Source organism: Leucoraja erinacea, chromosome 10 (genome assembly GCF_028641065.1).
Source record: "Leucoraja erinacea ecotype New England chromosome 10, Leri_hhj_1, whole genome shotgun sequence".
Taxonomy (NCBI): Eukaryota; Metazoa; Chordata; class Chondrichthyes; order Rajiformes; family Rajidae; genus Leucoraja; species Leucoraja erinaceus.
Genome location: NC_073386.1, coordinates 28,852,537 through 29,429,252, shown reverse-complemented (window position 1 = coordinate 29,429,252; position 576,716 = coordinate 28,852,537). Strand labels below are relative to the sequence as shown.

Sequence of the window (576,716 nt, the reverse complement as noted above, 5' to 3'; positions counted from 1 at the left end):
TCGAGCAGAATGCGTTACCCAAGGTGATAGAAAAAATAATGTGATTGTAAAAATAACTAGCGTCATGTATGGAGGGAACCAGGCACGGCTCATCTCCAGGCCAATACCATACCTACTGTGAAGCATGGTGGTGGCAGCATCATGCTGTGGGGATGTTTTTTTAGTGGCAGGAACTGGGAAACTAGTCAGGATCGAGGGAAAGATGAATGGAGCAAAGTACAGAGAGATCCTTGATGAAAATCTGCTCCAGAGCATTCTGGACCTCAGACTTGGGCGGAGGTTCATCTTCCACAGGGCAACGACCCTAAGCACACAGCCAAGACAACGCAGGAGTGGCTTCGTGACAAGTCTGTGAATGGCCTTGAGTGGCCCAACCAGAGCCCGGACTTGAACCCAATTGAACATCTCTGGAGGGACCTGAAAATAGCTATGCATCGACGCCCCCCCACCCAACCTGTCAGAGCTTGAGAGGATCTGCAGAGAAGAATGGGAGACCCAAAAAGATGAGGCTGTAATCGCTGCCAAAGGTGCCACAATAAAGTACTGTAAAGGGTCTGAATACCTATGTAAATGTGATATTTCAGTTATTTATTTTTATTTACATTGCAAAAATTTCTAAACACCTGTTTTTGCTTTGTTATTATTGGGTATTGTGTGTAGATTGATGATAAAATAAATGAATTTAATCCAATTAGAATAAGGCTGTAACATAAGAAAATGTGGAAAAAGTGAAGGGGTCTGAATACTTTGTGAATGCACTGTACATACTAGGACTTTGCCTTGGTGCTTTGCTCACAAGGATAGCAACACGACATACAGTGAACAATTAAAAATAAAAACATAATTTAAACATGTAAAGAATAAAATAAAATACTAGCATAAAAGGAAGCTACTTGGCTGTTTAATAGAGCTACTGCTTGTTGAAAAAAAATCTGTTTTTATGTCTGGCTGTGGTGGCTTTGACAGTCCGGAGTAGTCTTCTAGAGGGAAGTGCTTCAAAGAGTTTGTGGTCAGGATGAGAGGGGTCAGAGATGATCTTACCCACTTGCTTCCTGGCCCTTGCAGTGTACAGCTCATTGATGGGGGAAGGTTGCAGCTAACAGCCTTCTCAGCTGATCGAACGATGCGCTGCAGCCTCCGGATGTCATGCTTGATGGCTGAGCCAAACTAGACCATAATGGAGAAGGTGAGGCCAGACTCTATGATATCAGTATAAAACTGGACCATCATTGCCTGTGGCAGATTGTGTTTTCTCAGCTGCCACAGGAAGTACATCCTCTGTTGGTCCTTTTGACTGTGGAGTCGATGGTGGCCTCCCAGTTAAGGTCCCTGGAGATGATGGTTCCAAGGAACTTAAATGACTCCCCAGATGTGACTGTGGTGTTATTGATGTTCAGTGGAGGGGGAGCTCACCTAAAGTCTACAATCAATTCCACTGAACAACTGAATCCAACAGAACAACTAGTAGAAACCGTCAATGCTGTTCTGGCATGCTCCATAATGTAAGGATTATTTTTCAGAAGCCAGCCTATTCTTTGTGCTATTAGAAGACTGAATCTTGTCTAGAGTCAGGATATTGGCCTCAATAATCTGTAGTCTAGAACTGCATATGAACTAGACAGTAGGTATCTTTTGTCTTGTAATTTATTTTTGTGACTTAGGCATTTCTGTAGAAATCATGTTCGCTGAGGCACAACCTTTGCACAACTTTGTGAGGTAGATGTTTTTTTTCTAATTATAATTATTTGTTTTTAAATAAATTGATTATCAGGTGAGCTAACTTGTCCTCTCGAGTTTCGGAAGGGATAGTCGAGCTTCACCAATTAAGTTAAAGTCTTTTGGCAAAGTAGTCTGAGGTGTGGACAAGCATAACATGATTGTAATATATTTGGATTATCAGAATAATAATATAATTTCTGGCAAAGATTAGAATATGTGGAATCGGGGGGTTGGATGCGGAATAGAGCCAGAATAAAAGCAAACTATCTACAAAGCAGGGGATAAAGTTGAGGTTGGATCTGCAGATTGGCAGTGATGTTGTTCACCATTTTTATTAGCAATTTGTACGAGAATGAGAAGTACAATTTCAAAATTTACAGTTGGTATCAAATTAGGGATAAAACCATTACTAAGTAATGATCCCAAAAATATTAATAGAAATGCCAAAAGGATGTGTAAACTAGTAAATTAACGTGAAGATATACATGAGGGTGAGCCGTGAAGCTGCGTGCTCCCTGACAAATAGTCTTAATGGAATAAAGTGATCACAAAACATAACAATGCAAGCAATAAAATTACTTGAAAGCTTTGAATTTATTTTCTAAAGAATTGAAAATGAGCAGCAGAAAAGCTATTTAAACTCTTGAGGAATCTTGGTTAATCCACACATAGAACTGCACTATTCTCTGTATTGCAGAATAGATATAGATTCCTAATGGATTTCCTACGGATAATGTCATATGCGCAGAGCTCTCTCAGAGGACTCAACATTCAGGAGCTCTTTTCTCCAACAATAGAAGGCTGAGGAGAGTTCTAGTAGATATTGTAAAAGGAATTTGATGAAATAGATGTTTTGACTGGTAATATTTCCCAAACTAGAAGTCGTGAGTAGTGGAAACCAAGAGAAACCTCCACCATAATAATTGCTCACAATAAGAGCAGCTGCCAGCAGACGTGGTTGACTCAAAAAACATAGATATATTTATGAGAAAATTAAATAAGTGCAAGCAGGAGAGACTAAATCAATTCGCTGATGAGGTTAGATGAAGTGGGTTGGAAGGAAGAACACATGGAATAGATATATGGGCATAGACTTCCTGATCTAAATGCCTTGTTACTCTCCAACATACAATTGTGTTAGAAATTAATGTAACTCGTTACATATCAGTCATAAATATGACAGTTAGTTATCTCATATAGGCCATCAGGTCACACACCTACCACAACCAAACAAGGGTTGCTGAGCGAGCATTGTGATGAGCACACAGATCTATTCAGGTTTCCTAATCAAGCTCTTTGACTAATTGTATTGTGTTGTTCACGGTGAAGGCTCATTATGGGCAGCAGAGAATATGTGGTACAATTTCTTTTATTTTACAAAGTACTGCCAATCATCGATGGGAAAAAAAACCCCACTAAGAATTCAGCTGGGTGAATGACAGGTTGAGGACAAGTTGATTTGTCTGTTGAGTTAGAAGACTTAGTAGAAGAAAAAAAAATCCACTGCTGTACAGTAATAAGGTCTGGAGAGAAAATGCTGACACAGCTGCAATTTGATTTCAGCCGACAAAACCATTGCAGGAGTTCATCATTCAGGTTTGCAGCTCAGCTCATTCTGGAAGGTTGGAGTATTAATGATATTACTTTTTGTTCTAGGTATTAGGCAGCTTTCCACCGAAATGAAAATTGTCCCCTTTTTAAATATAAGCAGCAGACCTAATGAATGTGCACAAAACTGCTAAGACTTAATTTTAGATCCATGCAAAATATCAGAGTTTTCCCCTGCATGTGCACCAAACATTATTGTAAATAAAATAATTCCTGGAGACAATAATTCTGTCAAATAATTTACCACTACATTAAAATGCTTTTATTCAGTAAGTTGATATTCAGATAAATCTTTTTTTGTTTTTGTTTATGGAACTATTTTGATGAATGTTCCTGTCACCTACTTCTTTCTGTAGGCGTACGGGCTGGGATTACACAGGTTAACTGTGCAATCATTCAAAATTCATTCTTTGCCTAGTTAACTCATTTAATCTTCTGATGGAGAACACTTGGGACTTAGTTGCCATCCACTGAAATGCTTAATAGGGTTCATTATTGATTGGCTAGTTATCAGTATGTAACTGAAGCACCCAAGCTAACTTTGTTTTTGTTTAACTATGATACATTCTATGGACAAGAACGAGATTGTCTGAACATTTATCTGAATGGATATCTTGGCTCACAACTGTTATCTTCAGCCTACCACAATATTGGACCGTTTATGTATGTCAAAAACTAATCTCCATTCATTGTTTCTGTTTTCGACATTGATCGAAGAGCTACATTCCAGAGTGAAGTAAGAATTATTATCCTTGATATTAAGGTGTATGTTGACCCAGTGACCTTTTAAAGAGTTTTTGTAAAACCTGATAAGTCATAGGACAGACCTCTTACTGGATGGAGTTAAAGCTTGCACACAGGAAGATATTGGTGCATTATGAAGGTTAACCATCCCAGTACTAGGATATCATTACAAGGTTTCAAGGCAAGGACCTAAACTCATTCAGCTTCAGCATCTTCAATTAATAAGCATCATAAAATTCAGAATGGGATTGCTCACTGATGATTGTGCAACATTCAAGTCAATTGACATCATCACAGCAAATAAAATAATCCATACTTCAGCATACATTTAAACAACTATCATTTATAGGCCGATAGGTGCCAAATAACATTCACACTGCATAAGTCCATGAATGTTTTCAATACGAGAAAGTTTAATCATTAACCTCTGACATGGCATTACCATGAAGAGGATCCCACGTCTAGGGCATTAGTATTAAGTCATACAAAAAACTAGCCTAACTATTTAATCTGTTTGAGTTAGGGGCCTCAAAGCATAGCACAGTAGCACGTCGGTGGAGGTGCTGCCTTACAGCGCTAGAGACCAGGGTTCGATCCTGACTATGTACTGTCTGTACCGAGTTTGTACATTTCTCCCTGTGACCATGTATGTTTTCACTGGGTGCTCTGGTTTCCTCCCAAATGCCAAAGATAAGCAAGTTTTAGCTTAATTGACTTTTGTAAATTGTCCCTAGTGCGTAGGATAGAACGAGTGTAGAAATGATTGTTGGTCAGCATGGACTCACCGTTTCCATGCAATTTCTTTAAACTAAACTGAACAATTGAACTGGGGGGAAAAAATTCACAGTGATCCCCTTATCTTGCCAGTGAATTTGAAGGATTTTACACAAATGACATAGGTGATGAGATGTGCTCCATTGCACTACTTCCATCAGTTCCTTATTTCAAATTAAATCAGCTATGCAACTGTAGATTAGTGTGGCTCTACTATATATATATATCACCACACAGATTATGCATGCTGCACATTCCTTATGTAGTTCAGTCCGGATCTTCATCCCTACCCTCCCATAAGCCAGCGTAAGCCTGCGTGTCTCTCTCTCTCTCTTTTAGATTAGATGTATGCCATGGAGACGAAAGCACAAGGTGCTTCCTCTGGGGAATTACAAATAAAAGACTACAAGTTCTAAACTCTATGTGTGAGTCTGATCATTTCAACATGGTGTCAGAAGTGGGATAGTGTGGTCATTTAATGGCAGTGTTTAAATCTTTAGGATTGATGCAAATCTGTATCTCTTCCTTATTCAGTTTTGTTGCTACTTACATGGTTGAGACTCAATCCGATGGGTCAACGGCAGGGGCAATCACACCCATAGTCACCATTCTGTCGAGTTCACTTTGTACGCGATCCCGCATAGCATGGGGAATCCGGTGTGCCGTACGGTCAACTGGGAGGACCTCCGGGTCAGTCGTAATTGTGTACCTGATGGGTAACTTGCCCAGCTTGTCATCAAAAAGACTTCCATATTCCGTAAGACTTCCGTATCAGTGGAAGATGTTGCAGTGCAGCTGAGCAAGGCAACTGTATTCACAGTTCTAGATGCCAAGAATTTATCCTGGTAGATTCCCTTGGATCACAACTCCTCCAATTTAACCACTTTCAGCACACCCTTTGGACGTTACAAATTCCTCCGTATGCCATTCGGCATAAGCTCAGCAAGTGAGTATTTCAGCACACTATAGAACAATTATTTGCAGGATACCCACGCTCCATCATAGTTGATGAAATTCTTGTTGCTGGAGAAACTGTCCAAGAAAACTACGCAAACTTAAAGAAAGTTCTGGACCGTGCTAAAGAAATCAACCTCAAGTTGAACCCCCTACAGTGCAAATTCAGAGTGAACAAGGTGAACTACGTAGGACATGTGTTCCCTAAAGACCAAAGATCCTAGAGGAGCAAGATAGACCACTCCTTCGAAATTCAATGGGCTGGCGTGTAGTACGTGACGGAACGTCACGGCCGCCATTTTTCAATGCGACACGCGACTTCCGGTATGCCGCCCGCTGTGATCCTAAGCAAAGATCCTCGAGTATCTTGTAGCGGGAACAGCCCCCTCCTTTGCGTAGTTTCCCTTGCATTGTATTGCTTTAACACACACTGCACAAAATTAAATTTAACGTATACATATTATATATATTTATATGAATGTGTGTCTGTGTGTGAGAGGCAAGTTAGAGATAGTTAAGTTTATTCTCATGGATCAAAAGCAACTTTGATTTAAATAATCACTATTAATTTATTTGTCTTGTAAGATGATATACATAAACCATAAAGGCAATTATATATATAATTATATAGTAATAATATATATATGCATATATATATTTATACACACATATATATACACATACATATATACACACATACATATATACACATACATACGTATACACATACATATGCACACATACAAATACACACATACATATGGATACATTTATATGCATACATACACACATATAAACATATATATACATACGTATATACACACATACATATACAGGCATATACACACATACATGCATATATATACACATACATATATATTTATACATATGATTAACATGTAGAGGAACCAACGAGAGAGCAGGCTATTTTAGACTGGGTATTGAGTAATGAGGAAGGGTTAGTTAGCAATCTTGTTGCCCCTTGGGCAAGAGTGACCATAATATGGTTGAGTTCTTCATTAGGCAGGCAGTGACTAGTGGGGTACCGCAAGGCTCAGTGCTGGGACCCCAGCTATTTACAATATATATTAATGATCTGGATGAGGGAATTGAAGGCAATATCTCCAAGTTTGCGGAGGACACTAAGCTGGGAGGCAGTGTTAGCTGTGAGGAGGATGCTAGGAGACTGCAAGGTGACTTGGATAGGCTGGGTGAGTGGGCAAATGTTTGGCAGATGCAGTATAATGTGGATAAATGTGAGGTTATCCATTTTGGTGGTGGAAAGCAGACTATTATCTAAATGGCGGCCGACTAGGAAAAGGGGAGATGCAGCGAGACCTGGGTGTCATGGTACACCAGTCATTGAAAGTAGGCATGCAGGTGCAGAAGGCAGTGAAGAAAGCGAATGGTATGTTAGCTTTCATAGCGAAAGGATTTGAGTATAGGAGCAGGGAGGTTCTACTGCAGTTGTACAGGGTCTTGGTGAGACCACACCTGGAGTATTGCGTACAGTTTTGGTCTCCAAATCTGAGGAAGGACTTTATTGCCATAGAGGGAGTGCAGAGAAGGTTCACCAGACTGATTCCTGGGATGTCAGGACTGTCTTATGAAGAAAGACTGGATACACTTGGTTTATACTCTCTAGAATTTAGGAGATTGAGAGGGGATCTTATAGAAACTTACAAAATTCTTAAGGGGTTGGACAGGCTAGATGCAGGAAGATTGTTCCCGATGTTAGGGAAGTCCAGGACAAGGGGTCACAGCTTAAGGATAAAGGGGAAATCCTTTAAAACCGAGATGAGAAGAACTTTTTTCACACAGAGAGTGGTGAATCTCTGGAACTCTCTGCCACAGAGGGTAGTTGAGGCCAGTTCATTGGCTATATTTAAGAGGGAGTTAGATGTGGCCCTTGTGGTGGCTAAGGGGATCAGAGGGTATGGAGAGAAGGCAGATACGGGATACTGAGTTGGATGATCAGCCATGATCATATTGAATGGCGTTGCAGGCTCGAAGGGCCGAATGGCCTACTCCTGCACCTAATTTCTATGTTTCTATGTTTCTATTATTTTCCAACGATCAATAGATTTACGATCAGTTCCTGTGGATTGGAGGATAGCTAATGCTATCCCACTTTTCAAGAAAGGAGCGAGAGAGAAAACGGAGAATTACAGACCAGTTAGCCTGACTTTGGTGGTGTGAAAGATGCTGGAGTCAATTATTAAAGATGTAATAATGGGGCATTTGGATAGCAGTAAAAGGATTAGTCCAAGTCAACATGGATTTATGATTTTACAATGCATTTAAGCCTCTCCCATTTTTATGAGATGAATTCCTGGAATATGTAGGAAGTTTATTGTAACCTAGTGCTACTTGCCTGAACAATGGATGATATATCACTTAAATGCAATTGTTTTCAGTTGTGTGGAGAGACCTGTATATTGAAAATGCGTTTTGCCTCTAATATGTCAATTTACCTTAAATGTAGAAGAGCTTATTAAAATCTTCTTACAAAGACCATTAAGTATTTTCTATCTATCCTCTTTTGGACCCAAGGCATAGCAGAGCTGCCAACTCTCACGAAGAGGTAAGGGAGGGAGAGATGGAAGGGAGGGAGAGAGGGAAGGGAGGGAGATCGCGAAGAGAGGGGGAGAGAGAGAGAGAGAGAGAGAGAGAGAGATCGAGAGATCGAGAGAGAGAGGGGAGCGAGAGATCGAGAGGAGGGGAGAGAGAGATCGAGAGAAGAGAGGGAGAAGGGGGGAGAGGGAGAAGGGGGGAGAGGGAGAAGGGGGGGAGAGGGAGAAGGGGGGAGAGGGAGAAGGGGGGAGGGAGAAGGGGGGGGAGGGAGAAGGGAGGGACAAGGGGGAGAGGGAGAGTGGAACGATAGCACATTATAACGCGCAGCCGTCCCATTCCGACCAAAGATTATAGAGCAGAGCTCCACTAGTATCTTTGATTGCGGCCGCCGCCACCGAACCCCCCGACCCACCATTGCACCCAAAGATGATAGAGCAGAGTTATATAATATTTGATTGCACCCTTCTTCACGGCGGGCTTGTGATCTTTGCTTGTGATGTCTTGTATGTATGTGAGTGTTGTTTGCTATGTCCCTATGTTCGAGGAATATAATGGGTAACAGCCGCCCATTCTCGGACTTGAATCTGAGCTCGAAAAATCTCCTGGTCACTGGACCTAATGTGTCCGCGGGCCATATTGTGAAGACTAATCCCTTACAAAACAAAACCAAAAACGTACAGAAGTGTTAAAATTGTCTTTATTATTATGGTAAGTAAAGAACTATTAAAAATAAGTCTAATAACTTTCTAATGTACCGACAAACCCAGTTTCCCAATGGCCGTTGATGGGAGAACAGAAAATAACATTTTCACGACAGAATATCGACTGAAAATAATAAAAATATTTTCTCACCTTTCTTTTTTATTGGGGAACCTAAATAATGACAGGTTGGGTCGTTTAGATTTACAATTAGAATACTTGATAGCAGAGCAGTGAGATGAAATTTAGATAAGGACGCCATGACAGTGTGGGGGAAGCCCAATAAATGCCTCGAAAAATGGCGTCGACGATCACACACGTCATACTACGCGTTTTTCGAGGAGTGGTCTATCTTGCTCCTCTAGGATCTTTGCTAAAGACGGCCTTAAACCCAATCCATCAAAGACCATTGCAATCAACGGGTTATCAACGAGACGTGGTCAGCCTGCAGAGATTCCTTGGGATGGTAAACTACTTGGAGAAATTAATTCCAAATCAGTGAACTATTGGCCCCACTGCACCAGCTAACCCACAAAGGCATTGTTTGGTCCTGGCTTGAACAGCAGCAAAGGGCGTTCAACACTATCAAACAACAAATGTCTTGTGCACCCACCCTCACCTACTTTGATGTTAGACTACCTGTCACATTGACTTGTGATGCCTCGCAGTACGGTTTAGCAGCAGCTTGCCTCCAAGATAACGGAGACGGCAACAGGCCTGTTTCCTATGCTTCTCGCAGCATGACCGACACGGAACAACGCTACGCTCAGATTGAAAAGGAGCTCCGAGCGGTTGTTTTTGCTTGCAAGAAGTTTAATGACTTTATCTTCGGGAATAAGGTCACGATTGAGACTGACCATCAACCCCTAATCAGCATTCTGAGCAAACCGATACATGCTTCTCCAGGACACCTCCAACGTATGTTGCTACAGCTACAGAAGTATGACATAGTTCTAACCTACAAACATGGCAAGGACATGCACCTGGCCGACACCCTGTCACGTGCTCCACGGAAGACCTGCGAGGGTTCATCCACAACAGATGACAGCTTCCTTGTCATGACTGTCTCCTACGTTCCTTCATCCTGTTTGGAGGACCTGGTTGCCTACACTGCTGCTGACGATACTTTACGATTGCTCTCCTCCGTCATTAAGCGCGGTTGGCCAGACAAGCAGTACAAAACTACCACTCCCAATCCGGCCCTTTGCCGCTCGTGATGAACTAGTACTACAAGAGGACATTATCGTAAAGGGCCACAAAGCTGTAATTCCTGCCTCCTTACACAGCAAGTACTTTGATGCCGTGCATGCGGGGCACCCAGGTACTCAGGCAACTATCCTGCATGCGAAAAGCACGTTTTTCTGGCCTGGCATGGCCGATTACATTCATGAGAAGGTGAAATCTTGTGCAGTGTGCAACAGGTTGACACCACACCAACAAAAGCAGCCACTTCCCTCACACCCGGTTCCCACCTCCCATGTCCACAGTGGCAACTGACATTTTTGAGTGTGATGGCTAACAATACCTGGTTCTCGTCAACATATTCCGGATGGTTTGACATTGATCTAATCAGTAGCCCCACCTCTGCAGGGGTAGTCCAGAAGCTGGCACGCCATTTCTCTGATCACGGGTTTCCGTATCAGTTACTGTCAGACAATGGCAGTCAATTTACCAGCCAGGAATTTCAAAGACTTTGCTACATGCTGGGGTTTTCGTCACATCACCAGCAGCCCCGAATACCCACAGTCAAAAGGGCTAGCTGAACGTGTCGTCAGGAGTGCCAAACAAGTGATGGAACGATCCCTCAGGGCAAAATCAGACTTGTACCTGGACCTGCTTAACCTGCACAACATGTCCCGCGACCCAATATTGGGTTCACCCGCTCAGCATTTAATGTCAAGGCATTCTCCATTTACGTTATTCCTCATCCCCAGTGTGAAAATCCCTGAATGCCAGCTATAATTCTTACTGCAAGGATCAAGTAGTGCAGTGACAGAGTGTAAATTTTCATGAAACTGACAATTTGGAGGCAAAGCAATTGCAGCTATCAAATTTATAAATTTGTTTATTTTGTTAGAGTTGAATGGAGTAGGAACTTTCCATTGCTTAGTCACCCAGGTACTTTAAGGGAGCAACCAGCACTGACTATGAAGGTAGACAAAAATGCTGGAGAAACTCAGCGGATGAGGGAGCATCTATGGAGCGAAGGAATGGGTGACGTTTCAGGTCGAGACCCTTCTTCAGACGCTGCCTCACCCACTGAGTTTCTCCAGCATTTGTGTCTACCTTGGATTGTTCCAGCATCGGCAGTGCCTTCTTAAACATCACTGACTATGAGTTTGTTTTATCCATTTGGATGTTGGCCCAGATATTGCTGGTAAGTGCAAATATCAGCGGGGTTTCACCAAACATCTCCTGTCCTGTGCTAAGTCCCATTGGGTCCAATGGAAGAGCCTTCCGTTCAGATATTCCTTAGCATTTAGACTGGGGAATCTGCTCTCATATCCAGCACCAAGTTGAACCTGCCACAAACTGAACAGAAAACAGGTGGCAGGTCTCTCCGCATCAGTATAGGGAGAATACAGCCAGACCTACAGGGCATTTTCACTTCTGTTTTCCAGTAACTGCCATATTTTGTCTTTGCCTTATTAAGATTTGAATAGGAAAATCAGCAGAGCTGGATCCCGGTGAACTAACCCAGACCGTGTAGTACCTGACAATATGTGTAGGAAGGAACTGCAGATGCTGTCTGACCCGTTGAGTTATTCCAGCATTTTGTGTCTACCTGATTATATGTGTTGGGTCAGGTGCAAAAAAAATTGCAGTTTATCCTGGCTCAATATAGGTCAGATAACAGCAGGCCAACTCTTTATAATTAAGTACTTTAATTAGTGCCTGGCTACCTGTCCTAAACCTGCAAGGACCCAGTAATGATGTGTTGGGTTTGAATTCAGTTTAGGTATCAAAACAGTTACAAGTACCTGGACTTGCTTTGGAATCTGGTCGACAAGGCTAGTTTCAAGTTGGATTTTAATGTTATGCCCCAGCAAAGTGATGATTGGGTTTTAGGTCCCACAAATTTACATCTCTGCCCATTTGGTATTTTTTAAAAGAATGAAATGAGAAACTTGCATCACATCTGAGTAGGTTAAACCATGTTGCTGAGGTGGGTCAGTTCCTGTATTAAAGCTGTCCTTTAAAAATGTTGGTAAGGTTAGTTATGTCTTTAAAAAAAAATAATACAAGTTTTGCTGGATACAGAGAAAGCAGAAACTCTTACTATCACTAGTTTTTCTATAAAAGGCCTGTCAGTATTATTTTGTTCAATTTTATCTTGTTCAGATGTAGCAATGAGGTTGGCATTGCATTTCATGACTACAGTCTCAAGCTGTTTAACCAACAGAATAGCTGCACTTTTTTTCCTTTTTGTTGCTTGACATTCAACAATACTATGATAATCGGTGTCTGTGTGCAGATGTTAAATAATCTGAAGAACACCAGCTTCAGTGTTTATATAGCATCCCCTCTGTGCATGTTGTCAACCATTCACGTTCTGTTTCCTATATAGAACAGTCTGGGTCAGGAGCCAATCTCTGCAAAAGACTTTTCAATAGTTTTACTAATCATTCCATAATTTATTGTATCTCTGCAAAGAATATTTCTAATTCCTTACACAGCACTGCAATTTATATTTGACTTCATTTCATCTCCCGTACATCCTCAGTATGGAATTTTCATTTCACCATATTCTTTCCTCGGAGCTCAGAAATATGGACCTTTTCCCTTTATCTACAAATTACTGAAACACACTCATGCAGTTCACATGACTGTTTCTAGTTCTGCATTGTGTGTCGTGCTCCCAGTTGCATGTTCTTTTCTGAATTTAAATTCCCCATTATTAATGGCCATGCCTCAGCTGCCACACCTCTCGCCCCAGAATTCCTTCACTAAAACATTTCAAAACGTCTGTCTCTGTTTCTCCCTTTAAGGCAATTATTCAAACCTTTTTCTTTTACCAAACATTTGGTCATCTTATCAATATCTCCTTTTTTGGCTAATTGTGAAGATTTGATTGTCAACGCCCTTGTAAATGCACTTGTGTATTTTATTGAGATTCATAATGTTTGCGTTGGAACTGCGGGTTGACAAACCTCCAGGCCTTGATAATCTTCATCCCACAATCTTAAATTAAGTGACAAGTAAGATAATTAATGCATTGATTTAATTTTCCCAAATTGCCTAGATTTGAGGAAGATTCCATTAGATTAGAAAGTAGAAAATGTTTTAATCAAAAATGGAGGAAAACAAAAAGCAGAAAACATTAAGCGGCATAATATGGTATAATATCTATCTCAGGGAAAATATTAGAACTTATTATGAAATATGTTATAATGTGGCACTTAGACAATGTTATCATGGTTTTGTAGTATTTAGTGAATAGTGTTTGTCCAATTCATTGCAGCGTTTAAAATAGTAACTTGTGATGTGGATGAAGAAGAATTGGAAGGTACGCTACCTTCAATCTCCAGTAGATATTTGATAAGGTGCCACATGAAAAGCTATTGTGGAGAATAAAATGCATGGTTAGGAGATGAATGGCTGTGAGTAAAGTTTGCCTTGTGAACAAGAAACAGAAGGTAGAGATAAATGGGTCTTTTTCTGGTTGGCAAGATGGAAGAATTGGTGTGCCAAGGGGATCAATCTTCAACTTGTTACTGTTTATATAAATGACTTGGATAAAGGAATCAAATATATATTCAAGAGAGTTAAATTTAGCTCTTATGGTTAAAGAAATCGAGGGATAGGGGGAAATAGCAGGAATGGGGTACTGGTTTTAGATAATTAGCCATTATCATATTGAATGGCGGTGCTGGCTCAAAGGGTCAAATGGCCTACTCCTGCACCTATTTTTCTATGTTTCTATATCACTACATTTTCTGATGATGGATAGATAGGAAAGTTAATTGTGAAGAGACTAAGAGGGAGCTACAATGGAATTCAGATAGAAGAGTTGGCAGATTTCTGAAAAAAGGAGTATTAATTAGGAGAATATGAAATTGTAATAAAAGAAGCATAGTATCTGAATGGTGAGAAATTGCAGAGCATGGAAATGCAGAGACATGAACATCTTGATAAATGTTTAATTTAGTTTAGAGATACAGCATGGAAACAGGCCCTTTGGCCCACCAAGTCCATACTAACCATCAATCATCCTTTCACACTAGTTCTATGTTATCCCATTCCCTACAATCAGGGGCCACTTACAGAGACTGAGGGAGGAAACCAGAGCACCCGGAGGAAAACCACATTGTCACAGGGAGAATGTGCAAACTTCACACAGACAGCACCCAAGGTCAGGATCGAACACCGGTCACTGACGCTGTCAGGCAGCAGCTTTACCAGGTGTGCCTTTGTGCCGCCAATGATTTGCAAAAGATTAATATGCAAGTTTAGCAAATAATTAGGAAAGCTAACGTTATTGTTGATTGCGAGAGGAATTGAATACAAAAGTAGGGAGGTTCTCTTTTCAGTTCCAATTGGGCATTGGTTGGTCCTCATCTTGAATACAGTGCAGGATGACTTAAGGAAAGATGTTAATACATTGAAAGTAGTTTGGAGAGGGATTGCTATTGTATGTGAGATGGTTAGGTTGGCTAATGTGGAAAGCTGGGTCATTTAACCACATATCAACTGAGGCTTACAAGGGTGATGGGGAACATTATTGAAATACATGTGATCCCGATGGTCTCAGCAGGGTGGATGTAAGGAAGCCTTTGGACATTCTTCAACTAGAGGTCACAGTTATTAAAATAGAGGATCCCCCATTTGACAGAAATTAGATGATTTTAGTTTCACTCAGAGGACCATAATTCTTTGGAACTCTTTTCTTCACATGGTGGCAGAAGCAGAACCTTTCAATCATTTTAAGGTAAACTAGATATGTCAGAAGGCAACCCACTGATTCCAGTATCTTGTCCAGTAAACTATCTCCTTCATCATAGACTCAAGAGCTTTTTTTTTCTTGATTCACTTGTAGCAGTGCTGACGAGCAGGGTGATCTGTTGTCCACTGAAGCAGGGCAGATTAAGCTCCTTTGCATTTCTTCACCAACATCTGAAATAAATGGTTGCCAAAAACATCAACTGATAGTAACTTAGCAGAAAAGTTAAGTCAATAACATTTGCAGCAAACATGTAGGCAGTAATCCAGATGTATTACTACTGGATTACTACTCTATATAAACTTCCAGTGTCCTAAGCAAATATATATTGTTAATCTGTGGGGTAATAGTTAGTATTTCTTTTGCCTCCTTTCCCAAGGTTAATTTACGCAACTTTCATTTTCCTGCACTGTCGTCATGGTAAGAATGTTGCCCAAAGGAAGCATGCATGATAATATTGTGATTTCCAAAGTAAAATTTAGCACTTTTCTTCTTAGCATAATATTCTTATCTGTTGTTCAACTGTGACTGACAGACCACAATTCAAACCCCAGGCCATGCTGAGTTATGTGACATAAGTGAGAAATTGATTCATTAGCCTGAAAGCTCTTTGTTAAAGAGAGATAAATTAACAAGGTTCTTCCCTATGATTTAGATGTTTTTTTTTTACTGCTAATGCATGACATTGGAGAAGGCAGAGGATTGAACTTGGATATTAAATACATATGATGGAAAAAGCAAGCCGTTGAGTTCTCCATGATACTTCTGCACATCACCAAATTTACCCCTGGCAGCTGGGATTTCAGCTGCTTTGGCCGTAATTTGGGTGCTTCTTAAAGCCTACTCTCCTTTAACCAAGCGTTTTATTGTCTCTCCTGATAACTCTATGGCTGAGCTCAAAATCAAAATTTTGATTTAAAGCTCTTTTGAATGGCCTTGGCTGGATTTAATATGACTAAGACATTATATCAATTCAAGTTATTACAATGTGCCGGGTGTTTGAATAATTACGCTTGAACTTTTATTCGCAAATTATGAGCTGTTGCAATTTCAGATATGCCAATAGATAGATAGATCTGCCTATAGATTGGTTGAATGTAATCAGTTGTTGTCCGTAATGTACATAGTTGTGCAGTTATCCAAGGGCTTCAGGCTTATTTTAATTACTAAGGCCTTAAAATGATTTTTTTTTTTTCACTGTGAGGAAGTAGAGTTTTGGCAAATATCTGCAGACAATATTGGATGGAACAACTATTAGAATAAAGGATAAAGTGAACAATCTCAAAAGGCTACAGATGCTTAGTCCCTGTGGAAGAAGAGTATAATTTCCTTTTATCTTTTTATGCTTATCTGTTTTTGGGAAATGGCTTTCTCAGAATATAGCAGCAGAAATTTATAATACTTAATGTCAATTATCTGTTGAATGTAATAATCTTGAAATTGAGTAATAATCACAACACAAATTGATTCTAACCCTTGCTATTTCCTTTTTGCACATTTATTTATGGAAATAAACTTTCCCTCAAATTCTGGTTCACATCCTACAATAAATTGCAAAACTTGCATTTTATTTATGCATAAATGTTTTGCGTTCAGGATTTCCAGAAGTTAAGATAGTGCTCATTTTTGGAGGCAAATGTCTTGTCTTCATTATTTAATAACTTAAGTCACTTTGGAAAATTATTAATACCTTATCATTTGCATAATTACGGGTGTAATGGAATTCTGCAATCTTCAGTGATAAAGGATTGAATCATAAATTAGGTAAACCAAGCTGCATTTTACTGTCTGCAAAGGATTGTAATTTGCTGCAGTGTTAAACTTCAGATGAGTCGGTATGACCATAGGTAAATACTTTCCACCGTTTTATGTTTTATTGTGGGACTGATCTGGTAACATCACTTTCAGGAAGTGGTGTGATACTATTCTGACTGATAGAGAGCCCTACCTTTGCTACCTTCAGACCGTTAGGTCTGTGCCTAAAGTATTTTTAATGCCAGAATTTGAGGTATTCAATTATACAAAAAAAAATCCTTAATTCTGCCACCTTCTCACTGCTGTGTGAATATTGGCGAACAATTGAAAGCTTAACACATTGAATAGGGCAGTCAGCAATGGGTGCGTTGCATGACTTGTCTTTTAATTAGATGCAAAGTTAATAAGTATACAAGATGCCACAGTGTCAAACTCCTCTTAAATATGTTATTTAAAGCACATTTATCAGCATTTGAATTACTTAAACAATAGATTTATATATATCTATGTAGATACAAATTTGCTCCATTCCTCTGTGCTGCTTGTTTCTTTCAGATCCGGAATCATATTTCTTTAGTGACCTCACAAACTCAAAGGTCACACAACAGAAGTCTACAGATGTGCAATCAAGTAATTTTTTTTTTACAAATATTGAATTGTTTATGAAGCAAAGAGAGATTTGAAAGTGAACTGCAACATATCTGTATGCAACGTATGTGAGAGGATGAAAGCTGGATTATTATTGAAAACAGCAAAGATGAGTTTAATGTAGTTTCATTATGTACCTATTGATGTATCAGTGTTTCTGTGCCACAAGGGTATCCAAGTGAACCAGTTAAATAATGTCTAATGAAAATGCAGGAGCAAATAACTGGAGCTTTGCCACAGCTTCAGCGAGTGTCTGATGAGGGATCATTGGGCTTCTTGTGTTTGGACACAGCAGTACAATGTGTTTGGCTTGATATTATGTGGATCCTAGCAACATGTCACATCAACAGTGTAGTGTCTCACGTGGGGCTACTTGGAGCCTAGTAACACATCACAACAACAGATTGCGTCTGGCTGGTGATATGTAGTGCATAACAACACTCCATAGAAATGGTGTGACTCAGGGACCCTGGCATCTTAGCAACCTATCAAACCAGCAGAGTATGTCTGTCTTGAGGATATTGGAAGCTTAACAGTGCACCATAACATTGCTGTGTATGTGATTACATTGCCCAGCACAGTTGGGTCTGGGTAATACTTCACTTCCTCAAAAGTAAGTGCCCACAAACCAAAAACCTTTTTAAGAGAAAAAAAATCAAGCAAATTCAGAGTAACAGTACATTCTGATACTTATCTGGGCTAATTAATATCTTGCATTATCCACAGGGCACAAAAACTGTTTCACTCCTGACTTGACTTCTTTTACCAAATTGTAGGCTGCCAATTATGGTTTATGAGGCCAACTCCCCGGTAGACTATTTTGGATGTTTCCCAAATGGCTGTTCAGTTTTCTTGAATATGGTGTGAAGTAAATGTTCTCGGAATCCTTTGAAGCAAGTGAAAGTGTGACACTTCTGGCATTTTCGGTCTCAAAATCCAATGGAATTATTTTGCAGGTTTAGTTTAGATACCGGAGCATGGTTTATGAATGTAGCTCATCCTTGAAAACATTTTCTTGCATGCATACTCTTTTCTCTATTATTAACCTGACAAGGAATGTTGTTTGAAGTTGCTAAGTAAACATGCTGAGGCACCATAGAACGTGAATGATGCAGAATGCTTTTTGCGCTGCCTAACTCTTTCTGTCTGCAATCTCTTTCCCTTTTCCCTCCTCTTCTCTCTTCCCCCACTCATGCTGCTTTTGCACCCCTTTCCCTCCCCCTCCACATTGCACAGGCTGTCGTTTCATGACCGAGCATTATTAAAATTGCACTTATCAATCATTCTTGCCAGGAATGCCATCGCCTACTACATTAAAGAAGTCAGAGAAGTCTGGTTTCAGCAGTCCCACGCCTTCGCAGACCACCTCCCCTCGAACAGCATTTACACATCATCATCGGCCTGTGATTACAGCACCCAGAGGTGAGGCACGGCCGCTGAGAGCCCTTCCCTGTAGCTCCTACTAAAGAGTCTAGGGTCTTGGCCGAATAGCTTGTAGTTTGGTGCCTAAAGTTACTAGACAAGAAAATGATATATCTAGGAAATAAAATCCTTGTGTGTATCATGGGCTGTAAAACTGTGAGGTGGTGGATCTTTTTTTCCAGTTTGATTATAGAATTAGAGGGAAAAGATTCATAGTGATGATTTTTAAAGATTTTAAATTAAAAATTCAATGGTTTTGTTAACAGTTGGTTGCTTCCCATGTTTTCTGTCAATTCAGTGATTTTTTTTTTCATCAACTATTTTTATCCACGCTATATTTGAAAACCTCTTTCAATGACTTCATTACATGTGCCTATTATAATTTGCTGTGCCTGGTTGCTGTAATAATTAATGACACGTCTCAGCTAGATCATTTTCCATCTACATTTCCTTTCATCTTGTTACTAAAATTAAGGAATTACAAAAAATTGTTCAGGATAAGTGACTGTCTGCTAGATACAACCGAGGTCTTGACATTTTAGTGCGTTCAATTATCGTACATGTACAACTTTACCAATTAAAGATGAATTAATCCACCTTTTCCAGAATTTGGAATACGATTAGTCTTGATCTCTGGAATTTAAAATGTTAAACCACTAAAGAATTTTAAAAAATTCAATACAGGTGAACTTCATTTTTTTGAAAATGCTTGAAAATATTCCTCAGAGGTGAGAGATACAGTGCCCTCCATAATGTTTGGGGAAAAGACCAATAATTTATTTATTCGGCTCTGTACGCCACAATTTGAGATTTGTAATAATTACCCGTGGTTAAAGTGCACATTGTCAGAATTTAATAAAGACCATTTTTATACATTTTGGTTTCACCATGTAGAAATTACAACAGTCTCTATACATAGTCCCCCCATTTCAGGGCACCATAATGTTTGGGACACAGCAATGTCATGTAAATGAAAGTAGTCATGTTTAGTATTTTGTTGCATATCCTTTGCATGCAATGACTGCTTGAAGTCTGCGATTCATGTACATTACCAGTTGCTGGGTGTCTTCTCTCGTGATGCTCTGCCAGGCCTGTATTGCAGCCATCTTTAACTTATGCTTGTTTTGGGGGCTATAAAAGGCATGCTCAATAGGGTTCAGATCAGGTGATTGACTTGGCCACTCAAAAATTGACAGTTTTTAAAGCTTTGAAAAACTCCTTTGTTACTTTAGCAGTATGTTTGGGATCATTGTCTTGCTGTAGAATAAACCGCCGGCCAATGAGTTTTGAGGCATTTGTTTGAACTTGAGCAGATAGGATGTGTCTATACATTCAGAATTCATTATGCTACTACCATCAGCAGTTGTAAATTCAATGAAGATAAGTGAGCCAGTACCTTCAGCAGACATACATGCCCAGGCCATAACACCCCCACCACCGTGTTTCATAGATGAGGTGGTATGCTTTGGATCTTGGGAAGTTGCTTCTCTTCTGCTTACTTTGTCCTTGCCATCACTCCGATATAAGTTAATATTCATCTCATCTGTGCACAAGACCTTTTTCCAGAACTGTGGTTGCTCTTTTAAGTACTTCTTGGCAAACTGTAACCTGGCCATCCTATTTTTGCAGCTAACCAGTGGTTTGCATCTTGCAGTGTAGCCTCTGTATTTCTGTTCATGAAGTCTTCTGCGGACAGTGGTCATTGACAAATCCACACCCGACTGCTGAAGAGTGTTTCTGATCTGTCGGACAGGTGTTGGGGATTTTTCTTTATTATACAGATAATTCTTCTGTCATCAGCTGTGGAGGCCTTCCTTGGCCTGCAAGTCCCTTTGCAATTAGTATATTCACCAGTGTTCTCTTTCTTCTTAATGATGTTCCAAACAGTTGATTTTGGTAAGTCTAAGGTTTGGCTGATGTTTTATTCTAGTTTCTGTCTCATAACACCTTATTGGACTTTCATTGCCACAACTGGTCCCCATGTTGATAAGCATCAATAAAAGTTTCCAAATGTGATGGAAAGACTAATTGCTGAGAGCTCTCTTATATCTGCATTAAGGAGGCATTTATACACACCAGAGCAATTACCAACACCTGTTAAGTCGTGTGTCCCAAACATTATGGTGCCCTGAGAGACGATGTATGAACACCGTTGTACATTCTACATGGTGAAACCAAAATGTGTAAAAATACGCTTTAATAAAATCTGACAATGTGCACTTTAACCACATGTGATTTTCTCTAATAACAAATCTCAAATTGTGGAGTACAGAAGCAAATAAATAAACGATGGGTCTTTGTCCCAAACATTATAGAGGGCACTGTATGTCCAACTTACCATAACCCATGCTGTTTGCTTTATTTAGGTATAATCTTCAAACCTAATTTATATTTTCATATGCATGATGTATATAGATATTTCTGTCAGCAGAAGGATAGAGACAAATCCTGCCAATTGGTTTCAATGGATGTGTAAAAAGAATTGTAGTTCTTACAATTGAATGGAATGTGCTTAGCTTTGAAAATTGGTGCCGAGTAAACACCAGTATTTGCCCTTAAAATGTAATGGAGTGAAACACCTCTCCAAAATGGAATGATTAGATAAGTGTGCTACTGAACTCTATCATCCAGCAATGACATTCAAGGCCCAGTGGTGATGTCAATAGGTATCCCCGTAGGCACATGGTGCCCTGCTGATTCATTGTTTCAATATAGTCGTTATCATGAATTTGTTTATGATAAATGTATTAATGTAGCTGTGCCATGGAAGTATTAAGAAGCATGCTTTTAAAATACTGTTATTCACATGGTTGGACCTGGTTCTTGGTAATTCCATTAAGAGGTTTAGTTTAGAAATAGGGTAGAAATAGACCCTTCGGCCCACCGAGTCCGCACCGACCAGCGATCCCTGCACATTAACAATTTACATTTATACCAAGCAAATTAACCTACAAACCTGTACATCTTTGGAGTGTGGGAGGAAACCGAAGATCTTGGAGAAAACTCACGTGGCAACAGGGAGAACGTACAAACTCCATACAGACAGCATCTGTAGTCAGGATCAAACCTGGGTCTCCAGCGCTGCAAGCGCTGTAAGGCAGCAACTCTACCACTGCGCCACCGTGCCACACCTTTGTGTTGATTGGTGTCTATTGGATGGTAGTCCTACCCATAAAGAGACAAGTGGGTAAAATATTTATGTTCTCTTTGCTACATTAGTTTAAAGATGAAAAGGATCTTCAAAATAGTTGGAAAAGTGAATAATGGAGTCACAAGTGGAAGAAAGCCATTTCCCCCTGCAAGGACAAGGTCAAGCTCATTTAAGCAAGGTTCAGTTATCATTGGCAAAGACTTTATCCTTGACTTAAAAAAAAAATAACTTTAAGTTAAAGCAAATCTGGGGGTGGAGGAGAGCCTTGGGAGTGTAAACAGAAAGGTGGTATTCTCCATTGAAAATTCAACATCTGTTAAAACAGTGATGTTCGCTACATCGGACTTGAAGATATACTCATTCATTAATCAACGCAATTCCCTGCTGCACATTTCTGATTTTCCCACACTATGATGATATGGAGGAGGGGAGAGAGAGGGGAAGGCGTTTGCATGTGTGAGGTCTCTTCCCAAGTGTCACTTTATATTGTTCGTACTCCAATAATAGATAAATCTCCCCCTGACTTGTCATGTCCCCTTGCAAACTTATGTTTAGTACCTCCATTTAGTGAGATGACTGAAATTGACCACATCGCAAAATTGAAAATTGGTGTATGGCATTGTTCAAATGCTGTCTAGAGTTTTGAAAGCTAATCATAAATTATCAGTGTCATTTAAATATCATGCTATTACAAAACCAGTATATAAGATTTAAAACTGCAAATTCTAATGTTCTGCAGCAGAGAACCTATGCTGATGCCCTGATTAATTTTACTGCTTGTCTGCCTCATTGCCACCTTCCCCTCATCCAACAATGAACCATTGTACATTTCCTCGAGCATCATCTGCTATGATCTGTGCTTTTCACACCTTACATGTTCTTTGTACCTTTCCATATCTCGTTTCCCTCTCCTCAGAAAAAATCGTTACCTGACCCGCTGAGTTACTCCAGTATTTTGTGTCTTATCTTCTGACACATGAGCTGGTTGGCTTCTGCCTTTTTTGGATTTACTCTAAAGAAAGGATTGAAAAAAATCCAGCTGTTTTGTAAAAAATCGTTACCTGAAAATGTAGGTACCGGTTTTTACTTTTCAAAAGCATTTTTTTTTTTTTTTTTTAAAGCACAGAGTCAATAACTCATGTTCACTTTTTGATAACAATGCCACACTTCCAAACACTGAATGTTGTAAAAATGGGGTCATATCTTACAGCAGAGCAAATAAACCTGAAATATACTGGATAAGTTAGACTCCGGTTTATGTAATTTTTTTTGTAATGTTGAAGAAAAGAAATATGAAGTTGATTAGCATCTTATGTGACCATTACTTAGCATTTTTGTCTCTAAACCAGAAGGTTGTGGGCTCGTCTTACTCCAGGGCACAACCACATGATATGACACATCACTGCAGTCACATGAGGGAACTCCATTCCTTTAGTTGCTTGATGGCTTTCAGAGGAGATGCTAAACTGAAGCTCCAGTTCTTTTCCGGTTGTAAGTAAAACATACTGTTGCAATAGTGGACTCGTAGGAGCATACTTGTAGTATTTTAACCAACACGTATCCTGAAGCCCGATAACCAAAATGCAATAATCTGATCACTGTTACCTGTGGGGTCTGTTGCATTTAGGTTTGCTGTTGTATTGCTGTATGAGACTGCCAATAATAAACTTCAAAAGTACTATGATAGCTTGAAGTGTTTTATAACGCTTTCTATCATATGAGAAACAATAGTAGGTATATACTAATATACACATAAATTTATATTTATGATGCTGTGGAAACATTTGTTTTATTTTTATGTTTGGAGGTAAGAGGAATCTAATGTGTCCATATATCATTTTTATGGTGATTGTTTGGAATTTTTTATGAATGATCTTGAAGTTAGAACATTCCAATCTAGTTTGCTGCAGTTCACAATGTGCATAATGTGAATTAATTTACTACATTTATGTCTCAAAATGATGTTTAAATCAAATATCAAATTCATTTAGGGTTTAGCCACTCTGCCAACAACTAAAGTTATTTGTTCAAGAAGGAACTGCAGACGCTGGAAAATCGAAGGTAGACAAAATTTACTGGAGAAACTCAATGGGTGCGGCAGCATCTATGGAGTGAAGGAAATAGGCAACATTTCGGGCCGAAACCCTTCTTCAGACTGATGCAGGGTGGGGAGGGGGGGCGGGAAGAAGAAAGGAAGAGGAGGAGCCAGAGGGCTGAGGGAGAGCTGAGAAGGGGAGGAGACAGCAAGGGCAACCGGAAATTGGAGAAGTTAATGTTTAGACCACCGGGATGCAGACTGCCCCAATATGAGGTGCTGCTCCTCCAGTTTCCGGTGGTGCTCACTCTGGCAATGGAGGAGGCCCAGGACAGAAAGGTCGGATTCGGAATGGGAGGGGGAGTTGAAGTGCTGAGCCACAGGGAGATCAGGTTGGTTAATGCGGACCGAGCGGAGGTGTTCGGCGAAACGATCGCCAAGCCTACGCTTAGTCTCACCGATGTAGATCAGCTGACATCTAGAGCAGCGGATGCAATAGATGAGGTTGGAGGAGGTGCAGGTAAACCTCTGTTGCACCTGGAACGACTGCTTGGGTCCTTGAATGGAGTTGAGGGGGCAAGTAAAGCAAAACGTGTAGCATCTCTTGCGGTTACAAAGGAAAGTGCCCGGGGAGGGGTTGGGGTGGGAAGGATAGAATTGACCAGGGAGTTACAGAGGGAGCGGTCTTTGGGGAAAGCAGACAGGGGGGGGGAGATGGGAAGATGGGAAGAGCCTCTTCCTGGGCCTCCTCCATTGCCAGAGTGAGCACCACCGGAAACTGAAGGAGCAGCACCTCATATTCCGTTTGGGCAGTCTGCATCCCGGTAGCCTGAACATTGACTGCTACAATTTCCGGTAGCCCTTGCTGTCTCTTCCTCTTCTCAGCTCTCCCTCAGCACTCTGGCTCCTCCTCTTCCTTTCTTCTTCCCGTCCCCCCCACCCTGCATCAGTCTGAAGAAGGGTTTCGGCCCGAAACGTTGCCCATTTCCTTTGCTCCTTAGATGCTGCCGCACCCGCTGAGTTTCTCCAGTGATTTTGTCTAACTAAAGTTATTTCACGGCTAATGTACAACCCGATATAGGATGTGATATTTGAAATAAATCTAATATAAACAACTTATAAAACAAATTCCTGCCTGAAAAAGTATTGACAGGATTTTGCATATGTTTAAATGTCAGGGTACATAAACGTAGTTATTCATCTGGACCTGAAAGCAAATCTTTGGATCATTAGTCATACCCTCCTAATCAATTAGTTCTGTAACAGTCGTAATAAATGACAGGTCCTAAGTACTCGCTGTGCATTTCAATCACAGAATAGGTTATAACCAGCCCTTGCCAATTTTCTGGATTCTGCTGCATTCTAGAGTTGTAAAATATTTATATTTCATTTGATTTACAGTTAAAAATCTGCTTGTTAGCTTGGCCTTGTTTTTAATACCAACATTCCAACTCAATGTTGCTCCAAATCCAATGCTGTTGGTGACTGTTTTATTGGCTCTTGACTTTGGAGGCTGATGCTTTATTTTTTTGTTGTTTTTTTTGCTACAGTGCTTTGAAAGTTCCAGCTGACTGAAGTTTGCTTGGTTCAGGACACAGTACAGCACAAAAATTATTTAATTTTGCTCTCAGACGTGTGATTGCAAAAAAAATAAATCCCAGCAACAGAGTAGCTACAAATCTAGACACCATACCATATGATGGTATGATTGCGATGATGGGACACTGGGGAAGGGGTGCGGAGAATACGGATCGCTCATCTGTGGGTGGTGATGTGCGATGGGACAATCTTTGCCACTGGGATGAGACAAGCTGCATTTGACAGGAAAGAAATGGTCTTGACTGTATTAAAGTAGCCTCCTAGAATCCTGAAACAATGATACTGATATGTTTTGGATCGCAAATTCAAATGACACAGACCTGGTCCCAAGGGAGGAAAATGTTGACCCATTAACCTAACTGATGAAGTATTATTAATTTTGTCCACTATTACATTTCTTTCCCTTACCACAAAACAACCAAACCAATCTTACTGGATTTTTACCATCTTTGTAGCAATGTTACAAAATTTTGAGATTTAAAAAATCAAGTCTAAAATTTATCCCATCAGATAAAGCATAAAAAGAAGTTGAATTTGTCACCTAATTCACTTTCATATCTTCAGTATTTAAAAAGTTATGGCCATTTTCATACTCGGAAATTAGCATCTTGTTCTCTATTGCTTTTCCATTGACTTAACTCAAAAGCTGTGATCGAGGACAGTCAAATGGCCATAACTTTCTTAAAAATTAAGAGAACTAAAATACATTTTCAGTTATAATAGATTGAAGCATTCTGAAACAAATATGAAACAATCTTACTTAGATGACTTGAAATTAAAGCATATAATTAGTTAGTTACCCAATTGTAGCTAGTTACAAAATTCAATTACTAGATCTAAACATCTATCAATTTCTTAAGAATAGATTAACATTTTTAAATAGCCTAAGTGTCCAAATAACATTCACACAAGAATTCACAATATAACATAATTTTTAAATCTCATTGTCATGGATTTATAGGCCAAATGGAAGGAATTTAATGTTTAATACCTGTAAATCAATGGCCATTTAAATCAACTTGCCTGTGGGTTTTTCTGGAACGCGACCATTTGGAACGTTGCGGTTCGCAGTGATTTAGAACCCCATATCTGCATGAAAAACACTGCCCGTTGGTATGGGGACTAAATCACCATTTCGCAACTTGAAATATGAACTAAAGGTATCTTAAGGACCACCTTTATACGTAAAAGTAAACCGCTTTCTTTTACCTGTCACCTACATAAAATCCGTCCCCGTTGTCAGCGTTGACGGCTTCAGAAGCTGATTTTAAAGTCACTCCAGCGTTGAAAGAGTCGGGCGATTTAAAAAAAAAAAAAATAGACAGAACGCCCGGCGGAATGTTTCTTCAACAAAATCTTGCACTCCAACCAAATATAATCCAGGACAAGGTAAGAACAAAAAAACAATGTTTTAACCCCGCCCCCCCCCCCCAAACGCGCCAATATCGCGCACACGGCCAGTGGCAGAATTGCAGCGCCGCTGAAGGTAAGTATTGTAACATACCTAATCTTTGCACCCTGTGGTCAAGTTATATCCTTTACTGGAACACATCCTTAATAGCACAGAGACACTCAAAATAATAAGATTGGTTACACATATATTTATATTTAAAAGCATTCTGCTTGACACAAAGGATTAAAGTAACCACGTTTTAATTTATGTAATGTTAGAGCAAATGCTGGCTGTAAGATTATTTCTCAAAGCAATTGGTGATCTCAATTAAGATATTGAGTGCAGGTCTTAGATTATCATTGGTTTGGCTGCTTTATGTAAGAAATGAAGAAGTACAACAAAAAAATGTTTCTTTATGCAGTACTATTAATGTGGTACAACACTTAGAGTGTTTTCATACAAAGTTTGACACCGAGTCACAAAGACACCACAGGACAGATAACCAGGCTTAATTAAAGACTGCTAATTAATTACTGGTGCAGAACAATGTAAAGGTGGGAAAAGGAAATTAAAAATTACTGCCATAAAGAATCCTTTCGGGTGTTAAGATTAACCAATGTGGCAACGTAATAGCCAGTTTACCGTGCATCGATCATTCTGCAGGAGATAGTGGCACAAATACAAAAATACCTCGTATCCCAGTGCTGACATTTCACCGAGTGTAAAAGCCCTGTGATACAAATATAATGAAACCAATTACCACCAAATGGGGGCCTTGTGATCTCCCAATGTGCGCAGTGTACTTGTCAAGTAATTCATTCTGTTTTACTGCACCTGGAAGAATCAGAGAGAATTTAAAGTTTTAGGGAAGAGGATAAACTTATTTTATACTGTGGTTATTTAGCTTAAAATCCATCTCTCCATCTGTATTTGCTCAGTTCAGAAAGGAATGGGAAAGAGTAGTAAGCAGTGTAGATTTTAATATTGGTGAGTGTCTGAAAGCAGATCAGCATTGCAGCATTTCACAAACTTGGAACAATTCAGCGATGAAACCCCCAAATTTCCTGATTTATCAGATTCAGATTCAGATTCAGATTCAATTTTAATTGTCATTGTCAGTGTACAGTACAGAGACAACGAAATGCATTTAGCAGGTCTCCCTGGAAGAGTGACATAGCAAATGATTTGAATAAATAATAATAAGTGTCCGGGGGGGGTGGTGATTGGCAGTCACCGAGGTACGTTGTTGAGTAGAGTGACAGCCGCCGGGAAGAAGCTGTTCCTGGACCTGCTGGTTCGGCAATGGAGAGACCTGTAGCGCCTCCCGGATGGTAGCAGGGTAAACAGTCCATGGTTGGGGTGAGAGCAGTCCTTGGCGATGCTGAGCGCCCTCCGCAGACAACGCTTGCTTTGGACAGACTCAATGGAGGGGAGCGAGGAACCGGTGATGCGTTGTGCAATTTTCACCACCCTCTGCAATGCCTTCCGGTCGGAGACGGAGCAGTTGCCATACCATACTGTGATGCAGTTGGTAAGGATGCTCTCGATGGTGCAGCGGTAGAAGTTCACCAGGATCTGAGGAGACAGATGGACCTTCTTCAGTCTCCTCAGGAAGAAGAGACGCCGGTGAGCCTTCTTGATCAGAGTTGAGGTATTGTGGGTCCAAGAGAGGTCATCGGAGATGTTGACTCCCAAGAACCTGAAGCTAGAAACACGTTCCACCTCCGTCCCGTTAATGTGGATGGGGGTGTGCGTGCCGCCTCTGGACTTCCTGAAGTCTACAAAGAGCTCCTTGGTCTTCTTGGAGTTAAGGGCCAGGTTGTTGTCAGCGCACCATGCTGCTAAGTGCTGGACCTCCTCCCTGTAGGCCAACTCATCGTTGTTGCTGATGAGGCCAATCACCGTTGTATCATCTGCGTACTTGATGATGGTGTTAGTACCACGTACAGGTGTGCAGTCATAGGTGAAGAGGGAGTAGAGGAGGGGGCTCAGCACACAGCCCTGTGGAACGCCGGTGTTCAGGGTGAGGGTTGAAGAGGTGTGCTTGTCTAACCTAACAGACTGGGGTCTGTTGGTTAGAAAGTCCAGTATCCAGTTGCAGAGGGAGGGGTCAATGCCCAGGTTACCGAGTTTGGTGATCAGTTTTGATGGTATAATGGTGTTGAATGCTGAGCTGTAATCGATGAACAGCATTCTTACGTAAGTGTCTCTGTTGTTGAGCTGGGAGAGAGCAGAGTGAAGTGCCGTTGAGATGGCATCCTCCGTACTCCTGTTCTTGTGGTAGGCAAACTGATAGGGATCCAGTGTGGGGGTAGGCAGCTTTTGAGGTGTGCCAGGACCAGCCTCTCGAAGCACTTGGTGATGATGGGGGTAAGTGCAATTGGGCGGAAGTCGTTGAGGCTTGCCGCAGTGGAGTGTTTTGGCACTGGCATGATGGAGATGGTTTTAAGGCACGTGGGGACAACTGACAGGTTGAAGATGTCAGTCCAGACGTCTGTCAGCTGCGCAGCACAAGCCCTGAGCACGCGCCCAGGGATGCCGTCAGGGCCAGCAGCTTTACGTGCATTAGTCCTACTCAGTGCCACGTAAGCTGAGTGCTTGGAGAAACGTATTTTTTAAATTCTTACATTTATTTCCATGGCTGTTTCAATAAAGTCAAATTATTTAGTAGAGATAGGGGGGAAATGTTATTTCTCATTTAATCCATCAATATTCACATAAACAGTTGAATCTAAATTGATATTGAATACAACTATTGGAGTTGAGTTCACCATTCTAACAGAAACAATGTATGTGCAGTGGGAAAGTTATTTTCTTTGAAAGTAAAGCAATATGGAGCATACGGTTGCATTTTTCCTCCTGATTCACCATTGTGGATCACTGACCCTATAGAGACACAGCCCAGTAACTCATTGCATTCAGCCCTTCAAGACTGAAGGGTGTGTAGAGAGAGCAATGCCATTTACACTAACGGCGTCATTGTGCTGGCAGCAAAGGAAAGTGTAGGCAACTAGTTCACTTCTTTTAAACTTGCTTAATTTATATTCGACATTTCATAAGGTCATAAGGAATAGGAGTAGAATTAGGCCATTCGGCCCATCAAGTCTATCCCACCATTCAATCATGGCTGATCTATCTCTCCCTCCTAACATTCTCCTGCCTTCTCCCCATAGCCTCCGACACGCGCACTAATAATGAATCTATCTCTCTTTGCCTTAAAAATATCCACTGACTTGGCCCTCACAGCCCTCTGTAGCAAATAATTCCACAGATTCACCACCCTCTGACTACAGATTTTTTTCCTCATCTCATTCCTAAAAGAACATCCTTTAATTCTGAGGCTATGACCGCTAGCCCCAGACTCTCCCACTAGTGGAAACATCCTCTCCACATCCACTATATCCAAGCCTTTCACTATTCTGTACGTTTCAATAAGGTCCCCCCTCATTCTTCGAAACTCCAGCGAGTACAGGCCCAGTGCCGGCAAATGCTCATCATAGGTTAAGCTACTCATTCCTGGATACGGACTGCACTTTTAATCTAAAACAAATTGATCTATTTGAATTGTATTTAAAAGTATCCATCAAAATATTTAAAAGTGTATGGTCTTATGATCACGCTGAGGCCTACTGGCCTCTTGGAGCTTGCCCAGCTCCTTTTAGGTGCAGAAAGTCAGGTTGTTAGGCCCTTCACAACAGGAAAATACAAATATAAAGGGGGTGCACCATGGCCAGTATGCACCCGATAGGAATCCCTTAAAGTTGGGCAAGGTCCAAGTGTCCAGCCTGCAAGACACATCCAGCATGATCTGGCCTTTGTATATTTTTACATAGTAACCGGCTTGTTTAAAAATTCAACGCTAGGTAACGAAAAAATAGCAGCAATTACCGTTTCTAGATGAAGGTGCTTAGGAGTTGTACATTTCAGAAAGGGAAACTCATTTTTTCCACGGACTGATATTGAACAGGTTTCTCTAATCGCAATAACATTTTACACATTTCACTGGAACTGGTTACAATTACTCGAAAAAATGTGGACTTGTTTTCAACTCTTAAATCATCCAGATTTTAAATAGTTTCAAGAAAATATGGGAATAACAACATTTCAACATCTTACTGCAGAAAAAATACTGATGTTTTAACTTTGGTAGCAATTTTGCCAATGATCACGCTCTTCTTTTTAGTCTCATCTTCCTGATGATGAAAATCAAGCAGTTTGACTTGGCTGAGCACCACACTTTTTACTGTCAATAAAACCAATAAAAAAAAAAATCCTATTATGCGGTTTGGCTAAGGCTACTGCATTACATGAGAATTCATCTCGCTCTCATTCATTAGCAAAGGTGAGTATGAGCTGTGAGAGCAGTAGAAGGGACCTGACCCAATACGTCACCTATCCATGTCCACCAGAGATGCTTCCTGACCCACTGAGTTGCTCCAACACCATGCAGTGAGACCCCATTTTGTGAATAGTGTAGCCCATCTTTTGGAATTTTTTTGTCACATTGCATAATTTTATACCCCTTGGCTTAGAATATCACTCGAGTAGCTCGGCTTATTTTATTATATTTCGACAAAAATTGTACTCATGATGGAAGCTGGAACAAGGCAAATGTAATCTCTTTCTCGGCTTTATTGCTAAAAGCATCAATCCATTACACAGGGGCAGATCTGGGACAAACTATGCTGCAATCTGAAATCAATACCCCTGCTGCCCACCCAGACAAGCCAGACCCGGACATAGAGGACCACAACGTGGTGGCCCATGCTCCTTGTTCAAGCAGATTTTGGGTACAGATCCTCAGGACTTGCTTCTGAAATACTTTGGCATTTTGAAGCAGCTTTTAGATGTCTTTTATTAAAGATATTTAGAGCTCATCAAATAATTTCAAATAATTAAAAATTACGCTATTTTGCTTATGGTCCTAATGTATATTGGATTGACTGTGTGACTACAAGATACAATTTATTTGTCATTTGGACCCCTTGAGGTCCAAACGAAATGACGTTTCTGCAGCCATACATTACAAACAAATAGACCCAAGACGCAACATAATTTACATAAACATCCATGGAAGGCCAAAAAAAGATCTCTCCACTGCACTCCCCCCCACTGCCCCCCCCCCGGATGTCAGAGTCAAAGTCAAAGCCCCCGGCTGGCAATGGCGATTGTCCCGCGGCCATTAAAGCCACGGCGGGTGATGCAAGGTCGCACACCGGGTTCATGATGTTAGAGCCCCCGGCGTGCGCTCACAGAGTCCCGCAGCCATTCCAAGCCGCGCAGGGCGGTGCTGTAAGGCCCCGATCCAGGAGCTCTTCGACCCCGCATCTCGGGCGGGAGAAGTCGCCGTTGCGGGAGCCCTGAAAAGCGGTCTCCCTCCAGGGATCCGCGGGCTCCCGATGCCGCCGTCCGCCAGACCCGCAGTTGCAGCCTCCGAATCTCCGGAGGTCGGGCCGCAGCAGCGCTCCACCACCGCTCCACCCGCTCTGGACTCGGCCAGCTCCGCGATGGTGAGGTGAGTAGTCGGCACCAGAGCCCCCGGTCTTCCTGTTGGGGGCCGCTCCTCGTTGCAGCCCTAACGACAACGGAGACCCGACAAAGAAAAGGTCGGGTCTCACGTGCAGGGAGAGATTAAAAGTTACCCCCTCCCTCCCACCCCCACCCCCACCCTCCACTTCCCCACACATATACCCCAACAAAAAATAACAAAAACTACATAAAAACATAGACAAAAAATAATAAAAACGCAGACGGGCTGTAGAGGCCGCTGCTGACGAGAGTCGCGCCGCCTACCCTCCAGACTACACATATATCTGACAGATTCTAATGTTCATTACTCCTTAGCTCTCCTCCGTTCACTCTGCACTGTGGTCTATGAAGTATGCAGACTAACCGACCAGATAATGTTCACTTCGAAACATAGAAACATTTTTTTTTATTTTTAAAGTGCGGGAGTAGGCAATTCAGCCCTTCGAGCCAGCACCGCCATTCAATATGATCATGGCAAAATCAGTACCTCGTTCATGCTTTCTCCCATTAACCCTTGATTCCGTTAGCCTTAAGAGCTATATCTAACTCTCTCTTGAAAATATCCAGTGAATTGGCCTCCACTACCTTCTGTGGCAGAGAATTCCACAAATTCACAGCTCTCTGGGTGAAAAGGTTTTTCCTCATCTCAGTCCTAAATGGCCTGACCCTTATTCTGGACTTCCCCCAACACGAGGAACATTTTTCCTGCATCTAGCCTGTGAAATCCCTTAAGAATTTTATATGTTTCTATAAGATATCCATTCATCCTTCTAAATTCCAGTGAATTTAAGCACAGTCAATCCATTCTTTCATCATATGTCAGTCCCGCCATCCTGGGAATTAACCTGGTGAACCCACGCTGCACTCCCTCAACAGCAATAATATCATTCCTCAAATTAGGAGACCAGAATTGCCCACAATACTCCAGGTGTGGTATCACCAGGGTCTTGTACAGGGTCTTGTAGGACCACCTTGCTCCTGTAGTACATTCAGAAAGAATTCAGAATCCCTTAACTTTTTCCACATTTTTTATATTACAGCCTGATTCTCAAGTGGATTAAAAAAAATGTTTTATCATCAATCTACACGCAATACCCATAATAAAAAAACGAAAACAGGTGTTTAGAAATTTTTGCAAAGTAATTAAAAAGAAATAACTGAAATATCACATATACATAAATATTCAGACCCTTTATTCAGTGTTTATTTGTTGAGGCACCTTTGGCAGTGATTACAGCCTCAAGTCTTCTTGGGTATGATGCTACAAGCTTAGCACACCTGTATTTGGGTAATTTCTACCATTCTTCTCTGCAGATCCTCTTAAGCTCTGTCAGGTTGGATGGGGAGCATCGATGCACAGCTATTTTCAGGTCCCTCCAGAGATGTTCGATCAGATTCAAGTCCGGGCTCTGGTTGGGCCACTCAAGGACATTGACAGACATGTCAGGAAGCCACTCCTACATTGCCTTGGCTGTGTGCTTGGGGTCGTTGTCCTGTTGGAAGGTGAACCTCTGCCCCAGTCTGAGGACAAGAACACTCTGGAGCAGGTTTTCATCGAGGATCTCTCTGTACTTTGCTCCATTCATCTTTCCCTCTATCTTGACTAGTCTCCCAATTCCTGCCGCTGAAAAACATCCCCACAGCATGATGCTGCCACCACCATGATTCATCGTAGGTATGGTATTGGCCAAGTGATAAGCGGTATCTGGTTTCCTCTGGACGTGACGCTTGGAATTCAGCCCAAAGAGTTCAATCTTGGTTTCATCAGACCAGAGAATCTTGTTTCTCTTGGCTTGTGTGGACTTTAAATGCCTTTTGACAAATTCCAAGCAGGCTGTCATGTGACTTTTACTGAGGAGTGGCTTTTGTCAGGCCATTCTACCATAAAGGCCTGATTGGTGGAATGGTGCAGATATATTTGGCCTGGAAGACTCTCCCCTCTCCACAGAGGAACTCTGGAGCTCTGTCAGAGTGACCATCGGGTACTTGGTCACCTCCCTGACCAAGGCCCTTCTCCCCCAATTGCTCAGTTTGGCCGGGCGGCCAGCTCTATGAAGAGTCCTGATGGTTCCAAAGTTCTTCCATTTAAGAATGACGGAGGCCACTGTGCTCTTCGGGACCTGCAAAGCTGCAGAAATTGTTTATACCCTTCCCTAGATCTGTGTCTTGACACAATCCTGTATCGGAGGTCTATGGACAATTCTTTCGTCTTCATGATTTGGGTTTTGCTCTGACATGCACTGTCAACTGTGGGACCTTATATAGACAGGTGTGTGCCTTTCCAAATCATGTACAATCAATTTAATTTACTACTGGTGGACGCCAATCAAGTTGTAGAAAATCTCAAGGATAATCAATGGAAACGAGATGAACCTAATCTCAATTTTGAGTGTTATAGCAAAGGGTCTGAATACTTCTGTAAATGTGAAAGAAGAATATAAAGCAGGATGGAAGAATATAAAGCAGGATAGTAAAAGCTTCTTTAGGTATGTGAAGAGGAAAAAAATAGTTAAGACCAAAGTTGTACCCTTGAAGACCGATAAAGGTGAATTTATTATGGGGAACAAAACAAGGAAATGGCAGATGAGTTGAACAGGTACTTTGGTTCTGTCTTCACTAAGGAGGACACAAACAATCTTCCTGATATAGTAGTGGCCAGAGGATCTGGGGTGACAGAGGAACTGAAGGAAATCCACATTAGGCAGGAAATTTGTGTTGGATAGACTGATGGGACTGAAGGCTGATAAATCCCCAGGGCCTGATGGTCTGCATCCCAGGGTACTTAAGGAAGTGGCTCTAGAAATCGTGGATGCATTGGTGATAATTTTCCAATGTTCCATACACTCAGGATCAGTTCCTGTGGATTGGAGGGTAGCTAATATCCCACTTTTTAAGAAATCTCTCCCACTTTTTTAAGAAAAGTGGGAGAGAGAAAACGGGGAATTATAGACCAGTTAGCCTGACGTCGGTGGTGGGGAAGATGCTGCAGTCAATTGTCTATCGTCTACTGTCTATTGATATTTCAGTGATTTCTTTTTAATTACTTGGAAAAAATTCCAAACACCTGTTTTCGCTTCTTCATTCTGGGATATTGTGTGTAGATTGATGATTTAAAAAAGGAATTTAATCCATTTTAAAATAAGGCTGTAACGTAACAAAATGTGGAAAAAGTGAAGGGGCCTGAATACTTTCTGAATGCACTGTATACTCAAATCCTCTTGCTATGAATGCGAACGTACCATTTGTTTTCTTCACTGCCTGCTGTACCTGCATTCTTACCTTCAGTGACAGGTGTGCAATGATATCCAGGTCTCGTTGCACATCCCCTTTTCCTAATCTGACTCCATTCAGATAATAATCTGCCTTGTTCTTGCCATGACAGTGGATAACCTCACATTTATCCACATTATACTGCATCTGCCATGCATCTGCCCACTCACCCAACCTATCCATGTCTCCCTGCAGCCTCATAGCATCATCCTCGCAGGTCACACTGCCACCCAGCTTTATGTTTTCCACAAATTATTATTTTTATCCAGCGGATCGATTAGGGAAATGACATTCGCTGCTTAGCAGCTACCGATAAAATCAAACATGAATTATTTAATATGCACTTTTTTGATTAAAAAGGGGCCAGCAAGACCATTTCAAAGAATGGGGGCATGTTTCTTATGGCATACGATTTTGGCTTTAAGGGGCTGGATGCTAAATACATCTGGACCACCTTTGCAGCATGACATGGCTGTTCTGCTGGTGTCATCAACTGTGGAGCAGGAGGTCAGTTGCAATGTCCAATTAGTTTACAGTTGAGTGATCTATATTTTTTTGACCCCAGTTAATAGAGAGGAGCTAAAAGCATTGGGATTAATCCAATTATATGTTCAGTTACTCAGCCAAAATATATTTTCAGTTCAAAGGTCACAAAGGTATTTTTAATTTGCACTCACTTATTGGCATGTTAATACTGAGGATGCGTTGATTTAAAAAAAAACAACAAATTCAGCCAGATTTTTAGTATTTCTATAAAGAAATATCCCACTTGATCCATCTGTTTGCTGATGAGAGGCCGAATGGCATTTTCATCTTCAAATGTCTACTTTGGCACAACTCCACTCGGTTAGATGGAGATGTCATCTCTGTTTCTGTTTCAGTGTTACCTCAATCAGTGCAGTTAATAAGCAGCAGAACAAATGTCAAACTTCTTTCCCTCCCACGCTGTACTGCAGCAGAAGGTTAGCACTGTATCATATCACCAGCAGCCTTGGAATCACATCAGTCTTAGTCTGTTTATTGAAACTTCATTTCTAATGCATTAAACGATATTAAAAATTGTGTTAGCGGAATAGAGGCAGATAGTTTGACATTTTATAAAATTGTCAAATATTATAGGTCAGAAGTAGGTCATTTGTTCCATCAAGCACAAGGCAAATGTCTAGAAATTAATCATCCATTACAGGTGAGTGAATGGACTACTGTTTGTAGTGTTAGTACCCAACCAGGTGGCATCCAGAAATAATACTTAGTAAATTGATGCAAATCCATTTTTTTACACTGAATCATGTAATAGCTTATCCTTATAGTTCCCAATGGCAGCTGTCTTCAGAGAGGGCATGTGCCATACCGCTGCAACACTGACAGCCTGTAACTGAGATATCTTAAAGAACACTCTCTGTGGCAGCCATAGTAAAACAGCATAAAAAGGCTGACACAGAGACGAGGGGAGAGAAGCAGCCATGCCTCTCTATATCTGGTATTCTTCATGCAGTGGTCTGCCCAACCAGTTCCTTGCCCTGAGTGACCTGAGCCACAGTGAAATACAGGCTCATCCAGTGGCCAGTGGTTGTCATATCGTGCATTGAGGGTACTTGCAAATAATGAAGTTACTGCGGGCGCTGTCAGTAAAGTTAGGGATAAATGAGCACACAGATGAATGAGCCTGATAGAAGCTGTGGGCAGAGCAGTATCCCAGTGGGGATCTTTCAATTTACCTCTCTTTGCCAACTTGCTGTGGAATTTGCTCCTTATTTTACAATGAGCTATAAATGCAGATCGTAGGTCACCTTTCACAGTCAATATCTTTCAGTAAATAGATAAACTGCTGCTGCCCACTGTATGACATCATTAGATGTGCAATTTATGCAAGGCATTCCTCAAGCTTGTAGAACGGAAATGTGCCAGATTCACAACTAGGAAGTTGGGTCCATTTTCTAACCATTGTTAATTGACTCAGAAAATTAATAATACATGCACCAAACAACTGGATTTATTTGTAAAATGTAAATATAATGGTGTGCATAGGTCAAGTTTCCCACACGTGACGCCCTAATTTAAACTCAATGCGAATCAAAATGTTATAGTGATTTGATTTGGATTCCTTAATTCCTAACGTCGAAGGACAGTATAGATTAAGTTAATTGTTTCAGTGGCTTGTGACTTTGAGGTATAGATGTACGCATATCCTGACTTGTAAAAAAGCAAGTAGATTTAATATGCTAATACCAATTGTGCTGTACCTATTCATAGAACATTTCTTGGTTGGTTGGGCAAGACTTGTTATCCAAGTATCCTTGCAGATGTCAGGGAATGGTTAATCACTTCATTCAATTAAGGAAAGTGTAATGGCTTGCAAAGGGACTTGTACAAATAGGCTTTAAAGCAAATGGGATGACATTTCTGGGTAAATTCACCTCTGAATCTTTCTTCTGACACTAACAGAGGGATTATGCTGCTCTACTAGTCTGCATGGTCTGCATCCCAGGGTCCTCAGGGAGGTGACTCTAGAAATAGTGGACGCATTGGTGATCATTTTCCAATGTTCAATAGATTCAGGATCAGTTCCTGTGGATTGGAGGATAGCTAATGTTATCCCACTTTTCAAGAAAGCAGCGAGAGAGAAAACGGGGAATTACAGACCAGTTAGCCTGACTTCAGTGGTGGGAAAGATGCTGGAGTCAATTATTAAAGAGGTAATAATGGGGCATTTGGATAGCAGTAAAAGGATTAGTCCACGTCAACATGGATTTATGAAAGGGAAATCATGCTTGACTAATCTTCTGGAATTTTTTGAAAATGTTACAAGTAAAATGGATGAAGGGGAGGCAGAGGATGTAGTGTATCTAGACTTTCAGAAAGCCTAAGGTCCCGCACGGGAGACTGGTGACTAAAATTAGAGCACATGGTATTGGGGGTAGAGTGTTGACATGGATAGAAAATTGGTTGGCAGACAGGAAGCAAAGCGTAGGAGTGAACGGGTCCTTTTCAGAATGGCAGGCAGCGGCGAATGGAGCGCCGCAAGTCTCGGTGTTGGGGCCGCAACAGTTTACCAAATATATTAATGATTTGGAAGAGGGAATTAGGAGCAACACTAGCAAGTTTGCGGATGACGCAAAGCTGGGTGGCAGTGTGAACTATGAAGAGGATGTTAGGAGGTTGCAGGGTGATCTGAACAGGTTGAGTGAGTGGGCAGATGCGTGGCAGATGCAGTATAATATAGATAATTGTGAGGTTATCCACTTTGACGGCAAAAACAGGGGGTCAGATTATTATCTCAATGGGGTTAGGTTAGGTAAGGGTGAGGTGCAGCGAGACCTGGGTGTCCTTTTAAACCAGTCACTGAAAGTTGGCGTGCAGGTTCAGCAGGCAGTGAAGAAAGCTAATGGAATGTTGTCCTTCATAATAAGAGGATTTCAGTAAAGGAGTAAAGAGGTTCTTCTGCAGCTGTATTGGGCTCTGGTAAGACCACATCTGGAGTATTGTGTACAGTTTTGGTCTCCTAATTTGAGGAAAAACATCCTTGTGATTGAGGCAGTGCAGCGTAGGTTCACGAGATTGATCCCTGGGATGGCGGGACTGTCATATGAGGAAAGATTGAAAAGACTAGGCTTGCATTCACTGGAGTTTCGAAAGATGAGGGGGGATCTTATAGAAACATATAAAATTATAAAAGAACTGGACAAGCTAGATGCAGGAAAAATGTTCCCAATGTTGGACGAGTCCAGATAGGGGCCACAGTCTTAGAATAAAAGGGAGGCCATTTTAGACTGAGGTGAGAAAAAACGTTTTCACCCAGAGAGTTGTGAATTTGTGGAATTCCCTGCCACAGAGGGTGGTGGAGGCCAAATCATTGGATGGATTTAAGAGAGAGTTAGATAGAGCTCTAGGGTCTAGTGGAGTCAAGGGATATGGGGAGAAGGCAGGCACAGGTTATTGATTTGGGACAATCAGCCATGATCACAATGAATGGCGGTGCTGGCTCGAAGGGGCGAAAGTCCTCCTCCTGCACCTATTTTCTATGTTTACTGGCTCATAGCATAAAGACCAAATTGCGTTCATGGTTCCAATGGCATAGAAACCCTTATTTAACCCTTACTTTGATTTTTTAAACAGTAGATTATTGAGCATCATTGGTAAGATTAGAGTTTCTACCATTCTTTTAAGTGTTGAATTTAACAGATGATTACTAGGTCATGTAATACCATGTTGTGACCTTTCTTATTATTTGGCTAGATATTGGCCAAGTCAAGGCATATTCAACATTGCTGGAGACTTGACATACATGTAGTTGGCAATGGTAAACAACAAGATGAGAAAATGAAGCAGTAGCAAGTCATTGTACTTACACCTGTTCTACAATTCAATAGGATTGTGGTGAATATTTTACCTGAGCGACACTTTGTTGTGCCATCCCTATATCCTGTGATTTCTTTAATATTCCAAAATCTAACAATCATGTTCTTAAATATACTTTGTGACTGAACCTCCACAGCCACCCATAATGAAAGATTCTGAATATTTTCTATGTTTTGACTGAAATAATTACTCAATCTGGATGGCGACCTCCTATATTTGAGACTGTGGCCCCTGGGTTTCGTCTGTGCAGAGAGGGGAAGCATCATCCTTGCTGTAATCATCTCTGTTATTTTTATTAAGCTACCCCTGAAGTTTCTCCCCTGCTGTGCATAAATAATGCAACAATGTATATTGATGGCATGAAAGGCTGTATGTCCAGAATTGACCTACACATTATTGATAACATTGTAACTGAAACATTTAAAGATGGGCCCTATAGCTTATTTCCACAAAACATAGCTCCATCACCAACCTGACAGACTGAATGACATCACATATTGATAATAAATATCCCTGGCAACCAGCTCGACTTCCCATATCTCAGGAGCCAATTCTCAATGAAGGCAGACATCAATGATGAAATTCACCATTCAGTGCAGCAATGCAGCCCTTGGCCATCTGACAAAAAGAATGTTTGGAGTTCAAGATCTTAAACCCAGCACAAAGCTCATGTTCTGCTGGGCAACAATGATCCTTACCTTCTGAAACAATGTCTAATCATATCAGGCACATCATGCACTGGAGAGATACCACAAAAGTAGTCTCTGCAAAATCCTCCAAATCAACACATCCAGTACTGAGATTCCAACTATATTCAGCCAGTTCTAATTTGTAAGGCTACATCATTCGCGTGCCCAGCACCAGAACCGTGAAACTGATACTGGGTGGACGGTAGAAGCAATTCAATGAAAACTGTCAGAATTTCCTCATCAGGTCATGGGAATCTTTGCCCCTGGATTGCTTAAAATGGAGTAGGAGCATTGAAACACCATTGGGAATTTTGGGTCCATTCATCAGGAGCCCACAGAAGCCCAGCAAAAAATTGAAGAAATGTACTATGTCTACTGGGGGTTGTCCATATTACAAATACATTTATATATTGTCCATAATTACAAAACCAAATATTCACTTGTTTTTCCTTTCATAGATGGTGTATTTCACAGGCAAGTATTTGAATGTCACTACTCATCTGCCCCTTTAATAAATGATGTGGATTTGTTTTCCTTCTTGCCCCATCCCATAATTATTTATTTGCAATATTCTACATTGAATTGCATTTGATGCCTAACTGTCTATCCTGACCACCTCAGTACTTCTGAAATCTTTGATAAGTTTTTTCCCAAAATACAAATAAGACAAACCGTCTCCTCTTACTTTCCTTCATTTACAATAAATGGTAACTATCAAATTTGTTCTTTCATTTCCTAAATTCATGTTTACAATCAAATAAAGATGGTTGTAAAGTAGCTGCTGCTGAAAATCATCGCATTCCAGTCCCAGTAACTTCCTCTCGCTTCTATCATTTCATTTCTGCCTTCCAACCATATCTCCATCTCTGTTGTGCCCAAATCCATCTTAATTCCATGACCACTTTGCAAAAATCACTAATGTAATACATTATTGAATTGTATTTCTGTTTTTAATCAATACGAACAATATCCATTGTTCATATGTTCTGAATCTCCTCAAAGCAGGATTCATCTAATCAGTTCAGCAAATAGGTAGTAACTTCATCCCTTGATGTTTACCCTTTGCGATCTGCTTTTTCACCAGTAAATCTGACAGATTATTTTACTTTTGAAAAATAATATTAAAAAAGAAAACAAAACATTGAGAAAAATGAAGCAAAAAGCTTTTAAAGCCACGGATGCTGTAAATTCAGGACAAAGCAGTCCACTTGACTGGAAAACAAACTGATGGTTCAAGAAGGTGGTTTACACCAGTATTTCTTTAAGGCCAATAAGAGATGCTAACCTTGTCAGAGATACTCATATTCTATAAATTAATTTAAAAAAACCTTGGTCTTTTCTGTGTACAGTTGATAGATAATATATTTAAGAGATAGTCATTACTAACCTGACCAATCTATTCAATACACTTATGTTTTCATATTTGTTTCCACTGCACTTCTTGAAGGAGCAAAATCATAGATTAACAGGAGGTTCTCCTGCTGATAAATTATTTTGGGAACCCAGGCTAACATAGTTTTATACTATAGGTCAAAATTACAAGGTAAAACATAATTAAAAACCTTTATTACACTAATCTTGTCGAATGATAAATAAGGCTGGGTAAATTTGTTTGCCCACAACAAACTTCTGAAGAGGGGTGGTTGTGATTGTTATTTGCAATTACATGTGTTGGTGTCTTGTAAGATGCTGAAGAGACAGGGGCCTGTCTTCATACCGAATGCAAAGCAGACAGATTAAATAAATACACTATATATACAACGCTTTTACTAAGCACAACATTGTCACAATAGTTTATTTCACAAGAAAACAAATCAGATTTCACGTTTTCATTCAGACAATCCAATATTTTCTTAGTCTTTTCATTTTTCCAGTTTTGCTGTTTCACCTCAAAATTAATAAATATATCTGCATTGCCCTTCAGAGAATACTAAAGACTTTGTCACCACCATCATTCTCAATATATGTTCCATGGAAAAACTGATTTGCATTGGGCTGACTGTGTAACTCCTGAACTAAATTTTTCTGAAATATAGTCTCATAAATGAGCAGTATATCCTCAAATGACGATTGCAGTATATCCTCAAATGACGAGGTTAAACGCTGCTGCTGTGAACTGCAGCATCAACATCTGTAAAGGATTCAGATTCTTCCATATCACCATACCTGACATAGGAGAGGCGATTGTCGAATTGTTGTATCACGATGTTAAAAATCACATGCAACAATTGTTGTGAAACTTAAAATCATGACCATTCAATCTCCAACACCTAGATTTTTGTTTAACCTTCATACCCTTGGCAACTAAAACCTGTCATGTTTAGTAAGTGTTCAATTAACCCAGCTTTGCACCTTTTTTTGGTGAAGAGTCCCAAACTTCACCAACCTTTTGTGTAATGAAATGCTTGCTGCCAACAAACCTAAATAGTTCAGCTCTAATTTTACAGTGCCCGCCATAATGTTTGGGACAGACCCATCATTTATTTATTTGCCTCTGTACTCCACAATTTGAGATTTGTAATAGAAAAAAATCACATGTGGTAAATGTGCACATTGTCAGATTTTAATAAAGGCCAATTTTATACATTTTGGTTTCACCTTGTAGAAATTACAGCAATGTTTATACATAGCCTCCCCTCCCCCGCCATTTCAGGCACCATAATGTTTGGGATACTTGGCTTCACAGGTGTTTGTAATTGCCTCCTTAATGCAGATATAAGAGAGTGCTCAGCACCTAGTCTTTCCTCCAGTCTTTGCATCACCTTTGGAAACCTTTATTGCTATTTATCAACATGATGACCAAAGTTGTGCCAATGACAATAGGTGCAAGAATAGGCCATTCAGCACTTCGAGCCAGCACCACCATTCACTGTGATCATGGTTGAGCAACCACACTCAGTACCCCATTCCTGCCTTTTCCCCATATCTCCAGAGTCTGTTATCTTTAAGAGCTCTATCCAACTCTCTCTTGAAAGCATACAGAGAATTGGCCTCCACTGCCTTCTGAGGCAGAGAATTCCACAGATTCACAACCCAATGTGTGAAAAAGTTTTTTCTCATCTCCGTTGGCTTACCCCTCATTCTTAAACTGTGGCCCCTGGTTCTGGACTTCCCAACATCGGGAACATATTTCCTGCCTCTAGCGTGTCCAAACTCTTAATAATCATATATGTTTCAATAAGGTCCCTTCTCATCCGTCTAAATTCCAGAGTATACAAGCCCAGCCGTTCCATTCTCTCAACATATGACAGTCCTGCCATCCCGGGAATTAACCTTGTAAACCTACGCTGTACTCCCTCAATAGCAAGAATGTCCTTCCTCAAATTAGGGGACCAAAACTGCACACAATACTCCAGGTGTGGTCTCACTAGGGCCCTGTACAACTGCAGAAGGATCTCTTCGCTCCTATCGCTCCAATAAGGGATTTTATTGAAACATATAAGATTATTAAGGGTTTGGACATGCTAGAGTCAGGAAACATGTTCCCAGTGTTGGGGGAGTCCAGAACCAGGGGCCACAGTTTAAGAATAACGGGTAAGCCATTTAGAACGGAGATGAGGAAACACTTTTTCTCACAGAGAGTTGTGAGTCTGTGAAATTCTCTGACTCAGAGGGTGGTGGAGGCCGGTTCTCTGGAAACTTTCAAGAGAGAGCTAGATAGGGCTCTTAAAGAGAGCGGAGTCAGGGGATATGGGGACAAGGCAGGAATGGGGTACTGATTGTGGATGATCAGCCATGATCACATTGAATGGCGGTGCAGGCTTGAAGGTCTGAATGGCCTACTCCTGCACCTATTGTCTATTGTATATTGATCCCAAACATCCTGCTAAAGCAATAAAGGAGTTTTTCAAAGCAAAAAAATGGTCAATTCTGGAGTGGTCAAGTCAATCACCTGCTGAACCCAATTGTGCATGCCTTTTATATGCTGAAGAGAAAACTGAAAGGGACTAGGCCCCAAAACAAGCATAAGCTGAAGATGGCTGCAAGACAGGCCTGGCCGAGCATCACCAGAGAAGACACCCAGCAACTGGTGACGTCCATGAATCGCAGACTTCAAGTAGTCATTGCATGCAAAGGATATGCAACAAAATACTAAACATGATTACTTTCATTTACAACACATTGCTGTGTCCCAAACATGATGGTGCCCTGAAATGGGGGGGGGGGGGGGGGGGGGGGGGGGGGGACTATGTATAAACACTGATGTAATTTCTACATGGTGAAACCAAAATGCATAATAATGGCCTTTATTAAAATCTGACAATGTGTACTTAAACCACATGTGATTTTTTTTCTATTACAAATCTCAAATTGTGGAGTACAGAGGCAAATGAATAAATGATGGGTCTTTGTCCCAAACATTATGGAGGGCACAGGAAGGTTACGCCCTCTTGCTCTCACATTCTCTCACGAGAGGAAATGGTTTTTCCCTGACTACCTAATATAATTCTGTAATCCTTTTAATCGCCTCAATTATATCACCTATTAATCTTCTGTAATCAAATGCATACAGGATGAATCTTTTTAAACTGCTGTCATAACTTAACCTTTCAGACAAGTTTTCATTTTGATGAAAAAAAGCCACAAAGTGCTGAGTAACTCAGTGGGTTCGGCAGCATCTCTGGTGAACATGGATAGGTGATGTGTTGGATCGGGGCCCTTCTTAAGAGATACTCCAGCACTTGGTGTCTTTTTTGGTAAACCAGCATCTGAAGTTCTTATCATTTTGATGAAACTGTTAAGTTCCATTTCCCTGGATTTGAAGAAAATGTGTGTGGGTAGTGTGTTCCCATCCCATCTATCTGACCTTTTCTGAAATCAGCACCACTGTTGTTCTGATTTCAACTGTACAAAACAGGCTGTGGGTGGATCTATGTTTGTAGGTGTACAACATGTCAATTTAGTGCTAACCTTTTGAGAAAAAAAATTGTTTAATGTAATGGCATTTGGCATAGTTAAGCTTGAGTATTGATTGTTTTAAAATGATGTGTGACCTTATGATAAAATTCAGGTGTGGCCTGACCTGATGAGTTCTACCAGCAATTTCTGTTTACATTTTTGATTATTTCTCCACAACCTGTTGCACGTGCTAATATCATTCCATGGTAACATAATTATGAATGGGCATTTCTGTCTGAGAATCCTGTAGCAAAACACAGAATAATGACATCTCAGACAAAATGCTTTTATTATTTACATGGCTGGCCCAGTAACTCTCAGAAATTCAATCAAAGGGGCAATTTGTTCAATGTATCACAGCATGAATACATAATTTACATTCGTAATGTTCACATTTATATGAAACTGACAAAACGAAAAAAAAAAACACTTTCCTATGGTAGACATCCCTCTCCTGTAGTTTATTTTCCCTACAGCTCAAATTGCTTAAAAATGTGAAAATCGAAATGTTTGGCTGAAGTTTAATTACACAAGAAATACACAAGAAATAGTTCACTTTCCCGTCTATTCCCCTTTTCTTTGTTTCTTTTGTCATCCAGGCATATGTCTTTCTCAGGCTCCACAGTTGTCCGGGATAAGGTATTCAAAAGATTCCCAGCTCTCTAAGGAAATAAATATCTCTTCATCTCCAAATATTCACAAATATTGCCCCCAGCTCTAGATTCTCCACAAGAGGAAATTTCCTCTCAGCCTGTTCAGTTGCTCAGTTTAGTTTAGTTTCAATAAGATGGCGTACTCATACTCATCATGTTCGGCACTCCCAATGTTTAGCATATGCGATCTTATTGAATCCAGTTGTCCAGTTTGCTCAATCTCTCAATCAATTCTTTAATCCCATGAATTCACCTAGTGAACCTTCTTTGAACTGCCTCAGTGCATGTGTATCCCTTCAGAAATGAAGAGACTACAGCAACTATAACATAACTTTCCTACTTTAATATTCCGTCTCCCTTGCAAAAAAGGCGTATAAAAAATGTTCAAATGTGGAAGGCGGGTATTTTGTTGCTGATACATATTCTGTTCAGTAGGTTTTCTGGCATTCATCAACTCGTCCCACTTTCTCTTTCCCCAAGTAATATGAAAACATCACTCCAACAGCCAATAACAACTGACTGAATGAAACATCTACTCTGTAACCTTTTGAGTTACAGACTTCAAGACACTGCAGTGACAGCCCCATAAATCATCCAAATGTTAAGTGAATTACTGTAGCCCCAACTTCTAGCTTTTATGTTGTTTATGTAGTGTCATCTTACTGCTTTAAACATGAAAAAGAGGGGGCGATGTGCTGCATCAGCAATTCTCTGTCCTCTCTGCTACTGCCATCTGGCACGACAGCTCACAGATGCAGCAAATGTGGCTGCCACAATGCATTTGGTACAATGAAAAGAAAGTGTAGCTTAAGTTATTTATTTGGGACTTCAGCCCTGTCTTTTAACTCTTGCCTGCGGTTTGAAGACAAATCTAAATTATTGTTTCTCCTTTTGCTTGAACTCTGTAAATCATATTTAATTACAATTATGCGAAAAGTGTGTCCAAGGTAGAACACCTTTAAAAGGAAATTATTGTCTGAGTTACATGAGGAGGAACAGGTTTAAACAGATAGATTGTGTTGTAACATAAAGATAGATGTCTTTTGGTTTAGATGGACATGTTTCTTCAGCCCAACATTAAATCTAATTGAGGTTTGAACATCCATTGCAAAAGTCAGCAGTTTTATTTGGCATTGATTCTCATTTTAATGTGGGATTACCAAGTGTTGTGGACATGGAGTGTTTAAGACAGAGTCAAAGGAACCCATCTATAATGAAGGTATCTGGATTTTCTTAGTCTGGAAAATTCTAGTTTGACCTTCCCAGCTCTGCCATCAGTTGTAGGATTGACTATCATTTCACTACAGCTGGTGGAATAGAAGCAATTGAAGGATCCTTGGGATTCTGGATGGCAGCCTTGAATTCACTGAGCACATTCCTAAGTGCTTACTGTACTGAGATTTGCTAGTTCCGCTGGAACATTTTCTGGCACCATTGACGTTATTTTAATGAACTTAGAATGTGCCATGAAAAGTAACATGTGCACAGGCTCACAGTGTTCTTGAGGTCGGCACATAGAGAGATTGTGGAGTCGAGTTCAAGACAGAGTTTCTCATCAGTGTGTGTAGGAAAGGAACTGCAGATGCTTTACCGAAGCATGCAAGCTGCTGGAGTAATATTCAGGCCGCATCTCTGGAGAAAAGGAATAGATGACGTTTCGAGTCGAGACCCTTCTTCGGATCGAGAGTCAAGGGAGAGGAAAACTAGATGTATGAAAAAAGGTACAAAAAACAAATGAATAAAAGGTTTTTAAAAAACAAATCAAAGATGATTTGGACTATTGAGGGCTCCCACCTTTCCTTGATCATCGGCGCCAGCTTTGATTTGTTCTTTTCATACCTTTATTCATTTGTTCTTGGTACCTTTTCATACCTCTAGTTTCCCTCTCCCCTGACTCTCCTAATGAATAAGGGTGTCGACGCAAAACATCACCTATTCCTTTTCTCTAGAGATGCTGCCTGACCCGCTGAGTTACTCCAGCATTTTGTGTCTATTCTCAGTCAGTGTGCTTGTCAAAATGAGACTGGGTGACGGGAGATAGCTCTGGAGGTGAAGGTCATGCTATATATTATTTCAATACATCTTCTGAGAGATATGCAGGAAAAGGGGTGGAGGTTGCCTTGTCCCTTTCTGACAAAAAAAACAAATCAAATCTTGCGTCATTGATTATGACTACAAAGTTGACGTGTAATGGAGCCGTCTACATGATCCCGGTTTTAGGGGAATTCCCCAACTATGGTATTCTATTCATGGCCAAAGTGCATAAAAATCCAAAAATATACACCTGTGGCGGGACTCCACCATGCTGAGACTGCTGTGATGCAACTCTCCCCCAAGATTGGACTCGTGTTGCTAACCTTTCCACAAGCTGCTCCTACTATCCCAATATTCTGTGTTGAAATGAGGCATCAGAGCGAAGGTAGACATCTGACCAAACTGCTGATGAAATAGGACCACCAAAAAGGGGGAGGTGGGAGAAGGATTCAGCAGAGCTCTTTTTATGCTGTCATCATCAGGTTTTCTGCTAGTGTTGCCAGAGTTAAATTATGAAATAATATGGAAAATAATTTAGAAAGATTTGGGATTGATAAGTATTAATTTGAAGCCATACTTCCTACTATATCTCATTTCTGCTTCTCCAAATTTTGGCTAGAGTGAACTGAGTTCCTTGATAATGGTTCACCATGTTGTTGAATCTTCCACAGTTGCCTCCAGTTATGCGTTGCCTTTCAAACCAAACTGACAATGTTTATTGGTGGGATGGCTTCTCCCTAATCCCCATGTAAAAGGGGCAAACATAGGGATTATGAGTGGAAGGAAGTGTAATGCTTAGTTGATGGTGTGTGTTTCATGGATGTGTGTTTTATGAGGTTTTGAATGTAGTAATTCTATGCTTGGCAAGTTCTAAAGTGTCCCCGCTACAGATGTAAAAAACCTTGTCTCTGGTGGGTTGAAAAGGCACCAGTACCCTAAAGAGATGGAGAAGTGGCATCTCAGACCACATTTTTGTCCCTTCGCATCCAAACATTCGACACACATTGAATGTTAAAAGTATAGTAATTAATAACTCCAAAATAAACTGGTAAAATAAAGTACAAATTTTGTCTCAATTTCGATGATAAAAATACTTTATTTGTTTTTTGTAATAGTCAGGTCTTGTTTGGAAGCGTTCCATTAGTTTATATTCTGGAAGATTTTTGTTGATTTGGAAATATGCACACAATATCATTTGGCTATCATGTAGCCATTTGCCTCTTGGTCTAGGCCAGCTAGTCTCTGGAAAGAAGATGCACATCAGGTTCATTTCCTTTACAAATCTAAATCTGAATGTAAATTTCTGGTTTCCATGATTTCTATTAGATTTGGAACCAAGACACATAATAGGATCAGCTTTGTTCAGGCATGTTAACCTTAATACATCTTTATGTAGGAAGGAAATTCAGATGCTGGTTTACACCAAATATACACATAACATGCTGGAGTACCTCAGCGGGACAGTAGGAATGGGTGACGTTTCGGGTTGAGACCCTTCTTCAGACTGTCAAGGGGAAGGGAAACTGGAGTTATGGAAGGGCACAAAGATAATGTAAGGTGTGAAAATTACACATCAAAGCAGATGATGATCAAGGAAATGTCGAATGGTTCATTGTTGGCTAAAAGGAAAGTGAACAACGAGGCATACAAACAATAAAATTATTCAGAAAGACAGAGAAACTAATTGGAGAACTAGTGTGGGGGAGAGATGGAGAGAGAGGGAAAGCAAAGATTACTTAAAGTTAGAGAAATCAATTGGTTGTAACCTTATCTGTGGAATAGTTTCATTTAGAACGGAAGATATTTAGCTTGTCCATTTAAATTTTTTATTTTATTTTAAATTGGAAAATGTGTATTTGTCATGTTTGTATTTTTACTGGAGTTCCATCGATGCCATTTGCACTCCCATGCTTTGCAAAGAGACCATTTATTATTCCACCCACATAGAAGGTATTCACTTACCATAGACCTGGTATGTTTTCCCTTTAATCATATGGTTGAGGTGATTTAATTGTCCTCTTAAAATGGAAAGGTTTTAAGAGATTAGAATTAGAAAATTATTTTGTATAGTTCAGAATGCAGACCAAGGAGGAAAAATGAGATTAGAATCAAGACAGCGCCATGAATTTGCAATGTATAAAACTGGATGTACAAATGTACAAAACAAGAGAAATAAAGATTAAACCATAGCTCCGTGCCAAATAGAATGGTGAGATTATAAATAGTGTGGTTCAAATTGAGACATTGGATAGAAAGATAAATTGTGATGTCTTGGAATGTTTTACTACATTAAAAGCACTATTTATTTATGTACAAATTGGTGTTGTCAAAGTGAGTGCAAAAACAATTGGTTTCATCTTCAGTGTGGCTCATTACAGGCTGGATGATGGAAAAGCAGCAATAATAGTAAGCCAAAAGACATGAATTGCTGGAGTAATGGCCCTGTCCCACGATACGAGTTAATTCCAAGAGCTCTCCCGAGTTAAAAAAAAAAATCAAACTCGTGGTAAGCACGGAGAATGAATGTAGCAGGTACGTCGGAGCTCGGGGACGTCTCTTAGCGGCTCGTAACGCAAACGGCAGGTACTGGGGAAGACTCGCTAACGGCAGGTAAGCTCTGGAAGACTCGTGAAGATTTTTCAACATGTTGAAAAATGTCCACGAGAGCCCCGAGTACCGACGAGCGGCCATTACCGTAAATCTCCGAGTTCGAATCAGGGCAAACTCGGGAGAGCTCTTGGAATGAACTCGTACCGTGGGACAGGGCCATAAGTTAGAAGATCTCAAGAAGGATCCCGACCCGAAATATCACCTATCTATGTTCTCCAGAGATGCCGCTTGACCTACTGAGTTACTTTGCATCTTTTTTGTAAAACAGCACCTGTCGTTGCTTTGCTTTATCTCCATTTGCTTTTTTGTTACCTTCACCCAGCTGACAATGATCAATTCTACATTTTCCTTGATCTCGATTCCCTTTGTCCTGATTTCACACCGTACACTTCCTTATCTATGTATCTCCCTCTTCCCTGACATCAGTCTGAAGAAGGGTCTCGACCCAAAACATCACCCATTCCTTCTCTCCAGAGATGCTGCCCATCCCGCTGAGTAACTCCACCATTTTGTGTCTATCATGTATCTTCAATTTTGAGCTGGGCTCAGTGGTGAGTGTGGCTGTAGATTCCATTGTCTTTAGATGACGTTACAAAGAGGCAGCATGGTGATTTAAGAAGAGAAGACTAGGCAAGATACTAGCAAGGCTTTTTTAACATCTAAAGTGGAAATACCAGCCTGTGTTAGAAATGTTATGGCTATGATTAGAATAAGAAGAGTGGAATGAAGAGAAGATGGTCCTATTTAGATGTAGAGTATAAGAGGAGTTTTGAGAAGGGAGATGAGGAGGTGTGCATCACAAAGCAAACCATACCATTTGTGACTTTGGGGTATTTCAATACTGTGGGAGAAGTGAAACCAGATGGATGGATTTAAATTTGAAATTGTCAGAAAGATAGGAAATTAAACTCAAGGCTCCACTGGTTTACAGCAGCCGTTCCTAACCTGGGGTCGTGACCCCCATGGGGTCGTTTGGGGTTTTTCCGGGGTGGGGGTGTGTGCGAGTGGGTGTGTGTTAGTGGTTGTGTGTGGGTGGGTGGGTGTGTGAGTGAGGGTGGGTGTGGGTGGGTGTATGTGAGTGGGTGAGTGAGTGTGTGTCTGAGTGTGAATGTTAGTGGGAGGGTGATTTTTGTAAATACACTGTTAAAACATTAGATCTGTTGAACTTGTTAACAGAGTACAGACTTGGTGACCTGATTCCAAATGTTTGTGTTAGCTTAAGAATACTCTTAACTAATCCAGCAAGACTAGCTTCTGCGAGAGGTCATTTAGCAAACTCAAGCTGATTAAGAATTATTTAACGTCTACAATGTCTCAGGAATGTTGTGTGGATTTGGCCAGGCTAAGTATTGAATCAAACATTGCCAGAAAAATAATTTTTCATGCTGTGATTTGAAAATGTTCACAAAAAAGGCCAGGAACGCTCTTTATTTAAAGTAAATACTAAGCCTATATACCTTTTTTTACTTTTTACTAACAGTGATGTCTTCTGATGATCTGATCTGCATTGAAATATAAAAGGATGTTTCAATGTGAATTATTTCTCCTTATCTGTATTGTAGCATAGACAACCATGTTCAAAACAAATGTGCTTTCTGATCCTTTTATTTTATTTATATTTATTTATATTTATCATGGAGGGAGTATAGGAGCATAAAGCCTCAAATGCAGAAAATCAACAGAGCGCTCCATTCCACCCCTCTCTCATCTTCCATACCCCTCTTTGCCTGACAGGTCATGGCATAAAACCGTAGTGGATAAAAACAGGATGACTAATGGAGAAGGGAAGGGGGCCTGAAAGAAACGTTGTACCCACTGATAAAATTCCTCTGAGGCCCTCCGTATACACACACGAACTGTGTGTATTGTGAACCATGTCTTCCAAGACGCGCCCGTGTAGTGAAACATTTCTCAAGTTCGGCTTCACAAGCATTGTTCAAAAATCAGTGGTCAAGCCACAATGTGTTATCTGTGCCAAGGTTTTGAGCCATGAGAGCATGAAGCCCAGCAAACTGAAGATCCATTTGGAGTCTTGTCACAGCAACCTGGCAGGGAAAGGCGTGGACTATTTCGCACGAAAAGAAGCCACACTCAATGGTTCCCGCATCGATTTGACGGGTCACTGCGCTCATCAAAATGAAGCAGTGTTGGAGGCTTTATCCCGGATTGCTTATTGAATCGCACAGACTAAGAAACCTCACAGCATCGATGAAGAGCTGATCAAGCCATGCCTTCTCGAAGCAGCAAAGTTGGTGCTGGGGGAACAGCAGTCAAACAAGTTCAGGCAGATTTCCCTTTCGAATGACAGTCAAAAGTCAAATCTCAGATATGAGTAATGATATTCTGCTGCAAGTAGTTAGCGCAGTGAAGAGCAGTCCAGTGTATTCACTGCAACTGGACGAGACAACAGATGTTCCCAACTGCTAGTCTAGGTTCGTTACCTAGATGGAGAAGCCATGAAGGAGGAGCACCTGTTCTCGGAGCCATTGGCCACTACCAATCGGGGAAAAGATGTGTTCAGAATGCTGGAAACCTTCCCCATCAAACATGAGCTTGGCTGGGAACGCCTTGTTGGGGTGTGTACAGATGGGGCACCTTCCATGGTCAGTTGCAGATCCGGCTTGAAAGTCTTCGTGAAGGATGTCGCTCCCCGTGTCTCCTTCACCCACTGCATGATACATCGTCATGCTTTAGCGATGAAGACTCTCCCTCCTGGACTTCGAGAAGTGCTTTCAGATGTGGTAAGGATCATCCGACCCTTTTCCATTGAAGATGGTGCCATCAGCAATACTGACGTGACTGCGAAGGTTGAATTTTACCGAATTCGTGAAGATGCGCAGCTCAAGAGTGACTTCATGGAACAAGAGCTCGCCACGTTTTGGCTGAAGGTGAAGGAGTGTCCTGTTCTTTCAAAGAGGGCCCTGACCCTATTGGTCCAGTCCCCCTCAATCTATCGCTGTGAGGCTGGATTCACAACCATGGTAACTGTGAAAATGAAGGTACGCAATAGGCTTGTGATCGACGCTGACATGATATGCTGGCTGTCGAGCATTCGTCCTCGTTTTGATCGCCTGATGGCTGCAAAGCAATTTCAGCCATCTCATTGACTGAGCATTGGCAGACATGTTTTAATAAATCAGGCTGTTTTTTTCCATTTTTGTTTCAGGGGTCACGGTACTGACCAAGAATGTCTGATGGGGTCATGGGGCCAAAAAGGTTAAGAACCACTGGTTTACAGGGATAGAGTTTACAACATTTCAGCAATTTGCACGTATGACAACTAACACAGGCCTAAAAGCTCCCTGAATTTTGAAGTCAATTGAATCCAAAGTTGTGTACATATTGTATTCTAATCTGTGTGGAATTTCTCTTGTGCAATTGAAATGAGATTTGTTTTTTGTTAAGTTTCTGCAAAACGGATAAATGAATCACAAAATTATGAAGACAAACCAATGAGGAAGTTTATGTGCAAGTTGGATTGCTGTCAGAGGTCTGAGGGCCAGAAATAAAGAGTTCAGGAATCACAGGAAGCAACTGAGCATTCATATAACCATATAACCATATAACAATTACAGCACGGAAACAAGCCATCTCGGCCCTTCTAGTCCGTACCGAACACTTACTCTCACCTAGTCCCATCTACCTGCACTCAGACCTTAACCCTCCATTCCTTTCCCGTCCATATATTCGGTGGGCGGCGCGACTCACGTCGCAGCGGCCTCTGCAGTCCGTCTGTCTTTTTGTTATTTTTTGTCCCGTTTTAATGTAGTTTTTATTTTTTTTTGATGGGGTATGCGTGTGTTGGGGGGTGGGGGGGAAACTTTTAAAATCTTTCCCCTGCACGGAGAACCCGACCTTTTCCATATCGGGTCTCCGTTGTCGTTGGGGCTGCAACGTGGAGCGGCCTCTAGCAGGAACGACCTGGGGCTCCAGTCGCGGAGCTGCGGAGCTACTCACCATCATGGAGCTGGCCGAGTTCGGAGCGGGTGGAGCTGTGGTGGCGAGCTGCTGTGACCCGACCCCCGGAGATTCGGAGGCTTACCGCAGGTCTGGCAGACAGTAATATCGGGAGCCCGCGGGTCCCTGCTGGGAGACCGCTTTTCGGGGCTTCCGCAACGGTGACTTCTCTTGCCCGAGTCGCGGGGTCGAGGAGTACCTGGAGTGGGGCCTTACATCATCGCCCGGCGTGGCTTCAACGGCTGCGGGACTTTGCTAGCGCCCGCCGGAGGCTCCAACAACAAGACCCGGAGCGCGGCCTTGCATCACCCGGCGCGGCGTTAATGGCCGCGGGACAATTGCCATCGCCCGCCGGGGGCTTTGACTCTGACATCGGGAGGGGAATGGGGAGTGCAGGGGAGAGATAAGTTTTTTTGCCTTCCATCACAGCGAGGAGGAGATGTGCTGTGATGGATGTCTGTGTAAATTGTGTTGTGTCTTGGGTCTTTTTTTCTTGTGTGTATGACTGTAGAAACAACATTTCATTTGAGCCTCTATGAGGTTCAAGTGACAAATAAATTGTATTGTATTGTATTGTATCCAATTTATTTTTAAATGATAAAATCAAACCTGCCTCCACCACTTCCACTGGAAGCTCATTCCACACAGCTACCACTCTCGGAGTAAAGAAGTTCCCCCTCATGTTACCCCTAAACTTTTGTCCCTTATTTCTCAGATCATGTCCTCTTGTTTGAATCTTCCCTACTCTCAATGGAAAAAGCTTATCCACGTCAACTCTGCCTATTCCTCTCATAATTTTAAAGACCTCTATCGTCCCCCCTTAATCTTCTGCGCTCCAAAGAATAAAGACCTATCTTGTTCAACCTTTCTCTGTAACTTAGGTGCTGAAACCCAGGCAACATTCTAGTAAATCTCCTCTGTACTCTCTATTTTGTTGACATCTTTCCTATAATTTGGCGACCAAAATTGTACACAATATTCCAGAATTGGCCTCACCAATGCCTTGTACAATTTTAACATTACATCCCAACTTCTATACTCAATGCTCTGATTTATAAAGGCCAGCACACCAAAAGCTTTCGTTACCACCCTATCTACATGGGATTCCACCTTCAGGGAACTATGCACAGTTATTCCTAGATCCTTCAGTTCTACTGCATTCCTCAATTCGCTACCATTTACCATGTACGTCCTATTTTGATTTGTCCCATCAAGATGTAGCACCTCACACTTATCATTCAGTCGGTGATATCTTTGATGACAAAGCTAAAGGAGTAGGAGGCTTCAGTTTTGCTATTTAACTATTCTGCTGGCCTTTGATTCATCCATCAATCCCCTTTGCCTTTTGAAGATAATTTGTAATAGTGTTAAACAGCCAGTGGGCACTCTCTGATTCCACATCGAAAAACCATTTATCCAGTTTCGAGTATTAGGGGGCCACACAAGGTGGACATCAGAGTCAGAGCCAGAATTGTTTAATGTTCGTTATATAAAGATTAGGCTGGAAATCCTAGTTGTTATTCACTCTCATTTTGAGGTCCTCACCCCAATTATAACTTCTGCTGCCATCAGTGAACTTGGCACCATCTCTGGAGTAAACTTGAGAGATGTGTGATAGAACATAGAACAGTACAGCACAGGAACATACCCTTCTGCCCATATTGTTCATGCCCTATTCTCACTGACACTGCGTCCAAGGCACTCACCACTCTGTAAAAAAAAACCTTGCCCCACACATCTCCTTTACATTTTGCCCCTTTCAACTTAAAGCTATGCACTCTAATCTTTGACATTTCCACCCTGGGGAAGAAAGTCCTGTCTACCGTATCTTTGCCTCTTATAATTGTATATGCTTTTGTCCTGGTTAACCCCTTCTGCACCTTCTCCAAAGCCTCCATGAGTGATGGAGCATGTCTCAACTTCCATGAGGGTCAGGCAAAGACCAGCCACAATCAATGTGAATCGATGTTTTTGGCTGCGCTGCTTTATGTTTTAGAACACAACCGCAGCAGTGAGATATTTTTAATAGAAACACCTAAAAGTTGCTAATCGCAATGTTTTGTTTTGAGGAACTGTGAGACTACAAATCATTGTTTTTAGATGGAATTTATGCATTTGAATGCCGCATAATTCATATGATTTGATCCAGCAATTTCAGTCATAATGCTTGGCATAACATAACAGGCAAGAGTTTAGATTTGCAGGATATGTGCAGAGTGACATTAGAAGCCATACAGCATTCATTTTCAGCATCGTCTGGTGAAATTGGTCCACATTGCTTTGTTTCATAGCTGCTGGCTATTTGCAGGATAAAACAGATTTTCCAAGTGTTGAAAATGAACCAAAAAAGGTGTTAACTTTCCATGTCGCTAACTCTACATTGAGAGTAATTAGACCATTTTGTGATTCCTCTTGGGAAAGTCTTCAAGCTCACTGTGCTGCCTGTCTGCTGTCATGTTCATAAATCTCTACCGCTTTCTGTGTCACCTTTCGTGTGTGCACTATGGATAGCTTTGACATGATTATCTGGCGAATACAGTGTCAGAATAAGGCGGTGTGTGATACAGATGTGTACATTGTCCTTAATCTACTGGTGGACTATCCTGACACCATGTCATGTTGTATATTGCAGTGAAGCTGCTCTGGGACTGGACCCATATAATTGCCATAACCAGATCATGCATATGTCAACAGATCCATTCCAATACAGACAATAAACACCTGTAAGGCAGTTCTTTGTGCTTGCTCTCGGTTCACTTTTTTTGCAGAACTGCAGCCTGCCGCCAGACTACGAAGAGGAGGCACTTAGACTCTGGGTGCTTTAGCCCAACACTCACAAAAGTTGAAACTTGCTCCATCGCTCATTGTCCTGTGGAGTGTATGTACCACTTCCAGTCTGGAAGGTCCTGCAAGACTCCCCCATGTTTCTTGTCATCTCCTACTTTCATGCCAGCCAAACGGTACAGCAAGAATTTCCACATTATCTATATCAGCTTCCCCATGCATGCTCCCCTATCCTCTATCAAATTGTTTTCTAATGGCTTTCCTGACAGGTGACCTGACATGCTTCACTATCTCTCTAGTCCGGCTGCAAATCAGGACTGTCCAATATCTCTCCAGATGAAACATGAGGCTCTTATCCAGCTTACTCAATCCTTACGATGCCACTTGCCTGTGACAGACATAAGCTATCTCTCCTCTCTTGAGTGGTTCTCTTGGGGTAGGGCTGATTGGGATAAGGGGGAGTGGGAAAAGTTGAGGGTCCCTAGGCTTAGGAATGATAATAACAAAAAGCAGTGCATTGCAAGAGTGAGGACGTGTTGGTGTTAGGCAGAGTGGTCAGTACATTTAGAGATAATTAATTGATTTGAGGGAAGGATGTGTTGTAAAGATACAGACATACCTACAGATCTAAGTTACTAATCCGACCATCAACTGCATCATGATCCATGGCCTAAGTCAATGAAAAGCTTATGTTTGTGTGCCATCCCGTCAAAGAAAAGACTATGCAAGAGCAAGAAAAGACTATACAGAGAGACACAGAGAGAGAGAGAGAGAGAGAGGGAGAGCTGCAAAGAAAGGAGAAGGCAGTGCAACTGTAATAATGGTTGCCATTATTTATCTGTGAGGGGATGTCTAGGATGGAGGAAGATGATGGTGGGCAGTGGAAGGGAAGTGGTGAAGCCAATTCAGAATGTAAGCAGAATAAAACGAGAGCATTTACTTTGACTTATCCTGAAGAAGCATGTGATACCTCAAGCCATTGTTCCAGTTTGGCAGTGGGACATAGAGGGTGAACTGAATCATCCCAAGCACTGCTGCTGCCTCGTATGCAACTGCAAACCGCACCTTTTAGTTCCTTCTGGCACACCTGAAGTAGCGGACATGTTGCTTGATTTCTGCCATAACCATGTCTGTAGATCAAACAGTATTGCACAATGTCCATGTCCATATTGAAATCCTCTTCCCCTGCAGTGCTCCATCAGTTATTCCCACTAACACAGCAGTGCTGTGGCTCTGCAGAGAATGCTGGAGCCCTGGCATCAATTAGCACAGGAATGTACCCACAGATGTGGCAAATTGTGGTGGTAATGATGGGGATCTTCACCACAACACACAACTCGAATGTGCCTGCACATTTGTAGGAGGATCATGATTGAATCTGCAAATATGAGTGGGTTAATTGTGCTGCCCAGGTTTAATACACTTTAATCCAATTTCTAGACATCTATGTCTCACTGTTAAATACTTTGCTATTGGATTAGAATGCAGAATTATTTTTAATTGCTAGATTCCCAGAAGTTTTAATTCATAAATAGTGTTTCCTACTTAAACGTGTGACCTAACCGGCTCTATAATATACCGTACAGCCATTATCGACAAATGGATGCAGCATTGATATAATTTTTTTTCATATCTAATAGCACTTTTAAAATGATTTATGCCTTGCTTGGTCAAGAAACTAGATGGGAAATATTACTGCAGTATAAATAATTTACAGCAGTACATTTAAATTCAGTTTAGGACTGCAATGTGAAGACATTATTTCCTTGATGCTACACATTTCCCATTTCCACATGTGCTGCTGGCTATTATAATTTCCCTTAGGGGAGAGAGCAACAGCAATTTGAAACCTGCTCAGCTCAAGCAGCAACTGACAGTCCAAAAGAGTGTTGGGGTAAAGTCTAACTGCATCACCATTGAAGCTGGAGTCACTGCATGATATCGATAGGCATGAATAATTCCAAGTTCCCGATATGTCTCAAGAAGTGACTCAAGGTGCTTAATTTCCACGGGCCTTATTCCTCCTCATGGCTTTGCAGTTTGGAAGTAAGTGAACTATGGTGCTGACCGCCGTTTGTAGTCCCTGCTTCTTTGAATGGAAAGAAAAAGCATAGACTAGCGATTCAATTCATTTGCTTCAGTGTACATCCCTATGGACTGTAGCCTATCAACGTACAGTATGGAATCCTGTTTGTTTCCAGTTTGTATTGGGGCACATCCTAGCCAGGGAGTGGAGCAGGCCAAGAGCAGACAGGTTGGAGTGGGAATGGAAAGGAGAGCTGAGGTGCTTTGTCCACATGGGCCCATGTGGACAAAGCACAGGTGATCTGCAAAATGGTTGCCTCGTCCTTCAAAGCCACATCACAAGCACTGAATGTTGGACGAGGTGTGTGTGAATTACTGCCTCACTTGGAAGAGCTGTTTTGGTCCCTGGATGGTGGTGAGAGAGTAAGCGTAGGGACAGGTTTTGCACCTCCTACGGTTGCTGGGGAAAATATCAGGAGACAGAGATAGGTGGGTGTGGAGGAACCAGGGAATCACAGAGACAGTGGTCCTTGCTGAAAGTAAAAAGGGTGAGAAAAGTGAAGATGGGACTGGTTGTGGGATCCTGTTGGAACAGGCAAAGAATAGTATGCTGGATATGGAGCTTAGTGGGGTGAAAGTTGAGGACCAGTGGAATACTATCTCTGTTCTGTCTGGGAAAGGGGTGTGAGGGCTCCATCAACTACAACATTTCAGATGTCCTCGAGTGGCAAGCCTCAACTGGGAAAGCAGATGTGGCGGAAGAGAAACTGAGAAGATGATATTCTTACAGGAGATAAGATGGGAGGTGAGAAGGTTTGGCATGTTTTTGTTAGTGGAGTCGTAGTCCACAGGAAGGTATGAGATGGTGCCTTTGGGCTGCTGTCAGAGCATCTATAAGAAAGAGGTCAGTCCAAAAGACCACAACGGCACCACAACTAACGTGCATTTGATAACAAAGTTGAATTGAGGAGTAGTGAGTGAGTGGAGAGATGCGTCTTCTTCGATTCACACCAATCTGAGATGGTTTTGTAGAGTAACTAAAGGATTTTATTTTGCCTTGTTTGGCTAACTTATAATGTAACCCAAGAAGGGGAAGCACCTGAAAAATTCTGACCAAGGATACTGCAATGCGTCTGGATAAAAGCAGTGAGTGGAGGGCAGCAGTATAATACAAATGATGTGAATACAATCAATTCTTGTCTCTTCAGTCATGCAACTTCTAATTTTTGGTAGGAGAATGACCAAATAATGTCTTTCCAACTGGATCTTGTAGACTTGTTTAAACTATTTATAATGCTGAATAGCATGCTGTGCATCAAATTCAGACAACATCTGATGGAAACCAAACCATGAGGGGAAAAAAAAAACATTAAAAGGAATATTTTACAATATGATTGGAAGAGCACTGATTGTAACATTCTGAAATCCCTTCAGGGTCCCTGTAGCACATTAACTAATCTCCAGTTTACTCCATGAAAATATTTAAGTGTAAACTAATATCATAAATGTTGAATTGTAAAACTTCTAAAATATTTGGCAGTGTTCAAAATTTATTCCATTAGAAATAATTGTTTTCAGATGTTCAGAATTATTGATTTCTGAATCATATTACAGCATTTTATCATAAGTATAACCGGTAAACTTTTTTTCATTTATATGGTACGTGACGCAATAACATTATTCTCAGTATATAATATTTTTGGGCAGCAATATGTACTTGAAGAATTCTAAAATACTAAAGAAAGCGTTTTCTTATTATATAAATTCTCTTGCGCTACAAGTCTGATCTGGAATTCAGAGATCGGTTATACATCTCGATGGCAGAAGATAGACACAAAATGCTGTAGTAGCTCAACGGGACAGGCAGCATCTCTGGATAGAAAGAATGGGTGACCTTTCAGATCGAGACCCTTCTTCAAACTCTGAAGGCAGAAGTCAGTTCTGCTTTTACAAGAGTAAACTCTCGGAAAGCAGCCAGCCCAGATGGAGTTCCCGGATGAATTCTGGAACCTGCATCAACCAACTGACCACAGTCTTCACCGACACCTTCAACTTCACACTACAACAGTCTATTGTCCCCATCTGCTTCAAGGAAACCTCCATCAGTCTAATCCCTAAGAAAAATAAAGTGACCTGTCTCAATGACTACCACCCAGTAGTTTTAACATCGACCATAATGAAGTGGTTTGAAATAATGAATTTGTTATCGGTCTCCATCTCCAACTGGCTGCTGGACTTCTTCACCGGCCGACCTCAATCAGTTAGAATTGGTCATAACGTTTCCTCCACCCTGACGCATAGTGTACAGGGCATCGAGCAAGTAATCTTTACGTTCTCTGATGATACCACTGTCGTTGGCCAGATAAGCAATGTTGAGACAAGGTACAGGGAAGAGATTAAGAACATTTGTGTCATAGTGTAAGGGTAAAAACCGAGCCCTTAATGTCAACAGGATGAAAAAAAAATGGTTGTTGACTTAATGAAACGAGGGGGTGAATACAATCCCCTCCTCATCAATGCAGCTTCTGCTGAGAAAACGCATCAGTGTATTCACTTTCTTATGCGTTTGAAAAGATTTGGCATTTGACAAAGATTTTCTTAAGCTTCCATAAATGTGCTATAGAAAATATGCTTCTCAGCATGGTATGACAACTGGTGAACACAGTCCTGACCATCACAATCTCATCATTTCCTTCCATCCAGTTGTGCATCAGAAAGGCTAGAAATATCATCATAGATGTTTTCCACCCTGACCATTTCTTTTTTTATCTTCTACCTTTTGGGAGAAGATACAGGAGCTTGAAAGCCTGGATGTCCAGACTTAAGAACAGCGTCTTCCCCATTACTATCAGACTCCTGAACCAATCATCTCCATTATAACCCTGCGCAAGGATGACACGCAAATTGTGCTCGCTTCGGCAGCACATATACTAAAATTGGAACGATACAGAGAAGATCAGCATGTCCCCTGCGCAAGGATGATACGCAAATTCGTGAAGCATTCCATATTTTTTGTCAACAAAATAGAGAGAGTACAGAGGAGATTTACTAGAATGTGGCCTGGGTTTCAGCAACTAAGTTACAGAGAAAGGTTGAACAAGTTAGGGCTTTATTCTTTGGAGCGCAGAAGGTTAAGGGGGGACTTGATAGAGGTTTTTAAAATGATGAGAGGGATAGACAGAGTTGATGTGGAAAAGCTTTTCCCACTGAGAGTAGGGAAGATTCAAACAAGGGGACATGACTTGAGAATTAAGGGACTGAAGTTTAGGGGTAACATGAGAGGGAACTTCTTTACTCAGAGAGTGGTGGCTGTGTGGAATGAGCTTCCAGTGAAGGTGGTGGAGGCAGGTTCGTTTTTATCATTTAAAAATAAATTGGATAGTTATATGGACGGGAAGGGAATGGAAGGTTATGGTCTGAGCGCAGGTATATGGGACTAGGGGAGAATATGTGTTCGGCACGGACTAGAAGGGTCGAGATGGCCTGTTTCCGTGCTGTAATTGTTATATGGTTATAACCCCGTTCCCAGATATGCTGCCACATACTGTTACCCTTATCTCTACTTCATTTGATTATTCTGTTATTGTACTGTGATGTATTTTGCACAAATTTGGATTACGCTTCAACCTTGCACCATTCTGCTGTTTTGCACTCGTCATTGCATTTATTGTGTTTATCATTACTGCTGTTTACTCTGTAAGATTCATGTGAATTTCATTGCATTCTAGTATATATGACAAACTAATCTTCATCTGTATTTTCTTTCTCTGCCCCACATCTTGCACAGTTCAGCAGGAGCTTCTCATTAGCCTTGGCAAAGCTTTGGCAACCCTAAACAAATATTTTGTTCATTTTCCTTTAAAATTCAGAAATCGTTTTACTAAACCTTAGATCCTTGAATACATGCTCAACAAACAAAATACAGGTTGTTGAAAATCTGAAAGATGCCCTGAAAATATTGGAAATATACCGGAAGCTGGGCAGCATTTGTGGGGAGAGAAACAGAGTTTAATATTTTCTGTCCATGACTGATGATCATAACATGTGCTCTGCAGTTCCTTCACTCAAACCGTACAACTGTATTTCAATATTCTTTCACGATTTCTATATATTTACATTGCCACATGTGTGTTGTTACGTTTCATTTTATATTGGGTGGCATTATAACAATAGCAAAATCAAACTAGTGTGTTCTAGCTCCCCCCAACAGATATTGCAGATGCTATTTAGCCAATCAAATGTTATTTTTGAAATTGGGTGTGATTGGATTTATAGTCTCTTGTTATGAAATATTGTCTCCTATCTGTCATGTGAAATAATGTTCAATATCACTAATTGAAGGTCATGTCACTTCAGAAATGACATTTGCAGCCTCTTTATTCCCTGAATTCCTCATTGGGCTTTAACTGTCTATTTGTTGAGCTTTTTTCATCTTCAGTTGTACAACAAGATGCAAAAACAAAGTGACCTATTACATGTCCAGAAAGACAAGGAATTATTCCAAATGACTTGAATTTTCTATTTTCTTCAGGAGGTGGTGATTGTCAGAATAAGGATTCTTTGAAAAAAATTATAATTAGAAACAAACTTCCGAGCAACGATGACTATTATTACAGCAAAACCTCAACATATATTGTGGTTTTGGATGCACATTGGGAATTATTGTATTCCCCAAGATGAAAATTAGATAAGTGATAGTTTCACATACAATATGATTAGCTTGTAACGTAGGTGTCAAATATATCCCCAACACCCACATTATACTGAGGTTGAAGTATAATTAGTTTCAAACTTACAGTAAAATAATAAATAGTTGTGTGCACACGTGTCTCTGTCCATTTGAAGAACCAGTATTCTATGTTAAAACATTCTGTGTTGTTCCTGTCCATATTCTCTCAATAAGTTAATGTAGGATAAAGAAACTTCCAAAATGAGAGACTTTCGCAAAACATTTAACCTAGAATGATGTTTAAAATCAAGCAATTAAAATTGACATTTATCTGTATAGTTTATATGTTGAAAACAATGTTTTGATATTGTAACAATATAAGCTGATTTTGTTTACCATGTCTCTTTTTTTTTTACAGCAAGTCCTCATGCAACAGCTTCAACTCTACATTTTCCAACGTCTCCCATCATCCAGCAGCCAGGTCCTTATTTCTCACACACGGCCATCCGTTATCATCCACACCCTAGTCAGGAAAGCCTGAAGGAGTTTGTCCAGCTTGTCTGCCCTGACACCAGCCAGCAGTCAGGACAGGTGGGGTTCCTAAATGTAAGGCCACATTTTATTTTTCATGTTGCTAGACAGACAGTTTGTTACATCATTCTAGCTTGATGCGCTTCTAGATATCACTGGAAACTTGCACATTAATGTCATGTTGCCTTTAATAAAGGTTATTGAAGCTGTAATTTACAAATCTGTAAACTATGAAACAACAGCAAATGTAAGTTTAAACCTTCCCCGAAGATTTATTTTAGGCTTCCCAAGATACTGAGGTTTAATGATTTTGTTACTTTGTGTGAATTTGTATTTGTTTAACATGCTTGTAAGTGGTGGGTGTTTTTCCACTCAGCATCGCTGGTAATGGCCTGTCTTCATGCATTTAAAATTCCAAAATAACATGGATTATACAGATGCGGCAGTGGGAATGTCTCAAACTTTGTACTGTTACATAGTGATTCATCAATGACAAGGAGAAAGCATTCATTCTATCAGATCATGTAGGTGAAGAATGAGATCACAAATAGCCATGTACAGGCTATCCTAGGGTAATGAATGGGTTCCATTTTTATGGACATCCTTAAGTCGATTTTGTCCGTAAGTTGGAAATTATACAAACATCACCCAAAATGACCGAACTCATTTCAACATACCTTGATTCCATCCTATCCCACCTGGTTAAATCCCTCCCTACCTATGTTCAAGACACCTTAGACACGCTCCGTCGTCTCCGGTCATTCCATTCTCTAGGTCCCCATCCCCTCATCTTCACCATGGATGTCCAGTCACTCTACACCTCCATCCCCCACCAGGAGGGTCTCAAAGCCCTCCGGCTCTTCCTCAACCGGAGAACCAACCAATACCCGTCCACTGAAACTCTCCTCCGCCTAGCAGAGTTGGTCCTTATCCTCAATAACTTCTCGTTTGTCTCCTCCCATTTCCTCCAAATACAAGGCGTAGCTATGGGCCCCAGCTATGCCTGCCTCTTTGTAGGGTACATCGAACAATCCTTGTTCGAGGCGTACCAGGGCCCCATCCCCGACCTCTACCTCCGCTACATCAACGATTGCTTTGGTGCCACCTCCTGAACCCACCACAACTGACTGACTTCATCCGCTTCACCACTAACTTCCATCCGGCACTCAAATACACCTGGACCATTTCTGACACTTCCCTACCATTTCTTGACCTCACTATCTCCATCGCAGGTGATAGACTTCTGATCGACATCCACTATAAACCCACTGACTCCCATGGCTAACTAGACTACACTTCTTCCCACCCTGCTTCCTGTAAGGACTCCATCCCCTACTCCCAATTCCTCTGTCTACGCCGGATCTGCTCCCGGGATGTGTTCCACACCAGGGCATCGGAAATGTCCTAATTCTTCAGGGAACGGGGGTTCCCCTCCCCTACTATAGATGAGACTCTCACTATGGTCTCTTCATACCCCATAACACTGCTCTCTCTCCCCATCCCCCCACTGGTAACAAGGGCAGAGTCCCCCTAGTCCTCACCTTTCACCCCACTAGCCGTCACATATAACAAATAATCCTCTGTCATTTTCGACACCTCCAACGTGACCCCACCACTCGCCACATCTTCCCATTTCTCCCTCTATCTGCTATCCGCAAAGACTGCTTCCTCCGTAACTCCCTGGTCAATTCTTCCCTTCCCTCCCGCACCACCCCCTCCCCGGGCACTTTCCCTTGCCACCACAAGAGATGCTACACTTGTCGCTTTACCTCTGCCCTCGACTCCATTCAAGGACCCAAGCAGTCGTTCCAGGTGTGACAGAGGTTCACCTGCACCTCCTCCAACCTCATCTATTGCATCCGCTGCTCTAGATGTCAGCTGCTTTACATCGGTGAGACCAAGCGTCGGCTTGGCGATCGTTCCGCCGAACACCTCCGCTCGGTCCGCATTAACCAACCTGATCTCCAGCTGGCTCAGCACTTCAACTGCCCCTCCCATTCTGAATCCATATAACCATATAACCATATAACAATTACAGCACGGAAACAGGCCATCTCGACCCTTCTAGTCCGTGCCGAACACATAATCTCCCCTAGTCCCATATACCTGCGCTCAGACCATAACCCTCCATTCCCTTCCCATCCATATAACTATCCAATTTATTTTTAAATGATAAAAACGAACCTGCCTCCACCACCTTCACTGGAAGCTCATTCCACACAGCTACCACTCTCTGAGTAAAGAAGTCCCCCCCTCATGTTACCCCTAAACTTCAGTCCCTTAATTCTCAAGTCAAGTCCCCTTGTTTGAATCTTCCCTACTCTCAGTGGGAAAAGCTTTTCCACGTCAACTCTGTCTATCCTTCTCATCATTTTAAAAACCTCTATCAAGTCCCCCCTTAACCTTCTGCGCTCCAAAGAATAAAGCCCTAACTTGTTCAACCTTTCTCTGTAATCCGACCTTTCTATCCTGGGCTTCCTCCATGGCCAGAGTGAGCATCACTGGATATGGGAGGAGCAGCACCTCATATTCTGCTTGGGCAGTTTGCACCCTAGCAGCATAAACATTGACTTCTCCAATTTCCGGTAGCCCTTGCTGTCTCCTCCCGTTCTCAGCTCACCCTCAACCCTTGGACTCCTACTCTTCCTTTCTCCTTTCTTCCCCCCCCCCACATCTGCCTGAAGAAGGGTTTTGGCCCGAAACGTTGCCTATTTCCTTCGCCCCATAGATGCTGCTGCACCCGCTGAGTTTCTCCAACACTTCATTTGTCTTCATTTGATTTTCCAGCATCTGCAGTTCCTTCTTAAACCAAATATGGTTTTCCTTTCTCCACAATATTGCAATGAATGGCTTAAAAAGCAAATAAAGCTGTTAGGAAAGAACAATTATGAAAGGTGGAGACTGGAAACAAATTCTGCCATTTGTAAGAATGAAAATATGTCAGACTTTTGAATTTAATAATATTATGTGAGCTGCATATAATAATATGGAGAGCAGTTCATCAGTCGGGTATTTATAACCCAGACACAGCCTGTGGCTTTTAAAATTGAAGAGCATAATAGACACTTCTGACCCCAGTGAGAAATACTGAAGTAGGTATATACCATATCTGATCTCTTAAAATCGTAGTTTTGAGCTGTGTAATTCTTTTCTCACTGTGCCAGTGTTGGCAAACCATGCGAGAACTCTGACCAAATGAGGGGCCATTCACTTTTCACGCTGTATTTCTGAGGTATCTAACAGTGGAAAGCGAATGTCTCTGTAAATCTCCCATCCAAGGCTGGCACCTTCTCACCCCAGTGTAGCTGAGAACCGGAGATAAATACCTTCAGGCGTAGGTTTGAAGTGGCATTAGCTGAACATCAGCCCCTGAGCCAGAAAACTCTCAAGAAACGTAACAATGTTAATATATCAGAACTGTGCAATGCTAATACTTCATTGAGCTCGGCTCTCAAAGGAATAAAATGCCACAAGTGTGTCATGGAGAAAAAACATTTGCATTGTAACTGGTCGCTTGTCCTTCCACGCAAATATTCTGTTTGCCAGTTATTTTTTAAGTGCATCTCTTTCCCATCTTCAGAAAGAGGTAAAAGCTAGATGTGGTTAATGCATTGTTCGACTATGCCACGCAGATCATTTATTGAGCCCAGACATGCACAGCCAGCTGGAATATCAGATGTCAGATTCAATAACATTTGCAGCAACTTAAAGCAATAGATTTCAGCTGGATTGTGTAAGCTTGAATATTCAGATAGCAGGAGGGAGCTGTGACATGGGAGAGTGTTTAAATTAACAGGACTGTGTGACTGTGTCACATTTCCAGTCATTTGGGGGGGGAGGGGTTATGGTTATATGGGTAATTTGGTCATTAAGAACCATTGTAACAAAGAAAATGAAGTGAGGCTTTGGCTCGCAGTGAGGAGGAAGTAGCTCCAATAGAGGCGCAATGGCGAGGGAGGGGCAAGAAGAGTGGAACTGGCAACTCTTGGTGGGTTAAAACAAGAAATACAGCTGATAGGAAATGCTATTTGAGCTTATGGCAGTAATGATGGAGTTGAACAGGTGAGTGTTTTTTACTGACTTGTCACTCTTAATTGTAATATTGTAATTGCTCCACTGTGATTTGCTGTTTCCTATCCTTTATTTACCATCATTTCTTTATGGTACTACTGCCTCACGTTTTACAATTGATGAGAGGGTGGAACAGTGTGACTGGAATGGAAACTAGTGCCTCATTCAAAGGAGCAGTGAGACAAATCAGTTGATCCGCTGAGCTTTTACAAACACAAAGATAAAATTCACTACCAGTAGAGAGTAAAGATACTAGGAGTAATGGAGTCCAACTAAAACTTTCAGAATATGGTAAATTCGGAAATTTGTTCCTTTGAGGGAATGGATTTTTTTTTTTGTCCATTCATAGGATGTCGATGTTGTTGGTGACGCTGGTATTTTTTGTCCATTCCTAATTTCCACCTGTACTGTGAAGGTAGTCAAGAAAGAATATGGATTCACAAATTGGACTGATCATTGTAAGGATAGCATATGTCTTTCAATGAAGAAATCCTCAAGGACATTTTTGTACCAGATTTATTTTGTACGACAATCCGGTGGCTTCTTCGTTTCCAATGCTGAGATGAATTTTTTAAACAAACTAGGTGTATAGGATGAAGGTAGACAAAAATGCTGGAGAAACTCAGCGGGTGAGGCAACATCTATGGAAAGAAGGAATAGGTGACGTTTCGGGTCAAGGCCTGAAGAAGGGTTTCGACCCAAAACGTCATCTATTCCTTCGTTCCTATGCTCCTCATCCGCTGAATTTCTCCAGAATAGATTTTTCCAGCATCTGCAGTTCTCTTAAACACGGATTTAAACGAAACATAGAAATTAGTTTCTAGGCCATTCGGCCTTTTTGCCTACCTTTGATTTTTCCAATTCAGCATCCCGTACCTGCCTTCTCTCCATACCCCCTGATCCCCTTAGCCACAAGGGCCACATCTATCTCCCTCTTAAATATAGCCAATGAACTGGCCTCAACTACCCTCTGTGGCAGATTTAGTCAGATAAGTTTGTATTTCCCAACTGATATGATATGGGTATTAACCTTATGTCTTTGGATTAATGGTCCAGATCTTTGATTGCCCTCCATTGAACCCTAAAAGTGTGGTAAATGTATTAAGCAAATACAGGTTGCCAAAAATCCATTCTGTCAGATGGAAGGGAGGTAAATCAAGAAAATGTTACATCATGCAATAGCTGGAATTTAAATCATCGAGTTCATGGAATCGAAACAGGCCACTCTTTCCATTTTATTTCTGTGGTTTAGATTACTCCTGCATCACAGCTCTCAGTTTTTGGCCTTATAAAGCACTCATGAAACTATACGCATCTACATGGGATGAAGTTGCATCCAATTCTTCACTTTAGCAGTGAAACACACTGGCCCAAAGATATTGGCGGTCTCTGAATACCATGGTTGTTATTTTACAGTTTTGGTTACATGGTAGATCAGATTTGTGTACGAAACCTTACTCAAAAATAGTTCGATTGAAAATGCTAATGGATCCACGTTTACTAAGCTATCACTTTGATATTGAATACAAATTGGAGGAGAGTAATTCGATGTAAAAGTTGGGAAATGTATACATTGTCAATCCATACATTTAGAATTAAAACTGCTGTTATGTCTTATGAGCTGGGTTAAGTATCATACTGAAAGTATTGCTTACAGCCTTAATATCTGCATATAATTTAATACATAATTATGGATTTTGGTGGTCATAGATAATGAAAAATGGCCAAACATTTGGAAAAGAAAACTGAGCAAATTCATACAGCTAATTTTGAGATTTCATTTTTCACAAGTTTGAGAAAAGATATGTAATTGAAGCCAGCCATTTTAAGTGTTCTTGAAATCATCCACAAGAAATAGAGGGAATGAATCTTCATCTTATCTTACTAAACTTGTTGAATCGTTGAGCAGCCTTGAACAACCTGGGGAAGTGTTCCTAATGTCATTTCAAAAAGATTTGGCACAAGGGTTTACTAGCAAAGAGCAAGAGTAAATCAATTGATTGTAATCCTTTAACATGGTTCAAAAATAAAGGATGTTTACAAGGGGAAGGGATTACACATTCATAATGTGTTAGCTAACTACTCAGTAAGCGGTGGAGCAATGAGACCTGAAGTTAATCTACTGAGGTTTTACAAACATGGAATGAAGACATCATGATGATGGAAGATATGACATTTTAGTACATGTCATAAAATGATGGAAAATAGAATCCTCCCCCCTTTAAATGTGGCCCAGACCAGAGCTGCAAATCGCTGACCGAGGCCAACTTTGCAGGTCGATATCTTAGCCCCTGGGTAACCTAGGCTGACCATTCTGGTACCAATGGAGTTCTCTCAGAAGCCATGAACTCTGTTGGTCCAGCAGAACAGGTAATCCAGAACGGCTCTGGCACTAAGGGTACCGGGAAAATCGGTGATGGGACTGTATCGCAAATGACAAATTAAACAACACAAAGAGGTTGTCCATGCCATCAACAGAAAGGCTGGGTTAAATAGAGTGATGTGTATCTATTGATAGAGCTATTGTGCATTCATTTTTGATTATGCTTTTTCAGCAAGATGCAATAATCCATCACAATATCGTACAGAGGATTTTCGCTAATCTATTAGTTTTGTCCTTGTGAACCTATCTGCCAAGATAGTCTACAAATAGGGATGCCTCCTAGAGTTTGGACTAACCTGGATAAAAATAGAACAGTTTCCTGGTGCCAATTGGTCTTGCACTGTAACTGAGTGACTGATGACTTACTTAATATTCAAATAGGAAGAACCGAGCAGCTTTCTGCTCACTTTCCCATTTAAAAACTAAGTAGACATTGTGACTGTTGTGGGTAACCTTCCTAAATCTGTTTAAATTAATTTTCACTATTCCCTCTGCGTAATGTATATTTTTCTATGTTAGAGACCAAAAAAAAGATGGCAATGCCCCTGGTCTCTGGTCACAGTGTTGTTTCTCATTCAGTGCTCTCAGGACAAATCTCAATTGGGATATTTTATCTTGTGAGGTTTTTCAAGTCATTGAATAAGATTTATTTTGACAATGATACTAGTTCCTGCAGTAAATCTGCAACCAATACTGCTGAAGCAACTTGTAGAGGGATGTACAAAATAATATATGTTCATACGTAAGTATAACATTCAAATGATCGATCAATTATTTACCATTAAAACACCTAACATAACAAAACATCTTATGTGGCGGCAGGATACTAACAGACAACTTGAGATCCGATTTATAATTGGCATACAAAAGACATTATATATTGAGACATTATTTTATGTAACCATGCTTTCAGACATTCCAGACACCACATAGTGGATATTGTCTGCAATGTTAGAAGATACCTACTTGTCCAGACATCAAAAATCAATATACCAGCATTCATATTTGAGGATTCATTTGCTTAGATCATCTGAAAACTCGTGAATTATTTAACAGTACAAGTGCAGATTCAATATTGTAAAAATCAGTAGGTTAGCCTAAGCTTCCAAATAATGTGCAAAAAAATCCTCATGACGGTTTTCTTGATGTAGATTTGCAGACCAGTTGAGATTTAAGTAATATGAGGTGGTCCATACCAGGACATCCGAGATGTCCTAATTCTTTAGCGAACAGGGGTTCTCCCCTCTCCCAATGAGGTGTTCCATCCCCGGACATCCGAGATGTCATCATTCTTTAAGGAATGGGGATTCCACTCTCCCATCATAGATGAGGCTCTCACTCGTGTCTCCTCAGTACCCTGCAGCTTTGCCCTTGCTCCCACTCCCCCTCCCTCTCCCCATTGCCCTCCCCCTCCCCCTAGTCACAACAGAGACAAAGTCCCCCTAGTACTTACCTTTCCACCCATCAGCCATCGCATACAACACATTATCCTCCCAAATGTTTGCCTCCTCCAACAGGATCCCAACACTAGTCACATCATCCCATCTCCACTCCTTTCCGTCTTCCACGGAGAACGTTCACTCCGCAACTCCCTAGTTAATTCATCCCTTCTCACCCAAACTACCCCCTACCCAGGTACCTTCCCCTGCAACCGCAGAAGATGCAACACCTGTCCCTATACCACCTCCCTCAACTCTGTCCAGGGACCCTGACAGTCCTTTCAGGTTAGGCAAAGGTTCACTTGCATCTCCTCCAACCTCATCTACTGTATCTGTTGTTCAAGATGTGGACTGTTACACATCGGCAAGACCAAACGTAGACTCGGCATGCATTACGCTGAACACCTTCGCTCAGTCCGCCTGAACATACCTGATCTCCCGGTTGCTAAACACTTTAATTCTCCTTCCCATTCCCACACTGACCTTTCTGTCCTAGGCCTCCTCCATTGTCAGAGTGAGGCTAAATGCAAATTGGAGGAACAGCATCTCATGTTTCGCTTGAGCAGCTTACAGCCCAGCGAATATTGATTTCTCTAACTTCAAGTAACCCCGGCTTTCCCTCTCTCTCTATCCCTCCCCACTTGTCGCACTAGCTTCTTGTTTTCACCCAACAATAAGCTAGCAATGGCCTGTTTCCTTTATCATCATAACTTTTCTGCATATCTTTCATTCATTGTTCTTTATCTCTCTACATCATCATCTATATCTCTAGTTTCCCTTATCCCTGGCCTGTCTGAAGAACCGAAATGCCACCCATTCCTTCTCTCCAGAGATGCTGCCTGATCCGCTGAGTTACTCCAGCTTTTTGTGCCTATCTGTGAGTAAAGTAATATAAATTAGGGTAGAACCCCTTCTATGGAGCGTCCTGTTTACTCCAAGGTGACGTGAAAAGGCCAATAGAAATACTGAGATTTATTACTTATGCTATTAAACATTCAATTCCCAGGCACAATAAAGAGAAATGATGCTCACAGCACTACCCAGAATTTCTGGGGCTTTACCCACTTGGTGTTCTAAGCCTCGCCTTGCAGTTTGCAAAGAGGTTGCATCATGGGATTTTTCTTTGGATCCTGGAAATCAAGGATTTCAATTTGAGCAATTTGAAGATACATCAGTGGATAACTAAAGGAAATATGAGAATATGAGGATTTTGTCCCCTCCAGTAATACCTATGGGTGCTCCCCCAACACGGAGTCCTCGCAGGATCTTGCAGGCATACATTGCTGATCAAGTGTCAAGCGGAAGTGCAGGAGAGGACAATTAGCCCCTTAGCTTTGATCTTGACCAAGTAGATGCAGTCAGAGACTTGAATTTCTCTCTTTAGCTTTCGTTGACTCGCCATTTGTTCCATCACCCAACCCAAGCCATTGCTTTTAGCGCAATATGCCCAGCACATATCCAGCCATAGTTTCCAGGTCATTGGAGTATTAGTAGTCATTCTGTGACTGCATTGCTCACCGTGTGATCTTCAGAGGCAGCAGACATTTTCATTTAAAATAGCAAATCTTAGGCCTGCACAAAAGAGCTCATTGCTGAACGGAGAAATTGCAATGCATTTACAAAGCCAGATTCCATTATTTATGTGTCATAAGAATGTTTGATGGAACAGTTTGACACATAAAGGATACTTTACCTTACTTTACTTTAAATGGACTAAATGTGATGATAGGAATGTAGTTTTGTACTTTAACAAAATGTGGGAATTTCTTGGTTCACATTGCAGAGTGTGAGGCCAATTGCAGCCATATTTATTTGGGGAGAATAAAGCAACTGTTGATTGTGAAGCAACTTTCAGGGTGAATAAAATATTCAGAGAGAGCAACTGTATAGAGAGCACAGCCATATTTACTGTGGAGACTACAGAAGGAAGGAATGAAGAACGGAAGCAACATCACCGACATGGAGAGCTGCTAACCGCCAGTTAGCAATGGCAATGAGGCCATCACTTCTTCCATTGCTAACTCCACCACAGCCAAATAGAACAATGTTGACCAAAGTTAAATGACTTTAACTAAGTTAAAGCAGTTCAGGGTTAAAAACACACCTTCCTTTAATGTATTATGCAAAGTTGCCTGTCAGTTGCTTTTATCTGATTCTAATATTGCCCAGCAAAGCAGCAGGATGTCCATCCCACATCTGATGTTATTCCTGCTCTTGTATTTTTACATTTATCCAGGGCATAAGACCCCTTCTATGCATTGGAATTACTTGTTATCCGTGGCAACTGCTGAGCATGTTCTCAATAGGTTATATTATAAAAGTTGGATTTTATAGATTCATTTTAATGATAATTATATAGTTAAATTGAGCTTTTAATGTGGATAAAAATAACAATGTGTACTCAATAATTGCAACAGAAGATGAACAATCGCAACGTAACTTTTACGCAACTTTTGGAATCACAGTTATTGTGAGAAGCAGTTTAGGTAGCAAGCAACTTGTGAACTCAAATCAAAACAAACTGCATGGCTAGTTATTTTATTTGTTGGTGCTGCCACATGGCAGATAACAAGAATCCAAGACATTATCACCAGGCTATCATCAGGAACAGTTACAGGCTCCTCCGAATGTGCTCATTACGTTGTGAAGAAGTGTCCTTACCCGAAATGTTATCTGTACATTTCCCTCCATGGAGACTACCTAACCCACTGACTTGCTCTAGTTTGGCTTTTGCTTAAGAATGTCAGTGTTGTGCATTATAACTATGGCCATGCCCTGTATCTCATATTCATGTTCAGTTTGTGTAATGATAAATCCAAGCAGTCATAGCCCACCGCTGCAGAAGATTGGTTTGAGCCTCCAGGATTTACACTAAATCTTGTTCTCAAAGTAAAGATTTCCAGAGACCACCAGTTGATAGCATTAACGGCATTGCAAATATTCTTGTGAAAATATGCGTCTTCTTTGCCATCGGTTACAGACGCATTGAGGGGAGAAGTGAATATCTTTGTGATTTGTATAAATAGTAGCAAACCGTGATAGAATATTTGGGTCATGTGATTCAATAATCACGAGCACTTTCAGGAATCCTGCCACCCTGTAGTTGCAGATCTCTGTTAAAGTGCTGTTGATTGCCCATAGAAAGAGAATTACATTTGATGCTCAAGCAAACCGTGCCATAGACCAGCTTCACATATCAGTTACACTCTTGATTGGTTAATATTTTCAATGTTTCCAGTGGCTGTTTGAAGTGATCTTGATACATCTAAATCGATGCAGTTATCACGGTGTTAGTGCCTGGTTGCAAGCTCCTTTCTGCTGTGTAATGTTGCTTTTCATAATTGCTACTCTGATGGATTGGACCTCATTCTTGTACAGGTATATAGACATCTACCTGAACATTCTGATTTTGAAGTACAAGCAGATGTGTGCCAGTTACCTGAGCTACATCATGACCTACTCTGACTTGTTTCTTGTCCTTTTAAGAAAAGCAAAGTTTCAATTGATTTCCCGGACAGCACCAGATCAAACGTTGCGAAGGCTCTTGAACACCTCGGTTAAAAAAGCTAGGATGAATTAAAATGCTAAGAAGCCTCAGCAATGGGTTCTTCTTCACAATGTTGTCATTGTCTTGTTAAACATTTGATTTAAACCTGTAGATAAATGAGAAGGCCGTTCAGCCCCAATGAGTCTACGCCAACTTTTTTGAAAAGTAATTCAATTAGTCCCTTGCAAAAGTGAAATATTGTGAATGCTGAAATCAGGTAAAAGGTCATTGACCTGAAACTTTAATTGTTTCTCCTGCTCCATAGCCCGTTAAGTATTTCCAGTCTTTTTTGTTTCAATTATATTAGTCTATGCCTTTGTTCTTTTGTATTCCTGTAATTTTTCTCCTTCAAGCATTTATCCTTTTTTGTTTTGAAGTACGCTGTTGAACCTGCCTCTCCCAATCAGTCAGGCAGTGCATTCCAAATCCCAGCCACATGTTGCAGAGACAAGTTGAGCTCATCATTCTGGTGGGACTTATTTTCCTAATCATCTTGAATCTTTGTCCTACGATCCTTTAGAAACACTTTTTCTTTACCTACTTGAACTGAATAATTTATGGGTTTTTAAAACATAATTAAAGTAAACCTACCCTTCTTATACTCCCTTGCTGTAAGAAAAATAATCCTTACTTCTCCATTGTATCCACGTGGCTATAATCTCTTGTTCGTGGAAACATTCTTGTTCAAACTCGAGATCATCTTCAAGTGAGGTGCCCAGAATGTAATATTATGGAAAGCAAAAATCCATTAAAAGAGCATTTTTGTATAAATGAACAATGTCTGCAGGCCATGGAAGTGACAGTCAATGGTCAGTTTGATAGTGCTTCTGCCTCACAGCTTGAGTGACCTGGGTTCTGTACTGACCTATAATACTGTGTGGGGAATTTGCATGTTCTCCTAACTGTTTGTTTAATACCGGGTGCTCCAGTTTCCTTACATTTTTTACATAAATACTAAACCTGATGGATGAAATGGATAATGCAGACTGGAATTTAGGCTGCAGTGTAACAGTATCATAATGCCAAGTGTGGAACAACTGCAAAAACTATTGAATATCTGAACTAAATTTTAAAAAGCTAGAAATATTCAGCATATCAGGCAGCACATGTACAGGAAGAGAAATGGAGTCAATATATATTTCAGGGTGATATTTTATTGTCATCTTATTTCTGGGTAAAGGTGATGGATTTAACAGTAGTCAAAAAACAAAAGAAGCAGTCCATATGAAAATCTTCAACCTGAACCATTAGTTCTGCTTCCTTCTCCATAGTTGCTGCCTGAACTGCTAAGTATTTCCTGTGATTTACACTTTCTTTTCACATCATTATATATTGCTTTATTCATCTGCTTTCTCAATGTGGAAGGTATTATCCTCAACTAATTGAAATCCAAAAGAGAAAAAGTAGCAAAATGGGTTAAAATCCTTCAATAAAAAACTCCAAACAACTTTCTGCTCAAAAGTGCAGACTTGGATGCTCGCAGCAGATTTATTTCTAAATAAAGTAAAAGTTATATATTTTTGTTTAATATGGAATAACACAAGGATTGTGTTTAATGTGCTTAATTCATTGCAGATACATTGATGAATTGAAATGAAAGGCCAACATTTCATTGGAATTCTGGTAGATAAACTGTGTTATGTAGCTATCACCAATAACAATGAGGTAACCATTGCCAGTTAGCCTTGACAAATGTGGAGTAGGAGAACATAGTAGATTAAGAATTTCGGACCTGTATACATACAACAGCACAAGCTTTTCCTTCAGAAATATAAATACTTGAAACCCACAAGGAACAGTATGCAATAAGGTTGACATTCAAGAGAGAAGTTCTTATTTTTAGGGTACTTATTGTATCATAGTTGCTGCTACTATGAATGTTATACTTCAGATAGCATCACAGAATAGCATCCCTCTTTATTGCAGCAAAGAAACATAGAAACATAGAAAATTAGGTGCAGGAGTAGGCCATTCGGCCCTTCGAGCCTGCACCGCCATTCAATATGATCATGGCTGATCATCCAACTCAGTATCCCGTACCTGCCTTCTCTCCATACCCCCTGATCCCCTTAGCCACAAGGGCCACATCTAACTCCCTCTTAAATATAGCCAATGAACTGGCCTCAACTACCCTCTGTGGCAGAGAGTTCCAGAGATTCACCACTCTCTGCGTGAAGAAGGTTTTACTGATGTGTAAAAAGGAACTGCAGATGTTGGTTTACATCGAAGAATGCTGGAGTAACTCGGTGGGTGAGGCAGCATCTCTGGAGAAAAGGAATAGGTGATGTTTCGGGTCGAGAACCTTCATTAGACTGAAAGTTTGAGTGAGACTGAGGGGAGAGGGAAGGCTGACTCCTTCCTTCTCTCCAAAGATGCTGCCTGTCCCACTGAGTTACTCCAGCATTTTGTGTATCCCTCTCCCCTGACTGGTTTAACAGATGCTCTGCTTTGTATAGATCTACCAACAGCATTATCAGCAGGAACTGCCATTTAGAGCATGAGAGGGTGCAATCTTCCCAATGACTCATTCTCCCAAGTTGCAGAGCATTAGTGATTGTATCTTTTCATGTTTGCCAACAATATTTGACATCCTTTGCAGAATTATTACCCCAGGAACATGTAAATGGAGGATTAGCATTATCAGTACAATCCCAGTTACTCATAGAGAAAATATTTGAGAAGCATAAATTACCTGATGCTTCCCCCTTCTGACACACATTTGTCAAACAATGACAGTCAACACCTTCTCCTCCGATTACCATTTTGACACAATGTCATATAATGATGCCATTGTTAAGGACCTGAATAAAAAGCATGTAGAAAAAGATCAATAAAATAAAAGCATTCATCGCAGAAAGGGAGAGAGTTGCGTGAGTCTCACTGTTACATTCATTCCAAGATCTCTGCATTAAACAGGCACTTTTATATATTCTTTTTGCCAGATTTATGATCGTTGAATTCTTGCTGTTTTTATTTCAATGTTATCACTGCATATGTTTAGTGCATTTTTCATTTGGTTGATGGACACTGCTTTTGAACAGTGATTAGCTAATGACAGGAAGACCTATTTGCATGTAAACTAACCTAATAGAATTGGGTTATGATTTTTATGGCTTGTCATTGTGTGTTATTTCTCTGTTGTCTTTTTGTGTTATATTATTTTACTTGATTTTGAAAGATATTGTAAATCACTTTGTCGTAGAATCAGAGAGTTACACAGCATAGAATCAGTCCCTTCAGCTATCATGTCCATGCTGACCTTTTTACTCATCTATACTAATGTCTTGTGTTCTGTATCCTTCTGGGCCTTGTCCATTTAAGTACTTCTTTAAATGTCTCTTGATGGTGCAATTATATATGACCATTCAGCCCACGAGTCCGTGCTGACCTACCATCGCCTACACACTAGTTCTATGTTTTCCCAATTTTGCGTTCTACACACCAGGGGCAAATTACAAAAAACATTCCACTCAAATCTGCTTTAAAATTACTTCCCTTAAACGTATTCCCTCTTGTTTCTGACAGCCTTACCAAGGAAAAATTATTCTGACTATATCCTCTCTGCACTTCTCAAAACTTAATATACCTCTATGTTACCCCTCAGGCTTTTCCACTCCCAGGGAAATCAACTCCAGCATATCAAATTGCTCCCATAATAAAGTCTTGTAATCCAGGCAACATCATATGGAATTTTCTTTACTCCCCAACATAACCACATTCTTCCCATAGTGCAGCAACTAGAACTGCACACAGTCGTACAAATGCAGTCTAATCAACATGTGTAGGAAATAACGGCAGATGCTGGTTTAAATTGAAGATAGACACAAAATACTGAGTTACTGCAGCATTTTGTGTCTAACTGCAGTCTAACCGATGTTTTGTAAAATTGCAACAGAACTTCCCAACTTTTACATTCTGTGTCCAAACTTATGAGGGCAAGCATGTCATATGCTTTAGTTTACTTTACAACACAGCACAGCAGATACAGCACAAAAACAAGCTCTTCCACCCACTGAGTCCACACAGACCAGCGATCACTCCATACACTAACACTATCCTGCGCAGTAAGGCCAATTTACAATTTTACCGAAGCCAATTAACCTACAAGCCTGCATGGCTTTGGAGCAAGGGAGGAAACCGGAGCACCCGGAGAAAACCCATGTGGAAACAGAGAGAACCTACAAACTCCGCAAAGACATCACCCGTAGACAGGATCAAACCTGGGTTTCTGATGCTGTAAAGCAGCCAGCAATTCTGCTGCTGCCCCACTGCCGCCCTTCTGCACCTTCTTCCCCATCCTATTTATTTGTGCTGCCACATTCAGGGAACTATCAACTTTGAACCACTAGATCCCTCGTTTGTCAACATTCCTTAGCGCCTTATCCATTTACTTCATATATCCAATCCCTTCCTGCATGTCTTCCCTGAATGATCAATTGCAGCAACCCCGTAGAGTTGCTGTTTGAGGACTGTTTGAGTCACTGTTATCATCAGAGCCACATGTTTGAGGATAAATAGTCCACACCTGTGACTGCCACTGGTGGAGGGCTTGCTTTATTGATGTAGCCATGGATAAAAACACCATTGACAAGAATAGTTATTGAACATATTTCATTGTCCTTGAGAAGATGGCATGAGGAGTGCCTTAAAAAACTACGGTCCATGCAATGTCACAGGTTCCTGTGGAAGATGGGAAATTCTGGGATTTTAACGGTGATGAATATAGAATAACAACCACATTTTCAGGTCCCTATTACATGTAGAATATGAGGGTGCTTGAAAGTGCTGGAATATTTTATTCCATTCAATAAACTAAATCCAAGATAGTGTCATATTAGTGGTGATTTCATGCTGTCACTACTCTTCTGGGTGGTTAATGTTGCAGGTTTAGGAGATGCTACTGAAGAAATGTCAATGGGTTTGAGCTTCGCACCTGGTGGATAGTATATGCTGTACACTTAACACACCCATGATGAATGTTTCATGGTCATTTGTCGGTCAAACAGTCTGCTTTTCTAGATAGTAGAACAGGACATGAAGGATACAAAGTGTTGGAGTTATTCAGCAGTTCAGGTAGCATCTCTGGAGAATATTGATAGTGAACATTTTGGTTGCGACCTTTATTCAGACTGATTGTGGGGGGGGGGGGGGGGGGGGGGGGGGGAGGAGCCAGAATAGGGGGAGAGGGGGGACAAAGAGTGGCAGCTGGACACAGGCAAGGGGGATGTTTGATAAGCAGATGATTGGAACAAAGGCTAGAGATAAAGGCAGAAGGTATTAGGCAGGATTGAAGTTGTGAACTGTGAAGCTTGTGGGTGGAAAGTCGCAGGAGGGGAGAAATATGTGGGAGTCTAGCTGGGGCACAGGGGGATGAAAAAGGGTGGTGTGGGGGAGAAGGGGAAGTGGGTTAGTACAATACCTAATATTGAAGAATTCAATGTTCATAGCATTGGGTTGTAAGCTACCCAAGCGGAATATGAGGTGCTGTTCCTCATGTTCACAGAGACAGGGAGAATTGGGGGAAACTATTGGAAAGACTGTAATAGGTTCCAACTAAAGTTGTCTAAGTAACAATCACTTTTTTTTTTAAAGGCCGTCAGATACAAAAAACAAACAAATTGAAAATGAAAAGTTCAACTATATCTGTGAAAGGAAATGAAAGCATGGTTCCTTGGAGTTGTTATTAACTTAACTGTTGGGATTGGCTGTTGACTTATGAATAAGTTTTTTGTGGCTTTTCCCATTGACATTTGGTCCAGAATATGACATCATATATGTCTAGTGAAAATAGAGATATTATAACAATTGTAGTTCCTAAATCTATAAAGTTTGTTATTAATTTTAATCTATCAAATAGTGTGTGTCCTCAGTTTATCCAGACAGAGATGCCACATTATTGTCAGTTCTGCTGTGTGGAAGAAATTGATATTTTTTTCAAAAGTCACTATTTAATTTTATAAATGCCATAAAAATGTGCCTGCTTTGGGAAAGAAATGTTGTAGTTTAGCTTACTGCAATATCACATTTCATTCACATCGATGCTGCCTCCATTAACTATAATCGTTGCTTACAAATCCTTTTCTTTAGCTGTGGTTTTGACTTGTTCATTATTATTTTTACTCTGTCCCACAGCCAAATGGAAGCAGCCAAGGCAAAGTCCATAATCCATTCCTTCCCACCCCAATGTTGCCACCCCCACCTCCTCCACCTATGGCTAGGCCTGTGCCTTTGCCAGTGCCAGACACAAAACCAACTACCACTTCTACAGATGGAGGAGCAGCATCACCTACTTCACCCAGTAAGTGTACTTCAGCAAACCCCATGTATATTATATGAACATAGATAGTGCTGGCCTTCTAAGGTGGTCCAAGCAATAGGTCACATATCTAAATGCACAGAGATGTTAATGCGGAAAGCTAGATAGTTCATCCTTTTTCTATATAAAGTTACTTTGCATCATTTTCATTATTATCAATGGAAAACATCAAACTTTACTAAAATCATTTTCCACTGAGCATAAAGATTTTCCTCCTGCAATTATCTGTTTGCTGGCTGCCAGATAAATGGTGCCTGTATTTAAGTTGTTAAGTGACTTTTCTTCAACATTGTTTTCTCCCTTAAACAATAAACATTATGACATGTGAAAACTGTTCAGGGTTTTCTTTGCATCTGTTTTCAGAAATAGTCCTGTGGTAGAGAATTAATTAGCAATGTAACTTTTGTCCATGATTTGGAATGATATATCTGCTTATGGCTTGTTAAATGGGAAACCAGCACAGGAGAACATAGTGGCCAACCTTGGACTCCCATCTGTGCTTTTGATGCAATTTTCAGGCCTGTCTCTAAATAGTAATCGGCTTCACTGCTGAAAATGCACAATCTGATGTATGACCCCAGAGAATGCCCAATGAATTTTTCCCAGGGATACTTGGTGACCTTTAAGAGAGAGGTAAGTTTTCGAGCGATTTTAAGGACTAGCAAGCACATTAATGCTCCTTCCTGACCTGGAAAATAAAGTATGTCCACGTCCAGACTATTATTATTCATTTCTCCATCCCAAAGGCCAACAAAGGATCCTGGTAGAGATGCAATTCCATGCAGGACTCAGCAGCGATTTGCCATCTGAAACCTGCAACTCTAATATTCAAATGAGGCTCAATTCCTGAGGTAGATAAAAATGCTGGAGAAACTCAGCGGGTGAGGCAGCATCTATGGAGCGAAGGAATAGGTGATGTTTTAGGTCGAGACCCGTATTCAGATTCTTCTCAATTCCTGACAATGGCTTGCCTGATTGTCAATTATAGTGATGCACTGCTAACACACACATTGGGTCCAAGCTAACAATCACACACCGCCCATGCAGGGGTCAAGCTTCTTTTACTCCTGCCTGTCATTCAGTCAACAATTTAGTTTACAAATTGATCAAATATTGATCTGTTAACTCCCCACAAACATTATCCCACAGTGTGTCAGAAGCTTGGAGTCACACGCATCGCTGACACTCAGTCACTTGTGTTTTCTTACTGAGATGCATGCTTTTGGGCTCTTCAGCTAATACAGTCATTAGAATGATAGATTAGAAGGCATAAGCATAGATTAGATTTTTTTAGGCTTATTCTTGGGATGGTGCAAGACCATTTCACTATTCCAAGCTGCCATGTTAGTGATAGAAAATAAAAATAAGTAAATATTGCATGCATGATGGCAGATTGGGAGTTGTTATTTGCTTGTGAATGACAGTAGATTTACTATATAAGGTTGTACATACATGTTCTGAAGTAAGTTGAGGTTAAGTATGATCATATATCTCATGATTGTTTACTGAAGAATTCTACCAATGCTGCTGGTAGCATAATTGAAATTATACTTAAAAGATGTTTCTCTGCCAGTGAAAATTAGGCAATAAATGTGGTCGCATATTTCTTGCAAATTATTTGACTACATTTCAGCTTCTTCATTAGCATGGATCAAAACGGAAGGTCAACTGCAATTGGGCGTAAATCAACTTTTTAAAAGATATTATTACCTGTCCATATTTTACATCCTGTTAAGTTTAAAATATATAAATATTTTCAATTTGAAGCCTGATGTCCTTGCACTAGACGTTTCACCTTCGTATTTGTTGGTGAGCTTGCATAACAGAAATAATAGGATGCATCTTGTCAGTGTACCTTTAGCTGCAGGTGGGTGGCAAAGTGGTGTTGCAGCCAGCTCAGCTCACTGCATGCAGCAATTGAGATGAGAATTCTTCTGGCTGTTGTGTGCAGCAACATGATGGAAATTGGGAATTATTCCTCACACTTTTCACACGTGCATTTCTAATAACACAGGAAATACCCAAGAAGAACATTCTGGCCTATTTACAACTAGATCAAATTTTACGCAAACATTTGTAATATGTTCTTCAGCAATTTTCAGTAGTGCATCATTAAATATCAAGGAGATTTTATCCGATAATAAATTGAATGAAGATTCAATTGTAAAATCCTGTAAAATCACAATTTTATCCCTTTCTTGCTGTTATTTAGCTCCCAGGAAGCAATGGATATAGCCCAAGCAGTTTTCAACATTCTAAAATCCTAGTCATTGTTTATTGCAATAAATGATTGTTAATAGTAACATTAGCTAATGTCTGCCTATGCTCTGTAGTGATATGTTGCCTTTATTGTATACTTTGAGTGATGATTCCACTTGACATATATTGTTTTTGTTGTTTTAACTCATTTGTTTATATTGCTTCATCATTCCTCAGATCCTTGCATTCCAGATAATAACAGATATTAACTAGCGGCATTTACTGTGACCCTTGATAGATTTGTTTCCCCAATGATACATCTTGTAAGAAATAAAATTAATTTACTGTTTTACAATGGAAAATTGTAACGCTGCAATTATCACCCTACAAAAAGAAAAGGTTGTGCCTTTCTATGTCTGTTTTTAAAAATAAATGGAAGCCAAAGTTCTTCAAGCTTTGTTCTTAATCAGGGGGTTTAAAAGGTGCACCATGCATAAATGTGGGTGAGTGCTTCTACAGACCCTGCTGTCTTTCAATCAGGCTTAAGATGTGTGTTGTTTGTGTGCGACCCACTGCTTCTTCTTGAACGCATGTATCCCTTCCCTTCACAGCCTACTCGACACCCAGCACCTCCCCTGCAAACCGATTCGTGAGTGTTGGACCACGGGATCCCAGCTTTGTAAATATCCCTCAACAGCCACAGGTGGGCAGCTTTGAACCTTTTTGTATCCAGTGTAGCTTTTTGTGGTCTTGTCATTTAGTGCAGTGAGCTGCAATCATTTGCTACAATTGTACTGCACGTTGGAATTCTTGAACTATATGTTCGAGCTACGAAGCCATCTGGACGTAAAATCCACGCATCCTCTAATGTTGCCGAGCAAAAAAATGTGGTGTTGTAAGTCATTATAAAGTAGTAAAATGTTGCCAAGTTTGTTTTTACTTTCATAATTCATAGGAAGTACATCAGTTGGCTAGTTTTTAATTTGTATTTCTTTCTTCTTTAACCTTTCATGTCCCAATGAAGGAAAAACAGCAAAGTGGTGTGCAGATTCTAGTTTACAAAGTGATGGCTGCAATTTCTGTCTAAGTAGTCTCAAGACCAACAGAAATTCAATCTGTCTAATTTAGAAGAGCTGTTTTAGTTTAGTCAGTTATTTTAATGTGTACTTTTATAAAATACCTCTAAGCTGATGATGTAGCTTCAAATGTATGAGCCTGAGAATAGAATCAATAATTTAACATTAAGAATATTCATGTTCAGATCACATAATTCACGTGAACCTAAGGACGTGAATCGGGAGAAGGCCTCTCATTTCTTCACCAATCTCCACCAATCAATAAACTTATGGCTGATCCTTTACCTCGGCACAGTTTCCTAATTAAACCCCATGCCTCCTGATTCCCTTAAATTACGAAATTGTATCTATCCTTTTCCTAGCCATACTCAATCATCAAATGCTCTTAAGCAGAAAATTCCAAAGATTCACTATGCTTTGGTTGAGGAATTTTCTTCTAATTTCAGTACTGAATGGCTGATCCATAGTTTCGAGTGTAACCGCTGATTCCAGATACCTCAGCCAGGACAAACATGATCCATGCATCTACCCTGTCAGGCCCTGTAAGAATTTTGTATGTTTCAATGAGATCACCTCAAATTTGTTTAAACTCATGAGAGTGTGTGGTGTAATCTCTCCTCAAAGGACAACATTTCCAAGCCAGGAATCAATCTGGTGAAGGTAGACACAAAAAGCTGGAGTAACTCAGCGGGACAGGCAGCATCTCTGGAGAGAAGGAAAGGGTGACATTTTGGGTCGAGAACCTTCTTCAGACCCGAAATGTCACCCATTCCTTCTCTCCAGAGATGCTGCCTGTCACATTGAGTTACTCCAGCTTTGTGTGTCTATCTTTGGTTTAAACCAGCATCTGCAGTTCCTTCTACACATCAATCTGGTGAACCCTGATTAAACTTCATCTATCATAGGTAGACTGTTCCTTAGGTAGGGTGGCATGACCTGCCCACAATATTCCAGGTGCATTCTCACCAACCCGCTGTATAATTTCACTGAGGTGTCTTATTCTTGTATTCAAATGATCTTGCAACATTCTGTTTATCTTCCTATTTATCTGTTGTATCAGTAGGTTAACTTTAATTTATGTACAAAGATACTCAAGTCTTTCCAAGCACCAATCATTTATACTCTGTTACTATTTACATTTTGTCAAGTTATTTTCTGCTGTTTATTCATTATTCATTCTATCGAAATTCCTCTGAATTTTCTCTGCATTCAACTCTAACTATATTAATTAATGAGGTGCTTATCAGTTTATTTAGCAATTTCTTTTCATTTATAGTGGGCAGGGAAGTGTCTTAAAAATACAGCAAATGTTGGCATATGAATCCAGTACAAAATACAAAGAGCAGATCAGGCAGAATGTTTGGGGAGACGAGGGAATGGACAGACAAAGTTTTGGGTTGAGACCCTTCTTATGACCCATCATCTAAATCTGAAGAAATGTCCCGACCCAAAGCATTGTCTGTCTATTCCCTCCACAGATGCTGCCTGACCCACTGTATTCCTTCAGCACTTTGCATTTTGCTTAAGATTCCAGCATCTGCAGTTTCTTGTATCACCATATGCATCTAATCTCGCTACTTTCATAGGAACCACTAATGTTTCTCTTTCCCATTCAGATAGTATAATCTCTCAAAATAGGGGCTGTAAAAAAAAAGGCAAGTGTTGCAGAAAATCTCAGTGAAGTATTATGAATGTAGTTAGTGCTGAAATGTAATTTCTTAATCTGAAAAATGTATGTGTCTGAGGCAACTGAGTGAGAGCGTCAAACTACTTACTAATAGAAAGTCAAGATGATTCTCCTTTCATCTTGTGTTCAACCTGAGCTGATTCTACAGATAACCAGTGATTGATGACCAGATAGTTCATGGAGTTTTAATACCATCAATTGCAGACTAGAGTGCCCTAGAAAGTGGAAGTGCTGTGGCTTACAAATTACATTATAAATGGGTAATTGAACCTTCTTGTAATCTTTAAAGTGATGGTTCATCCTGGTAGTCTCGATTGTTCCTGTCTTTAAAGATTGTTTTTTTTCTTTTTTGTCTGCACTCCAATCTTTTAATAAAATATATATTCAAGCATTTCTTAATCATTGAAGTGGTATTGGATCAGTGCAGGGATTCTTTAATTTATAAAAGGGCAGCTTTCCTAAAAAGTGTTTTGTGTCATGAAATTGTGTAAGTCAAAAGGGTCAGCAGTTGTCATTATGGAAACTTGAGTCCATTTGTTTGTTTGCAGAGAGTGATGTGCTTGCTATTCGTTAGTGCAAAAATTGCTTTCTACAGTACATCAAGAACATTTATTCTTAAGGGTCATTGGTGTTATAGTGAAAACTTGTTTATAAATCAAGGAATCCCTTTAGTAGGGTATGTTTGGTGAGGTTGAAGCTCACTAAAACTGTGGATCCCCTCAGTTCGATGCAACAGAGTGGTGGGAGGAGACAGATTAAGTCATGATAAAATTGTGAACTCGGGTGTCTGCAGGAGGGAGGAGAAGATGCAAATCTCTGGCATTCTTGAAAGAATAAGAAATGAAAACCATTAACTGTTTCCTAGATCACTTCAAACCTTATAAAAATGACTCGAGTTTAGTCTTGTAAACTTATTTGGCTATGAAATGTGAGACGGTGATGAGAATATGTAAAAAAAAAATCGAGTTTAAGGAAAAAGAAATGAAGCTGAATCGCCAAAATAAATTTCATTTTTTTACAGAATTATTAATTTATAATTGCACTGCCCTATTCCATATGTAAATTAAAGTCAAAGCGTTGTACAACCTAGAAATGAGCCTACCGCCCGTGATGTCTATGCCAACCATTGTGCCTACTACACTAATCCCAACTTCCTGCACTAATTCTAATTCTCCCGTTGCATTGCTCATTCAAGCACCTGTCTAGATGCCACTTTATTATTGTTATTGTCCCTCCTTCTACCATCTTCTCTGAAGGCTCTTTCCTGATACTCTTTATGTGGGAAAGGAAATGCCCCTCAAACTCCCTTTTAACTTGCTTGTGCTCTCTCTTTGCCTATGCACTACATTTTTCAAAACCCCAACATGACATTGTCAATCTACCCTTTTTTTGTCACATAATTGTATATTCTGCAATCATATCACCTCTCAGCTTCCTTCCCTTCAGGGAAAACAACCCTATCCTGTACAAATTCTCCTGATAAATTAAGCCCTCTAATCCAGGCAACAGTTTATGAAACTTTTAGGCATCCTCTCTGGCTTAATCATGTCCTTCCTTACAGTGTGGTGATTAAAACTGCACACAATATTTCATGTGTGGCCCAACCAACATTTTGTACCATGGGAATATGGCTCTCCAATTCTTAATGCCTTGACCAATGAAGGCAAGCATACTATACACCATTCTCACCTCTGTCTACCTGTGTTGGAAACTGTCCTTTACTCCAAGGTGTCTCTGTTCAACAATACTCCCCATTCACTGCCATTCATGGTGAAGTGTATTTAATTAAAAATCTGACCATGAACAAGTTTATGTGCTGTTGATGGGGATACTTTGATACTTTCTCATAAATCATAAATTATGAAATTAGATCAATGATTCAATTCAATTCAAACAACAAATTTCTTGAAAATTAGAACAAATCATAATATTGCAAAATGATAGCTAGTACAATCAAATATGAAAAATACATTGGTTACACAATGTGAAAAATATGAAATATGAAAAATACATTGCTATACTGGACTGAATTTACAGTTTTGTTGTGACTTATCTGTGACGCAGCACATTTTCTTGCTATCTTTGTACTTGATAACTCGATTCTAGGTTACAGCGTTACAATAGGTCAGTTAGTAGACATTAAGCAACGTTTAAACCCTTTGGAGTGGGAATGGAAGAGTCACAGAAAGAATAATGTTGGCTGAAGGATAAAACACCTAAAGCTGCAGGATTCTTTTCAGGGACTTTTATGTTAAATCAAAACCTTCAACATGTGTTGAGCAATATATCTTCTCACTAAAACTTCATTTAGAGTTTATTACATGTATTTTTTTTTAATGTAATAAATTCTAGCTTAACCAGAGAATGGATCTGTCTGTTTAGCTGTTAACCTGCCACATAAATAAGTAAAATACCAGCAGCATTCCACTGCAGGGGCAGGTTTTATCGGCCAGTTACAGCATTTAAAAGAAAAATTCCCAATCCTCATCTTGACCTTTATTGACTTAATGTTTCCATGCTCTGATTAAATATTTAAAAGTCAACTCTATCTACTTTCTCAATTTTAAGTTTATTTCAAATAATGTCAACTATTTATAGGAAAATCCGGTACGGTTGCAAAGAGACCAGTGGGTAACTATCCTTGACAATGACAGGAGACCTGAATTAACAGATTGTAGAGATGCTGAAACTTTAAGGCAACTGAGCACAAGTAACATGTGTTTGCAACTAATCAGGCAAGGAGGAAGCTGGTTCTGCTATTTTATTAACAGTTCCACTTTATATGTAAATGCCAGAGACACTTGTGGTTCTTTATGACCAGCTGATGCTGCATTTCAGGTCAGATTGGACCCACAATCTGACCTCTAGAATGCAGTATATTAATGCTGATTTATGTGCTGGAATTACTTCATAAACAAGGCCTACCTCAGAGGCTGAATTCACACCAGATCTGATCAGAAACTGATAACAATCCTACCAGTTGGAAGAGCATAACATTGCCCACTCTCTGCCTTTTCAAACTGTCTACCTTTTATCTAGTCTGTTGTGCTTGGTGGTAGCATTTATATTTTGTTGAATTGGCAATGAGGGTGTATGTCATGGAGATGCCCAGCATTATGGAGTGGTTTCTTTTATTTGGTGCGGGGTTAAAACTTCCAAATGTGGATTGCGTAACAAAAGCCAACTTTTCAACTTGCCCATTTGGCAAAAACCAAGTGTGTGCTTGTGCGTGTGTCTGTGTGGAAGAGGTGGGAATGGTTGGCTGCGAGTAGTTACAGTTAATATTGCAGTTAAGCCGTGCCTGTCTCCCACGCTACTATCTTTGTGAAAAGTCTTTGGACACAATCGATAGCTCGGTGGGTGGAATGTAGTTGAGCTCCATAGTAAAAATGTAATTCCAGTGTCAATGTTGTTGGCAGGGCTGGACATAATATGTTTCCTGAAGCTGCCCTCTTAGACCAAGCTAGCCGGAACTGTAGGAGGCTCAAAAAAAGCATGTTTGAAAATGTGATTCCCCTTATGGGATAAGAAGAGCAGAAGTGAAACCTTTTATTTTCTCTTGACTTTCACCCTCCTTCCCAACTTCCACCTTAAAAAAATTCTTACAATCCACCTTTTCTCTCGATGGCTAGTAAAGCCCAATCTTTAAAGGCTTCAGAGTGATGTCTTATGGCAGCTTGGGCTTTCTTTGGATATTAAATGGGTATTCATCAAATAATTGTGCTTCACATGATGTAGGCCCCAGGCTGCAGTGGTGGTCAATTTTCTGCCCAACTCTAAGCGTAGAAGTCTAACTCAGCACTGATGTTTAGCCAACAAAAACACTGCTTAAATAAGATGTTCTTAAGTTATCTGTTCAGAGAAATTATGAGAAGTATGTAAAGAAGGCCACATTGGGAACACCAAATGCAGTAGACGAGGTTAGAGGAGGTGCATGTGAACCTCTGTCTCATCTACAAGGATTGTTGAAGTCCCTGGATGGATGTGAGGAAGGATGTAGAGAGACGGTATTGCATCTCTTGGGTTGTTCGCAGATGGTTTGGATGGGAAGGGATGAGTGCACCTTGAAGTAGCAGAGGGAGTGGTCTCTGTGGAAGGTGGCGTTGGGAAGATGTGAATGGTGGTGGGATCATAATTGAAGGTGGAGGATATTTTGGCAAATGATATGTTGGATGTGGAGGCTGGTGGGATGAAATGCGAGGACCAGGAGATCTCTATTCTTGTTCCTTCTGGGGGAAGGTGGAACAAAAGCAGAACTAGGTGTCACAACAGAGCCATGGGTGCAGGATTCATCTGTGACAGCAGTGGGAGGAGGTGTTGACCAGATAATTGAGAGTCAGTGGGTTTGTCGAAAACATCAGTTGTTAGTCTGTCTCCTGTGATGGAGACCGAGAGATCAAGAAAGGGGAGAGAGGTGTCAGGGATAATCCATGTTAATTTGGGTGCAGGGTGGAAGTTGGTGGTTAAGTTAATACAATTAATGAGTTCTGCATGAGTTGCTATCTATGGTTTCCAAATTCCACACCTGAGAATTTCACATCTGGTTGTAAGCTGAAAAAATACATCTAATTGTCATGAATAATCAAGAACCTAAGGATCGTTTATGGTGAACCGAGGGCCATTTTTGTTTAGAGTCCCTTGCCCATAGTAGGGAATCTAGGACCAGAGGACATTGGTTCAAGGTGATGGTGAAAAGATTTAATAGGAATCTGAGGGGTAGCTTTTTCACACAATGGTTGGTGGGTGTATGGAACACGCTGCCAGAGGAGATAGTTGAGGCTGGGACTATCCCAATGTGAGTTAGACAGGTACATGGATAGGACAGGTTTGGAGGGATATGGGCCAAGCGCACGCAGGTGGGACTAGTGTAGTTGGGACATAGTTGGCCAGCGTGGGCAAGTTGGGTCGAAGGGCATGTTTCCACACTGTATCACTCTATGACTCTATATGCTTCCATGTTATCAGCAGCAGCTTTGTTCTGCACAGCGGTCCTTGTATTGCCAGTCTTTAAATCACAACTAGGCCAGCATTAAAATGTAACCATAGTTCTCGGCGCACAGTTCATTTCTGACCATCAATATATTGTAGCTGCAATTGGTTTTGCATTGTCAGGACAATGAAATCTGCATCACTGGACAATTTTTTTCCTGTTATTTTGGAAGCAAATCCAATATTAATTAGTTATGAATTAGCCATAAGATCTGTTGGTAATACTGCATTATGACATTCTTATAGTGCAACTCTGGTTAGATGGCCATTTTTGAGGAATTTGATATAATTTTAAGATTTGACTCTGTAGATTGGTGTCAGAAGAGATAAGAGATGTGCATATATTACGTGTCTCTCCCATCCATCTTCTCTGATTATTTTTTACTGCAGATAACACAGTATTGGATTAGCTTGCTGTACAGCACATCAGGAGGAAGATCAATTTATTGACTTTGTCATCATAGTAAGTAATAGTTGAAGGAAAGGAATAGAAGGCAAGACTGCACTGCATCAAAAATAAAATGTGCCATCTACTTTTTCTATAACTTATGCATCCTTAACTGTTTACACAGGAAAGAGCACTTCAGTAATTCAGTGGTTGTACATTATTAATTAACTCCACCTCAGTGCTCGGCAGAATTGCATGGTTTTGCAAAACTGCACTGTTTGATTTCTTGTAGGTGATGGAGACATTGACCAACTTTCAGCATTTCCTTTCCCTCTGCTGCTTTCCTCAGACTGCAATCAGATCACATTTTTGCACAAGTGACATTATAGCCTATCAATAAAATAGATTAATGGCGGCATGGCTGGAACAAAACTGGCACATTTTCTTTCCCAGGTGTTTTGAATTGAAATTCATCCCTAATGACATCTGATGACCTACAGGCGAGTCTAGATGGGCTGCTTCTATTTCATATTAAATTATAATACAAGAGATTTCAAGGCGAATATTCAATGATTTTCAATATTATTAATTCTGTATATAATCCAGGTTTAATTATTAAAAAAATAATTCCAGGTTTAATTTTTTCACCATTTTTAATTTCATCAAATTATAGGTGATTGGTTTATAAGGCTAAGCTTTATATCTTAAAATGGCCTGTTGTGGGTCACGCAATTTGGAAAATTAGAATCTACTGAAAATTATTGCTCTCATTCCCAATACGTATTCGACAAAATCATTGCGGAATCTTTGATCTGCAGACTCTGGTAATGCCACCTGCCAAGCATTTTGAGTCATGTTAGCTTCCAGGTAAAGAGAGGTGCAAAACTCTGAGAACTAGTTTCATATTTATATTTTCATATTCCTTTACAATATTGAAGAATGCCATTAAGCCACTGAGCCTATCTATGCCAACTCTCATGAATTCCATTCCAGATTTATTTCCCCATAACCTATTATTTTGAACGTGTCTAGTAACTCCCACCTGAATCTCCCCTACCACCGACATACATGAGAGATAATTTCCATTAGCCAATTAACCCACCAACCAGTATATCTTCAGGATAATGGAATAAACTGGAGCACTGAGGTGAAACCCATGCAGTCACAGGGAGAATATATGTACTCCGTATATATAGCATCGAGGTGAGAATTGAACTGGGCTAGTGGAGATTGGCACAGCAGCACATCTGTGCCACCCAGTTATGTGGAGACATAAAGCTACTGGAGTCTGTGGTAGAAATTGTCAGCAGCGGCTAGAAATGTGGATCACCGCCCATCTGCCACCTTCATGGCATCATTTATCCTGACTGGAGGTTCTGCCACCTGCACACTGACACATACCTGTGTTCTTCTCCCTTCCTTTCATGGCTTCTTCATGTTTAACAGAGAATACTGATTGTAATGCATTTTAATGTTCTCAATGGCTTTCTGCATGAAGGTCATTCGAAAAGTCAATGCCCTTAATTGTTTGCAACCAGTTCAATTTCACTCGCTTGCAGTCTACTATTCCTGCCACCGGTTTATTCTTCACACACATCCAAATCTAACCCTGAAGTTTTGATAATGAGCTGACCATGGCAAATTGTGTTTTGATAATGAGATGACCATGGCAAACAACTTCCTACAATATAAAAATAATTTCTTTATGTGCTATCTGTTTATGACCATAGAAACATAGAAACATAGAAATTAGGTGCAGGAGTAGGCCATTCGGCCCTTCGAGCCTGCACCGCCATTTAATATGATCATGGCTGATCATCCAACTCAGTATCCCGTACCTGCCTTCTCTCCATACCCTCTGATCCCCTTGGCCACAAGGGCCACATCTAACTCCCTCTTAAATATAGCCAATGAACTGGCCTCAACTACCCTCTGTGGCAGAGAGTTCCAGAGATTCGCCACTCTCTGTGTGAAAAAAGTTCTCCTCATCTCGGTTTTAAAGGATTTCCCCCTTATCCTTAAGCTGTGACCCCTTGTCCTGGACTTCCCCAACATCAGGAACAATCTTCCTGCATCTAGCCTGTCCAACCCCTTAAGAATTTTGTAAGTTGCTATAAGATCCCCTCTCAATCTCCTAAATTCTAGAGAGTAATAAACCAGTCTATAGTCTTTCTTCATAAAAGTCCTGACATCCCCAGTCTGGTGTCTGCACTCCCTCTTGACCAAATGGTCATTTGTCAGTCTCTCCTTTCATGGATGAATTGCACCACTCATTCTCATCTTTTCACAAAGCTCAGTCCCTTCAAAGCAGTGATTCATCTTTCAATTTCTGTTGCGATGCCCTCAAATCTTTGCATTAGGCCAAATGATATCCCACAGTGTTGCTTCAGGTCTGCACCTGGTTGCCTCTACTGCTTCATTTTACTTCATGGGCATTCTGTTGGGATCAAAGACACATGGCTTGCACTACAGTCTATGGGTTCTGAGGGGATTGAGGTCAATAGTGTAACCTATAGGCCCTTCCACAGCATGGGGGTGGGTGGTCTTTTATGTGGTGGGTGGAAGAATGGGGTTTTAGATGTCAAACATTTTGCTTATATTTTCGGGCTTCCACTTGCTTTTGTCATTGAAAAGTCAAGCTGCTTAGTGCTTTCCAGATGCTCTTGTTGATTTTAGACACTGATGAGCTGAGGATTCCCATGTGTCAGTATGGGCTTACACTTTTTGCAGGAGGGTTTGAGAATGTTCTTGAGCCAGTTTCTCTGTCCTCCTGGACATTTCAGAACTCATATGCATGCTGTTCCAAGAGTGTGCATCAAGCATGCTGATGTTGTGGCCCATTCACCATAACTAATTGAGCTTGATCCATGCAGCAGACATTTCTTGGTGAGTGGTTGCTGGATATCAATTTTCCTGGCCAGCAAATGGATTTGGGGGATTTTACAATCATCTGTTGGTGTTATAATTTGAGTGCGATGAAGTGCCTACTGCGTTAGTCTGCGAAAACAGGGATGAACTATTTTGATTCCAACTCCTAGCCTCTTTTCCACAATCAGTTAGAAACTGTGCTGGCACATTGGAGCTGATGGTAGACTTTGTCATTAATGTATGTCTTTGATAAGGAGTGTCTCCCGAAACATAGTTATTGATCTACGTTTTCCTTGATCCCAATTCTGAGTTGATATTCATGGGAGGAGCTGGGGTGTGTTCTGCTGTTATGCTTAGAATGGCCAAGGAACTTCCATTAGCCATTGGTAAAATGATCAAATCCACTTACAATTCCCTGACAATTGAAACAATACACACTAACTGGCAAGAAGACTTGGATAATTGGCTGACATGTGACGAGTAACATAAGTAGCAAGTAATAACCACTTACACACAAAAACACGAGAGAATCTAACCATCTCCCCCTTGTCTTCGAAACTTCTCCTGGAGAGATCACCATTGACTAGAGATTCAACTGGACCTGCCACTTAAATACGCTGGGTGCAAGAGCAGTCAGAAGCTGGGTATTGTGCAGTGAATGACTCCCCTCCCGGTAGCCTAAAGTATTTTCATAATCCACATGACACAAGTAAGGGACATGATCAAATGCTCATGACTTGCCCAATGTGTGCAACTCCAATAACATGCAACACAATCCAGGTCAAAGCAGCCCACTTGATTGCTACCCTGTTCATCATCCATACCCTTCATTCCCTCTTCCTACAGACCCACCGCGTCTGCAGTGTGAACCATCTACAAAATAAACTGCATAAACTTTCTTTGGCTATTTCCAACAACTCCTATAAAGTGCTTCAAAACTCTAGCCTAGAAATTCCAGAGCATCCAAGAAGATGTGCTTGACTGGAATTGAAGATGGACCCCAGTGGTGTTTTCTCCAATGTAAATGTGTTATCCAGAGGTCAGGACTAGTGTGTAGGAAGGAACTGCAGATGCTGGTTTAAACCAAAGATAGACACAAAAAGCTGGCGTAACTCAGCTGGGCAGGCAGCATCTCTGGAGAGAAGGAATGGGTGACGTTTCGAGTTGAGACCCTTCTTCAGGCTGTCAGGACTAGCTATTGATGAGGGGACTAGTGAGATTTCAAGATTAGGGATTGGGAATGACCCATAAGGAACTCGTGATGGGTGGAGACGTGGTTCATGTCATATTTTCAATTGGTAATTAGATATCTGGCCAGAAAGAGACTAGATTCTAATTCTTCCATTGTATTAGTAAGATCCAGTCGTTGTAGAAATGACAGACAATGGTCACTCAGAGGACACCTTTGTCCAGGTTCCCTCTCAGCGCTCCAGAAGTTCGTTGAATGAGAAATAATGCTAACATTTGAAATCATTTCTGAGGCCCATGGGTGATTCAGTCCAGGAGATGCCCAGTCAAATTTCAGGAGAAACCCAGAAATTGCCATTATTGTGTTTCACTGCAGGTAAAAAAATCGATTTTCATTGCATAATGCTGAAAGAGCAGCACTTTATGATTGAATTTCCAGTTCACAATGTTTCTCATTGCAGTTCACATCCAAAATTCCCAATATAAAATATCTAATGTTATGAATAGTAACAAAATATTCTCTCACCTATGCCCCTAACATTTTAGTGATTCGGGCAACAGTATTATCTTTAGAGGTTTCCCAGTGGTGCTTTCATAATCAATAATAGCTTTCACAGACTTTGTGCAGCGATGGAGGATTCTGCTTTCCTGCCAGGTTTAATTTTCTAGAAGGTCTTTCTGATCATCCAAAGTGGACTGATTAGAAATAATTGAATAAGCCATCATTTAAATTTGGGAACCACAAATAGCATTGCTTTTTTTTTAGCCACTGGACTGAATCATGAAGCACGTGTCTTTTTTTCAGGGATCAGGCACTCTTTAACCATTTTGGTGTTTGATAAGTTTTTGAACAAGGTTTTGAACAGTTTCATGCACAGTTTAACTCCTTACTTTCTTCCTATGAATAGTAGGTGGAATTTATAGCACTCGGAATGCTAGGTTCTCTGGACTTCATTAAAACACCAACAAAAACATCAGAACATTTTAGAAAGGCAGAAATGGTTTACTTCTCCCTGTGAATCAAACGTCCATGAAATGGCTGCCTTGCTTTGAATATGAAAATATCTCTTTAAGAGCTGAAGACCTTGCAATTGTCCATCATGTCACTCAATTGGCAATCTCCTCATACCAGCCGAATATAGGAAAGTTTATCATGTATTAATAACAAGGGCAACTTTGAAAAATCCCAAAGGTCAGTCCAACGCATCCTCAGTGATCACTAAATGTCTCTGCACTCCAGCCTTGTCAACTGACATGACAGTGTAAACGCTACAGTTAGATGCAAAAGGTGGGATGTGTGCACAAATGTTAATACTGCTAGCTTTCAAATTATATTTAATTGTAGTAAGTAAATACTGTCACAGTACAAGTCAATTTAAATGTCTTGGGGGAATTAAATATCTAAATGTTTTCCACAGTAGATAACTATGGCATATTTAAAGTAATAACTCCAGAACTAAGTGTCTTTAAATTCAGTACTTACAAAGGAAAACACAGACATACAACCTGTGATAACCAGAGTTAATATCTCACTCCTGAGGCCATGGTACTTAGTTTTGTGCTGGTAAATCTTTTATAAAAAAAAAACACAAGAAAATTCCTTTCAACGGCCCTGGAAACAACTTTGCTGTGGCACAGCAGAGGTTCAGAGGGATCACATGCAAATGAGTTCTCTTGGCAAGCAGCTCAATAGTGTCTTCCTGCGGCATGAACTTGAACTTGTTGCAAAGTTGCATGCCTCAGCAAAAGAGGTTGTGGGATGCAGGAAGAAAGAAGCGACAGTGTTTAGCATAAGAATGAATTTTGGACCAAAGTGCAATCAGGTTCTCTCAGACTAACTCCCAGAGACATGGCATCGCTGTGGGCCAATGTTAGAAACAGGACAAAAGAAGTAGTTGTACAACAGACGCATTCAGAAGTTTCATACCTTGGGTTCAGGCAGTACAAATATCTATTAGCAATTAAATAAATAAATTGGGGGCTAAACCTGGAACTAAAAATGCCAATGCTTTGGGTTTAACCAAGATCAAATCACATTTTAATTTACGCTATGGCCTATATTTTTACTTGATAATTACATGATAATTGAGTGATCTATCTGTGCTGGTGCTGATGTTGCTTATTATTTGTGACTAAGAATAAGCAATTAACAAGAGTTAGCTGCCCTTCCTGTATCTAATTGCTCACCTAATGCTGACCATATTTTCTAAAAACTAAAACTCATGATTTGCTGCGCCTGTTAATCACAGTTACATGTTTCCTGCTCTTTGTGATTAACCGGAACCGGGCATTTTCCCTGTAATCCTAACGCTGTGAATGCAGTTGTTGTAATCATTTTCCAACGAGAGCGTAATCTTTTATTTTTTTTTAAAAAGAGAAAGGCGGGGGAAAAGCAGGAAATGAGCTGTCTTTTGTCAAGAGATTTCCGAAATGTAATGACTGTTGAAATATTTGTGTTGAACTGGCCTGTCGGCAGGGGTCTGTCCTGTCTGCTGCTGACACTTGGGTTCTTTAGAATTCACACCACAATATCCTCAAAAACCCTTCTGGTAGATCAGGTAGGCCAGCGGTGCTCTTTGATGGTTTTTTCATGAGCAAAGGAACAGCATAATGAGAGGAAGCTATTGCTCAAGCATAAAATACTCTTTGAGGTAGCGAAATGGCAGAGTTAACACTGTCTAAGAAGCTTTTTCTTTCCTTTATTTCTCATTAATTTTTTTGTCCCTGTGCATGTTCCATGATGGGAGATGTTTTGTCTGCAAAGCAGTTTTGCAACTTCCCGCACCTGCCTCTGAAAGAAGAGGTTCATGTGACTGTGCTTGAATCAACAATAAAACAATAATAAGGGAATTGGTGAATGCACCCCTGTGTGTTTGCTGCAGGAAAACGATAAAACAGACTGGTTGATTTGTGTGTAATGTAGTCTTTAAACTTCATTATTCAATGGACAATTGGAATAATCAACGGTGTTTGTAAAATAAGTAAAATGTCTAGTGCAAAATAGTAGGGATGTGAGTGCTGGCCACCATAAAGCAACTGTGAGCCAAGTTAAATTGCCGAATGGATACATTTGTTAGCATTGTAAACTTACCTGCAAAACTCTAAATCACCCAGAATATGGTATTTTCTGGGAAAGGATGTCCTTTGATATAAATCTAGAGGGACTCTGGTGTGAACGTATGTTTCTAGTGCAACACCCAAACTTTAACTGCTGGGTATTTAGTCGCCAAAAATCTTAGCTTTAGTTTTTGTTGTGGTTTTTATTGGGAGACATTAGTCATGTTACCAATCTTTGCAGTGCAATCACAAAGAAAATATGACAATGCTTACTGTTAGACCAAGAAGCAAAGCAACTTGGTTGAGCAGCTAAATCCTTGAACATTACTACATGCGTTTCATTTTCTGAAATTGTATTACCTAATTTAAGGCAATTTTGAGATTGACTGGAGTACAATTGACATAAGTGCAAACAAATGTTGTCAATGGATTGCCAATGAAAATATTCTTGCAAGGCAGCTGTCAGTAACATCGGCTCAAATTCTGGCAAGTATTAAAATGCAAAACCAATAACGGACTGGCATTAAAAATGACCATACACATGTAGAAGTCCAGAAGAGTATTCGGTGACATGCTGAATCTCCTGAATCTTTTATGGAAGTACAGTGTAGATGAGCATTTGCTGCGATTACATCAATATGCTGGGTTGAGGTTAGATATTCAGAAATGTGCTGACCCAAGAGCTTGAAGCTGTTGGCTCTCTTCATCACCATCCCTTTGCTGTGCCCACAATTTGTTGCAATTTCTTGCGGTTTTGATGGAGCTGTTCCCAAACCAAGCTGTGGTGCATCCTAATAAAATGCTTTCTATTGCACAGCTGTAGAGTTGTTGGGGACATGCCAAACTTCCTAAGTATTCTAAGGTGTGCTTTCTTGTTCGTTGCTTCAATATGGGTGGTCCAGGAGAAGTTGTTGGTGATATTGACTCTTAGTAATTTGAAGTTTTCAGCCTTCTCTACTTCGACGTGGTCAATGCAAACTGGGGTATGTTCGCTTCCTCAAGTTGATCACTATCTCACTATCTCCTTTGTCTTGCTGACATTGAGAGAAAGGTTGTCGTCTCGACACCAGGACAGGAGGTACTTGATCTCCTTCCTGTACTCCGTCTCACCATTATTTGGTGCGATCTGCGATTTTGAAAATTGAATTAGATTTGTACATGGCTGCACAGTCGTGGGTGTACAAGGAGTAAAAAGGGGGAATGATTTAAACAAAGAATTTATGTATCGTAAATAAGTTATGAAAATGTCATATTGGAATGTTTTCATTTTCTGAGACATACCCAGATGCTATCTTATCTGAAGCTTTATTTTTTCCAAAGCTAATTGCAGCTGTTTCTTTTCAGATAATGATGATGTTTCTTGGCATGAATGAATTACCTGGCTTTATTTCAACATTATTGTCCTTGTATTTCTATGAATTCCAGAATGGATTTTTAAAAGACCCAAACAGTCTTCTATCTAGGTTTTAATTTTTGCGATAAGTGATTTAACTCATGAGTTTCTGTTGATTGTAAAACAACTGCAACAATTGAAAGACACTATGTTTTTTCATTGACATTTAACTAAGCCACATACAAGGTATTTAAGTACACATATGTGAGCTGCGTAAATGTTGAGAGGGGGGGGGGAGGGGGTGCACCACTCGGTGAAAGTAAGCATGGAGCTGCAGCAGAAGATTAAAAAAAGCAAATGGTGTATTTGCCTTCTTGATGAGAGAATTGAATCAAGGAGTGCAATTGTAATTAATGCAACTGTTATTATATCAAAAAAAGTAACATCCCGAGAAGACTGAACAGACTAATGCAGGAATGTTGTTCCCAATAGTGGGGAAGACCAGAATCATGGCTCACAACTTAAGGATATGAGACAGCTATTTAAGATTGAGATGAGAAGTGATTTCACCATCCAAAGAGTGAAATACCTGTGAAATCCTCAACCAGGGATGGTGGTTAAGGCCAATTCAAAAATATTTTCTTGAAGGAGTTAGATATGGTTCTAATGACATGTAAACAAAAAATGCTGGAGAAACTCAGCGGGTGAGGCAGCATCTATGGAGATAAGGAATTGGGTTGAGACGTTTCGGGTCAAGACGTTTCGGGTCAGTCTGAAGAAGGGTCTTGACCCGAAACGTCACTAATTCCTTCGCTCCATAGATGCTGCCTCACCCGCTGAGTTTCTCCAGCATTTTTTGTCTACCTTTGATTTAACCAGCATCTGCAGTTCTTTCTTAAACAAATGATTCTAATGGCTATGAAGATAAAGGGATATAGGAAGATAGCAGTACCCCAGAATTCTGGATGTATAGCCATGATCACATTACATGATGGGGCAGGCTCAAAGGGTGGAATGGCCTACTCCTATTCCTATTTTGTATGTCATGGTAAATGTGTTCATTAGTAGGCTTTATTACATTTCATTTAAAAATGAACTCATCAAAATTGGACCCACAGTTTGACTGACAGCTATTGCATTTGAATTGTCCCTGTTTAGGGGCTTGCTTGTGTTCTCTAACAATGACAGCTTTTTGGTTAAATTTTGCTTTTGTTTATGTCTAAACAGGCACTCTGTTACTGTGCATTGATTAGGGTGTCAGCCTTATTGATGTGGCCAAAATCCAAGCAAAAATGTTTCAGAAAGATCAGTCACTCAAGGGAAATAGATTTTAAATAATAATGTAATAAAAAATACACCTATGGATGGGTAAAAAATACTTGCCTTGCCGACAATCCCTACATTCCATTGATAAGTACAAAGAAGCTCCGGTACTCAGGCAGTTATCACAAAGCAGCAACTGCAAACACTCAGTCCAGTGGTAAGATAGTATTGTCAAAAGTCATAATTTTGTGTGATTTAATGATTGCAGTGCACTGAGATTTTGATTCCTAGTACAACAAGTTATACATTTTGACTGGATTTTGAAAAAAGCGTTTACATTTTTAGTAATAGCAGATAAATACTTCATTCATTTGCATAGCTGTGAAGTCTAGGACAACCAAAATTCTCAGACCTGGGGTTCATTTTTATTCTGCAAGTGTATTAGACCACTGAGCAAGGTAGGCAGAAGGTGAAATATTGATCAGCCATGATCGAGCTGATTGGCAGAGCCACATCAGGGGCCTGAATACATACTTTTATTACTAATTAGGGCTAATTAGACATCAGACTGACTTCTTGACTAAACCCCAAAATATGCCTGTGGGTGCAGATACAAAATATTGAAGACTTGGCTGGATGCAGCAAAAGTAATTCCTTGCAAATAAAGGACATTTACTTAAAACATTCAATGGTACTTACCTGTGGGCTTTCCAAACACCTAATAAAGATACTTAGTATCAATAGACACAAAATGCTGGAGTAACTCAGTGGGACAGGCAGCCTCTCTGGAGAGAAGGAATGGGTGACATTTCGGGTCGAGACTCCTTCTTCAGAAGGTCTGAAAAACAGGTCTCTACCCGAAATGTCACCCATTCCTTCTCTCCAGAGATGCTGCTTGTCCTGCTGAGTTACTCCAGTATTTTGTGTCTTATCTTTGGGTTAAACCAGCATCTGCAGTTCCTTCTTACCTACTTTGTATCAATGTCCATTTAACCACTTACACGTCATCATTATATGTTTTCACTTTTGCACCTTGATGTGTCAGACATCGCAAATATGTATAACACTATAGGAAAAGTGCATAAACAAAGTATTTTCAACCAGGGCATCGGAGATGTCCCCATTCTTTAGGGAACGACTATAGACTACAGATGAGGCTCTCACCAGGGTCTCCTGTATATCCCGTAGCTCCACTCTCACTCCCCATCCCCCCCCCCCATATGTAACAAGGACAGAGTCTCCCTTGTCCTCACCTTCCACCCTACCAGCCGTCACATACAACAGATAATCCTCCGGCACTTTCGCCACCTCCAACCAGATCCCACCGCTGGCCACATCTTCCCATATACTCCCCTTTCGGCTTTCCACAGAGACTGTTCCCTCCGTAACTCCCTGGTCAATTCGACCCTTCCCACCCAAACCACCACCTCCCCTGGTATTTTCTCTTGCAACCGCAGGAAATGCTACACTTGTCGCTTTACCTCCCCCCTCGACTCCATCCAAGAACTCAAGCAGTCTTTCCAGATGATGTCGAGGTTCACCTGTACCTCCTCCAACCTCATCTATTGCATCTGCTGTACCAGGTGTCAACTGCTCTACATCGGTGAGGCCAAGCGCAGGTTTGGCCATCGCATCGCCGAACATCTCCACTCAGTTCGCAATAACCAACCTGACATCCGGTGGCTCAACTCTTCAACTCCCCCTCTCATACCGAATCCGACCTTTCTGTCCTGGGCCTCCTTCATGGCCAAAGTGAGTCCCACCGCAAATTGGAGGAGCAGCACCTCATATTTTGCTTGGGTACTTTACACCCCAGCGGTATGAACATTGACTTCTCTAATATTCAGGGAGTCCTTGCTTTCTCCCTCCTTCCCCTCCCTTTCCCAGCTCTCCCTCAGCCTACTATCTCCCCGCCCTCCCCCCGCCCCCCATCTCCCCCCCCCCCCCCCCCCTCCCCCACCTCGGTCTGAAGAAAGGTCTTAGAGCCTGATTCTTAGAGCCTGGCAACCTGAGAAGGGCGACTTTCCCTACTCATTGCTTTCTTTCTGTGGACCAACTCTCAATCCACACTAGTATATTACCATCAATTCCACGTTCGAACAGACTTGATTAAACTTGCAAAGACTACTGAAAATCACTATACAGGCATGTCACATCCACTGGTTCCCCTCATCTACTCTACAAAATGTATTCTCAAGATTAATCAAACATGATTTGCCTTTCATAAATCATATTATTATCTTTTAAGCCTATTGATTTTATATATTTTTTTATGAATATCAGCATTTTCCCTGATGTCAGTCTCATTCTTTCTTTCAGTTTTTTCCGCCTCGCTCTTATGCCCAGGTAATATTCTGTACCCGAGTTTTCCTGGAAACATTCCGCCCACCGTGTTGGGAAGTGGACAATCCTTGAGACTTGAACTGATTGTGAGTGTGATCTAAGCACACGGCCACATCAGCCACTCGTAATGACTTTTGCAGTGGTTCGACATTTCTATCATAATTGTAATTGAGTGGCAGAACTTTTGGAAACCATTAATATTCAGTCCTTTCAATTTTAATTGTTTCAATTTAAACCCATTAGAAATTACACAGATCTCTGGAACATTGACTGATGAACAATATAAACTGTTGTTTTACTCAGCATAGCAATGCAAGATCAGGATTCAAGATTAAAACAGTGTTTTATCATCGTATTCAATGGATGATTGTTTTGCATTACATGAGCTGAATACCTTTGAAATGACACACACATGCAGGCCGTTATTAAATGCTTAGTCAGCACTTTTGGTGAGGATGAGATTACATTGCTTTTTGAATAGCAGTAGAAGAACTAAATCTGCATCTTAAACTGCAAAATTTCCACTCACGTTTCACCTTGAATACTGAGGAAGGACAGCCAGAAGATTTTTAAGATGGGTTTCTTGAAAGATCCTTTGCAGTAATGTGATGGTGTAATATTGTACAGTTTGAAAAGGAAGCTAAGATTGTTAAGGGAGTATTCCTGATTTGTAAGATGCTATTAGTAAATTGCTTCCAAACGCACAATTTTCTGAAGTGCATACATAATTGTTTTACATGGAGACAATTTGGAACCAAGATAAATGCAGCCCCAATTTCATTCATTTTTTTAGTCAAAACCACAAAGATGCTTTAACCATGCCCTTACCATTATATATTAATCATATAATATTCACATATATATTCTTACTCTAATTACCACATACCATTCTTCAATAGGCCCCACAAATGTCTTGCATTGTTGACTTTATACCAACCATATACTTATTTGTATTATTTTTTTAAATAGCCAAGTAATCATTTAAATATTTTATGAATGTTAGATATCCCTTGTTTCAATTCAATGCGATCTGAATTTTACAGGTAGCTGTTGCATCTGTATAATCCACAAAAAGTTCATCAACTTTATATGTGGTACATTTCGTCCTCTTTGGTCACCTGCTATGGCTATGCACTTTGTTAATGCCAACTTGTTATTTTTTTTTCCTTTTCCAGTCTTATCCTGTGTGATATTGCCCAAGTATTTTCAACTAATGTTAGGAATTTAAACCAGGTTAGAAGATGTTGGCCTTTAAAGAAGTACTTTAAAAACAATCAATTTAATGTACTTCCATAAAAATGGGTCATAAGGGTCTCGATTTATTCCCTAATTTGAAGGTCATTACCCCTCACCACTGCACTTTGAATGTATGCAGAAAAAGTTGCAAGGATGGGGAAAACAAATGGAATATCCGTGATAGAGTGAGACCAAATTAGTTTAGTTTAGGAATACAGCCCCTCAGTCCACTGAGTCCACATTGACCGCTAATCACCCATACATTAGTTCTACGTTATCCCACTTTTGTATCCTACACTAGTGGAAATTTACAGAAGCCAATTAACCTATAAACCTGCACATTGTGTGGGTGGAAACTGGACAACCCAGAGAAAACCCACGCTTTCACAGGGTGAATGTAAAAACTTTGCACAGACAGAAACGATCAAAACTAGATCTTTGGTGCTGTGAGGCAGCAACTCTACTGCTGTGCCACTGTGCTGTTAATGTAAGTTAGAATCTCATTATCCATATTTGTCTATGTGATGTGTTGTTTATAGCAATGCAGTAGGACATGCTCAACCAGCCAGATTATACTAATATAAAAAGGAAAAACTGTGCCAAGATGATTACAGGTACAGTTGGATCATTTCATTCCTGTCACTTTATCAATCATATACAAATTCAGGCAAATTAATTATCTGAATTGTTGTTTCTTCTCTGACGTTATTTAATTGCCCTTTTATAGAACAGTACATGATCAGAACCTTCCAACCACAATGTCTGTGCCATTGTTGGATTTATTCCTTTATTTCCATATATAATATATACAGTGCCCTCCATAATATTTGGGACAAAGACCCATCATTTACTTATTTGCCTCTGTAATCCACAATTTGAGACGTATTGGAAAAAATCACGGGTTAAAGTGCACATTGTCAGATTTTAATAAAGGCTGTATTGATATATTTTGGTTTCACTATGTAGAAATTACAGCAGTGTTTATACACAGTCCCCCATTTTAGGGCACCATAATGTTTGGGACACAACAATGTAATGTAAATGAAAGTAGTCATGATTAGTATTTTGTTTCATATACTTTGCATGCAATGACTGCTTGAAGTCTGCGATTCATGTACATCATCAGTTGCTGGGTGTCTTCTCTGGTTATGCTTTGCCAGGCCTGTATTACAGCCATCTTTAGCTTATGCTTGTTTCTGGAGCCTAGTCTTCTTCAGTTTTCTCTTTGGGTGATTGACTTGGAATTGGGTGATTGACTTGGAATGGAATTAACCATTTTTTAGCTTTGAAAAACCCATTTGTTACTTTAGCAGTATGTTTGGGATCATTGTCTTGCTGTAAAATGAACCGCCAGCCAATGAGTTTTGAGGCATTTGTTTGAACTTGAGCAAATAGAATGTGTCTATACACTTCAGAATTCATTATGCTACTAACACCACCTGTTATATCATCAATGAAGACAAGTAAGCAAGTAACTTCAGCAACCATACATGCCCAGGCCATAACACCCCCACCACCGTGTTTCACAGATGAGGTGGTATGCTTTGGATCTTGGGCAGTTCCTTCTCTCCTCCATACTTTGCTCTTGCCATCACTCTGATATAAGTTAATCTTCATCTCATCTGTCCACAAGACATTTTTCCAGAACTGTGGTTGCTCTTTGAAGTACTTCTTGGCAAACTATAACCGGGCCATCCTTTGTTTGTGGCTAACCAGTGGTTTGCATCTTGCAGTGTAGCCTCTGTATTTCATGAAGTCTTCTGCGGACAGTGGCCATTGACAAATCCATAACTGATTCCTGAAGAATGTTTCTGATCCGTCGGACAGGTGTTTGGGGATTTTTCTTCATTATAGAGAGAATTCTTCTGTCATTGGCTGTGGACGTCTTCCTTCACGATTAGTAAGCTCACCAGTGCTCTCTTTTTTCTTAATGATGTTCCAAACAGTTGCTTTTGGTATGCCTAAGGTTTGGCAGATGTCTCTAACAGTTTTATTCTTGTTTCTCAGTCTCATAATGGCTTCTTTGACATTGGAACAACTTTGGTCCTCATGTTGATAAACAGCAATAAAAGTTTTCAGAGGTGATGGAAAGACTGGAGGAAAGATTAGGTGCTGAGAGCTCTCTTATACCTACATTAAGGAGGCAATTAAACACGCCAGAGCAATTACAAACACTTGTGAAGCCATGTGTCCCAAACATTATGGTGCCCTGAAATGGGGGGATTATGTATAAACACAGCTGTAATTTTTACATGGTTTAGTTTAATTTAGAGACGCATCGTGGAAACAAGCCATTTGGCCCACCAGGTCCACACCGACCAGCGATCCCCGCACATCAACACTATCCTACACTCACTAGGGACAATTTTTTTTAACATTTACCAAGCCAATTAACCTACAAACCTGTATGTCTTTGGAGTGTGGGAGGAAATCGAAGATCTCGGAGAAAACCCACGCAGGTCACGGGGAGAATGTACAACTCCATACAGACAGCATCCTTAGACGGCATCGAACCCAGGTCTCCAGCGCTGCCTTCGCTGTAAGACAGCAACTCTTCTGCTGCCATCCAAATGAAACCAACGTATAAAAATGGCCTTTATTAAAATCTGACAATGTGCAATTTAACCACATGTGATTTTTTCTATTACAAATCTCAAATTGTGGAGTACAGAGGCAAATAAATAAATGATGGGTCTTTGTCCCAAAGATTATGGAGGGCAATGTATATGCATCCTTCCAGTCCCCTGTCACCACTCACACCCATGCTCCTTCTCCTTCTCAATGATTTGGACCATGTATCTTTGAGTATTGCCAAATAGCTTCAGCATCAACTTTTATCCATTCAATATTGTTATAAATTAATCTCGTCCTTTACAGCCACATTGGTATCACCCTCTTCTCTAACAAAGATAGGTCGGTGCAAAGTATTCATTTCGTATCACAACCATACAGTCTGTCTCCAGAACGTTTCCTTTTTATTGTCTCATTCTTTGTATATATTTATAAATGTTTTTTTTTGTTTCTCTTTGACGTTAGCTACTAATATATTTACATATTCATATTTTTAAGTATTTACCCATTCTTTATGTAAGATCTTCGTTCTAGTATTTGTATTCATTTTGATTTTTGCCACGATTTTCCTTGTTTTATTTTAATCTCTTAAGTATTTAGCCATCCAGAGAATTTGAGCTTTAAATCCATTTGCTTTTCCCCTTGAATTTCCTCCATCTCTATTTTGCCATTTTGAAGGGTTCTTGTTGATCAATCGCTGTATTGCTTTTCTGTTTTGGTTTCAATATTTCTTGGGAAGTTCCCCTTTTAACTCATTGATATAAGTCTACCTACTGTGTTATTGGAGCCGACCTTGGGATAGACCACAGTTGACCTGCATGTGCACAGTTTAGCCTAATCTCACATATCACTGACTTGACTGTGCTCAGCATGACAGCATGCTCAGATAGAGTTACCTCGTGGTGTCTCGTGGGGATTGCTGCACTCCTTCAAGAGGAAATCAACTTCAGAAGAAAAAGATTACCACCATAGCTCTTGAGTCTTTTTGTATCTCTTGCACTATTTTATCCTGTATTTGTATTGATCAACCCACAACACTAGTATTTGGTTATGCTGCAAGCAGTCTTTGCTAAACACATTTTTTTTTGTTTCCTTAAAAGGGTCTCACCTCCACTTTTAGATATTTCACAAAGTGCCAAAATAAATAGATGTGGCCCGTTAGTCTCTGCTTATTGTATCTTTAATGCAAAATCACACTATTTGAACAGTAAATATGCTGCAGTGGATACATATTTTGGTCATGCTGTCTCCGTGCACTGTAATTAGTGTGTGATGATCCTGTCATTGCTCCGTTACTTAATATAATGAATGCAATTTCATCAAGTGAGAACCTCTAGTTGTTAGGAGGTAACACAGTCAGTTTATATTTTGCTAGTGTGTTGGAGAGAATTGTACATCGTCAATGGGAGGTATTGTACACAGGCAGGCAAGCAGATATTTTCTCATGTGACTCCTGTGATTCCAGCTGAACTGTGCAAAGGAAGTCTATACTCAGAAAATTATGTTTCATATTACTTTGGCAATTGTGATTTGGACTAATTTGTAATTTAGTTTAGAAGGCAATTCCAATCACATTTCTCACTCTTATGAATTGTGGTTTTAGCAGTAATTTTACCTGAACGTAGTACAAGAGGTATGGCTTTAGAATTCCGAGGGGTTGGAGCCATTTCTTGGTCTAATGGGACCTGCCACTGAGCAGGCTTCACCCCAACAGACCGTGACACTATCGCTGCATGGAGGAGGGGTGGGGGGCTGCTGAAGCTGTAGGGAGAGTTTCATCTTGTTGAGGAGGAGAATAGGAATTGAAATGAGAATTTAGGAAAAAGAGAAACAAAATGTAAAGCAAATTAGAACAGTAGTAGTAAACATAGAAACACAGAAAATAGGTGCAGGAGGAGGCCATTTGACCCTTCGAGCAAGCACCACCATTCATTGTGATCATGGCTCATCGTCCCCAATCAACAACCCGTGCCTGCCTTCTCCCCAAAACCCTACCTTCCAAGCAATCAGAAAAAGGTTAGGATGTCAAAACTAAGAGTGCTCTATCTGAATGCTCATGTTATTCACAACAAGGTAAATTAAAGGCGCACATAGTTGATCTAATTACCATTGCATAAATAAAACGTGCAATTGTTAGATACATTTTACAAGTCAAGCAGCATCTGTAGAAAAATAAACAAAGTTAACATTTCATGTTAAATATCCCTTGCCTACCCTGGGAAAGAGATATAAAAGAGATTGCTAAAACACATAAAAATTGAAAAGACAGCAATGGTTAATGTGGGCCCCATACAGACAGAGTCAGGAACATTTGTTGAATGGAAATAGCAAAGGATTTAAACCATTACTGCCAGCTACCGTTGTAGAAGAGATCACCTAAAATATGCTGTATATATTACAGAATCAAGGATCTAATGAAAAGAAACTGAAGGAACCAAGTATTAGTCATAAAGTTGTACTAGTGAAGTTTGTGAATTTAAAAGCTGACAAATCCAAAGAAACTGATGATTTCCATTCCAGAAAAGGGTGGCTTTAGAACTAGTGAATGGTCTTATTATCTTCCAAAGTTCCATCGACTCTGGAATTGTTCCTGTGAGATGGAGTAGCTAATGTATCCCCATCATTTAACAAAAGAGGCAGAGACTGCAGGGAACACCGGCATGTTAGCATAATGTCAATAGCAGGGAAAGTGTTAAAATCACTAACGAAGAATATAAGGTAGGCAAAAATGCTAGAGAAACTCAGCGGGTGAGGCAGCATCTATGGAGCGAAGGAAATAGTCAACGTTTCGGGTCGAGACCCTTCTTCAGTCTGAGTTTCTCCAGCATTTTTGTCTACCTTCAATTTTCCAGCATCTGCAGTTCCTTCTTAAATGAAGAATGTAATAAAGGAACACTTCGAAAAGAAAAAAATGGTTTGAGCAGAGCCAACAAAGATTTAAGAAAGATAGACACAAAAAGCTGGAGTAACTCAGCGGATCAGACAGCATCTCTGGAGAAAAACAATAGGTGACGTTTTGGGTCGACACTCCTCCTCAGACTACACCTCCTTCCACACTTCCTTACTCCCCCTTACTATCACATTCTCTATCTCCTCCGCATCTGCTCCCAAGATGAGGCTTTCCGCTTGGGAACATATGAAATGTCTTCTTTCATCAGTAAACGTGGTTTTCCCCTTGCTGTCATAGATAGATCCCTCGCCTGTGTCTCCTCTGTGAACGGTAGTTCTGCTTTCGTTCCCTCTCCCTTCTGACATAACAAGAATAGAGTTCCCCTGGTCCGCACCTTCCCTAACCTCACCTGCTGAATTTGGTGCCTCCGATGTGGCCTCCATTATATCAACGAGTCCAAACGTAGATTAGGCGACCGTTTCACCGAACACTTGCACTCAGTCCACCGAGGCCTGCTGCATCTCCTCGGTGCTAATCATGCAACTCCTCTTCCCATACTGATCTTTCTGTCCTGGGCCATCCCCAGTGCGTGTGGAGCCACATGCAAACTGGAAGAACAGAACCTCATTTTCTGCTTGGGTAGGTTACACACCAGCAGAATGGACATTAAATTCTCCAATTTTAAGATAACCCTACCCTTCTTCCCTCTCATTTCTGTGCACCCCCACCCTGATGAGCACCCATTTCTCCCATTATCCTGGCACAGTTTTCCTCCCAACTTCACCCTCTTCACTCCTCTGCCCCTTCCACCTAAATCCCTCCCTCTGGCTTGACATTTCACCCCTCTTCTCTCCTTATCTGACACACTATTGTATCTTTTTCATCTCTCTGGCATTTGCCTGTCCATCTGCCAATCAAACCCCACTCGCCTGTATCCACCTATCACTTGCCAGGCTTGGCTCCACCCCTACCTATTTTCCAGCTTTCTACTCCTTACAACAACCAGTCTGAAAAAGTGTTCTGTCCCAAAACATTGCCTATCCATTCACCCCACAGATGCTGCTTGACCGCTGTTACTCCAGTTCTAATCAAGATTCCAGCATCTGCAATTCCTTTTGTCTGCACGAATAAGTTGTTTATTCTGTCTGTAGCACGTTACAGCAGGGATCAGTATTTTGCCCTCAGCTTTTCACAATGTATATCAACAATTTGGCAGAGGGAATGAAATATCACATTCCCAAGCTCACTGACGATACTAAACCAGGCAGGACTGTAAGAATGGAAGGGGGAATAAGGGGCCTCTGTCACACAGAGAAACTGAGTGAGAACATGGCAGATTGAATATAATGCAGAAAATGTGGGGTCATTCACTTTGGTGCACGTTATGAAAAAGCAGAGTGTTTGTTAAATGGTGAGAGATTGGAGTCTATGACTGTTCACTGGAACCTGGATGTGCTTGTACACAAGTCACTGAAGGCGAATAAGCAGGCGTAGAATAGGAATGCAAATAGTATTACTTATTGTGAGAGGATTTGAATACGGAAGTAAGGAAGTCTCATTGAATTTATGGAGTCACAAGAAACTACAAATGCTGGAGTTGTGAACAAAAAAACAGTGCTGGAAGAACTCGCTGGGTTAAGTGGCATCTGTGGATGGAATGGACAGATGATGTTTCGGGTGAGGACTGGAGGAGGTTGGGGGGGGGATTCTAGAATAGAGAGATGGAGGTGGGAAAAGCCTGACAAGAAATGGTTGGATACAGGTGAAGGAGGGTGGAGAAGGAGGTCCAAACCCAAATGATCACCTGCCATTCCTTGACCAGCTGAGTTCCTCTTGCACGTAATTTCTTGATCGTAATTTTTTAAGACCTTGGTGAAATTGCACCGGAGCAATGTGTTTTGAGCTCTTTACCTAAGGAAGGATGTATTTGATGCAGAGAGAGCGTAGCAAAGGTTCGTAGACTGGTTCCAGGGAAGGTAGATCTGCATATGAATAGTGATTGAATAAATTGGGAATGTTTTTTTTCATGTTTCAATGAGGAGATCTCATTGAAACATACAGTACTTTTAAAGCTCTTGACAGGCTCGATGTAGGGAGGATGTCTCCCTGGCTAAGGAGTCTAACACTAGGGAAAACAGTATCAGAATAAGGGTTATTGCTAAGGACTGAGAGGAGGAAAAATGTCTTCACTCGAAGGTTGGTGACCCTTAAAGAATTATCTTCCATCCTGTGATTATGTTCAGTGAAAACAGGGGGTGGCAGATTTCTGGACATGGAAAGAATCAACGATATGGGAATAGAGCTGGAAAATGGTGCTGAGATAGAAATCAGTCATGATCTTGATGAATGGTGCAGTAGCTTAGAGGGGCTGGTTGGCATGTTCTAGTTGCTATTTCTTATCTCTTTATGCAAACGTGATTATTTAAAATAGCCCAATATGCTAACAGAAAACGTGTTCTACATTCTTAACCAAAGTGCGAGGAAAACAGATCAATCTAATTTTTATTGCACACTTTTCTGGAAGAAGCCTTTCTTAGTGAACGGGCTTCTAGTTGTCCCAATTAAGCGCACTAAAGGGTGTTAATTACAATAAGACATTCAAACCATAATGCTGAATTGTATTAACTGAAATGGAAGTGTGTGGTAGGAAAGAGGGGCCATGCAGGAGGGAGCAACACTGGAAAGTTGAGCAATACCGTGGAGAGTGGTGTCCGTCTGTATTAGAAAGAAAAAAGTTCTTGTTATTTGCATGGTAAAATTTACTCCACAGTGCCATGTACCTCAGCAGTTCTTCAAATGGCATCTTGTTATTGATGCTGTAAGACGTTTCCTAAAGTAACAGTGAGGCGAGCACAAAGAAGCTGTACTGCGTGGCAGAAAGCAGAGTCAGCAAGTTCTATTGATTAAAAACCTAACTTTAAAGTGGCTTTGAGCATGTAACGTGGTTGTTAATGAAAGAAAAAGTCACAAGTTGATTTGCTAAATGAATCAACCTTCACTTTGATTTAAAAAATAATAAAATGCAAACGCAGCTTAAGTATTTCATCAAATGTCAACATATTAAAATCTGAGAAAACCAGCCTCGAGTTTGTAGGTTCTCTCCCTGTGTACTAAGTACTTTTTTTTGGGGGGAGGGGGTTGGGGGGGGGGGCTAGCAGTGGACTTGTGTGTGTGTTTGGAGAAAAATGCAGTAATTGAGTCATTGTCTAATTTACCCATATGTTTGAAAAGGGCTGATTAATTAAATATACAACAGTGTTGCTCTTTGGACTGTATTCTCATTTACAGCATGGGCCATAAATTAGACAGAATAAATACTTCAATGTGTTGACCAAAGTGCTGCTACGTCAGAACCGCTTGAAGGCTGGTGGGTGGAGAGCAGAGTGTTTCTTGATAATGATAGTCACGTCTGGGTCTGTCTGGTAACCAATAGAAACCAGACATGATGTAACACCAGGATGAACTTGAACTTGGGGGACTTAAAAAGGGAACAATAGACCAGAGTAATCAATAAAGTAGATTTCTGTGAAGGATTACAGGACTGCTCTCGGGTAACCTTGCCTGCCAGGCAGTGAATAGCAAGGAGTGGGAAAAAACCTTGTATTAATTTAAAAAGGAGGGCAGAAACACTGCAGGCTTGCGTGTGCAGTGGGGAAAGGTGCTGTGTACAATTACACCCTCTATTGACAAAAGCTGGTATTATTTGGCAAGGATCCTCACTCTTTTAATTAATTCAGAGACTGGAAGTAATAAAAAGTTTACACTTTATTTTGAGTTCTTGTCCATTTAAATCGTAAATGCAATTTTAAAAGAAAGCCCTCAGCGAATATTGTATTCTCTGTTTCTCTTTTAGTTTTTGAGAGTTCACTACTGCAGACGCATTTTTAAAGATCTGTGGCTGGCCACATTTGTTAGGGAAATATATGTTGTGTCAAATATAGATATTTTTTTTAAGCTGCACTAAAATAAGTACTTGTACCTCCAAAGATTTGAAGTATGTTAACCATGAGACAATAAATGTTCAAGTACTTCATTGTTTATTGGCTGTAATCACATTATTGAAAAAAATATAGATTACTTTTCATACAATGAAATATGAAATTTCGGACAATCCAGAACTAATCTTTTTCACTATAACAGTACTTTTATATCAATTAACAAAGCAGCTTAAACAGCAGGTTTGAATACCAATTTTCCAAGCATACATACTAAATACCAGCCATCTGTGGTTGTGCTGAAGCTGCAGTATTCCCTTCACATTGATCAGCTAATTGATGTTGAGTTGCATTAAGGTCTGTGGACTCGTGCTGGTTTTGAATAAAGAACCTTATACTTTCAAGCTTAACCCTTTCCAGCACATGGTGATGTAGTGGCAATGTTACTAGAGTTGAGACGAGACCTACAAAGTACCTGCTGTAGAATTTCGCTTTTTTTTAAAAGGAAAAACTGATATTAAGTCGGCCAAGTCTGGACAGTCATCCACAGCCTGTATTTAAGATAGCCAGTCATCCTTATACAGCTTGGCCTTTGGGTGAATCCAGCCCCACACCTAATTGGTTGAATTTGAACCGTTCTCTGAAGTAACCAGTAAACTCCACCAGTAAATTCCCTGGGTTAGTGCAGATGGGTGAGAAATGGGAGCCTTGAATAGGCGGGTTGAGGGGGGAGGCAGCTCAATTACTTTTGTTCTACAAATTTTTGCAGGCTAAATCATTGTTTGTATTTATTTCTGAATCAAAGATTAAAGGTAAGGATGTTAATGAACAGTTGGTGGGTAGGTATACCCCGGAGTAATTGCCAGATGCAGTCACTGGTGACATGATTGGGAAGGCTGGAGCTTTTTCCTCAGGAAAAGCAAAGGCAAGAAAGAGATGTGATGAAGGGTGTTAATTTTGAAGAGGTTCACATGTCGGATGTGCAAAGACTGAGTCTGCTTACTGATACAGCTGTAGCAAGGAGAAATAAACATAAGATAACCAAAAGCAGATCCAAGTAAGAAAACCGTGAAGGAAGTTGTTTGGACTTTGTTGGGGATGTGGGACTTACTGCTATGCGGTAGTTCGAAAGGGAGAGCATTGATGCATTAGAGAGAGGCTCAGTACATGAGCCAATGTGTGAGAAATGGAGGGAAGCGAGAGCAGAGACACAGGGAATTGTAGATGCTGAAATCTTGAGACAAAGACAAAGTGCTGGCGGGTCAGGGAGTATCTGTGGAGGGAAGGCATAAACACTGTCCCAGTCTGGTTCCTTCTTCAACTCAGTTTGGGAGAAGTAATTAATTGGAGGGGGGAGGGGGCTTGATTGGGGCATTAACACTGGTATAGATCAGTTGGGCTCTATTTAAATAAATATTGCTCTCTCATTCTTCCCTTTAAAATGGACAGTCTCGGGTTTTCCCACTACCTACATCTTACCCATTTGCTAAACGTATTTATATCCCCCTGCAGATTCTTCATATCCTCCACACATCCTGCTAACACAACAATCTTTCTATTATCATGTCATTCAGCTAAAATTTCCGTGTCCCTTTTATCTAAATTATGAATACAACTTGTAAATAGTTTAGACTTGTGTGGTACCTCATTGGTATTATTGCCAAACTTTTATCCTGACTGTTAGCTACTTGCCTCACACCATTGCTCTGTGCAGTAGCCTTTTATGACCCTTTAATGAATGACTTCCTGAAAATCAAAAAACCTTTATCTACTTGTTCCCCTTTATCTACACTGTTACCTCCTCAAAGAACTCAACCATAATTTTCCATTTATAAAACCAGGTTAACTTGTATAATTTTCAAACTGTTCTAATCTCACAAACAATGGGTTCTCGAATTTTCCCAATGCCAATGTTAGCCCAACTGCCCTATAGTATTCTGCTTTGTGTCTCCCTCCTTTCTTGAATAGTGGCATTATTTTCGTGGTTTTCCAATACTCTAGGACCTCTCCTGAATCTAAGAAATTCAGCTCATACACCATCTATGCAAAGATTTCTTAGAAGAGACTGGAATGCAGACCAGTTCTGGGTTTTTTTTTATTCTTTAGGTCCATACATTTAGCTAGGACATTTCATTTCAGTGAAAGGAATTGTTTCCAGGTTCTTCCTCCCTTTAGCTTCGTGATTATCTTTTATTCATTTTTTTTTACTGTCTTGTGTCATGGAGGTTGATGCAAAATAAAAGTTTAGAATCTCTATAATTTCACTATTTCCCATTATTGATCCTCTGTCTTAGGCTCGATATGACCAACATTCACATTATCTTCCCTCTTTTTATATCACCGTAGAAACTCTTATGCCTCTCCATCAAATTTTGGACTTGGTTCGGCAAATCTTGATTCCCTGCAGTAGACTGAGTACTGGGCATCTAAAACTTACATTCAAGGACCTCGTCCAGAATTTAATACAATTTAGATTTCAGGTGATTTGTCCATTAAAAAAATGCATGTACTTTAATTGAAATTCAGATTATTCTTCTTGCTATTTACAAATCTTCACCTTGATTAGAAGAAGCCCTGGTGTCACAATGATAGTGAGACATCAGCATCATAGCAAAATGATGTTTTGTAGTGTACTTTTGAATTCAATAAAAGTTACTTCTAGGTCATTTCCATTTAGAATCAATGCCTGTTTGCCACAAAAATAAAAGCCACAATAAGAATTTTATGAGCAACAAACATATCATGCACGACAAGAAATACCTTAATTTCTTTCAGGAACTAAACTGACTCCATTCTAATGACCCATGTTCAACTATTAGTCCTTCATGGAATACAATTAAAAATAATTTAATATGCACTCAAAAACTGTGCTTGACAGCCTCTTAGGATAGAAAATGTATAAAAAGATGAAATGAAGAATTCATGCATCGTAATGGCAGAATCCATTGATGGAGGTGCACAAATATACGGTCATACAATATAAATATATGTATGGTCCTTTAAGCCTTTTCATCTGTTCAATAATATCATGGCTGATCTGATTGTAATCTTAACACATTACTACAGTAACCTTGCACCTCCTTCATGATCAATTATCCAGTTAAATCAGCCTCAGAAATATTCAGAGTCTGCCTCCACTGACCTTTGAGGGAGTGTTCCAAAGAACCATGACCTTTTAGGAGAAAATAACAAGCCTCCTCTTTTTTAAATATGTGTCACCCTATTTTAAACAGTAGCCTCTATTTATAAGATGAGATCTCCTTTTCACATCCACATCATTGAATCTTTGCATGTTATGTGTTTCAATCAAGTCCCCTCGTACTCTTTTAAAAACTCCAGTAGATACAAGCCTAGCCCATTCAATCTTGCCTCATAAAGCAACTTGCACATTACAGTCTAGGAAACCCTCTATGAACTTACTTATATATTTCCATAACTAAGGAGACCAGTACTGTACAGAGTACCAGAGTTTTAATGCCCTATATAACTGATTTTATATTTATTTCCATAGCAATGAACAACAATAATATTCTGTTAGCTTTCCAAATTATCAGTTTTTATGGGGAGAAGGTAGGAGAATGGGATTAAGAGATTTCAAGATTTCAAGGTCAGTTTATTGTCACATGTACCAATTAATGTACAGTGAAATTCGAATTACCATTCAGCCATACAAAAAAAAGCAACAAGTCACACAACTACATACAAATTAACATAAACATCCACCACAGCGGAGTCCCCACATTCCTCACTGCGATGGAAGGCAATAAACCTTCTTCCTCTTTTACTTACCCGCGTTCGGGGCAGTTGAACCATCTGCAGTCGGGGAGATCAAGCTCCTTGATGTTAAGTCCGCAGGCTCCTGCGGTTGGAGCTCCAAGGTTGACGCCTGGCAAAGGGATCGCGAGCTCCACGATGGTAAGTTTTCAGGCTCCTGCGGTGGATCTCCCGAAGTTGGTCTCCAGCAAAGGCCACCGACTCCTCGATGTTAGGCCACAGTGTGGACGGAGATATGAGATGGAAAAAAATCGCATCTCCGTCGAGGTATGAGATTAGAAAAAAATTCCCTTCACCCCCACATAAAATAAGCTAAAGAACACTAAAACATACATTTAACACATACAAACAAACAACAAAAGAAGGAAGGGAATGACAGACTGTTGGCGGTAAAGATAGATCAGCCATGTTTGAATGCCGGAGTATATTTGATGTTCCGAATGGCCGAATTTTGCTACTATCACCTATGAACACTTATTTGTTACGTCTGCTTAATATCCTTTTGCAAATCATGCACTGGCCACCCAATTCTCTCTGTACCTTTGAAATAAATGGAAACATTCAGTTAGTCGGGCTGCGGCTGTGGAAAGAGAAATGGATTTCATATTTCAGGTTGACCTGAAATTATTCACCCTGAAACATTATCTCCATTTCTCTTTCCACTGATGCCCGACCAGCTGAGCATTTGTATCATTTACTTTTAATTAATGATATCTAGCATTTACATTTAAAATAAATCCTTCTGTGCCTCTAAAATCTGTAATCTCTCACCATTTAGATGGTAGACTTTACTTTTTCCCCAAAATGGAGAGCTCACATTTTCCCATTTGTCAGAGCTGTGTCGTATCATAATCTGTCTTTAATACTTTTATGGCTTCTTAGGCACCCTTTACAACTGACCTTCCTACCTATAGTATCTTTGTGTCGTTAGAAAATTTAGCAATCATACCATAGTCATTTGTATAAATTGCCTATTCCTATTCTAGTGCTACCTTGATGAATTATTCTTTGCATTATATATGATTAACGTTGTAAAACTGTAACATAAATGGAAACACTTAAAGCTGAATCTTGATTGTTGCTCTTTCTGGAATGGTACTTTTGTGAAAGAAAATAGTTTTGAAGGAAATTTAAAGCTTAAATAATATAGCTATTATGTATCCATTTAGCTAGCATCTAAAAGAGAAAGCTAAGTTAATAATTGAAGTTTGAACCATCAGGAATATATTTGCTGTTAGGCACTGACCTGCTACAAGAACTGGAAAGGGCACATGATTATAGATATTCTTCTCCGCTTACAGCCTTTCTTTTAGGATCTTGGATAAAGGACAACTAAAGTACAATGTCAAAGCTTTTGCTTCTGCAGAGTGAAGAGAGATGTCATTGTGAACAAAATCAATATTCTATTCATATTTCATCCTCTCCGATTCAGCTGCTGAAGAAATTGACTGTGATATTAAGAAAAACTAAGAAATAAGAAGCTACCTTTGTTGCATTGCATTTGATTGATTCCCATTTAGTCTAACTTTGTGTCTTTGTGTCTTCTCTTCCAGTCCTGGTACCTGGGATAAAGGCTATAGCTTCCCGCCACCCAGCAGACAGACCACCTGACCCCTTCCCAACTCTGTAACATGGGAGCAAGACAACTTCACTTCAAGCTGTGGGGGGAGGGGAGATCAATAGAATTTCAACAGAAAAAAATGACATGAAACAGCACGCCTAAAAGCTGAATGATGAAGACCATAGCAATGGATTTACTTAATAAGAACTGGTCATTCTCGTCATTTTCGTTACCGTGCTATTGATATTTAAGGGTCTGTTACTGAGGTACTGAAATACTTAGGCTCTTAGAAAATTCTGAAGTGGTTTAATGTAGATAGGCATAGCAAGGTAGTCTCTCATACCGGATAGAAATAGTCCGCTATCACTTACCAACTGTGTGATTATCACACAGTTACGTAGAGTCTAACTATTTCAGGCAATCTCCAGCTAGCAGGAGACCCTCAACAGATAAAATATTAGTGAAAGATAATGAAACACGTATTTTGAGGTTCCATAGCTAAATCCTGCAAGATATAAAATACTACAACACCATGGAAATAGCTATAGGGCAGCTTTCTCTGCAACATATCATAAAATACAGCTCTTCTTTTTTTCCAGAAAATTTATTAAACACAAACCAAGCTATATACCGATGCACATTAATTATCATAGCTCCGATAGGCATCCTGAAAGGTATATAAAATTAAAACATCTCACACCAACAAGGTTGAAATGCTGCATTCACACCATTTTTGTTTTTTTGTTTTTCTCCGACAACAATAAGATAAATAGCTAAAAATGAGAAATCCATGCAAACTGGGGAGGATGGTCTGCTTTGATTGAAACTGACAGGAATCAATCAAAAAGGTTTAATTTTTTTGATTAATTGAGTAAAGTGCAATTTCATTGGATAGTTAAATATCTTTGTATGATAGAGATTGTTGAAAATTCTATTTTTGTTTTCCAAGTCCTCCCACCCCAGGACTCTAAACTATCGGGGTAAAATCATAGCCTTGCAAGAAAAAAAGGGGAGCTATTTTTTGCTTTTTTTATTTTTTTTAAAATAAACTTGCATCCCTCAAGTAAACTGAAGGAAGATTTAAAAAAAAATTAAAAAAAAGCTAATGGTGCTTTTACCAGATCATGTAAACTACATTCAAAATTATAGCTACACATTGTTTTAACTAAGCACATAATAGAAAATCGCCACATCGTACTATAAGTAAAGTTCTTTCTAAGTTCAAAGACACAGTACGCAGATTCAAATCTTGATGAGTTTTTCATTGTTCCACCTTGGAACATTCGAATTCAGATCCACATGTTGTATCTAGGAATCTATCCGTATCGATTTAAGTAACTTGTACATGTAAGAAACAAAAAAAACACTGCATTGAAATAGATTTTTGACCAAACAGCAAAGCAAACCCTCAACCATGCTATGAGGCATGCTTTGCCAATATTTAACAAACCATTTTCCCATGGTATACCAACCGTATATATTCTCTGCTTGGCTTGCCGGCCACCCAGACATTTAAAATGCATGATCTAGTGTTAGTGACTAATTTTTATATAGACAATGTAGGAGAAATGTATAGTGCATTAAGACACAAGAAATATAATCCCTATTCCGGGCACTTGCCTTTTGAACTGTACTTGTTGGGCCTAAGAAAAGGGCCTCTACTACTGTCCTATACAATCAGTAAACAGAAAGTCTTGGGAAGACACTTTTGCTCCTCACTTTTTCCCTAATGGAATAAGTTTCTTGATTTGCACGAATTTAATATAAAAAATTCCGCATCAATGTGCCTTGCCCTGGATAGCAATTATACGTGGAATCATTGCACATGTTCCTATAATGTAACAATCCTCTTGGGTCTTTTCCTGGTGTAGCAATCAGAGACACTTTTTAAATGCGACATTGATGTCAGCCATTGTAAAGTTTCGACATGTAGAAAACAAATCAGTTTTTGCCGCAGATAGGATTAGATTTCATTGTCCTTTATGGTCAGTACTTTTGAAATTTGTAGATGCTAGTGTATCAGTATTTTTTGGATGTTGCTACATTTTAATATTATTTGGCGTCTTCCTTTGTTTTCCCAGATATATGAAAAAAATATGCAATACCTGATTTATCATGTAGAAATGCTTAGCAAGTTTTACTTTTAATTTTTTTTAATTTGACCAAAGTTGGTGCTGCTGTTAATGCAGTCTGTTAGATGTTTGTCTTGTAAATTGTAAACGCTGAATGCACAGACAGGAAGGGCTCTCCTTAGAGTTGCAGTAGAACTGTGAAGCACTAAGCTGAACCCTGCTCTAACAAATTTCAGAACAGTTTGTTCACATTTGAGCCTTAAACTTTCATTCAAATCCCAGACCCATATTTTTCTCAGCATAGCAGACTGCAAGGAATTTGCATTCAAGAAAAACAAAAAAATGCCCATTTTATATGCACATTTGAAACTTCCAAGTTTTCAAATTGTTTACTGATTATGTATATTAAAATGATTAAAACAAGTTTCTGGATTTTGATAGGTGTCTTCTAAGTGGTGAGTAAGTGTTCCACAATACCGTATTGTGTGATTGTAATTGTTTGATGTAATTTCTTGTAATCCACATCCTTAGCCTTCCTTTAGCACGTAGCTGGGCATTACATTGACATATGTGCACTATAAAGAGCAGCTTGCAGTGCTTCACAGTGAAGGGAATAGCACGGACAAACTTTTTTTGTAGGGACCTTGTTAAATGCCAAGGTTTATGAGTAGAATTGGTTGTACATACAAAATAATAAGTAAAAAAAATGCACCCTGTTTTTAAAACAGTTTTTAAAAAAAAGCAATAGTTCGGGCAGTTAATTTTTTTAAAATTTATTTTGTTGGTGAGTGTGATTAGTCATGGCTGCAAAGCGAGGAAAGAAAAAAAAAGTTGAGCTGCCCATTCAGCAGAATTGTAATTTGTATGTTGTATAGTTGTATTAATTACACTGATTTAATCTGCCCTATTTTGTAATGCAGGAATTTTTGTAACATTGTTAAAATGAGAAAAAAAATCTGTCAATTTAGCTTAGTGGATCTTCTGATTGTTGGTTATAAGGCAGCATTCGTAGTATTGCTATTCCTCTGGGAACTGGATTTGAGTTATAAACTTTCCTGTTTCCTTTTTTGTATGTATTTAAGTACTTTATTTTTCTTCTTTGATTGGTATGGCATATTCCTATACTTATAAAGTATAGGCTACTGAGAAACCATTATAAATGGACATTACATGCTGTATTTTTGAAGGTATTTGTTGTTTCAAGTCTGAAAGATGCTAAGGGAACCTGAACAAATTTAAAGTTTTAAAAAAAGGAAAAGTTTTTTTAAAAGGTATGGAAAAAAGATAGTATGTAGGTAAAAGGGTAATGGATGAAACAGACTGGGGTCGTAAGTATTATTAAGCTAACTCACTTTCACAGTATCAAGAACACAACAAAATGAGAATTCAGTTTCATTTAGGTATGAACAGCATATCATTCTTTTAATAGAAAGGAGATGTGATTATGTTTTCTTTACTCCCCCACCCAACCATCAGGCTGGGTACAACAAACGTAACCCTTTGATTATTGAATTATCTTTGCACCCTCTTTAGAATGTAACCCTAAGAATGTTGCTGAGGTACAACAAGCAAGCTTAGAGTCTACAGTATCAGGTTAGAAATGTATGTTTCTGTTTTTAGTTACTTTGCAAAACAATAATCATGGGTTTTTGTCTGCCAATAAGTTAGTAGTTCTGATTGACTGACTTCAGAGTCAAAGTTGAACTTAGTCAAATAACAGTACAGAAAGACTAGAAATTGCCTGAAGCTCTAGATCAACTATTCTTCATAAGAAAGGATGGGAGAAGGGATAAAGACCACACACGAATGAAAATTCCTCTGGAAAGCATAGTTTGCAGAATTCAGTCAGCCCACAGTAATATGCAAGTTCCATGACAGGTTCTCTCACCTATTTTCTTCATGCATATTGCAGCTTTGTAGTGGCAGTGTTGATAAAATATATACAAAAAAAAACAGACACACAGCTTGAGACAGTTTTTTTTTCCTTGTAGTGATTTTTTTGAATGTCAAACAATATTACACTTTGAATTGTGTCTCTGGAAATATCTTTGATAGAAGGCCTCCATGGAACAAAATACCATAAGAACATGACTTTGAGATTGGCTTGATAAGGAGAGCTTTAATGGCACCTGGCAGGATTCAGATGCACTAAATTAAAAAGTCTTGTCTTGAGAGTAATGCATGCATCAGCGTTTGACAGTAAAACCCAGCTTTGCAATTGCAAACCAAGGCTGTCCAACAGTTCAGAACTAAGAAAGCCTTTTTAATTAAAAAAAGTTCAAAAAAAGTCTGCAAACAGTACTGAAAATTGCTTTGATGTGTAGCAGGTAACATCGAAGCTATTCCATAGCACTTAATCGTAATGAATACTGTGTCACCAAGTTTATAATTAAATTTACTGTTAAATGCAAATCCATTACATGGTGCTATTACAGGCTGGCAATGAAATGTGACAACTTGGGCTCATTTCACTTGCTTTATTACAGTGTAAATGCATAGCAGTGTTTTCTGCATGAGAACTATGCACAAAATCTATGGTTAACCTTGGTATCTATTGAGTTTACGTCAATCCTTGCCTTTTGTCATTATTATAAATGCCAGCTTTAGATAAAATAAAGAAATAAGAATACCAGCATATTACCTGAAACATTACAAAAAAGTGGTGCCTGTGAAATCTGTATTATATGAATCTTCTGAACTACAATTTTCTACAACTGTCGCCTTCGCTGTCTGTCAGAACCTTCTCCTGATGATTAAGCAAATGTAAAATAACCATACAATATTACTGCATGCTATTCCATAATGCTTATTGAGCTGTATAAATATTACTCAAGTTTATGTTAGTCATTTTTTTTCCTGACTTGGTTCTTGTCAGATAGTTTTAAAGATATTTCACTGAGAACCCATCTGTCTATTTTTTGGGGTGTTTTCAGTTTTTTTTTTTGAGGTAATACATTTACTTTTTTAAAACATTTTCAGTATTACTTTTTTGTTGTTGTTTATTTTGCTTCACCCTAGGGGGTGGGCACAGTTCCAAACTTAGAAACTGTGTACCCAATAAAACTTACCTGACAGTTACCTATAAGTGGCATCGCACGCGATTCAGTTTAATTTTTTTTAATGACGTCTGTGCATTTACCGTCCCATTACTGTGCAGCAGTGCTGTTATGTCCGGGTCAGAAGCTCCTTCCCCAAGAGAAGGACTAAAAAGAACTTCACATTTTTGGGAGCAGGTAGCACTTTAACAGATGGGAGAATGGGTACCTGTGCCCACCCCTACCTTCACACCAGAGCACGTATTTTTAAAACGAGAATTAAAGAAATGGCTGTTTAGTTTCATGCACGGTTGAACATTTACTTTAGATGAATTCAGTAAAAATGTTGTGCCTCTAGTACTGGCAATGATTCTGTTCTCGTGGTCATTTAAAAAAAACGTGTATGTGAAAGTATGTTATTGGTTGAGAAACACTGTGGGCATCAATTCTTACTCAACTAAATCTCTGCAAGTTTTGAGCTGGTGTGGATTAGTTTAACTCTTGTATTCAACCATTAGTGCTACCACCTTCTCACATTACAATACGATTACTGGAAGCAAGTGCTGCATTTCCTATGCAACAAAAAAAGGAAAATAAAATGCTAATGCTACTGTACCCTGTATTCATGACTTATTATTATGGTGTATTTTAGTTACAGTGGAATGCAACATCATACAAAAAAAAGTGGTGAGATGGTGATGGAAATTCCTCTCCAAATATGCAAGGCAGGTAGATAGTAGAGAAGGCCATTGATCAGCCAACAGCCCAAAATAAAATTTCACTCATCTACCTCTGCTTTATACAAACATACTTTTTTTTTTACAAGATTACAGTATTGATGAAATAGTCCCAGCATTGTTTTTGGAGAGCACTTTACTGATTTTTTTTTTAGAATGGTCATTTATTTTCATCATCTCTACTATAATATCAAAACAGCGCCAAATATTTATTTAATGAGAAGTGGTTAAAGATGAGTAGAAAAGACATGATAAGGGACCAAGTCAACATGACACTCCATCTCCCCCATAACCATACCCATTCATTATTACTGAAGTCCCAGTTATACTTTTGACCACGCCTCTCCCACACTATGCTACCTCCACTCCAAATCCAAAGTCCACAGTGCGGTCCTTCACCTCCGCCCATGAATTGACGGTCATCCATTGTCTTTTAGTGCTGATTTTGATTGCAGTCTCCTCTGGCCAGATGTGACATTTTGCTTATAAACAAACACCCGCTACCTCCATCATACAGAGATGTAATGCTGAGGCTCTATAAGGCACTGGTCAGGCTGCATTAGGAGTACTGTGAGCAAATGTGGCCCCCATATCTGAGGAAGGATGTGCTGGCTTTGGAGAGAGTCATAATTACGAGAATTATTCCAGGAATGAGTTGGTTAGCATATGATGAGGGTTTAACAGCACTGGGCCTCTACTCACTGAAGTTTAGAAGATTGAGGGGGGACCTCATTGAAACTAACAGAATAATGAAAGGCATAGATAGAGTAGATGTAGAAAGGATGTTTCCACTGGTGGGAGAGTCAAGGACCACAGGTCATAGCTCAGAATTAAAGGGTGCTCTTTTAGAAAGGAGGTGATGAGGAACTTCTTTAGTCAGAGGGTAGTTAATCTGTGGAACTCATAGCCACAGAGGTCTGTGGAGGCCAAGTCAGAGGATATTTTTAAGGCAGATAGACAAATTCTTGATTAGAACAGGTGTCAAGAGTTATGGGGAGAAGGCAGGAAAATGGGATTAGGAGGCGGAGATCAGCCATGATTGAATGGCGGAGTGGATTCGATGGGCCGAACGGCCTAATTTTACTCTTATAACGTGAACTTGTGTACCTCCAAAGCCTCTGACGTGACCTCAGGCAACAATAAATCACAGGCATTGGCTGCTCTCCCTCCCCTCCCCACCCTTCCCCACCTCACCTCACCTGACCAAACTCAGCTTCGGTTCCAGGTAAGTGGGCCATTTTCAACTGTCAAATACCTTTCAGTAAAGTCCCAGACATTGAGTTTAGTGAACATTGGATGCGCTACAACTTGTTTCAAGAGTTCCTTTAATATCCACCTTTTCATCTTATGCTAGTTAGAAACAATTGAAAATCCACATCATATGGTATTTATCTGGGAACATTCCATATTTCAGTTTCTCAATTGAACATATATCTTCTGTTTCTGCTTCTGCTTGCTCCTGCACATCTGCCAACAGCTGGGCTATCTCGTGCAGGTTCCACTGTTTAATATTATTCTGAATATGAGTTTGGGCTTGTAACTGTGCTGAAGTTTGGATGTCCCATACAGACTGAAAAGTCCTCAATGTTTTTACACTGGATCACTGGTGATTCTCTGATTTTACGCTGACATTGGATGTCTCATGGAGTCTGTGCTGGTGTCCAGTACTTACACTGGGAAATCTGTCTGCTATTCATTTGCTGGTTTCATCCAAGACTATTTACTGTAATTTTTTTCCAGAAGAAAGACTTTGAGAAAAAAAAAGGTTAGTCAATTCAATTAGACGTAAAAGTAAATAATGTAAATGTAATTGTTTCATGCATTTCAGTTTTTCTTATTTTTAAAGCTTTTAACTATTTGCATAAATGTTAATCTAATACTTATTTTTTTAATAGTTTTTGAATGATTTTATCAGAGACCTTCACAAAGATTCAATCTTTGACATCCTTGACACAATAAACCAAGGCTCGGCCTCAACTGGCTGTCAAAGCACTTTTCTGGGCAGGGCTTCCTAGGTAAAGTGGATAAGGGACTTGGCATGAGAGAATTTAGCCCATGTATAAAAGATCATTAAATGCAGCCTTTGGTTGACATCATTTTTCTTTCAATTAATAACACCACAATCTACATTTCTCCCTGATTCAATGTATGTTTCAAATTCAGAAGTATGTGGGTGTGTAATCAGTTTGATATGAGGCAACTTGTCTTCAAAGTGTTGTAAGTAGCACTTTATATCTGTGTTGAGACCAGAAAAATGCTGTGTTTGATCATTAAAATTATTTTTTAAATATATAAATTCCACACAGAAGTACATGGAGCAAGAAGCAGGAAAGAGGAAGGAATTTGTAGAAGGATAATGGCAATTGTGACTCGTTACAAAAGGGGGTTTATATTACTGAAACAGTCAGACTATTTGAGAACTGGCAACCGTGAAATGAATTTATTTTATGCTATTATTGCTGCTGCACTAATGGATGGTAAATTAGTCACAATGCGTACAAATGGATTATACATTGAATGGTGAAATGCAGATTTTCTTTTCACTTAATTAGCCACTTGTGAACCTTTGGGTCCATTAAACAAAATAATATTACCTGAGATAGCCTATGAAGTGCAGATAACTTGAAAAGTTGTTTTGTAAACACTACCAATAGATGTCCCCAGCATCTCAGAAATGCTGCATTTTAAGAAATGTATTTGTTGCATTTATTGCAAAGACATGATTACAATGCATAGGTAAGTTCATGGAGACTTATGGACTTAGCTTTGCGACCATAATTTAGTGCATTTAGCAGCCCACTAGTGTTTCCTAACAATGTGTGCTGAATATGCAACTTTTAAGATTTATTACAAATCCCTCGGCACTGTCCAATACAGCTCGAAATTAGCTGGAGCAAGGCCTCTGTAAAGATGTGGCATTTTACTGGCTGGTGCTCAACACATCACAGTAATGTATCACCCAGTAATCCTAATGCAGGCCTTGGTAAAAGTGTTTTTTTTTTAAGTTTGTTATAATGTGTGGCTTATTTCAACATGAATGTAAAATCCCTTGCCTTTCTTCAAGCGATTATACTGAGCAAAACTATCAGATCAAAATAGAAACTGCTTTGAATGTCGATAATTTGCTGCTGGGCTGAAGAATCTACAGATTGGATAAAGTTGAACACTGAATCTTAACTCAGAATCTTGGGAATGCATAAAACTGTTGATTCTCAATGAAGTAACGTCTATCAACACATGAGCTTTATGACTTCATTTTAGCATGTTTCAGGTAAAATAGGATGAAGTTTCCTAATTGTCCAACGTGAGATAATCTAGCTTCAAATTCAACCTTCATATGGATAATATTTAGTCAAACAGCATTAATTAATATACAGTGCCCTCCATAATGTTTCGGACAAAGACCCATCATTTGTTTATTTGATTGTGTACTCAAAAATTTGAGATTTGTACCAGAAAAAAAATCACATGCACATTGTCAGATTTTAATAAAGGCAATTTTCATACATTTTGGTTTCACCATGTAGAAATTATAGCTGTTTTTATACATAGTCCCCCCCCCCCCCCCCCCATTTCAGGGCACCATATTGTTTGGGACACAGCAATGTCATGGAAATGAAAGTAGTCATGTTTAGTATTTTGTTGCATATCCTTTGCATGCAATAACTGCTTGAAGTCTGCGATTCATCGACATCACATCATCGGCTGGGTGTCTTCTCTGGTGATGCTCTGTCAGGCTTGTCTTGCAGCCGTCTTCAGCTTATGCTTGTTTCTAGCTAGTCCCCTTCAGTTTTCTCTTCAGCATATAAACGCCATGCTCAATTAGCTTCAGATCGGGAGATTGACTTGGCCACTCAAGAATTGACCATTTTTTAGCTTTGAAAAACTCATTTTTTACTTTAGCAGTATGTTTAGGATCATTGTCTTGCTGTAGAATGAACCACCGGCCAAGGAGTTTTGAGGCATTTGATTGAACTTGAACAGAAAGGATGTATCTATACACTTCAGGATTCATTATGTTACTAACAACAGCAGTTGTATCATCAATTAAGATAAGTGAGCCAGTACCTTCAGCAGTCATACATGGCCAGGCCACAACACCCCCACCATTGTGTTTCACAGTTGAGGTGGTATGCTTTGGATCTTGGGCAGTTCCTTCTCTCCTCCATACTCTGCTCTTGCCATCACCCTGATACAAGTTAATCTTCATCTCATCTAATCTTCATTCTCATCAAAGGTTCACAATACCTTTTTCCAGAACTGTGGTTGCTCTTTGAAGTACTTCTTGGCAAACAGTAACCTGGCCATCCTATTTTTGCAGCTAACCAGTGGTTTGCATCTTGCAGTGTAGCCTCTGTATATCTGTTCATGAAGTCTTCTGTGGACAGTTGTCATTGACAAATCCATACCTGACTCCTGAAGAGTGTTTCTGATCTGTCGGACAGGTGTTTGGGGATTTTGCTTTATTATAGAGAGAATTCTTCTGTCATCAATCCCTTTGCGATTAGTAAGCTCCCACGATGACAGATGTTCAAGATACCATTAAGAGCCTTAAGAACAACACGGCCACAGGTCCAGATGGAATCCCAGCTGAGATCTTAAAGGAAGGTGGACCTGAGCACCTGTATCACATTCATGCTCTACTCCTCACAGTCTGGGAAAAAGAAGAACTTCCCTCAGAACTCAGGGATGCTCTAATAGTGACCATTTTCAAGAAGGGGGACAAGGCTGAATGTGGAAACTACAGGGGCATCTCGCTCCTGTCAACAACAGGCAAAGTCCTAGCCCATGTCCTTGCAAACCGACTTCTACCACTGTCTGCGGAGGTACTCCTAGAATCGCAGTGTGGCTTCCGCCCATCCAGAGGTCCAGCAGACATGATATTCACAGCACCTCAACTCCAGGAAAAATGCCGTGAACTAAAGCAGCCTTTGCACATGGCCTTCATAGACGTGACAAAGGCTTTTGACTCAGTAGACCGCCAAGTTCTTTGGAGCATACTATCAAGATACGGTTGTCACGACAAGTACATCAGAATATTGGGGCTTCTACATGATGGCATGTCGGTCACAGTGCTCAGCAACTGCGGCTCTGAGTCCGAACCCTTCACTGTGGAAACGGGGGTCAAACAGAGATGCATCATCGCACCCACCCTGTTTGTCGTCTTCATTGCTGCCATACTTCACCTCATTGGTGAAGAGCTGCCACAGGGGATCCCAATCCTCTACAGAACTGATGGTGGGCTCTTCAACCTTAATAGATTGAAAACCAAGAGCAAAGTCAGTAACACCGTCATCATGGAACTTCAGTACACGGACGACTGCGCCATTGCAGCACACTATACAGAAGACCTCCATGGCATCCTGAATGCCTTTTCCAAGGGATACAAAGCCATGGGGCTAGCCTTAAATATCAAGAAGACCCAAGTCCTACATCGACCTCCACCCAACCAGCTGTCTACCCAGCCCACTATATAAGTGGACGACATTACTCTTGAAAACGTTGACAATTTCCCCTACCTTGGCAACATTCTTTCCTCAATAGCTGACATCGACTCTGAGGTCAACCATCGCCTGAGTTGTGCCAGCAGAGCCTACGCCAGACTCAGGAAAAGAGTCTTTGAAGACCAAGACCTAAAGGCTCAAACAAAACTGCTGGTCTACAGAGCCATTGTCCTCTCCACCCTGTTGTATGGAGCCGAGTCATGGACCACCTACAGCAGGCACTTGAGAGCCCTGGGACAATACCATCAAAGATCCTTACAAAAGATTATGAGAATGAGCTGGGAGGACAAACGCACCAACTTGAGCGTTTTGGAGGAAGCCAACATGACCAGCAGCACCACCACAATAATGCAGCACCAACTTCGATGGACTGGCCATGTCATCCGCATGTCCAACACACGTCTCCCTTAATAAATCCTGTACTCGCAATTGAAGGAAGGTCGGCGAGCCCCCGGCGTGCCAAAGAAACACTTCAAGGACAACATCAAGAACAGTCTGGAGAAATTCCACCACATCAAGCAACTGAACAGGCGCTCCTGGAGGAAACACGTGCAGGAAGGTGCTGCACTAAACAAAATGGAATTACGCCGTGTTGCAGAGACAAAGCGTACGGAGAGAGAAGGTGGCTCGACGACTACCAACCATCACCAGTCTCCACTGCCCACGTTGCATCAAGGTGTGTGGATCGCGGATCGGCCTCTACAGACCCACAAGTAGACAACCCTATGGAGAGGACAGTCATACTCTTTTCGAGTGACCGCCGATGATGAGCAAGCTCACCAGGTGATGAACAGCAATAAAAGTTTCCAAAGGTGATGGAAAGACTAGGTGCTGAGAGCTCTCTTATACCTGCATTAAAAAGAGGCATTTAAACACACCTGAGCAATTACAAACACCTGTGAAGCCATGTGTCCCAAACATTATGGTGCCCTGAAATTGGGGGACTATGTATAAACAGCTTTAATTTCTACATGGTGAAACCAAAATCTATAAAATAAATCTTTAATAAAATCTGTCAATGTGCACTTTAACCACATGTGATTTTTTGATGTTACGAATCTCAAATTGTGGAGTACAGAGGCAAATAAATAAATGATGGGCCTTTGTCCCAAACATTATGGAGGGCTCTATAGGCAGTAATTCCCATTCACACTGAAATAATCACAAAATAAAACAAATTAAGCTTGAAACAAATCACCAGAATCCTGATGATAAACTGTCTTCAAAATAAAATATCATTGAGTCTCAGAATTATTACGAGGAGACCATTTCCCCAGTTTGAGGGTGTTGCTAAGCCCTCTCCCACTAGGGCTAACAAATCGGATCCTTTACATTGTTGTTTGGTGATTTTCTGATTCAACTAAATGCTAATACTTTACGTGCTTCAGTAGGCAAGTGTGCTAAAGCAGTCTACATTTTAATGAAAGCTGAAATACTACATCTATGAAATAATAGCAGAAAAATATCGCTCAGAGCGAATTGCTGGAGAAAAGCCATGAATATTATAACCTTCCACATAAGGGACAGAGATAGATATTTGAAATGTCATAACCATTGTCCATTTCACCAATGTTTCATGTTTACATATTTTAATAAGCACAGGGGAACCAAATAAAAAATACTTTCTACAAGAATGTAAGTAATGCTGGATGTTCTTCTAGGTATCCAGTTCTAAATTGCCTCAAGAATTTCTGGCCGTTTAGTAATTGAAATAAAATTCCAAAATCATGGCCTCTAAAATCTATCAAATTCACAAACCTGCAAAATGATCTTCAGAAGGCCAATCCAAATCACTTCCCACAATTCCATCCAAAATCTGAACCATTTAATTAGGCTTAGACTTTTAGGTTTCACCAATTATAACTGAAGAAACACATCCTAAAGCCTCCTTCCAAACATTGTTTTTTATTACACTGATCAAATTATAAGCAGGTTAATCATGCACGTTGCTTTCTGAAAGTAGCTTTTAAAATGCAGGTATAATCTACTGGGGGGGAAAAACCACATTGAAATAAAAGCAAAAAAAAAGTCAGAATCAGTAAAGAATAAAGCCAGGTTGGCATTTTATGCATATTAATTCTCCAGCATAATGGATCAAGTGATGCTGTCCATAAACATTTCTTCATGGGCACGTGAAGAGGGCAAGAGGGGCATGGGAAGGGAATATGTGTTTAGTGAAAACTGAGGCAATAAAAGGACAACTTTGAATGGATTGTATTGTTTATTGTCATTACTGATAGAACACATTCTTTCAATAACTAAAATACCGAATTTTGCAATCCAATGATAATAAAAACGGAAACATTTGGGACTTTAATTATCACCATTACATGGATGTCCGTAAAACCTGTAGAAAGGTTGCTTGTCTCTTTTAATTACTTGCAGATAGATGCAGGGGATTGTTTTAAAATACTGCTCTGCATGGAGACCATATATTTAAAGATACCAAAAGACGAGTTAACCATAGAAGTGGCTAACTTGGATGCTCTATGACAGTGTTCACAAATGTGCCAATGCCCACTCACCAAGTTATTCAGAAAAGGAAGGATTTATCTTGTCAACTTTTTCGAAAACTATTTGTCTTCCTCACAATTAGTTGGAAATACCTTAAACATCTGGCTGAACACCTGCAGCCTACTTCCATAAGAAAAAGTCAATCAAGATAATTTTTAATTTTGTTTCCATTGGATTCTGGTATGCAGTATCACATGGTCTATCTAGAGTTGTTAGCTGTCCTAAAATCTGAGGATTATTGCTGTTGCTGATACCAAAATGGCTGCCACTGATTCACTGTAGAGTTTAATTGCTGCTCTGTAACTGACAGCATCCTTTTAAAGGTTATATGGAAAGTTCTCACCCTCCAGTGGTATTATGTCTATAAAGTTACTGTGAGTATCCAAATGGAATTGGAGAACATGGAGGTAGATCCATTGCCAGTATTCACATTCTACCACTAACTTGTTGGAAAATTAAAATGCATCCTGAAGATTTAAAGAAAAAGAGAAGTGTTTAGACGAAGCTCAAAATGAAATGATAAATTAATTCAACGTACTTTGGAGTTAATATAATTAAGACATTTCCTACCATTAATTGTAACAAACATTGCATTTTCAAATTTAAGAATAAAATTGTTTGTAAAATTCACTATTACAAGATGGTTCAAATAATCACTGTTCATATGAAAACATCATTAAATTGCAATTATTCATTGAATTGGTTTACATTCTTGTGCAATTACTTGATGATTAAATTATTAAATCCATTAGAAACAGTTTCATGTCTGTATTGAAATTAATATGTTTTTCTAAATGTGAATAAATATAATTTAATTGTACTGGCAATTATTCAGTATGGGCTGATAAAACATTCTCTCATTGTACAGCAATTTCTCAGAAAATTCCTGCTGGAGTTCATTAGTAATTTTGGACCAACATTGTTATAGCTACGTTGTAGGTGGCTTAATGTTCCCTTAAATTTACTTAATCTATGATTCTATGATGCTATAATCATTTCACTATCAGTCTTGGTAATGTTGTGCACTGTGGCTTCTCACCTCAGTTTCTTAATTAAGACAAAGTGAGGTTTGTTTCTTTATTCGCATTTCCATTTACCATTAATTTAGGAAATACAGAATTACAGAATTAGATTCAGAAAATATGGTCACTAACATTTCAAGTGTATTATAGGATAAACACAGAGAACAGAAAACATATCACTGAACATCATCTGAAATATAACAAGAAATTGTAGAAATACTCATCAGGTTTGACAGGCTTTATATTACAAACAATTATTATTCAACAAGCCTGGAAGATGCTGAAGCTCAATCCAAATTTCAAACAAGAGGAGACTAAGGGTGGGAAGGGACTGGTGGGAAAGGATTGTTAGAGAGATGTTTGCTTCGTGACTAAGGAATGGGGGGTTCATTAAATAAAATGGATACAACAACGACAAAATAAACTGATAATGAGACAAATGTTGAAACAATACCTGGGTTCATTGGGGAAATAAATGTTTACAGTAGCATAGCAGAGAGGACTGCATATAATGTCTATCAAAGAGAACAATGTTCTTTTGACCTGAAAGACAAAAGAACCTCTGGGGTGTGGTACACACACTCACAACACAACAAAAAGTTAATATTTTTAGAAAGGCGACTCCGGATTGTCAAAGCTGCCACAGCCACACATAAAAAACAGTTTTAATCCACGAGTAGTTGCTCTACTCAACAGCCAAAAGTCTGTAGCCTCCTTTTGATCTGGTATTGATCTGGTATTTTGTTGGTTCACATGCTTGATCAATGGTGTTTTATTATTATTAATGTTTAGTGTTTTCTGAGTCATTTGTAATTGTCACTGTATGTCATGTTGTTACTTGTGGGCGGAGCACCAAGGCAAATTCCTTGTATGTGAATACATGGTCAATAAACTTACTTACCTACTTATCTCTACATCAGCATTAACTTCATTGCTCTCCGCTCCCACGGAGGACGTGTCTGCTGGTTCTTGGACAACAAATCCATAATTAGTATCAGCACATAGACACAAAAAGTTGGAGTAACTCAGCTGGACAGGCAGCATATCTGCAGAGAAGGTCTGAAGAAGGGACTTGAACCGAAAAGTCATCCATTCCTTCTCTCCAGAGATGCTGCCTGTCCCGATGAGTTACTCCAGCTTGGTGCGTCTATCTTCGGTTTAAACTCCATCTGCAGTTCCTTCCTACACATTAGTACCAGTATCACCTGTTTGAGGGCAAAAGGGGGATGGGTACAAGAGCAGAGAGGCAGGGGGGTGTAAAATGAGGGTAGAAGCAATAGGTAGCAAGGTGAAATGTAAAAGTGGCAGGCAGACAAAACCAGGGCAAAAATCAAAAAGGGCCACTTTTCAACATAATTGTATGAGGGGTAAGAGTGTTGTAAAAACAAGCCTGAAGGCTTTGTGTCTCAATGCAAGGAGTATTCGTAATAAGGTGGATGAGTTGAACGTGCAGATAGCCATTAATGATGGCTTTGGTTCCACTTTAATTTCACTGCACATCTGACAAATGTATGTGTATGTGACAAATAAACTTGACTTGACTTGACTTGATTATGATATAGTTGGGATCACGGAGACATGGCTCCAGGGTGACCAAGGCTGGGAGCTGAACATCCAGGGATATTCAATATTCAGGAGGGATAGAGAGAAAGGAAAAGGAGGTGGGGTAGCGTTGCTGGTTAGAGAGGAGATTAACGCAATGGAAAGGAAGGACATTAGTTTGGAGGATGTGGAATCGGTATGGGTAGAGCTGCGAAACACTAAGGGGCAGAAAAAGCTGGTGGTTGTTGTGTACAGGCCACCTAACAGTAGTAGTGAAGTTGGAGATGGTATCAAACAGGAAATTAGAAATGCGTGCGAAAAAGGCAAAACAGTTATAATGGGTGACTTCAATCTACATATAGATTGGGTGAATCAAATTGGCAGGGGTGCTGAGGAAGAGGATTTCTTGGAATGTATGCGGGTTAGTTATCTAAATCAACATGTAGAGGAACCAACGAGAGAGCAGGCTATTTTAGACTGGGTATTGAGTAATGAGGAAGGGTTAGTTAGCAGTCTTGTTGTACGTGCCCCCTTGGGCAAGAGTGACCATAATATGGTTGAATTCTTCATTAGGATGGGGAGTGACATTGTTAATTCAGAAACAATGGTTCTGAACTTAAAGAAAGGTAACTTTGAGGGTATGAGACGTGAATTGGCCAAGATTGACTGGCAATTAATTCTAAAAGGGTTGACGGTGGATATGCAATGGAAGACATTTAAAGACTGCATGGATGAACTACAAAAATTGTTCATCCCAGTTTGGCAAAAGAATAAATCAGGGAAGGTGCATCCGTGGATAACAAGGGTAATCAGGGATAGTATCAAAGCGAAGGATGATGCGTACAAATTAGCCAGAAAAAGCAGCATACCAGAGGACCGGGAGAAATTCAGAGACCAGCAGAGGAGGACAAAGGGCTTAATTAGGAAAGGAAAAATAGATTATGAAAGAAAACTGGCAGGGAACATAAAAACTGAATATCTATAAAAAAGTTTTTATAGATATGTGAAAAGAAAGAGATTAGTTAAAACAAATGTAGGTCCCTTGCAGTCAGAAACAGGTGAGTTGATCATGGGGAGCAAGGATATAGCGGACCAATTGAATAACTACTTTGGTTCCGTCTTCACTAAGGAAGACATAAATAATCTGGCGGAAATAGCAGGGGACTGCGGGTCAAAGGAGTTGGAGGAATTGAGTGAAATCCAGGTCAGTCGGGAAGTGGTGTTGGGTAAATTGAATGGATTAAAGGCCGATAAATCCCCAGGGCCAGATAGGCTGCTTCCCAGAGTACTTAAGGAAGTAGCTCCAGAAATAGTGGATGCATTAGTAATAATCTTTCAAAACTCTTTAGATTCTCGAGTAGTTTCTGAGGATTGGCGGGTAGCAAACGTAACCCTACTTTTTAATAAGGGAGGGAGAGAGAAAACGGGGAATTACAGACCAGTTAGTCTAACATTGGTAGTGGGGAAACTGCTAGAGTCAGTTATTAAAGATGGGATAGCAGCACATTTGGAAAGTGGTGAAATCATTGGACAAAGCCAGCATGGATTTACGAAAGGCAAATCATGTCTGACGAATCTTATAGAATTTTTCGAGGATGTAACTAGTAGCGTGGATAGGGGAGAACCAGTGGATGTGGTGTATCTGGACTTCCAGAAGGCTTTCGACAAGGTCCCACATAAGAGATTAGTATACAAACTTAAAGCACACGGCATTGGGGGTTCAGTATTGATGTGGATAGAGAACTGGCTGGCAAACAGGAAGCAAAGAGTAGGAGAAAACGGGTCCTTTTCACAATGGCGGGCAGTGACTAGTGGGGTACCGCAAGGCTCGGTGCTGGGACCCCAGCTATTTACAATATATATTAATGATCTGGATGAGGGAATTGAAGACAATATCTCCAAGTTTGCGGATAACACTAAGCTGGGGGGCAGGGTTAGCTGTGTGGAGGATGCTAGGAGACTGCAAGGTGACTTGGATAGGCTGGGTGAGTGGGCAAATGTTTGGCAGATGCAGTATGATGTGGATAAATGTGAGGTTATCCATTTTGGTGGCAAAAACAGGAAAGCAGACTATTATCTAAATGGTGGCCAATTAGGAAAAGCAGAGATGCAGCGAGACCTGGGTGTCATGGTACACCCGTCATTGAAAGTAGGCATGCAGGTGCAGGAGGCAGTGAAGAAAGCTAATGGTATGTTTGCTTTTATAGCAAAAGGATTTGAGTATAGGAGCAGGGAGGTTCTACTGCAGTTGTACATGGTCTTGGTGAGACCACACCTGGAGTATTGCGTACAGTTTTGGTCTCCAAATCTGAGGAAGGACATTATTGCCATAGAGGGAGTGCAGAGAAGGTTCACCAGACTGATTCCTGGGATGTCAGGACTGTCTTATGAAGAAAGACTGGATAGACTTGGTTTATACTCTCTAGAATTTAGGAGATTGAGAGGGGACCTTATAGAAACTTACACAATTCTTAAGGGGTTGGACAGGCTAGATGCAGGAAGATTGTTCCCGATGTTGGGGAAGTCCAGGGCAAGGGGTCACAGCTTAAGGATAAGGGGGAAATCCTTTAAAACCGAGGTGAGAAAAACTTTTTTCACTCAGAGAGTGGTGAATCTCTGGGACTCTCTGCCACAGAGGGTAGTTGAGGCCAGTTTATTGGCTATATTTAAAAGGGAGTTAGATGTGGCCCTTGTGGCTAAGGGGATCAGAGGGTATGGCGAGAAGGTAGGTACGGGATACTGAGTTGGATGATCAGCCATGATCATATTGAATGGCGGTGTAGGCTCGAAGTGCCGAATGGCCTACTCCTGCACCTAATTTCTGTTTCTAAAATGTGAGTGGTTTGGATCCAGAGTGCCAAGTCCAGAAAGGTTGTTGTGGAAAGATGATGGGTCATTCTTTCGGCTTGCACAATGGAAAATTAAGTCAGTCATAACAGTGCGGTTGCAACATAGGAGTGCATTCAGTCTGACAGATCCACATCACATCATTGTAAAACCGTCCTACTAATCCCACTTGGCTATTATATACCTATAGTTTGCAAAGTTATTTGTTTTGCAGATACTTATCCAACTGACTTCTGAATATCACCATTGAAAGTGCCTCCAATAGACCCTAACCATTCACTGCATCAAATGTTTTTTCTTTATGCCATTTCCGTCTCTTTTGCCAGTTACCTTCTCTCTGTTATCCCTTCTCTGTCTCCCATATAACCATATAACCATATAACAATTACAGCACGGAAACAGGCCATCTCGGCCCTACAAGTCCGTGCCGAACAAATTTTTTTTCCACTTAGTCCCACCTGCCTGCACTCATACCATAACCCTCCGTTCCCTTCTCATCCATATGCCTATCCAATTTATTTTTAAATGATATCAATGAACCTGCCTCCACCACTTCCATTGGAAGCTCATTCCACACCACTACCACTCTCTGAGTAAAGAAGTTCCCCCTCATATTACCCCTAAACTTCTGTCCCTTAATTCTGAAGTCATGTCCTCTTGTTTGAATCTTCCCTATTCTCAAAGGGAAAAGCTTGTCCACATCAACTCTGTCTATCCCTCTCAATATTTTAAAGACCTCTATCAAGTCCCCCCTTAACCTTCTGCGCTCCAGAGAATAAAGACCTAACTTATTCAACCTATCTCTGTAACTTAGTTGTTGAAACCCAGGCAACATTCTAGTAAATCTCCTCTGTACTCTCTCTCTGTTTTGTTGACATCCTTCCTATAATTGGGCGACCAAAATTGTACACCATATTCTAGATTTGGTCTCACCAATGCCTTGTACAATTTTAACATTAGATCCCAGCTTCTATACTCAATGCTCTGATTTATAAAGGATAGCATACCAAAAGCTTTCTTTACCACCCTATCTATATGAGATTCCACCTTCAAGGAACTATGCACGGTTATACCCAGATCCCTCTGTTCAACTGTATTCTTCAATTCCCTGCCATTTACCATGTACGTCAGTATTTTCATTTGTCCTGCCAAGGTGTAGCACCTCACATTTATCAGCATTAAACTCCATCTGCCATCTTTCAGCCCATTTTTCCAAATGGCCTAAATCACTCTGTAGACTTTGGAAATCCTCTTCATTATCCACAACACCCCCTATCTTGGTATCATCTGCATACTTACTAATCCAATTTACCCCACCTTCATCCAGATCATTGATGTACATTAATCGGAATAATTTCTCTTCATCTATCAATACTCCGTGAGATAGACACAAAAAGCTGGAGTAACTCAGTGGGAAGGCAGCATCTCTAGAGAAAATAAATAGGTGATGTTTCGGGTTGAGACCATTTTTCAAACACTTCATGATTTTAAAAATTTCAATCAGATCAGAAGCTTTGATTGTTCTGCATGGAACAGAGGAGATTTCACGGTTTTCAAAATGCACAAACTGGCTAATTTCCTGTATCCATTAATTGTTATTTAAATAACTTTATTTCATTAAAGTTAATGACTGCAGTCATTCTGACCATCACAAGTATTGATCTGTTAACAGATAGCTGCATTTTCATATCAGAATGGCATAGTACTGGCTTCCAGTTAAACATAAGACACTGAATCACTGTTTGAGATCCACGACCTGCCTCTGTAATGGTAAATGTTTGTTAAAAAAATGTCACCACAGTCTTTACGTCTCCATAGAATCATCCAGCACAGCAGTGGGTTATTTTGGCCCACCTTGTCCATTGCCGACTGTGATACCTACCTATACTAATTTTATTTGCCTGCATTCAGTCCTAAATACCTTTCTTATCCCAGTACCTGTCCAAACATATTTTAAACATCATCATTGTACCTGGCTCCATCACCTCCTGTGTCAGCTCATTGCAGATATTCACCACCCTCCATTGCTGCTTTGCCCAATACGTTGCTGAACAGTGCGAGAAGACAGTTTCAACACTGTCTCAACCAAAATCATGAAACACCACATTCAACGCCTAGGCAGTTACAAAGGCAAAGCTCCTACACCTTTAAAAGCTCAGTTCACTTCAAGTGGACTATGAAGCTTTGCTGGCTCACTTTGCAGATACCCTGATGTCAAATGCAAGCCAAGAAAGAGCAAACGCACAGGAATATGCTATGAGGTAGGCTAATTTACTAATTAACGATGATTTAACGTACTAAATTATAATAAAACATAGAGTCTTTGTTAATATTTCATCTGGTGGAGAGAAACTTTGTATAATCTTACACATTCGTGCAAATGAATGGCTATTGCACGTATCAGAATTTCCTCTCATTTAAACTCCACTTTGAACCAGACATTGCCCAGCTGCAATAATTATGCTTAAACGCTCAAATAAGCTAATAATGAATCACTTGAATCTTATAAGTGGCTGGAAGGCCAGGTTTGTAAGTGCTTAAAATTCCTCATCATGTTAGCCACAGGACACATGGACTAAGTGTTAACACTGAACAATTTTTCATGTTTGATCCAATGTAGCTCTTATGCACCACATGTGTATTGCAGAAAATTGCTCTGGCATTTCCACCTCTTACACACAGTACCAGCAGTTCCTGCTACAATCAGGTTGAGCTCATTAAGTTCTTGTGAAAGATTGCATTGTGCAAGTTTCTACAGTCTCCAACTCTCTCATAGTCAAGCATGATAACAGTTGCTGCAGAAGCTGTATTGAGTCATTTGTGCATGGACAGGCAACAGAGCTGTGAATTTATACAAGGAGGCCTTATGTCGTATCCTTTGCTCAATAGAATGAAACTGCTGTTTTGATAAATGACTGAAAGGGAGTGAAACAAATGGAGGCAGGGAGATGAAGGCCCTTCAGGGAGAGCATCCACAGGACCCCATCAGAAGACCCTGCGGATTTCACAAAGTCAGCTCACGAATGGTATTTAAATACCTTGCAATAATGAATAATGAAGGAAGGTTCGTTGAATTGCAAATATGCAGCCTTTAAAGGACTGCTGATCAAGAATAAAAGAAGTGCAGTTGTTGAAAGCCAAACAAAATACTTGCTTAAAGGCTCAACCATGCTGCAGCCAGGTTTTCACCATTTGCAAAGACTAGTTATGATTTCACAACTGGGACTGTTCCACGGGCTGTTACTAATGAAGATGATGTTAAGAAAAGGCAGACAACATTACTAACAGGGTATTTCAATTATCCAAATATAGAATGTGATAGCATTAAGATATATAGCAAAGATAGGAAGGAGTTTCTGAAGTGTGCTCAGGTGAACTTTTTTACATATATTTCTGGCCCATGCAGGAAGGTGACGTTTCTGAACTTTGTTCTGAGATAGGAGTCAAGCCAAGTGGAGATAATATGAGTGAGAATGTAAATGGGAACCACGTTACCTTCCTGAAACATTTCAGGAAGGATGTAACTCTTTAGAAGTGCAGAAGAGATTTAGCAAAATGATCCATGACTTTATTTAATATGAATAGGCTGTGGAGAAATTATGTTATCTTTCAATGAATAGAAGAGGTTGCAAGAAAATCTGATACATGCAATTAAAGTTAAAAAGGGTAACAAAAAAGAACTGTAAAACAGAAATGTCCCAGTGGATGGATCAAGATCTAGGAAGCCCAGGTGAAGGTGACTGATAAAAAAAAAAAAAAACAGAAGTGACACAGTGAAAATACTTTTGCAGAGCAGGTAGTTAGGGTCGGGTGCCTGATCCAGTTTTGATGATGGGGAATATGCAATGTGGTCTTCGTAGGGCATCATATAGTAACTATTCTAGGCCACTTGATAATAGAGGAGCCGGGCCGCCCACACTCCATCATTAAATTCCACCATTCAGGCAGAGCACTGACTTTGTAGTTGTGCAATTTAGTTGCACACTTACCTGTCAATCTGCTGTGGGTAAAGGAAGTGCTGCTTAAGTATTTTGCACTATCATCAGCTGAGACTGGCACTCAGGATGGAATTGAGGATGTTTCGCTCCAAATAAGCTAATGCACAAAGTTATCACCAACTCAGTGTGAAAGGAAATGTGGAAGTTTTCAGTGTGTAAGATGGCTTGATTCCGTTTAAGCGAGGCATTATCAGAAGAACACATGCTCATTCTTGGCTGTCTCACACTAATTTTACCAAACTAAGGACCAAAGATTGACCCTGCCTGTAACTTAATCCAAAATATTTAATTTCTTCTAACCTGTAACGAGCCAGCCATTAGCTGCACTTTAGCAGTTGTGTCCCAAAATGTAAGATTGAGAATGGTCATCACTGAACTGCAGTAAGATGTGCATCAGTGAGCCTGACTACAGTTCAAAGATCTTCCACCCCACCAACCAAACCATGTGCAGACTAGCAATGATTGGGTGAAATACAGTTATTCATGAATTATAAAAGTACATTGAGAACTAGATCATATTCAAACATGTTAGCAGCTTTGAGTCAGTATGCAGACCCCAATCAACGTTGGGACCAAGAAAAGCCAGTTGTCATAAAGAATCCATTAAAATGGAAACCAAACATCATCATGTAAGCCAATTCCAAGAAGATGGCAACAAACACAAAAATGTGTTATAAGAACACAAAGAAGGAAAATAGTGATGCCCGGACAACGTGGCTTAATCAACAGAACAACATATACTGTCGGGGTGGCCTATTCAAGAAGGACAAAATGAATAATCAGTGTAAAGAAGTATGGCATTAATACAAATTTCAGTCAATTTTAAGAGGTCAAATACCAAATGAAGGATGAGTATGCTAAGCTGTTAGGACAGAATATACAAAATAAAAGGGTGAAACAAAGAGCTTGAGCAATGCACTAAAATTACCAACCACAGATGCAGGAAGAGATTATTCAGTTTAAAAAGACACAAAATGCTGGGGTAACTTTTCTGGCTGCATTTCTGGAGAAAATGGATTAATGTCATTTTGAATCACAATAATACTTTATTAGCCATGTATGTTTTGCAACATACGAGGAATTTCATTTGCCAAATCAGTCATACAAATAAAAAGCAATGGAACACACAAAATACATTTTAACATAAACATCCACCACAGTGACACCTCCAATTTCCTCACTGTGATGGAAGGCGAAAAAAAGTTCAAATTTATTTCCTGTAGTCGGGGGCCTCGAGCCTTCTGTTGATGGGACGATCTTGATTCCCGTAGCCAGCAGTCGGGCCCTTGGCATCGGGGCGATCAGCTCCTGCATCGGGGGGGGATGTCAGCTCCCCTGCACCAGCGATCGGACCCCGCATCAGGACCTGTCAAGCCTCTATGTCATTGGAGCTTCCGACAAGTCTCTCCGTCCGCAGGCCACGGTTGGAGCGATCCCAAGGCAAGGGATCAGCTCCAATGTTAAATCCACCCCCGCGGTGGGGCTCAAAGTCAGTCCGAGGAGGCCGCCAGCTCCATCGATGGTAGGCCGCAGATCGGTCGGAGATGCGACCTGGAAAACAATCGCATCTCCGGCAAGGTAAGAAACTGAAAAAATGTTTCCCCCGCCCCCTCCCCCTTCCCCCACATAAAACAAACTGGAGAACATTTACACAGACTTTTAACACACACTAAAAAGAAATTAAAAAAAGATAAAAATACAGACAGACGGTTGGCGGGGCCTTTTTCAGATATCATGCTGTCTGAAGAAGGTTCGCGACCGGAAATATCACCTAGCCATGCCCGCCAGAGATGCTGCCTGACCTCTGAGTTACTCCAGCACTTTGTATCTTTTTTTGCATATCTGCATCTCAGTTTCTCAAGAGTATTGAGTTGTTCAGATCACTGATTAAAACACGGAATAAATTAAATGATACCAATATAGCTTTTCAAATTTATAGGACCTACAAAGGTGGAGGGAGGGAGACAAGAGAGGCTACAGAAAGCTATAAAGAAAAACAATTTAGAAAACTGTAAATGTAACTATCAAGTATCACCAGAAAAAGAGGTCAAATAAGAAGCAGAGAAGGATCCCTGGATCCCACAAGCAGAGAAAAGGGATATCTGAACTTTTGGTCCCTACCTCTCTCTCTCTAATTCATAGTCTCAAAACTATCACAACACACCAGAGTCTGGTGTAAGTAGTGTATGCTTTCAAGGCAATAACCTTCACCTTTTTCAAATGGGTGATCCAGAACTCCCACTGAAGAGAGATCACCGGTTTCTTCAAATCCACAACAGATAATCGCGTTCACTCTGCTGAGGACAGTAGAAACCCTGGATATTACCTTAATACTGCCAAGGGCAAACACACAAATCGTCCGTTCAATATGTAACCATATCGCATTCAAACATATTTTCAGAAATGGGGCACAGAAGATTAATTGGACGTGAGATCATTGATAAATTAGGATAAACCAATCTGAAATTGTAGTTGAAAATGTGAAATGAAATGCAACATAATATGGTAACAATATAAACCCACTATAAAGGGTCATGTAAAGAAAAATGAATAAAAGGAAATATAACATTTGTGCTAATGTATTGAGGGAAATATGAAGCAGCTGATTCTACGGATACTAGGTCTGGCCATTGTCTCTCCCTCTTTTTAAAATGGAAAAATACATAATAAATTGGATAGTGGTCAAGGAGTCTTCGGAAAATGGCTTTATCTCCAATTAAAATGCGATTGTAAAACAACTGGAAACAATAAAAGCCTAAAGTAGTTTAGATTGAATGATAAATTGGAAGTGAAACATTCCCTTGGAACTCTAAAGATTCCGTACACTGGTGAAATGGAAACTCTCAGAGGGGGGTGAGTACTACCATCTGGCCAAAGATTTGGCAGCAAAGTGTGGAAGAGGTCAAAAAGGAGACAACATTGTGCTGCTACACAGGCAGGAAGGAAATAAGTCGACGTGAAATAGAAAATGATGCTCATCGTTTGAGGAAACACAAAATGAGTGGAGTAGAAGTGAGCAGACCAGACACTTGTGTAATCAAAATCAGAATCAGAATAAGAATCACACTTTATTTGCCAAGTATGTTTTGCAACATACGAGGAATGATGTGCATCTCACAATTGTACCAGTTGTGTTAGTTGTAAATTGATATATCCCTGGGAAAGGAATTATTCACAGATTATAAATAAAATCATAGAAGAATTTATAAAGGTACTATTAATTTTAAGAAAGAATTAGGAATCTAGACTTGAAGAGAACAAATAATCCTCCATCATTTTCGCCACCTCCAACGTGACCCCACCACTCGCCACCTCCTACGTGACCCCACCACTCGCCACCTCTCTATGTAATAAAAACTTTCCCTGCACTTTCATAGAAACATAGAAACATAGAAATTAGGTGCAGGAGTAGGCCATTCGGCCCTTCGAGCCTGCACCGCCATTCAATATGATCATGGCTGATCATCCAACTCAGTATCCCGTACCTGCCTTCTCTCCATACTCTCTGATCCCCTTAGCCACAAGGGCCACATCTAACTCCCTCTTAAATATAGCCAATGAACTGGCCTCGACTACCCTCTGCGGCAGAGAGTTCCAGAGATTCACCACTCTCTGTGTGAAAAAGGTTCTTCTCATCTCATTTTTAAAGGATTTCCCCCTTATCCTTAAGCTGTGACCCCTTGTCCTGGACTTCCCTAACATCGGGAACAATCTTTCTGCATCTAGCCTGTCCAACCCCTTAAGAATTTTGTAAGTTTCTATAAGATCCCCTCTCAATCTCCTAAATTCTAGAGAGTATAAACCAAGTCTATCCAGTCTTTCTTCATAAGACAGTCCTGACATCCCAGGAATCAGTCTGGTGAACCTTCTCTGCACTCCCTCTATGGCAATAATGTCCTTCCTCAGATTTGGAGACCAAAACTGTACGCAATACTCCAGGTGTGGTCTCACCACCAAGACCCTGTACAACTGCAGTAGAACCTCCCTGCTCCTATACTTCAAATCCTTTCGCTATGAAAGCTACCATACCATTCGCTTTCTTCACTGCCTGCTGCACCTGCATGCCTACTTTCAATGACTGGTGTACCATGACACCCAGGTCTCGCTGGATCTCCCCTTTTCCCAGTCGGCCACCATTTAGATAATAACCACCATTTCTTTCTCTGACCTTAAACGACCATCTACTCTTTGCTATTTCCATCATGGGATAAAGTTTCTGGCTCTATCCTGTTGATGCATCACATAATTTCACATACTTCTATCGTCTCCCATCAGCCTCCTACGTTCCAGAGAAAACAATCCAAGTCTCTCCAACCTCTACTTGTAGCTTATACTCTCGAATACATCATTCTAGTGACCTCTTTTGCACCCTCTCTGAAGCCTTCACACCCTTTCTGTAATGGGGTGACTGCACACAATACTCCAAATGCGGCCAAACCATAGTTTTACAATGCTGCATCATGACTTCCCTACTCTTATATCCAATGCCTTGACTGATAAAGGCAAATATACCATAAGCTTTCTTTACCCATCTGTAAGACCATAAAACATAGGTGCAGAATTAGGCCATTCGGCTCATTGAATACTATTCTGCCATTCGATCATGGTTGATCTATTTGTCCCTCTCAACCCCATTCTCCTGCAAATTCCCGTAATCTTTGACGCCCTTACTAATCAAGAACCTGTCAATCTCCACTATTTCCGAAAAATACAAAATGTCTTGGCCTCCACCGTAGCAATGAATTCCACATATTCACCACCCTCTGGCTAAACAAAATCACTCCTCACCTCCATTCTAATGGAACATCCTTTTATTCCGAGGCTGTGGCCTATGGTTTTACACTCTCCCATCACTGAAAACACCCTTTCCAAGCCCACTATCTAGGCCTTTCATTATTCAGTAAGTTTCAATGATATCCCCCCCCCCCCCCCCCCCCCCCCTCCTCATTCTTCTAAAATCCAGTGAGTGGCCAGAGCCATCAAAAACTCCTCATATGTTATCCCAATCATCCCTGGGATAATTCTCATAAACCACCTCTGGACCCTCTCCAATGCCAGCACAACCGCTTTTAGATATGGGGCCCAAAACTGCTCACAATGTTCCAAATGAGGCCTCACCAGTGCCTTATAAAGTCTCAGCATTACATCCGTGCTTTTATATTCTGCAATATCAAATATTGCCCTCAAAATTAAGGCTTATGGTATATTTGCATTTAACGGTCAAGGCATTGACTCTAAGAGTCAGGAAGTCAATGCATTTCCCTTCCTTACACGCAGACTCAACCTGCAAATTAACCTTTTGAGAATCCTGCACCAGCACTCCCAGCAGCACACCAACACCAAAATTAAGTTAAAAACTTGATTCTCAATTTTTTTATGTTACAAAAGGAAAACTAAGATTTTGAAAAAAATTGTAATTAAATAAGGTTATCAGGCCCTTAAATAGATTAAACAATTTACAGGATGGTGATCCACATCATTGACACCAACAGCAAGGAACAATATGAGACTGGCAGCTAATTATCGACAAAACTAAAAGCTCTGTCTATAACTGATCTATATCCATCTTTATCCATTGACAGCCTTCTTTACTGTCCGTAACTCCATCCATTTTTGTGTCATCTACAAACTTACTAGTTTTGATTTTAGTTTAGAGATACAGCCCTGAAACAGGCCCTTTGGCCCACCGATTCCGCACCGACCAGCGATCCCCGCACATTAACACTATCCAACACACACTAAGACCAATTTACATTTATACCAAGCCAATGAACTTACAAACCAGTACGTCTTTGGAGTGTGGGAGGAAACCGAAGATCTCGAAGAAAACCCACGAGGTCATGGGGAGAACGTACAAACTGCGTATAGACAGCACCTGTAGTCAGGATCGAACCCGGGTCTCCAGCTGTTATTAGGCAGCAACTCTACCGCTGCTCCTCCATGCTGCCCAACCTATTTACATTCTTGTTCAAAACATTTATACGCAGTATCACAGAGGTGATATAAATAAAAGAAAATAAAGTATGTTTATTTAACAAAACATTTAACTGGAAAATAAATTAATCAAAAACTATTGTTAAATTAAAAAAAACATTCTTACAACCATGTAACTTTTCAATCAAGATTAGCAACTCTATTCAAAAATATATCGTACCGATTACTAAAACTGTGTCTGTGACCCAGGACTTGGTGCTATGCCCAACCAGACTCCATGAGCTTAGATGTCCCAGATCCAACTCTAGTGCAGTCCTGACATCTGCACTGCAACGTACAAGTGTACAAAGCAGGATCTGCCTGACCCTTGCATGCTGTTAGCCAGCGGTTTCCTACAGAACTGCCAACATCTACTCACAGCTGTCCAGGCCAATATTTCAGCATGAAAGAGCAGTGGGATGTACAAATATAAACATCAGCACTAGCCCCTCACGGTGAAGCACCCCGACACACACTACCTGTAGAGGCTCTGATTATAGTGGCTTTCTGTATCAATGTAACACATGAGGGAAAGCACACAATAGCTTTCAGTACACCTATCATGAAGATACTAATTGCACTCTTTGCCAGAAAAGCAATCTAGAAAGAAAACTGCATCAAGCGTTGATTTACCTGCATATCTGTACTTCCTAGGTGCAATGCTCATTGGAAACATGCATGCTTCTGTACATTAACTTCAACAGAAACCAGTTATGTTTACAATAGGATGGAGACTCCCCACCCTCCCTCTCTCCCTCCCATTGTATACTGAAGTGGTCTTTGATAAAAGGGAGATTTGAAGCAGAAATGCACCCAATAATGAAGATGCCTTTAAGCTGTGTCAATCCACAATGTCACAGCCAAATCAGGTTGGCTCAATCAGTATTCCTTCTGTCTCATGATTCCTCAAGGCCCTGGGCACAGATGGTAAGCACCAATACATTGACTACCAGTGTTCAAATTGAGAAACCCATGGTCATCCCAGAGCAAATTGTGGTGCTGGACCAGTTCATAAATCATACGTAGTAGTTGTGAGCAAGTGTAGATTGGCAGTAGCTTGTTGCATGCTACACTAATGGTATTATGTGGGACCGAAGTACAACCTATGAATAATCACTGGAGATAAGGAAAAAGCTACAGGATGATAAGGAGGAGAAAGATAACGAGGCTCCAGACTGAGTAGTACTCCTGTCCTCCACAGCTGTTGGTGACAAATTATTGAAGAAAGATCCTCCAATACAAATCCTTCCCATCTCCTCTCAAAAATCTAAGCTGCTTTTTTTACTAAAATCCTCCAACGATACAATCTCTTTATTTTGTCTGTTATAGAGCTTTAAATTTTAAATAATTGTATCCATATAAAAACCATTCTGAACTTAAGTTATTGTCCTTTTAAGACTAAATTGCAGTTTCGGTGATTTAGTTCAGAACTCCTACTTAAGCTAAATAGTGTGTTTAATATGGAGGCTGATTCTTACAAAGATGTTTTAGGTGAATGTGGGCAGGAAAGGGTAAACTGCAAAATAATATAAAAAACAAAACCTGTAATAGAAATCGTGCTCGATTTTTTTAGTCTTGTTTGTTGGAGTCCTTGTGTACCTCCAGTGAACTTCAATTCTCTCCAGAGAAAATGAAGAAAAGATCTTGAGTTACAGTAAAAAAGTCAATCTGGCTTGGCAGCGAGCAGAGCTTCAAGTCTTTGTGTAAATAATTTACTGTAACATGGAGATTCTATTTCAAGGATAGAAGCTGCCAATATCTGTGTAAGGGAGTAATGCAAAAGTACCCCATATTGCTTGAACACATATTCAAAACTATATATCAGTTACAAGAAATGTTAAAATGAAATGCAGTTATTAATGACTTTCTTTGCATCTAATTGAAATATATTGGTTCGCCGTCTCGGTGAAGTTTATTAAATGCAGGTTCCTCTTTAAAGGTACAATAATGGAAATAGTGTGTAAAATGTTTGCACGTTGCACAATATTTAACTGAAAAATATATCATATAGCATTAAAAATATTCAATTACGGGTTAATCATGAGTTTTCAAATACCATAGCGAAGAAAATATTAACATATCTTATGACTAGTTTCCAATATATTCTCTGATTTCAATGCCAAGTATAATTTTTCAAACCTTAAATGAGATACGTTGGGTCCCATGTTCACACGGGAGGGCTGGTCCACCAACGCAATATTCCACCTTTCTAGCAATTCCAATAATGGTGGCCAGTGGGGGGGGGGGGATTTCTGGAGGGCTAGAATGGGTGTTGTGGGCTGAAGTAACTGGTTTCCAGAGGGCTAGTATGGACATTGTTTGGTGAATGGATTCTTGGGCTGGCAGCTCAGTCACTCAGGCCCGGTGGATTGGCAGCTCAGTCACTCAGCCCTGGAGGGCTGGCAGCTCAGTCACTCAGGGCTGGCAGCTCAGTCACTAGGCTGGCAGCTCAGTCACTCAGGGCTGCTAGGCTGGCAGCTCAGTCACTCATGGCTGCTAGGCTGGCAGCTCAGTCATTCAAGGATGGTGGGCTGGCAGCTCAGTCACTCAGGGATGGTGGCTGGCAGTTCAGTCACTCAGGGCTGGTGGGCTGGCAGTTCACTCACGAATATTCCTTGAAATAGCATTTCAGGCAGAGTGCAGGATACCAAATTCAATTTCATAGCATTTCAGGCAGAGTGCAGGCAATCAAATTCAATTTCAAAGCATTTTGGGCAAAGCACAGGTCACCAAATTCAAGTTCATAGCATCCGGAAGTGGCTGTGCTGCCCTAGCAGCTGCAGATAGGCAGACATTGGTACTGACCACTACCTTGTTAGAGAAACATTAAAAATGAAACTGAAAAAGATTAAAGTTCAGAAAGTTGTCTAACCATATGCAAAGCTAATAGATGAAGAGAGGTCAAAGAAATTAAAACTTGAAGTGATAAATACTGTAGGTTCCACGTGTTACAGTAAGGAGATGACATTGAACAACAGTAGCAAACTTTCCAGGAGGCAGTTCGGGAAGCTGCAGATACCACCAATGGCCGAAGACGTGGGACCAATAAAGAAACTTGATCAGACACATGGGAGATGAATGACAGAAGAAGAGACTTAAAGCAGAAGAAAGAGAGAGCAGAGACAACTGAAGAAAGAAAAGAAATGGCAGAAAATTATAGACAAATACACAAACTAGTGAAGAGGAGATGCAAAAAAGATTTAAAAAAAACTTGGATAGAAAGCAAATGCACAGAAGCACAAGAAGCCAGGGACAGAAATTACATCTGTACACTCTACCGCATAGCCAGAGATCTGGGAGATTCTGGTAGTGGCTCTGGCGCCCCCATAAAAGACAAGAGCGGAAGAGCAGTTCTGACAGAAGAAGAGCCAAACATGCAGTTCAACACTTCAAAGAGATATTGAATCAACCTGAACATCTGAACTGTTTGTCTGCCCTGTAGAGGAAGATACTCCAGAACTAGAGGTGGAGGTTGAACCTATCACAGAAACAGAAATTGCAAATGCAATTAAGAATAGGTGACATAACATGTTTATAATTTCTCCAATATTTTCTTGAAAATCTTTTTCTTGAAAAACATTTACTTCTCCATGGATTGTCACCATGTCGTGATGGAGAAGCTTGTGTGGACCTGAGATCCTGAGAATGACGCCGTCTGAAGCTATGCTCCTGGTAGGGCCACCCATGGCGGTAAGGTCGAGGGGGAGGTCTCTGACAAAGAGCAATCCAGCCTAGACCTCAACGGTGGAACAGGCGGAGGACACTGGCTGACCTTAGTGGAGCGTCACAATGGCTGGGAAGTCGGATGAAGGCTGTAGCAGAAAAGGGTCTCCGGTCAGCTTGGACTCCATGCCACTGGATCCTGACCCAGATCTGTCAAGGACTGTAGGGTCGCTGGCTGTGCGCCAGTCTCCCCACATTAAATAAAGTCACACACAGGCGTCCTCCATATAGGGACTAGCACCCTGGAGACACCCATGGTCAGCCACGACTGAAGGGGGCCCAAGAATGTACAGTAATATGATCTAATTATTGCCAGTTTGTCTGGAAATCAGTGGTTAACACTTTCAGCATTTCAACAAATAACTACTATATTCTCTAATCTATCCCCCTTTATCTGTAATAGGGTTTGATAACTCTTAGCTACAACAATAATTCAAATTTGTTCTGATCTGATCTAATTCTTAATTATGACCATCATTCTGTAAATAACAACTAAGGTTTTACTACAGAATGAAATAAATATACTACATTCCTACATTCTGACTGTTGAATATAACTTGTAATTATAAGTGTAGCTAATATTTACAATACAATTAATTCTGAAACACAGCCCACTAACATCTTTCATTATTACTCTGAGCTGCTGCACCACTTGGTAATTGCCAAGTTTTATTTATATATACTGTAGGTCGTGTGGAAGGAAAATGTAAATAAACAATGCTTCAAACTACAGCAGTCTCTCGTACCCCCTGATGCCCATTTAGTTATTAGAAGCCCAGTTATTAGAAGCCCAGTAATATAATTATACTTCAAACATACTGCACCTGTTTGCATGTGCAGAGGGTCCATAATGAAAGTTCTACAGATTAAACAGACAGTCATTAATACCCCCATTGACTTACTGCAGTCTCCCGATTCTGGTTAAGTTAAAGAACAGAAGTAAAATCATACCCAGGTGGACTAATTCAGGCTTTACAGAAAATGCTTTAAAATTCCCCTAGGAAAGCTATATTGAGGCCCCATTCTCCATACTACCCACACCTCTCTCCTTCACTTTCCTGCTATCAACAGCAATACAATCCCTCTGCCACCTACTCCTCAAACCCACAGATTGTGTACTTCCTACAAACATAGCTATTGCTACCCTAACTTCCTTCACAAGATATCCAAACATTTCATCATGACAGCCACATCCTCTCAATAATGCCACTAAAATGCTTCCACCTTTCTTGCAGAAGTTCGTGGAAAAGTGGAACAAGTAAACACAGCCAGAGGGGAAACAGATTTCCAACACATTCTCTCCATCTGCTGTTCTGTTCCCGCTTGTAGGCCTTATTCACCACATAACGCAATGTAATGTGGTGGGATGCAATGTAATAGGAAGCAAATAACGCAATGTAATGGGAAGCAAGAGGATTGGGTAATGTTTAAAGAACAGCAGAAGATAATCAAAAAGACAATACGGGGAGAAAAGATGAGGTACGAAGGGAAGCTAGCCAAGAATATAAAGCAGGATAGTAAAAGCTTCCTTAGGTATGTGACGAGGAAAAAATTAGTTAAGACCAAAGTCGGGCCCTTGAAGACCGAAAAAGGTAAATTTATTATGGGGAACAAGGAAATGGCAGATGAGTTGAACAGGTACTTTGGATCTGTCTTCACTAAGGAGGACACAAACAATCTTCCTGATATAGTAGTGGCCAGAGGATCTGGGGTGACAGAGGACCTGAAGGAAATCCGCATTAGGCAGGTAATGGTGTTGCATAGACTGATGGGTCTGAAGGCTGATAAATCCCCAGGGCCTGATGGCCTGCATCCCAGGGTACATGGAAGTGGCTCTAGAAATCATGAATGCATTGGTGATAATTTCCCAATGTTCTATAGACTCAGGATCAGTTCCTGTGGATTGGAGGGTAGCTAATATTATCCCACTTTTTAAAAAAGGCGGGAGAGAGAAAACGGGTAATTATAGACCAGTTAGCCTGACATCGGTGGTGGGGAAGATGCTGGAGTCAATTATAATAGATGAGATAGCCGCACATTTGGATTGCAGTAAAAGGAGCGGTCCGAGTCGGCATGGATTTACGAAGGGGAAATATTCTGGAATTTTTTGATTATGTAACTAGGAAAATGGACAAGGAAGAGCCAGTGGATGTAGTGTACCTGGACTTTCAGTAAGCATTTGATAAGGTCCCACATAGGAGATTAATGGGCAAAATTAGGGCACATGGTATTGGGGGTAGAGTGCTGACATGGATAGAGAAGTGGTTGGCAGACAGGAAACAAAGATTATGGATTAACGGGTCCCTTTCAGAATGGCAGGCAGTGACTAGTGGGTGACTAGGCTTGGTGCTGGGACTGCAGCTTTGTAAACACAAAGCTGGGTGGCAGTGTGAACTGTGAGGAGGATGCTATGAGAATGCAGAGTGACTTGGGCAGGTTGGGGGAGTGGGCAGATGCATGGCAGATGAAGTTGAATGCGGATAAATGTGAGGTTATCCACTTTGGTAGCAAGAACAGGAAGGCAGCTTACTATCTAAATGCCGTCAAGTTGGGAAAAGGGAAAGTACAACGGGATCTGGGGGTCCTTGTACATCAGTCTATGAAAGTAAGCATGCAGGTACAGCAGGCAGTGAAGAAAGCGAATGACATGTTGGCCTTTATAACAAGAGGAATCGAATATAGGAGCAAAGAGGTCCTTCAGCAGTTGTACAGAGCCCTAGTGAGACCACACCTGGAGTATTGTGTGCAGTTAGTTTTGGTCCCTTAATTTGAGGAAGGACATTCTTGCTATTGAGGGAGTGCAGCATAGGTTTACAAGGTTAATTCCCGGGATGGCGGGACTGTCATATGCTGAGAGATTGGAGCAGCTGGGCTTGTACACTCTGGAGTTTAGAAGGATGAGAGGCAATCTCATTGAAACATATAAGATTGTTAAGGGCTTGGACACGCTAGAGGCAGGAAACATGTTCCCGATGTTGGGGGAGTCCAGAACCAGGGGCCACAGTTTAAGAATAAGGATTAAGCCATTTAGAATGGAAACGAGGAAACACTTTTTCTCACAGAGAGTGGTGAGTCTGTGGAATTCTCTGCCTCAGAGGGCGGTGGAGGCAGGTTCTCTGGATGCTTTCAAGAGAGAGCTAGATAGGGCTCTTAAAAATAGTGTAGTCATGGGATATGGGGAGAAGGCAGGAACGGGGTACTGATTGCGGTTGATCAGCCATGATCACATTGAATGCCGGTGCTGGCTCGAAGGGCCAAATGGCCTCCTCCTGCACCTATTGTCTATTGTAACCCTTCTGCAATATCTTTCTAAATAAGACAATAGACAATAGGTGCAGGAGTAGGCCATTCGGCCCTTCGAACCAGCACCACCATTCAATGTGATCATGGAGGATAAGGAGGAGAAACTCAGTTTAAAACATTTGGTTATCCGGATTAAAGAAATGGGTCTGAATACTAGAGAGCAGCAATGTCTCAGGAAAGATTTAACCAAAGTTTTCACAATGCCAAAGAAATTAGATATGAAGACACGAACAAGTGATTCAAACCACATAAGGTAGAGGAAATAAGGGTCATGCTGATAAGTTCTAAAAGAGGAGAACCTATGCTAGATATAATAGCTGATCTCCATTTGAGAAATGTGAGTACTAATTTACTCTATCTCATCAATACAGAAGTGATTTATTTCTGCTTGTTATTTACGTCTCTTGTAAGAGGTAGGTAAGTAGGAACAATATGATATCCTGGACGAGTTTTGATAGTCTTAAGAGAGGTAATTTCCACATTCAACATTCATTTCTGCATTTTAGCGCCTCTAGGAAAATTAAACATCTCCGGGTAGGTTTTAATGCGTACGGATAAGTTGGATGACTAAGACAAAATCCTGATTTTTTGGTCATTTTCATGTTTGTATGCCTTTCTTCAAGTTTTGATCTTATGTTGAGAACTACTTTAAATTATTCAGAGTCATGATAAACGGTAGACAAACAAAAATGACACCATAAAATGGCAAACTGAAACCAAAGCACTGGGTGATTAAACTTTGCTAAGACATTTTGTTATAGATGGACAAGATGTGACTAAGTCACACAGATAACAATTAAACTGTTAAAGCTAAACCACTGCAACAAATGTAGGAATGCCCATTGCAAAACCGAGGAACTGGAAAGAAAGGACCTCTCCCACATCATCAAAAATATCTTTTAACATCATGCATATGAAGACAACAGTGATCTACTGTCACTGGGATGCCAAGGTCCAAGTTATTGCTTTAGCATTTTCAGTATAGATGTGTGATTTAGAAGGCCGTTTCCATTTGAGAAATGAGAAGTATTCTAAATGAAGTTCAAGGAAAGAGATGTGTACAGCCAACATACGGTCTGCTCTCTTATAAATGTTTTTGATAGTTAATCTCAGTTATAAAATTGGCTACCAAGGATGAGTAAAGATTTCAAGAACTAAAAAAACTCAACAGCAGACGCTGTAACAAAAGCCAATGCCAATATAGTAAATGTTTTTAATGTTACATGCTTAAGTTATTTGTGCAAGTATTGCTTAAGTATGTTGTGCAAGATATTTGTGTAAACTCCAGCAAAAATATTAACTTTCAATAGGCTTTGAGCATATAGTTTTCAGTTATCGTAATTTAATTTTTACCAGATGTTTATAGTTCAAATGAGTAAGAGATTTGTAAAAACAGAATTAGGATACAACAACGAGCAGACAAAAAGAGAGACAAATATTTTAAACAATGTGGATAAATCTTTGTATGCTATTAATTTTAGACAGGAACTATAATCTGGAAGATTTTTTGACATTGCTAGAGTGCCTGCATAGAGTGAATGTGGGGAGGATGTTTCCGTTAGTGAGAGAATCTAGGACCAGAGGCCATAGCCTCAGAATTAAATGACGTACCTTTAGAATAGAGATGAGGAGGAATCTCTTAGTCAGAAGATGATAAATCTATGGAATTCATTGCCACAAAAGGGCGTGGAGGTCTATGGATATTTTTACAATGGAGATTGATAGATTCTTGATCAGTACGGGTGTCAGGGGTTACAGGGAGAGGGCAAAAGAATGGGGTTGAAAGGCAAAGATAGATCAGCCATAATTGAATGGCAGAGTAGATTTGATGGGCTGAATAGCCTAATTCTGCTTCACAAACGTATGATTCAATACTACCTCCAGTTCACATATAGCATTTTGGATTTATACAAGATTATATTGTCTAGTTAAAATCCCACATAATTGTATAATTTCTGTGTCAAAAACAGCAAGCTATTGTTTTTCAGTGGTAATCATGTTCAATTTAGGCTAACGTTTAACACTTGGCAAACATTAGAAAATCGCTTACAGTCAAAACTTCTTGTTTTATTTTCTTCATTTCACATTGATGATTATTTGGGAGTATTGTGTGTTCTAGTAATACTTATTACTATAAAGAAGCTTTTGTATTTTCAATCAACCCTGATTTGGTACTTTTCAGGAAACGGTCTCTAGTACCCAAGTACTAAAAGCAGAAGATTGTACCAGAACACCATTAAATGTAAAATCACACCAAATATGGGGAAACCGAGGTAAAATACTACAAGACACACACAAAACACACTTCACTGGAAATTAGTTATTGGGTACAAGGCTACCACTGAACACACTCAAACAATTATATTTGTCAAAACATTTTTAAATGTTAATCAATTTCTAGTATATATTTAAAATAGAATACATTTGATCTTTTATGATAACAACATTAATCAAAATGTCCACATATTTTATAAGCTGTAATTAGGAAGAAGTATATTGCATTGTGAGTCTCCCATTTCATTGTTTAATGGGGCTCAGCAGCAATCAGTTCTTGGAAAGTTTTATTTCTAACTTTTTAAAACAACGGGCCCATCAAATCTACGTCTATAACTTAGTATTAAAAATTAATGAAGTTAAATGAAGAATAATCATATTGGTTCTGCCTGTCACAATCCAAGAAAAGATAGGGCACAGTTTAGAAATATTGCACCATCACTTATTTCCATCAATGAAAAAGATTTCTGATAAACAGTGGAATCTAGCTAATCAGGACCTTGAATAAGGACTATATAGACAGGTTGCACCTCAGCCTGATTGGGAAGCTTGATCGATTCCCTCCTACCATTGGGCAGAAGCTCTTGTTGTCTGAAAATCGTGACCACCAGGTTCAAGAATAGGTTCTCGCCATCAACCATCAGGCTCTGTAATACTACACAACACTACCTCAACTATGGAACGATGGACTGTCTTTGGTTGCACTAAGATCTCGGGTCTTTTTTGCACAGATTTTGGAGCTATTAATACATTGAATTTTTGTTTATTATTTATCATCTATGTGTATCGTGTTTACAGGCCTGTTGCGCTGCTGCAAGTAAGAATTTTATTATTCCGTTGTCAATCTATATATAACTAAAAACTCTTGACTCTAATGACCTAGGTCTAAGAGGCAGTGGCTCAACCAACTGCGCAAGTGAGTTGCCCAAACTTTCATAAACTGCTTTACTTTGATTAACTGGTTCAGTTAAGATGAATAATGTCAAGGAAGGTCTATCTATTACCATTCTAACCCATTAATAGACTAGGATAGAAAATATATGTATTCTTGCCGATGCCATTGAGATAGTTATTTTTAATTAAATAAATTCACTCTTTGACAGTGTTTTCACAGAAGACTTATGTTTTGTCCAACAGTAAATACTACGACAGGCAAAAAAATAACTAACTGTAAAAATTTTTACTGTGATAAATGATAAACTAAATATAATTTTAGGATAATATAAAAATACTATAAAAAATAAATAAAATAAAAGATCGTCATCACACAAAGTCCTGGTGATTTGGAGACCAAATAAAGGCACTGTTGTAGAGGATTTAGTTAATAATTCCTCAGAAATGAAGTTTGTACCTTGAATTGTTAATTATAGAGCATTTTTAATGTTATAGTTTTAAATTTACCCGGTAGGGTATTGCCTCCAATGCCTTCGCTGGAGGCGCCCCCAGGACTCAGAGACGGTCGGGTGAGTAGAGGGACGTTGGTTCATTGGCCAATTTGGTTGAGGGTGACAGAGGAGATCCTGCGGTAATATGAGGCTAACCTGGATCGGAATCCGCTCCAGTATATTGAACGCATGGACTGGACTATGGACTTTTTTGTAAATGGCACCAAAATATGGTGACTTGTGCATGTGCAATCTATACAAAAAGAATCTCACTGTGCAGTGCACACTTGACAGTAAAGTACCATTGAACATTAAATCATTATGCTGCATGGGAGCCAAAAGTCTCTAATGCCAGAATTCATAAAGTAGTCTGGGGAAAAGGCAGGAACGGGGTACTGATTGCGGATGATCAGCCATGAGCACATTGAATGGCGGTGCTAGCTCGAAGGGCCATCTGTAGAGTGTGGGAGGAAACTGAAGATCTCGGAGAAAATACACGCGGTCTCGGGGAGAACGTAAAACTCCGTTCAGATAGCACCCTTAGTTGGGATCAAACTCATATCTCTGGCACTGTAAGCGATGCAAGGCAGCAACTCTACTGCTGTGCCACCGTGCTGGATAGCTTGGGCACAGATATAACATATGTGGTCACAAAAAGCTGGAGTAACAGCGGGACAGGCAGCGTCTCTGGATAGATAGATTCTAGATAAGTACGGGTGTCAGGGGTTATGGGAAGAAGGCAGAAGAATAGGGTTATGACAGAGAGATAGATCAGTCATGATTGGACAGCGGCGTAGACTTGATGGGCTGAATGGCCTAATTCTGCTCCTATTACATGACATTTAAATGGAAGTTGAAAACTAACAACAATTAAATTCGGATATCTACATCATTTTTTAAAAAGTCTGAAAATTCTCTCTTTCATGGGCTGTTCACTTCAATGATATGACTGGAGTGACTGAACATACATGGTCCAACTAGGCTCAGTAAGCATATTTTTTCTGTTGTTTCAACTGACGATGAATTATGAGACTTTTCGGCTGGATTCCAATGTTGGGGTGCTGTTGGGCAAATATTAGCAAGAACCTATCTGTGGTTCCGATATTGTATCCAATCAGTGATCAAGGGAAATGCTGTATTTCTCAAGAGCATCTAGGCTAATACGTTCTTGCTCCGAAAAAGGTATATAATTAATTAAATATCACATGCTTCAGTGCCTAAACACCATCATGATGTAACTAATATATATCAGTATACTAAAATACTCTACATAAATCAATGAAGAAACTGAATATATTCCAATTCGCAGTCCAGCTGTGCCCTGGGAGCCTTTTGGAAACAATTCAGTACTTTTGAAAGCCATGATTGATAATATTTCACTACCCTGTAAATGCTAAACTTTTGCAACACATTTTTAGCAGTCGCTGGAGATGTTTGACAAGTCGATCTGGATTCATGGGAAAATGTATTATAAATTACTCAAGTGTCTTATGAAATATGGCTGAATAAACCAAAAAATATTTTGACTTGCTCTTAACCGTGTAAGGTCAATAGTACTGTATTTTATTTATCCATGCACTTTGTACTTTTGTACAGATTGCTTTTATCTTATTATTTTTGAATTTGGCTGGTTATAATAAAAATCCTAAGATTTATGTTATATTTGAGAATATTAATAATAACTTCCTTAACCACCAACCAAATTTGTTGGTACAACATGGAAATAAACAAGGATGAAGAAACTTAAAAATAAATTATCACCACATTAACAGCCTTAAATAGAACATACCAAACTTAAGGGCCTCTTGCTTGGTTGGAGCCACTTCATGTTGTCCCATACAGGAATATCCATTGACAAACTGAGAACAAATATAGGAGTAGGAAGGAACTGCAGATGCTGGTTTAAACCGAAGATCGACACAAAAAGCTGGAGTAACTCAGTGGGATGGGCAACATCTCTGGAGAGAAGGAATCGGGTCAAGACCCTTCTTCAGACTGAAAATAGTCCGAAGTTTGAAGAAGGGTCTCAACCCGAAACGTCACCCATTCCTTCTCTCCAGAGATGCTGTCTGGCCCGTTGAGTTACTCCAGCTTTTTGTGTCTATATTCTTGAGTGATGTTGACCTGATCATCCAAAGTAAAAACCATTACAAATATTGGAAAATTAGTTGATCTATTACCACCAAGCAACACAACTGTGAGACACTTTGGTAGCACATAAATGATTTTACATCTCAGACGCAACCTCATGGCCCAGCATAACTTTCACTGTATTATTCTCAATAAGCCAAGAGGCACAACCTGGTTCATTAAAGAGCACACAGAGATATGCTCAGAGCAGCACCAATCCACCTAAAATAAGGTATCAGCATGACAAACCTACAATGCTAATCAGTGAAAGCAGCAAGTCACAGGTAGTGCTAAGGGATGTTGCAGCCAATCAATCAGAAGCAAACTACTGATGCAGAAAGAATGACATTAAAACGATGGAACATATTCAACCTAATAAAAAGTATGTGCAACATCTGCGGAGAAGAAATAGAGTTACAATTCCAGGTTTAGACCAATAATCTGCAGGCCTGCCGCTTTCAATCATGAATAGTGGTGGAGAATTAAACAAGCAAAGGGTGAGGGATCCAAGAACATCTTCATCCTCAGTTACAGTAGTTATGGCCAGTGAGTTTATACAATGGGCCAGGTTGAGGTGTTTGCAATCATGCTGGATGAATGATCTGCAAATGGGAATATACAGTAGGTACCACAAAAGTGCTAGGCAATTCCCCCTCTCCAACAAGACAGAGTATAATTAATACCCTTGACATTTAAAGCCATCACCGAGTCACACATCATCAACTGACCGGTGGTCATCATTAACAGGAGTGACCGTAATTTAAAAAAAAAATGTATTAGAAGCAATTGTACAAAGATAAAACATTCGGCATCTAAGATTATACAATTGTTGTACAGCTTCATTTTTAATCTTATAACCTGAAAATGAAAAAAGAAAAGAAAAAGAGAGCAAGAAAGGGAAAAAGTGAGACGTGAAAAAATAGCTTGAAAAAGAACAAAGGGGAGACCCCTAAACTACCAAAGTAGTGTGGCCAAAAAATATAAAGATAAGAAAAGAGAAAAAGAAAGGTGGAGATATACCTGCCCCTCGTCATCCCCCGCCCACCTCACCCAGCCCGGGATTGGATTTAAATTTAAATTTGTGTTACGCCATGCTATTCTTGTAAGAATTCGGTGAAGGGTGTCCATGTCTTGAGAAGTTGATCTGGTTTTTCTGCCAAGACAAGTCTAATGTTTTCCAAATGTAGTGTCTTGGACATGTTTGTAATCCACATCTTCACTATAGGGACTGTTGTCTGTTTCCAAAATTTAAGCATTAGTTTTTTTCGCTGTTATCAGGCTATAGTTAAGGGAACGTCTTTGAAATAGTGTTAGCTCAGAACAGGCTTCTGACATACCTAGTGTGATCAATTTTATGTCGGGATCCAATTTTATTTTAAGTACTTTAGAAAATATATCAAAAATTCTGGGACCGTAATTTAAAAAATGATTACAGCAGGAGGTCAGTGGCAAGTGACTCATCTGTTGACACCCCAAAATCTTTTCATTACCTATGAGGTACAAAATCATGAAGATAATACTATATTTTCCACTTGTCCGGATGAATACAGCTCCAACAACAGCTCAACTCATTTGGTTCGCCATACATCAACCTAAACATTCGCTCCTTCCATCACCAGTGCACCATGGCTGAAATGCACACTAGCTACAAAAGACATGGCAGTTACCTGCTAAAACTACTTTGATAGCATTAACTAAACATTGACCTCCACCAACAGGCAAAACAAGAGCAGCGATTGTTCAGAGGCATCGCCATTAGTGGGTTGCCTTTGAGGTGCACTCCATTTTCACTTGGTAATATTTTACTATCTATAATGGGAAGATCTGGACCTTCATCTTCCTGGATCTAGATAATAGAATTTCTTAACCAACATGCTATACCTTGTCCAGAAGGGCAGCAACAGATCGTGAAGACAGCTCACCTCTGCTTTTTCAAGAGCAATTTGGTATTGACAAGAAATTCTGGCCTTGTCACTGACCACCAATTTAAATAAGTGAGCCTGCCGCAGGCAAGAATTGAGCAACCTCCATATGTGTAAGGATTAAGGTAGACACTTTAAAAGACTGGTTTCGAGTTTCCAATACCTACCTAGAACTACAAACTATGCAACATTAAAAAAACATCACAGGTTCTGAGACATGTGGCATAATTTATTTCTACTCAGCAAATGATCAGTGATTTCATTATTTCCATATTTTTCCATGTGTGTTTCTTGATTAATGATACTGCCTACCTATTACTGCCACGGTTCATTAAACTCTTTCCCAAGGTTGAATCTGAACACATCCCTTCACCAATGATGAAGCAGTCAACAATCATCTGTGCAGTGCATGAATGATGATAGAGGTTACCTTTGGCTGACAAAAACAATCTTATTGAAATGGTACAAGATATACATAGTTTATTTTTCCATATGACAGCCATATGTTGAGTTCTCCACATCCATGAACGTCCGATCCAGTTTCAAGGATTGAAAGCTACGCAGAAGTTGGAAGTGCCCATACACTGTATACATAAAACAGGACCTATTAGTTTTTAAATAGTTATGGAAAACGATAAGATTGGTCTAAAAGTTGAAGTCCTAAATTGGGGCATGACCAAGTTTGGTTGTTTTGGACAGGAACTGTCAGAAGTTGATTGGGGGAGGCTGGTTGCAAGAAAAGGGAAATCTGGTAAATGGAACGCTTCTAAATATGAGGTAGCAAGAGCGAAGGCCCATTATGTTCCTGTTAGGCAAGGCTGGCAGAAGTAAAAAAAACATAGATGACAACGGGTACAGGCTCTGGTCAAGAAAAAGGAGATATGTCAGGTATAGGATGCTGGGTTCAACCAAATCACGATGAGTATACGGGATATAGGAGTACACTTAGGAGGGGAAAAGGGGGGAGGGGGGGAGTGAAATAAAAAGGGACATGTAATTTCCACGTATCATACAGAAAAGTATTCTCCAAACATGTACATTGCTAGGAAATGTATCTAAGTGCAGCAAAACAACCGAAAAGTGAATCTTCTATGCAATTGCGCACATTTTCAGAAGGCCTTTGAGAAGGTGCCACATGCAAAGCTGCTAAACAAGATGGCAGCCCATAGTATTAGAGGGAAGATACAAGCATGGATAAAAGATTGGCTGACTAGAAGTTCAGAAGATACATTTTCCATGCCCGGTATTAAACATTTCACTGGGTTGATATCCTAAGAACTTCTGCATTCTTTTTAATTGGGTCCATTGCATGCACACCAAAATTATTGACAAATGTGCAAATTATATAAAATTTAAACAGATGTAAAATTTTAATGTATTGCATGGGACAAAAAAAAATCAAAGGTAATATATTTGTTAAAAGATTATTCCATTTGTTTCAAATATGATGTGCAACAGAAAATGGCAAATAACCAACAACAGTAGGAAAATTGCACCGGGTGGGTGATGGAGTACAGTAACCTGGCTATGTAACTGGGAAAGTGATTGCTGCACATTGGGTGAGATGAGGCATTTTGTCTGAGCAAGCCACCAAATGGCAACCAGAGCTAAGACTGCGTAATAATTGTCAAAGAATATGGAAAAAAGTGGTACAATATGAGAACGCTGCCAATCAATAACATAAGACACTCAATGTACATTCCAAATATATACACCACAAAGGGTTCCCTCTCAAGCATCCTGCTTTCACAATTCATTCATTGTATATACACGCAACATTACAGTTGTATTTTTGTCTCATCCCAAACTTCAGAAGGACACACACTAGTTAAGATTCAAAAATGATTTTTCTGGCATTATCACAGCTTTAATTATATACACTAAATGAAACAGTCACTTACTGTTACACAGAATTGACAGAATTGCTGTCACCCACTACCTTGCCAAATATATTAATGTAATGACACTGAACATGTACGTCAAGAGTTGTTATTATTTAAAGCTTATGGAAATGAAAATATCCATCATGTTTAGTTACGCATCAGTCAAATATTTAATCTATTTGTGATGAACAATTGATTGATGCTGCAGATTACCTCATTGCTAGCCTAAAGAGGTGGAAGCAAAAAGGATTAAAGGATATGTAAGAAAGAACTGCAGATAGACACAAAATGCTGGAGTAACTCAGCGGGTGAGGCAGCATCTCTGGAGAGATGGAATGGGTGACGTTTCAGGTCGAGACCCTTCTTCACACATATTGAAGGAGTTGTGTTTGACATACAATAATAGTCCTGTGCCATTGTTGTGGGTTAGAACTCTATGTCCTTAGCTCTTATGAAACAAATCTGATTGACATCACACTGATCTGAAATTTGCAAAACTAACTTAACATGATCATTAATTCCCAGGCTTGCCAAGACCTACATAAATGGTCAGTAGCATATTGTCACATGCTCTGTTAAGTCATGAATTCACTCATGTTTTTTATAACTCGTATAATTCCAACAGTGCTGTTATAAAGCCACTGTTAATTTTAACTTCGCTTCTCAATTAATGTGTGAATTAATTCGACTCTTTGCTATTTCCCCTTCCTTTTGTTGTTCAACTCTTCCTATTCTGAAGGATTTCCAAATTTTAAGCAATTACAAGTGTTCTTTGATGGTTTAATATTTGGCAAACAGGAGTTAGGTTGGAAGAACAGAACACTCCAAAACCAAAATCTAATAATACATCAAAACTGCTAACAAAAATTAATAACAGAAGTCAGAACAAAAGCAGTTGGAGAAATCATGTTTGGTGCATATCTAACTTTCCGGAGCAGTATCAGATTTTCCAGGCCCCCGGGACACGTTCCATTTCAATATCACCAGTCTCAATGATTGGAAAAGTTTCCTGGCATTTCATAAAGATGGAGGATTTTTATAAAAAATATACAATGGAGAATATATTAGCACAGTTAAACTTCCTCAGTTTTAAGTGGCATAAATATAAAATTTAAATGATTTTTATGTAGGAATTGCAAATGCAGAAAAATCATTTTTAGTTTGAATATAAATTAAAGCTGGAATTTGCTGCATGACAATATAAATATGGGGGAAAGTGAATCAGAATCTGGGGCTGCATGAGAGACATCTGACCAGTCATCAATGCCCTGCACTACTCTTACACAACATAAGCTTGAGGAGCAGCATCACATTTTCTGACTGTGCATGTTACAGTCATCCAGGATCAAACACAAATTCAACAATTTCAGCAGATCAACGGTTCCAGCTTTTTTACTTCACATTTCAGCATTAGCTCTATCTCCATGTGGTAATTTAATATAATTATTTGGTATTTCTATTTGCTCCCGATTGAAATGTATTACCTTCTTCTGCGATTACAACTTTCATCTATTTTGTCATTTAACCTGTACTGTACCCTACCACAGTTCAGTTCAGTTTATTGTCACGTGCACCGTGGTACAGTGAAAAGCTTTTGACGTGCGCTAACCAGTCAGATGAAAGACAATAAAATGATTACAATTGAGCCATTCACAGTGTACAGATACATGATAAGGAAATAACATTCAGTGTAAGACAAAGCCAGAAAGTCCGATCATAGATAGACTGAGGGTCACCAATGAAGTAGATCATAGTTCAGGATTGCTCTCTATTTGTGGTAGTATGGTTCAATTACTTGACAACAGCTGGGGGAAAACTGTCCCTCTCGGGCCTCCATTTTGTTCTATAGTCCAGCTCCAATTTTCTTTGAAACTTAAAATTTGTTTCAGCTCTAACTTTTCCCAGTTCTCATGGAAGATCATCAACCTGAAACATTAATTGTTTCTCTCTCGACAAACATTATCTAACCGTCTGAGTACTTCAAGCATTTTTGTTTTTATTTGGATTATCACTCAGCTTGTGGAGGTTTAGCCATAACCTTTCCAGCTAACATAGATACTGTGGTGGTGCTGGAGGACTGAAGGCTTACAAATGTTGTATCCAGTCTAAAAAGTTATGTAACAATAAATCCAGCAACTACAGGTAAGTCAATTTAACCTAGGTAGTGGAAAACTGCTAGAAAAAATAATCAGGACAACAGTAACTGTCATTTGGACAAGTATGAATTTATACAGGAAAGTTAGACATGTTTACTAAAAGACACATTATGCTTAACCAGCTTCACTAAAAATTTTAATGAGGCAACAGCTGATATCTTGCACATGAACGTTCAAAAAATGTTTGATAAAATAGGTTATAATGGCTTTGTCAGCAATACTGAACCCAATGGAATAAAATAAAAGCATTAAATATGAGAGTGACAAAGGAACAGAAAACAAGTGAAATGTTGCATTTTGTACTACAGGAAGATATACAGTGGTGTTCCCAAAGGAATTGTATAAGGTCATTGTTTTTTGTAAGATAGTAATTGGATTGGATTTCAATGCAAAATTACCATTTCGAAATTTGCCAGTGGCACAAAACTCAGAACTGTGAAAAACAGCAACGTAGATATTGATAATTTGATTAAAATGTAGATAGGCTGCAGGAATAGGCAGACCATGGCAGATTAAAATTAAAGCAGGCAAAGACTGATACATAGATAGGAAGGATTTAGAGGGTTATGTGCCAAATTGAGGAAAATGGGATGAGTCCAGAATGCCAACTTGTTCAGCATGGATATGGTGAACCAGAGGGCCTGTTTCCACGCTTTATATGAGTCATAGAGTCATGGAATGATACAGTGTGGAAACAGGCCCTTCAGCCCAACTCTCCCACACCAGCCAACAATGTCCCAGCTACACTAGGCCCACTTGCCTGCGCTTGGTCCATATCCCTCCAAATCTGTCTTATCCATGTACCTGTCTAACTGTTCCCTAAACAATGGGATTGTCCCAGCCTCTGGCAGCTTGTTCCATATACCCACCACCCTTTTGTGTGAAAGGTTTACCCCTCGGATTCCTATTAAACATTTTTATGTCCTCTGGTCCCCCTCGACTTTCGATTCCTATTAGAAACTTTTTTCTCCCCTGCACGAACCTCGTCGGGTCCCTCTGGTCCTCGATTCCGCCGTCGCGGAGCTGGCCTGGAGCTGGGGCAAAAGACTCGGAGGTGCATCTGTACCTGAGCCCGCGGGTCTACCGCTTTTCCTCTCATGTGCGAGTTGCTGAAGAAGCGGGGTGATGCTTAAAAACTTTGCAACGCCGGGGGCTCTAACACCAAGAAGGATGAAAAAAGTGCAGGTGGAGAGATAAGATTTGGCCTTCCATCAGCAATGTTTTAAAAAGGTGCGGGATCATGAACATTTTATTATTGAGGTATAGATCTTGTATCTTGTATGATTCCCAACCAGGCACTCTGTTATGTTGAACTCCTGTGCACTAAGGGTGATGCAAAACTTTGTAAATGTCAAGAAATCATGAACGATTGAGGTATAGAGTTCATAGAACCAGGCAGGTTATGTTAAACTCCTGTATGACACTGTAAATGTCATACACGATTACGGGTGCTGTCTGTACGGAGTTTGTACGTTCTCCTCGTGACCTACGTGGGTTTTTTTTACAAGATCTTCGATTTCCTCTCACACTACAAAGATGAACAGGTTTGTAGGTTAATTAGCTCGGTAAATGTAAAAATTGTCCCTAGTGTGTGTGTGTAGGACAGTGTTAATGTGTGGGGGTCGCTGGTCAGTGCGGACCTGGTGGGCCCATGGGCCTGTATCTCTAAACTAAACTAGGCAGGTTATGTTGACCTTCTGTACGACACTTATTTGGTGACAGTTGTATTAAATCCAAGTCTGATCATAAACAGTCGTAAAATATGTTATAGCCTGAGAGAGAGTGCAGCAAGGATTTAGTAGAATGATCCTTAGTTAAGAGATGCTTATGTTAAAGTTAAATATTAAGTTAGAGCTTAAACTTTTAACTAACTCTTTGCTAGACAATAAAGCTGCTTAAAGCAGAGATGATTGAGAGGTGATTTGACAGATCTCCAATATCATGATGAGTCTACAAAAAAAGTGAACTGGCAGAAAGATCAGGAACCAAAAGACACAGATATCTAGTGACAGAGCAACAGAGGGAAAACATGCACAAGGTATTTGTGCAAGAATTTGTTGCCCAGTAGGGAAATTAATAGAGACTTGAGGGAAAACATTGCAGAACTTTGGAGTTTGTAATGGGAAATAGGACTGACTAGATTGTTCTTGCAGAGATTCGACACTTATATGGGGTTAAAATATGGGGTTGGCCATTCAGGAATTAGTTGATGGAAACGGATTGTATGCAGAGGGTAGTAAACATTTGGCATTCTCAACCAAAGGACTGTGTGGTTCTGTTAAGACAGAGACTGACAAACATTTGGATATTGAGAGATTCAAGGACTGTGGTTGAGTGCAGAACAATACCACCAAAGTAAAATATCAGAAATGATCTTACGAAATGACAGAATTGGCACAGGGACAAGCGATCTAATCTTGCTTCTGGCATAAGTTCATCATGTGTTGAATGGTTTGCTGTAACAATTGTATAAATTAATGACATAAATGACAAATTAATTAAAATGTTTCAAAGATGTTAATTGTTGGTCAAATACAACTAATAAAGAGAAAACTAATAAGAGATTGTAATACGATAAATTAAATAATTACATAAAAATACAAATTAATTAAAATGTTTCAAAGATGTTAATTGTTTGTCAAATACAACTAATAAAGAGAAAACTAATAAGAGATTGTAATACGTTAATCGATAAATATTTACATATAATTACTCACAGGGAACATTTGGTATTGTTTGTGTACACATTATGCAGTGGACGCTTTGGTGTTATCGACTACATTCACATTGATCATTGTTTTTTACACCTTGCCTTGTGTGCAGAATATTCTTCACACTACCATCTTCAAGAAGGGTGATCATTCTTGGATCAATCAAATAGGAAACAGAGCATCAGTTGAATTTTTAAATGAAGCTTGAAGAGAGAGCACAGAGCAGATTCACAGGAATTGTTCAAGGGGCGAAGGTTTTCAAATGCAAGGTTAGACAGAAGCTGGGGTTGTTCTACAGTTGGGAGATTTGAATAAGTGTTAAGGACACGGCTTGGAGAGGGTAGATAGAGCTTGTTCCCGTTTATGGATGGTTTAATGATCAACTCAACTGGACAGGTTATGCAAGGGGAGTGTGAGAGTCATGCTCCCTGTCTCACCAGAGGCCCAAACACCTCAAGCAATGGTACACAACTATTAAAGATGCCTATGGCTCCATCCCCTAACTGTAATTTAGAAAACCTGAACACCTGGATGTAATCTACCTTCTGCATACAAGCAGAAAATGAAGTGGGAGGATATGGTACAAAAGCCACACTGTGCTAGTCTGAGAAAACAGATGAGATATTTTGCGACAGCTCTGAGTTGGATTACTGCTCCATACTCAAGGACCCTCAGCCGACCTAAATGAGTGTGCCACTGTTGTCACATACTTCATCAGAAAGTGTGAAGAGGAATGGGTGCCAAAGAGGAGAATACCCCAACCGGAAACCATAGATGAACTGTGAGGTCCATTCCTAGAGAAAGTCCAAGCTTTTAGCATTCAAGTGATGTAATCGCGAGCGGTGCAAAAAATATATTTATGACCTTCGCAAATTAAAATATGGAATTGGACCAAGCCAGAGTTCCAGCAAAACTACATGAACATCTGTCAATTGTAACCAGGTTTGCATGCTATAATGGGCAACAAAGTAAAGCTAGGTAGTTTTGCTGTCTCCAATGTGCGCCTTCCTGATGAGCCCAAAACACTCTACGGCTGCTTTGAACAGATGATCAATGGAACAATATAATTAATCCCGACTGCCTTGGATTTGCCTGTCCCCACGGTCACTGTTGCAGAGGTCCGATCAACCTTCCTGAGAATAACCCACAGAAACCAGCTGGCTTGGATGGACTCGACCAACTGGCAGGAGTAGTCATGGACTCTGGTGCCAAAGAAAAGTAAGGTGGCGTACGTTATTGACCACCATCCAATGGCTCTGACATCCACCATCAAGAAGTGCTTCGGGGGGCTAGCCACAGTGGACGTTAACTCTAGCCTCTCAAACAAATGTGATCCACAGCGTTTCACCTGCTGTCACAACAGGTCTACCGTAAACAACATCTCCCTGCCCCTACACTCATCGCTAGAACATCTGATAACAAGGTTTCCCACATCAGACTCCTATTTATTGACTGTAGCTGCACATTCAACACCATAATTTCAACAAAACTCCTGGACCTAGGCATCAGCACCCCTTCTGCCACTGGATTCCACATTTTCTGAACCCCAGGTCACAATCGGGAAGAATAGGTGACAAATATCAATCATGATCAATTCTCAAAACAGATGCACCACAAGGATGCCTTCGCAACCCTTCACTATACTCCCTCTATACTTACAACTGTAGGGCCAAATTCTGCTCTAACCTAACCACAAATTTGAAGATGACACCTCCATAATGGGCAGATCTTGAACACTGATGAGGTTGAGTTCAGGAATGAGAAATAGACCTTAGCAACATGGTTTCAGGAGAACAACCTCTCTCTCAATGTTAGTGCTTCAAGTTCCTCGGTGTAAATATCACCAACAATCTGACTAGGATCATCATACTGAAGCTACTGCCTAGAAATTATGTCAACACCTCTACTTTTTCTGGAGTCTAAAGAAGTTTGCCGTGTCTTGGTAAGCAAATTGGATTCGTTGGGCCTCAGCACCCTCTTGTTTAACTGGCTACTGGACTTCCTCACTGACAAACCCCAGACAGTGCGGGTTGGAAACAACACCTCCAACATCATCTCTCTGAGCACCGGTTCCCCTCAGGGCTGCGTCCTGTCCACTGTTGTTTACCCTGATGACCCACGACTGTTGTGCCAGGTTTAGTACAAACCACATCATGAAGTGCGCAAATGACACAACAGTGGTGGGCCTTATTCGGGACGACAATGAACTGGGTTACAGGGAGGAGGTGAAACAACTGGTGGACTGGTGCAACACTAACAATCTGATCCTGAATGTTGACAAAACAAAGGAGGTCATCGTCGACTTCAGGAGAAACCGGCACAGTCATACACCACTACACACTAATGACATTGATGTGGAGTTGGTCAGAGGTACTAAGTTCCTGAGGGTGCAGATCACGAACAGTCTGACCTGGTCACAAAACATCACATCACTAGTTAAGAGAGCGCAGCAGCATTTGCATTTTCTGCGCCGGATGAGAAGAGCTCACCTCCCCCATCCCGTCCTCACCACTTTCTACAGGGGTATCATAGAGAGCATTTTGACCAGCTGCATTTCTGTCTGGTGTGGGGACTGCAAAGCCTCCGACTGGAAGTCCGTGCAGAGAGTGGTGAGGACGGCTGAAAAAATCATCGGGACTTCTCTTCCTTCAATCCGGGACATTGTGTGCAAACGTTGCTTGTCCAAGGCCAACAGCATTATAAAAATCCCCACACGTCTCCATCATGGACTGTTCACTCTGCTACCCTCGGGCAAAAGGTATCGTAGTATAAGGAGCAGAACGGCCAGGTTTTGCAACAGCTTCTTCCCTCGAACCATCAGTCTCTTGAATTCCATATAATGTGCCGCCACTATTATCTATTTTATCTTTTTATCTATTCTATCTTTTTATCTATTTTATCCATTTGTTATTTTATGTTGCACGGTGAGCCAGATGCAACAAAATTTGGTTCAGACTTGCATTTGTTGGTGTATTTTTGAATGACAATAAAGTCTTTGATTGATTGATTGATTGATTGTGTCTCTCCAGCAACACTTATGAACTATGGACACAAAATGCTGGAGTAACTCAGTGGAACAGGCAGCATCTCTGGAGAGAAGGAATGGGGGATGTTTCAGGTAGAGGCCCTTCTTCCTAAACACTTATCAACTTCTACCAATGCACTGCAGATGCATTCTATTGAGATGCATCGCAATTTGGTTTAGCAATAGCTCTGTCTAATTTCCGAGAGTTGTAGATGTAGACCATTCCATCACACGAACCAGCATCCTTCCATCTACATCAACTACACTTCACACTCCCATGGGAAAGCAGACAACATAATAAAGGACCATTTATTATGCAATCATCCCCTCTTCCCCCTCTCCATTGGACAGAAGATACAAAAGTGTGAAAGCAGGCAACACTATATTCAGGTATAGCAGATTACAGCTTCTTCCCTGCCCTATCAGACAAGTGTATGGTCTGTTCTGAAACTAAGAGTGTTGTCCTGATCTCTCAACCTATCTCATTATGGTCTTTGTACTTTTTTTATCTGCACTTTTTCTGAGCGGTAACATTACACTGCAAGAACACTATATTCTGCACTCTTGTGTGTATTTCCCTTGAGTCTGATTGTACACATGTGTAGTATGATTTAACTGGTTAATACACAAATAAAGTTTTTCATCGTATCTCAGTGCACGTGACAATAATAAATCGATACAAATAACCTGTGTCATAGACTTTCTCAACATCCAGTTACCACAAATGGTTGGGGGGGTATCGTAGGGAGTTGGTTCCATGGTGGTATTGGGGAAATAATATTTGAAGATGCAATAATTGACCAGCACGCTGTAGTTGAGGTAATTGAAACATTTGCAAATCTTTATCTAGATCCTCAGGCTTGTCACTTTCCATGGATTGCTAAAGTTATCTCCTCCCAGGACCATCAAAGAGTTTCTCTCGCTTGATTTATTCCCTATGCTTCTTTTCAGGGGGTACCCAATTTAGGCCCATTATATTATATCCAGTTGCTTATAACGAGGCTGAAATTTCATTGTGTCACATAGACAGGCACCTCATGATGCAAAATGCAATCTTCTTCTGCTGAAATGCAAATGTGTTCCAGGTCTCCACTACTTTCTGTGTAAAAAACATGCCCTGTACATCTCCATTAAGCTTTCCCCCTCTCAACTTATAGTTATGCCCTCTAGTGTTGGACATTTTCATCCAGAGAAAAAGGTTCTGACTATCTATTGTAACTATGCTTCTTATAATTTTATATACCTTTATCAAATCTCCCTGAACCTCCGACTTTCCAGAGAAAACAAACTAAGTCAATCCGACCTGAAATCATCTAATCCTGGCAGCATTCTGATAAACCTCCTCTGCACCATCTCCAAAGTCTCCACATCTTTCCTATAATGGGGCAACCAAAACTGCATGCAGTACTCCAAATGCAGCCATTCCGCTAGAGCTGCATCATGACTTCCTGACTTTTATATTCAATGCCCCCTAGCAATGAAAGCAAACATAACATACGCCTTCTTTACCAGCCTATCTGCTTGTGCTGCCTGCCACCTTCAGTGACTATGAAGTTGGACTCCAAAATCCCTCTGCATATCAATGCTGTTTAGAGTCATGCCATTAACTGTATACTCTCCTCTTACATTCAACCTCCCAACATACAACACCTCACACTTGCTCATGTTGAACTTCAACCACCATCTCTCTGCTCATTTCTGCAGCTGAACTATATCTTCTGGCAGCCTTCCTCACTGAATGCAACTCCTCCAATTTTGGTGCTGTTAGCAAACTTACTCACCAACCCAACTACATTTATATCAAGGTTATTTATATATATATCACAAACAGCACAGGTCTCAGCACAGATCCCTGCGAAACTCCCCTAGTCGCTGACATCCAGCCAGAATATGTACCTTCCACTGCAACCCTCTGTCTTCTATGAATAAGCCAATTCTGGATCGATATGAGCAAGTCATCGTGAATCTTGTACATCTTAAACTTCTAGATCAGCCTACCTTGAGGGAGCTTATCAAATGCTTTAAAAATCCATGTATACAACATCTACCACCCTACCTTCACTTCACCAGTCTACTTTGTCACCTCTTCCACCTCACTTTCTTCACCTCCCCCCCCTGCCCTGTGCCCCACCTAGCCTTGTACCTATGTCTCCACCTTCTCCTCCCATTCCCCCCCCCTCCCCCCCCCCCCAACTCCCCCCCCCCCCCCCCCCCCCCCCCCACCTATATTCCTTCCACTAGCTTCACAAATTGCGACTTCAATCTGTTTGGCTCATCCTGGCTAATGTCCAACCATCTGCCTATTTAAGCCACTACTCACCTGTATCCACCCATTATTTCAATGGTATTTTATTGTCACATGAACCTAGGTACATTTCTTTTTTGCATACAGTTCTTTAAAAATCTTATTATACATAGGCACAATCATACTTAAGTACAAGAGCTTAAGAATAGTAGATTACAATGAAGCAGTACCAAGAGTTGCCTTGTTTCCGGCATAATGTTGCATCCTTCAAGTTCAGCCAAAATGCTATCTTGACCAGAAAGGCAGTGCTGTTTATCACATTTTGGGTCTTGTCATTACAATGCAGGAGGCCATATGCAAAAAGGTCAGATTGGACATGGATTAGTAAATTTTATTTCAAAGCCTCGTGATGAGACTACATGCATGCGCGTCAATACTTCATCGCGAGATACGGATGAATTCGGAAATGCTCCATCAAGTAAGGAGTTTTTTTTGCAGGAACGGTGCAGCGGGCTCGGAGATGCTGACAGGTGCGTCCTGTACCAGCAACCATCGTTAAAGCTCCGGAAGGGAGCAGGTGGCCCGGCCTGGTCTCAGATTAACTGGCAGGCGCGACCTGCACAGTAATTTCCTCCAAGGCTCTGAAATGGAGCAGCCTGTCGAACCGGGATCGGAGACGCTCACAAATGGAGGATACCGAATCATTCTAGGATTTGGCTAGTCTGACCATGTCCTTGGAATATAACCATTTTAAGATGGATATTTTACATTCAGCAAGATAGCTGATTACAGAGGATTGCTTTATGGCCTCAATCGATCTCGAGGATGCATACTATTCAGTACCAATACACAAGAGCCGCAGGATATATCTGAAGTAATTTTAGGATCTACCTAAGGGGTTGAGTTCAGCCCTAGGCTATTTAAAAAAATTCTAAAGCCAATGTTGCTCTACTCAGATCTAAAGGGCACATTGTCATGGGGTTTATAGATGACATGCTCATTGTAAGGAAAAGATCATGTGTCACAGAGTTAGCTGTTTCAGCAACCAAGGCACTCCTAGAATATCTAGGGTTTATTATTCATCCAGGAAAGTCCATACTGGTGCTGACATAATCTGTTACATATCTAGGTTTTGTCATAAACTCTACAGATATATCTGTGACCCTACCCACAGATAAGAAACAGAATATTGTAGAGGCATGCACAGGGTATAAATATCAGAAGATATTTACCTCCAAAGGTAATTCAAGACGAGGCAACATGAATTATAGTAGTAGTGCCAAATTGGCCTAAACCATGGTTTCCATTGTAAATTGGTCTGCTGAAAGAAGCTCCTATATTTGCTCACAGACACGAGCAATGGTTAGTTCAACCTATCACTCGTGCACCTATCACTGCATGGTTTTATGGAAAGGTTTTGTGAAGAGACACATGTGAGCTACTTTTAAACAGAAGTAGCAGATGTTTGTGGGTTTGTTTCAGTTTGGTTTTATGAGAAGTGATTAAGTTATAGCACAATTAACACTGCTCGTAGTGTTTTGTCATTGTATCTAGTACTAGAAGTGGGACAATAAACGATTGGCTCTCATCCACTGGTGACAAAGGTTATGGAAGGTGTCTTTTATATGATCCCTCTAAAGCCTGGATACAAAGTAGTGTGGAATGTGTAATCAGTATTAATTTTTTTACTCAAATTTACATTAGCTGTATCCCTAATGTTGGAGCAGTTACTCTTAAGTTAGTCATGCTTAAGACACTTATTTCAGCAAGAAGAGCCCAGTCTTAACGCAATTTCCGTCAGGATACTCGGTCATATCTGACAAGAGGGTAGCATTTTATGTGAATGAACTCATAAAGCAGAGTAGGCACAGTTGGGGCATACCCACCAGATCGGAGATTGTCGGTGTTTATTATGGGAAAAGGTACATTGATGCAACCCGACCCACAGAGTTATTCCAGCACTTTGTACTTTTTTTTGTGAAATAGCATCTGCACACTCCCATATCTAACAAACCTATATTGAGGACAGCCACACTATCCTGCCATTTTTGCACAGCTGTTTCTAAATAAATAATTGTAGGATTCAATGTGAATTGTTATTCACTGTTCAGTTAAGATTTGAGAATCAAAAGATAAATATGCAATATAATCAGTTGAAAGACTTTTACAGTGTGTACAGGACTATCAGAGTTAATTAATTGGTTCTGGAAACAATTATCAACTTCTGCAGCCTTGAGAAACAATTGATGATTTGGGTGGACTCCAAGCACTGCTTCAGCTTATTATCTTTGTTTTCTGTGTCACTGTTTAATGCCTTGATGCGTTCCCTACTCACTATATATTTTTTTCTAAAACACCTTGAACTATTTTAGAACATATGATGGAAGTCACTCTTCAGAAAGTTGGCCAGATAATTTGGAATATTCTCTGCAGATGTCATGTGTATTTTTAAATGCTAACCGGTCAGCAGAAAGACAATGCATGAGTTTTTGTCTACCTTCGATTTTCCAGCATCTGCAGTTCTTTCTTAAACATAAAGCATGTTTAAATTGATCCATTTACATTGTATAGATACATGATAAGGGAAAAACGTTTAGTGCAAGGTAAAGATAGCAAAGTTCAATCAAAGATTGTCTGAGGGTCATCAAAGAGGTAGATAGTAGTTCAGCACTGCTCTCTGGTTATGGTAGGATGATCCTGTTGCCTGATAACAGCTGGGAAGAAACTGTCCCTGAATCTGGTGGTGTGTTTTCACACTTGCTGTCAACTGGAGTCTGGCTCCCCAAGCACGTTAAACATGACCATGTTTGTTGGGTTCAAGTTTCACATAGTCTGCCATATAAAAAAAATATATTTGTGATAGGGCTTGGGTTGGCTTGCATTAATTGTGGTCAATTTGGGTTTTCAGCTTATACCCAGCTTACACCAGATCTCTCTCGGTGACCCAACTCTCAATATCAGCTTACATGTTAGTGAACCATGAAAATCATTATAATTATCGACAGAAGTGTCAAGATTGGGAAATAAATAGTAGTCTTGTCGATTCCTGTTCTGTCAATCAGACTCAGCATACGCTCAGATCTGTACAAATGACAGTGATTATCATTTAAGAAACAGTTTTGTCTGGGTGATTACTAACAGCACAAATCCAGCTAATGTCGGAACATTTAACCCCCTCTGCCTTTCAATGAGATTACTGCTGATCTGTGACTTTTCTGTATTCTTTAGTGGCACTGCTTTGAATCTCAGATTTAAATGAAACAATTGATGCATCTTCTGGTGTTTGGAAGGGAGTTCCAAATATTTCTCAACCAGCAGAAAAGTTTTCTTTCGGTCCTCCCCATCAGTTCACATTAATAGAATGAACACTTCAATTACATGAATTCTTGAGTTATAAAAAAAATCACAACATAGAACCCAATCGTTTCTTGTGATGAGAAGGGCAATACTTCTTCTAGGGCAGTAGATTCATCCTCAGGTGGCTGCTCCAAGCAGGCTTTAGGTTTACATTAAATCCTTGTTGGAAAATCCTCCAATTAAAGGCCAATATTAGTTAGTCTGTTTTATTATTTCTTTGCTCCTGCCCATGAAATTTGACATTACTTACACTTGAATCCATAAATCCCATAAGGTTGCCAATATTTGTAGCCATTTCCAAAGTATTCAGAGTTTTCCATTTTGGAATGATATTTCCTACACTGAAGTACATCAGCCAAAGTTTAATCAAACCCATTAATCCATTAATAGGTCTTTGTAAATCAATGCCCATCTATACCACAGAATATCACATAGCATTGGTGTCATTGGCGAAGTTGTACATGTTATATGTTGTCTAAGTCCTTAATAATCATGATCATAATAATCATCAGTGAGGCACCAACACAGATCCCCAATGAACATGGCCATATTCTGTCATTTACAGCTCCAGCTCAGCTTCCCTCGTCGAGCTCACCTGCTGCTTGGTCACTCAGCCAAATTCCTTAATAGCTCATTTTTTAATCATTCTCTACCAAAGGAATGTTATACTAGACATTTTTTACTAGAATGTTGCCTGGGTTTCAACAACTAAGTTACAGAGAAAGGTTGAATAGGTTAGGTCTTTATTCTCTGGAGCACAGAAAGTTAAGGGGGGACTTGATAGAGGTCCTTAAAATGATGAGAGGGATAGACAGAGTTGATGTGGACAAGCTTTTCCCTTTGAGAATAGGGAAGATTCAAACAAGAGGACATGACTTCAGAATTAAGGGACAGAAGTTTAGGGGTAACATGAGGGGGAATTTCTTTACTCAGAGAGTGGTAGCGGTGTGGAATGAGCTTCCAGTGGAAGTGGTGGAGGCAGGTTTGTTGGTATCATTTAAAAATAAATTGGATAGGCATATGGATGAGAAGGGAATGGAGGGTTATGGTATGAGTGCAGGCAGGTGGGACTAAGGGGAAAAAAGTTGTTCGGCACGGACTTGTAGGGCCAAGATGGCCTGTTTCCATGCTGTAATTGTTATATGGTTATACTTGCAACAGAAGGAATGAAATAAAGGAGTATAAAGATGATTTCTGAGAATAGGAAGCAATATTCGCTGAGGAAGACATTTTTAATTAGGCAAACACTCTCTAAAGTTAAGAAAGATATTCTCTAGAAACATAACATTCTTAAGGGGCTACACATGGAACATGGTGCGATGGTGTTTCCCCAGGCTCGGATATCTAGTACCAAGGGCTAAAGTCTCAACACAAGAATTCAGCCTATTCAGGACTGAGACAAAAATAAATTCTTCAGCCATGGCCTTCATGGATTGTGACACCCAAGCTAAGAGGACTGTGGGAGTTCAATCCAGAATATAACCCTGCAAGTTTTAATTTTCATTTGATTTTTCAACTCCTAATAAACAAAACGTTTATTGCAAATGGAAAAATGCTCCGGTAAAAAGTGGTAAAGAATACAATTTGCATTCTGGAATGAGGAACATTGTGGCCATTGTCCCTGCTAGGGAGAAATATACAACAGCGACATTTAAGATACATTTGCATAGGCTCATGAATATGCAGGAAATGGAATGATATGGATTATGTGCAGGCAGATAAGAATTAGTCTTGGCATCATGATTAAGCAGTATAATTAAGGAATTGGACACGCTAGATGCAGGAAACATGTTCCCGATGTTGGGGGAGTCCAGAACCAGGTGCCACAGTTTAAGAATAAGGGGTTATCTCTGGATTGATTCCAGCACTTTGTGCTAGTGAGGACAGGAACAGGGCAACAAGGGATCTGAATGTGTGGCTGAGGGGCTTGTGCAGGGAGCAAGGATTTAGATTTATAGACCACTGGGATCACTTCTGGGGTACAAAAGGGAAGGGTTACACCTTAACTGGAGGGGGACCTGGCAGGCAAATTTGCTAGGGCTACACGTGTGGGTTTAAACTAAATAGTGGGGGGGAGGGATTGACAAATTCGGAGTATAAAGATGGAATTAAAGTGGAAGTGACTACAGGAAAAGACTACAAAAGACTCCCGAATTAATGTGAAGGAAAGTTTGAGAAGGGATAAGAGAGTAAGGTCAGGGCCAATAGGGACCGGAGTGAGAAGGGAGGTGAATACCAAAGTTAAAGTGTTGTATATGAATGTGCAAAGTATAAGAAATAAAGTGGATGAGCTTGAGGGTCAGTTATAAATTGGCAAGTATGATGTTGTGGGAATTACAGAGACATGGCTGCAAGAGGGCCAGGGCTGGCAACAGAATATTCAAGGGTATACATCCTATCAAAACGACAGATGGGTGGACAGAGGGGGTGGGGTAGCTCTGTTGGTAAGGAATGAAATTCAGTACCTTGCAAGGGGTGACATTGAAGCAGGAGATATGGAGTCAGTATGGATAGAACTAAGGAATTGTCAGGGTAAAAAGACCCTAATGGGACTTATCTATAGGCCCCCAAACAGTAGCCTGGGTATAGGGTGCAAATTGAATCAAGAGTTAAAATTGGCATGTCGTAAAGGTAATGCTTCAGTTGTTATGGGAGATTTCAACATGCAGGTAGATTGGGAGTTTGTGGAGTGCCTCCTTGATGGATTCTTAGATTCTTAGAGCTGCTTGTACTGGAGCCTACCAGGGAGAAGGCAATTCTAGATTTAGTGTTGTGTAATGAACCGGATTTGATAAGGAACTTGAGGTTAAGGAGCCATTAGGAGGTAGTGACCACAATATGATAAGTTTTGATCTACAATTTGAGAGGGAGATGGGTAAATCACAGTTGTCAGAATTACAGTTGAACAAAGGGGACTATGGAGACATGAGGGAGGAGCTGGCCAAAGTTGACTGGAAAGATACACTAGCAGGGATGACAGTGGAACAACAATGGCAGGTATTTTTGGGAATAATACAGAAGGTGCAGGATCAGTTCATTCCAAAGAGGAAGAAAGATTCCAAGGGGAGTAAGGGGCGACTGTGGCTGACAAGGGAAATCAGGGACAGTATAAAAATAAAAGAGAAGAAGTACAACATAGCAAAGATGAGCGGGAAGCCAGAGGGTTTGGTAACATTTAAAGAGCAACAGAAGATAACTAAAAAGGCAATACGGGGAGAAAAAATTAGGTACAAACGGAAGCTAGCCAAGAATATAAAGGAAGATAGTAAAAGCTTCTTTCGGTATGTGAAGAGGAAAAAATTAGTTAAGACCAAAGTTGGACCCTTGAAGACTGAAAAGGGTGAATTTATTATGGGGAAGAAGGAAATGGCAGATGAGTTGAACAGGTACTTTGGATCCATCTTCACTAAGGAGGGCACAAACAATTTCCATGATTTATTGGTGGCCAGAGGACCTAGGGTGACGGAGGAACTGAAGGAAATCCACATTAGGCAGGAAATGGTGTTGGGTATACTGATGGGACTGAAGGCTAATAAATCCCCAGAGCCTGATGGTCTGCATCCCAAGGTACTTAAGGAAGTGGCTCTAGAAATTGTGGATGCATTGGTGGTCATTTTCCAATGTTCTATAAATTCAAGATCAGTTCCTGTAGATTGGAGGGTAGCTAATGATATCCCACTTTTTAAGAAAGGTGGGAGAGAAAAAACAGGGAATTATAGCCTGACATCGGTGGTGGGTAAGATGCTGGACTCAAACATAAAAGATGAAATAGCGGCACATTTGGATAGCAGTTACAGGATCGGTCCGAGACAGCATGGATTTACGAAGGGGAAATCATGCTTGACTAATCTTCTGGAATTTTTTGAGGATGTAAATAGGAAATTGGACAAGGGAGAGCCAGTGGATATAGTGTACCTGGACTTTAATAGAACATTTGAAAAGGTCCCACATAGGAGATTAGTGGGCCAAATTAGGGCAAATGTTATTGCTGACATGGATAGAAAATTGGTTGGCAGACAGGAAACAAAGAGTAGAGATTAACGGGTCCCTTTCAGAATGGCAGGCAGTGACTAATGGGGTACTGCAAGGCTCGGTGCTGGGACCGCAGCTATTCACAAGATATATTAATGATTTAGAGGAAGGGATTACAAGTAACATTAGTAAATTTGCAGATGACACAAAGCTGGGTGGCAGGTTGGGTGAGTGGGCAGATGCATGGCAGATGCAGAAAGACTCGGATAGGATGAGAACATACCCCAAACTTTCTCTCAGCGATGGACAGGATAGTTAGCAGATCTCAACAAGATGTTGGAATTTAAAGTGGACTGGTGCATGAAACTAGCAAACTTCGGTCTAATCAGATTTGTACAGCTGCACCACTTTTCTGACGCAAACTAAAGTGGCCATGGTACTGTTTAATATCTAAGACTGGAAGATAAAAACAAAGAAGTATATGTTGCATTCATAATGGGAAAATTCAGACTGGCAACATTAAAACAAATGACAATTCCCAGAATGGAGTTTACAGCTGCAGTCCTAGCTGTTAGAGTGAACATAATGCTGCAAAAGGAATTACAGCTTCAATGGGACAAATCCATCTTCTGGACCGATAGCACAACTGTCACAGTCTGCCCTCTCCTCATCCTCATCCACTTCACCTCCCAGTGCTTTTCCACCGGTTCCTCCTTCTCCTCACCTGCCTGCCTGCCACGCCCGTCTCATCAGCCCAACTCTCCTCATCTGTTGCACTCAGTTGCCTCTGATCACCAATTAACCCGGTATATAGACTCTCCTCACCGTTCACACAGTGCAAGATTGTTGTCAGCATTCATGCAAGACTCTCCAGCGATTTCCCGACTGACTACACGGATTCGAACCTGCCTGCCCCTGACCATTCCGTCCTGTCGTCTTCCCGGATATCACCTCGGCCTTCTGTCCCCGACCACGGCCTTCGTCCCGTACCTCCTGGTTTCTGTCTGCCTCTCTCCTGGGCTGTTTGGTGTATCCCTGCAACGGCTCATCGACTTCCTGCCTGGCTTCGACTCTCCTTTCGTCTGTCCCTTGCTGGTTTGTTTGCATCGTGTGTTGGATCTCCTGGTTACCGGACCTTACGCTCCCCCGACTACGACTCCTGCCTGCCCCTCTTCGGAACCCTCGCTCAATCCTGAGCCTCTGTGTGAGTACGGTGTACCCATTCCTGTGTTACTACTCTGTGTTACAGTATCGTAATAAAGTTCATGACCAATTATACCTGCCTAATTCTGTGCTGCTATTGGGTCCAAGCTATACCCGTTACAACAACAGTGCTTAAGTGCATCAACAACGAAACAAAACGCTTGCAAACATTTTTATCAAACAGGATCTCCTTTGTAAGGGATGCTATTGATGTATCACAATGGAGATATGTTTGCACAAAGGAAAATCGTGCAGATGAAGCCTCTAGAGGACTAACAGCAGACCGCTTCTTAAGCTATGAGAGATGGATCAATGGACCAGAATTTCTCTGTAAGCCAGACAGAGAATAGCCACAGCTTAATTTGGAATCTGCAATCTTTGCTACTGATCCAGAAATCAAGCAAGACATCACAATGAACATCATTGTCAAGGATCCATTGAACCCCACAAACTCTCTGATCACCTATTTCTCATCATGGAGAAATCTGAGGACTGCGGTAGCTTGGCTTCTTAAAGTAAGGACAATACTCTTGCAGTTGACTCGAAAAAGAAAGGAGATTCAGACTGCTATGAGTAGCTTTGAAAAAGATCCTGGCAAACTAAAGGAAAGAGTTGATAAGGAGATGGAAGTCTTTAAAGCAACATTCGGTGGACAGTCGTGTCAAGATCTTCTCCAAGCAGAAAGCGCAGTCATCTCTTTCAGTAAAAGACAAAGATTTAAAGAAGAGCTATCAGTATTGCAAGCTGGTAAACATGGTGTCAAAAGAAGCAGTCATTTGTACAAGCTAGATCCGGTGCTGGAGGATGGACTTCTGAGAGTAGGTGGTCGTCTGAATAGACTAGCGATGCCTGCAGAGGCCAAACATCCTATTATTCTCTCGAAGGACGTTTACATATCAACACTACGGTTTCGGACATATCCATGAACAGCTCGGACATGGAGGAATAAATCATATGCTTTTCACCTTCGTAAAAGATACTGGATTATCAAAGCTAACTCCGCTGCAAGAAAGGTCATAACAGACTGTGTTGTGTGTAAACAACAACGAGGAACAGCTGGAGAACAAAAAATGGCAGACTTGCCGCTGGAGAGGATTCTACCTGACAAGCCTCCATTTACAGATGTTGGAGTAGACTACTTCAGTCCTAAAGAGATCAAGAGAGGACAAAGTCTTGTTAAAAGGTATGGTGTAATCTTCACCTGCATGGCAAGCAGGGCAGCACATCTTGAAGTTGCATCTTCACTTGACACAGACTCCTGCATCCATGCATTACCGGGATTCATCTGTCGACGAGGTCAAGTTTCATCTTTAAGTTCAGACAATGGCACATATTTTTCAGAGCGGAAAGAGAATTGAGAGAAGCGCTCAATGGCTTGAATCAGGATAAGATCCAGTGCTATGCTTCAACGAGAGATAAAGTGGCACTTTAACCCCCCAGCAGGATCCCATCACGGCGGTGTTTGGGAACGATTGATCCACATGTGTACAAAATGTGCTGCTCTCTGTTCTTAAACAAGAAGTTCTGGACGATGAACTTTATTTTGTGAAGTTGAAGCAATTTTAAGTGATCAACCCATTACCAAGAGTTCTGATGATCCAGTCGACCTGGAAGCACTTACACCAAACCATCTTCTTCTGTTGAAAACCAAGCCAATACTACCACCTGGACTCTTTGCGAAGGAAGAGAAGAAGATTGAAGAATCGCTAAAGAAGATTAAATGCCAACACATAGAACATACCTTTGTTTTTGAAAATATGTAAAGCTTTTATCGCTCCTTTTAATGTTTATTGGTAATTGTTTCACTATATACGAAGAACAATTAGGAACCATTTATGTTTAGGCTAGCTACTGTTGGCATATTATATTATTTTGTCTAGATATTTCTAGCAGTACTATTTTGAACACTTGAGGGCAGTCATTTGATGCATAGAGGGGCGTACCATATGGGCTTAGGGGATAGGGAGTGATCAGACCAGGCAATGGAGGTGGAGAGTACACAGGTCTTACCAGATGGGAGAACAGAAAGCTACAACTTGTATGAGAATAAGGAGAACCTGGTATGTTCATCTCTTTGTTTGTACAACTATTTCAATAAATAATAAATTGAACTGGAAATAACGACTGGAAGATCTGTTCTTCTTAATCTGCGTAAGATCACTCCTACCTACCTGTATAGTAATGGCAATGGAAAGTTGCACATTGGAAAATAAAGAATTTGCCATTACAGGTATACAGGTGCACAACCTTTTATCCGAAGATCCAAATAACGAAAACCTCAGAATAGCGGACATTTTTTCAGTCCTTGAAGAAAGGTCCTTGAAAACGTTCACCGAGGGCGGCCCGCAGAGGTGACAGCGGAACCTCCGGTCGGTCCTCGAAGAAAGGGGAACTAAATCCCCATTCATAAAAGAGAGTGAGGGTATATTGCGCGGGAGGGTTAATAATTGACAATATGCTGCTGTCTGCCCACTGAGTTAAAAAGTTCCCACGGTGGACTCATGATACGCAGTGTATCGTTAGTCTTGCGTGGGAACTTTTTAACTCAGCGGGCAGGGAGCAGCAGATTGTCGCTCCCTTCAGTTTCACCCCACCTACACCCATCTACTTCCCGGCCATGTTTGTGACCCCTTCCCTCCCCTCTCCAGCTCCCCGCCCATTGCACCGGCGTGGGGGCTTTGCACTGTCTTCAAGTCGGCGATGCCAGCACACAGTGCCAGCCACCGGACACGTCGGGACCAACGGGACACCGACCCCCAGGCCCACTGCAAGCACGGAGATCCCAGAGACCCACAGCCAGCAGCAGCCTAGCCCCGTTCCAACTCCAGAGGAAAACTGCAAACTAGCGGGAAACATCAGGACCACCAGAAGCCGCTCCCCGATGGGCCGCTACGGCGACAAGTGGCAGTTCGCCCACAGCCCGAGCTGTGCCCCCTCATCGGGACACCGACCCCCAGGCCCACTGCAAGCACGGAGATCCCAGATCAGCAACTCCAGCCCAGCCCCACTCCAACTCCAGAGGAACACCCTCCCCGTAGGGGCAGAAGCTGATGGTGTGCAAGGTACGTCTTGTTCTTGGGGTGGCGCAGCTCGGGCTGTGGGCGAACTGCCACTTGTCGCCGTAGCGGCCCATCGGGGAGCGGATTCCTCTGGAGTTGGAGGGGGGTATTGTGCTGTTTGATCGCCCCCTGCTATCCCAGGGACAGGGAGACAGGACGTTCACCGAGGGCGGCCCGCAGAGGTGACAGCGGAACCTCCGGTCGGTCCTCGACGAAAGGGGAACTAAATCCCCATTCATAAAAGAGAAGGTGAGGGTACATTGCGCGGGAGAGTAGGAATCCCAAGACAAAGTTGAGTGAGCGTTCACCGAGGGTGGCCCGCAGAGGTGACAGCGGAACCTCCGGTCGGTCCTGGAAGAAAGGGGAACTAAATCCCCTTCATAAAAGAGAAGTGGAGGGTATATTGCCCGGGAGGGTATATCGCCTACCTGGAAGAAACCGGACATTTTTTCCAGGATGTCGTCTGCACACCAAAGCTCACGTTTGGGGCCAAACGCACGTCGCCTCTGCTGCATACGGATATAAGAGTGTGAAAATGTCACCTTAGGCCGCCTAAGGGCATGTAGCCCCGCTAGGGTGACATGAGTGCGAGAGGTGATTCAATGCTGCAGTCACATTTACAAATTCAGGAATTCATTCAACACACTGCATTCAACACATTTATTCTGCAAGAAAAAACGACTGAAGACTCAAACTCGCGACCGAGGAACTGCCGGGATCAAGGCGCAAACTCGCGACCTTGCGGATATGAGCCGAGCACTCTACCACTGAGCCTGACATTAAAATCTACGCTAAAAAATTTCCATTCCGAAGGCCGACAAATTCCGAATTACAAAAAGTGTCTGGTCCCAAGGCTGTTGGATAAAAAGGTTGTGCACCTGTATTATGAAAATTCAAACAACCATTCTACAAAAAGTATTTAAGGGCATTTCAGAGAACACTAGAAGAAAGGTTGTTTAATTGAAAGACTATTTCAAGGAAGAAAGGCTGGGATTCTTCTCTCTTATGAGAACTAAAGGGCTGACCAAGCAGAACTCTCCAAACTTATAACTCAGTTTTATATGGTGAATGCCAAGAAGTTCTTTCTACTTGTAAGCAAGACCAGAATCAAATAACATGAAAGTAAAAAATGAAACCAGTGGGGGATTTTGGAGAAATCTATTTCCCAAAGACAATGCATGAAACAAGCCACTTAGATGCTGGGTATTTGTAATGAACTGCAGGATGATGTGAGGACAATTACAATGTTTAAAAGACATTTGAACAAATACATAGATAGGAAAGTTTCAGATGAATATGGGCCAAACACAGGCAAATGCGATAAACCCAGGGACGAATTGGGCTGAAGAGCCGGTTCCAATGCTGCATAACTCCATGCAGTAACAGAATAAAAAAACTGATGTATTGATGTTAAGAGAAGCAAGTGAGAAAGGAATAGAATACAGTAAGCTTAGACAAAATGGTGTAAGTAGAGACGGAGGAACTAAATGGCCTGCTTCTCTAAATGCTTTTTCATAGTAATGAATTAGAAAATCAATTTCTCAAGAATATATGTATTCTTCCAAAAAAATCTGGAACATCAAAGGGGTTAGAGTATTTATGCAGCATTTCATTTTGCTGTCATTGCAAGGTGAAAATGAGGAAACGAGGATATCAATTATGACAGTTTGTTGCATTGGTAATACACTTAAGGAGGACTAGATAATAATCAACAAATACCAATTGATCAAGGCAAATGCAAATATACCTTTGTTTTTGAACTTACTTACATGAAGCACGGAGAATCTCATTTCAGTCATATATTTTAGCTCAAATTATGATACTGTTCAATGCTTTGGGTATATTTGGCAGAAAAATGCAAATATTAACTAGCCAATAATAATTTCTGGAAAAATGTATGACTTAAGATGTATTGGGAACATTGAGGCATAATTATATGCTTAAAACGTTTCTCCAGTTTTGTCTGATGCTGGTCGTTACTTACTGCCAATTTGTATACAGATGAGTGTATGAACATTGGAACAAAAAGAACAGGGAAAACTATTAAAGTAATGAATCTAAAAATATTAAAATGTAATTTATATTTTGGCAATCCAAGATTTTTCTCGAAGATTATTTTGATTTGGTTTGAATTTGTTCATGTAAATAAGTTGCTCTACCTTTTGTAAATTTTGCAATATAAAAACTAATTGACAGCAGGCACAGTAAGATTATAATTTAAAAGTCACTCACTTTGATTGTTGTCTGGTAGTCATCCTTCCTTGTTCAATATTTATTTGTACTTTATGTAATACATTAAGCACATTTGCATATTATCTTCATCAATTAATATTTATTCATCATTATCAATTCTTAAGTGAATGACCAATTCAGCAAACCGTCATCACCGTAATTTTCACTTTCACCTCATTTGCATTGACAAGAAGAATAATCTATCAACGGAACACAGTTTCTAACACATTCGCTCATGTTTATCTTGGTCAATGTTAAAATCTACAAATAGAGCTTTCATGTCTTCATTTACAATCACCTTTCAGATGAGATGGTGAATTGTGAACCCTGGCAGATGCAAAAGATTCCACAGTAGTAGTGAAAACAAGAACAGGGGAGTTATGCTCATTATCATGATCAATGTTTATCCCTCAACTTGCATTACCAGGGTTGATTACCAGTCTTTGCTCCTATATTTGATTCCTCTTGGTATAAAGGTCAACATGCCATTTGCTTTCTTCACTGCCTGCTGTACCTGCATGCTTACTTTCATAGACTGATGTACAAGGACCCCCAGATCCCATTGTACTTCCCGTTTTCCCAACTTGGCGCCATTTAGATAGTAATCTGCCTTCCTGTTTTTGCTACCAAAGTGGATACCCTTACATTTATCTGCATTAAACTTCATCTGCCATGCATCTGCCCACTCCCCCAACCTGTCCAAGTCACCTTGCATTCTCATAGCATCCTCCTCACAGTGCACACTGCCACCAGCTTTGTGTCATCTGCAAATTTGCTAATGTTACTTTGCATCCCTTTATCCAAATCATTGATGTATATTGTAAATAGCTGCCTGCCATTTTGAAAGTGACCCGTTAATCCCTACTCTTTGTTTCCTGTCTGCCAACCACTATATATCCATGTCAGCACTCTACCCCCAATTTTGCCCACTAATCTCCTATGTGGGACCTTATCAAATGCTTTCTGAAAGTCCAGGTACACTACATCCACTGGCTCTCCCTTGTCCATTTTCCTAGTCACATCTTTAGTCAAGCATGACTTCCCCTTCGTAAATCCATGCTGACTCAGACCAATCCTGTTACTGCTATCCAAATGTGCGGCTATCTCATCTTTTATAATTGACTCCAGCATCTTCCCCAGCAACGATGTCAGGCTAGCTGGTCTTTAATTACCCGTTTTCTCTCTCCTGCCTTTCTTAAAAAGTGGGATAACATTAGCTACCCTGCAATCCACGGGAACTGATCCTGAGTCTGTAGAACATTGGAAAATTATCACCAATGCATTCACAATTTCTAGAGCCACTTCCTTAAGTACCCTGGGGTGCAGATCATCAGGCCCTGAGGATTTATCAGCCTTCAGTCCCATCAGCCTATCTAACACCATTTCCTGCCTAATGTGGATTTCAGGCCGCATCTGTGGAGATGATGTTTCCTGTTGGGACCCATCTTCAGACTCGAATACCGTGCTTGTTTAAAATTGTGAATCAAGCCAACACTACATTTTTCTTTCCCCCATACAAAATGCTTTTATTCAGAACAAACAAAAATACAAAGTAGTAACACGATCAGAGAATGCCCATATTGGCATTTTACAAAAAAAGTTATCAAATTAAAATATTAACATTTTTATCAATAATACATTCGACCTCCTGCGGTGACCAGCATTCACGGAAGGCCTCCAGAGTCCTCGTGGACACCACGTGTTCCCTCTCCAGGGACATGCGGGCAAGGACGTAACCCCGGAAAAGGGGCAGGAAGCCAACCACTGTGCGGCCGTAGACTGCCCGCTGCCTGGACCCGCGAATGGACATCTTGGCCAGGCCCAGGAGCAGACCGACAGGGAGACCCTCTCCTCCATTCCGACCCTCCCCCCTCTGTACCGGGTGCCCAAAAATCAATAACATCAGACTAATGTGGAGCCAAAACTTGAAGAGCAGCCCCTTCAGATACTCGAACAGAGGCTGCAACCTCTCGCACTCCATGTAGACGTGGAACACGGTCTCTTCCTCGCCGCAGAAGTGACAGGTGGCGGACGAGTCCGTGAACTGGCTCAAGTACCTGTTGCAGGCCACGGCTTTGTGCATCACTCTCCACCCCAGGTCCCCAATGTAAAGGGGGAGGACTCCCTTGTAGAGAGACCTCCACTGGGGACCGCTCCCCTCGCCTGGTGGTAACACGGACTGCCAGGGTGTGTCTGGACAGAAGACGAGGGCGAGGAAGTGGAGAGTGTTCAAGAGCCGCCTGTACAACACGCGCCTCTCCGCATCACAGAACGGCACGCTGGGCATCTCGGAAAGGCGGCTCATGTTGCGTGGGGCCGGCTCTCGGGGAGGGACCCAGGCCATGGGTCCTAAGAACAATTCCGACAGAGTGGGGGTAAGCTCGTCCGTAATCGCTCCACGCACACGCCCCTCCTCGATACCCACCATCACAGCCACAACACCTCCCTTCCCCTGAGGAGCAGCTCCCTGGCTGAAGGTGACCAAATTCCTGGCTTTCAAGAGGTCACGGTAAAAGCCAGGCAACTCCCACCTAGCGCGTTGACTCATGCCCGCTACCGGGAGCCGCGAGCCCTCCTGAAGGCAGCGCCCCTGGCTGAAAAAGTACGTTGCCATTTAGGAGGGCAGTCCAAGTAGACGTACCTCTGCAGGGACCTGAGTCAGAGAGCCGCCACCTGGGTACGAACACAGACCAGCGCCTGACCGCCCTCCTCCAACGGGAGACTCAGAACCCCAGCAGAGACCCAGTGGTTCCTCTCACCCCAGACGAAGTTGACCAATCTCCTCTGTAACATGGTTATAAATAAAGCGGACGGGACCACAGTGGCCAGCCAGTACCACAGCAGAGAGGCCACCAGCTGGTTTATAACTGCAGCCCTGCCCCGGTAAGAGAGCACACCAAGGAGGCCTGACCAACGTCCCAGCCGGGCGACGACTTTCGCCTCCAGCTCCTGCCAGTTCGCCGGCCACGCCCCCTCAGCGGGGCTCAGGCAGACCCCCAGATAGAGGAGGTGCGTGGTGCTCCACGCAAAACCTGCCATCTCCTCCAGCAGGGAGCCCACCTGCCACTAACCCACCAAGAGACCAGAACACTTCCCCCAATTGACCTTGGCGGAGGACGCAGCTGAGAAAACCTGCTGGCACTCGCACATCCTCGTCTGGTAAACAGGGTCGGTGAACATCAAAATGACATAATCGGCGTAGGCCGAAAGAACCACCTCCATCCCCGGCCCCGGTAAAGCCAGGCCTGTCAACCGCCTCCGGAGAAGGCACAGCAATGGCTCTACATAGATGAAATACAGCTGGCAGGACATGGGACATCCCTGACGAACTTCCCTCCCAAAGTGAATGGGGGCCAACAAAGAGCCATTGACCTTAACAAGGCACTCTGCAGCAGTGTATAAAAGTCGGACCCAGGCCACAAAATGCCGTCCAAATCCGAATGCCTGCAGTCCCAAGAAGGTAGTCGTGCTCCACCCTGTCGAACGCCTTCTCCTGGTCGAGGCAGAGAAAGGCGACTGTCTGACCAGCCCCCTGGGACAGATGGATCAGGTCCTGGACCAGATGGATATTGTCCTGGATGGACCGGCCCGGGACTGTGTAGGACTGGTCAGGGTGGATCACCTGGGACAGCACGGGACCCAGGCGATTCACCAATGCCCGTGCAAAAACTTTATAGTCTGTGCTGAGGAGAGACGCCGGTTCTTCAAAAGGCGGATATCGCCCTTCTTGGGCAGCAGGACAACGACTGCCCTGCGCCACGAGAAAGGCATCTCCCCGGTCGCCAGGCTCTCCCCCAGGACCTTCATATAGTCACCCCCCAGGACATCCCAGAAGGCTCTAAGGTACTCCACAGTCAGCCCATCCAGCCCTGGAGTCTTGCCCTTGCCCCCCCTGAGCTGGTGCAGGTCACCAGTCAACTCCTCCAGAGTTAGGGGATCATCCAGGTGTTCAGCCACATCATTGCACACAGCGGGTAAGCCCTCCCACAGGACCTCTTGTGCCTCCCCACTAGATGTGCCCACCGAGAACAGAGTCTTATAGAAAGACAAAGCTGAGGCACCGATCCTCTCTGGATCCGTGGCAGAGGAGTCATCATCCGCAAGAAACTCAACAAGCTGCCTGTGGGCTCCTCGCCACTTCTCCAGAGAGAAGAAAAAGGGGGAGGCGCGGTCCAGAACGTGCAACATCTGGACATGCGACCTCACATACGCGCCCCGGGACCTCCTGAGCTGCAAGTCCCTCAGTGCTCCCTTCTTCTCCTGGTACTCTCCCCACTGACACGAAGCCCCACCAGTCTGATCCAGACGAGACTCAGAGTCGAGCAACTCTCTGTCAAGCCCTCCGATCTCGGAGTCTCGCCCCTTGGTCGACCCCCTCGCGTAGTCCTGGCAAAACAGACAGACGTAGGCCTTCCACACGTCCCACCACTGCCTTAGGGAAAGGAAACGCCCCTGACTCTCTCTCCACCTCGCACAGAACCGCCTGAAGGAATCCTGGAATTGGTGATCCTCCAGCAGCTTGTTATTAAAATGCCAGTACGTGGACCCAGCCCATGTGCGCGTCGGGATAAAATCCATTCGCACCAGGCAATGGTCCGAGCACGGCGCCGTCCATTGGAGGCCGCCGAAACACAGGAGACATAGGCCTTGGACACGTATAAATGGTTAATACGGGAACCACCGCCCTCAAACCTGTACGAGAAGGTGTTAGAGTCGGGATGGAAATTCCACCAAGCATCTACCAGCTCAAAAGAGTCCACCATCTTTACTGCAGCCGGGTCACGCTGAATGCCAGAGTGATCTCTCACCTCAAGGGTACAATTAAAATCTCCCCCAAGGTAAACACACTCCCCACGGTCAATAGTGTTCAACAACGCGGTCACTTCCCTTGTTAAGCGAGTCTGCATTGCGTCGATCTTGGGGACGTACACATTAATGACGTGTAACGGCACGCCGTCCAAGCGCACGGCCAGATACAGCAAACGGCCTGGTACAATGTCCTGCACTTTGAGGATCTCAGGCTGGAAAGACGGGGCCAACAAGAAGGCCATTCCACTCGAATTGGAGCTGAGATAGCTCATGTGGACCCCCCCCCCATCTCACTCCAGGAGCCAGGTGGGTTTGTTACTAGCCACCGTGTGTGTTTCCTGCAGGAAGCTCACCGCCTACCTCCCATCCCTGAGCACTGAGAGATGGTGAAACCTACGGAGAGACCCCCTGCCCCCATTAATATTAAGGCTGGCTATAGTGAGCTTCATTTTTAATGTACACTAGATCTTTTACCAGCTCCCGGTGAAGGAGTGGAGCTGCCCCTAGCCTTCTGCCCTCACTTTAGCCTTAAAAAGCTCTTGGAATTGGCGCCACTCATTTCTTGTTAGCCCCACCTCATTCCTCTTCTTCTGAAGGATGGCATAGATGGACTGCATGGGTGCCCTCAGGTCCGACCAGCGGCCGACAGCCGAATCCACCTTGTTCCTACTCCCTCTAGTGTCCTTTAAGAACTTCCGAAGTTCCCAAACTTCAACAAGTTGAGACATGGTGCCCCGGGTGGCACAGTCCATCAACTCACTGCCGACGGACTCTGCGTACCCCTCCACCTCGCACTCAATGTCCGAGCCCGAGTCCGGAAGGTTGCAACTCTCAGCCACCTCGCTCACCTCTCCCTATGAGGTGGGCGCTCCAGGCACATAACACAGTCCCTCCTCTGTCACCACCCAACCCCCAGGGTCAGTGACAGGGGCAGATATCGGTGCCTCTGACTGCGGCAAGCTATCTGATAATTGGCCAGTCTCCTGCACGCTCCCACCACCCTCTGTAACCGGATTGGGAACAGTGAAGTCGGAGCAAGTCTACGGGCCTTGCAGTAAGCGGACCTGTCTAGAGTCCGACCGGAGGAGCCAACACTGCCCTGGGAGTCATTTTCTGCAAGATCAATTGTATAGCCACCATCAAGAAGTAGGAAAGTGGTCTGAATGCCAGTCCTGTTGGCAGTTGGTTATAGTGGAAATGCAGGAATGGACTTCTTTTCCAACTTGTGGGTACCATTGGCTTGAAGAGTGATGAAGAGTTCTGTGCTGGTTTGTGACCATAACAAAACTGCATTTGACAGCTGCTCCAGAAACCCTTCTCACTGCTGCAGCATTATCTTGTCGGCGGCACCTAATGTTGTTGGAATTCCCATATGCTGTTGTTTTGTCACTGCTCTGAGACAAATTGTGATGGTGAAGGAAATCAAAATCAGATGGGATATCATCAGAAACATGGAAACTGCAGGATGTAATCAGGTTAAAAATGACAAGTCGCATGCATACTACATGCTGTAATTGGATTTCAGTTGATATGTTATGTATACACTGTAAATTATTTGCCAAGGGAAGCAAGATTTAATAGCGCATCCTCTGACAAGTAAACCCCAAGTCTCAGATGGGTGTCACGCTAGCATATTAATTTGCCTACGTTTTATCCGATCTGTCATTTTAAAACAAAATAGGGTCCACAGCCAAAATGTTTTTTTCCAACTCTGAGATATATAGCTACCTATTGGGATAAAATTGAAGCAAACTGACTTTTATATTTCAGGGTACTATGTCAGGGATTGCATTACAAAACCTGCATAATTATTCAGTCCTGTTAGAAGATTTGCTGACCTACAGTGGATTCGATGTGGACCTGAATTTGAATGCCTTGGCAGATGGCATGAGAGAGATCCCAGAGTCAAAGTGAAATCCCTGGAAGCTTCTGTACCATAATAACCTAGCCACTGCATTAACTAATTATGTCCTGTTTTCTTGACAAATTACATTGAATGGGCATGACTTGCCATCACGATCAGGAAGTGTAAGTAGGGCAGCAGATTCACCTAAAATCTGATTCACCTCAATCGAGCCCCTATTATCTGCCCCAATGCCTATACCAGTGGATCAATCCTCGCACCAACTCGTATTGCATGAGTTTGTCTTGGCACTTCTTTATATCCCCATCTTACTAACTTCAGCACTCTGTTATCTCCTTCCTTCTATGCAGCTGGAGCAGCCTGATCCACTTATTCATACTTGTTCTGATCCTGACAGAACATAAAAAATTCCTGTTGGCCTTATTCTTAATAAACTATTAACATATTGAAAATGACAACATGTATTTTTTGGGGACATTGTACACATGCCATTTAACATGCTCAGGCTAAATGCAAAACATCAGTAGGTTGGAGCTTTCATTTACAGTGCATTTAAACCCTTTCACAAGAGTTATTGTTCAGGCCATTGGATCAGTTAACTTCTAAAGTAGGAGGCGAGATGGGAAGAGGAAAAATGCTGTTTCTTTACTGCATTTGGTCCAGTAGGGAAAGCAATGCTAATATTCCTTGAATGCTATAATATCACCTGATTGAAGGCTGTGAGCCAATATTATAAGTTCGAGAACTTTTAATGCAGGAAGCAACTCATCATAATGAATTTGGTTGATAGTTTCCATACTGATCCAATTAGAATGACCTGTCTCGTCATACATTATAACCTGGAATCATCAGTTTTGAGCATGCACACTGTAATCATTGAAGTTTGATTAAACACATATGGCCTGTAACCTTACATGAATATTTAAAAGCCATGACCTACTATGAAAGATTTCATACCGGCAAAACTTGCCAGAGGAACAGGACGTCCTTGACGTTGGGCATGAAAATCAATGACAGCTGTAAAACATAACCATAAAACTTAAAATTCTTGTAAAGGTAGCTTAACGAATACACAACTTAGATAAAGCATTGTACAAAAAACAAGTTCAGCAGATGACTAGTAATCCAAGATATAAATAACGACTGTACCAAAAACAGTGAAGCTTCAATTAGTAACATTTGTAACTTTTAATTCTGGACAAAACATTCATGGACAAATATGTTTTAAAGGAAATCTGAAGCTATTAGTGGTTTAAGTTCAACAAGGCTTAGTGCATTTTGAAACATGTTGCTATCTATACCATTAATAGTTTGAGGGAAGGATTTGGAGGAGGAGGAAGAGGATTAGGTATGAGGATAACATCATCTTTTGTGGTTTTGGCCCCTCCAGTGCCAATGAGCTCATTGCAGAATTGAATACTTAGGACTGTATGTAGATAACTGAACTCAGTATCAAGATGGAAACATGTGGACCCAACCAGAAAGTAGTATCTGGAAGGCAACATCTTAATTTTCATTGCAATATAGCAAACGCCACATTAAGTCTATTTATAAATGTAGTGGAAGCTCAGACTATTGCACAAGTTCATACTGCTATCAAGCAAACTCAAGCATTTCAAGGGGCTTGCAGGATAACACTGAAGTCCATGAGTGACGGTGTCTGACAGGATCATGATTTTTTTATGGCTCCCAGGATGACAGTACTACAACAATGTATGTAAATCAGTTTGTGATCGATTAAGAATTATCTCATGTGAATCACCTCCATCCAGACTACAACCATTTGTAAACATATTGATCCTCCATGGCATTCTTGGGCAAATAATTCTAAAGATTCACCTTCAGTTGAAGAAATTGCTTCTCATCTCTGAATGGCTGACCACTTCATTTCAGATAGTGCCCATGGGAAATTTTAATTCTACAATACTTCTCTTAAATCTTAAATCCATTCTTAGACAGCATCTGAAGCAACTGTATCATCTGTGTTTTGGAAGCTAATAGTCTACACACAATCGCAGACATTGCCTTTGTTCTCATCCCCCCTCTGCAAATTAAAACATGCTAGCTTCTGCACTTTTTCCAGTTCTGACCAAGGATAAACATTTTCTCTCCCCACCTATACTGTCCGATCTATTGATTATTCCAGCAGTTTCTGTTTTATTTAAGTTTGCAGAACCCATTTCCTTAATCTCCTCTAATACAAAAGGGAAGCTCCCGTGGGGCATCGCGGAGCAGTGCAAGAACGGACCTGGCCGCTGCTATGAACAATGCAGCATTTGCAAAACCCACAAAACCATTTGCTTCTACAACAAAAAGACCAGAACAATGGAAGAACTCAACATCTCCAGAGGCAAAAGGTGTGGGCAAGAGGATCAAGAGAGAAGGGAAACGATTGCCTGTGAATAGCAGGACAGCGGGCCACTGGTCACCATGGTATTATCTCTTTGGCACAAACAATCAGCACAGACATTTTGTGGCGTATGTGTTAGATTCTCCAAAGCAGCAATTTTGTAAATGAAAAGCTGTATGTAGTGTATGGTCAAAAACACTTGTCAAGACTTTGTGGAACTAATTGTAGTTCTCATGTCCAATCAGTTAATTGAACTGTAACCTATAATAATAATAATAATAATAATAATACAAATACATTACAGAATAATCATCAAGAGCTGCCATTGGTTTACCAAAAACCCATTCTGTACTAATTTAGGTGAATCTTTGCATGTTTCAAATCTAAGGCAATTCCCACATAATTAGCAAAATGTATCCTAATATAAGAACGATTCAACATATTTTCCATAGGATCCAAACCGCCATTTGCAGTATGTAGTGCCTTTCAACTTCAAGCAAAAGGCATCCAAGCTGCCATTTGCAGTAAGTAGTGTCTTTTAACTTCGCCAAAGCACCTAAACAACCATTTACAGTAAGTGCCTTTCAACTTCAAGCCAAAGCACCTAAGCCACCATTTGCAGTAAGTAGTGCCTTTTAACTTCGCCAAAGCACCCAAACAAGCATTTGCAGGCAGTGCATTTTTACTTCAAACAAACCATATTTTCATTTTCAAACCACATTAAGGGAACTCGCAGTTGAGTAGGCATGTGTTCAGTGTTATTCAGAGCTCAGAGAGACGTGACCCTTTGGCTTCTTCCATCTTGCAGAGACTGAATGAGGCACACCACTTCCTGGTTTTATAGTCCCTCCCCCTCCCTCCTGCAGGGGCAGCAGAGAGATTGGTGATTAAAAAAAAAAAAGCATTGATATCTCTCTGATTTGTTATCGATGGGAAAAATCCTCCGGACCGGGAAGGCGAAGGGGGGCTCTGAGCGAGGTCGCCAAATATGATGGCTGTAGGTGGCGGCGTTCTCTCGGAAATCGCAGCACAGTGGGCCAAAATTGATCAAGATCAGACTTTTAGTAATATAGATGTTATTTTGCTATTTATAACATTATTTATAATGTTATGTTGTATTTTTATTAATGTGCTGCAATGGCAACTTGAATTTCACTGAATTGGTGTATGTGACAATAAATGAACCTTTGACCCTTTGAACCTTTGAAAAACAATGAACGGCTCACAGTTATCTGGTTAACTTTATAAAGAATGTTAAAGTTGATAAATTGATGTAAATAATCTGAATTGTTATTGGATTGTAGATAATTTTACAAATAGCATTCCATGCAGTTTATATTATTATGGAGTAGTTAATTATTGAGTTATTTAGAAGGGAAACGTTTATATTATTTCACATTTTTACCCATCAATCTCTAGCTCCATGCAGATCGATCATAATTGTATCTGATGTGCCTATGGATGTAAGGAAAGTGCATTAGGAAAACACTAAATACAAACTGTTGTGCAAACAGCAGCAAAATGTACTGGAAACAAGTTGCTACCATGTTTGTGTTTTGAAAGCAGCACAGTCAATTGTAATCATGGAGAGTAATATCAAACATAGAAAATAGCTTTTGCTGTTTTCATTATTGTTGAGCTAATAAATTATGTTTGCATCTTTTTTTTGTGCTGTGCAGCACTTATTTTGGTATTGACAATGAAACAGTGCAACTCAGCAACTTGTAACTGGTTTTAGATATGGGTGCACCCTACTATAATTGAATGTAATATTCTGTCACATGATGACCATATCTCCTGGAGGATCGCATAATTAACACAGTCATTACAAAAAGCAAAATTGAGTTATGGAATGATGAAGTTACACAACACAGAATCCACCCTTTGGCCCACCATGTCCATGTTGTCCATTGTACTTGTCCCACCAATCAGGCCCGGCTCGCTGCGGTGGACTGGGGACTTGCACACCGCACACTGACGATGGGGGGGCCTGCTCACCACGGACCGACGATGGAGGATACGCCTGCTGTAGACCGAGGAATCACTCACCGTGGTCAGCGGACTGAGGATCGCCCGCCATGGACTAACGATGGGGAACCCGCCGGTAGTCCGGCTCACCCACCACGGACTCCGAACTTGACCCTGAGCCTCCAGCGTCGATGGGACCCGTGCCGCTGTGAGCAAGGTGGACCGTCTAGAACGAATGGGACATCATGAGGGAGGTGGACCATCGAGAACAATGGGGGAGACCCGGTGGAGGCCACCAGGAACAATGGGAGGGGGGGGGGGACAGCGGGGGGGGAGGGGGCAAGAACAAAGGGTTAGGGGCAGCAGCCATGTGAGGTGGCAGGCAGCAGATAGGACAGTACGGCAAACTTTTGTAATTTTGTCGGCGTCAGACATGTGGCAACTCTTGTGTACTGCCAAAGTGAGGTCTTCTGTACGATTTTACCAGGTTGGATGCAAAACAAAGTATTTCACTGTTCCTAGGTAAGCACAAGAAGCGACAAGACATACCATTGTATGCAGATGCTGGGAAGTGTGTTCAGTTCTGGCTGAACAACTTCTAAACTTGTGTGTGGACTCGATAAGAAGACTGTACCTACGTAAATGTGACATTAAAGTTTAAGTGAATCATTGAATTGAATCAATAACTATACTTGTCTCCTGTACCCTCATTTGTTGTATAGCATGTTCTCCAGTTGATTGCATGGGTAGTAACAATTAATAATATCCAACATAACTCAAGTTAAAGACCCTCACTCAATGAACAGATTATTTGGGAACTCTTTCATTAAAGAGTATATATTATCGCCTGGGACTTACTTTTTTGCTGTTGCTGTTGGTGAGAGTTGGAAAATGTGTGAACATGTGTGTGGATGATGATGGTGGTAGAAATCACAGGTGCAAATTCTGTTCAGTTACAGACTATGCAACCACATCTATCATATCTATCTATATTTAACTTATGATTTCAGAAATCCACGCCTCTCTAAATTTGGTCAATTATTTCCCCAGATTTTGAATAAAATTGTTCACAAAACTCACATTTAAAAAATAATCACCGCTTGCCAGCTGCTGATGTCACAATGCCCACCAATCGAGGCACACCTGCCTCTTGGCCCCGTCCCCCCGCCGCTGTGGATTAATGCAGCTGCTGTCAACGCGCATGCGCAATTTTCCATGAGGTACGTTACTTCACGCACTCCCCCCCCCCCGTTCTTCAAATGGCGCAGAAAGAACGAAAATGTTCTGCAGCAAAGATCCTATAGCTGCACTCCGCTATAGGATCTTTGTACTGCAGATCCAGAGGTGAGCATCGCTCATGCACTGAAATTGGTTCTCCTCACTGTCGGCGCAGCTCGTGAAGCCCCCTCCCCTCCCCTCCCCTGCCCGCTCATTCCAGCTGTGGGTTTCCAGAGAGAGGCCGCTTCTGTATCCTCATTTCGCAGCCCACTCACTCGGCCGGCTCCCCTCCACTCCCCCCCCACCCTCTCCTCTTCTCACCTCCTCCCCCTCTCCTCCTTCCCTCTCTCCCCTCTTCTCTCTACCCGTCACAGGGGACGACCTCCTCTCCGGGGAGGCCCGATCGTCTGTTCCCCACCCCTGGCCCGACCCGGCCCGGCTCTGTCACGCTGGTGAGTGCGCTTACCTTTGCGGAAGCCTCAATCGACTGGTCCCCCCCGCTGCTTTTTCACCGTCCTCAGATCGCTCTGTGCCTCGCTCGGGCTGCCGCCCTGCCCCCTCCTCTCCCTCCCCCCCCCCCTCTCTCTCCCCCCCTCTCTCTCTCCCCTCTCTCTCTCCTCTCATTTCTTTCCACTCTCTCTCCCCCTCTCTCTCTCTCCCTCCTCTCTCTCCCCTCTCTCTCCCCCTCTCCCCCCTCTCTCTCTCTCCCTCTCTCTCCCCTCCACTCTTCTCTCTCTCTCTCTCTCTCTCTCTCTCCCTCCTCTCTCTCTCCCTCTCTCTCTCTCCCCTCCTCTCTCCCAACCCCCCCCCTCTCCCAACCCCCCACCCTCGCTCCCCTAAACCCCCTTCACCCCTCCACTCCACCCCTCCCCTATCCCCTTCCCTCCACCCCCTCCCCTACCCCCTTCCCTCCCTCCCCCACTCCCACTTCTACCTCTCCCTCCCCATCCCCATCTCCCCCTTTCCCTTCCCCCGTCTCAGTCCCCCTTTCCCCCCTTTCCTCCCCCTCCCTCTCCTCCCATCTCTCGCTCCCCTCCTCCCCCACCCACTCTCCCTCTCCTCCACCCCCCCCCCCCCCCTCACCGTGCCTGCGAGTTGGGGGCTATGCGTGAGTGGATAGGGCGGTTATGGGGTAAAAGGAGCAAATTAATAATATTAATATAATATCAAGGGGGGTAGTTAGTGTGTGTGTGGGGGTGGTTAGTGCCTGTGATGCCGCGTGCTGCCCCGCCTCCCCCCCCCCCCCAGCAAACGCACGTTGGGGGAATAGACCCAACGGGTCTGCACCACTTGGTTTAGTAATTTATAAAAGCATCTTTAAATTATCAGCTACACTTACAAGTACACATTAAAAGACATAAATTATAAAGTTAAATATCTAGGTAATTCAGAATTAGTTACTTCACAAAATATTAGCATGTAATTAATTGCCATCTTAAAACACGAAGCCTGGGTCCCCACAAGTCTTGGCACACCCATCATCATTGGGCAAGAGCAACAATTAAATAATAATGCAACAAGTCAGTAAATGTAAAGCTGGTTAGTTTAATGTGTCATAATTTAAGTCAAGTCTATCATCATATGCACACAGTGTGATACAATGAAAACTTTGCTTGCAATACTATCATATGCATTTAGACTCAGACAACACATAAAAATATAAATTGTACATAAATTATGTATAAAATTCTGCATGACAATAAAAAGAAAATAAGGACTGAAAAATAAAATAAGATGCTAGTTCAAAAACACAATTAGGAGCTGCAGCTAGGTGTGGAACACATAGACAAGGCCTCAGATTTAAAGTAGATTTAGCAGTGCAGAACCCTGAAAACTTAAAATCAGCTGGATAGAAGGGTACTGGGCTGGGAAATGAACTATTTAATTCTTCATGGATGTCTGACTGCTGAGTATTTCCAGTATATTTCAGTTTCATTAATGATTTCTAGCATCTGCAATTTATTTTTGTTTTCCAAATTCTTCAAGTTTGTTCTGATTGGGACAGAGTGAAAGTGAGTATTTAACAAGAAGATCACACAAAAGCTGAAACAGCAACATTAATGCAGAACAATTTAATTTCTCAAGCAAATTGGCAACTCAATTTATTCTCTTCCCAGTTGACCTTGTTTCTAAAAGTGTGGGAAGCATAAAATGTTGATGGGAATGGCCAAATTAGCTTTCTCCATGCATAGGTCAGAACGTCCCAAAGCCATAATGGGAAGAGATTTACTGTTTTATTGATTTATATTTGCAAGAATGCACTAAAATAACAATTTTGGCCACAACTGCACCATTACCAGTTCAAAATTAGTAAGGAAGATGTAAATCCAGTTTAAAAGAATTCCAAAATCAAAAATATATGAATACGTTTTAATGAGTGGCATTCTTGTTACAAGGGATCTCAAATATCTGATCACAATAAAAATAAAACGTAGCCATTGTTATAAATAAAGCAATAACAAAGTATTTTTGACATAGACAAACATCTTAAAGCACTTTCACAGGAATACTACTTCACAAAATTGACAAAGAGACACATAGGGAGATAGTTAAAATGGCAAGTTTTAAAGAGGTTCCCAGGGGAAAGTGAAAGAGAGAGAGATTAAGATGTTTTAACAAGGATCTCCAAAGCATCGAACTTCAGGAGCTGAAGACATGGTACATATACGGCAGTGACCAGAAACTGATATGCACACATGACTGGAAATGGAGTACTGGAATAGCCTTGGAGGGTGTAATAGGGATACAACTGTTTAAAGTGGTGGGTCATGGATAATTTGAAAAAAAACCTAATTTCAGCTGATCCTGTGGTTTTGTTGGGCTAATAATTGAGCAGTTTATTTAACTATATATTTAAAATGTGGTGTTTTAACATTTAAAACTAACAAACCTAGGTAAAATAATTATACTTTAAATTATTTAATTTTTAAGGTTATTTTAACATTGTTTAATTCTCTTCTGATTTTATAGCAATAGTTTTTCCTCATCCATTATATTTGTTCACTTGCAAAATCTGAAAACATATTTTCAACTCTTCCCTACTGTTAGTCTGCTTAATTCAATAAGAACATATTTAGTTCCTTCAATCTTTTGCCATGCCCTGCTGATTTAAAATGTGATAACATGCTATTTAATCTTCTTTGAAATCATTCTAAGTTTTAGTAAGTTATTGACCATAACTACAGTAATTAGTGAACATGCTGCATTCTTGGTGTTAGTCCAGTTTGGGCCTCTACTAATAAAATGGGAAATGTTACAATTATGCTATTAGAGTAATAATTAAACTAAATTCTGAAGAAGAAAGTAAAAAAGGTTTTCCAGTTGGAACTTATTACCTGAATCCCCTCTCCAATTTCTCAGTAAAAGGAATAGACTACCTGACTTGACAGCTTCTCAGTAATTTTATATTTACCTGAAAACATACCTCATGCCAAAAACCAGTCATGTTCTCAAGGAAAGATTGGTTGCTGTAGTTTTAAGAGACAAACCAAACACACTACATTCTTTTCATGAATATGTCATCCCGCTTCCTCCCCCATTACCAATCTGCAAACTTTTTCCATTATAAAATATTTGAATCCACTAGATACTTTAATAGGGCTGTAAAAGAGAGCCATCCAACATGAGAGATATGAATATATGGTACTATTTACATGTAACCATACAATACTGTAACTTTAGAATGATAATCGTTTGACATGAAGGATATCACTTAAACCACAATACAGAACTACAAAAAATATTTTCATTCTTTCTGCTATACAATCTAAATTAAAAAGTTGAATGCTTCCCTAAATGCTAAACACTTTAAATAAGACTTTCAAAATGTAATCATTAAAGAAATGCTGACAGTCATCTGACAAGTTGCCTTGGATAATGGACCCAGAACCACAGCAGCTTGATCCTTTCTCCAATATTTATCCTTAGCGAGGGTAGATAGGAGGGAGAAGGAGAGAAATATAATCTATTATTTGAATGTTTCTATATTTGTGTTTGCGTTGGTAAATACCATTAAATATCTTTCCAAATTAGCCTATTTTGTAGCTGAAGCTATCATGGAATATTTATAGATTTAACAATGCTGTTACTCAGTCCAGACAATAGGTGCTGATGAATTCCATAAATATTAGTTTGGTTTTCTTGTGAATCATTCTTTCCAATGGCACTATGCAGTGACAAAAAAACACTAAACATGATATGCATTGCACAAAAATGATTTTTGTAGCTGAAAGCACAAAAAATGTTAAAGTGATCTATATAATTTCAACAACAATCAATTTCAACTTCGTGCATTGTCAGCTACAAAGTGAGGTAGAATCCAAGAAGAAAATGCCTGGGATTTGAATTTTAGATGAAAACATATATAGAAATCACATCATGGTCTCAATACCATTCCCTTTTTCATGTCCTGTAATTACAAAACAGCACACAAAATACATGCTTGGACGAGGTTATTAACATAATAGAGCATTAGTATTACCAAGTCACATCTGCGGCGCAGGCCCTCTCTGGCAGAAGCCAGAAAGCCTTCAGGGCCAAAATGTTAATGGATCTTGGAGAGTAAATAGTCTGTTACCTTTTCACTTTGCAGACCTACTCCACCCGAAAATGCCTTACTGTAAATGAACTCTGGAGGTGCTCAGACTGCATCTCTGAGCACATTCACCCTCTAAAGTGTCTGAGAGTCATCATTCTTAGGGAGATGGCGGCTGAGACAGAATCACATGAAAATCGAGGAATGAAGAGAGGTCAAAAAACTGAATACAATTTTTTCCAGCACAAAAATGAACTTACTTTCTCCACAGACACAAATAAATACTTTTATCTGGGGACTTAAATTATATCACATATAAGCAAGAGGCTTGAATAATTTGCATTTTTATATCAGCTACCATGCAGAATATGTCATAAAGAATTCCACATGTGCAAAATCAGACAAAAATGAACACTAAAATAATGAATTGAGTGTTTATCAAAAGCTTGGACAAAAGGTTGGGTTTTCATGAAGACCCTGAAAAGGCGAAGAGGATGGAGAATCAAAGTGGTTTATAAGAAATTCTGAAGCCCAAGTGGCTGAAAGTACTGTGATGCGTTAAGATGGATAAGTAACATTCCAGGGATAGATGTAGATGGTAGATGGATAAGGGGGAAATCTTTTAGGACCGAGATGAGAAAAACATTTTTCACATAGGTGAATCTCTGGAATTCTCTGCCACAGAAGGTAGTTGAGGCCAGTTCATTGGCTATATTTAAGAGGGAGTTAGATGTGGCCCTTGTGGCTAAAGGGATCAGGGGGTATGGAGAGAAGGCAGGTACAGGATACTGAGTTGGATGATCAGCCATGATCATATTGAATGGCGGTGCAGGCTCGAAGGGTCGAATGGCCTACTGCACCTATTTTCTATGTTTCTATGTTTTTATGTCTTTGCTGTGAACAATATTTGGGGTTGGAATCTCAGTTTTGGATCAAAAAGGACACTACTCTTGAAATTCCAGTTTACTTTGATACTGAGGCAAGAGGAGGAATTGAACTGGTCATTTGGGAGCAATATATGAGTTAGATTCAATCTTTCCAATCCTGAGGTTTTGACAGGGGCTGAAATCACTATCAAAACATGGGGGGGACACAATTTTTGGGTGCCGTGCGCACATGCACACACGCGCGCGAGGCTTCGGCCATGGGCCCTGTGGACGATAACATCGGGAGCTGACCTGGTTTGTGACTGTAATGTATATAATGTAAATGGTGTAAACTGCCTCCAAGTTAAAGGGGGAGCAGTGTAATGTATATAATGTAATTAGCATATGTTATGTCTTGTGCGAGGGGATGCATGCGCTAGAGGAGACTCATGGTGGCGTCCTGCAATAAAGAAGCTTGTTAGTTTACTCCTGTATCTGAGAGTTCTTTTGAGTCAGTTCCAAGTACCCAAAATACACTACAATTGGCGACGAGGATGGGATAGAGTTTGTGAACTCACCCACAGGACTGTTTTGCAACACGTAGGATTGTAGATACGGAGTTGTGTCGCAGTTGTTTGCGAGCTGGACAAGAGAGGCCTGCAGATCCCTCCATGCCGGGGACTGCATTTAAACATCAGCTGTACAAGTCGGCGAGTTTTGTAAGGCTATCTCTATGTTGTGTCGACGTGGCAAGATGTCGTCCTTCGGATTGTTACTCATTTTAGACTGAGTAGTTTTCTTTTTGTCAAATTCCTCAAGCTGAATAGTCTTTGTATAAGTTTTAGGTGAATTGTTACACCAAAACACACAACAACAGCACGATGAGGATAAAAGAACAGAAAAGGAAAGAATAAGGACTGTCAGAAAAAATAAGGTTGTGTTTGGAAACAAAGTGGAACGGCACCAAGCCAAAAGATTTGGCACCAAATGGTTTTGGATTGGCGCCAAAGAAATGCAAGGTCGGAACGGGAAGCAAGGAAAACAAGTGGGGCAGTAAGTGTCACTGAAGAAAGCAGCCAACAGCTGGGAGCCTAACCAGCAGGACAGCGATGGTGTCAACTTACCTGGAACATTTTCCAGGGCTGTGTAGCCAAGGCAAAAGGGGCAGAAGAGGCCCAGCAGCTGCTACTGACTTCGGATGTTTTCCAGGGCTGTGTAGCTCACAGCCAAGCCGAGGAGCCGCCAACGACGTCGAGTGAGGGCCTAGTACCTGGTAGGTCACGGACAGGTCCAGTGAAGCCACCGACAAAACGGAGTCAGCCCGGCTGGGAGAAGAGTTAGCTCAGTCGAGGGAGAAAGCCGGCCGCATGAGACGTGGACCAGCAGCGAGAAAAAAAAGCCCGGCACGTGTGAGAAGCGGACCGGCAGAGTAAAAGAAAACTGGCCGCGAGAGAAGCGGACCGGTCGTGAAAGAAAGCCCGGTCGGGAGTAGAGTCAGCCCGACCGTGAGCAGAAAAGAGGGTCCGGCCGCGTAAGAGAAGCGGACTGGCTGAGGGGGAAAGCCCAGACGTGAGAGGAAGTCCAGCCCCGAGCAGGATGTCCACGGAGCCAGCGACAAGCCGAGCAGCGGGTCCAGTGGAGAGCAGCATGAGGGCTGTGGAGACAGTGGGCAGGCAAGTCAGCAGAGCAGCAGTAGTCGACTTGGCAGCGAGCCAGCGGCAGCAAAAGTAACGTTGAAGCCCGGAGGAGCCAGCAAAAGCAGCAAAAGTGGAGGACTGGCGAGGCCGGCAGCAAAAGTAACGGTGGGGACAGCTCGAGAGGTCGAGAAGGCACTGGAGTCCATAGGCCGACAAGCTGGACCGGTGAAATTCATCAAAGTAAAAGCAGGACTGTAGAATGTAATGCGTTGTTCACTATTCCTTCACAGTAAAAGCGGGACTGTTTGGATGTAATGCATTGGTCACTAACATAAATATAGGCTCATTGTAGCTTAAAATGAATCTCATCGAGTAAACATCAGAGCATTCGATTCTTGGTCAGGATGTGACATTTACATCAGAAATAAGACAGGTCTCTTACAGGTCTGTCACCCAGCCTGGCACTGCCCCAGTCCCACTATGGCCATTACCCCCACTCTCCCCACTATGGCAGTCAGTGGGGTTCAGTAAATGGGGGAACCCAGAGCATCTGTCCTGACCCTTTAATTAGGCAGGTTCATGAACCCTTAAATAGCCCAGAAACAGGCTGCCCATGGTGTAATATGGGCATTGGCCACTAGATGGTGCTTACTTTCCCGATCTCAATCAATCAATCAATCAATCAATCAATCAATCAATCAATCAATCAACCTTTATTGTCATCTTACAAAGCAACAGTTGTACAGTGCAAAATGAAAAGTCGTTTCCCAGGGAATACCAGAGCACATAAAACTTAAACATTTCGCACATAAATAAAAACAATAAAAAATCCAGCCCTGATAAAAACAATACGAATAGTTAAAAAGTGCAGGTAACAAACAGCAACATTAAAAATACAAGTAAAAACAGTCATAAATTGTCCAGGGCAGCTGATTTAAGTGGCCTGTGCCAGAGTTGGTATTAAATTGTCAATGCATAAAGCATCAGAATCAGGTGGAGTGACTGTTTAGCAGCCTCGCAGCCTGTGGAAGGAAGCTGTTTAGCAGTCTGGTTGATGCTACGGTATATCTTGCCTGATGGCAGGAGATCCAGATGTGTGTGGAGGGGTGCAGTTTGTCCTTTGCTATGCTCAGTGCTTTTTTCAGGCAGCGGCTCTGGAACAGTTCTTGTACCAAGGGTAGGGAGACGGCAATGATCCTCTCTGCTCCCCTCACTACCCTCTGCAGAGCCTTCCTGTCTGAACAGTTGCAGTACGTGAGTACAGACTCCACTGTGCCCCTGTAAAAAGTCCTGAGGTTGTTGGTGGGGAGTGAGGCCTGTTTGAGATTCCTCAGGTAGTGCAGTCATTGATGGGCCCGTTTGACAATCCCAGTGTTGTTCCTGGACCATATAACCATATAACAATTACAGCACGGAAACAGACCATCTCGGCCCTACAAGTCCGTGCCGAACAACTTTTTTTCCCTTAGTCCCACCTGCCTGCACTCATACCATAACCCTCCATTCCCTTCTCATCCATATGCCTATCCAATTTATTTTTAAATGATACCAACGAACCTGCCTCCACCACTTCCACTGGAAGCACATTCCACACCGCTACCACTCTCTGAGTAAAGAAGTTCCCCCTCATGTTACCCCTAAACTGCTGTCCCTTAATTCTGAAGTCATGTCCTCTTGTTTGAATCTTCCCTATTCTCAAAGGGAAAAGCTGGTCCACATCAACTCTGTCTATCCCTCTCATCATTTTAAAGACCTCTATCAAGTACCCCCTTAAACTTCTGCGCTCCAGAGAATAAAGACCTAACTTATTCAACCTTTCTCTGTAACTTAGTTGTTGAAACCCAGGCAACATTCTAGTAAATCTCCTCTGTACTCTCTCTATTTTGTTGACATCCTTCCTATAATTGGGCAACCAAAATTGTACACCATACTCCAGATTTGGTCTCACCAATGCCTTGTACAATTTTAACATTACATCCCAGCTTCTATACTCAATGCTCTGATTTATAAAGGCTAGCATACCAAAAGCTTTCTTTACCACCCTATCTATATGAGATTCCACCTTCAAGGAACTATGCACGGTTATTCCTAGATCCCTCTGTTCAACTGTATTCTTCAATTCCCTACCATTTACCATGTACGTCCTATTTTGATTTGTCCTGCCAAGGTGTAGCACCTCACATTTATCAGCATTAAACTCCATCTGCCATCTTTCAGCCCATTCTTCCAAATGGCCTAAATCACTCTGTAGACTTTGGAAATCCTCTTCATTATCCACAACACCCCCTATCTTGGTATCATCTGCATACTTACTAATCCAATTTACCACACCTTCATCCAGATCATTGATGTACATGACAAACAACAAAGGACCCAACACAGATCCCTGAGGCACCCCACTAGTCACCTGCCTCCAACCCGATAAACAACCATCCACCATTACCCTCTGGCTTCTCCCATTCAGCCACTGTTGAATCTATCTTGCTATTCCTGCATTTATACCCAACAGTTGAACCTTCTTAACCAACCTTCCATGAGGAACCTTGTCAAAGGCCTTACTAAAGTCCATATAGACAACATCCACTGCTTTACCCTCGTCAATTTCCCTAGTAACCTCTTCAAAAAATTCAAGAAGATTAGTCAAACATGACCTTCCAGGCACAAATCCGTGTTGACTGTTCCTAATCAGACCCTGTTTATCTAGATGCTTATATATATTATCTCTAAGTATCTTTTCCATTAATTTGCCCACCACTGAAGTCAAACTAACAGGTCTATAATTGCTAGGTTTACTCTTAGAACCCTTTTTAAACAATGGAACAACATGCGCTGTACGCCAATCCTCGGGGACTACTCCCGTTTCTAATGACATTTGAAATATTTCTGTCATAGCCCCGGCTATTTCTACACTAACTTCCCTCAATGTCCTAGGGAATATCCTGTCAGGACCTGGAGACTTATCCACTTTTATATTTTTCAAAAGTGTCAGTACTTCTTTTACTTTGAAACTCATAGTATCCATAGCTACTCTACTAGTTTCCCTTACCTCACATAATTCAATATCCTTCTCCTTGGTGACTACCAAAGAAAATAAATTGTTCAATATCTCCCCCATCTCTTTTGGCTCTGCAGATAGCTGTCCACTCTGTCTTTCCAATGGACCAATTTTATCCCTCGTTATCCTTTTGCTATTAATATAGCTGTAGAAACCCTTTGGATTTACTTTCACCTTACTTGCTAAAGTAACATGAGGTTGCTTTGGCAAGTAAGGTGAAAGTAAATCCAAAGGGTTTCTACAAAATCTTCTTTTAGCTTTTCTAATTTCTTTCTTAAGATTCTTTTTACATTCCTTATACTCTTCAAGCACCTCATTTACTTCATGCCAGGTGAGACTGTCTGTGATTTGCACTCCGAGGAACTTTATGTTCTCCACTCTCTCCACCATGGTGCCACTGATGTTGACGATGTGTTCTCTAATTTTCTCATTTTCTAATTAGTTCAATTATTTAATGTGTAACTTTTGGCACTGACGAGTTATGACATCCTTCTCAATTATATTTCATCTAAATCTGTGGTTAATTTCATGTAGTTCCGAGATGTGGGTCACAAAAATGGATTTCTAGACACATTTTTGATGGCCCACAGGCTAGATGCTGGAATTTTGCTTAGAACACAAAGTGGTGGAGTGATTCAGCAGGTTAATCAGCATCTTTGGAGGACACGGATAGCGACAATTAAGGTTGGGTCCCTTCTTCAGACTGATTGTAGAAGGATGGAGAAAGTTAGAAAAAAAGGTGTGGGTGAGACAAACCCTGGCTAGTGATAAGTAGATGGGGGTAGGATAGGTGAAGGGGGTTTTAATTGGCAGATGGGTGGTCAAAGGACTGGAGATAAAAAGATGTGAAGGAGACAAAAAAGGAGATGAGACAAAAGAGTGAGAGAAGGAAAGAAGAGGAGTGAAAGAGGAATGAACTGACTACAAATGTATTGTTAAAACCAGATATGCAATATATTAATTAAATTGCTCTGATGATCCTGGTTTTGGGATACCAGGCACCGCCTCTATTCCTATTTTAAAACTGCCAGAGGGTCTTTTAGAGACATGATGGGATCCAGTGAGAGCTAATGGGATCCAGTATAATGCCTCATCTGAAAGTGTGCCTGAGAATGCAACATTCCCTCAGTACTGCATTGAAATGTCAGTCTAGATTACATGACAATGCTCCAGGATGAAGTGCAAGTCCACAACATTTTGATGAAGAGAGTATTACTACAAAAACAAAGCTGATGATAATATAGTATAACTATTGTAATTTTTCGAGTTGCAACTAGTCACCATTGTATGTAATTCGCCTTGCGACAATTAATAATAGCTTTGTTTTTCGCTTTAAAGAATTTTAGAGATACAGTGTGGAAAGAGTTTACAATTAATTTACAAACCCGCACATCTTCTTGATGTGGGAGAACCCAGAGGAAACCCACACGGTCACAGGGAAAACGTGTAAACTCCACCCAGACAGCATATGAGATCAGGGTTGAACCTGGGTCTTTGGCACTGTGAGGCAGCAGCTCCACTGTGCTGCCCCGAACAGTTAAAATTGGATTAATAATGGTGAAAAGTGTATTACTGGTATTATATTACATAAAATGATGTCAAAGTTAAATATAAATTCTTATCAAATTTAACTTTTTTATTATCTTTGCATTCTTTTTTCTGCATGCTTAAAAACACATGCTGTTCCAGCCTCTTGTTGTTGTATGAGCAAAGTTCTCAGTTTATAGTACAAAGTAAAATAGATGAGATTGTTCAGATAAAATAAACTCAATGAATGACATTTCGCTAATCAAGGAGAAGGAAACAATTTTTTTTTTAAAACTATCACTACTTGGGTTACAAGAATCGACTGAAACATCATACAGCGTAATCCTCACCACAAAAACTTTTGTTAGACAATTCATTTTTATTGTTCTCAATTGTTGTCAATATTTGTGTACTATTTAACGTTACATCTCCATGACCTACACAGCCAATAAAATGATTCACAACAGTGAAATTTAAAACCAATAAAATGTTTCCCAGTACCTTATCCTCAACTGCCTTCTCTAAAATTAGAAGTTATTAACTGCAATACTTCAAATTGTTTCCCTCTGGGGAATGGGTGGAACCAGAAACCAAACAGTGATAAATTGTTTAAACGTCAGCTAATAAATCACACTGCAACCAGTGTGAATAACAATCATCATCTTGTAATCATTAATATTTTCTTGATTTCTTGTTTTTTGTTTAAAAGAATTACAAAGCCTGCACAATGAAATACAATTATTCTCTGATTTTTATCTCCTCGCACTCTATAAACATAACAAAAATTGTAATATTTAGAATCATTCTCGTGAACTGAGAATGATTCTGAAAAAAACATAATTCTGATACTATGTGACAAAATATCATTATTTTTAGATTATAATAAACATTCAATTGTGGGTACTATTCTCCATGATTCTTCTTTGGTATTTTAATTATGTACTAAGATTCTGGGACTCAACTGGGAATCAGTGCCTCCAGTAAGGCAGTTAGATCACTGAATTTTGATTAACCATCTATTACTTTTAATTAATTTCAAACCATAAGTGAAACATGAACAGTTATGTAGCCTTCAAGGGAGTTCAATGTCGAAACTGTAACAAAATGGCCAAACTATTTTAACTTCCTTATTCAGCAACACAGTATTGTGAGAATTTCAAAGTTATAAATATCTAGATCTCTCTCTCATTGATCGTTTAAATATTTCAATGCAATCATTTTTTTTTAATCATAGGCAAATTGGCAAATTAAAGCACACAGGACAACTGCAAATATAATGCAACTATTCAAGAGGGAAACAGAAAGCAGGAAATAATAAATACTTAGCGTGATACCTGTCATTAGAACATAGAATACAGAGCAGTACAGCACAAGAAAAGACCCTTCGGCCTGCAATGTCCATGCCAAACATGATTCAAGACCAACTAATTTCTGTCTGCACATAATCCATATCCCCCCATTCCCTTCAATATCCATATGCCTATCCAAAAGTATCTTGAATGCCACTATTGAATTTGCCTTGACCACCACTCCCAGCAGCTCATTCCAGGCATTCTCCATCTTCTGAGTAAAAAAACGTGCCCCGCAAATCTCCCTTAAACTTTGCCCCCCACACTTTAAAGTTATGACCTCTATCATTTGATTTTTCAATCCTGGGAAAAAAGGTTCTGATTGTCTATCCTATCTCTATGCCTAACATAATTTTACATACTTCCATCAGGTCTCTCCACAACCTCTGGCATACAGACAAAACAATCCAAGTCTCCAACAACACTCTGTAACTAATTCCACCTAATCCATTACCCATTCTGGTAAACCTCCTCTGTACTCTTTCCAGAACTTCTGCATCCTTCTAGTTATGGAGCAAATAGAATTTCATGCAATACTCCAAATGAGGCCTAACCAAACTTCTATAGAACTGCAGCTTGACTTCCTGACTTTTATACTCAATAGACACAATGTGCTGGAGTAACTCAACAGGTCAGGCAGAATCTCTGGAGATATGTCCTGATCTATGAAAGCATGCACAGCATATGCCTTCTTTACCACTCGATCTACTTGAGTTGCCATTTTCAGAGAGCTATGAACTTGGACCCCACGATTACTCTGTACATGACTTGAACCGCAAGATCCCTCTGTACATCATTCACTCTGAAAATGCCACAATCTATTGGTGACAAGGCAATTGCAGGATATTAAAAAAAGTCATAATACAAGCAATGTCTTCTTGTTCTTCTTCTTGAGTATGGCGTGCACAGCCTAAAGTCGTAGAACAACTTGTTCTATTTGATCTTATTTGATTGTGCACGCCCGGGTGGATTGCATTCGTCGAAACAGGGGAGACCACGTGAAGGTTGCAATCTCCCACCCAAGCAATAAGTGAATAAGGTTTAATGAAAGGCAAATTATGTTTGAAAAAAAACCTGCTAGAATCCTTCGAGGATGTAATAAATAGGATGGATGAATGAAAGCATTAATATATTTAGATATCCATAGACAGCAACTGCATGGGATAAGTGTGCACTTGATTGGGGGTAATGTATTTGCATGGATAGGAAAGTAATAGGAATAGTGAATCACGATGAATGGGTTATTTCAGATTTTCATTCAGTGACTAGTGGGGTGCCACAGAATCATTGCTCGGGCCACAATTATTTACAACCTATATTAATGATTTTAACTGGGTATGCATTAAAAAAAAATGTTGATGGAACAAGTGCACTTACAAGTTGTAAGGATACTAAAAAGTCTAAAAATAAGTATTGGATTGTAAAGTTAGTGAGCAAGAAGTTGGCAGATGTAGTATATGTGAAATTATCCTCTTTGGAAGGAATATTTAAAAATATTACGATATATGAGACAAAGATTTAACAAGCAGCAAACAATTAGGGAAGGTTAATTGAATGTTGGCTTTTATTGCAAGGACTATGGTGTATAAAATTGACTTTAAAACTTTGTGAAACTACTCCTGATGATGTGACCTCACCTGGAGGACTGCATATAGTTTTGGTCTCTGTATTTAAGGATGAAATACCTACATTGAATGCAGTGTGGATAAGGTTCATTCAGTTGATTTCTGTGATGAAGGGACTATTATGAAAAAGTGAGTGAATTAGGGCTATATTTATTGGAATGTAGAAAAATTAGTGGTTATCATTGAAACATATGGTATTTCAAGGGAAATTGACATGGTAGATACTGTGAGAATATTTCCCCCAGCAGCAAAAGGGAAATAATTTCTTAATAAGTGGTCACCCATTTAAAAAAGAAATGAGGAAGAATTTCTTCTCTTAAAAGGTAGCAAATCTTTGTCAATTCTTTTGAGAAGATTTGAAGTAGAGTCATTGTGGAGATAGACATTCATTTGAACTACAAGGGAGACAAGTAGTGAGTGGAAGTGATGGAGGGGAAGACAGAGGGAAAGTGATGGTTAGGCCAAAACTATCAGCCATGGTCTTACTGAGTAGCAGAGAAGACCAGAGGGCCCAATCGGCTTACTCTAGTTTCACTTTACAATATAAACCATGTTATGGATGAGAAAATGTAATTGAATCCCATGCCAATGCTAACCAAACTCACAAGAGTTTCCAACTATATTTGCCTCTTCCTCAATACAAATGTCCAAAGGGAAAAAGAATGTGGCTTATTCACAATTTCATGTCAGATGCAAACCTACAACACATTGGCTGTTGGATTAAGCCAAATGGTGTAAAAGTGGTTGTAATTAAGGGCCTGTCCCACTAACGCAACTTTTCAGCGACTGTCTTCGACCTTCAAGCTAGAGGACACTCGCCTGAAAAACCTCGAGCTGGATCGACCGTCAGCGATAAAACCGCAAGCTGGATCGAACGTCAACACACACACACACAAACACATTGCAAATGCGGGGGCCAGGGAAAGCGGGGGAGCGTTATCTGAAATTCACACCCGCGATGAACAGGAAGGTAAAAGACGGCTGCCACAGTGGATCCGAGAACGTGGGGGGGGGAGAAAGAGGGGGAAACAGGGGGGAGAAAGAAGGGGGGGCAACTTTTAATGAAACACTTTTAGCGGGCACTTTTAAACAGTTTTCCGGTCATTTAACATTACCCGGTTTTGGTGGTCCTGAAAACTCCAATGAGCCAATTAACGTTGGACTGGAGCCAGCGGCTGCGTCCGTTGGACTGGAGGGCGGCAGCTTCAACCACCCCGGGCCGCGGTGTTTGAGCCGGCCCCTTTGCGGGGTTCGGTGAGCCGCGGGACTGTTTGTACCATCGCCTGGTGGAGTATCGCCTCAGCGCAGAGGGAGAAGAGGAGGGAAGAGACTGCAGCCCTAAGATTTTTGCCTCCACCCCAGTGAGGAGGTGCTTGGAGGACTCACTGTGGTGGATGTTAATTTGTGTTTAGTGTTGTTTATTATTGTATGATTGTATGTATGACTGCAGGCACAAAATTTTCGTTCAGACCGTAAGGTCTGAATGACAATAAAGGTAAATCTAATCTAATCTAATATAATCTAAAATGCCCGGTCAGCAAAGGAGATTGCCTATGGCTACCCTCGACTGCCTATAACTACATAGCGACCCCACTCCCCTGCACTACGAGTTGAAAAGAACCATGCCGACCAATTTTTACTCACGGAAAACTTTTCAGCATGCTGAAAAATTTTCCTCGACCAAACTGAGGCCGCTAATATGCGGGAACTTCCCTCGAGCATGAAGGAGAGTTACAGTGACCTCCTAGGACTACATGTCGAACATGCTGTGAGCTTGAGTTGAGAGCAATCTCTTCTAAACTCGCAAATTAGGTTGCCGCAGTGGGACAGGCCCTTTACTAAACATACTGGTTTAGAATGTATGGTCAATGGTGAAACAAAACTTGGTGCTAACCTTGGCAACATTTCCTGTAGAAGTATGGTAGGCTGTGGCACAAAACCATTTTTTTCTGGTGCTTAACACAATGAGGCACGAGTTCAATGCCCACCATTGGGATGTCTACAAGCTATTTGACCAGCTATTTACAACATTATACTTAACCACATGTGATTTTTTTTTCTATCACAAATCTCAAATTGTGGAGTACAGAGGCAAATAAATAAATAAGTGATGGGTCCTTGTCCCAAACATTATGGAGGGCACTGTAATCAGAATCTTCATCCAGCATCAGGGTTGGAATTGGGGGAAGAGCAGCTGGACCCAAGGTTGTCAGCATTGAGGTTCTCTGGTTTTTTTTTAATCAAAAAATTTATTCAACTATTAAAAAATAATATTTAAACTACAATAAAACAAGCCAGAGCCCACCACAATAATGCAATACAAACATATATCCATAATAAACTATTATACAATTAAGATACAATCCTTATCGAAGATATATTCTACACCCTGCCAAGCCCAGCGGTCCCGGAACTCTCTCAGGGTGCCCGTAGACAGGGCGTATTCCCTTTCTAACCGCACCCGGGCACGGACGTATCCCTGGAAAAGGGACAGGCATCCGGCTCAGGTAGAGCCGTCCACCATCTGGCGCTTTGACTCGCGGATGGCCAGGCTTGGCCTTGAGGTTCTCTGTTGAAAGGGGGAGCAGTAATACCCTGGAGTGTCAATTCACGCGACTCAGTTGGAGCCAGCAACGTGGAGGGCATTGGCCAGGAACTGGGCCCGGACCCCAGTTGTCGAAGGTCTCGGCCTGCTGGTCGCAATGAGAGAGGATCGGTTCGGCAGACTCAGCCCCCCCCCTCCCCCCCCCCCCCCCCCCCCCCCCCCCCGTGAAGCCATGTGTCCCAAACATTATGATGCTCTGAAATGGGGGGACTATGTATAAACACTGCTGTAAATCCTACACGGTGAAACCAAAACATATAAAGGTGGCCTTTATTAAAATCTGACAATGTGCACTTTAACCACATGTGATTTTTTTTCAATTACAAATCTCAAAATGTGGAGTACAGAGGCAAATAAATAAAAGATGGGTCTATGTCCCAAACATTATGGAGGGCACTGTATATGCAGACTACGTATGCCTACTAATTTAGTCAAAAAAAATAGTCCGCCTGATCCAGCTATTTGCATGCAGCTATATTGATGGTTGCCCGATGTTCATCAACAGAAAGGAAGCTATTTAACTCCTACATGAAATTCCGCTGTTTCTATTCTGTACACAGAATATTGTTCTTAAATCTTCATTCGGTAAAAGTTGCGGTTTTTGCCACTGACATGCCTGCAATGCTCATACTGTGTTTTTATTTCCTTGATAGGTTTCCTCAGTGAATTAAAAGGTGAAAACATGTTTCTGTGTCAGATAAAAAGTCAAAGATGTAAAAAGATGATCAAAATTTAAAGAGTTAGCAAAATTGAATTGTGGAACCAGACATGAACTAGGTGAACAAATATACAAAGTCAATACCCACGACAGTTGAACTCAATAGTTGCACTCAGATTTCAAAACAAAACAAGATCGGAGATAGATATGAAAACACCATGAACATCTCATTGTTCATAACAAAATCTTTGAAATTAATATACCTAACACACAGTTAGGGTTGCCAACTTTCACATTCCCAAATAAGGGACAAAAGGTCAAAATAAGGGACAAATTCCCGACAGCATAAAGTACGGAAGGCCTTCGTCGAGTCAACGCTGACAGGCTTTTTGCTTCCCATTGCTTGTTATAGCTGCACACTTTTCTTTTTTGCAGGTTTATCCATATTTCCACATGCCAAAACAACTGATAAAACACCAGACGCTACTGAAACCTTTTGTTTTGGCAGGAATTGGCAAAATATAGCGTATAACTGATGTGTAAAAGAGGGCCTGTGATTGGATGACAGGTGAATCACTCATGCGTGGCATCAACAACACATGCAACACACACACGCAAGCTGTTGTATCAGATCTGGGATCTGTCTGTAAGCGTGCTCTCTGGTAATTACAGAGTACAGATGAATACATATTACAGATTACGATATTTAAACATTACGATGGTGCAAAAGCGATACACATTCAGTAGAAACCGTATTTCACTAGCCTGGGCTCATGGCAGAGGAATACGTTGGTGACAGTGACCTCTCACCCACAGATCCGTCTTGCTCATCCAACAGTTTTCAATCTGTCCACCCTCCTTTCAGTCTGACTGCGTCCTAAATTCTGACAGATTTGCAAGTAAACTTATGTTGTTATTTATACGATGCAGACCAAAACTGATAGTTTTGTTGTATGCTGATTGAATGATAAAGCCCCTTCTCCCCCAATTAACATAGACTGACCTGTATCAACATCCTAGAAATATGTTACTGAATTCTCAATAGTCAAGCACCAATAACATCTTGCCCTCATTAACTGAGTGTCAATTTGTAAACTACATTCTCATTGACTGAGCATCAATAACATATTGTTGGGCAAATGTGAATAAAATGGCTGTGATTGGCAAGCAAGTTGGACAGATTCAGCAAGCTGGTCAAATGTTAAGTTTCCAAGTTATGACAATTTTTTGAGGAGGTTTTGTAATGTGTTTATTTTTGTAAACCATATCTTGGGCCAAGAATCCTATACTGATAGAGCGCTCTGCAGGACAATGCCATGCGGTGTACCAGTGCAATTAACCAAATGATATTTTACTTTGCTTTTCTTGGAAGGGACATATCTGGGTAATTTTCCATGTAGCTAGAGGCACACCTAATTTAGTACAGGTCTTCAGCATTACGCTTGGCAGGTGATCAAGTCCTTAGCTTATTTGCAATTCAATTTTTTATTTATACCATATAGAATTAATGGAATTTGCTATAGATTGGCTTGGGTCTTTCTTACACATAGGCACAGAGCAGAGCAGAGTGAAGAAGATACCAAAAATAACACAATTCTGCTGCTAGTGCCTCCCATTTCAATGGCTAGACCAGTTCTACTCAAAACACTAAGAGTGCTTTCAAAGTGAAGATGTTGGGAGAAAATCAATCAGAAAATAATTACAACAATGCAATAGTTAGCATTGCCCATTATTAATTTGTAAAAATATGAATTTGGAAGTAAAGGAGATAAACCATGTATTTGACTTTACATCAAATTATTGAAAAATATGCACTAATCTATTGTTATGATTACCAAAGCCAATAATTACCTTCTCCCCATTTTGACTTAATTGCAATAATGGAATTGCTAGAATAGTAATGCTATTAGTAATTACTGCTAATAGAAAAATGTAGTGCAGGAACAGGCCCTTTGGCTTACGATGCTGTGAGCTGCACATGGTTCCAAATTGAGCTAATCCTTTCCATCTGCATGTGATTCATTTCCCTCCATTCTGCTGCATATTCATGTGCCTATCCCAAAATCCCCTGAACACCACAATCATAACTGATTCTATCACCACTCTGGTGGTGCAAGCCAGGCACCCATCACTCTCTGTGTAAAACAATTGCCCTGCGCATCTCCTTTTAACTTTCCCCTCTCCTTAAATCTCAAACTCTCTAGTATTTGCCATTTCACAGGGAAAAATTACCAGGGAAAAAGACAATGACTGTATACCCTATATATGCCTCTCCTAATTTTATATATTTCTATCATCACCCCTTATCCGCCAATACGTCACCAAAAATAATCCAAGTTTGAACAACCTCTCTTTATATTTATAACCTCTCTTAATCTCTTACCGGCAACCTTCTAATAAATGTGCTGCACCCTTTCCAAACCCTCGACATCCTACCTGGGGGCAACCAGAGCTGCACACAACACTTGAAATGTACCCTAATCAAAGTCCTATAAAGTTGCAACATTATTTCCTGATTTATACTCAGTCCCGATGAATGTAGATAAAGTAAAGTATAAATTATCCTTTATTGTCATTCAAACTTTTGGTTTGAACAAATTTACGTGCCTTGCAGTCATGACAGAGAATAAAATAACAGAACACACAATGAACACAGTTTAACATCCACCATAGTGAGTCTACCAGACACCTCCTCACTGTGATGGAAGGCAAAAGTCTTAATGTCCTTGCCTCTTCCTTCCTTGTTCTCCCTCTGCGTTGAGACGATCAAGGCTTTCGATGTTGGGCCCCCCGCCGGGTGATGGTAAGTCCCGGGGCCGAATCCGAGCTCCGCGAATGGGCCGGTTCAAACTCCGCAGCCCGGGGCAGTCGAAGCTGCCACCCTCCAGTCCAGCGGACGAAGCTGTCGTTGCGGGAGCTCCGGAGAATCGGTAACCAACCTGGGACCTGCGAGCTCCCGATGTTGTCATCCAGTAGGCCCGCGGCCCAAGCCTCCATGGCTCCAAAGTCGGGCCGCCGCGGCAGCGCTACCACAGCCTCAAAGTCGGCCAGTCTCGCGATGGTGAGTCCAGGCTCTGCCTCCGGAGCCCCGAGGTCGGCCAAGCTAACCATATGGTTTTTTTACTACTCTATCTACCTTTGTTGTTACTTTCAAGGAGCTATGGACTTGCAGTCCAAGATTCCTCTATACATCAACACTGTTAAGGATCCTGCAATTAACTGTATATTTTCCTCTTACATGGCAGAGCTGCTGCCTTACATCACCAGAGACCCCGGTCCAATCCTGACTTCAGGTGGTGTCTGTACAGAGTTTGTACGTGCTCCACGTGACCTGCGTGGGTTTTCTCCGGGTTCTCTGATTTCCTCCTACATTCCAAAGACGCACAGGTTTGTACGATAATTGGCTTTGGTTAAATGTCCTTGGTGTGTAGGAGAGTGCCAGTGTACGGGGTAATTGCTGGTCGGCACGGACTCGGTGGGCCGAAGGGCCTGTTTCCATGCTGTATCTCTAAACTGAACTAAAAGTTACTTCCCAAAGTGTAACACTTCACACTTGCCTAGATTAAACTTCATCTCTCATTTTCCCATCCATATCTGTAGCATATCATTATCCTGCTTTATCCTTTGATAGCCGCCTTCACTGTCCCCAATTTCACCTACTTTGGTGTCATCTACAAACTTAGTAACCAACCCATCTACCCAGCTCATTTATATGTATCACCAACAGATGTTCCAGCACTCATCCCTGCAGAACACTACTGGTCACAAACTCCAGCCAAAGTCACACCCTTCTACCACTGACCCTCTCTTCTATGGGTAAGCTATTTCTGATTACAAACTACCAAGTCATCATGGCTCCCATGCATCGTAACCTGAATTAGTTTACAATGAGGGAGTTGTTAAATTCCTTACAAAAGTCCACGTAGACAACATCAACATCCTCAACCTCATCTCATAAAGCCACATGGACTGTGCACAATTACCTCTTTCTCTTCTAAATGGGATTAAATCCTATCTCTAAGAATCCTTTCCAATAGCTTCCCTACATCAATGTGCGCCTCGACGGTCTATATTAATTTCCTGAATTAACACCATTTCCCTTCATAAACAAAGAAACAACATTGGCTACTCTCCAGTCCTCTGGGTCCTGCATGTGGGAAGAGAAGATACAAAGATCTCCATCAAGACCCCAGCACTCTCCTCTCTTGCTATAATTGATAGAGCCCTTCAGGTCCTGGGGACTTATCCACCTTAATTCTCATCAAGATCCAAAATCATCAAATCTTAATCACAAATGCCCTCGCACATTGATATACTACCCATTGATCTCACTATGATGTATAACAATGCAAAGCTCTTGTTCAGTACCTTGCCTACATCCTCCAACTCCAAGCATAAATTCCCTTCTTTATCCTCGAGTCATCCCTGGTTAACTTCTTGTTTTTAATGCCTGGAAAACCTAGGGATTCCATTTAATCCAACATGGCAATGACATTCCATGTCTGCTTCTTTCCCTCCTAAATCCCTGCTTGAGTTATTTCCTGCGTCCTCCATATTCCTCAAAGGTCCTGTCCAATTTCATCTCTCTAAATTTTATGACCATGTTTTCTTCTGACCATCTCTCACCATCCAAGGTCATCCTTGTTCCTCCTACATTAATTTAACACTCTTCTCGAAGTTCTAGACTATCCTTAATTGTATCTTTCTTAAAATTAAGGAATTGTGATAATTGTTCCTACAAAACGGCAGTCGCCTGACCAGGCTCATCTCCCAGTACAAGGTCCCCCCTCGTGTTAGGTTATCCAGGTTTTGTTTCATGAAACCCTCTTGGTTGCCCTATCTATGCCTTTCACAGGAAGCCCCAGTCAATATTGGAGAAGTTAACGACACCAACTACGACATACCTGTAGTTTTTTCATCTTTCCATAATCTGTCCACATATCTGTTTCTGGAAAGCCTGTAGTATTATCACATCAGGCCGATTGCACCTTTATTTCAGAGCTCTGCCCATATTCAAGTCAAGTCAAGTCAAGTTTATTTGTCACATACACATACGAGATGTGCAGTGAAATGAAAGTGGATGAACCTTCTAATATGTTCTCTCCAAGTGCAGCTCTGACACTCCCAGATTCGTAATGCAATTGTTCCTCCGCTTTCACCTCCATATCCACGAACATCTTATACATCAAAACTCAAGAATAGCTGCCAGTCATGTCCCTCTTGCAACCATGTCTCTGTAATGACACACTTCATTGTTCCATGCACTGATCCAGGCTCCAAGTTCATCTCCCTAACCCATATTACATTGCATTGAAATAAACACACATCAGCTCATGTTTCACTATGTCCATTAAACTGTCCCCGTTTGTCCTTCCTTTGAGTCTTACTTGCCATAGCCTATTTTCCTATTAGTCCCTCCACATGCTAACCTGCTGCTCTTGTTGCCACCCACGTGCCAAGTTAGTTGAAATTCTCTCAAGAAGATAATGTTGAGAGGACTCTAATTATTGCTATGTAAATTACAGCTCTGACAGGGCATTCAATCAAGAAACCAATGAAGCTATGTAGTACCATTCAAATATGTTGGGAATCATTACGAGAGTATTTCTATAGTAACAATTTTCAGTAGTTTTCATTAGTTTTGCAATTTCTGCAACTGTAAATGTTTGAAAGCAAATATTGCAGGGTGCAAAGCTATTTCAACAATAAGTAGAGATTCATTCAAATGCAATTTAGATACATTTGTTGCCAAAATGAACATTTGGAACATGACATGAAGTTAAGTGCTACATGCTTGAGAGAGAAAAAGGGATTTCAAATCAATTGTTCCCAATCGTCCACAATTGGGTCATTTCTTTTTTCAGAGTCTGTTCCAGGCAACCCAATTTAGATGATTGCTATGGTTCATCACCAGTCTCATTATCATTACAGAATGCAGCCACCCTGAATGGTAAAAGGCAAAGCAAATGGACCTTAGAACTAACATTTCCAAAGGTCACATGAAAGCAACGCAATGATCTAACCACTGTTTCTAATCATTGTGGATAGTTCTTTACTCCACAGTTCAAGAACATTAGGATGCCATGGCATTCACTCATTAATTTCCAAGGATCAGTACAGCCATTTCCAAACACAACTGAGTTAGAAAGTCTGAAGAAGAGTCCCAGTCCGAAATGTCATCCATCAAAGAGTTTGAAGAAAGGTGCCGACCCAAAATGCCACCTATCCATTTTCCCAGAGTTGCTGCTTGACCCGCTGAGTTATTCCAGCATTTTGTGTCTATGTTTGAGTTATAATATCATTATTCTCCTTTTCACCACTTCATTTTTTTCTGATTGTCTTTGACTTATTTTCCTTTCTTTGGGTACTATTTTTCCCTTTTGTCTCAAATTTACCATCTTCGTTTTTCAGATCAATGTTCGAGAAAATTCAAAGCAAATACAATGTAATTTTAATGGTCAACAAATGTTCTTCACAGCCTGCAATTGCACTATTTTCTGGCCATGTATTCTGCTGCCTGAGAGCATCATTTTGAAACTTTTATTGTGTTATCTTGTTTACTACATGACTTGGACAAATTGTCCATCTTATGGATAGTTCTCCTTTCCCTCTTCTCTCTGATCATAGTCATCGAAACAGATCTTAGGTTTCAGGACCACTTATGTATCTACTGTGGATTAAAATACAGTGATTTTTAATGCTAAATATGTAGAATATGTTTAAAAGGACTCAGATACGAGAAATGTTACTGACAATTTTTTTATTATTAAATATATGACATCCAAATACAAATTAAAATACATTGTGCCCTTGCATAAAACATTTTAAAAAGGTTTGTCTATGAGTTTTCCTTCAGTGAAAATAAACTTTCTTCAATGATCAGGAAAAGGTGAAGTCAATAAACTTTTATTTGTTGAAAAGATCTTTTCCAAATGTTCCTGTTTTTGAAATCAGATTTCAAAGAGCTTGATGTAATATCTCAAGTAAACTAAGTTCTATTTAAAATGATCAGGTAAACAAAGGCTAATAAATGATACAGCCATCACTTCTGTCAGCCTGGTCAAAGTCAGCCAAGTAGGTAAAAGGGGAGATGCAAAATACTGCTCATTGAACTACAACCTATCTAAAATTAAACGGGGAATGCCAGCTCTCATACATCAATCTGATGACTGTCATACCCAACAGTGATCCAAATTGGTTCTACCCAGCTTTATGTAACCAACATGTTTTCTGGCGAAATGTTGGGTGTAAGAGAACCCCCCTGGTTGCAAATTATACAGATCCAAGAACAATGACAAGCCGCATACAGATTCAACCTTGTCTCTTATACTGGGGAATGGATTTTTATTAATTCACTAGACCAAGTGGGACCCGTTGGGCCCGATTCCCCTAACGCAATATTCCACCACTCCCCCATAGCCCCCAACTGCGCAGGCGCAGCTGACGGGTTCCTGTTGTGACGCCAGAGATCACCGTTGTGACGCGAGTCACGGCAACCCTCCCCAACTGTGCCTCACCATCCCTCTTCCCACCCTTATCCTCCTCCATTCTCCCTCATCCCCCAGCACTACCTCCCCATCCTCTTCACTCTCCCTCTCCTGTCCCCTCTCCTCCTCCCCTCCCCACCTCCCTCTCCTTTTCCATACCCATAGTCACTCCCTCCCTCCCTCCATAACCCCTCTCCCCTCCCTACCTCCTCTCGCTGCTCCCCACTCCTCACCTCCCCCCTATCCTACTCCCCCACTCCCTCCTCCTGCCTCCCTCTATCCCCCCTCCCTACCCCCCTCTCCCTCCCTCCCCTCTTCCCCCAGCACCTACCTCCCCATCCTCTCACTCTCCCTCCCTCCCCTCTCCCCCTCCCATCACTCACCACCTCCCTCCTCACCCTCCATAGTCCTCCCTCCCTCCATAATCTCCCCCTCCCACACCTCCTCCCCCCTCCTCCCCCCCTCCACCCCCCCCTGCCTCCTCTCCCTCTACCCCCCCCCTCCCTCCTCACCTCCCACTTTCCCCTCCTCTCCCTCTACTCCCCCCTGCTCCCCTCCTCCCTCCCACACCCCCAATCTCCCTCCTCACCCCCCCCCCCTCCTCCCTCCCCCCCCCCCTCTGCCCTCTCCCTCTATCCCCCTGCCCCCTCCTCTCCCCCCTCCCTCTATCTCCCCCACTCTGCTGCTCCTCGCCTCCCCCAACTTTCCCTCCCTACCCCCTTCTCTCCTCTATCCCCCTGTTCCCCCACTCGTCACCTCCCCCCTATCCCACCCCCCACAATGAAAAACGCAATTTCATTTGTAATTGAAACCTTCTATCCCACCCTCCCCCCCACAATGAAAATCATTTGTTTTTTTTGTAAATGAAACCTCCCCCCAAAACTTTGATTAAAAATGAGGGTTTTTTTAAACCGCGATTTATTATGTAAATGAGTATCGGGATTCCATTGTGACGCATTGCGAATGAAATCGGAAGAATTTGAATAAAACTATTGAATAAAGCTATTTTTAATGTAAATTAGATTCAGGATCCCATTGTGACGTCACACGCTGCTAACGGGCAGTGCAAGTGGAAGTGGTTTTTGTAAAGTTTAAAATGTGAACAACGTAAGATATATCATCAATATGATCGAAACTTGCCACAGAACACCACAGGACAATGGTGAGTAATCGTGCACCTTGGTGTAGTTTTGGGATCACACCCATACAAACAAACAAGATGAGTTTTAATAATATGCAAGTGGAACCCCTTGGGTCCCTGTCACACGGGAGGCCAGGTCCCCTAATGCAACCCATTCCCCCAACGCAATATTCGACCACTCATCCATAGCCCCCACGGGAGGCCTGGTCCCCCAACACAACCCGTTCCCCAACGTAAGATTCCACCACTCATACGTTTCCCCAACGCAACCCCGTTCCCCCAATACAATATTCCACCACTCAACCATTGCCCCCAACTGTGCAGATCGGCTCGTTTTTTCACCCTCCCTCATTTTAAACTTTAAAAAAATGCAATTGCACTAATATTTTTTATTCTTTAATGTGAAGTAGGTGCCACCGACAAGGTCATCTTTTGTTATCCAAATCTAATCATTAAACTTTCAATTTAGAGAGCAATTAAAAGGCTTTGCAATCACATATGTACTGGGTTAGGCTGGCAGATTCTTCCCCTGAAGGACATTTGCAGCCAAGGATTCAGTGTCCTGGGATAGCAACATTGTAGCTGGTTGGGCTACAATCCCATTGTGACGTCATAGCTGCTAGCTGCCAGTGCAGATTTGAAATCCTTCTCAAAGTGGGATTGTGGAAAGCTAAAAATGTTAATAATTTGTAAAATATAACATCAATCTGAACGAAACTTGACACAAACCACCACCAGAACTTTAAAAAAGAATGAAATACCACTTCCCCTGACTCCCCCAAGCACTCCCTCCACCTCCTGTTCTGTTTTTAAAGGGTAAAAACTTGCTGGTAGGGCTGAGTTTTCCAGGACTGCAACTTTGTTACAAGAGGATTTGGATCCCAATAGCTGCTAAATTTTTCTTAAACTTGAATTTGTAAAGTTAAAAATGTAAATAATGTAAAATATACCATCAATCTGGGGAAATTTGTTCAGTGTCATTCAGAGCTCAGAGTGTCCTCCAAGTTGCAGAGTGATTGAGGCACATCACTTCCTGGTTTCATAGTTCCTCCCCCTTCCTCCAGCAGGGCCAGCAGAGAGAATGGGGAATTGTGTAAAAACATTAATATCTCTGTAATTTTTCATCAATGGGAAAAATCCTCGGCACACATGCGGCGGAGGGGGCTCTGACGAAGGTGGCAAAAAATGACGGCTGTAGGTCGCTGCGTTCTCTCGGAAATCGCAGCACAGAAGGCCAAAAGCGGTCAAGAACAGAGATTTAGTAATATAGATAGATACTAGACCAAGTGGGACCCGTTGGATCCCTGTCACACGGGAGGGCTGGTCCCCAAACGCAATATCCACCTCACCCATAACCCTCCAACTGACGGGTTCCCAATGTGACACCAGAGATCCCCGTTGTGATGTGAGTCAAGGCAACCCTCCCCAACTGTGCCTCGCCATCCCTCTTCCTACCCCTATCCTCCTCCATTCCCACACATCCCCCAACAATCCCTCACCCTCCTCTTCACCCTCCCTCTTCTCTCCCCTCTCAACTTCCTCTCCTCCACTCCCTCCCTCACCTCTCCCTGTCTCCTTTCCCCTACCCTCAGTCACTCCCTCCCTCCATCCATAACCCCTCTCCCCTCCCTACCCCCCTCCTCTCCTTCTATCTCCGTGCTCCCCCACTCCTCACTTCTCCCCTATCCCACTCCCCCACTAAAGACAATGTTTAAATAACATTTCTCCTCCCCTCCCCCACCCTCTCCCTCTCCTTACAACAATGTAACAAATCTCTCATTGCACTGGGTGGAATACTGTTGACGGACAGTTTATGTAAATTAAATCCCATTGTGACATCATAGATGCTAACTGCCACTGCAACTTGAACTGATTTTTCTCAAACTGGATTTTGTAAAGTTCAAAATGTGAATAATTTGTAAAATATACCATCAATCTGAAATAAACTTGATACACCACAATTGTGAGTAAGGTGGTCCAAAAATTGTAGCACTATTGTGTACCGTTTTGGCGTAATTTCAGGAGCAGTCAGACACACAGATGTAGAAACGAACAAGATGAGAGTTTTAGTAATATATAGATAAACTGGAATGGAGAAAGCCAGGATGGGGTCACTGAAAAAAATGTTTCTATAATCAGAATCTTATCAATCATTTAGCCATCTCTGCAAAATAACTTTCCAATTAAGCCCCAAACACAACATCTTCCCTCCATAACCCTGGAGGGTTTGCTTCCCTCCTAATTCAATCGACACTTTAGCAGATGGCATCACTGCACCAACTTCTATGGATGTCACATAATAAGCATACAGATTTTTTTTGAGTTTTTTAAATTATTTTCTTTATTATTTGTTTTGTTTTTAAATCAAAAATATTTATTCAAATATTAAAATAATATATACAGTACAGCAAAAAAACAAAACAGAACCCACCATCATAATGCACGACAAACGATAAAACTATTATAAGACTATCTTACACTCCTTGTCAAGGATGCATTCAAACCCCCGCGGTGCCCAACAATCCCGGAAATCCCCCAGGGCGCCCGTGGATTGTAGCACCCGGGCAAGGACGTAGCCCAGTAAGCGTACTGTTGGGCTGCATCGCTGCTTGTTTTGGGAACAGTCCTGCCCAAGACCACAAGAAATTGTAGAGTTGTGACGAGAGTTGTGACGTAGATCAGACTACTCACCATCGAGTACATCTACACCTGACGCTGCCTTGAGAAAGTAGTCAACATAATCAATACATTTTCCCTGCTCTCTTTGGGCAGAAGATACTAAGGCCTGACAGTGCATACCACCACTTGGAAACAACTGCTTCACCTCTGTTATCAAATTTCCATAAGCTAGGGTCCATTCCTGATTTCCAACCTACCTCAATGTGGACATTGGACTTTTACTCTGGAACTGTTATGCTACTATGCTAATAAACTATATTCCGCACTCTGATATATTTCTCTTTGCTCTACCTGTTGTACTTACTTTTGGCTTGACTGCATTCATGTATGGTATTAGCTGATTTGATTGAATAGCATGCCAACAAACGCTTTTTACTGGTTTCGGTACACGTGACAATAATAAACCTAAATATGAAGATTACTTCTCTTTAATTCAAGTCCAGTTTCATTTCATAAGTTGCTTTGAAATCTCTTATCTTCACATTTTCAGGTTCCCAAAAACGAATTCAGAAAATTAATACGTTTTTGCATGTGAATATTTATTTTTTCTCTCCAGCTCTTTTACTAATTTTTGCAAGGCAACATTTTACTCTCTTCTTATTCTCTCGCCTACGCCCAACGAGAGCGAAAAATGAAGCTAAATTCCAAACCTATTAAACGTGGACCAGCAACGTTTAAGGATAGACATCATAAAAGTACTGTTGTTTTTTTTAATTAATACTTAGCAAAACTAAAATTAAAACATGTTCTCACCAGATACTGGTTCAGCCCTTTTATTATTTACTGCAAATCATCTGTATTGAAAGAGCACTTTCAAGGAAAAATGTACACATTTAATTCCCGAGGGTGAATGGGTCTGCCTCTAGCTGCAATTAGTCCTAGACACCAAGACGAGCACTTTGACCAGTCCCAGCATCAGCACTTAGCTTCACTGTTATATATTTGCTCTGGGATTAATGCCAAATTGTGCTCATTTTAGTAGCATCTATTTTGGAAACAGACCAGTTTGATTTTTGTTGGTTTGAATATTTGTGGATGGTTTTCCTCAGAGGGATCTATTTAAAACGAAAGAAAGAATCTGATGTGGTTGGTGGAGGAGGGCGTATGGTTTGAGGAATGCAAGACATATTACATAAAAAGCTTCCTTTCACTAAATTATCTTTCATCTTAAATTCTAGTCACATTCAAAATTAGAAATCTATTTACTGAAATAAGCATATATCATACGTGCTGCAAAGTAAAAAAAAAAGAAAAAGGTGGCAGTCAGATTTTTAGCATAAAAATTTTATAGTAGGGATATCATTGGAATGCTTCAAAATTCTCAACATTGATTAAAAAGTTAAAGTGTCAAGTGGTACGATACAGCGTCATTGAGGAATTGCAGCACAGCGGAAGGTACCATTTTTCGGAAGATATATAAAAACAAAGCCCCATTTGCACTTCCAGGAGGCTAAAGATCCAACTGCACTATTCAACCAAAACTGATGAACTAGTAATTTATGTCCTAGCCATTCATAGCAACTCACTGTGCTCAAACTGGGTGACATGTTCCCTACATTACAGCAACAAGAGTAGTTCCTTTCCTGTAAAGCAGCTCAGATGCCCTAGGTTATGAAAGGGACTTTATAAACTGAATTGTTACTTTTTTCAATTCATATTTAATGGCCTACTTAGAATTGCCTATTCACAAATGAATGCATAGTCAGTTTTGGATGAAGTTTAGAATTACTAATTTGAAGCAGAGAAGGTGTGGAATATCTGCATCAAATTATTATAATTTCTCTGAGGGGCATGAGTACTTTTCTATGCCCCTCAGAAATACTGCATGTGCGGCCAATCCAAACAATCCCTTATTCCTTTTTTTATTCAATTTTCAGAATTTGGGGAATTGCAGGCAAAAGCACCTTTTATTGCCCAGCCCTCAATGTCTCTTGAGAAGGTGGTTACAAATGAGAGACTTGAGAGTGTTTTTAAGAGTCATTGAGGAGGGCCCGAGTCACATACAGGTCAGACCTGACAGATTTACTCCCTTAAAGGACATTAGTGAACCACATGGATTTTTATGACAATCCAGTAGTTCTGTGGTCATAATTACCAAGACTGGTTATTGTTGCAAAGTTCAGTTTATGCACTGAATTTAAATCCACAGCTGTTGTGGTGAGATTTGAAGTTGGCTCTCTGTACTGTTAGTCTAGGCCCCGGGATTGCAACAAGGGTAACTTAACCAAAGCATCATTTTGATACTTTCTGATCATTGCATCCATCCTGCAGCTGCTACTACGCTCTGTCCAGCCAGCATTGCTATGCTCAGTACTGGAAAGCTGTCTCAGGATGCCCATTTGACATCTGCAGCTTATCAAACAGATTCAAATAAGGCCCAGGCCTCAGCACAGCCATAACCTCTCTCCCTGGCAGTAGTTTTCAGTTTTAATAAAGGTTTAATTCAAAAAAGAAGATATTTGTGAAAATTAGAATAACAGAATTAAAATTAAAACATTGGCATAAAGCTGAAGACTGAATTCGTGGAAGAATTCTTCATTCTTACAATAAGTCCTGTGAACAGTTTGTGAGTGCCCTCTGCTGATTCATCTAAGACTTGCTTAACTGATGTAACTGAAACCTGAAGAGAAAGTTTCTGTGCATTAGCATGCGATACTTTCACTTCCTGCCATTTACTACCTGTATCATAAAAATATTTTCTATCCATAACAAGAACTATCAACTGAACTAAATAAAGCCAGTTGTGTGATAATTTATAATTCCTATCTTAAGAAACAACCTAATGATGGAATGAGTTGTCAGAGGAAGTGTACAATAACAATAATTAAAAAACATTTGGTGAGGTACATGTACAGGAAATGTTTATTTGTATAGAAAGTGCCATTGGTGGGGAATGGTATATTTTTATCATGTGTACAGTGAAAAACGTTATTTGCATCCGATATTGTCATGGTTAATGTGATTCATTTTAGTATGACTTTAGTGCCAACAATGATATAGACAGCATGCACCCCTTACAATTATCAATATGTTGCCATAAATAAAAAACAGCCCTGACAATAATTTTCTATCTGCCTCCATACTGAGCAAGCATATAACAGGTCAGTCCTCCTCGATTTATATTGGGAGACCAGACACATGGGAACTTCATGCCAAGCGGCATGAACATTGACTTCTCCATTTTCTAGTAGCCCTTGCTGTCTCCTCCCCTGCTCAGCTCTCCCTCAGCCCTCTGGCTCCTCCTCTTCCTTTCTCCACCCCCCCCCCCCCTCACTCCCCCCACCCTACATCAGTCTGAAAAGGGTTACGCCCAAAACGTTGCCTATTTTCTTTGCTCCATAGATGCTGCTGCACCCGCTGAGTTTCTCCAGCACATTTGTCTACATGGGAACTTCACCTCTTTGTTCTCACCATTACATCATTTAACCTAACATAAATATTTATAAGTGTTGCGGCAGAAATCACTGGATGGAGAAATTATCAATCCATTTTATCGGCCAAATAGTAGTATTCATAAAATGAAAAGGATATATTGGTTGAACATAAGTGACTAAAATTTTAACATCTATGAATGGTGCTCAAAGTGGGAGGAGGAAACAGATTAGTTTTAAAGTGCTTTGAACTCTTACTGTCATTAAACACATTAATTTTATATTAAGGTAAAACAATTATTGACGAGTTGCTCAGAGAGCATAAAAAACTAAGAATATAATCCTTGACACCAGAGTTAAACCCACAGCAATTATTCAGAAAAATATGAAAACTGAATGATTTGTAAAAGTCTTCGTATTATTTCACTTTCCAGACATTATTTATTGCTTGAACTGGGAGTTTATAATTTTTGGCGTACATGATGAAGAGGAGCAATTGGATAGCACTAGGTTAGAACATAAATAAAAACATAAAATATTGGAAATCTTGTAAGGTCAGGCAGCACCTGTGGAGATAGAAACAGGGTTAAAGTTTTAGGTCCATTTCTAATTAAAAATCATAAAACTGAAATGTTAAAAATAGAAACAAGGAACTGCAGATGCTAGTTTACAAAAAAAGACACAAAGTGTTGGAGTAACTCAGCGGGTCACGCAGCATCTCTGGAGATCATGGATAAGTAACGTTTCAGGTTGGGACCCTTCCCCAGATAGAACTGAAATATTAATTTTGTTTCACTCCCCACAGATGCTGCCTGACCTACTGGTTACTGCTTTTATTTCAGATTTTCCGCAACTGCAGCCATTTACTTTTTAAATTAGGACTTTTTTTTTGCCATTGGTTCAAGTGCTGCCATATGGTTTACATCAAAATCTCTCTTCTTTGCTAATTGTAAAGAACAATTCAACATGAATTTGAACAAGTTGCAGTTATTTGTATGCTGGTATTGGACCAGTGCCCTTTATTCAAATACTGTAGAAGTCTGTCTCACAGAAATCACACAGGTATATCTGGTCTCTTCCTGAGGGGTAGGGTGAACATATATGTCAGGAGCAAGTAGAAGTTTGTCTTTTGCCTTTGTTTTGTGTTGATACTGAATTCCAGAGTGGATGAAATAAAATGTCTTCAAGCAAATACATTGTACTTTACTTTTAGAAAATATTAATAGACTAGCTTGTTTCATTATCAACACTCTTAGTTGTGTCTCTGGGATATGTCAGCATGCCAGACTAGTATTGAAAGGCCTAGGCTATTAATCTGGTGTCAAGACTTCAGATACTGAGCGATTTAAATTCAAGAAATTAAATAAATATGAAATATAAAGCTATTTTAAGTAATAGGACCATGAAACTATATACAGTATTGCTGCAAAAATACTGATGTTCTCCAGGGAAAATAAACAGCTTTGCTTACCAGCACTGGTTTATTTAATATCCTAATTCGGTAGAAATGTGATTAATGCTTCACTATCTGCTTAACTGTCTTAGCAAACAAACCCAACTCGGGGTCAATGAACAAATTGCAATGAATGCCGACTTTGCCAGCTTCACCCACATCCAGCGAACAAATAAACAAAAGGTTCTCTCTCAAGTTTCTCCAAATGTATTGGCCTTGGAGAGTAATTAGGAAAATATGCGTGTGAATTCCAATGTGGGACTAAACTATGCCCAATGCTTTGTTTGCAGTCTGCACCCCATTTTTGAATTATCAGCTAATTACTAAGATTACAATACTCAGCCTGCTGTAAACAAGCAGTTGAGTTTCAAGATTTAAATGCCAATTTTCAAGATTAAAAAATATCAGACTGCTTGAAGCACTACACTCCCATCATTTATCCGCCAACAATGTCTAACTAGGCAAGTCTCGCATCTAGTACTCCTGTTCACCACAGCCTCCACTCACCTTTTACAGTCTATACACACCGCCGATCATTCAGTCATAGCAGCCATGTCACTTAAACATATTGCTTGACAATGATACAATGACCCAGTCTGAAGAAAGGTCTCGATCCGAAACATCACCCATTCCTTTTATCCAGAGATGCTGCCTGTCCCGCTCAGTTACTCCAGCATTTTGTGTCTGTCTTTGGTGCAGACTTGCATCTGCAATTCCTTCCTACACGATGCAATGATACCATTCCCTTTCTCTTTCAAAACAAGGTGCTACAGAGAAACAACAACAGCATTGTCCCCTGCTCGCACCACAAGCAGGAGCCAGTAAGCTCAATCATTGGTGCTGTAGCAAGTGGCCAAAATACAACTATAAAATACAATAATATCCTCATCCTTACTCACTCCCCTGTCCTCCTACAACCTCTTGCAAATTAGTTGCAGGTGGTGTAAGTATGCAAGTATAAAGTTTACTTATCACACAGTAAAGTTTAAATTGGTTCCACACATGGTAAGACCTTGAAGATCCTTTCCACACCACTCTGTATAGGCCTTTCATTATTCAGTAGGTTTCAATGAGATCATAGAAACATAGAAAATAGGTGCAGGAGTAGGCCATTCGGCCCTTCGAGCCTGCACCGCCATTCAATATGATCATGGCTGATCATCCAACTAGGTATCCTGTACCTGCCTTCTCTCCATACCCCCTGATCCCTTTAGCCACAAGGGCCACATCTAACTCCCTCTTAAATATAGCTAATGAACTGGCCTCAACTACCTTCTGTGGCAGAGAATTCCAGAGATTCACCACTCTCTGTGTGAAAAATGTTTTTCTTATCTCGGTCCTAAAAGATTCCCCCCTTATCCTTAAACTGTGACCCTTTGTTCTGGACTTCCCCAACATCGGGTAGCCTGTCCAATCCCTTAAAAATTTTGTAAGTTTCTATAAGATCCCCCCTCAATCTTCTAAAGATCCCCCCTTATCCTTCTAAACTGCAGTGAGCACAGGCCCAGAGCTTTTAAACACTCCTTTCTTTTGCCTCACTCTCGATTTAAACAGTGGAGTGACATTTTCAATTTTCCAGTCCTGTGGAATTCCTGATTCTAGTGATTATTGAAAGATCACTACTAATTCCTCCACAATCTCTACAGCTACCTCTTTCAGAATGCTAGGGCGTACTCAGGACCATGTGACATCCACCTTTAGACGTAGTTTTAATTAAAAGCAACTGCAAAAATCTGCATGTAACAAAAAAGGTTTTAATCGATTCTGGACAATATTTACCTTTAATCATAATAATAATAATAACTTTATTTATAGAGCACTTTAAAAACAACCACTGTTGCCACAAAGTGCTGTACATGACTAATAATTTTGTTAAAGAGGTTTAATTTACATCTTTTACCAAAAAGGATTTGCATAAATATTCAGAAATTCTCCAACGACATTAATGATGTCATTTGAACATCAAGCATCAGAACATCTTTTTTCTATAAATGAGGTACAGGTTTTATCTATTTGCCAAATTATAAGTTTCTGCTGTTGTCAGCCATGTTGCACGATGTTCGAAGAGAAATTCTGAAAAAAGCTGTTAACTGGAGTATCATTTAAAATTACAAGCGCAAAAATTGCACGTCGAGAAACAGAAACTTACCAGAATTGGACACTTCAGGCTCACATATCAGTTTGTCTCTTTCGATATGTATCATTGTCTATTGTTAATCTGGTAAGTCTCGCTCCATAGTAATCTATGATGTAATTCGAGCCATCTGCAGGGCCAACAATCTAGGGAGATTATTTTAAAAAACAAATCCGTCAGTTCCATTAACTTCGTATTACTTACAAAAAAAGCATTTGGAAAGATGACATGTTGGGCTCATGCTGTTTTTAATTAAAACTAGCTTTAATATTTATGCAGTGATCCATTTTTCAGCAGATACTTGCTTTATCCATAAAAACGTTTGATAATGGTGGCACTCTTCTTTAGTAGGTACTTCAAATTCTCAAATTATTATAATGCAGAAAAAAATTAGTAAAAAGCATAAAGCTAACTGCAGTGAAAGAAGCCATTTATCTATTGCACGGTCACTTAACGCGGAGGTACTTTGGAACTCTTTCCTACAGAGTGTGGTTAATCTCTATTGCAGATGGTTGTGGAGGCGAGATCATTGGGGAGTATTTAAAGAGAAAATTGTTTGTTTTTTTTAAAGATCAGAGAATTGACCGTTATAGGGAAATGGCATTGACGAGGAGGTGAGGCCTGGGGCAGATCAACACGATCATATTGGACGGCATGACAGGCTTGAGGGGTTAACTTGCCTATTCCTATTCTTTTTTTAGTTTAGAGATACAGCGTGGAAACAGGCCCTTCGGCCCACCGAGTCCACGCTGACCAGCATCCCCACACATTAACACCATCCTACATGCACGAGTGACAATTTACAATTATACCAAGCCAATTAACCTACAAACCAGTACGTCTTTGGAGTGTGGGAGGAAACCAGAGATCCCGGAGAAAACTGATGCAGGCCACAGGGAGAATGTACAAACTCTGTATAGACAGCACCCGTAGTCAGGGCCGAGCCCGGGTCTCTGGCGCTGTAAGGGAGCAACTCTACCGCTGCGCCACCATGCCCCTCGATTTCCTTTCATTTTGTGCAGTTGAAATGCAGTTATCTACCTCAAACCCGCATCCTGGGTCAATGAAATTCATCGGATTGCTATATGTTTTACCCTCCTGTACAACCTAAGTTTGTCAGTGACATTTTCATGTTTCAAAGGTCCTTTTTATAGATGTGCACTCTTTAATAATATTCCATATTCTTTTGCAATTATTTATTTAATTTCCCTTGAAATAGTTATAGAGGCACGCTCTCAATTCCGGCGCTGTGAAACGGCTGCGGCTCGCCTGCAGTCTGTCTGTTTTTACTTTTTTGTGTTGTTTTTTTTGTCTTGTTCAGTTAAACTTTTGGTTATTAGGTTGTGTTATGTGTGTGTGTGTGTGGGGGGGGGTGGGGGTGAAACAGGGCTTTCTGTCTCTCCCTTCGGGGGAATGCGACTTTCTTGTCGTATCCCCCTTCTCTTCCCCCCGTCTGAGCTGAGGCCTAATGGCGGAGCTGGCGGCCTCCAACCTGCGACCGACTTCGAGGATCCGGAAGTAGAGCCAGCCAGGACTTACCAACGCGAGGCTGGCCGTCTTCGAGCTGCGGCGGCGTTCGGGCAGCGGCACGACTCGGCGCTCCGGTGAGGGTGGACGGCGCGGGGCTGAGACACTCCTGTGAGGGCGGACCGGCTCCCGGCTGGAAGGCGCTCCCGTGAGGGCGGCCCGGTGCGGGGCTGAGAGACGCTGCTCCGGTGGGTGGCCCGGCGCGGACCTGAGACGCTCCCGTGGGGGGGGCGGGCCCGGTGCGGGGCATCGTCGGGAGCTCCGGTGTCACAGGTTGATGCCTGTTTCCGGAGCTCCCGGGGCAACCGCTGCGCCCGCTGGATGACATCGTCGGCAGCTCGCACCCCACAGGTTGATGCCTGCGGAGCTCCCATGCAACCTGCGTCCGCTGGACTGGAGGGCGCAGCAGCTTCGACCACCCCCGGGAAGAGACTTGAACCCTAAGGGGTTTTGCCTCAGTCACAGTGAGGAGGTGCTTGGTGAACTCACTGTGGTGGATGTTAATTTGTGTTTATTGTGTGTTGTTTATTATTACATGTAAGGCTGCAGGTAACTACATTTTGTTCAGACCGAAAGGTCTGAATGACAAATAAAGGATTCAATTCAATTCAATTCAATAACTGCAGAAATTGTTTCAGACGTGAATAACTCAAATTTAGCACATCTAACTACAATCTCGTTCACATCCTCAAATTTAAAAAAAAATTGTTATTAAAATGCACATGGAAGCTTTCTCTCCAGTCAACTTTATTAATAAATGTGTTCTGCTATTCAATTGTCAAATGATTAAATTTGCATACCAATTTATAGTTGAAATACTGAAAAGTAGATCAATATTATCTTAACTACCATCAACATCAACCTTATTTTGGTGCATGCAGGAATAGACTGCCTCAGATTGTACTAATTTACTGCACTTAGTATTTAAGTGCAAAATATCACTGCTCTTTTTTAGTATTTCTTCTTACTGTCTTCAATTTTGTTTTTACAGATTAATGTTTCTGTATAAGTAATGCGCTATCCTCCACTCCATTAAAGGTTTTGCTATTTGATACATTTTCAGTCTTTGTCCTGAAAATGCAGATTCAAATTCATGACATTTATTACACGTAGCTCTCATACCTATCTGTCTCTAACCCATTTTATTGTGTAGCCTCTTACTTGGTTACACATCCACAATTGCAACATTATATTCTGCCAATGACAAAATGTGGTACTATATCCCTAAAAAGTGGAATTTTGATTTATGTTTTGAAATATTTCTTTATCTGGCTATATTACCCATAGCATCTGGTATTAGCTAGAGTGTGAAATTTTACAGCCATATGTAAACAACATAGAAAACATCTGGTGGTTCACCAAAATTCCTAAAGGCCAACCATAAAACCAGATCCTTACTTTTCATGTTTGTAATAACATTTATATTTGGATCATATACAGAAAAAAGGATACTTTGGAAGTTGAGTAACCAAATGTAGATTCCATTCTGAAATTGAATTGATCATGTTGAGCTGCTCAGATTAGTGCTGAGGGGGGAGGGGGGAATGAATGCAAGAGTTACTTGAATTTAGAGAAACCAATGTTCACACCACTGGGTTGCAAGCTGCCCAAGCAAAATATGAATTTGCTTGTGGCCTCACTCTGACAGTGGCTGTGACCTGAGACAGAAAGGTCAGTATGGGAATGGGAAGGGGTGTTTAAATGTTTGGCAACTGGGAGATCACGTGGGCCAAGGCAGACTGTAGGTGTTCAGCAAAACGAGCGCCATGTCTACACTTGGCCTCGCCGGGAGCACACAGTAGATGAGGTTGGAGGAGGTGCAAGAAATCCTCTGCCTCACCAGAAATGACTGTTATGTTCCCTGGATGAGATTGAGGGAGGAGGTGTAAGGACAGGTTTTGAATCTTCTGTGGTTGCAGGGGAAAGTCAGGGGAGGGAATGTTTGGATAGGAAGAGATGAGCGAAACAAACGGTTTCTGCGGAAAGCAGAAAGGGGGTGGAGATGGGAAGATGTGACTAGTGGTGGGAACCCATTGGAGATTATGAAAATGTCGGAGGATGATGTGTTGTATGCGACGGCTGATGGGGTGATGGGCTTCCCAATTTATGTAGATTTAAAATATTTTATTATTTATGACTAGTATTATATAAAGTTAAGGGCCTAATAATTAGCAATTGAATTAATTTTGCATTGCACAGCCCAGATCTTCTCTTGGTCTCAATGAACCAAGATAGTTCAGACTTTGGGGCACTATATATTAGCTTTAATTTTTAATATTATTATGACGGCACAGTAGCAGTGGTAGAGTTGCTGGTTTTCTGCGCCAGAGACCTGGATTCGATCCTGACTACGGGTGCTGTCTATACAGAGTTTGTACGTGTTCCCCGTGACCTGTGTGGGTTTTCTCCAATATCTTCGGTTTCCTCCCACACTCCAAAGACGTACAGGTTTGTAGGTTAATTGACTTGGTATAAATGTAAATTGTTCCCGATCTGTGTGAGATAGTGTTAATGTGTGGGGATCGCGGGTTGGTGCGAACCCGGTGGGCTGAAGGGCCTGTTTCCATGCTGTATCTCTAAACTACTGAAAAAGTAAACACAAGTACAACCATTCCCCAAATTATTTTTGTTTAATTATGCAAGATAGAGGATATGCATTTGATCTTGTATGACCATAATTTAGGTTGAAGTTGAATAGAAATCCCTGTTTATCCAATTTACACAATTTACTGCAAATCCACACGTTGAATTTAGCCATGCCTTAACAAGATGCTCTGCATAAACAATCTTTTTTAACAATTTAAATTACAAGTACAATGGCAGGGTACAAGCTGCTGGCCACCAACTCACCTGTACAGAGATGAAAACAAAGTCAATAAGACTGCCAATTCCACAAAATCCAACAGTACAGAATTTTAACAAACCTGGAGAGAAAACAAATTGACTTAGTAAATACTTGTGTTATGTACATCACAGATGAACGTGTACTTAGTTGGCTGAACATTGCCACAAAACGTCCAACACCCACAGTTTCCAACTAGATAGCTACCACTGCTTCATTATAAAAAGACATGAATACTTCCATTGTGGACACCAGTAAAAATATTTTTTCTATACCACAGCAAAAATAAATAAAGTACATTTAAGTTAAGTAGATAAAGATAACAGTTTTGGCATCATAGCTTCTATGCAATCGAATAGATTAAAAGGTAATTTATGAAACTAACTTGTACAGATTTGTGATCAAGCAGTAGTGAAATAAGCAGAAATGAAAACTACTAATCGTTGTGACAATCCAAATTGTTCCAAGATCATTAAGATATATCTGGCTAACCAGGGTGTTAGAACATTAAATAAAACAATAAAATATGTTGTACTTGGTCTGATTAACCACCTACATTGTAAATCATTCAATGCCATCAATTTGAAGATTATAAATTGCTGATCTAAGTCAAAAGTTAACTATCACACTTGGGTTTATGATCCAGGGAGGGTACGCTAATATTGGAGATGTCAGGAAAATAAAAAAAGAGGAATAATTCTCAGATTGCATGGGAGGGATTGTATATAACGATTTGGATTTTAAACTGGGCAGAATTACGAAGAAGCAAAAATATTGAATATATAGATAATAAGCAAGATTAAATTCAAATCTAGGCATGTTTGATTTCATTTAATGTTTAAGAAGGAACTGCAGATGCTGGAAAATCGAAGGTAGACAAAAATGCTGTAGAATCTCAGCATCAGTCTGAAGAAGGGTTTCGACCCGAAATGTTGCCTATTTCCTTCGCTCCATAGATGCTGCCTCGCCCGTTGAGTTTCTCCAGCATTTTTGTCTACCTTTGATTTAATTTAACATTCCTTTGATATGCCAGACAAGAAAGATCAGTTGGGTTGTCTGTCACCTTTTTAAGCAGCAATGATAAATACATTTCTGATGTCCCATGAGATGTCAAATACAGTGCATTCAGAAAGTATGCAAACCCCTTTACTTTTTCCACATTTTGTTACTTTACAGCCTTATTTTGGAATGTAATTACGGCGGCAGGCGCGGGCACACCGCGACGCCCTGTGTCTCCCTTTCAAGGGAGATGCTAAAAATGCATTTCGTTGTCTCTGTACTGTACACTGACAATGACAATTAATTGAATCATTTCATTTTTTTTTTTTATTATTTTAAAATTGATTAAATTATTTTTTTAAATCTTCAATCTACACACAATACCCCAGAATGATGAAGCGAAAACAGGTGTTTAGAAATTTCTGCAAAGTAATTACAAATAAATAAATTAAATATCACATTTACATAAGTAGTTAGACCCTTTGCTATGACACTCAAAATTGAGCTTGGGTTCATCCTGTTTCCATTGATTATCCTTGAAATGGTTCTCCAACTTGATTGGAGTCCACAAGTGGTAAATTAAATTGATTGGATATGATTTAGAAAGGTACACACCTGGCCATATAAGGTCCCACAGTTGACAGTGCATGTCAGAGCAAAAATCAAGCCATGGAATTTAAGGAATTGTCCATAGACCTCCGAGACAGGATTGTGTCGAGACAGATCTGGGGAAGGGTATAGAACAATTTCTGCAGCATTGCAGGTCCCGAAGAGCACAGTGGCCTCCGTCATTCTTAAATGGAAGAACTTTGGAACCACCAGGACTCTTCATATAGCTGCCGCCCTGCCAAACTGAGCAATCGGGGGAGAAGGGCCTTGGTCAGGGAGGTGACCAAGTACCCGATGGTCACTCTGATAGAGCTCCAGAGTTCCTTTGTGAAGATGGGAGAACCTTCCAGAAGCACATCTATATCTGCGGTACCACCAATCAGGCCTTTATGGAAGAGTGGCCAGACAGAAGCAACTCCTCAGTAAAAGGCACATGACAGCCCGCTTGGAGTTTCCCAAAAGGCACCTAAAGGTCTCACAGATCATGAGAAACAAGATTCTCTGGTCTTTTGAAACCAAGAATTAACTCTTTGGCCTGAATGCCAAGCGTTACGTCTGGAGGAAACCAGGCACCGCTCATCACCTGGCGAATGCCATACCTACGGTGAAGCATGGTGGTGGCAGCATCATGCTGTGGGGATGTTTATCAGCAGCAGGAACTGGGAGACCAGTCAGGATCGAGGGAAAGATGAAAGGAGTAAAGTACAGAGAGATCCTTGGTGAAAACCTGCTCCAGAGCATTCTGGACCTCAGACTGGGGCGGAGGTTCACCTTCCAACAGGACAACGACCCTAAGCACACAGCCAAGACATTGCTGGAGTGGCTTCGTGACAAGTCTGTGAATGTCCTTGAGTGACCCAGCCAGAGCCTGGACTTGAACCCGATCGAACAACTATAGAGGGACCTGAAAATAGCTGTGCATCGACGCTCCCCATCCAACCTGACAGAGCTTGAGAGGATCTGCAGAGAAGAATGGGAGAATTAACCAAATACAGGTGTGCCAAGCTTGTAGTCATACCCAAGAACACTTGATGCTGTAATTGCTGCCAAAGGTGCCTCAACAAAGGGTATGAATACTTATGTAAATGTGATATTTCAGTTATTTATTTTTAATTACTTTGCAAAAATTTCTCAACACCTGTTCTCACTTTTTTTAATATGGGGTATTGTGTGTAGATTGATGATATAGAAAAATGAATTGAATCATTTTTTGATTGAGGCTGTAACATAACAAAATGTGGAAAAAGTGAACGGGTCTGAATACTTTCTGAATGCACTGTATATTGTGAGTAGTTTATTTTGTACAAGTCAGCAAAGTAGTCTATACACATTTTGTGTTCTCTGTTTAAAAGCACAGCCAAATTTTCACTTGAGTGTGTGCTATCATAGCCAATATGGTAAGATTTGATGGGATGTTCACCCTAGAGATTTTGGATTCAATCCAAAAAAGAAGCATGCAAGGACCTGTCAAAGAATTATACATTTTACAACATGGAACCAATAGAGCTTTACTGAAATTATCTCCTTTTTTTCCAGAATAGCCAAATATTATCTTCATAACTATATTATCTTATTTCCCTAGGAACTCCACATAAAATGCCCCCCCCCTTCTCTCTTGCTCCATACCCTCTGATCAATTGGACCTTAGTGCAATAAGTTATTTCTATTCATACCTATAGCAATGTATCTCTTCTTCCCTTCTGAGTTGCAGTCCCTTCCCCGCTTTCATTTTAAATTACATTAGGAACATGATGCTCTTACTTCTGTTGTACTGTACACTAAGAACTCTCCCTCGTCCTATCACATGCCAGTACTTCTCTTGTATTGCATAGTTATCACCAATATACCTTTCATTTGCAGTCTGGGACTATTGGTTTTTCTAAAGCAAAATGGCAATCTTCCCTTTTTCTCCACCTGCTGTATTGCTGCTCACTGATTTTGTCCCTTTGAAGGTCCTCTGCATCGTCATCATTACCAATATCCTGACTTATCCTCATGCCATAATGAAAAATGGTATGCATTACAATGCATACAATTTGGAGACTTTGTAACTGTAATTAAAATTGTTCAGCTACTTCCTGTGTGGGACCTTATTGAGAGTCTGGAAAGTCTCAAAACAAATGTCCATTGGTTATCCTTCATCTACTCTACTAGATCCAACCCTAAAAAACTCTAACAGGTTAGTCAAATTTCTCTTTCATAAATCAAAGTTGACTTTGCTAAGTCATATTAATGCGAGTCTCTGTATATTTTTCGGGACACAAATTCTAAGCAAGGGGGTGAAAGATGATGTGGCAGTATTACTGGAATGCAAAGTTGATATTATTAGAGATAATGATATTAATAAATGGCAAAACAGACTCTGGGGACAAGCACCCACTGCCACTCCTAAATTAATGCGTATGCATTATTTTTTAAATGCCTTGACATTATATTTTTTAATACAGATTTTGGCATTTTTTCGACGACCAATGTTGAGCAAACAGATGAATAGTTTCCCATTTTCTTGATAATTTCTTGGTTAAATAGTGACTTTACAGTTGCTACCCTCATCTGCATGAACCATTCTCAAATCTACAACATGTTTGAACATAACCAGGGCATCCACTATCGCTATAATCACCTCTTTCAAAAATTTGGTAATACATTATCAGGTTCTTGGGATTTATTGGTGTTCCGACTAACTTCTCTAGTTCAGTTCAGTTTAGTTTGTCATGTGTACCGAGGTACAGTGAAAAGCTTTTAATTGTGTGCTAACCAGTCAGCAGAAAGACAATCCATGATTACAATCAATCCATGTACAGTGTACAGATACATGATAAGGGATTAACGTTTATTGTAAGGTAAAGACAGCAAAGTCCGGTCAAGGTTAGTCCGAGGGACATCAAAGATGTTTTTCTTTACCCATACTTTTTGCATTTATATTCCTCATTTACACTGGCTGTTTGGTTCTCTTTATTAAGTTTTTTGGGTTGTTTGCTCTGAAAGCAGACAAAATATTACTTTGATTTCACGTTTAAGAAAGAACTGCAGCGCTGGAAAAATCAAAGGTAGACAAAAATGCTGGAGAAACTCAGCGGGTGAGGCAACATCTATGGAGAGAAGGAATAGGCAACTTTTTGGGTCGAGACTCTTCTTCTGACTGATCTCACTGTACATTTTGCTGTACATTTGCCCATGCTAATCTTTCTACATACCCAGCAAATATCATACAACTTGTTTTGTGTTCTTTGCAACTTTAATCACTTTTTAATCACTTTGCAACTACATGCAACTTTCCAAGCAGCTGTCTACAGGTTTTCTGCATCCCATCTGAATGCAGAAATCATGACCTTTCTGGTTGTGCTTTGTGCTTTCCCAGTTATATTCCCTCCATGGAATTGCTACAGTTTCCAACAGTAAAGCAGAAGTTTGCAGTAATTCTCAATGGAGAAATCACATTTTGGTCAGACCAGATGTGGGATCCACAAGTCCAATGTCTGAAATGGCATTTTTTTTAACAAGGAATAAAGGGAAAATAAAGCAAGTTGGTTGGTTGAATATGTTTTACTATTTCAAAGTGCTTAGTAATGTTTTATGTTAAAAGCTGATTCCAATATGTTTTTTTCAATTGTTAATCTCATTTCAAATAACTTTTCTAAAAATGCTTTCAAATTTCAAGAATATTCAGAAACACGGATAACATTGAGAGGTGCCCATGAGCATCTGGCTTTGCTATCTATTGAGCATCCAAGGTAATTGTATGGATGCCATTTGCTCTGGGTCATCCACATGCCCCATTTACATCATCAAAGGCTCCTGCATTATGCAAGATCTCAAGTATTTAATTCGAGACCAGGTCAATACATGGGAAATAGGAGCATTTTTCGTTGGGCTGAACACCTATGCCATTCAGTCCACATTGACTCACACAATCTCCCGGTTGCTAAACACATTAACTCCCTCTCCCATTCCCATACTGACCTTTCTATCCTGGGCAAGAATCCACTGCAAGAGTGAGGCCCAATACAAATTGGAGGAACAGCACCTCATATTTCACGGGCAGCTTACAATCCAGCGATATGAATTTGATTTCTCTAACTTCAAGTAACCCTTGCTTTCCTTCTCTCTCCATCCTTCCCCCATCCCGACCAGTCTGACTGTCCTCATGATTAAATTTTATCTTTATACACCCCGCTGTCATCTTCCCACAGCTAACAATGATCTATTCTACATTTTCCTCGAATGTCATCCACTTTGATCTTCCATTTTCATACTTTACCCTTCCATATCTTTGTGTCTCCCTCCCCCCTGGCTCAGTCTGAAGAAGGGTCTCGACCCGAAAGGTCACTTATTCCTTCTATCTGGAGATGCTGCCTGTCCCGCTGAGTTAATCCAGCATTTAGTGTCTAACAATTGAAAGTATTTTGTAATGGTGATAAAAGCTAGAAATGTATTAAATTTTTGTTTAACTACAAACCTTTGATGAAAGAAAACCATTTGCCTTGAAATTATATCATGTGCCTTCATGCAAAATGATGTTCAATATATTTGTTTTTGCAATCCACTGTAATGCTCTGTTAAGCAACGTGGAGAACCATTTAAGATGAACATGTTTGAACTTGTAGCTTACAGAAACGTGCTGCTATTTTAGTTCTGTGCAGAAGTTTATTTGGCCACGTACTGGCTGCCTTAACTAATGAAAGTTTAAATTGCAAATCTGAACAACTGCAAAAGCAGAACTAAGTGTACAAAAGGGCACCTATTAGTTTAGCACTGGTGTATAAAATGCAGAGAACATCCAGATAAACAGAGGGTTTGGTGGCCTGTTACATTGGAACAGTACACCAAAATGCTACATTGGAACAGGACACCGATGTTGGGGGAGTCCAGAACCAGGGGCCACAGTTTAAGAATAAGGGGTAAGCCATTTAGAATGGAGATGAGGAAACACTTTTTCACACAGTTGTGAGTCTGGGGAATTCTCTGCCTCAGATGGCGGCGGCGACCGGTTCTCTGGATACTTTCAAGAGAGAGCTAGATAGGGTTCTTAAAGACAGCGGAGTCAAGGCAGGAATGGGGTACTGATTGGGGATGATCAGCCATGATCATATTGAATGGCAGTGCTGGCTCGTTGGGCAGACTGGCCTACTCCTGCCCCTAATGTCTATTGGAATGTAACCTTTGCAAAATTATACATAGATTTCAAGTTAATAGGTACCTGAAAATATTGCTGCAATGTTAGGGTACAGGAAGATCTACAAAGGTACAATGTTAGCTTACAGAAAGATCTACAATTAGGTCCTAATAGCTCATTTATGGAAAAAGGAGCATGAATGTGAAATATTTGAATATATTAAGCAGAACAGAATAAATAGGAAAAGCATGAAGAGGGGATAGTTATCGGTAAAAACTAACACAAATATTATCCGTTACTTCCAAATATATGGAAATTTGCAGACAGATTAAACAAATTAAAAGAAATAAAATAAAAAAGTGACGTTTTTTTCTTGTTGACTGCATATGAACACAGTTCAAAGCCACAGAATCATTAACTATTCTGAATGTTCTATCATTGAATTGAATAGCCCTTGATTCCTTTGTTCAATTTATCAATTTCAAGTGCAAACATTTTAAAACAAATATCATCACTGTGGTCATTGAGCTCCAGATTTCCAAAAATCTGCTTCTTGGTATTACAGGTGCACAACCTTTTATCCGAAAGCCTTGGGACCAGACACTTGTCGGATTTCGGACATTTTCGGATTTTCGAATGGAAGATTTTTAGCGTAGATTAGGTAGGTAGCGTGGGCGGCTTGAAAAGTCTGGAGCGGCTGCCTCCTCCCCGGAGACCGGGGAATCATTGTAAATCATTGCATAAATGTTAGTCAGTTAGTTTGGAGGGATTTTATGTGGTGGTGGGGTGGGTGGGTGAAGGGGGAAACTTTAATTCTTAGTCCCCTACCTGGTCGGCGACTCCCAACATCGCGGAGCTGGGGGCTCCGTCTGGACGCCCGCAGCCCCAGCTCCGCGAATGTTGGGAGAAGGCGGCCTCAGCGCCCTGGAGCTTACCGCACAGCGACCCGGTAAGGCATTGCCCGCTCCCCGCTGGTATCCCAGCGCTGCGACGCCGGCCGCGGGCGGCGCTGGATTTGGAGCGCCTCGCAGCCAGGGGTAGAGTTGCCGGGGTCGGAGCTACAACCGGCGCCGCCCGCAGCCCCAGCTGGGAGTTGATGGCCACAGCGCTGCGGAGCTTACTGCACGGCGACCCGGTAAGGCATTGACCGCTCCCCGCCTCTCCGACCAGGTAGGGGACTAAGAATTAAAGTTTACCCCTTCAACCCCCCCCCCCCCCCCCCCCCCCCTTCACATAAAAGCCCTCCAAACTAACTGACTAACATTTAAGCAATGATTTACAGATGTTTAAGTGTCTCCCCGGTCTCCGGGGAGGAGGCAGCCGCTACAGTAGTACAGGCCTGGGTTGACCGTGGGTCGTTTCGGGTCAAGTTTGGCGCCAAATGTGAGCTTTGGTGTGCAGACGACATCCTGGAAAAAATGGCCGGTTTTTGGAATTTTTCGGTTTCCGGATCACCGGATAAAAGGTTGTGTACCTGTACTGTTAAATAGCCAATCTCTAATCTCCAATCTTAAAGTCATCCCCATTCAACATCTCCACTAAAGAAAACATTTTCACCAGATTTGCCCCATCTAGCCTTTCTGTGATTTTAAGCATCTCAATCAGATCACCTCTTATCTGTCTATATACAAATGAAATGTACCCCCAATTTAACCCTACGCACACTGCTGTTCAAATGTTAGATGCTGCGCCTCTTTCAAAGCTGATAGCTCATTATAAACATGAGATTTAAACTAAATGTGCTCCAGATTGATTCCAAGGTGCTATATAGTTGAAACGTGATTCCTTTACTTTTGAACACCAACCTCTGGAGGAAAACGGGTTAATTTGCTCATTAGCCCCCATGATTGCTTACATTTATGTTCTATATTTAATTGATTTGTGCACCAAAATCACATTGCTTATCCACTGTTTCTGGAGTCCTGCCCATTGAACATACCAATTTGTCTTCTGGGGATCCAACCTCACATATATTTACATTGTGTGCCATCTGCCATTGCTCTGCCTTTTCAATTTCTGATCAACAGTGATTTTCAGTACATAGCTGGGGACTCTAAAGTCAATGCTGCTAAATGCCATTGCTGACCACTTGAAAAACAAATACTGAAAGGTTGTCTGTCCTGTGACAAGGGTTAAGCCCGGACTCTCGAAGACCCATCCCACTTCTGTGAAGACTTAAAATCAGAGTGAGATGGAATACCTTCTATTTATGACTATTACTTGTTATTCAACAGTTCATGTCTGCTTGTTGTGAATCATGCGACGTGCAGGCACAGTGGTCAGCAGTAGATTTGCTGACTAAGAGCACAAGATACACGTGCATGACGTGTGCGATAATGTGCTCGGACGAAGTGCATAATTACCAGTCGAAATTATGCTCAATGAAGCATTCACATATTATTTCTGCTTCAAATAAAGTCAAAAACTAACCATATTCACCAATCAAGACATGATATATACCCCAATGACATGCAGCAAAATTATAATACAGTATCTCAACTCTTTTTACACGTTGCAATGAATGCAATTTCTATTATTTCTTTCCACTTCCAAACAAAAATGTGGTTGGATTATTCAGCAGGCTTAGTGATCGCTTCACACAACACCTCCGCTCAGTTCGCAATAACCAACCTGATCTCCCGGTGGCTCAGCACTTCAACTTCCCCTCCCATTCCGAATCTGACCTTTCTGTCCTGGGCCTTCTCCATGGCCAGAGTGAGGTCCACTGCAAATTGGAGGAGCAGCACCTCATATTTCGCTTGGGTAGTTTACACCCTAGTTGTATGAACATTGGCTTCTCCAATTTCAGGTAGTCCTTGCTATCTCCCTCCTTCCCCTCCCAGCTACCCCACAGCCTATTATCTCCGCCTCTTCCTTTCCTTTTCCTGCCCCCACCACCAGACATCAGTGTGAAGAAGGGCCTCGACCCGAAACGTCGCTTATTCCTTCGCTCCATAAATGTTGCCTCACCCGCTGGTTTTCTCGGGCTTTTTTGTCTACCACCCATTCACACAAGTCCTGTTATCCCACTTTCCTCACCCGCTCCCTGCACGTTAGGGGCAATTTTACAGAGACAAGTTAACCTACAAACCCAATGTGTCTTTGGGATGTGGGAAGAATGTGCAAATTCAACAGAGACAGTGCCCGAGGACAGGATCGAACACAGATCTCTGGCGTGTGAGGCAGCAAGTCTACCAACTTTCAAGGCCTTGAAAAACATTGTTTCAAATTCCAGGACTTTCACGGACTTTCAAGGACCATACGGCCATACTGGTGTTCTAAGGCAGCAACTCCACCACTGTGCGGCCCACTTCGCCACTGTGCTGCATGCACTCACTCACTCACTCAGATTTTCAGGTAATCAGCTATACGCCTCGATTACATAGCCATGTAATATGTAATAGAGCTTAAAATACCCAGATTGCATTAAGCAAAGCACAACCTTTATTTTCTAATCAAATCTCACACCTGCTAATCAGTTACATCAATAAACTGCCTGAACAGCTAATTGCATTGAAGAATTATTTACCAGTAAACCGGTAAATAGAAAGTTTGAATCACATTTTTTTCAAAATAGACGGTGAAAAAGTGGAACACGCTTACTGTAGATAGTTGAAATAGATTGTTTTTTAAAAAAGTGCTTTTAAAAAAAAATCTTGTTTTTAATTGATTTTCCTTTCATATCATCCGAAGAAATCATAATCCAAGTATAGACAATTATCTTTTTAGGGTAGAAAGATTGCTAAAAGCAAGTATAATTTTGCATATCATTTAAAACTCATTTGTACTCAATGTAATGAAGTATAAATGGTACAATTATCAACATGAAAGCCTAGTAAATTTATCATCAAATATTACAGTAAGTTACTTTTAAAATGTTATTATTTTTTTCTTTTAATTGTGCTTTTAAAAGGCAGAATAAAACAAAAAAGAATTGGGAGATTCAATACTTCCCAATCACCTTTGGATTATTGGTTTAAATCTCAACAAAATAGTAAGGAAAATATTGGAATAATGATGACTCTGAAAACCCTTAGTATAATGATTTTTGATTTGATTTGATTGATTTGATTGATTTGATTTAATTTATTGTCATTGTCTTCAATGAAGAGGCAACAAAATTATTTTTCCCTTACAGGCATACAAAAAAAATAAAAATAAAAAAAACACAAAACACAGTAGTCCACAACACAGCACCAAAGTTCCCCACTGTGGGGGAAGGAACCAAAGACCAGTCAACCTTCCCGCCGATGTTCCCCAATGTTCACCCGTGGTCGGGGCCTCCTGAGCACCCCTTAGTTGCCGCCACGGATGGCCTGATGTTCAGGCCCTCTTGCCGGGAACCTCTCGTCGGCCACCTTCAACCGAAGTCCACGGTTCCCGATGTCCACAGACCGCGCTGGGCGGAGATTCGTGCTGACGACCCCCGGCAAAGGGTCCCAGGACTCCGCTCGTCGGCCACTTTCACAGCTCCGTGAAGTTGGAGCAGCGGCCCAGCTCCCGATGTCCACAGCGACCGCGCTGGTTCCGCGATGACATTCGTGCTGACGGAAGGAAAAAGCCGCGTCAATCCCCGCGGCGAAAGACTTGGGTCCCCAGGACTCCGCGATGCTTTTAAAGTCCGGCGCGGCGGCGCGGCTCCGCGTAGCGGGAGCTGTCCGCATCCACAGCTCCGTGATGTTGGGGGAGCAGGGGGGGGGAAACTTTTTGAATCTCTCCCTGCCTGGAGAGCACTCGTCGGAGCTCGCAACGAGGAGCGGCCTCCAACAGGAAGAAGCCGGGGGCGACCGTTGCCGTCGCGGAGCCCGAGTCTGGAAGGAGCGCATCGCCCGTTGCTGCCGCGATGTTTCTAGTGGTCTGTGGACCACGCTGCTGAAGCTCCCTGGAGGGAGACCGCTTTTCGGGGCTCCTGCAACGGAAAAGCCGCGTCCCGCCCAGTTGCGGGGTAGAGGCGGGGCCTACATCACTGCCTCGCGCGGCTGGAATGGCCGCGGGGAGGCGGAGGACAAGACGACTTTAATGGCCGCGGGACAATCGCCATCGCCAGCCGGGGGCTATGACGACTCTGACATCGGGGGAGAGGGGAGAAGTGGAGAGATAAGTTTATTTGGCCTTCCATCACCCTATGTGAACCTACCCGTATGGCCAGAAACGGCATTTGGAAATACCCAAATGAAATTGAAAAAAAATACCGAAAAAAAACCTTAAAAAAAAACACTCTAAACATAACAAAATTAAAAAGACAGCCAGACCGTGCGAGCCGAGGCAGCTAGCAACAGTGCCACCGGATGTCCATAATGCGGTTTTTACCATAAATCTAGTCCTTGGTCACCAAGAATTAAAGCATAACCTTTCTAAAACACATTGCATTAAGGTATATAATTAAGTAAAAAAAAAAAATTGACACACTTTATTATTAAATTGGGTTTAAGGTGCGTGTTGCAACAGTGCGCAGGGAATCTATTTGACATCAATCATTCTGCTGTTGTGCAACGATGGATAATTTCACTTGGGCAATGCAACATGGAGATTTATTTTAGCCAATATTTTTTTATATTTGAGTCTTTTACCCTGAGTAGATGAAATCAAGTACCAGAAGGCATAGGTTTAAGATGAGAGTGAAAAGATTGCAGGTAGATGGGACTAGTGCTGATGGTCGTCATGGCTAAGTTGGTCCGAACGGCCTGCATCCATGCTGTCTGATGCTAACCAAACAACATTGGATGCAAAAGGTGGAAAACATTTCCAATATCAATAAGCTGTTTAATTACCTGCAACCTTTTAGTTACTTGATGAAAATACATGCACTTTACGCTTTTTTATACCTAATTTGTATTTCATATCTGACAAACAGAATATTCCACAATAGAATTTGGATGTTTGAATAGTAAGAGGTTGCAATGCCTTGATTGATGTGAGAGCCTAAGTGGAAGAAGAGTTTTAAGAAACTAGGCACGAGGAAAAAGTATTGTAAAAATTGCTCTTCCATCTCCCTCTCTGCAATATTAGTATCTTTGTGTTTAAGAGGGAACTGCAGATGCTGGAGAATCGAAGGTTACACAGAAAAGCTGGAGAAACTCAGCGGGTGCAGCAGCATCTATGGAGCGAAGGAAATAGGCAACGTTTCGGGCCGAAACCCTTCTTCATGTTCCAGTAGGGATGAGCGAGGAGGAGCAAGGTTAAGGAACCGTGGAAGGCCAAGGGGATTGTAAACTTGGTTAGAAAGAAAAAGTTAGTATCTTTGTGTTGTCTTGTGAAGATATCACCAAATAGGTCTGCAGTATTAAAATGAAAGGAGTTCCTGTTCTCAAATCTATGCTTTACATAATAGTGACGGGGATAATAATAATGCATGCGAACTGCACAATACTTGTAGCACACACAAGATACAAACTGTACAGATGCAAGATAAAAATTAGTTACCATTAAAGATTAAATGATTCTGGGATTTTTTCCCTTAAATATTGAAATGGAAACAAAACCATTCATCATATTCAAGATATTCAAGTGGAAGGAGACTGGAAAGCATGCTTCATGCAAAGATATTTATAAGGTATGTTTGAACAGACTTTTAAGTTGCATTCTAAAGGATTATTAATAATAATGGAAAAAGGACCATTGTAATTTACAGACAGAATGCAGAAACTTTTCAATTAATTATAGTTGGTTTACTTTCCAGTAGTATTCATTTGGATAAATGCAATTATATCCTTAAATGCTATCACAAAATTGCATATTTAAGAGATACAGTGGCAGTAATGCAATTTAACTGAATGCTTTTTGTATGTAGAGATATTTCCATTTAAATAGGAATGCTAAAATATTTTGTTGTAATAAGCAGATTACAATGTCATCGGGTAGGAGTGTAAATTGGGATCAGTTGTTATTGGGTAAGTCCACAGAGAACATGTAATGTCATTTAAAGGCCAGCTGATCAAAGTGCAGGATCGGCATGTTCCAGTAGGGATGAGCGAGGAGGAGCAAGGTTAAGGAACCGTGGAAGGCCAAGGGGATTGTAAACTTGGTTAGAAAGAAAAAGGAAGTGTATGTTGGGTGTAAGAAGGTGGCATCAGACACCAGGTGGCATTATGTGGAATATGAAATGAGTACGAAAGAACTCAAGCAGGCGATTAGTAGGAGGGTCAGAAAGGGCCATGATATGCCATTGGTAAATCCGATTAAGGAAAATCCCCAAACTTTTTATACGCATGTTAAAAATGAAACACGGAGAAGGTAGGACTGCTCAAAGGTAAAGAAGGGATACTATGCTTGGAGTCTGAAGATGTAGGGGGGGTACTAAATAAATACTTCGCATCTGTATTCACCTAGAAGAAGGACTTGAAGGACAGTGAGGTCAATGTGGAAAATACCAATATATGAGACGAGTTTGAGATTCAGGAGGTGGTGGTGCGAAGAACATTAAGGTGGATACGCCAGGGCCTTTCGGGAATTATCCCAGGTTATTGAAGGCGACAAGAGAGGTGATTGTGGGGCCTTGAAGAGGATCTTTGCTTTTTCTAGGCACAGGCAAGGTCCTGGAGGACTGGAGTGTGGCCAATATTGTTCTTTTGTTTAAGAAAAGTAGAGATAATCCAGGGATCTATAGGTCTGTGAGCATCACGTCGGTGATAGGGAAACTACTGGAGAGAATTTGTTGAGATTGAATATACTCTTATTTGGAATAGAATGGGTTAATTAAGGATAGGCAGCACGACTTTGTTGTGTCTCACTAACTTGATTGAGTTTTCTGGGGAGGTGACAAAGGAGATTGCTGAAGGTGGGGGGGGTGAATTTTTATATACATGGATTTTAGTAAGGCTTTTGATAAAGTCCTCCATGGTAGACTGATCCAGAAGATTAAGATGTATGGGATTCATGATGACTTGATCATTTTGATTCGGAACTGGCTTAGTCATAATTATAGGAAGGATGTCAACAAAATAGAGAGAGTACAGAGGAGATTTACTAGAATGTTGCCTGGGTTTCAGCAACTAAGTTACAGAGAAAGGTTGAACAAGTTAGGGCTTTATTCTTTGGAGCGCAGAAGGTAAAGGGGGGACTTGATAGAGGTCTTTAAAATGATGAGAGGGATAGACAGAGTTGACGAGGATAAGCTTTTCCCACTGAGAGTCGGGAAGAATCAAACAAGGGGACATGACTTGAGAATTAAGGGACAGAAGTTTAGGGGTAACATGAGGGGGAACTTCTTTACTCAGAGTGGTGGCTGTGTGGAAGGAGCTTCCAGTGAAGGTGGTGGAGGCAGGTTCGTTTTTATCATTTAAAAATAAATTGGATAGTTATATGGATGGGAAAGGAATGGAGGGTTATGGTCTGAGTGCAGGTATATGGGACTAGGGGAGAATACGTCTTCGGCACGGACTAGAAGGGTCGAGATGGCCTGTTTCTGTGCTGTAATTGTTATAAATGAGATGGAGGAACTGAGTGAAACCAGGTTAGCAGGGAAGTGGTGTTAGGTAAATTGAATGGATTAAAGGCCGATAAATCCCCAGGGCCAGATAGGCTGCATCCCAGAGTACTTAAGGAAGTAGCCGCAGAAATAGTGGATGCATTAGTGATAATTTTTCAAAACTCTTTAGATTCTGGAGTAGTTCCTGAGGATTGGAGGGTAGCTAATGTAACCCCACTGTTTAAAAAGGGAGGGGGAGAGAAAACGGGGAATTACAGACCAGTTAGTCTAACATCGGTAATGGGGAAACTGCTAGAATCAGTTATTAAAGATGGGATAGCAGCACATTTAGAAAGTGGTGAAATCATTGGACAAAGTCAGCATGGATTTATGAAAGGTAAATCATGTCTGACGAATCTTATAGAATTTTTTGAGGATGTAACTAGTAGAGTGGATAAGGGAGAACCAGGGGATGTGTCATATCTGGACTTTCAGAAGGCTTTCGACAAGGTCCCACATAAGAGATTAGTTTACAAACTTAAAGCACATGGTATTGGGGGTTCAGTATTGATGTGGATAGAGAACTGGCTGCCAGACAGGCAGCAAAGAGTAGGAGTAAACGGGTCCTTTTCACAATGGCAGGCAGTGACTAGTGGGGTACCGCAAGGCTCAGTGCTGGGACCCCAGCTATTTACAATATATATTAATGATTTGGACGAGGGAATTGAATGCAACATCTCCAATTTTGCGGATGACACGAAGCTGGGGGGCAGTGTTAGCTGTGAGGAGGATTCTAGGAGGCTGCAAGGTGACTTGGATAGGCTGGGTGAGTGGGCAAATGCATGGCAGATGCAGTATAATGTGGATAAATGTGAGGTTATCCATTTTGGTGGCAAAAACAGGAAAGTAGACTTTTATCTGAATGGTGGCTGATTAGGAAAAGGGGAGATGCAACAAGACCTGGGTGTCATGGTACACCAGTCATTAAAGGTAGGCATGCCGGTGCAGCAGGCAGTGAAGAAAGCGAATGGTATGTTAGCATTCATAGCAAAAGGATTTGAATATAGGAGCAGGGAGGTTCTACTGCAGTTGTACAGGGTCTTGGTGAGACCACACCTGGATTATTGTGTACAGTTTTGGTCTCCTAATCTGAGGAAAAACATTCTTGCCATAGAGGGAGTACAGAGAAAGTTCACCAGACTGATTCCTGGGATGTCAGGACTTTCATATGAAGAAAGACTGGATAGACTCGGCTTGTACTCGCTAGAATTTAGAAGATTGAGGGGGGATCTTATAGAAACTTACAAAAATATTAAGGGGTTGGACAGGCTAGATGCAGGAAGATTGTTCCCGATTTTGGGGAAGTCCAGAACAAGGGGTCATACAGTTTAAGGATAAGGGGGAAATCTTTTAGGACCGAGATGAAGAAAACATTTTTCACACAGAGAGTGGTGAATCTCTGGAATTCTCTGCCACAGAAGGTAGTTGCGGCCAGTTCATTGGCTATATTTAAGAGGGAGTTAGATGTGGCCCTTGTGGCTAAAGGGATCAAGGGGTATGGAGAGAAGGCAGGTACAGGATACTGAGTTCGATGATCAGCCATGATCATATTGAATGGCGGTGCAGGCTCGAAGGGCCGAATGGCCTACTCCTGCACCTATTTTCTATGTTTCTATGTTCCTGAGCTGTATTGTTCTATATTCTATTTACAGAAAATATAGCAATTTTATGTTTTGTAAATTTACTAAATGATAGTACAAATTTCTGGCATTTAAAAAATAAATTTCCCTTACCCAAAGCTGGATATCCCAAGTAGAATCTGTCTGCTCCCAGCCATCCAAGAAATAAAGAAAGAGCCACAGCCACTTTATATGAATAACCAGTCCTTAAAGAAAAAAATTAAAAAATTAAAATCACTGTACCTATGCGATGAGCGTTACCTTAAATCAAGCTTTAATTTAAGAGATTCATCATCGAAACAGGTCTTGACCCACCAGGTGCACGCTGTCCATTGATTACCTGATCACTGTAGTTCTATGTTATCCCACTTTCTCATTCATACCCTGCATCTTAGGGGCAATTTTACAATGACCAATTAACCTACAAACATGTACATCTTTGGGATGTGGGAAGAAACTGGAGCACCAAACTCTCCTGGTCACAGGGAGAACATGTAAACTCCACACAGACAGCACCCGAGGTCAGGATCGAACCCAAGTTCCTGGTGCTGTGAGGCAGCAGCTCTACCAGCTGCATCACTGCCACCCATAACCAAGGGGTTATTTACCATCCAAGCTCATCACCACACTCGCGGGACTTGAGTCAGCATTCATCTCTGCAACTGGATCCTCGACTTCCTAAGCAACCGACCCCAATCACTGATATGGGCCAAATCATCCTATGTGATAATCATCAACACTGTTGCTCTACAAGGATGTGTTCTCAGCATCCTTCTTTATTCCTTGTACACCCACGACTGTGCAGTCATGTACAAATCTAAATCAATTTACAAATTCGCAGATGACACCACCACTGTGGGCTGGATATCAAATAACGATGAGACAGAGTACAGGAAGGAGATCGAGAACCTCGTGTCCTGGTGTCGTGACAACAACCTTTCTCTAAATGTCAGCAAGACAAAAGAGGTAGTGATCAACTTCAGGAAGCTAAGCAGTAGGGGTCAAGGAAAGAGCATCCACGTTGTGGCCCTGTTTTCACCAATCGTTCCACCACCACGCACCAGAAGCCAAGACATAGACACCATTGTATGCAGATGTTGAGAAGTGTGTTCAGCTCTGTCTGAACAACTTCTAATCTTGTGTGTGGACTCGATAAGAAGAAGAAGCAAGGTGGTACACATACTCCAGTTTGCATTGACAGCGCCCAAGTAGGTCGGCTCGCTTGCTCCAGGACTTGCTGTAGAGCCCAGGCCCCCTGTGTGCCCCGGGACTGGCTGCAGTTCCCAAGTCGTGAAAACTAATTGAACAAATACGCCTGTGGGCCGGATGAGTTCGGGTTACAGACTGGATCCGGCCTGTGGGCCGTAGGTTGCAAACCCCTGACCTAGCTGTCAGACTTCATTGTGTCTCCCCCATGTTTTAAAAGCAATTTCCATCCATGCACGCAACCAAAGCTTTTCACTGTATCTTAGTACACGTGACAATAAACTAATACTGAAATCTAGAAATTATCTCTGGTATGTACTAATTTTTAACACTAAGCGTTCCTTCAATTTAAAAAGTGGCAAGATATAGTGCAATAAAGCACCGAGATACAGAACTATCGACTGAGTAGGATATGGATTGCACTAATAATTCCACAATGCTAAATTCCGAATCTGAACATTACCATATCAGCTCATCATGAACACCAAGTGCACCTTATGGAAATTTAGTTTGAATATATAATCTATCTTTTTATTTCAGATTCATATCTGATTGTGCTATAATTTTCTAGCAGTTGAAATTTTGTTACAGGAATTTGGTTTGAGATGCAGAGTTGAGGAGTCAGACCTCAGGAAAAATCAGTCACCCTTTGAGGATCCCTTTGAAGATAACAGCAACTGAGAAAGTTAAATCTGATTAAACAGATGGAATTGTTACGGTAAGCTCATGTCAAGGAAGGAACTGCAGATGCTGGTTTACACCAAAGATGGACACAAATTGCTGCAGTAGCTCAGCGGGAAAGGCAGCATCTTTGAGAGAAGGAATGGGTGCATTTTGGGTCTAGATAGAAACATAGAAATTAGGTGCAGGAGTAGGCCATTCAGCCCTTCGAGCCTGCACCGCCATTCAATATGATCATGGCTGATAATCCAACAGTATCCCGTACCTGCCTTCTCTCCATACCCTCTGATCCCCTTAGCCACAAGGGCCACATCTAACTCCCTCTTAAATATAGCCAATGAACTGGCCTCAACTACCTTCTGTGGCAGAGAGTTCCAGAGACTCACCACTCTCTGTGTGAAAAAAGTTTTTCTCATCTCGGTTTTAAAGGATTTCCCCCTTATCCTTAAGCTGTGACCCCTTGTCCTGGACTTCCCCAACATCGGGAACAATCTTCCTGCATCTAGCCTGTCCAACCCCTTAAGAATTTTGTAAGTTTCTATAAGATCCCCTCTCAATCTCCTAAATTCTAGAGAGTATAAACCAAGTCTATCCAGTCTTTCTTCATAAGACACTGACATCCCAGGAATCAGTCTGGTGAACCTCCTCTGTACTCCCTCTATGGCAATAATGTCCTTCCTCAGATTTGGAGACCAAAACTGTACGCATTACTCCAGGTGTGGTCTCACCAAGACCCTGTACAACTGCAGTAGAACCTCCCTGCTCCTATACTCAAATCCTTTTGCTATGAAAGCTAACATACCATTCACTTTCTTCACTACCTGCTGCACCTGCATGCCTACTTTCAATGACTGGTGTACCATGACACCCAGGTCTCGCTGCATCTCCCCTTTTCCTAATCGACCACCATTTAGATAATAGTCTGCTTTCCTGTTTTTGCCACCAAAATGGATAACCTCACATTTATCCACATTATACTGCATTCTTCAGACTGAGAGTCAGGGGAGAGGGAGACATAGAGATATGGAAGGGTAAGTGTAAGAAGAAGAACCATTCTCCATGTAAATCGTCCCCATTGATTTGTGTTTTCACACCTTACCCTAACAACATTAGCTTCAGAACCTTCAATTAAAAATTCAGTTTAACATGGACATAATTTATATACACACCCCTCTCTATTAGACTCATAGAGTGATATAGTGTGGAAACAGGCTCTTCAACCCAACTTGCCCATACCTGCCAACATGTCCCAGCCACACAAGTCCCATCTGCCCACGTTTGGTCCATATCCCTCCAAACCCGTCCTATCTATGTACCTGTCTAAATGTTGGGATGGCCCCTGCCTCAACTGCCTCCTCTGTCAGCTTGTTTCATACACCCGCCACCCTTTGTCATAGTCATAGAATGATAGCATGGAAACTGGTCCCTTGGCCCAACTTGCCCACACTAGCCATATTGGTGCAACACTCTCAGGTCTTCCCGATCTATACATTTATGTATTCCGATTTGCTACAAACTTCCTTCCCTAACCCTGTCTGTCTCTCCCTCTTCAAACAGAATCTTAAAACCAACAGACCGTACAAACAATAGATTGCTAAATAAATGCTGCATTATAGAGTCGGGTTAATTTTACTGTAAGAGTTTTCCCATACGCTGGAAGAATCAATTAACATTTTAGTATTATCCAAAAGTCATTAGCTGACAGAGGCAGGATAAAATTAGTAATTCAGGGTAAATTAAAAAGATTTCAGAAATTGAATGGTATCCATAGACATTAAGAAATGCAAACCTCAAAATGGAAACAAGTTCTCAATATGCCAACCAAAATATCTAGTTCAAAAGACTAAATGATCATTCCAAAACCAATCCTTGTGAACTCTAACGGTACCAAATAAGTACAATTTTTAACTATGTAGCATTCCAAAATAATTCATAGAATTACAAGATTCTAAAAAAAAAAAATTTGGCTTACAAATCGTATTTTCTCCGCTCAAATCAAAATTAATAGTGCAAACATGATATTCTTCTTTCAACTAAAATAACTCTGATTCAATAATGGTTGAAATATTATTAGGTTGTACACAAACTGTGTTTTAAAACCAAACTGTTCATCATCAGTAATGAAATATATTTTTAATAATAATTTGAACCAAATAATTATTCACATAATAATTAGAACCAAAATACTTACACATTTCGACATGGAAAAGGCTTATAGAAACCAACTTCCTTTCCATTGAAAGAGTTAACAATCCCACTATCATTTTTGCAGGTGATGTTGGGTGCTGGCATACAGGGAACTAGGAATTAAAAAAATCTTCACTGTGTATAATTTCACTTTACATCATAAACAGAATTTAAGTTCTGTAATTTTTGTTCACATTTACTTATCATGCACAATGTGTGACAACTAACGTGTTTACATTTTTTTTGGATACTGTACAGTATTTGTAATTCTAATTGTAACTGAGGATGGCAAATAATTAACAATGGGATCTACCATGCAGATTAAGATATTATAGCAAGATATTTTACACAATTTGTAAGAACATAATTTTGAACAACTTGTACTTATAAAATGCCATTTGCTTAATGCATTCATTGAATTTTCATAAACAAAATTTAACATCCAATACACATACTGAAACATTAGGAAATATGGGTAAAAACCTGATCATAGGAAGAGTTTAAGGAGAGTTCTTAGAAGAGAAAACAGCAGTAGAACAAGGAGCAAATGAAGAGAGACTTTCCTAAGCACAAGCTTTAGCATTAGATGGGGCAACCGTGAATGGTACAGACATTATATCAGGCGCAGCCACAATAGTGAAGCAGAGCAAGAGGAGGATTTACTTCAGAGAGCACAGATGATAGACCAGCATTAAATTTTGCGCGAGGCTACAGCAAGGCCTACAGTTGGCAGCAGTGGTGATGTGAGGAGGACCCACCTGTGAGAGTTTATCATTTCATGGAGACAAGTGACAGAACTGTAGGTAACATTATATTTCAGAAAGTGATACTGCAGTTTAGGAACCCAATTGGTAGAGTTGGAAAATATGTAATGTTTCAGGATATTATTTCCAACTCTGGGAAGCATGGCCCTGTGTGCATGAATAGCCTCTGCATGAGACAATACCAACATACTCCTTGCAGTCAAGATAACACACATCTGCAGGAAGCACTATCATTTTAACTAGTTTGAGAACCAGCGTTTGGAGCTCAAACGAGCAAAGCGTCATGTGGATTTGCATGTTAATATATCTAAAGGATATGCAGTTAGGGAGAAATGGCTAACCACTAGGTGGAAGAAGCAAGACATGTAGGCAGTTGGAGAAAGCTTGGAATGCAGCTCCCTCCTAAACAGTATTTCCTTGGGAAATGGGGTAGATATTATTCAGGTGAGTGCAACCAGTCAGAATTAGGCAAAGTTAAAGATTCAGCTGTGAGGAAAAGCAGGTGTCCTAGAGCAATAGTCATAGTGACTGGATGGTAGGAGGCAAAGACACCCAGACACAAATCCAAGATAGTGCATTGTCTAGATGGAACCAGTCTCAAGGATATAACAGAATGGATGTAGGGCATTCTAAAGGGGAAGAGTGAACAGACAAATGATGTGATGCAATGTGTAGGAAAGAACTGCAGATGCTGGTTTAAATCGAAGGTAGACACAAAATGCTGGAGTAACTCAGCCGGACAGGCAGCATCACTAGAGCTACCTATGTACTGTCAAGGTTGCATTACTGGAGTCTGGTTTACATAAATTAACTGCTAATTTATTCGCTATTTATTAGTTGTGTTGCTTGTGTTTAATGTGCCTCTAAAGCTGCAGCAAGTTAAAAATTCATTGTGCTAGTCCGGGTGCGTATGACAATTAAATGCTTCTTGATGCACGTATAGAAAGCATAGTGGGAGAGCAAGAATATAATTAGCTGTAGAATTACATAAAGTAATTATAGGCAAAATTAAGGAAAATCCAGAAATACTGTACATGTGCATTAAGAACAAGACGTGTAACCAGGGAAAGTGCAAAGTCCTGGATGGACCAAAGTGGCAATCTGTACTTCCAGCCAGATGACATTGGTAAATTCTTAGTTTAAAAATTGTAATTTACATTCAGTGTTGATGGATATTGCAGTTGGAGAATTCAAGGAAGGCAATGTTGGAATCTTAGAACAACTTACTGTAAAAGAAAAAATGCACTGGAGGTCTTAGTGTGCTTTTAAGGTGGATGTATTCCCGAGGCCCGATGAGATGTCACAGGCACACCAAGTCCTTCAGTCAAACATCAAAAAAACATACCCAACAGCCTACTGAGTCAGTGATGCCCATCATGTATCCAGTTACACTGATCCCCATTAATCAGGCCAGATTTCCCTGAGCCCCCATGCAAATTCTACCACTACAGGAGTAATTTAGCAGCCTATTAGCCTCCCAACCCACATGTGTTTTGAATATGGGAAGAAAGTAGAGCACCCAAAGAAATCCCACATGGTCACAGAGAACCACCACACTGACATTAGAGGCTCCGAATTGAACACCGATTATTGGAACTTTGTGACTAAGTGTACTGGAAGTGATGTAGACTGTGTGAACTTCGTGAAGCCTGTTAACAAGTTCATGCAGAGAAAGCTAGGCTTACAAAGTTCCCAGTAATACAGGTAGTTTTTCCAAATTGGATCCAAATTAGTCTATTAATTTGAGGCTGAGAGTTCATAGTCTGTTTTAGTGGTTGAAAGTCTGTGTCCTGCAAGGATTGATTGTAAGAAGCACGATTTAGTAAAGTTGCATATTGCACAAAGGTCACAAGTGTTGAGAGAAAGAACGATCGTTTTCAGTTGCTGAATGATGGTGGTGAGTTGGTAAGATGGACAGAGCAACAGCAGGTGAAATTTAGTCTGAAAAAATGCCAGGTAATGTATTTTGGGAGAACAACTAAGGTAACGCTGGCTGATGTTATATACATTAATCATCTGGATGTACTCAATGGTAGGACCCCAGAAGGTACTGATCAGCAGAGGGAACTTAGAGTATGTTTCCGCAAGATCAGCTTCAGTTTACCTTTGTTTATTACTTAGTTTATTATTGTCGTGCGTATGGCGGTACAGGGAAAAGCTTTTAGTTGCATGCTATCCGGATGCAGTAGATAAGATTAGAGGATGTGCCTGCCTACCCTTGTTTCACCTAGAACTCCTTCCAGGCGAGACAGAGTGCAAAACGCATTGGACTCCACTGCATTTGGCATTCTGCTCAAACAATTGGTCAGCTATATCACATAAACAAAATGACACTAAAGAAAGATCCCATATTTTTACTTAGGTGAAAAGAAAAACCTTTGCTACATTTGAATACCATTTAAGAACAGTTTTAGAGAAGCTATTCACATACCTTTATTAAATATATGTATAGGTTTTGGACAGAACTAATGATCTTTACACTTTCTTTGAAAATAATGAATTAAAAAATTTCAGTTTCTCAAACAAATCTGCCTAACCATGTAATCTCCTTGAGGATTTAATGCAGTAATGCCAGATACTATCTCACAGGATGGAGACCAAATCCAAACTGTTCTTCCACACCTCTAGAAATAGTCTTCTGATACAAGTAGAAACAGGAAACAATTCACATCTTTTTACTGAGAACGTTCATATAAATTATGTAGTAAAAAAGTGTTACCAAAGGCAGTATTATTTGTGCAATTTTCTGGTTCTTGTGTTATATCATTTATCTTGGGAGTATCACAGATATATGTACAGAAGCAAAAGGTTAAGGAAACATTTATCCATACTTAAAATCTATCTCCTCAAGCATGCACGTTTATGTTTTGATTTTAATCATTAATATTTCAAATAATTTAGTATCATTACAAATTTAGCAGCACAGTGTATAGGAATTCAGTATATTTCAGAAAATTATATACATAAACATCAGGAAAAAAACCCTAAACATTATTGTATGAAATTACTTCAATATGACAATAAACTTGATTTATTAGTACATTTTAGTGCATACATAGTTGAACAAACAGTAAAAATATTGTAGAATCAGTTAGTCTAAATCATATTGGCTAAAGTTAATGCATCAATGCTCACTGTAAAGGTATGCATCACATCAATGCATCCGTTTATACTTTTAAGGTACAATGGTCACGAAGTTCATCGGAAACTTGCAATGCTCATTGTTTACATATGTCAGTTTGCAAGGCAATCCACTTTTTGGCAGATAAACTGCTCGAAATCACATTTTTTTTTAAATGCACGAGTCTCTCTCCAATCTTTTCTGGCAGCATCGGCCGAGAGGATTCCTAATCATGCTAATGATCAAACACTTGTTCCTAATTATGATTATATCGAAAACACCATCACACCTGCTCGAGAGGAAAGCCGATTTCTCTATTAATATAAACATGTTGTTATATAAAGGATATTGCCCGAGTCGTAGCTCCTCGCATTTTCCGATGTCAACAGAAGCGACGTTTATGAAACAAGGACAGAGAAACGGAGCCAACAGCAACAGCGGCCATAGCTCCCTGGGCGGCGCCATCTTGCAACATGCTCACGTGATGCCCGAGCAGGAAGTTGGATATTTGCTTCGCAGATCAGTTCTGAACTAGGCTGAGCACAATTACAAAACAGCATTGTCATTTCTTCGGTAGTTTCTCCTGATGTGACTAATGAGCTGAAGTAGACAGTCATGTATGAACTCATGACTTAGATAGTAAAGGTGGTATGCCTCAAGTGACTTGAAGAGACGGCATAACTTGACCGTATACTGCAGGGAAAGGGTTACTGTTACCAAGTAGACCATAAGGTTTGTGCTGAGTTTTAGGGCTTAATTATTCAATATTCTCTTTCTTTGATGCCCTAGAGCTGTGTGGGTGTGCTGAGGAGGATGTTGAATTTATTTCTTAATTTACATGTGATTGTAGATATGGAAATGGTCCATATTTTCTAGGGTCTGGTTGTGGATCTTTATTAAGGGTAGTGTTGAAATGTGTGGCTGATTGACAGAGGACTTTAATGTGTATAATTTGAATGTTGACAATTAAAACCTACCAAACCTAGTGAACATAAATTTAGGATAACAGCTAAGAGTGCATGAAGGGAGTGCAGATGCTGGTTTACACCGAAGATAGACAAAATATGTTGGAGTATCTCAGAGGGACAGGCATCTCTGCATAGATGGAATATGTGACATTGCGTGTCAAGAACCTTATTCAGACTGAGAGTCAAACATTCATTGGTACCTGTAATGCATGGGTGATGCTGGCATCTTACAGTTCTTTGGAGATACAGTATTTCATGACTGTCGATTCAGAGTCCTGCCATGAGGCTTTGAGCCTTTCTCTGATGAAACAGTGTGTAGATTATGATAAAACTATATTTTCAATACCTCCTCATTGTCCCTCATCCCTGCACAGAATATTATATCTGTGGACCTAGTTTGATGTTGCTCAGTAGGCTCGCTTTTTCTCCCTCTCGTGTGCAGGTCAGGGGTTATGAATAGAGTAGAAGTCCTCCATTTGCAGCTTCCAGGGATGTAGGCTAACTAGTAATGATCATAGAATAGTAGTTCTGGCTTTGAGGACAGATAGAACCAAACACAAAACCAAAGCATCATTAAATACAAAACTGAAGTGTTCCTCACTGTTCTTACACAATAACCATTATTGCATACAATTACAAAGCACAAGCATCATTGAGCACAATTACAAAGGTGAAGGACTACTGTTACACAATTATAGAAACATAGAAAATAGGTGCAGGAGTAGGCCATTTGGCCCTTCGAGCCTGCACCGCCATTCAATATGATCATGGCTGATCATCCAACTCAGTATCCTGTTCCTGCCTTCTCTCCATACCCCCTGATCCCTTTAGCCACAAGGGCCACATCTAACTCCCTCTTAAATATAGCAATGAACTGGCCTCAACTACCTTCTGCGGCAGAGAATTCCAGAGATTCACCACTCTCTGTGTGAAAAAAGTTTTCCTCATCTCGGTCCTAAAAGATTTCCCCCTTATCCTTAAACTATGACCCCTTGTTCTGGACTTCCCCAACTTCGGGAACAATCTTCCTGCATCTAGCCTGTCCAACCCCTTAAGAATTTTGTAAGTTTCTATAAGATCCCTCCTCAATCTTCTAAATTCTAGCGAGTACAAACCGAGTCTATCCAGTCTTTCTTCATATGAAAGTCCTGACATCCCAGGAATCAGTCTGGTGAACTTTCCCTGTACTCCCTCTATGTTTATGAGCATGTGAAAAATTAGGTATCAAGGAAATAAGTGGGATTATTATAGAATTGCTTAGAGACTTAATTACCCAAATGATGTTGCTAATGAAATATGAAACTATGCACTTGTGAAGTACACCAGTACTGGGATGGGTACCCCAAACCATCAGATATAATAAATGCATAACCATAACATTGTATGCAAATTAGGTGAACAAAATATTCAACCATAAAATTGGATCTTCAAATTGTATTAAAAAAGTAATAGCAAAATTTAGTATTGTTACCCACAAATTATACACAAATATATATATAAATTATGCCAGTTCCCAAAGCTTGCATGTACAATATAAATATGTTTTGCATTTATATGGAACACTTAACATAGACATCTAAAAGAGGAACCCATGGACCAGTCTTATGTCTTTTTTGGGGAAAATCCTGTAATCTATCATTAAGTGTCAGGGGTCTTAGAAAATCATTGTATGATTAAATAACATCAATGGGAAAAATAATTTCAATGGGAAATCACATTTGACAATTTCTGAAACAGTTTTCTACTGTAATTAGCAAAATAGACAGATAAGAACCAATGAAGATGGTACACTAATTAGACTTTTAAAAAAGATACAACATAAAACCCTGATAACAAAATAATTCAAGTGATAACATAGTTAGCAAATAATTGAATTATTAAAATTATAGAAAACAGGAAGAATTAATCATTTTTCTCAGATTGGTATATGGTTACATGTTTGTTGTCACATGAATCAGCATTGAGCTCCCAGCTATTCATAGCTCACACGGATCTGAATTTACTAATTCAGTAAATGTGGGACGTAAACACTCGGATATAATAAAATATCAGGAAGATGAATGGAATGATGGTCACTATTGCAAAGAGTTTTGGGTACAAAGGCAAATCTTACTGAGATTGAATGGTGTTTTGATAAGATCTCTATTGAAGTAATGTGTCTAATTTTGAACTGTCGCTGAGGTTGAATAGACTTAGTGCTGTGTATATTCACCTACTTGATTCCTGGCATCAGGAGATTGTTCTGTGGAGAATAATTGAAGAATCTAGATCTATGGAGTTTAGATTATCTGATTGAGACATCCTAGATTCTGAGAAGAATTCATAAAATAGATGCTGGAGGTCGTATCCTCCTTGCCTCCAACTCAGAGAAATAAACCATTTATAGTGTCTATTTAACTTGAATTATATTTATTCTTTGGAACCAAAGACAGCTCATGTCACATAACTCCCTAACCAACCTTTTTTCATTATCTTAAGTACATAAAATACAGCCGGAGTAGGCAATAAAGCTCCTAATGCCTGTCCACAGATGAATAAAATCATTGCTGAACTTTTACCTTCGGATCTTTTTCCCGCAAGATTCCCTTACTACCTATTAATCTCTGTCTTCCATATATCTAATGGCTGAGCATTTAGTCCTCTTGGACAGAGAAATCCCAATATTCACTACCTTCTGTCTTGAACGGCTGTCCCCTGGATTTAGTCAAGGGAAACACCAACACCGCATTTGCTTGTCCATCTCATAAAATGTTGGATATTTCAATGAGATTACTCCATACTCTTCTAAACTCCAGTAAGTGTAAGCCTGTCTCAATCATTTGGTCAAGAATAAATTTGGAGAACATTTCATTGCAAATATATTCTCCCTTAGATATGATACAAAATGCTGGAGTAACTCAGCAGGTAGGACAAAATGGATAGGTGATGTTTCCGGTCTGAAGATGGGTCCTGACATCATCTATCCATTCTCTCCAGAGATGCTGCCTGACCTACTGAGTTCCTCCAGCATTGTGTCTATATTTTATGTTTTATCTTTCTAATCACTTACACTACCTGTATGTTAACATTAAGTGATTTTTGGACAAATATACCCAATTTCTTCTGCACACCAACACTGTTCAATCTATCCCTTTTCTTTAGAAAATTCATTTTGCCTTTCTATTTCTCTCCCCATGTTAATTTATTTTTCTCATTGTTCTACCTAACATGCTTTTGTTCATTTATATATGTTCATATCCACCTAATACATAGTGCATCCTCCTCCGAACCTACATTGCCACCTAGCCCTGCATCATAAAGGGGCTGTCCATTGCGGCAACCTAATTGGTGAGTTTAGAAGAGTTGAGGAGAGTTTGAAAAAGTGTCAAGTTGAAGACCTTCTTTCGACTATGTAGAAGACCTCCTTCGACTATGTTGAAGACTAGCTTCGGGAAAATTGGACACCGAATAGTGGAGTGAAGACGATCTCCTTCGACCTCCCTTCGACTATGTTGAAGACTATCTATGACTACCTTCGATTACCTTCGACTACTCTCGATTACCTACGAATAACATGCCGACCTACTGCGACCTACTTCGACTAAACCTACGAGTAAAAAAAATATTGATTTTTTTCCATGGCAACCTTTTTTTACTCGCAGGCATTTCTCAGCTTGTTGAAAAATACGCCGTGACCTAGCTGAGGCCTCGAGTATGCGGGGACTACTCTCGAGCATTAAGGAGAGTTACAAAGACCTGCTAGGACCTCGTGTCGACCATGCTGCGAGTATGAGTCGAGGGCAAACTCTTCTAAACTCGCCAATTAGGTCGCCGCAGTGGGACAGCCCTTTAAGTAAATTTGAATCTACTGCAGATCTCCTCATCCAGAATGAATACGTCAGATTACCAAAAACATTATTAATCTCAAATTGAAAATGAACCGAAAACAATTACTGTTTGCTAAAGAGCATTCTAAATTTTTAGGACCCTATGCATGTTAAAATGCATCCTTCAAACATTGTATGGTACCCCAACCATGCTTTACAAACACCTTCACATGGTTTAATTGTTGCTTTTCCTCTGAGCTATATTTATGTTCCTTGTACATTTCAAAAATAATTTCCTTTCCATTACTGCTTGTTTATTATCATCTGGCGGCGCGACTCACCCGTTGCAGCGGCCCCTACAGCCTGTCTGTCTTTTTTTTATTTTTTGTCTAGTTAAATGTAGTGTTTGCTGTTTTTTAAAGTATTTTTAATTTGTGTCCATTACTGCTTGTTTATTATCATCTGCTCTAAACTGTTTTAAATCTCTTCCCTTTCCGGAGAGAAAAAACTTTTTCCCTGTCGGGTCTCGGCTGTCGTTGGGCCCCTCCACTTTCAATGCTTGGGAGCTCGGACTCACCTGCGGGCTGCGGCCTCGGACCATCGTCGGGGGTGGCCGGCCTCGGAGCGTGGGGAGCGGTGGTGACTCAACTCGACTCCTGGGGCTCGGAGGCTCCAGCAACGCAGCCGCAGGTCCGGTGAACTGGGAATCGGGAGCTCGCGGGTCTGGGAGGAGAGAGAGAGACCGCTTCCCGGAGCACCCGCAACGCGACTCTGTGTCACGGGGTTGGAACAACCCGGACCGGGACGAACATCACCCGGCACGGCTTCATGGCCGTGGGACATTCCAGCGCCCGCCGGGGGCTCCAACATTGTGACTTTCAGACCGGGAGCGGGGCCGTAAATCGCCCCGCGCGGCCTAAAATGGCCGTGGGACTCATCATCGCCCGCCTGGGGCTTGGACATCGGGAGAGACACGGAGAACAGGGGAGAGAAAAGACTTGCCTTCCATCACAGTGGCTTCTGTGATGGATGTTTGTGTGAATTTAATTATGTGTATGTCTGTAAGACAGTGTCTTTGTTTGTATGGCTGTGGAAACAACATTTCGTTTGAGTCTCACTGGGGCTCAAATGATAATAAATTTGTATTGTATTGTATCTGCTCTATACTGAGCAATCTAATTTCCTTAAAAAAAAACCTTCCACTTTCAATGCTTGGGAGTTGTCTTGTACAACCTCATAGCTTGCCTCTGGGAGACCCGTGTGGAGAATATTATAAACGGGATTTTAGAAACCTCTGTGGCAATAACCATGCCCGGCCGGGGATAGGTGATCCAAGTCCGGCCGATTACTACCAGGAATGGTAGTACGACTACGACTGGCCCGCTCGCTGCCGGGAGAGGCAACTCGATGCCCGGCCGGCAGTGGTGAGTGTTCCTCTGTCCTGCTGATCACTTGCCAGGGATGGCGACCCCACCGCCCGGCCGGGGATGGGTCCCTGGGCCGCCCACTGTCGGGGGAAGTAACTCAATGCCCGGGCCCGGGGGTGAGGGACGACCCGCCGCCCGGCTGATCACTGGCAACGATGGCAACCCGCTGCCGGGCGAGGAGACTCAATGCCCGGCCCGGCCCGGGGGTGAGGGACGACCCGCCGCCCGGCTGATCACTGGCAACGATGGCAACACGCCGCCGGGGGAGGCGACTCCATGGCCGCACGATTTCCTGTCTCAGGTGAGCTGTGAATCACTTCCGCTCGGGCGGGCAGGCAGGTGAGGTGAGACCGGACGGGGCAGCGGCCGCTCAGCTGAGGACGACACCGAGGTAAAGTTATGGGGGGCCGCTGGCCCCAATGACGGAGCTTGGTGACCAATGTTAGCGCAGCGACTGGAAGCCGCGGCCTCAGTGGCCGAGCAGAGAGCTCGGGCCTCAGTCAGCTGACGGGTGTGGTAATCTCTGCCGAGTTAAAGAGGAGGCAAAGTTTACTCTTTCCACCAAAGATTGCTCTATCTTTCCACAAGGAAGTGGCATTCTGCTAAACATTATCCGCATGTGTGGACAGACGTATTGCTGGTTTACTCTCCTTACTTTGATTTTGATACAGGATGATGAGATAATCTTTAATGTGTCCAGGTTGTCAATTTGCTGCATTGAGCCAGAATAATCGTAAAATAGAGGATAACTTGGCAAGAAAGAAAAATAACACCTCATTTGGAACCACAATAAATATATTTTCTTGAAAGTAGCTGCCACATAATTTCCAGTCTTTTACAGATGTACACATATTCTATTGAATCAAACTGGTGAGGGCAACTATTAACAATAAGGCAAAAATGACACAAAATGCTGGGTCAGGCAGTATCCGTGAAAAGGGATGGTAACTTTTCAGTCAAAAAAACTATTTCAAATTTCCAGCAAATATATATATTTTTAATTTTCTTCATGCTAAACTACTTTTCACTTTTTAAGAAGAGTTTTTGACATGATGCCCCCATCTTCATTAATAAGCTTCTGAAAACAAGCCTTTATGCAGAGCTTTTGGGAAAAAAACGATTTTCTATTTATGCAACGGAAGGATGAAACGATGGCTGAAGTTTCTTGCAAGCCAAGGCACAAGAGCAAAACAGAACGGCTGAAACAAAAACAGAAATGCCAGAGGCACTCGAGGCAAATGATATAGTCAACCAAGCAGAGATTAGTTGATATTTCAGTTCAAAATACTTTCCTAGATCAAAAAGATATCACCGAAAAAAAAAGTTTAAAAGAGCATATTTAGTTACGTACAGGTTTCCACCATCATAAAACTCTCGAAGTAATTTATAGCAAAAGTTTACCTGTTTGTCAGTGTTCCAATGTTAGGAAAAGTGTCAGGCAATTAGTTTCCTGTTTTTCTCTGATTAGTGTTTTAAGATCTCTTATGTTAATGCTAGAGGGCAGCTTGGACCTCATTTTAACCTATCATTAAATCAAACATATATATTAAAAAAATAACTACAGTGACTGTCAAATGCTGAGAAGGTTAACAGGATGATTAATGTTAAAGTTGACATGTACAGGGGCAAAATGAAAGATGAGACAAAATAAAGCAGATTAAAGAGAAAAGGAGCGGGTGAAATGCAAGAGGGACCAGCAGCCAGGATCCGAATTAAGCTATACAAATCCGAGCACGGGGTTCCCATGGTAGCGTAAAATGATCATCTTATTTTTACGGCCCCTCGAACGTGAGGTGAGTTGTGTGATGATCCTGAATTAGTAGTTGGAGGAAGTATACGCCAATAGTCTTATCACATGATAGGAACATGTGATGTTCTGTGGGAGGGGTAAATGTATATTACCTGCATTTGTGTTTTGAATGGAACGGTGACAGAGAGGAGAGCATGTATTATGGATAATGGCAGGATGAAATTCGATGCACCCTCATGAGAACATAACTTAATATGGATAATTTTGAATGTTCTGAAAAATCTCAATGTTACTACAAAAGGCTAATGGGTAAAAAAGTGCAAACTTTTCCAATGTTTATGATTTTTTTTCCTTTCCATGTACGTGTTTAAGTATATATTTATTCAATTTTAAATTGGACATAACTAAACTTTGGAGGACTGTCATGCAGAAAAACTCTGGTAAAGCAGCCTTATTAGAGAAACAGAAATTGATTTGAGTTGGTTGCCATATGGATATTGTATTTCAAATCAATATCATTTCTCTTATTATTATAGATTCTTTGAAATAGAGCAAACAATTGAAGATATAATCATGCCAGAAAATCCGTTAACAGGTACTGTCTTTAATAACATAAAAGTTATTCCTGTTTGTCATGCCTTACTTCTCTTGCCATGATTGAATATATGACCATAGAAAATCTATAGTTAACCTCTCTAATAGTACATTCTTACCAGTTGGCCATGTTCCATTCATACACACACACACACACACACACACACACACACACACACACACACACACACACACACACACACACACACACACACACACACACACACACACACACACACACACACACACACACACACACACACACAGAAATCCAACTGTTGCAATGATTTTAAAAGCCAAGCCAAGGCAAACAATTGGGCTGCTGCCACCCGACAACCAAAATTCATTTTGTGAACACAAACTTGTTAAAAAGGCGAGGCAAACAATTGGGCTGCAGACACCTGACAACCAAAATTCATTTTGTGAACACAAACTTGTCTAAAAGGCGAGGCAAACAATTGGGCTGCAGACACCCGACAACCAAAATTCATCTTGTGAACACAAACCTGTCAAAAAGGCGAGGCAAACAATTAGGCTGCAGCCACCCAACAACCAAAATTCATCTTGTGAACACAAACTTTTTAAAAAGGGCTGCAGCCACTTTACAGCCGCATCGAGGGGACTCACCGTGGAGTAGACGTGCATTCAGTGTTATTCGCAGCTCAGAGAGCCGTGACCCACTCGCTTCCTGGTCTGGCAGAGATTGAGTGAGGCACGACACTTCCTGGTTTTATAGTCCCTCCCCCTGCCGCCAGCGGGGGCAGCAGAGAGAATGGGGAATTTTGTAAAAAACATTAATATCTCTCTCATTTTTCATCGACGGAAAAAATCCTCCGCACTCATACGGCGGAGGGGGGCTCTGAGCGAGGTGGCCAAAAATGACGGCCGTAGGTGGCGCCGTTCTCTCGGAAATTGCAGCACAGTCACCCAAAAGCGGTCAAGATTGAGATTTAGTAATATAGATATAAATATACACTGTTTTGTTTTCTCGTTTATAACATTGTTTACAGAGTACTATGTTTACATATTCTGTTGTGCTGCTGCAAGTAAGGATTTCATTGTTCTAACTGGGACTTGAGAGAATAAAACACTCTTGACTCTTGACTTACATCGCTAATGTGTGGGATAGAACTAGTGTACGGGTGGTCGGCGAGGACTCGGTGGGCCGAAAGGCTCGTTTCCACGCTGTATCTTTAAATTAAACTAAAAACACTAAAACCAGAGGGAGTCTAAAGAAGGGTCTCTACCCGAAACATCACCTAATTTCTTCTTTCCAGAGATGCTGGCTGCCCCATAGAGTTCCCCCGCACAATTAAAGCATGGAATAGACTTCACCCTACCATAGTTACCCAACCAGATGCAACTAAATTTATAATAGCTCTTTTTTCCAAAGAACCCATTTTTGCTTAAGTCCAAGTCAAGATAGTTTTATTGTCATGCTCCAGATGGGACAATTAAATTATTGCTTGCTGCAGCACAACAGAATATGTAAACATAATACAGAACAGGAAATAAAAGTTCAGTGTGTCTATATACCTTAGACCATATATACACATACAATAAATAAACAGATAAAGTGCAATAGGTTGTTATTGTTCAGAGTTGGACCCTCCAAAACCTCCAGTTTAAATTCCATTTGGAATATTTTTGGAGGACTAGGAAACCAAGAAGCAAGAGTTACTCCAAGGAGTTACTCCAGCTCCAGGGTATGATTCTGGGTGGTTTTTCAGTGGTCGCGGCGAGGCGGCGACCGGACAGCAATGGCAGCCAGATCTCCCACAATGCAAAGGGAGGGAGAAAGTGCCCAGCGCCGACCAGTTGCCGTGGCAGTGCACATGTGCAGGGCAGCCGATGATGTGCTGTCTGTGGTTGTGCGCATGTGCAGGGGGAGAATGTGCAGGCCGTGGCAGTGCGCATGTGCAAGGCGGCCGGCCGGATGAGGAGCAGAGACGGAGAATGACAGACAGAGAGATAGAGAGGGGCGCCCGCTCAGAGTTGAACGGCATGCGTCCCTGGTGCTTGCCAAGCCAGGCAAAATGGCACTAGGGATCTTAGGTTGCTCGGCGGGACTTTAGGTGGTCATTGGCACCCGGGCAATCGTTAATTTCGAGCCCTGGCCTGTGTTTGGTCCACATCCCTCTAAACCAATCCTATCCATGTACTTGTCTAAATGTTACTTTAGGACCTTACGCCTTTGTCCTCTGGTTCTCGATTCCCCTACTCTGGGCAAGACACTCGATCTTGATGCGGTTACCTGATCTAATCCTCATTCTTTTGTATAGCTTGATAAGATCACCCTCATCCTCCTGCGTTCCAACAAAATTGAGTCCTAACTTGCTCACCCTCCTCCTTCAGCTAAGGCCCTCGAGTCCTGGCATCATTCTCGTAAATCTTCTCTGCACCCTTCCCAGCTTGACAACACTATAACAGGGTGACCAAAACTGAATATTCCAACTGTGGCCTCACTGTCGCCTTGTACTGCTGTAACATAACATCCCAACTTCTATACTTAAAACCCTGACTGATGAAGGCCAACGTGCCGAAACCCTTTTTGACCAACATATCTGCCTGTGACATCACTTTTAAGGAACTATGTACCTGCATTCCTAGATACCTCTGCTCTAGAAATACTTCGCAATGCCCAGCCATTCACTGTGAAGGTCCTGCCCTGGTTTGATTTCCTAAAATGCAGCATCTCGCATTTATCTGCATTAAAATCTATTTAATGCCCGACTGATCAGATTCTGCTGTCATGTTTGATAAACATTTTTACGATCTACAATATCATCCACTTTTGTGTAATCTGCAAACCTACTAATCATGCCGTACATTTTCATCCAAATCATTGATGATGATGATGACAAACAGCAATGCACCGAACCCTGAGGCACACCATTAGTCACTTGTATGATATTATGTTTTAGAAAAATTTGTGTAGTGAATGGTTTGGATTCAGTAACAGCATGTAGTGTAGCAGGAAAACCTACTGACCAGTTCCCACTGTCCCCTCAGCTTTCTCATCCCTACATTTAAATATGGTTCACCATACATATGCCTCCATCATTTAAATCATTTACTCTGACTCAGTTGATAGATTATATTGTGTGCGGTTACAAATGTTTAAAGGGTAGCAATGCTAATTTTATTCAATTAAATTTTCCTTGTACAGTTGATAAACAGCAGGTATTGCAGGCACTGGCTCGCTTGCAGGCACGATTACGTGAGAGAGGAGATTCGTCTCAAAATGAGAAGCTAGGTATTTTCCGTGATACAATTGAAAGCCCCTTATTCAATCAAATAATAACCCTTCAGCATTCCATCAAACAACTAAAGGAACAGGTAAGTGCCTAACATGTTTTTTTAATGCAACTGCTTACTTAATTATGTCTGGAGAGCCACTTGTAAAATATATTTAACTTTTGTGAAATTATATTTCTTTGAATTTTAATTAAAAAAAAACTAATTTGTCTCTCCATGTGTTTCAACTTTAGTTTGACCTGGAATATTCAGAAATCAGATCAACCATGACATTATTAAATCACAGAATAGTTTAGAAGGATGTGAAAAACATTAATCTGTTTGTACCAGTGTTTCATATCACACTGCAATTAATTTACAGTGAGCACAATAAAGGCCTGACAAATTGTTTGTTAACCTTGTGTGTAACAAAGTCTGCTTTGATTTGGTACATTTTAAACTATTCCATTATTGATTTTTTTTAAAGAGCTTCCTTCAGGGAGAATCTGTTGTATTGCTTAAATTTCAAATAATGTAATTGAGTATGTGTTTATCCACAGCTGAACTGCATGTCCACAAATGCATCTCCCAATTTTGACTTTTCACAAGAGGGACTCTTGGTCTTAAATGCAGAACAGTCTATGAACAATGCAGTTGTGGCAGAAGATGCAAAACTCTTTCCAGATATTCCATTTCATGGCCAGTCAGGATTATTGCAGACATCTGAAAAAACAAAAGAGGAGTTTGATAATGTTATGCAAATTTTAGCTCAGGTCAGTATTTATTTTTTAGTATAAATAACACCAGGATATTGATGATAATAATGGAGTGAAATGTTATAGCTAGCCTTGACAATTTGATATTTTAACATATCTTGTGGAAATGGGGAAATTAAACACAGAATTTAATTGTAAGAAAATATATTTTTGTAACACTTCTTTTTTAAATGTTCCCTTTTGTATGAATCATGGTAACAGTATTTAGGCTCATCACAAAAGGTAATGCATATTTACAGTACTTATTGATTGGCCAATTTAATCATGACTTTCTTAATTTTTGAGAAATTCTGCATAATACTGTTCATTGTCCATTTTTCATTTGGATGTATGCATGTAATTTGTCATGTGCATGTTTGGCTAATTGTATATAAACTCAATATTGTTTTGCCTCTGTTAATTCTACATTTGAAAATATTAATTAGGGTCGGCAAGTAGAACATATTGAATTGAGCAAGCCAACAACTGGAAGCCTAGGATTCAGTGTGGTTGGCCTTAAAAACGATAATATGGATGAACTTGGCATTTTTATACGGGAAATACAGAAAGGAAGCATAGCAGAGAGGTAACACTTATGTTTCAATTACATCTTTTTGATATTGATATTACTAGAGCTTTGACATTTTTGAGAGATTATATTAAGCCGTTATGTTCCAGCTGCTGTAATATTGTCTTTCACATGAATTGTCGCTTGCAGGTGATCTTTTTAGTTAACTAGAATATTATGGTAACCGGTTCGCTTGATGGACAAAACTTCCTTTTGCATCTTTGAGTCTTTAACCCTAAGTATCTATAGGCTAATTTGCATCAGAATTAAACATTGTAGCTTGGAATAGATTTTTTTCTGATTTGCTTAATCTACATTTGAAACTGTTCATTAAAGAAGATAAGGATAACACATTAATTGAACAATCCAGCAACTGGAAGTCTAGGATTCAGTGTGGTCGGCCTTAAAATTGATAATGTATTGCTGGAAGTGCACGGTGATAATGTCGCAGTGAGTGAAACTGAGCATCTGAGACCTAGTGATCTTAAAAAACTGTTGTGTAGTTTCAAAATCAATTAGACTGAAGGTTTGTGAGGTGAAACCAATAAGAACTAATAAAGTCACATCAACTGGAGTGGAAGTGTACAGAAAGAGAAACATTGTCACTTGGAAACAGGATGGATAATAAATGCTAGCCTTGCCAATGATGCTCATATTCTTAAAATATGAATAATGAAATAATTTATGATTTCATGGAGGTTCACATGTTGTAATTGATAATTGGCTGGATTACAATTAGTTCTGAATGCTGAAACACTTCAAGCTATGGCAATGAGAGTCCAGGACCATGGAAACAGCTGTTGAATGTAGAGTCCAGTTGAGTGCACTTGCCTTTGGGGAACAAGAGTCCAGCCATTGTCCACTCATTCATCTAAGAATGACGGAATATGTAGCTTAATGCAATATACAACAATCCAAAAGTTGTCTCCTATTCTGCCTATGCCTCTCGAAAGCGACTTAAAATCCTGCGGTAAATGATGACCTTGGTGCACAGAAGTAGCTGCGTGGCTGTGGAAGGCAGCAGCTCAAATTCGTCTTTAGCCAGAGTGGTTAAAGCAGACACTGAAAACTCTATAGCAGTTGGGTGAGCAAGCACATTGAGCGCAGCCTCCAGCAGCTGCACAGAATGGCATTTACTGTGTAGGTAACCAACAGCAATGGGCTGGGTGCCACCATGACGCTGGGCCATAAAGCTGGAAAGGAGGCTAAACAATAAATGCATATCCCCTTAGGACAAGATCAGAAGATGTTTGCAGTGACTGGAGATGAGAGAGAGTGTTGACTCTTTGTGTGCTGCCCCAGAAATTCTACTATTTTCCACTACAAATGTACCATTCTTAAGTTGTGCGTGTTTGTACTCGTATTGAATTATTTGACTGGATAGCACCCAAAACAATTTTTCACTATTTCGATACATGTGACAATAATAAATTAAACTGAACTTTGCTCTCTGATAAGGAAAGGTTCATAGAAGACAGAGGACATTTCACACTTTAGAAGCCATGTCAACAAAGACATCAGTGATTAAATTCACTATCACCTTCAATGTACAATCATGAGCCTTTTGGTCAATTGAAGAAAAGATGTTTGAAGATCAAGACTTTACCCCTGGCATATAGCTCATTGTCCAGCAGGCAGTTATGATCCTTGCCCTCTGTTTCTAGGAGCTGGAATACCTATAGCATGCAGCTCACGGCATTTGAACGATACTATCAATATAGTATTTGGAGAATATTCCAAATCCACCAGAAGAATAAGTGGACCAATGTCATGATATTGTTTACTGGCCTGGTTTGGACTTGAAAAAGTGATACTATTCCAAGCTCTATCATAGAAACATAGAAAATAGGTGCAGGAGTAGGCCATTCAGCCCATTCAAACCATTCAAGCCATTTGGGCCATTCGGGCCATTCAAGTCATTCGGCTCATTCAATAAGATCATGGCTGATCATCCAAAATCAGTACCCTGTTCCGGCTTTTTCCCCATATCCATTGATTCCCTTAGCCCTAAGAGCTAAATCCAACTCTCTCTTGAATGTTGTCATAGGAAGAGATAACTGGTGGATAGAGAAAAAGATTTAAGGATGTGCTTGAATTCTTGGAAAAAATACAGAGGGGGATCTAATTGAAACTTACCAGATAGCGCAAGGCCTGGATAGAGTGGATGTGGAGAGTAGATTCAATGGGTCGAATAGCCTAATTCTGCTTCTATGTCTTTTGATTTTACAATCTTGATTTCTGAACTAATTTTATGGTGTACTTTGATAAATTAATTCAGAGCATGTGGCCCATGATTAGACTGTACATTGGTTTGGAGGCCCAAAAGAAAATTAGTGCGTCTAACAGCGATGTTATACTGTTGGAATATGTATGGTTCTGTAAGATCTGGGAACACTATATGTGTTGTGCAGAGAACATTTGTATTTCTGAACTGTTGGAAGAGTATTTAATAGATTGTTTTGATGGTGAAGAACATTTTGTTGAATATGTTGATGTCATAAGGTTTATTGTGACATAAAATATCTCTTTCATTCTTAAATCCTACATTCAATGAGTTCAACCTGTATTAGATCGGCTTGTTTATCCAACTCCATGACATTTTCTTCACACCACTATTGAGGCACATGCCTTCAACCCTCCATTCACAATCCTAAAGTTTCCTTTTTTTGCTTGTTGTCTTTATTCTCAGTAGGCTTCTGCCATTGGACAGCTTTATAATATTAGTGGTGCTTTATAAATACAAGTTGCTGTTTGGTATTTTATCATATACTTTGTGCGGATTGCTTTTAAAGTGATTGAACATACTCATGAATACCAATGACTTTGAATGTCAGTTAAGGCTAAAATGAAAGTTTGAATTGCTTTGGTTTAATTCCACACTAAAACTCCTTAATTAATGGCTGCACATCAATTTTAGTTTTTTTTCTAAAGAAAATAGATCCTGTTATGGAATTGATCGTACTTTATCTGACAGTTTGGTTATTTTGTTTGTTTTGCTCATAGGGATGGCAGGTTACAAGAAAATGATCAGATTTTGGCCTTGAATCATACACCATTAGATGAGAACGTTTCTCACCAAGAAGCTATTTCAATGCTCCAGCAGACCAAAGGATCAGTGCATTTGGTAGTTGCCAAAGGATTCCTAAACGGGGCATATACCAAACCAGTGGACATGGCAACCTTACCTTTTGCTTCAGAATCAGTAAGTTCTGATTGGTGCTACAGAAATCACAATCAAGTTCTTAACTTTGACGTTGAGATGCTAGTCTTTTGTAAGCATGGTGAAGTATTTAGTAAACTCTTCTGCTTTCTGTAATTTCTTTAACAATTAAAGGGCCTGTCTCACTTACGTGTCCTCGGCCGTGGTCGCGTTGAGGCTCACAGGCATCGTATGGCCGCGCGGGGCCAGTCCCACTGAGAAGCGTGGAGGGGTATGGAGTTGTGCGCGACATCGCGCAGGGCTCCGAAATTTTTGTAGTGAACAAAATCTTTGCGCGCCAACGGCGTGTCGCGGAACTGATGGCCAAAGTGGGACAGGCCCAAGACCCTGGCGCGACGCAACGTCTCACCTTCAACAGCAGCAAACGATCGCCAAACTCGGTCTGGGGCTCACGGCAGTTGCGGTCCGGATCCGACCCCACTTCTACTCCCAGAGCGGGGCCAAGAAAATTCAAGATAGACACAAAATGCTGGAGTAACTCAGTGGTGACTGAGTAACCTGCAGCATCTCTGGAGAGAAGCAATGGGTGACGTTTCAGGTCAAGACCCTTCTTTCAGAGTGAACAAGAGTCTCAACACGAAATATCACCCATTCCTTCTCTCCAGAGATGTTCAATATGGCGCAGTGTATTCTTTTGAACTTCTGCAGGTTTATGGTAGAGAGAATTCTGATTGGTTGTATCACGGCCTGATTCAGTAACTTGAGTGGCCAAGAAGAATTAAACTACAAAGCGTAGCCCATCATAGGTACCGACCTCCCCTCCATCAAAGGAATCCATAGGAAGTGCTGCATTAAAGAGACAGCCAATATCATCGAAGACCCACATCACCCTGGCACGCTCTCAATTTGCTAATGCCATCAGTAAGACTGTGCAAGAGCCTGCAGACGGTGACCACCACATTCGAGAACCATTTCACTCCAGTAAATATCAGGTTCTTGCACATTGCACAACACTAATCTCAGCAACTATAATCTTCTATGGACCGTGGGTTGGTTGCCCTGCGGACTTAGGGTTTTTGCTTGAACTCTTGTGGTTAACTCGAATTAGTAGGCCCCCCTCGGTCATGACTGACCATGGGTGATGCATCCTAGGTGTTGGCTGCTTGCTCCAAACCTCGACTAGAGCAGCGCCGCTTGTGGCTGAAGAGACCAATGTGGGAGTGACAGTCTCTGTCGCAACGGTCACATTTATGTGTGGTCTCTGGTTTGTTGAAGTTACTGCGCTCCTTTCTGCGTGCCCGCTTGTCTGCCGCTGTGTCAACAGTTTCTCTTCCCCCGTTTTGAGATGTTGGTTCAGAGTACCTCTGCACCTCGTGCTATCAGCTGCAAGGCTCTCCCAAGACTCCACATCGATGTTGAGCGCCTTCATATCTCTCTTGCAGACATCCTTGTAACGTAGCTGGGGGCGACCAATGGTTCTCCTCCAGATGTCAGCTCTCCATAGAGGATGTCTTTTGGAATACGGCCATCTTCCATGCGGTGGACATAGCCCAGCCACTGCAGTCTGCGCTGCCTGAGTAGAGTGTCCATGCTTAAGGCCAGAGCGAGACAGGATCTCGGCATTGGACACTCTGTCTTGCCAGGATATGCCCAGGATGCGGCGGATGCTTCTCAGGTGGAAAGTGTTGAGTCTTCTCTCCTGCCTGGCATATGTAGTCCATGTCTCACTGCCGTACAGCAGTGTGCTGTTGACACGAGCGTTGTAGACTGCTATCTTTGTCTTCACTGTCAGCTTTGGGTTGGTCCACACTCGAGTTGTGATGCGAGCGAGAGTAGTAGCTGCCCGATCCTCTTATCAATCTCTGTGTCCAAGGAGAGGTGATCGGTGATGTGGAGCCGAGGTACATGAACTGATGGACGGCATCGAGTTCGTAGTTATCGATGGTGCTGACAGGCGGCACCTCTGTATCCTGCTCCAAGCCGTTCGTCTTCTTCAGGCTGATAATCAGCCCGAAGTCCTTGCATGCCCAATAGAAGCGGTCCATCAGTAACTAATTTATGCTGGGTGTGGGACACAACTGCAGCGTCGTCGGCAAACAACATGTCTCAGATGAGAGCTTCACGTACTTTTGTCTTTGCGGGTGAGGTTGAAGAGCCTGCCACCTGATCTAGTACGCAGGTAGATCCCCTCTGTTGCACTGCCGAAAGCATGTTTCAGCAGCAGCGCAAAGAAAATCCCAAAGAATGTGGGAGTGAGGGCGCAGCCTTGTTTGACACCACTGTGGATATCGTAGGGCTCCGAGAAGCTGTCATTCAACTGCACTCTTTCCTTCATGTTGATGTGGAAGGATTCTATCATGTGCTGCAGCTTTTGTGGGCAACCGATCTTTGGCAGAGCCTTAAATAGGCCACCTCTGATGACGAGTTTGAACGCCTTGGTGAGGTCAATGAAAGCAACATACAAAGGCATCCGCTGTTCTCTGCACTTCTCCTGAAGCTGGCGAAGAGAGAAGACCATGTCTACTGTTGACCTTCCAGCTTGGATACCGCACTGTGACTCTGGGTAGACACGTTCTGCCAGCTTCTGCAGGAGGATCAAGATGACCCGAGCAAAGACCTTGCCGACGACGTTCTTGTACAGGGCAATGATCGTGAACTAGAATTATAGTTATTAATTTATGAAAACTATTATCTGTGTGTTATTGTGTTTATGACCCTGTTAAGCTGCAACAAGGGGTGGCGCAGTGTTAGAGTTGCTGCTTTACAGCCCCATAGGTTTGATCCTCACACTATGGGTGCTGTCGGGGCGGAGTTTGTACGTTCTTACTGTGACCGCGTGGGTTTTCTCCAGGTGCTCCACTTTCCTCCCACACTCGAAAGACATGCAAATTTGTAGGTTAAGTGGTTTCAGTAAAATTGTAAATTGTCCCTAATGTGTAGGATAGTGCTTGTGTACGGGTTGATCGCTGGTCAGTGCGGACTCAGTGAGCTAAAGTGCCTGTTTCCGCGCTGTAAGTCTAACATAATTTTTTCTGTTGTCGGTACATATGACAGCTAAATACTCTCTCTCATTTGACTCTCCTAACCGAGACAAGATTAAGGAGAAGTTAAAAAAAAAAAATTAATTCAAGGATGCGGTTGTGGATGTTGCTGATAATTTTGACATTTATTTCAATCCCTAATTGTACCAGAAGCGTATAAGGTGCTTGTGATGCTGCTGCAAGAACGTTTTACTTTGTACCTGTACCTTACCGTACTTGTGCATATGATAATAAACTTGACATGGCTTGACTAGTTTCATGTTTATGTTATTGTCGAGCCACTGAACCTTGTAACTGGTGCAATCAGAAATAATGTAATCCATGAAATCTTAAACAATATATAGGGCATTAATTTCAAAATGTATGTTGAATATCACAAATCTCAGCAATCTTTTTACTACTTTACAAATTTCCTAGAACGGCTTAATTCTTTATCCGAGCCTAATCTTGAAATCCTATCTGATCACCACAACATATTCTCCCTGGTGCTTGCTCTTGCTTTCAATAGATATCACTAGGAAGTCCTGATGTGATTATTATCGTTTTCTGTGTTCCTTTTAGCCAGACTAAAGTAATTTGTCTAACATGGAGTGAGAATGAAATCTAGGAGATGTCTTCAACTAAATACTGTAAAGTAGGAAGTGATGGCTTTTATTGCCCAATTTGCAGTCTATTCTTTAGCCTGACTCTGGAACTGAAATGCCCTATTTTGCAGCATTGACACCACTGTATAACTCAGGGTGAATTTCCAATTGAGTATCTGCTTCATTTTCCAGACTACTTACTGTAATCTCTGTGATTTCATCCCTTTTCCTCCACAATTCATCAGTTGCTGAAACATTCAACCATTGTTGCCTTATGACTGACCTGTATTACTGATCCTCTGCCTGAACCCCCATCTTTCACTACCCATAAAATGTGGTAATCCAAAACTTTGCTGTCTCTACTGGTTTGTTTCCTACCTCAAAGATAGCAGTTTCTCTACAAACATAGGCAACTCTTTCTCTTCCCCAGCTATCCTTGGCTGCGGGGTTCCACAAGGCTCCATTCTAGGCCCCATTTTCTTCTCTCTGTATATGCTCCCCCAAGGCTGTCATTCAAAGGCATGGCATTTCCTTCCACTGCAATACAGATGATACACAGCTTTATCTTCCCCTAAAACCCAACAACCGATCAAATCTACTCAGCCTTATGTACTGCCTCGAGGATATAAAGTGTTGGATGGCGCAGAACTTCCTCCAACTAAACGAGAGCAAGTCTGAGGTCATCCTACTTGGCCCCTCGGATGCCATCAAAACAGGTAGCCTTGGAAGCCTAACCTCCTTACTCAAACCGCACGTCAAAAGCCTTGGCGTGATATTTGACTCCAATCTTCCCTGTCCCGCCTGCAACTGGTCCAAAACACCGCAGCGAGAATTCTGAAGGGTACCCGTAAAAGGAACTACATCACTCCGATTCTGGCCTCTCTCCACTGGCTCCCAGTACAGTACAGAATCAATTTCAAGCTCCTGCTATATGTGTACAAAGCCCTTAACGGGCTTGCCCCCACCTATATCAAAAATCTGTTAGCCCACCATTCTACCTCCAGGTCTCTCAGGTCGGCCGACTTGGGGCTACTGACTATCCCGTGGTCCAGGTTTAAGCTCGGGTGACCTCGCTTTTGCGGTTGCAGCGCCTAGACTGTGGAAGAGCATCCCTATTCTCATCAGAAATGCCCCCTCCATCGACTCCTTATGTCTAGACTTAAAATCTATTTCTACTCACAAGCGTTTCTTGAGGTCCTCTGAGGGAGCGCTGTATGTGTGTATTTATGTATGTATTGTTAGATCTATGTACCATTGTATGTAGCATGTTAGTACCTGCACTGATGTAAAGCACTATGGTCTACGAGAGTTGTTTCTACATCTGCTATAGAAATAAAATTGACTTGACTTGACTTGTACTCCCATCAGCCTTGATATTCAATGACCAACATGGGGCTTTCAAATGGCTATGACTTTGGCGCTCTATTTATGTTTCCTCTAACCCTGAGGATATACAGTACCCTCCATAATGTTTGGGACAAGGACCCATTATTTATTTATTTGCCTCTATACTCCACAATTTGGGATTTGTAATAGAAAACCCCACATGTGGTTGAAGTGCACATTGTCAGATATTATGAAAGGCCAGTTGTATACATTTTGGTTTCACCATGTAGAAATTACAGCAGTGTTTATAAATTGTTCCCCCATTTCAGGGCACCATACTGTTTGGGATACACGGCTTCACAGGCATTTGTAATTGCTCAGGTGTGTTTAATTGCCTCCTTTATGCAGGTATAAGAGAACTCTCAGCGTCTAGTCTTTCCTCTAGTCTTTCCATCACCTTTGGAAACTTTTATTGCTGTTTATCAACATGAGGACCAAAGTTGTGACAATGAAAGTCAAAGAAGCCATTATGAGACTGAGAAACAAGAATAAAACGTTAGGTTTACCAAAGGCTTAGGCTTACCAAAATCAACTGTTTGGAACATCATTAAGAAGAAAGAGGGCACTGGTGATCTTACTAATCGCAAAGGGACTGATAGGCCAAGGAAGACCTCCACAGCTGCTGACAGAAGAATTATCTCTATAATAAAGAACAATCCCCAAACACCTGTCCGACAGATCAGAAAAACTCTTCAGGAATCAGGTGTGGATGTGTCAATGACCACTGTCCGCAGAAGACTTCATAAACAGAAATACAGAGGCTACACTGCAAGATGCAAACCACTGGTTAGCCGCAAAAATAGGAAGACCAGGTTACAGCTGGCCAAGAAGTACTTAAAAGAGCAACCACAGTTCTGGAATAAGGTTGTGGACAGATGAGATGAAGATTAACTTATATCAGACTGATGGCAAGAGCAAAATATGGAGGAGAGAAGGAACTGCCCAAGATCCAAAGCACTTCATCTGTGAAACGCAGTGGTGGGGGTGTTATGGCCTGGGCATGTATGGCTGCTGAAGGTACTGGCTCACTTATCTTCATTGATGATACAACTGCTGATGGTAGTAGCATAATGAATTCTAAAGTGTTTCAACACATCCTATCAGCTCAAGTTCAAACAAATGCCTCAAAACTCATTGGCCGGTGGTTCATTCTACAGCAAGACAATGATCCCAAACATACTGCTAAAGCAACAAAAGAATTTTTCAAAGCTAAAAAATGGTCAATTCTTGAGTGGCCAAGTCAATCACCCGATCTGAACCCAATTGAGCATGCCTTTTATATGCTGAAGAGAAAACTGAAGGGGACTAGCCCCCAAAACAAGCATAAGCTAAAGATGGATGCAATATAGCCCTGGCAGAGCATCACCAGAGAAGACACCCAGCAACTGGTGATGTCCGTGAATCGCAGACTTCAAGCAGTCATTGCATGCAAAGGACATGTAACAAAATTCTAAACATGGCTACTTTCATTTACAGGACATTGCTGTGTCCCAAACATTATGGTGCCCTGAAATGGGAGGACTAGGTATAAACACTACTGTAATTTTCTACATGGTGAAACCAAAATATGTAAAAATGGCCTTTATTAAAATCTGACAATGTGCACTTTAACCACATGTGATTTTCTATTACAAATCTCAAATTGTGGAATGAATAAGTTTATTGACCAGGCATTCACATACAAGGAATTTGCCTTGGTGCTCCGCACACAAGTGACAACATGACATACAGTGACAGTTAAGAATGATACATAAAACATTAATAACAGCATAACAACATAAACAGTAAAAATATAAAACAAAGGTGTACAGAGGCAAATAAATAAATGATGGGTCTTTGTCCCAAACATTATGGAGGGCACTGTACTCTGAATTATTGTATCTTGTGCACATTTGATTTTAATTGTCTTCATTAAACATATCTTCAGTTGGTTGGGCCCTAAACTAAAAGGTCTCAGAATCCCCATGACTTTTTCCACTATTTCTGCCTTCAAGATGCTCATTAAAATCAATCTCCTTCCAAATTTTGGTCATTTAACCTATTATCTCCTTATGTGGTTCACTGCCACAATTGTATCTGGTAAAAAAGGCGTTGTGATATTTTACTGTGTTAAAGATAAAATGTAAATTGATGTTGTTACTTTTTTTGCATATGGGATTACAGTCTTTCATCGTTTTTTGATTTAAAGCTGAAAATAATTACATTTTCTGTGTTTGAACTACACAGTACATGTTCATGCTGTGCTGTGCAAGTGGATGATTAGGGGGAAAGTCATTTCTTGAACTGAATCCATGAGACTCAAAGAGAAAAAGCTAATTAACTTCTCTTGATTGTCTCCAGATTTGGGGTTCCATGTTTTTATCTTTTGTATATGTTAGTATACAAGGGGTTTATAATTTATCAAAATGAATAACACTTGACATTCATACCAACAATTGTTATGAAAAGCAGATTGGGATAACATCCATATTTGTTTCATTGGCATCTGTCAAGTCAATCATGGACTGAATAAGCAAGTTGGAATGAACATTGTACTGTAGTACTGAATGCAAATCTGCTCTGGTTTAATCTCTTGATTAACTAGACTATTGGTTAACTAGCCCTCTTAACTAATGTCTTGATTAACTAGCCCTCGATAAACTATCAAATCTATATTATTTCAATAAACAGCATGCAGCTCCTCGAACACAAATTTCTGTATCATTGTGTGAATATTATTATTGTTGTACCTTTTGGATGACGCAGACTTAGCTTTTAGCATAAATAGAAGCTAACTAGTATTTTTCTGTAATTTAGTAAGAACAACTGACACAAATAATTTGGATAAATAATTGCTCTTGAGGTCTATCAACAGTCGACCACATATTTAAAGATTGACTTTGACTTGTTGTCCATTTTTCCTAGACACAGTGGGGACCTATGGAAGAAATTGAATTGGTCAGTGATGGATCAGGCTTAGGATTTGGAATTGTAGGAGCAAAGCCGACTGGAGTAATTGTGAAAACCGTCGTCCCTGGAGGATTAGCTGATCAGGTAATTTTTTTCAAATGTATTATCACAGAGGTCTGAGCACGTATGATTATACACTATTATTGTCCATCGTAGAAAGGATCTTGAATTATAAGGTGAAGTAAATCATTTGTTTAAGCTAGATTTAATCTACAATGATCACTGGGGACACCGCCGTGAGGGAGGTGGGGAGAACGATGGACAATGGGGGGGGGACAAAGGACAATGGGGTCCCAGCATGGGGGACCTGTTGGTTTGGGGTGGGGGGGGGGGGACAAAAGGGGGGGTCGGCGTGCTTTTTGGGTGGCTGCTATTTGTATACATTGTGTATGCAAGGAAAGAATCTCACTGTGCCTAGTCACATGTAACAATAAAGTATTCCTATTCCTAATTGTTATTTTGATTAATAAGTCAAAGCCAATAGAATATTTTTAATTTATTTAGAGTCTGAAGAAGGGTCTTGACCTGAAACATCACCCATCCCTTTTCTCCAGAGATGCTGCCTGACCCGCTGAGTTACTCTAGCACATTGTGCCTATCCTTGGTATAAAACAACATCTGCAGTTCTTTGCCTCTATTCTTTAATTATTACATTTATTACATATTTATTACATATTACATTTAGATTGAAAAGCTGGAAAATTTAAATCATATTTTTATTTTTACAATAGACAATAAACAATAGGTGCAGGAGTAGGCCATTTGGCCCTTCGAGCCAGCATCGCCATTCAATGTGATCATGGTTGATCATCCCCAATCAGTACCCCGTTCCTGCCTTCTCCCCATATCCCCTGACTCCATTATTTTTAAGAGCCCTATCTAGCTCTTCTTGAAAGCATCCAGAGAACCTGCCTCCACCGCCCTCTGAGGCAGAGAATTTCACAGACTCACCACTCCCTGTGAGAAAAAGTGTTTCCTCGTCTCCGTTCTAAATGGCTTACTCCTTATTCTTAAACTGTGGCCCTTGGTTCTGGACTCCCCCAACATCGTGAACATATTTCCTGCCTCTAGCGTGTCCAAGCCCTTAACAATCTTATGGACCAATGGAACAATCTTAATTTTACCAAATTATAAATCCGTAAATGATTTCCTATTGTCAACTTTTAGATTCTTGTATACCCAGAGGTAGTCAAATAGTACTTAATCAACAGGGAACTGATGAGCAATCTAATTATTTTCCCTCAATTTATTGCAAGAATGTTATTTGAATAGTATAGATAACGTCTAACAAACTGATAAACTGAATTTTCTTAGAATTGTGTTCATATGTTAATGCATATCTTGATCTTGTGCGTACAAAGATGATTGTGATAAATTGGGATGCTACTGCCAGTTCTGCTTTTTACTTTACTGTCTTGTTTGCCCATTTGTTTACTCCTGATTAAGTGTCAACATTCTTTTGAGTGTTACTTCAATAAACAGATGTTCAATTTTTAATTGGGAAAACGTGAAGTTATGGGAGTTATATGGAAATATGATATGTGTTCTTCCCATCCAGATTTTGAATTATGATTGTTTTCATTGATACTTTTTTTGGTCTTTCCTTGTAATATTAAGTTATATAATTCGATCACTTTCTATAAGTGTAATTTTCTCTTTTTTTGCTTGATGGAAATTTTTATTTAATTTAGCTAAGGACAACAAGTACAACAATTCATTGTATGAGCAGATTTGTAGAGATTAGGTACCAGGAAGCTCATTTAAATATTTCAAATATGGTTAGGTATCACATTTAACAAAAATACATATATATATTTTGTTATGTTTTGCTACTAGTTAGGGGATTCATATTGGATATAAACAACATTGACGGGGCAAATGCCAAGATTCTTTCTTACTCAGCCTGATTAGTCTGTATTAGTAAACCATAACATCACAACAGAAATAATAGTAAGGCTGGCAGCTTTTCAATGAAAACCAATCATCAACTTCCATTGATAGCATTTATAAATGTAAAGGTGGAAATGTTAATGTTGCTGCTTGTGATGTGATGTGTGTCCAAAAGCCTCATGGAAACTGTTAACCATCCAGCCCCATGTGGTGTGAAATTGCCATACTTCATAGATGAGCACTAAACATGTCAGAAAAAGTCAAGGATTTCAAGTTAGAGCTTTCCCTTTTAGGGTACTGCATTTAACATCTTAAAACTGTTAATTACTTGACTGAAAAAAACCCCACACTGTAATTGAAAATGTAGTGTTTTCCAAATGCAGTGTTTTATTCCTGAAGATCATAATTAATATTGCGGGTGCTGATTAATTTCTTGGTTCAGACTCTCCACCCTTTATGGTTTTTTTATAGTAATTAGTTGATATACAGTTCCTTGGACAAGTCCCAGAAACAGTTTAGATGCTGTTTTACTTTTTGTTTTATTTTAATGCTGCAAAATACCTTGGAATTACTCTAGGCAAATACAGCAAACAGCTGGTATCACTTATTTGTCACTGAGAGCAAGATCTTATCCATTGTCTTAATCAGTTTTGATTTTGCAAGAGAAAAATAAAAATTGGAGTTTTTAACTTGATTGCGATGTAATTGTCAGTTGCTACTCATAGTAGAATGTAGTTTAAGGGCAGCATTATGTTTGGTAATAGTGGCTCAGCTTCCAAGTTGAATAATAACATGACATTCGCTCTCTAGCCTCGTATATTAAGAAGAGTTATTTGAGGAAAATGCCAGAGGTCTGTTGGCATGTGCCCAATTGAATTTCAGCATGAATCATTGCCATCAGAATAAGTTATATAAATAGCCAGGATTTAACCATTTTTAAAAAGTATGTTTATCTCATTGATGCCGTTCTTTAGAAAACATAATTGCAAATGTGAAATACTTTCAAATAAAGGGTAAGTGGTAGGTATTCTACTTTAATCACTCCTGCTAAACTAATGTTATACCGTTGGCCACCCATCATATTTTTCCGCTTGATATTTGCTCTTCTGCATTTGGATTTTGAGACGGGAACGCAATAAATGGCAATAAATTATGCATTTGTCCAAATGAGTGCAACAGTGCAAAGCTATACATAATATCTTTGTTATCAAAAACTATTATGTTTTTTTTTTGTTAAAGCTATTAACAATTTCCCATTCCTTTTAACTTTCAAGTGATGACATTTCATTGTGTTTGGATAATGAAGATTTTATGGCATGTTTGTAGGATGGACGGCTTAGGACTGGCGATCATATACTCCAGATTGGAGGCACTGACGTCCAGGGAATGGGAAGTGAACAGATTGCACAGGTGTTGAGAAACTGTGGTAATCGAGTGCGAATGGTGGTGGCCAGAGATCTTGGTGATGATTATTCCTCTAAATCTTCAATGGTTATTCCTTCTTTATTAAGTCAGGAAAAATCCAATATCGTGAGTACAATTGATCTTCAATAATATAATGATATTCAAATTTATTTTTCCATTTTTAAATGTTAATTATGTTTACATCAAATTGAGGATTAACATATATTTAAAAACTGAAACAAAATATTCCTTTAAGAGTGGTAATCTTTCCATAAAGACTTTTCGAAAAAAACAAAAGTTTAGAACAAATTAAGACTTGAATTTCAAAGCTGCATACAAGGCCATTTCTCACAAGAAATGCTTCAAACTGCTGGAGAAATTCATTGAGTCTAGAGGAAAGGTCTCAACCCAAAAAGGTGACTGTCGCTTCTGATCGTCTGAGTTCATTCAGCAGTTTCAATTTTGCTCCAGATTCGAGCATCAGCAGTCTATTGTTACTCCTTCTCTTGATATTCAATGCTACTATTATTGGTAAATCTCCCACCATTGAGTTTCTGTGGGTCACTATTGATCTAGAACTTAACCTAGAACTGCCACATAAATATCATGGTGACAAGTGCACATCATATTTACAATATTCTATGTTAAAAATCTTCTACACCAATAACAGGTTGAGTATGATCGAATGGTCTCCATTTGGTTTGTGGGTTAAACTTTAGCAAAGCTTAATACCATCCAGAACAAAGGAGCACGCTTGACCTAAGACCGCGTTCAATCACACTAAATATTCATAACCTTCATTCACCAGCATGGCATACCTGCAATGTATGGCATACCTTTCTGTAAGATGCATTACAGCAACTTGTGAAGCCAATAACATACCTTGCCTCAGATTCTTAGTCTATATGGCCGTGATGCTACTGTAAGGAAAATGACTCTACTTGACCTGACATCAAATGGCACCCATTGGTAATCAACAAATGATTTATTGACATTTTTTTGAGAATTCGCTGATCTCATGAATTAAAATAATTTAAAACAGTATATTGACTTAAAAGTACCCTGTACTAGTTTTCATAACTTGTTTAAAGAGGAGTCCACCAATGACTTAAATTTTGTATCCTTAGAGTTACAGAGTCGTTAGGAAATACAGTTAGAATTAGACAGTGGTAGTTCAAAAGTTTTAAAATGCTTTTGTATGTTTTGGGGATGTGGACCATATTAAATAACCAATACCATAATTTGTCTTTTAAACTTGTTTAGTATGTTTTGCCAACATTTTAAAAGAGTTGCATATCATTTTGCCAACTTGAAGTAATATTTGCAAATTATGTATTTATAAAATGTGAAATGTTACTATGAATGATGTCATATAGATCAGGATTTGCATGCTGTGAATTGCACAGTAGATTTGAGTTCTGTTTCTAGTTTAACTTTTGTTTCTCTCTTGATATTAAATTTCTCAATCGGGTTGGAAACTTTCCAGTGCCTTTGCATTTTATTGGAACTGTACTATGCCCATTATGAAAATCAGCAATGAGAGAACTTGCAAAAGGTTTTTCCATCATCCAAAGCTTTGATGTGGTTATGTATCAGCTCACTTCAGCAGAAATATGCTGTGACTTTTGTTTCCCTTCCATCTATCCACATTGAATTGGAGCTTGAGTCCCGGAGATGAAAGAATAAAATTCTAATGCAGTCTCTTATTTCACAAAATCTGGCGCATAGTCTGATGAGAAAGGTCAAAAGCTGATGCTAGGCCCATAATTTAAAATAAAACAATATAGCTAATAGTGTTAGAATTTCTTTGTATGTTGAATGTTACTTAAATTTGTTGTAAGAATATAAATACAAATGTTATTTAAAAATAAATAAATCATGAAGCAACAATATAACTTGGATAGGGACACTAGCTACTAGCATTTTAATGGATGTGAAAGAGAGGTAATATACTTGATATGTTCAAAACAATTACTTCAACTGATAATTTGATCCATTTCATAAGTGATATGAGCAGAATTAGGCCATTCATTTACTCCGCCATTCAATCAGGGCTGATCTATCTTTGCCTCTTCACCCCATTCTCCTGCATTCTCCCCATAACCCCTGACACCCATACTTATCAAGCATCTATCTACAGTATCTCTGCCTTAAGAATATCCATTGACTTAGCCTCCACAGCCTTCTGTGGCATTGAATTCCACAGATTCACCACCATCAGACAAAATAAATTCCACCTCATCTCTTTCCTAAATGAACTTCCTTTAATTCTGAGGCTATGACCTCTGATCCCAGACTCTCCCACTAGTGGAAACATCCTCTCCACATCCGCCCTATTCAGGCCTTTCACTGTTCGGTAAGTTTCAATGAGGACTCCCCTCATCCTCCTAAACTCCGGCGAGTAGAGCCCCAATTCCGTCAAACGCTCATCATACGTTAACGCACTAATTCCTGGAATCATTCTCATAAACCTCCTCTGGACCCTCTCAGCACATCCTTCCTCAGATATGGGACCCAAAATTCCTCACAATACTGCAAATGCAGTCTGACCAGCACCTTTTTGAGCCTCAGCATTACATTGTATTATTGTATTCTAGACCTTTTGAAATAAATGCTAGCAATGCTTTTGCCTTTCTTATTACCGATACTGATTTTAATTTGATCAACTAAAATACATTTAGTTTTTGTACATTAGCAGTCCAACACTCATGCAGAATTATCAGCATCAATTGTTTATCATACTGTCCATTAATCCCCATTGATGAGAAAGGGTTAGGGTTAGTGGTTGATAGGTTTTTTTTCTCTGACTAAAGAGTCTGGATCCAGGACATAACATTTGATATAAGAAACTTGCCTTCTGGACTAATTATTGAGTTTTGTATTAACTAGGAATTCTCTACTCTGGAAAGATGTGGATACTGAGTCTTGCATATATTCAAAGCCCATTTATGATGCCTTTTGCAACTTTCCTCATTACCCCCACAATTCCTCATTTCCTGATACAACCTTGGGAACCTCTTTTTAAAGAACCTGATATTCAGTTGAAAGAAATTCATCTGTTTAATTATTGAATAATATTCCAAGGCCAAAACCTTTTCTGCAAAGCTGAACATTTTTGGGCCTGTTTGTTATAACTAAATCCTAAATAACCTGGATCTTCTGCATATTTTTCAGATCTTATTTATTTAACAGAAGTGTAAAGAATAGAGCAATCAATTATTTATACACATTCTGCCATACATTGAGATGATAGTTGTTCAATATTTTAATGCCATATATTATTTTTGGTTCCATATCATTTTATATTTTCATTAGCAAAAATAAATTGATTTGAATTAAAATATAATTAAAATTTTTGATGGCTTGGGAAATTTTATTGAAATGATTTAAGGAGTTTTACCTCTATAAATTTGAACATTTAATTAAATCAAATTGAAAATAGGGATATTTTGTACATTTTAACAATGTTTTTTTTAATGCTCTTAAGATTCATTATTTGAGAAAATGTTTTGTTTTAGGTTTCTGCAGATGATTACGAAATTAATAATATTGAACTCAAGAGAGATGGACAAAGCCTGGGCATTACGGTTGTTGGTTATGTTGGAGCATCTCAAAGTGGTGAGTTCAGAAATATATGGAGCCATAGATTTATTCAGATTAAAAGGAAGCAAACTGTGATCCAAATCAAAACCTGCAGCCTCACTTTATAGATCTGCACATGCTGATTCATATGTTTCTTTTGATAATTCACACATCATAATTGATGAATCATTGCTATCCATTCTTCTTGCACATCTTCTTAACTATTTCCAAATCTCTCAAAGCTCAACTCAACTCATTGTAGTTCGGTTCACCCACTGAGAATTGTAGTAATTTCTTTGCCAATTGCTTTACTTTGGCCTGGGCAATATCTATGCACAATCATCATTACACAAGTACTTGGTTCTTCTCACTTTGCTCTATTTGAAAACTTGCTGTTCCGCACATTGGCAATTGAATTTTCCTACATTACAACAGTGACTAAAGATTAAATAATATGGAAGTCATAGGAAGAGCTTTGTAATAGCAATACTTTTTAAAATCTTACTCCTGGATCTTATTCTTGATTCCTCTAAGCCTTGTAATCTTTTGACGTTCTGCTTTTCATGAAACTCTAATTTATGAGCTAACTCCATTTATTATTTCTCTGTACAAACAGCTGGAAGACCAATGGCAGAAATAATGGTGTTTTCTTTTTCAAATTGCAAATCATCTCAGAATTCCAACCTATGCTTTCAAAGTGGTTCTTAGATGACTGGACAAAATTAATGTTCATCAATCACTCTTGAATTGCTCCCCTTATTAGATGGATAGTTCAATAGTTTAGATTTTTTTTTCTAATTGCATCGCTTGGATCTTAAATTGGGCCAGTACTTGGTTGATACTTTTGGTTAACTGAAATCTATTTATATATTGTGTAGTAACGTAAAACTTTCAGCAAACATATTTCTTGGATGAGATATTAAATGTCTGCTTTCTGCTTTCTCAGTGAAAATAAGTCCATACGTTGTTGGAGCAGAATTGGGCCATTCGCCCCATCGAGTCTACTCTGCCATTCAATCATGCCCAATCTATCTTTCCCTCTCAATCCCATTCTCCTGCCTTCTCCCCATAACCCTAGACACCCTTGCAAATCACTCTCCACCTTAAAAATAGTCATTGGTCTCCACAGCCTTCTGTGGCAATTAATTCCACAGATTCACCACCCTGTGACTAAAGAAATTCCTCCTCCTTTCTAAGGATTTCACAGTATTATTTCAAGAAGAGAAATGGAATTCTGATATCTTTCAGAACATATTCCCAGACTTGCATCTCGATAAAGATGACCATGTTATTTATTTTATTGCTGTTGATGAAAACATGCTTAGGTGTGATACTGACTTTTCAAAAGTATTCTTAGTGTGCATTTCAGGGTTTTCTTTGTGAAAGATATAAAATTTAAGTTAATTAACTTTTCATAGTTCCTGCTGAGAAAGCTGCTTTCTCTAAGAGGGAAGTATTTTTTCTTATGGATGTAGTTTCCCATAGGAGAAACAGGCTAATATTTAAGAATGGTTCTTCTTATAATTGTGACCGATTAGGTCTATACTGAAGCAGAATAGACTGAATCGAGATAAAGTTCGCTTGGCCCAATTTAAGATCCAAACACCGTATTTAGAAAAACAACTGTAAAGTAGTTAACTATGAAACTTAGAACAATAGCAAATCAAGGGTGCTTATTAATTTTAGTCTGCAATTTAAGAACTACCTTGAAAGCATAGATAGAGTGCAGAGATCCTTGCAATTTGAAAACCACCATTATTTCTGCCACTGGTTTTCATCCATAGCTTTATTTTGTTTGTAAAATCTTGATTAGAGTCCCACAAGAAAAATCTCTTTGTTATTGTGAGTCTGAAACTCTGTCTCCCAGAACCCTCTTTCCCTTATTAACACAATTGTCTTTATAACATGATTTCTTAGGAATGCAACCATTGTGTTATAGCAGAATTAGCTGTATTTAATAAGGGCCCATGCTTGAATTTTGTAATTGTTCAGAGAACAAGTGAGTTGCCACAATTCGATTTCGCGAACGATCACTGTTTATTTCATAACTTGTTTTACCAACGATCACAGGTTAATGTGATCACGTATTTTGGACATACAGTATGACTACGTTGAGCTGTCTTTCCAGAGTACTTTTAATGGAATATAATATTTCTAGATACTCCACTGAAATGTTATCAAAAAGGATTAGAAATATTCTCCTATGTTCTTGGTCATGTTACATTATATGACCACGAATGCTTGATAGCTTTGTTGAACCATTAGATTTTTAGAAGATTTACAATTGGGGATAGAGTATGACAAGCATTGATATTGAGAGCAGAATTCCAAATTTTAGGGGCTGAGCTGCTAAGGCCTGTATGGATGCAAATAAAATTGGATATGTGTAAGAGGCTAGAAACGTTGGTGAAATTATTCATCAGAATTATTCAATACTATAATTTACAGATACCTCTGGAATTTTTGTGAAAAGCATAATACCAGGGAGTGCTGCAGAACAAAGTGGATGTATTCACGTTCAAGACAGAATCATTGCTGTGAGTAACATTTTACATCAATTGTAATTGTTCGTATTTGCTAATAATTCTCATATTGAATGGATGGTCTCTTCTTCATAGTCTCCCAAATAATTAAAAAACATTATTAGCGATGCCTAACCTTTTGAAACATTTTAGACAAGCTGCGTAAATTACACATGACCTCTTGAGTCATAACATCAATGACTGTTCTGTTGAGTCAAATTTGTTCCTGCATACCCTCAACACTTATACAGTATCCTCTTCAGTGCAGAATTATTTTCTTCCTTTGCTTGTGGTTAACTTTGTAATTCAAGTATACAACCAGGGCCTCGGGATCAAACCAGAATGGCAAATTCACTCGCATCACAATGGCAAAATTCAGGCTTACGATACTTTGTTTTTTTTTGCATCTGCAGTTTTAATTCCTGAGGTATGTGGAGTTTTATTGTCATTTTCATTTTGTAGGTTGATGGAGTTAATATTCAGGGATTTACTAATCAAGAAGCAATTGATGCTTTACGAAACACTGAAAAAACTGTTAACCTTACATTAGCAAGGAAGAAGATGTGCAATAACTACGAATACTTTGGAAAGGGTAAGTTATATTGTGCTTTCAACTTGCATGAGATGTAAAAGAAATTCCAAATATTTCACTACTATCTTTTATAAAGAGAATTAAATGGACAAAAAGATATTCTATTAAATTATAATAACTAGATATTAATGCAAAGGAAATGTTTTTAAAATCACAAATGATCATTTAATTATTGTCATAAAATAATAAAATTGACCATGAGCTCACTTCAAAACAATTAATTTGTCAGTTTTGGAAATTCTGCAGAAACGTATCACACCTTAAGATATCACATTTGTTTAATAATTTGGGTCAATTTATTGGGTCTTTATTGTCACATGTACAGTGAATTTTTTTTTGCATACAGTTCAGTAAAGTATTGCCAGATCCAAGCATAATCCCCAATTAGTACAAAGTGTACAGCAATAGTCCACTGAGACCGACCACATGCAAGAGTCGCCAGCTTTTGGCGCCATTTTCCAAGTCTAGTCCGGTCCGCACACTGGGTCTTCTGGATCGTTGAGCCCGAGGCGAGCCCAAGGCTGCTTCAAGGCCTCCAGCAAACTGTCCTCCCTCTCCTTGTCCAGCCACCTTTACCATTGTGTGCTTTATCTGTGCATTTTAAAATGGTGCAAAATTCTTTCAGTAGATACCTACTTCTTTTGTTATCAAAGTGTTGGCTCAGTCTACAATCCCATAGCGGAAAGAATTATTGAAATTCATGATATATTCAGCCTGTTGTGTCCATTCAGGCCAAACATTGATTTTAGATTAATTGTACTTTCAAGCTCTTGATCCTGAGCCATGATATTTGTTTGTATGTAACGTCGATGTAGATTGGCTTATGGGATTGAAGTCTTGCAAGAGGGTGGGTGATGGTAGGATGTGGTGCCCTACCATGAGAGATGTCAGAGCAGCGACATTGTTACATTGATATATGTATCTTGCATCTGAATCATCTTAATTAAAGTATGATAAGTGAAATTGTAAGTTACTTTTACTTATAGTGGTTTAAACATCACTTTCAAAAAACATCAACAAGTCAGAACAAGAGATACAGATCATAACATTAACAAGTGGAACAGATGTATTACAAACCAGCAATTAATAAACAGCTTTTATTTAATAAAAATGAAACCTGTAAAATATATTATTTTTCAAATGATTCTTTATCTGTTACATTGAAGACGGTATTGAGGCTGCTTCCTGAACCGTGTAGAACTTGACATTTCATCAACATCACCACAAATTTCCACCGTTCAAATTCACTTAGATTATCTGGACACTCTGACACCTCTCTCTCCTTTCTCAATCTCTCCGGGTCCAGCACAAGCTTCCACATCTACCGTGACTACACTTTCTCTCAGTCTGTCTCTTGTGAGGAAGCCATCACTTATTCTCAGTTGCTCTCTGTCTCTGCTGCATCTGCTTCTAAGAGGCTTTCCGCTCTAGTGCTTCTGAGATGTTCAGAAAACATGAAGTCTCCCCTACTATTGTGTGTGTACTTGTGACTACTCCATGCCGTGCAGTTCAGCTAACAATCCCTACCCCACTCCTTCCCCACTTCACCAACGTCTGTCCTCTTCCACTCATGTCCTCCCTCCTCCTCCTTTACTTCATTTTTCATCACTTCCTTACCTGGCACCCTTTTGTCTCCATTTCCCCATCAGCCTTTGTTATTATCTCCACCCATCTGCAAATCACCCCTCACCTGTATCCACCTATCACTTTTTCCCCTCACCCCAACCTCTCTTTATCAGCTTTCCCCATTTTACTCTATGTCTGAAGAAGAGACCCAACCTAAAAAATGTTTGTTCTTTTCCCACCATTGATGGTGCCTAACCTGCTGAGATCATCCAGCTGTTTGTTTATTGCACAACATTCCAGCATATGCAGTCTCTTGTGTCTCCAATTAGCCCTCACCCTGATTGCTCTGAACTCAAAACATTACATTAAAAAGGCCTTTCACTATATTATAAGATAAAAATCATATTCTATGAAATCATGGAAATAAAAGGAATCATATCTTTTTCATCATGTAGTATTATTGTTCATTCCTTGAATTAGTGCATTTGTTTCTCTTTAAGCAGAGAAGTAATGTTTATATTTATACAGGTTTGGTTTTCATTGGTAAGGAATCTTCCATCAAATGATGTCATCTAACAGATAATGCAAAATGCATTTTCAGTAAATGTCTCTCACAGAGTTTCGATAGGAAATGGAATGTGAACTCAAAGCAATGCAAGATTTTTGCAAAATATTCTAATTATATAAAGAGATTCACAATGACGAAGCTAAAAGTAAATATGTTATTTTATTTTTTACAGTAGAACGTGATAATGTAACACAGGTGACAAATGCACTTATCACTGAAGGCAGTTTTTATTCTCCAGTTGAAGGGCCAGAAACTGCACACGCAAAGAAGCAGGAATGCAAAATTGATGGTATGTGCAGTTTATCCACTGGTATGAGTGTAAAATTTGTTGTTGACATCATAGTGACAAATTGGAGAATACTAAGAAGATCTCAGTACTGTTGGACATTCATTGTTAGGAACAATACAGTTGACAAATCTGTCAAGAGTGCATGCAAAGCATTCGAGTTAATTCTTGGATCACGAAAAATCAGAAGAATACAAAGCGAAATTTATTTAAAACTATGTAGATCACGCACATACGTTACACAATTTTCATTTTCCATTTTTTTTTTTAAAGAACAAGAGAAAATGTAGCGCTCTGATAAAGTAAAAAATTGTAGTATCACCCCCCCCCCCCCCCAAACCCATGGGAAGTCCTGAATCACAATAACTCAAAATGGAGAATGAGCATTTGTGATGGCACTGTAAACCTCTAGTCCCCTTGTTGAGACTATGCAAGAGCTCAGTGGAGATGGCAAAAAGAGCTCAGCTCTTCCCAAACTCTGCTTCCACATGCCCCATTTTATGGATCGCCTGTGGCAATGTCCGGATCTCGTGTGGGCCTTATCAGCTACCTCAGAACATACAGAACTGGATTATTAGCAAACCATCCAAGGCATTGCAGAGGAAAAAACAATCAAGATTATTATGAGAGATTTTATCTGCAAGCAGGATATGGATAAAAAGGCGTTGCTAATAAAATGTATCATTGGGTGTAATTACCAGAATTTGGAGAGTTGGGGCAGAGAGATTTTGGAGAATTTGAATTCCAATTTTATTTTGGTGAAATTGGTAACTTTTGTTTCCAGTCTTGGCTGATGTTAGGCTTGTAATTACTGCGTGAGGAACTGAACTTTCTCTAAGACTTGACTGGATGTTGTGGTGCACGTTTCTTAGCGAAGGCTTTTGAGGACCAGTTTGACAGCGTTTGTGACTATTTGACATTCAAAACTACAAATTAGCACATTTATTTTGCCAAACTTACTATTTTGCTATTGTGACTTTTGAATGATCGAATTCCAAAACCATAGCCCGTGAAATATCGTGCCTTTTAATAAAATGTGGCAGGATAAATTGCAGAACTTTTTTCATACAGGTTCATTGTGATAAATTTAAATCATTCAATGTAGATTTCCGGCTTGTCTCGTTAAATAATTACATGACGTCTGATTTCTTTTATCCAATTTCTATCTATTACCTGCTTAAGAAATTGAGTTCCACCTAGATCCACCCAAATTCATCTGGGTTTTAAAGGATTAAAGTATTAGCATAAATATGGCTTTTATTCTGTTGTGCTTTAAGAACTCAAAGTGAAATAATTGTAGTTTAATTACTTAGAAATCAAAGGATTTAATACAGAGAAACAGTTTTTTCTCATTGGGGAACATTGGTACAAGAGGTTACAATCTTACAATTCTGGCTCAATTATTCTGAAGTGAAATGAGGACACACCTTTTTACAAAGGGGGAATACTAAGTTCTCTTATAAAGCCCTGAGGAAGCTCAACGGGTTAAAATGTTTAGGATTAAGATGGTAGATTTTTATTCGGTGGTAGGTATTAAAATATATTGATCAACAGTGAGTGAATATCGGGTTGAGAACCTTCTTCAGACTGAGAGTCAGGAGAGAGGGAAGAGGTATGAAAAGGTATAGAACAAATCAAAGCCAGCGCCAAATTAAAGATGGCCTAGGAGCCCACAATGGTCAATTGTTGGCTCTGGAGGAGGTGATAATGAAGAAATAATGGGAATGCATACACTCAGTACGCCTTGGCCTACGCAATCTCCCAGTTGCCAAACATTTTAATCCCCTTCACTGTCCCAACTGACCTTTCTGTCCTGAGTCTTCTCCACTGTCAGAGTGAGCCCACATGCAAATTGGAGCACCACATATTTCGCTTGGGCAGTTTACAACCCAGTGGTAAGAATATTGATTTCTCTAATTTTGTAACCTTTGAATTTCCTCTCTCTTTCTATCCTTCCCCCACCATAGTTGTTTTGCTAGTTTCACTGTTCTTATCTCATCATTATCAGCTCCACAGCCAACAATTGACCATTGTGGGCTCCTAGGCCATCTTTGATTTGATGTGGGGTTTGATTTCTTCTGTACTTCATACCTCCAGTTTCCCTCTCCCCTGACTCAGTCTGAAGAAGGGTCTTGACCCAAAATGTCACATATTCCTTTTCTCTAGAGATGCTGCCTGGTCCACTGAGTTACTCCAGCATTTTGTGTCCATCTTCGAAGAAAGACATATGGTCTCCTATTGTTCTGAAGATGACTACTGTATGCCAGAGAACTCTCTGTAGCTGGAGATAGATGTCTCGATTGGGAACAGTGATAATGGAACTGTAAGAAAGAGAGTTCCAGTAAGGGGGGTTGCAAAGGACTGATGATGAAGCGTGGTGCATTTCAACAAACTGAAGATTATAGTGAAAACAATAAATCAGAAACTCAGTGTGCAAACTGCATTGATGACTTTAAATTGGTAAGGTAGAGTGAGGAAATATGAGTTAATTTAGACAGTAATGGGAGATGTTAGTGTTTGGGAACATGGGTCAAGGGTGATGGGTCATGGCACAAAGGCTTTGCAATAGTCACATCAGGAGAAGAATTAACTATTGAGAAGGCAAGATGATGCTCAGATTGCTGCTGGTCCATGGGCATGTTCCTAGCTGAAATATTTAAATATTTGTGTGTGGTAGATGCAGAAAGATTTCAGTTTCCTTTAGTTTTCTCCACAATAACTACCAACGCATAAATAACTATTCTGTATTAAAAGCCAATTAATGGAACTTGCATGTTATACCTATTAACATTTGGTTTTCTAATCCAAGTCATGACCTATGACATACTGATTATAACAGGAAGAGAATGCCTTATTTTACAGCACTGACCTTGAAAACAATTATTGCATATGACAGAGAAACAGAGAGAGAGAGAGAGAGAGAGAGAGAGAGAGAGAGAGAGAGAGAGAGAGAGAGAGAGAGACCAAGAAAAACTCCTTAAACCAAGGAGTTTAAATTTTTTTAATGTGGATGAGCGTTATAAACAGTTTGAGTATCAATGATCACTGAAATGTCATTTAGTGTTCTGAATCTTTTCTTCAAATATTGTTCAATAAAGGAATTTTATACTTAAAATACAGCTCCTAGTTGGGGTCATCAGTTGGGCAACGTTGTTTCATGCCATCTAACCCTATCAAATTGTCTGACGTGCAACAAAGGGATTATAATGGTCGTAAGAATACTTGAATTGATATAAATGTCAAGATAGCATTATTAGAGCGGAAGAATGATTTTGAACTGTAGGCTGTATTAAAGATCATGTTACAGTCTGGATTAATTAAACAAGACAAGCTATTATACCTGCCAACTGTACAAACACAATGTACTTTTGCATTGCACAGAAATGCTCCTCAGATAACAATGCGCTTTGTCACTAATTATTTCCCTTGGGAACAATACTGTTAAAACACTGAATAGTTTGAAAGGTTTTTTTTTACATTCAGAGGATTAGGTAATTTATAGGCTTTAACTTGCTCCAGGAGGTTAATGAAAATCAGTCATTTTTGTTAGATGCACTCATGCCCTTGATGTTTTCTGCTACAAATTGCTTAAGGAGTGTGCTAAGAAAATTGAGTAAGGGAAATTGAACAACAGAATGAACACCTGGACAGAGAGGCGTGCAATTGTATATGTCCTTTATCAATCAGATTGAAGGATTATGACTAGCAATGTAACTACTGAAAAGGGAGTGTAAATTAATTAAACAAAGGCTGGCCTTTCCCCATGGTGGGGAGAAAAGGACAATAAAAAATAAAAAAGAGAGCCTTTTAAACTTGATTTTATTTCTAAAAATTGAAGCAATTAAGACCTGAACCCTTCAAATAAATTAATTATCAGTGCCAGGGAGATTTCATGGCTTTTAGCACATTGTTAATATCATATCTGACCTGAGAATTTAAATAGTATCTAACATGTTCCTTTGTCATCTCAACTTTAATTCCTTAAGGTCTTTTGTTCATATTTATCATGTAAGTGCATCCATTATCCACTTTTTGCAATGGTGAGGGCAAAAATAAGGAGCTACAGTGCATGCAGAAAGTATTCGGACCCCTTCACTTTTTCCACATTTTATTACGTTACAGCCGTATTTTAAAAATGGATTAAATTCTTTTTTTTAAATCATCAATCAACACACAATACCCCAGAATGAAGAAGCGAAAACAGGTGTTTAGAAATTTTTGCAAAGTAATTAAAAAGAAAATACAGAAATATCACATTTACGTAAGTATTCAGCTATGACACTCAAAATTGAACTTGGGTTCATCCTGCTTCCATTGATTATCCTTGAGATGTTTCTACAACTTGATTGAAGTTCACCAGTGGTAAATTAAATTGATTAGACATTATTTTGAAAGGCACACATCTATCTATGTAAGTGGACAGTGCATGTCAGAGCAAAAATCAAGCCATGAAGATGAAGGAATTGTCCATAGACCTCCTAGACAGGATTGTGTCGAGGCACAGATCTGGGGAAGGGTATAAAACAATTTCTGCAGCATTGCAGGTCCCGAAGAGCACAGTGACCTCCGGCATTCTTAAATGGAAGAACTGGAACTACCAGGACTCGTCATAGTACTGGCCGCCCGGCCAAACTGAGCAATCGGGGGAGAAGGGCCATGGTCAGGGAGGTGACCAAGAACCCGATGGTCACTCTGACAGAGCTCCAGAGTTCCTCTGTGGAGATGGGAGAACCTTCCAGAAGGACAACTATATCTGCAGCACTCCACCAATCAGGCCTTTATGGTAGAGTGGCCAGACAGAAGCCTCTCCTCAGTAAAATGCACATGACAGCCCGCTTGGAGTTTGCCAATAGGCACCTAAAGGACTCTCAGACCATGAGAAACAAGATTCTCTGGTCTGATGAAACCAAGATTGAACTCTTTGGCTTGAATGCCAAGCATCATGTCTGGAGGAAACCAGGCACCACTCATAACGGTGAAACATGGTGCTGGCAGCATCAAGCTTTTCAATGCAGGAACTGGAAGACTAGTCAGGATCGAGGGAAAGATGAACGGAGCAAAGTACAGAGAGATCCTTGATGAAAATCTGCTCCAGAATGTTCTGGACCCAAAGTATTCAGAGGGGTATGAATACTTTCTGAATGCACTGTATGTTTGCAGATGTATTGGTGGTCTGGCATATCTTCGATAACGTTTTTCAGGTCTTTGTTTATCTGTACCTTTGTCCTTATGCAAGGTTGCTGTGTTTGCACAAAAAATATTCAGATAACTATTAATCCATGATTTTGTCAGAAAATTGTGGGTAATAGTGTTCAATATTGCATTGTGCTTTTTTCTGATTAGATTTTATAAAATTATTTGTTGATAGGTTTTAAACAATTATTACAGAATATTTCCCTTAGAGGATAATGTATATTATATCTTTAGTATCTATAGGTGGGAACTTGCATATTTGTGTAACAGAAATGAATTAGTTGATTATGCTATTTATATAATATAAATAAACTGGTTCATTATACTGTCCATTTTTGCAGTCAATGAGAATGTAGTTACTGATTTGATTCATCAAAGAACTCTGGATCTACAATACATATATGTAAGAAATCAAAAGTTAAAGTAGAGACCAGTCACCTAACTCTAAAAGATAGACACAAAAAGCTGGTGTAACTCAGCCGGTCAGGCAGCATCTCTGGAGAAAAGAAATAGGTGACATTTAGGGTCGAAGACCCTACTTCATACTGAAGAAGGGCCTCAACCCGAAATGTCACCTATTCCTTTTCTCCAGAGATGTTGGCTGACCCATTGAGTTACTTCAGCATTTTGTGTCTATCTTCAGTGGAAATCAGCATCTGCAGTTCCTTCCTATACTTAACTCAAAAATATGCACAAACATAATTTCAATCACTAAAAATGGTTTAATCTTTCCCAGATGACTGATTTGAAAAAAAAAAAAATGTCACATTGAAATTCCTCTAACTCCCACTTTGTGGAAACCAGCAACTCCAGGAAAGGTTAGAGAAGACAAAAAAAAGCTGGAAAATATTAATTTCTCAAAGGAATAAATACACAATTCTGAAATTACTTATGAGCAACGAACAAAACATTGTACCTAAATATTGTGTTAGCAATTCATTCACTGTAGAAGTTGTTGTTTATTGTGATTCCTGCAGGGTTTGCAAAACTTCTGCAATTTGACTGTGTGCATTCTATGTCCTGGTCTGTGGGTGCGTGTCAATCATGATCCTGTATTATCTTAATCAGGTAGTCAAATCTAAAAGAGAAAGCATGTTGCATTAGAATCTTTTTTAACCTTTGCATTACCCAAACTATATAACAGTAGGGCGGAGGAACAGGCCCTTTTGCCCATGTCTATGCTGAAGATAGTGTCAAACTAAACTAATGCCTTCTGTCTGAACATGTTCCATATCCCTCCAATCCCTGCACATTCATGTGCCTATCTAAAAGTCTCATCAATGCCTCAATTGTATCTACTTCGACCACCTGGCAGGGTGTTCCAGGTACTTACCACCCTCTGTGTAAAAAAAATTGCTTCGCAATGGAATTGATCTGTCTGTCCTGACCTGAAACATTGTCTGTCCATTGCCTTCACAGATGCTGACTGACCCACTGAAATCCTCAGCACTTTGTGTTTTGCTAAAAATCTAGTACCTGCAGTTTTGTACATTTCTACATTTCGTACATTTCTACATTTTCATCCAAGTAGTTGTAATAGTATACTGTATAAAACAAACAATTGATATCCAAGCACCGATCCCTGTGGAGCATTACTGGTCACAGAACTCTAGCTGGAAAATCACCCTTCCAACACTTCCCTCTGTCTTCTATGGGTTAGACAGTTCTGAATCCAAATTAGCAAGTAGCTGTGGGTTGAATGCACCTTAACTGTGTGGATCAGCGTACCACAAAATACCTTGTCAAATGCCTTACCAAAGTTCAAAGTAAACTTTATTGTCAATTCAAATAAATTGGATTGAAATTGCGTTTCCCCATACTCCAAATGTGCAAGTAATACACAGTATGCCAGACTGTAGTAAAATTTTGAAGTATGTTATTAAGATGCAATAATAAAGGTGCAATATAGAAACGTGCAAATAGCATACTGCAGACATTGAATTAAAGTTAAATGGAATTTTCTTGAGTGTGTTGAGTAGTCTGATGGCCTGAGGAAAAAAGCTGTTTTTGAATCTGGTGGTTTTGCTCCGCATGCTGTGGTAGCGCTTGCCAGATGGTAGGAGAGTGAACAGTTTGTGTGCTGGGTGGGTGGTGTCTTTGATGATATTGGTTGCTCTCTTGCGACAGCGAGATGGGTATGGATTGCAGGTTGGGGTGATCTGGTGATCTTCTCTGCTGTCCTCACCACTCTCTGTAGTGTCTTCTGGTCAGCAGCAGAGCAACTGCCATACCAGACTGAGAGACTGCTGGTAAGAATGCTCTCAATGGCACCCCTGTAAAAAGGGGTGAGGGCAGAAGGGGGGAGGTTGGCTCTCCTCATCCGTCGAAGGAAGTGGAGGCGTTGCTGTGCTTTCTTGACTAGGGAGATGGTATTGGTGGACCATGTCTGATCATCTGTGATGTGCACTCCCAGGAACTTGGTGCTTTTCACAGACTCCACTGCACTGCCATTGATGGTGAGTGGGGTGTGCGCTGTCTGTTTCTTCCTGAAGTCCACAGTTATTTATTTTGTTTTATTGACATTGAGTTGAAGGTTATTGATGTCACACCAGCTGATGAGTTGTTGTACCTCCTCTCTGTAGGCAGTGGAGGAGGTACTCTGTACCAAGTTCATATGAACAATATCCACTCTCCCACCCATGTCCTGCACAGCACAAAGCCATGCCGACTGACTAACTAGCCTATTCCGTTCCAAGTGTGAATAAATCCTATCTTTAGGAATCTTCTTCAATAGCTTCCCCATCATTGATGTGAGGCCCACTGGCCTTTAATGTCCTGGATTATTCTTACTTCCTTTCTTAAATACAGGAACAACATTGGGTACTTTTACAGTCCAATGTGACCTCACTTGTGGCTGGAGAATCTCTGTCAAGGTTCAGCAATCTTCTTTTGTCACTCCCAATAACATGGAATAGATCCCATCAGGCCCTGGGGACTTATCCACCTTATTGCTCTTCAAGAGATTCATCACCACCTACTTCATGATCTCAGTATTCCCTTGCTATTAATGTACCTCGCACTAATCTCGCTATCCTACATGCCATTCTCCCTGGTGAAGGATTTGATCGTCTTTTATGTTAATTTGTGTTACAGATTATTTTTAAAGACTTGCAAGAAGATTTTCTATGCTCAATTTACTATCATATTGAGTATGAGGGCAGGTTTATTTTAAAGGATGTTATTATGTTTGACTGAACCATAGAAAGTGTGATTTATTCTTGCTATTGTCTGTTCTACTTTAGTGTGTTTTGATTGTATGAGTTCCGTGTGTAGGAGTACAGAAAGCTAGATAATATTGGATTTTCATTCTTTGATCCATGTTTTGGTCCTTTTGTTCATCTGGAAGAATAAAGGATTTAGAAACAGCTCAGTAACTGTTCATATATTGCACGGTTATTGGCCATATTCTTCATTTAAGATCGGAAATAGGAATAGCCACACATTCATTTGAGGTATAAACCAGCAACTGAAGTTCCTTTTTATCACATTAATTATTTTGCTCTATTAGGTCATGGTTGTTGAGCTAATCTGATAATCTTAATTAAATGCTTTGTTTCAGATTCAGGGACAGTTTCTTCCCAGCTGTTATCAGGCAACAGAACCATCCTATGACCAACTAGAGAGCAGTCCTCACCTGCCAGCTACCTCATTGGAGACCCTCGGACTATCTTTAATTGGACTTTATTGGACTTTATCTTACACTTAGTTTTGGGAACTAAGGAGCAAACTAAAAAAGGAGATCAGAAGCCCAAAAAGGGGCCAGGAGATAGCTCTGGCGGGTAGCATAAAAGCCATCCCAAAAGATTTTATAAATACTTAGGGGGGAAAGGGTAACTAGAGAGAGAGAGTGGGACCTCTCAGGAATACAAGCGATCACCTCTGTGTGGAGCCACAGGAGATGGGCAGGGTACTCAATGAGTATTTCTCCTCTGTATATACCGAGGAGAAAGATAGTAGGACAGAGGAAATTCGAGCAGTCACTGGAAGTGTCATGAAAGCAGTCAGGGTTACCGTTGAGGAAGTACTGAAGGTACTGTCGTGTTTGAAGGTAGACAAATCTCCGGGGCCTGATCACATAGATCCAAGGACGTTGCGGGAAACTAGGGAGAAAATTGCAGGAGCCTTGGTTGAAATTTATGAGTCGTCCTTAAATACAGGAGAGATGCCAGAGGATTACAGGGTGGCAAATGTTGTGCCTCTTTTCAAGAAGGGCTGCAGGGAAATTGCTGGGAACTATAGGCCGGTGAGCTTAACATCTGTAGTTGGTAAGTTAAGGCCCTGTCCCACTTGCGTGTCCTTGGCACGCAGATTATGCGACCTCGTCGTTGCGTTGAGGCGCTCGGGCATCATGTGGCCGCGCGGGGCTGGTCCCACTGAGAAGCGTGGAGGGGTATGGAGTTGTGCGTGGTTTCGCGCGGCGCTCCGAATCTTTGTAGCGAACAAAATCTTCCCGCGCTAGCGGCCTGTCGTGTAACTGACGGCCAAAGTGGGACAGGCACAAGATCCTGGCGCGACGCAACATCTCACCTCCAACAGCAGCAGAAGCAGGCAAACGATCGCCGAGCTCGGCCTGGGGCTCACGGCCGTTGCGGATCTGGATCCGCTCCCACTTCTACTCCCAGAGTGGGGCCAAGAAAATTGAAGATAGACACAAAATGCAGGAGTAAATCAGCGGGACCGGCAGCATCTCTGGACAGAAGGAATGGATGACATTTTAGGTCAAGACCCTTCTTTCAGACTGAAGAAGGGTCTCGACCCGAAACATCACCCATTGCTTCTCTCCAGAGATGCTAACGGTCCTGCTGAGTTACTCCTGCATTTTGTGTTCATCTTCAAATGACGTCACGCGCTCCAGACGGCTGTGCGGGCGCATGATGACGCGTGCGACATTCGCGGGACCGTTGTGCACCAACGCGACCACGAGGTCACTTAATTAGCGTGCCAAGGACACGTAAGTGGGACTAGGGCTTTACTGGAGAGTATTCTGAGGGATAGGATATACAGACATTTGGCTGGGCAAGGGCTGATTAAGGACAGTCAGCATGGGTTTGCATGTGGGAGGTCGTCTCACAAATCTAATTGATTTTTTTGAATACGTGAGCAAAAAGGTTGATGAAGGCAGAGCTGTAGATGTTGTGTACATGGACTTTAGTAAGGCGTTCGACAAGGTGCTGCATGGTAGGCTACTCTGGCAGGTTAGATCTCATGGGATCCAAGGAGAGATAGTTGAATGGATAGCAAATTGGCTCCATGGAATGAAGCAGAAGGTGATGGTGGAAGGTTGCTACTCAGAATGGAGGCCTGTGACTAGTGGTGTGCCACTGGTTCCGATGCTGGACCCGTTACTGTTTGTTATCTGCATCAATGATTTGGATGAGAACACACAGGGCAAGATTAGCAAGTTTGCTGATGATATAAAAGTTAGTGGTTTTGCAGATAGTGAAGGTGGTTGTGAACGATTGCAGCAGGATCTGGATCGATTGGCCAGGTGGGCGGAGGAATGGTTGATGGAATTTAATACAGAGAAGTGTGAGATGTTGCATTTTGGGACTTCGGACAAGGGCAGGACCTACACAGTAAATGGTAGGGCTCTGGGTAGTGATGTAGAGCAGAGGGATCTAGCAATACAAGTGCATGGTTACATGAAGGTTGAGTCACAGGTAGACAAGGTGACCAAAAAGGCTTTTGGTACTTTGGCCTTCATCAGTCAGAGTATTGAGTGTAGAAGTTGGGAGGTCATGTTGCAGTTGTTTAAGACGTTGGTAAGACTGCATTTAGAATATTTTGTTCAGTTCTGGGCACCATGTTATAGGAAAGATATTGTCAAGCTTGAAAGTGTTCAGAAAAGATTTACGAGGATGTTGCCAGGACTAGAGGGTGTGAGCTATAGAGAGAGGTTGAGTAGTCTGGGTCTCTATTCCATGGAGCGTAGGAGGATGAGGGGAGATCTTATAGAGGTATACAACATCGTGAGGGAAATAGATCAGTTAGATTCACAGAGTCTTTTACCCGTAGGAAAATAGAGGACCAGAGGACAAAGGACCAAGATGAAGGGGAAAAGATTTAATAGGAATCCGAGAGGTAACATTTTCACACAGTGGGTATATGGAACAAGCTGCCAGATGAGGTAGTTGAGGCTGGGACCATCCTATCATTTAAGAAACAGTTGGACAGGTACATGGATAGGACAGGTTTGGAGGGTTATGGAGCAATCGCAGGCAAGAGGGGTTGGGGTAGCTGGGATTTTGTTGGCCCATGTGGGCGAGTTGGGCCGAAGGCCCGCCCCAATCTATGACTATGACTAAACTCTATTCCCTTTCTCCTGTATCTGTACACTGTTGACAGCTTGGTTGTAATTATGTATAGTATTTCTGCTGACTCGATAGAACGCAACAAGAATACTTTTCATTGGACCTCAATACACCTGAGTATAGACTAAACTAAAAAAAGGCAGTTACCTTGCACTTAAGGAAATAAAGATTGTTATGGAATGTCAATATTTATGAGATATTTAAAATGTAAGAATCTTCCTTTTGGTTGTTAGTTGGGATCATCATCTAAATTGTGTTAACCTTAAGTATAGTTTTTCAAAGTAGAAGGCTTTGTTCACAAATTACTTGATGTAACTAATGTTCATTTGGAGAGCTTTTCGAAACCTTTTGATTGAAGCTTTGAAAGAACTGAAACAAATGCAATTAGAAGCAATTGGACATAAAATTATTATGGCAATTGAGTTTTTTTAGCTGGATCATCAAGGTAAGGTCTATTTGACAGGCATGTGGTCTTGAATGTTATCTTTTTTAATAAATAAGATTTGAACACGTACCATAAAACCTCCCAATGTCCTAAACTATCTAATGATGTGACTGTAAAAGAGAGCAATCTTTATGAAATTCCACCCATTATTATTCAGCTCTTTGGTTTACTTTAACTAGATCTGTCGTGGATGAGCTAAAAACATGATGGTTGGCAGTTAGCATGGATAAATTAAAAAATAATAGAAAAGCACAGTATTGGGGATGGATTTTGACATTTCACTGTAAGTATCAAACTAAGTCAGTGTGAAGCCTATGGCAGATGAGATTAAAATACTGGTATGTTTTTCATTGAGCTTGATTTATAATCACCTCTTAAAGATTACGTTTGCAATTTAAGCATAATATTAAACTATACTATTTCATATGGTCACGTGGTGTATTAGAGACAATGGTTCAGGTTAGGCACTAGGAAATGCAGATGCTGGTTTACAAAAGAAGACAAAATGCTGGAGTAATTGAGCAGGCCAAGCAGCATCACTGGAGAACATGGAAATGAATACAGGTTATAGTGCAGCTATGGCATCATCCCATGGTCACAGCGTGCAACTACAGGGTCACTGGGACAAATTTAAGTGGGGATTCTCAGTAATAGTAATTTCCATAGGTATTTCAATGTTATATGTTGGCATGTAGTGATATCATCTTCAGGTAAAAGTAAGATTTTTATATCAGAAGCATCAACATCTTATCTGAAAATACATCAACAAACTTTACTTATTTTTACTTATGCTGTAATACTTTCCCGTCAAACCGCTTAATTTTAACCTTATGGGTGCACACTTTATCCTTTCTTTGCTCGACAGAATATAGGAACGGAAGAAACATGAGCAGTAATTGGCTATTCGTCTACTAGAGCCTGTTCTGCCATTCAGTAAGATCATGGCTGATCCATTTTTTACCTCTCTGACATTTTCACGCATTGCCCCATACCCCGCCACTCCAGTAATTAAAGTATGTCTCTACTTTGAATAGAATCAATGATTCTCAATTGCAAAGGATTACAACTATCTCAAAGAAGGGATGTCATAGTAGCGCTGGTAGTAGAGCTGCCACCTCTCTGCTACATCAATCCAGGTTCAATCCTGATCTGCGTTGTTGCCTGCAGGATGTTTTCACATTCTTCTTGTGATTGAGTGGGTTTCCATTGGGTGTTCTGGTTTGCTCGTACACCCCAGAGACATGTGGATTGGTATTGTGCATTGTATTGTCCATAGGGTGAAGGTGTCTGAGGAGAGTTGATGGCAATATAGGGAGAATGTAAATGGGTGTTTTGTGGTTTGCTCAGCTATGCTGGGCCTAAGCTCCTGTTTCCATGCTGTACAAGTAAGAAATCTGGAGAAGTTGAGGCCTGCAGGAGATCAATCACAATTATATTGAATGGTGGTGTAGATTTGAGGAGCCAGGTGGCTTACTCTTTCTTCTATTTTCTTGCACTCTTGTATTTCCTTTGGCATCTTCTCTGCCAATCCATCCCAGAAACTTATATTTCAATAGGATTACCTCTCATTCCTTTAAGATCCGATGTGTACCAATGTGTTTAACCTGTCTTCATATATCAATCCCTTCATCCAAGAAATCAATCCAGTGAACCCCATCTGCACTGCCTCCAATATGTGTGTTCTTTAAAAATGTAGATCAAAGCTGAACACAATATAAATGACCTGTAAAGTTGCACCAATGTACCTATTTTTATATTCAATACTTCTTTAATAAAGGACACCATTTCATTGACTGCCTTAATTACTTACTGTACCTGCTTGTACACTCTGTATTTGATGTACAGGACCTCAAGAACAATATGCAACAGAGGATTTTGTAGTTGCACTCCATTAAAACAGTTTTTGTAAGGTCATCCACTTTGGGTGAATTTTCTTTTGCCACACAAAATACCAGGCTGATGTTCATGCCTGGAATGGGCTGGAAATGGGTGGCAGTTGGGGGTGGAGTGCAAATGTCAAGTTACGTGGTATGAAAGGCATGGATAAGACTTTCAGCCACAAAATTGCTGGGAGGGCCAGAATCGCTTGATATTACTGGACTTGGGACAAAATAAATACAGCATTCCTTTAGCTACAGTTTTGAAATATCTGCTGAAAATGATCTATGCTGAAGATTATTAAACAGAAAATTCAGTAGGAAAATTTGCTTTCCTATTTTTTTTTCTTGCCCTTAAATATTGTATTCTGTCTTCAGTATTTTATTTGCTGCAAACATTTTTAAGGGAACAAATGTATTTGCATTGACTTTCTGAACCGTGGTTCTATTAAAGCATATACAACAGGAGATACAGTGCATTCAGAAATTATTCAGAAAGTATTCAGACCCCTTCACTTTTTCCACATTTTGTTACGTTACAGCATTATTCTAAAATGGATTCAATTCATTTTTTTAATCATCAATCTACACAAAATACCCCATAATAAAAAAAGTGAAAACAGGTTAGAAATTTTTGCAAAGTAGTTCAAAAGAAATGACTGAAATATCACATTTCCATAAGTATTCAGACCCTTGACTCAGTACTTTGTTGAGGCACCTTTGGCAGCGATTACAGCCTCAAGTCTTCTTGGGTATGACGCTACAAGCTTGGCACACCTGCATTTGGGTAATTTCCATTCTTCTCTGCAGATCCTCTCAAGCTCTTTCAGGTTGGATGGGGAGCGTCGATGCACAGCTATTTTTAGGTCCCTCCAGAAATGTTCGATCAGGTTCAAGTCCGGGCTCTGGCTGGGCCACTCAAGGACATCACAGACTTGTTACGAAGCCACTCCTGCATAGTCTTAGATGTGTGCTTAGGGTCGTTGTCCTGTTGGAAGGTGAACCTCCGCCCCGTCTGAGGTTCAAAATGCTCTCGAGCATTTTCATCAAGGATCTCCCTGTACTTTGCTCTGTTCATCTTTCCCTCGATCCTGACTAGTCTCCCAGTTCCTGCCGATGATAAACATTCCCACAGCATGATGCTGACAACATCATGCTTTACCGTGATGAAATGTGCCTGGTTTCCTCCAGATGTGATGCTTGGCATTCAGGCCAAAGAGTTCAATCTTGGTTTTATCAGACCAGAGAATCTTGTTTCTCATGGTCTGAGAGTCCTTTAAGTGCCTTTAAGTGCAAACTCCAAGCGGCTGTCATGTGCCTTTTACTGAGGAGTGGCTTCCGACGGGCCACTCTACCATAAAGGCCTGATTGGTGGCATGTTGAAGATATTGTTGTCCTTCTGGAAGGTTCTCCCATCTACACAGAGGAACTCTGGAGCTCTGTCAGAGTGACCATCGGGTTTTTGGTCACCTCCCTGAACATGGTCCTTCTCACCCGATTGCTCAGCTCTACGAAGAGTTCTGGTGGTTCCAAAGATCTTCCATTAAAGAATGACGGAGGCCATTGTGCTCTTCGGGACCTGTAATACTGCAGAAATTGTTTTATACCCTTCCTCAATCTATATCTCGACACAATTCTGTCTCGGAGGTCTACGGACAATTCCTTCGTCTTCTTGGCGTGGTTTTTGCTCTGACATGCACTGTCAACTGTGTCTTTATTTAGACAGATAATAATAATAATAATAATAATCTTATTTATATAGCACATTTTCAGTCAACTTGCATTGACCCCAAAGTGCTTCACATAATTACATTACATTACACACAGGCAAAGGTGGGTGAAGTGTCTTGCCCCAAGGACACAACAACAGTATGCACTCCAAGCGGGATTTGAACCGGCTACCTTCCGGTCGCCAGCCGAACTCTTAGCCCATTGTGCTATCTGTCGTCCCGAATGTGTGTTAGGGTGGGAGATTGCAACCTTCACGTGGTCCACGCCTGTTTCGACGAATGCAATCAACCTGGCGTGCACAATCAAATAAGATAAAATAGAACAAGTTGTCCTCCAACTTTAGGCTGTGCACACCATACCAAGAAGAAGAAGGTGTGTGCTTTACCAAATCATGTCCAATCTATTTAATTTACCACTGGTGGACTCCAATCATGTTGTAGAAACATCTCAAGGATAATCAATGGAAACAAGATGAACCTAAGCTCAATTATGAATGTCATAGCAAAGTGGCTGAATACTTATGTAAATGTGATATCTCAGTTATTTATTTTTAAATACTTTGTGTGTAGATTGATGATAAAAAAAAGAATTGAATCCATTTTAAAATATAACAGTTACGTAACAAAATGGAAAAAGTGAAGTGGTCTTTCTGAATGCACTGTAACCCTAGAAACTAAACTGATGAAAGCTTAGCTGTTGTGCGTTTGGATCAATAAACTCTCAATAGTTCATAGATCAATTCTAGCAGCCAGTTTAAAATACAAGAGAATATTTAATCTTGCAAAGAACCCCAAATGCTCCATGCTAAGGAGGAGCATAACTAGATGAAAATGAGCAAAAAATAATGTATCCAACATTGATAACCATTGTAATTATACCTGGATGAATCTGCTTACTCTTAATTAACTAGTAATTTGGCTTGAATTCTCTTTATAAATGCCATAATACATATTTTATATTTTAGGCACAAGACCTGCTTCAAAAAATGATGAATTAAAGAACAAATGGGAAGATTTGTTGGGGACAGAGTATGAAGTGATGGTATGATTTTCTAGTACCATATTTTCTGATATGAATTGAGTACTGAAACAAATAGTGCTGTTGAATGACATTTGTCAATGTTTTAATTTTATTTTAATTAATTGTAAAATGTAATTCCCATTTCAAAATATCAAATAAAAATTAATAGAACTAACCAATGTTTATTATCTTATGGAGATAGCCATGAGATCGCTTCAGATCTAATGGTTGGTATGAATCATGTAATTATAATAAAATGATTTATTATGTTATAATGGGCCATTAAAATTTACTCTGGTGCACAGACCTTGACATTCTAAGAAAAAATAAATAAATTCTATGTTGTTGAGCGAATACATGATGGAGACTAGTTATCGTCCCCAAAAGCACATTTGAAATAGATGTGTATTTATTTTTTAAGCTTATATATGGGTGAAGTGTTAAGTTTGAATACAGTTTATGTGGAATTAAATGTACACTACTTATTGTGTTTGTTAATATTTGTAGCAGATTTTGAATGAAAAATTATCAGTCTAAATTTCCGACTCCAAAAAATATATTTTATACTATTCAGGTATCCCATCTGTATTAGCAGTCTTTCTTGATCTAAGTTCGATAAACCTTTTGAAATGTTGTCATTTTATCTGTGAATGTTTCATGTGATAGCACAAATAATTTTAATTGCTTTGGTGACATTTCTCGGATATATATGTGCTTCATTGAGGATCCTCGAAGTTTTCATCTTCCCTCTCCCTTGCCTGAATTGGCAAGTAAACTCTGATACCAACATGTAATGCCGCCATTTGATATTGCCATCTCTGATAGCTTTAGCTTAAAAATTCTGAGGGATGAAACAACATTAGGGGGAGGGATATTTGAAATAGAGAGTTTTACAATGGCAGATACGCCTTTTTTTTAGTGCTGAATAACCAAACGTGCTAAACACCAAAATATGCCATATGATAGGAAATGCCGCAGCAAATGCCGCAGCAAATCTACTGCAACACTGTAGAGAAGGTTTATCACCTCCAAACCAAGTCCACCATTTTACGTCATAATAGTTAAAAACATTTCTTCCAATGTGTAAATGAAGATTCTTAATTTAACATATTACTATTAGCTTCTGTGGTAATTTGTGATCTGGAGGTCAAACTGTAGTATTGGAACATTAGATTCATGATATTTGAGTGAAAATATTGATTGTGTGCTACTTTCATTTCTACTAACTTTTAATATCTTCCTAATTCATAACTAGGTGCTTAATGTGGACTCTGAGATTTACAGTGATGTAGATGTGCAGAAATATTCAAAGGTAATGTAGCTCAGAACCATTAAGAAATTATTGACTGAAATGGTTTATGTGTTTCCATGTTGAATATTGCACCTGAATATTAACTACACTGGTGGGTCAACTTGACATAGTCATGGCACTTTGAGTTTTGCGTCACCACTTGTGTTGTTTAATAATTATTATCTTTATTGTCCACAACACTTCCAATGTTACCCATATTATTGCTTGTGACAGGGGGATTGAGATGTTATTCCTCTTTTTTGTCATCTCTTGAGCCAGAAATTTTGGACAGGAGGAGTAATATTTTGTTCAGAATAGTTTTTCTCTACTGTTTGTAATCTATAACATAGGATAAGTGGGTCAGTCTGTCCTTTGTGCCCCATTAACCCACATAGTTGAATCAAGGTTGATTTTTATCTCAACTTAATCTATTTTCTTAGCCAACACAAATTTGCTGATGTGTCAGGAGAAACTGCAGGTTTAAACCGAAGGCTAACACAAAAACTTGGAGTAACGCAGCAGGTCAGGCAGCATCTCTGGAGAAAAGGAATAGGTGTCGTTTTAGGTTGAGACTGTTCTTCAGACTGAGCCAGGTGAAAGGGAAATGAGAGGTATGAATGTAAGATATGCAAAAAGCAGCAATAATGAAGGAAAGGTGGAGCCCATAATAGACAATATAGGACTTATATGTATCAGCAAGACTAAGCTCAGACAAGGCTATCATTTCGCTGAACAACTTTGCACAGTCTGCGTCTGCCTATGTGATCTCCCGGTTGCCAAACGCTTCAACTTTCCTTTCCATTCCCACACTGACCTTTCTGTCCTGGACCCTCTCAATTGTCAGGGTGAGGCCAAATGTAAATTGGAGGAACAGCACCTCATATTTTGCTTGGGTCAGCTTACTACCCTGTAGTATGATCCATGATTTCTCTAACTTCAAGTAAACACTGCATCCTCTCTCGCTACAATACGTCCCTCCCCCACCCTAGTCGTCGTACTAGTTTCACTGTCGTCCTGTTGAGTTCTACTGCCTTTATAACTCATTATCATCTATCCCACAGCCAACAATAGACCATTGTGGGTTCCACCTTTCCTTGATTAGTGTTTCTTTTGGCATATCTTCCAATCATTTGTCCTTTATCTCTCGTTTCCCTTTCCCCTGACTTTTAGTCTAAAGAATGGTCTCAACCCGAGACGCCACAAATTTGCTGATCATGGTTTTAGTAGCGGAGAAATTTTCATTTTTCCACCTTTAATGCAAATACGGCGGCATCGTGGTGCAGCAGTAGAGTTGCTACCTTACAGCAACAGAGACCTGGGTTCGATCCTGACTATAGATGCTGTCTGTAAATGCTGTTTGTACATTCTCCCGGTCATTTGCATGGGTTTATTCCGGGTGCTCCGGTTTCCTCCCTTTGCCTGCTTCAAATATTTTTGTAACTTTTCCCAAAATGCTCTGGTGACCTCTGCTTCAGGTTTTGATACGAAGAATTTTCTGCTCCAAGAGGTACTAAAATTAAACTTCTCCAAAATTGCTCACTTTTTAATGAGTGATGTGACCAGAGCAAGCTGTCCACTGGAGGAGGGAAGGCATTCTGACATCGGCAGAGGTCACATCCTCAGGCTAAAACAGAAATATTTCTGAATATTTCAGAGAAACTAAAAAATAAGAAAAGAAAATAATATTAAAACTTAGAAATTTAAATCATGCAAAACATATAAAACACTCGTTCCTAGGTGATAGGAGCAGAATTAAGCCCTTCAAGTCTACTCTGCCATTCAAACGTTACTGATTGAATCAAGGCATGTAAAAAATACACTGGAATGCAAAATTAATATTGCAAACATCTCAGAAATCATGGCATTGATATTCCACAATGCATTGCACACTACTGAAATGGTAAAATGTTGGAAAATGGATTGCAACAAATGTTTGCATTGTATTGAGGTATTCAATGAAACACTGGTTGCAAAGATAAGTTAAGGGCCTGTTCCACTTAGGCTATTTTTCAGGCAACTGCAGGTGACTAGGCTGTCGCCACATGGTCGCCGGGGTGTCGCCTGTATGGTCGTGAGTAGTCTCCTCAGTCGCCCAAAGAGTTGTAGCGTCTTTCTGGACGCCGCTGGATTTTCAAAAAATTTCAGCGACAGTGGGTTTGACGCCAATGAGCATAGCTTGACTTCTCCTGACGTAGGTGCTGTCGTAGGTTGTCGCCAGGTGACGTAGGTTGTTGCCGGTGCAAACATAGGTTGTCCTCCGGTGCTGACTTTGGTGAATTGGCGGCTACCTACCTACGTCAACCGGCAAAATTGTCTTCAGTTGTCGTAGCTTGTCGCGGGTGGACGTAGGTTGACCGGTTGTCATAGCTCGACGGGGTGTCGCCTGTGTGGTCCTAGGTTGTTGTAGCTGTGGTCGTAGGTGACCGTCCTAATGGGTCACCGGTTGTTGGTAGCTTGCTGTAGCTTGACGTCGACTAGGTAGCAGGTCGTTGCAGCTTGTCGTAGACATTGTCGGACGGGGGCCCAGTCGCCAGTTTTTCGGCGACCTGCTACGACTATGGCAGTCGCCAGCAATCGCATTAAAATAATCGCCTAAGTGGGACCTTTAGATCACCCTTTATACTGCTAAAATCCACTGGCCGAGGACAAAAAGTGGATATGAATGATAACAACCTCACTGAGCAGTAAGCCTAGCTGTTACTGCTGCAGTGTACATTGTAAAACATTAAAAACTGCAAATAACTTGAAATATAATTATAGCCTTAGTCCAATTAATTCAATAATCATATCATTTAAAAAATAAATAAGTACAAAGGGACAGAAAAGGAAGTTATTTTTCTCTCTCTGCTAAATGGATAAGAGCTCAGATTTTGCTTTTGCATAATAATGTTTGGGAAAAATCTTACCTTCGCAGATTAATTGTGCATTTCTCTTGTTAGATGCAAGGTTAATACAAAAGGAGATTAATTCCATATCAATATGCTCTTCTGCACATTCAAACAACATCTTCATTAACTGTTTTAAAAAAAACACATAGTCATTTACTGACATTGATTAAAAAAAAATGAAACCGCTCCTCCACAGTAAATCCATAACTTTTTTTCTCAATACTTCGAAAGCCAAGAAATACAGTAACATGGTATATAAGTGAAGAAATTTGGTGAAACTGATAGGCTGAAGTGTGTTTATTTCAATGCAAGTATTGTGGAGAAAACTGATGAACTTAGAGCCTGGATTGATGCTTCAGACTATGTTGTGGCCATTGTGGAAATGTAGTTGTGTGAGGAACATGACTGGCAGGTTAATGTTCAGGGGTTTTGATGTTTCAGATGTGACCAAGAGGGAAGCAGAAGAGGTGGGGAGTTGTACTGTTGATCAGGAAGACTGTCACTGTGGTGCTCAGAGAGAACACACTGGAGGGTTGTCCGCTGCGGCAGAATGGGTGGCGCTGAAAAATAAGAAAAGTGTAAGGACTCTAATGGGATTGTATCACAGTGCCCACCAATAGTAAGCGGAAGATATATAATTGTACTAGACTAAGTGGGACCCCTTGGGTCCCAGCATCACACGGAGGGTTGGTCCCCCAATGCAATATTCCACCTCTCCACCAAGGGGAGGTGGGGGGGGGGGGCTGCTTTCTGGAGCGCTAGTATGGGTGTTATGGGCTGAAGGGACTGGTTTCCAGAGGGCTAGTATGGACATTGTGGGCCAAATGGATTCTTGGGCTGGTGGCTCAGTCACTCAAGCCTGTTGTGCTGGCAGCTCACTCACTCACGGCTAGTGGGCTGGCAGTTGACTCACGGCTATTCCTTGAAATCCCCTTTCAAGCAGGGTGCAAGGCCACCAAATTCAAGTGCAGTTTCTTACCATTTCAAGCAGGGTGCAAGGCCACTAAAGACGGCGAGTCGTGACCTCTCCCTCCATCTTTACGAGACTGACCACGCCCACACTTCTGGGTTTTATAGTCCCTCCCCCCTCATACCAGAAGGGGCGTGGCCTTCATGGCGTGATTGACAGGAGAGAGAATCTCTATATTTTTTAAACTCTAATAACTCTTTTATTTTTGATTGATGAGAAAAACCCTCGGCACCTGATGAGTGGAGGGGGACTCTTAGTACGATGGCCAAAAATCACAGCCGGACGTGGTAGCGTTTTTTCTAAAATCAATATAAAGCGCTAACAGGAAGTGGTCAAGATTAGACTTTTAATTATATATAGAAGGCAACTTTAATTAGGCAGGCCAACTTTAATTAGGCATGGCAACGTTAATTATTGGGCAAGGCAACTTTAATTGGGCAAGGCAACTTTAATTGGGCAAGGCAACTTTAATTGGGCAAGGCAACTTTAATTAGGCAAAGCAACTTTAATTAGGCAACACAGCTTTAGCATTTCCAAACCAAAGGCAACACAGCTTTAATTTCCAAACCAAAGGCAACACAGCTTTAGCATTTCCAAACCAAAGGCAACACAGCTTTAGCATTTCCAAACTATATTTTCAAACCACATTAAGGGCATTGACAGGTCAGTAAAACCACTCACAGTTTAGTAGACATGTGTTCAGCTCTGATAGATGTGATCCTCTCGCTCCCCCATCTTGCAGAGACTGACTGAGGCACTCAACACTTCCGGGTTTTATAGACCCTCCGGAAAGGGGCATGGCCTTCAGGAGAGAGAATCTCAACATTTTTTAAACACTAATAACTCTTTTATTTTTTGATGGGGGAAATCCTCTTGTCCTGCGCAACGGAGGGGGACTCAAAGATAGTCAAAAATCACAGCCATTAGTGGCAGCGTTTTTTCTAAAATCAATATACAGAACAGGAAGTGGTCAAGATCAGACTTTTAGTAATATAGATATATGTGGACAGATAACCGATAGATGCCAAAGCAACCGGGTTGTCGTCGTGGGTCATTTTAACTTTTCCAATATTGACTGGAACGTGCTCACATACCTAAAGAAGCTTTTACTATCCTCCTTTATATTCTTGGCTAACTTACCTTTGTACCTCATCTTTTCTCCCTATTGCCTTTTTAGTTATCTTCTGTTGCTCTTTAAAAGTTTCTCAATCCTCTGGCTTCCAGCTCAACTTTGCTATGCTATACTTCTTCCCTTTTATTTTTATACTGTCTTCCCTTGTCAGCCACGGTCACCTCTTACTCTGCTTAGAATCTTTCTTCCTATTTGGAATTAACTGATCCTGCACCTTTTGTACTATTCCCAGAAACACCTGCCATTGTTCCATTGTCATCCCTGCTAGGGTCTCTTTCCAGTCATGGAAACATAGAAAATAGGTGCAGGAGGAGGCCATTCGGCCCTTCGAGCCAGTACCGCCATTCATTGTGATCATGGCTGATCGGCCCCAATCAATAAATCGTGCTTGCCTTCTCCCCATGTCCATTGACTCCACTAACCTCTAGAGCTGTATCTAACTCTATCTTTAATCCATCCGGTGATTTGGCCTCCACTGCCCTCTGTGGCAGGGAATTCCACAAATTCACAATTCTCTGGGTGAAAAGGTTTTTTCTCACCTCAGTCTTAAATGGCCTCCCCTTTATTCTAAGACTGTGGCCCCTGGTTCTGGACTCGCCCAACATTGGGAAAATATTTCCTGCATCTAGCTTGTCCAGTCATTTCATAATTTTATATGTTTCTATAAGATGCCCCCTCATCCTTCTAAATTCCAGTGAATACAAGCCTAGTCTTTTCAATCTTTCCTCATATGACAGACCCGCCTTCCAGGGATCAATCTTGTGAACCTACGCTGCACTGCCTCAATCACAAGGATGTCCTTCCTCAAATTAGGAGACCAAAACTGTACCCAATAATCCAGATGTGGTCTTACCAGAGCCTTATACATCTGTACAAGAACCTCTCTACTCCTATACTGAAATCCTCTTGTTATGAAGGCCAACATTCCATTAGCTTTCTTCACTGCCTGCTGTATCTGTACGCTAACTTTAGTGACTGGTGTACAGGACACCCAGGTCTCGCTGTACCTCCCCCTTACCTAACCTAACCCAGTCAACTTTGGCCAGCAGCTCCATCATGCCTCCATAGTCCCCTTTGCTCAACTGTAATACTGACACTTCCAATTTTCCCTTCTCCCTTTCAAAATGTAGATTAAAAATGATCATATTATGGTCACTACCTCCTAATGGCTTCTTTACCTTGAGTTCCCTTATCAAATCCGGTTAATTACATAAAACTAAATCCAGAATTGCCTTCTCCCTGGATGGCTCCAGTACAAGCTGCTCTAAGAATCCATCTCGGAGGCACTCCACAAAGTCCCTTGGGGACCATGGTGTACCAACCTGATTTTCCCAGTCTACCTGCATATTGACTGCATCTCCCATACCACATTACCTTTGCTACTGTCAATTTTAACTCTTGATTCAACTTTTATCACCAAACTGACATTAAAAAAAAATATTGGTTGCCCAGCTGCTGACCTCTCAATGCCTTTCCTCTTGTCCCCGCACCCCTCCTCACCCCCCCCCCCCCCCCCCCCCCCCCCCCCCCCCCCCCCCCCCCCCCCCCCCACATGGTCTAGTAATTTCTAAATGTTAAATCATTTGGTCCTTTGGGTTAATTTTACTATTATTTTAAGTAAGTTATTTGAAACCAATAGATTGCAGCTCATTTTCAGTTAAAACATGATTATTTATTTCAAAATTATACTTGGAAAGAAGGAGGATTTGCATAATGGTATTCATTCCAAAGTGCTTGAATATTTTGAAATGTAATCATTATTATACTGTAGGAAACAAAACAACTATGACAAAGATTCATAAACAGCATTGAAATAAATAAGCTAAACATATTTAAAATATAAATGGAAAATAAATATTGGCTGGAGAACCAGAAAAGCTCTGACTCTTCCAAGTGTCCTCAATGAGCTTTAATTTCTACTGGTGAACAGAATGACCTGTGATTAACATCATCTTTGCAAGCAAGCCTCTCAGGCATTGTAACCCTCCCTCACTACTGCAATAAAGCGTAACTAACATCTTGAACTCAATCTTTAACTCGTGTGTGAGAGATCAGCCCTAAGACTAGGTGGAATCTTATACTGTTCTGTGGTTTTAGTTATTCACATTGCACGTTAATATGCAATAGTGCAAAGAGATAATTTGAGTACAGCTGGATGAAAAACTAGAACAAATATATATCTGCATATTCCTTCTAATTCTATTTTTGTTTTAATTTAGTTATTACCAGTTCATACATTGAATCTTGGAGTGGAGCTGGATTCATTTGATGGACGTCATTACATATCATCAATTTTGCCTGATGGACCAATAGGCCAAAATGGATTATTACAAGTGGAAGATGAAATTTTAGAGGTATAGTTTTGAGAAAAATATTAAAATTTGAAAATAATCTTTCTATTTCGTTAATAATAAATTATTTATTTTAATTTATTTTCTATTTGAAATAATTCATACAACAGGTTCAGGCAAACATTGTCAAATAAGCGTTATGCTTTCGTGTTTGTCAGTTCGAGAATATTCATTATTTGGTATGATTCCTGTTAACCTTAAATCGTGTTCTGCAAAAATAAATAAAAATGACATTAATTTCCAGTTCTCTACATATTAAGATACAGTTTGCATTTTATTTTTTTGTATAGGTTATGATAGGTAGATAAGTTCTGCATGTATAACACATGGGCCAGAATTTATATAGAGAATTGTTTAATGACCGATGAATATTAAGACTTTGAAGATGATTATTTAAAAACTTAAATTCTTGTATTAGTTTTGTCAATCACTTTCTCAAGAACTGTCAGGAAAGGTGGAATTTGGCCAGTTTCCATTACTCATGAGTTGAGGAGAGAATAATTTAAAGCAACATTAGCAAATTATGAAAATAGTTCAGGGGAATTAAATGAGACATTGCTGGAAAAGGAAAGTGGTTCATACAAAATGGATGTGAAGTAAATGCTTGTCTTGTCTCCGATGCCAATGTCCCATTAATTAATTTTAAACAAAAGTCTGGAACCATGCACCAAAATGAAAATTGCAAGTACAATGTCTGCATGCAAAGTATTTTAGAAAACTGCACTTCCACACAAGGCACACCATGTTAGATGATGCACTATGGTACAATAATTCATGCAGGTAGAACTTGCAAATATATTTGGTTCATTTAAGACAATAATAGTTTGAAATACTGCCATAATCTGAATATTTGCCTTCTATTTCAGGTGAACGGAAAGCAGCTATATGGAAAATCGCGCCGTGAAGCAATTTTATTTCTGAAAGATATGTCCCCTCCGTTTAATTTGGTCTGTTGTCGGAGACTGGTCGAGGAAGAAAATGAGATGCCTGTCGATGAACCCACTGGCATGGAAAGTGATGTTTCCCAGGTAGAGTTGGTGAATTTCAAAGGGAAATATACTGATATCTTCCATAATGATTCCATAATGATTCTTATAAATTGGTTGAGATATTTGGGAGTTCAGTCAAAATTGTACTTGATTACATTACTCATCGAGCCCCTTCATAAGTACTTACATAGTCAAAGCATCCATTTTTTTGTGACTGATAAATACATTTTCTTAACGTGGCTGTTCGTGAAGGCTGGGTCAGTATGTTAGCTACAAGGGGACCGAATACTCACCGTCAATACTCCACCCCTCCCCATCTCCCGCGTCCACACACCCCCCCCCCTCCCACCGCCAATTCCCTCTACCACCCCACTCCCCACCCCATCTTCCTCCTCATTTCTCTCATCCTACTCCCCTCACTCCCATTCCCTGCCCCATCACCTACCCAGGTAGTAGAGCAGCGCCAGGCTTGGAACTCGGCCTGGTTCTCGTACTCGGCCAGGCCCTGGCTGTAGACCCCAACCATCAGCTCGGCCGCCGCCTGGGTTCCAGTCCAGTTCCCGGCTTCATCTCCGGGCTCGTCACTGACCCCGGACCCAGGATCATCCTTGTTTCCAGCGGCGGCTTCTTTCTCGGGCCCAGTCACGGCCCATGCCCCATCCCAAGCTCTGGGCTCGTTCCTCACTCCAACTCCAGCACCAGTCTCGGCTCCAGCCCAGGTCCAGTCCCTGGGCCCAGCCCGCGATATCACCCTCCTCACCAGGCACCGATCGGGCGACGGCAGCCGCCGCCACTCCTCGTTCACCAGAGCGCTGGAGTGCCCCTCCTTCCCGGTGTGTCCCGTTCTGCCTTGCGAGTGCATTGTGACATCACTTGGATTTTATTTTGCGAAATGGGTGAGTTTTTGAGGCTGTTTTTTAAATTTAAAGGATTAATAACTTAGGAAATATATGTGGGAATGCAACGGGAAGATGTTTATTGCTACGACGAGAAAATGTGAGTAGGATGTGCGAAAATGGGAAGGCTTTGGCCTAGCATTTGGAAAAAGATGGGAAAACCAGATTGACACATCGTGGGCACAAACAAGACAAAGACTTTTAGTTATGTAAAGCTAGGAGGAAAGAATTCAAGCAGGCGATTACCAGGGCCAAAAAGAGCCATGAATTGTCATTAGTGAGTCAGATTATGGGAAATGCCAACAAATTTTATATGTACATTAAAAATAACAAGGTGACCAGAGAGCTGGCAGGCCCAATCACGGATAAAGGAAGGGATCTATACCAGGTTATTGAGAACGACAAGAGAGGAGATTGCGGAGGGCTGGACAAGGATCTTTGTTTCTTGTCTAGCTGCAGGCGAGGTCATAAACCAATGGCGAGTGGCCAGTGTAGTTGAAGTAGCGAGAATTCAGGGAACTATAGGCCAATGAACCTCACGGTCGTTGTCGGGGAACTATTGGAGAGAATTCTTCGAGATAGGATTTACTAATATTTGTAGGAGAATGGGCCGACTAGGGATAACCAACACGATGTATGTGACAGGTTGCGTCTTGCTGATTGAGTTTTTGAGGGTTGATGAAAGATGATATGGCAGTGGATGTTGTATACATTGATTTTAGTAAGGCTTTGATGATAATAATAATAATAATAATGATAACAAATTTTATTTATGAGTACCTTTCAAGAGTCTCAAGGACACCTTACAAAAATTTAGCAGGTAGAGGAAAAACATGTAAGGGGAATGAAATAAATAGTATAGACATGACTTGTACACAAAGTACAGACAGAATACAATTCAAAACACAATATGAGGCAATTAATGGACAGATGAAAAGGGAGGGGGACGTGGGGCTAAGGATAGGCAGAGGTGAAGAAATGGGTCTTGAGGCGGGACTGGAAGATGGTGAGGGACACGGAATTGCGGATCAGTTGGGGGAGGGAGTTCCAGAGCCTGGGAGCTGCCCTGGAGAAGGCTCTGTCCCCAAAACTGCGGAGGTTGGACTTGTGGATGGAGAGGAGACCAGCTGATGTGGATCTGAGGGACCGTGAGGGTTGGTAGGGGGAGGGGACGTGATAGAGATATGGGGGGGCCAGGTGGTGGAGGGCTTTGTAGGTGAGGATCAGGATTTTGTAGGTGATCCGGTGGGAGATGCGAAGCCAGTGAAGTAGTTTGAGGACTGGAGTGATGTGATGCCAGGAATTTGTGTGGGTGATGAGTCGGGCGGCTGCGTTCTGGACCAGTTGGAGTCGGTTGATGTAGGTGGAGCTGATGCCAAGGAGAAGTGAGTTGCAATAGTCCAGTCGGGAGGAGATGAAGGCATGGATGAGTCTTTCAGCAGCGGGAGGTGTGAGAGAGGGTCTGAGTTTGGCGATGTTGCGGAGATGAAAGAAGGAGGTTTTAATGACATGGCGGATGTGAGGCTCAAGGGAGAGGGTGGAATCAAAGATCACGCCAAGGCTGCAGGCCTTGGGAGATGGGGAGACAGTGGTGCCGTCGATGGTGAGAGTGGGGTTATTGATTTTGCTGAGTGTGGCTTTGGAGCCTATGAGGAGGAATTCTGTCTTATCGCTGTTGAGTTTGAGGAAGTTATGTTGCATCCAGGTTTTTATAGCTGACAAACAGGAGTTGATATGGGAGGGGGGGGGGGGGTTGTGGGGGGATTTGGTGCCGAGGTAGATCTGAGTGTCATCGGCGTAACAGTGGAAGTCCAGGTTGAAGTGGCGGTGTATCTGACCAAGGGGGAGGATGTAGATGATGAAGAGGAGGGGGCCGAGTACGGAGCCTTGGGGAACACCTTGAGTGACTGTGGCTGTAGCAGAGGTGTGGTTGTGGAGAGAGATGAAGTGGGATCTGTTGGAAAGGTAGGAACGGAGCCAGCTGAGTGCAGAGCCTTCAATGCCGAGGTCTTTGAGTCTGGTGAGCAGAATGTTGTGGTTCACTGTTTCGACTGTTCACTTGATAGACTGGTAAAACATGGTAGACGGAACCATAAGATTAAGATGTATGGGATTCACAATGAATGGGTCATATGGGTTCGGAGCTGACTCACTGATAGATGACAGGGTTGTCATGGAGGGTATATATTCTGGCTGGAGATCTGTGCCCAGTGGAATTCTAGTGGGATCTGTGCTGCAACCTCTGCTGCTTCTGATATATATAAAAGACCTAAACGTAAATGTAAATGGTTGAGTAAGTTTGGTGAGTAAGTTTGCTGACGACGCCAAAATTGGAGGAGTTGGAGACAGTGTGGAAGGCTGTCAGAAGATACAGCAGGATACAGATCAGCTGCAGAAATGGGCGGGGATGAGCCAGTTGGAGTTCAACCTGAGCAAGTGTGAGGTGTTACACTTTGGGAGGTTGAATGTAAGGGAAGAGTACACAGCAAATGGTTAGACCCTAAAGGGGCTGTTCCACTTGGGCAACCTAATTGGCGAGTTTAGAAGATTTTGAAAAAATGACATGTTGAAGACCTCCTTCGACTATGTAGAAGACCTCCTTCCACCTCCTTCGACTATGTTGAGGACCAGCTTCGTCTAGCTACGACTAGCTACGACTAACTTTGGGAAAATTGGATACGGAATAGTGGAGAGTAAAGACGACCTCCTTCGATTCCCTTCGACCTCCCTTTGACTATGATGAAGATTATCTACGACTTCCTTCGACCACCTTCGACTACCCTCGATTGCCTACAACTAACATGCCTAACTACTACGACCTACTACAACTAAAAACCGACGAGTAAAAAAAGTATCGATTTTTTCCATGGCAACCTTTTTTTCACTTGCGGGCATTTTTTAACACAGTGAAAAAAACCGCCACAATCTAGCTGAGGCCTCGAGTACGCGGAGACCACTCTTGAGCATGAAGGAGAGTTACGAAGACCTCCTACGACCTCGTGTCGACCATGCAGTGAGTATGAGTCGAGGGCAAACTCGCCAGAACTAGCGGATTAGGTCGCCCAAGTGGGACAGGCCCTATAACAGCATTGATGTGCAGAGGGTCTAGCAGTCTAAGTTCTTAGCTCAGTGAAGGTGCCAGCACACAGATAGGTAAAGTAGGCCTATGGTATGGGTCAGTCTGAAGAAGGGTTTCGGCCCGAAACGTCGCCTATTTCCTTTGCTCCATAGATGCTGCTGCACCCGCTGAGTTTCTCCAGCAATTTTGTGTACCTTAGGCCTATGGTATGCTTGCCTTAATTGCTAGGGGCATTGAATATATGAGTCACAAAGTCATGATGCAGCTCTGTAGTGTTTTGGTTAGGCCACATTTGGTGTATTGTGTGCAGTTCTGGTCACCCCATTACAAGAAAGATGTGGAGGCTTTGGTGTGGAAGTTTACCAGAATGGTGCCTTGATTATAGTGTTCCGGCTACTGGGAGAGGGTAGATAGAATTTAATTGTTTTCTCTTGAATATTGGAGGTTGAGGGGAGATATGATAGTAGGTATATAAAATTATGAGAGGCATAGACAGTCGGAATCTTTTTCCCAGGATGGAAATGTCCAACACTAAAAGGTGAGAGGGAGAACGTTTTATGGAGATGCGTGGAGCAAGTTCTTAGACACAGAGAGTGGTGGGAGCCTGAAACAATTTGGCTGGGGTGGTGGTAAAGACAAATACAATGTGGCATTTAAGAGGCTTTTGGATGGGCACATGGAAGTGCAGGGCTAGAGGGATATTTATCATGTAGGCAGATGAAATTAGTATAACTTGGCATCATGTTCGGCAAAAACATTATAGGCCGAAGTGCCTGTTCGTGTGCTTACTGTTCTATGTTGTTGTATTATTTATGTTAAGTATGTATGGAAGGATATTTCTAAATATATTGCTAAATATAGTATTTGAATGTACTTTTGACATCCGAATAGAATAAGATAGCTTCACTTTCCTTTTAAAACACAAATCCCTCTGTTGTTCTGTACACCTTAAACACTTCTCCCTTACTGCTGCCATATACAAATTCATAAAAGCTTACGTTTTTCCAACACTCTCTGCTGGGTTTTTAACTAATGTTCTGTGTATGTTCAACCATCCTTTTGTGAAATCATTGTTAGTCCTAGAAGAATCAGCACTATATCATTAAATATCTGTATGTTCTATCTATAGGCTTCAGAAAAGTACGAGATGATAAGGCCACCATCTCCCTGGAGTAGTGAAAATTGTAGCCACCAGGTAAATTGAACTATTAAAATGAGAATCAAATGAGATTTAGATGTGTATCAGGGCATATCCCGTTATCTTTCCCCCCCTATGTATAAGACATTTTGCCCTTGTCAACATGATTTCCATGTCAAATTTAATTAGATTCATAATGGTAATTCAGCAAGATTTGGCCACTGTCCATTTTTTGATGAGCTCAAAACTACTATTTGGAGAACAACGGCTTTGCATCTTACCAATAGGCTATAACATCGAGCCTATATAAATACAGTAAACCCTTGCAATGATGGACCGCACAGAGGAGGTGGTGTCCGTTATTATCGATTGTCTGCTATAACTGAATTAGGAGATTAATATGTACAGTGCTATTGCCAATAAACAGCCAATACACTACACAATAAATAGTAAAGTACACAAAATACACAATGCCTAGGAACGGCACAGTGGCGCCATGGTAGAGTTGCCACCTTACAACAGCAGAGACCCAAGTTCAATCCTGACCTTGTGTGCTCGGGTTTCTTTCCATGTTGAGGAGACGTGCAGGTTTGTGGTTTTGGTGGCTTCGGTGGGTTGTACTGTTTCTGTGGCTCTCTGCATCGTGGCACCAGGGGGCCGGGTTCGATTCTGGCATCGGTTTGCTGTGTGTTTCTGGTGCACTAGCTCTATCCTACTCACTGGAGCTGGTGTGCTAGGGCACCCAGGGCAGGGGAGAGTGGGGTGGTGAGAGTCGGCACAAGCTTGGTGTTTCTACGCTGTATCTCGAAACAAAATCATAATCACAATCATACTTTATTAACCACGTATGTTTTTTTTAACATACGAGGAATTTGATTTGCCATACAATCATACCAATAAAAAGCAACAGAACACACAGAATACATTTTAACATAAACATCCACCACAGTGACTCCTCCACATTCCTCACTGTGATGGAAGGCGAAGAAAAGTTCAATCTCTCCCTTCTTTGACCTCCAGCGGTCGGGGGCCTCTAACCTTCCGTTGACGGGACGATGTTACTCCCGAAGCCGGTGGCGGGCTCCTGCAAGCTCCTGCATCGGGGGGGAATCTAGGCTTCCCCTCGCAGGGCGATCTACCCCGGGTTGGGGCTGGTCGAACGTCGTGCGGCTTTTGGAGCTTCCCGATGACCGTCCCAACCCAGACTGCGAGCTCCTTGATGTAAAAGTCCGCAAACCGTGGTTTGAGCATTGATCGCAGGCAAGGAATCGGCTCCGATTGTAAGTCCATGGCCCAGCGGTGGGGCTCAAAGTCGCATCTCCGGCAAGGTAAGAGACTGGAAAAAAGTTTCCCCCGAACCTCTTCCCCCCACCCCACATAAAACAAACCAGAGAACATTAACACAAACTTTTAAAACACACTAAAAATAACAAAAAAAGGCAAAAAGGACAGACATCAACAGGTGAGGCTGCCGTCGAAGCACCACGCGGTGATAAACTAAGCTAAAATGGTTCAAAAACACCATTCGCCCCATCCATCTAGTGGTCATTCTATGAAACAATGACCTTGATCTACTGATTTGGTTCTCTATAGCCAAATTATGTTATAAAGAAGCCATTAAAACGAGGGTTTACCGTAGTTGTGGTAAGTTGTAACATATATTTTAGCATCCCAAAAATGACGTTTAACTTTGAATAATGTGCAAAGTATGCAGCCAAAGGAACATCTGTTCTGAACATAGCTTTGCATCAGACACAGCCTTGGAAAAAGTGGTTTTGAATTGTTTCTCTACACCAATTGCACCATACTAATTTGTACAAATTTGTGATTTTAATTGTAGTGATCCCATGTGAAATAGTTTGGGCAAGTAAAATTCAGAGGTTTATTCACAGTGCAAATATTCACCATATATGACAGATTGTTACAATATTGGCAGAGTTATGCAGGCTGGCATAAAAATAATAGATAGACGAATTGGAGATAAGAGTGTGTGGCCAAGGCAGGTGCAAAAGCATTTTGAAGTGAAATAAATAGTATTAGTATTAGATTTTCTCTGATGCATCTGACCTGGAAATAGTTTGTGTTGATAATAGAGTCATAGAACATGGTAACAGGTGCTATTTATATTAAGCCGATTTTCCGTCACAGGGTCAATATAGCCTTCGATGCAATGGCATTTTTAAGTACTTCATAAATATTATGAGAATATCTTCCTCCACCATCCTCTTAAGCAATGTGTTTTAAGATCTCAACGTACCAAATTCCTTCTATATCTCTTAGCTTATATATATGCCATTTGATTATAAACATTTCTATTTAAGAGAAATGGTTCTTGCTATATATTAACTATGCTTCCCCACAATTTTTTTTAAACTATTCAAGTCGACTCTCAGCCTTCACCATTACAAAGGAAATAAACTAAGCCTACCTGGTTTATTTTCACAGCTGAAATGCTCCATCCCAGGCAACATACCGGTGAATTACTTCCACACCATCTTCAGTGCAATCACAGTCTTGGAAGAGTGAATTAAGGAAAATATAAGTTTGATAGTGCAGACTAGAAATCTGTAATATATTTATCTGACAAATTAGATGTAATGATTCCTGACAAGTCAATATCAATGTTTTACAAGTTAATTTATTTTCCAAAGGTGGATGTGGATACTGAGACTAATGCGGAAGAGGATGAAGTTGGGGAGCTGGCTCTTTGGACTTCAGACGCGAGAGTGATTGAACTGCATAAAGGTTCTGAAGGTTTAGGTTTCAGCATCTTGGACTATCTGGTACTTTCCAATTTGTATACATTTTTAACAATGGACAAAAAATACAACAATTACATTTTCTTTGAAAACAAATTTTAGAATATGTTTGATAGTAGAAATCCTTTACCAAAGTGGTGACTGTACTATTTTTGAAAATTGGGATAATGGAATAATTTAAGTATTAGCAGTTAAGTACTAGTAACAATTTAGTAATGACATTAATTTATTGTGTAATTCATTTGCAATTTTTGGTTTTCTTCCCATCCCACGGTGGAGAATTATATTTTTTCATGCAAAGGCTGGTGGGATGAAAGGTGAGGACCGGGAAACTCTATGCTTGTTCTGTCTGGGGAGGAGGGGGAGCGAAGGAAGAACTATGGGAAACAGAGGACTTGAAGGAACCATCCACAACAGCAGTAGGGAAACCGCTATTACTGAAGAGGATGTCCCACAGTGGAAAGCCACATCTTCAGAGAAAATGTGATGAGATGGCAAAATTGAGAGTAAGTGATGACACCTTGCAAGAAGAAGAGTGAGGAGGTATAGTCAAAATGAAGTGGTTGGGTTAAAATGAGGGAGAATAACTAGAATCCATCTTCCCTTGGGGGTTCCTGATCCCTGGACTGTTTCCTTTTCACTTATCAACCTGCAAGTTTTTTGTTGGAAAATGACAGGTGATGCCATGCTCCCAATTTTTACAAACATTGAGGTGGTATTGGAGTCTTCAAGCACTGGGATTAAGCCTCATTGTTTCTGGTAAACTAGTGGAGATATTTACGATGCATGACAGCGTTCAACATTATCCAAGGTTATGAGAACTGTGGAACTAGCCCAACAGTGAGGTAGTGATGTAAGAAACTGCAATTGGGATCAGGTCAAATATTGGGAGTCGAGTAGTTTTTTTTGTACTTTAGAAGATATCCTGTCATTTTTGGAGATTGGTAAAGATTGGCAAAAGTATGTTTTGTGATTAGATACTATTGGGACAGGGATTACCATTATTGAAAGGTTGGCAGATTTTCAGAGGATCGACCATTGGAAGGAAAATGTATTAGCTTCTGGCACACATATTACCTTCAGCAATTTAAACAACTGCCAGTATTCTGATCTATTTTGCAGGAGTCATCAATGTAACACAAAAGCAGCTGCATTTGTGTTGCTTTTTGTTGCAATGTGTGTGTCCTATTGGTGAAAAGGGAACATGTAAAGTATTGTTCTAAAAAAAAAATGATTGTTTGTATTATTAGGCATTCATTAAAACATTCTCCAACTACTTCATTTTAGTGCATAGCTATCTGCCAAATTTGTGTACTGTCTAAAAACAATTGACCCAGATGTAGGTCACTGATTTTACTTGTAATGCTGTTTACATTGTAATACTAATGAATAGTCCGTTAACTTTATAACTTACATGATAATGTCAGAACGTCTTGCTCTCAATCAGGATTGTTTTATATCTTAAAGCTGTGGCTATGAAGGTAAAATAAAATCATTGGGAAAGCGTAACTGTTAGAAATTAATTCAGCCTAGAATTAGCAATGGACAGTGTTATGTCTGAAAGGCATTAAAGGTAACTTGAGGATAGAAAGAGGAGATAAGAACTTGTTTTCTATTTTGTTCCTGTGGATAATTAAAGTTTAAAGTTTGCATATCCTGGCATATCAAACCATAACCTTTACCAAGGTTTTTTTCAATAAATCTTGCAGGCAGTATTTTAAATGCTGATTAGGTTTGAAATATATTGGTTTCTTTTTAAATTCCAGTAATCTTAATTTGATTCTAACTAGCCAAGATGTCCAAAATATCAGAATGTTAAGCATGAATACTTTGTTAGATATTGGGCCAAGATATATTTCCATCATTGTGGAAAGATTTTGAATTTTCATATATTCTTACAATTTATTTTTGAAAAAAGTATAATTGTCAAAAAAAATTGGATTGCACAGCACAATTCTCCTGTGCTTTACATGATTCAATTTCAATTAGAAATATTAAGTTACAAAGACGAATTGAAAACTTATTGCAAGTTCCGAGGTTTCCTTCCAGATGCTTTGCGTGTCTAATGTGCTTTTGCATGGATGTACTCAGCTAAGTGCATTTCCCGTTGCCACTTTCATGACTTTGGACATCTGGGTAACTAGCTGATGGCTTGGGTCATTTGTGGAGAACAGACTCTCACAAGATTTGTGAGTACAGCTTCATCATTACATTTGTGGCCATATTGGTACCAGTGATATAGGTAGGAAGTGTAGGAGTCCTGCAAAGATAATTTAGGGAGTTAGATAGTAGGTTAAAAACAGGCCTCCAGGATCGTAATCTCAGGATTAATACTCATTCAAGAATATAAAGATATTTAAAATATAATTATAATTTGGCATTGTGTGTGACACAAACATTGTAAAGCAAAGGGGCTGTTTTGTGCTGTACTGTTCTTAGGTTGAAAAAAATGGAGTGCGGTGAGTAACCCTTTGTACGTTTAACCTATTTAACCCCTGGAGATAGCGCGTTCTTTCGGCCACTGCAACTAACAGGACGCACTCAGTCACCACGCAGTACCTCCCTTCCCATTTGCTGCTGCTTCTTCCTGCTGCCCATCACTTTGTGCGCTCCCTGCTCTACTGCCGTCTCCTCATCCTATCCCCCTCTGTCCACTCGCCCTCTTAGCCCTCCAGTACCACCACCTCCTCCTTCTACCCTAGAGTCACCGACATACTCCACTTTGCGGTAGCTGGTGAGACGGGAGGGTGCCCCACGGCGATCAAATTCTACGGTGGCCCTGTCGGTGGCAGCGGCCTGAAGAAAACGCTATCGCCAGGGACTACAACGTAAGCCGCAACTACAGCCGTGTCACTGGACTGTGCAGTGGGTGAAGAGAAGCTCGCTGGTGCAGACCAGAAGCTTCAACGCCTAGTTTTAATGTGAAACGGCACAAAGTGCTGGAGTAATTCAGCAGACTAAATCAGTCTAAAGAAGGGTCACCCATGTTCTCCAGTGATGCTGCCTGACCCACTGAGTTATTACAACACTATGTTTCCGTTTCTGTATTGAACTATCATCTGCAGTTCTTGGTTTCAACTATATAAATGATAGTACGTTACTCAGTTACAACGGACAATCGACAATAGCGGACACCATTTCCCCCCTCCCACCCATCGTCTGTAATAATGTGGGTTTACAGTACTTTGTTATTTTGTAAATGCTAGAAAATTAAAAGTAACCAAAAGTTGAAATTAACTTATAATGAAAATATGCCACTTTAATGCAAGATTTATGCCAAAGTGGGTTGCAAAGTTCTCAATGGATCACAAAAATGTATTAACTGGTTGACCCTCAGTCACAGTAATAAAATACATTAAAAAGCTGACAACTTTTATTGGTGTACAAAACTATTTCGTGCTGCAGGAAATATATTTTTGTATATTAATACCATAATATAAAATTATTTAGAAAACCTGGCATCAATGCAGGCTGCATATAGAAAGTTTTTGCCTGTGTTTTCAAGATTGTGGGACCTATTAATCTCTAAATTAAAAAAATTATCTTTTGGTGTTTCTCAAACATTTACACATAATGTTATACCCAAATGGCAGACAATTGATTTTTCTGGTAAATAATTTACTGATGAAAGTTATAAATTTGATTCATTTATATTTTTATCTCTGCTGAAAATCTGCCACAATTGTTATTCAAGGTTTTGCTGGCATATTCATTAGTTAAACTTTAAAGTGCAGAAATGTTGAATATTTTTGTAATAATCTAACATAGTTTCTGCATAAAACACTAGAAATATTAAGTTGCTTGCAGCTCAAACTGGCCAGTGTAGGGAAAACATTACCTATCAAGTTTACCTTTATTTTTACCAGATAATGAAGTATGTTTAATAAAGATGAACTCTGCTTGTAAGTGCATGCTGCCAGATGAAATGCAGCCTTTCTGTAAACATATTTTCCTCAGGCCCTGGAGACTATGATTGACACCAGCTGTCTAATGGAACATATGTACTTTTCCTTTTTTTATTTGCCAGCTGCATGATAAAGTATTACATTAACTGCAACAAACATTTAAAGAAAGCCTTATACTTTTTAGGAACTTCTTCATGTTTTACGTTCTATTATGTTTAAATGAGAGATATTTCAGAAACAAAATTGCTGTTATGAATTTTCAATAGGTGTAGGCTAATGTATTCATGTTTGATAATTCTATGAACTTTAGAAAGCATTTCGTGGAGAAATTACAACAGACTACTTAGATTTTTCAATTGTTTTACCTTAGGCTTGAAAGGCAGTAATGGGAGGTATAATCACTAATTGTTGCAGAGTAAAATTTCCTGGATTACATATGGATTGGTGGAATTTCTACATGATTATTCACCTCCAGATTTTCTGTGCAACACAAATTGCTGGAAGTGCTGTCTGATAACGGGGCATCTGGAACCTCGCTAAACATTGATAGCAAGAAACATTAGTTTTGGGATACCGCATGGAAATAATGGGTTATCATTTGATGGCACTGGGCCTCTACGCACTGGAGTTTAGAAGGATGAGGGGGTCCTCATTGAAACTTGCCGAATAGTGAAAGACCTGGATAGAGCGGATATGGAGAGGATGTTTCCACTATTGGGAGTCTAGGACCAGAGGTCATAGCCTCCGAATTAAAGGAAGCTCCTTTAAGAAGCGATGAGGAGGAATTTATTTCATCAGAGGGTGGTGAATCTGTGGAATTAATGGCCACAAACGGCTGTGGAGGCAGTCAGTGGATATTTTTAAGGCAGAGACAGAGAGATTCTTGATTAGTTCGGGAGTCGGAGGTTGTGGGGAGAAGAAAGATAGATCAACCATGATTGAATGATGTGGACTTGATGGGCCGAATGTGCTAATTCTGCTCCAATCACATGAGCTTATGAACAAGATCTTTGGTCCACCAAGTCCACACCGATCATTGATCACCCATTCATACTAGTTCTATGTTATGCCATTTTCACATCTGCTCCTTACACTCCAGGGGCAATTTACAGAGGGTAATTAACCTACAAACATGCACGTCTCTGCGATATGGGTGGAAACCCACAAGTCACAGCGACAACATGCAAACTCCACACGGACAAGACCCGAGGTCAGGATCCAACCTGGGTCTCTGGCGCTGTGAGGCAGCAACTCTACCAGCTGCAAAACTGTGCTGCCCTTAAACCCATGAAATTGAAGGAGAGCGAAATAGGACAGGGAATGAAGTAGTGGGCATTAAACGCTAAGTAGTTGAAAGTGAGGAAAGAGAACAGACTGAGAGAAGTATAGATGGAAACAATAAACAAAAGATAAGATTTTAAAAATCTAACATTTTAGAGAGCTGTAAGAGTTGTTGGTAACTGCTGGCTTGACGCTTCACAGTTAACATGCTAGGAGCATAAATCCTAGTGTTGAAATGATCCTTATGTTATTAAGTCTAACTTTCATGCCTTTGTGTAGCATTTGTCATTTGTTTTATCACTATAAATACAGTAATTTCTTTAATCACATAAATTGCTGTTCTCAAAAGCCTAACATTAAATTGGAAGCGCAAATTATTCTGCATGTTCTGCAGATTTGACAAAACTCTTTTAATGTACAAATGTTTGTGTCATTTGCACATTAATAACCTTGTACCTATTAAGCTTGCCATTATTTTCCCAGCAAATTGTGGGTCAATATGTTGGTATGTTGAATGTGAATTTCTAAGTCATTAAAGCAGCTGAATGGAGCATAAATTACAGTTCCTATTGTTGATAGATTTTACATAGTATGTGCTGAGAAAAGAGGGGAAATTAATTGCAGTAATACTGAAACTTTAACTTTAAAGTTATTTTAATGATTTTATTGTAAAATTTGATTTTTTTTTTAAACTATTGCAACTTTAAGATCTAGTTTCACTTTCGCAGGGAAAGTCTGACATTAAAAATCACTTTCATTCTTGCATCAAATTTAAATTATAATTTTTAAACATTGGCAGTTTTTCAATCTTTATTCCAAATATTGTATCACAAAGATGGTAGAATATTTTAATGTACCATCAATGTAGATGGTGGTAAAGTTTCATTTATTTTTTTCCAGGCCCCAGGTATGACAGTTACATTAGGTTTGCTGGGGCAGCAATATCAGTGTGCAGAGTCTTTCCCTGTAGGCTGTGGACCGAGGAGCCTTTTCGTTTAGTTTTGTGACCCAACTCACAGAACTACCTAAATTTTTAACATATTATGTAAAAATATTATATAAATCATACCTGAAACTCATCAAGGACAAAACCTGCACATTTTTAAAAATATGAGAAAAACCTCAAATTTTCTGAGTAGTAATTGCCCAATCAATGCATGTTTGATATTGAGGTCAGACGCAAATTGGCCAATCCCGCTCCTGCCAGGAGGTGAGCCTTGGGCCGCTGGTGTGGTGAGCGTCTGGCCGGACCTCTGGTGAGTGCAGCGAAGGGTCCGTCGGGCTGTCGGCCAGCCGGCCGGTGTTGCAGCAAGCGAGCAGGCGGTCTGATGGAGCCGGCGCTATCTGGGTGCTGAAGGCGGCTCAGGCAGTGCTTTCCCCCTGCATCGCCACCACCAGAAGGGCATGCTGGCCGAGGTGAACGCGCTGCGGGGCCACACATACAGAGCCCGCAGCCGGTCCCAAAGCGGCTCCAGCTCCAGCCATGGGCAGCTCTGGGAGGGGGGCGAATTAGGGCTAGGCATTTTCCTGCCGTAGCCTTCCCCCAGCCTGGCACTGCCACAATCCCACTATGACCATGATCCCCACTCTGCACACTGGCACTCAGTGGGGTTCAGTAAACGGGGAACCCAGAAGACCTGCCCCGACCTATTAATGAGGCTGGTTCAAGAGGACCTCTGTGGCACTCATTCAAAAAAAACCTCACAATTATATTAATTATATTATTTTTATATATGATTACAATCATATATATATATATATGTATATATGTGTGTGTGTGTGCATTATATACACACACACACACATATATATATATATATATACATACACACACACACATACACACACATATACACACAGACACACACACACACACACACACACACATACATATATAAAGACACACACACACATATATAAAATATATTATTATTATTATATATATATGGTATAATAATATATCATTTAAATAGACTGCAACACGGAAATAGGCTCCCCATGGTGTAATATGGGCATTGCACACTAGATGGCGCTTACTTTTCCGATCTCATTTTATAATTAATGTGCAACTTTTGGCACTGGCGAGTTATGACTTGTGTCAATCCCTTGTGTCAACATTCCCTGTATTTGTACCCATACAGCCATGATGATATTCTGTCTTCTATCTGAGTTGGTTTGTCCTTGATCCAAATTATGGAATCGTAGAATGGTTGTAGAGAACATTTGGCTCATCATGTCCATGCCATGTCACCACCCAAGCATCTCACTACTTCCATTTGTTCACTAGTAATATATCTGTATATATTCATCCCAAAAATGAATAGGCTAACATATAAGGACCGTTTGATGGCACTGGGCCTATATTCGCTGGAGTTTAGAAGAATGAGGGGGGATTTCATTGAAACTTACAGAGTAAAGCAAGGCTTGGATGTGGAGAGGATGTTTCCACTAGTGGGATAATCTAGTACTATAGATCATAGCCTCAGAATTAAAGGACGTTATTTTGGGAAGGAGATGAGGAGGGATTTATTTAGTCAGAGGGTGGTGAATCTACGGAATTCTTTGCCACAGAAGACTGTGGAAACAAAGTCAGTCGATATATTTATGGCTGAGATAGATAGATTCTTGATTAGTACAGGTTTCAGAGGTTATGGGGAGAAGGTAGGAGAATGGGGTTAGGAGGGAAAGATAGATCAGCCATGAGTGAATGGCAAAGTAGACTTGATGGGCCGAGTTGCCTAATTCTACTCCAATCACATGATCTGTAGCCGTGTAAATTTTCCTTCACAATCTTTTTATCCAATGCTCTACTGAAATCCACAGTGGATCCCTTCCGCTGCTTTATTTTCCACTGCTGTGATGCTAACACCAATCTTTGGGAAGCCTCGCTATTCTTCCTCTGATCCATAAAACACCCATTCATTATGATGTTGCCTGCTATGTGGCCAAATTCAAATTCTTCAACAACCATTCTGCAATTGTAAGCTCTTTTATGTGATTTTTTCCCTCCTTTACTGAGTAAAACTGAAACCAAGAAAAGAACATTACATTAACTTAAATTAAAAAAAAAAAAAATTAAGGAACCAGAATAGTATTAAATAATGAAGATATTTAACAGTGGATTTATGATATTTGTAATTAATAGTTATTCTGTGTATGCTACTGACTATTCCAAAGCCAATTTCAGTGCACCAGATGACTAGTCATGATTCCATATTCCAGCATCGACAGCCTTTTGTGTCTCCAATTATCACACATTACCTCCACGCAATTGCGGACTGGCAGAAAGACAGACTTCCACACAACAATGTACCTTTTCAATCAGTTCTAACCACTTCCTCACCTAGATTTGCTTTCAAACTGTACGGTAATGTTTGATTAAACCCAGCTGCTTTTATGAAGAAATAGATCATGAATCTTCAGTGTGCCTGAAATTTGGTTGTATGTATTTACAATGACAATAACGTGTATTTTTATTATTATTATGAACGGGCAAAGCCATGCGCATCTGGTAGCTTGGTGGGCAGGGCTTGCAACCAATGGAGAAAACTGTTGCCTGCTAACTGTGATTTAGTTCTGCTGTATTAATAACTGCTATATCTCTATCCTAATGATCCTCAAAGAACCTTGATGAACTAATGTATTTCAGTTTGATCGCTCACCCTCAGTTTCACATCTTTGCCTCTCTGTGTGATGTACTAATTCATTGCTGACTCTGCAGTCTTCATGGTAGCTGCATGGAAGGAAGCTGGCAATTGTGCCCATCCCTTTCCCCATCTTATCCCACCTTGTTTCAAAAACGGTATTATGTTTAGAGGCAAATTGCATGTTGAGCTCTGTATTATCATTCATTAACACTGTGTGGGTAAAGTGGCATCTCAAGTTTGTATGTATTTTCTTTAAAGCTGTTGGACCATGTTCAATAAATGTTGGCTGACTTATTTGCTTTTGATAAGAGTGACATTTCAATGCCAATTAAACCGCTAAAGAAAATATTTTTTTTACAAATATTGTTTGTGGATTTAATGGTTGTTATGTTTGTGGGATTGCATGTGGGATTGATAAATGTTATAGGCTTGTGCGCTGTGTACCTTTTGTCTCAGCTTGCTTTAGATCTTTCTTTGTCTAATCTTCTTCTTATGGTCTCTGGCTCCCTCTGCAGGATCCCTTAGATCCCACACGCACTGTTATTGTTATTCGCTCTTTGGTGGTTGGTGGGGTTGCTGAATGTGATGGCAGAGTGCTACCCGGGGATCGGCTCGTCTTTGTTAATGACCAAAATCTAGAGAATACCTCTTTGGCGGAAGCTGTTCAGGCTTTGAAAGACACTCCGTATGGCAAGGTCCGCCTTGGCATCTGCAAACCAATGGTGGTAAGCACCAATAATGTTCATGAAATGTAAATTTTTGATAATGTCAAGGTTATTAGGAAGAGATCTCAGCCTCCAGGAAACTATGTGTAAAAAAAGTAACATTACATTTATTTATTTTACTGTGGAATTCTCCCTTTTGTTTCTTAACATAAATGCAAAGAAAATATACAAGAAGTAAACTTTTTTTTGCATTAGGTCACAGCTTTTTAACAAGTATAATCAATCTAATCTAGACTGGCATAGCTGATCATTTCAGTCTCAGATAATCTAAAAATAGTTACATAGCTTCCTCATCTTTAAGAAATTTAAGTGGTATATGTTTGAGCACAAAAGTTAGAAAATGAGCAAATTCATTTTACTGAGGCTCATCATTTCTTGAAATTGTTTTTCTTGTAATTGGGTATAATGTGGTTATATTTACTTAAATGTATTAGAATGGTTTGTTGGCTTTAAAGTGTTTCTGTGTTTATGTATGTTTACCTCGAAAAATGTAATATAGTGTTAGTTGATAAATTAACAATTGTGCATGTGACATAAAGGCATAAGAAGAAATTCTGTCAGGAGTGTAACATGGAGATAAATTTGGTTTGTATTCTCTCATCTCTTAAGTAAGATGCCGTAGCATAGCAGTTTTTTAAAGTGATTTTGCTAAGCAACATAGACATTTACTTGAGCTAAAAACAAGCGACTGGAGAAACTCAGCAGATCATACAGTATCTGTGGAGGGAAATGGACGGACAACAGAAGAAGGGTCCCAACCTGAAATTATGAATATCCTTTTTCCTCCGCAGATCCTGCCTGACCTGCCGAGCTTCTCCAGGCAATTAATTTTTATGCAAGATTTCAGCACCTGCAATCTCTTGTGTTTCCATGGGCATTTATTTACCTTTCTGTTATTAAATGGCTATTTAATATTAGATGCTTTTGTTGCTGTCTTCAGATTTAGCTATGTCCACCATCAAGGGAAATAACCAACTATTTATAGTGACTATCTTATTAAACTATTTGTACAGGAATATAATTGTTTCTGAAAGTCAGCTATATTCTGGTATGTGTTTTGTGGAAAAGAATAAAGAACGAGGATAACATATGATCTAAGATGAGACGCAAGGGCAGAAAAATATGTAGGGTTTCACATTCAGTAATATTTGGAAGAGGCAGCGCAAGTTAATAAGGCCTTTATTAAAGAAGCCTGTGCCATTGGCTTAATGTGAAGCCAAAACATTTAACGCCTTTATCAATCACTGTCCAATTCTAAACATTACAATTTTTGGGGAGAGAGAGGATGCACAGGAGAATGATAGAGATGAGGGACAAAACTGAATTCTCTTTATCAAGAAATTTCTGAGAGGAACTGGAGGAAAGTGAGAAACTGTTGGCTCTGGCAGAATGATTGGTAACCAGGAGATAAACTGCAGATGATTAGCAAAAGAACCAGAAAGCAGATGAGCTTTTCTTTTTTATATATCAATTCATTTGGTTTAGAATGAACTGCCTGGAAGGATGATGGATAGATACAATGCGCTGGAGCAACTCAGCAGATCAGGCAGCATCTCAGACTCGATGTGAATAATAATAATAATAATAATCTTTATTGTCATTGTACAAGACAACAAAATTTTGTTGGAGCAGTCCTCCAGCTGCACAGGAATATGAGTATAAAAATACGTTTAAAAAATAACTATTAAAAAATTAGACTATAAACATATAGGAGTATGGGCGGGTGTGTGAGAGAGAGGGGGGGAATCAGTGTGGGAGGGGGATAGAGTTCAGTAGTGTCACAGCTCTATGGTAGAAGCTGTTTTTTAGTCTTGTCGTGCGGGCGCTCAGTGTCCTGTATCGTCTTCCTGAGGGCAGTGGGATGAAGAGGCAGTGTCCAGGGTGTGTGCTGTCTCTGATGATGCCCTTGACCCTCCGGATGCAGCGGGTCCGGTAGATGTCCTCCAGTCTGGAGAGCTGGGTGCCAGTGATCCTCTCAGCAGTCTTAATGATGCGTTGGAGAGCTTTCCTGTTCTCTGCGGTGCAGCCAGAGTACCATACTGTGATGCAGTATGTGAGAACTGACTCGATGGCTGACCTATAGAAGCTCACCAGCAGCTGTTGTGGGAGACGTGCCCGCTTCAAGCACCTCAGGAAGTGAAGCCTTTGAAGTCCTTTCTTGGCCGTCGCCGTGATGTTGACGGTCCAGGTCAGGTCGTGGCTGATGTTGACCCCGATGTTCTGCACAGCCTCCACTGTCTCGCCGTTAATGGTGATGGGCTGATGGATGAAGGTCTTCGGTCTCCTCCTGAAGTCCAGGATCATCTCATTTGTTTTTGCTGCGTTGAGGATCAGGTTGTTCTCACGGCTCCAGCTCACCAGGTTCTCTACCTCTGTCCTGTAGGCGGCCTCGTTGTTACTCGTGATCCTGCCTACCACGATGGTGTCATCTGCAAACTTTAATATGGTGTTGGCCTCGTGGGTGGGTTTGCAGTCGAGAGTGTAGAGGGAGAAGAGGAAGGGGCTCAACACACAGCCCTGTGGTGCACCGATGTTCAGGGTGATGCTGGAGGAGACCTGCCTCCCCATGCGCACAGTCTGTGGTCGGCCGGTGAGAAAGTCCAGGACCCAGCTGCTCAGGTGTGTGTTGAGGCCCAGGTGGTCCAGCTTGGTGACTAGTTTATGGGGGGGGATGGTGTTAAAGGCGGAGCTATAATCTATGAATAGCATCCGCACATAACTGTCCCGCTGGTCAAGGTGTGTCAGGGTGAAGTGGAGGGCCAGTGACATTGCGTCCTCCGTCGACCTGTTTGCCCTATAGGCAAATTGGTGGTGGTCTAAGGAGGGGGGGATGCTGTTCTTCAAGTGTCCCAGTACCAGACGTTCGAAGCACTTCATCACCACCGGTGTCAGCGCCACTGGCCGATAGTCGTTGAGGGACCTGATGGCTGATTGTTTTGGCACAGGGATAATTGTGGCTGTCTTGAGGCATGTTGGGACGGAGGCCTGCAGCAGGGAGGTATTAAACAGGTCCGTGAGCACCGCAGTCAGCTCCCCTGCGCAGTGCTTCAGAACCCGCCCTGGCACTCCGTCAGGTCCGGTGGCCTTGTTGGGGTTGATGTGCTGCAGGGTCCGTCTCACGTCGTGGGGGCTCAGAGTCAGCACTGGTGGTGAGGGTCCCTGTCGTGGGGGCTCAGAGTCAGCACCAGTGGTGAGGGTCCCTGTTGTGGGGGCTCAGAGTCAGCACCGGTGGTGAGGGAGGGTCCCTGCTGTGCCCGTATGTTGCCACTGCTGTCGGCGCAATCAAACCTGGCAAAAAAACAGTTCAGGTCGTCAGGGAGGGATGAGCTTTGTGCGTGTGTGGAGCTGTTGTAGCCGGTGATGGTTCTGATGCCCTGCCACACGCGTCGAGAGTCTGAGCTGTTAAAATGCTCCTCGATACGCTTCGTGGAGCAGTGCTTTGCTTCCCCGATGCCCTTCCTCAAACTGGACCTTGCTGTTGTGTAGGCCTCTGCATCGCCTGAGTGGAAAGCTGCATCCCTGGCCTTCAGCAGACCAGTTACAGCGCCATTCATCCATGGCTTATGGTTGGGGAGTGTCCCGACCTGAAACATCACCTCTGTCCTTTTTCTCTAAAGATGCCACCTGACCCTGTCTTTAAGGCAGAGATAGATTCTTGATTAGTACAAGTGTCAGAGGTTAAGGGGAGAAGTCAGAAGAATGGGGTTTGGAGAGAGAGATAGATCAGCCACGATTGAATGGCGGAGTAGACTTGATGTGCTGAATGGCCTAATTATATTCCTATTCCTTATGACATGACCCGCTGAGTTACTCCTGCACTTTGTGTCTCTTTGGTATAAACCAGCATCTTCAGTTCTATATTTTTTAATTTGGCAGGATTATGGAATAGTTTTGATTATTTTTAAGTGGTAATTCCACATATCATTGCAAAGGAAAAAATATTTCACGGCTGGGGAGGGGAGAGGGGGAAGCCTGATGGCTGAAGAGTTTGGCACATTGTGTAGCTTACTTCAAGAGTGAGCACACAGACATGATGGGCCAAATTATTTCCTTCCATGCTGTAAGGTGGTAAGATTTATTCTTTCTCCCCAGACTATTCGTTTTCATATCTAAGCATCATGCAGAGATAGATGCAGTATTGCTGTATAGAATCTTCTACCATTTCTCAGGATCCATGGACAATAAAGTAGTTTAGTATCTTGTCTAATGCTTAGACCACTGATTTCTTGATTGTAATGACTTGAAGCATGATTGCCATATTAAATCAACACGTGTCATAAGATGAACAGCACCAAAATCATCACTTTAAATAAGAAAGCTTATTGAGGCATAATAATAACATGTCATCAGCTGCTACATGAATATGAAAATATTGGCTATCTACCTGAAACCACATTGTTGACCACATCTAAATGATAAGTTCAAACCTTAATAGAGAGAACCACATAATCTTACACATTTTATTTGGATATATTAGTGCTTTCATTCAATTTGTTAATATCTTAAAGCATTGATGGGATTTGTGGAAATGATTGAAGGGTTTAAAAAAAAGGAAGCATCATTAAAATCATCTGGTGAAGATAGGATAGGAAGCGCTGTTTAATTTGCAAAAATTGCATTTTTTCCTTTCAGACCGAAGCAAATGAAAATCACATTTCAGACTTCACCCGCTCAAATTCTACTAGAGAAAATATCCAGCATGATTCAGACATGTTGAATTTAGCTTATTCCACAAACCTGCCTGTGCCCCATGTAAGTACCTTTGCATTAGGAGTTAAAAATTAATATTGAAGTATTTCTATATGGATATTTATGATGTGTGTATGAAATGGACAATCTAGAGGACTGGACTAATTATCTGGAGATATTACGTGCTATCCAATCAAACAAAATATTATACATGATTACAATCAAGCAGTGCACAGTGTACAGATAAAGGATACAACATTTAGTGCAAGGTAAAGTCTGATTAAAGATAGTTCAAAATCTCCAATGAGGTAGATGGAAAGTCAGGACCACACTCCAGCTGGAAAGAGGGTGGTTTGCCAGATAGAAACTGGTCCTGAATCTAAAGGTCATATTCATGGAAATATCTAATTATTTAAAGCCCATTCAACATTGTTCTGGTTAAAAAACTGTTTTCAGTTTGAATTTTTAAAGTGCTGCACAAAATATTTTTTTCTTTGTTTTAATTCCGAGGGATAAAGATCTCTCACATTTTAAGTAACTAAAACTAACTATACATTTCTTGCTATGTTCAATAGGAATTTGACGATGTTTCATTTTCTCAAGAAGAACTAGTTGATGAACCTGAGGTGGATTTAAAGTTCTTGAATTTACACCCCAGTAAGGTTGACAAAGCAGCTGATTTTTTGTCATCTGAGACATTAACAAGAAATCAATGGACCCAGAGTAATGAACAGCAGGAAATGTTGGTGGATGATGAGAACAAGGTGATTCCTGTAATAGGTGAAATGGTTAATCGGCAGCAGGGTATAAAGGATAAATTGGAATATTATGAACCTTCGGACCTAACTACAACTAATGATCAATTTCGTAATACTCCACCTTTATTTCAATATAATGCAAATGAGGTAAGAATAATTTAAATGATGTGTTCTTACAGGGTTAGCTTCTCTAAATTTACAGATCCTCAGACTGAGGATAATATTAAAATCAAATCAACAGTGTTATACTATCACCAAGAATGAATGTTGTTAGAACATTAGTATTAATTAATGAAGCATATGTGATTTAGAGGTCTGCATAATTATTGTAAATCTATCACTTTTTCTGGTTTGGAAACACTTCTACTTGCTAAAATGACCCGTGCTGTGAATAAGAATGAAGTGACTATCATGAATGACACTTCAAATGTATTTATTCTTTACTTTGAAATTATTCAGATCCAAGTATTGAGATCAGAGTTGCATATGGTAATTTACTTGTGATGTGCCTTAATATATTTTGCCTTCATTCAGAATGAAGAAACGTTTAATGGAAGTTCACTAACTTCGTCTACAAATGGGTCAACCAATGTCCAAGAGATGGTGCCAGAAGATTTTGAGAGAACTGTCACCATAATGAGAAATGGGCATGATCTAGGTATGACCAGTTTTAAATAATACATTGAATTGTGTAAGCTTGCTACCATATCCTCTCATTCAATCATGATATTATTTTCTGAAACCCCGCCCCAAAGATTTTCAACAGAACGCTATATTTGCCGCTTTAAAAACTGCAATAATATTTCAAATAATATTAATGTCGAAAATGGATCTATTTTTGTCTGTTTTATGAGCAATTTGGTAATGCTCTTTATCATCTCTTGCATTATTTCAAACAGAACACCTCACCATCTTATTGTGCATCTACATGAGCCTTGTATTGAAAGCTTCTTAATTATCATACTCACATGTGAAACAGGATAGCTTTCCAGACCCTCTCTCGGCTAACCTCCTCAACAGATTCCCTGCAGCTTTTGCCAGACTGTAGCCAGTTAGTGCCTGCTTTTTCTCCATGTGTAATGCATCCTTTACTCTGCTTAACACTTGCAATAACAGTCCCATAAGGGTGCTGAGAGGTGTCACAGCAAAAATACATTGTGGGCCTTATTATTATCTTCGACATAAATCAACCAAGTTCTTCTTGCACCTCTTGCGTTGACTTTCCTTTGGGGGTGGGTAACATCCTATTCTGAGAACTTACAAAGTCAAAACCGAAACTCTGACCAAAACACTTTTATGAAAATGCAACTGCATAGATGGTATCAAGGTGTCTATCTGTGATCAAATCATAGGGAGTGTGGTGATCACTACAAACCATTCAAGGTAATGCTTGCAGAGTACATTTTGCACTTACTCTGTGGTGGGGTGTAGGTTCAGGAAGCACTTTACCCAAGAACTACGAGCTGGCCATCTTATTTATGGACCTGGAATTGAATTTGAGACCCTTTCTAATTTCTTTTCCTTGCAATCTTTAACTAAATGAAGATGAAGTGCATTGCATTTTCTTTACATCATCGTACATTTGGAGATAACTCCTGTAGCGGGTGTTAGAGATGAAATGAGCTGTACTGCAATGTTGATGAAGCCAAAATTGTTTTGAATTAGTGTGTGTATGCATGGTAGACTAAGTGTCATTATGAAATAGTGGCATGCCATCCAAACCTCACCAGACATATCTAGCGAAATCATGGAGCAGTGGTAAAAATTGTGTTTTACTCCTGCAAACTCTTGTCACCCACTTGGAATGACATTCCAAATGCAATGAGTGTAACTATCTGTATCTTTCTCTGCTCATGTCTCTGCTCTCGTTCTCTCTTCCTCCAGATGAAACAAGGATAGAGTTTCCCTGATCATCACCTTTCACCCCATTATCCTCCATATCCAACACATTATTCCCTGACATTTCCGCCACCTTCAACATTATCACACACATCTTCCCATCCCCAGCCCTTTCTGCCTTCTGCAGAAACTTCTGCAGCACCTACTTGACTACTCATCTCTTCCCACGCAATCACCCACACAGCAGGTAATTTCCCCTTCTCTGAAATATTTCCAATGTAGTAAGAATGCAGGGCACCCCCTTGCAGACAGTACAAAGAAACTGAATTACCTGTATGTTAAAGTCTTACTTCTAAAGTTTTAAAATAATTATCTAACCTAACCTTCTACAAATTTTCATTCAAAGATGCGAATTACTTAATTAGAAGAACATCACCAAAATATAATCAGTAAATCATGTGAATTTATGAAGGATGTAAAATTAGAAAAATGACCGTAGTTTCATTTAACCGATTTAACCATATAACAATTACAGCACGGAAACAGGCCATCTCGGCCCTACAAGTCCGTGCCGAACAACTTTTTTCCCTTAGTCCCACCTGCCTGCACTCATACCATAACCCTCCATTCTCTTCTCATCCATATGCCTATCCAATTTATTTTTAAATGATACCAACGAACCTGCCGCCACCACTTCCACTGGAAGCTCATTCCACACCGCTACCACTCTCTAGTAAAGAAGTTCCCCCTCATGTTACCCCTAAACTTCTGTCCCTTAATTCTGAAGTCATGTCCTCTTGTTTGAATCTTCCCTATTCTCAAAGGAAAAGCTTGTCCACATCAACTCTGTCTATCCCTCTCATCATTTTAAAGACCTCTATCAAGTCCCCCCCTTAACCTTCTGTGCTCCAGAGAATAAAGACCTAACTTATTCAACCTTTCTCAGTAACTTAGTTGTTGAAACCCAGGCAACATTCTAGTAAATCTCCTCTGTACTCTCTCTATTTTGTTGACATCCTTCCTATAATTGGGTGACCAAAATTGTACACCATACTCCAGATTTGGTCTCACCAATGCCTTGTATAATTTTAACATTACATCCCAGCTTCTATACTCAATGCTCTGATTTATAAAGGCTAGCATACCAAAAGCTTTCTTTACCACCCTATCTATATGAGATTCCACCTTCAAGGAACTTTGCACGGTTATTCCCAGATCCCTCTGTTCAACTGTATTCTTCAATTCCCTACCATTTACCATGTACGTCCTATTTTGATTTGTCCTGCCAAGGTGTAGCACCTCACATTTATCAGCATTAAACTCCATCTGCCATCTTTCAGCCCATTTTTCCAAATGGCCTAAATCACTCTGTAGACTTTGGAAATCCTCTTCATTATCCACAACACCCCCTATCTTGGTATCATCTGCATACTTACTAATCCAATTTACCACACCTTCATCCAGATCATTGATGTACATGACAAACAACAAAGGACCCAACACAGATCCCTGAGGCACCCCACTAGTCACCTGCCTCCAACCCGACAAACAGCCCATCCATCATTACCCTCTGTCTTCTCCCATTCAGCCACTGTTGAATCCATCTTGCTATTCCTGCATTTATACCCAACAGTTTAACCTTCTCTGGAAATTTTTCAGGACCCTTCCTTGTGAGATGGAACATGATTTTGCAAAATTGGTCACACAAGTCTCCTTTCCCATATAGAGATAAAAAAACACAACCATTATCATTTTCTAGCCTAATATCTGTAAGATGCTGTACGGCAATGATTTTCATTTATTTCGTAGTATTTCCTTTATTGCATTTAAATTTATTTTCCATAAATTGGTTTGATATTTTTGCTAGTCCCTTGCATGGAATATGCAGCCGTAGTATCTTTTTCCCCGTGAAATTTATCACCTTCTTCCTCACTTAACTTTAATTTCTCCATGAACAATATCTAACTATATAGTAACAAAGTCCTGAAAGGTAAAGGAATAAATCTTAGTACGATGTTCTGTCCAAAGTTCAGAAGGTGCATTGATGCGCATCAACAAATCATTGACAAATGATTTTCCACAAGTTTTCCTGTCCCTTATCCTTATCAAGAACCTTCTTTCAGGAATGCCTCTCCAGTTTCCCCCTCGTCATGGTCACTTCTGCCATTTTATGCTAAAGTGGAGATATGTTTGCTCAAATTGAATGAGCAAGAACAAAAAGTAAAGTTAGTCAGATGTTGGTTGCAAGCAATCTGTTTGATACTTGTTACCATGCACTAATTACAATAGCAAAGAGGGATAATAAATATAAAACCATTTAAAATAAAAATGAATTAAGTTTTCCTAAACGCTCTCCCGGTTTCACATCCACTGCCCAGAAATTTATATTTTTCCTGCCCAGCAACTCAATGAAGAGAAACTGTCTGACCCTGATGTACATAGATTGATGTAATGGCTCTTAAAAATCCATTTCTTGCAGAAGGGGCTCCATATTCAGGTGCAGCCGAAATTTCCTGTCCTAATTTTGATATGAATATATGTAACCTATATATATATTTTTTATCCAGTTGTTCTTATAGAAATCATAGAGCTTGGATTTCTTCATTGTTATTATTTAAATTCTGACACTGACCTACTTATTTGAAAAAGGAAAAGATGCTGTTAAAAATATGCTGATTAGATAATCTGACCTCCTGTCTACTAATTTTTCATTTATAAGTGCAGTATTATCCTTTACCACCATGTAATTGTCCTTGCACCAAAACACATCTAGTGCTTGCAGAAATACTAATGTTTTTAGCTTCTGGCCATATATAATATTAAGTCATGGTCATGGAGTCGTACAGCACAAAAACAGGCCTGTCAAACCAATTCATCCATGCCAACCAAGATGCCCTATTTAGGCTAGTCCCATTTGCCCGTATTTGGGTCATATCCAGGGACGGAAATCGCTATCAAAACATAGGCGGGGGGGGGGGGGGGGGGCACACGATTTCTTGGCGCGCGCACACACACACACACACACGTATCATCGGGAGCTGACCTGGTCGGTGACCGACTCTGAACTTCAACAACAGCAGCTTCGTCCGCCCCGAATCGTGGGGCTTGAATCGACCCATTTGCGGGGCCTTTCATCGCCCGGTACGGCTTAAAATCGGCCAGCGGGAGCAAAGAGGGAGCCTCAATCGTCTCGACACAGCAGTTTGATTTTAAGCTGCGCCGGGCGATGAAAGGCCCCGCGAACAGGCCGATTCAGCCCTTAGAAAGCGTCTGATACCCGCTTGGATCTTTCAAAAGCTGCAATGTGGTAAATAACACAAACAAATAAAACTGAAGCAAATAAAGGCAAACAGAAGAACCAACCTTGAAAGGGAGAGAAGGAGAGAGAGAGAGAGAGAGAGAGAGAGAGAGATGGGAAAAACATACTAAATGAGTGAGGGACTTATGTGCAAGCCAGCCAGGAAACCCGTTCGACCGGATTCCTTAATGACCTGACTCGTTTAAATCCGATACCCGTTTAAATCTTTTCCATCCACCAATACATCCAATTCGTTCAAATGGTAATTGTACCCACATCAGACAGCTTTGGAAGATCAAAACACAATTGGTGACACATCGTGTTAATACGGTGTTAATAGAGACATTTAACAAGCGCTTAACAGTGACACCCCACTGTCTCGTGGAAAGCGGAGATTTTAATAGGTTTTCTTCACCGAATTTCAAAATCCGAATTACAAAACATGGGGGGGATTGTCCCCCACCTCTCAAATCATGGAGGGTCCGTGTGTCCCTCCCCACCCCCACAGGATTTCCGTCCATGGTCATATCCCTCAAAACCCATCTTGTCTAAATGTCTGGTTACACAAAAAAGCTGGAGAAACTCAGCGGGTGCAGCAGCATCTATGGAGCGAAGGAAATAGGCAACGTTTCGGGCCGAAACCCTTCTTCAGTCTAAATGTCTTCTCTGCAGTCTTTCAAGATTAATGGCATTTTTCCTATTGCAAGGTGACCAAAACTGCACACAATACTCCAAGTGTGGTCTCAGGAAATTCTTGTACATCTGTAGCATGACGTCTCAACTTAGTTGTAGAGTCATACAACACGGAAATGGACCTTTCAGCCCACCAAGATGCCCCATCTAAACTGGTCTCATTTGGCCTATATTCCTCTAAACCTCTCCTATCCATGTACCTGGCCAAGTGCCTTTTAAATCCTGTCTCAACTTCTATACTCAATTCCTTAACTGATGATGGCCAGCATGTTAAAATCCACCTTCATCATCATATCTACCGGTGATGCCATTATCAGGGAATTACATACTTCCAGATCCCTGTGCTCTACCGCACTCCCCAGGGCTGTACCATTCACTGTGAAGGTTCTACCCTCGTATGACTTCCCAAAGTGCAACACCGCACATATCTGAATTGAACTGAATTAGCCATTCCTAGACCCACTTGGTCAGCGAATCAAAATTCAAACGAGTCATATGCAATCGGAAGCAGCCTCTTCAGCCCACAAGTCCACAGCGACTATCTAGCATCCGATGTTTCCGTTAATCCCACATGTAATCCATTTTACTTTCTCCTTACGTCCCCTTACTCAGCACCATTGTACCACTTATTGAAACCCAGGGGGCAATTTACAATTGTCCTTTTTCAGATTTGTGGTGTGATAGAAAACTGGAGCATCCAGTGGAAACCCATCACACCACAGGGTTGTCTGAACATTGACAACCTGAAGATTTGGGCAGTGGCTACACGAGCTGCAAAATTACTTTTATTGGATAGTTGCATAAATATCTTGTTCAATCATTATTGTAGATTATGTTTTGTAATTAAACATTCCTACTATATTTTTATTATTGTTTTGCTTGGACTAGGATTGAGCATAAAAAGTGATAACAGAGGACCTGGGGCGATCATCAAAAGCGTTGAAAGTGAAGGTGCTGCTGGAAGAAACGGACAACTCCAAAAGGGAGATTATATTGTTGCATTGAACGTGGAGCCCACAACTGGTCTAAATTCAACTCAGAAGCAATTATTTTTTGCCAAGCAAGCCACAAATGAGGAACTTATGTGAGTATTTCTCATTCTATATTGTGCAACTTTCTCCTGTTTCAACTTGTTAATGCATTTTTGATTGAATATTTGGTTTGAATAGTTTCACAACAATTTGATCTTACATTTTATTTATTAACCTCAGCCATTTGGCCAACATCAAGTGTGCAAAATAAATACATTTTATTTTTGTGATTTATATAATTCCTAGTCTTCTCTTGCATATAGAACGTTTTGTTTGTTTAGCTTGTCTCCTCCCTCACTTATCCTCCCTATAACCTATGACATACTCAGCAAAATCCTTTTCGGTTTAGTATCAATTTATGTTGGAATACATCTTATTGACATCTTACTTTGTGCTGTTTTTTCAAATTAAACAAGATTAAAAGAGGATGTTTGGGGTTATGAGGAGAAGGCAAGAGAATGGGATTAGGAGAGAGAGAGAGATCAGCCATAATTGAATGGTGGAGTAGACCTGATGGGCCAAATGGCCTAATTTGTTGGTCCTGAAGTTATCAATTTAATAGTGCTTGGTTGCACGCAAGTATGTTTATATAAACACATGTTAAGAACCTTTGTGGATGAAAATAATTATTTAGTGGAAATGTAAACCTCTACGTCATTAATGGTGATGGGATGTGATAGTAATTTATAGTTTTGTGTTTGTGAATTACCAAGAAAAAATAATCCAATTTTTCCTGACATCTTTCTACTTTCTTACCATAAACACTAGCTTTAGTCAGTGATTATAATTTGCAACACACTCTCACTGTTTGACTTTCACAAATGATTGCTGCTCATTTATGAGATTATGTTATGTCTGCAGTGATTTGATTATTGAGATCATCATAGCCAAAGATAATACAGTCCATGTGCATATCTTCCCATTTGGTTCGTAATCAAGGGAAAATAAAATATTTACTTCTCCATGATTTATGGATGCTGCAGATATACCAACTCCATCTCGGATTAACTATATTGAGCATCGATTATGAAAACTTAATGCTTTATAAGAATCATCTATTTTGAAACTCTGTGTCTGAGCTATTTATTTCGTGCAATTTGTGGAAATCAGTATCTTACAACTGATCATGGCATAATATTTATTTTGCTTGAATAAAATTAATTTAAAATGCCATACTCTTTGTTGGTTGTGGGGGTCTAGGATTACTTATATACCAGCAAAAGATGTGGATCGCTATAAGAGAAGTTTAGCTTCAAAGCAAACAAAATCTAGCAATGCTGTAGAATTGGCAGCAGAATCCAGGATGAAAGATACTGCAAGGTAGTAACATTATTATAATTGTTATATTACTAGTCAACATAATTTTTAATATTTTTGGTTGGTTTTATTTCTAATGTATAATCATTGCCAGCAGTTTTCCTCTGGAAATAGATCTTCTGATAATTTTAGCTTTTTTAGCTTGTCAGAAAAAAAAAATGTACCTGTCCAAATGTCTTTTAAATGTTGTTGTTGTACCTACCGCAATTGCTTCTGGCAGCTCGTTCCATATTCCCACCTCCCTCTGTGTGGAAAAAGTTCCCCCTCAGGTGCAAATTAAATATTTCCCCTTTTGCCTTAAGTCCTTGTTCTCTTGTTCTTGATTCCCCTATCCAGGGAGAAAGACTGTGCATTTGCCTTATCTATGCCATATCTATATCATAATTTTATACACTTCTATAAGAACACCCCTCAATCACCTGCGCTGCAGTCAAGAATGCTCTAGCCTGACCAACTTCTTGTTGTAATTCAGGCCCTTGAGTTTACTTCAGTTTAGCGATACAGCGTGGAAACAGGCCCTTCGGCCCACCAAGTCCGTGCCGACCAGCGATCCCCATATATTACCACTATGCTACAGACACTAGGGACAATTTTTACATTTACAAAGCCAATTTACCTACAAACCTACAAACCTGTACGTCTTTGGAGTGTGGGAGGAAACCGAAGATCTTTGAGAAAGCCCACGCGGTCACGGGGAGAATATACAAACTCTGTACAGACAGCACCCGTAGTCAGGATCGAATCTGACTACGGTAGTCAGGATCGAATCCGGGTCTCCGGCACTGCAAGCGCTGTAACGCAGCAACTCTACTGTGAAGCCACCATGACGCCCTACATTTTAAGGCTTTTTGAATGCAGGGAAGATTTACAAGGATGATGCAAGAACTCTTATGGCATCATCCTTGTTAATCTTCCTTGCATTCTTACCCACATAATGGAAAGTTTCTATAACAGTGACCAAAACTGCAAACAGTACTTCAAGTGTGGCTTTGCATTTGTCTTGTTCCCAACTTCTATACTCAATTCCCTGACTGATGAAGGCTAACGTGCTGTGTAACTATCGCATTATAACAACAAAGCGTTATGATATGGAGTTCCAAAGCATTTTCAGTGACCAAACAAATATTTTATGGGATTTATTATAGAATTTAACTACTACCTACTGTAATTTTTGTTATTTTTATGAGCAGTTTTATCAATTAATAAGATGTGCCAGAATTTTAAAGCATAAACTGTTGACCATTAAGCATCCATTTTATCCTTATCAGCCCATTTTATTCTCTTCATATTCCCATAAACTCCCCATCAGATTCGATCACTCACCTATATTTTAACGTGGCCAATTACCCTAACAACGCACACGTCTTTCGGAGGTGGGAGGAAGAATTAGAGGATGTTTTTTTAGGAAGGAGATGAAGAGAAACTTCTTGAGACAGAGGATGATGAATCTGTGGAATTTCTTGCCACAGAAGGCTGTGGAGGCCAAGTCAGTGGATATTTTTAAGGCAGAGATAGATTTTTGATGAGTACAGGTGTCAGAGGTTGTGGGGAGAAGGCAGGAGAATGGGGTTCGGAGGGAGAGATAGATCTGCCATGATTGAATGGAGGAGTAGACTTGAGCCAAATGGCCGAATTCTACTCCTAGCACTTATGACCTTAAACCAGAGAACCCAGCAGAAATCCACACAGTCACAATGAAAATTGTAAGCTCCACATGCTTGAACCTGGGTTGCTGTATATCACCCAGTATTTCTACTGTCTGTGGCACAGTGCTGTGCTGCACTGTTAAAGTCTTGTTCACAATGTTCACAATGTCCACAAGTCAAAGGTAATTGTTCATTAGAAACTACCACAATACAGTAGGATTAAAATGGAAAAAAACTACTGCAACATTTTTTATGAATTGACAACATTTGAAAAAAGGTGAATTTATATTCTGGCCAATTTTGATAAATCTTCACCTAAAACATAAAAAACGTCAAATTTTTAAATGCTGATGAGACTCCATTGAATTACCACTGGTTCATGATCAACGGTAAATATGCACTTGCTTTTTAACATTTTAAGTGGGACATGAATTGCATTATCTGTATCATAACATTAAAAGAGTTTAATAAAATATATGATTACTGCATTTATTGGAGTTTTTTACCTTGGCAACAGATTTTTCTTTAAGTTGAACTGGAAAGTTAGAAAATTACAAAGGTAGAAAACAAAATATATTAGATATAATATAAAAAGAGCTATTTGATTTAATTATGGCCTTATTTTTTTTTTATCATAAGTGAATTGCCTGAAAGAGAAGAAGGTGAAGGGGAAGAAACACCAATATTGAGTCACTGGGAGGCACCACGGAGGTACAAGAGCATGTTTGACGATTGCTTTCTGCATAAAGTCCAATCTTGACCACTTTCAATATATTATCTTTACATAGCTACATGATTCAAGAAATAAACTCAACATATTATTTTTTTTAATGTCTTTATCAACCAAGATATGACTAGAATGTAAATGAAGCTCCTAATGATAAATACCAAGCAATATTAGGATATTTTTTAAGATTTAGGATTGGAATGTAATGAGCTTGTGAATAACTCATCAAGCCTTAAATGCATATCCTGATATGTACATGTACGTATATTAAAACAATTAATTATACTTAAACCTCTATACCATTCCATCTTATTCCAATTCATTGCATTTCTACCAGTAAGACCATTAGCACATCTCTGAAAAGAAGCAATGACCCAACCTTTTGAAATATACTGAAGAGGATCTTTAACTTATAAATATGGATGAGAAATATGAGCTACATTGAGGCTCTTGTTTTTCTTATTGATAAAGAGATTTTGCAATATTGTGGTGGAATGAGATCAGATTAAAGGAATTTCATCAAATGAAATTTAGTTTTGTAACTTTGATATACTATCTTGATAGCTACCTCTGTTTCCTTCAGATGCACCAAGACACTGGTGCCTCTTGTGCATCTTGTGAAAGTGGATCTCTAGTGTCACTTCCACATGTTTCTACAGTTGATTGATAAATTGTCACTTGATTACAACTTTTCAATAGATGCAGAGATTTTTATTGCATTTAATTATGCCCAGATTAATCTGAATCTATTTCAATGCATAATTTGAAAAAGCACCCAATAATCAACATTACTGTCATCTTTGTCATTTTTAAGATGCATTACCTTCCTATATTTATCGAAACATAGAAAATAGGTGCAGGAGTAGGCCATTCGACCCTTTGAGTCAGCATCGCATTTCAATATGTTCATGACTGATCATCATAAATCAGTACCCCGTTCCCGCTTTCTTCCCATATCCCTTGATTCAGTTATCCCTGAGCTATATCTAACTCTCTTATTAAAAATATCCAGTGAATTGGCCTCCACTGCCTTCTGTGGCAGAGAATTCCACAGATTCGCAACTCTCTGGGGGAAAACGATTTTCCTCATCTCAGTCCGAAATGGCCTACCCCTTATTCTTAAACTGTGACCCCCTAGTTCTGGATTCCCCCAACATCAGGAAAACATTTCCTGCATCTATCCTGTCCAATCCCTTAAGAATTTTATATGTTTCTATAAGATCCACTCTTATCCTTCTAAATTCCAGCGAGTATAAGCCCAGTCGATCCATTCATCAGTATGATGTACCGATAGAAAATACATTTCTAGAGTTAAGTGTTGTAGTGTTATGTGAAACTACCTTTCTTTATGATATTAATATTCCTTTCAGCACAACAGCTTCACAAAGAATGACTGCTTTGATAGGTTGAAATTGGAAAACATAAGTTTTAATATTGGCGAATATCAATTGAACATAGGATTTAATTTTGACTTGTTATAAACAATCTTTTAGCCTTATATACATTGACAAATATTTTGCTGAGAGCATTAATTATTTGATGGATATGAATTTGGCAAAAAAGAAAGCAACGTAGGAATACATTTTATTTTCCTAATCTAATTTACATCCTTATTTTCCTTCTAGAGTTGAACTTTGGCGAGTACCAGGTGAATCGCTTGGCATCAGTATTGTAGGTGGGAACACAGTAATAAAAAGGCTAAAAAATGGTGAAGAATTAAGAGGAATTTTTATTAAACATGTCTTGGAGGAGAGTCCAGCCGGAAGATCCAATGCTTTGAAGACAGGAGACAAAATTATTGAGGTAAATTATTTTGTGAGATATTATATTATATCAATCAATCTGTTCGTTCTTAATGAGATATAGTAACGTCTGCCATAGTTGATGATTGTGAATGACTGTTCCACTGAAGATTTTCTTTAAGGTGCTCAGAGCAGCAAAGTGAAACATGCAATTAAAGCATTCAGTCAAACCAGTATGATGTACTGATATAGAACTATTTGTACTGCCATTTAAACATTAAGCTAAAGTTAAAATGTGCCATGGCATTCAGGGCATTTTATAATTTAAGGGTGTTCCCTTAATGATTTTGGAGTGATTTTGGGGGGGGGGGGGGATCCTCAGTAAATCACTTTTTTTCATTGAATCTTGTTTTGATAATTCTGTAAATACAATATTTATTTGACTTAAACAGGTAGGTTTTTGTGAGGAGGGGAAATTTGTCATACTGATAAATTACATTTTAAAATGGACTTACTTTGTTCATAAAGTCTTCACTTCCCATTATTCCAAAGTTCCGTTATTCTTAAACTATGCTCCCTAACTCCAGAATCCCCCATTGTATAACTGTAATCCAGCCCTATACATCTTAAACACAAGAAAATTCTCCTTCATATAATTTTGCACGTTTCAATAATTGTTATCGTTTCAATTATTTTAATAATTTCAATAATTCATTAAAATTTGCATTGCTTTTCCCTTTGTGTACTAAAGGGGATGACCTCAAATTGTTCTACAATACATTCCATCTGCCGTGATCGTGCACACTCAGTTAACTTGTCCACATCCCCCTGACGATACTTTACCTCCATTCGATTTGCAACTCACCTAGCTTAGTATTGTCAGACCAACCATTGAATACCTGGAAGATTAGCATTTGAACCCCTGTGCCAAATTATTGATATAGATAGTGTGTAGCTGGGGCCTGAACATAAATCTACCAGGATTTTTCAGTAGTCACATCCTGCCTATGTAAAAAGCGAAACCAAATTCTAATTTCATGTTATGTTTTATCCCCAATCTATGTACTCTATCCTTATTTGACTAACTTTCTGGTGGGTTTTATGAACCACCGTAGAAACATAGAAACATAGAAAATAGGTGCAGGAGTAGGCCATTCGGCCCTTCAAGCCAGCACCGCCGTTCAATATGATCATGGCTGATCATCCAAAATCAGTACCCCGTTCCGGCTTTTCCCCCCATATCCCTTGATTCCCTTAGTCCTAAAAGCTAAATCTAACTCTCTCTTGAAACCTTCCAAAAAATCCAAACATACCACATCCTCTAGTTCATCCTTATCTAATTTATTTATCATATCACAAAGAACTCCAATAAGCTCATCAAACATGATATTTCTTTCCTAAACCTATTTTAATTCTTGCAAGGTGTCCTGGAAAGAAGACATTCTTCATGATAGATTTCAGCATTTTCCCAATAATTGACTGTCTTTGCTATATCGCATTTTTAATTTCCCCCATCTCATCTTCTCATATGCACAATTTGTCCATACCAATAAAGATATCCATCTAACCTAGTCCTATTTGCCCAGGCCTAGTCCATATCCCTCTAAACCTTTCCTAAACATGTATTTGTTAAAATGTTTTCTAGAATATTATTATTGTACCTGCCCCAACTGTTTTATCTGGCGGCTCGTTCCATATATCCACCACTCTGTGTAAAAAGAAATGTCCGTCAGGTTCATATTAAGTTCTCACCTTAAATCTTTGACCTCTAGTTCTTGATTCCCTTACCAATAAAAAAGACTCTTTGCACTCGCCCTATCTATCCCCTCAAGATTTTATATACATCTATCCAATCTCCCCCTAAAGCTTAAGCTCTGAGACTTGGCAACATTCTCAGAAATCTTCTCTCAGTCTTTCCAGTTTAATGTCATTCCTATTACAAGGTGACCATAACTGGATGTAATACTGCATGGGTGGCCTCTCTGACATATTTTATAACTGTAACATAATGTCCCAACTTCTATAATAATTTCCGTGACTGATGAAGGCCAGTGTGCCAAAGCCTTCTTCACTATCCTATCTACCTTCAATGCCACTTCCAGGAAACCATCTTGCACTGGTTTAAATATCCCAAAACGTGTACCGACACTAACCTGAATTAAACTTAATTTGCCATTTCTCAGCCCACTTGCCTAGCTGATCAAGCTCCTGCTATAATTCTTCATAACCATCTCACTACCTATAGTATGGGGTCAAGGAAAGAGCGTTCACGTCACGGCCCTGTTTGCACCAATCTTTCCACCACCGCGCACAAGAAGCACAAAAAGCGACAAGCCAAACACCATTGTATGCAGATGCCGAGAAGTGTGTTCAGCTCTGGCTGAACAACTTCTAATCTTGTGTGTGGACTTAAAAAGAAGATCTATGGTATCATCTATTTTGGTGTCATCTGTAAACATACTAATCGTACAGTATCAGATTTAGCTCAGGCAATTAGCAAGTAGATACATTTGTGGACCATTAAAAGGTAAAGGGAAGGTACTTCATACGAACAGCCTTAGACCACAGGGAATTGCAGAGAGTTGTAAATGTAGCCCAGTCCATCACACACCAACCTCTCCACAATCAACTGCATGCACACTTCACACAGCCACAGGAAAGCAGCCAACATAATCAAAGACGTTTTTTATCCCGGTCATTCCCTCTCCTTTCCGGCAGAAGTTACAAAAGCCTGAAAACATGTACCACCAGATTCAGGAATAGCTTCTGTTGTTAGACTTGTCAATGGTCCTCCCACAAGCTAGGATGTAGTCCTGATCTTCCAACCTACCTCATTGCGAACCTTGGACTTTTTCCTTGTAACTGTCATATTATAACGCTGTAACATTATATTCTACACTCTGGTATTTTTCTCTTTGCACTACTTGGTGTACTTGATTATGGCTTGATTGTACTCATGTACAGTAGGATTTGACTGGAAAGCCTGCAAACAAAATGTTTTCCTGTTTCTTGGTATACATGACAATAATATACCAGTACAAATCTGTTTAGAGAAAAAAATAAAGATCATTCTTCCCCCAGTCTCCAATCACTACCATTCCATCACCCCCCTTCCTGGAGGAATAGTCATGCTGTGCTTCAACATAACATTCATTAAGGAAGATAATTCTAATCTTAACTGAATGTAATTGTATTTTACAGGTTTCTGGCATTGACCTGCAAAATGCCACACATGATGAGGCAGTGGATGCCATAAAAAACGTTGGAAATCCAATAATTTTTGTGGTTCAAAGTTTATTGCCTACTCCACGAGTGAGTAAAACCTAGAAAAAGTTTAAGATTACAGCACAATCTTTACTGACAGCTTCTACCACCATGTAGATTTATTTGATTGTCTTTAGTGATTAGAGTGTGCCTCCTCATTACTGCAGTTTAAATAATGAAAGTTCATTCTATGGAATTCACAAACAAACCCATATCTCACCCTTTGGCTTTTCATTTCTCTCCATTCCTTAATGATACCCTTGGTCTCCTTTTCACCTCGAGGTTTTGTCACTTACTCCACCCATCTATCAATCAAAATCAACCTCGCTGAATCCACCTAACACTTGTTGGGCTTTGTCCTGCCTCGCCTCACTTTTCCATTTACAGCCTTAATTACTATCAGTCTGAAGAAGAGTCCTGACCCAAAGCATCACCTGTTTATTTCCTCCACAGATGTTGCCTGACCCACTGAGTTCCTCCAGCACTTTGTGCTTTGCTCAACATTCTAACATCTGCAGTTCCTTTTGTCTCTTTGACCAAAATGTTTATAATTTACATTACGTTTTAACAGGTACATTATGGCAGTAATTGATGAACTATTCATGATTTCAGCAGTGAAAAATAGTCACAGGATTTTACTTGAACTATGAAATAATAATTATTCTTTCTTGTGTATATGAGGTTCTCCATTCCTCCCTGATTTGTCACCTCTTCAAATTCTGATCAGCTTAAAGCAGTCACTTTTAACAATATTCAAAAATCAATTTGACTTAGCCTGGGGATTTAATGTGTTCATTTGGTCATTAAATAAAGTATATTTCTGGAGATAATGACATTCTGATCCATTAGATAAAGTGTCAGTAATACACCACACTTGTACATGTAATATGAATAATTAAGTTTATTTATTGCCTGTCATTTAGGTATGAGCACAAAATAAAAACCTACCTTTTAACTTGCAGTGATGCCTACTATATGCACAGGAGTGTGTCCCCAATTTAAATTTGGATAACTTGTAAAGCACTTCCGCATTCCATAATTACCTACTAGCAAATAAAGAGAAGTAATATCTGTGTGTTTAATGAGGGCCCTAGAGGAGGAGAGAAAGGTGCAGAAGCAAGGGACCCAATGAATTAATCAAATCTTCTCAAAAATATATGAGATAGCAATATAGGAGCAAGAGAGGATTTAAAACCGAGAAATTGAGTTTTCAAGATGAAAAAAGGGTGAGGCTGATCTTTCACTGGTGCTTCAATTAAGCCAATGTTCCAATACTAAAAGCCTAATTTCTTCAACTATGCTAAATAAATATTGCTAACAATATGGTGGGTTAACATGAGCATGAGGTCCCTTCTTCTCCTAATGCAGACTTCAGAACTCTTTGAAACTCTAAAAAGTGAGGAAATGTCACTTGTTTTTATTGTATCCTGAACTTGTGCAAGTTTAATTCCTCTTTTACGAGGAATATGGAAACTAAACAATACAAGTGAAAGTCAAAAAGAGTGGTGCCCTTAAACAAAGTTGTATGATTTCATGCAGTAAAATACAAACTATCATTAAAATATAATTTATTTCAAATTTATTTTTAACAGCCATATTCTGTATATCAAAGCAGACCTGAACAAAAACAAGAACAAAAACAAGAAAAAGAAAAGAAAATAGTAAGTAACCATGTAAAGAAGTTACTGAAATTGATAAATTATATAATTACTAATATGCACCCTTTACGTTATTTTGTTGAAACATCAAACAAGAATGGTATTTCATATGCAACTTTATTGTTATTTCATGTGATTTCATGATTATAAAGTGATCTTTAAGAAAGGTCAGAAGTAAAAATGGGGAATGATGAAAAATTCTCAGTGAGGAAGGTAACATATGTCGAGAGTGAAAAACAGAATTAGTATTTCAGAACTGATGAAATACTTTCTCTCCAGATTTTCCTTGATATGCCAAGGCAAGTCTTACTAAACTCTTTATGGAATCAGAATTGGTTCCTATGCTTGAGTGTGATGGACAATGAGGTTAGCATTGTTGCAGAATACAAATATGCTTTTGCTGAGATCCTGAGATATTGACTGTAAAAGCTTCTTTAGATATGTAAAAAGGAAAAGATTAGTGAAGACAAATGTAGGTCCCTTACAATCAGGGATGGGTGAATTTATAATGGGAAACAAGGAAATGGCAGAACATTTAAACGAGTACTTTGGTTCTCTCTTCACTGAGGAAGACACAAAGAATCACGCAGAAATACCAGGGGACCGGGGATCTAGTCGGAGTGAGTAACTGAAGGGAATCCACATTAGTCAGGAAATGGTGTTAGGTAAACTTTTAGGACTGAAGGCAGATAAATCCCCAGGGCCTGATGGTCTGCATCCCAGAGTACTCAAAGAGATGGCCCTAGAAATCGTGGATGCATCCATCCCCACCATCGAAGGGATCTACAGGAAGCATTGCCTTAAAAAGGTAGCTAATATCATCAAAGATAAAGTTCTCATTTCACTGTCACCATCGGGAGGAAGGTACAGGAGCTTGGGAAATGTTACCTCTCAGTTCAAGAACAGCTCCTTCCCTTCAACCATAGATTTTGTAAAGGATTGCATTACTTCGGTTGGCACCATCATGGTCTGTTTACCAAATATAACTGATCATTTATTGTATTTTTATTTGTGCCAGTAAAGGTGCAGCAAGTAAGAATTTTATTGTTCCGGTAGTGGTGCAAGTTACAATTAAACACTCTTGACTCTTGAATTTATTTTGTTCCCTGATAATGAATAGTCTGCAAATACCTTTGCTACAACAGCAGGTTGAAGGCTGGCCAACTATCAATGAGTGACCCACATGTTGACATTCTCCATCATCCATAAAACACAAGTCAGAAACATGATGGGACACTTGTTTGGATGAATGCTGCTTAGAAAACTCTAAATAAACATTTGCAAAAGGGCCAAAGGAGTCCACTGATGCGGTGATCAAGAGAGCGCATCAGCATATTTACTTTCCTTGGCCTCTGAGAAGATTCTGCATGTCCATGAGGATTCTCTTGAACTTCCACAGATGTACATGCTAATTAGGAAGGCTGGCTCCATCCTGGGGTGACTTTGCATTCATGAGAAGTGGTCTTGGAGGGGAGGATGCTCCTCAAACTACAGAGCATCTTGGACAATACAGCTCACCCCCTCCACGGCACACTGGTCAACTGGACTACCTTCAGTAACAGACTGGTTCCACCAAGATGCAGCACAGAATGCCACAGGAGATAACTTTTGGCTATCAAACTGTACAACTCCTCCACCTTCTGTCATGGGGTAGACCACCCCCCACCCCCCCCCCCCCCCCCCCCCCCCCTTTAATATCATGTTTCATGTATCTTGTGTTTTATGACTTTGACAAGCCAATTTCCCTCCTGGGATGAATAAAGTTCTATCGTATTGTATCATATTATGATGGGATACATCTTAGCCTGGTATGGCAACTGCTCTGCTCTTGACCGCCTGAACCTGCAGATAGTAGTGAATGCAGCCCAGTCTATCACAGGCTCGTCACTTCCTTCCATTCAGTCCTTCACAGTGTATGGTATTAGGAGGGCTGGAATATCATCAAGGATGTCTGCCACCCTGGCCATTCCCTTTTATTACTTCTACCTTCAGGGAGAAGATACCAGAACTTGAAACCACAGACATTTGGACTTAAAAACAGCTTCTGTCCCACAATTCCCCATAAGGAATTTCATTGCACCCTGGTGTATGTGACAATGAACTAATCCGAATCTGGGTTACTCACCGAGACAACTTCAGCAGCACTCCCAATCACTTGCGAAAGAACCGGAAACGGGCCTTTCAGTCCAAGTCCATAATGACCAGCAACCACCCATTTCTACTAATCCAACATTATTCCCATTGTTTATTCCCCCCACATTCTCACCAACTCGTCAGATTCGATTACTCACCCACACACTAGGATCAATGTTGAGTGGCCATTTAACCTAAGCATATCTGTAGGATAGAAACATAGAAAATAGGTGCAGGAGCAGAATAGCTGCATTCATTTGGCCCTTCGAGTCTGCACCGCCATTCAATATGATCATGGCTGATCATCCAACTCAGTATCCTGTACCTGCCCTCTCTCCATACCCCCCGATCCCTTTAGCCACAAGGGCCACATCTTAAGGGCCCCTCTTAAATACAGCTAATGAACTGGCCTCAACTACCTTCTGCGGGAGAGAATTCCAGAGATTCACCACTCTCTGTGTGAAAAACGTTTTCCTCATCTCGGTCCTAAAAGATTTCCCCTTTATCCTTAAACTGACCCCTTGTTCTGGGCTTCCCCAACATCGGGAACAATCTTCTTGCATCTAGCCTGTCCAACCCGTTAAGAATTTTGTAAGTTTCTATAAGATCCCCCCTCAATTTTCTATTAGGATGTGGTAGGAAATCAGAGAACCTGCAGGAAACTCAAGTGGTGAAACAGAGAACATGCCATGCAAACTCTACACAGCCACCGAGATCAGGATTGAACTCTGGTCTTGCAATGACTACACTCTCTGTGACTCTCTGCCCTCAATGAAGGACTCTCCGTACCTTAGACAAATTTAGTCACAGCTTACCAGGAAATGCATCATCCAAATTATATAATCAAGATTCCACCAACTCCATGCTGACCATCAATCGCCCATTTTCTCTGATCCTACGCTAATCTAATTAACTTTATTCTCTGCATATTGTCATCAATTCCCTCCTGATTCTACCATTCACCTACACACAAGGGACAATATGGAGCGGCCAATTAACCTATCAACCTGAACATTTTTGGTATGGGGGGAAACATAGAAAACATAGAAACATAGAAAATAGGTGCAGGAGGCCATCTGGCCCTTCAAGCCAGCACCGCCATTCATTGTGATCATGGCCGATCGTCCCCAATCAATAACCCGTACCTGCCTTCTACCCATATCTCTTGACTGCACTAGCCCCTAGAGCTCTATCTAACTCTCTCTTAAATCCATGCAGTGATTTGGCCTCCACTGCCCTCTGTGGCAGGGAATTCCACAAATTCACAACTCTGGATGAAAAGGTTTTTTCTCACCTCAGTCTTAAATGGCCTCCCCTTTACTCCAAGACTGTGGCCCCTGGTTCTGGACTCGCCCAACATTGGGAATTTTTTTCCTGCATCTAGCTTGCATCTACCTTTTATAATTTTATATGTTTCTATAAGATCCCCCTCATCTTTCTAAACTCCAGTGAATACAAGGCTAGTCTTTTCAATCTTTCCTCATATGACAGTCCCGCCATCCCAGGGATCAATCTCGTGAACCTACGCTGCACTGCCTCAATCACAAGGATGTCCTTCCTCAAATTAGGAGACCAAAACTCCACAATACTCCAGATGTGGTCTTACCAGAGCCCTATACAACTGCAGAAGAACCTCTCTACTCCTATACTGAAATCCTCTTGTGATGAAGGCCAACATTCCATTAGCTTTAAAGGTACACAAAAATGCTGGAGAAACTCAGCAGGTGCAACAGCATCTATGGAGCGAAGGAAATAGGCAACGTTTCGGGCCGAAACCCTTCTTCAGACCATCAGTCTGGATTTTCTGCACTCTGTCTGTGACATCCTGGATCCTGGCACCCCGGAGGCAGCACACCATCCTCGAATCCCGTCTGTTGCCTCAGAAACCCCTGTCCGTACCTCTCACAATGGAGTCTCCACCACTGCGTTGCTTGACATCGGCCTCCTTGGTTTTGGCTCAACAGCACTTTTTGCATCACAAGCCAGTGTCGCTGAGTGTGTCAACGTCTTTTGTCCCGACAGTTTTTAAGTGTGTGAACCTGTTCACAAGAGGTACAACACCCGGGGACCTGTGCATTCCATGTTTACTTCCGTTTCTCACTGTCACCCACCTTCCCTCTTCCAGTACCTTTGGTGTACCTTCGGAATAACTGCTGCACCTGGTGGAAACTAATGTGCTCACTGTCCGAACGTGCAAACTCCATACAGATTGCACCCAGAAATCAGGATTGAACCTGGGTCTCTCGCCCTATGAAACAGCAGCTCTAAAAGCTCTGCTGTCCCTCACATTGCTCAAAGCCTAGATTGATTGATGAATTGAATGTAGTTGGTTTCCTTCTGTCAATATTGCATAATGCAACCTGTAGGAAAGAACTGCATATGCTGGTTTACACCAAAGATAGACACAAAATGCTGGAGTAACTCAGCAGGTAATGGGCTTGTCCCACTTAGGCGATTTTTCAGCGGACTGCCGGTGACTGTCAATTTGCTGGCAGTCGCCTGAAAAACCGGCGACTGGAACGGTGACTGTCAGAGTGGAACACACACACGCACACAAAAACACATCGCTTCCTTCACCAGCCCGTTATGCAGGCGGGCTCAGGGCAAGCAGGAGAAGCGCTGTCTAAAAAATTCACATCGTGCAAGGTGATACAGACCACGATGAACAGGAAGATTAGCGCTGTAATTAAGACGGCTAAAGCATGGTGTACAATCAGTCCTTTAAAAGAGGGGGGAAGAAGGGGGGGGGGGGAGAAGGAGTGGAGACAACCTTTAAGAAGCCAGAGATACACGGCTGTGAAGCTCGGCGGACATTTAACATTACCGGTCTGTTATCCCTGGTTCAGAAAACTTCCCCAATGAGCCAATGAAATTCACCAGTCAGCACCGGCTACAACCTACGAGAACCTCCGAGAACATTCGACCTCCTGGCAACCCATTAGGACCTGCTGTCGACATACGGAACGAGAATTCTCACTACTCTCCATGGCGGTTTCATTCTACTCACCGCTAATTTTTCAACGTGCTGAAAAATTCACGCCGACCATATTGAGGCCGCGATTAGTTCCCAGGATGCGGGAACTGTTTGCGTCCTTGAAGGCGACTCCCCGGCAACTACCCGTGAACATGTGGCAAGTCTGTAGTCGCCTAAAAAGTCGCCTAAGTGGGACAGGCCCATAAGGCAGCGTCTCTGGAGAAAAAGAATAGGTGACATTTTGGGTCGAGACCCTTCAGTCTGAGAGTCAAGGGAGTGGGAAACTTGAGGTATGAAAAGGTACAGAGGCCCAGGACTGTTTGTTCATCTTAATTTTGCTTTATAATATCTCAATTCTGTTCAAAATATTTGGAAACATTAGTTGATTGGTTTGATTATAAATATGGTGGCAGCAATTGCTCTACAGATAAAATATTGTTTCACAGTAATTTGGCCTTTTAATATCTTGATATATTTTGTTCCTCTTTTAGACACCGGGCTCTATTAGAGGTGGCCCACCACCACCCATGCGACTGCCTCCACCTTACAAAGAGCCTACAAGTGAGAAATTGTCAGTACTGGATGAGAAAGAAGAATTCCTAGATACTGGCAGGATTCCAAAGGAAGAAAATGAGAGTGACCGTAAGTTCTGAAAGTGACTGCAAGTTCAGTAAGATATGGTTACATCTCTTCCCCCACCCAAGTCACACCAGTTTCCCATTCTCATCAAGTAAACAGCTAAGAATGACCTGTTTCCTTTATTGTCGTTACTTTTATGCATATCTTTCATTCATTTATTCTATATCTCTCTACATCACTGTCTATATCTCTAATTTCCCTTTCCCCTGACTAGTCTGAAGAAGGGTCTTGACCCGAAACATCACCCTTTCCTTCTCTCCAGAGATGCTGCCTGTCCTTCTGAGTTACTCCAGCAGTTTGTGGCTATCTATCTCTACAAACATTTAGTCATTTCCCCTAATATTTCCAAATTTGGGTTCCAACATATCCTAGTTTTGTTGAGAGTGTTCTTGTGAAGAATCTTGAAATGTATAATGTTGTTGCGTAAATACTCGGTTCTATATGTTGCATTAAATAAATCAGAGTAAGCCTGAATGCTGTCTGGAGCACATTGCTTTTCAGCATGGAATGCTACCTCATTTGTAGATTTGTGAGTTGAGCATTCGATTCATCATTAGACTTCTGGCCCTCTGGCGGGAAATATTGTTGACAACTTCTGTGTTGAATACTTGGCATCGTTAAAAGCTTTTTCACATTCAAGTTATCAGTTGAGAAAATTGAGAAAAGGAAAAAATATGCGGCTATATTTTGTAGGGACATCCTAATAAAAATGCCATTGATTCTTTAATGATGTCACCTTTGGGCCTAATTATAAATGCTTGAAAAATAATGTGTGATTAATGAAGGTGAAATTCAATTCGGTGTGAATAGTTCCCTGCTGTTTTTAGGTTTTGGAGTGTTTTCAGTTCTGCAAAATTTCTAGGTCATTAAAAAATATGGAAACTGATGATTTTGGGAAACCATCTCTTTAAGAGTCATTTCACTTTAGCTTTTAACAATGTTCCCTTGAAGGGTTTTGGGGTGTTTTTCTTCATTAAAGCTGCTGTTTGAATGTGCTTCCTTATATGTTGGTTGAATGACGTCCGATTCTTATGGCTTAATCGTGTTTTCCTTCTTTGCTGCTGAAACCATCATACTACTGCCGTTTTCTGAACCAAATATAAAAATAGTGCTGATTAAGGGGAGAGAAAAGTATTTATTATTTTCCATTGACCCCTACAAAGTTTTGGATTTATATTCTGAGCAAATTCTTGATACTTATTTTGAAAAAAAGATACAAAGTGCTGGAGTGACTAAGCTTGGCAGGCAACATTCCTGGAGAACATGGATAGATGATATTTCAGGTTGTGGCCCTTCTTCCGACTGATTGTAAGTGTTTAGGGTGGAGGGGCCGGGGAAGAAAGCTAGAAGAGACTTGATACTCATATCCAAACACACGGGTTCCCAACCTTTTTCGTCCTGTTTACCGCTGACAACTTTAATGGCACATAACAATGTTATTTCACTTATTTATGAACAACTAATGATGAATAGATACCAGTATACCAGGACCAAACACAGTCAGTCAATGAGAAAAAATATGTACCCCAGTTTGAGAATGCTTGACACAGAAGATTTCACTGGTAAACCTTATTGTATGGCATCTTATTGCTAACAATTGGGCGACTGGAAAACTTTGTAACCCTTCCAAGATTATTAATGTTGATTTCAAATCAATAATTAAATAGTATTAACAAAGAAATTTGGATTTTATGGCTTTTAACATTTGCTCTCCGATGGATTTGATCAAACGAATAAAAATATTTCTGTATGTATAACAGATGCTTTATAATGCTGATATATATTTCACAACCAACAAGAGCAATTGCAAAAGTTTGAAAACTATATGTCTTATTAGTAAAGTTGAAAATCATTTCCGAGCTCCCAACTATTTGGCTTACTCAAATTTCAGTTCGTTAATGCGATAATTATGTGTTAATGATTTTTATTCACTAGCTTATTGACCAGTGTTACCTCAGTAATGTAACAGTTGGACTAATTCACACCTGAATAATAAGAAAAAATATTGTCGTTTGTTATTTAACGTTGTAATTACAATGGAATGGATGATTTTGTTCGTGAATCTTAAACTGCAAAAACATCTTTAACAAAACTAACATTTGAGCATTATCCATGATTGCAAAGTTAGCTTCTCACTGCATGAGCACAAAAAGTACTTAATATAACTCAATTTCTATCTTTCTAATACCTGTGATGGTGGTTAAAATATAAAACGAAACAGATTTACTTCTTGATTTAGGTTAATGAGTCATTATGCTTTTTCGGCATTTGGAAATGGCATTTAAATTGCGTAATGTCAGAAGCCACAAATGCATTATTTGTGTCTTCCTGTTGTGATGCAAATTAGGTCATTAAACTGATTTTGAATTTATGTTAGCAAATATATTGGTTGCCCTTTAGGTTCTTCCAGCTCACAGAGAAATCAAACTTGCAATATAAGTAGGTTGGCTCCATTTCGGTCATCAAAATGCTCATTTTGTTTTTAATCTTCGTATGTAGGGGCTAGCAATTAATCTTTCAAGATATTTATTACTTTTAGTTAAAAAAAATTAGGCAACGTGGGTACAAATTGGGAATGCTTCACTACTTGTGGCAGAGGTTATCACCTCCTTATCCATCAACAAATGTTCAGCTGCCTTATTCCATGACACATTAAAACAAACTGCTGGAAGACATTAATGGGTTGAGAGTCATAGAGACATACAGCACAGAAACGGGCCCTACAGCCCAACTCATCTATGCCGACAAAGATGCCCAATCTAAACTAGTCATTTTTGCCCACATTTGACCCGCATGTATCTGCCTCTGGCAGCTCAATTTATATATTCACCACCATCTGAGAGAAAATGTTGCCCTTCAGGTGCTTATTAAATATTTACCCTCTCAACTTAACCCTATATCCTCTGGTTCTTACCTCAGATAAAGGACACTGCATTTACCCTATTAATTCCCCTCATGATTTTATAAACTTCTATAAGATCACACCTTAGCCTCCTGTGCTTCAAGGAATAAAGTCCCAGCTTGCTAAATCTTTCCCTATAGGTCAAGCCTTTGAGTCCTTCCAACTACAGCGTGACAGAAACTGAACACAATACTCCGAATGCAACCGCACCAATGTCTTGTACAACTGTAACATAACGCCCCAATTTTTATACTCAATACTGATAGCCAATGTACCACAAGCTTTCTTTATTACCCTATTTTCCTGTGACTCATTTTCAGAGTTGAGCACCATCGGTGGAGACAAATGGATAGATTATTTTTCGGGTTGAGAGCATGCAGCAGGAACTGCTGAGTTTACACATTTCTAATCTCTTGTGTCTCTGCCTCCTTCAGTTCTGGTCCAGTCAATGAAGCATCAGGGGAAGACGGGGACAGTGACTGAAACAGCGAGGGGGTGCAGTCAGAAAAGAGACAGTGGTAGTGTGGGTGCAGTAAGTAGAAAAACGGGGAGGCAGCAAGGGTTGACTGTAGAGCATGTACCTTCACTTTGAGGGGGTGGTGTAATGGTTGAATAGGTTTGGGGGTTCAGTGAGTGAAGAGGCAGCAGGTGGGGCAATACAGTGAGAGAACGAACAGAGAAGAGCAATTGTAATGAGGGAATAAGTGCTGCGGATAAATGTAGTGTTTGAACCTTTTTGAACCCAGCAAAAAACAAACTGCTGGAGGAGCTCAGCAGGTCAAACATCCAGCATTTGTTTTTGGGGGGAAAGGAATTGTTAGTGTATTGTGTTTCCTTCTTGAATGTTTGAGAAGGGCCAGATGAAACGAGTGAAGAGTGAGGAGATGATGAGGGATGGTGAGATGCTGCCTCACCCGCTGAGTTTCTCCAGCATTTTTATCTACCTTGGATTTTTCCAGCATCTGCAGTTCCTTCTTAAACAGATCGTGAGGGAGATACTGTTTGTTTCTTTAAACAGGACTAAAAACAAGTACACTGCTACCCACGTGGCATTGTCCCACAGAGTGCTCAGACTTTCTAGTGTACGTAGTTCTCCATTGTGAGTACTTGCAGATATAAAGCGCACTGAAAGTAATAAAACACTCTATGCAATACAGTAATATGCCCTTCTGCCCATCAATTTCTGCACCAACCATGATGTCATTACAACCAATTCTATCTGCTGGAGTTCAGAACTGTGCCACCCGGTTTGAGCGGCTCAGTGGTGCAGAGTTAGGGTTGCTGCCTTACAGCGCCAGATACCCTGGTTCGATCCTGACTATGGGTGCTGTCTGTATGGAGCTTATACGTTCTCCCTGTGACTGAGTGGGTTTCCAACAAGTGCTCTGGTTTCCTCCCACACTCCAAAGATGTACAGGCTTGTAGGTTAATTGACTTCTATAAATTGTAAATTGTCCCTAGTGTGTAGGGTGATCGCTAGTCAGCGCATACTCGGTGGGTCAAAGGGCTTGCTTCCACGCTGTATGTCCAAAGTATAAACTCATCCTCTGGCTCTACCACAGCAACAAATAACCCATGATTCAGTGAGGAACATCTGTGAGGACTGATGATGGGCGGAAGCTTGTTACCACCAACCCCACTCCCCACCCTCACTGAGAGAGGAGGTGGTGACTTTCATCATTTAGTAGGCATTCATTAGGAAGTGATGAGAGAGAACTCTTCATGCTGGCCAGAGTGCAGCTGTGCCCTGCACGTCGCAGTGCTGAGCAACTCCACCACTCGCCCTAGTACCTCTGTACCAAAATGTGGACAGTTCATTCCTGACACAGTAGTACACAGCAGAAGGGAGGAATGGGGATAGCTACAGGTTCTCTACAAAACATTGCTGGCAGTATTGTGTCATTACATATTTGATGCTACAATGACCGATTGATAGCACCCTTGTTTCTGGGAACAAGTTAACATATTCTGAGCACTGTGAGGTATCCAGTGTATCTGGTTATGTAGTTATGCTTATGAATGGTGCACAGACGAGTGGATTGTAAATTAGGCCCCACATAAACATTGTGCACCATTGGTTTACAGTATGTTTTTTGGGTTGTATTTCAACATCCTGGCAGACCAAACTGCTTTATTTAATATTCACAAATGCTAATGGCCAGATCTATTAAAATGAGTTAATCAGTAAAGTAGTTTTAATGATGAAAGTGTTTCAAACACCATTTACTCTGGTGGAATGGATATTGATGAAATTGTTTTCAGTTTTTTCAAATCTTGCTTAGATTTGCAGTTTCCATCCTAAATAATAACTTAAATGATATTGCTTCGATCGAAAATATTGCTTATTCATTTCAGTGTTTTATGGACCCCTTAGGTTGATTGGAAACACTTTTGTTTCATAGCAGTATAAATATGAGTATTAAACAAATTGGATCGGACGTGTGTAAATTTAACCATGTAATTTAAAATTGAAATTCAGTATTCCTAGCCTTTCAGCCTCAGATTCGTTCTTAGATTATCGCTCCTCCGTGCAAAATATACTGGTTAAAGGGACAATGTGTGAGCCTTTAGAATAATTTCATGAAAGGGTGGTAGGAGAGGCTCTGTTTTAAGCAGAGCTAGATAGATCCTTGATAATTAAGTGATTAAAAGATTATTGCAGGTAGATGGGATTGCAGAGTTGAGGTTACAATCACTTTGAAATATCAAGGAAAAGACCTCCTTAAGAGCCTGTCCCACTTTCACGACCTCTGCCGAGTTTGCCCTTGACTCATACCAGGCACGTGCCGTCAGGATAGGCAAAGTACTGCCTACCCCGACTAAAATTATGAAATGGCAATTATTAAATATAAATAGTAAAGGCATGGGAGAATTATGCCTATCTAAGAGATCGATCTCTTAGGTAGGCATAATTCTCCGTGCCTTTCAACCGCAGCACTTGTAACACGGGAAGGTCTGTGCAGCCTACTTCAGCGCTGCTTCCAGCATCAATTTCATGCGGAGCTGAAGGCAACAGAAATTCTGCCTTTGCAGTACTGCGCATGCGCAGTGCGAGTTTCTTGGCGGGTTTTTCAAATGTGGATTGCTATTATTTTAAGAGGATCTTAGGAAACAAAGAGTGAAGAATGGAGTTCATGTACCAATAACGTGGCAAGTACATTTCTTGGTGCTTTATGTTTTTAAATACTGTATTTCCCGGGGTGGGTGGGGAGAGCTCCTTTCACAGTGTTTGGGGAGTCTGGCCCGGGGTAAAGTTGCGGGGAGGGCAGGAGCGTTGTGAAGGAGGGGATCGGGGCCAGTAACCCACTTGCGACGCTCCGGGCACGGAGCCACCGCATTGTGGCAGGGGAGTGAATTAGCTTGGGTGGCTGCGAGTGGCCGCCGGGACCAGCCAACCCCTTCTTTTTAATTTTACAACACAATACCATTTATTTGTCATTTGAACCTCACATGAGGTTCAAACGAAATGTGGTTTCTGCAGTCATACAAGAAAAGAAAAGAGCCGGTCCCCGCTCACCTCTGACGGTGCTCTCCGTCTGAAAACCTCTCTCCTGCCGCTCGCCGGCTTCACTCATATCAGCCCCTTCCCGCAAATCCCTAAATTCCGACAGCGCACTCAATGGACCAATTGAGGTTACTCGGCTGTCGGAATTTAAGGATTTGCGGGAAGCGGCTGATATGAGCGAAGGGATTGTCTGGTTCCGGCGGCCACTCGCAGCCACCCGAGCTAATTCACTCCCCGGCCACAATGCGGTGGCTCCGTGCCCGGAGCGTCGCAAGTGGGTTACATATGAGCGAAGCCGGCGAGCGGCAGGTGAGAGGTGTTCAGACGGAGAGCAGTGCCAGAGGTGAGCGGGCCGGCACAAGGCGCTGAATTGGCAGCCGGTTCTGCTGTCGGGTCCCGGTAGCCGCTCGCAGTCACCCGAGCTGCTTCCTTCCCCGAAAGTGGCGGCCAGTTCTGCTGTCCGTGCCCGGAGCGCTGCGGCAGCGGTGAGTGAGTCTGACATGATCTCCGACCTTCTCCTTCTCAGCACTCTGCATCTTTAACCCCTGGTACAGACTCTCCACACACTGTGAAAGGAACTCTCCCTCCAATTGGACCCTTCAATTAGTATTGTCATTCATTAAGATGACAACTGATTCAACGTCCCGGTGTGCTCCCGTTTTTCCCACCATCTCTTCACCTGCCTTCATCCTCTGTCCCCCACCCATTCAGTAATTAAAAAATGAAGGAGATTTAGAAGCCTTGGGAAAATTGAATTGTTACTTATTTTTATTTTTTACGGAGAGAACAATCTTAGGGATTGTGACACCCAGTCCTACTAATCAATCTGAACATACAATACAATATAATACAATACGTGTTTATTTGTCACATTGCACATAAAGTGCACGTGAAATGAATATGTCAGCAGCGATACAATGAGAAAGAACACACAATACACAATAAAAATTTAACACAAACATCCACCACAGCATTCATCACTGTGGTGGAAGGCACAAAAATTGGCCAGTCCTCCTCCATTTCCCCCCGTGGTCGGGACCAGAGTCCAGAGCCAGTCCATAGTCGGCTCTTCCCCACCGGAGACCGCGGCTTCAGGATGCTGTAGGCCGCAGGCCGGCGGTCGAAGATTTAAAGTCCCCGCCGCGCCGCAGCCAGAAGACTTCAACCATTGTGCCAGTGCCCAAACAGTCAGCTTCAGGGAGTCTCAACGACTTCCGCCCAGTGGCACTCACCCCCGTCATCGCAAAGTGCTTTGAGCGGCAGATCTTGGCTCACCTCAAAGCCAGCCTCCCCCCCACACTGGACCCCGATCAGTTTGCCTACCGGACCAACAGATCTACAGAGGACGCCATATCTGCAGCCCTACACTCTGCCCTGACCCACCTGGACAACAACAACTCCTACATAAGGTTATTGTTCATCGACTTCAGCTCCGCCTTTAACACTGTCATCCCCGCCAGCTTGGTCACCAAACTCAGCGGACTTGGCATCACCACCTCCCTTTGCAATTGGACACTGGATTTCCTCACCAACAGACCACATTCTGTTAGGATCAACAACCTCACCTCCTCCACTCTAACACTGAACACCGGCGTGCCACAGGGCTGTGTGCTCAGCCCTCTCCTCTACTCCCTCTTCACCCATGACTGCGTCCCTAAGTATGGCTCCAACGCCATCATAAAATTTGTTGATGACACCACAGTGGTAGGACTGATCAGCGACAACAACGAGTCAGCCTATAGGGATGAGGTCCAGAACCTGGCAGCCTGGTGTGCCAACAATAACCTCGTCCTCAACTCCAAGAAGATGAAGGAAATCATTGTTGAATTCAAGAAGACCAGAGGTGGCAGACATACCCCCATCCACATAAACGGGACTGAGGTGGAGCGTGTCTCCAACTACAAATTCCTCGGGGTACACATCTCAGAGGATCTGTCCTGGTCCCTCAAGCGCCTTTACTTTCTGAGGAGGCTTAAGAAAGTTCACCTGTCCCCCCAGATCCTATCCAACTTCTGCCGCTGTACCATTGAAAGCATCCTGACCACCTGCTTCACGGTATGGTACAGCAGCTGCACCGCAGCTGACAGGAAGGCACTGCAACGGGTGGTGAAAACCACTCAGCACATCATCGGTGCCCCGCTCCCTGCCATGGATGCCCTGCACCGAAAACGGTGTCTGAGACGGGCCGGGAAAATCATCAAGGACCCCTCCCACCCTAACCATGGACTGTTTGCCCTCCTCCCATCAGGGAGGCGGTACAGGAGCCTCAGGTCCAAGCAGGCTGAGGAACAGCTTTATCAATAACACCATTACACTGCTGAACTCTGAGTCCCGTCACTAGCTATCTTTAGACTCTCCCATTTGTATACAAGTTATTTGCCTATGTACCAGTTTAATTCATCCACAACCCACACATTGTTAACCAGTATTTTTAATTTGTATTTTTAATTTTTACTTCTACTATCTTGCACTATGACCAGACGCTAAACTGCATTTCTTGTACCTATACTCGTATTTGTGCAATGATAATAAATTGAATTGAATTGAATTGAATTGAATTGAATTGAATTGAGACTGCAGGGAGGGCGGTTGAAGCTCCCCCTCCAGGGGTGATTGTATGTTCACGCCGGGCCCGCGGTAGAAGTTGGCCGCGGGCCGGCGGTGGAAGCTTCTTCTTCCCCCTGGTCCCCCACAAGGGATCCAGGGCAGCGGACGCCGCGCCAGCTGGAGCTGTGCAGACTGCCGGCTGCCAGCTGCCGCGGGCCAGCGAAACGGAGCGCTCCCCTCCAGCGAGCCCCAGCAAGGGTTCGCCCGCTCCACGCCGAGAGTTCACGCTGCGCCCGCCGCTGGAGCCCCGGGCGCGTCTCTGGGAAAGTCCACGCCGATCCTTGCTGTTAGGCCACGGGGGAGGCGACCTGGAAAAAGTCGCCTCTCCATGGAGGAGGTGACCAAAGCGGTTTCCCCCCTCACCCCCCCACACACCACTCCCCCCCCACACAAAACACACGAAGAAACACAAAAAACATACTTTAAAACATACTAAAAAAACAAAAAAAGTTGGAAAAAACGGACACGCTGCTGACAGGGCGCCGGCTTGCAGCGCCTCCACCGACCTCCAGCGCCCCCCCATACATCTAGATCAAACCAGTGACCGCTGCGTAAGGGCAGCTGACAACCATGGAAAGACCTAGTGACGGCCTGGAGAGACCGCTGACCGGAGAGAATAGACCCCACCGGGGCTGGCATGGGCTAGCTCCTCATCGCTAATCAGCATTTTGGATTCACCCATATATTGCTACGAAAAAGACAAGACGAAGAATACCCCTTGAGTCTGCGAGAGCAGGGGCGCAAGATGACTCATCAACAGACCACACAGCAACAGACCTAGGAACGGAATCGACTATGAGTATTACAAATAGCACAGCAATTGACAGAGCAACAGCACCGGCAGGACATAAGCTACGAAGCTGTATCTGTGGCTGGGAAAAGATAACATCAGAGCACGGTCTCAAGATCCACCAGGGCAGGAAAAGGTCCCTGAGAGAGCTTGGTGTGGGGCCTCGCATTGACCATTACTTTCTAAGAGGTAGGCCAAATCAGTCGAGTGAAGCCCATTGGCAGGATAACCACCACAGTCCACAGGGTATCAGCACCCCAGGCGAAGCTCAACCAGGTACAGTACCACCAACGGACACGAGTCCAGAGCCCAACCAGCCACAGTCAGCGGTAGAGAAGAAAATGGAAGGGAAAAAGCCTCAAATCTTGGGACCTAAATCCTGCCAGAGGAAAGAGTGGGAGACCATTAACACTGACCTCGTCCATCTTCTGGAAGGATTGAAGGGATGTGTGGAAAGAAAACTGGAGAAGATGGGAGACACCATATACATCTATGGGGCGGAGAGATTTGGGGTGAAGATCATGAAACAGAGGACACAGAAGGAACCAGCACTCCAGTACAAGTCCAGGAGGCAGCAGGAAATCAAAGGACTGGTGAAAGAAAGCTGGGAAAACAGTGGATGAAGGCCACAGAGGCAGAAAGGAAACGACTCAAGGCACTGCAGGCAGAAATAAAGCAGCGCCTGGCATTCCTGCGAAGAGCAGAATGCCTGAGAAAGCAACACAAGAAGAAAGAACGGGCGAGGACAAGTTTATGGAAAGATCTGTATAAGTTTGTCAAAAGCCTCTTTGTCAAGCCTCTTTGTCAAGGAGAAGAGCGGGATCCTGAGAGTACCTGTAAGGGAACTGGAGGAGCACCTGAGGACGACGTACTGTGACAACCGGAGGCATGAGCCAGGCACCATTCCAGATGACATGCCACCTATCCACCCACCTAAGCACCAGATGGACATAAGGCCTCTTACATGGAAGGAGGTGGAGAATACAGTCAAACGGGCAAGAACAGCATCAGCCACAGGGCCCAATGACATTCCATACAGGCTCTATAAGAACACCCCTGGTGCCCTGAAATACCTTTGGAAGTTAATGAAAGTGGCATGGGGGAAAGGAATCATACCCAAGGCATGGCGAAGGGCAGGAGGGATCTTAATTCCCAAAGAAAATAACTTGTCAATCATTAGCCAATTCTGCCAGATCAGCCTTTTGAACGTGGAAGGAAAGATCTTCTTTGGTGTTGTGGCCCAAAGACTCTCAGCATTTTTGCAGAGCAATAACTTCATTGACACGTCAGTGCAGAAAGCAGGGGTACGTGGTTTCTCAGGATGTCTGGAACATGCAAACGTCATCGGGCACCAGATACAAACTGCCAAGAAGGAAAAGAGAGATCTGCATGTGGTTTTCTTAGATCTTGCCAATGCTTTTGGTTCGGTGCCCCATGAGACTCTTTAGGCAGCTTTGAATTTCTTCCAGGTCCCAAAGCTGGTAAAAGCTTACTTCCAGGACCTCCAGTTCTGCGTCACAACACAGGACAACACCACTGCCTGGCAGCACCTTGAGGTAGGCATAATGGCAGTCTGTACCATTTCTCCTCTGGTTTTCACCATGGCAATGGAGCTCGTCATTCGAGCATCACGATGGGTGGTCGGAGGGGAACGCTTGAAGAGTGGGCTGCGTCTTCCTCCAATCAGGGCGTACATGGATGACATGACCACAATAACAACAACAAAAGCATGCACCAAACGCCTGCTGGATAAACTCCAGGAAACCATCAAATGGGCACGAATGGAGATTAAACCCAGCAAATCCTGCAGTGTTTCCATCGTCAAAGGCCGGCTTACTGACGAAAGGTTCCGCATCAATAACGAGACAATACCAACTGTCCTGGAGAAGCCTGTCAAAAGCTTCGGGCGATGGTACACCGCATACCTCAAGGATGCAGAGCAGGTGGAACAACTCAGGCAGGATGCAATCAGTGGCCTCAAGCAAATCAACAACACTGCTCTCCCAGGGAAGCTGAAGCTTTAGTGCTTTCAATTTGGTCTATTGCCCCGACTCTTGTGGCCAATTCCCATCTATGAGGTCACTTTATCCCATGTCAACCAGCTGGAGAGACTGGTGAACTCACAAGTGAGGAAGTGGCCTGGGCTACCTAGATGTCTCAGCAGCATAGGGCTCTATGGGAATGGAGTCCTCTCACTGCCAGTCTCAAGCCTGTTGGAGGAGTACAAATGTGCCAAACATGACACATGACACTAACAGAATCCCGGGACCCAAAAATAAGAGATGTCGCTCCAACTCTAGCAACAGGAAAGAAATGGACTCCAGCAGCAGTGGTACTGGACGCAAAATCCCCCCTCCAACACCAGGACATAGTGGGCCATGTCCAACAAGGCCGAGGGGGCTTTGGCCTGGGAGCAATGAAACCTACCTGGCAAAAGGCTACTCCAGCTGAACGTCAGCCCATGGTGGTGGAGGAGGTGCGCCACCAGGAAGAAGCAGCCAGGTGTGCCAAAGCCATATCCCAAGCCAAACAAGGCCGCTGGATGACGTGGGATGGCGTTGAAAGGAGGAAGATCACGTGGAGAGAGCTGTGGACCATGGAGTCAAATAAGTTGAGCTTCATTATCAGAGCCACATATGACGTCCTTCCCTCTCCCACTAACCTAAATCTTTGGCTGGGAGAGGATCCAGCCTGCCCCCTGTGTGCAGTTCCAGCAAACCTCAAACACATCCTGGTCGGTTGTAAGACCAGCCTAACACAAGGCAGATACACCTGGCGACACAACCAGGTGCTGAGGTGTTTGGCAGCTGAACTCGAGTGCAAGAGAGTTAACACCAACGCCATGCCTATCAATGCCCAACATTCCCGCAAATACCATCCTTCATCCAGAAAGGAGAGAAACGGAGGACTAACCCCTCGCCTCTCAACGCATGCCCACTGAACGTGGCCAGGGACTGGGAAATGCATGTTGGCCTAGGCCAGAGGCTTTCGTTCCCAGTTGAAATCGCAGTTACCAACCTGCGACCAGACCTCGTTCTCTGGTCCAACTCCTGTCAGCGTGTTTTCATCATTGAGCTGACGGTCCCATGGGAGGAGGCTGTGGATGAGGCTTATGAAAGGAAAAAGCTTCGATATTCAAACCTTGCAGCAGAGGCAGAGGAGAGAGGTTGGAGTGTAAGGGTGTGTCCAGTGGAGGTGGGGTGCAGGGGCTTTGTAGCCAGTTCCACCGCAAGGCTCCTGAGGGAAGTAGGAGTCAAATGGCAGGCACAAAGGAGGGCAATAAAAGAACTTGCCAATGCTGCTGAACCGAGCAGTCACTGGCTGTAGCTGAAGAGGAAAGGTGCTGTCTGGGCTGCCACGTGGCCATCTAGAGGCTACCAATAAGACACACACCCAGGTCTGATCAACCTGCGGTGGGCCTGCCTCGACTGAGGGTGTCTTGTGGTAAAAGGCCGAAACACCCAGTGACGCTGAGGTACACAACTGAAGATGTGTCTAATTGTTAGCAAATTCACCTAGTGGTCATACCCAAGAATGTCAATTGTAGTGAAATCTTAGGGATTGTAATACCTAGTCCTACTAATCAATCTGCGCATGCGCGGTTTAAGATTCTTTTTTAAAGCCAGCTGACTGCCTACCCTGAGTAATTACTCACGGCACGTGCCTGACTCATACTCTCAGCATGGTCGTCACGAGGTCGTAGGTAGGTCATGATGCTAGTCGTAGGTACTCGTGGCATCAAGTAGGTCAGAGTGTTTTTCTAGCCTGATGAAAAATGTCCACGAGTAAAAAAGGTTGTGAATTAGGTCGTGAAAGTGGGACAGGCCCTTTAAGGTTGGCTACAGCTAGAACATTGTGTCTCCAGTTGTTCTGCTACAATCTTATTTATGCAGGGCAACCCAAGGTAAAACCTATGTCAATATGCCATATGCTCAGTTTCATTTTCCCCATGAGTGAATGTTATACAATGTTATGCTGCAATAAAAATTTGCTGCAGTCCCAATTTTATTTATTTATTTTCGTTCAAAATTACTGCAGTAGTATTCCAAGCGTTGTGCCACTTGCTATATAAATACTTATAATTCATAACTGATCATTCATAGAATCTGTAAACACTGTTTATAGAAAACTGCACATTTTCTTATTACATAACTAATTTGAATTTGAATTATTTATAATCTCAATTCTGCATGGGAAAATGTTGAAGATAATGTTGAATAAAAAATATAATGTTCATACAAAATAGATCTTTTATTAAAGTACATATATGTTGGTTGATGTCATGATAGCATGTTTAAGGTTATTCCTCACCATCCGTGAATAGAATACTGGAAATTAAAGCCACTGATCTTGATTAGACTACGTCAAAAATTAAAGGAAGGTTAGATTTTCCTAAATTAACATGTCAGAATTTTCTTACCTGAAATAACTGCTGTCTGAAGTCCTGGTTATTATTCAGCATAAGTGCAGGCCATGAACACGGAATAAAATGCAGCATTATATGACATCATTGTCTGAGAACACAAATCAATCGAGGCATCCGAAAAGAGCTGTTAGTGGAACATTGGTGGAACAGACTAGTCCGACAGGCCTCAGAAACACTGCTTGACTGGATTAAGTGTGGATGATCAATGCAGTGCTTTGATGCTGTTCTGTCCACTGCCTTCTGCTGGTTTCATTAGCTTGGAACACAATTAAATGTGCTGGCATGCCATATCACTTGGTATTAAATTAGGATAATTGATTGTTGGTGATAAGTGAAGAAGACATGACGGCTTGCCCTTAAGGAGAAAAATCTCACGAGATTTCTCATGAGTGACTAGAAAGCTGAGGGACAGACTTTCAGAGCTCAGCGGCAACTGCATATTTTGTAACAGGAATGCAATTGTCTGACAATTAACAGGAGCAGATATGGTGCAAGGTGGGTTTCCAGGTAAGAATACAGAAATGTATGTCTGTCATGCTAGAAAGATGGTTATTTGAATTGGGAGAGAGAAAAATCTTTCTTATACCATATATTATTTTACTCTCAGGAAATCAACACCTATTCATTCAAGTGAGAAGCAATTTTCAAATGAATTTAACTACTGAGATTGCAGTGCATTTTAAATATTAGGTAGTTACTATATCAATCGGTGGTGAAAATGTCCTTAAAGAATTAACTATTTTGTTGACAGGAAAGGTGCGGATGTGCGACAGATTGTAATTACACTCTCATTGTTGTAATTTATTTTTATCAGGCCATCACATACACAAGAACCAGCCCCTGCCTTTTCCCCCAAAAAAGGCAGTGTTATTTTAAACTTTATACCTTTACCCCAGATTCTCATTTGATGCACAGATACATTGACATTCATGAAACAAAATCTTGTGATTCGAGACTGTCATACTGATAGACCGATTTAGCTTAATTTTCTGCTAGAACAAGTAACAATACATTAATAGCATTTATAGGCAGATCGGAGGTAAATTTGAAGGTGATATTGGGGTACAGCTACAATGTTTCATTATCAGTTAAAGTGAAAATCCAGCTCTGACTTCAGCAGTGTAAACCCTTTATTGTGGAAATGTAGCCTTGCACAAATTCATTTTTCAGATTATTATTATCTTTGTGCTTATGTTACTATGTTTTAGCATTCTTGGGTTTTTTCTTTCCCAAATATATGTGACATGTATTAAATTAATTAGAAAGTTCAGTTTATCAATCTTTTCTTCAATGGCATCATAGATACATAGCAGGGCCTTGGTACAGCACTGTGGTTGGTGGGGGCACTGCGAGTCGGCTGCCCTGCCAGCAGCATGTTCGTTATCTCAACTTTTGTTTGGCTTTTTTGGTGTGTCTAAATGTTAGTTTAGGTGTCTCTTGGTGTGTCTTGTGTGTGGGGGGGAGAAAGGGGGAAACCGCTTTTGGTTGCCTCCTCGACGGAGAGGCATCTTTTTCCATGTCGCCTCCCTCGTGGCCTAACAGGATTGGAGCGGAGTCGGGCCCAGGGCTTCAGTAGCGGGCGCAGCATGGACTTTTCCATCGCGGAGCGGGAGAACCCTTGCCGGGGATCGCCAGAGAGGAATGCTCCGATTGCTAGCCTGGTGACTTTGACATCATGGGCTGTGGTCTGCGGAACTTCTAGCCACGGGCATGGCATGGACTTACCTCTGGAGTCTGGGATCCCTTGCCAGGGATCGCCGGAGAAGTGCTCCGACCGCCGGCCTGCGACCTATAACATCCTGAAGCCGCGGTTTCCAGTAGGAAAGTGATGAGTCGGGCACTCCAAGCTGCGGAGTGTGTTTGACCGTCCCGATGTCGGAGGTTTGATAATCCAGACGAGAGGGCCTGTACATCGGGCCGTCCCGTAGCGGCGACAACGGAGGGTTTATGGCCTCAACCATGGATGATCAAAGGAGGAGAATGACTGAACTTTGTTGCCTTCCATGGGTGGATGTTTGTGTTAAATTCTATTGTGTGTTCTTTTTAAGTGTATCACTGCTGGCAAATTCATTTCACTGCACCTTCGGGTTGACTTTGACTTTGTTAATATTGTGAATATCTAAATACGAAATGGACTTTGAATTAAAGCAAATGGTAGATAAAGTTCATTATTTGTATTCTGATATTGCTATTTGTCAACTTGCATTTGAGTCTGCTGTAAATGTGTATTGTGCCCACCCAAAGAATGTTACATTTTTTATTGTTTATTGTGTGTTCTTTTTTATTGTACCACTGCTGGCAATTTCATTTCACTGCACTTTATTGTGTATGTGACGAATAAATCTGACTATTGACTATAAACTGGAGATCTCATATACAAATATGGTTCATATTCATATGCACAATCATCAGTTTTTGAGTTGGAGAAAATATTAAGAAACTTGGGTAATTTACCATGATATGACCATGTCCTTTTACCATAACATTATTACATCCTTGATGGGGGAGGTCTGTTCTTGAAGTTCACCCTCACTCCAAAATGTGTTTGGGTTTTTTTATTACAAGAGTGATGTTAATGGTGGACCTTCAGCATTGACAATGCTTAGTTTCTTGCAGCTTAAAGAAGGTATTGCCCACCATGTGTGTGGTATGGTTGGGTCATCTAGCATTGTAAGTCTGAATGTAGACATTAGGAGCTGCAGATATTGGTTTACTCAAAAGGTGCTATAGCAACACAGCAGGTCAGGCAGCATCTCTGGAGAACATGGACTGGTAACATTTTGGGTCTGAACCTCTCTTCAGATCTTCAAAGCAGGCATTAAGATATTTTGACAGTGGAACGGTAAAATGTAGACACCTAGAAACTACATATGCTGGTTTGAATAAAAAGACGCAACAGTATTGGAGTAACTCAGCGGGTCAGGCAGCATCTGTGGAGAACATGAACAGGTGATGTTTCAGGTTGGAACCCTACTACAGACTCTGAAGCAAGTCTCAATGTTGTCTGAAACCTGGTGAATATGGGTATGGATTACTTTGTTATTTGTGAAATTGCATATTAAAATCTAGTGGAATATGGTGCAATCCTTAACAAAGAACCTTTTATCTGGCATTGTTAGAGAAAATTCCTTAATGAAGCAGTGAAATTATTTGGCTCTGAATACAGGAAATGCTACAGCAAATAGCCGAGGCATAAATAACTAAGCTACAACAACAGATTCATCATCTTTTAAATCCATCTACAACAGGGTTTTCCTTCATCCCGACTAGTTTTTCGGTGCCATGCTAAATTCTTTGTTTTGGCCAACCACTCACCTCACCTGGCATCATGGGTGATGGGCTGGATGGATTCTTTTTGTGCTTTAACAATTCTATGCTCGGCCCTCACCATTGGAATTCTGCTCTTGTATTTTTGGTTAACAGCTTATGAGTGAATAAGTGGCAGCAAACACTTCTGGATTATATACTAGAAATGTGCTTAGTAGTCAAGATGAATATTCAGAAACAAGAACACCAAAGTCAGCACTATTAGGAGACATTGTAGCATTATGCATACAGTGATGGACTACTGGCATTGCTGCTTTGAAGGGAATTTGCCATAAACTGCCCCTTTTCTACATTTGTAGTACTGTGAAGGAGCCTGGTGTGAATTTTTCTCTCTCCACCAATGCTTGCTGCTGTGTCAGGAAACAGAGTGCAGGAAACCTTGTGCTAATCAAACAATAAATCGCCCTCGGTTTTGCATGGAAAGGTTGCCTTTGAAGGCTGGTGTTAGGAAGGTTGGGACAAGAGGTGCCAATATTCATCAATAAGAGTGGACCATTGTTGGGAATTAGTAACAACGGTTTTTTGTGTTGATGGGCCACTCAGATCACATTGTCTCTTACTACCACATGTTGGCTATGATAGAATTTACTGATTCCCCTTTTGCAGAGCTGTACATCTCCCTAGTCCAGAGTTTTTCTCAGTGCTACCAAGATTAACAATAGTTAGTGACCTTTCGAGCTTGTGCATCTAAGTAAAGATACAGTGATGAATCAGTTGCTTCTAACACATCCAACAGGCAGTGGTGATGAGAAAGACCTGTTGATCTGCACAGAATGTCAGCACATGGAGCAGTCACAGTCTGACCTTGGTAATGGTCTGTACTCGCCATGTCTGCCGAGGTGTAGCACTGAACTCCACATCTCAGTGCTGAGTGGCTGCATCTCACAGCCCACCAATACTTTGTGGCTTACTCAAAATTCCAGCATCTGCAGTTCCTTGTATCTCCAATAACAACGGCATAGGTTGAAGAGGAGAGGGGAGACATTTACAAGGGGACCTGAAGGAGACAGGGTTGTGTGTATATTGAATAAGCTTCCAGAGAAAGTGGTTGAGGCAGATACAATAATTACATTTCAAAGGCATCTGGGGAGGTACATTGATTAGAAAGGTTTAGAAGGAAATTGGACAAACATGGGCAATCTAGCTTGGTCGATATGGACGAGTTGGGCCTAAGGACCTGTTTCCGAGCTGTATTACTCGATGACTGTGACTGGAATGGTGGGATTTGAACTCTAGCTTAATATTCATATCTGCGACATAAATAAAATGAGAGCAATGTCCATGTAACTTACAAAAAGACAGATAAAATGACATTTTTTAATTTGATTGGTGCCGCCTGTTCACCTGAGTGTCTTAATTTTATGTCATATTTCTAGCATCTAGAAAATGTTGCCGTATTCAAGATATTTTCATTTTTTGGTATTATTAAAATTGTAAAAGTGAGAAACAAAGGATGAAATATGTAAATGTAATCCAGTGGTAGTTAGAATTTCAAATAGCCTTCCACTTATGCTCAACAACCTTAACTCTTCGGAAAGATATGTTCTGTGATCCAAGAGCATGCACAGGAATTTAAACATATCTCTTTTGGAGGGCATATTAAACATGTACATGTATGCATATGCATGTTTTGTAGTGTGGTTCATGATTACTGTGGGTGTAAGAGGTGTGACCATGTTAATTATAGTAGCTAGTTCTATTCATTGCCACATTTTTCTTTTATTTACCATGGACTCCATGCCAGTAAAAGCCAGTGAAAATATTAATTACAGTGTCTCTCTTATTTATTCAGCAAAGTTGGTCGCCAAATTTATATAATTTAAGGACATTTCTTGATTTTCAAGTTCCACAGTTTTGATCAACATTATTTTTTTTTAATCTGGCATGTAATTCTTGATGTGATTTTTTTTTTGTTTCCTAACATGAAATTGGGAAGCCCACAGAGATTTTATGTTGAATATATATTTGAAATATTAAGATTTTATTTTTTTCTGATGAATTATTAAACCAATTCAGATTTCTGGTGCAGCATGTAACACTACATATATTAAAACTGTATGCTTTTCTTTTTTAAATGTATGTGATGTATTTTTAGTTATTCCTAGAATTGCCACATTATGAAGATTTGCAGGTTGATAATATGAATCTTAGTAAAGATAAGCTGATAAAATTGTGAAACTATAATTAAATAACCTCTTCGAGCTGCTTTGCAGTTTGCACAATAGGTTAAAAGCAAGCATGGGCCAAATGATGCAGCAAAATATTTAAGTATAAATACACATTCACAAGGATTGAAATGGCTGCACCATTACTTTGATTCTTTGTGAGGTCTAGTTTAATTAAGTCAGGTAAACATGATGAACATATTGCAAAATCAAGTTCATATCCACCAAGGAATTTGAGTAGTTAGTGTTCTATGTGTCTGTTACTTTTGCTCTTCTGTGTAGTTGATGTCAAACCTTTGGGCGGGAGCGTCATTGAAACTTTACCGGGTTCCGCATTATATTTTGTAAAATGACTGGAGTCAGTGGTAGAGTGAGTACTTATTTAGGATATACAGTGTTTTGATGAAGATCTTTATATTGTCTCTAGCCACAAATGAGATTTAGAGGACAGAATGGAACTAGAAATAATGAAGAAGATTATAGGCCGATGACTCTCACGTTAATCCTCTCCATTAGCAAAGCTAATGGAGAGGATTCTTTCAGATAGGATTTACTCCCATTTGGAAGGGAATGGGATAAATAGGTGTTGTCAGCATGGCTTTGTCTGCAGCAGGTCATGTTTTACTAACTTGATTGAGTTTTTTGAGCAGGTGACGAAGGTGATTGATGATGATAGGGAAAGGATGTTGTCTATGTGGATTTTAGTAATGCATTTGATAAAGTCCCTCATGGTGGGCTGATCCAAAAGTTTAAAAGGAATGGGATCCATGGTGACTTGGTAGTTTGGATTCAGAATCGTCTCACTTGTAGAATACGCAGGGTAATGGTGAAAGGTTGTAATTCTGGCTGGAAGTATTTGACCAGCAGTATTCATATACACACGTGCACCGGTGGACGTGCACACGCACACACTTTGGATGTAAATGTACATGGGGTGGCTAGGAAGTATCAACTGGCAACCAAAACAAAACCTTGCATGTCTTTAGTGCACAGAAATATATTTTGCAACATAAATTCTCGTAAATCCATAAAAGAATAAGTTATTATGTAATATCAAGCACAATAGTGAATACCTATTAATCAGTTCACTTTAGATTAGGTTCTATGAAATAATTTCAACTGGAAACTGTAAAAATGGACTAATATTCAAATATTTAAAGGTACCAAGAAGGGATAAGCAACATATCAATTAATTGATTATATTGATAGTTGATAAAATGAACATCTATTTTGAGGAAGCAAAAGACATTTAAAGGAATACTTTGTAAGAGAATTGAAGAAGGATGAAAAGTCCTTGTGTTGTTTCAGTTGGGGGGGAAGTAGGTTATGCTTGTTTACCCAACCTGAGTTGAGGGGACTAGACACTGGTGGATTTTGGTTAGATCAGGATAAAACAGTTGACGAGGTCTTGGGCGTGGCTCAGATTGTGCTGGGCCAACTCATTAAAACACATTTTTATACGTTCTATATTTTGTATCGAACCTGGCTACCTGATCCAAACCCGACAGGATTCAACCATACATGATGTATTGACTGGGTCAGGCAGCTAAAGCACTACAAGTATCTGGGCTAGGATTGGGTTTTGATTGGCTCTGACCCAGTTTAGATCAGGTTTTATTACCTAAGAATTTTATATAGGGCTTCCATGTGTTTTTTAAAACCCTAAATGATTTATTGTTTACATGATTACCTCCCCCCCCCCTTTTTTTTACTGCTTGCATAGTAGATAATAAAGAGACAGTGAGATAATTCATAATTCTAGTGAAAGTGCATTATAAAGTATGTTCCTGTAACTTTACATAATTTATTTAGAGGTTGATATATTTGCAATAATATATGCAATGTGTGCAAAGTGGTCTGGGAATTTCATGTAAGACTGTTTGTGAAATTGAAATGAAATCTGTGAGCTTGGAGCTTTTTGCATTGTCAGTCTATTGTATTCTGCTGCTGACAGTAGTTGAAAGTGGATGTAGGAAAAACACTGCTTGCTGCAGCACAGTCTCTTGGGTAAGAGCATTCCATGAAAGGCTTGCCTTGCTTCAGCGCCACAGAAATGACTTGTTACCTCATTGAGCAGTACTCAGTTGCTGAGCTTTAAGCTTGGAGACATCCAGCATAAAGAATTGAGGCTAAAGAACATGGAAAATGTTGCCAGGTCAGTACGTTTTAAGAAATCTGTGAAGAAAACACATTTGTACTTTAATCTGCATTGTTCATTGGGAGGTTGAAAAAAAAGGCAATTGCTATGTAGGATGATGATATCTGTTAACATTTATTTTACATCTGTTTTTGACTAGATTAATATAATATTTTAAGTTTATCTGAAGTAATGGTGATAACATTGAAGTTTATTTTTTAACAACGTACCTGCCGCTAGATTTTAATTATTTCATTTTTGTACATTTTAGTACAACTGATTTTGAGTTCTATCATGAATCACATTAAGCAATACCATTTCTATTAATTATATAAATGTCACAATATTTTTTATTTGTATCCTGTGCTCACAAAATCTAGAATAGAACACCATCTGCCATTGTGTGGCAGTGTGTAAAATAAGCGAGAGAGAGAAGTACAAAGGTAATGACATTTTTACTTGCAGAACATGGTAATCATTGTCCTAGCTGAAAGGCTTCTGAAATTAATAATATTTCAATGATTTATTTGGCACAATCAAAAATGTTTTGATGCATTGTTTCTGAACTATTGAATATAAAAACAGAAATCTAATTCCTAGATCTCATTGGCTTTAAGTACTATTTCAGGTATGATGCTTTTATTCATGGAAAATGTTCTGGTGAATTATCACAGTGATAAAGAATGTAATAGATTACTGAAGGTTATTGAAGGGCTTCAGACTGTTTCAGGTTCTATGCTTTACTTAGCAATATCCAACTATCTTGGTGAAACATGATAATAATTTGGTTGAGTTTTTATGGCAACAAAACCAGTAATCTTATTCGTTTGTTGTGAATCACCAAATCCTTGCATGTTTTAGAATCATATATATCTTTGATTTGAATAACTTGATAAATCTTAGTTAAGTGAAAAAAAATTAAAAATGGTACCGTAACAATATTGCCTTTTAAAAATGTAAACATGCTGCAGTTGTGACTGAACTGAAGATTAGCAGGAGTATTTCTGGTTCTGCATGAATCATTGGAAACATTATTCTTAATTTATTGTCAAATATTTTTGCTTGGGGTAATAATATGTGTGTCATACCATTTGTAAATTAGTCACGCACAGTTTAAATATGTTTGTATTTAGATTAATTTCCCCTTGATTCTGAAGCTGGTCAATATACACTTAAATTTACCCAGGCACTTAGTGTAAAAATTTCTTCAAGCTACTTTCGAGCCTCAATATCAGTCTGACATATTGTGTTGAAATGCTCAAGGTCATTTTAAGCATGAATGTAAAATCTCTTGGTGGCTTTGAAGTCCTGGCACCAGATCTCTATGGCTTCTTAGAATTAATACGGTTGCAGTACCATATTCAGCATTGCCTTACAAACAATCAGTGTGAAGCATTAACCCAGGCAATAATGGGATATTGTGGATAGCCATCTTGAAAGCAAGATCATTATTCTTTGAAGATTTTAGTGAGGAAGTAAATAACAGAACAGAAAGGGAGAACCAATGAATATGGTAAATTCATATTTTCAAAAACATTTGATAAGGTTATTTAATTTTCAAAGACATTTGATAAGGAAACCTGAACGTAAACCTCTGGAGACCTTGCGCCCCACCCAAGGTTTTCGTGAGGTTCCCGGAGGTTTTTGTCACTCTCCCAAATGGTCGAAAGTAGTTTACGTGTAGTCGAGCATCTTTTATGTTCCGGCGATTATTTCAAAAAATTAAAAAACTGGCCTCGCCTAAAAATAGGTTGCCATTTTAAAAATCGGTAATTTTTTAGTCGAAGCCGGTTGCGATGCTAGTTGAAGGTGGTTACCGGAGGTTACAGGTAGTGGAAGGTAAGACCTCCCTGGTGGAATAAAACTGGGTGAAAAAAAGGTCTTACCTTCCACTACCTGCAACCTCCGTAACCACCTTCAACTAGCATCGCAACCAGCTTCAATTAAAAAAATTAAAGATTTTTTATTTTATGAATATATATATTATTTTTGGAGATCTGGCTATCGGCAGCAAGGACTACATTTATTGTTCATTCCCAATTAGCTTTGAGAAAATGGTGGAGAGCCACCTTCTTGAAGCATTGTACTCTGGTAAAGGTACTCTCATAGTGTCCAAGATTTGGACCCAATGACAATGAAGGACCATAGATATATGTGAATTGAGTGAAATCCAGGTTAGTCGGGAAGTGGTGTTGGGTAAATTGAATGGATTAAAGGCCGATAAATCCCCAGGGCCAGATAGGCTGCATCCCAGAGTACTTAAGGAAGTAGCTCCAGAAATAGTGGATGCATTAGTAATAATCTTTCAAAACTCTTTAGATTCTGGAGTAGTTCCAGAGGATTGGCGGGTAGCAAACGTAACTCCACTTTTTAAGAAGGGAGGGAGAGAGAAAACGGGGAATTACAGACCAGTTAGTCTAACATCGGTAGTGGGGAAACTGCTAGAGTCAGTTATTAAAGATGGGATAGCAGCACATTTGGAAAGTGGTGAAATCATTGGACAAAGTCAGCATGGATTTACGAAAGGTAAATCATGTCTGACGAATCTTATAGAATTTTTCGAGGATGTAACTAGTAGCGTGGATAGGGGAGAAATGAAATGAAATGAAATGATTCAATTTATTGTCATTGTCAGTGTACAGTACAGAGACAACGAAATGCATTTTTAGCATCTCCCTTGAAAGGGAGACACAGGGCGTCGCGGTGTGCCCGCGCCTGCCGCCGTAACATTCCATTACAGGCAAAGGTGGGTGAAGTGTCTTGCCCAAGGACACAACGACAGTATGCACTCCAAGCGGGATTTGAACCGGCTACCTTCCGGTCGCCAGCCGAATTCTTAGCCCATTGTGCTATCTGTCGAACCAGTGGATGTGGTGTATCTGGACTTCCAGAAGGCTTTCGACAAGGTCCCACATAAGAGATTAGTATACAAACTTAAAGCACACGGCATTGGGGGTTCATTATTGATGTGGATAGAGAACTGGCTGACAAACAGGAAGCAAAGAGTAGGAGTAAACGGATCTTTTTCACAATGGCAGGCAGTGACTAGTGGGGGACCGCAAGGCTCAGTGCTGGGACCCCAGCTATTTACAATATATATTAATGATCTGGATGAGGGAATTGAAGGCAATATCTCCAAGTTTGCGGATGACACTAAGCTGGGGGGCAGTGTTAGCTGTGAGGAGGATGCTAGGAGACTGCAAGGTGACTTGGATAGGCTGGGTGAGTGGGCAAATGTTTGGCAGATGCAGTATAATGTGGATAAATGTGTGGTTATCCATTTTGGTGGCAAAAACGGGAAAGCAGACTATTATCTAAATGGTGACCGATTGGGAAAGGGGGAGATGCAGCGAGACCTGGGTGTCATGGTACACCAGTCATTGAAGGTAGGCATGCAGGTGCAGCAGGCAGTAAAGAAAGCGAATGGTATGTTGGCTTTCATAGCAAAAGGATTTGAGTATAGGAGCAGGGAGGTTCTACTGCAGTTGTACAGGGTCTTGGTGAGACCACACCTGCAGTATTGCGTACAGTTTTGGTCTCGAAATCTGAGGAAGGACATTATTGCCATAGAGGGAGTGCAGAGAAGGTTCACCAGACTGATTCCTGGGATGTCAGGACTGTCTTATGAAGAAAGACTGGATAGACTTGGTTTATACTCTCTAGAATTTAGGAGATTGAGAGGGGATCTTATAGAAACTTACAAAATTCTTAAGGGGTTGGACAGGCTAGATGCAGGAAGATTGTTCCCGATGTTGGGGAAGTCCAGGACAAGGGGTCACAGCTTAAGGATAAGGGGGGAATCCTTTAAAACCGAGATGAGGAGAACTTTTTTCACACAGAGAGTGTTGAATCTCTGGAATTCTCTGCCACAGAGGGTAGTTGAGGCCAGTTCATTGGCTATATTTAAGAGGGAGTTAGATGTGGCCCTTGTGGCTAAGGGGATCAGAGGGTATGGAGAGAAGGCAGGTACGGGATACTGAGTTGGATGATCAGCCATGATCACATTGAATGGCGGTGCAGGCTCAAAGGGCCGAATGGCCTACTCCTGCACTTAATTTCTATGTTTCTATTCTATGTCTAAAATCAGAATAATGCAGAAAATGGAGGGGAACCTTTAGGTTATAATACAAACACAAAAGGCTGGGAAACCAGCAGCTCAGGCAGCATCTATGCAAAGAGAAACAATCAATGTTTCAGGCCTGTCACAGCACTGAACTATAGACTGTTTATCTTTCCACAGATGCTGCATACCTGCTCAGCAATTTCCATTTTTTATTTCAGCATTCCAACATCTGCTGTTCTTTTTTTTTAATGTCAACATGAATGGAGTGGTGTTGTCCATCACCTGCTATGCTTGACCTTGGTGGGAGGAGGTTGTACATTTTGGAAATGCTGTCTGGTTATGATTTGGTTATTTCAGAGATTGTGTTTAGATGAATAGTATTAATCACTATAATAGAATTATTACTTTGGATTACTCTCCCACACAGTGTGTTAAATTGAATAACACTGCCAGATTTAAGTGCTAGTCTCTCAGTCTCGACAGAAAAATTTGCCTGTATGGCAGACATGCTTTGGTTTTGAACATTGCCTTTTGGGGGAATTTCAATCAAACTTCTCAATGTTTTTGCTTGGTGGGAACACCAATAATTTAATGGTCCGTCTGTTGAATATTTTGACTACGAATCAAAAAAAATGGAGCTATTGTAGCGGGGACTCGCAGGAGTCAAGCCAAAAACCAAGCGGACACAAGTTGTGTGCACGAGATGTGGTTTATTCTGTACGATACAGCTCCCTACTCCTCACTGGTCACGGGCGTTGCCCGGCCTTAAATTCCCACTCTGGTAAAACCACGTGACTAGCGCCTCCCACACCGAGACACCACACTCCAGAGCCCAGGGTTCGTTGTGCCCATGGCTTACCACCAGGTGCCGCCACACTATATCCTATATCTCGCCACACTATATCCTATATCTCGCCACACTATATCCTATATCTTTGAAGGCAGACTTGCCAGTTCATCTAATTACTGATTACATTTTGTGGGAAAATAGGAAGAGATGGAGATCAGCTGACCTTCAACCTGTGTTTTACTCTTCATTTTGATCATAAATTGACTTCATCCTCTTGCTTTGGCTTCAACTTTCATAATACAACTAAACCACTGATTTTCTACCAACTCATGGTAACTCCTTTAATCTGGACAAAAGTATGAGAGTGCGCTTTAAATTTACTGGGTGGCCATAGACGGAATTGCATGCGACATGTGCTCATTCGGGACATGTGCACCTGTCTCAAAAGAGTTAATTGTTTACATCTGCAGTTGTTGGTGGTGATCTCTTGGTTTTGTGCGATTCACAGCTTATTTTGATTACATTTAACAATAGCTATGGATTCGAAGCAAGATCCAAGTGACTGATGGTGTCAAGCTTAAGCACAAGTCCATATCAAGACAAGGGATAACTGTTGAAGCAACTCGACAACGTTCTTAGTGATGGAGTGGACTTGTCGGGTAGCATGTTAATAGAACAGACTAAGTTATTCCATAAAGAACTTAAATTAGAACATGAGTGTGACTATGGTGAAGGATGGCTTTAAAGGTTTAAGAAGCGTCATGGAATTTGGTCCATCTGTTGTTCCGGCAAAACGGATTATCCGGCCAGACTCTGGAACTAAGGGTGCGAGAAAATCGGTGGCCTACCTGTAATCCTAACAAGAATCTGATCTATGCCAGGTTTGAAATGTTTCATTAAACTAGCTACAATGGCTTTTTTGGGAAAGGTGTTCCAGATTTCCTCACCTCTAATTGACCTAGTCCCTATTTTAACATAATGATCTCTTGCTCAGAAATAATGAGGTGAAATTCTTTATGATTTGTTTCATGCAAGATATTGTATCATCATGTCAAAGTATCCTATTTATTTTTCTTTCCTGTGCTCCTCAAGATTATCCTTGAGTTGATTTGTGCTGTTTGCTTCAACCACTCCTTGTGGTAGCAAGTTTCATATTCTTAGAACAAGTTAAATATATATCTGAATATATCTGGTTAAATATCTGAGATTCCCATTGGATTTCCCAATGATTGTTGTATGCATAACCCTTGTGGCAGCATGGTGATGCATCTGTTGCCTCACTGCTCCAACAAGTCATGTTCAATCCTGATCATCCGTGGGAAATTTGCAGGTTCCCCCTGTGACAACATGGGTTACCACCCACATCACAAGTTAGTAGATTAAGTGGCTGTTGAAATTGGCTCCAATGCAAATGAGTGGTAGAATCTGGAGGGAACTGATGAGGATGGGGAGGGAAATAAAATGGTGTAAGTGGGTACCTGATTGTTAGTATGGACTCGGTGGGTTGAAAGTCTAGTTCGATGACTGCAGTTTTAGATTTTTCCCATCACTGGAAGCACTTATGGCCACTCGATCAATACTTTATATTGCCTTAAAATCCACTATCAGTTCACTTCTCGATGTTACTCTGAAATTGTTGCCCATCATCATTTGATAAGTATATACTGTCAGTTTTTATATAATTCTCTTAAATATTTTTTTACACCTATCCAAAAGCCTATTTTTTATAATCGGAATAGCAGTGCCGATGTTTTCGACAGTGTTTCAGTAGCATTTGTTACCTGACTTGTTTCACTGCTGAAATTGGTCTGTGCTTGGAATGCATTTGTATTGCCAGCAATCTCCTTCATTAACCTTTGGTGGTTGGTGGTTGGTGGTTTGGTGGTTGGTGGTTTGGTGGTGGTTGCTCTATAATATTAATGTATACTTGGTTGACTGAACCACAGAATACTAACTTGCATTTATTTATTTTGAAATTAGTTTACTAATTACATATCTCCATTTGGTAGTCATCTTATTTTTTTATGACTTAGGAATTTTAGATATTTGTCAGTAGTTTGTCAATATATTTCCAGTTGTGCTCAAAGGAACTGATGCAAATATCTTGCTCTAAATTGTAACTGGAGTAATTAATGCTTTGCCATATATTTCAATATAGAGGGATGACTGCCACAAACATTGGGTAACTATTTCTTCATTTACAGTGTTGTTTTAGAGTAATGCAGCTATACCTCATAGAAATGGGTCTTTCGGCTCACTGAGTCTATGCTGACCATCAATCACACATTTACACTAATCCTATGCCAAAACCACATTCTCATCAACTCCCTCATATTCTACCCACACCTACACATTAGGAGCAAGTTACTGAGGCCAATTAACCAACCTACACATATTTGGGATGTGGGAGGAATTTAAGCACCCCGAGGAAACCCATGTAGTCACAAGGAGAAAGTGCAAACTTCACAAAGATAAAAGGCAAAGTCAGAATGGAACCTCAGCCATCAATACTGTGAGGTAGCAGCTCTACTAGCGGAGGTATTCAGAAGCACTTGCTGATTTATACAAGATTTGGCATAGGGGTCTGCTAGTCTTTGTTTACAAGTATATTATGCAGATTTTGGACTTTCCATAAGATTCCATTGCATAACAAATCCCCCTGTTAATGCAATATTCTCAATTCATGGTATGAATTCCACTATCCACCACAATTTCCGGTTGTGCAGATTGTCCAAGATGCGCATGGAAATCAGCAATAACTACTGACAGCTTAACACAGGTAGCACATTCTGCCTGATTGGCATCTTATAAATTCACACATTCCTCCTAGATACAGTGCATTCAGAAAGTATTCAGACACCTTCACTTTTTCCACATTTTGTTACTTTACAGCATTTGAAAATGGATTAAATTCTTCATCAATCTACACACAATGCCCCAGAATGAAGAAGCGAAAACAGGTGTTTAGAAATGTTTGCAAAGTAATTAAAAATAAATAACTGAAATATCGCATTTATATAAGTAATCAGACCCTTTGCTATGACACTCAAATTTGAGCTTAGTCATCATGTTTCCATTGATTATCCTTGAGATGTTTCAATAACTTGAGTCCACCGGTGGCAAATTAAATTGATTGGACATGATTTGGTAAGGCACACACCTGTCTATATAAGGTGACAGTTGACAGTGTATATCAGAGCAAAAACCAATCCATGAAGACGAGGGAATTGTCCGTAGACCTCCGAGACTGGATTGCGTCGAGACACAGATCTGGGGAAGGGTATGAAACAATTTCTGCAGCATTGTAGGTCCCGAAGAGCACAGTGGCCTCTGTCATTCTTAAATGGAAGAACTTTGGAACCACCAGGACTCTTCATAGAGCTGGCCGCCCGGCCAAACTGAGCAATCGGGGTAGAAGGGCCTTGGTCAGGGAGGTGACCAAGAACCCGATGGTTACTCTGACAGAGCTCCAGAGTTCCTCTGTGAAGATGGGAGAACCTTCCAGAAGGACAACTATATCTGCAGCACTCCACCAATCAGGCCTTTATGGTAGAGTGGCTGGACGGAAGCCACTCCTCAGTAAAATGCACATGACAGCCCGCTTGGAGTTTGCCAAAAGGCATGAGAAACAAGAGTCTCTGGTCTGATGAAACCAAGATTGAACTCTTTGGCCTGAATGCGAAGCGTCACGTCTGGAGTAAACTAGGCACCGCTCATCACCTGGCCAATAACATACCTACGGTGAAGTATGGTAGTCGCACATCATGCTGTGGAGATGTTTTTCAGCGGCAGGAACTGGGAGACTAGTCAGGATCAAGGGAAAGATGAACAGAGCAAAGTACAGAGAGATCCTTGATGAAAACCTGCTCCAGAGCGTTCTGGACCTCAGACTGGGGCGGAGGGTCACCGTCCAACAGGATAACAACCCTAAGCACACAGCCAAGACAACGCAGGAGTGGCTTTGTGGCAAGTCTGTGAATGTCCTTTAGTGGCCCAGCCCGATCGAACATCTATGGAAGGACCTGAAAATCGCTGTGCATCAACGCTCCCCATCCAACCTGACAGAGCTTGAGAGGATCTGCAGAGAAGAATGGGAGAAATTACTCAAATAAAGGTGTGCCAAGCTTGTAGTGTCATACCCAAGAAGACTTGAAGCTGTAATCGTTGCCAAAGGTGCCTCAACAAAGTGCTGAGTAAAGGGTCTGAATACTTATGTAAATGTGATATTTCCGTTATATCTTTTGAATTACTTTGCAAAAATTTCTAAACAGCTGTTTTCACTTTTTTATTATGGGTTATTGTATGTCGATTGATGATTTAAAAACAAAATGTATTCCATTTTAGAATAAGGCTGGAACATAAAATGTGGAAAAAGTGAAGGGGTCTAAATACTTTCTGAATGCACTGTATTAACTGTACTTCCCAATTAAGTGAAGCACTATTCTTGACATTGTAGTTTGAATACCTGATTTCAATTCATCCTTTGTAGGCTTAAATAACGATGCCTTTCCTAGTTTTGTCAATGTGACATCATTAGATACCAATTCAAGACGGTGTCCATGAATTTTTTTTCCTTTTCCATTTCCTAATCTATTTATATTGAAGATAATTATAGCCCATCATTCTTAAGAGCTTTTCAAATTCAAATATTGGCCACAAGTTTGAGGTTGCCAAAGAAGAGAAGGTACTTGCCATTCATCATAAAGTAAATGCCCAACAAGCTTTCAACAACTGGAAGTGGTAATTTTCTCTCTTCCAATCTGGTTTTCAGTCTCACCACATTCATGGGAGTCTCTCTGGTATCCACAGACCAGGAAGGTAAACAAGGAGCCTCAGAAGACCACCAGACCGAAGAAATTGCGTCGACAGCAAACCAGGATGTAAAAACAACATATTATCAAAGTAAAATTTCAGCATACACATGCTATTAAAATGTAAACTGAAAAATAACAAATAAATATTAAAATTCATATTAATAAATAAATACTGCAGAATTTTTTTTTTTCAAGTGATCAAACTGCTCCATAGGTCAGAATTGGGAAAAGATCAAGTTTAGGATGCTGTGATTGGAACAAAATAACAAAAGGAAATGTGAATGTTAAGGTAAAGACAAAAGGGTGAGATAAAGGGAATGACGCAAAACAAAAGAAACTGTTTTTGTCGATGAGTATAACAACCCTGAAAGAAAGACTGGTTTTGTTTTACAAATTTTCATTGGAGTGGTTTGGAGTTCAAGGATCGTGTGGTATGGGCTGGGAAATAATGTTGACAGGTGGCCAAAAGGTTAGTCGGCCTTGCGTATGCTGTGCCAAATGTTCATCGACTGTGCCTTTGGGCTTCCCAATGTAAAATGCGGTCACATGAGGGGAAAATAGTACATTTAAACAGGAAGAAATGCAAATAAATCAGTGTTACCTGAAAAATGTATTTGTTGTTAGGGACAATGCAAGGATGAGCCATAACACAAAGCAACACAGTCTTTGCACTTGCATTGGTGGTGCCATGGGAAATAGGATGATTGATGACTTGACTAGAGTGTTGTGAAAGGAATGGTCTGTTCAGACAGCCGAAACTGAAGAAAAATGTGTTGGTAATGTCATTCCCTTGGAGGTGCGATAAATGAAAGAGAATTATTGTGGAATAAATACGAATGAGGTGTATCACGTAGAAGAGAAGAAATCAACCATGGTTTTGGAGAAGTGTGAAAGCTGGTGGAGAAAATGAAACTGACATGGCCAAGACCCATGTCAACTGAACACTGCGGAATCCTTAGTTGCAGGTAAAGGAATGCATATTGTGGATATGGAAGGTGACATTGTCATAAAAACTGCTGGAGACAGTGGAAGAAAGGAATATAGTTTTTACAGCAAGCAAATCAGAATGAAGTTTGATCATGACAGCTGACAGATTCACTAGATTTAGAATGGTCAATAATAATTTCTCAGAAACAGATTAGGGAAGTTGGGGAAGGGAACAGTAATCCTGTGCAAATGATGGAGAGGTGGACATTGGAAGAGAGTTGATGAAATGTCATCTAATTCAGAGTAGAAAATTGCAACAATACTTTTATCAATGTATTTTGAATAAACTGTAAGGGAGGCTACTTGAGAAACTATAGAAGACAGAATAATTAGAATAACCAGGACATATGCAGTTTTTCATAGCAAAACCTTTTATTGGAGGAAGTGAATGAAGCCAAAGGAAGTGTTGACCGGTCCCTGAATAGTAGTGAGAGAAAAGGTACAGCCAAATGTTGCATCTCTTGTGGTTACAAGGGAAAGGGTCAGGGGTGGAAGAATGAGCGGATGATGGAGTCACAGAGGGAGTGGGCCCTGCGGAAGGCAGAAAGGATGAGGACGATGTGGCTGGTGGTGTGATCTCATTGCAAATGGCGGAAATGATGAACATATTGTGTTGAATGTAGAGAATAGTGCAGGGGTGTGGAACCTTTTCATGTCGGAATGCCGCACTAAGTTAGCTGAAATCTAATAAGGCTGCATCCAAGAAACTTCAATTAGATATACTTCACAACATTTATCTTGAAAGTTGTTGAAGAAATCTATTCCTCGTGCTCTACCCGTAAGAGTGCCCAAAGCGAGTAACTCTTTGTGGCAATAAAATAACCTTCATGACTTACTAATGTTTTAATTGTGGCCATCGGTCGGGGAGGATTATTTAGTTGAATCTTCTTTTACTCTTTGGTATTTCAAATACGTTCATTTTAAGATTAAAATAAAAATAATAAAAGCCGTACAAAAACATATTAATAAAAATAAAAGGATTTGTTCTACAAAATTTGGATTCATTCAAAAGGCCGCACTTGAGGTTTTATGGCAATAAAACCTCAAGTGCCGACACACCTTTTAAAATTCCCTTTTAGAATTGCTACAAAAAATTTAAATATCTGGGTATCCAAGTAACCAGAAAATATAATTCTTTATTCAATGCAAACTTTCCGCCTTTAGTTACTAAATTAAACGCTCTTATTCAATTCTGGAAAACACTTCCGATGTCGCTAATAGGCAGAATAAATGCCATAAAAATGATTTTCCCCCCACAAATTCTCTATTTATTTCAATCAATACCGATATACCTACCTAACATTTTTTTTTTAAATCTTGATTCCCAGATTATAAACTTTATTTATAAATTTTATTTGGGATTATAAATCACATAGAATTCATAAATGACATCTATGTAAACCCAAAGAAACGGGCGGATTGGCGCTCCCAAATTTTTTATACTACTGTTGGGCAGCGAATATTAAAAATGCAATTTACTGGCTGGATAACGCATGCTAACAGGTAGACTGGTTAGTAATGGAGAGAGAGGATTGCTCGCCTTTTAATAGAGGCGCGATCCTTCTCTCCCCAATAAAGTTGAAGAACACAATATATGTGAAAAATCCGATTATTCACAGCACTTTACGAATTTGGATACAAGTAAAATCTACTTTTAAACTAAGAAATCTATCTTTTCTTTCACCAATAGCTAATAACCCGTCGTTCAAGCCATCTATTATAGATAAAAAAAATATTTATTGGGAAAGACTAGGAATTAAAAAGGTTGGAGATATGTACGAGATGGGAAACCTATCATTCCAGAAATTACAGTCGAAATAGTCTGAAAGGTAATCAATATTTTAGATATAACCATATAACCATATAACAATTACAGCACAGAAACAGGCCATCTCGACCCTTCTAGTCCGTGCCGAACACGTATTCTCCCCTAATCCCATATACCTGCGCTCAGACCATAATCCTCCATTCCTTTCCCGTCCATATAACTATCCAATTTATTTTTAAATGCTCTGATTTATATAGGCTAGCATACCAAAAGCTTTCTTTACCACCCTATCTATATGAGATTCCACCTTCAAGGAACTATGCACGGTTATTCCCAGATCCCTCTGTTCAACTGTATTCTTCAATTCCCTACCATTTACCATGTACGTCCTATTTTGATTTGTCCTGCCAAGATGTAGCACCTCACACTTATCAGCATTAAACTCCATCTGCCATCTTTCAGCCCACTCTTCCAACTGGCATAAATCTCTCTCTAGACTTTGAAAATCTATTTCATTATCCACAACCCCACCTATCTTAGTATCATCTGCATACTTACTAATCCAATTTACCACACCATCATCCAGATCATTGATGTACATGACAAACAACAGTGGACCCAACACAGATCCCTGTGGCACCCCACTAGTCACTGGCCTCCAACCTGACAAACAACCATCCACCATTACTCTCTGGCATCTCCCATTCAGCCACTGTTGAATCCATCTTGCTACTCCACCATTAATACCCAACAATTGAACCTTCTTAACCAACCTTCCGTGAGGAACCTTGTCAAAGGCCTTACTGAAGTCCATATATACAACATCCATGATGCTTTACCCTCATCAATTTCCCGAGTAACCTCTTCAAAAAATTCAAGAAGATTAGTCAAACATGACCTTCCAGGCACAAATCCATGTTGACTGTTCCTAATCAGACTGTGTTTATCCAGATGCTAATATATATTATCTCTAAGTATCCTTTCCATTAATTTGCCCACCACTGACGTCAAACTAACAGGCCTATAATTGCTAGGTTTACTCTTAGACCCCTTTTTAAACAAATGAACAACATGCGCAGTACGCCAATCCTCCGGCGCTATTCCCGTTTCTAATGACATTTGAACTATTTCTGTCAGCCCCTGCTATTTCTACACTAACTTCCCTCAATGTCCTAGGGAATATCCTGTCCGGACCTGGAGACTATTTTGAGATTATTTGAAAACATATACCCACGATTATCAAACTCTGCTGCCAGATATATTAGACGAAGGTATGAATAGAAACTCAGTCAAACAATCTAATATCATACATGTACAATATCCTTCTAAATATAGACATTTCATCATCAGACGTAATTAGAAGAGAATGGGAAGAAGAATTAGGCCTAAAAATCTCCAAAGACAGATGGGAAAAATATCTCTTATATATGCATAATTGTTCGATTAATGTTAGACACATTTTAATCCAATTCAAAATACTCCACAGACTCTACTACTCAAAGACTAAACTGAATAAGATTTTTTCAAATGTATCTCCTATTTGCGACAAATGTCTCTCTCAAGAAGCAACTATAACACACTCCTTTGCCTCTTGCATAAAACTCCATAACATTTGTAAAGGAATCTTTGAAATTTTCTCAAAATTATTCAAAACAAAACTGGACCCCCATACAGAACTGATTATTTTCGGAGCAGCAGAAGCCTGCTTTGAGCTATCAATATTTCGAAGACGTTTCCTTAATTATGGCCTGATAATGGCGAAAACACGTATACTATATTTTGGAAAAGTACATCTCCCTCAACTCTTAAAATGTGGATCTGAGACGCTACATCTTGAAGATATGAGACTTGCAGGAAAATCAGAGCAATTTTCAAAAATATGGATTCCTTTCATTGATTCATTACAAGGATAGTATGGTGCAACACAACTTCGGAATTAAACCGATTTACGGACTGGGTTATGGGTGAGGTGCGAAATGAAGCAGGTATATCAATGCTTTTTGGGTTTTTTTCCTTTCTTTCGTTTTTGTCTTTTTTTTTAAGTTTTTACTTACTCTTTGATTACACTCATTTGGTAGTTTAGGGGTTCTATTCTTACACATTCACTTTCTCTTTCACTTTCTTTCTTTCTTGCTCTTTCTCTCTTTTTCTATTTCATCTTTGTTAAAATTAAAATGGAAGCTGTACAATAAATGTATTATGTCATGTGCCGTGGTTTATACTTTTGTACACTGCTTATAATAAAAATATATATTTAAAAAAAATTAAAATAATAAAAGCCGAACAAAAACATATTAATAAAAATAAAAGGATTTGTTCTACAAAATTTGGATTCATTCAAAAGGCCGCACTTAATGGCCTAGAAGGCCGCAGGTTCCCCACCCCTGGAATAGTGGAATAAAGGTAGGTATGTTACAATACTTACCTTCAGCGGCGTGGCAATTCTGCCACTGGCCGTGTGCGCGATTTTGGCGCGTTTTAGTGTGGGGGGGCGGGGTTAAAACGTGGTTTTCTCCGACCTGGTCCTGGATTATATTTTGTTGGAGTGCAAGTTTTTGTTGAAGAATCGTTCCGACGGCCGTTCTGTGTGTTTTTTAAAAATATTCGCCCGACAAGTTAATTGCTGGAGTGATTTTAAAATCAGCTTCTGAAGCCGTCAACGCCGACAACGGGGCCAGATTTTATGTAGGGGACAGGTAAAAGAAAGTAGTTTATTTTTATGTATAATAGTGTTTCTTAAGATGCATTTAATTCACATTTTTAGTTGCGAAACGGTGATTTTTTTTCCCCGAACGAACCGGCAGTGTTTTTTTGCCGACACGGGTTTAAATCCACCGCAACCGCAACATTCCAATTGATCGCCTTCCAGAAAAACCCACTCGCAAGCTGATCTAAATGGCCATTAATTTACAGGTATAAAACATTAAATTCCTTCCATTTGGCCTATAAACCCATGACAATGAGATTTAAACATTATGTTATATTGTGAATTCTTGTGTGAATGTTATTTGGACACTTAGGCGATTTAAAAATGTTAATCTATTCTTAAGAAATGGATAGATGTTTAGATCTAGTAATTGAATTTTGTAATTAGCTACAATTAGGTAACTAACTAATTATATCCTTAAATTTCAAGTAATCTAAGTAAGATTGTTTCATATTTGTTTCAGAATGCTTCAATCTATAATAAATGAAGAAAAAAAATTCAGTTCTTTTAATTTTTAAGAAAGTTGTGGGCTTTTGACTGTTCTCAATCACAGCTTTTTATGTTAAGAATGAAAAAGCAATAGGGAACAAGATGCTAATTTCCGAGTATGAAAATGGCCATAACTTTTTTAACACTGAAGATATGAAAGTGAATTAGGTGTCAAATTAAACTTCTTTTTATGCTTTATCTGACGGGATAAATTACAGACTTGATTTTTTAAATCTCAAAATGTTGTAACATTGCTAATAAAGGGTGAGGACTAGGGAAACACTGTTTTGTCGGAGCGAGATGGGGTGAGAACAGATGTCCAAGAAACCGAGCAGGTCTCTGTCAATCACGGGGGTTAAGTAGATCAATGGATACGAAGGGTTTAGAGGGAAATTAGACAAATACAAGCAAATGGGACTACCCAGGAAGCCAATTGTGTCACCTTATCTAAGTATTTGATATAGATTATAAATATATGAGATTCAAGCAATGTTTTTGTGGGTACACAAAAAAGCTGGAGAAACTCAGCGGGTGCAGCAGCATCTATGGAGCGAAGGGAATAGGCAACGTTTCAGGCCGAAACCCTTCTTCAATGTTTTTGTGGAACCTCTCTGGGTATGGGAGGGCATCTTAAACAACCTGTTTATTCCTGCTGTCTGGTTTCTATTTGATAATCAGTCCTCAATCCATTAAATGTATTGACCCCCAATCTCATGAACCCAGTGATGAAAGTTAATCCAATATGGGCTGGTAAGGTGGATCAGTAAGAAATAAAGCAATGCAATCGATACAAAAGAGATAAATAGGCAATATTACTGACATAAACATGCCAGTAATAAATTTAAATTACTTATTCACATAGCTGTACAGCACAGAAACAGGCCCTTCAGCTCAACATGTCCATGCTGACCAAGTTGCCTAATTGAGCTATTCCCATATGTCTGTGCCTACTCCATATCACTCAAGACTTTTCCTAACCATGAACCTGTTCAACTCTCTTGTAAGTGTCATTGTACCTGGCTCTATCTATTCCTCTGGTATCTTATTTCATATACACAACATCCTCTGTGGAAAAAGTTACCCCTCAGGTCCCTTTTAAATCTATTCCCTATCATCTTAAACTTATGCTGTCTAGTTCATGATCCCCCTACCCCGAGAAAAAGATGGCTGCTCTTCACTGTATCTATGCCCCTCATAATTTTGCATACTCTATAAGGTCATCCCGTAAGCTTCCTACCCTCCAGCGAAAAACGACCTAGCCTATCCAGCTTCGCTTTATGATTTAAACGCAGTAATATCCCCCTAAATCTTTTTTTGTTGTACCCTTTCCTGTTTAATGCAATCCTTATAATAGGGCAACAAGAACTGCATGCCGTACTCCAATTGGTGCCTTAAATAATTTTGTACAGCTGTTTTATTATGTTTGAACTCCTGTACTCATACCTTGACCGATGAAGGCCTTTCCCACCCTGTCCATCTGAGTTGCCGTCTTCATGGAAACATGTACTGCATACTTAGACCTGTCTGTTCGATAACTATTCCTAGGATCTTAACATTTACTCTTCAAGTCTTGCCCTGTTTTGTCCAACCAAACTGCAATACCTCACATTTATCTAAATTAAATGCCTTCTGCTATTCCTTGGCCCATTGGCCCAATTGTCAAAATCCCATTATAATCCTGGATAGCCTTCATCACTGTCGACGATACCACTAACTTTAGTGCCATCTGCAGACTTACTTGAAGTTGGAGAATCCAATGTTCAAACCATCGAGTTGAAAGCCACATCATTTACTTGTTTATCCCAGCCCTACATGCCTTCAAAAGTTACTAATGGTCTTGCACACATGATTTCCCTTTGATAAATTCATGTTGACTCTACTCAGTCGCACTATGATTTTCTCATGTCCTGGTACCAAATTCTAGCATTTCCCTACCTGCTAACTTCTGTATTTTATAATAATTATTGTAGTTGAAGTTCTGAGCTTAATTCAGCATTTGTAATATTTTGTACAACCTCAATGGTGGTTTCATGAGCTGGTGACTCAACATTTGTCATTGTGACTGTCAGAAAGAGGGCGGTTCAACCATCACTTCAATTAGTTCTTTTCATCCTAAGGGATTACTTTGTTGTTTAGCAACTTGGGGAGTTAATTATTCCAAATACATAGTATGACTGTTCGGCTGCAAGCTATGCATAGTTGTTTACTACTGATGATGCTAAGGAAAACAATAGCATTGAGAGCTCTATCTTGGATAACTTAGATTAGGCTATTTGTTACAGTATATTTCTCTACCTTTTTTTATATAATAGAATGACACCCACAAAATAACAAAAGTGGATGAGATCTTTAGGCCATAATTGCATTCTCAATATCAAGCTGCTATGTTTATTGTGCTATTGTTATTGCTGAAATCATTAAATGATATCTGATGTTACCACTTTGAGACAGTCTTGAACCTCGTCAATGTAACACTTTAATTTATTTCCAGATCCTAACACCATTGTAAAGTCAGTAGGTCACAGGGAAAGCTGACAGGCACTGATTACTACAAGATTAGGTATCTGTCATCTAGTGCCTTCTATCAATTAGACTGACCTAAACCATCATTCTGATTCAATTCAGTGGCTGCAGCAAATAAAAAATACATTTTAATATAAAATACATTTTAAACTGATATAGAAAAATGTAATATGAATACCTCACCATTGCTTATGGAAGCAATTTAATATATGTTAATATGAGCTGAGAGTTAGGTCCAGAAGACGCAGCTCCGAATTCTACCAGCTCCGAATTGCAATTTAGTTGGAGAAAATTGAGGTCTTTACCAATGTATAAATAGGTATGCAGAGGTCTGTTCGTCATTGCATTTATGGTTCAGTTTTTATCTTAAACACTGCTAGCTTTCTATTTTTTTTAAAGCCTTTTAACTAGATTGAGTACTGAGTATTACAACAGTATTTTGTTTTTATTTCAGATTTTTTTTAGCATGTTTAAATGATTGTGGAGCATACATTTTTTATTATATATTTAGCACCTGTACATAATTTCATTTCAAATCTACAGATTATTTTGGAGTCTCCCGTAACCTGCCAATTTAATAGAGTTGGTAGAGTCACCAACCTAACCAGCAATTACTGATCGAGACTAATCATGGGCCTGTAAATTTTGACCTAAATACTGTGCAAATCTCTACCTCAATCCTCCAGGCATTGCATTCCAGACTTCAATCACCATGTGGATAAAAAACAATCTTCCTCAAATCCCATCTAAATCTCTTACCCATTATCGAGGCAATTAGAGGAGTTTAGAGGGGGTTTGGAGGGTTTTGAGGTGTCTAGAGGGGTTTAGTGGAGGTTAGAGAGGTTTAGAGAGGGTTATATGTGTTTGTAGATGCTTGTAGAGATTTCAGAGGTTAGAAGGGTTTAGAGAGGGTTATGGGTGTTTATAGATTGCTCAGAGAGATTTCGGGGTTTCGAGGAGTTTAGACGGGTTCAGGGGCGTTCAGGTGGGTTTAGAGGGGTTTAGAGCGGATTAGAGTGGTTTAGAGGGGTTTAGATGTGGCCCTTGAGGCTAATGGGATCAAGGGGTATGGAGAGAAGGCTGGGATGGAATACTGAGTTGGATGATCAGCCATGATCATATCGAATGGCGGTGCAGGCTCGAAGGGCCGAATGGCCTACTCCTCCACCTATGTTCTATGTTTCTATGTTTCTATAGGGGTTCAGTTGTCTTCAGAGAGATTTAGATGCTTTTAGAGGGGTTTAAATTAGGTTGGAGGAGTTCACAGTTGTTTAGAGGGGTTTCAGGTGTTTCGAGGGGTTTAGAGAGATTTAGATGGGATTAGAGGGGTTTAGTGTGGTTTAGTGGGGGGAGGGGTTCACATGGGTTCACAGGGGTCTCGATATGTTCAGAGGGGTTTTGAGGTGTTTAGAGTTGTTTAGAGGGATTTAGAGGGTTTTAGAATTAGTTAGAGCGGTTCAGAAGGGTTCAGAGGTGTTCAGAGTGGCTTTGAGGGGATTAGAAGGATTCAGATGTGTTTAGAGGGGGTTCAGACCGGTTCAGATGGATTTGGAGCGGTTTAGAGGGATTTACAGGGGGTTTAAACGGGTTCAGAGGGGCTTAGAGGTAGTCTGGTGCGAAAACTGTGATCCTGGTACGAAAACTGCGAGCGTTCCGCAAAAAAGTGTGAACCTGGTGCGAAAAGTGCGAGACTGGTGCGAAAAGTCAAGCCGTCTGCGATAAATGCCAGCCTGATACGAAAAGTGCGAGCTTTTGCGAAAATTGCGATTCTGGTGTTACCTTTGCGAGCCTGGTGCAAAAAGTGCGAGCCTGCCTCGAAAGCTGCGAACCTCGTCTGCAAACTATGAGCCGGGCGCACAAGCTGCGAGCCCAGTGCAAAACGAGCAAGTCTCAGTAAATGGGGAGGGCACTAATAAATGGGGAATTAGGGGAGGGCACTAATAAATGGGGAATTAGGGGAGGGCACTAATAAATGGGGAATTAGGGAGCGCAGCATTAAATGGTGAATCAGGGGGGGACACCATTAAATTGGGATTTAGGGGATGGCACCAGTAAATCAGAAATTAGGGGAGGGCGCCAGTAAACAGTGGCACAGCTGCCTCACGTTCAGATTTAAGAGAGAGTTAGATATGGCCCTTGTGGCTAAAGAGATCAGGGGGTATGGAGAGAAGGCAGGTACAGGATACTGAGTTGGAAGATCAGCCATGATCATATTGAATGGCGGTGCAGGCTCGAAGGGCCGAATGGCCTACTCCTGCACCTAATTTCTATGTTTCTATGTTTCTATTACCTCAGACCTGTGCTCTCTGGATCTAGATGCCTCTGTTCAGGGAAAATCTTTTCACTGTCAATCCTACTTATGGCTTATGATTTTGTCAAGGAAAACACACCCAACCTGTCCACTCTATCCTCTTAGCTGAAATATTTCATCGCAGGCAACATGCTGGTGAATATCCTTTGCATCCTCATCCTTCTGACAGTGTCTTGACTGGAACTACACACAATACTCCAGCTGTGGCCTCAGTAATATATTACATAGTTATACTATGTTATTTGCTCTTGCCTTCCCAGGTAAGGAAAGCAAGTGCCTCTTAAACCTTTTCTACCATTTGACTTTAATCAAGGAATTGTCAATGGTTTCGGCGGAAACTATGCATCCGTCTCTTATATCCTCAATCTTCCTCTAATCTGTACTTCCTATATTCACAAAACCTCTGCCTCCTGTTACGATGTCAAAGTCACAGTCAATTTTATTTGTCACATGCACCCGATGCTGCAGTGAAATGAATTTGCCAGCAGCAATACACTTAAAAAGAACGCACAATACACAATAGAATTTAACACAAACTTCCACCACAGTATTCTTCACTGTGGTGGAAGGCAACAAAGTTCAGTCAGTCCTCCTCCTTTGTTCATCCGTGGTCGGGCCCATAAACCCTCCGTAGTCACCGCTACGGACAGCCCGATGTACAGGCTCTCTCGTCGGGATGATCAAACCTCCGAAGTCGGGACGGTCAAACACAATCCCCGGCTTGGAGTACCCAAATCGGCACTTTGCCTACCGGAGACTGCGGCTGAAGCTCTGAAGCTCTGAAGCCCGACTCCAGGAAAGGCCGTTCCAATCGATGTTGTTAGGCCGCGAGGTAGGCGACATGGAAAAAGTCGTCTCTCGGTCGAGGAGGCGACCAAAAGCGGTTCCCCCCTCCCTCACCACCCCCCACACAAGACACACCAAGAGACACCTAAACTAAAATTTAGACACACTAAAAAAAACAAAAAAAGTCAAAATAACGAACACGCTGCTGGCAGGGCAGCCGACTCACAGCGCCCCACCGACCGATGTGAAGTTTGGATCCAACTGGACAAATTTCCCAGGACTCATGGCTCTTGTGATTTAGATCACTCTTCCATGTGAAAACATATCACTAATGCATCCACTATTTCTGCGGCTACTTCCTTAAGTACTCTGGGATGCAGCCTATCTGGCCCTGGGGATTTATCGGCCTTCAATCCATTCAATTTACCTAACACCACTTCCCGACTAACCTGCATTTCACTCAGTTACTCAGCAGATTATTTATGTCTTCCTTAGTAAGACAGAACCAAAGTAGTTATTCAATTGATCTGCCATGTCCTTGTTCTCCGTGATCAATTCACCTGTTTCTGACTGCAAGGGACCTACATTTGTTTTAACTAATCTTTTTCTCTTTACTTATCTATAAAAACTTTTGCAATCAGTTTTTATGTTCCCTGCCAGTTTTATTTCATAATCTATTTTTCCTTTCTTAATTAAGCCCTTTGTCCTCCTCTGCTGGACTCTGAATTTCTCCCAGTCCTCTGGTAGGCTGCTTTTTCTGGCTAATTTGTATGCTTCATCTTTTGTTTTGATACTATCCCTGATTTCCCTTGTTATCCACGGATGCACTACCTTCCCTGATTTATTCTTTTGCCAAACTGGGATGAACAATAGTTGTAGTTCATCCATGCAGTCTATAAATACCTTCCATTGCATATCCACCATCAAACGTTTAAGAATCAATTGCCAGTCTATCTTGGCCAATTCACGTCTCATACCCTCAAAGTTACCTTTCTTTAAGTTCAGAACCCTTGTTTCTGAATTAACCATGTCACTCTCCATCCTATTGAAGAACTCAACCATATTATGATCACTCTTGTCAAGGGGCCACGCACAACAAGACTGCTAACTAATCCTTCCTCATTACTCAATACCCAGTCTAGAGTAGCCTGCTCTCTCGTTGGTTCCTCTCCATGTTGGTTTAGAAAACTATCCCGCATACATTCCAAGAAATCCTCTTCCTCAGCACCCCTGCCAATTTGATTCACCCAATCTATATGTAGATTGAACTGTTTAACCTTAGTTGCACCTATTTCTAATTTCCTGTTTGATGGCATCCCCAACTCCACTACTACTGTTAGGTGGCCTGTACACAACTCCCACTAACGATTTCTGCCCCTTAGTGTTTCGCAGCTCTACCCATATCGATTCCCCATCCTCCAAGCTAATGTCCTTCCCTTTTGTCTATTGCGTTGAAATCCCTCAGCTCCCAGCCTAACCAGCATGAACTATATCATATTCATTAATTACTATCCACATTCACTCCTCCGCCTTTTCGAATGCTCCTTGCATTGCCTTTCTATCCCTACCCCTGAATATTGAATCAATCAAAGCCTGGATGTTCAGCTCCCAGCCTAGGACACAATCAACACATAAGCCTGCAGCCATGTTTCCGTGATCACACCAACTATATCATATGCTTTCATTCATTACTATCTGCATTTCATTCAACTCATCCGCCTTATTACGAATGCTCCTTGCATTGACACAAAGCCTTTAGGCTTGTTTTTACAACACTCTTACCCCTTATATAATTATGTTGAAAAGTGGCCCTTTTTGATTTTTGCCCTGGATTTGTCTGCCTGCCACTTTTACTTTTCACTTTTCACCTTGCTACCTATTGCTTCTATCCTCATTTTACACCAGTCTGTCACTTTGCTCATGCTCCCATCCCCCTGCCACATTAGTTTAAATCCTCCCCGACAGCACTAGCAAACACTCCCCCAAGGACATTGGTTCCATTCCAGCCCAGGTGCAGACCGTCCTGTTTGTACTGGTCCCACCTCCCCCAGAACTGGTTCCAATGCCCTAGACATTTGAATCCCTCCCCCTTGCACCATTTTTCAAGCCATGTATTCATCTGCAATATCCTCCTATTTCTCCTTCAGTGCATGTGGCACTGATAGTAATCCAGAGATTATTACCTTTGAGGTTCTACTTGTAAGTTTATCTTCTAGCTCCCTAAATTCACCTTGTAGGACCTCATCCCATTTTTTACCTATATCGTTGGTGCCAATGTGCACCACGACAACTGGCTGTTCACCCTCCCCCTCCAGAATGTTCTGCAGCCGCTCAGTGACATCCCTGACCCTTGCACCAGGGAGGCAACATACCATCCTGGAGTCTCGTTTGCGGCCGCAGAAACGCCTCTCCATTCCCCTTACAATTGAATCCCCTATTACTATTGCCCTTCCACTCTTTTTCCTCCCCTCCTGTGCCGCAGAGCCACCCACGGTGCCATGAACTTGGCTGCTGCTGCCTTCCCCTGATGAGCCATCTCCCCCCTCAGTATCCAAAATGGTATATCTGTTTAGGAGGGAGATGACCGCAGGGGACTCCTGCACTACCTGCCTACTGCTACGCTGGCTAGTGGCCACCCGTTCCCATTCTGTCCATTTAACTTTTACCTGCGGTGTGGCCAACTCACTGTACGTGCTATTCACGACTTTCTCAGCATCGTGGATGCTCCAGTATGAATCCAACCGCAGCTCCAAACGTTCAATGCGGTCTGCCAGGAGCTGCAGCTGGACACACTTCCTGCACACGTAGTCACCAGGGACACCGACCATAGCCCTGATCTCCCACATGCTTCGGAGTGGCGGCGTGGCTCTGGCTGCAGCGGTTTACCGGCAGTCCCGTTTCTTTTGTGTTTTTTGTGTTGTTTATTTTGTTTTGGTTAGTCTAGTTTTTGGTTTTTAGTTTGTGTTTTGGGTGGGGGGGGGGGGGGTTGAAACGGGGTTTGCAGTCTCTCACTGTGGGGGAATGCGACCTTTTTGTCGTATTCCCCTTCTCTGCCTCCGTCTGCGCTGAGGCCTAATGGTGCTGACGATCTCGAGGCTCCGGAGGCAGAGCCCGTCAGGACTCGCCCTGAGCTCGCTCCGGTGAGGGTGGTCCGGCTCAGGTCTAGAAGAGGTTGGGACGCTCCCGTGAGGGCGGCCAGCCCGAGGGTGGAATGAGGCTCCCGTTGGAGCGGCCGAGCTCGGGGAGGTGCGGTGCTCGCAGCCCGAGGGAGGTTCGGCGCCCATGTCGGGGCGGCCCGGCCCGAGGGAGAAGCGACGCCCAAGTCCGGCCCGAGGGAAGAAGCGACGCCCAAGTCGGGACAGCCCGGCCCGAGGGAGAAACGACGCACAAGTCGGGACGGCCCGGCCCGGGGAAGAAGCGACGCCCATGTCGGGGCGGCCCGGTACGGGGGAGGTTCGGCGCCCATGTCGGGGCGGCCCAGCCCGAGGCTGAAGACGGTGCAGTACTCATGTGAGAGTGGCTGGGACGGTGTTCTGGCGGTGGTGGCCTGAGTCCGGTATTCGGCCGTGGGCCAGCGGCTGCGTCTGCAGGACTGGTGGGCGGCAGCTTCAACAACCTCGGGCCGCGATGTTTGAGGACTGTTTTTATCATCGCCCGGGGGGTATCGCCTCAGCGCAGAGGGAGAAGAGGAGGGAAGAGACTGCAGACCTAAGACTTTTGCCTCCATCACAGTGAGGAGATGCTGGGTGGACTCACTGTGGTGGATGTTAATATGTGTTTATTGTTGTTTTTATTGTATTATATGTATGACTGCTGCAATTTTGTTCAGACTTCGGTCTGAATGACAATAAAGGCTATCTATCTATCTATCTATCTATCTATCTATCTATCTATCTATCTATCTATGTTGCAGGATGAGTAAACCATGGGGCCGATCTCAACTGACATGGTTTACCCCCAAATTAAATCAATTCACTCCCACAATAAAAATCTTAATCCTTTAAACTGTACCTTTATTAAAAAGCACTGCACGCCCTTAACTCACTGTGCCCTTAACTCACTGTACCCTTAACTCACTGTACCCTTAACTCACTGTACCCTTAACCAGAAAGCAGAAATACAAACCTGGGGTTGCTCCCAATCAGCTGCTTCCTCTAGTCCGCTTCCACCAATCAGCGGCTTCCTCCAGACCACTTCTTTTGAAGTGTGCTGGGACGTTGCAGAGTGGCTGCTCCAATTGCTCCTGGGCCTCTGTGGAACAAAGCCCTGCGCTCCGTTTTTAAACTGTTGTGGGATTTAAACTCTTATTTACAGTAGCACATGCCATCATACCCTGAGATTATTATACCTATAAGTATACGCACCTACATAAAATACTTGAAGCACACCGCAGGTCAGGCAGCATCTGTAGTGAGGGATACGGAGTCAGTATTTCAGATAAATGCCCCTTATATCAGAAGTTTTATCTTAAATCAGAACCGAAAAGTGAGAAAGCAAGTATGGTTTAAGTTGCCGAAAGAGGGAAGGGACAAAGAGAATGTCTGTTTTAGAATGGAGACCCGAGTTGTCAAGGTAGCTATTACTGCAAATATCAGCATGTGTAAAGGGAAGGTTGCTTTAAATGACTGAACCAACGAATAGCGGGGATGCTACAAGGGGAGAGTGGAGAGAAAATGTATCTTGTGATTGTATCTCACTGAAGGTGGTGCAAATTACAAAGGATGGTCAATTCAGTATAAAAGTTGGCGGAGTGGAAGATGAAAACAAGGGATGCCCTTGTTCTGGCTAGTAAAGAGGATTGAGAGCAGAAGTGGAAGACATAGATGAGCCCTGTGAGCTATGGTTGTGGAGAAGGCAATGACATCACAAGGGCAATACGGTGGGAAGTTTTAATGTCAAAACAGATACAGTGGAGAAACTGGGAGAATGCAATGAAGTCCTTACTAGAAAGAGGTGGGAGGTGATTAATGGAGATTGTTATGGGAGCTTATCGGCTTAACAAAACTAGTCGCTAACCTATCCGCTTTGATGGAGATGGAGATGCCAAGAATGGAAGGGGAATAGTTTGATATGAAACATGTGTAAGTGAGAGCAGATTGAAAAACAAAATAGAATGCAGATTCTCTCAATTTGCAACAAAAATAGTAAAAGCTGGAGATTCTTAGCAGGTCGGGCAGCATCTCGGAGAACAGGATGGTGGTGCATCATCAGAATTGAAGAAGTAAGAAAACAAGGTAGAAGAGGGGTTTCGGCCCGAAACGTTGCCTATTTCCTTCGCTCCATAGATGCTGCTGCACCCGCTGAGTTTCTCCAGCATTTTTGTCTACATTCGATTTTCCAGCATCTGCAGTTCCTTCTTAAACAAGTAAGAAAACAAGTATGTTTCAAGTTGCAGAGACGTTGAGTGGTGGAAGGGATAGCTGGGGGGTGGGTGGAAAGAATTTAAAAAATCAACAGTGCTTATCCAGATGGTTTAAATGATGCCATCAAGAGAGGGTGATAAATGCTTGTTGACCATATCTGACCTGTCTGAAAGAATGTAAAGAGGGAAGAGTGCTGCAACAGGGCAATTATGCAGAACATCACACTTGCTGGAGATCTGAAATAAAAGATGATACCGGTACTTGAAATGCTCAGCAAATCAGGTAGCATGTGCCATGAGAAAAAACTGAGTTTAAGTTACGGGTGACCTTGTTTTAGAACTGAACTGGGGAGTTCTTACATAAAAAGCAAAAGGCTTGTTACCTGAAATTATTGAATTCACTATTGAGTCCTGAATTCTAATGGTGAGAATCCATCAATTGTCATTGTAAATCAATGATAATACAAACTGTTGATGCAATGTATCTATGAATGCTAAATCTTCAGTGATATTTGAACAAATCAAATATGTGATGTAGAATTCATGATAGACACAAAAAGGAGAAGTCGCTCAGTGGATCAGACAGCATTCCTGGAGAAAAGGAATAGGTGATATTTTGGGTCGAGACCCTTCTTCAGACTTGATCTGTTTTTTCATGGTTTGGTTTAAAGTAGAATATATGAATACAGAACCTCATAAAGTTTATTTTTTGATTGCATTTTATTCAAATCTCAATATTCCCTCTTGATTTTCCAGGGGTCTTAATTTTCTAGAGTTCAATTAGCACTTATTGAACTGAAGTAGTCTAACAGAAGCATGTGTTAAGATGATACTTGAATGTTTACACTTGGGAATAGCTGCAACCTTGAGAAACTTCAATCTTGTCTATTAAGAATATGAAAAGGATTTGAGCCCTTATGTACAGAACAAAAGGAAAGGTGATATTTGTAAATCAAAGAAAATATGGCAAAGACAACAACAATGTTGCTAAATTACATTGTGGATAATGGAAGTCAAAATGTTGGCAAAGCTTTGTAGATTCAGACAAGTCACTTGCCACAGGATACCAGTCACTGACCCGCTCTTGTAGTCACAGTCTTTAGACTTCTACTCAGTACCTGGTCAATGATAACTTTCTGGATAATGTCAGTGTATGGTGTGGTGATAGGAATGCCAGTAAATCTTTTTGCGAATGAAACATAAATAAACCAAAGGAATAGTTAGATCTTAAGCCGGGTGTTGAGCAGCCAGGTTGGTGTCTCTAATAAATGCCAGTGGTAGATGTTTAGAGTCCCTCTAATTGGAGATGGTAATTGCCTCACATGTGTGACTCAAATGTTACTTATCAACTCACAGCCGTGCCCAAATATCAACTTGCCTTATTGAATGCAGACATATGCTACTTCATTTACTATGTACCTACAATTGCTATTGAATGCCGTCTCATCATCAATGAACAGAACCAATTTTGAATTGCTAGAAGGAAGGTCACTAAGGAAGCAGCTGAAGTTAAGTGGGTTTTGAAACAGTTCAGCAGCAGCATCCGAATGGTTCCTGCCCCGTAACCTGAACTGTATTCAATGCTTTTACACATTCTTTGACTGCATACTTCAATTTTCTCATCACTCCTCTATTTTATACTCATTGCTGAAGCATTGTTTGTATCTTAATCATTTGTATGTTGTCCTTTTTCAGAAAAGATCAGGCTAAAATATGGAGATCTGCCAGGAGATCTACACATCATCGAGCTTGATAAAGACAAGAATGGTTTGGGACTCAGTCTTGCTGGCAACAAGGACAGGTCTCGTATGAGTATCTTTGTAGTTGGCATTAATCCCGAAGGTCCTGCAGGCAAAGACGGGAGAGTAAAGATTGGAGATGAACTTTTGGAAGTAAGTAATTAATTTAGATAATGTAGATCATGTGCTCCCCTTTCAATATTTAGGGCATTTACCTGCCACTTTATTGAATGCATGAAGTTAGAACTTTTGACTTTTTTTCTGTGGCTATTCCTTCTTGATCTTTTCATGTTCATGTTCGGAATCGAACTCAAAATATCAACATGTAAGCAAATTACAGACGATCCTGGAATTATGGAATAAAACTTAATCCTCAAAATACCTAGATGGTCAGTTAGCAACTGTGAGGGGAGAAACAGTTCAGGCTGAAGATGTTCTCATTACTTTTATAATTAGTTATTCTATTGGTTTATTATATGATGTAATATTGGTTTATATTATCCTGCCTACTAACCATTTGAAACAAAAGTGGGGGGGGAAATGATTAAATAATTTATTCCAGCTGATGCTGTGTCCCCCACATCTCGTGTTCATCCAATGCCGCTGTGCCTGCTTGAAGAGATGGACAATGATGCCTTTGTAAATTTTCACAAAAATAAAAGGAAATAAATAGTGCTACTAATGAAAGTGAACTTTGGTGGCAAAAACAAGGGGCCACAAGGGGAGTTTAGAAGGATGAGGGGGATCTTATAGAAACATATAAAATTATAAAAGGACTGGACAGGCTAGATGCAGGAAAAATGTTCCCATTGTTGGGCGAGTCCAGAACCAGGGGCCACAATCTTAGAATAAAGGGGAGGCCATTTTTTCACCCAGAGAGTTGTCAGATTGTGGAATTCCCTGCCACAGAGGGCAGTGGAGGCCAAATCACTGGATGGATTTAAGAGAGAGTTGGATAGAGCTCTAGGGGCTGGTAGAACCAAGGGATATGGGGAGAAGGCAGGCATTGATTGGAGACGATCAGCCATGATCACAATGAATGGTGGTGCTGGCTCGAAGGGCCGAATGGCCTCCTCCTGCACCTATTTTCTATGTTTCTATGAAGTCTTGTGATGCTCATTACATTTTGTAAAAAAAAGTTCATAATGTTTCCATCTAGATGTTAACTGAATAAAGAAGGAAACCTATTTTAATTATTACTGCAGTGAAAACATAATCATGGGCCATTCAAATTATAAATCTCTGATGGTTGACGCCTTACTAAAACTATATCATGACCGACTGATACTGACATTCACTGGGGTATACTCTGAGAATATAGTTTTGGTGTGATCTATATTCCAATTATGTGAAAGAACATATCCATCTGTTATAGTTGAAGCCAGTGTTCTTGACACCAGAAGATTACAATTCAATTCAGCCATATACTGTAAATCTGTTTTCTGTTTGTTAGCTTCATCCAATATTTGGATATTAATAAAATAAATTCAGTTCAGAATGCTTGACAGTGCATGCACATTTCATATGTAGTCTTGACACAGAGACAAATACAATTTTCTTCTGCTCAACAAGCTTATTCTAACCAGTCATTACGATGAAAAGTGTTCCCAATGTAACAGTTCTCATATAATGGAGGTACAGTAATTGGATATGGATTTTGCTGACCCTGACTACCTGCAACGGTCCTCATGAGATTTGGCATCTGAGAATAATTACATTTCTGCCTACTATTTGCTCCTCACTTAACTGTTACTCACTTATTTGCGTGGGTTTATTTTGAAAAGCAAATACAAATAGTATAGAACATACATAAAATATAGAACAGTACAAGGCAGGAACAGGCCCTTTGGCCCACAATGTCTGCGCCAACCATGATGCCAATTAAAATAATTCCATCTGCTTGCACATGGTCTATATCCCACCATCCGATGCTTGTTCATCTGCCTATCTAAATGCTATCCTATATGCTTCCACCACCTCCCCTGACAGCATTTTCCAGCCACCTACAACTCTTGTTTACAAACAAAACTTGCCTTGCAAATCTTCTTTAAACTTCCTCTCTCATCTTAAATTCATGCCCTCTAGTATTTGACATTTCCATCATGGGAAAAAGATTTAGACTATCAGAAGGGGCTTGCCTGAAACATGTTCTGTCTAATCCCTCTCCAGATGCTGCCTGGCCCATTAAGTTCCTCTAGCACTTGGCTTTGCTCATGTTTCCAGCTGTCTCATGTATCTGCAGTTTCATGTATCTCCACTCCGACTATCCACCCTATCTATACCTCTCATATTTATATATAGAGTAAACCTTTGCTAAAACAGACTACAAGGGGGAGATGGTGTCCGTTATTACTGATTGTCCACTATAACCAGAAATATACAGCACTAAGAGAAAAACAGTCAACAAACATACACTACACAATAAACAATAAAGGGTACAAAACACAGAATACCTTGGGGCGATTCAGTGACACCGCGGTAGGGTTGCTACCTGACAATGCAAGAGGCTCAATTTTGATCCTGGCCTTGAGTGTTGCCTGTGGAGGCGGGGGTTTCCTCAAGATGCTTGGGTTTCCTCCCACGTTATCTATCACTCGTCTACCTGCGGAAACATGAAGGTTTGTGGTTTGGTTGGTTTATGTGGGTTGGGTGGGTTCTCTGAGTTGCTGGTGGAGCCGCTGTCTCACGGTGTTGGGGAACCAGTTTCGATCCTGACCGTGTGGTCACGTGGGTTTTCTTTGGGTACTCTGGTGACCTGGTTCTATCCTGCACACTGACTTGTCTCTAGTGTATGGGGTGGGGCTGCTGTGCTGGGACACTGGTTGGGGGTGGGGGGATTGCAGTTGCAGGGGACGCCAGGGTCAGGCCTGTGTCTCTGGCACTGTGAGGGGTGGCGGCTCTGCAAGTGGTTCATGGTGTTTGCGGAGGCTGTTGGGTTGCAGGCTTGCAAGGACTGTAGAAGAAACAGAGCAACATCAATGTACTGTACCTGTGTCTCCAAAATTAAACTAAACCAATAATCGATCCAACCACCTAGTGATCATCCCATAAAACAATGTACTGGGTCTACAACAGATTTGGTCCGTTATAGCTGAAATCTGATATAACGAGATCCGTTATTGCGAGAGTTTACTGTACTTCTATATATAGTCGCTCAGCCTCCAGCACTCAAGAGAATTAAATCCAAATGTATCCAACCTCTTCTTATTCTTCTAGTCAATGCAACATTCTAAGGGGCTGTCCCGCTGCCGCGACCTAATCCGCAAGTTCAGAAGAGTTTGCCCTCGACTCATACTCGCAGCTTGGTCGACACGAGGTCCTGGGAGGTCTTTGTAACTCTCCTGCATGCTCGAGAGTAGTCCCCGCGTACTCGAGGCCTCAGCTAGGTCGCAGCGTATTTTTCAACATGCTTAAAAATGCCTGCGAGTAAAAAAAGGTCGCCATGGAAAAAATCGATATTTTTTTACTCGTAGGTTTGGTCGAAGTGGGTCGTAGTAGGTTAGCATGTTATTCGTAGGTAATCGAGGGTAGTCGAAGGTAGTCGTAGATAGTCTTCAACATAGTCGAAGGGAGGTCGAAGGAGGTCTTCTTCACTCTCCACTATTCAGTGTCCAATTTTCCCGAAGCTAGACGAAGCTAGTCGAAGCTAGTCTTCAACATAGTTGGATGAGGTCTTCTGCATAGTCAAAGGAGGTCTTCAACATGATATTTTTTCAAACTCTCCTAAACTCTTCTAAACTCGCCAATTAGGTTGCCACAGTGGGACAGCCCCTTTACACTACGCATCATAGAAATTGACAAGCAATTGATTCCATCAACACCTGTGCAATTATACTCTTTTAAACAATGTAACAAACAACCAATATACCAAAAGCCACCTATACTACCTTATCTACCTGTTACACCATTTTCGGGGAACTATGTACCTGTATTCTTGGATCCCTCTGCTTTCCAACACTCCCCAGGGGCCTACAATTCAATGTGAAGGTCCTGTGTTTGACTTCCCAAAATGCAATATCTCATACAGATCTGCAACAAGGTGACTGAAATGTTTGAACCAATGATTAACTGTGGAAAGTGGGTGGGGAAACAATTTTCCATTATTTGGCACTGAAAACCACAGGGCAACGATGCTGAGCAAATTTCTAACATACAGAAACACTATAAATAGGAAACTTTATTTTCTCTCCTAATCCGTCCGTGGGATGCCATCGGGGCCGGCAGCTTTGCGCTCATGCACTTTGCTCAGTTGCTCTTGTACAGCATTGCTGACAGGTGACACTTTGGAATGCTGGGGTTTTATTTTAGTAACTTCTGAAGTATTTGTATACTTTACAACTTCTAAAGTAGTTGTATGCATTGTCTGCTTTATTTTTCAGATCAATAGCCAGATACTTTATGGGAGAAGCCATCAAAATGCATCAGCAATAATAAAGAACGCTCCAATAAATGTCAAGATTGTTTTGATAAGGTACCTGCATTTCTGTCATTAACTAAAATAAAAGTAGATGATTGAAACCCTTCACAGCAATGTTAAGATTTGATATGTTGAAAGCGCCACAAGGTATTGTTCTTGTAGTTATATAAAACGTGCTTCCATTGGTTTTCTCAAAGATTTAACCGAGTAACTGCAAAGTTAAATGCAATAATATATAATACCTAAACCAGATCTCTAACCAATTACTTAATGCTTTAACCCCTTGATGGTTGAATAATTTAAAAAAATCTGGTCCTATTTAACAATTCTTGATCTTGATTTTGGCTTATGCATTGTTACATTGAAATATTAGGAACAACTTTATTATTACGGTATTAATCTTGGACTGAAAAGCAGTATCATTGCCAGACTAAAAAAGTGTATGGGAGAACAGTGTGGTCTGGCAGCACACCAGGAGGCAAAATTCCTTACAGCCTTTGATAGCTGGCAAAGCCGGAATCAGGGCTATGCTAGCTCCAAATGATTTTAATATTTTTAAATGCTTTCAACATTCAAATATACAAACTAAACATTAAAATTAAAGCAATTTGTGAAAACTGTCTGAAATATTAAAAATAATATATACAAAATAAATTTAACTAAAAAGCGGCTAAGATTATTCATAATTCATTGAAAAAGAATTAAAATGAAGTGATTTTGAAGGAGCGAAGGGCCTGTCCCACTTAGGTGCTGTCATAGGTTGTCGCCAGGTGATGTAGGTTGTCACCGGTGCTGGTTTCAGTGAATTCCATTGGCGACTATCTACATCAACCGGCGACAGGTACCGGTGTCAAGAGAAGTCAAGTAGCGACAGGCATTGTCTTCAGTTGTCGGCGACAGGGTTGTAGCTTGTCGAGGGTGGACGTAGGTTGACTTCGGTTGTCGTAGGTTGTTGTAGGTGGACGTCCTAAGTCGCTACGATTGGGTCGCCGGTTATCGGTAGCTTGCTGTAACTTGACATCGACTAGGTGGTAGGTTGTTGTAGTTTGTCGTAGACATTGTCGTGGGGGGGGGTCCAATCGCCGTTTTTTTGGCGACCTGCTACGACTATGACAGTCACCGGCAGTCGCCTATAAAATCGCCTGTGGGACAGGCCCTTTTGCACATTGGCTCTTAATTCTCGCCCCTACTTTCTTTCTGACATCAAGGTAACCTCAAAGATGAAACAATGCCCCAAATGATCTCAGTAAGACTGGTTTCTGTTGCTGTACCCAGTGGAAGTAATGGCAGGTTCTGTCTTGCAAATCTGGCAATAAGTCCTGGACTCCCACATTTTACTGTGTATGAATGGAAGTCTGATATTTCATTTCAAAAAGATAAATATTATAGAGATAACAATTAGAGTAAAATATGATTAATATTTAGGTTACGCGGCTAGTGGAGTCACTGCTTCACAGTCCCAGCAACCTTGGTTCAAACTTAACGTCCAGTGAAGTCTGTACATTCTCCTTGTGGCCCCAAGTTTACCAGTTTTCCCCACATCCTAAAAATATGCAGGTTGATAGGTGCATTGGCCATGGTATATCTGGGAAATGTTGATGGAAAAGGGAGAACAAAATGGGATTAATATAGAATAAGTGCAAATGGGTGTTGGATGGTCAGCATAGACACAGTGGGCCAAAGGTCCTTTTACTATGTTGTATTTCTCAATAACACTGAATTTGTGTTAACTTAGTTTTCTTGATTTACGCATTGATTTTGTTTTTGTTGATTTATTTTTTTCAACTTTCTTTTCATTACTTACAACAAAATCCAAATGTTTACATTTTGCCATTGTTACTCCATCTATCTACTATTGCAATATTTTTTCCAACATTTTGTGATTATCGCCAAATTTAACAAATGGCTTCATCTTCAGTGCTTTGTCACATGTAATGCCACATTCAAACAACTGACACACTATCGACTAAGCATCAAGGTTAAATAAAGGTTAATTAATCTTCTGCCATCATCATTTCTTGCATTCCCTTTTCACTTTCTGCTTTAGTCTAAGGAAGAGACTTTGATAACCATTTATTTAATTTAGTTTGTGAGACGTAGTCTAAAGTTTAGTTTTTTGCCATGGGATTTAAACATGGTTTTTATTTCTGGTATACAATGGATGTGCCAGAAATATTAACAGAGATCTTCAACATGAGCCAGATGTTGTATTAAATCTAATGACTGCAGGTTAAGATTGTGATCAACCATTCAATAGTTCATGGAGACATATAATTTAAATGCTGAAACCGATTTGAATGATACATTAGCCACTGCACCTCTCATCCAAATATTTCAGAAATTTGACAAAAATAATTGACAGATTTATTTATTTTCAGACCTATATTTTCTTTTAATACAGGAATGACGATGCTGTTAATCAAATGGCAGTTACCCCTCATCCTCTACCCACCAGTTTCCCTTGTCCTGAGGTAAGAACATAGATCTTATCATTATTCATTTAATTCAGTTGCTTTTCAAATGAAATGGAAGCTTATGATGTGCTAACGGGGCAGCTCTTGTAATAAGAGTTTGTTGTATTTTTAAAGACCAAAAGCAAATCCTCCAAAAACTATTATAAACTACAATATCCATCTTTCCCCCACAGTAAGAAATAAAATCTCTGAAATTTGGTTTAAGAGTAGGTGTTAATTCATCAGACCTTCTCAGAAACGTTCTATTCCTTTCTATTCAACTCGTTGATGGCAATTAATATTGGTTCATATCAGTGGTATTAATAGCCAGCATTCTTCTGTTTTAAAGTTTTGAAGATATTTTCAGCATTTCAGGAGTGTTTTATTGTCATATGTCCCAGATAGAACAATGAAATCCTTACTTGCAGGAGCACAACAGAATATGTAAACATAGTACACTGTAAACAATATAATAAATGAGATGGGTGTATATACAAACACACATAAAAAGCAAGCAGACAATAATAGTCCAATAATAACTTTAAAGTCTATGTAGTTCAGAGCTTATTTGAGGTTGTAGTTTTTAATAGCCTAACTGCTGTAGGGAAGAAGCTGTTCCTGGAGGTTATAGTTTTCAGGCTCCTGTACCTTCTTCCCGATGGCAGGGGTGAAATAAGTGTGTGGCCAGGGTGGTGTGGGTTTCTGATGATGCCTTTTTGAGGCTGCAACTCCAGTAAATCCATGCGATGGTGGGGATATCAGAACCCGTGATGTACTGGGCAGTGTTCACAACTTTTTGCAGTCTTCTTCGCTCCTGGGCATTCAAGTTGCCGAACCAGGCTGTGATGCAACCAGTCAATATGCCCTCTACTGTACACCTTATTGGTTCAACAAAAATGAAAACAATTCCTGAAGTCAATGCTGCAAGTGGGGAAAAAGTCAGCATCTGTCAAATGGTTGTGTCTGGTGGATGTCATCACTTCAGATGTTCAGAAACTTCTTAGAGATGTATTCTCAGAGAGTGCTGAATTTAGCGCCACTAGCAAATTAACTGAAAAATTATATGGTTTGTTCAAAGAAATTTGATTTCTGGGAGACCCAATAGCTCTAGAGTTAAGAGCCAATGTCAGGGTAGGTTTTATTATACAAGAACAGGGTAATTCAGTGATTTAACGGTAGAGTTGCTACTTTACAGCACCAGAGATATGCGTTCGATCCTGATCTTGGATGCTGTCTGTACATTCTGCACTACCTTAATTTAAAGTTGCTTTAAGAGACAGCAAAATCTCCCTAATTAGTCGCTGACTACTCAATTTTAAGAAGACAATTTCCCAAATTGTCTTTTCTTCATCTGGGAACCTATTATTTTACATACCTCTACGCCTCCTGCTCTCCAAGGAATGAAATCTGTGTGTTCTGGTAAAGCAATTTGTGTAATTCACATGAGTACACTGTGAGAAGTTAAAGGGAGGTAAAGACAAATATGTTACTTTATATTTAAAGAATTGAAAAGTAATATAATAAATAAAATTAGGGCAAACAGGTAATAGTATAGGGTAGCAAAATGGGCAACAATAGCCACAGCCCTCAACGCCAAATTTAATTATACAACCTCTTCTGTGGAACATTACTGATGTATTTTGAAAGTCAAAATTATTCATAACACGTTTACGGTTCTTCTAGTGACATACATTTTTCAAAATATTCACCAAAGCAACCCACTTATGCCTGACAACATTCATGAAGGGATCTTCATCAGTGCCTCCCAAGCATATGGCTTTCACCATATAGAAAGCCAAACTCTGCAAGCAACATGCAAATACCAACACATGCATGTTCTGTTTCAAGCCATTCAGCTTTTTGTCTTGAAAACGTATTGAGGTACCTTCAATCAAAATTTTGGAACTCTCCACCAAACTACATGGACCTTAACGGTTTAAGAGGCATCCAAATATTAAATAAGGATGGACAGTAGATGTTGCTTATACCATGTTGGTTCCAGCACATGAGACAGCATTTTATCCCCTGTTCCCTTTAAAAACAAGTCATTGATATCTGCATGGTCTTAACCTTGTGAAAACTCTATAGCATTCATTTAGTGAGGTGCCAGTTAATCACACCTCATCAATATCATCAGCAGTTACCTGTAATCCAAGCTGCTTGGCACAACTAAAAAGCAAGTTAGATTTCAAACTTAACTAGGACTGCCAGGAAACTCAATGAGAGGATTGGTTATGTAAGCCTGGGAAAAAGATAAGGGATAGTTATTCAATCTTTTTCTTTTTATCCTTTGACTTTGCCTGAAGGCAAGTTGTACAAGATACGAATTGATGTGAAAATGGCAGGTTTTGTATAAATATCCTGACACAATTCCATTGAAGAAATGCCAAGTCAGAATTTATAGTGTTCAGTTACAGATCTTTCATCTTGACTGCATAGGTTCATATATTGTTAGATAGAACTCGAGTCCCCTTGGTATTAGCAATCTCATACAGAGGACAAAGGATGGAAATCATACAACAACAGTACTTCCTTTTGAGATTGAAATAAAGGTAATTATTGGAGCAGAGCATGGCCCGAAAAGTCTTGAACGCTTGGAGTAGAGCCTTGAAGAAGGGTCCCATCCCGAAACGTCTTCTGTTCATTTCTCCACAGATACTGTGTGAGCTGCTGATTATCCCAGCAATTTTCCTGTGCATAGCCCATCGGAGATTAATGGTGACATTAGGTGACTGAAATGAAAGGTGTTTCTTTCTCTCGTGGATGTTTTCCATACACTAAGGAATACATAGATTAAACAAGGTTTAATGGCAAATTTCCAATTTTTCCACTGTCCTTTTTCCCAGTTGCCATTACTACACAGGTAAGTAGGAGTGATCTTACGTAGACCTAATAGAACAGATCTTCCCATTGTTATTTCCAGTTTAATTGGTTGTTTATTGAAGTAGTTGTACAAACAAAGAGAAGAACATACCAGGTTTTCCTTATTCTGCATGCAAGTTGTAGCTGGCTGTTCTGTCCCTGCTCAGGTGAGACTTGCATGCTCTTCCTCCCTGTGTCTGTCACTTCCTGTCCCCTATGCCCATATATATACGCCACTCTGTGCATCTAAAGACCGCCCCTAATGTCCAACATAATACACAAGATATATCTAGACAAAATAATATAATATGCCAAAAGTAGCGAGCTTAAACATAAATGGCTCCTACACAAGGTGCTACTCTTGGAGTCGTCACTGCAAAAGGGAATCTTAAAATTCTTCCAGCCTGCTTTTTCAAATAGTGTTTGGAATTTTTTGCATGGTGGTAGTGGGTGATGCTGGAATGGGGTAATTTCAATAATGTTTTATCTGTTCAGATTCTAGATACCACCGGAACATTGCCCTCCCTGGAACAGACATCCACTCAGCCAGATTTTTCAAATTTCAAGAATGTACATGATATACTATTGACAAAGGTAAGCAAAATGGCATTAATCAATGATTTTTTAATTCCAATTCCAAAATTATGTTTTTGTCCATTGAATAGAATACCCTATATTTTATAGTTAAAATTGCAGGGATGACTTCAGGTGGAGTCAAAACAAAATAGCTTCCATTTTAATATTCTGCGTTTTAATTTATTTAAAAAAAATCAATCTAAATTTCACATTTATCTTTATCTTTATTTTGTTAGAGTTTACAATGTAACACCAGAAATAACTGAACAATTTATATCCCATCATTTACACAGTCTTAGGTGATATCCAAAGTCTAATTTAGTCTGGAAGGATATGTTTTCATCTTGAATAACTCGCTGACAAAGTCCAAGCATAATGAATCTGAAAATGGAACATGGGTATCAGTAAGAATAATTGATTGAGGGAACAGAGTAGAAAAACACATAATAAGCTCTAGACATCCAGCATATGCATTGAAACTGTAGGAATAATTTGTAAAATAAAAACTAATATCTCCAGATGGTTGAAGCATTTCTAATTTTAAATGGATTCTTTATTTTAATGTGTAACCACAAATTCTGATTTGTTAATCTTGCATTTTTATTATTTTTAAATGATTGCGGAAAATTATCTGCATGGTTGAATTAACCAGCACCTGGCTAACAGAGTATCCCAGTTCCTATCAAAACAATTATGTCAAATGTTCATGACGGTTCAGTGCCAGTGACTGCATTGTCCCTTTGCAGAATGTTATTAATTTATGGAAGAGTTTACAGGGATAATTATGAGAAGATTCTGGTGTAGATGCAGCACCCTAATAGCTTGAAACAGGAGATAGCTTGACATTTGCAAATGGACACATGTAATTGGAACCCAGATTCCCAAGGTCAGTTTACAGCTATAATTATGCATAGTTCCAGGTGCAAATTTATTTGAGAGCATTCAGAAAACTCAGTGAAAGTGAAAAATGTTGTATCAATGAACTTAAACAGATGTGGACAATTGAAAAGCAGTGTCACAATAATTTGATCAAAATTCTGAACACTTTTGTAAAGACTTAAAATGCATGTGAAATCATTAGGAATCAGTGCCAAATTGTAAGAGGAGGATACTAAAAACGAAAGCCCAAGGTGTGAACGTTTTCTGGAGGCAGGTGCTGAAGGAAACTGGCATCCGAGCTCTGGTTAATGTGCATCAGTAATGAGAAGCCGGATAGATCTACTTATTTATTTATATCAGCAACTCCTTTCCATCTGTGCAAGTAATGAAATTAGCTGCAAGAAACACAGGTTACAGCAGTAATATATTAATTAGGCATGAACATTATTGTTGAAGGATGGCCATGAGGAATATATTTGACCTTTAAAAAGATGAGCAGCTGATTGCCTTTTAATTAACAGCCTTGTGCATAATAAATATAGTTCTAAATAAAGTTCACGGTGATTGACAAAAATAGATGCTCTCTATGACAATATAACATGTTATTGTCTAATGGTCTATATCTATACTGCTGGTAAGACGTAGAAACGAGCAACTGCAGATGCTGGTTACAAGGGATGTTACAAAAGATGTTACCAGGACTTGAGGGCCTGAGCTATAGCGATAGGTGGGGCAGGTTAAGACTATATTCCTTTGAACATTGGAGGCTAAGGGCTGATCATATTAAGTTCTGAGGGAAATAGATAGGGTGAATGCACAATCTTTTATCAAGGGTAGAGGAAGCAAAATCAGAGGACATAGGTTAAAGGTGAGAGGGAAAAGATTTAATAGGAACTTAGGTAGGTCAGGAAACATTGTTTAATAACATGAATGAAATCATTCTACAGACAATTTCCATTGCAAAAGTTGCTCATTGTGGTGAAGATATTTCCATAGTGCTCCTGGCCAGAATTAAGGAATTTTTAATCTATCATATATGGTGATATCATAGACAGTGAAGATGGTTTCTTAAAATTGTAGCATGATTTTGATTAACTGACATGTGGGCTGAGGAATGGCAAATGGAGCTTAATTCAGAAAAGAGCGAGGTATTACATTTTGGGAAGTCAAACCAGGGCAGGACTTTAACAGTGAACCATGGGCCCCTGATGAGTGTTGTGGAGCAGAGGGATCCAGGGGTACAGGTGCATAGTTTGTTGAAAGTGATGTCATAGGTAAATACTATGGTAAAGAAGGCTTTTTGGACATTGACGTTCATCAGTTAGGGTATTAAGTATAGAAGGTGGGATGTTATGTTACAGTTGTACAAGACGTTTATGAGGCCGCATTTGGAGTGTTGGCCGAGAGTCATACAGCATGGAAACAGGCCCTTCAGCTCAGCTTGCTCACACCGACCAACATATCTCATCTACACTATTCCCATCTGCCTGCTTTTGGCCCATATCCCTCTATACCCACCTTAAGCATGTACCTGTCTAATTGTTTCTTAAACATTGCAATAGTCCCTGCCACAACTACCTCCTCTGGCAGCTCATTCCATTCACCCATCTCCCTTTGTGTGAAAAAGTTACCCCTCTGATTACTATTAAATCTTTCCCCGTCACCATAAACCTATATCCTCTGGTTCTCGATTCCCCTACTTTGGGTATGAGACTCTGTGCATTCACCCTATCTATTCCTCAGTTTCATGGAGTTAGAAGACTGAGGAGGCAGGTGATAGCTCGAAGTAGATAAGGAAACAATAAAGGCAGATGGTGCCAGGTGGGTGGAGCAGTGGGGGAAGATAAAGACAGGCTGGAGGCTGATAAGCAGTGACACAAAGGCTAGAGATGTCTCCTCTATATTGGCAAGACCAACCACAAACTAGATGACCTTGCTCTGTGCCATCCCAAGCTCACGGCTGCATGCTATTTCAACCCCCTTCCTATTCCCTATACCCATACTGTCCTATTACTGTCACTGATGATCCCAGTCACCCAGCATCCACATTGTGAATTATCAAGTTGAAATGCATAGTTATGAGCATTCATAAAAATTGAAAATCAGTGATGAGCAATGATAAATGGTCAGTATCTAATATATTGATTATTGAAATCTAATGTATAGGACCAGAGTGGTCTTGGTCTAGCTATCAGTGAAGACAACACAGACAAAGGTGTTATTATTAAAAGCTTGACTGACAATGGAGCAGCAATAAAGGTAAGATACCAACTCAACTAATTTTACATTTTAAGTGTTTGTTGTTTGGTTCGGCAAACCTTGGATTTCTGAGATCGTATCCTCTTTTCTCAACAGTGTCGATTACACCATGTTTTCTCAATCTATTCCTTGTGTCCAAGTGACAGTTTTGTGTGTCTGAATCTCACACCTTTGGCCAGAAAGTGATTCTAATGGATCTCTTCAGAGTTTTTATTTTCAATATTAAATTGAATTATCTTTGTGTACTGCAATCTATGGAAAAATAAGCCTTTATTGCCATATTTAGATTGATGCATTGATAAACAAAACGTACATTTGTAGAGCAATATTAACGTATCCTATGGTGCTTCACATGGATGTTGGAAAAGAACAGGATGTTGAAGCAATGAAGATATTAAGAGGAATGAATAAACATCCTGATATAAGAGATTAATTTTTATGGGATTTCTTGATCAAGAGGGAAAAAAAGTTTGGGGAAAAAATTCCAGAATGGCAAATAAAATTAGCTGAAGCTATGTTATAATGTCTGGGCAAGAATGAGATGAGGGATTGAACTTTGGGGGGTGGGTGGACAAATTTAAGGGAAGACTATCCAGTTAATAGCTGGACCTTTGACAGCATTGATGTACAGAGAGATCTTGGACTTCAAGCCCACAGTGCCTTGAAAGTTCATAGTACATAGAGTGGTTAAAAAAATGACACAAAGTGCTGGAGTAACTCAGCGGGTCAGGCAGCTTCTATGGAGACCATGGAGAGGCGACCTTTTGGTTCGGGACCCTCCTTCGGACTGATAGTGGTGAGGGGAGAAAGCTGGAAGAGAGGTGGGGACAGGACAAAGTCTGGCAAGTGAAAAGTGGATAATCCACTCCCCAGAGGTTGGACAAACTTGGATTATTTTCTCTGGAGAGTCGAACGTTGAGAGGAGACCTGATGGAAGTTTATAAAATTTTGAGAGGCATTAATAGAGTAGAGGGTCAAAATCGTATTCTGAGGGCATATCAAATACCAGATGGCATAGCTCTGAGGTCAGAGGGGGAAAGTTTAAAGGAGGGAATGTTTTTCACACACAGGGAGGTAGGTGCCTTGGAACATGCCGCCAGAGGTAGTGGTAGAAGCAGATACTGTTGTGGCTTTTAAGACGATTTTAGATTGAACATGGATATGCAGAGACGTGAGGGATATGGAGCACAAACAAGCAGATGGGATCATTTAATTTGGCATTATGTTCAGCATGGACTTTGAGGACTGAAGGACCTGTTCCTGTGTGGTTCTGTTGTATGTACTTAACAATTTTAAGGCAACAATTTTAAGGCGTGGACTAGTACAACAGTTTAGATTCAGAAAAAAGCACCATTTGTATAATTATTATAAGGCTGTGTGCAATGGTGGATGAGAGAGAACATTTAAATATTTGGCAAAGATTTTATATTTTGAGGCATTGCAATATCAGGAGCCAATGTAGATTAGCAAACATAGGGAATGTGAACATTTGTGAAGCATGCAGAATGGGAGATCAATTTGGCATTGAAATAATGCACGGACGTCAAATGCATGGAAGAGGGTATCAGCCGTCAGTCAATACAGTGATATTAGGTTGGGAGATGGGTAATAATGTCAATGCAAACGTACAACGTATTTACAACGGCTATTGATTATCGACAGTCTGGTTTACCAGCCACATTGGGGAGGGAAGAGTATGTGGTATGTCTTGGGTGCTGGCTTTAATATTCCCAGTATTTAGCTGGAGGAGATTGTGCCTCAACCAAGAATAAAGATTAGGCAAATTAAAATACAGGTTAGGGATTTAACAGCAGAGTGGATGAGTTCTGGATTATTGGTGCAGAGATATTAATTTAATTCCTACCAAGGGAGGTGAGGTATTTAAATTCAAGTGAATAAATCTGAAATTTAAAATTGTATAATGTCAGTAACCTGTGAAATTAATGGATTTATGTAAAAACCCATCTGGTTCCCTGCTATCCTTCACCCATCCTTACTTGCTCTGACTGGTTTGTGGCTCAAGACAGACTTTTCTTCTCTGTTCAAGGCCAATTGAACAATACATGCTTTATTTTTTTAATAGAATAGCAGAAAGTTGTTGAAAGTTGAGTGCAAAATAAGCATAGGGGTGACAAAATGGAAAATCCTAGTTTGACCCTTATGCATATCCTTATACATATCCTTTCATAGTCCATTTAAAGTGTATTTAACATCAGTCCAAGGCGACATTGGCTTCAAACTAATGCTCAAATTGTGCATTAGAGATTGGAAATTAAGAACTCAGTTAATTCTAAAGTGATTTAACGAGACTTCACCTGACTGCGAGTGTCAAGGACTTGCACTGCTATCTGATTAAATCCTCACTCCAAATTTAGTCTGAATTTGCACAATGTTAATTTGCAGTAAAACTATTTTTTATTGAAACCTCTGTTGTGTTTGAACTGTTGTCCTGGAATTTGATACGCAAACGTTTAAGAAATAAAAACAGAGGCAGGCCGTGCAATATTTTGAGCCTGCACCTCACTTCAGGATCTTGACTGATTTCTTACCTTGTCTATGTTCCTATCCCATCCCCATATCTTCATTTCTTATGCAAAAATGTATTGATCTTAGCCTTGAATGTCAACATTCATGGCCTCTGATACAGAGAATCCCAAATATTCACAACCATTTGCATTTTTATTTCAGTTTTAAATGCCTGACCAATTGGCCTTGTACCGTCCCTTATTATAGCCCCTCCCCATTTTTCACATCAATCCCACTCAGAATCTTTTTGCTGCAGTGAGATAATCTCATACTCTTCTAAACTACAGTCAGTGCGGGCCAACCTACTCAATCTGTTGGACAACTCACTAAATGGATTCTGAAGAAGATTCCATAAACATATATCATTTCTTACCCAGTCTTTCTCTGTGTCAGTTTTTGGTCGTCGGTTGTTGCTTCCTAAAACTCTCCCAATATTCAGGAATATAGCATCTTCTTAATAATTAAATACTATCCTTAAACATTTTGTTGGCTGTGGACTGATTATTTTTCCTTCAGAGCTTGTAAATGCTGACAATTAGAGATGCAGGATATTCCTTTATCCTTGATCATCTGAAGACAATTCTCCCATTTCCTAATCTACTCTACTCAACTCAGTTCTTCTCTTATACCTATTTAATTGTTTTAAATAAAATTATGCATCTTTGCTCCAGGAACTTCTTCAAACCGCTTTTCTCAATTTGATTTCCTAATCTTTAAAAATATCCATTTCCACCATATTTTTGTCCCTTCTTGTCATTTATCTAGATTTATTTCAATTTAATCCCTTGTTATCCCCCAAAGATGGGTCCTTACTTGTGGCTATTCCCTTCCCCATTCCTCCAACTCCACCCAGCAATTCATTTTGGCCTTGTGGTTACTCTTACTGCAAAATGTAAGGCACAGATTTATTCTTCAAAATATTGTTGCGGATTACTTCAGTAAAACATACCTTATAACAGTTTGCTGCAATTTATCATTTTAGGATGGAAGAATTCAAGTAGGAGACAGAATTCTGGCTGTGGATGACGAGAGTGTAGTGGCACAACCTCCAGAAAAGGTAATCTCTGAAAAGACCTTCTCTACATCGGTGAGAGCAAATGTTGACTAGGTGACCACATCATCGACCACTTGCATTCTGTCCACCAGTGCCTGCTGGAGGGCTTGGTTGCAAACCACTACAATTCCCCTTCCCATTCCCATATTGACCTGGCTTTCCTCGGCCTCTGCCATTGCCGGAGTGAAGCTACATGCAAACTGGAAGAACAGCGCCTCATGTACAGCATGGGTAACCCAATGGCATGAATATTCAATTTTCCCATTTCAGGTAAAATCCCCCTCCATCTCTCCCCTTCTGGTCCAACCAGGTCCTCTCATCATACCTTTCTTTTAATTTCTCCGTCTTCGCAGCATCTGCACCTAAGATGAGACTTTCTATTCTACGACATCCTAGATGTCCTCGTTCTTTTGTAAACGTGGTTTCCCGCACTGCTGCCAAAGATGGTTCTCTCACTTCATCAACCATGTGTTCCGTAGTTCTGCTCTTGCCCCTCTTCCACCATCACTCTCTCTGGTTCGACATTTCTCTCTCTACCTTCTTTTCATATCAGATTCGACCATCTGCAGCCCTTTGATTATTTTAACATCAACTTCCGCCTTGGTTACAATCTCCTCTCCACTCTACCCCATCTGCCTCAGCTTCCAATCAAACCCTCCTTTCTTGGATCCATCTATCTTTGCCAGAACCTAACCCGCCCCTTTCCATCATCTCTTTCTATCAGTTATCTCCCCTCAACTCAAAAATGGACATTACTTTTACAATAGTGATATTTATTTTTAAAAATCAATACATCAGACTATAAATGTGCATCAATTCAATTTGATTAAAATACGAAGTTTGGTTTCTTGGGCTGAGTTATTTTTGTATGTATGTGATAAGTCCCCTGAGCAGGATGACAGAACCATCAGTTTCTGACCTTCATCTAATTTGCAATGTTCACAGTGGAAGCGTGAATATCAAGAAAGAGCTGACCCACACAGTACATTTAATTTGTGGTTCTCTCTTGAATTGCTGGTTAAAGATCACTATATTCCAATCATATTCTTCTCTAATTTTGAAAATTGGATAAGGTACACATTTTTTGTGTTTTTTTCTTCTAGGCTATCAACCTTCTCAAAAAAGTGAAAGGAGCAGTAAAGTTAACAATCAGTTTTCAGGACAGGTCCCTGCAACCATCTCCCCTTCCACCACTTATATACCTTAACTCAGATTCTGAACTCTCAGATCACAGTAAGTACCTTCAACTTTTCCATTTGCTAGTGGGGTAACCTATCTGGAGTTACCATTTCAGTCCTAGATTGAAAGTTAATTGAAGCTGCCCCAATTACTGTTCCTTGATTATATGGTACTTAATCCATTTACCACCTGAGATATGCCCGAATATAATTTTGCAGACATGTTGCACTTTCATATTAACTTATTTCTCCCTCAATATGAATTATTTCAGATAAACATTTATTAACTTTGCTTCGAAGATGGACAAAAAATGCTGGAGACAGGCAGCATCTCTGTAAAGAGGGAATGGGTTTTTTTCCCTGGTAACTTCAAAGTAACATTAAGTACTGTGCATTTTTTGTGATTTACATATTTATGAGAAAACATTTCGAAGTCACCGTATCATGGAGTGTTGGATCAATGTAAACTACCAATGCACACTGTTTTCAGAGGAGCAAGTCTGAGAGTGCAGAGAGCAACAATTAATCAATGTAATATAATTTCCCATTGCCTGAAAGGAAAAATATGGAAATCATGTTATTCTTAGTAGACGTTTTTTGCAATTATAGCGAAATAAAATCTATGCACTGGAAGAATAAGTGAAATTTATATGCCATCCATAATGTTGAAGTAGATAAAATGTTTCAGTAAATTTAAAGCTAATACAAACAGTCACATAAAGCATATCAAAGCAGCTAATAGAATTGTAAAATAAACTATTAATTAGAGGTCATAAATATCAAACTATATCATGCATTTTGGACAACACATGGAATATAATGACAAAGTTTGGCTTACAAAGCATAAACGGAACATCATAATATTGCATTCCAATCTTGTAGGCAATATAAAGAAGAATCGCAAGGTAGTTACACAATGCCTGTGTCATGGCAAGAATAAGACACGTCTGCCTATTAAATGTTAATCCCAAATATTACCTCGCATTTAATTGTGGGAGTGAAAAATAATGGTTTTCCATATAAAGATTGATCATTGTTTGAAATGGGCTTTTACATGGAGGCTATAGCACTGTAATTGTTTAAGAAACAATTAGCTAACTCAATAGGTGAACCCTGTAGAATAGATGAGATTAAATGAGTCAACTGATCTTCCTTATTTGTCATTTACATTTATTCTGAAGAAATAAGACATGAATATATAAAATTGCTCCAAATGTAAATATCTCCATTAAACATTGGATTTTTGCTTTAGAAACTGCTTTTCATCAGAATGGCTACTTGGAATTCTAGTTGCAGATTGCATGTTAATAGTTCCTACAGTGTGGGGGAATAATCAATTTGCCAGAGCCCTTTGTTTCTAGAGCATAGGCAATGCTTGTTTTTCTTTTCAGGGTCTGACATTCAAATGAAAATGCGTTTGTGAATCTTCTATTGGTTTAATCACACTCAATTCTCATCTTTGTAAAGCTAATATATCTGTGCCTGCTGTGGTGCCAGATCCAGCAACCTGTCCTATAGTCCCTGGCCAAGAAACCATCCTGGAAATTTCAAAGGGGAGTTCTGGGCTTGGACTCAGCATCGTAGGTGGAAGGGATACATTGCTGGTGAGTAACCTCTTTGTGGACATGAGATATGTGAAAAGGAATCATACATTTCCAAGTTTTGTCATTATTCTACTGAGTGGTACAACATAAGACAGTAATTAAGAAACACAAGGTTTTTTTGTTCCTTGGAGCAGTAAATAGAGCAACATTTACTGGGTAAACTGTAGTTTACTGGGTAAAATGTTTCTTTGCCATTTAGTTGGTAGTACAAATGGAAAGCCAAGATCTTCATCTGAAAATTTATGATTTGATAAAACTGAAATACTGAAGATGCTTGCCTGTATGAGGAGAACTGATGCAACTTGCCATTGTAATTGGGTGTGAAGAATAAGCTGTGGAAATGTATTGATACCACCAGAGGTATAGGGAGGTTGCACGGCATTCGGGTCACGACCCATGACCCGTACTGTTGCTACGCTACGCCAAGTGGAGTACACGCGATGAACTGCAGGTAAGCACTGACCATTGTTTCCAGCAGAGCGGGCCCGTTAAAACCCGCCGAAATGGTCAAATTTTGTGCTGTAAATAATTACGGAAATCGGGAGAAGCGTGAGAGACATTTAGCCTACTTCAGAAATGACGGTAGATAGTGCACTGTATACTTATATTTATACTTAGGCATTTCAAATATGTATGTCATGTTTTATACTTTGGCAATATAACAATGCTTTTTTATCATGCCAATAAAGTTTTTAAATTGAATTGAATTGAATTGAATTGATAGAAGCGAGAGCAGAAGGAACAACAGCCAAAGTGCTTGGAGAACATTGGCCGTTTGCTCACTGCATTTCATCAACAGTAAGGCATTATTTGTGGTTTTTTTTTATTTCTTTGGCATCTAAAAAGTTTCAGAAGTGATAAATCTGACTGTAAAATTTTAAAATCGCCCATGGTTCTCAAGTAGGTTTTTACATACAAAAAGAAAATGCCTCTGAAGCAAAATTTACAGCCAGATTTATCACTTCTGAGACTTTTTAGATACTAAAGGAATCAAGGAAAAACACAAATAATTGTCTTACTGTTGATGAAATGCAGCGAGCAAATGCGATAATTCCCAATATTTTCAATTTCGATATCTGCACAGCCAATGTTCACCAAGCACTTTAGCTGTTGTTGTCCCTTCAGCTCTCGCCTCTCTTTACCTTCATTTCGCTTCACTTTTGGAATTCTGGTTGGGTACGTCTCTCACACATACCCCGATTTCCACAATTTTTTACAGCGCAAAAATTCAACATTTTGGCGGTTTTTAACAGGTAGGAAAGTACGCGTTTCGTGTATTAACAACATATACCGGAAGCTGCGATGTCTTCCAGATGGATTGAGTGGCTCCGTGCGTCAAGCCCTATGACCCAGTGACCTTACGTGCAACTCCCCTATCCCAACCGGTTGTAGAAGGATTTGCTAATGACTTGTTCATTCTGGGTCCTTTAATTAAAAGTTCAGAAATGTCTGAGGTCTAATGGTAAGTGCCCCTAGACTGATTGGTAGTCAAGTGTAGGCACGGTACATTGGCACAGTGGTGGAGTTGCTGCCTTACAGCCCCAGAGACCCGGGTACGTTCCTGACTACGGTGCTGTCTGTACGGAGCTTGTATGTTCTCCCTGTGACCCTGTGGGTTTTTCTCCGGGTGCTCTGGTTTCTTCCAACATGCACAGGTTTGTAGGTAAATTGGCTTCTGCAAATTGCCTCTAGTGTGTAGTATAGAACTAGTGTATGGGTGATCATGGTCAACGAGGACACTGGGCCGAAGGGCCTGTTTCTACACTGTATCTCAAATCTAAACTAAACTAAAAGTGGGTTGATAGGTGGTTATGGGATATAGCTTTATGGCTTAAAAGACCAGTTGATGCAACCCTATGGACGGATCTCTTATCGGCTAAGGATGTAGTCCCTCTCCCCATTGTCCCTTGTTGTAGCCCTTGCACTCTCACATGTATCTGCACTTTATCTGGTGTAACATTATATTCTGCTTATTTTAATTGGCAACCACTCAAAGTGTTTTAATTGTATCTCAGCACACGTGACAATAATAAACCAGTACCAGGAAAGGTAATATAATATGAGGTGGTGATGGGGTGTGTGTGCAGTGTTTCAGGCCTGAAGGACAGTAAATAGATAAATTCCAACACTGCTCAGTGACAGGCATAGCTGAGAACCATATGAACTAATTTTTCAAACATCCTTCAACTGCAAGTTGCACTGTATGTGCATGTCAGATATTGCAAGTAACTGATCCGTGCAAGTTTGATTTGTGACAGGAAAAGGCAGTTTCAACTGACAGGTTGGCATGAATTGATCTGGAAGCCATTGCAATTGGGAACTGTCCCAGAAAAATTTATTTCATGTTTTTTTTACTTCTGAGGAGAGAAATGTTACATAATTGAATGTCTAGCATAGAGAGAGGAGAAATAAGTATTTGCAGTACTGAGGTAGAGCCTGTGGACTTTAACATCATGGAGCTCGCAGTCCCTGGTTAGAGACCGACTTCAGGAACTCCAAGCTACAGGAGCTTCGATCGCCCCGACATGGGAGCTTCGACTGCTCCTACGCAGGGGCTTCGATTGCCGTTTACGGGAGCTGCGATCACCTCGACGGATGGTTCGACTTCTCCGACCATGGGAGAATAAAGAGGGAAGAAGATTGGACTTCCATCACAGTGAGGAATGTGGGGAATCCTCTGTGGTGGATGTTTATGTTAACTTTTATGTGGTTGTGTGTCTTGTTGCTTTTTTTTTAGTATGGCTGTATGGTAATTCGAATATCACAGTACCTTAATTGGTACATGTGATAATGAAAGACCTTTGAACATGTTGAACAACGAATCTTCCAATTTTGAGCTATAGGAATTAATGTTTGAAATTAAAATCTATTGATGCTGTAAAGGGACAGGACAGGTGATGTACCTGATCTGATTATCACAGCTCATATACACCGCAGCATCTGAATATCTATTGCAGTTTCAATCCTCCACAATGCTAGTAACTGATTGCAAAGTAATCATGCAGGTACAGCAAGCAGTGAAGAATGCGTATAACCTTGGCCTTTATAACAAGAGGAATCCAATATAGGAGCAAAGAGGTCCTTCTGCAGTTGTACAGAGCCCTAGTGAGACCACACCTGGAGTATTGTGTGCAGTTTTGGTCCCCTAATTTGAGGAAGGACATTCTTGCTGTTGAGGGAGTGCAACGTAAGTTTACAAGGTTAATTCCCGGGATGGCGGGACAGTCATATGGTGAGAGAATGGAGCAGCTGGGCTTGTACACTCGAGTTTAGAAGGATGAGAGGATATCTTATTGAAACATATAAGATTTTTATGGGCTTGGACACACTAGAGGCAGGAAACATGTTTCCTGATGTTCGGGGAGTCCAGAACCAGGGGCCACAGTTTAAGAATAAGGAGTAAGCCATTTAGAACGGAGACGAGGAAACACTTTTTCTCACAAAGAGTGGTGAGTCTGTGGAATTCTCTGGCTCAGAGGGCGGTAGAGGCAGGTTCTCTGGATGCTTTCAAGAGAGAGCTAGATAGGGCTCTTACAAATAGCGGAATCAGGGGATATAGGGAGTAGGCAGGAACGGGGTACTGATTGGGGATGATCAGCCATGATCACATTGCTGGCTCGAAGGCCCAAATAGCCTACTCCTGCACCTATTGCCTAGTGTCTAATCATATAGCTATCAAACTCTATCACAAAATAAGAATATGATGCACGTCTACAGTCCAATTAATGTAGCAAAAAACATCATGAATTATTGCAGATACAACAATTTTTTAAAGAAAGCCCATCATTTTAGCAAGTTAGTGAACAGGATGCTAATAAAAGGTAACTAACGGTGTTTCTCCAAGCACAGGGACTGCCTGACTTATCGAATGTTTCCGGAATTTTCTGTTATTATTTCAAATTTCTAGGTTCTAAGCTTTTTTTATGTTTGTGTCAATCATTGGGTCAATTTTTCACCTATAAAATAATTTGTTTTAAGATCACTAAACTTGTAAACCCTAATGTTTTGATAACCATCTGCAAAATAAAACCTACTTCCCACTTCCAGTGCCTTTTATTTATTGTACAATGAGGTTAGGAAAACCGTTTCCAGCTGTGTAAAATATCTGATAATGTTAAATGATAACTGTGGATTTATTTCAGGATGCAATAGTTATTCATGAAGTGTACGAAGAGGGTGCAGCAGCTAAAGATAACAGGCTCTGGGCTGGAGACCAAGTCTTGGAGGTGAGTGAGGAAGGTTACATTTTGGACATGTAGTACGTACATTTTATAGGTAACGACAATTAGATTTATCAAACAAATTATTTTTTATTTATAATCATTAGATCCACCCACCTTCTCACCACATCAATCAATCTGTTTCTTACTGCAGAAATATATTATATTTTGCTTAAATTCATTAATGCGACCTCAATGGCCATTCCTAATAACTAATTACTAACATGAAATGCAAACATTTGATTTGCCACAAGACATTTTGAATAATCATATGTTTATAACTTTGAAGACTAACTATCCATAGAATCGACCTTTGACCTCCGAGATATGTAATCGCATTGAAGAAATGCTTAACTGTGGAATTTTGTTTCATTCGACAATAACATTTCCTTTGTTTCTGTGTTATTGCCTGTTCCTATAAAATTAATCACAGCAAAACAACTTTCAACATTTGTATTTTTGGCTGGGAAACAATGGTTAAGGGAGGTTAAGTTATGAACGACAGGCTAAGCACAGAAATCCAACCAATACCTTTGCCCAGTGTTCCATAGTTTGCCAAATTTGTGTTTAATTGTTAACTCCATTCTAAAAGAAAATACTGGTTATAAATTGGGCAGAGCCTGAAATGACAGTTTTGCATAGCAAGTGCTTGCAATTTTGTGCAAGGCTCTCTGAAGAAATGATATCAGATACAAAGCCCAAGGCAAAATTTAGTGGCTTGTAAGTAATATTAAAGTGTGTACTGCACATTGTTTGACATCATTGGGCTTATCATTTGAAAGAAGGAAATGGAACACGCTTCCATAAGTGCATTACCAACATGCTAAGTACCTGTTTGTGTTTTACAATTAAATTTGTGATATATTTTGATGAAATACCATATAAAATCATTGTACTGCATGATAGAATTTCAAAACCACTACATTTATAGTTATTGGAAAAATAAAATTATTTGTGTCTACTTTCTAATGAAAGAATGATGGAGAATGATGTGTTTTGTCGGATGCAGACTCGGGGGGAATGAAAGAAAAGGACCAGGAGACTCTATCCCTGTTCTGTGTTGAGGGGAGGTGGGGGAAGAGCAGAGCTGCGAGAAATGGAGGAGTCACTAGTTTGGTGAACTGCTATGTGAAACTATGTTTTCAGAAGAAAGAGGACATCTCAGCTGTCCTAGAGTGGAAAGTCTCATCTTGGGACTAGATGCAGCCTTCTCTACCTTGTGGAAACTAACTCTGGACAAGCAACTGCTTCACCAAATGCTGGCACTCTGTCCGTCAGGGCCAGCTGGAACGCCCGGTGAAAAGCCCCTCAGCCTCCTGCACATCCCTCAGCCTCCGGCACCCCAGAGAAAACAATACCAAATCTATTAAACCTCTCCTTTAGTTAATACCCTCTAATTCAGGCTCTTCTGAACCATCTCCAAAGCCTCCACATCCTTCCTGTAATGGGACGACCAGAATTGCATAATACTCCAAATGCAGCATGTCCAATATCCTATAAGGCTGCAACGTTACTGGTCTCTCGCTTTCAGGGAGCTATGGACCTGAACCCCAAATTCCCTCTGCACATCAAAGCTATTTAGAGTCCTGCCATTAACTGTATATTTTCCCCTCATATTCGACCCTCCAATCCTCGATTATCTTTACTCCCTTCTTAAACAAAGTCATAGAGTCCTCCTATGCTCCAGATTGGTCAAGTGTGCCATCAAATGGAATCCCTGCTATACACAACAATTATACAAAATGTATTTAGCTTGTGTAGATATATTTAACACAAAACCAAAGACTTTAGTAATAACTTAGAACGCAGGCTTTATTTTGCACACTAATTTAATGTAATTATTCAAACAGTAGTAAAACAACCACATTCTGATGCAATATTTCAACTATATTATGAAAGCGGTCTACAGTAATATGTGGTCACTTTATTTCAGGTTTGAATAGCAAGGAAAAACCTTTTTCACGTTTGTCAACAGAACATAATTCATTTTTACTTCTTCATATTGGCCATTGTTCTATTGTTCCATGGGTCATGATTCCATACAATACTCTGTGTTCATTCAGGTGTACAGTAGGTATGATGCAATTCAGAAGCACATCTGTTTTTCACCATGGAAAATGAAAAGTTAAAAAATAAGAAAATGGTTGAAACTTGGGTTGATAATACTCAGATCTTTGTGGGCAGTTACTGATCAACATTGGCAACTACAAAATGTGTTCATCTCAACTAAAAATATGATGACACCCAGATAAATTGACTAATTACTGCCAAAGAACATGAAATCTTTAGTCATGCAGCACTGAAACAGGCTCTTTGGCCCATCTTGATATGTAGATCGAGATGCCCCATCTCCACTTCTCTCATCTGCCTGTATCTCTCTATACCTTTCATATCAATGTACCTGTCCAATTGTCTTTAAATGTTGTTATAGTATCTGTCTCAACAAAATGTTGTCCCTCAGGTTCCCATTTAATTTTTCCAGTCTCACCATCAACCTATGTTGTCTGGTTCTTGATTCCCTTCCTCTGGAATGCATGAAACTGATGATGTTTAATTAAAACATAGACATACACCAAAATAGAGAATAATTAAGCATAATCTTCACTTTTATTGCATGTTGGCGAGCCTACTCAATACCAGAGTGAAAGATCATCCGATCACCAGCACTTTCTCTACACCCATGGTGTAGCGTGCAAATGCTTAAGACTAAAATGCATTGCCATGTTTACTGGACTTATCCTGAAAGCTCTCAGCAGGCCTGCTGGTTTGCCTTGACTACTATCCAAATAGATGTTTTTGTTTGCTTTTACAATGGACTGGTGATATAATGTAAGGTAGAAATCAGAGAACAAAGGAAAAAGGAACAAAAAGTATAAACGATTGAGGAAAGGAACAAGAGAGGATATGGGGTGCCGGAAAATAGCACAGAATAAGCAAACAAGCAATGTAAGAGTGAAAAGAACAAGAAAAATATGCCAGATTGAATGTGAGGCTACAATAAATTTGCTTGCTTTTCAAATCTTGATTTGTGAGAAATGTCTCTAAAGATGCATTATGCTTCCTTTTTAGGTAAATGGAATTGATTTAAGGAATGCAACGCATGAAGAAGCAATCACAGCCTTGAGACAGACACCACAGAAGGTGCGACTCACCGTGTTCAGAGATGAAGCACAGTACAAAGATGAGGAGAATTTAGATATATTTTTTGTGGATCTTCAGAAGAAAGTTGGAAGAGGATTGGGCCTGAGCATTGTAGGAAAACGGTAAGATGATCCTTCACATCCAAAGTTAAAATTAAATATTAGAGAGTATATAAATGTACTCATAGGTTCTTCAGCACCATGTGTTGATGAGAAATTTGAAGAGGCCCTAAATTTAGTTTAGTATAGAGATAGAGTTGGAAACAGGCCCTATGGCCCACTAAGTTCCCGCCGGCAAACAATCACCCATTATACTAGTACAATCTTAGATTCAAGAAACAATTTACAGCAGCAAATTAACCTACATACCCACATTTATTTGGAATGTGGGAGGAAGCCAGAGCACCTGGAGAAAACCCACGTGATCATATGGAAAAAGCGCCAACTCCATACAGACAACACCCATAGTCGGGATCAAACCCGGGTCTCTGGCGCTGTGAGACAGCAACTTTACCAATGTGCCACCCATGATTTGAATTTCCAAATTTGATTCAAAAAACTTATTTTTCGATTGTAAAATTGTGTTTGTTCCTCGTTTTGTCAAAACTAAAGAGGAAAACAAAGGTATTATAGACCAGTTATGGTGATTTCTTAGTTTTAGAAATTATTTGAAGTCTATAGCTAAAAATAGAATCCCAGAAATTGGAACAATTTGTACCTTTTTTTTCTATGTACAAGAAGCAAAATCATTTTTCACTTGACAATGTAATTTTGCCAATTTCTGGTTGAGGCCCCAACTGTCCAAAAGACAAGGCACTTCCAGGCATGATCCATCTGAGCATTCATGTCATTTCCTCAGCCTCATTTTTGCATAGTCATCAGCAACATGTGGACACTTATTCTTTCCATAATAACTGAAATTGGTACGAAAATGAGCAACTCATGACCTGCAATTTTCACAAATTGTACAACTAAGGCTAAATGTATTTAGTTTTTAAGCAGGAGTGGCTGAACACCCTGAATACTTTGACCTAATCAGATTCATCCACTGCTGCAAAGGCTAAATAATGCATGTGAAATCCGATTGAATTTGTTAAAGGTGACAGGAATTGTGAACAGAGAAATTACTTTTGATAAATTCTCTGGATGAGATTGTAAGATATAGTTAGCATGGAACTGAAAGTAAATTATTGAACAAGTTAGAAAATTGGCAGAACAGCGGACATCAAAGAGTAATGATCAGTGATTGGCATTCAAATGTCAACATGTATTGGGTGGCATCAGATATGGATCTGGATTGGGACGATAGCTATTCCCAGTACTTTCTAACTAATGTGATTGATACAAAGCCACACATCCAAGCTTTCCAATAAGGGTGTAATTAAACTGTAAAGGGTGCAGAAAAAGGTTTGAGGATGTTACCAGGTCTGGAGGTATTGAGCGATAAGGAGAGGATGGATAAGCAAAATCTATTTTCCTTGGAGTGGAGGAGGCTGAAGTTTATCATTAGTAGCTACTGGAGACCCGACCTTTTCTCGTCGGGTCTCAGGTGTCGTTGAGGCCGCAACGAGGAGCGGCCTCCAACGGGAAGAAGCCGGGGACTCTGGTGCCGACTCACCGTTGCCGTCGCGGAGCTGGCCGAGTCCGGAGCGGGTGGAGCGGTGGAGGAGCGCTGCTGCTGCTGCTGCTGCTGCTGCTACCGGAGAGTCGGAGGCTCCAACGACAGGTCTGTGGACGGCGGCACCGGGAGCCCGCGGCTCCCTGGAGGGAGACCGCTTTTCGGGGCTCCTGCAACGGCAAATTCTCCCGCCCGAGTTGCGGGGTTGAAGAGCTCCTGGAGCGGGGCCTACATCACTGCCCCGCGCGGCTGGAATGGCCGCGGACTTTGCGAGCGCACACCGGGGGCTCTAACACCAAGACCCGGTGTGCGACCTCGCACCACCCGGCGTGGCTTTAATGGCCGCGGGACAATCGCCATCGCCAGCCGGGGGCTATGACTTTGACTCTGACATCGGGGGGGGGGGGGAGAGTGCAGTGGAGAGATAAGTTTATTTGGCCTTCCATCACAGCTATGTGATGGATGTTTATGTGAAATGTAATTATGTTGTGTCTGGGGTCTATTTGTGTGTAATGTATGGCTGCAGAAACGGCATTTCATTTGGACCTCCAGGGGTCCAAATGACAATTAAATTGACTCTTGACTCTAGCATCTGAAGTCAATCATTAGTAGCATCGTGAGTCAGGCAGCATCTGTGGAGGAAAATGGACGGCAACGTTTCAGGTTGGGACCCTTCTTGTTCTTTGCTCAAGATTTCAGCATTTGCAGACTTGTGCAGTTTACTGGTGGCTTCAATAAGTTTTAAAAGAAAATTGAAAACATGGTTGTTGTGAAATGAAGAAGGAGAAATGGACTCGAGGATGGTGTTGTGTGTTTGTGCCCCAACCTCTGAGGATACTTGTTACAAATTTACCTGCACTATTTTCTGACTATCCTAACCCATCGAAACTCATTTATTTGAAACTGTCATGTCAGGTTGTTTTCTTAGTGCAAAAGGTAAGTCAGAAAGTGTGGTCACTTAATTTTATATCTCATATAAACATGAGGTTATATATTTACACAAATTAAAATATCACATGCAGTTTCATCTAATGTATTTCAAAAGCATATTCTGTCAAAACTCTAGAACACTTGAAATGAATGTAAATATTTTAACAGGATTGGAACTGGAGTATTTATCTCAGACATTGTTAAAGGCGGGGCTGCTGAACTCGATGGGCGGCTGATGCAAGGTGACCAGATCTTGTCAGTAAATGGAGAGGATATGCGAAATGCTTCACAGGAGACTGTGGCAACAATACTAAAGGTAAAACCTGGAGTAACTGCACTAAGAGACCAGAGATCCAAACCCACATGACAAGATGCTAAAATAGTATGAATGGGACACTGATACCAATTTTATCCAAAGTTCCTGGGGAGTGATTTTCACATGTGCATGCTATGTAGAATGTGTGTATAAATGGTCTCATTATTGGATCTTTAAATCTTTACGCACATTGAATGCTAAGGACTTTTTGTAGTTGGTTGTTAACTGTGAACTAGCTTGCACAATGTCGCTTTGTATCTAGAGCTCTTTAAGTAATGTTATCAATTGGAATTGCATTTGGAAGTACAGTAAACCCTCGCACATATGGACCTCTATATAACTAATTTTGGTTCTAGCGGACCAAGGCGTAGCATTGGGCAGGTGTTTGCAGTGGCTGCCAAAAAGCAAAGTCCCAGAGTGTTGGACTCTGGGACGCAACCATTGCACCGCATCACCCTGGCAGTGTGTGCCTTGATTGCCTGGTAACGGCACAACGCTCCTATTGAACCACCCCCCACCTCCGCCAGGTTACCCAATGAGCTGGCGCCACGTGGTGTACTTCCGGTTGCGGAAGCAGAGAGAGAGAGCAGCATGAAGGCAGCGTTAATACCTGGCCTATGAATTCCCAATGGTTTAACGGTTCCCCTCCACTGATGCTGTGTTTCTTCCCACCAAACTTTGGGTTAAACATTATTATTTATCCTCCACACCTGGTTACAGAGAACAATCGGCAATATGGGACATTATTTCCCCCCCCCTCCCGCAGTCTGTTATTGTAAGGGTTTACTGTAGTGAGTTGCTTGAGATTAAATATTTTGAAGAGTACTGAAATGGGCAGGGGAGAAAACACTTCAGGCGTGGAAGGGACATCATGCCGGCAGAGGTAGATGACTGGGAGTAACAAGGTGCTCTGGAAGGCCAGCCACAGATTATAGGAGGTCTCACTTGAAAAACGCACAGACATTTGATCCATTTAATAGTCCAGGTGAACCCATCAGTCTTGAGTGATGTAAAAGCAAAATTCAAGTAATTTAACAAATCTGAAAGTGAGAGTAGCCTCAAAAGCTATAATCATGAAACGCTCTCCTGGATGGCATATTTTGAACAATGAAAACGTATAATGTCCTTTGATTAATGTCATGAGTATTGGGCTTTGTTTGCTACTGAATATTACAGTAATGACAAGTGACCTAACCAGTCTCTGGCTGCAAATATCTAGCACACCCAAAATAAAAACAGGAAGTGCTGGAAACATTCAGCAGATCAGGCAACTTTTTGTGGAGACAAAAACAGTTAATCTTTCAGATCAATGACCCTTTATCAGTGGACAGGCAGTCCGTCAGAAAATAGTTGCTGCTCACCCCAATTTAACCTTCCTGTGTATCTCAGTAAACATTCTTCAGTTCTTTTAAAGTTATTTCCTGTTGCTAAGCTTTTTCACATTGGACCCAGCCCCCAGAGCAGGTAATTCAATCACAAATCAGTACAAAAATCTATTCGGTGCTGATTGTTCAGTGCTCGTTGCAAAATCAAAGCCATTAGAAATTCTGCAGTACCCTGCACTAATTTCTGACCATTCAAGTCCATGCAAAGCCATAGGATTTTCTATATATACTCTTAGTGAACAAAGCAAACAAGCAAAGTGGTGAAGTCGGAATATTATTGTAATTAAATTGGTAACATAGCTTTGGACTTTCTTATATCCAAAACGTGTTTATTTTTTACAGTGTGCTCAAGGATTAGTTCAGTTGGAAGTTGGCCGTCTGAAGGCAGGCTCATGGATTTCCTCCAGCAGTACATCACACGGCAGTCAGGTCAGGATTATTTGCTGTTTAAATACTGGAGTTCATGTCTCGATGGGATTTGCTGGAAGTTAATCAGAATTTCCTATCTTTCAATTAATCGGTGATATGTTAATTGGAATAATGCCTGGCCCTCAGACAATATGCTTTCAGTTCATTGGCCACCAAAATGCAATTTAATGAAATTATGTGAAAGTAGTTACTGTGTGTCTTGAACACTCTGGTGCACCTCTTGTGGCAAATGACATATGAACAGATCTGTAAGCAGATTGTCTCTCTGCTGGGGATATTTGCCAGTGATGTAATACTCACAGCTTCAGTATCATTTTGGAGATCTATATTGTTTTAATTAATATGCATAACCCCAGTTTATTAATTGTTGCAAAATCACGATAGCATTGTCGTCTTGGGGATCAGTTAATCAATGTGAAAACCAGTGTGCGAGTGGTTTAATATTTATGGTAAAGCCTTAAGGGAATGGTAGCTTTATTGCACATCCTAGAGCTCCAAATAAATTTGTGTTTAAACATATATACTCTGTTCAAGCAAAAAGGGTGAAATACATTATGAAAGCTCTAATATTCTGTTAATAGGTGAAGAAATGCATTCAATAACAGGTACATTTTGTGAATTAGGAAAGCATTAAATATCAAAACTGGGGAAAAGTAATTATCTCTGGTTTAAAAATATTACACTGTTAAACCATAGAAAAATGATCTACTTAGTAGAACTGCAAGATAAATTCAGTAAATTAGGTGGCAAGTTTTATTTTAAATCCACTATGATTATTTTCTAATTGGAGTTTTTTTTTAAGGAAGCACTTACTTTCCAAATGGGAAATTAAAATTGCATTTATTCATTTTATTGTAACATTATCTCTTAATTATAACGTGCTCTGCTGGGCAGTTTCAATAATGTAAAAAGAGGCAGCAAATCAATCTATGTCTGATTGAGGAAAGTGAATCTCCAACTGTGCTAAGGGGTTGCACCTAAAACATCAGCGTCAGGTGATGATCTCGGATATTTATTTTAATTTTCGCTACATTATGGACCTAAGTTGTGAATTGTGGTGATGCGGCATATAGGGGCTGTGCTTTGTCAAGGAAGCTAGACAGAAAGAAAATACCATTTTGATAACTATTAATCAAGAAATAACTGTTGATATGTCAACAAGAATGAATGTCAGTATGATGGTTTAACACATAAAATTGAATGTTTAAGAGATGTACTTTTTTATACAGAGTGGTGGGTTGCCTGGGGTAGTGGTGGAGGCAGATCCAATAGTGCCATTTAAGAGGCTTCTAGAGAGGCACATAGATATGCAGGGAATGGAAGAATATGGATCACATGCAGGCAGAGGAGATTAGTTCAACTAGATATCATGTTTTGCACCGAGATTGTGAGTTGAAGGGCCTGTTCCTACGTTGTACTGTTCTGTTTTCTATGAATTAAACAATTTCTTCACTGTAGTTAATTGGTGAACAGCCCAAAGGATTAGGCAAAAATAGACTGAATTCGATGTGTATTTACATCCCAATGCCACTCCCATTCGCCTGGTATACGTTACTTCCTCTCTTTTAAATTGGATAAGCTTGATTAATTGCGATTTATTTTGATTTAACCTAGATGAGCCAAGAAAGTGGCGCAAGTAATCTGTCTAGCTTTGGAGCTGCTGTGACCACTTCACAAAACATTGCCAGCATCAAGAAGAATACAGCTGACTCCTCACAGAGGAACTCGGGTAAAATATTAGAATTAGATAATTAATATGTCTGGAATTTCTTTACTTGTACTATTTCCAACTTTAACCTCTGGGCAATTTGCAGTCGTTTATTGCGAAAAACAGCAGGGAAACAGGTCCTTCGGCCCATCAAGTCCCCGCTGATCAGCGATCCCCATACACTAACACTATCCTACAATAGGGACAAATTACAAATTTTATCAAAGCCAATTAACCTACAAACCTCTACATCTTTGGAGTGTAGAAGGAAACTGGAGCACCCCGGTGAAAACGGGGGGTGAATGTACCAACTCAGTACAGACAGTACCCATAGATAGGATCTAACACAGAACTTTGGCGCTGTAAAACGGCAACTCTACCACTGCGCCACGATCATCCAGATGATGAAGATTTTTTTCATATCATCCACTGCAAAGTTAAATCTTCAGTAGAAAGTATAAAAAAACAATATTTGGTTATCCTTTGCCTGATTAAAATTGATATATATTTTCATATCTTTGATTCTAACGATGGAAATCACATACCTCAACTCCATCCTATACCCCCTGGTCCAATCCCTCCTGACATATGTCCAAGGTACCTCACTTGCCTTTCGTCTCTTTAGTGACATCTGATTTCCGAGCCCCCACTCCCTCATCTTTACTATGGATGTTCAATCACTCTACACCTCCTTCCCCTACCAGGAAGGCTTGAAAGCCCTTTGTTTATTCCTTGACCGCAGAACTATCCAATTTCCCTCTACTAACATACTCCACCTAGTCCCCACTCTTAAGAACTTCTCCTTCGAATCCTCCCACTTCCTCCAAGTCCAAGGCATAGCTATGGGCACCTGCATGGGCCCCAGCAATGCTTGCCTCTCTGTAGGGTACGTTGATTAATCCCTATTCCAGCAGTACACTGGCCCAGTCTCTGAACTCTTCCTCTGCTGAACTCATGGACCTCATCAACTTCACCACCAATTTCCATCTTGCACTAAAATGTACTTGGACCATCTCCGACACCTCCCTCCCCTTTCTTGATCTCACAGTCTCCATCACAAGAAATAGAGTATCGACAGACGTCTATTACAAACTGATTGACTCCCACAACTATCTCAACTACACTACCTCCCGCCCTGCCTCCTGCAAAGACTCTATCCCGTACTACCAATTCCTCCGTCTACGCTGCATCTGCACCCAAGATGAGGTGTTCCATACCAGGATATCCGAGTTCTTCTCATTCTTTAGGGAACGGGGGTTCCTCTCTCCCATCATAGATGAGGCCCTCACTTGTGTCTCTTCGGTACCCCGCAGCTCCGCCCTTGCTCCTCCTCACCCTCCCCCTAGTTGCAATAGAGACAGAGTCCCCCTAGTCCTTACCTTTCATCCCATCAACCGTCGCATACAACACATAATCCTCCGAAATTTTCGCCACCACCAACATCATCCCAACACTAGTCACATCTTACCATCACCATGCCGTTCCGCCTTCCGCAAAGACCTTTCCCTCCACAACTCCCTGGCAACTCATCCCTTCCATAGACAATAGATAATAGACAATAGGTGCAGGAGTAGGAAATTTGGCCCTTCGAGCCAGCACCATCATTCAATGTGATCATGGCTGATCATCCCCAATCAGTACCCTGTTCCTGCCTTCTCCCCATATCCCCTGACTCCGCTATCTTTGAGCCCTAACTAGCTCTCATTTGAAAGCATCCAGAGAACTGGCCTCCACCGCCCTCAGAGGCAGAGAATTCCACAGACTCACAACTCTCTGTGTGAAAAAGTGTTTCCTCGTCTCCGTTCTAAATGGCCTACCCCTTATTCTTAAACTGTGGCCCCTGGTTCTGGACTCCCCCAACATCAGAAACATGATTCCTGCCTCTATTGTGTCCAAACCCTTAATAATCTAATATGTTTCAATAAGATATCCTCTCATCCTTCTAAACGCCAGAGTATACAAGCCCAGCCAAACCACTCCCTCCCCAGGTATCTTCTCCTGCAACCGTAGAAGATGCAACACCAGTCCCTATACCTCCTCCCTCTGTCCAGGGACCCCAACAGTCCTTTCAGGTTATGCTGAGGTTCACTTGCACCTCCTCCAACCTCATCTATTGTATCCATTGTTCAAGATGTGGAGTCCTATACATTGGCAAGACCAAACGTAGACTGGGCGATCATTTCACTGAACGTTTCGCTCAGTCTGCCTGAACCTACCTGATCTCCCATTTGCTAAACAGTTTAATTCTCTTTCCCATTCCCACACTGATCTTTCTGTCCTACGTCTCTTCTCCTCCATTGTCAGAATGAGGCCTAAAGCAAATTGGAGGAACAGCATCTCATATTTTGCTTGGGCAGCTTACAGCCCAGTGGTATGAATATTAATTTCTGTAACTTCAAGTAATTTCGGTATTCCCTCTCTCTCTATCCCTCCCACATCCAAGTCACACCAGCTTCTCGTTTTCACCCAACAAACAGCTAACAATGGCCCATTTCCTTTATCATCGGCATGTTTTGGCATATCTTTCATTCATTGTTCTTTATCTCTCGACATCATCGCCTTTATCTCTAATTTCCCTTATCCTTAACTAGTCTGAAGAAGGGTCTCGACCCGAAACATCACCTATTCCTTCTCTCCAGAGATGCTGCCTGTCCCATTGAGTTACTCCAGCTTTTTGTGTCTAGCTTAGGATATTCTTAGACTTGCTTTTAACTGTTTAATTATCCAGCACTATTTATGATTAAAAACACAAAGCGCTGGAAACATTCAGCAGATTAGACATCCCCTATGTAAAGAGAAACCAAGTTAATGTTTCTCTTCAGAGAAACCTCTTCACAATTGAGAAAGACAGAAAACAATTTAGTTGTAAATTACAACCAAATTGGGGGAAGGAAATGGATATGACAAAAAATATATCTTAAAGAGTGAGGCCAGAGTTGCCATGGCGATTCCAAGGTTTTAGGGGACTGTTTGATTGATAGATCAGTGAGGTCAGATAGAGAGTGGGAGAGAAAACAATAAAAGGATATGTTAAAGCTGTGAATTGCAGGTCAGAGGTGTGGCTGACCCTGAAATCAAAATTTAATTGCTGAGAATCACATTGTGCCAACAACATAAACATTATTGGAGTTATGTCTAGAGAGGAAGGTTGTCAAAGGATACAGTAGGAAATACCACAGTCAAACATTTGGGCGAAGAAACAACAGATAGATTTTAACCCAGGCAGGTTTGAGGTAATGCATTTTGTGAGGTCAAATGCAATAGAAAAGTATAACTTAAATGGCCAGTCTCTTAGGTGTATTGATGTACAGAGGGATCCTGGGAAATAAGTCCATGTCCCTAAAAGAAGCAACACATGTGGATAGAATGGTAAAGAGGGCATACAGCATTGTTGGATCTTCGAATATAAAAGTTGGCAAGTCATGTTGCAACTGTATGAAACTTTTTGGGTTCCGCCATATTTGGTTGTCATTGTATAGGAAAGGTGTGGAGCCAGCTAGAAATACAGTGTCACCCCTCAGCAGTGAAAGGAGGTGTTCTGGAAAGAGGTCACTGTAGAAAAAAAACATTAACCATATAACCATATAACAATTACAGCACGGAAACAGGCTATCTCGGCCCTGCAAGTCTGTGCCGAACAACTTTTTTTCCCCTTAGTCCCACCTGCCTGCACTCATACCATAACCCTCCATTCCCTTCTCATCCATATGCCTATCCAATTTATTTTTAAATGATACCAATGAACCTGCCTCCACCACTTCCATTGGAAGCTCATTCCACACCGCTACCACTCTCTGAGTAAAGAAGGTCCCCCTCATATTACCCCTAAACTTCTGTCCCTTAATTCTGAAGTCATGTCCTCTTGTTTGAATCTTCCCTATTCTCAAAGGGAAAAGCTTGTCCACATCAACTCTGTCTATCCCTCTCATCATCTTAAAGACCTCTATCAAGTCCCCCCTTAACCTTCTGCGCTCCAGAGAATAAAGACCTAACTTATTCAACCTATCTCTGTAACTTAGTTGTTGAAACCCAGGCAACATTCTAGTAAATCTCCTCTGTACTCTCTCTATTTTGTTGACATCCTTCCTATAATTGGGCGACCAAAATTGTACACCATACTCTAGATTGGTCTCACCAATGCCTTGTACAATTTTAACATTACATCCCAGCTTCTATACTCAATGCTCTGATTTATAAAGGCTAGCATACCAAAAGCTTTCTTTACCACCCTATCTATATGAGATTCCACCTTCAAGGAACTATGCACAGTTATACCCAGATCCCTCTGTTCAACTGTATTCTTCAATTCCCTACCATTTACCATGTACGTCCTATTTTGATTTGTCCTGCCAAGGTGTAGCACCTCACATTTATCAGCATTAAACTCCATCTGCCATCTTTCAGCCCATTTTTCCAAATGGCCTAAATCACTCTGTAGATTTTGGAAATCCTCTTCATTATCCACAACACCCCCTATCTTGGTATCATCTGCATACTTACTAATCCAATTTACCACACCTTCATCCAGATCATTGATGTACATGACAAACAACAAAGGACCCAACACAGATCCCTGAGGCACCCCACTAGTCACCTGCCTCCAACCCGATAAACAGCCATCCACCATTACCCTCTGGCTTCTCCCATTCAGCCACTGTTGAATCCCATCTTGCTATTCCTGCATTTATACCCAACAGTTGAACCTTCTTAACCAACCTTCCATGAGGAACCTTGTCAAAGGCCTTACTAAAGTCCATATAGACAACATCCACTGCTTTACCCTCGTCAATTTCCCTAGTAACCTCTTCAAAAAATTCAAGAAAATTAGTCAAACATGACCTTCCAGGCACAAATCCATGTTGACTGTTCCTAATCAGACCCTGTTTATCTAGATGCTTATATATATTATCTCTAAGTATCTTTTCCATTAATTTGCCCACCACTGAAGTCAAACTAACAGGTCTATAATTGCTAGGTTTACTCTTAGAACCCTTTTTAAACAATGGAACAACATGCGCAGTACGCCAATCCTCGGGGACTATTCCCGTTTCTAATGACATTTGAAATATTTCTGTCATAGCCCTGGCTATTTCTACACTAACTTCCCTCAATGTCCTAGGGAATATCCTGTCAGGACCTGGAGACTTATCCACTTTTATATTTTTCAAAAGTGTCAGTACTTCTTTTACTTTGAACCTCATAGTATCCATAGCTACTCTACTAGTTTCCCTTACCTCACATAATTCAATATCCTTCTCCTTGGTGAATACCGAAGAAAAAAAAATGTTCAATATCTCCCCCATCTCTTTTGGCTCTGCAGATAGCTGTCCACTCTGTATCTCCAATGGACCAATTTTATCCCTTGTTATCCTTTTGCTATTAATATAGCTGTAGAAACCCTTTGGATTTACTTTCACCTTACATGCCAAAGCAACCTCATATCTTCTTTTAGCTTTTCTAATTTCTTTCTTAAGATTCTTTTTACATTCCTTATACTCCTCAAGCACCTCATTTACTTCATGCTGCCTATAATTATTGTAGATCTCCCTCTTTTTCCGAACAAGATGTCCAGTTTCCCTTGAAAACCAGGGCTCTTTCCAATTTTTACTGTTTCCTTTCAACCGAACAGGAACATAAAGATTCTGTACTCTTAAAATTTCCCCTTTAAATGTCCTCCATTTCTCTTCTACATCTTTCCCATAAAACAAAATGTCCCAATTCACTCCTTTTAAATCATCTCGCATCTCATCAAAGTTAGCCTTTCTCCAATCAAAAATCTCAACCCTAGGTCCAGTTCTGACCCTCTCCATAATTATATTGAAACTAATGGTATTGTGATCACTGGACCCGAAGTGCTCCCCAACGCATACCTCCGCCACCTGTCCCGTCTCATTTCCTAACATTGTTAGCATCAAACGCAAACACTTTTCATATGGCAGGATACAGAAGTTTGGTCAGATCTGATGGTTATGGATTGCTTAGCTTTATCAATTGTATGTTTTATTTTGCTGTTCTGCACCTTTACCAGAATAATGCCTAATTTTCAGAATGAGAATACCTTTCTGCACTGCTCGTTGAACCAGAAATCAAGCAGAGCTTCCCAATAAACATTCATTTTCTTATCTTTACTGTTTAACTCTAGAGGATGCTTTTAAAGTGGTAATGCTAATCCAAATTCAATAAGATGCAACAATAAAAGACTTTTACAATAACATTGTGACATTTCCATCAAATCACTAAAGAACAGATAGCAAGCAGACCCTAGATTCAATTCACATCTGCAATAAGATCTTTACAATTTAGATGAAAGTACTATAATTACCTTTGTTCTACGTCCTCATGATTCAACATTGAAATGTTATGAATAAGGTCTACACTTTGCAATAACTGTACATTAATACAATCGCAATAACGGATCACGGAGGGGGTGGGGTGGGGAGAGGACGGTGTCTGTTATTGCCACTGTCATTGTCCACTGTAACAGGGTGAGGGGGTTAATATTTCTCCCAATGCTGGGAGGAAAGAAACGCACAGTTGGGGGGAGTTAAGCAAATGGGAATTCACAGGCCATGGAGCTGCAGAGCCCCTGACCCCACACACAGTGTGTCAGGGAGGGTCCGATACTCTTGTTGCCTTCATGCTGCTTGCTCTCTCCACTCCCACAACCGTAAGCATGCCATGTAGGGCCAGCTCATTGGCATGTGGGGCCAGCTCATTGTCTTGTGGGGCCAGCTCATTGTGTAACTGGCGAAAGTGGTGGGGGAGGGTGCAAAGGGAGCCTTGATCTGCCAAAACCAAAATCAACTATATGGTCTATTATTGCAAGGGTTTACTGTAATGTGATGTTACCATAACAGATTGGTGCATGTAAGCATCAAAACATCATTTTCAACAAAACCTTCATGGCATCTTGTAATTTTTCACAATCTGGAAATAGTTAACAATGTCCTCGTGATCAGTAGAATATGTCTGTAAGTCTAATAATGAGTTTTGTTTCTAATTGAATATTTTAGGTTCAGATACAGGATTGAGAACTGTGGAAATAACAAGGGTAAGTAATATGTATATAGTCCTACTAGAGAAAGGGCTGCATTTGGCCTTAGGGGCTGACACTAGGCAGGTATTGGAATAGTCAGGGGAGCACTTTGGGAATAGTGACCATAAATCTGTACGTTTCAATAGAGTTATATAATGGGATGAGGTTTGTGCTCAAATTAAGGGCCTAAACTAGAGGAAGACTGATTTCAAAAGCATAAGCAAGGACCCGCTGAGTTACTCAAGCATTGTGTGTCTTTTCCTTTTCCCTAAAGTTGGAGGACTTTAGTTATGGGGAGATATTGGATCGGTTGGGCTTGTTTTCTCTGAAATGAAGGAGCCTGACGGAATGACCTGATAGCAGAATATAAAATTATGAGAAGCATAGATAGTAGAATCTCTCTCCCATGGTAAGGATATAAAATAATAAGAGGGAAAACTGGTGAGAGGAAGCAGTTTTAAAGAGGATCAGTTTGTTTTTACTTAGTGGTTAATATCTGGAATTCGTTATCAAAGATGGTGGAAACAGATACAATCAATATGTTTAAGATAATTTTTTTCCAATCAATGAAGTAACCAATGAATTGAAAGATCTAATACAACATTTGGGATTAGTATAGATGAACAAAAATATCAGCATGGACATGGTGGGAAGACCCTGTTTCTGTGCAATATGATTCTTACTGTAATGTAAATCAATAGGAAGTAATTTTCATATGGACATAAATAGCAGACAAATCCCCAGTAGTCATGTAATGTAACATTAGAACAAATTCGAACATCGACCATTTAACCTATAAAATGTTTTACAAGTGTTCTCCAAATTATTGGCGCTCATTTATAGAATATATTTCGTTCTTTCACTTCAAGTTGCCACACAGAGGAAAGAAAACTTTAGTCAATGAATGAAGACAGTGACTCTGCTCCACCTTTCTTTGGATATAATTTAATACAGCTTATTGTTTACTCGTTTCATTGATTTCAAAGCCCACTGGATCTAGCTAGAAGTTAGTGTCCAGTTTCAAATTAAATGGAGCTAATCGTAAATCTGGGGCTGTTAAATCTGAGGAGGGAATGTTTCTTTAAAATGTTTATGATATAGTGACACATTGAGTGGAATAAGATAAAAACAATATATTCTTGAAGCATCTGTAGGAAGAAACTGCAGATGCTGGTTTACACCGAAGATAGACACAAAATGCTGGAGTAACTCAGCCGGACAGGCAGCATCCCTGGATAGAAGGAATGGTTGATGTTTTGAATCGAGACACTTCTCCAGTCTGAAGGGTGACGTTTCGGTGATCCGTGATCGGTGATCATCCATTCGTATCCAGAGATGCTGCCTGTCCGGCTGAGTTACTCCAGCATGTTGTGTCTATATTCTTGAAGCAGGTGTTTGATGCGTGGGAGCAGAAACTCCATAGACACTGTTACAATAATCAAATCTGGAACTCACAACGACATGCATTACGTTTTCCTTCATCTGAGGAGATGAAATGGGGGAAGGAAAGTGACATTGTAGAGGTGGTGTGCTGGCAGTTCCTGCCTGTTCCTCTACTGTTTGATGTTAATCCTTTTTTGTTAGTCCTTTTATGTTCTTCAAACCTGCCAAGCGACGCTCTTATCTTTTCACGAGCCATTTCTTTTGAAATTTATCAGATCCCTTCTCTTCGCAGGATTTTCAGTTTGCCTTCATATTTGTTTGTCTCTTGGTGAAGGAATTGATATTTGTGGTGGAAATAGGATTCTTTTGTCTTAAAAATAGATTGATTTGTATCCAAAGTTAGCCATAGTATAAGGAAAACAGGGGAGAATAAAAAAAAGTACAAACAAGTACACTGCCATATCTTTCAACAATGTGTCAGGACTTAGTTTTCATATGTTTAGCCTTATTTTTGTCATGAATAGAACTCAGTAATGTGGGTCAACCTCAAAAATCAGGTCGGCAGAAAATATTGAGCAAGAAATGTGAAAAGTTTGCATAAAGTATTAATTTGAAGCTTGGCACCAATTTCTAGCTAGATCCAGTGGGTTTTAAAATCCATGAAACTAGTAAACAGAATACAAAAAGAAGCTGTATTAAATTATATCCAAAGAAAGGTGGGGCAGAGTCATTGTTTTCAGTCATTAACTGTGGAGACTCAAAGGCAAACTAATGTTAAGATGGATTTGTGTTTTTAATTGGGAATTGATGACAACAAAAAATGCTTCAAACAAATAGTATCAATGCATTCAAGGGGAAGTTGAATAAAGCTATTGAGGATGGTGCTAATAGGGTAGCGATGGGGGGGAGCATTTGAGAGTTGTTTACTCTGTATGTCACAGATGAGTTTTGTACTATTCTGAGACCCAGGATTTGAAGAGTGCGTCACTTTCTTAAGCGCCTGTCCCACTTGGGCGTCATTTGCGTGTCATTTACGCAACATCATTTACGCGTCATGACGAACGACGTGCGCGTCGTGACGCGCACGTGATGCGCACATCGCGAGCATTACACGCGCATGGTGCGTGGTGATGTAGGCAGTGTCGCGCGGTCGCACGCAGTGCCCCATGATTTTGGGATTCACAAAATCTTCACGCGCCACCTGCATGACGCGCAAATTATGCCCAAGTGGGACAGGCCTTTAAAGCACCACACAAGCAGTTTATAGGGACTGGTTAAGTGATTTCATCGATTGTTGCACAGTGGCAAGAAGCCTATGGCAAAAACTGTAGAGCTGCTGGAGGAACACAGTGCTTCACTCAGCATATGATGAAGAAAATAGATAGCCGACTTTTCGGGTCAAGACTCTTTATCTAGACTGAAACTGTAGAGTGCTTGGGTGAGGTGGTATATGCAAAACATATCAATGATAGGTGAGGAGGGCAGGTAATAGCCAAGTGGGGGAGGGATGGGGAGAGATAGTGACAGAGACGGGATGGTGATAGGAAAAGGCTGCAAATTCTGGAAACTTACTCTCCTTTAAACTGACTGCAACAACCAGGTTCAGGAATAGCTACTTCCCCACAGCCATCAGGCTATTAAACCTGGCTTGGACAAAACTCTGATTATTAATAACCACTTTCTGCTATTTGCACTTTATCAGTTTATTTATTCATGTGTGTATATATTTATATCATGGTATATGGACACATTTATCTGTTTTGTAGTAAATGCCTACTATTTTCTGTGTGCATAAGCAAAGCAATAATTTCATTGTCCTAAATAGGGACACATGACAATAAACTCACTTGAACTTGAACTTGAACTTTGCAATCTTCTCCAGCTCCAAAGAGCATACCAGTGCATCCAAGCCACTTCCCTATTCGTCCCGATCTGGTTTCTTAATATCCTTATCACCATCCCGTCTCTGTCACTATCTCTCCTGGAGTAAGGTGCAACCTCCTCTCTGATTCTGTAGCTTCATCAGTTTCTCAGCATGTTCATGCTCTTCATGAGACGGCTCTAGAAAAAAATCTCCTTTAAACCTTTTTCCCACTCATCTTAAATCTATGATTTGACATTTCCACCTGGGGGGAGGGGGGGATGTGACTATCTGTCCCATCATAAATTATAATCTTCTATCATATCTTCCCGTAGCCTTAGATGCTCTACGTTTGTCCAACCTTTTCTTATAACTAATACTTTCTACTCCAAGCAACATCCTTATGAACCTCTTCTGCACTCTCTCCAAAGCCTCTGCATCCTTCCTGAATGAGGCTTCACCAAATCTACCTGATGACTTGCCTGCTTTTATACTCAATGCACTGACCGATTAAAAACAAATATGTTGTACTCTATTTTTCCCGCCATATCTATTTGCATTGCAACATACTGGGAGCTATGGACTCAACAGGAACTCAAAAAATCAAGCTGCATCCACTTTCTATATAATTTTATAAGTAAGGTCTATGGCATTGTTGCTTTTAAATCATAAACCATGTAAATCATTTTCTGAAGCAAACCTCATATAGGTAGAAGGCAGCCACAATCACCTTCAGCATAGTAGTACAGATGATAATGAGCATTGTGTAGTTATTTTTAAGTATTGCAGGCAGACTTAGTTTTAAATTAATTTGCAGAGTTACACTGTTGTGAGCAAACACGGCTCATATCGTACAATGGATCCAGTATGTAAAGCCATCACCTCAAGAATAAGTCTAGATACTGAGCAGCTTTTAGACAAATCACAGGAAGCAATACACTTGGACTGTTTAGTTATTATTCCTGTCCAAATATGTCTCTAGTCCATTTATTGATAGGAGTGTTTTTATAACAGGGACCAAATGATGCACTTGGAATTAGCATTGCTGGTGGCAAGGGGAGCCCTCTAGGTGATGTGGCCATCTTCATCGCCATGATCCAAGCCAGTGGAATGGCTGCACGCACACACAGGCTAAAGGTAGGGGCAACAAAGTCATATATGTGTTGTTAATCTGCAGCAGTTGGTGCAATATAATATTCAATTCACATGTTAAATATCTTCAATGTGCTTCTGTGCTAAAATGTTTAACGGTTAACATTAATGGAAATGGCTTCAATGCATAAATTATTGATTCCACTTTTTACATCCATTACATTTTCAGTTCTAGTGCAGTTATGGTGTGTTGACACAAGAACAATTGGAAGTGTAATAATAAGAAACGGTAGATTAGCTCCAGTGTACCATTCCATGAACAGGGCTGCATGAAGAGTTCTTCAAATATATTTAGTCTTCAATTGATAAAGCACAGACAACATTTTAATAAGACGTTTTTATTCTAAAATAATCGAACCACGTGAGGAAGATTTTATGGACAGATGCCTATTAGATTCATTTTCAAGGCAATGAGACAAAACCCCTTGCAAAACCTTGCTGTTTTCTTTTGATTTCTCCAACTTTAAAAAAATTAAGAAAGCTCATTGCTCATGTCTTTGCTGCCATTGTTTACACATCCACACATCAGTGTTTTACGGAACCACAATTTTCTATCACCTTGAAATATTTGACCAGTCCATGACATAGATAGATAGATAGATAGATAGATAGATAGATAGATAGATAGATAGATAGATAGATAGATAGATAGATAGATAGATAGATAGATAGATGTCATGGGGATAGTGGAATCAAGGGATATGGGGAGAAGGCAGGCACGGGTTACTGATTGTGGATGATCAGCCACGATCACAATGAATGGCGGTGCAGGCTCGAAGGGCCAAATGGCCTCCTTCTGCACTTATTTTCTATGTATGTCTATGTATGTACAATTTTTAGCTTTTGAATGTTGTTTATGTTGTGCACCTCAAGAAATCAGCTCCAAATAAGTTTTCCTTCTCTGGGGTGTCTAAGGTGTCTCCAAAAGGCTCCAGAGGTTTGCACATATAAGAAAATAATGGGCCTGTCTCCCTTAGGCTATTTTTAGACGATTACCGGTGACTGTCATAGTCGTGGCAGGTCACCGAAAAAACGGCGACTGGACCACCCTTTGACATAAAATTTGAAAGAGAATCAAATATTAATATTTTTTAAAAAACAAAGTCAGCACCGGCGACACCCTACGCCATCCTGGTGACAACCTACAACAGCACCCAAGTCAGGAGAAGTCAAGCTACGCTCATTGGCATCAAGCCAACTGTCGGCGACTGTCGCCGAAAAGTTTTGAACATTTCGAAATCCAGCGGCGACCAGAAAAATGCTATGATTCTTTGGGCGACTGAGGAGATTACTCACGACCATACAGGCAACACCCCGGCGACCATGTGGCGACAGCCTAGTCGCCTGTATTCGCCTAAAAAATCGCCTAAGTGGGACAGGGGCATAATGGTCAGATAGTCGCCCTCCAAAACTGCTAATTACCCATGAGTTTTCTTACATAGAAACATAGAAAGTAGGTGCAGGAGTAGGCCATTCGGCCCTTCGAGCCTGCACCGCCATTCAATATGATCATGGCCGATCATCCAACTCAGTATCCTGTACCTGCCTTCTCTCCATACCCCCTGATCCCTTTAGCCACAAGGGCCACATCTAACTCCCTCTTAAATATAGCCAACGAACTGGCCTCAACTACCTTCTGTGGCAGAGAGTTCCAGAGATTCACCACTCTCTGTGTGAAAAATGTTTTCCTCATCTCGGTCGTAAAAGATTTCCCCCTTATCCTTAAACTGTGACCCCTTATTCTGGACTTCCCCAACATCGGGAACAAGTGTCTGTATCTGTGTTTTAATCAATAAATCATCTACCTTCTCTATAAATAGTGTATTCCATCTCTCACATTCATATTCTTCTTCTCAAGCCTTTTATTCATCCGTTGGCTAATGTTTCCATTGTCATCAATTCTTTCCAAATTATTGCTTCAATCTAACTATAGATTTGTGTATGTAGTTGGTTAGAGTGTTTCCAGTATAGATAAGAGGAGACCCATGGATGCAAGAATATGCAGCTCACATAGCAATTAAACCATGCTGTTAAATATTAGATATAGACAACGGACGACGATAGATTACACTAAGTTAATCTCTGACACCTTTCTCTGTCCTGATATGGCCTCCTTTACATCGACAAGACTAAACGTAGACTAGGCAACCGTTTCGCCGAACACGTGTTAGGTCCGTCAAGAATCTCCCGTTTGGTAGCAATTTTAAAACCATTGCCAGAGTACGGTCACATGCAAACTGGAGGAACAGCTCCTTGTTTTCAGCTTGGGTAGCTACAACCCAGTGATATAAACATTACTTTTACCAATTTTTGGTAACCCACAAATAACTCTTTTTTTTCCTTCTCCCCCCTTTCCCGTGTGCCCCATCTTGACTCGCACCCATTTCTCCCCTTTCCCCTCCCCTTTCACCTACATTCTTTCTTCTGTCTTCTCAATTCGAAACTCTTTAATCCTTGTATTTCACACCTTTTATTTCCATCTCCGGCCTTTGTCAACCATCTGCCTATCAAAAATGTCCCTCGCATGTGTCCACCCATTGCCTGCCTCCTCTCATCCAGCTTTCTCTTCTCCCCTTCTTTTCCCCTTATCCCCCCCCCCCCCCCCCACACCACACACACACACACACACACACACACACACACACACACACACACACACACACACACACACACACACACACACACACACACACACACACACACACAGTCACAGCAATGTGCAGGAAATAATAAAATCCAAGACATTAGTATTTTAATTAAAGTACAAAAACTGATATGTGCTGATCTAGCTCTGTGAGTGTTCACCTTCCATTTGAAATTAATTTATCTTGCAATTAATTAGCCGTTTCTTTAATATTAGGTTGGGGATCGGATTGTCAGCATTAATGGCCAGCCCCTGGATGGACTGTCTCATGCAGAAGCAGTTAATCTATTGAAGAATGCCTACGGAAGCATTATCCTTCAGGTACTGAAATAATGGCAGCAACAGCTGCATGCAGCAGATAACGCCCATTGAAAAGCAATAGAGTATTGCTGGCAAACATTACCACGTCAAACGGGGATAAGGATTCTAGCCTGGGTGAATCACACAGGATTTGGCAATGTTTAAATCTGTTGGTGTCTAGATATTTCAGTGCCACCCATGCAACATTTCTAATGATCATGTGCATACTTATGTGAATTATTATAACTATAATGATGCTTGGATAATAATGCTTTTTGCCCTTAAGATTCATGTTTCCTGCTTTCCTATGAAGTATTATAATTTGAATCAAAATGTCAGCTTATTAACTGCACTAATTAATAACTGGACCACCACAAAGATAATAAATAGGGTTGTACTGCTACAAAGTTTTTAACATTTAAAGTATAGGGGATATCATATAATAAAATAGATCTATAAAACATCTATTAATGATTTTACATTCTTAGTATTTGTTTATCGAAGCCATGCCAATAACAGCCACACTGTAAATTATTTCAGTGTCTGGTTTTAACACCATTAGGTATAATTATATGTTTTCTATATCAGAGTAAACATATGCTGGGCTCAATTGCATGTGCATTTGGCATTAATGTTATTGTTCATGAAACATTTTTCTGGTGCTATTTTGTATTGGAAACCTGTAGTAAAAGAAATTAGGAGTTTCTACAAATAGAACCAAATTGGCTGCCACTTAAAAGTTGTATTGTTTGTGGCTTAATAGTGGTTTTTTATGCCAAGTTAATCTACTGGGGACTGTCAATAAATGAACGTCTTTAGAATCACACGTGATGTTCACACATGAGAATTTCCGTTCCTATCCTCAAAAACATCAGCTTTCTCCAGACAGACAGTTTTTTTTAATACCAGTTCATTTCTTCCAGGGTTTCACCCAAAAATAATTTTGTTAATTTATTAATTTTGACATTAATTGTCAAGCCTTTTTCTTGAGGTATCAGACTTTCATGCAATACTCTGACACATTTGAAAGACAACTTGCAAGTTGACAGCCGTGAATTCTTTTATTACTCTTTGACTACCAAATTACGGAGACCACGAGTAAGATCAAATAGCCGACTGTTAACCAGAGATGTAATCACTATCTTGCTATGCATTTATGGCTCTTTTTTCCCCTTCTACAGACATGGTAGTAATGCAATTGCCCCCCACATCTATCGTGCCATTGTGCATCAATCACAGGTCTCCACATCAGGAGGCTCTCAATTCTGTTCTGAGTACATGATAACACTTAATTTCATTCTTAGTTCATCCATTTTTTACAAGGCTCATTAGGCCTTGAATGTCATCTTAATTGGAAAATGTCCCCAATGCAATTGAAATATATGAATAGCAGAGATGTTGCCTAAGAAGTTCGCCTAATCCTGTAAACTACCTCAATGAGAGAAATAGTTTCATTTTGATGGTCGTGCCTGCTATTTTTATGGACAGGGATTCTTCTAAGCAGCACCGTGAATTGAACACCTAATTGTCCTACCTGCCAAACACAAATGCTCTGCTTTCCCAGGTAGCTCAATCCATCAAATTCTGTGTGGAAAGTTTAGTAACTGGATGCATCCCTACACTTATTTCTCACACCAGGGCTTCATTATTCATATATATGTACATACGCTCAAATTTTCCAGCTACAGATTTGTGTGCCAGTCTCAGGTTGATGTAAGCTTGAACTGACTTCAAATTATTATCATTTAAAATTGCTTAATGAGGAAGAAAGAAATCATTGAGACAAATAATACATTTTACCCATTTCTTGGGGGGGAAAAGAGCCTCGTCAAAACATTACATTTTGGTTTCTCTGCAGCTTTGTTTATGTAATGTTTCCAGTTCTTTGGAGCAGAGCTACAGTCTTACATTTTGCAAAACTTTAATCAGGAGTGCTTTTGCAGTACAGTATTTAAAAAATATCTGCAATTGTTCTGGTGTGTATGGATTGCATAGATAATGCACAGTAGCTTGTCATTAGTAAACAACATGTACTTGCTATCAGCGTTTTGGCCATATTCTAACCAGAAGGTCAGATAAATGCATTCATTCATGCAAATGACAAGGATGTAGGTTGATTATCTGCCTGTCTTCAATAGAATGTTAAGAGTTTTAAAATGCAGTTTGTTAACTAAAGATTAGGGTCTCCAGGGAGCAATTACCACTCTATAAACCATGTGTCTGTAGGCTTGCTTGGGTTTTGCATGATTTAATCTGTTTGTATAGCAGGTGTAGTAATGAGATAAGGAAAGGCTGAGGGTGCTTGTTGATGTTGTGTACAAACCACAGCAGATCTGTTAATAGGGATTTTTTCACCCATTGGGATCGTTTCTTTACCCTTTACATAATGTGACTTTTTTTCTCCCTGCAGAGAGAAGAAAGGTTTTTCTCTGTCTGTGTTATATTAAGCAGCCAGTCTCTGGGCTTTATATTTTTGAGATCAAACTAAAGAAATCAACTAATGTTTCTTTTAAAATATATTTATTTATAAATAAAGTAAATTATATTTTAATTAATCCACGAGCTTAAACACATCTATCTGTTCTGTTACAGCATCAAATTCCTTACTAATTGAGATTACACATTTTGCTTTAAATTTAAATAAAAATGGCACAGAATAAATAGAGGATCCTTGGAGGCAACCAATGGTTATGTCATTTAAGGAAGACCAATAATCTACTGGTAATTTATTCACTGCTCCTGCTCAATCAGTTCAAACTCATGCTACACTTATGAAATATTAGTTATTTGTTCAAATCTCACAATATAACCATCACATTGATGCCTTAATTACCACACCAGAATATCCACTCATCCCCCATACCACATTTTGGCCTGTGTTTTACCAGCATCACCCCTGAATACCATTTTAACCATTGGTTGCTTTCACCTCCACGCATTCAAAAAGGGGGGGGGCTAAAAATAATAGCTTTGGTCTTCTTTATATTCAAGTTGAGTACATTTTATTTTATTCATAAACTGGAAGTCCAACAGCAAAGAGGCTTATGTGAAAGTATGAAAAGCCATGGAGATCCAAATCTTGGATATCATCAGCATGCAGATGGGAGGAGAGCCCCTGGCTGGAGATAATGGCAGGAAGAGGAAGTTCCATATAACTGAATAATGGCATTGTCAACTGCTTTGAAAACTGCTGAGAACTTGTGGTCAGCTAAGGGTTTAAAAATGCCTTGATCAAGGAGGATATCATTTTTAAAACACCAAAGGACGGATTTATTTTACTTCTCTAAATCCCATTCAGATTGGTGACATTTTTCCATTTTAGCTGCATGCCTCCATTGCTGATATTTCCTGAATATTACATCTAATCCCAATTTATGTGTTCAGCTCTGTTGTTTGAGAAATAAACATCACACCATATAACCAACTTGAGGAATTGATGAGTTGCATTACTCTTATGAAATGTTAAATGAGACCCTGCCTATTCTTTCCATTAATTCTGGAGGATGAATGGATCACATGGCATTATTCAAAAACGAACGGGCAGCCTGGCTATCCTATTATCGTTCTACTTTCTCTTCGTTAATGATATACTTACAATTATTACCACCAAAAGCTGATTAAATTGATATTTACTCTATCCCTTGCGATCTATGTGTGAAATGGTTGTCACGTTTTCTTACGTGACTCAATATTATTTCAAATCAGTAATTCTTGTTTCTCCATTGTATGTGTGATGTAATGAGAAGCTCATGAACTCAAGACTTTTGAATTGCTGTCTCAACATTAAGTAACCTTTTATATCCAGTCATGATTTTCTTTCTCAAAGTCAAATGTAACAACTATTTAAGTTACATTGCCAAGGATGATTCAATTTAAGGCATAGAATTTAATCTGTAGCTCTGAATGTTCCTGTCAACCCATCCTCCAATTGTTAACCTTATTCTATTTTTAATTAATTACATCCTTTATGTTGGGTTATCTTCAGGTTGTAGCTGACACAAATATTACTGCTATTGCAAGCCAGCTTGAAAATATGACAACTAACTCCAACTTGAGTACACCATCTGACGTTCGAGTGGAAGACACAGAGTAAGTTTATGACAAATTGTTTTGAGCCCTGCAAGCATGTGCTGTGTTGTGCTGTGCTGTGAGATGGATATTTGTATTCTCCAAATTTCTGCCTTCAACCATATCCTACCAAATATATTATTTTATTGAAGAATCTACACACTACTGTCACATACATATTTGGCATAACGAAGGACATAAAATATTCAGAAACTAATCCACCAAATATAATAAAGTATACAATGTTCATAATTTGTTTATAGAAGTATCCTAGCTGAGTCCACCAGCAGTGCAGTATTGTTGAAGAACAGAATTGTTTAAGTTACAAAGTGAGGCACCATTAGCTGAAACAGCAGAATAGATGAACAAGATAAAACACCTTGGACCAAATCTTTTGTATTACTAATTTCACCTGGTCTCAGATTATTGGTAAAGAAAAATAAAGGAAAACATTGCATTTATTTGATCACTTTTTGTAGTCACCCCAAGTTATATGTATTACTGTTATCTTTTGGTAAACTCATTGTAATGTTTTTGTGTTATCAGATATCACTGATTCAATCCAATCTGGGATTAATAGTTTATCTAACCATGAAACTATATTTAGCCCTACCCCCAAAAATGAACATTTACATTTATATAGTATCTTTCACAAGACCAAGATATCTCACATACTTTCTAGCTAACAAGGTACTTTTCTAGTCTATTCATTATTTTGCAGCAGATTTGTACAAAGCAAGGGCCCACAAATTACAATCTGATCATGACCAGGCGATCCCTTTTTCAAGACTTCTGGAGGAATTAACATGTAGCAGGAAGTAGTCAATAACTCTCTGACTGTTTTTCTTCTTCTTCTTCTTGCGTATGGCGTGCACAGCCTAAAGGTGTAGAACAACTTGTTCTATTTGATCTTACTTGATTGTGCACGCCAGGTTGATTGCATTCGTCGAAACAGGGCGGATCATGTGAAGGTTGCAATCTCCCACTCCTCTGACTGTTCTTTGAAGAGCTTGGAAGTGCCTTGGAGGTTTCTTCTTCTCGGAGAGAACAGCTTTAATGTCTTACCTGAAAGTCTACACATGGTTGGCAGAAAATACTTTAAACTGCATTATATCCTCCGTCAGTAAGTAGTGCATCTATATAAATCAGATTTTTGTTTAAGTATTTACGTCTTTAAATATTAACCTGCAAACATGTAAATTGCAAAAATATTTTTTTCCCCTGCATAATGTCCTCTATTTCAATTTCAGACTGTAATAAATTGAGAATTCTGACAATTGCCTTCTATTTCACATAAAACATAGGCACACAACAAATATTCAATGATCGAGTTTTGAAGTAAGCCAATTGAGAGGCCAATTTCCCTGAAATAATCAAAAGGCAGTGTAAATATAGAAGAGAGTCATGGGCCTGAACATATAACACCAGCCTAAGTTTTCACAGATAAATGGACAGTGTTTCGGACCAGAACTGTCTATTGTGCTCAGGGCCCTGATTAGCCAAGCCAGCAGACATTAAAGAGACACGTGAGGGCAGTTACAGAACAGTAATTATCTTTGTTTAATTCAACATGACCAATTCCCTATTGTTCTCAACAGTTCTCTTACCCTTTGTCTGCATATGAAATACAGAATAGGGAAAATATGTTGCAAGATAAACAGTATGTGAAGGAAGCAGACCAGTAAGAAAGTATGGTGATATATACAGTGCCCTCCCGTAATTTTAGTTTAGTTTAGAGATACAGCGCGGAAACAGGCCCTTCGGCCCACCAGGACTGAGACAACCACCGATCTCTGCACATTAACACTATCCTTCTCCCACGAGGGACAATTTTTACATTTACCAATCCAATTAACCTACATACCTGAACGTCTTTGGACTGTGGGAGGAAACCGAAGATCTCGGCGAAAACGCATGGAGGTCACAGGGAGAATGTACAAACTCCGTACAGACAGCACCCGTAGTCGGGATTGAACCCGGGTCTCCGGTGCTGCATTTGCTGTAAGGCAGCAACTCTACTGCTGCGCCACCGCGATCGCCTTGGACAAAGACCCATCATTTATTTATTTGCCCCTGTACTCCACAATTTGAGATTTGTAGGAAAAATCACATGTGGTTAAAGTGCACATTGTCAGATTTTAATAAAGGTCATTTTTCTTTCACCATGTAGAAATTACAGTAGTGTTTATACATAGTCCCCCATGTCAGGGCACCATAATGTTTGGGATACAGCAATGTCATGTAAATGAAAGTAGTCATGTTTAGTATTTTGTTGCATATCCTTTGCATGCAATGACTGCTTGAACTCTGCGATTCATGGACATCACCAGTTGCTGGGTGTCTTCCCTGGTGATGCTCTGTCAGGCCTGTATTGCAGCCATCTTAGTTTATGCTTGTTTTGGGGGCTAGTCCCCTTCAGTTTTCTCTTCAGCATATAAAAGGCATGCTCAATTGGGTTCAGATCGGGTGATTGACTTGGCCACTGACAAATTGACAATTTTTTAGCTTTGAAAAACTCCTTTGTTGCTTTAGCAGTATGTTTGGGATAATTGTTTCACAGATGAGGTGGTATGCTTTGGATCTTGGGCAGTTTCTTCTCTCCTCCATACTTTGCACTTCCCAACACTCTGATATGTTAATCTTCATCTCATCTTTTTCCAGAACTGTAGTTGCTCTTTTAAGCACTTCTTGGCAAACTGTAACCTGGCCATCCTATTTTTGCAGCTAACCAGTGGTTTGCATCTTGCAGTGTAGCCTCTGTATTTCTGTTCATGAAGTCTTCTGCGGACAGTGGTCATTGACAAATCCACACCTGACTCCTGAAGAGTGTTTCTGATCCGTCGGACAGGTGTTTGGGGATTCTTCTTTATTATGGAGAGAATTCTTCTGTCATCAGCTGTGGAGGTCTTCTTTGGCCTGCCAATCCCTTTGCGATTAGTGAGCTCACCAATGCTCTCTTTCTTCGTGACGATGTTCCAAACAGTTGATTTTGGTAAGCGTAAGTTTTGGCTGATGTCTCTAACAGTTTTATTCTTGTTTCTCACTCATAATGGCTTCTTTGACTTTCATTGTCACAACTGTGGTCCTCATGTTGATAATCAGCAATAAGACTAGGTGCTGAGAGCTCTCTTATACCTGCATTAAGGAGGAAAATAAACACACCTGTAATTTCCACATGGTGAAACCAAAATGTATAAAAATGGGCTTTAATAAAATCTGACAATGTGCACTATAACCACATGTGATTTTTTTTCTATTTTCCCAAATTGTGGAGTACAGAGGCAAATAAATAAATGATGGGTCTGTCCCAAACATTATGGAGGGCACTTTAAGGACCAAGGATATGTCACATGAAATATTGCAGAAGACAAAGCACAATTGCAGCTTTGAACGTTTTGTTGATGTGACCTTTTGAGGTAGAAATAAACTTTGTGAATCGAAAAGTCAAACAATTCTAAAAGATACTTAAAAAAATCTTTAAATATTAATGTGCAAACCAGACACCAGGCAAACACCCCCATAAAATATTGTAGGATCAAGAATATTCACTTACTCAATCTTTAGGGTACTACACAATATTCTAACATCTCGCTCTGCACAAGCATCTTTACCAATTTCCCATAAGCATTCCCTTGGACATCTCCAAGTTTCAAAGTAAAAACCTGATTTATATAAATACTCTGTTTACTATTGATGGAGGATATTGTGGCGGCTCCTAAGGGTCGTCCCATTATACTGTCGAACCCCTCGGCACAGGAGTGGTGCAGTCCGGAGGCGGTCCTTAGCCGGAGGGTATAAAAGGCAGGGTTTGGGTGCCATCTTCCCCTGGTTTCGTCTTCCCCTGAACCGGGAGGAAATAAAGTAAAGTGCTTCTCAAACTGCGGACTACTTGCCTCATTCTGAGACCCACGCACTACATTGGTGACCCCCGACGCTCCATTGGCATCATGATGGAGACAGAACAAAGCCCTACCTCCTCACACGCCAGCCCGACCCTGTCTCTGGACGCGGTCTCCGTAAAACTGCCCAGCTTCTGGACCACACGGCCGCTCATCTGGTTCCAGCAGGCGGAGGCCCAGTTCAACCTGCGGGGCATCACGGTCGATGCCACCCGCTTCTATTACCTGGTGGGAGCCCTCGACCAGGATGCGGTGGAAGAAGTATCGGACTTCCTCGCAGCCCCCCCGGACAATGACAAATACCTCGGCCTGAAACAGCTCCTGCTCCAAATTTATGGACTAAGTAGGATGGAGCGGGCAGGTAGGATCCTGCATATGGGGGGCCTGGGCGACCGGCGGCCATCTACCCTCCTAAAGGAAATGGTGGCGTTATTAGACGGCCACACGCCGTGCCTGTTGTTTGAGTACACTTACCTGCATCTGCTGCCGGCCTACATTCGATTGCAACTCACCGACGCCTCGTTTGCTGATCTTCGGGCCCTCGGGAGGCGCGCCGACGCCATGTGGATGGCGCGCCCTGATGACGTCAGCGCGCTGGGCGTCAGCAGAGACGAGGTCGCGCTGAGGTCGACGCGCCGGGATGACGTCAACGCGCTGGCCGTCGGCAGGCACACCGATGACGTCAACGCGCTGGCCGTCGGCAGGCACACCGATGACGTCAGCCCAGCAGCTCCCGATTTCCTCTGGTGGGGCGGGGGAGCTGTGGAAGGAGTGACAGCTCCAGCCCGACGGCCCGTTCGATTACCCCCAGCGGCAGTGAGGGGTACTGCACCTGCAATCCAGCGCCAGCAAGCTGCAGGCACCACCAGCAGGGGCAGGCAAGCTCAAAATAGCACGAACACAAGGAGCTGGTGCTATTTCCATCAGCGCTGGGGTGCTGCAGCACGACAATGCCGCCAGCCATGCACGTTCCCAGGAAACGCCCTCCTCCGCCCTTCAACGCCTTTGCGAGCGAGTTGGCAGGCTCGCACCCGTCCCGACATCCCGCCATGGGACATTTCGACCACACGTGCCAATGGCCCTCACGGTCTGCCCATACGTCTTCCTGCGCCGTGATGCCCACCGGACGCCACTTCAGAGGCCGTACGAGGGCCCGTTCCGGGTGCTGGAACACGGGCAGTCGACTTTTGTCCTGGACATGGGGGGCCGGCCGGAGGCCGTGTCGATTGACCGTTTGAAGCCGGCGCACCTGGACATTGACCAGCCGGTGCTGGTTGCTCAACCTCGGCCCCGAGGGCGTCCCCCCTCACGACTCCCTCCACCTGTCACTCCACCTGTCCTCCCGCCAGTCCCTCGACCTGTCCCTCCACCTACGCCCCCGCAAGCCCCGGGATCTGCTGACTTCCGCACGCGGGCCGGCCGGGTCGTGCGCCCCGCCGGTGCGTTTTGTGCCTCTGGTTCTGGGGGGGGGTCCTGTGGCAGCTCCTAAGGGTCGTCCCATTATACTGTCGAACCCCTCGGCACAGGAGTGGTGCAGTCCGGAGGCGGTCCTTAGCCGGAGGGTATAAAAGGCAGGGTTTGGGTGCCATCTTCCCCTGGTTTCGTCTTCCCCTGAACCGGGAGGAAATAAAGTATAGTGCTTCTCAAACTGCGGACTACTTGCCTCATTCTGAGACCCACGCACTACAATATACTGTATTAATCTTTTAAGGTATTTTCTGTTCTAAAGTTGTTCAAACATGAGTAATATCTCAATCTGATACATAGTACTCTAATAATTTAAAAAAGTGACATGGAGAAATACTGAATAACTTGTAATTTTACAATTCAGACCACCACAGTGCACAATGATAACTTTAGAGAAAGGACCAGATGGACTGGGATTCAGTATTGTTGGAGGACATGGAAGCCCCCATGGAGATCTGCCAATCTACGTTAAAACAGTGTTTGCCAAGGTAATTCTGTAGTTAATATTTAATTTCTTGATAATATTTAAACATTCCAAAAGAGAACAGGTAGCAACAATTCTTACTGTTCTAAAATGCTCAAATGGTTTATCTTCAAATTTCATTTCTCCAAAGCAAACTTTGTAGGTGTAGAACAAGTGGGCTGCATGTAAAGGAATTTCATTGTGCACGTGTGACAATAAAGCACCATTGAACCATAAGCCACTTAAAACAAGGAACTTGATGAGATTATGCAAACATTCCCATGGAACTGTTATAACTATCAAAATATGTCTTTGGCCTTGACAATTACATTTGGTTTCTTCCCAGTTCAAATAGAAGTTTTTCTTTTAATAACTGGTGATTTCAACTGTCGAGGTAGATTTTTACTGTCTGGTAATTTAACTTAAAATTGAGCTTAATTTGGAAATGTAAGCAATTTGTTTGAGGAGCCAATAATAAAACCTAATGCTATTAATTTGATCGGAGTTTTTGAATTGAATTGAATACTTTGTCACATGTGGCAAGTCACAGTGAAATTATTTGCTCTCATATCCGAGGTATGCAAATAGTCGCCCATAAAGGGTGCTTACAAAATTACAAATTCCCCCCCGCATGCTAGGTACCCATTTGTTCTTCTTCCCCCACTCCCTCTTGGCGCTTCTTCCCCCCCCCCCCCCCCCACGTCAGGTTGTCCATTGTTCTTCCCCCTCCCTCACGGTGCTCCCCCAACGCCAGGTCCTCCTTTGTCCCTTCCCTCAGCCGCAGCGTTCTCTCTCCCACGTGTCTGTCCTTGTCCGTTTGTCGTAGGATGTGAAATTTAACGAGACTGGGCCTATCTCCCTACTGGGATGTCTAGAACCAGGAGTTGTAGCCTCAAAATAAGGAGTTCGGTAGAGGGATGAGAAGAAATGTCTTCCCTTTGATATTACTGAATCTTTGAAATTCTCTACACATTTGAGCTGCAGAGACTCAATCAGTGAGTATATTCAGTACGTAGGTTGCTAGATTTTTAGATGGGTCTAGATAAACTGGGAAAGTAGGCCAAAGATTGGCAGATGGAATTTAACACGGAAAAAGTGTGAACTGTTACATTTTGGTAAACTAAACCAGAGCAGGACCTGCACAGTAAATGGCAGGATCATGAAGAGTGTTGTAGAACAACAATTGGGCGGCACAGTGGCGCAGCAGTGGAGTTGCTGCCTTACAGCTTCAGAGACCCAGGTTCGATCCTGACAACAGGTGCTGTCTGTCCAGAGTTTGTACATTCACCCTGTGACTGCACAGGTTTCCTACGGGTGTTCCAGTTTCCTCCGACACTCCTAAGATGTACAGGTTTGTAGATTAATTGGCTTCAGTAAAATTGTAAATTGTCCCTAGTGTGTAGGATAGTACCAGTGTACGGGATGATCGTGGTTGGCACGGATTCAGTGGACCTAAGGGCCTGTTTCCACGATGTATCTCAAACGTATATTGTGTAAAGTCTTAAACAGAGGGACCTGGCGGTACAAAGCATTGGTGAGGCCACACTTGTGTGCAGTTCTGATCGCCTAGCTATAGAAGGTTGGAAAGGATGTAGAAATGATTCACAAGGATGATAAAAAGGCTGGATGACGAGATTACGAGAGACTGAAGCTTATTTCTCTGGAACATTAGGAGGTTGAGAGGTGACTTTATAGAGTGGCATAAATAAGGGGAATAGTTACAAAATCGAGAAACAGGGTACACTTACAATCTGTAAACAAAAGGAATGCTGGACTGTAAGGTACAGAACACAGCAGATGGTAGAAATTCAAAATTGAGGAGAATGCTGGAATTCCCAATCGCCAGGTGCCATCTGTAGAATGAGAAAAGCTATGCCACGTCAGAACTTGGCACGGATTGGAAAGGAAAAAAATCTACAATTGCTGAAAATCTGAAACAAAATCAGAAAAGGCAGGAATCATAGCAGAGAGAGAGAGTCCCATTGCTGACCCATCTCACTGCAACTCTGACCTCTGGTTTTGAACTGCAGAGTACCAGATGTAAGTACGTGGGGAGGCTCAGCAGGTCGGGTGGCATATGTTAATTTAACTCAGGGACAGAGTATTTCTGGAGTGCAACTACAGTAATGTCATGGAGCTGCTAAACAAACAATCAAAAAAATTCTAACCGTCAAAACTATGAAAAGTTCTCATTTTACGAAATAACAAACATTGAGATGTATAATAAGACTAATAAGGACATTGAAATATCAATCTAAAAAAATAAAAATAAAGATATTTTAAAATAATTATTCTAATGACATTAGACAGCACAAAACTCTTGTGTTCTTTTATGCCAGAGAAGATGTTAGCCAGTAATTATAACATATGATATTGATAAAACCTCAGTTGTACCTCATTCAAAACTTGGGGCTTATCGGGAAGATTAGTCCAACCAGGGCCGGATTTAGATGAAGGGAGGCCCTAAGCTATTTCACTTGTGAGGGCCTCCCCCCTCCCAATCCCCCACCCCCACGACTAGTCAAGTCAAGTCAAGTTTATTCATCACATACGCATACGAGATGTGCAGTGAAATGAAAAGTGGCAATGCTTGCGGATTATGCAAAAAAAACTACAAAACAGAATGGAACAGATTTACATATTCACATATTACATATTTGTGGGAGGAAAAAAGAGAAAAAAACAGCAATTTAAAAAGACACAATACAACAGTAAATTGGTACAGTAAGTTAGTCCCAGGTGAGACAGGAGTTTACAATCCTAATGGCCTGTGGGAAGAAGCTCCTTTTCATCCTCTCCGTTTTCACAGCGTGGCAACGGAGGCGTTGCTTGACCGTCGCAGCTGGAACAGTCTGTTGCTGGGGTGGAAGGGGTCCCCCATGATCTTGTTGGCCCTGGATTTGCACCTTCTGATGTATAGTACCTGCCAGGGGGGCGAGTGAAATTCCCATAGTGTGTTCGGTTGAACGGACTACTCTCTGCAGAGCCTTCTTGTCCTGGGCAGAGCAGTTCCCAAATCAAATTGTGATGCTTTCCACAGCTGCTGAGTAGAAGCACTGGAGGATCCTCAGAGACACTCTGAATTTCCTCAATTGCCTGAGGTGATAAAGGCGCTGCCTTGCCTTACTCATCACTGCGGCAGTGTGTGTTGTCCATGTCAGATCCTCTGAGATGTGGACTGCCAGGTATTTAAAGCAGCTCACCCTATCCGAGGTATCCCCATTTATCTTCAATGATGTGTATGTCCTCGGATGTTGTGCCCTCCTAAAGTACACGATCAGCTCCTTAGTTTTTTTGACATTCAAGAGGAGGCTGTTGTCTTAACACCAGAGTGCCAGATCAGCCACCTCCTCCTTCTCATCATTATCAGAGATCAGGCCCACCACCACAGTGTCATCAGCAAACTTGATTATAGAGTTGGAGCTGAACCTAGCCACACAGTCATGTGTGTACAGGGAGTACAGTGGGGGGCTGAGGACACAACCCTGAAGGGATCCTGTGCTAAGGGTGAGGGACTTTGATGTAGTTCCTCCCATCTTCACTACCTGGGGCCTGGCGGTGAGAAAGTCCAGGACCCAGGCACACAAGGGGGTGTTGAGTCCCAATTCAAGCAGCTTCTCAGCAAGTCTGGTAGGGACTATCGTGTTGAGGGCTGAACTGAAGTCTATGAACAGCATCCTCACATGGTCCCCCTTCTGGCTGTCAAGGTGAGAGAGAGCAGTGTGCAGAACCTGGGAGACCGCATCGTCCGTGGATCTGTTTGGACGGTATGCGAATTGTAGCGGATCCATATTGCGAGGGGGGAAGGCACAGATGTGTTTCTTAACAAGCCTCTCCAAGCATTTCATGACTACCGAGGAGATGGTAGTCGTTTAGACAAGCTGGGGAGGCATTTTTTGGTACAGGTACAATCTTTTGAAGCAGGCAGGGACCACGAACTTGGCCAGGGAGAGGTTGAATATTGTAGTGAACACCGGAGCTAGCTGCGTAGCACAAGACTTAAGTACTCGCCCCAAGATGCCATCTGGGCCTCCAGCTTTCCTTGTGTTCACCCGTGTCAGGGCTTTCCTCACATCGTGCTCGGACAACGAGAATACGTGCACATCTCCAACGATGGACCTCCCTTCAGCTTCGTTAGCCAGCACGCTGGCGGTGTTGTCGTTAGCCGGCAAACCTGGGGTGATGTTACCCGACACGAAACGAGCGTAGAAGGAGCTCAGGTCATCAGCTAGGGAGGTGCCAGCACTTCCGGTTGATGGGGGGCTGCTCCGGTAGTTGGTTACAGTCTGTAGACCCTGCTACAGGCGTCTATTGTCCTGCTGCTCCATCTGTGACTCCATCAAGGAACATGACTACCCGCCAGTGACAGTGTGACACTTTTAGATCCTACTGTATGTTGTCATTAAACAGTTGGTTTTAAAATACATATTGGATTCATCGCGGAGCGGGCGATGCCTTACCTGGATCATCGTTTGAAGCTCTGGAGTGTTGGGCCTGCTGCTTCAACATCATGGAGCTGTGGTTTGCGGAGCTCCCAGCCTCGGGCCACGCTAATTTCAATATCGCTGTCCAACTTCCATCTGTGAAGACTAAGACCCCATCACCACCTCCACCCCAATAATTTATTCCAGACTCAAAGAACATCTATAAAATTGAATTGTGCACTGTTGTCTTTTTTGCAGGGAGCAGCGACAGATGACAACAGGTTAAAGCGAGGAGATCAAATTCTAGCAGTAAATGGGGAAAGTTTGGAAGGTGTCACACATGAACAGGCTGTCGATATTCTGAAACGGCAAAAAGGAACTGTAACGTTAACAGTGTTGTCGTGAACGTAACAATGTTAACATGATTAATATTGATTTACCTGTTTAAATTCTGCCAGGAAGTGATGTTGCATTGCCAAAAGCAGGAATGTAATTCAACTAAGATTGTGTGATCTTGGGCCTGATTTTTTTCTTTTATTGCATTGTAGTAATAGTCATTATTGCTCTGTTAAAGGGAGAGATAACTAAATTACTGTGCATCAATCACTGTGCTTTGGACTATTGAAAAACTGTCGATTGATCTTACCCAGCTGCAGCTTCTTGACAAATCTCACCAAGTGCTTTCATATTGTGTACCATATAGCTACAATGAATTGCAGAATCTGGAGTGCCTAAGTCTGATGTTGGATACATAGGGATATATTTTAGTCTTCAAAACTGAGGAAATAATCTATTTGTGCAGATCACTCACTCTTTGTAGAACCCATACAAATTGAGTTCATTGACTTTACTCTTTCCCCCCATGTGTTATGTCTGCCGAACAATTTATTTACCTTCACTTTTTATTTTCTGATCGAAACTTGTGTTTAGATTTTTAGATGATTTTGAATTGCTTGTAATGGTAATGAATTGCATATATTTATAACATGAATCTTCGACTCATAAAATAAAAAAATTGTGTTCCAGATGATCATTTGTCAGTTTTAACTCATTTACTAGTAATTTACAGCTTAATTAATCTTTTCAATGAGTATTTAGAAATTGGCAATATGAATCCATTGGCTCATTCACAAAACTGGCTTGGAACCAATCCATGATTATTTTCTTATTTATCTGTTGACTATGAACCTTGGATCTATGAAGCCATGAACCTATGAAGCTCTGACAAAGAGCAATCAAACCAAGACCTCAACGGTGGAACAGGCGGAGAATGTGGAGCGTCACAACGGCTGGGAAGGCGGATGAAGGCTGCAAGGGGTCTCCGGTCGTCTTGGACTCCATGCCACTGGATCTTGACCCAGATCTGTCAAGGACCGTGGGGTGGCTGAATGTGCACCAGTCTCCCCACGTTAAACTAAGTCGCACACAGGCATCCTCCATATAGGAAATAACACCCTGGAGACACCTATGGTCTGCCATGACCAATGAGGGGGCAAAGAAATGAAGTTACAAGGCAAACAAAGTTTAAGATTAACTTTTAATCCTCTCTTTTAAATCAATGTGGGAACTGGGGACTGTGGGGTCCAAATTGAAAAGATAGTATTTTCACCCTTTGCTTCTTATAAATGTGTTGCAGAACAATACAATATTGTTGAAATCAAGCAGGGTGAAATGGAGCTTGCTGGACGTTGAATCATAGCTGGTCATAAGAGAATAATCTTCCTTTTAAAAAGAGCCTAAGGATGCCACTCCAGTCTAGTAGATCTCCTGGGCTACCTGAGACGGAAGATATTATATTTGTAAGATGATAAAGCGATTCATAACACCCAAGGAGATTGTGTAAAATTACAAACTTGGGACAAGAAACAAAAGGTAAGTCAGATCAAATTGTTGAATGTGCATTGTCCCCAGGTATTTTCCCCTGCAAACCAAGGAGATGTAACACCTGTTCCTGTACCTCCTCCCTCGCTTCCATCCAGAGACCCCAGCAATCCTTCCAGGTGAGACAGAGCTTCAAGTGCACCTCCTCCAACCTCATCTACTGCATCTGGTGTTCATGATGTGGCGTCCTGTACCTCAGTCAGAGCAAGCGTAGACTAGGCGCACATTTCGCTGAACACTTGCACTCAGTCTGCCGAGGTTTCCTGGATTTCTCGGTTGCTGACCATTTAACCTTCTTCCCATTCCCATACTGACCTTTCTCTTTAAGGCCTTCTCAATTGCCAGAGTGAGGCCACATAAAAACTGAACAGCACCTCATATCTCGCTAGGGGAGCTTACAACCCAACGGTGCGAACATTGAATTCTCCAATACCTCCTATAAACCCCCCCAGCTTTTCTCCCCCCCTCCTAGACTCCCACCCATTTCATTGTTTCCCCCCTCATCTTCTGCTGCTACTCCTCCCTCTTGCTTCGCTATTTGCAACTTTTCAACCATTTCACATGTTTTATTCTCTGGCCGTAGTTTAAACCACTTTTCCACCAAAAAAAACCGTCCTCGTCTGCGTCCACCTGTTATCTGCCATGCTTTGTCCTGTTTCTCCCCTCTTCTACCTTTCTTCTCCCCTCCCCCCCCCCAAATCAGTCTGAAGAAGAGTCTCGGCCCGAAATGTCACCTATCCATGTTTGTTTCCATGTTCTCCAAAGATGCTGCCCGACATGCATGGTATCTGGGTATAACCGTGCATAGTTCCCTGAAGGTGGAATCTCATATAGATAGGGTGATAAAGAAAGCTTTTGGTATGCTAGCCTTTATAAATCAGAGCATTGAGTATAGAAGCTGGGATGTAATGTTAAAATTGTACAAGGCATTGGTGAGACCAAATCTGGAGTATGGTGTACAATTTTGGTCGCCCAATTATAGGAAGGATGTCAACAAAATAGAGAGAGTACAGAGGAGATTTACGAGAATGTTGCCTGGGTTTCAGCAACTAAGCTACAGAGAAAGGTTGAACAAGTTAGGTCTTTATTCTCTGGAGCGCAGAAGGTTAAGGGGGGACCTGTTAGAGGTCTTTAAAATGATGAGAGGGATAGACAGAGTTGATGTGGACAAGCTTTTCCCTTTGAGAATAGGGAAGATTCAAACAAGAGGACATGACTTCAGAATTAAGGGACAGAAGTTTAGGGGTAATATGAGGGGGAACCTCTTTACGCAGAGAGTGGTGGCGGTGTGGAATGAGCTCCCAGTGGAAGTGGTGGAGGCAGGTTCATTGGTATCATTTAAAAATAAATTGGATAGGCATATGGATGAGAAGGGAATGGAGGGTTATGGTATGAGTGCAGGCAGGTGGGACTAAGGGGAAAAAAAAAAATTGTTCGGCATGGACTTGTAGGGCCGAGATGGCCTGTTTCCGTGCTGTAATTGTTATATGGTTATATGGTTATATGCTGAGTTAATCCAGCATTTTGTGTCCTTTTTATGTCTACCAGCATCTGCAGTTCCTTGTTTCTACAAGACGTTAAATAAAGTGACTTCAACATGTTCTCTGCAATCACAATGATGCTTTAATCGAACTGTCATACCCGAGGAGAATATCCAATCACATGAAAGTATTCTGGCATACTTACCCTAATAGTAAGCATCTTTGTGCATAAATAAATGTATTTATTTCCCTTCGGGTCCTACTAAGTTACTCCAGCATTTTGTGTCTCTCTTCCATGGATATTCTACAACTGGTCAAGTGGGTATCATTATTATTATTATTATTATTATGAAACTTTATTTCGGACTCAAGGTCCAGACAAGGGACAACATTACAATAGCCAATAGGTGCAGGAGTAGGCCATTCGGCCCTTCGAGCCAGCACCGCCATTTAATGTGATCATGGCTGATCATCCCCAATCAGTACCTCGTTCCTGCCTTCTCCCCATATCCCCTGACCGCTATCTTTAAGAGCCCTATCTAGCTCTCTCTTGAAAGCATCCAGAGAACCTGCCTCCACCGCCCTCTGAGACAGAATTCCACAGACTCACCACTCTTTGTGAGAAAAAGTGTTTCCTCGTCTCCGTTCTAAATGGCTTAATCCTTAAACTGTGGCCCCTGGTTCTGGACTCCCCCAACATCGGGAACATGTTTCCTGCCTCTAGTGTGGCCTGCCTCTAGTGTTCAAGAAAGATGGAAAATGAAGGGAGCAACAAAGCCTAAGGGTGCAACCTCTTGCAAAGGAAAAACACTGACTCACTCTTGGTGCACAACGACAATTTGCATGGACTAAAACTGCTTGGAATGCAAAATAAAATACATATTGCTGGAAACACTTAGCAAGTCAGGAAAGTGAAATAAACAGCTTTCCAGATTTGAAACCTTTGTCAGAAGTGAGAAAGTTCTGATGAAGTATCTTGGACTAAAATGTTAAATGTTTCTTTTTCCACATATACTACTGACTTGCTGGGTGTTTCCAGTATTGTGGTGTTTTTTTTAATTTCAGATTTCCAGCATTTTCAACAGGCTTCACAATACAACCAAATCTTCAGTTTAGCCAGTGATCCTTTAAGTGCACTATGCTGGATAATTATTCCACAAGAACACCAGCTAATTTAATCACCTCCTCCCCTCCTCCATGTTCACCGTTTGCTCAGTATGTTAGATTGAACAGGTACCACCAATATTCCAGATGAGGTCATGCAACTCTTCCTGCATTTTATCAGTTTAAAAATTTGTAAAGGGTTGGGCCTTTATCAAATACTTTTCATCTGATTTCTGCATTAATATGTTGAGGAACCAGACCTAGCGAAGAGTGCAGAGTACCAGCTAAGGGGGTAAATAAAATATTGTTAACCAAAGTGATGTGGCATAACCTTGACAAAAGTGCCTTTAGACAAAGATTTCATAAAAGTTATAATTAAAGAAAACTTGCTAGGCATTATTTGTAAATGGCCAATGATTGAGTATCCCACCTTAAGTAGTTATGAGTAGAAGTGTTACTTATTCATAGTCTGCTAGCAAATAAGTTTAATGGTCTATGATCATCTTTTCTGTAAGTTCAGATCCGGTATTCTGAAGGTAAATACCATCACGTTGGTGAATAGCGTCCATGCCACTGATCTGTGAAAAAGGAGAAGTAATGGTATCAGATTAGCCCTAACAGATGGCATTCTGCAACCAGTAACCAAGTCTTTTCATGCTGGAAGAGACAGCACTTGGCAGGCCGGGTTTCCATGGCAGCAGTCTGAGAATCTATGGCAGAAGTCTTAAGGCCTCAGCAATAACTCTCCAGCTGCCAAATGCTCCAGAATAGGCCGTGGGCTGCAGCATCTATTTAAATGTATACAAACGATAAACAGAAGCCCTGCAGCAGAAGGTGTAAAGACAGAAGCAAAAGCAAAACAAAAAAACAGAATCCATTGGGAAGGAATCACTTTATGAAACAGCTGGGCCATTTTGCATGTTGTCAAGCAATGTGTTTTATTTAGACATGACGTGTCAAGTATTAATGTGGCCGTAATTATCTAAAATAGGAAAGAATGTATTATCAATACAAAAGCAAAATCCTGCGTATGCTGGAAATCTGAAAACAAGACATAAAATTGTGGAAATAAACAAGTCAGTGATAGGAGACACAGTTAACATTTCAGCATGATTACTTTTTTAAAAATCAGACAAGGTACACAATCATACAATGTTACGGATGTGAACACATGCTCCTACAAAATCCCTAAATTTAAATTCTTGACCCTGACCCCACATAAGCGGTACTGTGTATTCCAACATCATTACTGCAAAAGTAAAAAGTCAAATAAAATGGAAATTGGCCTTTCTGCAAGGTATTGTTAAACATCCAGGCTACACTTTGGCTTCAAATTTAATTTGGTCAAGGTTAATAATTTTATGATGGGCAACTTTGCGAGGTCTACTTTATATGAACCATGTTATTTACATGCAAATATTATTTAAAAATGGAAATTGTGTGGAATGAATCGGATCTGCCAAATTCCCTGTAAATGGAAATTATTAATTGACTGGCCAGGTCCCAATAGTGCTATACTGTTCCTCGTTTGTACTGCCATTTTAATCTGTTACTGGCAATTTTGTGGTAGGCAGCAAATTGGACAACAGGAAATAATTTGTCATTGCTTGACATTAATTGTAATGTGGGAAGTCACTTATCTTACTAACGTAAACTTTCCGTCCGGAAAATAGCTAGTAGTGATGAAACTTGATACTGGATAGACAGAAAATACTGGAAATAGTAGGTCAGGCAGTATTGATGCTGCCTGAACTGCTGACTATTTGTAGTATTTTCTGTTTTTATTTTGGATTTCTAGTATCTACAGCTTTTTGAATTTCACTGGATAAATCTTGTCTGCCTTGCAAGGCTGTGCCAATTATCAATCCTAGATTATATATGTAGTTATTCAATGTAATGAAAAAATACAATACTCTATATGTGCATTTGGTACATTAAGGCTGAAGCCCATAAGTAGCTGACAGTCAAATGGACCCAAAACCTCACTGGCTTATTGCTTGACCTGTGCTGCATCAACTCATCCCAGACAGAGTAACAGACGGTTCTTAACTTTCCTTCAGAACTTTTAAGCTTGTTCCTTGTGGAAGATGAGGTACGCATGTGCTTACACTTTAGTTTAGTTTAGAGATATAGCATTGGGAATAGGCCTTTGGCTACAAATGCAAGACAGTGTACCCAGACATCTTTCCCAGCTGAGAAACCAGCTGGGAGAAATCACTCCCCAAATACCACCCTTGACCACTGCCACGCCATGATCAGAGATGCCTATTGTTCCATACTTCAACCCCCCTTTGGTAAATTGGTCCACTTGACTGTGCTCTTTCTTCATGCAAAAAGGCCATGATTGAAAAGCACACCCCCGGCATTGAGGACTGCATAGAGCTGATCAGTGGAGGCAAAATAATTACTCTGGAACTGCTTGGAGTCAATAAGCTGGGCAATGTTTGGCAAAAGACCTGGAAGGAAGCAGAGGTTGATGGTGGATGGTGGCTTCTCGGACTGGAGTCCCGTGGCTAGTGGTGTGCCTCAGGATTTGGTATTGGGGCCCGTTACTGTTTGTCATCTATATCAATGATTTGGATGAGAACATACACAACAAGATTAGCAAGTTTGCAGACAGTGAAGATGGTTGTGAAAATTTGCAGCAGGATCTTGATCGATTGGCCAGGTGAGCTGAGGAACATTTGATGGAATTTAATACCGAGAAATGTGAGGTGTTGCAATTTGGGAAGTCTAACATGGACAAGACCTATACAGTGAATGGTAGGGCTCTGGGGAGTGTTATAGAGCAGAGCGATCCAGGAGTGTAGGTGCATGGCTCCTTGAAAGTGGAGTCGCAGGTAGATAAGGTGGCCAAAAAGGCGCTTGGCACATTGGCCTTGATCAGTCAGAGTATTGAGTATAGAAGTTGGGAGGTCGTTGCAGTTGTATAAGATGTTGGTGAGACCGCAGTTAGAGTATTGTGCTCAGTTGTGGGCACCATGTTGTAGGAAAGATGTTGTCAAGCTGGAAAGGGTAGAGAGAAGGTTTACGAGGATGTTGCCAGGGCTAGAGGGTGTGAGCTATAGGGAGAGGTTGAGTAGGCTGGGACTATTCCTTAGCAGAAGGAGCGCAGAAGGATGAGGGGTTATCTTATTGATGTGCATAAAATCATGAAAGGAATAGATCGGGTTGATGCACACTCTTGCCCAGAGTAGGTGAATCAAGGACCAGAGAACATAGGTTTATGGTGAAGGGAAAGAGATTTAATAGGAATTTGAGGGGTAACGTTTTCACACAAAAGGTGGTGGGTGTATGGAACAAGCTGTCAGAGGAGGTAGTTGAGGCTGGGACTATCCCAATATTTAAGAAACAGTTAGACAGGTACATAGATACAACAGGTTTGGAAGGATATGGAACAAATGCAGGCAGGTGGGACTAGTGTAGCTGGGACATGTTGGCCGGTGTGGGCAAGTTGGGTAGAAGGGATTGTTTCCACACTGTATCACTCTATGACTCTATGACCTGAATGAGTATGCCACAATTAATATGGACTTCATAAGAATATGTGTGGAGGAGTGTGTTCCCTCACAAACCATCTGAGTGTTTCCCACCAGAAGCCTTGGATTAACCAGGATATCCGCATTGTTTTGAAAACCAGATCTCAGGCACTCAAGTCTGCAGAAGCAAACCAGATACAACCTTGATAAGGCCATCAAAATGGCTAAGTGGGACTTTTGTTCTAAACTGGAGGAAGTGGCGGATGTTTGGTAGCTGTGGCAGGGCTTACACACAATCAGTTCCAACAAGGTGTAACCATGGCACAGCTCAAGCAACAGCAAATCATTCCCAGATTAACTCAATGTGTTCTACACATGCTTTAATAGCGAGAACAATGACATGACCTCCTGGGCCCCCAAAGCCCCCGATAGTATATCAGTCACAGAGGCCGATGTCAAAAGATCCTTCAGGACAATGAACACTTGGAAAGCATCTGGACCTGATGGTATACCTGGTCACAATCTTAAAACCTACCGGCTGGAGTTTTTGGAGACACCTTCAAATTCTCAGAACTTATTGACCACCCTATCTATATATCTATATCTATATATCAATCTATAACATTCTGCATAGCCACATCACTCTATAAATTCTCCATAGCCCCACCACTCTATAACATTCACCATAGCCCTGCCATTCATTGTGAAACTCCTGCCCTTGTTTGACTTTCCAAAATGCAACACCTCACTCTTATCTGCACCGAGCCACTTGCCCAACTGATCAAGCTCCTGATGTAATTTTTTATAACCATCTTCGCTATTAGCAACACCACCCACTTTAGTGTTATCTGCAAACTTACTAATCATGCCTTCTACATTCCCATACAATCATTGATATAATTGTCAATTGTGCCTTGTACATTCTCATCCAAATCACTGATAATTATTTTCCGATGATCTTTTGTTGTACACTGATAATCAAATGGAAGAGCCTCAATGGCACTTAATAATCTCTCACATGCTGCGACAACTGCACTGATTGTAAGGCGCCATAAATGGCTGTTGGATCCAATTATTGAAAAGATTCACTGCAGCTCACCCTCACATTTCCTGTGAGGCTCTTTTTAATTTCATCTGTGATTGCTCAGCTGAACCTGAATTCTCAAAGCTGGAAAAGATAGGAGAAGCAACGTCCTGTCCAGGTTGTATTACATTGGCTCTTGTGGCTCTCCTGGACCCTTGGCAGGTGTGATCTCCATTCTGACCACAACTTGCATGTTCCTCTGAGTGAACGTGAGAGCTGCCTCCCCCTCCCCACTAATCAGTGTATTTTGGGATTAGATACAATGAAGAGTGCCTTTACGGGCTAATTGAGAAGATTCATTATATCAACAAATACTTTCTTAAACTTCTGCAGGTGTTTTATATATAAATACAGAGAGCATATTGACTGGTCGCATCATGGCCTGGTTTGGTCTGTCAGACACCCAGAAATGAAGGAGATTACAGTGAATTGTAGGAAAGGTTTAAAGTGACATGGGCTAAATGCTGGCAGGTGGGACTATTGTATATGGGGCATTGTGGTCAGCATAGGCAAGGGGCTGAAGGGCCTGTTTCCATGTGGCATGATTCTATAACTCTATGACCTCAAAGTCCATCACGGCTATTGTCTGTTTCACAAAAGAAGAGATCTGTAGGTGGTGCCTCAAAAAGACAGCCAGTATCATCAAAGACCCACATCACACTCTCATTTCACTCCTACCATCAAGGGGCTGTCCCACTTGGGTGACCTAATTGGCGAGTTTAGAAGAGTTTAAAAAAATGACATGTTGAAGACCTCCTTTGACTATGTAGAAGACCTCCTTCGACTATGTTGCAGACTAGCTTCGACTAGCTACAACTAGAGGGGTTAGAGTGCTGATATGGATAGAAAATTGGTTGGCAGACAGGAAACAAAGAGTAGGGATTAACGTGTCCCTTTCAGAATGGCAGGTAGTACCGCAAGGTTCGATGCTGGGACCGCAGCTATTTACAATGTACATCAATGATTTGGATGAAGGGATTCAAAGTAACATTAGCAAATTTGCAGATGACACAAAGCTGGGTGAACTGTGAGGAGGATGCTATGAGAATGCAGGGTGACTTGGACAGGTTGGGGGAGCGGGCAGATGCTTGGCAGATGAATTTTAATGTGGATGAATGTGAGGTTATCCACTTTGGTATCAAAAACAGGAAGGCAGATTACTATCTAAATGGTGTCAAGTTGGGAAAAGGGACAGTACAACGGGATCTGAGGGCCCTTGTACATCAGTCTATGAAAGTAAGCATGCTATACAGCAGGCAGTGAAGAAAGCGAATGGCATATTGGCCTTTATAACCCGAGGAGTCAAGTATAAGAGCAAAGACGTCCTTCTGCAGTTGTACAGAGCCGTAGTGAAACCTCACCTGGAGTATTGTATGCAGTTTTGGTCCCCTAATGTGAGGAAGGACATTCTTGCTATTGAGGGAGTGCAGCGTAGGTTAATCCCGGGATGGCGGGAGTGTCATATGCTGAGAGAATGGAACGGCTGGGCTTGTACACTCTGGAGTTTAGAAGGATGAGAGGGAATCTTATTGAAACATATAAGATTGTTGAGGGTTTGGACACGCTAGGCAGGAAACATGTTCCCGATGTTGGGGTAGTCCAGAACCAGGGCCCACAGTTTAAGAATAAGGGGTAAGCCATTTAGAACAGAGATGAGGAAACACTTTTTCTCACAGAAAGTTGTGAGTCTGTGGAATTCTCTGCCTCAGAGGGCGGTAGAGGCAGGTTCTCTGGATGCTTTCAATAGAGAGCTAGCTAGGGCTCTTAAAAAATAGCGGAGTCAGGGGATATGTGGAGAACGCAGGAACGGGAGCACTTCCACAGCGATCCTCGGCAAAGGATCGCCCGACCCGCGATGGTAAGTCCGTGACGTGCTCGCGGTTTGAAGCAACGGGACGGCTCCAGGAAAGGCCGCACAATCCAGTTGTTAGGCCACAAAGGGGGGATGGAGAAAGATCACATCTCTGTCGAAGTAAGTGACTGAAAACGGTTTCCCCCCTATTCCCCACCCCCCACATAAAAACATACCGAGAAACATTAAAACACACTAGCCACACTATTTTAGACACACTAAACATAACAACCAAAGTCGAAATAACACTTTTAATAACGCTGGCGAGGCTGTCATATCGGGCGAGATGCGTGGCAGAATGCCTAAAAATGTGTTGAACTGTGTGTATGGTTGCATCAAAAACTGTGTGGATCTGGTATTAATGTATGTTTCTGGGTGGAAAACATACCAGTGTCGCTTCACTCAGGGTCCTAAATTGATATTTATGCTAAATGAAACAATGGTTTAGCCCACTAGAAAGAATCAATTTCTGGAATTATGTATTATTTTTCCAGATATGCTTTGAATTCATTTGAATTCACTATCAAGCTCACTGACAGACATGTTTTGATAGTGAAACTAAAGCACAGTTACAACTTGAAGTAGATGATGACTATTATTATTATTATTATTATTATTATTATTATCAATGCGATTCAAGTTGAAAGCATCTTATTCCCTGAAATATGAAGCAGGTTTCTATCTCCTCACAAAGAAAGAGTGAAGTCACTTTGAGCTGTGTCTGTGCACCTCCTAGTGGCAGGTTTCACAGCAGCTGAGATTTGGGAGCTAACTTCATGCTTGCAACAGATGTCAGGCCTGATCCAATGGTTCCTCTCACCTGTCAATGCTCGGTTGGTTATTTTTGGAAAATTATCTCAATTATTTGTTCACAGCAACTAAAATTAAAGTTGAGCTGTCTTGAACTATTCGTAAATATCGAAGGTCAAATGTAAGGGGAAAGTATACAGTTAATGGCAAGACACAACAGCATTGATCTGAGGTCTGTTCATAACTCCCTGGAAGTGGCAACACAAGCAGGTTAAGTGGACAAGAAGGCGTACATTATGCTTACCTTCATCAGTTGGAGTATAATTAGGAAGTCATGCTGCAACTTCATAAATCTTTGGTTAAACCACATTTTGAAATGTGTGTAGTTTTGTTCGTCCCATTACAGGGTGGAGGCATTGAAGAGGGTGAGGAAGACATTTACCAGGGTGCTGCCTGTATTTGAGGGTATTAGTTACAAGGAGAGGCAAATTTGGACTGTTTTCTCTGGAGCGTCAGAGGCTGAGGGGACACTTGATAGATGGTTTATTTCAGCACGAGAAGTGTCATGGATAAAGCAGATGAACTTAGAGCCTGGATCTGAACTTGGACCTATGATGTTGGGACCATTTCAGAGACAGCTGAACCTTCCAGGGTTTTGATCTTTCAGGTGTTTTAGACGGGACGGTAAAAGAGGTGGTGGAGTTGTTCTACTAATCAGGGAGAATGTCGTGGCAGCACTCCTAGAGGACATACTGAAGGGGTTCGTCTACTGAGGTGTTATGGGTGAAGCTCAAAAGGTGCAATCACTCCAATGAGATTCCACTATAGGCTTCTCAATGACGAATGGGGAGATAAAGGAACAGATATGTAGACAGATTACAGAACAAGGCAAAAGCAACAGGGTAGATGTAGTGGAGGTCGTTAATTTTCAGACTACAACCATGGATGTTTGATTTATGCATTTTTTTCAATAATGCACTTGTTTAATTAATACTAATGCCTAAATTACGCGCTTGCATTTGTGAAATAATGTGCTCACATTTACGCTTGGCCATAGTTGACACCCCCTGTGAGAAGTGTTTCACAATCCAATGAAAAATGATCAGCAGTGTACCCATTATCTCCACAGTCTCCTTTAGAGCCTTGTGGTGCAAATGATCGGGGCCTGGGTAATTGATATTTTATTGCCAATAGATTCTTTAGTTTAGAGATGCAACAGAACCTTTGGCCCACCGGATCCACGCCGACCAGCGATCTCCGCACATTAACACTATCCTACACATACTAGGGACAATTATTTACACATACCCCAAGTCAATTAACTAACTTCCTGTACATCATTGGAGTGTGGGAGAAGCCCGAAGATCTTGGAGGAAACCCACGCAGGCCATGGGGGAGAACGTACAAACTCTGTACAGACAGCACCCATAGTCGGGATCGAACCTGGGTCTCTGGTGCTACAAACGCTGTAAGGCAGCAACTCTACCGCTGTGCCACCATGCCGCCATTTCTTATGGTAAAAATTAGTTTCATTTATGCGTTTTTGAGGTATGCGCGGGTGTTCAAGAATGTGACCCCTAACATTGATGTATCGTTTTTAGTTTAGATTAGACATACAGCGGAGAAACAGGCCCTTCAGCCCACAGAATCCGTGCCGACCATCAATTCCCAAAATCTAACACTATCCTACACTGGGGACAATTTACCAAAGCCATTTAACCCACAAACACGCATGTCTTTGGAGTATGGGAGGGAACCGGGGCACCTGGAGAAAACCCACCTGGTCACAGGGACAACGTACAGACAGCACCCATAGTCAGGATCGAACCCGGGTCACTGGCGATGTAAAGCAGCAACTCTACCGCTATGTCACCGTGCCATCCTATTGACTGGGACTTGCTCAGTGCAAAAGGCTTAGACGGGGCAGACCTTGAAGGGTATTCACGAAGGTTTCCTGAAATAGTGTATATATATATAATCCAACTTGAGGAGGGACCTTACCTAGTATTGGGAAACGAGCATGGCCAGGTGGCTGGTGTTTCAGCGGAAGAATATTTTGGGTGCAATTATCATAATTCCAAAGATATGTCTTGGGTGACATGTGGTGGTGGTGGGGGGAATGCTGGAGTAACTCAGTGGGACAGGCAGCATTTCTGAAAAGAAGGAATGGGTGACGTTTTGGGTCGAGACCCTTTTTCAGACAGAAGAAGCCCATTCCCATACTCGACTTCTAAGGCTGACTTTACGTGCTATTATCTCGGCCCCTGGGCGGCTGAGGTGCACTATCCCATTACCATTGGACTCCTCTCTGAGGTCGTGACTTCAGTTGGTCTGCAAAATATATGGGCTCTAGAACCAAGGGTGCTTTAAAATAGACGGTGGACCTGTATAAGAGTCAGGAAGTAACTTTGTAGCTATATGGGACTTTGGTTAGACCATATTTGTATACTGTGTGCAGTTCTGTTCACCTCATTACAGGAAGGATAATGGAAGCTTTGAGGAGGCTGCAAAAGAGATTTATCAGAGTGCTGCCTAGATTAGAGGGCATTAGCTATGTTGACCAAACTTGGATTGTTTCTCGTGTTGGAGGCTAAGGAAGATCAGATATTATGAAATCTGATAATATTATGAAAGGCACAGGTTAGAGAGAGACGTAAGCTTTTTCCCAGAATGGAAATGTCAAAGACTAGAGGGCCTTGAGGTAAGAGGAACAAAGTTTAAAGGAGATGTGTGGTGCAAGTTTTTTTACACAAAGATAGGTAGGTGCCTGTAATGAGCTGCCAAGGATGGTTTATGGAGATGGAGACGATAGTGGCATTTCAAAGGCTTATAAAAGGGCACGTGAATATGCAAGGTGTGAGGTGATCATGTGCAAGAAGAAGGGATTAGTTTAATTTGGCATAAGTTTAGCACAGACATTGTGGACCAAAAGGCCTGAATCTGTGCTATACTATTCTGTTCTACCTCCAAGAAACCTGTTAGCTGCCTACTTCTCAGCACAGAGAGAGAAAATGATCATTCATTTTTTAATTATAAATGCTTTTAAAATAAATAGTAAAATATCAGATTTGGGAAGCAGATTGAAAGTGTGAGTCCAATGGCAAAGAAAACCTTGCAGACATTAACATTTCTCTATAATATATTTTGTTCTATTCAAAACAAAAGAAGAAAATGTGCTGTACATCAGTGGATCATATGAAATTAACTCAACAGAAATTAACAGATCTGTTGAAAAATATGATTTCATAAACCGTGTTACATTGCAGTTATAGTTATCTTTGGTGATTCATCATAGGGGATTTCGTATATATTTTCATAGGCACCTGGATGTTCACTTGATCTGTAGTCAAAGGAAAGATGAATCAGTTGTGAAATACAAATAAAAATATCTTCTTTATATCACAATGCTATCATTTTGTACAAGGTGAAAAGGAAAGCACAGTATGCTACATATCAAATGATCAGTGAAATGACAATGATATGAAGGTTTTATAAAGCAACTTATAGGTATGACAAATGGAGCTATAATTGCCGGAGTTCCCTTGTTTAACTTGTTTCCATGGCTCCTGATGAAATGTACACAGTTACACAGGTCAGCATGTTGAAGACATGATCAAACATGACAAAGCTGACCACAATATTTGAATAACCTGTTCAAATACAGAATCTGAACTTTCACAAATCGTATAGCTGACAGATTGAATCAGCAATTAGGGAAGAGGAGAGGAAATGGGGGAAACAATCGCTGGTACACCAAAGAAGGATTCTGTTTTTTTTGGGGGGAGGTGGGGGGGGGGGGGGGGGGGGGAGGGGCAAGAGTGGGGGCAAATAATTGTTCATACTTAGTGGATGATTTTATTCCAAATCTATCAGGAGCAGTGAAAGTGGCATTTCAGGAATACAAATAGACATTGTGGGATTTACAGATATGTATAAAACCTTCTGCTGAAATACGCAATATATATTGCGCCATTCTCTGTTGTTGAAATCTCACCGGCTTTGATTTTCTGCTGGGCAGCAACAATGTTGTCAGTTTTCCTGTGGTTTACAATGTAGATCAGATATCTTTAAATCCATTCAGAATTTGAGGAGACCTGCAAACTATTTTGAACCCATGCTTAAATTTCTACTGATCCATGAAGTTCTTCGATGCCTTGATTATTCCCTACATTTGCTGTTGTCACGCATGATCTTTTGCTTCGCACCAGTACCAATATATTCCACTAACACAAAGTTCAGCAGCCACCACATTGTCAGCTGATCTCACACTGTCAGGACTCTACATCTGGGCCAGTCATAGCTGGGTTAGTTTCAAAAGACACCGACACTCAGTATTCAGCACCTTTAAATTCAATAAATTTCCATTGATTCTTTTCTACTCCACAAAATGTCACTGGCTGCAGAAGATTAGGAATAGAACTGTGTGTCAATGTTTATAAGTACACATATACATAGCTTTGCCTTCTCCAAGACCTAAAGGCTATGATATAACAGTACAGCCACAGCCAACCAGCCATTTACTGTTTTTCATGTCTGCTTACACTCCCAGTCTGTGAGTGGGAATTAAAACGTGGATTTGAACAATCACCATGGATTCTCCATCTGTTAAAAGCAAAACAAGAGAGAGAATTCCTTCTGGAGGAAATAAATGTTAAACAGGGGAAAATATGCCTGTATCAATCTGCTTTCATCATAATAATTTCAGGTTTGGTTCAAGTAAAAGCCACAACTCTTAAAGCATTTTAATATTAGGATATAATAGAATTAACAACTAATTCCAGATCTGATTGGTTTGAATAGAAAGCAACTAATGACTAGTCTGAAAAAGGGTCCCAGCCTGAAACATCGCCAGTCCATTCGCTCTGAAGATCCATCTGAACCACTGTGTTTTAGTTAAGACAGAGCACTGTGAAGGCTCTACTTTTACTTCCACATGTACAGTGCCCAGAGTTTTGTCTCCATTGAAACAAGGTAAATTAAATAAAACGTGTGAAGCTGTGAAGATCATTCCATAAATATTTTGCAAAGACAGTGAGCCTCAAGTGATTGTGTTATTATCTCCTATGCCGGAATGTCTTTGTAAATTACATGTTTTAGCTATAGCTACTGCGCCATATTCAAAACACTTAGAGAAATGTAGCCATTGCTGACCTCACATCTTTTAAAGTCAGAGTTTCTGTAATCTGGGTTCCATTAGTGTTTGCATAATCAGCTTCTGGTGCTGGCGATTCCAGGTGATTACTCACCCTGCAAGAAGTGAGAAAGATTTTTCAAATTATTAAAGTACAATTCTGTTAATAAAATTCAACTTTCATGTTACAACCTGCTATCTGAATCATTTGGCTTTGCAGAATAGCCCCTGGTGTATCAATATCATGTTCCAATGCTCCACAGGTATTTAATAAAACACTAAATGTTTAAACAACCAAATACCGAAACGTCACACATTCCTTCTACCTGTCCGCGATGCTGCCTGTCCCACTGAGTTACTCCAGTTTTTTTGTGTCTATTTTCAGTTTAAACCAGCATCTGCAGTTCCTTCCTATAAATATTACTTTCATTTACTTTACAGCTCTTGTTATCGGCAGATTTTGTGAATGCATAACAATTGAGTGTTTAGTGAATACAGAAAATGCTTGAAACATTCAGCAGGTCAGGCAGCATCTGTGGAAAGAAAGAGAGTTAATGTTTCTGGTTGAAGACCCGTGCACTGGCAAAATCTTCCATTAGCATTTTCTGCTTTTATTTTATCTTTCCAGCATCTGCGGGTTAAAAAAAAAATCGATTACACATTCAGTATGCAACTTTCATCATAGAATATTCCATAATTGAATACTGTTAATCAGTGTTTAGTAAATCCACGCGTCTCTGTGCATTTGTTTTACCTGCCTGACACTGAAGAATTATTCACTTGCATTTTCCGGGGCAATGCTGGATGAATCTGTCAGTGTCTGCCATCAAAGTCAGTCAATTTCCACTCACCCATTGACACAGAGCAACTTCAGAATTTTGTATGTGTGCTTGCTGATGCAGAAATGTTAAACCTGGTATCAATGATTCCCAACAAGGCAGCAGAGTATCCCATGCCAAGTCTTGAGATGTGAAATAAAAAGACACAGAGTGCTGGAGTAACTCAGCAGATCAAACATCCTTGGGAAAAGCAATAGTTAAGGCTTTAGATCAAGTACTTTCCATTATATATCAGTTAGGTCATCATTCTGATGAAATGTTACTGATTTTAAACTGTATTGATTTTAAATCTCCTTTTTCTCTCTCTACAAATGCCTCTGGTCTTGTGGAGCACCCACACAATTGTCCCACAATAGCTTCAAATATATCAATTAAAAATGCATTTGCTGTTTTCACCCAAGGCTTGAGGAAATGTCATAGTGACTATTTGCTCTTCTTTGACATTCAGGCAATTTTCCACAGCATAACGTGTACAACCTTAGCTCAGTAAGTGAAGCCAATCTGTAGACTGTTAAGACTATTTGTCAGGGTCAATTTTAAATGTATAAATCATCTTGTTAACTGAGCTCAAATAAATTGAAAGCGTCATTTTACAATTACAGGCCACTGTGATGAATCTTTCAGCTGCAATGATGGAGGCGCAGGGAAGATCTCATTGAATCTACACAATTTTTGAAGACATCAGGATATTGAAGAATATTATGCAATTATAAAAGTACCTGCGATTTCCCAGAATATTTCCACAATTACTCTATCAATGAGTAGTTCATGCAGAAAGACAGGTCAATAACTTACTCAGGATCTGTGCACCAGATCTTATTCACTATAAATCCAATGAAGCATAGGCATAGGAACACAACCACTGCGATTATCCCTGTAAGCCAGGGTTGCAACCCTCTCCGAGGCTGCTCTTTAGTTTCAACTGTGGAAGCATGAAGCAAAATTATCAGAATTTTAGTACATTTAATGCAGTTCAATGCAAAAATTGAAAATAGTTAAATGAAGGATGTTTTTTTAATTTAAAGGAAAACATAACAATTGTACGAAAAGCTGGAGTAACTCAGCGGGGCAAGCAACATCTCTGGAGAGAAGGAATGGGTGACGTTTTGGGTCTCGACCCATTTTTCACAGCCTTTTATCTTCTTCCCATCTATGGCCTTTGTCCACCCATCTGCCACTCAACCCACCCCCATCCCTCACCGATATGCACTTACCTACTTTGTCCCACTCCCACCTTTCCTCCAGCTTTCTCGTCACGACTATAATCAGTCTGAAGAAGGTTCCCGGCCTGAAACATTGCCTATCCATGTTGTCCAAAGATTTGCCTGACCTGCTGAGTTATTCCAGCACTTTGTCTCTTCTTATGCTGTTGTAATGTTGCAATTATAAAAATTCATAACTCATGTTTGGCTAGGACATAAAACAAATTGTTTGGCCTATTGAGCTAACTCGTAGAACAATCCCATCAGTCACAATATTCCACCTATTCCCCTTAGCCTATTCTCTTTCACATTGATATTTGGAATCCCCAGTTGCATTTCCAGGACCTGCACAGATCAGCTGGCAGGAGTATTCAGAGACATGTTTAACCTCTTCCTGCTGCATTTCGAGGTTCCCATCTGTTCTATCTTCCAGGTGCCAAAGAAAAACAAGGTAGCCACCATCATAATGTTCTTCGAGAAGCTGATTATCACACATTAACTCCAGTTTCCCAGCCAGCCTTGATCCACTGCAGTTCACCTACCATCGCAAAAGGTCCACAGCAGACACCATCTCCCAAGCCCTACATCAGACACCAATTTATTGACTGTAGCTCAGCCTTAATACGATAATCCCAACCAAATTCATATCCAAACTCCTAGATCTTGGTGTCAACACCCTCCTCTGCCACTGGATCCTTGACTTCCTAACCCACATAACACCATCAGTGAAGATAGGTGACTATTTTTCACAATAATTTTCAATACGGGTGTCCTGCAAGGGTTCATTCTCAAATCTTTACTATACACTCTCTACACTCACAAATAATGCCAAATTCTGCCCTAATTCCATTTTCAAGATGACTGGGCCGCATTTTGAATAATAACAAGCTGAAGGAGTTAAGAGAGCTTTTAAACATAGTATCTAGACAACAACCTCTCCCTCAATGTCAGCAAGAGAGAGGAGCTTCAATATATGCCATAGTTAGCATCAACGTTTCTGAAATTAAGATGGTTGAGAGCTTCAAGCCCCTAAATATAAATAAGATAAACTATTTGTCATGGACCAACCACACTGAAGCAATGGATAAGAGAGCACACCAATGCTTCTACTTCCTCAGAAGACTAAGGAAAGTTAGCATGTTTGAGTTTAGTTTAGATATACAGCATAAAAACAGACCCTTTATCCCACCAAGTCCACAACAACCGCTGAGCATCTCTTCACACGAGTTCTATGTTATTTCACTTTCTCATCACTTCCCTACACTCTAGGAGCAATTTACAGAATCAAGTCAAGTCAAGTCAATTTTATTTCTATAGCACATTTAAAAACAACCCTGATTGTCCAAAGTGCTTTCCATTAGTGCAGGTACTAACATGCTACAAACAGTGGTACATAGCTCAAAAATACATACATAAATACATACATACAGCGCTCCATCAAAGGACCTCAAGAAAGGCTTGAGAGTAGAAATAAGTTTTAAGTCTATACTTAAAAGAGTTGATGGAGGGGGCACTTCTGATGGGAAGAAGGATGCCGTTCCATAGTCTAGGAGCTGCAACCGCAAAAGCGCGGTCGCACCTAAACTTATGCCTAGACCGCGGGATGGTCTGTAACCCCAAATCGGCCGATCTGAGGGACCTGGAGGTGGTATGGTGGGTAAGCAGATTTTTGATGTAGGTGGGGGCGAGCCCGTTAAGGGCTTTGTATACAAAAAGAAGCTTGAAATTGATTCGGAACTGCACTGGAGAGAGGCCAGAATCGGGGTGATGTGGTCCCTTTTTCGGGTGCCCATCAGGAGTCTCGCTGTGGCATTTTGGACCAATTGCAGGCGGGACAGGGATGATTGGCTGATGCCAGTGTAAAGGGAGTTGCAGTAATCAAGGCGGGAGGAGATAAATGAGTGGATGATCTTTTCGAGGTTGTTAAATTGGAGGAATGGTTTTATTTTAGCTATCTTCCAAAGCTGGAAGAAGCTAGCTTTTACCACGGCATTGACTTGTTTGACGAATTTCAACGCGGAGTCAAATATCACGCCAAGGTTTTTGACGTGAGGTTTGGGTAATGGGGTAAGGCTTCCAAGGCTGACTGCTATCGTTTTGATGGAGTCCAAGGGGCCGAGTAGGATGCCCTCAGAGTTACTCTCGTTTAATTGGAGGAAGTTCTGGGCCATCCAACACGTTATATCCTTGAGGCAGTGGATAAGGTTGTAGATTTGATCGGTTGTTGGGTTTCAGGGGGAGATGGAGTTGTGTATCGTCTGCATAGCAGTGGAAGGAAATGCCGTGCCTTTGAATGACTTGACCTAAGGGGAGCATATTTAGGGAGAAGAGAATGGGGCCTAGGATGGAGCCTTGTGGAACCCTGCTGCAAAGGCTAGCTGGGGAGGAGAAAGAGTTGCCTATGTTTGTAGAGAAACTCCGGCCAGTTAACCTACAAACCATATGTCTTTGGGATGTGGGAGGAAAGCAGGACATCCGGAACAAAACCCTCGCAGTCACAGGGAGAACATGCAAACTCCACACAGACAGCACATGAGCTCGGGTACGAACCTGGGTCTCTAGTGCTGTGAGGTTGCAGCTCTACTAGCAGCACCACTGTGCCACCCATTGACTCTTACCATTGTTTACAAATGCACCGTAGTGAGCATCTTATTAGGATGCATCAGCTTGGTTTGACACGAGCTCTGCCCAAGACTGCAAGAAATTGCAGAGAATTGTGGATCTTTCACCCAAACAAGCCCCCCATCGATTCCATCTACACTTCATGTTGCCTCAGGATAGCAGTCAGCATAAGATTAAGATGCCAGAAACAATCGTTTCCAGATGGTGCACACCCATGGTCACTGCTTACATTGTCTCATTTGATTGGAACTTTTGATGCGTTAAAGGCTGGTCATTTTATCCATGCAAAACAGCACTCGCTCAATGATGAGTCATTATGAGTACGTCACATTTTACATTTGAGGGGAACTCCACTTTCTCTGCAATTGTGGTCGAGGTGCAATGATTCTCCTTTTTGCCAATATCCACTGAAATATAGCATCAGATTCAGGTAAATAGAGTTTGACTATGGCTGTGCCATTAATGCAGACTCTCCACAACCCTCTCTCCCAGTTGCTCCTGTTCCTTATGTGGGTTGCCATGTGAGAGCACAACCTTCAGCATGAACTTGAGCTGGTGCATACTGTGAAAGGGTCCTGTGATAGTGGAGCCCCAGAAAGATTCTGCTCCTCCATGACCTACACCTCCTACAGCCACACTTCAAAAGGTCCAAATGGAAGTAAAATGAACAGGTAACATTGGAAGGGTAGTGGGAGGAGCCTCCACACACGCCCCAGCTCACATACTAAGAAGTAGGAGTTAGAGATGTGAAGCTTTGGCATCAGAGCATCAAAATATCTGGAGGCCCACCTCCAATGCATTTGTTCAAGAATCAGGAAGTGAGACACTTGCCACAGAATTTGTCATCTTTGATCTGCTCTCAAGGACAAAATATTCATGTTAATAGTCCAGGAAAGATTTTGGTCGATAGGAAATCAACAATGAGAGTGCTGGTGAATACCATGGGTAAGTGGTAATGGTCATTGTCTAACGCTTATGTGCCATGGGGTGACTTGCCACAACAACAAAATACTTTATATCCTTTTGGTCTTGTTTCTTGCAAGAGTCAAGAGTGTTTTATTGTCATATATCCCGGATGGGAGGTCTAAGCTGGTGATGGACTGGGCAGTGGTCACAACTTTTTGTAGTCTTTTCCACTCCTGGACATTCAAGTTGCTGAACCAGGTCACAATGCACCAGTCAGAAGGCTCTCTAACGTGCACCTGTAGAAGTTTAGGAGAATCCTCTTTGACATGCCGAATCTCCGTAATCTTCTCAGGAAGTAGGGTCGCTGATGTGCCTTCTTTATAATTGCATCAGTGTGCTGGGTCCAGGAAAGATATTCGGAAATATGCACACCCAGGAATTTGAAGTTATTGACCCTCTCCACCATCGTATCATTGATATGAACAAGATTGTGGGTCCTCATCCTTCCCCTACCAAAGTCCACAATCAGTTCCTTGGTCTTACTGATGTTGAGAGCCAGTTTGTTGTGCTGGCACCATATGGACAGTCACTTGATCTCTCTTCTATACTCTGACTCATCCCCATCAGTGATACGTCCCACAACAGTGGTGTCGTCAGCGAACTTGATGATGGAGTTCGCACTATGACCGGCTACGCAGTCATGAGTATAGAGTGAGTACAGCAGGGGGCTGAGCACGCAGCCTTGAGGTGCTCCCGTGCTGATTGTTATCGAGGCCGACACATTTCCACCAATACATTTCCACTCTGGCAGTTCATTCCACATAACCATCAACCACTTTGTGAAAATCCCACCTTTCAGTTTCCCTTTAAATCTTTCCCCATTACCCTTAAATCTATAACCTCTAGTTTTAGACTCCCCAGTCTTGGGGGAAAAGACTGTGACCATTCACCTTATCTATGCCCCTCATGATTTAAAAAAAAACTCCATAAGGTCAACGTTCAGCTCCCTATGCTCCAAGGAAATAAATCCCCAATCTATACAGGCTCTCCTTATAACTAAAGTCCACCTGCCCCGGTAACATCCTTGTGATGAACAGTCAACCCCTCCTCACCTCTGGATAGCAAGTATTTTTAACCATGTTGGATTGATGCCATGATGAGGCATGAGAACATAAAATCATCATGCTTGATGTTTATTCGAGGGTGAATCCCACTTGATCACACTGTGAGGAACTCCTGTGCGGAAGATTGAGGGACAACCAAAGGAGAATAGTTGCCTGCTTTACATGTTTACTGTTTTTTGTGAACAAAACAGACCTGAGTAACTTTACACTTTGTTGGGCAGCTGCCAGTTTCATACTTCTGATGAAACAGCTTGCTGAAAGCACAGATTGTTCCCGAACATAATGCCTCCGCTCTGCAGCTGAAACAAGGCCAAGAGGGATCATCCACTTGAAACTTGTGACTGAAGGTGATTGTGACTCAGTAGTGCGGCTCTGCCAGTGTTGAAGATGTTGATGTTGATATAACTTCTTTGTATTTGCTGGTTGCTGGGTACGCTCACTTCCTGCCACCCCGAATGCCTTTCTACCATTTATAAGACACAAGGCAGCCCACTCTGCTCACTTGGATAAAGGTAGCTCCAGAATCACTCATGAAGCTTAACACCATAGGACTGGCAGAATGATACAGTAATCGGAGCTGCTGCCAAACAGCTCCAGTAACTAGGGTTTGATCATGACCTCTGGTGCTGTCCGCATGGAGTTGTAAATTCACTCTATGACAGAATGGGTTACCCCAGGTTCTCCGAATTCTTCCCAAAGATGTGCTGGTTAGTAAGTTAAATGATTTCTGTAAACTAGTCATGACGGAGTTGGGAGAAAGAAGAATCAGTACAGAGTTGATGAGAATGCTATGATAACTGACATAGACTCAATGGGTCAAATGGCCTTTTCCTATGAACTATTATATTAATCTAGGCTACTCCAACTGCTACCAAGACGGAATATAAGTATCAGATACTTGGGAGCATCATTGCCTTCATGTTCTCTCCAAGTTCGTCATCCTGAATTGTCCCGGTCCTTTCATTGTCACTGGGTGTAAATCCATGAACTTACTACTCTCCAGCATTGTTGGAATATCTTCCTCAGAAGGACAACAGTGGTTCAAGAAGATGGCTAACCACTATCTTTCCAAGGATGGGAAAAAAAATAATGGTAGCATTTGTCCTTATTTGCATTTAGCAATCAGTATGTAGTAGCCATATACATATCCTGATAAATAAATGAACAAACACACTGCTACTCTTTTCCCTGTTCATGCTGCAACTGTTGCTCCAATCCTTTGGGATCCAATTCCCACCTCAGACAAATACCATTTTCTCTCTCTAGCCATTTTCTCCCAGTGGCACAACAGTAGATTTGATACTTCACAGTGCCAGAGGCCTGGGTTTGATCCGGACTATGTATGCTGTCTGTTTTGAGTTTGTACCTTCTCCCCATCACCGTGTGGGTTTTCCCCGGGTGCTGTGGTTGGTTTCCTTCCACTCCAAAGATGTACAGGTTTGTTGTTTCAGTAAAGATTATAAATTGTCCCTAGTGTGTAGGATAGTGCCAGCGTACGGGGATCGCTGGTCAGCGCGGACATTGGCATTTGGGGCTGTTTAAATGCTGCTGCTGAGACCAATAGCAATCATAGGAACATAGAAACATAGAAAATAGGTGTAGGAGTAGGCCATTCGGCCCTTCGAGCCTGCACCGCCATTCAATATGATCATGGCTGATCATCCAACTCAGTATCCTGTACCTGCCTTCTCTCCATACCCCCTGATCCCTTTCGCCACAAGGGCCACATCTAACTCCCTCTTAAATATAGCCAATGAAAGTAGCATCATACATGTAGGATGTTAATAAAGAGGAGGTAGTCCACCATACTATTATGAGCTGTGTCGATTGTAGCACTGACCTCTGTCTGTTAAAGTAAAGGGTGTTTTTGGAAGTCCAATAAACAATTTCTTTGCATGCTAACCTGCCAAAATCCAGGTCAGTTTCCGGCAGTCCCCATGGAATGTCAATGTGGGCACTGTGCCTGCAATTCCAAGGCTTCACTCACAGCACCAACACATTGCAACAGGAAGTAATCATACAATTGCTACATTTCAAGAAAAGCAACAAATAGTTTTTAAAAAGTACACCATTTATTGTATTTATTCCTTTTTTTGGAAATATAAGGATTGTCGGCAAACCTGACATTTATTGCACATCCTTAACTGCCACTGAGAAGATAAAGATGAGCATCTTATTGCCAGGGAAAGTGAATACAAGATTAGAGAAGTTACAGGGATTGGTAAAACTATGCGTGGAATATTGTGCATAGAATTGAATGCCTTATTAAAAGATGGATGTTAATACATTGAAAGCTGTTCATTGGACTAATATCTAAAATGGGTGAGATGTCTTAAGAGGAAAGATTAGATAGGTTTGGCTTGTTTCAGCTGAAGTTCAGTAAACTGAGACAATATTAGTGAAGCTTAAAATCCCATGGGATTTTTACTGAGTTGAAGGGGATATTTTCTCATAAAAGAATCCAGAGCCAAGGGTCATTCGTTAAAAGTAAGGGGTTGCCCAGTTAAGAGAAGTTTGAGGCATTTTTGTTTTCCCCAAAGGTTGTGAGTCTTTATAACTCTTTTGCTCCAAAGAATGGTAGTAGCAGAGAATTTGGATATTTGAAAGGCAGAGGCAAGTGGATATTTGACAAGCGAAAGGGTGAAAGTTCACTGAGATGGGAATATGGGATGGAGTTAAAATCCATGATTAGCACAGCAGCTTGAAATGCTGAGTGGCCTACTACTGCTCCTGGTTCATATGTTTATTATGGAACTGCACTAGGCATTTCAGTGAGGATGCACCGACTGTCTGAGTATTCCAGGATTCAGAGCAAGTGATGATGAAAAATCTGCCATACAGTTCTAAGTCAGTATGATGTGACATGCAGGGATATCTGTGGGTTGTGGTGTTCCCATGCAGCAGGTGGTAGAGGTTACAGGTTTGTAAAGTGTTTTTGGAGACGCGAAGTGAGTAAAAGTAGTGCATTTTATAGATGGTGCATAACATGCTCACTGCTGCCATTGTCACCAGTGGGTAGAGGTAACAAATCATTTATGTGTGGGGTGTGAATTAAGTGGTCTGCTTTGAATGATGCCGAGCTTTTTGAGTGCTATTTTAACTGCATTCATCCAAGTAAGCGGTTCATGTTCCATCATGCCTCTGACTGGGTTCTTGCAGTGGAGGGAGGGGTTGGGGTTGGATGGGGATGGGGTGGTGCAGGGCGGGGAGTGGTGGTGATACATTCTACAGAATACCCAGCATTTGACCTGCCCTTGTGACCATAATGATAATATGGCTGGTCCAGTAAATTTTCGGTCAAACTCCAGAATCCTGATGTTGGTAATGTCATTGAATGGCAATAGTAAATGTTAGTTTCTCTTTCTCTTGTTGCTTGGCACTAGTGTGCTACCCATGTTACTTTGGTACTTAGCAATGCCTGAACATTACCCACCTCTTGCTGTACGTTGACATGGACTTCTTCATTTAATTACTTGCAAACAAAATTCAGCAATTATTTGGGAATACTTGTATATCTGCCATTATAATGGAAGGGAGGTCATTAAAATGATCTAACTTTGATTAATGTATGACCCCAACCACTGCAATATTTGCCCTTGATTTCAATTTTATGAGGGTTATGCGATGCCCCACTTGGTCAAATGCCACCCTAATGTCGAAGGTAGTCACTCTCACCTTATTTCTAGAATTTAGATTTTTGGTGTCTGGTTTCATCAAGACTTGTATCACCCCGGCGAGCGGTCCTGGACATCAGGCCGCCCGTAGCTGCAACTGCGGAGGGCTTGGGGAGGCCCTGACCACGGGGAACAGTGGAGGAAGAAGGCTGACTTTGGTGCCTTCACACACAGTGGGAAACCTTGATTCTGCTGTGTGGGGATGTTTTGTGTTAAATTCAATAGTGTGTTGAGTCCTGTTTATTTTTTATTGTATGGCTGTATGGGAATTCATTTCACTGTGCCATCTGGCACATGTGACAATTAAATCTATTTTATCGGTGAGTTAAGATTATTGTCGATGCCTCTATCCTTCGCTGTTGTACAGTAAAGGAATAATGTTCATCGTGTCTAAAGGAGTAGCCAAGGGTAGGTCGTTCAAATATTATGGCCCAGGAACGTGACCAAAGGCTGGTCTCCCTGTTCCTGCCTTGTTCTGGCCGTCACTCATCGAGAGTTGCTCTCCTACACAACAACAGAGCGAGAGGCCGCTGCGCTCTTTCACACAAAGCGTGGGTTGGAGTCGATGGATAAAGGTGGGTCGTTGACTACTCTCAGGGCTTCATGCAGCATAACAACAATGATTGTGCGGTGGGAGGGAGATAGTTATTCAGTAATCCCAAAGGAATTTAACTCCTGTGCGCTGGAACTATGAACGCGTTCGCGTTTAATCCATGTCTCTGTAAACTAGGCATCTGGGCGGTGTTGTGTTGCAACAGCCGGAAGGCAGGGTATATTTGGGGTGGGAGGGAACAGTTTCTCGAGCCCTTCGCAATGGGGGCTTGGCTCCCAGTTTTGTTGTGTCCAGAATGGACTAGTGACCAGACGAGATGTAGCAAACCTCAAGCTTTGGCCAGACTCCCGCCTGTAAATTTCACACCCTCCGCCTCAGAAACTTCCGCCGGTGTTTGGTTCTAAGAGAAGAGGTAACCCCCTCTCTAACTGCACACCCTCTTTGGTTCTAAGAGATATCTGCGGTTTGGGCTAAATTGAAGTTAAATTTTCATCCCTTTGGATATCAATGTCTTACTTTCGAAAAGAAAGTACTGGAGCCGAAGGTGGCATCGCCCGGAACCAGTCCGAGAAAGTTAGCCAGTTCCAAGAAGAATGGTCTTATTGTTCACCCGAGTACGGCAAAAGCTGCTGAGAACAATGTGAGGACTGCTCTCTCTCTCTCTCTCTCTCTCACTCTGCGTGCAAAGCGCTGGCATTCTTATTTAGATGTTAAATATTAGGAGTATTGTGATTTGTGAGCAGTGCCAACATTCCCAGGGGAGCTGTTTGCAACCGTTTATTCGGCTTTGTGGGACGTGATTTATCAACCGTCCTTGATAGCCACCACCTCTGCATTGGATATAAATTGAGGGACTTGTATTTTCACCCCTAATGTTGGAATCTGATTTGCAGCTCCAGTTTCGGTTAGACCCGGTTAATCTTCGAGTTTGCGGGTTATTTTAAAGACGTACGTTTACTTACCATTCTGAGCCTGTACGGAGACCAATGCGAAAAACACACAGTAAAGCTGCAGGTGGTGTAACATGATGGGCTGCGCCTACACTCCCAACTTCCAGTAGACCTCTGGCTGCCGAGTTGGAGAGTGCCTGAGACTCGGGCACCTCGGATCCAGTGCCTGTCTACCACGCCTCCTCGCCCGTGACAGCCTTGCAAGAATTCTTTAAAAAAAATCATTACGTAAAGTTGAACTGTTTCTCATTACTATCACAATTTGTTTTCGCAGCAAAAGGCGACATTTCGAACAACGCACTTTAGACCCCAAGAAAAAACTTTAAGACCAGCTGCCGTCTGGCATTCCGAGGCAGAGAGCAATATTGGCGCACCTGCCTGAAGAATTTACACTATCATGCCCGGCACTTCTCGGAAACGTTGTATGTATTTAATTTTGACATTTAGCGTTTCGATGAAGTGACATTCCCAGCCACCCAACCCCAGAGACAAAAAGGAGCGCTCACGGAACTCCAGTGTCACTGAGGTCAGTAGTGGGTGCAGCTGAACGAGAGATAGACAATAGACAATAGGTGCTGGAGGAGGCCATTTGGCCCTTCGAGCCAGCACCGCCATTCAATGTGATCATGGCTGATCATCCCCAATCAGTACCCCGTTCCTGCCGTCTCCCCATATCCCCTGATTCCGCTATTTTTAAGTCCTATCTAGCTCTCTCTTGAAAGCATCCAGAGAACCTGCCTCCACCGCCCTCTGAGGCAGAGAATTCCACAGACTCACCACTCTTTGTGAGAAAAAGTGTTTCCTCGTCTCAGTTCTAAATGGCTTATTCCTTATTCTTAAACTGTGGCCCCTGGTTCTGGATTCCCCCAACATTGGAAACATGTTTCCTGCCTCTAGTGTCCCAGCTCGTAACAATCTTATATGTTTCAATGAGATTCCCTCTCATCCTTCTAAACTCCAGAGTGTACAAGCCCAGCTGCTCCATTCTCTCAGCATACGACAGTCCTGCCATCCCGGGAATTAACCTTGTAAACCTACGCTGCACTCCCTCAAGAGCAAGAATATCCGCCCTCAAATTAGGGGACCAAAACTGCACAAAATACTCCAGGAGTGGTCTCACTAGGTCTTTGTACAACTGCAGAAGGAAGTCTTTGCTCCTATATTCGATTCCTCTTGTTATAAAGGCCAACATGCCATTCGCTTTCTTCACTGCCTGCTGCACCCGCATGCTTACTTTCATCGACTGATGTACAAGGACCCCCGATCCCATTGTACTTCCACTTTTCCCAACTTAACACCATTTAGAGAGTAATCTGCCTTCCTGTTTTTGCTATGAAAGTGGATAACCTCACATTTATCCGCATTAAACCTCATCGGCCATGCATCTGCCCACTCCCCCAACCTGTCCAAGTCACTATCATAGCATCCTCCTCACAGTTCAAACTGCCACCCAGCTTTGTGTCATCTGAAAATTTGCTAATGTTACTTTGAATCCCTCCATCCAAATGATTGATGTATATTGTAAATAGCTGTGGTCCCAGCACTGAGCCTTGTGGTACCCCACAAGTCACTGCCTGCCATTCTGAAAGGGACCCGTTAATCCATACTCTTTGTTTCCTGTCTGCCAACCACTTCTCTAACCATGTCAGCACTCTACCCCCAATACCATGTGCCCTAATTTTGCCCACTAATCTACTATGTGGGACCTTATCAAATGCTTTCTGAAAGTCCAGGTACACTACATCCACTGGCTCTCCCTTGTCCATTTTCCTAGTTACATCTTCAAAAAATTCCAGAAGATTAGTCAAGCATGATTTCCCCTTTGTAAATCCATGCTGACTCGGACCGATCCTGTTACTGCTATCCAAATGTTTGGCTATCTCATCTTTTATAATTGACTCCAGCATCTTCCCCACCACTAACTGGTCTATAATTCCCTGTTTTCTCTCTCCCACCTTTCTTAAAAAGTTGGATAACATTAGCTATCCTCCAATCCACAGGAACAGATCCTGAGTCTATAGAACATTGGAAAATTATCACCAATGCATCCACAATTTCTAAAGCCACTTCCTTAAGTACCCTGGGATGCAGACCATCAAGCCCTGGGGATTTATCAGCCTTCAGTCTCATCAGTCTATCCAACACCATTTCCTGCCTAATGTGGATTTCCTTCAGTTCCTCTGTCACCCTAGATCCTCTGGCCACTACTATATCAGGAAGATTGTTTGTGGCCTCCTTAGTGAAGACAGATCCAAAGTACCTGTTCAATATCTGCCATTTCCTTGTTCCCCGTAATAAATTCACCTTTTCGGTCTTCAAGGGGCCACCTTTGGTCTTAACTAATTTTTCATTTTCACATACCTAAAGAAGCCTTTACTATCCTCCTTTATATTCTTGGCTAGCTTACCTTCGTACCTCATCTTTTCTCCCCGTATTGTCTTTTTGGTTATCTTCTGTTGTTCTTTAAACATTACCCAATCCTCTTGCTTCCCACTCATCTTTGCTACATTGTACTTCTTTGCTTTAATTTTTATACTGTCCCTGACGCCCCTTGTCAGCCATGGTCGTCCCTTTCTCCCCTTGGAATCTTTCTTCCTCTGATCCTGCAGCTTCTGGATTATTCCTAGAAACACCTGCCATTTTTGTTCCACTGTCATCCCTGCTAGTGTATCTTTCCAGTCAACTTTGGCCAGCACCTCCCTCATGGCCCCATAGTCCTCTTTATTTAACTGCAACACTGACACCTCCAATCTACTCTTCTCCCTCTCCAATTGTAGATTAAACATGACCATGTTATGGTCACTGCCTCCTAATGGCTCATTAACCTCGAGGTCCCTTATCAAATCCGCTTCATTACATAGCACTAAACCTTTGCGTGACCTTTCCCAAATCTCCCTTGGCCAACACAATTAAGGTTCTTCAAGGCAATCCCACCCTTCATCTGAGTCTAGATTACCCCCCACGATTCATCAATGCCTCCTCATGCACCTTCCGTGTCCATCATGTCCACCTGAATCACATTCTGGTCTCTTTATGTCATCCCGGTTAAACTTAGGGTCTGTTTTTGCCTCCACTTGCCCCAATCCTCACTGTGCCATCTGATATTTCCATGTAATGCCCCCTCCATTTTCAATACAGTGGCCATCAACTCTGTCTTAAAGAGCCTCAACTAGCAGACCAGTATACGAGTTAGCAACTGGGATGAGCCCCTTGCCCCCTCAAGCCTGTTCTGCCATTTAATATGATCATGGCAAATATGACTGCGAACTCAACTGCATTTCTATAGTGACCCTTTACTCCCTCTCCTATCAACAATCTTTCCCAATCTGCCTTTAAATGAATCGAAGGCTCCAGTTATGTTACACTTTGAGCAGTTCCAAAGACTTATGACCCTCTGAAAGATATAATAGCATTTTATTACTATCTTAAGTGACACCTTTTCGGTGAACTTTTAAAAAGTTGGACAGAGTTGGATAGAGTTTTGACTATCTTTTCCCACAAGAGGAAGCAATTCTACATCCAACGTTTCTCAATTGTTGGAGCTATTAACTGCCCCCTCCCCACGCTCCAGTGATACAAGGCTAGCCTATTTGTCTTGCCAGTAAACCTCTAAACTGCTTGCAATGCATTAGCATTCTTCTAAAAATGGAGACATCAATGATACATTGTATTTTAGACAATACCCTTTTCAACTGAAGCATGAAGCCCTACCTTTGTATTCAATACCCCATGGGGTAAACAATTATTTCTATTAGCTTTCCTATTTACTTGCTGTGCCCCGTTACTGGCCTTTTGCAAATTGTAGACTAGGGCACATTATGCTCCATTGGCCAGATATTTACCCATTCACTTAATTTTTGTATATCCCCTTGTAGCCTTCCATGACCTTTAGATAACTTCCTTTCTAATCTTTCTTTCCTCTCCAAGAAGTACAATGCATTTTTTGTGGATTGGTATTAAACACACTAAAATTATGCCTGATTTCCTAGCAGATACAACCTATGATTTGGTTTTTTTTGTCTAGTGAATGCCGTTAAACTGAGAATGATATGCTTCTTTCTTGCAAGTTGCAAGAAGATGTCTCAACATTTAATGACAACTTACAATTTATATTTAGCATCTTCAACACGGAAAACAAACTGCCCTGTGACACTTCACAGCACATGATTAAACAAGAATGTACATTGTCAGAGGAAGAGATATCAGAAGGGGTTATCCAAAAATATGATTAGAGCTGGATTCTAAGAAGAAAGTTCAAGGACAAAAAAAAGGGTTAGACACAAAAATCCTTGAATTTGTGAACCTAGTTAATTCGAAGGAGGATACCTGACAGGCCAGAGGAACTAAATTGGTGAGGTAGGTTTAGAAGAGGTTTTGGGGGTGGGGGCAAGTAAAATAATGCCAGGAAAAGGGTAAACCTGAGTGAGAATTTAAGATTGTAGTTTCTGCAGGATAAGAGTAAGGGAAACTGGGCAGAAGATAGGAAATGTGCAGCAGACAAGTTAAGATTTACACTCAAAATGTGAGAAGAGCAGTGGAATCATCAAGTCTGCCAGTCTGGAGCTGACAAACGTGCAGGGAATTGTTACCAACAAATGAGCTGTAGCAGGAAAAGAGGTGCTTGCATAAAGCCTTTATGATAGAGAGGAAAGGAAGGAAAGGATAGCTCAAAAATATTCAGGATGGACTATGCTGATTCACCCTGAGGTTGTGGTCAAGGAGAGGGATGAAATCATCGAAAAGGCTACACTGAGCATTTGGGAAATGCGAAGACACTAGCAACTGATCCTGGTACACTGAGACGGTTGTGTACCTGCAGTGCAAGAAATTGCATCTCTCAATTCATAAAACAAATCCAAGCAGCCTGGCTAGTTGACTGGAACCCGAGGAGACCCAATTATATGTGTCAGGCTTTCCTTTGGTCAGGTGTATATTGTCAGGTAACATCTAAGTTTGGGTCCGGTCTAGCTCAGTACTTTATCCAGGTTAGAATTATTTAGGTAGATAAGTATTTTTATGCCATGTTCTTCATCAATATTTGGTGTATCATCTTCAAGCAGGCAGATAGCTTGTTTAAAATTGTTGCATTTATACTGCCGATTGGATCTGGTATGGGAAAAAAAATGTATTCATGTTCGAATCAGGTTTTGATGTGCATGGTCAGTTTGGGTTCTAACTTTGTACTCAAGCTAACCTCTACATGGATGAAGGAGATAGAATGAGTCAGTGCTGTCTTCCATTCCTTTGTAGCAGGAAGCAAATGGATGGAAAAAAACAAACACTGGAGGGCATAGAATTAAGGTGAGAGGGGCAAAGTTTAAAGGAGATGTGCGGGGTAAGAACTTTACACAAAAGATGGTGAGTGCCTGGAACATGCTGTTGAGGGTGATGGTGGAGGCTAATATGATAGTTGTATTTAAGAGACTTTTGGAAAGGCATTTAGATACCCAGGGAATGGAGAGTATGTGCCTTCTTACCTTTAATACTGCTTCCAGATTTTGCTTTGATCTCCAAATACTCTGATGAAACATTAAAACAGAAAATTTTGGGGGAAAAGTCTCAACAAGTCGGGCAGCAATTGTGGAAAGAGAAACAGCTAACAATTTAGATTGAAAACTCAAGTTTGATTTTGACTGATGCGGAAGCTTCTTTTACAGCCAGATTATCCATGTTCATGAAGTTGCACGACAACATGGTTCTGTGAATGAGCAGCAAAACTGCATCATTCTTGTTAATCGGATCATTAAATACAAAGTTTAATTTCCAACCTTTCCATGTAGATTTAAAGAGTTTAGCATTAATTTCTAACCTACACAACATATTATAAATCAACCATTAAAATGACTATGTTAGCAGTTTTAAAAAGGAGAATTTAACCATTTACTAAGACTGCGTAAAATAATAGCAGAAAAAAACCTGCAAACACTCAGTAGGTCAGTAGTTTCCATGGAAGGAGAAACAAAGTTTCAAGTCATGAGAACTCACATTCCACTTCCAACTCTAAGCCACCCTAGTAGGGCTGATGACTGCAGTGTCAAACTGAGGGGTGGTCTGAGGTCTGCCCCCTCCCTTTTTCAGTGTGTCTGGATGGCCTTGCACCCTATTTTCTCCACTGGCAGGATATCCCCCCTCAGTGTAGTGTTTGAGAATTGTGGAGTCTGCTGACTCCCATAGCACGAGCCTTCTGTCAAGTTACAATCATCTCCACAATGACATCCACCGTCTGCTGTAGGCCCATAAAGCATGGAAACAGGCCTGAGATTCTTTAAATCTAGGCTGAGCACCAAGCACTCATTTACATAATCCTACATTAATCCATTTGATCATGCCCATATTCCCATCAATTTTCCCATATTCCACAACTCACCAACACACTAGCAACAAGTTAGAATGTTCAAATGAACCTCTCAATCTACGTGTCATCAGGATGTAATCAGAGCACTTAAATTTACGGCTTGTAGTCGTGACTCGCTGGAGGAGCTGCAGTCACAGAGGAATGCGCAAATTCCATTGATCTAGCACAAAAAGCATAGGATCGAAGACTAGGAAATGAGGACAAAGTTGTAGACGTTGTACAAGGGCAATGTCATAGACAATCTCTACATGGACTTAGCAAGGCATCTGAAGAAGTTCCACATGGTACACTGCTTTGGAAGATTAGATTGCATGTGGCCCAGGGTGAGGTAGCTGACTGAATGGAGAATTGGATTCATGGAAGGAAGCAGAGGGTAATGGTGGAAGGTTGTGTGTCTCAGGGATCGGTGCTGGGCCCATTGCTGTTTGTGGTTTATATTCAATGATTTGGATAAGCATGTACTGTAAAAGGCATGATTTGTAAGTTTTCAGATGACACTAAAATGGGTGGTATAGTGGGCAACGATGATAGTTTTCAAAAATTAAAGCAAGAACTTGATCAGTTGGGCAAGTGAGGAATGGTTAATGGAGTTTAATATAGATTAGTGCAAGATGTTGCAATTTGGTAAGTGAAGTCAGGGTAGGACCTTCACAGTAAATGTCAGGGCTCTGGGGTGTTGTAGAGCAGAGGCATCGAGGAGTGAAGGTACATAGTTCCTTGAAAGTGGCATCACATGTTGATAGGATGATGAAGAAAGCCATCGGTACATTGGCCTTTATCAGTCAGGGTATTGAGCATAGATGTTGGGATGTTATGTTACCAGTTGTATCAGACGTTGGTGAGGCTGATGGTGTTCAATTTAGGTCACCCTGCTGTAAGATGAATATTCTTAAGCTGGAAAGAGTGCGGAGAAATTTACGAGAATGTTGACAGGTTTTAAATGCCTGAGATGTAGGGGGAGGACTTTATTCTTTAGTGTGAAGCAGGATGAGAGGTGATCTTATCAAGGTGTATAAGATCATGGGAGGAATAGATAGGGTAAATGCACAGTCTTTTACCCAGAGCAGGAGAATCATGAACCAGGGACATAGGTTTAAGATGAGAGGGGAAAGGTTAATAGGAACCTGAGGGCAACCTTTCACCAAAAGGGTGGTGGGTCTATGGTATGAGCTGCCAGAGGAGGTAGGTGAGGCAGCTACAGTAACAGCATTTAAAAGGCATTTGGAAATGTACTTGGATACAAAAGGTTTTGAGGGATATGGGCCAAATGTGGGCAGGTGGTTCTAGTGTAGATGGGGCAGATTTGCCAGTTTGGGAAAGTTGGGCCGAAGGGCCTATTTCCCTGCTGTACGACTTGATGACATTAGATCTACGAGGCATTAAAACTACTGGGTGTGACATTGGTTTCCACAAGCCACTGTGTAGCAATGGCATGGATGGTCCCTTCTGCTCTTCGACCACCACCTGACCGGGTTGCAGATTTTGGCTATCTGAAAGTTGAAGTACAGAAGGATAAGGTTGTTGTAATGAAAGTCTGCATTTTTATGTCAATTGCATCTTTGAAGATGTGGGCTGTGTCTATTTGGGTCTGGTCTGGCCCCTCCCTTTCTCAGTTGGCCCCTCCCTTTCTCAGTGTGTCAGGGTGGCCTCTTGCACCCCGTTGTCTCCACTGACAGGATATCCCCCCCAATGTAGTGTTTGAGAATTGTGGAGTCTGCTGCCTGTCTCCCATACCACGAGCCTTCTGTCAAGTTACAATCATCTCCACAATCACATCCACCATCTGCGACAATCACCGAATCCTTCCCTTAAGAGGTGCCGGCTTGCTTAGAAGCAGTACGGGGTAAATTTGTCCAATGCTGGTCACATGAAAGTTGGTTCCCTTGCCTGCACGAAAAGACAGGCATAAGTGTGATCAAGCTGGTAGTTGCAAAATCATTATCATGAGTCCAAATGATTTTAACCTGCGTCTGGTCAATTTGGCACATGTTAATCATACATCGGAGATCCCCCCCCCCCCCCCCCCCCCCCTGTTATCCAGGGCTCGCTGAAAGAATTGGTCAAAAGGGTGCTGTTAAGAAGAGTCTGGGCTGTGGGAATGGAAGTGAAGATTTGGAGTAAACTATCATATTTTGCAAAAGTAAAAGTTTTTCGTTATTCACCTAACCTTCATAATGAATAACCTTCTACAAAAAATGCCAATAGTCATTTTTAGACTGCAGCATCCATACTTAGAATGTCTGCATTGCCTACTTTCCTCACCCCAATTTGAATGGCATGTATCCCTTCAATGGATGCGAATTATGTTGTCCTCCAGAAAATGAGCATCAGATGAGATTGATTCATGTAAATAAAGGAGGTTCTGAGAAGATTTAATTGAGATATTTAAAACTATTGATAATAATAAAGTAAAATAAAATAAAATGTTCCAATTTGTCAGTTAGTCGGTAAACTAATAATAATCGTGGATCATCATGAAAAAGTGATTAGAGATCAAGAGGTCAATTTAACATGAAGACTAGAATCAGGCAGTATGTGACATGCAAATACAGGATCCACAATGAAACTAGAAATCTTCAACTCCACTGTTTGAATTGGAATACAGGTCACAAGGTATGCAAGTAGTCACCCATAAAGGGTCCTCACAAAGTTACAAAGTACCCCGGTGCCAGGTCCCCCTATGTAACCCCCATCCCCCCCCTCATGGCGGGTCCTCCTTTGTTCCTTCCTACGGCAGAGGTGTCCTCTCCACGTGGTCCGTCGGTCTGCGCCTCCATCGTCCGCCGCACTGACCTCTCCACGACCACCGCCAGATCCTCTCCAGCCGCCTCCATGGTGCCGACCAATGCCCCAGCCGCGGACTCCGCAAACCCTGGGACACAACACATTTTACATTTTCCTAACGTTAACGATGTCTTTGCACTTTAGACCTTGTTTTCTTATGATCAGCTGGTGCTTGTTCTGGAGGATTTGTGGCTGTTCTGGGAACATTGTCTAAGGACAATGGGCTATAAATGGCCCATAGAATTAAACAGCTTTTCTCCTGCCACTGTTCTGGGCTATTTAATATATTATTTCTGTCTTTTTTTTTTCCCCCAATGCTTGCATCTTGCTCTGTTACTCTTCAGACCTCCCCAGGACCAGCATCTGTTAATTAATGACCTTTTCACTTTGCTCCAAATGACTTTCATCATTTACTCCATACTTTCATTCATTCCCTTCCCCACTCTCTCCCTCTCCTTCTCTCGTTTCAGTTCTTGCTTAAATGTTTACCTCTATATCTTGTCACAGTTCTGATTAAAGCACGTCAGCGTAAAATGTTAACCCATCCTTCCTCCTCACAGATGCAGCAGTGGGAGGCTTCGATTATAGGCTTTTATTACAGACCTGCAGTGCTTTGCTTTATTTCTGGGAGCTTGGTGATGTGCTGGCATTGAACAAATGCTGACAGTTAGGGTTTTGATTGGGGAGGGGAAAGGTATGTAATGAACAGCTTCACTTTGCTCAACCATGTGTGCCTGACATTCCTCAAGGTGCTCAGATAATAGAGGAAAGAATGTTCGGAGGGCTGGTTGGAGAAAATATAATTTTCCTAAGTTAGACACAACGTGCTGAAGTAACTCAGCAGGCCCGACAACATCTCTGGTGAAAAGGGATTGGTGATGTTTTGAGCCGAGGCCATTCTTCAGACTGAAAGTAGGAAGGGGGAGGGGTGTGAAGAGCAGGAGGCGAGAAAAAAACCAGGGCCAGCAACAAATAACTTTGGCCAGGGTGATGCCCTGGTAGGCCCATTGTTGACTATGGAAGGTGTGATCTCAACAGTGGTACAATGGGGTGAACGGTGTAACTGGTTGAATAACTAGGGTGGAGGAAGGTGGTGGGGGTGAAGGGGGTGGGGAGGGAAGTGTTAGTAGAAGCTGCTTACAATTAGAGATTTCAATGTTCATACCGTTGGGTTGTAAACTACCCAAGCAAAATATAGGAGTTGTTCCTCCAATTTGCATGTGGCCTCACTCTGGCTTTGGAGGAGGCCCAGGGCAGAAAGAACAGTATGGCAATGGGAGGGGAGTCGACATGGTTGGCTACTCAGTGATCTGTAGGCCTCGGCCCACCGAGCATAAGTGTTCAGCAAAACGGTCACAGAGTCTACGTTTGGTATTGCCGATGTACAGGAACGCATATTGACATTAGATGAGTTTGTAGGAGGTTCATGTGAACATCTGTCTCACTTGAAAGGACTGTCAGGGTCCCTGGGTGGAGTCGGGGGAAGGAGGTATAAGAAGAGATTGCAACACCAACCACAAGAGTTGCAATACCTGTCCTTATACAACCACAGGAGATACAACACCCATCCTTATACAACCGCAGGAGCTGCAACTCCTGTACTTCTACAACCACAAGAGATGCAACACCCGTCCTTATACAACCGCAGGAGATGCAACACCTGTGAAAACGACAGGGCAATTCCTTTGACTAATCAACACAGACTTGAGCTAATTATTTTAAGAGCCTGATTCGATCCCAGATCACGATTTGTGCCAAAAATGAATCAGATGGGCCTTGGGCAATATAAAAGTTGTAGCTTTATTTTTAAAAGCTTGTTCCTTTACCCTTGGCTTGTTTAAATAAAAGCTTGTGGCTGTATTGTGAGGAAAACATGAGAGTTCTTCATTATTGTTGAAGCTGGGAGTAATATTTTAAAATTAGTTAAAGGAAGATTGTTAGACAGCGAGCGATTATACAATTGGACTTGTCTTTTAGTGTAGCAAGATGGATAATAATACTTGCACCAGATCAACCTTGTTTGTTTTTTGTGTGAATATGTGTGCGTGTGAATATACATATATATGATCTATATATTTGTGTGTATGTGTATATATCCACACTGAACTTTTTTTCTCTCTTGTTTATTATATTGTATACAGTGTACTATGTTAACATATTCTGTTGTGCTGCTGTAAGTAAGAATTTCATGGTTCTATCTGGACCATACGACAATAAAACACTCTTGACTCATTCTCTTGAATCTCATTTAAGTATTCGTTATCACCGCTGACATATATTCTTTTGCACAGCCAGAGGGCAGCAGTGTGTCATCTTTCATCGGCAAACAAAGCTATCAAGTCACCCATTTCCTGCCAATGGTACATTACATTAAATAAATGGAGTACAGTACATATCTTTGGAACAGATTTAATCAGTTAATCATGTTAACATGTTTTGTTTCTAGGCTGGTATACATTTATATCTCAATTGAAGCAGCATACTTACAAAAACATTTTCATTCAAATTTGATATGAGTTAACAATCATTGCTACTTGATATTTTTGCATGTAAAAGTAATTGCTCCATACTTTAAACAATCCAGAAATAAAACATGCACAATAAAATCCTTAAACAGTTATTTTGCTTTCATCATTACTTTGTCAATTTTGGAGTAAAATTGTATTCTCATCATTACATTGAACAATGCTAATCTATGGCAAAGCATAAGGTAAACAAACATATCTCGCTAAAAAACGAACTAAGTCCAAAGGGTGTCCTTGGTGGCCAAAATGTGTCCTTGGTAGTTTAGTGAAAGTGACAGTGTATGGAGACAGGAGTTTAATGTTAGCCCTGGAGATTATTCAAATGATAAATGCAGATCTAATCCAAAAATACTTTGCAACTGTAGTGAATGTAAATGAAAAATCACTGTTTAAGCATATAATGCAATCTAGTAAAAGCAAATAATTGAACAATTAAAGTTCTGTCGATATATTAAAAACATATTTATTTCTGTCACTTCTCAAACTAATTTACAGCTTGTGAAATACCTGAAAAGTGCAGTCACTGCTGTAATAAATACATTTATTTGGACTAAGGAACTTTTTACCTTTCTCAAAAGACTGATGATTTTTGGATACAATGAGGTAACCTCAACCTTAATTAGCTGGTTTTGTACAGATTATGCAATATATATATATATATATATATATTAGTAACTCACTTTTTATGGGGATATATCCCCTTAAGAATGTAATTTAAAACCAGGTTGTGAAAAAGGTTTGTGTGATTCTTACAATTATTGCAAATATACAAGTGCTTTTCCTGTTTAGTTTTGTTTACTTTCAATATACAGCATGGAAATAGGATCTTCGGCACACCGAGTCCATGCCGACCAGTGATCCCTGTAAACGAGCACTATTCTAGAAACTAGGGATAATTTGCAATTTTTACCTAAGCCAGTTAACCAACAAACCTCTACGTCTTTGGAGTGTGGGAAGAAACCAGAGCACCCGGAGATAATCCACACGGGGGAACGTGGAAACTCCGTACAGACAGCACCCGTAGTCAGGATCGATGCTGGGTCTTTGGAGCTGTGAATTCTACTGTTGCACCACTGTGTCATGCAGTCATTATTCACCATGGTTAAATGTAACAGACATTCTGCCGAAAAGCAAAAGATTGTTGTTCACCTCTGTCATATGTCCCATTCCTTCACGCACATAATATAAAAATAATTATTTCTCCAAATTAATTTTCCATGCTTGATTCCATCCTTCCTGTTTTAATATAATTCTGATAAAAGATAAACTCTGAATGACTGACTCCTAATGATCTCAAACTGATACAATTACAAACTGTAATTATTGCAAATAATCAATCTGTTCCAAGATATTTTTTTACATTTCAAATTGCAATATTTTTCCCAGTTATCCGGAGGTGCTAATTTCCAGGAACCTGAAATACATGCATCTTTCCCATGAGAAGAAATTGATTTAGTCTTTGGAGTCAGAGACACGATCCAATAGAAATGCATCAAGCAGTTGCTGAAGCCACTCCATTAGAAAGAAAGAATGGGAAAGGTCAGGCAATTGTAGCTTCTTCCACTCTAGGGAAAAAATAATTTAAATGACCGCATTTAACAAGGCGATATTATGTGTGCTCTCACTAATTATTGTTTCCCACATTCGAATGCTGATACAGATTAGGTGACTGTGATTGTTCCAAGTTACTAAATACCGTTTTATTATAATATTGTAACATTGTCCCAAGAAACATGTTTGCAACACTCTGACAAATAGAGATAGGCACATTTTAAGCTGCCTAACTGTCCACAGATCATCAGCTTTTATGCTAATATTATTTCAGTAATTTTCACCAATATGGCTTCACCCTTAACATGTGCAGAACACTACCTTTATACTAGTTAGAAAAGAATACACTAAATATGTTTCCCTGATATACTTCATTATCACTATATATATATTGTACTATCAATAGTTGTGTCCATATTAAGTCAGAAAGCTTATTGTGCTGAGCAAACTCAATAATATCAGAAAATGGCCCTTATTCTTAAAGGTGTGATATCTAAAAGACATTTTTTAAAGAAATAAGAACATTGATAATGCCAACCACTTGGTTATTTTCAATTAATTTCACGCACTTTATTATGTCGACAGCTCCCCTATTGTTGTCTCTCTCTAAGAATATAGGAAAGTAAATTTATATTAAGATCTTTCATGCTCAGATTTGTTTCTTTGAAAGCAATGTGAAATCTTGGAAACTTGTTTAAAAAAAATATTAATTTAACCAGCAATCTGTAATTATGCAAGCTGGAACATTGCGAGAATTTGTTTTAGTTATGTTGGACAGGATAATGGAAAGATAGCGCAGGATGCAATAAAACACATTGTCTTCCAATGGAGTATAAACAATGAAAACATCAAGTTAACTGATGACAGTGTCTGAGGTTGAATGAGGACAGACTATTTTTTCCCCCATTTCCTCTCATTCTTCTAAGCTTCTGTCTTGGTTTATAAACTCTTCCTCTTCTCTTCATTCTCCCTCTGTTCAATTTCTTAGCCTTCCTCCTTCAATTTACAACCTTTCAAAGTTGAAGTTTGGGGCAATTTTAACTACTCCTTCTTTGCTGATCCCATCTTCTCTGTCACATTTTCCACTTGAAATAGAGACTGTGACCTTTCACTCGGTTGTATCAGTTACAGAACGGATCTGTTGTCAGGAGCTCCACCTTGAGTTCACTAAAGCCTGGATGTGGAACTACTCTCATGTGCTACAATAGGATAAGACTCATGACACATTTGTTCCTAACGGCACTCAAACAGCATGTGTTCTACACACACACACACACACACACACACACACACACACACACACACACACACACACACACACACACACACACACACACACACACACACACACACACACACACACACACGCACACACACACACACACACACAAATCATTTTATCTCTTTCTTTCCTGGGACTTGGACATCACTGGCCATGCAATACATGTTATAGCAGCAATAAGAAGCAAAACATTTGAACAAATGATATGGCCGTTAACCTTTTAATTCATGCCAAGTCATGATGAGGATGAATACATAACAAATGCCTGTTTATGTGTATGTGCATGTGTGTGCATGTATGTGTGTGTACGTGTTTGTATGTTCACATACATGAGTGTGTGTACATGTGTATGTGTATATGAGTATATGCATACACACATGTGTTTTTGTGTATGTGCTTGTATGTATGTGTGCTTGTATGTATGTGTGTGTTTGTGTGTGTGTGTGTGTGTGTGTGTAATGCAGTGTGTGTGTGTTGTGTGTGTGTGTGTGTGTGTGTGTGTGTGTGTGTGTGTGTGTGTGTGTGTGTGTGTAATGCAGAGGTGTCTTTTGTGAAAAGCATCTTGACATGCGGGGATCTTTATTTGTGGCACAGTGGTGCAACTGACAGAGCCAGCTGCCTGACAGTTCCACGGGTGTTTTCTGCATGAAGTTTGCATGTTCTCCCTGTGAATAGGTACGTTTCCACCTTGATCCCAAAGACATGTGAATCGATAAGTTAGATAACCACTGTAAATTGCCCATAGTGTGAAGGTGATGTGTGTGTGGTTGAATGCTCCACAACTGGCCACTAGGCCTCAGGTGGAGCATTTAATGCCTGGTTGCTGTCAAAGGACTTTAAATAATGTTTAAATGTCACTGATCATCAGAGCCATTTAGCAACAGTAAGTGAATTTCAATAATCACAAAAATTAAAAAGACCTACTTATGACATGTCTAATATGAAAGGTGATAGACATTTATTTAATACATTAAATAAGTGAGAAAAACCAACAAATTCCTTGCCTGTGCATATCTTTTCAATCCAGATTGAAAATCCCCATTGCAGTGAGTGGACACACACCTCAAATACACCAAGTAGACTGCAGTCACAGCCCTCACCACTAGCACAGCATCTACACAAGACATTTATCATCAAGGATTGCTGCCATGTCAGGGCACGTCCTCTTCTCACTGTGACCATTGAGCAGAAAGTTCGAAAGCCTGAGTCCTGTACCACTAGGTTCAGGAACAGCTACTTTCCTACAACCACCAGGTTCTTAAACTGACCTTCCCAACTGATCTACCTCAGCAACCGAGCACTACAGACCATCCCTTGTACGACCATAGACATGATTTCCAATTGTGTTTTACACTGCTGTCTTGTTTTTTTATTGTACAGTCTTTATCTTTTTTACTATCTTGTAGAATGCATGGGTAATTAATGTTTTTCCGTGTGATCTCATTCTAGGTGCCCTTAATGCTGTTGTAGCAAGACTTTTATTGTACCTGTACATATGAAAATAAACTCGACTTGAATTGACATGAATTCTCATCCTGGCAGGCATGACAGTGAAGGCATCTACATAAATGCTACTCTGCTGGACTTATGGAGTTAGTCTGGAAGCAGAGATGAGATCGGATGTGGTATGGGCTCTCCAAATTGTTTTTGATATTAACTTTGCACTGCACACTCACAGAAGCCAGGAATAAGTAGCTTCGCTCACTGCAGTTAACTAATAGTTCTTCATGGATATGACAGCTAAAGGTTAATGTACTTTGTCCTAATGAGAGTTGCTGACTTTATCATATCCACATTGCTTGTTCACCATCCTGTATCAATTACAACCTTACGCAACCTCCGCGCCCCACATCTCTAATATTCTTAATCCTGAATAATGGTTAATAATCAATAGTGCTTTATTTGTTACATATGCAACTGCACAGTTAATTTATTTTTGCATATATTACACGTGCAGGCGCCAACATTATTGGCTCCATTATTTAAAGTCCAAAGCCCAGTCGGCCTGCGCGCTCGGAATACTGGAACAGTTCTCGCGAACCGAAATCCCTCTCCTTTCCTAGGCCGGCCATCTTTGTTTCCCAGGGGCACTGCCTGCAGCCTACCTGAAGGCCCTAGAGGCATTACCCAAGTTCACCCTCCTTGCCCGTTGCATCCGACTTCTCCAGTTCTCTCCCAGTTAAGCCGTCTACCGAGCCTTCGGGCAGGTTCCCAATCCTGTCGATAGATTGAGAATAATGGATAAGAAGGACATATGGAGATAGGAAGGATTTGGTTATGTGGCATGAAAGTAGGTAGGGTTGTTGATTAAAGAGGAATTGGGTTGTCGCTAATGCACTGCACTAAAAGTGTTTTGAAATTTCCTTGAGCAACATTTTTTTTTCTCCAAAGGGTTCTAACACTTTAAAATTCTCTCCTTCAAAGGATAGTGGAAGCATAGTATTTGAACATTTTAAAGCAGAGGTGGATCGATTCTTGATGGAAGTGAAAAGTTACTGCAAGGGGATGGAATTCTGAGTTGACCTAATAATCAAGTCTGTATGGTCTAATTAAATGGGGTAGATTTCAGAGGGTCAAGTTGCCCACGAATACACCCAATTTACACATCTTTAACTTCGAATATACTGAACCTGAACTGGTGCACAATTATTTTTGTAATTTTGTATTGTAATTATTTATCCCCTGTTATTTTATCCTCTCGGGGAAACAGGCAAAATATATAATTGTATCTTCTATTCAAGTGATGCCTCAAGATGTATTTAAGCTGTCTTTAATGTACAAGAGAAGGCATAGTGAAAAAAGTTTGTTATTAATTCAAATACAAAAATAAATACCTGAAAAGCATCACCAGGCTAATACTGCACTTCACTGCCATTCAGCAGGATGCAACAACCGCACATCTTGTCGACTTACAAGGGCACTTAAAACAACCAACAAGTGTTTTACAAAAGTCTCCTCCTCATTATCAACTCTGATGAAGCAGCCTGCATCCGATTACAGGCAACAGCCATGCTGATTACCATAACAAGCGTTAATGAGATCTGGGTTTCAACATGGATTGTACATTCTTGCTGTTTAACCTGGAATAAAGAACATTTACAATAGACATGGACTTTTAATTTAACTAAACCAGCTAAACAAAACTCAAGTCATGTTCCTTTGGCTGGGGACCAAAAAGGCAGATGCAGGTGCTGGGAAATAATACTCACAGACATAAAATTCTGCTTTACATAATCACTTAGGGCCCCTTTGTTATGGGCTTTTTTGAGACAGGCAAAACTGAATGCATTTCATTATGGCCATTAGGGGGTTCCAAGGTGATTATCTTCCCAATAAAATAACACACTATACAGTAAAATAAAAATTAAAAAGTTCCCCATCATTGAGCTGGGTGACACCCTTGCCAAGTGCTGAGTGTGAGAGCATGGGACTAAACTGATGCTTTATCAAGGACAGCCTCCCAGGGGAGCTCAAGCAGAATGAAGTGAATAACAGAAGCTATCTCCACTGTGTCACATAGGCTTTGGGAACATCTATGTCCTCCAGTGAATAGACTTCAAGGGCAACAGAAGTCAAAGACCTGTGAGAGAACCCATTGCCTGTGAACAGAAATCCCCTGGAAGCAGAGGGGGAAGCTACTTTTGTTTCAACTGTCATCCTTTAGTGGGAATATTCACATACAGAGATTACTTGATTCGAAACTGCAAGTGGGAAGGAGAGGCGATGATTACTGTTGGGCAGCTGTAAGTTATTCTCACAGTGATAGTCGCAGTATGCTAATGTCAAACTGAAGCTGCCAATGGATATCAAAGTTGACAATGTTTAAATGCACGGTCCTATACAAGTATAATGCTTACACATTTTTGCAACCTGAAACCTAATTGTGAACCAATATATGAACCTGAATTTACCTTCTTTCTTAAGATTTTAGTTACATATTCAGCTCCACGCAGTCTGGTTCCATTTACATTCTATGACACTTTAGCTGGATTACTTTGTATTAATAGCAATATGGCAACCACTAACCTCAAAGTTGCTGCTGAGATCATTTGCCATCCAACTTTCCAAAGCAGGACTTTATTCACCAAAGGTCTTGATGGGTGCACCATTCCACCCTTTACAGAACCTTAGGGGTGACGCAATGAAGTGAGAAGGTTTATTCTTGCATCACCATTATGGTTTAAAATACTGAGCTGGAAACTGACTCCGGTTATAAACCCAGTACTTCATACAATACCCATGCCTAAAGGGGCAGACAAGGTGGCTAACAATATCATTTATTTTTAATGAATGAATGAATACGTTTATTGGCCTAGTATTCACATACAAGGAATTTGCTTTGGTGCTTTGCACTCTGCTCTACCCAATCAGTGAACAGAGTTGCAGATAGGGTGTGAATTGTGCGGGCTCAATTGCAACTGTAATCCTCATCTGAGTTCAGGAGAAGGGAGAAAACAGGAGAAATAAGGTAAGTATGGATTGCTAATTTGATGGGAGGCCAGAAGAAACACTCTTATTTTTTCGTGTAGGAAGACTTCAGATGCTAGTTTGCACCAAAGATAGACAAAAAATTATGAGGTAACTCAGCGGGTCAGGCAGGATCTCTGGAGAAAAGGAATAGGTGACGTTTCAGGTCGAGACCTATCTTCAGACCCTTATTTTATCAGCTCTACAAACAGATAACTAGATTACAGATAACAGATAACAGATTACAATCCCTCGCTTCTTACACCTGAAGAAATTGACTTGTACTGATTGAGCAATACATGGTCAATTGCTTTCAAATTTAATTGCAAATAATGATAATGTGATAGCCAGTCAGAGTGGTAATTCTCCTGTGATTCTTGGGGACCATGCCAACTGGGAGATGTTGCCGTAGTTTCTCTTTTACTCTATTCTTTAAACATACAATGTTTTCTGAGAAAATTGGCTTTGTTTGCGACATAATAAATAATGCCCCATCAGTCATAAAACTTGTCTACCTTCAGTTCATTACTGGCTGACACAATTTTGTCAATAAGTACTGAAAGTAAGTTTGGCAAATAGCAATTAAAAGAATGGTTTGAACTTGGAAGCACCTTGGAGGCACCTTGGATTCTATGGAGGATCTGTAACCAATCCATTTACGATCCGATCCGATCCGATCCGATAAACTATTCACCCCTGGACGGAAGTTGGAAGGAATTTGGCATCGCAATGATGTAGCATAGAAACATAGAAACATGGAAAATAGGTGCAGGAGGAGGCCATTCAGCCCTTCGAGCCGGCACTGCCATTCATTGTGATCATGGCTGATCGTCCCCTATCAATAACCCATGCCTGCCTTCTCCCCACTTGACTCCACTCCACTAGCCCCTACAGCTCTATCTAACTCTTAAAGCCATCCAGTGATTTGGCGTCCACTACCCTCTGTGGCAGGGAATTCCATAAATTCACAACTCTCTGGGTGAAATTTTTTTTTCTCACCTCAGTCTTAAATGACCTCCCCTTTATTCTAAAGACATGAGGATTTCTGTTCAAAAAGATGCCACAAAGTTAGAGAAAATTCAGGCACTTTGGGTCAGTGAAACAAACGTGCATTTTAATGAAACTACAAGCAATTAGTAATATATTTATTAACACTTCTATAGTTAAACACTTCTACACCTCTCTTCCCATTTTTTTCTTTTTTCTGAACTCCAACACATTTCAACCTTATTTACACATCATATTGTTATACAATTTTTTAAAGAACAAAAAATTATTTAAATTAAAGATACAAAAAGCTGGAGTAACCCAGTAGGACATGTTTCGGGTCGAGACCCTATCTTTGGACAGGTCCCGTGACCCGAAATGTCACCCATTCCTTCCCTCCAGAGATGCTGCCTGTCCCCCTTACTCCAGCCTTTTGTGTCTATTTTCAGTTTAAACCAGCATCTGCAGTTCCTTCCTACGTATATTTAAATAATCTACCCTTCTATTACCCAATGTTTCCTAAACTGGCCATTCTTGAGAGGCAGAAGTGAGCTGCACCTGAAAACTGGTTCCAGTTCCAATTGTTTAAAGAAGTTAAATCTGGATCTGGAGAACATGAGTACTTTACCCAGTACAAATTTTGCTTTGGTTTGAAGTGGCTCACATGATCACACCCAACACACAGGGCTGTCACTGCAGTCACACTTGAAGCACGAAGCACAGCTGCAATTAAACTTCAAACATGGAATTAATAGAAGTTATCCACATCAGGCTTTATGTAATACATTTACTACCATTTCAGCAAGAATATATTTAACCAAAAACTCTCGCTAATTTTGGTCATTATTGAACTTACTCGCTTGCATACAATTTAAAATGTCCACGAGACTGAACTGAAATTGTTAGGATGTTTTGTGCTAGAAATGAACAAATTGATAATAGACTTCTGTGTGACTGGTGAAGTTTCATTGTACTGGGAGTGGTAGGTCTGGAGTGCATAAGATAAGAGTGCTGGGATATGCCCAGTGCTCTGTTGAAGTTCGGACAGTTTTCTTGCTAATGATCAGCTGAATTGAAGAGATGCTCGTATTTATTGATGTCTATATTTTATGCATAAGCTGAGCTAGTTCACCTGAGACAGGTTGTCATGTTATGGTATTTCCAAACTAATTGCTACTCAACTTTAAAAGTTTGTTTTTGGAAGTTGCACAAAATTATTAATATCAAATTGGCTACCTATTTTCATGCAGCTTGATTTTTGCTTCCTTGATTTTTGAATGCAGCCCATTGAGCTAATATTGAGATCCTTTTAATTAAAAAAATATTTATAACATTTGCAGTGATCCAATTCTGGATATTTGTCTGTCATTGTACCAAGCATATCATTGTATTCACTTAGAATATTCATATTACTTTGATGCAGCATAATATTTTGTATCGCCTGCCTTTCTTCTACCCTGCCCCCATCTTATCCATTCTCTCTTCCCTGTGCCCCACCTCAACTCACACCCATCTATCCCCTCCCCTTCCACCTACATTCCTTCCTCTGGCTTCACAATTTGCAACTCTTCTATCCTTATCTCACATCTTTTGTATTTTCATCCAACCAAATAACACTGCCCCCCCCCCCCCCTCACCTGTATCCATTAAACACTTACCAGATCATGTCTTGTCCCTCCTCTCTTCCACCTTTCTTCACAACCTCCCCCCCCCCAACACCCCCCACCCATCACCACAATCAGTCTGAAGAAGGGCACTGCCCAGAAACATCACCTATCCATGTTTTCCAGAGATGCTGCCTGACCCACTGAGTTACTCCAGCACTTTGGGGCTTTTTTTTGTAAACCAGAATCTACAGGTTTTTTTTATCATGCTAGTCTGTAAATAGTCTGATACTGATTCAAAATAGGTTTCAGCTGCTGAAAATGGAATAAAAAACTGAATTCAGGAAGATTTCAGCATGTCATGTGGCATATGTGGAGTCAAACATGTATATTGATGTATTGGGTCAAAGCTTTGCATCAGGACTCGATCCAAAATGTCGACGTACACCTTTTACAACCACAGGTGTTGCTGTAAAGTTCTTCCAGCATTCTGTTTTTGGTTCCAATTGGCATGAAGAGGGCTGGAATCAGATGCTGTGAAGACAATGACTTCATTCTTTCCAAAATTTAGTCAGAGGAAATTTCTGCCTAATTGCTAGTGGATACCAGACAAATATGTGACCATCTACAGACAATAGAAGGGTCAAAAAGGTGGTGTAGAGGGAAAATCAGCAAGCATGTAGAAATTAACATCAGGGGTGATATTGGCCAATACATAATTTTGATGAGAAGTGGGTAGGTGCCAAGGATAGATCGATGGGAAGCACCAAATGTAAAGGTGTGGGACATAATGCAGAAGTTAATGTTGGTGATTTTCTGAGTGTAACTGGAACACTAGTCCCATCCAGTTAGACAACAATGTTGCAAGAGGGTAATGCAGTCAGCTATATCAAAAGCTGTAGACAGCAAGGATAAAGACGAGGGATTTATTGACGCAGTCACAAAGGATGTCATAAATGATGGTGATCACAGCCATTTTGCTGCTGAAGCAGCTGCAAGAACCTGATTAGAGAGACTACACCAAGGAGTTGTGGGTAAGGTCGGCACATATTTGTGAGTCAGCAAATATGTTCACATGCTTTAGAGAAGAAAGGAAGGTTGGAGATGATGGCTATTTGTATGAACCACAAGGGTGGCCGTATGATGGCAACCTCTGCCTACAGTCTGTCTGTTTTTTCGTCTTTTTGTTTGTTTTAGTCTGTTTTAAAGTATGTTTTTGGAGGTTTCTTAGTCTTTTTTATGTGGGGGAGGTTGGGAAGGTAAGGGGAAACCGTTTCTCAGTCACTTCCTGGTCGAGGGTGCGACTATTCTCCGAGTTGCGTCTTCCCCCCCCCCCCCCCCCCCCCCCCCGTCGGCCTAGCATCTGGATTGGCGCTGCCTTTCCTGCCGGAGACCGACCAGAGCTTCAGCAGCGGTGCAGCACTGATCTACCATCGTGGAGCGGGCGATGCCTTGCTGGGGATCGCCGTGTTGAAGCTCCGGAGTGTTGAGCTGCTGCTTTGGCATCGTGGAGCTGTGGTTGCGGAGCTTCTAGCCGTGGGCGGTGCTGACTTTAACATCGCGGAGTCATGGGATCCCTTTGCCGAGGGCCACCAGTGTTGAATCTCTGCCCAGCTTGGCCTGTGGACTTCGGAAGCCGCGCTCCCCGGTAAGAAGTGGCCGATGCGGAAACTCCAAGCCGCTGAGAATGGTCTTCCGTTCAGACGTCGGAGTTCCGATCATCCCGGCGAGAGGGCCTGAAAATGGTGCCACTCTAGCAGCAACTGCGAAGGGCTCAATTGGCCCCGACCACGGGTGAACAAAGAGGAAGATGAATGAACTTTATTGCCTTCCCTCACAGTGGGGAAACGTTGATTCCGCTGTGTGGGGTGTTCATGTTAAATTCTATTGTGTGTTGTGTTCTTTTTATTCGTATGGCTGTATGGTGACTCAAATTTCACTGTACGAATTGGTGCATATGATAATAAATGTAAACTTGAAACTTGAAGTTGAACAGATTGATGCAGGATTGGTTTTACATCAAGTGTTGTGAGAATAAGCATTAATAAGAATCTTGCAAGTGACCTGCACCTATTTATTTTTATATTTAAAAGACATTTGGACTCATACATGGATATTAAAGGTTTAGAACGATAAGGGCCAAAAGCACGCACGTGTGGCTAGTGTAGACTGGCATTTTGGTCAGTATGGGCAAGTTGGGCCAAAAGGCCTGTCTCTATGCTGTATGACTCCATAACTATGACTATGGTTGAAAACTTAGACCCATGTTTTACTTCCTGAATAATCCAAGTTTATTTTTGAACTATTTCTTCTGCAATTGTACAGAGTCCTTGTGAGACCACACCTGGAGTATTGTGAGCAGTTTTGGTCTCCTAATTTGAGGAAGGACTTTATTGCTATTGAGGGAGTGCAGCGTAGGTTTACAAGGTTAATTCCCGGGATGGCGGGACTGTCATATGCTGAGAGAATGGAGCGGCTGGGCTTGTATACTCTGGAGTTTAGAAGCATGAGAGGAATCTCATTGAAACATATAGATTGTTAAGAGTTTGGACATGCTAGAGGCAGGAATCATGTTCCCGATGTTGGCGGAATCCAGAACCAGGGGCCACAGTTTACGAATAAGGGGTAAGCCGTTTAGAACGGAGACGAGGAAAAACTTTTTCTCACAGAGAGTTGTGAGTCTGTGGAATTCTCTGCCTCCGAGGGAGGCCGGTTCTCTGGAAACTTTCAAGAGATAGCTAGATAGGGCTCTTAAAGTGGAGTCAGGGGATATGGGGAGAAGGGAGGAACGGGGTACTGATTGGTGATGCTCAGCCATGATCACATTGAATTGTGGTGCAGGCTCAAAGGGCCGAATGGCCTACTACTGCACCTATTGTCTATTGTCTATGCTTAATTTTCATATGTAACTATCATTAAAGCACACAGAAAGCTAATAATGATGTGTATTCATTTTGGGTATTGGTGATTAAAGTACAAATGAGAAAGTAAATTCAGTAAAAAAAAATTCAGTTAAAATCACTGTTCCACTAGGAGAGCCCACAGTTTAAAAATTCCCTGGGAACCCATCAGCTTTTTTGCTGAAACATTTGTGGGTGCTTAAAGCTCCCAGATGGCCGCACAAGGCAAATGTTCTCACAGGGCCGCAGCCTGCAGGGGGCAGCTGCCAAGCCGGTTCCACACGGCCCAATGCAAGACTCAGCAGACCGTGGATTGCAAAGGGGAGGCCATCAAGCCGGCCCCTGCTCGTCCCCCCAAGACCACAGACCTGGAGGATGGAGCCAGTGATGATAATAGTCCCAACAGGTGAGGATAGAGGCTGGTAAGAGAAGCAGAGGGAACCGAATGGTTAGGGGTCTAGCCTAACATGCATTTAAGGTCGGCTGTAGGCGGCACCCCAGGGAAAAAAAAGTGGACGGGCAAGGAGAGGACATTGGTTCGCTGGTTGATCCACATGTCCAAGAGAAGGTGACAGCTGGAGGCCCACGACAGCCTGGGCCTTTCCTGGAACTGGCACCGCTCATATTACCTTGAGTCTGGACTGGACTTTGAAAATGGCACCAAAACATGACGCCTCTTGCATCAAGGTTTGCCTCTTGGATCAGTGTACTATTTCTGTACAATTCACTAATCGTGGATGTGCTTAGGTATAGCAATACTTTACTGGAGTGTTTATAAGAAAATAATTTGATTGTGTGTTGGCACTTCCCACATAACAATAAAAGCAGCATTGAAACATTGAGCCATTGGTGGGATAAGGAGCTTCAAACACCTTCCTTGAGATGAAGCAGGTAAAGTAGGTAGGTGCCTAGAATAATCCTAATGGAATTTACATGAAGGTAATGCAATAGTGGGCATTCTGTGCGAGCTACTCCATGGCTTTAGATTAGAGGGAAATCAGACAGCAAGGAAATTAGATCCATAGCTGCAGACTATCAGTCCATTCATATTCGAAATGGAAATTCTATGGCATTTTCCAAAAAAATTGTTTTGTGTTCCTTTTTTTTTGAAGAACTGTATGTTAGAACCAGCCAAATAATGATGGAAATTCTTACAAGCAATGTTGATTAAAAAATGTAGCATTTGAGTTTGGCACATTTTAGTATGTACAGTAACTTGGTCCAATATAGACCAGTAATCCTCACAACAGAGGCCATTAGGAGAGGAGAGTGAACCTGGCCTCTCATGCCCTCGAGGTTGGCTGCGGGAGGTATCCCTGGGGCACAAAGGGATGAGGAGAGGGACGTCGGTTCGCAGGTCGACCCACACGTCCAAGGGAAGTCGACAGCTGGAAGCCCACAGCAGCCTGGGGCTTGCATGTAATCGGTACCAGTTGTAATACCTAGAGTGTGGACTGAACTTTGATAATCACACCAAAACATAGTGTCTCTTCCATGTGGGATCAGTAGACTATTTCTGTACAATTTGTCAATCGGGGATGTGCTTAGGTGTGATGGCAATATTGTACTGTGTGACTATACTGTACTGGACTGTTTAGTTTTAGTTTATGGTTTGGAGATACAGCGTGGAAACAGCCCCTTTGGCTCACCAGCGATCCCAGCATATTAACACTATCCTACACACACTAGGGACAATTTTTTACATTTACCAAACCAATTTACCTGTATACCTGTACGTCTTTGGAGTGTGGGAGGAAATCGAAGATCTCAGAGAAATCCCATGCAGTCATGAGGAGAGCATACAAATTCTGTATGGACAGCACTTGTAGGGATCAAACCCGGGTCTTCGACGACGCAAGCGCTGTCAGTCTGCAACTCTACTGCTGCACCACCGTGCTGCTTATGAGAAAATAATTTCATTGTGCATTTGCAGTTCACACATTGCACTTTGCACGACATTTTTTTGCCTTTCAAAGAAGTTATAACCAACACAATGGAAAATTTGACGTAAGAAACAGCCATTGTATAGCATACAAAATAAATGTACTCAGTAAAAAATAACAGAAGCAAACTATGGTACCTTCTCCCAAAATCGGGGTAAATTCTATAGTAAATAACAAATGCGGTGATTAGTTATAAATAACTTATGTGCATAAAATCAATTGCGATAATTTATATAAGTAACATTTCCATTCTTAGATTAGATTAGTTTATTGTTATATGCTCCAGGGTGCATTGAGATTTTGCAGTTTGCATGCAGTTCACAAAGTATATAGTATACATACAGTTTTAACACAACGATAAATAGAATGACGTGCAAAACAGAAGAGTGGTGCAAGATTATAGTGCAAAATCGGAGTAGTGTAAAAGAACAGGAGAATCATTCTATTTCCGCAATCTGACTGGTTATAGCAGTATCACTCAATCTTCTTCTCTATCTTAAGCAGTCCTTTGGGACGGATCATGTCCTGCTTACACTCTGGTTTTGTGGGTTCTGAGGTGAGGTCAATGTGGGAACCACAGACTCTTCGACGGAAGGTGCTTGGTAGGGCAGGTGGTTTGATGATTTGTGAACATAGAAGGAAGAACGGAACAGTACAGCATATGGCATGTCCTTAGGCCCACAATATTTCTGTTGAAGTTATGCCAAAACCAACTCTTATCTGCTGGCACATAATCCATATCCATCCATTTCCTACACATCTACAGTGCCCTCCATAATGTTTGGGACAAAGACCCATCATTTAATGATTTGCCTCTGTACTCCACAATTTGAGATTTTAATAAAGGTCATTTTTATACATTTTGGTTTCACTATGTAGAAAATACAGCAGTGTTTATACATAGTCCCCCCATTTGAGGGCACCGTAATGTTTGGGACACATCAATGTCATGTAAATGAAAGTAGTCATGTTTAGTATTTTGTTGCATATCCTTTGCATGCAATGACTGCTTGAAGTCTGCGATTCATGGACATCACCAGTTGCTTGGTGTCTTCTCTGGTGATGCTCTGCCAGGCCTGTATTATAGCCATCTTTAGCGTATGCTCATTTTGGGGGCAAGTTCCCTTCAGTTTTCTCTTCTGCATATAAAAGTCATGCTCAGTTGGGTTCAGATTGGGTGATTGATTTGGCCACTCAAGAATTGCCCATTTTTTAGCTTTGAAAAACTTCTTTGTTGCTTTAGCAATATGTTTGAGATCATTATCTTGCAGTAGAATGAACCGCCGGCCAATGAGTTTTGAGGCATTCTTCAGAATTAATTATGCTACCACCATCAGCAGTTGTATCATCAATTAAGATAAGTGAGCCAGTACCTTCAGCAGCCATACATACCCAAGCCACCCCCACCACCGTATTTCGCAGATGAGGTGGTATGTTTTGGATCTTGGGCAGTTTCTTCTCTCCTCTATACTTTGCTATTGCCATCACTCTGATATGTTAATCTTCATCTCATCTGTCCACAAGACCTTTTTCCAGAATTGTGGTTGCTCTTTTAAGTACTTCTTGGCAAACTGTAACCTGGCCATCCTATTTTTGTGACTAACCAGTGGTTTGCATCTTGCAATGTAGGCTCTGTATATCTGTCAAACCCACACCTGACTCTTGAAGAGTGTTTCTGATCTGTCAGAGAGGAGTTTGGGGATTTTTCTTTATTATGGGGAGAATTATTCTGTCATCAGCTTCCTTGGCCTGCCAATCCCTTTGCGATTAGTAAACTCACCAGTGCTCTCTTTCTTCTTAGTGATGTTCCAAACAGTTGATTTTAGTAAGCCTAAGGATTTGCTGATTTCTCTAACAGTTTTATTCTTGTTCCTCATTCTCATTAATGGCTTATTTGACTTTCATTGGAACAATTTTGGTCCTCATGTTGATAAACAGCAATAAAAGTTTCCAAAGGTGATGGAAAGACAGGAGGAAAGGCTAGGTGCTGAGAGCTCTCTTATACCTGCATTAAGGAGGCAATTAAACACACCTGAGCAATTACAAACACCCGTGAAGCCATGTGTCCCAAACATTATGGCGCCCTGAATTGGGGGGGATTATATATAAACACAGCTGTCATTTCTACCTGGCGAAATAAAAATGTATAAAAATGGCCTTTAATAAAATCTGATAATGTGCACTTTAACCACATGTAATTTTTTTCTTTTACAGATCTCAAATTGTGGAGTACAGAGGCAAATAAATAACTGATGGGTCTTTGGCCCAAACATTATGGAGGGTATGTGCCTATCCAAAAGTATCTTATATGTCACTATCGTATCTGTCTCCACAACCACCCCCCGCAGCATGTTTCAGGCATTCACATCCACTGTGTGAAAAAACATACCTACTACACACTTCCTTTAAACTTTGCCCATCTCACATTAAAGCTATGTCCCCTGGTATTTAATATTTCCATCCTGGGACATAGGTTCCGCCTGTGTACCCTATCTATTCCTTTCGTAATGTTATATACTTCAATCTCCCTTAACCTCCAGTGTTCTGGTGAGGTAGTACAGGTATTTAGTTTCTACAGCACACAATCCTGATGCAAAGCCTCAAGATTCTCATTAGTTATTACCATCCAGAATACTCCTCCATATTCAGCAGCCAAGTGCTGCAAATTCATAGAAACATAGAAACATAGAAATTAGGTGCAGGAGTAGGCCATTCGGCCCTTTGAGCCTGCACCGCCATTCAATATGATCATGGCTGATCATCCAACTCAGTATCCCGTACCTGCCTTCTCTCCATACCCTCTGATCCCCTTAGCCACAAGGGCCGCATCTAACTCCCTCTTAAATATAGCAAATGAACTGGCCTCGACTACCCTCTGTGGCAAAGAGTTCCAGAGATTCACCACTCTCTGTGTGAAAAAAGTTCTTCTCATCTCAGTTTTAAAGGATTCCCCCCTTATCCTTAAGCTGTGACCCCTTGTCCTGGACTTCCCCAACATCGGGAGCAATCTTCCTGCATCTAGCCTGTCCAACCCCTTAAAAATTTTGTAAGTTTCATATGATCAGTGGTGATGTTATAATTCTTTAAGGGGATTTTGAGCCCATGTTTGAAATTTTCCTTCCCTAGTTGGTACTCTCTTCTCATGATAAAGCTTGGAACAGAATTTTTTTTTTTTAAATTTTAGTAATAATCTTTAATTGGAATAAAAAAAATATACAAAGTAAAACTGTGGAAAAAACTCTTCATACATTGTCTGCATCTGTACATTCAATACAGTCATATTCGGAAGAGTTCACCCCTATCTTTAAATAAAGCACACTTGCCACTTAATGCTGGAGTAACTCAGCAGGACAGGTAGCATCACTGGAGAGAAGGAATGGATGCTGCCTGTCCCGCTGAGTTATTCCAACATTTTTTGTCTACCTTCAATTTAAACCAGCATCTGCAGTTCTTTCCTACACACTTGCCACTTATATGTCCCCCCCCCCATAGGTGATATTCCTTCCCTTGTTTGACGGGTGTCTCCTCTGGACTCAGCACCTCGATATCCAGCAGTGGAAGGATCCTAGACTGTGGTCCTCTCTCACGGAGCCTTCCGGTTGGCTGCACCAAGTTTCAGTCTGTCCCTCAGCACCTACTCCAGCAGTCTGGAATGGGCCAGTCGGCAACATTCCCCGATGGACATTTCACCGTCGAACAGACCAAAGAACATCTTTCACTGAGTTGGTGTTCTTCCAGCAGCAGCTTGCGTTGGGAGTGGGAGTCAGGCATGTAAACAATAGGTGCGGGAAAGAATTGCTGATGCTGGTTTAAATTGAAGGTAGACACAAAATGCTGGAGTAACTCAGCGGGCCAGGCAGCATCGTTAGAGAGAAGGAATGGGTAACGTCACCCATTCCTTCTCTCCAAAGATGCTACCTGTCCCGCTGAGTTACTCCAGCATTTTGTGTCTACCTTTGATTTTGTGTCTACCTTCGTCTGAAGAAGGATCTCGACCTGAAACGTCACCCATTCCTTCTCTCCAGAAATGCTGCCTGTCCCGCTGAGTTACTCCAGCATTTTATGTCTATCTTTAATTTTGTGTCTACCTTCATCTGAAGAAGAGTCTCGATCCGAAACGTCACCCATTCCTTCTCTCCAGAGATGCTGAGTTACTCCATGTTAACTATAGCAGCTACTTATGGAGATAACTAAGTTCAGCTTCAACGTCAGTGCTGGGGATATTGGGCTGTGAGAGGCCACTCTCATTGCATTGCACCCTTCCAATGAAGGTGAATGCTTTATTACTATTTGGTCTTTGTATTTCCAGCTCAAAAGCATAATTCATGACAGCCAGAGTGAACCTTGTTAAGGTCGGTGGGCTGTCTTTAAATTATGTCACTGGAGTCTAATTTCCTGCACTTCCCCCAACTGGAGGATATCCATTAAAGAGCAGGAGTTTTGCTGACTGCACAAGCTTCATAATCAAATAATGCATGTGTGTTAATGTGATTCTTGCTTCTTGTTGATGTAATCAACATGAAATAATTATTATAACCTTTTTTTTAAATCCATTTTTGGTGCCATTTGCATTTCTGTTCCTAGGAGGAGTCTATTGTTAATCTTTCAGCCAAACTAATAGAAAATGTTATGTTATGTAATTCCTGCCAGAGCAATCCCGGGCACTTGCTGCATTACAAACTCACAGCTTTAATTTTAACCAATAACAAAGTACTGAAGATTCAGAAAATCTGGAAAAGGAGTGAAAAACTCTTGATATACTCAGTAGGATGAACCATATTTGTGGAGAGAGAATGATCTTCCACCAGAATTGTAATGATTTGGCATGAAGGTGCAGAAGAGATGTACCAGAAAGCTGCCTGGATTAGAGACTATTAGCTGTAAGGATAGATTGGACAGACCTGGATTGTTTCTTTAGGGCACCAGAAGTTGAGGGGAGGCTTGATAGAAGTATATAATGTTTTGAGAGACATAGATAGGATAGGTATTCAGAACCTTTCATCCCACGGTGAAAATGACAAACACTGGAGGACATACTTTAAGGTGCTCTAGGGACAACCTTTAAAGTAGATGTGCAGCGATAGTTTTGATTTGCACAGAGGGTGGTGGGTGCCTGGAACATACTGTCAGGAACAGTGGTGGAGGCAGATACGGTGTTTAAAAGTGTTTTCAAAAGGAATGGAACAGTATGGATCACATGCAGACAGAGATTAATTTAACATGGCATCATGCTCAGCACTGACATTGTAGGCTTACTATACTGTTCTATGTTTTATGCTTTAAGTTGGGGAAGCAGATCATATAATCATAGGATGGAATCTAATTATAATCTCTATTGATTTCAGGAGAGTATAAATATATTTCTACAATGGATGAACATTCTTCTGTCCCAGGTTATAACTCTGACAATGAAGGAGAAAATCTCCCCACGTCAACTCATTTCCTCTCACTCACATCTGGGTATTGCTGTTCAGGCAATATTTATTGTTCCCCAATTTCTGCAGAAGGATTTCGCTTATCACTTTAATGTGGATTAACATGGGAAAAGCAAAGATTAAATATTTATAATGAAGATACTGGGGAAGTAAGTGTGAAGAGTTGTATTATAGAGTCATATGGCATGGAAACAGGCCCTTCGGCCCTACTTCCTACGCCGACCAACATGCCCCATCTCCACTAGTCCCACCTACCTATGTTTGGCCCATATCTTTCTTAACCTATCCCATCCATAAAGCTGTCCAAATGTTTTTTAAAGGTGATAATATCTGCCTCAACAAACTCCTCTGGCAGCTCATTCCATATACTTCCAACCCTTTGTGTAAAAATGTTGCCCCTCAGTTCCTATTAAATCTATTCCCACTCACCTTAATTCTATGCCTTCTGCTTCTTTATTCCCTTATCTGAGTAAAATACTCTGTGCATTTACTATATCTATTCCTCTCATTATCTTATTCACCTCTATAAGAGCACTGTTCATCCTCCTGCACTCCACTGTCTCCAAGGAATAGTCCTAGCCTGCTCAACCTCCCCCTATAGCTCAGGCCCTCGAGTCCTGGAAACATTGTCATACATATTCTGCCCCTTTCCAGCTTAACAACATCTTTCCTATCTGAAGAAGGGTTTCGGCCCGAAACGTTGCCTATTTCCTTCGCTCCATAGATGCTGCTGCACCCGCTGAGTTTCTCCAGCTTTTCTGTGTAACCCTCTTTCCTATAATAGGTTGTTTAAAACTGAACAGAACACTCCAAATGTGTAGGAACTGCAGATGCTGGTTGAAATCAAAGACAGACACTAAAAGCTGGAGTAATTCAGTGGGACAGACTGCATCTCTGGGGAGAAGGAACAATGTACCTGCACTCCCTCTGCTCTACAACACTCCCCGGAGCTTTGCGAATCACTACATTAGTCCTGCCCTGATTAGACTTTCCAAAATGCAACACCTCACAATTATCTGTATTAAACTCCATTAACCATTCCTCAGCCTACCTGCCCAACCAATCAAAAGATCCTGCTGCAGTGTTTGACAACCAACTTTGTTAGCTACAATGCCATCCACTTTAGTGCCACTGCAAATTTACTAATCATGTTCTCATCCAAATCATGGATATAGATGACAAACAGCAATGGGCCAGCACCAAACTCCAAGGCACACCACTAGTCACAGACCTTCAGTCTAAAAAGCAACCTTCCACCACCATCCTCTATTTCCTTCAATGAAGGCAATTATCTATGCAGTTGGCTAGCTCTCCTATGATCCCATGTGATACCTTCGAGAGCAGCCTACCATGCAAATCCTTGTCAAATGCCTTACTGAAATTCATATATACAATGTCTACAGCTCTGCCCTCATCAACCATTTTGGTCACCTCTTCAAAAAACTCAATCAGATTTGTGAGAGACGACCTCCCACTTACAAAACCAGACTGACTATCCCTAATCAGCCCTTGTCTATCTAAATACATGTATATCTTATCAATCGGAATACCCTCTAGTAAATTTCCGACCACAGTTGTTAAACTAACTGGCATATAGTTCCCAGGCTTTTCCATGCAGCCCTTCTTAAGCAGAGGCATCACATTTAGCTGCCTCATTCGTATTTAATGATGACTCATAAAGCTCAGCCAGGGCATCTGCAATTTCTTCTCTAGCTTTCCACAATATCCTCGTTTATATCTGGTTAAGCCCGAGATATGTCTACCTTGAAATGCGTTAGGACCTTCAGCACCTCCTCAAAAGCAATACCAACTGCCCTCAAGCCACTTCCATTGACTGAACTATTTCCCAGTGCTCTTGTCTTTCACATTTACCATTTATTCTGCAGATACTTCGCGACAGAATTAAAAGTTAAGGGAAAATTTCAATGATGAAGTGCTATAGAGAGTATGTTAGGGAACTAAAATAAAGATCTCCATATTCTGATTTAAATGGAATATTAATGCTGCATTTTCCATCCTTAACCATTCTGTCCAAGGACATCATGTCTAGGATGGAGATTGCTCTACTCTGGGTGGTGGTGATGACAATTCTCCACTCTTGGTGGCGGTGGACAAACAGTGTCCTTGAAGGATTCCAAGCTTTTCCTTGAACACATTTCCATTGCACGAGGTTCATAGTGTAGTTACAATAATAATAAGTACAACAATAAATAGAATGACAAGTGAAAAACGGAAGAAGGGTGCAAGATTATAGTGCAAAATCGGAGTAGCGCAAAATAATAGGAAAATCATTCTATTCTCTCCAATCAAACTGGTTGGAGAATGGAAAATTAGAACAAGTGAAAGAGTGATCGATGGTCGGTATGGACTCGGTGGGCCCCTGTTTCCATGCTGTATCTCTCATCTAAACTAAACACACGAAAGAGCCGTATAAGATCCCCGAAAGTATAAAAAGGACTGGACTTCCTGAATTCCGTGCAAAGGTTTAACCTGATGGTCCATAAAAATGTGAAATAGAGCTATGCTTGCTTTTCTGTTTAGCAAGGTTTTTATTGAAATGGCATGGCATCGTGCAATTCCAAATTTATCAGTCGTTCGGACGTGCCAATTTACGCGTAGCAAATCCCGACATGTGGCCTTTATATGGAGATTACACGTTGTTGGGTACAGGCTGAGAAGAGCAACCGCGGATTACTAAATCAGAGACAGAACGGTCTAAAACAGCTTCTGGGGCATTTTCGAATTACGCAGAATGAGTATGTTTACAATGAAGCCCCAATTAAATTATAATTGAAAATTAATCTAAAACGCAAAATGTCGGTCTCCCCTTGCAGTAAATCAAAGCAATCAAGTACGGACATCTAATTGTCAGATCTGGCTGTTCACTTTCTTTGCAAAAGATAACAATTGTCACATTTCAAAATATGCTTTGATTTGATGAAATTGTCGTGTGGGTGGGCAGTAAGGTTGTAAATTTGGACACCTTATATGTATCCGCTTCCATGTTATAAGTTGACTAATATGTGGGATGCGGAATGATGTTGAGAGGGGTGTAGGTAGAGGTGAGAGGGAGAGGTGGGAGAGAGCAGTGGAAACCCGCTCGACTCCCTACGGGGACGTAGGTTTGATTAGGGGATTAAGTATTTACGAGGCAGAATGGTATACATCAAAGAATAAATAAAGGTGTGCATGCCCTATATATAATAGTCATACAATACAGAGATGGAAACGTGTTTACTAACATAGTATGTTATTCAACAAAAAGTAAAATGCACGTTCCCTGGTATATTGGTCTACAATGCAGATATGAACGTCTCCATTCTGTTATCAATGTAAATGTGGGTATTTGCTAAACCTTATAATATATAATTCCTGAACAGATCCTCAGTAATTGGTTACAACTTTAAAAAAAAACAAAACCTCCCAAAAAATCTAAATTAAAACAAAAATGTTGAAATCGTAAATGTTCCTGTTTCTTATTTGATCGGTGTCTCTTTTTTGGAATGGGAGTAAAACAGTACAGACTAGGTAGGAAATGCAATTAGTTTAAATTGTATACAATTTATTAAAAGTAAATTCTTGGTAATATAACATTGCATATATTTTACAACAATACGTGATATACATACTGCACGCAAACTTTGCAGCCACATTAGGCTTTACAAAGAATACCATTGAAAATTGCCCCGTCAGAATGTACATTGTAGTAGTTAACAGGTTTCGTTACCCAATCTCTCTGCAAACGCAGGAAAAAAAAACACATACAAAATGTATTGAAAGTGCAGCGTGAATTATATACTATGGTATTCACAATACATATAGCAGGCAAAAGCGAATGTAGAAAATAAGGAGTGTACCATGCCTTTTATAGTTAAAATTAACAACACATTGTCCATCGAATTATTAAATACATGATTTCCTCTTTTGAGAATGTTAAAGTACTCAGGAAAAATGTCACAATCTGTACCCATAAAAAATGCTTGATAGTTTAGTTGCGTCAATGAGCTTAAGTATTGAGGACATGGAATAAATAATAATCATTTCTCCAACAGAAATAAGAAACAAGGACCTGTGAATAGCTGCAACAACTCTGGCAATACATAGAACGTGGTTCGACCAAACCACGAAAATATACAAAATAATTATCCTAGGAAATCTAAATTTTCAAAGATTAAACCTGGGGGGGGGGGGGGGGGGGGGGGGGGGGGGGGGGGGGGGGGGGGGGGGGGGGGGGGGGGGGGGGGGGGGGGGTTAAAAAACTTAGATTGCAAAATGTCTCAACAATTCAAGTTTTTTTTTTTAATTTCATTTCGTCTTCTAATTTATATTTACGTTTGAAGTCCCGGGATCCCTTTCCGGGGACCACATTTTAATGTAAAACAAAGTACCTCTCCTGCTCAGTCTTTCTTTGACAAATGATTAGTGCGTCCTGGCTAGAGTGTATGAATTGATTATGTCGATATAAAAAGCCTAACATGCAACATGTCAGGGGGAAATGTTACTGCTTTAAATAAAACTACTCCTGGCCGCCTTGAATTTTCCATGACGGAGAATTTGCTCCATGGAAATTTTCCATTTGCTCTCCACATACGGCGCTCGAAGCTCGTACAATATTTACATGTACCACGATTTTAGGAAATATTACATCCTGTATTTAAACAGTGTCAATCGTAAATCCGATAACAGACTAATTTACATCCAGCAAGACAGTCATTTAGTATTTTTTGTACCTGAAAATGTTAGTGATAATGTTGTACTGAAAATGAAAATAAAACGCTAATTGATTCGGCAGACGGTGGTAAGTGTAACAGTCTGTTATCTTTTAGCTGCAATTTTCCATTCTCCCTGTCGGCTCTTTTTGTTGCAAGGATATCACCGTTGTCCATTGACATCTGGAGGAAGTATGGAGTGATGGTGGTTTCCGTGTCGTGACTCGAGGTGATCGTGCTCTTCGCTTAGGCTTCCCGGGCTTCCTGTTCCATCAAAACAACTTCCACAGCTCGATTCTGGAGACATCTCCTCGATGTCATCGCTGGCCAATCTGGTACTGTCCCCTTCTTTTAGTTGTAACCCTCGCTGCTCGCCCTCCTGCTCCTGATCACTCAGGAGCTTGGCCAAGAAGTTGATATATTTCATGGCCAGGCGGAGGATCTCGTTCTTGCTAAGTTTCTTGTCGGGAGGGTGGGTCGGGATCAGTTTGCGAAGTTCAGAAAAGGCTCCGTTGACATTTTGTTGCCTCCACCTCTCCCTGCTGTTTGTAAAGATCCTCCGCACGATTTTAGGCTGCGAGCCACCTGGGAGAATAAAGAACAGCCGGGATTTTAACCAAAAATCGTGTCAAAATGTCAGCAATAACACAGGGAAATTTGGTGAACTTCATTAAAATGATGCACAAGCAGAATGGTCTATGGTGTCTGTGGATGCGCACATGGCCGAGTGCATACCTGTACATAGATGCGCAAAAGCAGAGTAGAGACATGTAAGGACCTGTTGTAACAAATCAACAGCAAGGAAAGCAAATGGGAGGTCATTGAGAGAACGATTTCTGATAGTAGTTTTATTAATGCAGCTGTTTATCTATGCGCTGTGTTATACCGTGGCACCAACTATCTGTCTTGTAGAATCTGCAGGATTCTCTCTTCAAGGAATGATGCAGAATAGACTACAAGACACATTTCCTCGAGTCTTCGCAATCGAGCACCTAGCAACTGTATTAACGCGGGCAGCGACGTGTACGGTTTAAATGTAGTGAATTCAAAGGCTGATGGTCCATACCAGTAGTAGTGACTTCCACTTCGTAAGGACCCGACCTTCGTTTCGCTCTGTTACTGGGGAACATGTTGAATGGTTCTGGATCACTGAAGTAGTCATTGGAACAAGAAAGGGAGATTAATACACAAGATTCCGGATTTTCATCACTAAACGCGGGCAATGATTTAAAAGAACATGCTCCAAGTAAATAGAGTCTGATGGTACAAGTTACTATTCATCTTTAATACTATTTATTTACAATTTAATACTATTAATCGATCAACATAATCATTAATAAGCAGTGCACATCCCCACAGTAAATGTCATCACGCCTAAATGCGTTCTCATTGAATGACTATTACAATGAATAGCATTTTACAAATCACATGTAATTTGGTATTAATTCAATTTATAATGATTCGAGAAACAATTTTGAACACAGATTACATCTATTTGCAATTTAGTTTTTGCCAAGTTCGAGTTGAGCGCAACAATCGAAAAAAAATCAGAAGAGAAATAGTTTTCGAATCTAATTTTCCATAAGGAGACTGACCTGCTTAGAAGAGGCAGGGTCTGATACTGGGACGAGCTGTTGTACAGCATCGCTCTGGCTGCAGGCAGGGTGAGATGCGCTGCCGTTAACTGGACCATCCGATTCTCGTTCACTGGGCTCTGCAGAGTCAGAGGCACAGGGGGTCTTGACAACTCGGTGGTCGGCACTGAATGAGTAAACGTGCCTTTCTGATCACTCTCATTTATAGGCTGGACCCCTCTTTGCATTAGGTTTATGACGGGCACTTCCGATAGGGGATCAGGGGAATCGTGCCTGGTTTCCTTGGAAACCCCATCATTTGACGCAGTTTGCTGCTCAGCTTGGACCCGCTGTCCCTCGGTGGATTGGTCTGCAGGCTCGCTCGTCCGTCCCGCTGCCTGTCCTGGGGAATCTTTCTCAACGGGGCTCAGATCATCGCTGCGATTTTCACCAGGATCCAATCCGACCTTTTCCATCATCGTGTTGAAGTATGGAATTCGTCACTGTCTTAACTGAGTTCGCGTCAAAGGTTGGAAGAAATGGCGAAACAACTTCATCTGAAAGAGACATTGCCATGAGGCACAGGGGAAACAGCTCGAGCGAAAAGGCGACTTCATGATTAAAATTGTTTGCATAATAAAGTAAACGTTTTATGACAATTGCAGTGCATTCACTAACTTTATAATCTGGTGACATTAAATGGACATAACTGTGACTATTAACACCAGCTATATATATATATATATATATATATGTATTTTATATATATATGTGTGTATATACACCATTAACAAAGCATCAGCATTCCTGGGGTCACAGATTTAGATCTGAGACTAAATGTTCCCATCGACTTTCATTGCAAGTGCAATTTGCCTTAAAAGGGAAAAATAGGTCGTTTATTTGTTTGGGTATAGCGGTATCCATCAAAACTCACTTGTAAATATATACTTGATTCTTTTTCTCAGATGATAATGTAGAGTAATGCGAAATACAATGATTCGTGTTTTTTTTAATACTCTCCCAAGAAGGTACTATTTTTTCATGATTTTGACCGGAAGAAATAGTGCGTTTATTGATGTGTAGGAAATAACTGCAGGTGCTGGTTAAATCGAAGGTAGACACAAAATGCTGGAGTAACTCAGCGGGTCAGGCAGCGTGTCTGAAGAGAAGGAATGGGTGACGTTTCGGGTCGAGACCCTTTTTCAGTGCGTTTATTGATGTCACCCCTTTATTTGAAGGATATTTGATATCCATATAATATTGTAGGCAATACTGGTCGTATTTTAAACATTTATAAAGCGCCTATTTTCATATTTTCATCCCCTTACAACACAGGCAATGTCAAACAATCTCAATGAGTTAGTTATTGCCCCCTGCTATTGGTGAACTGGACTAAAGTCCATAGAAACAGTCGCACCTGCATCATCCGCGCTCTTTTATTCTTCAGAGAGGAAAACGAAGCTTTTTGGACGGATTAAGCTTTTCACAGTTTATGGAAAATCAACTGAGATACTTAAAACAGTTGATCAATTAAGGATTAGGTTTAAATAGTCCCTGAATTCTAAAGCTACGGGGCACGTTGTAATCTTTTCAAATTAATTGTGTACGAGCTCAGAAATATACGTCTGCAATTGTACTTCGAGACCAAACGACTCCACCGTATAACGTATCCAACATAAGTGTAGGTTGCTAATTGTAACTGGCATACTTATGTCACCAGACAAACAAAAATCCTAAAAAGAAAATTGAAGGACGGCACAATAACAATTACATAATTTTCCGCATGTCATATAACAGAACATGGAGTTTGTCAACATCGTGCCGGCGAATATGAATAGCCCGGGCAAAGAAAATAATCCCCATTGCTTCAAAAAGAAAATATATTTAAAATGTGCAGAGAACTAACTTGTGTCTTAGTAACATGACATGCAGTCTGACGGTGCCGCATTTAGCAGTTCCGGGCTACCCGGGTTGTGTACAGCCCTACCTACCAAAGGCCTTTCGGAATGGAAAGGCCAAAATAAACAGAGGAGTACAATGGGACGGAATGAGGGGAGTTGATGATTTGAGGGCAGGCGGTACTCGTTACTAATATCGCCACCATCTCTACCATATTTTACAAGCTGGAAAGCTTTGAGTTCTTACCTAAATATGTTTGGCTTTAAAGTGACCACCCATTATTATGAAAACTGAGCCAAGACAATGATCTATATTATAGTCGATGAAACTTTATTCCGCACTGACGTGTGCCAAATCACCTTTGAGGTTTCTCAGCATCTTTTGTTAAGATCCTTCCTTCAATCTAATGAAACATATGATAGTCCGAATCCCCCATCATTTCTCCGAGTGGGTTCATTAATAGCGGACAATTTGTGTATGCATTCCTTGAACGAAACGTGGCGAAAACAATCGTCTGATTTATAGTCTTCGTATCTTAAAATGAGCCTGATAAATGTTTATAAACGGCGGATTTGTTTTCATTTATCCCATTAATTCATCCATTACTACAGAGATGAACGTTTTCACCCGAAAATTCTCAGATGCCCGAACGCCAATTGTGAAAAAACTATGCATCGTAACGTTAAAGCGACTTCATCCATTTCTGTTACTGTGTTGCTATTTCATTAGAAAAATCATCTCGATTTACACAAATCAAATTAAAATATCATTAAAGATTTCATTATACATAATCTATTAGGCAATTATAAATGTCCCAATAAAGGCTCCACACTCTTGGGATTATTTCAAACAATGCTTGCAGCCATTTCCATTTTTTTTTTTTTTTTTCGTTTCAATTTTTAAAAGTACTTTTACGTTGCAATTATTTACACTCGATTCGAAAATCAGGTATAATTCGACATTCTAAAGTGTTGAAGAATTAAAAAAAAAACACCCTTAAGTGCTGGCAATTAGAAATCTACTCACCATCCTTGCTTATTAGAAAAGCGTTAGCAGCCATTTTCAGCCCCCTCCATGGCTGATCTTTGTGCTGTATTAAGTTTTTTTGGCAGCTTATGCCTTGGAGAGTGGAGTTGATTTTACATCACGTTCGATTTCCTATTTAGTATGGAGAGCGGAACACTACAGCAATGTGGCCAGGCGAGATAAGAAACCAGCCCTGGCCGCCCTGCCCAGATAAGACAGCCAAGCCATTATTTATGAAATGATTCATTATTATTTGGCAATTTTATCGAGGGAAAGCGGAAAAATATTGCATGGATATGCATAGGAATAACTTTGGAACGCAAGGCATAAAAACCTTATATAGATTTTTTTTGTGGCACTAAAAGAGATTGCAGAATAGCAAAATGCTCTTGCCTGCCTACCTGAATTGTAATTTATATATGTTTTCTTTGTGGTAATTATCCCATGTTTTCATTAAATTGGAAACACCTACTCAGCCTTTAATTAATTTTAATGACGAATTCAATGCATCCGCAGGACTGTTCGTTTTTCCCCCTCTCTCTCTCTCTCTCTCTCAGCGATGGAACCAAACAAAGCAACTGTTAAGGAAGGACATTGAGTAAAATAGTTTCCCATGTTTCCTCGCAATTTGAAAAATATAGACATTTCCTAGACAGGCATTTTACCATGAGCGGTGTTAAAGGCCGGTATATTTTAAGTCTTAACAGAAATGATTCCCTATCAGAGATGTGATTGTACTGCGATAGACCAGGACAAATTTAACATTAGGACGAAGAGCATTATGCCTTATCAAAGCCTAAAAGATCACTCCAAAGGCAGATTATTTGATTATATTACCGAAATGACTTTTTGAGGTTAAAATCGTTTATCTTTTGTTATTTTTTACAATGGAAGGCTTTTAAAAAAAATCTTAGAACGAAATATTATAAAATATCATAATTTATCAGTGGGTTGTTCTGTACACTTGGTTATTGAATACAATTGAGCGTGTGATATCAATTAATTATCAAAGTGTAAATTGCATAGAATTGAAATATACATTTCATGTTGGAAACTGTTTGGCCTATGAACATAATGCAAAGGAAATAATTGTCTACAAGGTATCAGGGCTGTTTTAGTTAAAAACGGCAAACACTGGTTTTTAATAATTGGATTTGATTGACGCTTTTATCCAATAATAGGTTAATGGCAGGTCGAGTTTGTAACACTTGGAATCTTGAAAATATGGTTGGATCGGATCTGGACTAGTAAGATTGTCTTAATTTATAGAATATTGTCAATGTGCAATTACGTTCCCAAACAAATAATTTATATGGGTATTAATGCCTACACAGCAATATTGACGGTGGCCTATTGACAGTTTTTTTCCTACAGTGTTGTGAACACCGTCTGCATGAACTTTAAGTTTAAAAAGAAGGCAGAAGGACACGTGCCCACATACCTCTTCGACCTCATTCGAGTCTATTGTGTTTACCCATTATCAACATTACTGGATAATAGTAACCTGGACGTTAAGATCGTCTCCCAAATTAATGGATACAGAAATCTTAACTTAAAATAAAACTGCTTCAATGTTAATTTATGAAATCAACACGGAAACTAAAAGTAAATGAGACGGCTTGCGCTTTGCAGTTGGCTCCCACCCCCACCCCTCCACTCACAACCCATCCAGCTCTGCATCGCCATATCGCGCTCTATGACTGATGTAGTCTACATAGGAAATTTCATGTTAGTTTATCTGTACACTCATATTTTCTGCATGGGCAGCTGCAGCAAAATATAAAATAAAATAGATAGCTGTAAATACAGCTGCAGCTTAGTGGGGCTTGTTCCAAAAAGTAATGAATAACTATGAGCTGTAACTGTCTTGAATATCTGGCAGGGTTACCTTATCGCGAATAGCTGCATTTGTAATGCCGATGATGCCCATAAGAACTAGGAGCAGAGTTATAAATACCACTGAAATAGACATTAATAGTACTGAGAATGTTTATGTTTGTCCTCTCATTATTTGTCCCTCTGTTAAATTGGCCAGTTAGTTCATTTCGACTGACCGGAGAAATAATAAAGGCTCTGGCACAAACGTGACAAATATATGTGGAAAATAAAGCTGCTTCTCGTCAAGGTGTGAAAACATTGGGAAGTAATCAAATGCTGTACATTGTAATCGGCGCAGAATAGTTTAATGCTTTCAATTTCTATACTGGCAGAACATAAAGATCGTTGTATTTTCCAAGAAATAAACGTAAACTGACCGTGAAGATCCAGGGTTTTATCTATATATAAAGAGCTTGTGCTATATTGCCAGTGGTATGGTGCACCAGGTCTTTTGTCCGACCCAGATATCCAGTGAGGAGCCAACCTTCATATTTCCATGGGCGGTTGCAGTCATTTCAGTATAGCTTCGTTCTGCCAGATCTTGGCCGATTCCATGTTTTTTCTTAAATAAATCGGGAGCTGGGAATAAAATTATAATAATTTTCCGCGCATCCCAATAAATTATTTAGCCCTCAGCTTCTGCGTTTGGTCTCTGCGTTAGGTAGAAATACTAGTCATGTATTTCCATTGGTCGTATCATCTAAATGTAATTAATGTCGGCGGTGGACAAGACTACCAAGCTGACATCAGTTACCACATAGAAATAAAAGTTGATCTGCGCGTTCGGATAGATTGTTTCGCTGTAGGATCAACGTTTTAAGTCGCGGTCTAAACAAATGGATAGATTCCCTAAAGTAGCTTAACTGCCTTTGAGAAAGGCATCTATAGAAGTATTACCTCTACCATGAAACCGACGCTAGAACATCTCGCGTTAATTATATCAACATTTTAAACAATCGTTTGTCCAGTGATGATTTTCGGGTAAAAAGACACAGCGCTTGAGCAATACAGAGGGTTAGGCAACTTCTCTGGAGAACGTGGGTAGGTGACATTTTGGCTCGAGACCCTTCTTCAGACCTTCTGCTGAAGGATCCCGACCCGAAACGCCACCTATCCCTGTTCTCCACAGATGCTGTCTGACCTGCTGAGTTACTCCAGCACTTTATGTATTTTTTTGTAAACCAGCATGTGCAGTTCCTTGTATCCGCCTTGAATGTTCGGGATGTAGGTTATAAAGGCCGTCATTAGTTTCCCGTGGAAGGCGATGATAAGCACAGCATTCTAGAGCTATTGCAGTCTTTCAAGTGAGCATAGTTCCGCAGTGCCCTTGCTGGGGTTTCAAGGCAATGAGCCTGGAGATTTGAAGGAACCACAATCTATTTCCAGGTTAGAATGGAACTTTGCTGGTATTTCACACACCTACTATCCTGTCCCTCTTGCTGGTAGAGATTAGAGGTTAGGATGACCAGTTAATACTGGTTTAGGTAGAAATCCAGTGCGCAGTTTTAGCCTGAATGCTAAAATGCACCCTGCAATTCTTCAGTGCTGTTGAAGTGGACTCATTCAGATGTTGATTTCCATGTTTAGATGTGGCGTTCCACCACACTCCAGACTTCTTGATGGAGGCATTGCATTGGCATGTCAGGAGATGAGCGGCTCACTCTGGTATAATAACCCATAATCTGTTCTTGCACTTATGTGATTAGTCCATTTGACTTCTTCTCAATGGGTATATGAGTTGATATAATGAGTTGATATAATGTCATTGAATATCATGGGAAGGGAAACTGACTCTACTGTTAGAGATGACCACAGCCAACATGTTATTTATTTCATAGCAACTCTTACCTGAATGTCCTTGAAACATGGAGCCATAGGATACATAAACAGGCCATTCGGACCAACTCATCTATGCCAACCAAGGAGCCCCATCTAAGCAAGTCCTATTTACATGTATTTGGTCCATACCCCTCGAAGCATTTCCTATCCATTCACATGTCCAAATGTATTTTACAGTAAATGTTATTATTGTACCTGCCTCAACTACTTCCTCTGGAACATCATTCCATATGCACAGTGCCCACTGTGTGAAAATGTTGTCCCTCACGTTCCTATTTCCCTTTTCACCTTAAACCTAGACCCTCTAGTTCTTGATTCCCCTATCCTGAAAAAAGATTGTGTATTCATCCTATCTATGCCCCTTATGATTGTATGTATACAGAGTCTCAGGTTGCCTGCGCTACAAGAATACAAGAATCCAGCCCAACATCTACCTATAACTTAGAGCCTCGAACATTGGTTATATCCTATAGGGTGATCAAAACTGGACACAATACTCCAAGTGTAGCCTCATCAATGTCTTGTACAACCATAACATAACATTCCAACTTTATACTTATTTCCCTGACTGATGCCACTCCACCATCACTAACACACGAATCCGGTGATTACTACCATTGAAGTTCTGTTTTTTACCCTTTCTCCTTAATCCCTATTTTAACTTTGCAAAACCTTATCACTTTTTCTACCCATGTCTTGTGTGCCAATGGGAACAATGTGAACAAAAGGGCTGCTCACACCCCTTTGAGAATATTCTGTAACTGCTCCAAGGCATCCTGAATCCCCACACCAGGGAGGCAACATACCATCCTGGTCACCAGTTTGTTCTTCATTATCATTGTCTTTTGACCTTGTCCAGGATATATTTAATAAATATGTAGCTGAGCCTACTAAGTAGAGGAAATGCTAAACCATAATATTATTCACTGAGCAGATTTGATCAGGCATTACTTGGTTTAGTGAGATAAATGAAATGGCAAATACACAACAAGTTTTCAGGCAATCATGGATGGAAATAATCTTTGGTGCATTAGTTTAGGGACAGACTTTGGCCATAGAGGTTGACGTTTTCAGGTTCATGTGCATTACAAGACATGAAAATGCAACACGGCGGGATTGCTGCCATGTAAGCAATAATCTTTGGATGCGGTGATAAACCCTGATGCAGTCTGACAATTTATTTAACCACAAGGTTTGCAGAGATAAATGAATCCTGCCAGTATAGGATTTTGAACCATCACCACCACCACCACCAATATAGCTTAGCTGGACAGGTCATTTACGTTTATAAGATCATACTGTAAGTTCATGTCACAGGAGCAGAATTAGGCCGCCATCCAATCTGCTCCACCATTAAATCATGGCCGATCTGTATTTACCTCTCAACTCCATTCTCCTGCCTTCACCCCATAGCCCCTGACACCCTTACTAATCAAGAATCTGTCAAACTCCGCCTTAAAATCACCTAATGACTTGGCCTCTCCATGGTCGTCTATGGCATGAATTCCATAGATTCATCACCCTCTGACTAAATAAATCCCTCCTTATCTCCTTTCTAAAGGTAGGTCCTTTTATTCTGAGGCTGTCCTCTGGTCCCAGACCCTCCCTCTAGTGGAAACATCCTCTCCACATCTACTCTATCCACTATTCGATAAGTTGCAATGAGGCTCCCCCTCATCCTTTTAAATCACAGTATGTGCAGGCCCAGTGCCATTCAAACGCTCATCATACAATCAACCGAATCATCCACCGAATCATTCTTGTGAACCTCCTCTGAACCCTCTCCAACGCCAACACATCCCTCCTCAGACACGGGAAACTACTCGCGTTACTCCAAATGCCAGCCGACAAGTGCCTTAGAAAGCCTCAACATTATATCCCTGCTTTTACATTCTAGTCCTCTCAAAATAAATACTAACATTGCATTTGTCTTCCTTACAACTGATTCAACTACACCTTCAGACCTTTCAGCTTCCCAAGCACCTTCTCCTTAATTTTAGCAACCCCACTAACTGTTGGACCATGTGCAAACTGGTAACCATGTAGGTTAAAATACTCCAAGTAACCAACTAATAAAATTATTATTTGATTATTGGGCACTGGGCTGTTCTAGGAATCATTTATTTTCACAGTCTTTGTCGTCAAATCACTGCACTAATGTGTTACTATTGGCTCAGATTTTGCAGATAACAGCCATTTGCCTCACTGCTACCCGTAAACATTTAGCAAACTCTGGAGCATAGATTACCCTTAATTCAAAGTGACTTTGAATTTTACCTTCAGGTAGAACCTGTGGCAACAGTTAAGAACTCAATCAGACTGAAAAAATCTCACACGTAGCAAACCAGTGTGTAGTAAACATGGATTACATTTGATGTTGTGTAGGAAAGAACTGCAGATGCTGGTTTAAATCGAAGATGGACACAAAATGCTGGTGTAACTCAGCAGGACAGGCAGCACCTCTGGAGAGGAATGGGTGACGTTTTTGGGTCGAGATCCTTCCAGAATGGTCTCGACTTGAAACGTCACCCACTGAGATGCTGCCTGTCGCATGTACATGGGATTAAGATGGAAAATGAGATGGGTAATCTGAGAGAGCAGGGATGGATTGGCTAATTGTTCTGTCAACCAACCCTGACCTCATTTCTGTAGGTAGCAGAAAAATATTTTGTACATAATTTGTATTTAACTATCTGTACATGCATTGCACATTCTTAAAGAAATTGTCCTATTTTTTAGGGGGATGCTTTAACTTATGCCATTAGAGCCATTTACCTGTTCTTTTATTTTTTACACATTGTTTTCCGCAAAAGTTGTCTTTGTTAGCGGTAAAATTGGCAATTTGATGTGTATCCACCCATGCACCCAACCTACCTCTGCTGTTTTTATGCAGTGGCTTGTGCAGTATTGCAGTCAATACTATTAAAAGAAATAGAATTTAAAAAAAAATCTGTTAAAATGTGTGAATTGATTGCTTTTCAGTTCCAATGAAAGATGTGTGTGTCTCAGGGGGTGAGCGAGGGATGGGTGGTGTAAGGGGGGGAGAGTGATGATCTATTATTATTAAACAGCCATTATAACTACATGAACTATTATTATATGGGACCTCAGGCATCATATATTCAACTGATATTCAGTGAGAAGTAGAGTTCACATCAAACCACTGATTTGGAGTTAATTTCATCTGCAATGACTGAAAGTGCATTCCCTGGAGAGCACTGACAGCAATAATTGGATCCTCACATTTAATTGTGCAGCAGGGATGCCAGAAGTTGCTACCAATTTTACACAACCACACTGGTGGGTACTGATAGTCACACTATCATTGTAACTGTAACTCTGGACTAATGTGTTATCACCAATGAACATGCTACAGTTCTATGGACTGCACTCTTCCCAATTAGCTATCAGACATGTTCAAATCTTAACAGTAATTGTTAGTAGCCTCAGCAGCATCCCAGCAAAGAATCTCTCCCTTTCTCACCTACTCAAACTCAGGCATGCTCTTGGGCAGCTTACAGCTCATCAGTATGAACATTGAATTCTCTAGTTTTTAAGTAACACCACTACCTTTCCCCTTCTTTCCTGTGCCACCCTTCCCTTGCACTCCCCCCCCCCCCCCCCCCCCCCCCCCCCCCCCCCAGTGTGACTCATTTCTCCCATTATCCCCACTCCTCCCCCCCTCCCCCACCTCCGTTCCACTTCATGCATATCCCTTCTCTGGCTTTATATTTCACTCCTCTTTTTTTCCTTATCTGGCACCATTATGTTTCCTTTTCATCTTTAGCCTTGTCACTAACTTTTCCCACCTGCCAATCTAACCCCTATCACCTGTATAGGGTGATTTCACCAAATGTCAAATGAGCGTAGATCCCCCCTCACGTGACCGAAAATTTTAACTGGAGGACATATGTCACTTCGGTACATGTTAGTGAATGGGGAAACACGCACTTTCCCACCCGTTAAAAACATGGAAAACGGCCGATTTTTTAGCTGAAATTTTCTGTGCTAGTCGGGGTGACCGTGAAGCACAGCGACCTAAATTTTCAGGCAAAAAAAAAGATAGAAAGTAAGGTAATTACAAGAGGGAACTGAAGGTGGAAAACAGCGGAAGTGAACAGCCGACATTTGCCGTGGAGATTTAAAGATCCAAAATATCGGGAATTATCGCGTTTGCTCGCTGAATTTCATCAAAAGTAAGGCATTATTAACTTACTTTTGATGAAATTCAGCGAGCAAACGCGATAATTCCCGATATTTTGGATCTTTAAATCTCCACGGCAAATGTCGGCTGTTCACTTCCGCTGTTTTCCACCTTCAGTTCCCTCTTGTAATTACCTTACTTCCTATCTTTTATTTTGCCTGAAAATTTAGGTCACTGTGCTTCACGGTCACCCCGACTAGCACAGAAAATGTCAGCTCAAAAATCGGCCGTTTTCCATGTTTTTAACGGGTGGGAAAGTGCGTGTTTCCCCATTCAATAACATGTACCGAAGTGACATATGTCCTCCAGTTAAAATTTTCGGTCACGTGAGGGGGGATCTACGCTCATTTGACATTTGGTGAAATCACCCTATTCATCTATTATTGCTTGGTCTAGTCCTGTTTCCTCCACTTTTCCAGCTTTTTCTTCTCCCCCCCCCACCCCACTACAATCACTGAGGAAGGATCCCAATCTGAATCCTCCATCCATTCTCTCTAGAGATGCTGCCTGACCCGCTGAGTTACTTCTGTGCTTTTTGTTTTGCACACAGCTCTGTACAGACAAATTGAAGGTTCCTGATATGTTCCTTCAAGGCAAATTGTGGCATCCGATTTGCTCTCTTGTGACACAATTGCTCAGATGGCACAATGGCTCAGCTGATAGAACTGCTGCCTCAAAGTGTCAGAGACCAAGGTTCGCTCCTGACCTCAGGAGCTGTCTGTGTGGAGTTTGCACGTTCTCCCTGTGACTGTCTGGGTTTCCTCCGAGGGCTCTGGTTCCTCCAGATCCCACATCCTTCCCACAAACCAAAGACGTGCAGGTTTGCACGTTAATTGACCTCGGTAAATTGCCTTTAGTGTGTAGGGAGTACTTGGGCCATTCTTTGGAAAGTGAACCAAAATGGCACACACATGACCAGATGTAATCACATAAAGTAAAACATTAAACAATTATTGTAAGAGATTAATCTTATTCATTGCTATTTTCCTACCTACAGAACTATAATGCAAAAAAAAAAGAACATTCTAGCTTTTTAAAATTCAGTTTGTAAAATGCGTGACTAGTAATATTGACCTCTGACCCTAAACAAACATTGTCAGCATAACATGTAAAAATTTCACTTGATAAACCCAAAAATATATGAATCATATATACAGTACAAAACAATATACCTGTCATGCTTTCAGAATTAGAAGAGATGTATTACACAATTTTTCATCTTTTTGGTCACACACGTGACTAAGAATGGGCCAGTTGAGAAAATAGGATATTTATGAACGGGTGATTGATGGTCAGCTTGGACTAAGTGGGCCAAAGGGCTTGTTTCCATGTCATGTCTCTAAAACTAAAACCTAAAACTAAAAGCAAATCAGAGATCAAGCCTGAACCGTTTTGCCCAAGAATCTATGCTTCCCAATTTGTCCATTAGCCACTTGAAAACTCACAACAATGGGGTGGAGATAAGTAATTGCAATATCAAACAAGGCTTCAGAAGACTGGCAAAATGAGAATTTCATGTACACCACTTTACAACTGCTTGGCATAAGACACAGGAGTAGAATTGAGCCATTTAGTACATCAAGTTCGCTCCACCATTCGATCATGGCTGATGTGATTTTCCCTCTCAACCTCATTCACATGCCTTCTCCCCATAACCCCCTTACTAATTATGAACCTATCAATATCCGCTTTAAAAATACGCAATGACCACCTCCACAGATATCTGTGGCAATGAATTCCACAAATTCACCACCCTCTGGCAAAATAAATTCCTCCTCATCTTCATTCAATAGTTACATCCTTTTATTTTGAGGCTGTGCCCTCTAGTCCCAGACTCATCCACTACTCAACACATTTTCACCACATCAACTCTATCTAGGCCTTTCACCATTCTGTAGGTTACAATTAGATCCCCCCACATGCTTCTAAACTCCAGCAAGTACAGGCATCTTCCTTGTTTATATAGAAGATTGGAAGATTCGGGCATGTCCTTCTGCTCTCTGCATCTCCATCTCAATAGACAATAGACAATAGAAAATAGTCAATTGTCTATTGGAGTAGGCCATTCGGCCCTTCGAGCCAGCACCGCCATTTACTGTGATCATGGCTGATCATCCACAATCAGCACCCCGTTCCTGCCTTCTCCCCATATCCCTTGATTCCGCTATCTTTAAAAGCTCTATCTAATTCTCTCTTGAAAGCATCCAGATAATTGGCCTCCACCTCCTTCTGAGACAGAGAATTCCACAGATTCGCAACTCTCTGGGTGCAAAATGTTTTCCTCATCTCTGTTCTAAATGGCCTACCCCTTATTCTTAAACTGTGGCCCTTAGTTCTGGACTCCCCCAGCATCGGGAACATGTTTCCTGCCTCTAGCGTGTCCAATAGGTTAATAATCTTATATGTTTCAATAAGATTACCTCTCATCCTTCTAAATTCCAGTGTATACAAGCCAGTCGCTGCATTCTTTCAACATATGACAGTCTGGCCATCCCGGGAATTAACCTTGTGAACCTACGCTGCACTCCCTCAAAAGTAAGAATGTCCTTCCTCAAATTTGGAGACCAAACCTGCACATAGCACTCCAGGTGTGGTCTCACTAGGGCCCTGTACAACTCTAGAAGGACTTCTTTGCTCAGCAATCTTCAATACAAGCCGAAGATAGACACAAAATGCTAGAGTAACTCAGCGGAACAGGCAGCATCTCTGGAGAGAAGGAATGGGTGACGCTTCGGGTCAAGATCCTTCTTCAGACATCTGCACTGGGCAATATATGTACTTTTAGTATAGCTAATCTTTCCAGAACATCCTGTTTATCCATTTGCACTTCATCCATCAATTGTACCATCTCCTCCTCCACCGTTATGTTCTTAGAAAACAGATGCATAAACTTATTAAATATCCTATCCTTTTTGGCCTGCACCTCCAAGCAGGGATTGCTTTTATGTCCCTATATATGTCTTTGCCTCTTATTGCACCCTAAGTAATGCCTGCAAAAATGTTTTTGAGTTCTCTTTTTACGTTAATGTGTATTCTGTTTTAATGTTGTCTTATTTTACTTTCCACCTGCTTTTTTGATTGGTTCTACATGTAAAATTTACCTGACATTCATCACATTCCCTGCATTTTCTTTGGTTTATCATATTCTCTGCCTCTCTCATCACCCAAAAATGCTCAACTTTGGTTCTCATATTTATTTTAAGAGCTAGACAACTGCGTGAATAGTGAATGTCTAGTAAGTGGCAGGCAATACCATCTCCAAAAAGTAATCTGGGGAACTCTTTCCTCATGGCGTTCAATGATACTTGCATTGTCCAACTCAACATTCTACACATTAATTTGACCTCAAACTCAGCTTGGCTAGCCCAATTAATACAGGAGCTATTGGGGCATGTCAGAGGTTGTGTATACTGTAATGATGGGTTCATGTAGTGATGGGCTCACCATCATCCAAGGGATACATGTCACGAGTAGAATGAAATAACATACATCTGGTTGGAACTGTTTAACTGCGCCAACAGGAAATTTGACACCATCCAGGACAATTCCACTTGAGCTGGAATGAGGTGGAAGAACAGCACCTCTTCTCTTATTCCATTTGGGTATCATATAACACAGGAGTCAAGAGTGTTTTATTGTCATATGTCCCAGATAGACAATGAAATTCGTACTTGCTGCAGCACAACAGAATATGCAAACATAGTATATGGCAAACGAGAAACCCAGCAGTATGAACAATGAATTCTCCAATTTCAATCACCCCCCCCCCCACCCCCCCCCGGCCCCCAAACCCTGGTGCACACACATTCCTACCACCATCCCTGTCAGCCTATTGCATTCCCCTACTCCTTAGGTGCATTTCCCATTCTTCCCAAGTCCTCCATTTCCATTTTATTCCCCTCTCTTTGCCCTCTTTGCACTTTGTTTTTTGCTAAAGATTCTGTAGTCTCTTGTGCCTCCTTAGCCGGAACCTATTTGCCTTAAGTCTCCATTCTCACCGTGATCTGTTCATGGTGGCTAAAATGCACATCACCTACAAAACACACTGGTGCAACTCAACAAAACGTCTTCACGATATATTTCAAGTACACAATTTCATCACCGAGAAAGAGAAAGGCAGCAGGCAACTGAGAACCTAGCCACCTTCATTTATTTTCCATGTCATTCATCTTCCTGACTCGGATGTAACATTACTCCATCCCTGCTAGGTCAAAGCACTGTAACTTCCTATCTGCTAGTATCCAACAGATCTTGAAGAGATGGACCGCAGAGGATCTTTGTTTCTACCACATACTGTACAATGATAATCCCTTGCTCGGCTATAGTGGACAATAGCCTTAATTCCCCACCTCGTTTGCCCTCCCCGCACTTTGTGTTTTTACAAGGGATTCGGTGTAGTCTCTTGTGCCTCCTTAACCGGAACCTATTTGCCTTAAGTCTCCATTCTCACCGTGATCTGTTCATGGTGGCTAAAATGCACATCACCTACAAAACACACTGGTGCAACTCAACAAAACGTCTTCACGATATATTTCAAGTACACAATTTCATCACAGAGAAAGAGAAAGGCAGCAGGCAACTGAGAACCTAGCCACCTTCATTTATTTTCCATGCCATTCATCGTCCTGACTCTGATGTAACATTACTTCATCCTTGCTAGGTCAAAGCACTGTAACTTCCTATCTGCTAGTATCCTACAGATCTTGAAGAGATGGACCGCAGAGGATCTTTGTTTCTACCACTTCCAGAAGGAAACTTTGAGAATATCCAAATCTTTTTCTTTTATTGACTGGTAATCTCCTCCCACAACAAAGTCTGGAATAGAGTAGAAACAAGAAACTGCAAATGCTGGTTTCCATAAAAGACATAAAGTAAATTGGTGGGTGAGGCAGAAACTCTGGAAAACATGGATAGGTGACATTTCAGGTTGGGACCCTTCTTCAGACTTATTGTAGTGTGGGGTGGGGCTATTGAGAAAGCTGGAAGAAAGGAGGGGCACACAGCTGCTGGAGAGACAAAACCTGGCATGTGATAGTCTGAAGAAGGGTCTCAACCCAAAACGTCATCCATTCCTTTTCTCCAGAGATGCTTCCTGCCCTGCTGAGTTACTCCAGCTTTTTGTGTCTATCCTGGCAGGATATAGGTGGATACAGGTGAGGGAGGGGGGCGGGAGGTTATATGCAGATGGTTGGACAAAGGCTAGTGATGAAAATACAAAAGGTGTGAGGCAAGGATAGATGTTGCAAATTCTGAAGCCAGAGAAAGCAATGCAGGTGGAAGGGGAGGGGGATGGGAGAGATGGGTGCGAGTCCAGGTTGGGCACAAAGGGGAGGGGGAAGTAAAGAGGGAATAAAAGAGCAGGGAGAAAGAAGGAATGAAGGTCTGAGTTAATTACCTAAAATTGGCTAATTCATTGTTCATACAATTGGTTTGTAAGTGAAAATATGAGATGCTGCTCATTCAGTTTGCTTTTGGCCTCACTCTGGCAATGGAGGAGGCACGGGACATAAAGGTCAGTATGGGAATGGGAAGAGGAATGGTTAACAACCGAGAGATCCAGTAGGCCTTGACAAATGTTTTGCAAACAGTCGCTGAGACAACTCTTGGTCTTGCCGATGTACAATAGGCAACATCATGAACATGGTATGCAGTAGATGAAGTTAATATAGAGTGAATAGAGTGGAGTAAAGGTCAGTTTTGGGTATCAGGTGTTGGGCAGGTGAACCACATGATCTCCCTAATGTAGCCAAATAAGAGATACTATGCTGGAGCATTGCACCGAGAATGATGCTGACATTGGTTTGCATATTCAACCAGTCATTTTGGAGTATTTGTGGAGACAATATCATGGTGTCCAAATTGTTTAATATATTTCAAAATTAATTATTGTGAGCTGCTTAACGTACCTTTCTAATTGATTTTGTTAGTTTTTCTGAAATGCTAATATAATTATTCTTGCAAAGTCACTGAAATTTTAAGATTAAATTCTCAGGAAATAAAAATCAGAATCAGTAAAAAGCTCTCTGAAAATGGCTGTTTTATTGGTCAGGGTCTGTCATAGCTTGTGCACAAAAATGTCATGAATTCTCTTGGAAGAACTGAGGAAGCTCTGTTTCTCTCATCATCATCCCTTCCCAGAAACTGGAAGCAAAAGTAGAGACTACTTCAAGTTTCAAGACGCCCTAACTGAAGGGATTGGGAGCAAGATGGGATACAAGGGGAACATATATTAATCATTCTGTTTATATAACCATATAACGATATAACAATTACAGCACGGAAACAGGCCATCTCGGCCCTACAAGTCCGTGCCGAACAACTTTTTTTCTCCTTAGTCCCACCTGCCTGCACTCATACCATAACCCTCCATTCCCTTCTCATCCATATGCTTATCCAATTTATTTTTAAATGATACCAATGAACCTTCCTCCACCACTTCCACTGGAAGCTCATTCCACACTGCTACCACTCTCTGAGTAAAGAAGTTCCCCCTCATGTTACCCCTAAACTTCTGTCCCTTAATTCTGAAGTCATGTCCTCTTGTTTGAATCTTCCCTATTCTCAAAGGGAAAAGCTTGTCCACATCAACTCTGTCTATCCCTCTCATCATTTTAAAGACCTCTATCAGGTCCCCCCTTAACCTTCTGTGCTCCAGAGAATAAAGACCTAACTTATTCAACCTAACTCTGTAACTTAGTTGTTGAAACCCAGGCAACATTCTAGTAAATCTCCTCTGTACTCTCTCTATTTTGTTGACATCCTTCCTATAATTGGGCGACCAAAATTGTACACCATACTCCAGATTTGGTCTCACCAATGCCTTGTACAATTTTAACATTACATCCCAGCTTATATACTCAATGCTCTGATTTATAAAGGCTAGCATAGCAAAAGCTTTCTTTGCCACCCTATCTATAAGAGATTCCACCTTCAAGGAACTATGCACGGTTATACACAGATCCCTCTGTTCAACTGTATTCTTCAATTCCCTACCATTTACCATGTACGTCCTATTTTGATTTGTCCTGCCAAGGTGTAGCACCTCACATTTATCAGCATTAAACTCCATCTGCCATCTTTCAGCCCCATTTTTCCAAATGGCCTAAATCACTCTGTAGACTTTGGACTATTTCGATGGTGAGACTGAGGTTGATAGGTCAGAAGGCTAGACTGATACAAATTGGGTTTTAACTTCTTCCAGTGTTAACCCCACATCAATAAAGCGAATGGGGATCCTACACCTCTCCTTCAGAATGTTAGGTTGAAATATCTTTGTGCCTTTGTACATGTATCGTCACTTGGAAGGTAGGGATTGCAGCCGTCAACAAAGCAAATATCCACAAACAGCAAAGTGAAAATGACCAGATAACTTGTTTTGGTAATTTTGAGTGAGGATTTTTCTTTAAAGGGGAGGAGATAAGGGAAAGCACTACTGCTCTTCTTCAACATTAGGCCAGGTATATTTTACATCTACCTGAGAGAGCAAACGGTGTCGCTTAGTGGTTCATTCAAAAATCAATACCTCTGGCATTGCCAGAATCTCTCAGTTCTAATCTGGTATGTCAGCCTAAACCTAAACCTCTGCATTCTAAACTTGAGGCAGATAAAGCAAATGAACTCTTGGTTTCTGAGAGCCTCACTTACTGGTGAATTTAATTAATGTTTGTCTCTAAATATGTTATGAATAACTAATAAGCTGCTAAAATTCAGCATTCCACCTGTTGTCTTAAATTAAGTATTCTTCAATACTTATTGCAGCTGTTTTTTGAGATAAGGTGCAAATTCCCTTGTGTGAACGCAAATGGCTTTATTTGACAATTAGTGTCACTGTACATGTGGAATTGGCAAGGTTTAGATATAAAATAAAGAGTGGGGTCAGAATGATGTATTATTCTTCATTTGACATGCAATAATTCTGTATCCCCAGTCAACAATCCTGTAGTTGGCAATTGTTAACACAAAGAACTTTCACAGAAAATGGATGGATGAAGGCATGAAGCTAAAATGGTCCAAAGTATCCTAGAAGGAATACTTTCGATTTGCCAACACCATCAGTGAATTGATCACCTTTGATCTTATGTTACTCGGTTTAGGGGCTGATATTCCAAGATTAGAAATAAAAGAAAGTGTGGCATAATTCACACAAATTGCAAAAGGGGTTAGGGTTGGACTGGATTTATGTGACTGTAGCTATCATGGCTATCATATCAATAAAGCAAAGTGAGATCTTATGGTTTTCTTGTTGGAAATTATTAATTTTAATCTGCTAGCAAAAATGTTATGTTTATTAATGTGTTTGATCACAACGACTTTTCTGTATATTTCTGCTAACTAAAAATTGCAGAACCTCACATTTGCACATCATAAGCAATTCTGAAAGATGTTACAGTTACACAATGTAGAGTAAACCCTTATATTTCGCCATTCAAAGGTTTTGCATTTTGGGTTTCGTAACTCGAAATAGGGGAATGAGGTATATTCATTAAATAAAAAGTTGTAACCTTTCTTTTAATTACTGTGATAAAAGTTTGATAACATTCTAAACAATTAATACTGATAAACCAGTATGATGCTGAAATGCTGACGCTTAGTTGGAGAATGCTCAGTCTTTGATCTGAGTTGCATGAGCAGTGGCAATATTAAGTGTTGTCTGCTGTATTTCCCAGTGAAGGGAAGATTTCCCAAGTTAGTCCAGTCTGGTCAACAATTCACATTGATTGGAAGTTTTGTAACAATGTCTTGAAGAAGGCACTTGCCTCCCCTTTGGTAGCAGAAGTGTGAACATACAGAAGAAGGTACTGTTAAAGTAATCTATGAGCAGAATAACAAAAACAAATTTGTGCAAAAATTCTTCTTCAAGAAGGAACTGCGGATGCAGATTCTTCTGGATTGCAGTACAAAAATATTTGATTGATGTTGGACAGATTATCTTAAAGTAATATCCAATATGACAAATCTGAACTGTCTTCAAGAAATAATATTGTCCTTGAGCCTTTTGACCCAACAGATTTGTGAATGACCACAACTTCTACAAGCGTTCATTGAACATTTCAGTGCATATAATAAATATTAAGAAAATGAAGATACAATCAGGTTGAACCAATGTTAAATTAATGGAGAATATATCAAATATTTGTGACATTTTCTCATGTATATTCAATGTAAACCAGAAGCTGCTTTTTGTTTTAGGGTTTAATCTACTGTAAAATAATTATTGTTCTTTTGGCTGTTTTCATTCAACTAAAAATATACACTTTTAAAACATGTTTTTGGAAGAATACCTTAAAGTCATTGTTCATTTTTAGTTATTATTGCCATACAGATGTTTTTCAGTCTGTGTAGTGTTCTCCAGTTTAAGATATTTCCGGCACATTTATATGTTACCGAGCTAATCTGAAGGAAACCAAAGAGAAAATAGATTTTAGCATCTATTTAAGGCAGCTGTCTAGTTAATAGTGGGGATATTTTTACACAGGAGTGATTAGAGCAGTGAAACTGTAAAAGTAGCTTGACTACTCATGTGTGACTGGAGGTATTGACTGTCAATGTAATTATTACTGTGCTTTTGATT

At 40.8% G+C, this 576,716-nt stretch overlaps 5 protein-coding genes, 1 long non-coding RNA gene and 1 other non-coding gene across 28 annotated transcripts in view; 3 read left to right on the top strand and 4 right to left on the bottom strand.

Annotated features, from left to right (window-relative positions):
- Positions 1–126,861, top strand: part of nfia (nuclear factor I/A) — a 678,190-nt gene extending 551,329 nt beyond the window's left edge. For 8 of the 15 annotated variants that reach the window (XM_055641846.1, XM_055641838.1, XM_055641837.1 and 5 more), the window contains 6 exons: positions 17,324–17,398; positions 18,710–18,838; positions 64,913–65,100; positions 82,598–82,763; positions 85,592–85,683; positions 121,132–126,861. In XM_055641846.1, the coding sequence (XP_055497821.1) occupies positions 17,324–17,398; positions 18,710–18,838; positions 64,913–65,100; positions 82,598–82,763; positions 85,592–85,683; positions 121,132–121,149 (668 nt within the window). In that variant the 3' untranslated portion in view covers positions 121,150–126,861. Of the gene's footprint in view, positions 1–17,323; positions 17,399–18,709; positions 18,839–64,912; positions 65,101–82,597; positions 82,764–85,591; positions 85,684–89,449; positions 89,544–121,131 lie in introns of those variants that run through there. The other 7 variants (XM_055641840.1, XM_055641847.1, XM_055641848.1 and 4 more) reach the window with 5 other exon arrangements.
- On the top strand, positions 62,732–62,838 carry LOC129701325 (U6 spliceosomal RNA). Its single transcript, XR_008724180.1, has one exon. It is a non-coding gene; the product is annotated as a U6 spliceosomal RNA (small nuclear RNA).
- Positions 126,862–232,597: 105,736 nt separating the features above from the next.
- tm2d1 (TM2 domain containing 1) lies at positions 232,598–274,648 on the bottom strand. Of its 2 annotated transcripts, none has more exons than XM_055641836.1 (8): positions 274,498–274,648; positions 268,781–268,967; positions 268,030–268,103; positions 264,551–264,659; positions 260,587–260,678; positions 243,671–243,744; positions 239,309–239,439; positions 232,598–236,272 (listed from the first exon to the last, which is right to left on the bottom strand). In XM_055641836.1, the coding sequence occupies exons 2-7, from the start codon at positions 268,894–268,896 to the stop codon at positions 239,329–239,331; spliced, it is 576 nt and encodes a 191-aa protein (XP_055497811.1). In that variant the 5' UTR covers positions 268,897–268,967; positions 274,498–274,648; the 3' UTR covers positions 232,598–236,272; positions 239,309–239,328. The 2 variants fall into 2 exon arrangements, with proteins under 2 accessions (XP_055497811.1, XP_055497810.1); XM_055641835.1 differs by lacking the exon at positions 274,498–274,648 and adding an exon at positions 269,600–269,789.
- Positions 274,649–274,791: 143 nt separating this feature from the next.
- Positions 274,792–490,575, top strand: patj (PATJ crumbs cell polarity complex component). 6 transcript variants are annotated; one of them, XM_055641833.1, is made up of 48 exons: positions 274,792–274,933; positions 276,919–276,977; positions 280,146–280,315; positions 280,774–280,986; positions 281,415–281,554; positions 284,540–284,738; positions 292,612–292,740; positions 295,873–296,076; positions 299,469–299,568; positions 301,981–302,069; positions 302,517–302,646; positions 304,953–305,069; positions 321,588–321,664; positions 322,899–322,955; positions 330,144–330,278; positions 331,142–331,303; positions 336,369–336,434; positions 339,029–339,160; positions 348,485–348,694; positions 353,327–353,446; positions 353,959–354,147; positions 354,676–354,799; positions 360,860–361,055; positions 362,203–362,322; positions 364,605–364,676; positions 366,318–366,495; positions 369,636–369,746; positions 371,291–371,359; positions 376,955–377,105; positions 427,257–427,453; positions 431,680–431,771; positions 434,119–434,188; positions 437,528–437,626; positions 440,654–440,746; positions 444,255–444,329; positions 445,430–445,559; positions 446,972–447,108; positions 451,251–451,334; positions 454,398–454,591; positions 457,185–457,332; positions 459,060–459,146; positions 460,761–460,875; positions 467,868–467,905; positions 472,149–472,271; positions 475,147–475,251; positions 479,216–479,319; positions 485,029–485,152; positions 489,810–490,575. In XM_055641833.1, exons 1-48 carry the CDS (start codon positions 274,878–274,880, stop codon positions 489,954–489,956), a joined length of 5,937 nt encoding a protein of 1,978 aa, XP_055497808.1. In that variant the 5' UTR covers positions 274,792–274,877; the 3' UTR covers positions 489,957–490,575. The 6 variants fall into 6 exon arrangements, with proteins under 6 accessions (XP_055497808.1, XP_055497807.1, XP_055497804.1 ...); XM_055641829.1 differs by having other exon boundaries at positions 274,875–274,933; positions 353,959–354,288; XM_055641830.1 differs by lacking the exon at positions 274,792–274,933 and adding an exon at positions 274,939–275,023 and having other exon boundaries at positions 353,959–354,288.
- Positions 325,843–391,797, bottom strand: LOC129700969 (uncharacterized). Its single transcript, XR_008724131.1, has 3 exons — positions 391,327–391,797; positions 338,806–338,890; positions 325,843–325,949 (listed from the first exon to the last, which is right to left on the bottom strand). It is a non-coding gene; the product is annotated as an uncharacterized LOC129700969 (long non-coding RNA).
- A 13,734-nt stretch (positions 490,576–504,309) lies between the features above and the next one.
- pdzk1ip1 (PDZK1 interacting protein 1) lies at positions 504,310–518,454 on the bottom strand. 2 transcript variants are annotated; one of them, XM_055641826.1, is made up of 4 exons: positions 518,186–518,454; positions 507,948–508,074; positions 506,334–506,429; positions 504,310–504,522 (listed from the first exon to the last, which is right to left on the bottom strand). In XM_055641826.1, exons 1-4 carry the CDS (start codon positions 518,406–518,408, stop codon positions 504,438–504,440), a joined length of 531 nt encoding a protein of 176 aa, XP_055497801.1. In that variant the 5' UTR covers positions 518,409–518,454; the 3' UTR covers positions 504,310–504,437. The 2 variants fall into 2 exon arrangements, with proteins under 2 accessions (XP_055497801.1, XP_055497803.1); XM_055641828.1 differs by having other exon boundaries at positions 518,196–518,402.
- Positions 518,455–554,228: 35,774 nt separating this feature from the next.
- LOC129700965 (T-cell acute lymphocytic leukemia protein 1 homolog) lies at positions 554,229–563,651 on the bottom strand. The gene is made up of 4 exons (XM_055641825.1): positions 559,225–563,651; positions 556,321–556,856; positions 555,792–555,874; positions 554,229–555,310 (listed from the first exon to the last, which is right to left on the bottom strand). Exons 2-4 carry the CDS (start codon positions 556,776–556,778, stop codon positions 554,889–554,891), a joined length of 963 nt encoding a protein of 320 aa, XP_055497800.1. The 5' UTR covers positions 556,779–556,856; positions 559,225–563,651; the 3' UTR covers positions 554,229–554,888.
- Positions 563,652–576,716: the final 13,065 nt, after the last annotated feature.

Excerpts from the sequence above, each read along its gene's own strand:
- pdzk1ip1 (XM_055641826.1), bottom strand. The coding sequence starts at position 518,408 with ATGATTTTTTTTAAAGAATTCTTGCAAGGCTGTCACGGGCGAGGAGGC. Across the intron at positions 508,075-518,185 it reads GCTCAGAATGGTAAGTAAAC|TTGAAACTAAAGAGCAGCCT; the intron begins GTACGTCTTTAA and ends ATGCTTCCACAG. Across the intron at positions 504,523-506,333 it reads CTGACTTTAAAAGATGTGAG|ATCAAGTGAACATCCAGGTG; the intron begins GTCAGCAATGGC and ends CTTTGACTACAG.
- tm2d1 (XM_055641836.1), bottom strand. The coding sequence starts at position 268,896 with ATGGCGCCGCCCAGGGAGCTATGGCCGCTGTTGCTGTTGGCTCCGTTT. Across the intron at positions 260,679-264,550 it reads CCTTTTCCATGTCGAAATGT|GACTGGTTATTCATATAAAG; the intron begins GTAAGTATTTTG and ends TTTTTCTTTAAG. Across the intron at positions 239,440-243,670 it reads TTGTTTTCATCTCTGTACAG|ATTGTTGGCCCTGCAGATGG; the intron begins GTGAGTTGGTGG and ends TAATCTCCCTAG.
- LOC129700965 (XM_055641825.1), bottom strand. The coding sequence starts at position 556,778 with ATGATGGAAAAGGTCGGATTGGATCCTGGTGAAAATCGCAGCGATGAT. Across the intron at positions 555,875-556,320 it reads ACCCTGCCTCTTCTAAGCAG|TGATCCAGAACCATTCAACA; the intron begins GTCAGTCTCCTT and ends TGACTACTTCAG. Across the intron at positions 555,311-555,791 it reads AGTGGAAGTCACTACTACTG|GTGGCTCGCAGCCTAAAATC; the intron begins GTATGGACCATC and ends TTATTCTCCCAG.
- patj (XM_055641829.1), top strand. The coding sequence starts at position 274,878 with ATGGCAACACGCCGCCGGGGGAGGCGACTCCATGGCCGCACGATTTCC. Across the intron at positions 361,056-362,202 it reads GCCACAAATGAGGAACTTAT|GATTACTTATATACCAGCAA; the intron begins GTGAGTATTTCT and ends GTGGGGGTCTAG. Across the intron at positions 467,906-472,148 it reads GAACTGTGGAAATAACAAGG|GGACCAAATGATGCACTTGG; the intron begins GTAAGTAATATG and ends TTTTTATAACAG.